This window comes from Panthera leo, chromosome D3 (genome assembly GCF_018350215.1).
Source record: "Panthera leo isolate Ple1 chromosome D3, P.leo_Ple1_pat1.1, whole genome shotgun sequence".
In the NCBI taxonomy this organism is placed as follows: domain Eukaryota; kingdom Metazoa; phylum Chordata; class Mammalia; order Carnivora; family Felidae; genus Panthera; species Panthera leo.
The window spans coordinates 48,695,298-49,272,013 of NC_056690.1; the positions used below are offsets into that span (position 1 = coordinate 48,695,298).

The 576,716-nt window shown below is 41.0% G+C and overlaps 3 protein-coding genes, 2 long non-coding RNA genes and 2 pseudogenes across 14 annotated transcripts; 4 read left to right on the forward strand and 3 right to left on the reverse strand.

Moving 5' to 3' along the window:
• Nucleotides 1-1,813: 1,813 nt before the first annotated feature.
• On the forward strand, nt 1,814-64,954 carry PSMA8 (proteasome 20S subunit alpha 8). 2 transcript variants are annotated; one of them, XR_006195428.1, is made up of 9 exons: nt 1,814-1,993; nt 16,176-16,302; nt 35,863-35,987; nt 38,599-38,721; nt 46,641-46,760; nt 46,874-46,936; nt 50,562-50,728; nt 63,506-63,681; nt 64,868-64,954. XR_006195428.1 is itself a non-coding variant. In XM_042911163.1 (7 exons), exons 1-7 carry the CDS (start codon nt 1,892-1,894, stop codon nt 50,652-50,654), a joined length of 753 nt encoding a protein of 250 aa, XP_042767097.1. In that variant the 5' UTR covers nt 1,814-1,891; the 3' UTR covers nt 50,655-51,018. The 2 variants fall into 2 exon arrangements, 1 of the variants encoding a protein (XP_042767097.1); XM_042911163.1 differs by lacking the exons at nt 63,506-63,681; nt 64,868-64,954 and having other exon boundaries at nt 50,562-51,018.
• On the reverse strand, nt 17,790-30,048 carry LOC122203970 (annotated as a pseudogene).
• A 12,150-nt stretch (nt 64,955-77,104) lies between the features above and the next one.
• Nucleotides 77,105-256,128, forward strand: TAF4B (TATA-box binding protein associated factor 4b). Of its 7 annotated transcripts, none has more exons than XR_006195060.1 (16): nt 77,106-77,903; nt 91,318-91,463; nt 93,533-93,640; nt 97,500-97,664; nt 97,767-97,889; nt 101,116-101,205; nt 104,992-105,606; nt 116,801-116,936; nt 117,600-117,705; nt 136,919-137,088; nt 141,885-142,015; nt 146,862-146,987; nt 153,691-153,747; nt 168,551-168,661; nt 255,331-255,467; nt 256,061-256,128. XR_006195060.1 is itself a non-coding variant. In XM_042909612.1 (16 exons), the coding sequence occupies exons 2-16, from the start codon at nt 77,561-77,563 to the stop codon at nt 184,994-184,996; spliced, it is 2,622 nt and encodes an 873-aa protein (XP_042765546.1). In that variant the 5' UTR covers nt 77,119-77,148; nt 77,451-77,560; the 3' UTR covers nt 184,997-185,437. The 7 variants fall into 7 exon arrangements, 5 of the variants coding, with proteins under 5 accessions (XP_042765545.1, XP_042765547.1, XP_042765548.1 ...); XR_006195061.1 differs by lacking the exons at nt 255,331-255,467; nt 256,061-256,128 and adding exons at nt 199,609-199,711; nt 199,921-199,995; XM_042909612.1 differs by lacking the exons at nt 255,331-255,467; nt 256,061-256,128 and adding an exon at nt 184,802-185,437 and having other exon boundaries at nt 77,119-77,148; nt 77,451-77,903.
• LOC122203058 lies at nt 158,905-159,744 on the reverse strand (annotated as a pseudogene).
• A 5,501-nt stretch (nt 256,129-261,629) lies between the features above and the next one.
• KCTD1 (potassium channel tetramerization domain containing 1) lies at nt 261,630-354,836 on the reverse strand. Of its 3 annotated transcripts, none has more exons than XM_042909618.1 (5): nt 354,303-354,836; nt 308,158-308,336; nt 283,914-284,058; nt 266,927-267,232; nt 261,630-262,599 (listed from the first exon to the last, which is right to left on the reverse strand). In XM_042909618.1, the coding sequence occupies exons 2-5, from the start codon at nt 308,319-308,321 to the stop codon at nt 262,441-262,443; spliced, it is 774 nt and encodes a 257-aa protein (XP_042765552.1). In that variant the 5' UTR covers nt 308,322-308,336; nt 354,303-354,836; the 3' UTR covers nt 261,630-262,440. The 3 variants fall into 3 exon arrangements, with proteins under 3 accessions (XP_042765552.1, XP_042765550.1, XP_042765551.1); XM_042909616.1 differs by lacking the exon at nt 354,303-354,836 and adding an exon at nt 352,139-354,106; XM_042909617.1 differs by lacking the exon at nt 354,303-354,836 and adding an exon at nt 334,314-334,572.
• Nucleotides 354,837-414,431: 59,595 nt separating this feature from the next.
• On the forward strand, nt 414,432-433,280 carry LOC122203905. The gene is made up of 3 exons (XR_006195394.1): nt 414,432-414,506; nt 418,111-418,167; nt 433,036-433,280. It is a non-coding gene; the product is annotated as an uncharacterized LOC122203905 (long non-coding RNA).
• Nucleotides 433,281-499,011: 65,731 nt separating this feature from the next.
• Nucleotides 499,012-500,028, forward strand: LOC122204236. The gene is made up of 3 exons (XR_006195564.1): nt 499,012-499,065; nt 499,709-499,846; nt 499,938-500,028. It is a non-coding gene; the product is annotated as an uncharacterized LOC122204236 (long non-coding RNA).
• Nucleotides 500,029-576,716: the final 76,688 nt, after the last annotated feature.

The window sequence follows — 576,716 nt, forward strand, 5'->3', positions numbered from 1 at the left end:
ATTGACACACACACACACACACACACACACACACACACACACACACAATGGAGTATTACTTGGCAATCAAAAAGAATGAAATCTTGCCATTTGCAACTACGTGGATGGAACTGGAGGGTATTATGCTAAGCAAAATTAGTCAGAGAAAGACAAATATCATATGACTTCACTCAATATGAGGACTTTAAGACACGGAACAGATGAACACAAGGGAAGGGAAGCAAAAATAATATAAAAACAGGGAGAGGGACAAAACATAGGGACTCTTAAATATGGAGAACAAACAGAGTGTTACTGGAGGGGTTGTGGGAGGGGGGATGGGCTAAATGGGTAAGGGGCAGTAAGGAATCTACTCCTGAAATCATTGTTGCACTACATGCTAATTTGGATGTAAATTTAAAAAAATTTTAAAAATATTCCCATTTTATAGATGAGGACAAAAAGACAAGAGCTGTTTCACAGGCAGAAATGTTGTGCCTTTTTACAGACTTTCTACTATAGTTATATTTGCAGAAATCTCTTAAGCAGTGTACTTTCGGCTTTTAAATTTTTTCTTTGATTAAAATAGTATTATCTTAATTGCTGTCATTAGCAATAGTCTGATGTACTATTTGCTCTATTTAGTGGATTATCTGCCCATTTACTCTATTTTGTTCACAAGGCAGAAAATGAAAAGAAACACTATCAGGCACCTGGGTGGCTCACTTGGTTGGGCATGGGACTCTTGATTGTAGTTCAGGTTATGATCCCAGTGTGGTGGTATCCAGTGCTGAGCATGGAACCTGCTTGGGTTTCTCTCTCTCTCTCTCCTATGCCCATCCCCCATGCCCAACCCCTACATGCTCAATGTCTCTAAAATAGAAAAACAAAAATCAAAAATTTTATTTATTTATTTTTATTTATTTTTAATTTACATCCAAGTTAGTTAGCATATAGTGCAATAATAATTTCAGTAGATTCCAATGATTCATCCCCTATGTATTACACCCAGTGCTCATCCCAACAAGTGTCTTCCTTAATGCCTCTACACATTTAGCCCATCCCCTCACCCACAACCCCTCCAGCAACCCTCAGTTTGTTCTCTGTATTTAAGAGTCTCTTATGTTTTGTCCCCCTCCCTGTGATTATTTTTGCTTCCCTTCCCTTATGGTCATGTGTTTTGTATCTTAAATTCCACATACAAGTGAAGTCATATATTTGCCTCTCTCTGACTGACTGATTTCACTTAGCATACTACCCTCTAGTTCCATGCAAGTTGTTACAAATGACAAGATTTCATTCTTTTTATTGCCAAGTAATACTCCATTGTATATATATATATATACCACATCATCTTTAGTGCAAAAAAGAAACACCATTTTGAAAATTATCATGTCTTTCCTTGCTTTAAACCGATGTAAAATATGAGAGACAAGTGAAATGAAATTTACAATTTGAAGCTAAAATGAAGAGGTTGAGATTTAACTCACCCCTGGTGCTCTGACAGGTTTGCAAAAATAAAAATATCTGACCTTCAAATTTCTCTCAGTTAAGCTCTAGTCTTTGCTGTCATCTTTGTAACTGGAGTGATCTGACACCACTGCTGGAGCTACAGCGTGCTGGGAAAACTGGGAAGCCTGCACCAAACACCGAGGGTAGCAGAGGAACTCTGCCAACTCGCAAGCACAGCCGTGCCCAGGCAGGCCGGCAGGAGGACTTCTGAGGGGCACCTGGCCCCCAGACGCCAGGGCTTCCCCATGGCGACAAGAAGTGCGTGCCCAAACACTTCCGGGAGGCACGTTGAGGCCGGACAAGCACTTCCGGGTGGCACGTGGCAGCGGGGGCGGCTCTTTCGCATGTCTCACCTGTGGTAGCGTCGTCCACTCCACAGGAATCGGCGTAGGCTTGTACCATGGCGTCTCGGTACGACCGGGCAATCACTGTCTTCTCCCCAGACGGACACCTTTTCCAAGTGGAATACGCCCAGGAAGCGGTGAAGAAAGGATCCACAGCGGTGAGCAGCCAACTTCACCACCGCCCCCCACCCCGCCCACCATGCCCGGTGTCATGCCTTCCTTACCCAGCTGCCCCAGCCCAAGGCTCCGGTGTGGGGGGGTCAGGAAAGGAGAGCCTCCCACTTGTGAAAATTGCTGCGTTCTTTTAATTGATGGAGATGCCCTTTCTGAAATTTGAGCAAGAGGCAGCAAGAGGTAGATTTCATAGGTGTGCAGCCGCTTTCAAAGCATAGCTCCAGACCCAAAACTAGGGTGTCAGTTGAAGCCTTGATTTTAGAAGCAATATGAATGCCGTGTCTGACAATAAGAGAAGAAAAGACTTCTTCCAGCCAGTAACAGCCATCCTGAATGCACATAAGCCACTTCGCGGGAATTCACAGATGCGTGGAAAAGTAGCAGTTACTTTGTGTGGGTACTGTTGTTTAGCAGTAATTACATTAAAAATAGACCATGCCTGCCCCTGAAATAGGAACGATTAAAGTAAAATTGAATCTCTTATTGAGAAGTTGGTCGGGGCGCCTGGGTGGCTCAGTCGGTTAAGCGTCCGACTTCGGCTCAGGTCAATGTCTCGAGGTCCGTGAGTTTGAGCCCCGCGTCGGGCTCTGTGCTGACCGCTCAGAGCCTGGAGCCTGTTTCAGATTCTGTGTCTCCCTCTCTCTCTGACTCTCCCCGGTTCATGCTCTGTCTCTCTCTGTCTCAAAAATAAATAAACGTTAAAAAAAAATTAAAAAAAAAGAAAAGAAAAAAGAGAAGTTGGTCAAAAACGCCAAGCCAGTTATCATACATTTCCACCTGTTAAAAGTAATTGTCCTAAAGTTTTCACCTGAATATTTGGCAGCCTTTTAGAGCCTCTAAGCCCCAAGAAACTCCGATCTTTTGCCACTTTTTGGTTGTTGTTCAAATAATGCTGGAATTCCTTGAGAGATTATACCCTACATTATATTTATGTATCCACATTTCTGAAAAACTTTTAAATGCTCAGGGTAGCAGTACTATTCCTGCCAAGTTTTAATTATATTTAATAATATTAGTGATTTATAAAAATTAAAAAGAACAACATTGCCCTGGTAACCAAAGATCTATTATCCCGAATCTTCTAAGTCCTAACCTATGAATCAGAAGGATCCAATTTTTTTTTTAATCTCTCAAATTTCATGAGCATGTTTGTTTTGTATTTTGGAAATTGAGACACTAGCTATGAGACCACACAGTGCATTTCTAAGTGTAGCAGTGTCTGTATTTTCCCTCACTTTCCAAAGCAATTTAGTTATGGAAGGAAATAATTCACTTTTATTATAAATCTATCAAATGTAAAGTGGTAAAAAAAAAAATAACACTAGAAAGAATCTTATCATTTTTAAAGTATTTTTCTATTTAATTGGGCCCTCTAGTTTTGTTTCTGTTTTATAAGTAATTTTTTTAGAATTGTAAATTTAAGAAAAGCCTGATGTAGCTTAAACCAAAAGGGTACCATTTTGATAAAAACAAAAAGTTGTATAATCCCCAACAAGGCATGAAGCATATGGTTAGAAAATAATGCCCAAGTTTTAGAGCCTAAAATAAAGGAAGTAATGGTAGAAGACTGGGGTGTAATAAGAAGCCACATTGGCTCATTTAAAATGTTTTAAGAATGCTATAGAACTGATTGATAGTTCCTTTGTAATGAGCTGTAAAAGGGTAAAGATATAAAAATACCTATAGTGGGCATTTTTAAAGATACATTGGAAGGATGAGACAGTTTCGTCTCAGGATTCTGAAATTATAATTTGCATCTTTGCATGGAGTTGTTCATTGCGTTTCCTTGAGGGTGCTATGACCTTTTATGGGGGGTAAAGTTTATAATGGCATTTATTAAAATACGCCACAAAATACTCTGTCTGTAAACAGTAGTTGCTGTGAGGACTTATAAATAAGCCAGGGCTGACCAGTTTTGACCAGCATGTGGATGCAGTATTATTTAGTAATACAGGAAGTTATGGGGACCACATTTAGAGTCTTGGCCTCCACTTCCTTCTTATTGATTATCTTATAGCATGAAATGAGGCAAGAGGCCTGTTTTCTTTTTGCTTTAGTTCCTTTTTTCATAAATGAAAAACATGTTTGAATAACATCTTGGAGAGGTAATACCTTTCTTCTTAGGAAAAAAAGTCATGAATCCTTTACAGTATTCCCATGAAAAAGGTAAGATTTATTACCATTCCTTACACTGTCCTTTCTCTGACCCCGAACTGTTACTGGCTCCACGTTTCCTACTTTTTCAAATCTTAGCTTCACATTCTGGCCATCAAATTCTTCCATAATCCTTATCAACCCTCTTTAATTAAAGGGGCAGCTTCATTGGTTTACTCATCATATGTGTTTGTGCCCTCGTAGGTGGATGGAGGAGAAAACACCTTTATTTCTGCCACACTCCCTCTTATTTATCCTTTGGGAATCTCCTCACATTGCTTCTCCTTGATGAAGCCTTCTCTGATCCACTCCAGCCATCATGGCTCTTATTCTTTTCCGGAATTTATAATCTGTACCAACTATTTGGCCTCATATTCACTTTATTGTTAAATTTTTTAAATGTTTATTTATTTTGAGAGAGAGGACACGCAGGAGAGAAGCAGAGAGAGAGGGAGAGAGAGAAACCCAAGCAGGTTTTGCGATGTCAGCTCAGAGCCTGATGCAGGGCTCGATCTCATGAACCCCAAGATCATGACCTGAGCCAAAATCAAGAGTCAGACGCCCGACCGACTGAGCTACCCAGGTGGCCCATGGCCTCATATTCACTTTAATTTCAGGCCTATTTAATAGGCTTCTTACACCAACTGGATAGTAGGATCTTTAAGAAGCTAGGTAGCCTAATTCCTCTTGTATTTATATATATACCACATGATATACTACAGTGAGGGGGCTAGGTAAGAAGTAAGCGTTTAAGTAATATTTCTTTTGTACCAAGTATTTTATGTATATTTTGTAATGTTAAGGACAGTATTTAACTCCCTTTTTTTATGTGTGGAAACTGATTCATGGCTGTGATAGCTTCCTGAAGGTACTCAGCTAGAAAATGATGGAGCTCATATTCACACCTAATTTTTTCTACTTCCAAAACCTCTGCTCTTTGCATTGTACCATGAAATTTGTTCGATAAATATTTGAATATTAATTGGCTATCACTATCATGAATTTGGAAGGCAAGTATGCATCAGGTAAGGCAGCCAACTTCTCTAAACTGCAGTTTCTTTAATAGTAAAACAGGCGGCAAACTAGCGCCTGCTTCATAGAGTTGATGTGAGTTAAATGAGGTAATAATACATGTTAAGCATCTTGCACAGTGTCTGGTTCACAGCAGCTATTTAATAAATGGTTGCTATTATTATTTACTCTCCCTTTGCTTTCTCTTTTCCCTTCACTTTTGTCCGTGGTTCTTCTAGCACATTCATTTTTGTTGAGCACTTACATATGCCAAACATGGTGCTGGGTTCTGGGGTTTCACAATGAGTAAAATCCCTGTTCTTAGAGAGTTTACTATCTTGCAGGAACATTAGATGATTAAGTGAATGGTCCTAACTAGGCCTAAATGAGTATTATAATGGGGAGAATATGGTACAGTATGGGAACTCTAGATGTTAGGGAGATTCTCCTGAGGAGGTGATATTTAAGTAAGCACCTGAAAGATAAACGGTAGCCACGTTAAAAGGTGGGGAGGGGGAGGGGTATTTTAGACAAAGGAAATAGCATGTGGAAGACCAAGCAGCAAAAGACAACTATGTTCTATGAATTGGAAGGCATTCCAGATCACTGAAGCAATGTAAAAAAAAAAAAAAAGAGAGAGATGCAGAGAGAGAGAGAGATAAAACTAGAAAGAAGGGCTGGATCATAGAATGACTTTAAGAAAGTAAGAGGCCTTGAAAGATTTTAATGTGGCTATTGTCATTCTCTGGATTATTACTGATCTCTCCTTCTAGTAACAGACTGCGTTTGTCCAACCACAGAGGCACTCACACGACTCACATAGATTCATTCATAGTCTCTATCCTCTTGTACACAGTGATAAGCATGTGACTCAAATCTAGCCAATGTAAGTCCATCCTTAGGACTTTTTTAACGCTAGAAATAGAGGTAGCTTTTTTACTCTGGGACAACTGTTGGGACGTGTGTCCAAGATTGCCAGTGGCCATCTTTCTTTTTCTGTAACAGAGAAAGTTTCTGTGCATTAAGAGAGCAAAAGGCTGATATGTAAAGAGTAAATATTACAGTCCCTACATCTTATGGTTCCAGGTCCAGTTCTGTGCTGTCTCAGTTTGCTTAGTGAGAAATGGTCCTTACTAGTTCAAGTTTTTAAGTAGAGGAATGACACATTCAGATTTTCTTTTTTTTTTTTTTCATGTTTTTATTTTTCAAAGATTTCTCAGACTTTAATGTGGTCAGTGGATTGGATGATATCAAGACTGGAAGCAGGGAAACCACAAAGGAGTCTATGAAGTAATCCAGATGAAATATGATAGTTTTCACTAGGGTTGGAGCATAAATGGGAATAAGGCAGATTTTAGAGAAACTTTAGTGGCATAGTTGATACAATTTGATTATTATTTGGGTAGTATTGGGGGAGAGGAAGAGGAGAGAAGGAGGTACTGAAGAGGGAGGAGTCAAAGATGGCACCTCTGTTTCTGGATTTAGCCTCTGGGTAAATGGCCCTGCCATTTTCTTAAGGAATATGAAACTTGACTGAAGTTTGAACCATTGAGGTTTGGGACTTGTTGAGGTTGAAATGCTTATGGAACTATAGTAGGCAACCTCTAAAATGGCCTCCAGTGATCCCCACTTTCAGATGTTCATGCCCTTGTGTAATCTTCTTCCCTTGGGTGTGGGCTGAATCTAGTAACTCTCTTCTAGGGAATAGGATAGGCAAAAGTGATGGGATGTCACTTCAGAGGGTAAGTTACAAAGAGATGGTGACTTAGGTCTTGAGCATCCTCTTTCACTTTCACTTGCTTGTTCTTCTAGCAGGCAGTTGCCATTTTGAGTTGTCCTATGTAGCAAGGAATTGAGAGAAGCTTCTGTTCAAAACACAGTAAGGAACTGAAATCTGTAGCCCTACGATCCCTGGGGAACTGAATCTTGCTAACAACCATGTGAGTGAGTGTGGAAATGGAGCCTCCCCTATGAGCCTTGAGATGAGTACAGCCCTGGAGGACAAACTTGATCACAGGCTTGTGAGAGACCCTAAGTCAGAAGGTAAACTGTGTCCAGATTCCTGACCCACAGAGACTGAGGCATGAGTCTCTGTTTGGAACTCAGGAGATTGATCTGCGCTAGAGATAGTAATTTTGAAGGGCATTACTTCTCTCCCCTACTTAACATGTATGTTGAAGGTCAAGCGATGTTGAAGGTCAAGCGAATGAGTATTCTTGAGTTCTGTCTTCACTCGAGAAGATGAAGTATAGACTGTAGACTAATGCGCTATGTAGAGGATAATCTACAACCATGAGGGACCTTAATGATTTGTGTGTAATCCACCCTGGCTAAACTCTGAGAGGAGTCGGGGGTAGAAACCATGTTGCCATCAGCTGAGGGATGATGACACTATTTGGGTTTGAAGGGGTTGAGAGAGAGGTGGGAATGAAATTAAGTGGTCTTTAAGATTTTAAGAGAGACTTTAGCATATGTTTAAATTGCTGGTGAGAATAAAGCCTGTAGAGAAATTCAAGGTTTGTTTGTTTTTATGTTTATTTTATTTATTTTTTTAACTTTTTATTCTTGAATATTTGGAACACACAAAGATATAAAGGGAATATCATAATGAACCTCTGTATACCCATTACCCAGCTCCAACAGTTATCAACATTTTACCAACCTGTTTTATCTTTCCCCAACTTTTCCCTCTTTCCAATGGAGTGATTTTAATTGAATTTTTTATTGAGATAATTGTATATTCACATGCAGTTGTAAGAAATAATACACAGGGATTTGGGGGCACCTGGCTGACTCAGTTAGTAGAGCATGCAGCTCTTAATCTTGGGGTCATGAGTCCGAGCCACATGTTAGGTGGAGAGATTACTTAAATAAATTAACCTAAAAAGGAAAAAAAGGAAGGAAAGAAAGAAAGAATACATAGGGATTCCTTGTGTACTTTGCTCATTTTCTGCCAATGGTAGCATTTGCAAAACTATAGCTCAATATCATAACCAGGTTGTTGACATTGATAAAAGCCACCTATTTTATTCAGATTTCTGGTATCACTTGTATGCATTTGTGTGTATATTAAGTTGTATCAGATTTTATTGCCTGTGAACTTTCTTATATCCACAGTCAAGATTCTTTTTTTTTTTTTTTTTTTTCTGAGAGAGAGGCAGGGCGGGGTTGGCGGGGGGGAAGAGGGGTAGAGAAAGAGAATCCCAAGCAGGCTCTGCACTGTCAGCACAGAGCCCAATGTGGGGCTCAATCCCATAAACCGTGAGATCATGACCTGAGCTGAAACCAAGGGTTAGATGCTTAACCAACTGAGCCACTCAGCCTCCCCAATACAGTCAAGATTCTGAATAGTTCCAACTCCACAAGGATTCCTCATGATGCTCTTATATAACCACACCCACCTCCTTACCCTGCCTGCCCTACACACCCTTGTATCCATAGCCCTCATCCTTGGCAGCAGTCATCTGCCCTCCGTTTCTAAAATTTTTTCATTTCACTTTTTCATTATGTAAATGCTATTCTATAATATGAAATCTTTTGGGATTTGCTTGTTTCCCCTTTTTCCCCTTGATCTAAGTTGTCGCATATGTCAACATTTTATTGCTCAGTTGTATTCCATGGTATGGATGTACCACAGTGTTTATTCACTTGTTGAAAAATATTTGGGTCGTTTACAGTTTGGAGCTGTTATTTGTAGATATGCTATGAACATTTACAGCAGTTTTTTTGTGTTAATATAAGTTTTTATGTCTCTGGTATAAATCTCCAACTGTGCAATTACTAGATTATATGGTAATTGCATGTTTGGTTTTATAAGAAACTGCCAAATTGTTTCCCAGAGTAGCTGTATCATTTTACATCCTCACCAACAGTGTAAGAGTAATCCAGCTTCTACACATCCTTGCCAGCATTTGGTGTTATTATTTTTCATTTTGTCCATTCTGGTAAGTGTATAATGATCCCTCTTTGTAGTTTTAAATTAGCAGTTAAATGGCTAATGATATCAAACACATTTGTATGTGCTCATTTGCCATTTGTATATCTTCTTCAGTGAAATGTCCTTCATGTCTTTTATCCATTTTCTTTTTCTTCTGTCACATTTTTATTAAATTCCATCCAGTTAACATACATTGTAGTATTAGTTTCAGGTGTAGGATTTATCAGTTACCTGCAATACCCAGTGCTCATCACAAGTGTGCTCCTTAATCCCCATTGCCTATTTAACATCCCCCAACCTCCCCTCCAGCAACCCTCAGTTTGTTCTGTATAGTTATGAGTATGTTTTATAGTTTCTCTCTCTTTTTTTATCCCTATGTTTTTCTGTTTTGTTTCTTAAATTACACATATAAGTGAAATGATACAGTATTTGTCTTTCTCTGACTTACTTTGCTTAGCATAATACTCTCTAGCTCCATCCATATCATTGCAAATGTCAAGATTTCATTCTTTTTTTATGGCTGAGATATATCCGATTGTATATGTGTGTGTGTGTATGTGTGTGTGTGTGTGTGTGTGTGTGTGTGTGTATGCCACAATTTCTTTATCTGGTCATCAGTCAATGGACACTTGGGCTGTTTCCATATTTTGGCTATTATAGATAATGCTGTTACAAACATTGGGGCACGTGTATCTATTTGAATTAGTTTTCTTTTATCCTTTGGGTAAATACCTAGTAGTGCTATTGCTAGATCATAGGGTAGTTGTATTTTTAACTTTCTGAGCAATCTCCATACTGTTTACCACAGTGGCTGTAGCAGTTTGCATTCCCACCAACAGTGTAAGAGAGTTTCCTTTTCTTTGCATCCTTGCTAACATCTGTTGTTTCTTGTGTTGTTAATTTTAGCCATTTTGACAGGTGTAAGGTGATATCTCATAGTTTTGATTTTATCTTTCCCTGATGATGAGTGATGTTGAGCATCTTTTCATGTGTCTTCTTTGGAAAAATGGCTATTTGTGTCTTCTGCCCATTTTTAATGGGATTATTTATTTTGGGGGTGTTGAGTTTTTTAAGTTCTTTATATATTTTGGATACCAACCCTTTATCATATATGTCATTTGCAAATATCTTCTCCCACTCTGAAGGTTGCCTTTCAGTTTTGTTGATTGTTTCCTTTCCTTTATATCTTGATGAAGTCCCAATAGTTTATTTTTGCTTGTGTTTCCCATGCCTCAGGAAACGTATCTAGTAAGAAGTTGCTATAGCCTATGTCAAAGAGGTAATTGCCTATTTTCTCCTCTAGGATTTTGATGGTTACCTGTCCATTTTGAACTTATTTTTGTATGCGGCATAAGAAAGTGGTCCAGTTTCATTCTTTTGCTGTCCAGTTTTTCCAACACCATTTGTTGAAGAGACTGTCTTTTTTCCATTGCATAGTCTTTCCTGCTTCATGGAAGATACCATATAGTTGTGGGTCCATTTCTGGTTTTTCTATTCTATTCCATGGACTAGGTCTCTGTTTTTGTGCCACTGCTATACTGCCTTGATCAGCACAGCTTTGTAATATAACTTGAAGTCGAGAATTGTGATGCCTCCACCTTTGCTTTTCTTTTTCAAGGTTGCTTTGGCTGTTCAGGGTCTTTTGTGATTCCGTACAAATTTTAGGATTGTTCTAGCTCTGTGAAAAATGCTGTTGGTATTTTGATAGGGATTACATTAAATGTGTAAATCGGTTTGGGTAGTATAGACATTTCGACAGTATTTCTTTTTCCAATCCATAAACATGGAATGTTTTTCACTTTTATCCATTTTCTAACCAGATTGGCTTTTCCACTGTTGAGTTTTGACAGTTCTTTATGTATTCTAGATCTAGCCCTTCATCAGATGTAGGGTTTGCAAATATTTTCTCCCTGTCCATAGCTAGTCTTTTCATCCTCTTCATATGGACTTTCATAAAACAAAAGTTTATAATTTTGATGAGGCCCAATTTAACAGTTTTTCCTCTTACGGTTCATATTTCTTGGTGCCAGGTCTAAGAACCCTTTGCCTAGTTCCCAAAATTTTTCTCCTGTGTTTTTTCCTAAAAGTTTATAGTTTTGCATTTTACGTTTAAATCTGGGATCTATTTAGAGTTAATTTTTGTATATAGTGTGAGGTATAGGTTGCAAATCATTTTTCAGTGGAGTATTCTGAAATCTCAGATATTTCACAAATAAGTAAATACTTCAGTATACATCTCTAAAAAATAGTTTCTTAAAACCATTATCACTCCTAACGAAATTGACAAAAACTCCTTAATATTTTGTAATCCCCTACATTCTGGTTTTCCTTGTTGCTCACAAAATATCTTTTTGTAATTGTGTTGTTTAGGTCTGAATCTAAAGTCCATGCATTGGTTACCCTTAGGCATCTGTTTTAGTCATGAACAGCATCTCTTCTTTTTTTCCTGGCTTTGACTTCTTGAAGAGACTGGGTTAATTGTTCAGTAGAGCATCCCACTTTCTAGATTTATCTGATTGCTTCCTTGCTGTCAGAGATTTTACTATTTGGAGAGAAGAGTCTAATGAATAAATAAATAATTGTAAATGTGTTGACTGAAAGAACAAGTTATTATAAAGGATAATAGAGAAGGACTCCTTGAGGTGAAATTGAAATAGAGACTTGAAATAGGAAAAGAAGCATTCCAGGCAGAGGGACTTGAAAAAGTCTTGAAAAAAGGTAATGTGACTGGAGCTTGGTGAATAACAATGACATACTGTTGGATAAGTAGGCAGGAGCCAGATCGTGTTCAGCTTTATAGGCAAGACTAAAGAGTTTGAAAGGATTTTCTAGGTACAATGGAGTGCTGTGGAAGGACATTCACCTAGAGAGTAATCTTGACCCTATTAAGGTTTTTAATGCTCACCTTGGCAGCTTTGTGGAGTCTAGATGGGAGTGCAGGGTTGGGGTGGGAAGATGGAGAGCAAAGGTAGAAAGGGGAAAACTATTAGGCTATGTAGTTGTATGTGATCCAGGCAAGAAATGATGGTTGCTTGTACTAGAATGGTGATGGGGAACTGGTTAGCTTTTGTAAGTGAAATGGACAAAAACAAGGTAATTGATTGGAAATAGATAGTGTGAGAGGAGGAACTATAAAGGATAACAACTGGGGTTTTGGCTTGAACAGTGGAATGGATGGTGACTCATTTCCTCACATGACTCTGGCTGCCAGTTTGTGATGCTTTTTTAACAAGTTATGAAATAGTCTTCACAGATAGTCTTCCTGCTTTTCTAGTGTTGTTTTTAAACTAGGTATGGATATTGAATTTTATCAAATGTTTTGTAGCTTTTATCGTTTATACTATTTAATTGTTTTAGTTAGGACTCTTTCAGTTGCAAGCATGAGAAACCCAACTCGGGGCACCTGGGTGGCTCAGTCCACCGAGCATCTGACTTTGGTTCAGGTCATGATCTCATCGTTCGTGAGTTGCAGCCCTGCATTGGGCTCTGTGCTGACAGCTCAGAGCCTGGACCCTGCTTTGGATTCTGTCTCCCTCTCTCTTTGCCAACCCCCCTCCCCGCTTTCTCTCTCTTTCAAAAATAAATAAATATTTAAAAAAAATTGTTTTTAAATAAAAGAAATCCAGCTCAAACTGATTTAAGCAAAAAATTAGGATGGATTTGAACAGCATGGGTCCACTTGAACTTTTTACAGTACTGTAAATGTATATCTCTTACTTACAATTTTTTTAATGTTTATTTATTTTTGAGAGAGAGAGAGAGGGAGCACCAGCGGGGCAGGGGGAGAGAAAAAGAGGGGGGCAGAGGATCCAAAGCAGACTCTGTGCTGACAGCAGCGTGCCTGGTGCAGTGTTTGAACTCACCAACCTCGAGATCATGACCTGAGTTGAAGTAGGACGCTCAACCAGCTGAGCCACTCAGGGGCCCCATTCCTTACGATTTGCTTAATGTTTTCTTTTCTCTGGCTTACTTTATCGTAAGAATAGAGCATATGACACATATAACATGCAAAATGTGTGTTAATCAACTGTTTATATTATCAGTAAGGCTGCCAGTTAACAATAGGCAATTAGTAGTTAAATTTGGGGGAAGTCAAAAGTTACACATGGATTTTCAACTGCATGAGGTGGTAGGGTTGGCACCCCTAACCCCTGCATTGTTCAAGGGTCAACTGTACTGAATCAAGTACCCAAAGGGAGCAGGGGTAAACCTTCCTTTCAGGCTCAATTACATGGCTACTACAGTCTTCTTATAGCCCTAGAACTGGTGTGTCTCTGTTTCTTTTTCCTTCTTTTCCTCCTCTCTTCCGTCTCTGTGTCCATCTCTTACTTGCTCTTTATATTACTTTCACCCTCAGACATGACCTCCCTAAGAGTAGCTCCTAAATAGTCCTAGGCTCCAGGCTCCTAGCTATAGGTAAAGAATTATCCTGTCTTCCAAACACTTTAAGTAAAACTGTAAGGATTTACTGGGTTGCATTACAGCTCCACCTAAAGACTCCTTATTTTTCCAAGAACAATTGAAGAGCTCTTGTTATCAGAAGGGCAAAAAAACCAGATCTTCATTCTCCCCTGTAACATTTATATTAAAAGATTTGCTTTCATTGAAACTCCTAAAATTCCTGGAATGAACCATAATTGTTTATAGTATGGTACTATTTTTCTGTGTTTGTAGATTCCATTTGTGAAAATCTTGTTTAGAATTTTTTTTTAAAAATTTAATGTTTTATTTATTTTTGACAGAGAGAGAGAGAGCGAGAGAGACAGACAGACAGACAGAGCATGAGTGAGGGGAGGGGCAGAGAGAGAGAGGGAGACACAGAATCCGAAGCAGGCTCCGGGCTCTGAGCTGTCAGCACAGAGCCTGACGCGGGGCTCAAACTCAACGACTGCGAGATCATGACCTGAGCCAAAGTAGGATGCTAAACCAACTGAGCCACCCAGGCACCCCTTGTTTAGAATTTTTAACATCAGCTTTCCTAAATGAAAATCACTGGTACCTTTCTTTATTTAGAAAATGTTATACTTGCCAGATTTTAACATTGTTATGTAGCTTTCCAAAAAAAGAGTCAGGAACATTTTTATTTTGATCTGTGCCATGGAATAATTTAAATAACACAGGAATTACCCATAACAGCAGATTAGGAAAAATTCATCCATGAACCTTCTAGGCATAACACTTGTTTTTGAAATTATCCCATGTTTGTTAGAGACTGTGTTGTCTATTATTTTCTTGAGTCAGTATGGGCAGTTTTTTAATTTTTCTAGTCTGTCATCCTTTTCACTAAGGTTTTCATGTTGATTAACTTAGGGTTATAATTTTTAAATTCTTGCTTTTTCACACTTGTATATATTTTTTACGCTTTGTTCCTCTTGGCTAGATTAACTGAGATATCTCTTAATTATTCCTTTAAAAGCTATCTCTTGGTATTACTTGTCAATTATATTGTTTTCTCCCTAATCATTAATTTCTGCTTTTTTTCTTATTTTTCCCATTAAGCTTCGCTTAAATATTTGTATTCCTTTTTTAACTTCTTGAGTAACTTATTAATTATTTTACAATGAGATTAGGAATTTTCTTCTGAGAATAATTTTACCCTCATCCAAAAGACTTTGATATTAGGATTTTCATTGTAAACATTTTCTAGTTTGTGTTGGAAGTTTTAAATGCTTTAAGTCAGAATTGTTTAGGTGAGAATTATAAAAATTATCATATGTGGTGATCAATTAATTTATTAAAATTTGGGGGAAATATTGAGATTTTCTTGAGCCATAATTTATGTTACATTGTTAGAAAGTCCCATGGCTTTTCCCTATAAGATATAAAGTTCAACCTGAGTCTGTTAGATGAGGGTGGGATGTAGAGGGAGGGTTGTTGTTTTAGATAGCATGATTAGGGAGAGGCCTGTTAGATAAATTGACAGACTGGAATGAAGTGAGGGAACAAGAAGAGCAAAAGCCTTGCTAAATTGTCTTAAGTTTTATTTAATTGAAAGATGTAATCTCAGGTCTAGTTCTGTATTTAACCTATTCTATATTTCTGTTTCAATGATACTAATTGAGAGCACACCTATTTGCATAGTTAGTACTAATATCACCCTTGGCCACAAGGCAATCATAAACACAAATACCAATTCTCAAAATATTTAGGTTACCATTGTAATACAAAATTAAACTTCTTATAGATTACTCTTGAGCCCCTGAGAATATGGGCATGTTTCCACAGAAGACCCAGTTTGAGAACTACTATCCTTACACATTATTCTTTAGACTTTTTCCCACTTCACTCTCAAGGGAAGAGGTGGAGAGAGGAACAATGGGATTCTTCTTGTTGAATTCATGTTAGAATTGAGGTTTTGTTGATCAGTGAACTAGAGTGAAGGCATTTGGTCTTTCTCTTGGCTGCTTATGTTCCCCAAGCATTATCTCTCCAAATTGTGAGATACATGGGAGAGCTTTCAGAATTTTATCTACTTAATTTTCTAAACTACTTCTACTCCACTACTGGTATTGCCCACTCTACAAGGAATCCACATGGATTCCCAGCATTTTCTTTCATTTTGGTTAAAATTGTTCTATATCTGCTTAGCACTTCTTCAGGTGTATTGCGTGAGTTTAGGACACTCGTGTAGTTATAGCATTGGTGGTATATTCTTCCAATCTCGACCTGTTTGTCTTCTGTACTTTTGGGTTTGGAGAATGGAGTAATCCTGTACCTATGCAGCTGTTTTCTCAGAAGTCAACTTTTCTCATTTTTATTGAATGGTTAAGAGAAAGCCTTTTCCGGGGCGCCTGAGTGGCTCAGTCGGTTAAGCGTCCATCTTCAACTCAGGTCATAATCTTGCAGTTTGTGGGTTCGAGCCCCACATCTCTGTTATCAATACAGAGCCCTCTTCTGATCCTCTGTCTCCCTGTGTCTCTGCCCCTCCCCTGCTCGTGCACTCTCTCTCAAAAATAAACATTAAAAAAAAAAAGAAAAAGACTTTTCCTACAAGTCATGTGGTAGGATAACTTCATTTTAATGTCAAAACTAACAACTAATTATATTTTTTAATCACTTGATAGGTTGGAATCCGAGGTACTGATATAGTTGTGCTTGGAGTAGAAAAGAAATCTGTTGCCAAGCTTCAAGATGAAAGAACTGTGAGGAAAATTTGTGCCCTTGATGACCACGTTTGCATGGCTTTTGCAGGTACTTATGGACCTACAGTAGCGATAGAGTATCTTCGTGTAGTAGGGTAACACAGTCGGGCCCCCCCTACAGCTGTCATGCTATATTTACACAACATATAGAGATATGCCCCATTTCTTACTTTGACACAAACAGCATACCCTACCTTTTCTGGAAAATTACACTTCTATAAACATGGATTTCTAATAGTTAGCTTTGATCAAACATAAAAGTTAAACAATACATATTATAGTATCCTAATTATGACTTTAGGTGACTGTTTTCTTTTTAAACTTTTTATTTTTAAATTATAGATAGGAAGTCGTAAAAAAAACACAAGGAAGTTTCCTTTACTGAGTTTCCCCCAATAGTAACATCTTCAAAAACTGATAAATTGAGATTGTTACAAGCCACAGAGTTTATTTAAACAGTTTTACTTGCACTCATTTGCATGTGTATGTGTGTGTGTTTTGTAGTTTTATTAGATGTATCATGTGTGTAAGTTCATGTAACCATCACTGCAATCAAGATACACAACTCTTCATTAACACAAGACCACTTCATGCTAATCCTCCTCATCTCTAACCTCTGGCAACAATAATCCTCTCTCTTCTCCATCTCTATAATTTTGTCATTTTGAGAATGTTATATGAATAGAATCCTGTGATATATAATCATTTAATCTTGGCTTTTCTCGTTCAGCATAATTCCCCTACAGTTCATCCAAGTTGTTGCATATGTCAATAGTCACTTGCTTTTTATTGCTGAATAGTGTCCCATGATATGGATCTACCACACTTTGTTAACAACTCACTGATCGAAGGACATTTGGATTATTTCTCGTTTTTGCCTGTTACAGAGAAAGCTGGTGAACATTTGTGTTCAGGTTTTTGTGTGAACATAGGTTTTCCTTTTTTGCAGTAAATGGTCAAGAGTACAATTGCTGGGTCATATGGTAATGCATGCTTAGTTTTATAAAAAACAGACAAATCGTTTTCCAGAGCGGTTGAACTATTTTACATTCCTACTAGCAGTATATGAATGATTCATTTTCTCTGCATCCTCAGCAACCTTTGGTGTTGTTACTTCTTTAAATTTTAGATATTTTTATGAGTGTGTCGTGATATATCATTGTGGGTTTAATGTGCATTTGACTCATGGCTAATGATGTTGAACATAATTTTCCTGTGCTTATTTGCCTCCGTATAGCAAACGAGACGTTTTTCTTGTCATGTGTGCTTGTGCACGCACCCATTTTCTTTTTTACTTTCTTTCTTTTTTTGTTTGAAATAAGACTTTAATGTGCACAAAGAAAGTTCACGTTAGTGACAGAGAGAGGAAGGAGGGTGAGGAGGTCCCAGGAAGCCCAAGGAAACTGGAGTGTGGAGACAAAGGCCATGGGGCAGAGGAAGTGGCTGGGAGGGAAGGAGAGCAGGGGGTGGGCCAGGCAGGGCCGGGCTGCATCGTTGCCTGGTGGGGGTCAGGGGCAGTGTGGAGGCAGGCTCTTACTTCATCACAGTGGTCTTCCTCTGGCCTCCGTTCTTCACTTCCTTCTGTTCCCTGAGCCCTGTTCACTTCCTGCCAGAGCCTAGAGCCTGGGGCCATCCCTGCCCTGCTCCTTTAGTCTTTCCAGGGGCTGAAGTACTGGGCCTGTGGCCAGCAGTGGGGCCAGCAGCACCTTCCAGCAGATATAGGTCTGGGCAGCTAGGTCCTTGAGTCTGGTCGGGTACATGGCCTGGGGGCCCTCCTGGGTATGGTTGCTGAGGGGCGGTCCAACTGCATGCACGGCTGCTGCAGCCCTCCCCATTGGTCTGGAGTAATGTCCTGCAGCTGACCACCACCCCAACGAGTGTCAGAAGAATGGGACACAGGGAGTAAACGTTATGATCTTGTTTGGTGCTGGCCTTTCGCTATTGCTCCTGGCACGGTGGCAAGGTCTCAGAGCCCAGGTACTGCCTGAGGGATGATGGCCTCATGAGGCTCAGGAGCTGGCTGAGCAAAGACAGCTGGGCCTTCTCTTGCCAGAGAGGGAGTAGTGTCTCTTGCTGGTCCAGCATCCGTGCAACAACCACAAGGCTGAGCTGGCTTTGAAGCTGCCTAGTCTGGGAGGTCAGAAAGAACTATGCAAGTACCAGCAGATTGTGGCGGTACTCTGACACCTTGCTTGGGGTGCAGCACAGCTGCTGGAGCTTCCCTGTCCACCCCTGGAAGTTCTCGAGCAGCAGAAAGCAGAGACTGATGGCGATCAGGCTTGGGCAGCAGGTGGAGCCCCACGTCCAGGCTGACTCAGCACAGCGGCTCCATCAGGCCCAAGAGGTCCCTGGCTGGGCCGGGGCACACAGTGTCAGGAACTTATGGATGTAGCTCGGGCTGATGTCCAAGGCAGTCTCTGGGGGAGTGTCCTGCTGCTCACTTCAGTTCAGGCTACTGTTACTGTTTTTTAGTGGTTTTTTAAAAACTTTATTATTTTATTTTGAGAGAGAGAGAGAGAGAGCAGGGGAAGGGCAGAGAGTAAGAGAGAAACTCCCAAGCAGGGTCCATGCTGTCAGCACAGAGCCCAACGCAGGGCTTAATCTCACAGTTAATGAGATCATGATCTGAGCCGAGGTCAAGAGTCAGATGTTTGACTGACTGAGCCACCCAGGTGCCCCATGGCCACTGTCATTTTTAAGCACTCTCCCACTGTGCCAACAGGGCCCCTGCAGGCCCAGAGCAGGGTTGCGGGCTCCCAGGATGTGAAATGCCTTCATGACCTCTTGCAGCAAAGGGGCACCACCAGTGCTTGTCTCCATCAGACTGATGGAAGAGCCCGTCCATGTTGAGATCCCATAGGAGGCCAAAGACTCCTGAAGAAGTTTCTGGAGACTGTGTCAGCAGCTGGAAGAGCCACTGGAGCAGGAGCACCAGGTAGTCAGGGGTGTGCAGGTAGAGGCCGTACAGGAAGGAGAGCTGCTGGGCCGACGGGCAGTGAGGAACAGCCCTTCCAGGTGGCTGTGTGACTTCAGGTGTAAACAATCCAGGATGCAACACAGGGGGGACAGCTGGGTAGAAACAGTCTGTCCAGGATGTGCTGGTGGAATGACCTGCAGTGATGTGAAAAATCTCTCCACCAGCATCCTGTGCCCAAGTGTGGCAGGCAGTTCATCTTCATCAAGACCAGGGAGTCAAGGTCGGGACAGTTGTGCAGAAGCAGCTCCTCTTGCCCTTGCTCCAGGGCCTGTTCCTCCTTCTCCTGCACTGAGTGATCTAAGCTATTGATGTAGGTCTGTGAGGCCACAGAGGTGAACTGGAACAAGGTGTGGGTATCCACCACTGGAGCCAGAGTCTTCGGGCTTGGGACTGCCATGTTCGAGAACAGCTCCTCCAGTGAGGCCAGGCTTCCCTGGAGGTCTGAGTCCTGGGGTCTTGATCTAACTCTTCAGGCAGCTTGTGGGCCCACGTCCTCCAGCTCTGAGGCCCTGCCATGGCCACGCACCTTTGGGCTGGAGCCCCCCTGCCAGCCTGTGGTACCCTCAGGTCCAGGAACTCTACAGGCAGTGGGTTTCAGTCATTGGGGAACATATCCTCAGCCGCCTGCACCTTGGGCTTCCATGACAACGTGGGAGTTGGAACTGAGGTGGGACTGCAGCAACACCGGGCAGGGTAGAGGAGTCTCTGGTACAGAGGTGCTCGAAGCAGCCGCCCTTCAGGTTGGGAAACAGGATGGACATCACAGCAGCTGTCTGGACCCCTTCTCTCTGAGGAAGGGCTAGTGGTGTCTTCTGGGGCCTGGCCGTCTGCAGACAGCAGGACGTTTTTTCCTCCAGGGCCGCCAGGCCTCCCCATGGCCCCAGTGTTGCATATGGGCAGGTTGCGCCTGGGCAGGCAACAGCTGCCTACCACTCGGACACAGGCACACGGTCACATGCACCCATTTTCTAATGATGCTTTTTCAAACCAGGATTTTATATTGATTATTAAGCAAAAAAATAGCCTTTATCTTTCTGTCTTAAAAAAGTAATCATCTTGGGGCACCTGGGTGGCTCAGTCGGTTAAGCTTCCAACTCTTGATTTTGGCTCAGGTCATGATCTTGAGGTTCATGGGATCCAGCTTCACATGGCAGAACCTGCTTGGGATTCTCTCTCTCCCTCTTTCTACCCCTCCCTCACGTATGTGATCGTTCTCTCTCTCTCTCAAAATAAATAAAAATTTAAAAAGAATAACAAACACCTTTAAAAACAGCCACCTTGCCACAAAACAAATTTTATAATTTTTTGAAAGATCGAAATAATACAAAGTATCATTTCCAATCAAAATGAAATAAAACTAGAAATCAACAGAAGGAAAGATGAAAAATTCCACAGATGTGTGGGAATTAAACACTACAGTTGACCCTTGAATGACACAAGTTTGAACTACATAGGTCCACATATATGTAGATTTTTTTACATACAGCATTGTAAATGTATTTTCCTTATGATTTTCTTAATAACCTTTTTTCTCTAGCTTACTGTGTTTTAATAATACAGCATATAATACGTATAACATACAAAATATATGTTAATTGACTATGTTATCAATAAGGCTTTCAGGCAACAGTAGGCTATTAGTTAAGTTTTTTGAGGAGTCAAAAGTTATGTGCAGATTTCGCTTGGGGGGGTCAGTTAGTGCCCCAATGCTCACATTGTTCAAGGGTCAACTGTACTCCTAAAAAATCCATTGACCAAAGAAGAAATCACAAGAGAAATCAGAAAATATCTTGAGACAAATGAAAATGAAAACACAACATGTCAGACTTATGGAATGCAACAAAAGCAGTGCTAAGAGGAAAATGTGTGGCTATAACCATTTACTTTAAAAAAAAAAGATTTCAATTCAGTAGCCTATTCTTACACCTTAAGAACTAGAAAAAGAAGAACTAACCCTAAGGCTACCACCAGGAAGGAAATAATAAAGGAAGATAGGGAAAATAAAAGATTATAAGAAAAAAAGGTATATAAAACAGAGAATAGGAAAGCAAGAGAGAAAAATCAAAAAACCCAATACTTGGTTCTTTGAAAAGATCAATACTATTGACAAACCATTAACTAGGTAGACTAAGAATAAAAGAAGACCTAATTAAAAGTAGAAATGAAAAAGGGAACATTACTAATAATTTTACAGAAATAAAAAGGATTATCAGAGAGTACTATGAGCAATCATATACCAACAAATGAGATAATCTAGAAGAAATTGACGCATTTCTTGAAACATACAAATTACCTGAAGTTACTCAAGATGAAATAGAAAATCTCAACAGATATATAGTAAGAGTCAACCAGTGATCAAAAACCCAATTAAAAGAAACAAACACAAACAACAAAAAACATGACCTGATGGTTTCCCTGGTGAATTCTACCAAACATTTAAAAAAGAATTAATACCAGTCACTCTCAAACTCTTCCAAAAAATTGAAGAAAGAACACTTCCAAACTCAATATTCTATGAGGCCAGCCTTACCATGATACCAAAACCAGACAAAGACACTACCAGAAAAGAAAACTACACGTATAAATATTGATGTAAAAATCCTCACCAAAATACTAGCAAACCAAATTCAGCAAATTAAAGGATTTATGTGTTGTAACCAAGCGGCCTTTATTCCTGGAGTGCCAGGATAGTTCAACACTTGAAAATCAATCAACGTACTATACCACATCAACAAAATGAAGAGAAAAACAGCATGATCATTTCAATCGATTCTGAAAAAGCATTTGACAGAATTTCATACCCTTTCATGATGAAAACACTCAACAAACTAGGAATAGAAGGAAAAGACCTCAACATAACAAAAGCCATTTATGAAAAACTCACAGCAAACATCATACCCAGTTACGAAAGACTGAAAGTTTTTCCTCTAAGATCAGGAATAAGTCAAGGATGTCTGCTTTTGCCACTTCTATTTAACATAATAAGGAAAGTCCTAGTGTGAGCAATTAGGCAAGAAAAAAAAAAGGCATCTAAATTGGAAAGGAATAAAATTAGCTTTGTTTATGGATGACGTGATCTTGTATATAGAAAATCCTAAGGATTAAAAAAAACACACACAACATTGTCAGAGGTAATAAATGAAATTGAAATTGAAATAAATGAATTGAAAAACGTTGCAGGAAACAATGTCAACACACACAAAAATTAGTTGCTTATCTATATACTGACAACAATCTGAAAAGGAAAATTATGAGAAATAATTCTATTTACAATGGTATCAAAAATAATAAAATACTTAGAAATTTAACTAAGGAGGCAAAAGACTTGTACGTTGAAAACTATAAAACATTACTGAAAGAAATTTAAGAAGACACAAATAAATGGAAAGACATCCCCTGATCATGGATTAGAAGATTAATATTGTTAAGATATCAGTACTACCCAAAAGCAATGATTCGGTATATCCCTGTCAAATTTCCAATGAGTTTTTTTCAGAAACAGAAAAAATTAAAATTCATATGGAACCTTGAAACAGTCTTGGAAAATTGCAAATCTGGACAACTCATGCTTCCTGATTTCAAAACTTGTCAAACCACTGCAGTGCTAACATAAAGATGGACATATATGGGCTCCTGGATGACTCAGTGCTTTAAGCGGCTGACTCTTGATTTCAGCTCAGGTCATAATCTCAAGGTTCTCTCTGAGAGCCTCTCTCTCTCTCTCTGAGAGCAATCTCTCTCTCTCTCCCCCTCCCCCCCCAAATAAATAAACCTAAAACAAAAAACATATGGACATACAGAACAATAGAATATAATGGGCAGCCCAGAAATAATCCTCATATACATGGCCAAATGATTTTTGACAAGATTGTCAAGAGTATTTAATGGGGAAAAGATAGTCTTTTCAACAAATGGTGCTGGGGAAACTGAATATCTAAATGTTAAAGAATAAAACCTTAGCTAACATTATATGCAAAAATTAACTCAAAATGAATTAACTAATGGGGTACTTGGATGGCTCAGTCAGTTAAGCGCCCAACTTGGCTCAGGTCATGATCTCGTGTTCCGTGAGTTCGCACCCCATGTCTGGCTCTGTACTGACATCTCAGAGCCTGGAGCCTGCATCGGATTCTGTGTCTCCCTCTCTCTCTCTCTGCCCCTTCCCCGCTCATGCTGTGTCTCTCTCTGTCTCAAAAATAAATAAACACTAAAAATAAAAATTTTTTAAATGAATTAACTACACATAAAACCTAATGCTTTAAAACTCAGAGGAATACATAGGAGAAAAGTTTTGTGAAATTTGATTTGACAGTGATTTTTTGGATTAAAAAAATGTAAATTGGACTACCTCATAATCAAAACTTGTAATGCATCAAAGGACAAAGTCGACAGTGAAAAGGCAGTCTATGAAATGGGAGAAAATATTTGCAAAATTATATGTCTGAAAGGATTGATAACCAGAATATATAAAGAATACTTAGAACACAACAACAAAGAAGCAGACACCCCAATTCAAAAATAAGCAAAGACTTAAAAGATATGTCTCCAAAGAAGAGATACAAATGGCCAAAAAACACATGAAAAAATGCTCAACATGACTAATCATTAGAGAAAATGAAAATCAAAACCACAATGAATCACCACTTCACATCCATTAGGATGGGTATTATAAGAAATAAATAAAGAAATAACAAGAATGTGGAGAATTCCCTTGTGCACTGTTGGTGAGAATGTAAAATGGTGTAGTCACTATTGAAAACAATATGGCGAATTCATAAAAAAGTAAATATTGAATTACCGTGTGATCCAACCATTCCACTTCTGGGTATATATCTAAAAGAACTGAGAGCAGTGACTCAAAGAGATATTTGTATACCCATATTCATAACAGTATTAATCACAGTAGCTAAAAGATGTAAACAACCCAAGTGTCCATCAATGGATGAATGGGTAAACATAATGTGCTATATGTATACAGTGGAATATAATTCAGCCCTAAAAAAAGAAAGAAATTCTGAAACATACTACTACGTGGAGAAATCTTGAAGACCTTATAGTAAGTGAAATAAGCAGTCATAATAGGCTAATTACTATATGGTTCCATTTATATGAGAATACTACTTGTCAAATTCATAGACACAGAGAATAGAATGGTGGTTGCCAGGGTCTGTTGGGGAGGGGAAATGGGGGGTTATTTCATGGGGTCAGAGTTTCAGTTTGAGAAGATAAAAATTCCCAGAGATGGGTGGTGATGATTTCCCAAACACTGAAAATACTCTTTTTTTTAAAAAAATTTTTAATTTATTTTTGAGACAGAGACAGAGCATGAGCAGGGGAGGGGCAGAGAGAGGGGGAGACACAGAATCTGAGGCGGGCTCCAGACTCTGAGCTGTCAGCACAGAGCCCAGTGCGGGGCTCGAACTCACGGAGCATGAGATCATGACCTGAGCTGAAGTTGGACACTCAACCGACTCAGCCACCCAGGCGCCCCCCTTTTTTTTTTTAAATTGTTTTTAATGTTATTTATTTATTTTAGGAGAAAGAGAGACAGCATGAGCGGGGGAGGAGCAGAGAGAGGGAGACACAGAATCCGAAGCAGGCTCCAGGCTCTGAGCTGTCAGCACAGAGCCCGATGCGGGGCTCGAACTCATGAACTGTGAGATCATGACCTGAGCCAAAGTCGGACGCTTAACCGACTGAGCCACCCAGGCACCCCAAACACTGCAAATATTCTTAACTCCTCCACTGAACTGTAAGCTTAGAAATGGTTAAAATGGTAAATTTTATGATATATAATTTACTTCAATAAAAGAAAAAAAATTTAAAAAGAAATCATCTTAGTATAAAAGATATGGAATGCTTTAACTTCTGATATGCATAATTTTCTGACTATAATATAAAAATAATTTTAATATGAATTTGACTTTTTAGCAGAGTAAAATAAGCATTTAGTAATATTCTCCCCCTCATGTTAATTGACCTTTGTAGTCGGAAAATACCTAAATGTCTGTTATTGGGAAGTAGTATAATTAGCCATTGCATATCCAAGGAGTTGCTTAAAAGTACAGGCTCCGGAACCATACCAACTGGATTCTTAGCCAAACTCCACTGCCCACTACATCTATAATTGTGGGCAAGGTACTTAACTATTGCTGCTTGCCTCCGTTTAGTCTTCTTTAACGTGAGGTTAAGGATAGTGTGTACCTTACTGATTTTTTTACAAGAATTAAATGAATTAATACATAAAAAACATTTAGAACAAAGTCTGGCATATATTATTACTATTACACTACAATTACTACTACTACCGTGTTATCATTCTTATTATTTAGTAGCAGTTAAAAAAGGAGGCCATAGGATCTGTCCATATTGACATGAGAAGTATTCATAATATATATTAGAAATAGTGGGTTACTGGGGCGCCTGGGTGGCGCAGTCGGTTAAGCGTCCGACTTCAGCCAGGTCATGATCTCGCGGTCCGTGAGTTCGAGCCCCGCGTCGGGCTCTGGGCTAATGGCTCGGAGCCTGGAGCCTGTTTCCGATTCTGTGTCTCCCTCTCTCTCTGCCCCTTCCCCGTTCATGCTCTGTCTCTCTCTGTCCCAAAAATAAATAAAAAACATTGAAAAAAAAATTAAAAAAAAAAAAAAAGAAAGAAATAGTGGGTTACTGAATAATACATATAATTTGTATGGTAGCTTTTATTCCTGCTGTTGGAATATGTTGTGTTGAGTACATATCAGAAAAAAATAGTTCCATCTTGAAAAAAAATCACATTCTTTTGTCAGTATTGTTATTACATTGTACTTTTAATGTTTAGAAAATAGCCTTTAGGAAAAAAATCACAGACTTTGAAAAAATAATTCATGTACCATGTAGAATTCCATTTAAAAGTAGAAATTTTACAGTGTGACAGTATCTTCAAGATAAAGTTGTGGTGTGAATTTAAAAGCACTAGACAGAGGACTTATTTCTTCTATAGATTGCTTATTTATAGAGACAGTAAAATTGTAGTTTTCTTTTTTTTTTAAGTGTTTATTTAAATTCCAATTAGTAGGGGCACCTGGGTAGCTCAGTCGGTTGAGTGTCCAACTCTTGATTTCGGTTCAGGCCATGATCTCAGAGTCGTGGGATCGAGCACGCCATTGGGCTCCTCACTGAGCATGGGGCCGGCTTAAGATTCTCTCCCTCTGCCCCCTCCCCCACTCACATACTCTCTCTCTAAAATAAAAGATAAAAATAAAAAATTCTGGTCCATTAACATACAGTGTAATATTAGTTTCGGGTGTACAGTACAGTGAGTCAACACTTCCTGATCACCCAGTGATCATCACAAGTGCACTCCTTAATTCCCATCACCTATTTAACTTATACCCCCCCACCTTTCCTCTGGTAACCATCAGTTTGATCCCTATAATTAAGAGTCTGTTTCTTGGTTTGCTCTTTTTTTCTCCCTTTGCTCATTTGTTTCGTTTCTTAAATTCCACATATAAGTGAAATCAGGGTATTTGTCTTTCTCTGACTGATTTATTTCACTTAGCAGCTATCTCTAGCTCTATACATGGTGTTGCAAATGGCAAGATTGTGTTCTTTTTATGGCTGAGTTGTATTCTGGTGTGTGTGTGTGTGTGTGTGTATACACATCTTTTTGAAAACTTTTTTACTGTTTCTTTTTGAGAAATAGAAAGTGTGAGTGGGGGAGGGGGAGAGAGAGAGTGAGACACAGAATCCAAAGCAGGCTCCAGGCTCTGAGCTGTCAGCACAGAGCCTGACAAGGGGCTCAAACTCATGAACCATGAGATCATGACCTGAGCTGATGTTGGATGAGTCGACTGAGCCACCAAGGCACTCCCCGCCCCCCACCCCAACATCTTCTTTATACATTCTTCAGTCAGTGACACTTGGGCTGTTTCCATAATTTGGCTATTCTAGATAATGCTGCTATAAACATCGAGGTGCATGTATCCCTTTGAATTAGTATTTTTGTATTCTTTGGGTAAATACCTAGTAGTGTGATTGCTGGATTGCAGAGTGGTGGTATTTTTAACTTTTTGAGGAACTGCCATACTGTTTTCTAGAGTGGCTGCACTAGTTTGCATTTCGGCTAACAGTGCAAGAGAGTTCCTTTTTCTACACATCCTGGCCAACACCTGTTGTTGCTTCTGGTGTTGATTTTAGCCATTCTGACAGGTGTGAGGTGATACCTCATTATAGTATTTCCCTAATGATGAGTGATGTTGCACATCCTTTCATGTGTCTGTTGGTTATCTGTATGTCTTTTTTGAAAAGATGTCTATGTCTTCTGCCCATTTTTAAATTGAATTGTTCGGTTTTAGGGTGTTGTTTTAGAAGTTCTTTACATATTTTAGATACTAACCCTTTATCAGATATGGCATATCTTCTCCCATTCCATAAGGAGAACAAATATTGTTACAATGTCAATTCTACAATCTACACATTTAATGCTATCCCTATCAAAATACCAACAGCATTTTTCACAGAATCTAGAACAAACAATTTTAAAATTTGTATGGAACCACAAAAGACTCCGAATAGCCAAAGCAGCCTTCAAAAAGAAAAGCAAAGCCAGAGGCATCACAATTCCAGACTTCAAGTTATATTACAAATCTGTAGTGATCAAAATAGTATGGTACTGGCACAAACATAGACACATAGGTCAATGGAACAGAATAGAAAACCCAGAAATGAACCCACAAATATATGTTCAGTCTTTTACAAAGCAGGAAGGAATATCCAATGGAAAAGACAGTCTCAACAAGTGGTGTTGGAAAAACTAGATAGCAACATGCAAAAGACTGAAACTGGACCACTTTCTTATACCCTACACGAAGGTAAATTCAAAAGGGATTAAAGACCTAACTGTGAGACATGAAATCATAACTCTCCTAGAAGAGAGCATAGTAATTTCTTTGACATCAGCCTTAGCAACTTCTTTTTAGATAAGTCTCCTGAGGCAAGGGAGACAAAAACAAAAATAAACTATTGGGACTTTATCAAAATAAAAAGCTTCTGCACAGTGAAAGAAACAATCAGCAAACTAAAAGGTACCCCATAGAATGTGAAATTGCAATTTTCAGTTGTATCTTTAAGTAAAATGTGTTCTCTTTTTCTTAGCCATTTAGTATTGATTAGTGTAACTTCTGTTTCCTACGTTAAATAACTGTATTACTCATATGGTTTGGCCAATTTATTACTAATTTTTTTCTTGTGTCAGTTATGTCACTGCTTCCTAAATATACTTCTATGTTTCTATGGTTTTGGATCATATTTACATTGTAAAGGGGAAATAACATAGAAATCTCCTCTCTCATCACATTTTGTGATTGAACAAAGCTTTTAATCCATAGAATAGGCAAGTCAATCTCCTCCCATTTCTTTCTCTTATATAACAAATTTTATAAAACATGTTTTAACTTTTTAAGTGAACTCTACCCCCAACATGGGGCTTGAACTCATGACCCCAAAATCAAGAGTTGCATGCTCTACTGATTGAGCCAGCTAGGTGCCCCTCATCTTTTTTTTTTTTTTAATGGAGAACACTCTATGACATGTATGTGAAAACCCAATAGAGAAGTTCCTTTATAGGTTTTTAACATTTTTAAAAATAAGCTCTATTCCCAATGTGGGGCTTGATCTCACCACCCCAAGATCCAGAGTCACATGCTCTACCGACTAAGCCAACCAGCCACCTCTCTCATATAACATTTACAAGAGAAAAGAATTGGTTTTTCCCTTAACTATCTGATTAAAATTTGCACCCTACCCATGAGGGTTAGGGTGATTCTTAGTGGCATATTGTGACAGGTTCTTCATTGTTGACTACTATTATCTATCTTCAGGGACTGATAATTCATCTAGGTTTGTAGAAACACAATTTGAAATGGCGGGGAAGTGGAACATGAGTTTGTGACTGCAAAAGACTGATGGTTATGTGAGAAATGACAGTTTCAGAGATTTTGTGAATGCATTTTCTGGGCAGTATGGTATTAAGAGAGTGGGAAAGAAACGGTCATGTGAGGGTCAAATGCCAAAAGTCTTTAATAGAAATGTTTGCAGGGAAGGCGGTTAAGATGGCAGAGAAGAATGAAGACCCTGAACTTGTCTCATCTCTGAAACACAGCTAGATTAGTACCAAACCAATTTGAACACCTAGGAGATTGTTCTGAGGATTAACACCACAATCTGCATAACTTTAGCCACAGAACTCAGTGGCAGTGCAGAGAGGTGAACTGGGGGAGAGAAAAGCTGCAGAGGCTGGGGAGCTGTTTTTGCGGAGAGAAAGAAAGGGGAAGAGTACAGCACATTGGGATCATGCAAGAAAAGCACTCTCCCAAAAGTAGCTGGAGAGAAGGAGAGAGCATAAAAACACTTGCAGGGGACTGAACCAGAAATTTGTTCCCCAAAACCATTGACAGGAGGAAAGGAGAGGGTTTCAATACCACCAGAATTCTATAAACAGTGGAGCACAGAATCTTAAGTTTTGCAGGTCAGTGCCTGGCAGTGCTCTGGTGAGGAAGCAAGGCAAATCCCCAGAAACAGGCAGTGTGGCCTGAAGGGTCCATGTGCCACATGAGGAGAAGCAGTTCTCCTGCTCAGAGTGCATTTGGTAGGGGTCATACGGCCTCCCCGCAGGCAAAGGTCCCAGCAGACCCCAGAGAGCAGCCATTTTTGCTGACACTGGAACAAAGATGCCAGGATGAGGTAAAGCCTGGCACCAGCTGCGTGATGTGGTTTGCCATAAACTCTGAACCTGTGCTCCCACGTGATTGTACAGAAGTTTTCTGGGGCAAACTGGCACATGGCCACTGCTCAGTGATACCCTCCCGCAGAGAGTCAGTGCAGGTCCAAGCTGCAGGAGTGTCTGAACTGTGGTGTTTTGAAACACAACCCCATCTGAGTGAAAACTATGGAGGGAGGTGCCACCTGACAGGCAGACAACTTGGACATGGATAAAATAGAAGCAGGGAATGGATGGAGGCCTGAAACAAAGGAGGGGTGTTTGATCCTGAGTCGGTGAGAGCCTGAAGTTTCTGTGCCAGAGACTAGGGAGTTGGGTGAAGCCATCTCTGCCTCTCCCACACACAGGCATGCACACACCATGGCCACACAACACTGATCCACCCAGTAAGCTATGCAGCACCACCTAGTGGAGCATGGAGCCTTTACACTAAGCCCTGCCCAACTGCACCCTCCAAGCACATCCCCTAGAAGATCAGTACAGGTCATGTCACCTGCTTAGTATACAGACTATAGAAGGCTTCATAGTTTCAGTTGTAGGGGAAACAGGATGTAATTTCATTTGGGTTTCATTCTGTTTGCTGGTTCAATTGTCTTGTTCGTTTTCTTTGCTTCTGTTTTTGCTTAAATATTAGTTTTCTTTTTTCTTCTTTCTTCCTCATTCTTGGATACAGAAAGATATATATATATATATATATATATATTTTACACTACTTTTTAAATTTTTTACTCTACTTCATTTTCTTTATTTCGTTCTATTTTATAAGTTTTTTAATTTTTAATTTTTTTCTTTTTTTCATTTATTTTCCTTTTTTCTCTATTGTATCAAGCTTCTTTCAATAAGCAGACCAAAGCACACCTATGATCTAGCTTCCTTTATTTGATTTTTTTTGTTTTTAATTTTTTAATTTAATTTTTTTATTAATTTTTTTCTTCCTCTAAAATGGCAAAATGAAGGAATTCACCCCAAAAGAAAGAACAGGAAGAAATGACAGCCAGGGGCTTAACACAGATAAAGCAAGATGTCTGAACTAGAATTTAGAACCACGATAACAAGAATACTAGCTGGGGTTGAAAAAAGCATAGAATCCCTTTCTGTGGAAATAAAAGAAATAAAATCTAGTCAGGATGAAATTAAAAATGCTGTAACCAAGATGCAATCTTAAATGGATGCAACGATGGCAAGAATGGATGAAGCACAGCAAGGAATCAGTGATTTAGAAGATCAGATTTATAGACAATAATGAAGCAGAAAAAAAGGGGGAAACAAAGGCCAAAGATCATGATAAAAGACTTAGAGAACTCAGTGACTTATTAAAAAGGAATAATACTGAATCATAGGTGTCCCAGAAGATGAAGAGAGAGAAAAAGGGGCAGAATCTGGTTTATGTGTGAGCAAATTATAGCAGAAAACTTACGTAAGCTGGGAAGGACATAGACCTCAAAGTCCAAGAAGTACAGAGAGCTCCCATTAGATTCAACCAAAACTGACCATCACTAAGGCATCTCATAGTCAAATTCACAAACTACACAGACAAGGAAAGAATTGTGAAAGCAGCAAGGGGAAAAAGTCAACCTATAAGGGAAGACAGATCAGGTTTGCAGCAGACCTATCCACAAAAACTTGGCAGGCCAGAAAGGAGTAGCAGGATATATTCAATGTGCTGAATCGGAAAAATATGCAGCCAAGAATTTTTTATCCAGCCAGGCTGTCATTCAAAAATAGGAGAGATAAAGAGTTTCCCACAAATAAAAACTAAAGTTCATGACTGCTAAACCAGCCTTGCAAGAAATTTTAATGGGGATTCTTTGAGTGGAGAAAAGATAAAAAACAAAAAAGACCAAAAGCAACAAAGACTAGAAAGGACCAGAGAACATCGTCAGAAACCCCAACACCACAGGCAACACAATGGCACTAAATTCATATCTTTCAGTACACACTGTAAATGTCAATGGACTAAACACTCCAATCAAAAGACATAGAGTATCAGAATGGATAAGAAAACAAGACCCATCTATATTCTGCATACAAGATACTCATTTTAGACCCAAAGACACTGACAGATTGAAAGTAAGCGGGGTGGGGGGGCGCCTGGGTGGCTCAGTCGGTTGAGCGGCCGACTTCGGCTCAGGTCATGATCTCGCGGTCAGTGAGTTCGAGCCCCGCGTCGGGCTCTGTGCTGATAGCTCAGAGCCTGGAGCCTATTTCAGATTCTGTGTCTCCCTCTCTCTGACCCTCCCCCGTTCATGCTCTGTCTCTCTCTGTCTCAAAAATAAATAAACATTAAAAAAAAATTAAAAAAAAAAAAAAAGTAAGGGGGTGGAAAACCATCTATCATGCAAATGGTCATCAAAAGAAAGCTGGAGTAGGCATATCTAGCAATAAACCTAACCAAAGAGGTGAAAAATGTATACACTGAAAACTATAGAAAACTTATAAAATAAATTGAAGAAGACACAAAAAAATGGAAAAACATTCCATGCTCCTGGATTGGAAGAACAAATATTGTTAAAATGTCTATACTACCCAAAGCAATCTACATATTCAATGTAATCCTTATCAAAATAACACCATCATTCTTCACAGAGCTAGAACACACAATCCTAACAATTTGTATGGAACCAGAAAAGACCCAAATAGCCAAAGCAATCCTGAAAAAGAAAACCAAACAAAACTGTAGTCATCAAGACAGTATGGTACTGGCACAACAACAGACATATACGTCAATGGAACAGAATAGAGAACCCAGAAATGGACCCACAACTATATAGCCAACTAATCTTTGACAAAGCAGGAAAGAATATCCAATGGAAAAAAGACAGTCTCTTCAGCAAATGGTATTAGGAAAACTGGGCAGCAACAAGCAGAAGAATGAACCTGGACCACTTTCTTACACCAAACACAGAAATAAACTCAAAATGGATGAAAGACCTAAACATAAGACAGGAAGCCATCAAAATCCTAGAGGAGAGGGGCGCCTGGGTGGCTCAGTTAATCATCTGACTTTGGCTCAGGTCATGATCTCACCATTTGTGAGTTTGAGTCCTGTGTAGGGCTCTATGCAGACAGCTCAGAGCCTGGAGCCTGCTTTGGATTCTATATCTCCCTCTGTGTCTGCTCCTTCCCTGCTCACACTCTCTCTCTCAAAAATAAACATTAAAAAAAAATTTTTTTTAATCCTGAGGAGAAAACATGCAACAACCTCTTTGACCTGGGCCACAGCAACTTCTTACTTGACATGTCTCCAAAAGCAAGGGAAACAAAAGCAAAAATGAACTATTGGGACCTCATTAAGATAAAAACTTCCTGCATAGCAAAGGAAACAAATCAACAAAACTAAAAGGCAACCGACAGAATTGGAGAAGATATTTGCAAATGATGTATCAGTTAAAGGATCAGTATCCAAAATCTATGAAGAACTTATCAAACTCAACATCCAAAAATCAAATAATCCAGTGAAGAAATGGTCAAAAGACATGAATAGACACTTCAAAGAAGACATCCAGATTGCTAACAGACACATGAAAAGATGCTCAACATCACTCATCATCAAGGAAATACAAATCAAAATCACAATGAGGGGACGCTATGGTGGCTCAGTTGGTTAAACATCTGACTTTGGCTCAGGTCATGATCTCCTGGTTCGTGGATTCAAGCCCTGTGTCGGGGTCTGTGCTGACAGCTCAGAGCCTGGTGCCTGCTTTGGATTCTGTGTCTTCCTCTCTCTCTGCCCCTCCCAGCTCACGTGCTCGCTCTCTCTCTCTCTCTCTCAAAAATAAACAAACATTTTTAAAAATTAAATAAAGCCATAATGAGATACCACTCACCCTTGTCAGAATGGCTAAAATTAACAACTTCAGAAACAACAAATGTTGGCAAGGATGCAGAGAAAGAACCACTCTTTTGCACTGCTGGTGGGAACGCAAACTGATGTAGCCACTCTGGGAAATAGTATGGAGGTTCCTCAAAAAGTTAAAAATAGAACTACCCTATGACCCAGCAATTACACTACTAGGTGTCTATCCAAAGCATACAAAAATGCTGATTCAAAGAGGCACGTGCACCCCAGTGTTTGTAGCAGCACTATTAACCATAGCCAAAGTATGGAAAGAGCCAAAATGTCCATCAACTGATGAATGGATAAAGAAGAAGTGGTGTATATATATACGATGGAATATTACTCGACAATCAAGAAGAATGAAATCTTGCCATTTGCAACAATGTGGATGGAACTAGATTATATTATGCTAAGAGAAATAAGTCAGTCAGAGAAAGACAAATATAAGATTTCACTCATGTAATTTAAGAAACAAAACAGATGAACATAAGGGAAGGAAGGCAAAACTATTATAAAAACACAGAAAAATTATAAGAGACTCTTAAATATAGAGAACAAACTGAGCATTGCTAGCGCAGTGTTGGGTGGGGGGGAAGGGCTACAGGGGTGAGGGGTATTAAGGAGGATATCACATTGTTGGGATGAGCACTGGGTGTTATATGTAAGTGATGAATCACTAAATTCTACTCCTAAAATTATTATTACACTGTATGTTAACTAATTTGGATTTAAATTTTTAAAAATAATAAATAAACGAATGAATGAATGAAATGTTTGCAACTGTTGCATTTAAGTTTTAGGTCAGTTTTTTATAGAAACATTTTATTTCCTTATAAAGTATTGAGAATCAATTACATGATGTTTTGGTATGGCAAAAGGAAGACAGTGTTTTCTTTTTCTGTTTTAAAATTCTTGATTTTCAAACCCTTAATTTTAGACAAAAAGCTGAGAAGTGGTATGTCACAGTTATACTGAATGCATTTTGAAGGCAATGGATAGATTTTTGATAATGAAGTAATATTGTTTTCATAAGGAGAAAGCCAGCTTACTTCATAATTTAGGTAATAAGTATATTGATTTTGGAACCAGGATAAACCCTCAGCCTTTGATCAGTCTGCCACTGATATCTTCTCCAAAAATAGGTTTTAAAAAACAACTACAGGGGCACCTAGGTGGCTTGGCTGGTTAAGTGTCTGACTCTTGACTTCAGCTCAGGACATGATCTCATGGTTCATGTGATCTAGCCCCAGGTCCGTTTCTGCACTGACAACGTGGAGCCTGCTTGAATTCTCTCTTTCTAAATAAATAAACTTAAACATTTTTAAAAACTATAACTACAGAGATTTTTAGAAAATGGTTAGTAAAACCTAATAACCAGCTCAGCTACTGTGAATTAAACCATTTTGATCTTTGAGAAATAGTTTACTTAATGCTAGTATCTAACTACTATTCTTTAAAACCATTTTCTTGGGATCCCTGGGTGGCTTAGTCAGTTAAGTGCTTGACACTTGGTTTTGGCTCAGGTCACGATCTCATGATTCGTGAGTTCAAGCCCCACATCAGGCTCCATGCTGGTGTGGAGCCTGCTTGGGATTCTCTCTCTCTCCCTCTCTCTCTACCCCTCCCCTGCTCACTCTCTCATTCTCTCTCAAAATAAATAAATAAATTTTAAAAAATTCAAAATAAACCATTTTCTTTAAAAAGTAAATAAGGGTGCCTGGGTAGCTCAGACAGTTAAGCATCCGATTCCTGATATTGGCTCAGGTCATGATCTCTTGGTCATGGGATGAAGCCCCACGTCAGGCCCATGCTGAATCAAAATAAATAAGATTTTTTTTGAAAGCAAATAAGAATGAATCGGTTTAAGTGTTGAATGTCAGACAAGTGATACTCTATTTTACAAGAATTACAAATTGTTTATAATGGACATATATTGATAAAAATGGACATTACAAGAAAGATTTCATAGTAGCTTTAAAAAAACCCTTTTGATAAGAAAAAAGCCATTTTTTAAATAACGCATTGCCTACTTTTATAGGACTGACTGCTGATGCTAGAGTGGTAATAAACAGAGCCCGTGTGGAGTGCCAGAGTCATAAGCTTACAGTTGAGGATCCAGTAACTGTAGAATATATAACTCGCTTCATAGCAACCTTGAAGCAGGTAAGCCAGTATTCCGACAGATTTCTTCAGGCTTTCTTCTTTTGCATCATTATGGTTCCTGTCATGGGAATACCATAAGCACTCCAGTCATTTAATCCATTAAATCTACTAAACTCCTTATTCCTCCTCACATTTACTTCATTTAATCCATTAAATCTACTAAACTCCTTATTCCTTCTCACATTTACTTCATATTCACTCTCTTATTCCAGTGGACTGGATTGATTTGATCGTTAGAAATCTCAGTCACTATCAATTCTGAGAATTCTATTAAAATTTAAAAGAGCAATAAATCTCATATTTTAAGAGGATTTCTGTACTTCTCGTGATACAGTAACGAAAACCTTTTTCTTTTCTTTTAAGTTTACTAAAGAAATACCCATGATTCTTTCACCTGCAAACCTAAACAAAACTGATCATGTTTGGATTTGACTTCTGAATCCATACATAGATACACAGGTTGACATTACATAGAATCATGATGTATATAAGTATTCTCTTACTCTCATTTTATGTGCCCTTTATGTATGCCAGCATAGTCCTTATGCATACTTACCATTCTTACTATGTAATACTGTTTCCAGTTGCTCACTGGAAATTATTTAGATTGTTTCCAGTTTCTTTCCCTTTCTCATTCCCTTTCTCAATTTAGTACTTTAATAGCATTACTCTATCTTTGTCATAGCTTTTAGTTTTCTTTTTTGAATTATACTGTTAAATTAATTTTCAGTATGAGATTACTAGATTAGAGATTGTAATTGGTTTTAAGACTCTTGTTATATGTAGCTAAATTGCTTGGTAAAAAGATTGAACCAATTTTTATTGTGCAACCAGCAATGCATAAATGTATCCCTGAAGGATCATCAGCCTTGGGTTTCCATTTTTCTTTTATTTCGCAAATAAGTATAACATAGTACTGTAATAGTTGTTTTAATTTGTATTTTATAATTAGTAGTGAGGTTGATTTTTTTCCCACATGTTCATTTGCTATTTTCATTTCTTCTAGTGTAAACTATCTTTCCTTTTGACAGGCACTCTTGGTGGTTAAGAATGCGCCTCCAGGAGCACATTGGGGGTTTGAATCCTGGCTTTGCTACTTTCTAGTTAATGCCATGAGCACACTATTTAGTCTGTTTTTTTGTAATTTTCTTCTTTATGGAATAAACATTACAATAATACCTAGTTCGTTGAGCTGCATTGTGGATTAAATGATTAATACATCTAAAGCATTTAGAATATTTTCTGGCATGGATTTTGTCATTGTCCATGTAGAGATTTCTTTATAGACTATATATTCTAGATACTAAACTTTTAGACTATATACTTATAAAAAATTACCCTATTTTGTTTTTTTTTTAATTCATGTCTCAAGGAAGTCCAACATTTTTATATTTTTCTACTTTATTTTGGTTTGATTTTCTCAGCCGTTAAAAAGGTACCCATTAAAACACAAGATGTAGAGCATTGTATATACAAGGTTCCCAATTGTGGCTTTAGTTTTTCTTCTAGATATATAAAGGCTATACACAGAACATTTAATATACATTGTAAACCTGTAATAGTGGGGTTGCTACTGGGAAGGGGCCTGGGGCTGTGAGACAAAAGAGATCTTTTATGTACTCCTTTTGTACTTTTAAATTATTTTAACCCTGTGCAAGTACTACTTTTTCATTAAAGAAAAAAAAAAACATGGTTGTTTAAGCAAATAAGAGGGTCTCTCCTCTGAGGTATATTTACAAAACATTTACTTCATACCTCTGTGTGAACTAGGAATATTAAGAAATACAGGAGAATAAAGACACAAACCCTGCTCATTAAGAGTTTATTTATATTTGTAGCACAACTATTTGCATTCAAAATTTGAAGTGGCTAATAAAAATATATAATAATAAAATGAAAAAAAGGTGTGGACTTGAGCTTTCTGTCAGGGCTGCCCTGTGCACGACTTCTAGGGGCACCAGTCTCAGAATTAGTGGGAATTCCACTCTCAGGAAGTTCCTGGCACTAAAGTAAAAAGAAATACAATTGGCTTCCAGTGCCCTGTTGTCTGGGAAGGAAAAAAAAATGCTTTTTCTTCCAGAGAGATAAAGGTTTCCTTGTTTGGGAACTGAAAGAAATCTCTTAGTTGGGTTTTCTGTAGAGATAACTTAGTATAGAGTGAACAGAATATCCTTGGTAATAGTATCAAGTAAAAGTACTGATTATAATAGTGACAACTGTAGTATCTCTCAGAGTAAACCCCAAGGACTTCCTTCCAAAGCACAGCTCACTAAAATCAGCTTTACTAGGTGGGAACCAAAATGGCGTGACATATACAGTTCTCTGCTATATTAACAAGATTATAGTCTAGTTATGTTACCAAAAAGCATATAAAGCAATGAGAAAATAGTTTTAAGACCATATATAAGCACTCTTAATTATTTAATTTTACATACTGGATGCATTAATTTCATTAAAATTTCATCATGGATTGAAGTTACTCCAGAAGAAGTCAGAAAGAGGATCTTAAAGAAATACAGAATACTATTAGAATTTCTTAGTTGGTAAGTAATAGTGCTGTTCTTTGTATGGCCTCATAGCAAAAGTATTTGAAAAACACTCTATTTTTCAGAAATATACACAAAGCAATGGGCGAAGACCTTTTGGCATTTCTGCCTTAATTGTAGGTTTTGATGATGATGGTATCCCAAGATTATATCAGACTGATCCCTCTGGTACTTACCATGCTTGGAAGGTAAGTCATGAATTTGTTAATATAGTTTAGAAGTTAAGTAAATGTATTCACAGTAAAGTTTTATCATTTTCAGGGACATGACAAAAATTGTTGCATTAAAATATTTTTCTTAATTTTTTTAAGGTTTATTCATTTCTCAGAGAGAGAGCATGAGTGGGGTAGGGGCAGAGAGAGAGGGAGACACAGAATCTGAAACAGGCTCCAGGCTCTGAGCTGTCCGCACAGAGTCCGACTCTGGGCCTGAACTCACGGACCGCGAGATCATGACCTGAGCCGAAGTCGGACGCTTAACCAGGCGCCCCTTGTTGCATTAAAATACTGATGGTGGTACAAACTTTATGTAACCATTTAGCTAGTCAGCAACTACGATGGTTTTTGATGGATAGAGAAACACTTTGTTTTATTAATCACAAGGTCTTTTCCTTTTGAAAAGATGTGACAAACCTAAGTATATGTAAATGGCCAAATAAGAGATATATCCAGTTGCTGTTAACACACAATTGAATGAGCATTTAAGCCCCATAGTGAAGTATTTAATGCATCCTTTATTCGAGACTTAGAGTACCCCAAACTATGAATCAGTTTGGGGTACAATTTATATGGCAGTACATTACAATTTTCTCCACATAATTCTTGGAATATAATTTGTTTTCTGGATAAGTTGTCATTCCTGTTTCAGTACCTAAATACTAACTTTGCTTAATGGTACATTCAAATCTAATACAAAAGTCCAGGGCCTAGGGAAACTAGTGACAGTTTCCAGAAATAAGTTTTTGTATATTCTCATATATAAATATAGAAGTACCCCATAAAATCTAAATAATTTTTTATATTATTAAAGTTTAAACACCCAAGCTTTAAATAATTTCATGAGGGCGCCTGGGTGGCTCAGTCAGTTAAGCATCTGATTCTTGATTTTGGCTCAGGTCATGATCTCATGGTTCATGAGATAGATTCCCACATTGGGCTCTGCACTGACAGCAGGGAACCTGCTTGGGATTCTTTCTCTCCCTCTCTGCCCCTCCCCTACTCACACACACTTGCACGCTCGCACTCTCTCTCTCTCTCTCTCTCTCAAATAAGCTTAAAAAAAAATTTCATGAAGAGTTTATTTTACTGTTATTAAAAGTCAAATAGGGGACCTGGGTGGCTTAGTCGTTAAGTATCTGACTTCGGCTCAGGTCATGATCTCACAGTTCATGAGTTCAAGTCCCATATCAGGTGATCTCAAGCCCTGCTTCGGGTAAACACGAGCCCCATTTGAGGTGAGCCTCGCTTCTCTCTCTCTCTCTCTCTCTCTCTCTCTCTCTCTCTCTCCCTCTCTCCCATCCCCTCCCTCTCTCTCTCTGCGCCTCCTGGGATTCTCTCTCTCCATTTCTCTGCCCTTTGCTCACTTGTGCACACACTCTCTCTAAAAAAAAAATAATAATTAAATTAAAATTAAATATAAAAATAAGAGCCAAATAAATTAATGGGGAAATATTACCTTGGTCTTTATGTTTGTATTAACTAAAGGAGTTTTTTGGGCTAATCACACTCATTCTGTTTTATAAACCAATTAACCAGGCCAGTAAAACAGTGGATTATATTCTTGCCACAAAGATCTGAATATTTGTGTAAGCTACACACCTTCTTTTAAGTTACCTGGACAAACTGATTGGTAATCAGAAACTGTGAATTTGCCTGCTGCAAATACCAGACTTTTTTCTGCCAATTTAAGAAATCTTTTACACGTACTAGATTTCTTATGTTTCCCAAATCTATACTTTCAACAAGTTATTATAGCCTTTCTCAAAATATTTTGAAGTCTGCCATCTTCTGTTTGTATTAATTATTACATCATTACATTTCATTTCAATATCATAACATAATAGTTTCCAAGTTTACGTAATTTTTCATTTTAATCTGTTTGCTCCCTAGGGCCATACAGAGAAACACTTTTATTGCAAAGTCAACTAGTTAGGAAAATTATGGACTTTTTTTTAATTTGGGGGATTTCATTTATCATTAGGTCTGAAACTATGCTTTGCCGTGGTGTCTGAAGAACATGTAGTAGAGGTGGAGGGTGTGAACAGTGTGTGCATACACCTGCACACATGTATACCCCATAACCATTTTACTGATTTCACACATTGTACTTTCTTGTAGGATTTTGGTTGAAATCAAATGCAACTTAAAAACATGATAACAAAAAAACATTTGGAAACTTTTTCATTTTACGTATTTGGTAAGTGAGACTCAGGAGTCAAGTGATTTTTTTAAAAAGCCACACCACTAGTTAATGACAAAACTGTCATTAGAACTTAGGGTCTTCTGCCTTATTAGTACAGTGTTCCTTCCACTACCTCATGCTTAGGCCAAGTGATTCTTTATGTGTGTTATATAAATTCTGATATCCAGTCTTGAAAGGTAGAATAAAATCTTCTGGCTTTATTTCTGTTTTGGGGAAACTATGTATAGCACTTTAGCCATGAGATCAGGTGGGGTTTTTTTGTTTTTTTCATTTCTATGGTTTGTTTTTTACCAAGTAGCCTGATAAAGTGATACAATGGGCTGTTGAGGACATGGCTGTGGTACCATGTGGAGCCAACACTTTCACAGTGCTAGGATGTAGTTTTTTACAAGGCACAGAGAGAGGACACATGAAATGAATTATGGAAATGGGAAGTTAAAAATATAAACTCTGGCCACCTGACCTGTTGCAGAAATGAGAACAGAAATAACTGTTACCAGCACTTTGGTCGGTTTGTTGAGGTTCTTTATCTGGCATGTTAACACAGACTTTTGTTTTTTTAAGATTATGGTCCATTAGTGATCCTGCCTTAATGGATTATAGAGCCTTGAGTTAACTTTTTTCGCTTTATATGGGAATAATAAGAGAGATCTCCAGAAAATCCCTTGAGTACAAGACATCTCCCTGGTCCCATTGTATAATAGTAACTTTATTTCCCTTGATAATCAGAATCAATCATACCATCCTCACAGTAACCCATTATTTGCCTACTGGTTCAACGGCATGAGGAGTCCAAAATTGCCAAGTGGAAGTCTCAGCTTCTAGTTCAGTGAAATTATTGTTATATCCCCTAGTAGAACATTGCCTCTTCTCCCTCCCCTACCACGCTGCCAACTTGGGAACTAGGACCTTTAAACTGAAACAACCTGGGGCGCCTGGGTGGCTCAGTCGGCTCAGTCGGTTAAGCAGCCGACTGTGGCTCAGGTCATGATCTCACACTCTGTGAGTTCGAACCCCGCATCGGGCTCTGTGCTGACAGCTCGGAGCCTGGAGCCTGTTTCAGATTCTGTGTCTCCTTCTGTCTCTGACCCTCCCCTGTTCATGCTCTGTCTGTCTCTGTCTCAAAAATAAATAAACATTAAAAAAAAAATTTTTTTTAAATAAACTGAAACAACCTTAGAAGCAAAAATTTTATTAGTGGGATATCAGGGGTTTAATGAGACATCTATCCCTTGACTCCTAGATTTGTGGCTATGATCCTGTTTCCAGGCACACAAGAGGATCTTGTCGAACATAAACCTGGCTTCAGAAGATGCTGCCCGCCCCCCCACCCCCACCCCACACACACACCCCTGGTGCTATAACTGAGTCTTCAGTTGGCTATTCCCTATTTTTACTAGGCTGGCTTCTTTAGGATTACAGAACAAAGGAGCAGTGAATCCTATGGGCACAAGTATATTCTCTCAGTTCCTCCTTGGTCACCAGCAGTGTTTTGTAGGATACCATCATGGTGAAGAAAACATTCAGGAAGTTCACAGAAGGTGAGGCATTTGTTACAGGGAAATAAAACTCCTATCCGGAGTAAGTTTCTCTTCCAATAAAGGCATATAGCTGCCCCTTCCATGACAGAAGAGTCTTAAGAAATCAGTTAGCTGTGTAGTTCTGGCAGTATCCAGATCAGTGGAAACACCCTTTTTGAAATATTTTTCTTCTTATGTTTTCATATTGCAGAAAATATTATTTTTACTTGGAGTAATGGGTTCTGGGGTTTGGCACATTACATTAAATTATATTAATCAGAAATCCTCCTGCAACCACATAGAATACTAGAATGGTCATTAACATGTTTTTAATGCATAGCTGAACTTACAAAAAGGACAAAATCCTAAGGGGCCAGAAATAAAGAAGAAATTGAGTACCAGAGCAATAATCCTGTGAGTTGAAGATACCTCTGTGCCAGGGATATTGTAGTGTAGGATTCCCAAAGATAATTCACTATCAAAAGTTACAAAGTAAAATATATAAAGAGTCCATCATTTAACAAATATTCGCTCTAGGGGTTCCTGGGGGGCTCAATCGGTTAAGTGTCTGACTGTTGATTTGGGCTCATAGTATGATCTCACAGTTCATGAGATCAAGACTCACATTGGGCTCTACATTAACAATGCAAAACCTGCTTAGGATTGTCTCTCTCCCTCTCTCTCTGCCCCTCCATCACTCACATGCATGCTCACACTCTCTCAAAAAAAAAAAAAAAAAAAAAACTTAAAAAAATATTCCATCTATAAATATTTGAATTGCATATCAAATATTGTTCTAGGTTCTGGGGATACAGAGATAACAAAAATATGTACTGATGGTATACATGTAACATAAATCCTTTGGGGAAAAAGAACAGGTTGGGAGGAGAGGATGTGATTGGTAGGTAAGGTAGTCAGGGAAAGCACCTTTGAAAAAGTGATATGTGAACAGAGGCCTGAAGAAAGTAAAGGAGCGAGCCAGGTAGTTATTTCTGTGGTATTCCAAACAGGAACCAATAAGGCAGCAGTATGTTCCATATCTGTGAGACATCAAGCTGTATGCAGAGCATATGACTGTGCTGTGGTGACTGCAGAAAGATAGTGATGAAGGATGAAGTAAGAAGCAGGAGGGGACTGATCTTACAGGGTCAAAAAGGCCATTGTAGGACTTGCATATTAAATAGGGCGATGTAGAGAGCCATTTGATTTTTTTGCATAATAGAATAACATGATCTGGCTTTTATATTTTTAAAGTATCTGTGTGGCTGCTGTATTGAAATAGACTGTATAGTAAGGTCGAAGCAGGCAAACAAGTTAGAAGGCTATGTCCAATAATAATCTAGGTTAGGGGCATTGGACCAGTGGAAGATGGGGAAGGAGCCAGCATAGTCTGTAAAGGAAGAGTACCCAGAGAGTGGCATCCTGGATCACAAGTGAAAACACCATTCCAAGAAGAGTTGATCAGCTGAGTCAGTGCCACTGAGTCAGATGAAAAGTGAAATGACTGGATTTGGCAATGGGCAGGTCATTGGTGACCTTGACAGGAACTTCTCATAGTGACGAGAGACTGATTAGAGTGGACTTAAAAGAAAGGGAGAAAGTTCCAAGAGTCATCAAGCTTTCATACATTCCGTATGAGACCACACAAAGGATAACATTGTTCTATTACTCATCAGCTAAGAAATTCTAATAGTAAATAAAGTATTGCTGCCAAAATGGCCTTATCAATATTTTTTCTGTATATCTTTAAGATATACCAAGATACATCTGCAAGGTATTGTTTTGGCTCTTAACAACAGGGATGTGATGATTCTTAACATATAAGGGTTTATTTTTCTCATATACTTAGAAGTTTGAGGATAGATGGTCACTGGTATTTGTCTCTTTTATTATCATAGTCTTTGCCCATGCTCTCAAAGTGGCTGCTAGATCTCCAGCCAACCTGTCTGCATTCCAGGTACCAAAGGTTTCTAGAAATTCCACCCATTTATTTCCACTTATCTATTCCTACTGGTAGCTGGGGCTAGGAAATCCTACTTTTCAGCAGGCACATTGCCTAGAGTTCTGTCACAAAGGAAGAATGGATATTGGCATTGGCTGCTAATGATCTTTGCTATAGAAATCATCATTAATCATTACAGGCAGGAAAAAATACTGCAAGACTATCAGAGTCTTCTGAAGTGGGCTGGGGGAGGGGTGGGCGAAGGGTTGGGAGAAAGGGTGGGGACTTGAGCATGGCAAGAAGATCTTAAGAAACCAGTCAAGTAGATAAGAATTAAAGAATTTTTATATTAGCAATTAGGAGAATTGGACAGGAAAGTCACCAGGAATTTATAAGGTGACCTTTAAGGGCTCAGTGAGATTTTTTGGATAAACCACTACCTTATGTTCTTCCTCTCATAGCAACACCTAGTTACCCCCCCAAAACTAGTAGCTAATAATACTCCAAAGTCATACCAGTCTTTACCTTTGATCTTAGTGAAATTTCAAAGCCACAAGATTCAATTTAAAATTTCACAACTATTTATTTTAGTCCTCTGAAATATAAAGGCATAGAAAAAGTTCTGTGAAATAAAAATAATCTTCTGCTAACAGGAACAATACACTGTCAGGCAGTACAAAAGGTAGGCTTTCATGCTCACTTCCTAAAATCTCTTTTGAGATCTCTTTCTTATAATCAAAACTAACCATAACCACTTAGAACTAAGACTTTCCCTCATTCACTGCCAGGATCCTTCATTGAAAGGATGGACTTTTCTGCTGGTTCCTCTCACTCTCTAAAATCATCAAAGCGAAGGGTCAGGTGGCAGCACAGTGTATAAAGTTCAGAGCTTGGACTGTCACTTCAAACTACTTGGTTTCAAAGCTCAGCTCTTCTACTTACCCGGTCTTCCGAGATCTTGGGTAAAATTACTTAAGGCACTGGTTCACAAATTGGGCTGATTTTGTACCCACTGAGAGACATTTGGCAATATCTAGAGGCCTGTTTGGTTGTCACAACTGGGGTGGGGGATGCTACTGGCATCTAGTGGGTAGAGGCTGCTACACATCCTACAATGCACAGGGCAGCGCCCAAGCAAAGAATTATCCAGCTCGAAATGTTAATAGTGCTGAGGATGAGAAAGCTCGTTTTGACATTTCCAACCTCCCATTTCTTCATTTGTGAATTGAGGTTAGTAATTATTTAATTGTTTTTGTGATGGTTGAATGAGAGAATCCATGCAAAATGCTCAGCATAGTGCCTGGCACGTAAGTGCTCTGTTAATATGAACTACTGTTATCATCCTCATTATCATCACTAATACTCATCTAGATATTTATTTTTTTTATAATTTTTTTTTTTACAGTTTATTTATTTTTGAGACAGAGAGAGACAGAGCATGAATGGGGGAGGGTCAGAGAGAGAGGGAGACACAGAATCCGAAACAGGCTCCAGGCTCTGAGCTGTCAGCACAGAGCCCGACGCGGGGCTCGAACTCATGGACCACGAGATCATGACCTGAGCCGAAGTCGGACGCTTAACTGACTGAGCCACCCAGGCGCCCCTCATCTAGATATTTTGACTGAACGAAATATATATATTACGCGTGGCCATGCAGCCAGGGCAATCGTTCACCTCTTTCCTTCATCTGAAGAAAATTTCGAAGGAACAAAGAAAAATGGGGAATGGAACAGAAGAATCTTCTTTCATTTACAGAATCAAAGATAATGAATCAGTAATTAGGTGACCATTCTATTCTAGGTTCTAAGAAAATGGTACGCATGGTCCTATTCATATAAACAGTTTCTTCTTCATGCCAATGTCCTTTTTTCCTATTTTCTTTCTTCCTTTTGTACTGTATTACAAAGTTATACCTCCTTTCCTCTCTACCTCTTTTGGAATTTCAACTGTTTCAGTCTTTTCTGGTTATCAAGGAGTTGGAAGCCATTAAAGTAGTAGAAAGCATTGACCAGGACAAGACAGTGGTATGTTTGAAGATAAGTCATACCAACATTACAGATTATTCATGTAGTAACAAAATGAGCTGCTGAAATGTTAGCTAATTTTTCAAAACTACAATTTTCACGTAGTAATTACACTAAGAAATGTGGTAGTAAACTCTCCACTGAGTAACCATAAATTCATTCATACTGCAATGATATTAATAATTATCTTATTTTTCAAGGCAAATGCAATAGGCCGAAGTGCTAAAACTGTCCGAGAATTTCTAGAAAAGAATTACACAGAAGATGCTATAGCAAACGACAATGAAGCTATCAAATTAGCAATAAGAGCTTTGCTAGAAGTAAGTGATCTAATAAAGCATATTCAGGAAAACATGTTTTTTTCCCTTATCTATTTGCTTCAAAAAGTAAAATTTGCTGAAGTGATTCTACTATTGTGCTTATTCTACATTAGGTTGTCCAGTCTGGTGGAAAAAACATTGAACTTGCTATAATAAGAAGAAACCAGCCTTTGAAGGTAAGTCATTAACCAAAGAGGAAAAAACATATGTAGTATAAAGTAATTTGACAACGGTTGAATCTTGTCAAGATGTTGACGCCTGTGAATCTTCATTAAATGCCTGAAAACTCCATTAGCATCCACTGGCAACATGATGACTTCTGTTTTGTTTCTGTAGGCTAATGTTCACTAATTCGCATGTGCTTATTGTGAGCACTTACCTATCCCTGGTCCTTTGCGAAGACTTAGAGGTGCTGAGATCTGTATGTAGTCCTACCCCATTTAGTATGTATTCTTCGAGGCAGGAACCCCTACTGAGCCAGTCATGTATGGGGTTGGTATAGAACATTGCCTATGGATATTTATTCCCAGCACCATAAACAAGCACACCTCGAAGATGCTGAGGATTCAGTTCCAACCACCGCCATAAAGCCAGTATTGCAGGGCCACCTGGTTGGCTCAGTTGGTTGAGCATCCGACTGTTGATTTCAGCTCAGGTGGTGATGTCACAGTTGTGAGACTGAGCCTCGAGTCAGGCTCTGTGCCATGGACGTGGAGTCTGCTTGAGATTTTCTCTCTCCCTCGACCCTCCCCGACTCTTGCACGTACACACACATTCTCTAAAAAAAAAAAAAAAGAGAGAGAAAGAAAGAAAAAAAAAGCCAATATTGCCACAAAACAAGTCAAATGAATTTTTTGGTTTCCCAATGCATGTAAAAGTTATATTTACACTATACTGTAGTCTCTTTAAGTGTGCATTTTGTCTAAAAAAAACAAAAACAATGTACCTAATTAAAAAATACAATGCTGCAGTGCCTGGGTGGCTCAGTTGGTTGAGCATCAGACTTCGGCTCAGGTCATGATCTCGCAGTTCATGAGTTCAAGCCCCGCATTGGGCTTGCTGCTGTCAGCATGGAGCCCACTTCAGATAGTCTGTTCCCTGCCTCCTGCCCCTCCCCTGCATGCTCTCTCTTTCAAAAATTGAATGTTAAAAAATTACAGTGCTAAAAAATGCGAGCCAATATTTGAGCTTTCAGTGAGTCATAATTTCTGATTACAGATCACCATAACAAATATAATAGTAATGAAAAAATTTGAAACCTGAGAACTACCAAAATGTGACACAGACACAAAGTGAGCAAATGCTGTTGGAGAAGTGGTGCCAATAAACTTGCTTGATGGAGGGTTGCCGCACACCTTCAATTTGTAAAAAATGCAGGGGTGTCTGGCTGGCTTGGTTGGTCGAGTATGTGACTCTTGATCTTGGGGTTGTGAATTTAAACCCCACGTTGGATGTAGAGCTTACTCAAAAGAAATTAAAACCCCAACAATTGATTAAAAATGTAGTATTTGCGATGCACAATAAAACAAGGTATTCTGTAGAAAGCAGTTATTCTTCCCGTCTTTTTACATCTTCTGAAAATCAAGATATGCTTCCAGCCAGTGTCATTCAGCTACCGTTAGTATAACTGTTGGCCCTCCAGGCTTCTAACGTAATGTTATCCTTCATTATGTCAGAAACCCTCTACACCTCTTGTCTACTGGTTTTTATCTATTGTCTCTCCTTTTCAGTTAGAAGTGCCTTGAGCCTCTGTGAGACATAAATTTTAATACCTGGTGTGACAACCTTTCTGTATTTCTTTGAGGCAAGTCTGTACCTTTTGTTAACCATTATGGGTTGAAACTGCAGAGGCACAAAATAAATTGTCCAGAGTATTGTGATGGAGGACTCACTGGCTAAAGAACATTTGAAATTCGGTTCACCACTGTTCCTTAGGTAGAACTGTACACGGTACAGTTTGCCAGCTCTCTAGCCGAGAGTGTAAAAAGCACGTAAAGCATGGGAAACCATATGAAAAGTATACTAAGAAGGATTATTTTACATATACTTTCTGTTTTGAAGGAAGTATTTCAAGGGGATACAGTATTAAAGTCAGCATTGGGTGGAGCAGTGGGCCTTTTGTTTTTTGAGTTGTGTTGTTGTCGTTTGTTCCGACACAACATTCGCACCTCGTACCGGTCAGCCAGAAGACGGGGAGGTGAGGATACGGCAGTGGCAAAGCTTCAATGACTAAGAGAAATGGGGAAATGGGTGGAGGTCCTGCCCCTGCACGGCCCCCCAAAAATAACCACGGTGCTGAGATGGAGTGTAGAGATGGGAACTGGGCCGTGTTGTCATCCCTGCTGTCGAGGGTCTCAGGGCAGATGCACCAACAGCACAAGGACACAAAAGCACTGAGGCCAGACTCGCCTCTCCAGCTCCATCGCGTACATGTCTACCCACAGGGATAGACACACCCAGGCGTGCATATATTTTTACTTAGGAGTGCTAGGATGGTATGCGCACTGGCAGCAAAGTTACACCGCCTCTCCACACGCTGTTTCACGATACGCTGTGTAACACACAGGGCATGTGCTTTGGAATTGGATAGACCTGGGTTTAAGTTTAGAGTTACAGAGACCTAAGTTCCAACACACTGGTATATTTAGTAGTGTGACCTTGAGCGAGTTGCTCCCCTCTTTACTTTTCAATACAATAAAATTGATTTGTATAAAATAAAAGCTGTTTTTGCTTCACACTGTAGTGAGGGAGCTGTAAACACAGCAGTGTAAGTCACCTTCTCCCTGCCGCTTTGGCTCTTCTCGTGGCTGGTAAAACAGGCCAACCTATTAGAGAGTCAGACAGTGGAGTGGAGAGGAGTGGGGAGTTCGGCAATGAGTTACTTGCCCATAAACAGAATGAGTCTGCATTTAAATGTTTTCAGAGTTACAGTCATATATATGATATGTAATGCAATATAACATTCTGCCCTCCTTTCTTTTTTAACACAATGATAGTAGAAATGTCATGGAGTTAAGTTTTGTCCATATTTGTTATAAATATGTTGCTTATATACATATTATATATTTGCAGATATAAAGTTAAAGTTTAAATAGAAAATATAAATACCCATTTCAGGTGAGCACAAGCCCCACTTTGGGTGAGCTTGAGCTCCACTTTGGTTGACCGTGAGCCCTGTTGTGGGTTTAAACAAAAACAAAAAACACAGGCTCCATTTCAGGTGATCCCTGCCTCTCTCTCCCTCTCTGTCTCTCTTCCTCTCTGTCTCCCTCTCTCTCTGCCTCTCTCCCTCTCTCTTGCATCTCTCTCTGTCCCTCACTCACTTGCACTGCCTGTCTCAGAAAGAAAGAAAGAAAGAAAGAAAGAAAGAAAGAAAGAAAGAAAGAGAAAGAAAGAGAAAGAAAGAAAGAAAGAGAAAGAAAGAAAGAAAGAAAGAGAGAAAGAAAGAAAGAAAGAAGAAACAGAAACAGAAAGAAAGAGTAAATATAAATGTATAGGGGCACCTGCTGGGTGGGTCAAGTGGTTAAGCATCTGACCCTTGATTTTGGCTCAGGTTATGATCTCATGGTTTGTGAGTTCGAACTCCACGTCAGGCTCTGCCTAACAGTTTGGAGCCTGCATGAGATTCTCTTTCTCTCTCTCTGCCCCTCCCTCTCTCTCTCTTTCTCTCTCTCTCTCAAAAATAAATAAATAAACACTTTAAAAAATAAGGTATAAATGTATAAAATATAATTTATATTGGAAATATTTAGAAATTACTGGTGTAATTGAAATTTGCTTTTAATTTTTTTTTCTTTTCAGATGTTTAGTGCCAAAGAAATTGAATTACAAGTAGCTGAAATAGAAAAGGAAAAGGAAGAAGCAGAGAAGAAAAAATCCAAGAAGACTACCTAATTCTTAGGATGAACATTAGGAGCCTTTAATGTTTTGTTTTACTCCTTGGAATTCTTAGTGAAGTTTTAAAGGAAGTAAGTTGGTTTGCAGCATTACATTGAATAGTTATATGCTGTTTTGAGAATGCCACATCTGTAGCTGTCTTCAGACTGTTACATAGACAGACTTAGTATGAAGATACTCTTTGAAAAGAAATTTCGGTAATTGTTGAAAGCAGTCATAATTCCATATAAGCCTGAGCCTTATTTATGCAAACCTAAGAAAAACACTTTAATTTTTAAAAATTAATAATTTGTTGATGTTTGAGTATTGACTATCAGGTAAAGAGATAGCTATTTCAAAATAAACTGAATACTGAGTCATACTTCACGAATGATAAAAACATCTTTGTGTTGGTAAATTGCCAAAATTTTGTCAGAGCCTTCTTCATTTTTAAACATTTTATCATATTTATTTTACCTTTGTCATTTTATAAGTTGCAGTACATTATTTTTTTCCACAGAACAAGTATTAAAGGCCTAATCTAGATAGGCAGTTCAAGTGTGGTAAGAGCTTATAAGAGCATCTGAATGAGGTACTATATATAGGAAAACAAGGAGAGAAATGGATACATATAAAATTCTTAGTTTCAGTTTTTATTTTATCTTAGTGTCCAGTATGTTAGGTTTGTTACATGTTCCATCAGCTATCTGAGTGCTTACTATGTGCTTGGCCTTGAGCTAGGCTTATTAGGAGTAATAAAAAAATATAAAAAGTGATCCCTGTCCACAGAGGGCCCACAAAAAAATGTGCTTAATTCCTGTATGAGGTTATATTTTTGAAGACAAAGGATATTAATAGGCATAAAAACAATAGCCTATATATCTTACTATTTTAGAGCTTTGTCTTCTCTCTCTCTCTCTCTCTCTCTCTCTCTCTCTCTTAATTTTAGAGAGCATGTGAGCAGGGGAGAGGGTAAGGAGTAGGAAGACAGAGAATCTCCAGCAGGCTCCATTCTCAGTGCAGACCCCAACACAGGGTTGGGATCATAACCTAAGATGATGACCTGAGCCAAACCAAGTGTCAGACACTTAACCGACTGAGCCACCCAGGTACCCCCTTTTTCTTCTTTTTAATGTTCTTTTTGAAAATGGAGAGGAGAGAGGTTGAGTTTTTGCAGAGGAATGAAAAGCTCAGAATAGATGTTAACAGAAAAGAATCCGTTTGGGGGAACAACTGCCATAAGACGATCTAAGCCATTGGTGGTTGTAGTGCTCTGAAGCAAGGGAAAAAGAAAACAGAGTCAGAATTTTCAGAGATATAGGCGTACCTGGGTGGCTTGGTTAGTTAGGCATCTGACTCTTGATCTCAGCTTAGGTCTTGATCTTGAGTTCAAGCCCTATGGGTGTGGAGCCTACTTTAAAAATATATATATATACATAAGAGATACAAAGACACTGGGGCATCTGGGTAGCTCGGTTGGTTAAGCATCCAACTCTTGATTTTGGCTCAGGTGACGATCCCTGGGTCGTGGGATCTAGCCCTGTGTCAGGCTCTGCGCTGAAAATGGAGCCTGCTTAAATAAATAAAACAAAATTTAGATTTTTTTAAAAAAAGGGAGCAAGAGATAAAGACCTTAACAAGGCTACCTCACTGGTATTCATCTTGGGCCAAATTCCTGTGGCCTGCTGCTGATGCATTTCACTTCCTCAGAAGCACTGCAGGGCATTTTCTAAGGCAGAATGTACAATTTGTATTCTACTCTACTTCAGGCCACTCTTACTCTACTCTGACTTATGTCACTCTGACTGCCTTTCTGGTTTCATAGGAACCATGGAATTTTGCAGCTTCCTCTATTTGTCCTCTGTTTTGTTTTCGATACTATGATTCTTTGCTTTGAGTCATACTGTATACCTTTCTTCTTTAGAACTTAGAATCAAAGATAAGTATTTGTTCCCTGTCACTTCTGGCCCCTCTTAGCTTTCCAGAAGCAAAGATGCTTCCCAAGTGGAAGGCCTGCTAAATAAAATATTAGGCTTTTGGAAAAAGAACCTCACCACTTTGAAAATCAGTGATCAGCTCTCTCTGGAGGTATCTCAACACACATGCACACCTAACATACAACGTAAAGGGCAGGATGTTCACATTACCCTGCTGTACTGCAGTGAGCCCATTATGAATTCTTAATACTCTTGATACATTATTTGATAATAAACATTTGACAAATATTGAGTGTTTTCAGTGGCAGACACTATTAGATGCTAGGGATATAGTGGTAAGGAGCAGACTCCCAATTTGTCCCCATTACTGTGTAATGAAAAGGTGGGTATTAAACCCAAATTGGGATTAACTCTGTGAAGCTCTGTGTCTGTTTTCCCTTCTAAACTAGAAGTCCTTCAGGAAGTTGGACTGGGATTTACATCTCTTTCATCTTTGTTTCCACAGGTTGCCTATCATTAAGACTTAATACTTGCTTGTTGGGCTGTGTTGACCTATGCAGATTGTTGCAAATATCAGAAATTGAGAGTGGGGAGAGGAATCATCTAATCTCTCACTTAGTGTAGAAGTCAGTTTCCTGATTTCTTTTGGCCCTTGTTGAACATCACAGTAATGGGAAGATATCACATGGTCAATGAATAGTGCAGGCAGGGCCCCTGAAAGTGGATTCCACCCCTGGTGAAATAAAAATGAGAGGACTTGAGGAAGAGAAGAATATATTGTTATGGCCCCGGAAAGCCTTCTAAGGGTGCAGTAATTTGAAGTCACATTCCCCAATCACTCATGCCTGATTGAACATTACCTTTGTGCTGGGTACTGGAGATGAACAAGATACGGTCCTTGTGTTGAAAAGGTCATAGTGCCAAATAGTTGAGCCCATTCTGACAAGTTATAGGAATAACGAAAAGTGTATTTCCCTTATAATCTGAGTTTAATATACAGCATTGCTTGCTGATGGTTCTGGAGTGACTTATTTAAATCTTTGCTAGTAAATGCCGCACACAACACCGGTTCTTTTAAAAGGGAAATGAGACCTATTTTGTGTGTTAAAATGAAGAAGGTGGTAATACCTCCCTGTCTCCCAATTTCAACTTCCGATCTGAGGACAGGACAGTCTATACTGCCAAATCCATCTGGCCATAAATAGATATAATGTTAATGACTCTTCTCTGAACCACTGCTGAGCTGTGTGGCTTCCATGCTTCCTATCTGGGAATAATAGGGATACATTATCCAAATGCTATGGTTATAATTCCACCGCTTGTTTTTATTTTTAAGTTTTATTTATTTATTTTTTTAATTTTTTTTAACGTTTATTTATTTTTGAGACAGAGAGAGACAGAGCATGAACGGGGGAGGGGCAGAGAGAGAGGGAGACACAGAATCGGAAGCAAGCTCCAGGCTCTGAGCCATCAGCCCAGAGCCCGACGCGGGGCTCGAACTGACGGACCGTGAGATCATGACCTGAGCTGAAGTCAGACGCTTAACTGACTGAGCCACCCAGGCGCCCCACCCCTTGTTTTTACTTAAGGAGTACTCATACAGTATTTGTTACATACCAGACACTTTTGCGTTCTTTACAAACATTAACTCATTTAAGTGTCTTCACAACTGTCATGAGACACATGTAATTGATGTCCATAGTGCTGACCTTATAGTGCTTTGCCACCACAGCTGTCCATCAAAATGGACACCCACATCCCTCCCCCACAAAGCTGTTTCATGACAGGACTTATTTATTTATTTCACGGGCTGTATTCTTCCTGTAAGAGGCATGAGGGTCTGATTATTTCTGGCTCATTTGCTTTGTTTGTTTTACTTTGGAAATCTGTTATTTTGGCCAAGTTTCACTGATACGCACAAAGTAATTTTTTTGTTTAACATGAGGTTTTAACCAAAACATACTCTTAACACGCTTGTTACTTAAAATAATCATTTTTACTTCTTTTACTAAGAGAAAATCCCCGATATGGAAGCGCTTTATGTTTTTTCTGCATCGTATTCTCAAGGTGAGATAATCACAAACGTTTGGTTTTAGGAATCAGCTAAACAACTGTGCTTTACATCATTGGGTATGGTTAACTAGACAGTCTGAAAATCCCTCACTACAGGCATAGAAACACTTTCTAACAAACATCTTTTTAAATGCATAGCTTAGCTGACAACAAGGGAAACCCCTAGAGGCCAAAAACAAAAGGATTTGAAAATCTGAGAACGCATTTTGATCAGATGTGGGTGCGGCCCTGTTTGTATTGGCACAAGGAATAAACGCTAAGAGTCAGGCAACAGAGCACCTAGGAACATCTCCACCCTTACTGGGGTACTTGGTTTATGGCAGCTAGTATTTCATATCAGTGGATAAAGGATTAAGTTATTCAATAAATGGTGACAGGACAACTGGTTATCCATTTGAAAAAATCGGACCTCTACTTCATTCTATTAAAATCAATTCCAGATGAATTAAACACCTAGACATAAAAAACAAAACTTTTAGAAGGAAAATAAAGATCTTCAAGACCTTGGTGATAAGGATAGATTTTCTAAACAAGATGCAAAAACTGCTAACAAGGAAAAGACTGATATAATTCAGCTACCTCTACATACATAGATAAAGTGAAAAGACAGGCCCCAAATGAGAGAAGACATTTGCAACACATTCAACTGACGAAAGGCATGCATCTGGAATTTATAAAGAACTGTTGATTCAAAGAAATAAAAAGTACAGTGCAACAGAAAAATGGGTGGAACATCTAAAAAATTTTTTTAATGTTTTTATTATTTATTTTTGAGAGAGAGAGAATGTGAGTGGGTTAGGGGCAGAGAGAGAAGGAGACACAGAATCAGAAGCAGGCTCCAGGCTCTGAGCTGTCAGCACAGAGCCTGACACGGGTCTCGAACTCATGAGCTGTGAGATCATGACCTGAGCCGAAATGGGACGCTCAACCGAGTAAGCCACGCAGGCGCCCCAGGTGGAACATTTAAACAGGCAGTTCACTGGCACAAAAACAGACACATAGACCAATGGAACAGAATAGAAACCCCAGAACTAGACCCACAAACGTATGGCCAACTAATCTTTGACAAAGCAGGAAAGAACATCCAATGGAAAAAAGACAGTCTCTTTAACAAATGGTGCTGGGAGAACTGGACAGCAATATGCAGAAGATTGAAACTAGACCACTTTCTCACACCATTCACAAAAATAAACTCAAAATGGATAAAGGACCTGAATGTGAGACAGGAAACCATCAAAATCCTAGAGGAGAAAGCAGGAAAAGACCTCTCTGACCTCAGCCGTAGCAATTTCTTACTTGACACATCCCCAAAGGCAAGGGAATTAAAAGCAAAAATGAACTACTGGGACCTTATGAAGATAAAAAGCTTCTGCACAGCAAAGGAAACAACCAACAAAACTAAAAGGCAACCAACGGAATGGGAAAAGATATTTGCAAATGACATATCGGACAAAGGGCTAGTATCCAAAATCTATAAAGAGCTCACCAAACTCCACACTCGAAAAACAAATAACCCAGTGAAGAAATGGGCAGAAAACATGAATAGACACTTCTCTAAAGAAGACATCCGGATGGCCAACAGGCACATGAAAAGATGCTCAACATCGCTCCTCATCAGGGAAATACAAATCAAAACCACACTCAGATATCACCTCACGCCAGTCAGAGTGGCCAAAATGAACAAATCAGGAGACTATAGATGCTGGCGAGGATGTGGAGAAACGGGAACCTTCTTGCACTGTTGGTGGGAATTCAAATTGGTGCAGCCACTCTGGAAAACAGTGTGGAGGTTCCTCAAAAAATTAAAAATAGACCTACCCTATGAGCCAGCAATAGCACTGGTAGGAATTTACCCAAGGGATACAGGAGTACTGATGCATAGGGGCACTTGTACCCCAATGTTTATAGCAGCACTTTCAACAATAGCTATGGAAATTATGGAAAGAGCCTAAATGTCCATCAACTGATGAATGGATAAAGAAATTGTGGTTTATAGACACAATGGAGTACTATGTGGCAATGAGAAAGAATGAAATATGGCCCTTTGTAGCAACATGGATGGAACTGGAGAGTGTTATGCTAAGTGAAATAAGCCATACAGAGAAAGACAGATACCATATGTTTTCACTCTTATGTGGATCCTGAGAAACTTAACAGAAACCCATGGGGGAGGGGAAGGGAAAAAAAAAAAGAAAAAAAGGAGGTTAGAGTGGGAGAGAGCCAAAGCATAAGAGACTGTTAAAAACTGAGAACAAACTGAGGGTTGATGGGGGGTGGGAGGCGGGGGGGGGGGGGGGGGGTGGGTGATGGGTATTGAGGAGGGCACCTTTTGGGATGAGCACTGGGTGTTGTATGGAAACCAATTTGACAATAAACTTCATATATTGAAAAAATAAATAAAAAATAAACAGGCAGTTCACAGAACAGGAAAGTTGAATTATTTTCTCTCTTTATGAAAAACTTACTAAATGATGTTCTACCAGACTAATCCAGGAAATGCATGTTAAAATGATGGCGATACCATTTTACAGCCATCAGACTGGCAAAAATTTTAAATGTATAAAATGTTGCATATGTATAAAGTGTATAAAATTTATATAAAATGTATATATGTATATACATAAAATGTATGTATAAAATATATAAAATTTATATAAAATGTATAAAAGAGTTGCATAAGAACTCTTATCTACTGCTCTTAGGACTGTAGACTAGGCCAACTGCTTTGGGCAGCAAGTTAGATCTAGTAACATCAAAGAGGCACGTGCCCTTTTACCAGCAATGCCACTCCAGGGCATACAGCCTACAGAAACTCTAACATACGTGCATAAAAATAATCACACATTGTTCGTGATAGCAACATATACAGACATATATGTGAAGTAACCTAATGTTTGTCCACTGACTGAATTGACTGAATACATTATGGTGTATTCATACAGTAGCATACCATATAGCAGGGGAAAAGAAGTCACTACAGCTACATGCATCAATATAGATATATCTCAAAAATATCATATTGAGTGGGGCGCCTGGCTGACTCAGTCTGTAGAGCATGGAACTCTTGATATCAGAGCATGGAGCCCACTTAAAAATTAAAAAAAATAATAATTAAAAAAAACCCATCATATTGAGTAAAAACTAAAGCCAGTTGTGAGAAAGTACACACGTGGTGTTTATAGAAAGCTTCAAAACCTACAAAGCTAAATATAGTGTTTAAAAGATACAGTGTTTAAGGTAAGACTGAAGAAAAACAAGGGAATGGTTGTTGCAAAGTTCAGGACAGTGAGGACGGTACTTGGGTTGGAGCCAGGGAGAACGATGCACAGGAGCTGGTTGGTGCCAGCAGTTACTTTCTCATTAACTCCACATACATTTTCAGTGGTTATTGAGCGGTTATAAAGACGCCCAATCTGATTAAAAGCTATAAGGTTTTTCACTAGGTTTTTTACACAAGGTTTTTTAATAGAGGGTTATAAAGGTGCATTTAAGATCATGATTGCAAGAGGTATGTATTAGAAACAACATGAAAAAATGTATGTAATAATCTCACTGAAAGAATTTTTATAGTATTACTCTTTTAATAATACATTCAAATAGTATATAACTTTAGGTTTTTTTTTTTTTTTTTTTTTTTGAGAGCGCGCATGCATGAAGGGAAAGGGGCAGAGAGAGAAGGGAAGAGAGAATCCCAAGCAGGCTTCACACTGTTGCAGAACCCCACACAGGGCTTGAACCCACAAACCATGAGATCGTGACCAGAGCTGAAATCAAGAGTCAGATGTGTAACCCAATGAGCCGCCCAGGTGACCCTAATTTTTTAAATTGTATCGTCAAATATTCCATCTCATTTTTGTCCCCCAGTGACTTAAGTTCCTCTTCTGAGAGGCAACCATATTATCAGGATGTTTCCACTGATGTTTTCAATATCTCCTATTGATATATTATACCTATAGAAACAAACACATGTAAATATATCTTTTAGTGCAAATGGTACCATACTGTATACTGTTCTGTATCTCGCTTTTTTCACTCAACATATATTTGAGGATCTTCTCATGTGAGGATCATTCTTTCCAATGTATAGATGTAACACTAAATTATCAGTCTTCTATTGATGAACATGTTGATAGTGTTGCTATTGCAGATGCTGCAGTGAATAACCTTTAGTCATTTCACAAATGTGGAAGTAGATAGGATAAACCACTAGATGTAGAACTGCAGGCTCAAAGGTATATTACACACTTTTATGTTTCTCCTAACGGTGAGCGAGAATCTCTCCCTTTCTACACCTTCCCATTGTAGTTGTGCTGGCTTTGTATGGTGTCAGCTCAGCTAACCTGAAACTGTTTTCCAGAATTCTCTTTCCTGTACAGTTCTGAGTTTGAGTTGGGCACAAGAGAAATTCGCATAAGATTTGAAAGGCAGAAGGGAAGCAGCTCAGGGTAAGAAGGCAGCTCACAAAAAATGCTGGTTTACTGGCCCGGTTGGTTAGTGTGGGAAGGCCTCCAGAACCATAGCTACACTAGTTCCTCCACATTCTGCTGGATCTTTTCCTTCAGACTCTGGGAACTGGGCCAGGCATGCAAGCAGCTTCATGACAAAGGACACCAACTTTTATATCAGGTCACAAGCATCCCCAGGTTGCAGGTGGTAAAAGATACATGTGGTTACAATTTGTCCTCATGGGTTACAGTTTATTCTTCACCCTCCCCGCTCCGTATCCACCATTCCTTCCTGACTACCACCAGACTCAGCGGATCAGTGTAACAGAGGGACAGCCTTAAAGAGACTTCTCCATCAACTCCCACAATTGGGAGGGATATAATTTATCTAGAAAATTGCCAATTCTGCATCATAGTGATTTCACTTCTTTAATTGAACCCAGATTGATACAATAGTGCTTCAAACATTTTTTGCCACTAAATAGGTGAAATTACAATCGTTTTTGCATTTTTACTTTTTAAAAAAATTCCCAATATTCAATTTGCATTTTTCTTATTATGAATGATGTTGAACATCTTTATGTTTGTTTAAATGTCTTTATGTTTGTTTAAATGCCTGGCTGGCTCTGTTAGTAGAGCATGCAATTCTTGATCTTGAAGTTGTGAGTTTGAGCCTCATGTTGGGTGTAGAGATTACTTAAAATATAAAATCTAGGGGTGCCTGGGTGGCTGGGTCAGTTAAGCGTCCGACTTCGGCTCAGGTCATGATCTCACGGTCCGTGAGTTCGAGCCCCGCGTCAGGCTCTGTGCTGACCGCTCAGAGCCTGGAGCCTGTTTCAGGTTCTGTGTCTCCCTCTCTCTCTGCCCCTCCCCTGTTCATGCTCTGTCTCTCTCTGTCTCAAAAATAAATAAATGTTAAAAAAAAAATTTAAAATCTAAAGGGGCATCTGGGTGGCTCAGTTGGTTGAGCAACTCTTAATTTCAGCTCCAGTCATGATCTCACAGTCATGAGATTGAGCCCCCCATTGGGCTCTGTGCTAAGTGCAGAGCCTGCTTGGGATTCTCTCACCACTCTCTCTGCCCCTCCCCCCACCCATGTGTGCTCGTCTCTCTCTCTCTCTCTCTCTCTCTCTCTCTCTCTCTCTTTCTCTCTCTCTCTCAAAAATTGTTTAAAAAAATTTTTAGAGAGATACAGAAAAAGAGAAAGTGGTGGAGGGGCAGAGAGAGGAGAGAATCTTAAGCAGGCTCCATGTGGACCCAACACATGGCTCAATCTCACCACCCTGAGATCAGGACCTGGGCCAAAATCAAGGGTTGGACGCTTAACTGATTGCATTACCCAGGCACCCCACTCAAACATTTAAAAAATATATAAATAATAAAATCTTTTAAAAAAATAAATAAATAAAGGCCTTTTGAATTTTCCTTCCATTGATTGCTCATACCTGTTACCTACTTTTTCCAATGGATTTTGTGTGTGTGTTTTTTTTTCCTCATTGCTTTGTAACAGCTTTGTATATATTTGGGAAATTACCCTTCTGCATATGTGCTAGGGCAATGCCAGCTACTATAATAGATGAATCCACAGTAAACGTTTATTTCTCAATAACAAATCCCATTGCTGATAGCAATCCTCCAAGCAAAAATCTAGGACTCCTCCTTCCCCATTTTCTGGCTCTGCCGTCTTCAACATGCCATTTACTTTCTTCTTATTTTTTAACCTTTATTTAAGTAATTTCTACACCCAACATGGGATTTGAACTCAGCCCCAAGGTCAAGAGTCTCATGCTCTTCCCACTGAGCCAGCCAGGTACCCCAACATTCCACTGTCAAACATTCCCAAGATTTCTGTGTCCATCTGCATGAAGCTACCAAATGGGGAGTTTGGAGCATCGATTGTGATTAAAAAAAAAACAAAACACTCAGTAAACTAGAAATAAAAAGGAACTACCTTAACATAATGAAGAGCATTTTAGACAAACTCAAAGCTAATGTCATACACAGTGGTGAAAGCTTTCACCTTAAGGTCAGGACAGAGACAAGGATACTCACTTTCACCATTTGCATTCAACACAGTATTGAGTATTGGCAGTCTTAGCCAAAGCAATTGGTAAAAAAACAAAAAACAAAACAAAACAAAAAAACCATCCAAATTGGAAAAAGTAAAAGAAGTAAAATTATCTGTTTGCAGGTATTTATTTATTGTAACAGTTTTGTTTTTTTTTTCTTACATAATATTTAGAGTACCAAAGAAAGTTACAGAATAAAGAAATCAACACACAAATTTAGTTGAGTTTTATATACTAAAACAATCCAGAAAGAAAATTAAGAAATTTGCAATAACATCAAAAAGAATACTTAGGAATAAATTTAACCAAGGCAGCGAAAGGCTTACACACTGAGAACTACAAAACATTGTTGAAAAAAAATCAAAGAAGTCACAAATGTAAAGTCATCTGCATTCATAGACTGGAAGACTTACTACTGCTAAGATACCAATACCACACAACACTATCTACAGATTCAATGCAACCTGTATCAAAATCCTAATGATGTTTTTGCAGAAATAGAAAAATTCATCCTAATCTGAAAAGTAATGAAAAAGTGCTGGTGCACCTGAGTGGCTCAGTCAGTTAAGTGTCTTGACTTCGGCTCAAGTCATGCTGTCACAGTTCGTGGGTTTGAGCCCCGTGTTGGGCTCTGTGCTGACCACTCAGAGCCTGGAGCCTGCTTTGGATTCTGCATCCCCCTCTCTCTCTGCCCCTCCCCTGCTCACACTGCCTCTCTCTCTGTCTCTCTCTCTATCTCTCTCAAAAATAAATAAACATTAAAACAATTTTTTTAAAGAAAAAAAAGAAAAAGTGCTCACTGTGGGTTCTTATTTCTTCTATTTCTTCCTATGGAGGAAAGTAAAGTTACATAATCTGAATCAGTGTTTCTTATACTTTTATACTTGGACCTGTGTGTGTGTGTGTGTGTGTGTGTGTGCATGCGCGTGTGTGTGTACATACACACATAGGCCCTGATTCAATAGGTTTGGGATGAAGCCCAAGAGTCTTTTCTGCCAAGCTCCCAGGCGATGTCTAGGATGCACTGGCATCACCCAGGAACTTGTTAGATCTCATCAGCTAAGTACTTAGGAAAAAACTTTATGTAATCTATGTGATCTCCCTCCTCACCGCTCCCCCTCCCCCATTACACACACCTCTCTGCTTCATCCCTTGCCATTCAGGCCATTGCTGCCCTGTCTCCTTCAGCTACAGCGATAGTGGCCTCCCTACTGTTCCTCATATACCCTAAGCAGGCTCTTGACCCAGGCCTTGCCACTAAGTGGATCTCCTGCCTGGATCACTCTACCTTTGTGGGCATGCTTCTGTACTTCCTTTCACTTGTTGCACAAATGTCACCTTACCAGAAAGGCTTTCTCTGACCACCATATGTAAAACAGAACACCCATCCCCCAACACCCAACACATGAAAGACGTATTTCTATGTTTTTTAAAATGTTTATTCATTTTTGAGGTACCTGGGTGGCTCAGTTGGTTAAGCGTCTGACTTCGGCCCAGGTCATGATCTCACAGTTCTTGAGTTTGAGCCCACATTGGGCTCTGTGCTGACAGCTCAGAGCCTGGAGCCTGCTTCTGATTCTGTGTCTCCCTCTCTCTCCCGCTCATGCTCTCTCAAAAATGAATAAACATTAAAATTTTTTTTAATGTTTATTTTTGAGAGACAGAGAGAGCATGAGCAGGGGAGGAGCAGAGAGAGAGGGGGACAGAGGATGCAAAGCAGGCTCCGTGCTGACAGCAGCTAGCCTGATGTGAGGCTTGAAATCACAAACTGTGAGATCATGAACTGAGCCAAAGTCAGACACTCAACCAACTGAGCCACCCAGGTGCCCCATGTGTTTGTATGTGTTTACTGAAAGCCTCTCCCCATTAGAATTGTAAGTTCCATGTTTGTTTTATCCATTGGTAAATGGCCAGGACCTAGAACATCTGGGTATCTAGTAGATACTTAATAAATGCTTAATAGTCAAGAGCCATCCATTTAGATTAAAACTTTTAAATCCTAAATCAAATACTAGTTGTTTCAGCGTTTCCTATTTAAAAGATATATGAAACTACTGGCTAAGATGGTATATTTTTTAATTATCTTATTCTAGCATAATGTTATATTTACTGATAATGGATAAAACAACAGGAAAGAGATTTTGAAAAGTTCTCCAAATGACGTGTTTATTTGTGAATTATAATTCTGTCTTTGAAATGCACATATCATGTGAGTATCATGCACTTTCCACTGCCCCAGCCAGCTACATTGAAATTCAGTGACAATTCAAGGGCACCTTATTAGAACATGTTACCTGCACTTGGATTTTGCTGATTGTGTCATGTTTCCTCTATGCCCATTTCAGTTGAGATATTTTGGTTAAAAGAAGCGGAGATTCACTCCAGAAGAATACAAGGAAATAAGGGCTTTTGAAGGGAAGTACCAAACTCGGAACAATAGCATCACTTTGCCTACTAGGAATGGCAGCGTTAAAAACGTCCACATCAAGAACTTTTGGATCTTAACTCTAATGTTAAAGCAGTAAGTGGACCAGTTCTTTTCCACACGTCTGTTTTGTTCTTCTCCCTCTATTGTCTCTCAGCCTTATTTTAGTTCTTTAACTCATTGCTTATGTTAACTCATGGTTCCTTTTCCCTTATATAAGCATCTAGCTTTTACATGAGCATTATGGCCTTTCCAGCTTCTGTTTTGATTACAATCATGTAGTTTTAGCTTCCATAGTTAACTTTCCTTCTCCTTCCAAGGTTCCCAAATTCAATTCTGCAAAGAGTAAATGTGTTTGGACCAGCTCACCACCATGAGCTTCAAGACTGGCTTGGGTAGCATACACAGGCTTCTGCTCACTGACAGACTTTGTCCTCCTCCTTTTCATTGATTGAGCTAACTCTGGAAATTTCTTATGACTCACAACAGACAGTCTTCTCCAAGAAGCCTTTCCTAAGGCTTGATTAGAGACCCGACCTCTGTGTTTCCATAGCTTTTTATTTCAACCTGTCTCATACTGTCTAGTAATCATTTCCTACTTATATCTCCTTCTAGAGTGTGAGCATCTCTGGCTAAAAACTGTAACCTTAACATTTGGGGCCTCAATTTAATGTTCACTAAGTAAAGGCTTTAAAAAGGCTTTAACTTTATTGAAGTAGTGGGCAAATTCTATTATTCAATTCCTGAAAAAGAAGAGGGACTGAAAGACTTTTTTTTTAATTAATTTATTCATTTTGAGAGAGTGAGAGAGCACAAGTTAGGGAGGGGAGAAGAAGAGACAGAATCCCACAAACTGTGAGATCATGACCTGAGCCAAAATCAAGAGTTGGATGCTTAACTGAGACACCCAGACACCCCAGGAGGGATTCTCTTTGATGGAAAAGTTAAGCAGATTATTGGTTAGAGGAGTCACCCTCCTTAAAAACTGGCTCTGGTGGGAAGGCATGTTCTATTGGGCAGAGGAGACTCAGCAGTTTCCCAAAACTTATTCCACATAAGCTTCCTTTGTACCATGTTGATGGGTGTCAGGTGATCCAAGTGTTCCTGGTTGGGAAAATTGGTGAAAGGCTGGCTTAACAGAATAAAGCAGTCTTCTTTACTGCAGTGGTTATCAAAATATGTTCTGTCTACTCCTGGGTATCTGAAACCATTTCACAAGGTACATGGGGGTCTTAGTTGTTTTTATATCATACTAATACTAAAATAATTGCTTTTTTCACAGTGTGGACATTTCTGCTGATGGTGCAAAAGTAGTGATGGGTAAACCTGGACCTAGTCATTGTATTCTTCACTGCCAGACGCTCACATTTTGTTTTTATTTTTTTCAAGGCAATTTCCCTTATGAATGTCCTTGATGAAGCAGTAAAAATTGCATGTCTTTTAACTATTCTGTGTAATAAAGTAAGAATTACACATAAAGTACTTCTGCTATTTACCAAAGTAAGATGATTGACTTGAGAAAAAACACTTATGTGATTGTCTGAATTGCCAGCTGAACTAACCACTTTTTTTTTCCCATGGACCATCATGTCTTTCAAGGAGGAAACATGTTTTACAGTGTTTTCTCTGAAACATACTGACAAATGACTTTTTTTTTCAGATTGGGTATTTAGCAACCATTTTCTCAAAAATGAGAATAGTAAACCTGTCATTTCAACAAAAACAACTGAAAGCATTTATTGCCAATGACAAAGTTCAACTTTAAGCAATAATTAGAATTTTGGAAGACCTGTATATACTATTGTGAGATTGACAGTTTCCCAATACATAAAGCTGATGAGATTGGTGGTGTTATTGAGAAATAATGACTTTTCGATATGGTATAATGCAATATGTCAACATTTGGAAGATCTGAGTAACTCAGTGAATCAGTATTCTCCAAAGGCATGCTCAATACAATGAAATCATGCACAGGTAAAAGATCCGTTCAAAGACATCCAATGCAACCAATGCAATCCAATATTATAAAGTATGAAAAGTTAACTGATATGATTTCAACTTCCACTTTGCAACTAAACTTTAAAAAACTGCTACTTGTTAAGTTTGATGCAGCAGCAAAGAATATCCCCGACAATCTGAAAAGGCTATTAAAATACTCTCCCCTTTTCTAACTCTGTGTGAGGCCAGAATTTCTTCATAGACTTGAACCAAAATAACCAGTTGCAGCAAACTGAATGCAAAGTAAATATAAAATCCAGCTGTTTTCTATTAAGCCACACATTAAAGATATTTGCAAAAATATAAAACATATACTTTCACTGTTTTTAAAAATAGTTGTTTTTTGTTTAAAATGTTTATGGTAATATGGGTGCTACTTTCTTATTTCTCAGCTACAAATCCACCTTTCTTTGCCCTCTTTTGTGATAACAGAGCTGGACCCTGAAAGCATTTTTTCCTTTGACAGCTGATGCCATGCTACACTTCGTCAATAGAGGGCACTGAAGTGATATTGCCGAGCCATAACAGCAGGTAAACGTTTGACTTCTGGATTCTGGTACTCTGTTATTATTATTGTTCGGTGCAGATGAATTCCAGCTTTACCCTCAGGCCATGATTTTCCCACCTTCAGTGGCTTCATAGATCAGCAATGGCCCAATTCCCTGCAGCAAGTTTCTGCTTCACTGTTGGACTGTGGGCTCCATACTCTCTTTGAGGAAGCCTGAATCTCAGCCATAGAAAAGTCCCTCTCCTAATCCTGGTTTTTTTAATGTTCACTCTCCCTCTAGCTGAAGGGACTAAATGCATTTTTTTTTGCACCTTCTACTTCTGGATGCCTTAGAGTCCTCTTCTACCCACTTGGCAGTTCTTCTACTAGTTAATAATTCTTTCTATTACATTTTCCCTCTTCAAATAACTGGTGTGATATCTGTCCCTTGACTGGACCCTTAGCTAATATAACATATAATGAGGCTTTTCTTGCTATTTTTTAAATGGACTCATAAATCAATAATTTAATTTTCTCTGTTTTAATTTCTAATGTGGTAAACATTGATAGATATAATCCATATAAACAAAAGATTTTTGGGGTCCCCAATAAGTTTTAATAGTGTAAAAGTTGCCAAAATGTAAAAGTTTGAAAACAGCTGCTTTATTGCAAGTCTTCTCAGAGCTTTTGATATACTAATGTACTTTGCAAATCTGAATTTAAACCCAGATTAACATATACAAAAGCTGTAGGAGACAGTAAGGCCGACAATTTTTAGGTCTTAAAAACTTGAAAAAAAAAAACCTTAAAATCTTTTTTTCTCATGCAGAAGTTCCTTTAAAAATAAAACAAGAGAAGAGGAGATCACACCTTATCACCAAACAATGTAACCAAAATGAAATGCATGGGCTGGGATTACTTGACAGTGCAGGGAAGATATAAAACAAAACTTGTTGGAATGTGAAAGACAGAGAAGAGCTGGGGCACTTGGGTGGCTCAGTCAGTTGAGCATCAGACTTGGGCTCAGGTCACGACTTGGGGTTCATGAATTCGAGCCCCATATTGGGCTCGCTGCTGTCAGCACAGAGCCTGCTTAGGATCTTCTGTCCACCCCCCACCCCGCCCTTCCCCCTCTCTCTGCTCTTCCCCTGCTTGCACTCTTTCAAAAATAAATAAGCATTAAAAAAAGAAGAAGACAGAGAAGAGTCTCTGGAAGAAATACCTGGAAAGAGAGGTGATGGTAGGTGGGAGGCTTCAACGCAGTTTTGCCTGGGACTTTGACCTACCTTCCTACCATTAAACCTCATGGTACTGTGCCCCAAACTGCAGTTTAAACAGCAAAATAACACAGGTTCTTCTTCTTCTTTTTTTTTTTTTGAGTTTATTTTTAAGTAATCTTGACACCCAACATGGGGCTCAAACCCACAATCCCAAGATCAAGAGTCGCATGCTCCACTGACTGAGCCAGCCAGGCGCTCCCACAGGCCCTTCTGAATGGAACCTAGAGTCTACTGGGAGTTAGGAAAGTAAGGGATATATCAAGAGGATCTACCAAGAGGAAGAGAAACACACTGGAGGGTATTTGCTAGGGAGGGTTGAAGAAGACTTCCTTGGGGAAAGCTCGTCCCCCACCTCTTTGCCTGGCCAGAGGAGCACAGCATCATAAGACAGGTTTGGGAAAGGAAGGTCGCTAGAGGGAATGCCAACCAGGAGTCACACTGTGATAGGACTTCTATTCTACATTTGGGTTTTATTCTTGAGGCACTGAGGGAGGAGAGGATGATGACAGTTGAGGTGGGCCATGGAAAGTTTTTAAGTATGGAAGGACCTCAAATTTTTGCTTTAGAGAGGCAAACATTAAGACAACTAAACCACCTGAAGAAATACTATATCAAGAAGACTAGGAAGCATATCATTGTAATTATTCAGCATTTTTCTGGAGATTATGTCTAATCAATGCAATAGTACCACAAAAATATATAATCTACAAATTCATTCAGTCAGGCAACAAATATTTATGAAACACCTACTTTGGGTCAGCCAGTGTTCCAGGCTATAGGGATAGAGCAGTGAACAACAATAAAAGATCCCTGTTTTCCTAGGGTAGCGTTCTAAAAGAGACAGAGTAAAGTCTTAATGACCTCTCAGCATTTCATCTAGTGAACTTTTATCTTGGCTTCCTGACTTAACCATTTTGGGTTCTTTTCCCTACTTCTCCAGTCTTTCCTCTTCTATCCTTCCCCTTATTGGCTTCTTTTTCTAGGCTCCCACTAAATGTTGAGGTCTGAAGTGGATTCTTCTCTCTTTATTGTACCTTCTCTCCCTCGGTGATAACATCCAGTCCCATTACTTCAATAATCTCTACTTTGTCAGGAAGTACAGGCAGAAAGGTAATATAACACCTAGCCTGCATTTCACTTTCATGTTCTATTTGATCCTTTTTGAACTTGAACTCTCGAGTTTTTCCATCAGAGCTGCTCCATCTCCAATCTTCCCCATCACTGTGAATGAAATCACCATCTATCCAGTTTCTCAAGCTAGAAATGTGAAAGTCCTTAACATTTCTCAGTATTGGCTACTTTATTCAATTTACCACAAAAATCCATAGATTTTTACCTTCAAATCTGTCCACTGCTAACACCTCGTTTCAAGCCACCCTCATCTTTCATGTGGCCGGATGCAAGAACCATCTAACTTGTTTGTTTCTTCTTGTGCCTTCCCCAAGTCCTTTCTCCATATAATAACTAGAATGATCTTTGAAGAATGTAAGTTACTCAGAAATTGATGAGGGAGGGGACACCTGGGTGGCCCAGTCGGTTGAGCATCCGACTTTGGCTCAGGTCATCCTCTCATGGATCGTGGGTTTGAGCTCCACATCAGGCTCTGTGCTGAGAGCTCAGAGCCTGGAGCCTGCTTCAGATTCTGTGTCTCCCTCTCTCTCTCTGTCCCTCCCCAACTGGCACTCTGTCTCTCCCTCTCTCTCAAAAATAAATAGACATTAAAAAAATAAAAATAAAAAAAAGAAATTGATGGAGATTCATCAAAAGGATACAGGAGATACCATAAAGGAGATCCTACTGTCCAAATCTGGGATAATTTGAGAATCAAGATAATCATGATGGTAACTGGCCGTAGCCCACTGACTGAAAAAGACTGTATAAATCCACACCAATACATACATAAGAGAAATGGGAAAACTACTTCTGCCAGTAGAATGTCAAATGATAATGTAGAAGAAATGAGTTTTAAAACATCACCATTTTGCAGCCATCATAGTTAAGAATTGATTCAGTCAAGAGCCAATAAATGATGCTAAAATTAACAGGTCAAAGTTTGTGAAGAACTTATTAATTACAAGATGAAAAATAGTAACTTTACAGTGACAAACCTTAAATATACCAACATAAACAAGCGGCCAAATTTAAGGTAAATAATAATAACACCAACTTACATCATCATGTATCTCTTAATGTGATATAGAGAATACATCACTCATGCACTATTTCTGTCAAAATGCTAACCTGAATATGATCATGAGGAAACAATAGACAAGTCCAAGTTGAGGACATTCTATAAAATAAGTGACCTATTCTCTTCAAAAATGGCAATATTGTGAAAAACAAAGAAAGGCAGAGGAACTGCTCTAGATTAAAGGAGACTAAAGAGATACAAAACTGTGTGCAATGAATGATTCTGGATTGGACCCTGGACTAGAAAAAAAAAATGTGATCAAGGACATTATTGAGACACTTGGCAAAACTGAAAAAGAGCTGTTGATTTAAGATCTATTGACTAAATGATTATATTAATGTTAAATTTCCTAATGTTCATTGTATTTTGGCAATGCAAATGCATGTCCTTGGTTTTAAGAAATAGACAAGGAAGTATTTGGAAGAAGGGGGCAAGTCTGCAACTTACTTTTAGGTAGTTCAGGGAAAAAAGTGTGTATAGAGTTGATTCTCATGATCCATGGTAGTTATGTTGTATTAAGTTACAGAACCCTACATTAGCCAATACTCAATCATCACTTCAAGGGGAAGCACAGTGTCAGGTTCCTGTAAGCCTTTAGTCATAACATTTTCTTCTACCCATCAGAACACAACCTTGTTTTATGTGTTTCCTTTTTTAAAATTAAAAAAAAAATTATTAGAGAGAGAGAGAGTGAACACACAGTGGGGAGAGAGCCGAGGGTGGGGGTGGGGGCAGATTGAGAGAGAGAGAGAGAGAGAGAGAGAGAGAGAGAGAGAGAATCCCAAGCAGTCTTCACACTCAGCATGGAGCCCAACACAGGGCTCAATCCCATGACCTGGGAATCATGACCTCAGCCAAAATTGAGTCAGACAGTCAACCAGATGAGCCACCCAGGTGCCCCTTTGTGTATTTCTGTTTAAAGAACCTTATTTGATGTATGTTGTTGATTCAGTAACACTGAACTCACAACCAATAGCACTGTAACTCATGCCTGAAAGATGCTTATCTAACATATATATTTTCTCTGTAAAGCACATCACAGCCTTGCTGCTCTTAGGAACGCAAGGCAACACTTCAGCACTATGCCTGGGGGTTATTTTAAGCAGAGACATCACCAACAAAAAGCACAAAAATATGAAAAGCATGACACTAAATAGTTAGCAAAAAGGACAACTGGTTACAGCATGAGAGCTGAAACAAGAAGGCACAGCATCATCCTGTTTGACCTCACCTGGGAACATGTGCATTTGGCAACTCAAATTTTTGGCTGCTCTGCACATGCCTGCAAAAGACCTCTAGAGTACCATAAGTATTGATTTGGAGAGCACTATTTATTTAAGTTTTAGGAAGTAGGTGAATTTGCAAATGTGGAATCTGTGAGTAATGAGGATTGAATATATGTGTATGTATGTATGTATGTATACATATACACTCACACACACATACATACAGAAAGAGAGAGTGAATGCTTTCATTTGCACATCACATGACCCTACTCTCCAATCTCATTTAGGCAACTCTTCCTCTGATTTGTTCTGCACCAGTCTCTCTGGCATTCTTTTAATTCCTGGAACACTTCCCTAACTCCGTAGCTAAATTAGATCCTGTCCATTATCTTCTTTCAAAGTACCTTCTTCTTTTCCTTTGTAGCATTCATCATAATTTGTAATTATATATGCAAACATTTATGTGTTCTTGTTTAATAAATATTATGCATAAAATGACAATTACAAAGACATTTAGAAGTATGAAATTATGCACATGACCTGATTTAAATGTTTAGTTTAGGCATGGAAAATTACTTAAGTACAGTTGATTCTAAATGATATAGAAATGTATACTTCACATAGTAGTAAGCCTATAATGGGCAAAGATTAGAAAGTAATATGCAAAATAAGAATTCAAGTGGAATGATGGAATTATAAATAGTTAAAAATAGTAATAGTTTTCTTTTTAGGCTCCTTTTAGTAAGAAAGAACAATAATCCTAAATCAAAGAATAATGAAAATAATTGCAATGTTAATGCTTAAAGGAACATATTGAATAAAAATCTGATTGCAGAGTAGAGAACAGAACAAAGGAGGGGCAATGCAGGAGTTATTGAGAGCGCCCAGTTAGCATAATTTAAGTGGGTGTACTTGGGCTTGAACTAAGAGTAACAGTGGTAATGAGAGAAGTTGATGGATTCCAGAGATATTACAGATATGATGCCAGGATTGACAGGATTTAATGAGTCACTGAAATGAGTGAAAGAGAGGGAAGAGTCAAGGTCAATTCCTAATTTTACATCCTAGGCATATGTAAAACATTTGATTGTTTCACTGAGATAGGGAATCACAGGAGAAGAAGCAGGTTTGAAGGTGGAATAATAAATTTAGTTTGAACTTGTGAAACATCCAGACAGAAGTAGGCAGCTGTCTATATAAGACTGGAGGCCAGCAGAGAAATCTGGGCCAAAGATAGATAGATAGATCTGAAAATCATAAACATATAGATAGATGGAAATTAAGCCATCAAATTAAGTGTTTTCACCCAAGGAAAGTACAGACTAAGAACAGAGAGCTGAAATATGGACTTCCTATTACTGTGTGGAGAATACACACACAAGACAAAACTCCTTTCCCTACTTCTCCGGTCTTTCCTCTTCTGTCCTTCCCCTTATTGGCTTCTTTTTCTATGGTCTCTTTCCCCTGGAATGTATGCTTCACAGGGACAGGGATTTCTATCTTTTATTTTTTTCATTGATATACTCTTTATTGTCAAGCACAGAGCAAGCATACAATGAACACTGGTTATGTGAATGAATGACTGAAGGGAGCCGGGAAGAGGATCTTCTAAGAAGGTATAATTCAAGAGAATGAGTGCTAAAAGAGACAATACAAGTAAAAAGTTCTGTGACTGCAGAATCTTCTAGAAAATAGAAGATCATTTGTGAGATTATGGCTTCTTAGGCCGTCATGACATTTTCTATACTGAATTATGAAATGAAAGGAAGGGAGTACTCACACTTTTAGAAAATGCCCATCTTCCCAGGTTAAGGCAGTGTTTGTAATAAGCTTCTGCCTGGCATAGCTTAAGCAGGCTAATATAGTTGCCCAGTTTCAGTGGTTTCCTGAGTGCTATGGCGGGTGGAGACCAGGGAGGACTTAGCTATACTTAAAAGATTTCAGGGGCGCCTGGGTGGCGCAGTCGGTTAAGCGTCCGACTTCAGCCAGGTCACGATCTCTCGGTCAGTGAGTTCGAGCCCCGCGTCAGGCTCTGGGCTGATGGCTCGGAGCCTGGAGCCTGTTTCCGATTCTATGTCTCCCTTTCTCTCTGCCCCTCCCCCGTTCATGCTCTGTCTCTCTCTGTCCCAAAAATAAATAAAAAACGTTGAAAAAAAAAAAAAATTAAAAAAAAAAAAAAAAAAAAAAAAAAAAAAAAAAGATTTCAGTTGTCGCTAAGAACATAATTTTAAGAAAAAGCTTGTATTAACTTCTGATTATGCAAATAAATTAGAAAATAAACAAATATAAAGAGAAAATGATCACTTAGAATGTCTCCAAATAGATGTCCTCTGTTAACAGTTTGGTTGTATAATCTAGATTTTCCTCTGAGCATATATCTACCCGCTTATTAGTTTAAAATTTTTTTAAGTTTATGTATTTATTTTGAGAGAGACAGAGACAGAGACAGACAGAGAGAGAGAAAGAGAAAGACACTGTGCAAATGAGTGGGGGAAGGGCAGAGAGAGAGGGAGAGCCCAACATGGGGCTCCATCCCATACACTGTCAGATCATGACCTGAACTGAAATCAAGAGTTGGACGCTTAACCGTCTGAACCACCCAGGTGCCCACTCCCCCAATTTTTTTTAACTTACAAAAAATAGAATCCTACTTTATATACTATTGTATAACCTCCTTTTTTCATTTAACAATATACCATGATCCTTTTTCCATAAATGTACAAGTATAAACTGAATGACTGATTCGTATTCCATAGTGTGATACATCTCTTACGATAGAATCTTTCAATCATATCCATTTTTTGTAGGAGCATTAAAAGTGTCTGAAACTTCATTAAACCTTTAGTGAAGGCATTAAAAATGGAAGTCATTAATGAAGACAAACTTAAGCGTTTAAGGTGCATTCCTTTAAGACGAAAGAAATGACAGAATGGTGTTATAGGAATGTGTTCTACTGCAGAAAAGTATTTAAATGTTTTTTTTATGTAAAAGCACAGATACTGGACCTGATTCAAGGTTCAGAACTTGAGGCCATTTGTTTCTGACTCAGTTTGAAGCTGAGGCCATCACCATCTTAGCCAAATAGTTAGGTTTTCTCAGGCAGATTTTTCAGCTGATTTCATTTCACAGATAAAGCCTTCCTGTTTAACATCTACAGAGTAGTAAGCTTTTTTTTTTTTTTTTAAGATTTAATTTTAAGTAATCTCTGTACCCAACATGGGGCTCAAACTCACAACCCCAAGATTAAGAGTTGCATTTTTGGAAGAGACTGTAGGCATATGGAAAATCAGAAGGATAATAAGAGTAATTTTCATTGTCCACCCAATAATCATACCCTTAGCTTTTGGTTTTGCCCAAATTTAAGTGTGTGTGTATATGTGTGTAAAATAGTGAAATAATGGAAATTTAAATTCTGTATTTGTTTACAGTTTTGTTTCATTACCTGAATTGATGATCAGAGTATCTGGACAATTGACTTAGTCCCTCATTTACAAGGTGGTCTGAATGTTTGTGTCTCCCCAAAATTCATATGTTGAAAGCCTAATTCCCAAATGTGATGGTATTAACTAGGTGGGGCCTTTGGGAGTTGCTTAAATCATGAAGGTGGGACCCTCATGAATGGGATTTGTACCTTATGTAAGAGGCTCCAGAGAGAGTCTTTGTTCCTTCCTGGATGTGAGGATGTAGGGAGAAGTCTGTGATCTGGAAGAGAGCCCTCACCCGACCATCCTGGCACCCTGATCTGAGATTTCCAGCTTCCAAAACAATGAGCAATAAGTTTCTGCCGTTTGTAAACCACCCATCACCTAATCCCCCTATGTGAAGGAGATTAAGAGGTACAAATATCCAGGGGTGCCTCGTTAGTTCAGTCTGTTAAGTGTTGAACTCTTTCAGCTCAGGTTGTGATCTCACAGTTCGTGAGTTTGAGCCCTTTGTCGGGCTCTGCACTGACAGCATGGAGCCTGCTTGGGATTCTCTCTTTCTCTCTCTTGCTCTCTCTACCATGCTCTCTCTCTCTCTCTCTCAAAATAAATAAATAAAAAGGTACAAACATCCAGTTAAAAAATAAATAAATCATAAGTCATAGGGATGTAATATACAGCATAGGGAACAGTCAATAATGTTACAATAACTTTGTATAGTGACAATAACTAGACCTATCTAGGTGATCATTTCATAATGTATAAAAATACTAAATCGCTATGTCATATACCTGAAACTAATATAATATTATGTATCAACTTTAATTCAATTAAAAAAAAGCCACCAGTCTGTGATATTTTGTTACAACAGCCCGAATGGACTAAGACAGAAGGTAAATGAATAAGTATTTTCAACAGCCTTAATTTTACAAATATTTTAACAGATAGACAAAATAAAATCAAGGTATAATCCTCCCCTGCATTTTTTTCTTTTCTTACATAAATAGATAAAATGCATTTTGCTTCCTATGTATGCTGCATTAATAGAAGTTTCTATAGAAAGGAAATGTAGTAAACATAATTATTACTAAACTCCAGATTCAGGACGGTAGTTACCTGTGCTGGGTAAGAAGTATATTCTTTGCAACTAGAATATTAGAGTTCCCATCAATGACACAAATAATGAAGCAAATATAAACAAGTATAACAAAATGTTCAAGGTCACTTAAAAAGAAAGTGTACTTCCTCAGCCAAGCTTCTTTGTAACTTGATTGAGGTTATTTACATATCTAAACAAAGTATGTGAGTTGGGGGTGGGGTCTAATGAAAGTTTGGAAAGGGAGAGTCATTAGAGCAAACTCTGAGTCTTCTGCAAGTATTTACTGAATTATACTGTAAGGAGAAAAAACAAGGCTAAACAATTTGCCCAGCTAGTAAAAAAGCAGATCTAAGATTCGAATCCATGAGACCATTTTGCTTCACTGAAAATGTTGCATGGATCTATTTAATATTTACTAAACACCTTTTATGTGCAAGGCATTTTGCAAGGGCAGAGTGCATATATATGATGAATCAGATATTTGTGGAGATATAGAAAGAGATGTACTTTGCTTTCATACAGACTGTTTTGAATCCCAGATTCTTGGAAAATTAGTCTTTTAACTGCAGTTTTTAAGTTAGGACATTGAAGTGGTTGTTTCAAAAAAGAAAAAAAAAAAAAGAAAGAAACAAGAAAATGTATCTATTAGTGACCAGCACACAAGAGGCCCTCGATAAATTTAGTTTTCCTCTCCCCAATTCCACTATAAATTTTCTGGAAGCTATGTGATCAAGTAAGTCTTCATGGAATGGGGAAGTTTGTAAATGATTTGATTCATAAGATGGGTTCTTGATTTGGACTGGTTGAGATGGCAGAAACAGCAAATGTAGTTAAGTGTGAGGGCTGTGAGTAGATCCTGTCCACTGGAATACACAGGGAGAGAGAAAACCAGAAGCTGTAAAGGTCAGGTTGCCTGCCTACTTGCAAAATCTCCTTCCGTATAGTGTTGGGTCCTACAAACGTAGTATTATGACAAAAGCCTGAAATCAAGGCATCTTCTCTGACTAGATCTCTAAAAAGCAAGTTTCTCTGTACATTGGGCTTTATTGATTCATTTAACAAACACTCTACACTTTTTCAAATAATATCTAAGATTGCAGTTAAGATCTAATTGCTCGAATCTGAGGATGTGGTAATCATAAGACATTGTCCCAGTTTTCAAGGAGAAAATGTTTACGTGTGTATAACAATTTAAATACGTTAGAGGTGACAGACATCAATAGCCGCACAAAGGAAGAAAAAGATTTTCCCTTGGGGCAGTTCAGCTCTAAAGTCATATGAAAATAGACATATTTTACAGACTATAAAGTTAGACGCCATTCTTACATATTTAAAAGAAAGAAAAGGACAATTTTTCACAATGTCAACTGTAACTCTCGTTTGGCGACGCTGTAGGGCAAAGCCCGCAGAAAAACAGAGGAAGCGTGATTCTTTCTGAGTTAAACCGCTCTCCGAAACCAGTCCGCCACATTTTTCCTTAAAAAAGTAGAAGCGTGTAGAAATTACACTCCTGGCTTTTAAAGGAACATACAACTGGGAATACCAAGAAGAGGAACGCGAATGTCGCAGTTCTCCAAGTGCGGCCCGCCCCTCCCACACGGTAGATTTTTGGCAACTTGACCCACCTTCCTCCTGATTCTGGGGGAAGATTCTAACGCCCTCTGGAGGCGTCCCTAGTGACGTCACGAGCGCGATTCCAGTATGTGGCCAATCACAGAGCCGGATTCCGGGGGAAGCCCGGGGCGGCGGCGGCGGCCTGTGCGCGTGCGCGAGGTCTCCGCGTGGCTATATAAACATGGCTGGCGTGGCCGCGCGGTGGGGCCACGCCGAGTGTGTGTAGGGGGCTTTGGGGCGCTCCGGGTTTGTAGTTTTTAAATTTCTGGCGGGGGAACTGGGGCGCAGAGTTTTTCTGGGTGGTGGGAGCCGGAGTGACGCCCTTCCGGGAACCGCGCAGCCGGGCTCCGCTGTAGCGGGACCCGAGGCTGAGGCGCCGGGCTGAGCCGGCGCACGTGTGAGCTCCCCGGAGGAAGCGGCGAGCGGCCGGGCAGATGTTGCTGCAGCCGGGGCCGCACTAACCGGAGGGAGGTCTGGGACGCGCGGGTCTGTGTCCAGCCGGCGTCCGTCACTGACTTCTGTGTCGCGGCCCCTGCGCCTCTCCCTAGCGATGCTGTGGAGCCGGAACTGCTCTGGAGTCGGCTGCAGCTTGTCAAGCCTCCCTTCGCCTCTGCTCCCGGAACGGCAGCGTCGCAGCTGCCGCTGATCCACCTGGGGGATGCCCGCGGGTCTCACGGAACCGGCCGGCGCCGCTCCTCCCGCCGGTGTGAGCGCCTCCGGGACCGTGACCATGGCCCCCGCTGGGACTCTCCCTGTGCGGGTGGAGAGCACTCCGGTGGCCTTGGGCGCCGTGACTAAGGCTCCTGTCAGTGTCTGTGTGGAGTCCACGGTGTCCCAGCCCCTGCGGTCCCCCGTGGGGACCCTGGTGACCAAAGTGGCTTCTGTCAGCGCTCTTCCTAAACTCAGCAGCGGTCCTCCGCTGCCTGCTCCTCAGATAGTCGCTGTGAAAGCCCCCAACACCACAACAATCCAGTTGCCTGCTAATTTGCAGCTTCCTCCAGGTATGTCGATCACCTTTTCCAGCTTTTCCAGCCAGTGGTGACACGGGAAACGTCGCAGCTCCGGATTGTGCCTTCATGCTGTTAGCTTTAAAAAACTCAGCTAAGAGAACCTTTCATAATCGACTTGGCAGGGCAGTGATTTGGCTTTACAATTGATATAGCCTCTTTGAGTCATTACTGCAACAGTTTTTCTTTCCATATTTAAGGAAAGAATCTTTTCACCTAAATGACACAGTGAAAGCTGGAACAGTATATTCAGGAGGACCTTTGAGGCACTAGCTCCTAGGTGGAGGAAGATAGAATATAACTAAAGTTTATTTTCATGTGCAGAAGAGACCAATTTATATATCTACATGCTTAGATAACCATATCTTTTTTTTTTTTTAAAGTTTAAGTTCTTGTGTGTTAAGACTAAAAGAGGATTTTAAATTTAAGCTAGCTAAAATAAGTTCACTGCTTTTCTAGTACCAGAAATGAATAATGCTGCTTCCCTCACAATCTTTAGATGTGTGATGGTTGTAGTTTTCAGTTAGAAGATTACCACTCATTCCCAGCAAATGCCAGAGTTGACCTGTCAGAGGCATGCGATTCTTAAATCTGAAACAGTGTGTGAATGCTGCAGTTAGCCTGTGACCACTTTTTATGGAAGGGTCTACATGTTTGAGCTGTTTTTCATGATTTACGTAAAGATTTTGCTTTGTGACTCTTCAGCATATTGTAAATTTGAGTGTTCTGCTTTCTTTCCTCAACTGAAGGTGTCTTGGAGTTTTCAGCCGGGAAAAAAGACACATCTCACATTCTTTGGAGTGAACTCTTCTCGTAATTATATTGTCTTCTGTTTATTTTATTAGTAGTATTTGGATCTCAGACCTGCAAAGATGGTATAGGAGTGAAGCATTTGATTCAAAATTTCAGTATCCCCTAGCAAAATGATAGGGGCTCTTTTGTAGCCAGTGTTCTATTTGATCAAGAATGTTGTGGAAAGATCATGTTCTTCACTTTTGATGAAGTTCTGTTTCAGTTTTGTATTCTACAAGATATATATATGTGTGTATATATATATATATATATACACACATATATATATCTATATTTAAGGCTATGCCGTGTATGCCACTGGATACATTTTCTGTCGGTTCTAAATTGTCATCCTGCATATACTTGTAAAGTACTTAATGAATGTGTTTGAATGAAATCACCTCCTAATTTGTTAAAAACTAAATTCTTGTCAGTGAAGATTGTTTAGAAACAGTCAAAAAAGCATTAAAATAGAGGAACTGTCAAGAGTGAAAACTTGCTGGTAAGTGGAAACTAATCAGTAATCACTGGCATACGTGCTATACACACTTTCATATTTATATTCTTTTTGTTGGTCATAATAGGTAGCAAATAAAGAGGTTTCTAAGCGTAAATAATTTGTCCAATGCCAGACACCTCATGGGTGTCAGAGGGAATTTGAATCCAGGTCTGTTTACTCTTTTTTTTTTTTTTTTTAATGTTTATTTATTTTTGAGACCGAGAGAGACAGAGGATGAGCGGGGAGGGTCAGAGAGGGAGACACAGAATCCGAAGCAGGCTCCAGGCTCTGAGCCATCAGCACAGAGCCCGATGCGGGGCTCGAACTCACAGACTGTGAGATGATGACCTGAGCTGAAGTCGGCCGCTTAACCGACTGAGCCACCCAGGCGCCCCTGGGTCTGTTTACTCTTTACACACTATGCTTACCACTTGGTGTGTGTGTAGACTATGCCTAATTGAGTATCAGAGCTAAGAGTGACAGAATTTTAGAGCCTAATCTTTTGTACACAAAGAAACCAAAACTGAAACTTACCAGAGCTGCATAGCCATAAACCAAGACCACAACCTAGGTGTGCACTACAGTAAAAACACTTTAGGCTATTGACCGTGGAGAAACTTCCACTACAGAGGACATAAACAGCCTTTAGGAATTGTTATTTACAGAGGAGGTGGGAAGATGCTTTGAAGAGCAGCTTTTGGGAATTTCAGCTGGTGGGTGGCAGAAAAGCATACTAACATTTGTGCTCTCGTTAGTGCACAGTAAGATAACCAATAGTTGAGGAATGAAATGAAAACACAGTAAAAGTTATGAGTCTTGTACTGTTTCTTTTATATCCTGAGGATTAGCAATTGATTACTCAGGGATGCTTAAAACATATAGAAGTTCACTCTTCTTTTTCCAAGATAATGAATACTTTAAGTATTTCATTTCTGTTTACTTCAGAATTTTCTCAATGAACAGAACTGGTTTTTAAAAATATACGTATGCACCACAAGTTTTTCTAGGGAGCAGGGGCTGGAAATAAAAAGGGGAGGCATTGTGAGGAAATGAAAGAAGCTGTAGCAAAGCTCTGAAAATTATTCTGTTGAATGTTTCTGGTAATTTCTTTGGTCTTCTTGGTCTTCTCTTTTCTGAACATGTGGGATTTTAGGCCAGACTGTGGCTCTTTCTGTTTTTGGTATTCTGTGTCTCTTCTGTCACTTGTTTGAGAATGATGATCAAGGATTTGGTTGCTTCTGTTAGGTCATAAACTGTGGTAGATTCTGTTTGACGGTCGTACTGTACAGAAGTTAGTGAAAGTAACTTGTAAAATGCTTCAGGTCTTTTTTCATCACCTCCTTCATGCTGAGACATGGCATAGGATTTGGATCTTAGATTCCTGAACCAGTTACTGGAAAAGCTAGTGCTTCTTGTTTCTACCCTGGCTTCATCAAAAGGATATTACATGAGGGTAGGGACTCTTGGCTTTATTATCCAGGGTATTGCATGACGGTAGGGACCCTGACTTTATTATCCAGCACCTAGCTAAGTTCCTTGCTCAGAGGAGGCTGGAGAATTTGAATGCACGTATTAGTATATGTGGAGAGATCAGAGGGCAATAGGGCTGCAACCCCTAAGGGGTTCCAAGGGCCATTACACATATCAGTGTATTTTATTCTTGATTGCTTTGCTTATTCTGCTTATAAAAGTGACATATGTTCTGTAAAAAAAAACAAAAAAACAAAAAAACAATACTGAAGTGTAATACACCCTTCACCAGAGTATTACTGTTAACAATTTGTTATCCTTTTCATGTTACTACGTATAAATCTTCCTCATTTTTATTATTTTTTTATTTTTTTTATTTTTTTTAATTTTTTAATATATGAAATTTACTGTCAGATTGGTTTCCATACAACACCCAGTGCTCATCCCAAAAGGTGCCCTCCTCAATACCCATCACCCACCCTGCCCTCCCTCTCTTCCTCATTTTTAAAAAAATTCCTTAGGGGTGCCTGGGTGGCTTGGTCGGTTAAGCGTCCGACTTCGGCTCAGGTCATGATCTCACGGTCCGTGAGTTCGAGCCCCGCGTCGGGCTCTGTGCTGACAGCTCAGAGCCTGGAGCCTGTTTCAGATTCTGTGTCTCCCTCTCTCTCTGCCCCTCCCCTGTTCATGCTCTGTCTCTCTCTGTCTCAAAAATAAATAAACGTTAAAAAAAAAAAAAAAATTCCTTAGTAGTCCATTGTATCAACGTACCATCATTTTTTGACCACTTTCCTGTTCATAGACATCGATATCGTTTGCACTACTTTCTGTTATTATAAATGATGCTATAATAAACATCTTGGTGTATTTTTGCGCAGTTCTATAAATGTGTATTTTAAAGAATAAATTGCTAGAAGTGGAATTGCTGGTTCAAAAGGTAATCTTTTAATAGGATTACCAAATTTTTATCCCCAGAAAATTGTTCAAATGCGTAATCAACAATGTTAATACTTAATTTTAAAAGGGTACCTATGGAATCCAATAGTAATTTTCCGGACTTAACTTTAATTAATGTTAATAGAAGATGAGCCCTATAATTGAGTGGAGAGAGAGAGACTTTAAATGTAGAAAAATGTGGCTGGATGATAATGTTATAGATTTTTTTACTGACTGAATAACTGTGCCCAAGAGGGCTCTTGTTTTTGTGAAGTAAAGTAAGTATATAGTATACGATAGCTGGGAAGGTGTAGTTCAGGGCCACAGAGTAAGGAATAAGTGTGCTGATCAAATTTGTAGATAACAAGGGGCTTGGAGAGTTAGCCTTTGTGGAAAGTAGTGAAGTGTAGCAATACAGGGCAGAACATTGGCCTTGGAATCAGACCTGGATTTGAATCCCAGCTCTACCACCTATTAGCTTTGTGATCTTGGGTAAGTTTATTAACCTCATCCTCAATATCAGTTTTCTTACGTGTAAAATTGGATCATACCTTCTTCACAGGAGTATCATATGGATTAACTAAGATAAGTATATAGGTCTACATGTTGCAGAACTCTAGGGAACACCATTTGTGTGGAATACAGAGTTGCATAGCAGGCATGTCTGGAGTATTTAAGGTACCTGTATAGCAGTTGGCTATAGGTACTCTGGGCACTGTTGATCTAATACGTATGACATCCACCAAATTCACTGTAATTTAAGAGGTTGGATTTCTGGGTGGCTCAGTTGGTTAAGCATCCGACTCTTAATCTCAACTCAGATATTGATCTCAGAGTCATGAGTTCAAGCCCTGCATTGGTCTCCATGCAAAAAGATGGATTTTGAAATAACCTCAATGTCTATGTGTCCCCATTTTTATATGTTTGTTAGAGACAATTTGGAAAATACTGAAAAATTATCCTCAGATATTTTAAGTGTATCTTTTAGTCTCCTTTTTTAATGTAAACTTTATGGAGCTACAGTTTTTTACATGTACATTTATTTTAAAATGGAAACCATTTACAGTAAGTTTTGAAAAATTTGACAAAGGTATAGCCACCATTCCAAGATATAGAACATTTCACTCCCCTAAAGCTTTTAGTTTCTTTGAGAAAAAAATGTATGTGTGCTTCCTCTAATTTTACATAATTGGGATTCTATTGTATAATTTTTATATCCTGCTTTTCACTTACCATTATATAGTGACTATTTGTATTTTATAACCTCAGAAACTTAATTTTAATGGGTGTGTAATCCATTATTTAACATTTTCTCTATTCATTTAGGTTGCTTATGCTTTTTTTGTTTAAAAAGTTATTTATAGGGGCACCTGGGTGGCTCAGTTGGTTAAGCATCTGACTTCAGCTCAGGTCATAATCTCCCAATCATGGGTTCAAGCACTGCATCGAGCTCTGTGCTGACAGCTCAGAGCCTGGAGCCAACTTCTGATTCTGTGTCTCCCTTTCTGTCTACCCCTCTCCCACTTGTTCGTGTTCGTTCTCTTTCTCTCTCAAAAATAAATAAACATTAAAAGAAATTAAAAAGAAACATTAAAAAAAGAAAATTACTTACAAATAAAAGTATATCAGATGTTTTGTATTTAGATTGTGGTGTGTGTGTTGATTATTTTCTTGGGACAGATAATAAGAACTTTGGAATTTCTGGATCAAGGAAATAAGAGTGCTTTAAAGTTATTCATATATTTTTTTAACTTATATATGTCAGTGTTAAGTATATGCTAGGTTCTATGCTCATTACCATGAATGCAGTGGTAAATAAGGTAGACACAGTTCCTCTCCTGAAAATCAAATAGATTCTGAGAATTTCCATAAATTATTCCGGGCTTAATTTTTCTCCAACAGTATTATTTTTGTAAACTAATACATGCACGTATAAAAACAAATATGACAAGTTAAAAAGAAAGTAAAATCACCTGGAAACATCCTACTTTTAAAAGGTGAAATTTAGTAAAGGTAAATAGAAGTTCTGTTTTGACAAATCAACGGTGTAAATGGAGGATAGAGGAGATGTGCCATAACTGATAGTAGAACCTGGGATAAAAACTTACTGATTGATTTTAATTTTTTCTTTTACTCACTCAAAGAATTATTAGACTGAGAGAGAAATTTAAGTGACTTTAAGCTCAATAAGGGAAACTGATTTGAAAAATTAAAGGAATTGGGGCCATGGTGCCTGAGCAAGAATACAACTTTGGGTATGTTTAGCTGCCTTTAAGTGTTCAAAGTACTGTCCTATGGTAATGAAAGTAAGCTTATTTTGTGAGATTGCACAAGGGAACATCCTATCTCTGAATATTAATGGGAAGAATATTTTGATTCCATATTAAGGAATAACTTTGTATTTCTAATCTACTTGTGAAGAAGGGGCATTTATACCTCTCTACCTTCCTAATTCTGGACTTATTTCAATAGAGACTAGAAGGTCACCAGTCAGGCAGTTATGTATAGATGTGAAGTTACAATAGATGAATTCTAAAGTTTTTCTGAGTCTTAGATTTGGATGGGCCTGCTATTCTTTCAGTATTTACTATTTACCATTGCTGGGAATATGGACAAATTAGAACCACCATCTGGATCAACTTGCAACCAAGACAAAATAGGAAAGGCAACTTGGCATATAATAGTTCACTGGGCAGATGAATAGAGTATGTTAAATTATGTACCAGATAGAAGGTGGATACCAGACCACTTTACACTTTTTTTTAAATTTTTTTTTTTTTAGCGTTTATTTATTATTGACAGACAGACACAGAGCGTGAGCCGGGGAGGGGTGGAGAGAGGGGGAGACACAGAATCCGAAGTAGGCTCCAGGCTCTGAGCTGTCAGCACAGAGCCTGACGCAGGGCTCGAACTCACAAACTGCAAGATCATGACCTGAGCTGAAGTTAATCACTTAACCAACTGAGCCACCCAGGCGCCCCTACACTTTAACATCTTAATATTTTTAGAGGAAAGGTGCTCCGTAACCTAATGTGTAATTAATTTTTTTTAACATTTCTGTAGGATAAGTAGGCAAAACTGTGTATCCTTTTATGTTTGGAAAATGAATCATATTTATTAGGATTTGATTCAGAGGCTTGGTAGGTGGTTTTCACAAAAGAGACTAATGTTCAGTTTCCTTTGTGTGTTTTTAAGTGCGTTTCACTAGGTTGTTGCTCATTGGAATTGGACTTTTGGGATAAACACTTCAGTCAGAAGAGCATTGACTTTAGATGAGCTCTTGTTATTTTATTCTCAGTATTGTCTGTCTGCAACTATTCTAATATTACTTCCTACTGCTGTTTTGAGTACTTACTAGAAGAAAAGTTTGTATTGTAGACCTTTTGACATTAATAACAACTACTACAATTGATAACTTTAAAGTTCAAAAGTCTGCTCAAAAGTATTGTCTTATTTAATCCCCTTTAATGATCCTACAAGGTAAGTAGTAAGTCTCTAGATCCACAAATATGAAGTGTCCATTTATTTAGGTCTTTTTTTTTTTTTTTAATGTGTATTTATTTGAGGGAGAAAATGAGTGAGGGAGGAGCAGAGAGAGAGGGAGACACAGAATCAGAAGCAGGCTCCAGGCTCGAGCTCTCAGCACAGAGACCAATGAGGGGCTTGAACTCAAGAACCGTGATATCATGACCTGAGCCGAAGTGGGACACTTAACTGACTGAGCCACTTGATTTATTTAGGTCTTTAATTTCCTTCAACAGCATTTTGTGGTTTCTGGGGGCACCTGGGTGGCTCAGTTGGTTAAGTGTCCCACTCCTGATTTTGCCTCAGATCATGATCTCAGGGTCATAAGATCCAACCCCCCATCCCTGCTCCAGGCTCCACCAATAAGTGTAGATACTGCTGAAGAGTCTCTCTCCACCCATCCCCTGCTCACGTGTCAACGCCCTCTATCTCTCTCTCAAAAAAAATTTAAATAGCTTTGTGTAGTTTCCAGAGTATTGGTGTTATACTTACTTTGTTAAACTTGCCAGTATATTATTATTTTTGGTGCTATTGTAAATGAAATTGTTTTCTTTGTTCCGTTTAGTCATTCATTGCAAATGTATATAAAAATACAGCTGATTTTTATATATTCTGTATCCTGCTGCCTAGCTGAACTTGTTTATTGGTTTTAATATTTTTTCATGGATTTATATGATATCTGTATATAAGATTGTATTATCTGTGAATGGATAATTTTACTTCTTTCTTTGGATGCCTTTTATTTCATTTTCTTGCTTAATTGCCCTGGTTAGAACTCTGAATACAATGTGGAATAGAAGCAGTGATTGCAGGTATCCTTGTCTCATTCCTCATCAGTAATCTTTGTCTTGTTCCTAATCTTAAAGGGAAATCATTTAGTCCTTCACCATGACATATGATGTTAGGTGTGAGTCTTTTATAGATCTCTTTTATCAGTTTGAGGAGGTTTGCTTTTATTCCTATTTTATTGAGTGTTTTCATCATGATAAAAGGGGTGTTAGATTTTGTCAAATGCTTTTTCTGCATCTGTTGAGATGATCATGTGGTTTTGTCCTATTTTGATAGGTTGTTTTGTAGTAACTTTTTTATGTTAGACCAGCCTTATGCAGTGAGATGGATATTACGTGATATTACTTTTTTGTGCTACTGGATTCAGTTTGCTAGTACTTTGTTGGAAATTTTTGTATCTATATTCATAAGACATATTGGTTTCTGTTTTCTTGTGATGTCCTTGTCTAGTTTTGGTATCATGGTAATACTGACCTTGCAGAATGAGTTGAGACGTGCTTCATTCTTTTCTACTTTTTTGGAAGAGTTTGTGAATGATTTGTATCAAGTTTTCCTTGGATTTTTGATAGACTTCACCAGTGAAGCCATCTGGACCTGGGCGTATCTTGTGGACACTTTTTGATTAATAATTAAATTCATTTGTTGGACCTATTCAGGTTGCCTATTTTCTTTAGTCAGTTATAGTAGTTTTTGTTTTTAGGTATTTGCCTATTTCATATATGTCATCTAATTTATGGATTCACAGTTGCTTACAGTATTCCTTTATCCATCTTTCTATAAGATTAATAGTAATATTCTCTCTTTTTTTTTTTTTTTTTTTTCCATTCTTGGTTTTAGTAGTTTGAGCAGTCTGGTAAAGGTTTTTCAGTTTTGTTGGTCTTTTCCCAGAACCAACTTTTGCTTTTCTTTTTCTCCTTTGTTTTTATACTCTATTTAATTCTGCTTTAATCTTCATTGTTTTCTTTTCATCTGCTTGCTTTAGTTTTTATTTTGCTGCCCCCCCAACCCTGTATCTTAAGATGGAAGTTTAAGTTATTGATTTGAATCTTTTTTCTTTTTAAATACCATCATTTATGACTATAAATGCCCCACTAAACCCTGCTTTAGCTGCATTCTATAAATTTTGGTATATTATGTCTTCATTTTCACTCCTTTCAAAGTATTTTCCTATTTCCCTTGTGATTTCTTCATTGACCAACTGATTACTTAGAAGTAATTAATTTCTAAATATTTGTGAATTCCCTCAATTTCTTTTTGTTACTGATTTAAAATTTCATTCCATTGTAGTTGGAGACTATACATTGTATGATTTTAGTCTTTTTAAATTTATTGGAGCTTATTTTATGTCCTAACATTGAGAATGTTCCATGTGCACTTATGGAGAATGCTGTTGTTGGGTGGAGTATTCTATGGATGTGTTTGGTTGGTTGGTTTATAGTATTGATCGAGTATTTGATTTCCTTGTTGATTTCTATATAGTTGTCTATCCGTTGTGGAAAGTGGGGTATTGAAATCTCTCAACTATTATCATTGAATTTCTGTTTTTCACTTCGCTTACATCAGCTTTTGCTTTGTATATTTTGGGCTTTGTTTTTGGGTACATATTCATATTCCTGACCCATTGGGTGTTACATCAGTTATAAAATGCCCCTCTTTATCTCTAGTAACATACGTAGTCTATTTTGTCTAATATTGGTCTGACCACTCTAGTTTTCTTATGGTTGCTGTTGTATATCTTTTTTTTTTAAAGTTTATTTATTTTGAGAAAGAGAATGTGAGCAGGGGAGGAGCAGAGAGAGAGAGAGAGAGAGAGAGAGAATTCCAAGAATTCCACTATCCGTGCAGAGCCTGATATGGGACTTGAACTCACAAACCATGAGGTCATGACTTGAGCCGAAATCATGACAATATAAATGTATGTTAATTCTGCTTTCTTCTCTTAATTTAAAAAATTGTTTAAAAACCAATTGTATAGAACAGTATGTATATAATTATATTGTTGGGACTATACCATTAAAATAATATATTTGTGAATAACAACAGAAAGTGAGTAGGAGTAAAGTTGTATTGCACTAAGGAAATTACCTTAGATGAAATCTCAAATCCATAGGAACAAATGAAGAAAACCAGAAATGGCAAATGCAAAAGTAATGAAACAAATGCTACAAATACATCCTTTGCTCCTTTCTTCTGTCAGTTTCTTTAAAAACCATACAGTTATATTATGTGATAATAACAAGGTATTGTTGGGTTTCTAATATATCTAGATACAATATATAGAACAATAATAGCACAAAAATAAAAGTGAGAGGAAAATGAGCTAAATAGGAGAAATGTTTCTATATCTCACCCAAATAAGTTAATACAGACGTGAAATAAATTCTAATACGATATATATTGCAAACTCTATTGTAGCCTATAGAATCTCTAAATATATGTATTGAAAAATTATAAAGAAATTTAAGTGTTACACTAGAAAATACTCACTTAATGCAGATGAAATCAGGGGAAAAAAAGAGAGAAACAAAAAGGAGAGGAAATATACAGAAACAAAAATAAATGGCACACCTAAACCCAACTATATATCATGCAATGTGAATGGTCTAAATAATTCAATCAAAAGGCAAAAATGTCTGGGCTCCTGGGTGGCTCAGTCAGCCACTATTTCTTTGAATGTTTTTCTGTTTCTTTACCTCTCTCTCTTTATGTTTCTCTTGTTCTCCCTCTCTGGTACTCACATTATGCCCGTGTTGTGGTGCCTATCAGTGTTCCACATTTCTCTGAGGCTCTGTTCATTTTTCTTTATTCTTTTTTCCTCTCCTTTCTTTGGATTTAATAATCTGTTGATCTATCTTCAAGTTCACTGATCTTTCTTCTACTTACTCAGTTTCACTGTCAAACCCCTCTAGTGAATTTTTTGTTATTGTGCTTTTTAACTACAGAAGTTATTTTTTATGGTACCTATCTCTCTAGGGATAGTCTCTATTTGGTGATCTCATCATACCTTCCTTTGCTTTTTTAAGATGGTTTCCTTTTGTCTTTTGAACAAATATATAATGTTTACTTTGAAGTTTCTGTTGTTAGAAACTAACATCTAGTCTCTCTCGTGAGTGGTTTCTGTTGCTTTGCCTTTTTTTCCTGTGTGTCACACTTTTCTTTTTCTTTGCATGTACTGTAATTTGCTATTCAAAAGTAATATATTGTAGCAACTCTGGGTACTGTCCCCTATTCCCTTGAGTGTATTGTTGTTTGGCTAGATTGTTAGTGAAATCTATTTTCCCTACAATGGGAAGCCACTGAGTTGCACCTCAGAGGGCACAGCCTTGGTTTTAGCAGGGCTCTCTCTGACTTTCTCTGAATCCTGTTTAGCTGTGCCTCTCTGTTGATAACCACACATAGCTATTAAGCTCTATTGGTTGCCAGCCAATTGCCCTATTTTTTTCAACAATGCCCTAGAGCCTAGCTTGCTCCACAGTCTGATCCAATTAAATTTAGGCTCCTTTACTGGTTAATTTTTTAGGTTTATTGTTTCACGTTTGTTCTGACATCAGGAAGACCCTTCTTAGTTATCTCTTTATCTGGTTCTCTCTGGTAAACTAGAGCTAGGCCTGTTGCCTATCTTGTATGGGTCATGAAGCTACCATCCTTCTTTTAATTGTTTATTGTATTTGAGAGTGCTCTTACCTTTGAGTTTGCCCATGCTGTGTTGAAATAAAGTCAGCTTCTCTGGGGAGATATTTGGAGCGGGGACCAGGACTGTGGCATACTTCTCTGTGGGCAATATCCCTGCTTTAGGAGTGGGGTACTAGGCATGGGTGGTAGCCTTTGATCTTACCTGCTTACCTCTCCCAGCATGGAATAACTCCTACAAAATAACTAGGGTGAAGGACACTGGGGTCCAGGTATTTTTAGTGTTCCATCCCTGAGGTGTAGAGCCTTCCTTTTATGAGTAGAGATGAGTAAAAGAAGAAGCCTGGAAACTTTTGGATACACTTATCTCAAATTTGTCCTCTGTTGTATGCAGCTCATTTGGGGGAGATCAGAAATGCTGGTGGCCTGCTCCTTCCAGGAAGATACCATAGCCTCAACTGGGAGCTTGGGAGAGGAAGAGGCCCTGTGTTGACCACACTGCCTGATGTGAGAAGGAAAAGGGAGCAGGTCATGGTTCAGATGCCACAGATTCTTGCTGTTCTTACGGAGTTTTAGTAAATCCTCTTTAATAATGGTGTAGTCATTTTCTGTATGCCTTCAGGCAATTTCCAAAGACTCTAAATGATGTTTTTAAAAATAATTTTCACCAGTTATGCTTGCTTTGCTAGGGGGCAGGTTTGTTGAGCTCTTGATGCTCCCATTCCAGAAATGGAACATCAACTGTGAATATTCTCGTTTGTGCCTCCTACTGACATGGACAAGAATTTCTTTAGATTAGAAATACTACTGGGTTAGAGAGTACAAATGGGAATCAGTTTGGCACAATCATGTAAAGTTGAACAAAGCAATTCTACCATGTTACATTACCATCATCAGGATGTTAGAGTTCTTGTTGCTGCACATCTAACACTTAATGTTGTCTTTGGACTTCTTAATTTTTGCCCATCTAGGTAGATATAAAGTGATATCTCACTGTGGTCTTAATTTACCTTTCCCTGTCATTGGCATCTGTGTTTTGTTCATTTTTGATATTCATTCTTCAAACATAAGTGAACTAAAATTTTTTTTTTTCCGTTTGGTAGTTTGTTTTTTTGCTTGGTAGTGTCTTTTGGTAAACAAAAGTTTTTTTTGGTATAGTAGAATGTGTCAAATTTATTTAAGAAAGTCTCCCTATCCCAAGTTCAGAAAGATCATTTTGTATATTATCTAAGAGTTTCAAAGGTTTTACTTTTTGCCTTTGTATTCTTAATGCCATAGGGGTTTTGTGTGTGGTATGACACTTTTAATCTTTTCCATGTAAATAACTAATTGACCCAACCTTGCTTATTGAGTGGTCTGCTCTTTTCCTCACTAATCTGCAGTGCCTCTTAGGAAAATTTGATATGACATATCTGCCTGAGCCTATTTTGGAATTCTCTAATTTATTCCATTGGTCACTTTGTGTAGTCTGGTGCCATTACCATATCATCTTACTTACTGTAGTTTTACAGTTTGAAGTCATGAAGAAAAAGTGTTTTGACTTCTTCAAGAGTATGGGCCATAGGCTTGGACTTCTAATATTTTAAGTAGCTTTGAGTGAAAACATTTTTCCATATTATTTATGGTAATTAGTGTACATAGAATTTAGTGTGTACTAATCATTTGTTCAGACATTTTACAATATGAAAGAAATGGTCAGAACACAAAATATATGATGCTTATGTTTTATTTATTAGCTTAGAGGTCATGGTTTTTTTCTTTTAATTCTAGGAACAGTTTTAATCAAAAGTAACAGTGGCCAGTTGATGTTGGTATCTCCTCAGCAAGCTGTGACAAGAGCAGAGACCACTACTAACATAACTTCAAGGCCAGCTATACCAACGAATACTCATACGGTCAAAATCTGTACAGTGCCGGTAATATACCTTAGGGTTTGGTTTTTTTTTTAATTCTTGGTTTTCTAGCTGGTATCTTCATGTAAATATATGTGTATTTGTGAATAAAAATAATAGATGATTCTGCTCAACTTTTTGAATTGAGCCACTTTCTTTGTGTTAATCAAGATGTTTGGTTTTGTCACTTGGTAATTGCTAAAATAATAAAGATTCAGTCTTCATACTCAAAGATTTTTATTTCTCAGGGGAATGTTAAAAGGGCTTTTTGCATGTCTAAATGGAAAGAAAATATGCTTCAATTTTAATTTGTGGTAAGACATTAACACTACAGTTTTATACTATTCATTTGTATCTGTATCTTATAGGAATGACTTCTTAAGAAGTCCGAAATAGTTCATTAATTTAGCGTTGTTAGAAAATGGTTTGTTTCACATACATGGTAATCTTTTTAGGTAACTAACTGAAGCTTATCTTGTGTGGCAGAGGTAAAAAAAAAAAAAAATATATATATATATATATGTGTGTGTGTGTGTCATATTATAACATCTTTCTCTGGTAAAATAAAAAATGCTGAATGTAGTATAGCATTTTCTTGATGAGTCAGGTTCATCCTAATGAAAGATCGCATAGTGTTCTGTGGTAATATCCTCTGGCAGTCTGTCTGCCACCCTCACCCCCCATTTTGTGCTCTCCTCTAATATTTGATTCTATGTTCTCATTTTCTATGTTACTGTATCTTTCAATGATAGCTGCTCCTTCCCTCTTTTCTTTTCTTTTCTTTTCTTTTCTTTTCTTTTCCCTTTCCTTTCCTTTCCTTTTTGTTCTTTTTTTTTGAGAAAGAGACAGAGCACAAGTGGGGAAAGGGCAGAGAGAGAGGGAGAAACAGAATATGAATCAGGCTCCAGGCTCCAATCTGTCAGCACAGAGCCCCATGTGGGCCTTGAATTCACAAACTGTGAGATCATAACCTGAGCAGAAGTCAGATGCTTAACCTACTGAGCCACCTAGGTGCCCCTGCTCCTTTCTTTTCTAGTTTGCTTTATCTAACTGCTGTGAGTTGAGAAGATAGATTAGCAGACTATTTTAATAATGTTAAATAAGAATCCATATGTTTTTGGGGTGCCTGAGTAGCTCTGCTCTGTTGGTTAAGCATCCAACTCTCAGTTCCAGCGCAGGTCAGGAAATTGATCTCAGGTTCATGAAATTGAGCTCAGATCCCAGTGCTAGGCTCCCCACTGGGCGTGGAGGCTGCTTAAGATTCTTTCTTTTGGGGCACCTGAGTGGCTAAGTCCGTTAAGTGTCCGACTTCGGCTCAGGTCATGATGTCATGGTTTGTGAGTTTGAGTCCCGCATCAGGCTCTGTGCTGACAACTCAGAGCCTGGAGCCTGCTTTAGGTTCTGTTTCTCTCTCTTTGCCCCTCCCTTGCTCTCTGTCTGTCTCTCTCAAAAATAAACAAACATTAAAAATTAAAAAAAAAAAAAAGATTCTTTCTTTCTTTCTGCCCCTTCCCAACTTGTGTTCTCTCTTAAAAAAAAAAAAACCAAAAAAAAACAACTATATGTTTTCTGTATGAGCCAAAGAGTAAAGTTTAAGATTTTAATGCTAAAAAACTGTGATATTGCTAAATCAGTTGCCTCCTTAAGGAGTATGAAGTAGTGTCAGTTTGCCAGTTGACCAGGTAGGTTCGCAGTGGAGAATATGCTTAAAACCTATAAGGCTATATAAAGCCAGTTATAACAACGGAGTTTGCTGTGGTGAAGTGTTTTAATTTTTTTTTAATATTTATTTATTTGAGAGAGAGAGAGAGAGAGAGAGGGAGCATGCGTGCACACAAGTGGGGAAGAGCCAGAGAGACAGGGCAGAAGATCCAAAGCAGGCTCTGAGCTGTCAGCACAGAGCCCGACGTGGGGCTCAAACTCCTGAACCGTGAGATCACGACCTGAGCCAAAGTTGGACATTTAACTGACTGAGCCATCCAGGCACTCCGAAGTGGTTTAATGTTTAATGTTCACCATAGTACTGATTGATTTAAAATTACTAATGCTGATGATTCTGTTATCTCTCTCCCCTCCCCCTCTCACCCCCTTAGAATTCTGGTTCACAGTTAGTTAAGAAAGTGGCAGTGGCACCTGTTAAAAAGTTGGCACAAATAGGAACTACTGTGGTAACCACGGTTCCAAAGCCTTCCTCAGTACAGGTAAGTTGTGACTGACTTGTGTCCATGTGTGCACTGCTTATTCTCTCATCTTTCTTTATTTAGTTGTTTCCTGCTAGATATGTAGGTTGTCACAACAACCGTGTAACCTTGAGCAATTCAGTGATATTTGGTGACACCAAAGTGGGTGGGAACGGTTGGAGGTGTGGAAACACAGGATAAACATGGTGTGTGCTCTTGGAATATTAATTTTACTTGAATGTATTAAATTAATACAAACACACCCAATAGCCATGTGTGATAGTGTTTAGAAGCAGGTGCTAGGACATCCCCTTTGGTGTAGGGGATACTTATTAGTTATTGATACTTGTGGAAGGGAAGGAGAATAAGACTTTGAACTAGATGTAGGCCCAGTAAAGACTCCACCAATCAGGTGGGGAACATTGGAGTAAATATGGCTTGTCAGAGTTGTCCTACTATGTGCCAGCTTTGGTCAGCTGGTCCTTAATTCCCACTCTGTGATCAGTCATTGGATGTCAGTTCCACAGGGAGAGTTGTGCTATTGGGCAAGATAATTCTCTGTAGTTGAGGCAAACCCTGAAAGAACTGACAACTGTAGCCTATGTAATAGCATTCCCAACAGCTGGGACAACACAGATGTCCTTGTGATGGTATTGCAAAGTTTACTCCTTGTATCACTGGTATCTACTTCCTTATACGTTGTTAGAGACCAGATCTTTTGGAATTCCATTGGGTTTCTTCCTTGGGGAAACAAAGAAGAGGAGGTTATAGGATGAACTACAGTCCTCACTGCTGTGGCTGATACTCATCATCTCCCTCCTTTACTATCCTATCCATTCTAGATTCCCTTCATTCTCAACTAATAACTCTACTGGTCTTGGTAGCTTAACTGGTAGTGGGACCAGATTTTCATCCCTGAGGGATCTGAGGTCTTAATCACTATGCTCTTTTGAGACAAGAGTTGCTGTACTTGTCCATTTATCATTACAATTGGGCAAGGAAATACCAACAGGCACTTAAGCAGATCCCTTGGATTCACCACACATACTCCTCTCAGTCTGCATTGTAAGATAGCAACCCTACCTATTCCAGATGTCAGGTCACTTGCCCCTGTCATGATAAGCTCTTTACTGATGTTCCCTGGACGTAAGAAACCTGAGGTGCCCAGGAGGCAGTCATGGTGTCTAGTTTATGGGAACTCTTGTTGTGTCCTCTGGTGAAAGTGTGCCCCCTGTGGGCAAAAATGGGAAGCACATGGTCCCCCAGCATGTCTTTGGGAGTGATAAGTGGTTCCATTCATCCCTTTACTCCTTGATTCCTTGATTTTCATGTATTTGTCCTATTGGAGACATAGTACCATAAAGGATTTCTTGATACAGTTAGTACACTTACTCTTGGAGGATGGAATTCGATCATCATTGAGTATTGCCTCTGAGTTTGCACTTCACCTGTGCCTTCTGCAGGCTGTTCTAATACTTTACTAGGATGCCAGCTTTTAGGTCATGCCCCCTCCCCCCCCCCCCCCCCCCCCCCCCCCGCCCCAGACAATCATAATCAGTGCCAGTGCAGTCTTGCAAAGCATGGAAATACCATGGGCTGGTCGAGAATATCAGAAGTTATGATTGAGTTTGAGATGGTCCATCCATTACTGCAGTGGGATTGTGTAGGTAGAGTAAGACTGGGATTGTGTACCTCTCTATGCCTTTTAAGAGTTAGAATTGGCATGGAAGGTGCAGATATCTAGTAAGGTACAGCTAGTAACTATATTAGAAAGAGTTATGAAAGACAGATTTTATACTAGAGACCATTAAACATTGACAAGGAAAGTGGAAATGCCATAAATCCTTCATCTGTTCACAAAAAATAGTATGCTTTTTCTGAGCTCACATTTCATTGAGCCTTATTTTACTTCATGAGGGAGAGGAACCCTGAGGTTCCCCAATGAACACTTCCCATTGTCCTGGAAAGTAATCATAATTACCAGCTAAAGTTTTAGATTATATGTTCTTAAATAAAGTAGTATAAGGAATTAAGGGCAGAGTATAAATCTAGACTCAACTGAATATAGACTCAGCTGAAGGAAGAGTATTTCATTATTGTATATTGACCTGGAAAAGTTTTTAGACAGTCTCCAAAAAGATTCAGAGAAACTGCACGGTAGTTGTCCTTGAAGAGCAAGACTAAGGCTAGGAATAGGAGGGAGACTCATTTTTATTGTTGCCTTTGAGATCTGCTTATATTTAATAAAATTTTACTAACGTAGCTGCAATTTTTCCCCCAAATTTTTATTTAAATTCTAGTTAGTTAACACAGTGTAATATCTGTTTTAGTAGAATTTAGTGATTCATCACTTACATATAACACCCAGTGCTCAATACAACAAGTGCCCTCCTTAATACCATTACCCATTTAGCTCATCCCCCCACCCACCTCCTCTCCAACAACCCTCGGTTTGTTCTCTACCATTGAGTCTCTTGTGGTTTGCTTCCCTCTCTCTTTTTTTTTCCCCTTCCCATAAGCTCACCTATTTTGTTTCTTAAATCCACATATGAGTGAAATCTAATAGTATCTGTCTTTCTCTGACTGACTTATTTCACTTAGCATCCATCCTCTCTAGCTGCATCCACATCATTGAGAATGGCAGGATTTCATTCTTCCAGCCTCTATGTTCTTAAGCATTATTCTTTATTGCTTTGGATGGGGCAATTTGAAATTTTAACCCTTGAGAATTACAATATCAGTAAGAATAATAAACACTCTGTCTAATTTTCAGCAAATGAGATTTTATCTGCACTCTTTTTTACAAAGGGGTATATAAAAGTTGAAGATTTAGCTGCAATTTTTAATTTAACTTTTTTTTAACATTTCATCATTCATTCTAGTCTTCATCATTAATCAGGGTTTTTAATTTCTTTCCCATTTTTACCCTTGTCTTTTCTAATATATGCTTGTCTAATATATGCTCCAGTCTTTCTAAAGTGGGCAATTTTGGTGTACATTTTAATTCACTTATTGGGACTGTTACCAAAGGAATTTTCTTGAAGGACATTGCAACCTGAACTTTCTGTGTTGTATGCCTTAGTATACAAGTATTTCAACTAAAGTGATGGTGCATTGTTCAGTTTTCTGCATGAATTATAAATACTCTTGTCTTCTGATCCCCCTAAACTTGACTCCTGTTCTGTTACTTTCAGTGTTTGTTTTAAAATAAGATTGTTGCTTTATCTCAATATAGTTGTCTAAGTTTTTAACTGCCTGACTTGTGATTTCTTGTATTAAACTTTTTATCCTGCAGGTGGCGCTAGAATCACACCTCATTTCAATAGAGGGTAGAATAACCAAAATTCTTTTCACTGTGAAAGTAAGATATCACAGTTTGTAATATTTATTATGTTTAATAGTCTAATAAAAGCTTATCTGAATACAAGATGATCAATAGATCTCTCTACTTTATACTTAAGCAGAAAATTATAGAATAGGAAATCCTATATTTTCATATAAAGACTATTTCAAATTCTTTTTAGAGAAGTATTAATAATGTTTTTTGAGGACCATATGCTTGGTACTATTTTTCACAAACAACCCTAGGAGAGTAGGTAGGTGTCTATTTTTTTATAGACAGGAGTCAAGGGATTACTTGCTTGAGGACAACACTCAGTAGATGTCAATGAAAAGTAGGTAGGTAGATGAGAATGAAACCCAGATCTGTTAAAGTCCAGAGCTCTTACAGCAGTGTGCCATTGGCTTACACTAGTAGAACATAACATGAAAGCAAAGATGTCAAGATCCATTTGTAGTCTCATAAGTGTGAAATGAGGCACCAGCTGTGATATATATATTATAGTAAATGTATCTAAATATACACTACTCTTAATTTCAGTCTGTGGCTGTGCCAACAGCCAGTGTTGTCACAGTTACTCCTGGAAAGCCCTTGAATTCTGTAACTACCCTGAAGCCTTCAAATTTGGGAGCATCACCTGCCCTCTCAAATGATCCCAGTCTCAAAGCAGAGAACTCAGCAGCTGCTCAGGCAAATCTTTCTCCGGTAAGCTCTCACTTCCACCTTATGTGAGTACAGCTCTTTACAGATTTTCTTGAATTCTGTTTTTAGCTAACATTTGTGTTTTATGTATATTTCTTTACTTAGGCGATGCTAGAAAATGTGAAGAAGTGTAAGAACTTCCTTGCCATGTTAATAAAACTAGCGTGTAGTGGATCACAGTCCCCAGAAATGGGGCAGAATGTGAAGAAACTGGTGGAACAACTTTTGGTAAGTTAGTATTATGAAAACGTGAAAATTCCTTGAGAATTCTTAGAACATGTTTTAAATGGGATGTATCTTTAAGTGAGGTTTATGTTAGATGGATTTTTTTGACAAGCTATGGTTTGTTTTTTTTTTTTTTGTTTTGTTTTTAAGTTTATTTTGGGAGAAAGCTTTACGCAGGGGTTAGGGACAGAGAGAGAGAGAGAGATCGAGAGAGGGAGGGAAAGAATCTCAAATAGACCACAGAGCTCAAGGTGGGACTCGAACCCGTGAACTGTGAGATCATGACCTGAGCCAAAGTCAAGAGCCAGATGTTTAATGAACTGAACCCTCCAGGTGCTTCTGCTTTTGCTTTTTAAGAGCTTTATAATGATAATAAATCTAAGACAAGTAAATCTCTTGTTTATTATTTTCTGTATGCCTTAACCTAAAAAAGGACCTTGGAGAGAAGGTTGACTATTTGGCCAAGTAAAAAATTGTTACTAGAATTGCAAATGTCAGAAAGCCAGTCTGTAAGTTCAAACAACAAACTTTGTAACCCATGGAAGTAAGTTAATCTTCTTAAGTCTGCCTTTCCTTCTCTTAAAATGAGAAGAGTAATAAATGTGATGACCTTTAGGGCGCCTGGGTGGCTCGGTCAGTTGGGTGTCCAACTCTTGATTTCAGTTCAGGTCATGATCTCACAGTTCGTGAGATCAAGCTCTATGTTGGGCTCTGTGCTAACAGTGGGGAGCCTGCTTGGGATTCTTTGTCTCCTTCTCTCTCTCTCTTGCCCCTCCCCAACTTGTGTGCACTCTCTGTCTCTCTCTCTCAAAATAAATAAGTAAACATTTAAAACAAAATGTGATGATCTTTGACTTAAGTTCCAAGATGCTGTATTTTTTAGCTGTCAAATTATATGTCATTCATTTTTATATCTTTCAGATAAAATGCTTACATACATTAAAGCAGATGAAAGTGGAAATGAGCAAATATTACATATTTTATGCTTAAGAAATATGCTGATGATATAACAGAGAAATACAATTTTGAATTTTTTGAACTACTAAAATCTACAGGTTTCTCTGACCATACAATGAGAATTTTGTGTATTTTTTGTATAAAAATGGTCACTTTTTCCTAGAAGATGTTTATGTTTCAAATATTACAGGAAAACAAGTATACTTTATAAATATTAAAATACCTTCTTTACTACTCTTTTTTATGCTACCTATAATTTGTTAGAAATAGAGCACATTTGAAACGGTTAGTTTTCTGCTTGGGAAAACTATTTTAAATATTTAAAATTGTAAGTCCTACAAACAAATTTTTAACTTAACTTTCAAGCATTTTTAAAAATTAAAATTAACTTAAATTTTTAATTTTTGATTTAAATGTAGTTGACATATTATTTTCAAGTATACAGCATAGTGATTTGACAATTACATACATTACAGAATGTTTACCACAGTAAGTGTGGTTACCATCTGTCACCAGAAAGTTATTGCAATATTATTCGTTATATTTCCTGTGCTGTACTTTCCATCCCTCTGACTTGCTTATTTTATAACTGGAAGTTTGCCCTTCCTAAGTCCCTTCAGCTATTTTGCCTATTTTCTCCTCCCCAGTTTCTTCTCTGTATTTGAGTTTGTTTCTCTTTGTATTATTTTTTAGATTTCACATATAAGTGAAATCTTACAGTATTTGTCTTTCTCCTGTCTGACTTACTTCAGTTAGCATAATACCCTCTAGGTCCATCCATGTTGTGAGTGGCAAGATCTCATTCTGTTTTATGGCTGAGTAATATTCCATTGTATGTATATACCGCATCTTTTTTATCCAATCATCTGTCTAATGATGGACATTTAGGTTGCTTTTATATCTTGGATATTGTAAACAGTGCTGCAGTAAACACAGTGGTGCATATATTTTTCAGAGTAGTGTTTTTGTTTTCTTTGGGTAAATACCCAGAAGTGCATCATGTGTTATTTTAATTTTTAAATTTTTGAGAAATCTTCATACTGTTTTCCATAACAACTGTACCAATTTATATTCCTTCCAATAGTGCATAAGGGTTTCCTTTTCTCCACATCCTTGCCAACACTTATTACTTCTTGTTTTTTTGATATTAGCCATTTTGATTGGTGTGAGGTAATATCTCATTGTGTTTTTGATTTTCATTTCCCTGATGATTAGTGATATTGACTATCTATTCATATGTCTGTTTGCCATCCTAAGTCTTCTTTGGAAAAATGTCTATTTAGGTCCTCTTATCTATTTTTAATCAGATGTTTTGTTTTTTTTTTTTTTTTTTGGTATTGAGTTGTATGAATTCTTTATATATTTTGGATATTAACCCCTTATCAGGTATGTCATTTGCACATTATCTTCTCCCTATTCAGGAAGTTGCCTTTTTGTTTTGTTAATGGTTTCCTTTGCTCTGCAAAAGCTTTTTAGTTTGATATAGTCTCAGTAGTTTATTTTTGCTTTTATTTCCTTTGCCTGAGAAGACATATACAGAAAAATATTGCTAAGGCTGATGTCCAAGAGTTTACTGCCTGTGTTTTCTTCTGGAGTTTTATGGTTCTAGGTCTCACATTTAGGTCTTTAATCCATTTTGAATTTATTTTTGTATATGGTTTAACAAAATGGTCCAGTTTCATTCTTTTGTATGTAGCTGTCCAGTTTTCCCAACACTATTAAAGAGACTGTCTTTTCCCCATTGTATATTTTCACCTCATTGTCATAGATTAATTGACCATATACACATAGGCTTATTTCTTGGCTGTCTACTCTATTCCATTGATCTGTGCATCTGTTTTTGTGTCAATACCATACTGTTTGGATTACTATAGCTTTGTAGTATAGTTTGAAATCTGGGATTGTGATAACCTCCAGCTTTTTTCTTTCTTAAGATTGGCTGTTCAGGGTCTTTTGTGGTTCCACACAGATTTTAGGATTATTTGTTCTAGTTCTATGAAAAATGCTGTTGGTATTTTGATAGGAATTGTATCCAATCTGTAGATTGCTTTGGGTAGTATAAACATGTTAACAATATTAATTCTTCCAATCCCATGAGCATGGTATATGTTTCCATTTTTTTGTGTCCTCTTCAATTTCTTTCATTAACATCTTCTAGTTTTCAGAATACAGGTAGGTCTTTTACCTCCTTACATCAATCATGAATTACATACCTTTTCTCTTTTAAAATATTTGTAAACATAAAAGTATTCTTCTTTCTTCTGTTCCTCAGGATGCAAAAATTGAAGCAGAAGAATTTACTAGACAACTGTATGTTGAACTCAAGTCTTCACCTCAGCCTCACCTAGTTCCTTTTCTTAAGGTAAAGTTGTCTGTTACTTTGAAGAAATTATTTGGATTAGATTATTTAAAATAATTTTTAAAAAATAATTGAAAACCTGAATATTTCAATATGACAGCAGTTTAATGTGAAAATACTAACAACGTAGGAGAGGGCTCTCAACTGTTGTCATCTGTTAACATTCATAGTCCATATTCTTTGGATTGGAACACTTTGAGAAAACAGAAGTAACACCTCATTCATGAACAAAACTTAATGATTATATTGTTAAAGCTTATATCCTCAAATATCTTGACTTTTCCATTAAAATAGGGCCTTCTGCTTTGTCCTAATAACTCATATTGTCTTAGAAATAAAAAAAATCTCATCGTGCCAAATTTAGTGGGAGAGCTGTTATTTTTAAAAACTGTTACTAGGCATACTCCTTTGACAATTTGTTGAATTAAATAGAATTTTAATGTAGAACAGTAACTTTGATAACAAGAGACTATAAAAATTATTTTTTGGGGGATATTCAGAAGCTGAAGAGGAATCGAATTGAAATTTATACAGTTATTAAAGACCTGGGATTATAGTGAACCACAGAGTCATCCCATAAATTTTGAAATAATGGAAGACAATTTGACTTAACTGTGTAGGGAGATGAAAGAGGTGCCACAGTGGAAGGCTCCTTTTGGTTGCCTCATAGAAGAAGAGTTGCAAGGAAAATGGGACACCTCTTCAGAAGGATATTAAAATAGTGGAAACTGTCACTAGAAGGGTGAGCACATTGATTAGGAGGATGCCAATCATGTGATATGAATTGTGGCTATAGCAACAGAATGTTTTAGCTAAAGGAGACTTGGTCTGGGGAAAGGCAAATTGCAGGTTCAGCAAAATACCTAATAATATCAAATAACTACTGCCCTGCTTTTTGGATGACCTTCTTGATTGAGAAGTTAGAGGCAGTTCTTCCTTGGGTCCCTTTCAATGCCTAAAGTTCTGTGAGCTATAGGTGTCTATATGACACTGACAACTCTTGAATTTATCTGTATTTCATACTCCCTGGAGACACCATGGGGGAGAAGGAAGATAATCAGTAGGCTTCTATTATGTATCCTATGCTTTGCTAGATACTTTTTATTTTTATTTTTTATTTTATTTTTATTTTTTGATTTTTAATATTTATTTTTGAGACAGAGAGACAGAGCATGAACAGGGGAGGGTCAGAGAGAGAGGGAGACACAGAATCCGAAGTAGGCTCCAGGCTCTGAGCTGTCAGCACAGAGCCCGACGCGGGGCTCGAACTCACGGACCGTGAGATCATGACCTGAGCCGAAGTCAGAGGCTTAACCGACTGAGCCACCCAGGCGCCCATGCTAGATGCTTTTTAAATTTGCATTGTTTGCGCTTAATTTTCATATCAGTCTTTTGAGAATACTAGGTGCTAGATTTTATAGTCGTTTCCATTTTGGAGATGAAAAAAACTTTAAATTGACTAATTTTTTTATCAAGCTCACAGGTCCAGAATTTATTCTACCTGACTATTTGTTTGATAATACTAACATTAAGTTGCCAAATGTTACACTAGGAAGTATTTGTGCTTTGTATGTATTTTTTTAAATTTATTTATTTATTAAAAAAAATTTTTTTTTAACACTTATTTTTTATTTTTTATTCAGAGAGAGACAGAGCACAAACGGGGGAGGGTAGAGAGAGAGTGGGAGACACAGAATCTGAAACAGGCTCCAGGCTCTGAGCTGTCAGCACACAGCCCGAGGCAGGGCTCGAACTCACGGACCGCTCACGGACCGCGAAATCATGACCTGAGCCGAAGTTGGACGCCCAACTGACTGAGCCACCCAGGCGCCCCAAGTTTATTTATTTTTGAGAGAGAGAGAGAGTGTGTGAGCATGTGCATGTGTGTGCATGAGCAGAGGGAAGGGCAGAGAGAGAGAGGGAGACAGAGAACCATAAGAAGGCTCCATGCTGTCAGCACAGAGCCCAGCATGGGACTCAATCTCACAAACGGTGAGATTGGGACCTGAGCTGAAATCAAGGGCCAGAAGCGTAACCAACTGAACCACCCAGGCATCCCTTTATGTGTTTTTTAAGCATCTATTAAGTTTTGTGATTTTTTTTTTTTTTTTTTTTTTTTTTTTTTTTTTGGTGAGAATTTTTTTCTCATTTTTGAAAGCTTTTGGACATTGAATGTGGCATAGAGATGCCACATTTAAACTTAACTCTGGCCAGCTGATCAAGAGATAATTTAGACATATATTTTTTATTATCTCTTTGAGTCTCATTAATTAATTTATTAAAACAATTTTTTTAATGTTTATTCATTTTTCAGAGACAGAGCATGAATGGGGGAGGGGCAGAGAGAGGGAGACAGAATCTGAAGCAGGCTCCAGGCTCTGAGCTGTCAGCACAGAGCCCGACGCTGGGCTCCAAGTCACGAACTGTGAGATTGTGACCTGAGCTGAAGTCGGACGTTCAACCGACTGGGCCACCCAGATGCCCCTGAGTCTCATTATTTTAACATTTTTTTTCAATTGTGTTTTTCTCAGGATCCCCTCATGTTAGAATTCTAGCTTAAATTTAATCAGATCACTTCATCTGTTCATGTGTTTCCAAAGCAGCTTGTTTTTAAAGTTTGGAAAAAGATTATGAGAGATTGTTTCTTACTTTCTTTTGTTACCATTTACATACATATTTGAAAACCTTCAGAGAGCTTTTCAATCCTTTTTAATCAAAAAAAAAAAGTAAAGGAAGTAACTATAAGAAAAGGAAGAACAATGGTTCTCATTTGCTTCTTAAATAAAGGCAGTCTGACTGAATTTAAATGTCAAAACAAGGAAACCTTCCAAACAGCCCTTGAATTCACCAAAAGATAACCTACTATCTTGCCTCCTTTTCCATTTTTTTTTTCTTTCTTAAAAACAAAATCCCCAGGGACAAAAAGAATGTTCTACTTTTTAGTTTGAACACCCTTTACTCTTTTAGAAGGGTGTGAGGGACACCAATGTAAAATCCTGTCAAAATATTCTAGCTTGGGAAACCTAAGGGGCTCAGTCAGTTAAGTGTCCCACTTTTGATTTTGGCTCAGATCATGAGATTGAGCCCTGAGTTGGGCTCCATGCTGAGTGTGGAGCCTGCTTAAGATCGTCTCTCCCCCCCACATCCCCCCAAAAGACTCTCTCCCTCCCTCTCCCTCTGCTTTTCCCCCACCGCATGCATGCACTCGCATTCTATCTCAAATAAATAACACAAATGAATAAACAGACAAATAGTTAAATAAATAAATGAAAATATTCTAGCTCAATTAAGGAAATTGACCTTGTTTGTATTAGTTTTATTTTTGTTTTTTCTTGTATTACTTTTATTTTGATTTAAGACTGTCTATCCAAAGCTTGAAAGTTGTTTACTAAAACCTTTTTTTTGATAGATTCTATTGTTATAAAACAAACTTATAGATACTAAGATTATTAGTGATCTATTATGGGGTATAGGTAAATATAAACAAGTATACACAGTGTTTTTATTTTACTAAATTGGTATTGAGGTATACAAAATAAGTTTAATATTGGGAGATAATTTCCTGTTGAAAAATAAAGCACTTTGGGGCTTTAAATTGACTGTATCCTGGATTTTGACAGGATATGAATATGAAGTGATACCAGATTTCCTCAACTGAAACACCTGATATACTTTTGATTTGTTTTATGTTGTAAAGCTATGAAAAATACAAAGCTATGAAGTACTAAATCCTTTAGTTTTACTAGCAGTTGATTTATTTAATCAGGTTCTTTTTTCTCCCGTTTCTAGAAAAGTGTGATTGCCTTACGACAACTCATGCCCAACTCCCAGAGCTTTATTCAGCAGTGTGTTCAGCAGACCTGTAGTGAGGTTGTCATTGCTACCTGTACCACAACAGCAGCCACTTCTCCCGTGGTGACAACAACAGTTTGCTCCATCCAGCCTGAAAAACCCATCATTGTTTCTGGAACAACAACAGCCAGCACTGTGTCAGTGCCAGCTCTGAATCCACTTGCTGGCCCAGGGGGAGCAAAACCAGGAGTTGTGACACTTCATTCTCTGGGTCCACCTGCTGCACCAGGAGGAACAGCAGCTGGAACGGTTTTGCTTCAGACTCCAAAACCACTGGTGACATCTATACAGAACACAGTCACAGCAGTCTCCCTCCCACCTGAGAAGCCAGCTGTCTCTGGGGCAGCAGTCACGCTGGCTCTCCCTGCGGTGACTTTCGGAGAACCTTCGGCAGCAGCTGTCTGTCTTCCGTCTGTGAAACCTGTCATGACCTCTGCTGGGACCACATCTGACAAGCCTGTCATTGCTCCAGTCCAGATAAAACTTGCACCACCAGGCCCCGTCCTTTCTCAGCCGGCTGGTATTCCACAGGCAGTTAAAGTCAAACAACTAGTGAGTAACGTTCATTTCTTCCTCAGTTTCTTCTTTTGAAAATTTCAAACATTCAGAAAGCTGGCAAGGCTAGTAAAACAGGCCCCTGCGTATCCTTGACTGAGTTTGAATACTTGGTAACATTTTGCCATATTCGTTTAGTTTCTTCCTCTCTCTGTTCACACACATAAGCACACGCACATAACTTTTTCCTGAACCATTTGAGAGCTTATTGCAGAAGTCGTGATGTTGCATCTCTAAGCTAAGTACTGTGTATCTCCTACTGAAAAGGATTTTTTCTCTAACATAAGGGCCTCACACTTATTATCATATGTGGAAAGTTAGTATTGGTACAGTTATTTTCCTAGTTGTGCCAACAGTGTCCTTTACAGCTACTTTTTTTCTGATAGAGAACTGCCTGTTACATTCACCTGTCTTTTCTCTTTAGGCTCCTTTAATCCAGAACAGCTCCCCAGCCTTTCATGGTTGCTCATTATCTTGTAATAGTTTAAGTGCCCAGGCTAGTTGTTTTGCAGAATGTCCTTTGTTATGTCTAATTGTTTCCTCAAGTTAAGATTCAGACTAAATCTTTTTGACAAGGTTATTACAGAGGTAATGTTATGGTAACAGTTCTCAAGAAAAATATGCTAAGAGGGGAGGGAAACGGTGAGGGGAATAGATGAGTATGAAGCTGTGTTTTTTCCTAAACTTGGTAGGTTGGGAGGTTCTTGGATGAAAGAAACCTTAGCTATTTATCAATTAGCGCTGTTAACACTTAGAAATAAAACTGTCAGTTATTTTACCAGTTTATTGGTAATAAACTGCTATTTGGGAATAGCAGAGCATTAGATTCAGGACAAGCAAGCTATGGCAAAATCACAGGCACATCTAGAGAGCAGAAGAGAATGGCCTTGTATAGAGGAAAGGAGGAAGTTGGAAAAGGCTGTTATAATCAAAAGTCCTTTGGAGTAAACACAGTTCGATGTGTAGTAGCTTCTCCTTGGCGGAGTTGTGACAGTCTCTCTCTCATCAGCTGGGCTGTTGCTGGGCAAGATGAAAATCTTTCTTCCTCCTGCAGTCGTAGTAAAGGATAGGTTTCTTCCTGTTCAGAATGCAAGGTACCTCTCTTTGTGTTGGGGTCTGCAGCTGATGACTAGTTGTAGGGTGTGAGAGGTTCCCCTTTTGGCTTCCTGGCTCATTTTCATGGGGCTTCCCCTTATTTTCAGTGTTTAGAACATTTTAGTTGATTCAAGACAGGTGGTGAGAGTATTATTAATAACCTGTGGGAGATAGTACATGGTGAGTTAAGAATCACATTTCTTGGGATGCCTGGATGGCTCAGTCGGTTGAGCGTCTGACTTCGGCTCAGGTTGTGATCTCAAGGCTTGTGAGTTTGAGCCCCACATTGGGCTCTGTGCTGACAGCTCAGAGCCTGGATCCTGTTTCAGATTGTGTGTCTCCCTCTCTCTCTGCCCCTCCCCCATTCATGCTCTTTGTGTCTCTCTCTTTCTAAAATAAACATTAAAAAAATAATAAGTAAAATAAAAATTATTTTTCTTTTTGCTTACCTTATACTGTAACTAACACCTGTTACACTAGCTGTTCTAGTATAGTTTTGGTAATTGCCCTTGTTTTCTTTTATAAATCTTTTTGTTAAAGGCTGTGTGTTGAATCTCTTTGTTTTAGTTTTTATTCTGCTTCTGGGAATAATAAAATCCAAGTAGACTTACTAGCCTTGTTTGTGTGATCAGGAGCAGAGGTTAGTATCTGTGGATGATTGTCTTTGAGGCAGAAGGTAGCAATGGGTTTAAGATGAAAGAAGGAAGATCAATATGGACAATCAAACTCCTGAGTAGGTAGGAAGTAATAGCCATTTCCTGGGTGCTAATCTTTTTTTCATCCCTTCCCACTCAGGGTCTGATTTTCAAATACAGAAATGTGCCTGCCTTGCAGGGTTTCTCTTGGGTTGTCTGAATTTAATCTCAGACTTGAAACCTTTTTAGAAGCAGTGATTCTTAAATATCAGTCTGAGCAGCCAGCTTTGGGAACCACTGAAACAGAGTAATTGCCTCAAGGAAAGGCCTGTTTTTTGGGAGCACTGAACAGAATTGAAATCCTCTTTACAGGTCATAAGTGATTCTTGAATCAGTGCTAATCTTTATTGAACATTTATACTATTATTAGTTCCTGAAGTGAAATAATACTTTATAGCTATGTAGAATTTTAAAAGCATGTCATGTATTAACTATGGGTTTTAAAATAATTTTGTGATAAAGAAAAGGCAGTGAGAAAACTAAGACTCTGGAAACATTAAGTGACCCATCCACTGGCACTCAACAAGTATTGGATCTCAGACTAGAACCTAGTGTCTTTCCCATTAGAGTATGGTACTCATGACAAGAACTTCTAAGTTTCTAGAGTGTCCTGAAACAGAAAAGCTATGTGGTAATAATATCTTGATAGCATTTATGTTTTGTAGCTTTGACTTGTTATACATTAGGAACAATTTCAGTAAAGAAAAAATGTAACAGAAAATCCAGTGGATGGTGCCTGGCTAGCCCAGTACTTCGAGTATGCAGCTCTGGATCTCAGGGTTGTGAGTTGGAGCCCCACGTTGGATACAGAGATTACTTAACAATAAAATCTAAGAAAGAAAGAGAAAAAGAATGAATGAATCCAATGGTAAATGTTAGGGGTTTTTTGACTTATTACTTTCATTTGTATAATGTGGAGTATTTTAATTTTCCTTGTGAATTCTGCTTTCTTGTTTAGCCTTTGTTTGTTTACATTTTTTTTTTTTTTTTTTTTTAAGTAGGCTCCATGCCCAATGGTGGGGCTTAAACTCAGGACCCTGAGATTGAGAGTTGCATGCTCTACCTACTGAGCCAGCCAGGCACCCCGTTTGGCCTTTGTTTTAATTTTACTCAACACATTTGATGTCAGTATTCATACCTTCATATTTAAAAATGACAAACACTAGAGCAATAGACACTGAAGATGCATTGTAATCTGTTTTGTAACACATTTTTACCTGGGGCACAAAACAAGATAAGCCATTCTGTATGGTAATGCCACAGAGAGGACTGAACTAGGATATTTTTTCAAATTAATGTGGAAAATTAATATTTACTAAAGTGCTTATTAGTATTAGGTGAGCCCATTTTAAACCATTGTCCAATTTAATCCCAGATAGGTGAGAAGGAAAATAGGATGCTAGAAACATAAGAAAGTATTCAGTGCAGCTTTTAAGAAAGATGGCAAATAATAATTTGAGATATGAGAATTGCCATACTGGATCAAATCTGTGGTCTGGGCAACTCAGGATGTAGTCTCTAAAAATGAGCTGAAGAATGGGGCACCTGGGTGGCTCAGTTTGTTAGGCATCAGACTTCACCTTGGGTCATGATCTCACAGTTTGTGAGTTTGAGCCCTGCTTGAGGCTCTGTGCTCACTGTGCAGAGCCTGGAGCCTTCTTCAGATTCTGTGTCTCTCTCTCTCTGCCCCTCCTCTTCTCATATTCATGCTCATGCTCTGTCTCTTTCTCTTTCTCTCAAAAATAATAAACATTAGGGGCGTCTGGGTGGCTCAGTCGGTTAAGCGTTCGACACTGGCTCAGGTCATGATCTCATGGTTCGTGAGTTTGAGTCCCATGTCAGGTTCTGTACTAATATCTCAGAGCCTGGAGCCTGCTTTGGAATTTGTGTCTCCCTCTCTGTCTGCTCCTCCTCTGTTTGCACTCTCTCTCTCAAAAATTAATAAAACATCAAAAGAAATTTTAAAAATATATAAATAAACGTTAAAAAAATTAAAAATGAGCTGAATGCAAGTATTACTGTTCAATATTAGTTTTTAAATTTGTTTATTCCCTTTAATAATTGATCGTGAATTTTAAAATTCCTTCTTTATACTTTATCTGTTTCTAGCATTTCTACTAATTTTTCTGGAAATTGTATAGGTTTCCTGCTTTCTAGATGTTTTCTATATCCATGCTTTTGAGCTATAAGAATCCTCTTAATCTCCCATTGCAGGGTTTAAATTTTATAGAATTATTGCTTTATGAAATTATACATTTTTATTCCAGATTAAAGAGGCCCTTCCCCATTTTTTTTTAAATTTAGATTTATTACTACATGTTATCTTTTCTATCTCATTGATTATTGTATGTTAACCTCTGGGGATCTGCTTAAAGTTCTCATCAGAAGAATTGACTTGTTCACAGCTTCCGTAGATGAAAGTTTTTCATTTTGTGCCAGTAGTTCATTGCTTTGTATATTTTAGTCCTCAAATGCTTGAATTATTGAAATGTGGACCTAATCAGTAGTTCTTTTGATTTCATCTGAGAATCTAGTTTTTATAAATGTTAATGTTATTATCTATTAATTCTAGCATAGCAGGTGTTATATGATGTTACACACTCTAAATGTTAAGCTTAACGTTTTTACCTTTAAAGTTAGTGAAAGAGAGTGGATGATATGTAGTATAGTCTACTGATGATGGATAGGTAATAAGTAGAAGCTTTCAGAAGTTTCAGCACTTAAACAGTTTTCTTAGGATATTTGTGAAAAAACTGTTTTACTCATAATTGAGCAAAAGCTAAATTTAATTTAAAGTATAATTTAAATTAAATTTAAACTTAATTAACAAAAGGTAATTTAATAGAGAACTAAATTTTAATTTCAGTTTGGTCATTTTAAAAATTAAATTTGATATATTTTAATAACTAATTTTACCATATAAAAATTAAACAATAAGTCTCTAAAGTCCACAACATGTATGAATAAAATTCATGAATGAGAAAGTTAATTCAAAATTCCTGGTCTGTATTTTTAGGGAAAAGAAAAATGCTGATAATTTTAGAGAGCAAACTGAATGTTACCACTCTTAGTAGTAATATTGTATTATATGTTGTTAGTTCAATATCTTTAAAAACAGTTTATACTTGGAGATAGGGCAGGAAGCTTTTATATTATCTTGGATATTTTTCTTATTTCAAATATATATTTCCCCGAGCACCTGGGGTGGCTCAGTCTGTTGAGTGTCTGACTCTGGATTTTGGTTCAGGTCCTGATCCCAGGCTTATGGAATTGAGCTCTGTGTCATGGAGCCTCCTTAAGGTTCTCTCTCCCTCCCTCATTCCCTCCCTCTCTCCCTCTGCCCCCTTTCCCTTGCTTGCACATGGGCATGTGCATGCGCTTTCTCTCTCTCTCTGTAGAAAATATGTATATATGTCTGTGTGTGTGTGTGTGTGTGTGTATATATATGTATGTATGTATGTATATATATATATATATATACATACATACATACATATGACTCTTTTATCTGCATTTCTTCCTTAACAGAATTGTAGGCATTTGATAAATAAGTGGCCAAGTATGTCCAACAGTCATTCTCCAAATATTACGGTTTTGTGGATATCAGATGAAAACAAGTACTAGTACATTATTAAATGTGGTAATTTTCCATTTCATTCCATTGAAGTAAAGCTGATTTCTTAAATTGATCTAGAATATTAGAAAAGATTTATTCTTGTTGCATTGTATTTTCCTCTGGTACCTAATTATTTTGAAGTAAGGGACCCATTAAAGAATTTTAAACAAATATATCTTTATATGAAATACTATATGAGATGTAACTCTGCTGACTGTCTCTGACTTCAGTTTTCACTGGACATGGAGAAGTGTTTTCAAGGGTATAAATTTTAGTTTCTGAGTATGCTGGTGGCCACTATATTTATTAGAGAAGTTAAAGTAAAAATTGAGTAGGAAAAAAAAACAAAACAAGGATCATTAATTGTTTTATTGGCTCAGGTAGTTCACTCTCCGTTTCATATTGGACTGACCTAAGGATCCAGATTTAAGCAGTTTGTATTTTTTTCTTTCTTTTTTTGCATTCTGTTAAGTGTGAAAAGAGAGGTAGAATTCCAGTTGATGGTTGTAGTCCCACTCAAATGGGACTGAGGAAAGTTTTGGTGAAGAAAGAAATTGAATTCAAGTAAGGTACCTTTATTTACCATGTGTATTTAGGGTTGCATAGAAGATTCTCCACATGCCATATTTAATCAGAGTTTATATAATAGTATATAGATTGATTAATGCTAGTTCATTTAAATTTACTTGAGTTTTTTTTTTTTCTTTTAATTGGCAAGGATACATTAGAATTGATGGACAATAAACTATTTAGAAACAGTGTTTACAGTATTAGGTCATCTTATTTTTGCTTTATCAAAGAAAATGTTTTATTATGGAAATTTTGAAACATAGCAGTGTTGAAGTTCATAGTGAACACCTGTATAGCAACCACCCAGATTCTGTTTATAATTACTATACTTGATTTATCATGTATTTATCCAGCCTTCAATCATCTTATTTGATGGTTTCAAAGACTTCTTCCTAAATAGTTAAACATGCATATTATTAACTACAGTTCAGTATTTCCTGTTCTTTTTCTTTTTAGCTAAAATCTACATACAGTGATGTACACAAATTTTAAATGTACCATTGGATAAGTTCTGGCAGTTAGTGTATACTTCTGTGTAACTCAGATCCCCTACCAAGTTATAGTATGTTAACATCATCTTGAAGTACCCTTGTGTTCCTTCTCAGTCCCCACCCCAACATCCCCAGAAGCAACAACTCTTTTGATAATTTTCTCCCACAGATTACTTTTGTTTGTTCTAGAATTTCATATGAATCAAATCTTACAATAAGCACATTTAAAATTTAACAAAAATTTATAGGTTCTCACTTTTTTTTTAATGTTCATTATTGAGAGAGAGAGAGAGCATGAGTGGGTGAGGAGCAGAGAAAAAGGAAAACACAGAATCTGAAGCAGGCTCCAGGCTCTGAGCTCTCAGCACAGAGCCTGGCACAGGGCTCAAACTCACGACCTGCAAGATCATGACATGAGCCGAAGTCGGACGCTCAACTGACTGAGCCACCCGGTCACCCCTATAGGTTCTCAATTTTAAGCAGCATTTACAGATTCCTATAAAAGCTGGTGGTATAATTAAGAATTCATTTGAGCACATTTTTTAAAATGTTTTTTTATTTTAGAGAGAGAGAGCAAGCAGGGGAGGGGCAGAGAGAGAGGGAGACAGAGGATGCGAAGCAGGCCCCATGCTGTCAGCCCAGAGCCCGATGCGGGGCTCCAACTCACAAACCACGAGATCATGACGGGAGCTGAAGTCTGACGCTTAACTGACTTAGCCACCCAGGCGCCCCTGAGCACATTTTTAAGAGTTTAGAAGGCCCATTAAATTAAAGAAACAGCATGTTCTAAGCTTTACCAAGATTGAGTTTTAATTTAGATTGGGCATGGCAAATAAGTTTCAACTTTCATTGTAGGATTTGACTGGAGCTCTGTGTTAAGATTCTGAGGCTGAATGTGGGCATATAGAAGTGTTTAGTGGTGTATGCCATTGTCCCAGAAGGTAAGGAATTGTGGTACAAGAACCATATATTAGCTGTTCCTGAGAAATGGTTGGCAACTAACTAACTGACTTTTATACTGCAGCTTTTGTTTAGTTAGGGTCTTCTATTTTCTGGAAGTCAACCTTACTGAGTTCATTCCGGTAATCACATATTGAATAATGTATAGAAATTAGAGGAGATAGTAAGTGATTGAATCCAGTAGCTGTGTGTGCATGCACTACTTGAGTTATTTACAGATAAACATTTGATTGCTGTGTATTTATGAATAGGGGAGTAGGTGAGGGTTGAAATACAGAGAAAGCAATAGTTCCTTGTCACATATCCCAGAGCATAATGTAAAAATCATAATTAAAAAAAAAAAACCTAAGTAATGTTATGTAGCCCTAGACCTATATTTCTATGAACTATTAGAACATTAATTTATTTTAAGATTCAAATAAAACATCAGAATTTGACATGTCAAGATAAAAGGCTAAGGTATGTGCTACTTAGTGATTTTCCTTGCTAGTGGTTTTTTGGAGGGAAATAAAGGACTTAAGTTTGCAAAAATATGATACAGCTTTCTTTTGCTTGCCAAGTAGGAATAAATATCTCTTCAGGTAAATTTCCATCTCTCTGCAATAATTTCTCAATCTCCATAAGATGCCTAATACTGTGGTTTTAAGTGGTACTTTGAAAGAACGCTAATGAATGCTCTTCTACTTTCTCACTCATTGTATTTTATTTTGTTCAGCAAGCGTGCAGTGTGCTGTACATGCTGCCCCAAGTGTCATAATCATTAAGATGAGGAATAATAGGGATCCAGGGTTATTTAAATCCCAGCTCAGAACTTTGTGATATGTATAAATACCATGTATCATATACATTTATATAAATATTTGTATATTCATAATATATATAATAATTATAAACATGTATAAAGATATATTTATATGTTTTTAACTGGCATATTTGTCTCCCCCCATGTGTATGATCTTGATCCCATGTGGGCTGTAGGCAGGGCCAGGCACACCTGGGATCCTACGGGTGGGCACTGAGGCTTGCTTTCCCCAGCTTGTTCTTGTCAGGGCCACATAGTGGTGCCTCGGTCCCATGGGTGCTATCCCTGTCTGCCCCACCTCCACTCCTTATAGTCCAGGTCACATACAGCCAGGCTGTGTAGGGCCCGCATCCACCTCAGGGACAGAGCTTCGGGCTATTACGTGAGTACCTATCAGAATGGTATGAAGACTAACTCACCACACACACACACATACACACACACACGTGTGTGTGTGTATGTGTGTGTGTGTGTGTGTGTATACATATATATGTATATATATGTATGTGTGTGTGTGTATATATATATATATATATATATATATATATATATATTTTTTTTTTTTTTTTTTTTTTTTTTTTTTTTTTTTTTTTTCCCCTTAAGAAAGAGAAGGGTGCAAGTGAGCAAGGGACAGAGAGAGAGAGAATCTCACGAGGGACAGAGAGAGAAGCAGAGCTCACCGGAAGCAGGGCTTGTCGTTTTTGTTGTTGTTGTTTGTTTTGTTTTTACATCGGAAGCAGGGCTCATGCTTACCTAATGTGGGACTTGAACTCTCAAAAGGTGAGATCATGACCTGAGCTGAAGTCAGATGCTTAACCACTGAGGCACCCAGGCACCCTCTAATAATATTTTATTATTGTTTTTCAAAATTAAAATACTGAAAAAGAATACTTAGTAAAGGATATTAAGGAAGAAAATGTGAGTGAATGGGGAAAGAGGCCAGAATTGTAAGGATTGTTTCTGTTAAGATTCAGTCTGAATGCATAAATGTAACTGTGAATGCATATTTCATTGTAGAATTTATTATTTTTCTAGTAATATTAATTTGAAAACTCAACTTCATTTTTCTAATTATAAATGTAGTATATGCTAATCATAAAAAAGCAAATAATGCAGATACCTATAAAGTATATATAAAATATAGAATAAAGAAATACACAGCATCCAGGTGGCTCAGTCAGTTAAGTGTCCAACTCTTGATTTTGGCTCACGTCCTGATCTCATATACCTGACAGTGCAGCCTGCTTTGGATTCCCTCCCTCTCTCTCTGCCCCTCCCCCCCCCGCCCCTCCCCTGCTCATATGCATACTCTCAAAATAAATGAAATAAATAATTAAAAAGAAAAAAGGGGCACCTGGGTGGCCCAGTCAGTTAGGCCTCTAACTCTTGGTTTCGGCTCAGGGCATGATCTCACAGTTCTGTGGGGTTGGATTCTCTCTTTCTCCCCCTATCTCTGCCCCTCTCCCACTTGCACTCTCTCAAAATAAATAAATAAACTAAAAAAAAAAAAAAAAAAAAGAGAATATGATCCAAATGGAGAGTTAAATTGGGCAGTGGATAGTGTAAATTTGAATTACACTCTAAAAAGAAAACACAGTAAAACCTTGGATTGCGAGTATCTTGTTCTGCGAGTGTTCTGCAAGACGAGCAAACATTTCTAATAAATTTTAACCTGATCAATGAGTGATGCCTTACAATACAAGTAGTATGTGACGCCAAACATCACATGATCACAGCTGAGCCAGTGGTTCTTCTCTGTCTCTCTTCAGTGTGGGATTGTGGGTGATCGTGTCCCATACTCAGATACTTGGTCTCAGGCCACAGCGTTTGGCAGAAATCTGATTTTTCAGAATGTTGGAAGGTGCCCACAACTGGCATCCTACCGTTGGATCCAACTGTTGCATTGTGAGCAACAACAAGAGGTTATGGAGGAGATCTCCTATGCAGAGGAGGAGGAAAAAAAGGTGGAGGAATCCACCACTTCAAATGAGATTAGGGAGATGTGTACAATGTGGGAAGCTGCAAAATTTTGTAGAAAAGCACCACCTGAATACAGCTGTAGCAGTGTGAGGGATGAATCTGTTTAATGACAAAGCAACGTCACATTTCCACAAAATCCTCAAAAGGAGGCAAAAGCAAGTGTCATTGGATAGGTTCCTTGTTAAAGTTGCACAAAAAGAAAAAGATTCCATTGAGCCAGTAAATAGCAGTGATTCTGTTAGTGATAGTGCAAGTCGTCCTACACAATAACCCTCGTTTCTCTTATCTCCCTCACACCAGCCACAAAGGTTTTCAAAGGTAAGCACAGGTTAATTTGTTTATTTTTCTTTTTTACATTTTTTTTTTAAACATTTATTTATTTTTGAGAGACAGAGACAGATTGTGAGTGGGGGAGGGGCAGAGAGAGGGAGATACAGAATCCAAAGCAGGCTCCAGGCTCTGAGCTGTCAGCACAGAGCCCCATGTGGGACTTGAACTCACAAACTGTGAGATCAGGACCTGAGCTGAAGTTGGATGCTTAACCTACTGAGCCACTTAGATGCCCCTGTTTATTTTTCTTTATATGCTGTATTTTCTTTATTTTGTATTATAGTATTGTAATCATTTTTATATGAATGTTTTTGGGTTGTGGAACAAATTGAGTTCCCACTATTTCTGATGGGGAAATGCACTTGAATATACACATGCTTTGGATTACAAGCAAAATGTTTCCAGAACGAATTATGCTCACAAACCAAGGTTTTACTGTACGTTGCGTGAGAAAGTCCTATTTTTCACTTTTGAACAAGATAATTTTGCTACATACAGATATAAATTTTAGGTAGACTTTCTTGTTATGCTAACATAAAAGTATATTTACAGTTAGGTGAGCACAATCATTTGTTCTGTTACAACTGAAAGCTTGTTCTTTCCTAAAGCAGGTTTAGTTGAATGAGTGTATTAATAACTCTCATTGTTTCAGGTAGTCCAGCAGCCTTCAGGAGGTATTGCAAAACAAGTGACCACACTTCCCCATTCCTCAGCATTGACCATTCAGAAATCTGGACAGAAGAAGATGCCAGTGAGCACTGCAATACCTGCCAGTCAGTTTCCTCCAGGTAGACCCCAACCCCCACCCCGCATCCCTGGCCCCATCATACTGGGTTTGGAACATGATGGGGTTTTGTGTTCTCTTTTTTATTTGTTATATTAAGAAAAGGTACTCTTTTAAAAGTAGGACCTAGGAGAGAGGACTGAAAAATCACTAGCACATTCTTTGTATATACATAGCTACTTTTTGGGGATATATATCTTAGAGTAGAAGAAGCAACTACTCAAGGTATTTTGTAATTAGATAGAACAATGTATTAGTGAATAAAGCACTTTTTTTAATTTACAAAAATTGCTATAGCTTTCTTTCTTTTTGAAATGTACTTTTTCTACATTTGGAAATCAGTCTTAACACAAAAGAAGTTTCATGTATTTTTAAAATATGCAAATATAAATGATATATTAACATCACTTGTCACTATTTATGCATATTTTCATAATGCTGGTAATCCTATAGGCTGAAGACTGTATGAAGAGAAATTTTGATTTTTCTAAGATGATTTCATGCAGGGAATAAATTCATTGTCATTTTTGAGTTTAAACATAGTTCTAGGACAGCTTGAAATTTCTTTTGGTTATTCTGGGTATATTAAAAGCTGCTGTCCTGCATTTCTCCTAATATGGCATGACTGATTTTTTTAAAATTCTTTTTTCTTCTTTTGTTTTTATAGCTTCCATTTTAAAGCAGATTACCCTACCAGGAAATAAAATTCTGTCACTCCAAGCATCTCCTATTCAGAAAAATAAAGTAAAAGAGAATGGAATAACATCTTTCAGGTAAAGAAAATAGTTAAAATTTGGTCTGGTTTAAGGAAGTAGTATTAACAAAAAAGATGGCAGAATAGTACTTATAAAATAAATATCTTGATGCCTTTTTAAAAAGCTGACAGTACTTTACTGAGTATAATTTATAAGCAAGTGTATAAATCTTAAGTGTATAGTTCAATGAATTTTGATAAATATACATCCCTGTATAATCAAGATGCTGAACATATCCTTTACCTTCATGCTATTTTCAAATCAATTACCTTCTAACCCTTGCCTCCAGCAACCTCTATTCTTTAATTTGTTTTTTAAAATTTAGAGAGAGAGAGAGAGAGCGCATGCACACACATGACCAGGGAAGGGGCAGAGAGAGAGAGGGAAAGAGAAGCAGGCTCTGCACTGACAGCGCGGAGCCCAACAAAGGGCTTGAACTCACAAACTGCAAGATCACGTACCTGAGCCGAAACCAAGAGTTGGGCACTTAATTGACTGAGCCACCCACGTGCCCCCAGCAGCTGCTATTCTTATGTCCATCCCCATAGATCATTTTTGTTTATTCTTGAACTTTACTTAAATGACAAATTGCATTAACCTTTTTGCATCTTTTTCCTCTCGGCATGTTTTTGAGATTCATCCATATCATTTTGAATATTAAAAGATTGTTCTTTTGTATTGGTGAGAAATAACCTTTGTAGTCTCCTGTTGATGGACATTGGGCTGTTTCCAGTTTTTTTACAGTAATATGTAAAGTTGCTATAAACATTTATATACAGGGGCACCTGCGTTAAAAAAAAATCACATTTATATACAGATTTTTCTGTGAACATAGGTCTTCATTTCTTAAGTAAATATCTAGGAGTTTGATTGCTGGATCAGTAGGTGAGTGTGTGTTTATTTAAGAAACTACCGGGGCGCCTGGGTGGCTTGGTCGGTTAAGCCTCCGACTTCGGCTCAGGTCATGATCTCGCGGTCCGTGAGTTTGAGCCCCGCGTCGGGCTCTGTGCTGACAGCTCAGAGCCTGGAGCCTGTTTCAGATTCTGTGTCTCCCTCTCTCTCTCTGACCCTCCCCCCATTCATGCTCTGTCTCTCTCTGTCTCAAAAATAAATAAAACATTAAAAAAAAAATTAAAAAAAAAAAAAGAAACTACCAAACTTGGGGCACCTGGGTGGTTCAGTTGGTTAAGCGACTGACTTCAGATCATGATCTCATGGTTCATGAGTTTGAGCCGCACGTCGGGCTCTGTGTTGACAGCTTGGAGCCTGGAGCCAGCTTTAGATTCTGTCTCCCTCTCTCTCTGCCCCTCCCCCTCTTGTGTGCATGTGCATGCGCTCTCTCTCTCTCCAAAATAAATAAATATTAAAAAAAAAAAAAAGAAACTGCCAAACTTTACCAAGGAACTGTACCATTTTGCATTCCTGCTAGCAATAATAAGAGTTGATTTGCTCTTCTACTTTGTCACCTCTTGGTATTGTCAGTTCTTTTGATTTTTACCATTCTAATAAGTGTATTATGGTTATTATTGTGTAGTTTTAATTTGCATTTCCCTAATGACTAAAGATATTGAACATCTGTTCTTGTATTTATTTGCTATCCACATACATTCTTTTGATGAAGTGTGTGTTCAAATCCTTTGCCCATTTTTTCTTACTGAGTTGATTTCTTATGGTTGATTTTTTTTTTTTTATGGTTCATTTATTTTGAGAGAGAGAGAGAGACAGCATGAGTGGGGGAGAGGGAGAGAGAATCCCAAACAGGCTCCTCACTGTCAGGGTGGAGCCCAACATGGGGCTCGAACCCATGAACTGTGAGATTATGACCTGAGCTGAAACCAAGAGTCAGACGCTTAACTGAGCCACCCAAGAGCCCTTCTTATGGTTGAGTTTTTAGAGTTCTTTGTGTATTCAAGATCTAAGCTTTTTACCACATAAGTAATTTGGAAATATTTTCTTTATGGTATATTCTATCATTTGCCAGTGTTTCTCACAGAGCAAACATTTAATTTTGCTGAAGTTCAGTTCATTACATTTTTCCTTGTAAATTATATTTTTCACGTTTTACCTAAGAAATATTTGTGTAATCCTAGCTTACGGAGATTATCTTCTGTGCTTTGTTCTAGAAGTATTATAATTTTAGGTTTGTTCTTATATTGATATTCTAAAATTCCTGCCTATTTCCTGTATAAAAATTAGTGTGTGGATATTTTATTTTCTTCTTCCTCAACTTTCTTCCATTTTTAGTTGCATTATTTCTTTGTCATAATTTAAAATAATTTCTGCAGTAGTTTTTCTTCCTTGTCTCCATGTGCATTTTAGTTGTAGGTCTACTTTTATATTAAAACGATCATCATCAGCCCTTTCTCTGACGTTTTCTTAGTTATCTCTTCGTTGGAATGAACCAATTCTACTTGAGTAGAGTTCCTGTACTCAAGAAAGGCTGATTAGTGTAGAATTCCCTAAGTTCTTGTGTGTTAAAAAAAACAAAAAACTGCTGCAGTGTCCTTGATACATGAAGGACATCTGGCTGGATATGAAATTAACATTTTTGTAACATTTTTGTATTGCGTTTTAAAAAATGCTTCTCCACTGCTTGATATTTATGTTGTTTTTATATATTTGATATTCTCATCTGAAGGCCTTGAATTTATTTCTTCATCTTTGAAATGTAATATTTTTGTATCAGGATATGCTGTGAAACATTGCCCATTCTGACCTTAACTTTCTTAGGTTCCCAATTGGCATGTTTAATATGCAGATTCTGCTCTCTTGAGATGCCTATAAAGTTTTCTTGGATTATAATTTGAAATATTAGTTCTAGTCCATTGTTTTATGTTTCACTCTTCAGGGAATGCAGTAGTATGGATTTTATTCTGTTTACCTCCCTTAATTTCCACTATTTTGTCTCTGATCTTTTATTTATCTCCTTTTCATTCCTTTGTTTTTTATCTCTCTCTTCAATGCTTGTTTTTTTATTTTTTAATTAAATTATTTTTTATTTTTTATTTTTTGGAGAGTATGAGTCAGGGAGAGGGCCGAGGGGCAGAGGGAAAGAGAGAATCTTAAGCAGACTCCATGCTTACTTAAGATTCTCTTAAGCAGATTCCATGCTCAGCACGGAGCCTGATGTGGGGCTCTGTCCCAGGACCCTAGGATCATAACCTGAGCTGAAATCAAGAGTCATATGCTCAACCAACTGAGTCACCCAGGCACCCCTGAACATCTTTAAAACAGCTGTTTAAAAGTCGCAGTCGAGTACATCTGTCCCTGGGTCTTTTTCGGGGATAGTTTTCTGTGGATTTTATTTTTCTTTTAATTGGTCATACTTTCATGTTTCTTTGTATGTGTCATGATTTTTTTGTTGAAAACTGGACGTTTAAATCTAATAATGTGGCATCTCTGGAAATTAGATTCTTCGCATTCCCCAGGGCTTGCTGTTTTTTTGTTTTGTATGTGTTTTGTTGTTGAAGGATCAACCTGAGGTATACACTTTAGATCTTAGATCATCTTTAGCCTTTGCTTTTCCCTAGGCATGTTTGATGACATTCTAATTGCCCCCATACATTCTGTTGCCTTTGAATGTCCTAGTCTTTCATGTTGGGCTTCCAAAAGAGGAAAATGAGGGCATGAGGAAAAATGGAGACTGGCCCTTTAAATCCCTTGGCTGTTCCTATGGCTAGAGGGTGAGGACCTTGCAACAGAGGGAGGAGTTGCAGCAACAATGGGCCACTCACTTCATTGTCTACATCTGTATGATCAGAAGCAACAATCAGTAATCCTAGCATATACTCCTGATATTTGGAGAACAGTTTTTTTCCTCATCCTAGTTGCCCCAAGCTTTGTGCAGACTGCTCCAATACATATGCATAGTTGTCTGCTCCAGGGCTGCAGCCTGGGGGATGGGGAGCTTCTGCCAAACTAACAGCTGAAATTGACCCAAATAACCACAGTTTACCTTACCATCCCCTTGGAAGTTGGAAGCCTTCAAAAGATTCAGAAGATCCAAAATAGTTACATTAGACAGATTCCTGATGCTCTTTTGCCATCTCCCAGAATCCTTCTCAGAGTGCTTTTCATAAAGCTTTTCGCCTGGGTTCTTTGACTTTTATTTTGCAGTTTCTTTTTTTTTTTTTTTTTAAGCGAATTACATTTTTTAAAAAATGTTTATTTATATTTGAGAGGGAGAGAGAGACAGAATGTGAATGGCAAGAGGGTCAGCGAGAGACAGGCAGAATCTAAAGCAGGCTCCAGGCTCTGAACTGTTAGCACAGAGTCCAATGCAGAGCTCAGCTCACGAGCCTTGAGATCATGATCTCAACTGAAGTTGGATGCTTGACCAACTGAGCCGCCCGGATGCCCCCTTTTGCAGAGTTTTAGTGCTCCATTCCTTAAGTGAAAAATCATCACACAATGTCAGGTCTGTTTCTTTGTGCCTCAATTCTTTTATAGGATCATGGCCTACACTCTGAGTCTTGGCAGCCTTGAACTTTTTCCTGTCTCTCTATCCTCATGAGTTTGCCTAATGCTCTTTTGGCTTTTCTACTTAGTAGCTGCCCTCTCCATGGCTCCTTAGTGTCTTATTCCTTATCAAGAATTTGCACATGCCCAAAGGAAAAAACAGCATGGAGAGAATTTTGTTTCCTCTCATGAGGAACCTCCTATCATGAGGTTCTCTTCTCTTGGAACTGTGGTTCCTCAAGACCTGGTTTTCCCAGCATTTATCTGCCTTCAAAGAAACTTTAAAAAAATGTTTTGGGCTTTGTTAGTTTTGTTTAATCAGAACAATTGTCTGTTATAAGTGATAGTCTACAGCAGAAGCAGAAGTCCTAGTGTAATTCTTTACACTTTTGTGTATTGCAAATATCTATTGGAGTTAGTGTTTTCAGTACACTTTATGGTGTATTTTAAAGTAGTTGAATTTAGCAATTTCTTATATATGAATTACTTATTGATGTCTTATCCTCCTTGGTATCATAAAGATACCTTTATAATATTCTAACAATTTTTAAGTTTTACTTTTTATATTTAAATCTTGGTCAACAGGGTTTAATTTTGAATTTTTTTAAATGTTAATTTATTTTTGAGAGAGAAGCAGAGGGAAACAGAGGATCTGAAGCAGGCTCCACGCTGTCAGCACAGAGCCTGATACAGGGCTCAAACTCAAACCATGAGATCATGACCTGAACTGAAGTCAGATGCTTAATCAACCTAGCCACCCAGGCACCCCAAAAGGGTTTAATTTTGGATTTGTTTGTTTCTATGACGTAGGGTAGGGATCCTACTTCACTCTTTCTCATATGCATAATCATTTGTTCCAACAACATTAATGAAGACTCAATGATCTGCAATGCCTCCTATGTCATATACACATGGATCTTTTCTAGGCTGTCTATCCATTTTAGTTAATCTTTTCATCTCTGCTTCATCTTTTTGGTTAATTTGTTTATTTCCAGTAGGATGCTTCTCAATTTACCATAACTTCAAAATAAATTTTGAATCTGTTAAGGTACCTCCTCTACCTACCTCTCCTTATTTATTTTCCTTCCTTCACTTTCATATCCCACCTCTCCACTCTTACTGATTTTCATGTCTGTTCTTGGGATTTTGCTGTTCCATATAAATTTAAGTATTTGAATTCCACCAGAAATGTCTGCTGGAATTTTTAATGGCATGGCCTTGAGTCTATTGTCCTTCAGCTGATTTCTTTATAATTTTTAGTCTTCTGTCTATAAACATGATTTATATCTTCATTTATGCATGCTTTCTTAAACATCTTTCGATAAAGTGTTACAATTTCATCTATAGGTATACACAGTTTGTTGAATTTATCTGTTGAATTTATTCTAGGTGCCTCTTTTATTGCTATTATAAATATATTTTTGGTAATTGCCTTTTCTGTTACTACATAGGAATGCACATTGCTTTTTTTTTTTTTTTAATCCTATGCCAACTGCCTTGTTAAGTTCTTATTTCTGATAATTTTTAGATTATTTTGGGTTATTTATGTAGACAGTGATGTCAGGAGTGATACTAGAATTATGGGTTGACTTTTTGTTTTCAACACTTTAAAAATGCTGTTCCCATAGTTTTGTGTGTATGTGTATGTATTCACTTTCAAAGGTAAAACATACAGGGAAAAATCACCCTGAGTTAAACTACAGTGAAACAGCAGCACATTTGAAATCCTACTAACATCAAACATTGGACAATCAAATATTCATTGTTAAAAATTATTATAAAATGGTTAAAAACAAAATGTGGAATCATAAACATGAGCAAGTAATAATTTTCTATTAAAAAAATGAATATGGGACACCTGGGTAGCTCAGTCATTTGAGCATCCGACTTCAATTCAGGTCATGATCTCATGGTTCGGGAGTTCGAGACCCACATCCAGCTTGCTGCTGTCAGTGCAGAGCCTGCTTCGGATCTTCTGTCCCCCTCTCTACCCCTCCCCTGCTTGCGCCTTCAAAAATAAATAAATATAAAAAAATAAATACAGTGATGAAAAAGGACACTTAGAAGTGAAAAATATAATTGCTGAATTTAAAACCTTGTTGGATGTGTAAATCAGATTAAACCTGAGGACCTAAAATGAATTTGCTTTACTCCAGAGAGGATTTGTGACTTTCTTGTAGGAACCAGGGTGACTGTTGACTTGGGACCACTTTAGCACCTGTTCTAGGGAACCTGACTGAACCCAGCAGTCTCAGATACAATTTCTCCACTTTATAAGGGGTCTGAGAACTAGTGCCAGCCACAGGCATTTGTCCCTGAGGCAGTTTTACCTTTAGAGTGTGGTTATTGCTTATTTTTACTGACAACTTTTTTGACAACTTCTGTGCACCCAACATTAGAATGAAAACGTCTTATGCTGGTCTAGTTAGAATGCAGCGTAATTTCTCCTCAGTAAATCTAGTCCACTTACTGCCTGAAGCAAAAATGTCACCATTAGTATTTTCTCTGGGAAATTTCTAGCTTATTACTTTTGCTCATTTATCTGTTGAGTGCTTATTGCTTTCTAGACTTATATATATATATATTGGAGAGTAATTCTTTGTTATATATGTTGTAAATATTTTTCTCCCAGTCTTTTGTTTAACTGGCAACTTTGTTTTTAGTGTCTTTTGTTTTAGAAGATTTTAAATCGCAATATTCGATTTATCACTCATGCTTTATGGCTTTTGAATGTTCCCATTTTCTAAGAAATCCTTCTTCATCCCAAGCTCATAATGATGTGCTTCCATATTTTCTTCCAAGATATGTATACACATCTTGTATATGTACATATACCTTTACCTTTTCAATAATTCTTGATTTTATCTTTGTAAATGTCTGCAGCAGAAATTACCTTTTTCCCAATTGGAATGCCTGTCTCAACAGTAGTTACTAAAGAATTCATTATCCTTACCTTTCTGATTTGAGATGTCACCTTTACCTGATAATAAATTATCACTTATATAGGCACATTTCTAGAATTTCATTTTAGTGCAGTGTTTTTATTTTATTTCTGTGTTAACATTTTTGCATTTTCTATTATGATTCTTTCATTATTTGTTTTTATATCTGATCTGACAAGGTAAACCCTCTGTTTATTCCTTTTTTTTATCAAAGGTATCTTCACTTTATTTTTCTACTGCATGTGAATTTTAGAAATTTAGAATCTATGAACATTTTTTATTGAGGTCATGTGATTAGATTAGTTTAAGGAGAATTGACTTTTTAAAAAATGTTTTTTAATTCATTTTTAAGAGAGAGCAAATGCGAACAGGGGGGAGGGGTAGAGAGAGAAGGGGACAGAGGTTCTGAAGCAGGCCCGTGCTGACAGCAGAGATCCTGATGCTAGGCTCAAACTCAGAAACTGTGAGATTATGACCTGAGCCAAAGTTGGACGCTTAACAGACTGAGACACACAGATGCCCCAAGAAATGATATTTTTTTTTATGATATCAGCTATCTTGAACTGTAGTTCTGTTTGTTGGAATTCAGTAAGGCTGTAGATAACAGGCATACTAAAAAACAGTGGCATGAGTCAGAAGATTGTCTTACATTTGGGAAAACTGAAAGTAAGCAGATCGTTGCAGATATAATGTTGCATGGTGTAAGGGACCCGGGTTTCTTGTTCACTTCCTTTTTGTTCTTCAGACACACTACTCATGTTCCCACTGTACATGGGCATATTGTAGATGTGATATTCCCTGGACTCTCTTTCCTCCAGTCTTCATTTGGCTTGGTCCTCACTTTAGTTTAGAAGTTAACTCTTTAGAGAGTCTTTGCTTAGCCAGCCAACGGAAAGTAGTTTCTTCATTCACACTTGCTGTCTTGTGAAGGACTCATCAGAAAATATCCTGTTTGTTTGTTTACCATTCCTTGTGTTTCCCACTCCTTTTAGACTCTCTGGGTGTTTATAGTCACTTTTATTTACCATTGTATACCTAATGTTTAGAACAAGGCCTGGTCCATAATAAACATTCAAATAGTTGCTGAAGTAATGAATTTTGAAAAGAGAATAGAAGTTTCTATAACCATAGCTATTTTTAAAGGTATCTTTTATTTTTGCAGTAAGATACATTTTTTGTTTTGTGTAATGCTTTATAGTAATTTGGGTTATTCATGGTTTATGCATATCTTTTTAAAGTTACATTTTTTTAAACTTATGTTTGGTTTATTTTGGGTACTTAATGTCACTTCAGTTGTTAAAATGAAGCTTAAAAAAGACCCTTGATGTTGACTCTTGTAAAATAAGAGGAGATAATAGTGTATGCCATTAGATCTTGTCTTGACTTTAACTGGATGAGGTTTAATAACATAGGATGATATCTGCCTATTTTTTCAAAACTACTTGTTTAACTGAATAAAAATTTTTTTTTGTTCATGATTTTTCCACTAAGAGAATTATATTTTCTATTCTGCTTGTCATTGTACCTGGGATGATTAAGGGAACTTATTCACCAGGCACTTAACACCAGTACTTAAACACCAGAGGGAGCCAGAGATTCATGTTTTATTCTTATTTCAGCATTAGAAGTGGCAAATATGACTGTACCTTTGCATGTTTGTTTAGTTAACCTTACTTAAACTGAGTGGCTATTTAATGATAATAAGGAATTATTATTGATTTTTTTGAAGATACGGTAATGCTTTAAGGTTAAGTTTTTTTTTAAGAGTTCTTATAGGAAAAAATAGTAAAATATTCATGGATGGATAATGCATATACATATTACCTCTGTTAGTAGGGGTTTAATGTGTTATTTTTAAACTTTTGCTTTAAAAGACACTTTTAGGAAAATAACATAGGACACGTTACATGCTATTTGCATAGACAGTATTACTTCATTAAATTGGATATCCTTTCTTTTCTTATATTGCAAGAATCAGATTCTCTAATATAGATTAAACGTATGTTCACCTTGCTTCATATGTAGTTTTTTCATCATGTATTTATTAAAGAGTCTGCTTTTCCTTATAGGTACAGGTATAGCCATAATACATGTTGTTATATAACCTATGAAATAATACATATAGTTAATCTTTCCAAAGCAGGACTTTGGAGAGCCGCTAGTGACAAAAGAAACCTCTCATCTTGGAAAGATAAAGCATCAGTGTGAGCTATGCCCAGATTAGCTCTAAATCTAGAGTTAAAATTCAACAAAACAGTCTTCTTGGAGGAGTTGCCTTATACTAGATCTCAATAGAAATTAAGCTCTTAAACATTCTTCGCAGGAAAATTATATGAATAAAGACTTGGGAGAAAAGATACGAAGTCTTTCAAAGATTTTGGCCAGATTTTGTCATAGTAAAATGCCGTTTAGGAAAAATGTTTGTACTTAGGTGCAGAATGAACTGGAAGAAAAGGTATTAGAGGTAGATGAAGCAAAGGTTGAAGTTACATAGGCAGGAAATAGGACATGTCTCTTTTATATGTCATGGGCATCCTCAAGAAGGATCAAAGCCAAGAGATAGTGACAATTGTATGGTATTATTTATAATAAAAATTTCTTAACAGTATTAATAATGGAAAATGTATTAAATATAGGAAGTGGGTGGTAGATACTTTCAGAACAATTTATAAATAAACAATTGCTAGTATAGCATAGGTCAACAATTTCAAAACTACCCATGAACTTACTGAGATTATTGATTTGTGGGCTCACCCAGAATAAAATCTCTGGAGGCTGAACCTTGGCAAGAGTCTGTATTTTAAAAATCCTCATAGTATTTCTGCTGCTCATTATAAGTTTGGGACTGTAAGTATAACCATCAGGTTTCCAAATGTGATCTATAGAAAATAGTTTTGAAAATGAGGACTTTTTCAGGGAATTTGTGAAGTTAAAACAATTTTAATTTTAATACTACTACTACTACTAATAATAATGTTATTTGCCCTTTTCAGTATATTATTTGATTAGTGGTTCAAAAACTACAGTGGCAAAACCTCTGGCACCTTAGTATTATTCAAGGCAGGGACACAAAACTATGCTGGTAGCCATTCATTCTTTACCCTCACACACTCACAGTAAATGAAAAGAACCTAGATGTTTTGTTTGTTTGTTTGTCTTTAATGAGATGTCATGCATTATTATTTTTATTAGGTCTCAACCCTTGAGTACACACCTGTTTAGTATTCTGTGTGACAAAATAGGAGGTTTGCATAAAGCTCTTCTGCATGTTGGGGTCTCAAGGTTGTCTCAAGGACAAGTGCTTGCGCTTGTGTTTCAATTGTGAGCTAAACTAACCACTTTTCATGGAGCACCACTTTTACTTGAAAGAACAAAGAGCAACTGAAAAACAAACGGTGGTTATTTAGACTTGGGAATTTGACAGATATTTTTGTGAAAATGAAAAAACGGAGCCTGTCACTTCAGGGAAAACAACTGACAGCATTTATTTGCCAGTGATAAAGTTTGAGCTTTTTAAGCAAATATTAAAAATTTGCAAACCTTGTATCCACTACCATGAGCTTAACATCTTCTCAATACTTAGATTTTCTGATAAGATCAGTGCAGATATTAACATGTGATTTTGGATTGCGTATGGTGAATCTAAATTTGGAAGATCTGTGTAAACTCAGTGACACAATATTTTTCAGATTACCAACACATGATGTTACAAAACCATGCATTAAAGGTTCATCCAAAGTGAAGAGGGTCAATGGATTTTTAAAGAGATTGGAAAAAAGAGCACAATGCTATCCTTCTGAGTGATTAGTTTTTAATTTTGGCATTGTTAGCATTAAAATGGTATTTATGTTAATATGTGATGGTTTCATTACTTTTCAATGAAGAAATACTCATTTAAAAAAAAAGATTTTATTTATTTATTTTGAGAGAGAGAGAGAGCAGGGGAGGGGCAGAGAGAGGGGGAGAAAGGGAATTCCAAGAAAGCTCCGCACTGTCAGCACAGATCCTGACGTGGGGGTTGAACCCACAAATTGTGAGATCATGACCTGAGCCAAAATCAAGAGTTGGATGCTTAACCAACTGAGCCACCCAGGTGCCCCCCAAAATATTTTATTTTTAACTAATCTCTGCACCTGACGCAGGGCTCAAACTTACAACCCTGGGATCAAGAGTCATATGTTCCACCAGCTGAGCCAACCAGGTGCTTCTACATACTCATTTTTGATTTCTGATATGGTTCTAGTTTCTAATACAGTTTTCATTCAAAATCTTATAATAGCTACAGTTTTCACCCAAGCTAGATAAGGGAATTGATGAATAGAGATGTGAACAAATTTGTTCAAGGTCATCCTTTTAATAACTGTCAGAACAGGGACTGAAACCTTGGTCTCTAACTCTAGAATTGGTACAGTTAGTTAATTAATTAATTAATTAATTATCTTGAGAAAGAGCACAAGAGCCAGCAAGAGCAGGGGAGAGATGGGTGTGGAAGGGGGGTAGAGAATCTCAAAGCAGGCTCCATGGAGCCTGGAGGCTGACACTGGGCTCAGTCTCTGAATCTGACTGTCAGATCATGACCTTAACCAAAATCAAGAGTTGGACGCTTTACTGACTGAGCCACCCAGGTGCCCCAGTGGTCTTAATTTTATAACTCCGTAGTTTTCCAAGTGTGGTCCACAGAGTGTGTACCTCACAGACACCTAAGTATGTTTGTTTAAAAGCAAACAAACAAACAAACAAACAAACCAAAAAAAACCCTCTATAATAGACCCACTGAACATGAATTGTGGGTGCTGAATGGGTGTGTATTTGATTGTGAGACCTGCATTTTGAACATACTCCTGGGTGGTTCTTAAAATCACTAAGGTTTGGGAAGTCCTTCAGTATGTTACACTACATTTGAGTCAAAAGAGGAAAGACAAAAGGGATTTCCCATGAGAAAAATAACTTCACAGAGGCATGAAAGAGGAATAAATAGGGTGTTGTGTGAGTTTATGTGCTGGCTATGGTATAGAGGTTATGCCTGAGGGTGGTTAAAAAAAAAAAAAAAGGATTGAAGGCAAAATTATTTTACCAGGGATTAGTAATCGAAGGGAAAAATTTGATCTTAAAATAAATTTTTTCTTTATACTTTCTAAACAAATTTATTCTACTAAGTAATATATATATTTTGTACAATATTCAAAAGGAAAAAAGGATATACAATGGAAAAATATGGTTCTCCCTTGCTTCTTTTTCACTCTGCTACCCAGGTTCCCATTCTAGAGCCAACCACTGTTAGCAAATTCTTGTGTATTTTTCTGGATGTAATTTTCTCAAAATAGATGGTAGTATATAATACATCATGTTTTACATTTTGTTTTTTACAACTTAGTGGTAATAAATCTTGGAGATTGTGCTATCCCAGTGTATATTCATTGTGATTTGAGATTTTTATCAGTTACATAATGATGAATAGTTAAGCTATTTCCAGTGTTTTGTACTAGGAAAACAAAGCTGCAGTGGCTATCATTTCACATAATTTCTAGAAAGAAGTGCTTATTCATTTTAAATTGTCAGATAATATCAAGTAAATCTCCACAGAGGTTAGATTTACAAATTACACTGAGCAACAAAGCTTACAATAGCATATTTTCACATGTTCTGATGAACTTTATTAACAAGTTTTTTCCAGTCTAACAGGTGAAAGGTTATATCTTGTATTTCTCTTATGAGTCGAACATCTTATTTTTGAGTCATTTTAAACTTTCTGTTAACTGAAAATTCTTGTGCTTTGTCCATTTTTCCATTGGATCATAGGTTCTTTCCTTAGTTATTTGTAGGAGCTCTTTGTATATTAAACTAATTCCTTTTCCCATGATATGAATTACTTCCTTCAATCTTCGGTCTAATATGTAGGGATTGTTATTGTCTCCATTTTACTGACAGTGCAGGTCTAGAAAGATTGATTTGCTTTATTTCATACAGATAATAACTGGCAGTCAGGATTACACTATGGGCAGTTCGACTCCTCATTTTTACCCACTGTTCTTCTCAGTATATTGTAGTAGATAAATAGCACACTGTTCTGAATACATGGAAGTTTCCTCAACTATTTACCATTTACATACTACTCTGCTAAGAATGAGAGAGGTGATAAAAATAATATATTTATTATACTTAGTATATTTGTTGAATATAATCAATACAGTTAGTCTAGTAGGAGTTTAAGAGAAATAGGCTGATTTTTTTTGTATTTACAAAATAACCATATGTTCATTTATTTACCATTTATTGAATATTTACTATATGAAGCATAATCCTGGAAATTAAAGACACTTTCTGCCCTCATTCATAGGTTAATATGGGAGATAAGCAAGTAATCCAGTGCTTAAAATATGGTAGAGTAAGTGCTGTGGTGGAGTATGTAAAGACTACCTTGGAATATCCAAGTCCCCCTCCCAGACAAGTGGGGACGTGCTGTATTGCATTTCAGTAAAGTTATTTGTGTGTGTGTGGGGGGGGGGGGGGGCTTAATACAGGTTATCCCTTGAAATATGCTGATTTTTAGAATAGGAAGCAGAGTAAAACCTACCATAACAGAGACAAAACATGTTCTCAGAAGTTAAAAAGTTGGAGCAATTGGACACATGCTTTTTTTTAAAGTATCAGTATTAGTATTTTATTAGCATAAAAACAAAGTAAAAACATAACAAAAGTTTAAAACAAATTAAAGTGGCATTTCTAAACTACACATTTGAAAAGGACTGGGATATAGGTAAGACTTTTGACAACTGAAAGATAATCAAAGAGGAGTTTGAAGACTAGAACTGGAAGTAGGGAATGTTCTGAGCAAGGCCAGAATCAGTGAGCTGTGTGATAGTGAGTAATGGGAGGTAAGAGTGCTAAGTTAAGGTCATCACCTGGAAAACCTTGAATATCAAGTTAAGTTATTGGCAGAGTGAGAGATTTTTAAACAGGAGAGTAATACGATTCTCTCTACTTTAGAAGAATCAGTCTGGTGCTGGTATAGATCTTAAGAGGGTGGAAGACATTTAAGAAGTCAGGCATAAGCAGTGGATAACTTTATCAAAAGCTAAAGAATTAGATCCGTTTTAGAAGCCAGATTGCAAGACATTAATGATAATTGGGTAATGCTTCTTTAATTTTTACATAGTAATTCATTACAACCCACAGAATCTTGAATTGGAAAGCTTTTTCTATTAAGGCATTATTAAATTTCCTTTTTGCATATCTTAAAAAGAAAACAGAACAGATTATTTTTCATAGTACCTTCATAAAAAGACACTGCATTAGATCAGAAGACTTGAAGATATAGTTCAGAGAGTCTCATTTTCTTCTTCAGAATTAAAACCAAACCAAAATCACAACGGTGCTTCAACATCAAAGCCTTTAATACTGTCCTGGCCTATCTTAGCTTTATTGATAATGCTGTTACAGCATTGTGTTGTCTTTTCTTTCCATCAGTCTGCCTCCTGTCTTAGAGGAAGTGTTAAATGGCTTGGGTGCTATTTACTGTGGCACCTTTTCCTCTTCCCTCAGTAGGGGTCTTCCTCTCTATTGCTGCCACCCTCGGTAACCATAGCAACTGACAGCTGTACTAGAGGGAGCTGTGTTCAGCTTGGGGCCAAATAGGAGGAGGGAAGGCAGGCACGAACAAATCTTATTGGGCAGTTAGTTCCTTGCTTATTTCAGAGGAGGGCTGCAAGAAGATTCTTAAAAACATGGGACTGTCTCCTCTTTGATGAATTCTGTTCATTTTTAGTACTCTGGTAGTAAGTACTAGTAAGTACTGGTAGTAAGTATGCCTGGTACTGTTCTCTGCAGCCTGTGTGTGAGATTTCAACAGGGAGTATGCAGAAACCCCTTGGAAGCAAATTGCAGTTTATAGGGCCTGTGTACCTGACAAACATCTGAGATTGTAAGCATTTGGTGTTGTGTGCATGTGTGTAAAGACCTTGTTTTATATACCTTAAACAATTCTACTTTTTTTAATGTTATTTTTGAGACAGAGACAGAGACAGAGACAATGTGAATGGTGGGGGAGGGGGTGTGCAGAGAGGGAGAGAGGGAGACACAGAATCCAAAGCAGGCTCCAGACTCTGAGCTGTTAGCACAGAGCCCGACGTGGGGCTTGAACTCAGGAACTGTGACATCATGACTTGAGCCGAAGTTGGATGCTTAACAGACTGAGCCACCCAGGCCCCCCTACCTTAAGCAATTCTGATTTTCTTTTTAAGGGAAGATTGATGTTATATGTTTAAACTTCATGTTTTCTATTTCCAGGTTTCTTTTCCTACATGTTTATTTACTATTTTTTAAATATCACTAATAATTTTTATTGGGTAATTCATGTACACAGTACAGTATTCAAAAGGTAGAAAAGAGTATACTATGGTATAAAGTAAGTCTTTCCTATCCCTACTTCCTTGTTTTCCTCTCCAGAGAATTTCTCATTTATCTTTCCAGAGATATGTGAGGTTATACCCATATGTGTATGTGTGTGTGTATGTGTGTGTGTCTGCGTGTCTGTCTGTTTCCCAAGGGACAGTTTCTTCTCTACCTCTTTTTTTTTTTTTTTTTTTTTCTGCTCCATAGTACTCCTTGGCAGTTGTTCTGTATCAGGTCAAAGAGGATTCCCTCATTCTTTTAAGTGGCTGAGAGGGACCTTTGAAAACACCTAATCTAAGTTACTCATTTTTAAAAAAAATTTTTTATTAATTTTTATTTTTTAATTTTTATTTATTTTTGAGAGAGGCAGAGACAGAGCATGAGCTGGGGAGGGGCAGAGAGAGAGGGAGACACAGAATCCAAAGCAGGCTCCAGGTTCTGAGCCATCAGCACAGAGCCTGACAAGGGGCTTGAACCCACAAGCTGTGAGATGATGACCTGAGCTGAAGTCAGATGCTCAACCGACTGAGCCACCCAGGCACCCCTAAGTTACTCATTTTTAAAGGAAATTTGAGTCCTAGAGATGGTAAGTAACTGGTTGGGTTTCAATTTTAGAGTGAACTAGTTCTTCATTAATGTGTAGTTGGCCTTTTTTAAAAAAATAGATATTGTTTATTAAAGCAGGTTTAGGTTCACAGCAAAATTGTTCGGAAGATACAGAGAATTCCCCTAATCCCACACATGCATCACCTCCCTCATTATCAACATCTCCCACCAGAGTGATCATTTGTCACAGTTGACAAACCTGCATTGGCCATCAGTATCCCTCAAAGTCCAAAATTTACATTACAGTTTGCTGTTGGTGTAGTACATCCTATGGGTTTTAACAAATGTATAATGATGTGTATCCAACATTATAGTATCATACAGAGTACTTTCACTGCCCTAAAAATTCTGTGTTCTGACTATTCATCTCTCTCCTCGCTAAATCTCTGGCAACTGCCGGTCTTTTTAGTTTGCCTTTTCCAGAACGTCATATAGTTGGTATCATACGTTATGTAGCCTTTTCAGATTGACTTTTTTCACTTAGTAATATGCATTTAAGTTTCCCTGTATGTCTTTTCATGGTGTGACATCTCAATTTTTTTTTTTTTTTTTAGCACTTAATAAAACTCCATTGTCTGGATATGCCACAATTTATTTATACACTTAGTTACTGAAGGACATCATGATTATTTCCAAGTTTTATCTGTTATCTTTGAAGCTGCTCTAAACATCTGTGTACAAGTTTTTGTGTGGACATAAGTTTCCAACTCCTTTGGGTAAATCGAAGTGCAGTTGTTGGATTGTACAGTAAAAGTATGTTTAGTTCTGTAATACACTGCTAAATTGTCTTCCAGGGTGACTGTACCATTTGGCATTCCCACCAGCAGTGGATGCGAGTTCCTGTTGCTCCATATCCTCACCAGCATTTGATGTCAGTGTTTAGGATTTTGCCTTTTCAAACAGATGTTTAGTGTTATCTCATTTTAACGTATATTTCTCTGGTGAAAGGATGTGGAGCATCTTTTCATATGCTTCTTTGCTATCCGTACATCTTTGGTGAGGCATCTGTTAGGTCTTTGGCCCATTTTTTAATTGGTTTGTTTTATTGCTGAGTTTTAAGAGTTCTTTGTGTATTTTGGATAACAGTCCTTTATCTGATGCCTTTTACAAATATTTTCTCCCAGTTTGTGTAGCTTGTCTTTTCATTCCCTTGATATATCAGGTTTTTTGTTTGTTTGTTTGTTTTTTGCACTTTAACGTAATCTTTACCCTCAACATGAGGCTCAAACTCACAACCCCAAGATCAAGAACCACATGCTCTACTGACTGAGCCAGCCAGGTGCCTCTTGAGACCTGGGGTTTTTAGAAATATTTTTCACTCAGACCTTTTATTTTTTTATTTGGATCTTGGTCCATCTTTGGGTTTATGGTGTCTGCCATTCTTACACTTAAGATGTTTACCTGTTTAGATGTTTCTGGAAACACTACTTATGTAGGTGGCAAAATAATTCTTAGAACCATTTTTGGCATTCATACTTCTGACAATACCTCTGTGACATTTGATAAGGCGGACTGCAAGCATTTTTGTATAGTTTCTTTGTATTGCATGTTTTATTTTTCCCTTTGTAAAGACTCACCTCTGAATGTTAGGGTTTTAAATCTGTTCAGATTATGAGACTCTTGTTCTATCTCTCACTTTCAACTGCCGTGTCTAGCTTTCTTTTATTTAGTTGTTTTTGTTTTTTTTTAAATCTCTCATATATGTTTGAGCATCGTCTCTTTTCCCCTCACCCCTAAACGCTGCTTTTTAAAGTGGAACACCAGAGGCCTTCATTTCTTGAGTACTTGACAATTATAATTTATTTCCCTTTCCCATGCACAAATGCATTACCACAGGGAGTTTCATAATTTAAATCTATTGACGTGAGACCACATGATATACCATTTGGACCATGCAATAAAGAGAAGCAACATCCTTTTTATATAATCATGTTTGTGTAAATTATGTTATACGTTGATAGGTGAGTTATGATCGGTAACCTGCTTGTTATTACATACGGTGATAAGGATGCTGTGAGGGAATTTTCGTATTTCTTTTCTCTCTTCTCTACCCTTAAACAGATACGCTCATCTTAGCACTGTAGCCATGTAGCAATCCTATTAGATAAAAACAACTATTTAATTTTGCTGGTGCGATGCAAGGAGCTCAAACATATTTTGTGTTTTATATATATGTCATGTTAGTATGTGTGTGTGTGTATAATTTTATATCTTGTATGTAGACCTTTGCAGCCATTTGCTCGAGGATGTGGTTTAATGAATTCAGTTGGTACAGATGGAGCACACCAAAAGTCTCAGGCAGAAAATCAAAACTAGTTTTAACCATTTGGTTTCAGAATAGTCAGTCAAGAAAGCTTCTTTTCAAGGGTCTTTATGTGGGTACGGACCTTTGAGGACCAGGGGATTTCTCCTGCTCCTCAGTGGAACAGTAGAGTACACTGGGGAAATCAGAGGGCATTTAACATCTTGGATGAAAACAAAGAAGTCTGTTTTCATTTCTTTGTCTCTTCATTTCAGGGCATTTGTGGATAACTTAGTTTAACTCCCAAGTCCCTCATTGACTAAACTGAAAGACAGAGAGATGGACACTAGGAGACACAGTTGCTTCTGATTCATCTTTCTGATTAAATATACACTAATGGTTAGACATTTCAATTAATTTTAAAAGCTTCCAGGGAAAGATAGCTATTGTTCAGTTCTCTTGCTTGGATGAATTGAGAAATTAATGTCTGTAGTTATAAGGAAAGATCTGTAATTCTTTGCTCTCTTAAATCATTCATGTACAGATCACCAACCACCACCACCACCAAAAAGCTATCTTTTTTTCCTCTTAGGGATGAAGATGACATCAATGATGTGGCTTCCATGGCAGGGGTCAACCTCAGTGAAGAAAATGCTTGCATCTTAGCAACAAACTCTGACTTGGTTGGCACACTTGTTCAGTCATGTAAAGATGAACCATTTCTTTTCATTGGAGCTCTACAAAAGAGAATTTTAGACATTGGTAAGTGCAGACTTATGATTGTTGACCTGAGAGTACTGTCTGTTCCAGGGAAAGTATTATCAAAAGAGACAGCCTGGGTTGGTGTTCCTGGAACTCTGAGGCTTAAATAAGGCTGTGGGAAGAATCAGGATTTCATGGGTGTTCTAGAAAGAGGCGTTTCATTTTAAAAACTACTAATGTAACTTAAATCATAACCTACTGTTTTGGGTTTAGATAATAGAAGTTAATATTTTATTTATATTTCTTAGAAAAAGATGTGTGTATTTTTATGTGAATTTGTACACATGACATACAATTTTTTTTCTGTCCTGTTCCTTTCTTGGTTGGACTTAAGTACATATGTATACATGTGCATGCATACATTATAAGTTCATGTTTATGAAATACAGAAACTGCCAAATATTGTGGAACAGAAATACAGAAGTTGAGAGTAAGTCCCTTTTTTTTTTTTTTTTTAAATCTCAACCCTGAAATTAAACTTGTTGCCCTAAAAGAACTAAATTAAAATACTAGGTGTCTTTCTGGGTCCAAAAGTAGCTATTAGATGGCTGCAGCGTGTAGAAGGAAATGGAAAAAATGTACCAGTTTTGTTCTGGAGCCACACAGCTTTTTTGTTGTTCTTTAATACCAAACTTGCAGTAATGTGAGAGACTGCACTCTCCCCATATTGACTGAGAAATGAGACAGTTTGGAGAGAGAATATTGCCTGTGAGTTATCTCATTTCTTGTGTCCTAACCCTGGGACTTTTTGGAGTCCTTTCTCCCATATCAAATTTGGGAGGTCAATACTAGTGACCTTTGAGTATACTTTAGTAAGAATCTTTATTATTATTATTTTTATTATTATTATAATTATTAAATGTTTATACTTGAGAGAGAGAGAGAGAGAGGGAGGGAGGCAGGCAGAGGATCCAAAGCGGGCTCTGCGCTGACAGCAGACAGCCTGATGTGGGTGGGGCTCTATCCCAAGAACCGCAGGACCATGACCCCAGCTGAAGTTGGATGCTTAACAGACTGAGCCACTCAGGCACCCCAAGAATCTTTATATTTTATATTGAAGCCCTAACACAAAAATCTGAAGGTTTCTGATTTCTGATTATACCCATGGTATTTTTTTTTTTTTTTTTTTTTTTTTTTTTTGAGGGAGACAGAACGAGTAGGAAAGAGGGAGAGAGAGAGAGGGAGAGAATCTTAAGCAGGCTCCATGCTCAGCACGGAGCCCAGTGTGGGACTGCATCCCATGACCCTGGGATCATGACCTGAGCTGAAATCAAAAGATGCTCAACCAACTGAGCCACCATGGTATTTTTAAAGACTACAAAGTACATTACTATTACATATTTTAAATCTGTTTTGCAAAATAATAAATGTTTGAGCTCCCGCACCTTTTTTTTAAAATCTCTAATGTAACTTGGGTATGTTATCTTTTTTATTATGAAAAACTAGAATTTATAAGCAGGCCAAAAGTATAGGAATTCAGAAGAGCTCTTGTTAAAATGTTTGCCGTTTGCTTGCATTTTGTTTGACTTTTCTCCCTGCCCTCTCCTTCTCCTTTTCCTTCTTTCTTCCCTTTCCTTTATTTTTATTTTTATTTTTATTTATTTTTTAACTTTAGAGACAGAGCATGAGACAGGTGGGAAGGGGGCAAGATTGAGAAAGAGAGAGAGAAAGAAAATCTTAAGTGTACTCCAAGCTCCGTGCTCGGTGTGGAGCTCAGAGACCTATGCAGGGCTTAATCCCATGTCCCTGGGATCGTGACCTGAGTTGAAATCAAGAGTCCAACACTCAACCGACTGAGCCAGCCAGATGCCGTGTTTTCCTTTCTTACTGTTTCAATTTCTTCTTTGCCTAAGTGTTGTGTACGGTGTAGGAGCCAGTTCCTTAATTTTGGAAGACGCATTTTACAGTCCTGTGATGGCTTAGGAAACTTACTGGTATTGACTCCATGTAACTAACTATATAATTATCTAGAGCTTTGGTAGAGTAGAAGTAGATACTTAGTTTTATTCGTTCCCACCCCACCCCCTAACAAATTTTGTTTTTAATTTGACTTAAACTTTGATTATATGATAGGAAAGTCTTTGGCATTGCAAGAACAGTTTGATCATTTAGGACAGGGATGGGCAGTTTTTCTCTACAAAGGGTCAGATAGTAAATATTTGCCACTTCGTGGGCCATATGGTTTGTATCACGGCTGCTCAACTCTGCTATTACATTGCAAGAGCAGCCTTAGAGAATATGTAAACAAATAGGCAAGACTGTATCCCTATCGAACTTCATATACAAAAAGAGATCAAATTTAATTTGCCAGCCTCTGTTTTCAAGAAGAATTCTGGAAACAGCTGTTTGTATTTTCAGTCCTTAATAATCACAAATGTGTCACTTAGTAGGATAGAAAATTGCAAAACTTCTTACTTCTGAATTACCTAAGCTTTTTAAAAAACAATAAAACTATAGAGTGAGTGGAATTATGTATTTCTAGGAATGTTTTCCATTTATAGTAAAATTCCATCTTTACAGAACAGATCAGAACCAGGACTATTCCTTAATAGTCTAAAGTTCCAGAGAATTTTTTTTGGAAGGTTTTTCTACTTAAATGTTAGGATAGTAAACATGCCAATGTTTTTCCTTTTTTTGTTAATTACCTAAATTAAATTACAGACATTCTATAAAATCACATAACAAGCTTTCAAGTACCAGCTAGATTTTTTAAATCAATTATGTTGATTTAAAGAGAGTGTTATATTTAAAAGTGGGAATTTTTTTTTTTTTTTTTTAATTTTAGAGAGTGAGCACAAGTGGGGGAGAGGGGTGGAGGGGGAGAGAGAGAGAGAGGGAGGGAGGAAGAGAGGGAATCTTAAGCAAGGCTCCACATGCTCAGTGCAGAGTCTGACACAGGGCTCGGTCCCACAACTCTGGGATTGTGATCTGAGCTGAAATCAAGAGTTGGACACTCAACCAACTGAGCCACCCAGGTGTTGTAACTTGGTAACTTTGTCATGTTTTATTATCAGTGGATTAAAGATATTAGAACATTTGAGTGTTCGTTAAACCCTGGAATTGTCTGCAGATCCCCTCACTTGTTTATTTCTAATACTCTAAAACATGATTTTTTTTTTTTTTTTACATAGGATGAACGATTTTATAAATACATATAAAATTATTTTTGAAGTTTCCCTCCAAAACACTACATATTTCTATGTGTTCATTTTCTTTCCCTTAGTCATGAACTGACATGTCATCACCCATCTACCCATGTTTAGTTGTAACTTTAATCATTGGATGATTTTGAAATTGTGTCCTTTATGTAGAAGACCTCTGCTATTTATGTATGCTGACAGTTTTAGTAGAGTAGCTTTGGCTTTGTAGTGTTTTTTCCCTGCTTGAATCTAAAATTGGCGATGAATTCAGTTTTGCTGGATAGCAACAAACCACATTTTGAAGGTTTGGCTTAGGAGAAGCTAAATAGTTTTATATCTTCTTCCTGTCTGCTGTGCTATAGCCTGCATTTTGGACCTTGAGCGCTTTTTTGGAGGTTCTAGTAAGGGAATGCAGCTACTCACATACCTCTGACCAAAGAATGGCCCTCCTCTATCCAGTTCTGTCAGTTCAAGGGAACATGTAGCTTTGGGAGGGATGCACAAGGAACACTGAGAGAGGAAAGGGACTGCGCCTTGGCAGCCAGATCAGCCACATCCACCCTGGTGATCAGATGTCACAGCCAGGTAGCCCTCACATCCTATAGCCTATACTTTGAAGTTTAACATTTATTATGAAATAGTGTTAAAGAATGAATATAAGATTTGTTGGCTTAAAAGCCAACAATTAATTAAAATTAAAGCCTATCTTTGCTATTTTGCTGTACTCATTCACACTGGGAGTATTTAAGGGTATATTTCAGATGAGAGTGCAAAAGCAAACTCTTATGTTTGTTAAAAATAAACACAATAGTACTATTAAAAACTCATTTAAATTAGCCAATCTAATTGGCTATATCTTTAGAATTAGGTCTCTGTTGATACAGGTGGTTCACTGAGCTGAGGAATTATTATTCAAAAACTGATAAGATTGATTTATAAATGAGCCTTCTGCCTTTGGGTATGTGGTCCAAGTTGTTTTCTTGAATCTTTCTTCCTAGTTAGCAGAAAGAAGAATAGAAGTTTGGTTTATTTATGGAATGAGATATAGTGAGAGAGAAATTATTCAAATGGAGGAGTGAAATGATGAGGTTTTGAATGTATTTCAACTTATAAATTAATTACCAGGCCAGTTTATCAGAACATGAGTTAAAGCAAAATAAGCATGTTTGGTAATGGACAAAAGAAATGTAGGTATGTCTTGTAGACAAGGCAGTAACAGAGACCCACAATCTAAATTCATTGAAATAAATGTTGTAAATTGTTAACAGTGTCAAACAGGGCAAAATGTAATTTTCTATTTTTTTAATTACTGAAATTAACAGAATACGGCACTAATTTCTGCAGTTACCATTTTCCTCCCTGAACACTAGACTTGATTTGTGTTCTTATTAACTTTGTCCTATAAATGACCTTGCAAGGAGAATGATTCTAGAGGCTAAGTGAAACAATGTCTATATTTTCTGAGGCTTCAGGCTAGGTTTTATTAATGTAATGTCTAAGATCTTTGAAGTTGTGACTTTACCAGGAAAATCATAATCTCCAAACCTTTATTCATAATGGGTATGACTTCCAGGGGGAACAGAATACCTGCTGTGCTAATTATTTCAATTATCAGCCACTACTAAAACACGTAATGGATTTTCTCTGCTTCCACAGGTAAAAAGCATGACATTACAGAACTTAACTCTGATGCTGTGAACTTGATCTCCCATGCAACACAGGAGCGATTACGAGGCCTTCTAGAAAAACTGACTACAATTGCTCAGCATCGAATGACAACATACAAGGTAAAGGAAATCATTAAAGAAATACAGACTCTCCTCTTTCCTCTTTGTTGTGTTAAAGATAGTTTTTTGGTGTGGATTCATATTCTAAGTATATTTTTATAAAGGAAATGGTCAAGATGTAGTTCATACTGGTAGACAAAGTTTCATTCCTAATTTGCCTGATTTAGATACGCTTACATGACAAATAAAATAGAGTTTAAAATTGTGTCCAAAGCTTCTGTGTCAGTGTAGATTGAGATATGCATCTGTTCTGCCTCAGACTTCTACAGCTTTTGATTAGGAGGGAGAATGTGTTAGAATGGAATATTGGATAGCTGTGTTCTCTTCAGTGATCTGTAATCTGCTAGCATTGTTGTTCCTTTTTAATAAGTTAAATAATTGCATTGAGTGCTAATGCTGGTGCCGCTCATTATCATTATTGGCTGCTTTTTAAACAAATTAAATGCAAGGATAGCCTGTCTTGTCCCTTGTGGTATGAACCAAATCACTTGCCATCATGAAGATGAAAGCACTTGATTTATTTGCATTATGGTTTTGGTCGAGAGCGAATTTATTGGGTGGTGACGGATGAAAAAGAAAAAGATAACCTTTTCCTCCTATATCAAGAAATGTTGGCTAGATTTTGTGCAGCATGTGGGTTACCTTATGAGGTCTTGAATTTGTGAGAATGGTCATTGTCACAATGTCTTTGCCATGGGTTAAAAGGAGCTCAGGGAAATATCAGTTACCACATCACTGGTAAGTTCCCTGGAGGAATCATTCTATTTTCTCTCCTTTCTGCTAAAGAACTTTGGAAGAACTATTTATAGTTGTATAAATCTTTGTGAGAATTTGCTGGACTGACTTAAAAATATGTGATCACGAGGAGAAAAAGCTGTGGGGAAAAAAAACACTTTAGCTATTTTTGTGTGTTTTTAGAATTTGTCCATTTCTTCTTGGGCCTAATTTGTTAGCATATAGTTTTTTATAGTGTTCTCTTATAATCCTTTTTACTTCTGTAAGGTCAGCAGTAATGATCCCACTTTCATTTTTTAATTTTATTTCCTTAAAATATAAAGTAGGTTATTGGTTTGAGATCTTCCTTTTTTTAATGTAGGCATTTACTGCTATAAATTTCCCTCTGAGCACTGCTTTCACTGCATTCTGTAAGTGTAATGTTCCAATGTTGGAACATTGTGTTTTTGTTTTCATTTATCTCTAAGTATTTTCTGATTTCCTTTGAGATTTCTTTGATCAGATGGTTGTTTGAGAGTATGCTGTTGAGTTGCCACATATTTGTGAAATTTTTAATTTCTGTTTTATTGTTGATTTCTAGCTTCATTCCGTATGGGCAGAGGAGATTGTGTGAGTCAATCATTTAAAATTTATTTAGGCTTATTGTGTGGCCTAACGTAGGATCTGTCTTAGAGAATATTCGATGCACACTTGAGCAGAATGCGTATTCTGTTTTTGGAGGGAGTATTCATAAATGTCTGGTAGATCTAGTTGGTTTATAATGTTAAGTCCTCTATTTCCTTATTGATCTTTGTCTAGGAATTCTACCCATTATTGAAAGGGAGGTATTGAAGACTTCAGTTGTTATTGTAGACCCCTATTTCTGTTTTTAGTTCTGTCATTTGCTTCATAAATTTAGGGACTCTGCTGTCTGGTATGTATATCTTCTTGATGAATTGACTCTTTTGTCAACATATCATGTCCTTGTTTATGTCTTTTAACAATTGTTGACTTAAAGTTTATCTTACCTGGTATCAGTATAGCCACACCTGCTTTCTTTGGTTATTATTTGCATGAAATCTTTTTTCCATCTTTTTGCTTTCAGTCTATTCATATGCTTTCATCTAAAGTGAATCTCTTGTAAGGTAGCTTGTTAGTTTGGATCATGTTAGTCTCTACCTTTTGATTGGGGAGTTTAATCCATTTACATTTAAAGTGATTACTCATAAGGAGGAACTTATGATATTTCACTATTTTTCTGTATGCATTGTAGCTTTTTTAAAATCCCTTATCTGTTATTACTACCTCTTTGGTTTGATTTTTGTTGTTGTTGTGTACTATTTTGATACGCTTCTCGTTTCCTGTTGTGTATGTATTTTCAGATATTTTATTGATGGTTACCATGGGTATTACAATTAACATCCTAAATTTGTAATAATCTAATTTGACCTGATATCAGTTTACCTTCAATACTGGGATGTGGGGAAAATAGTCTTTCTTTTTGGCTTTTTACTGTAACTTATAAAAGTCTTCAAAATTTTTCCAGCCTGGATTATCCCCTATTCCCACCTCAGTCACTGAACTGTTTCAGAGATATATGAGTATGCTTTTATTTATAGTGGGCAGTTTCTATATAAAACATAATGGTATAATTTAGTATGGAATAGAATATTTCCATGTAATGTTTATTATTCTGTCATCCAAGTCACTGTTGTGTGTTCCAGTCTTCAGATGGAATTCTTCTGTTGTATATTAATAGCATATGTTCTAAGGATTTTGTTGCCCAAGGCAAAATGGATAATATCTACCCCACCTGGAACCTCAGTAACTTAGCTTAAAGCTAACACTTCCTTAACCATAACCTAATTGATTTTCCCCTGCTTGCCTTTCCCCACACTCATTACTTAGTGCAACTAATGCCACTGTCTGAATTTGTACTACATTATCATCCTTCTTTAAACAGAAGTAATAATCATTTAGTTACGTTTGGATCTAGTTCAAAATTATATTTGTTTTGTAGACTTTGATCTTATAATAATCATTGTGTCACAGATTTAGCTCTGTCCTTACATTTTAGTTCATCCCTGATAGGATTTATTTTTATCTGTACAGTGTGGGAATTTTTACCCTATGAATTTCACAAAAACAAGCTTACTTTTATTAAAAGCAAAATCCCACCATCTCTTTTCATTTGACATCCATCTACTTTTGGTAATCTTTCACATGTTTAGATATAATTATCTAATTAATCATAGTCCATAAACTGAGATTTAAGTAAAGAAGTAGAAAGTGACACATGTGACACAGAGCTTTTGATCTTGCTGCCAGGTGTTTTCCAGCCGAAGATACAGTCTTCTGCACGCCAGTGGTCATGGAGAAGCTTCAGTGTTTTCTGGTTGAAAGGGGCTTTGTGCTTCCTTTAGATGGGATAATAATGATGGTTTTATCATTTGGTCTGAGTCCTTATATTTTCATTGTTAAACCACCCTATTCAACCTAACATAAAGACTTGGGTTAGGCCTGTGTGGTAGACAGGAAGCAACGTGGTAAGATGGGGTTACTGTTGTTTAAATAAGTTTGGGGAATCAATAGGAATAGGGGAGACACTCATTTGCTTAGCATCTGTAAGAATAAAGGAAGGATGCATTAAACCAGAGGCAGTTGTATCTAAATTGGGAGAAGAAGAAGGGGTCTTAGCATGGGGATGAGATTGGGTTAAATTTTAGAAAGTCTGTGTTTCTTTTTAATTTAGTGTTTGTTGTCCTTTTAAAATTAAATTAAGTCAGTAAACTATCCCCAGAGTATCTGAGCACAAAAATGGTAAAGATGAAGTATTTAAGAAACCACTGGTTATTATGTTTATGCCTCATGGTTGGCCTGTAATGTATTCCATATTCTATCTTGTATTATTTAACTTTAAAAGCATTTGAGAATTCGTTTTGTATTAAACGTGAACTAAAATAAGTAGCACTAATACATCCTTGTTCGTTATACTACGGTAATACTCTTTTGATCTAGTTAAATACCAACAATAAAAATTTAATTTAGAAAGAATCTTGGGCATATGAAATCTCTTGGTCCCAGTTAATTGAATCAACCATAAGCACGGGATAAAACAAAGATGGGCTTGGTGCTATACCTATGATTTCCAAGCCAGGCACTGACTGTTAGACTAAATGTTTAAAAACTTTAAGTTTTCCTGTTATACAGTCTCCCACAGTCTCCGTCCCATATTTTGGGTGTCTGATTTACTGAGATGACTAGATGGCAGGATATCTTAAATGCTGATTGGAAAGATTGCATCCGCCAATCCCCATCTTAGGTGTATTTAGAAAGATAGATGAAAATTTTAAAAATATTTAGATTGGAAAGCACTGTCTTACACTCTAGAATATCAAAATAAATAAAGCAGTGTAAATTTTATCATTTTATGGAGCAAATTAAGACAAATAATTATACTTCTCTGTTATGGCTCTCATTTATAAATTATCTACTTACTTTCTCTGACTTTAGTTTCTGTCCAAGTTCATAGCTTAAAGGAGTCCTCAAAACAAGGTTTAGGATATTAAATGTTTGCCTTTTCATCTTATGTTCTATTTTGATTGAAGTTGTACTCACTTGTCAAGGTTAGACCAATCCAGCAATGGAAATGGGGGTGGTAACTTTCATCTTTGATGTGTTTTTTAGTGAAGTGATTGTTTTTTTGTTTGGGATTTTTTTGTTTGATTTTGATTTTGTCTTTGACAGGCCTGAGATTTCATTAAACATAGTAAGGTCTGTAGAGATGGGACAATAATTTAACTAAACAGATTTTAGATTATAGGTACATGGTATACTCTCTTGCTTTCTACTTCCTATTGTTAGGATTTGCTTGGCTTAATTCTCTTTTTTTTCCCCTTGCAGCTTTCTAGGAAAGCTCTGAAATTTGAATGCTTAATAACCTCTCAACTTTCAAGGATGACTAAGGTTTTTTTGTTGTTGTTTGTATTATCAGAAATACAAATATTACATCTTGAAAATTTAGCTCCCTGTGTATGTTGGTTATTATTGTCTTTAGCTGATTTATTAAACCTCATGTAGAATGTGTTGCCTAAGGATCATTAGGAATCTTTTTTTTTTTCTTTTTTTCCAGGCAAGTGAAAATTACATCCTGTCTAGTGATACCAGATCACAGCTCAAATTTCTTGAAAAGCTAGATCAATTGGAGAAGCAGAGAAAGGATTTAGAAGAAAGAGAAATGCTACTTAGGGTAGCCAAGGTAAGAGCCTACATGATTTATGATTGAACGTGGCCTGGCAAGGAGGTCAGAATTGGCTTTATTGTTGGTTGACTGTCTTGTTTTTATTAAGCTTTGAGATTTCTCTGAAGGATTTCTTGAAATGAGATTACTAATAAAGTCTCTCACAGCCAGGATAGTGTCTGTCATATAGTGACTGTCAGCTAATTTAGCTTAATGAGATACAATCTTTTATCTCCTCATTCTCAATTCCTGTGTGCCTAGGATCATACCTACTACCCTTAAGTAAAAATGTTTTTTAAAAATGCTCAAGGTCTTTTTAGGGATATAATTTGATAGGTGCCAAGTTGAATCTGAGAGAGGAAAATTTGGAAATTTATGGGTAAAATTAGGATTAATTAGGATTATATGGAGCAAAATATAGCATGGGCAGAAATGGGTTAGAGAATGAAAGAACAGGTAAGAAGAAAAGTATCTTATAAATATATATAACTGTATTTATTTCCTTTCTTCTTTATTGAAACATTTTCCTGAGCTGTTAGTGCCTGATGGCCTGAAAGCTGGTTCTACCATGGTTTGCATTTTGTTGCTTCACATTTCCTTGTAGTCCTAGGGCCTTTGCATGTAGTCATAAAGGTTGGGCACTAGACTTATTTTTTGTTTTAAACACCTTAGTTTTAATTTTTAGTGTTATTGTCAATCTCCCATATCAGAGTATTTGTTCGTAATCACATACGAATCACCTTTTTAGTTAATTTATTTTGAAGGTATTAATTAATAAATGTTAATTAATTTATTTTGGTACTTAATTTATTTTGGTAATTAATTTATTTTGAGGTATTTCATACTTACCAGGAAAGTTGCTGTACTGTACAAAGAATCCTCCTCTCCTTTTCTCAGATGCCCCCCATTTTTAACATTTTACCGCATTTTCTCCATCTCTATCCTTTCTGCGCGCGCACGCACACACACACACACACACACACACACACACACACACACTATCATTATTCTCTTTCATTCCTTTGTTCTTTCTTTGAATTCAGAGGTTTTTTTTGTTTGTTTGTTTTGTTTTTTTTTTTAGTATTTACAAGTAGTGCAATTATCATCTCTAATTAGCCTTTCTCTGAACTTTTTGAAAGCAGGCTTCAGCCGTGATGTACCATCACTGCTAAACATTCTAGCATGTATTTGTGAAAACAGGACATTCTGCTATATAACCCTCCAAATCAGGCTGTGAACAATATAACACTGCCATGTAATCCACAGACCCCATTCAGATTTCACCAGCTGTCTCGGCTCATTCTCCTTTTCCTCCATGGTTTATTCTTCCATTCAGCAATATGTGTTTTATTTGTTGCCCTCTCTTTTTCAGACTCCTTCAGTTAGATTTCTGACTTTCTCCCTCATGTCTTTGACAAGTTTCAGAAGTATAGGCCTTACCATCTATAGGGTGACTAATAATTCCTGGGTTCATCTGATATTTCCTCATGTCTTAGGTCATGAATTCTTGGCAGGAATATATACATTCTTCCCAGCTGATTATATCAAAAGGCAACCTTGATCACCCAGTTGTGTGGGTGCCTGTCAATTTTCTCCATTTTAAATTTGCCACTTTCCTTTTTCTAATCAGTTTTTCATAGGAAGACATTCCAGGATTATATCAGTGTCCCCTTCCTCATCAAACCTCTGTGTATCCACTTTAGCACCCATAGATGGTGTCACTTCTGTGATGGGCACAACTTATAAATACGCAAATAGTGATTTTTAAATTCTCATCCTCTTCTACGTTTATTAGCATTCTACTATGTGGAAGAGCTTTCCTTTCTCTTTTATTCATTTATTCATGCATGCATTCATTGATATCCATATGGGCTCTTGGATTTCTGTGTGATTCAACAGGTTGTAATCCATTACTATTAATTATTATTTTGATGCTCAAATTCCTCCTGAGTGGGAGACCCTTCCAGCTGGCACTTTTCTCTGTTACTCATGTTTCCCATCGTTCCCTGAGCTTGTCCTTACTTTCTGACACAAGATGTTCCAGGCCCAGCTTTTGCTTGTCCTTCCTCAGCCCTGGAATCAGCCATTTCCCCTAAAGAATCTTGTGTCTTTTTAGTTGAGGATGTTGTCCAGAAACCAAGAGTAGAGCTTACAGTGTGCTCATTGCTAATGGGGTGTCATCACATGTAGGACAAGTCAAGTGGACACATCTAGGAAATATACGTATGGTGTATATGTATGTACCCATGTATTTATATATACACAAACATACATTTGTAACTATTTGTGTGTATATGTTCTAAAACCATAATTTATATGGATACCTCCGACTCCAATATCTTAGGACTTTTTCTAGCCTAAACCTTTCCATGTTTATAAATACTTTCTCCTTAGTCAGATACTTGACTCTTGTTATCCTCAATTTATTTTCATATGTGCTCAATTTACTTACTTGCTCTGTGTAACTAATCTCTAAAACAGCCATGCTGGCTGCCTTCTCTGTCTGCTACCACTGTTTCCCCTGCCTTCATTTCATTGCCTGTGTAATTAGTAGCCATACTCACTGGCCATGCCTTGGTCGGTCTCCCCAGCCCTTCATCACTCCGCATTCTTGGCCACTGGTCTGTAACTTCATGTCCCCAACCCTCACAAGGAAGTGGTGCACCACAACCTTATCACTGTGCTGTTTCTCACTGCCTCAGTCCCCATGCTGACCCCTCTTGAGCTGGGAAGGACAGCTGGGGCAGGAAGATGCTCTTCCTTGAGCTGTCAAATATTATAAGCAAGCACACAGTCAATGTGATGAGGTGGTTTATTCATATTTTATTTCCAATTACTGTGCTGTAAACAAAGTCATAAACTATTAAATACTTGTTTAGTTATTATTGGATATAATATAGTCTCATTCTCTCTTGGTTTTTCTTCCTTTGCCAGACTTCTAAATATTAGAGTATCCCAGGTTTTATGATTTTCCTCCCTACTCAAAATACCTTTTACTCTTAATAGGTTTTCCTAACTTAGTAAACAACACAATTGTTTGCCTTGATGTTCAAACCAGAAAACTTAGGAGTCACCTTTAACTCCTTTTCCTCTCCCTACATCCAGTTTACTTCCTGTTCTGTTTCCCAGATGTAGTCTTCATCGTCTCTTTATCACCAGTGTCACCTCTCTGGTCTAAGTCATCTTTCACTTGGACTTCTGTAATGTCTCCTAACTGATCTTGTTTTCCTTTTACAATCTGTTTTTCATACTCTTGTCAGAATAGTGTTTCCATAACAAATCATGTGTGCCTCTATTACTTGAAAACCTCAGTGACTTCCTCTTGCATTTAAAATAAAATCCAAACTTCTTACCAGATCTTAAAAGGTACCCACCTCCCTCTCTGAGCTCATTCCTATCCCTCCCTTCTTCACTTGTCTTGCTCCAGTCTTGCTGACCTTCTTTGAGGGTGCCAAGTGTGCATCTTAGCTAATTAGGCATCTAAACCTGAAAGTTGAGTTCCTATGTCCTACATCTACTCTGGTCTTCATCCTCTCCGAAAGTTGGAATTCTCACCCTTCCAGTTGCTTAGACTAGAATCCTAGGAAATCATCCTTAATTCTCTTTACTTCACACCCTATATCCAGTCCATCAATAAATCTACCTCAAATATATTTCAACCTGATCATTTATCATCATCTTCTCTGTTATGACACTAGTCCAAGCTGCCCTTCTCTTTTTCTAAAACAATGGTTATTTTAGGGGCACCTCGGTGGCTCATTTGGTTGAATGTCCAACTCTTGGTTTCGTCTCAGGTCATGATCTCACAGTTTTGTGAGTTCGAGCCCCACATCAGGCTCTGCGCTGATCAGCACAGAGCCTGCTTGGGATTCTCTCTCTCTCTCTCTCTCTCTCTCTCTCTCTCTCTCTCTGTCCCTCCCCGACTCCCTTGGTCTCTGTCTCTCTCAATAAGTAAATAAACTTAAAAAAAATAAAACAATGGTTGTTTTAGAGTAGTCTCCTCCATTGTTCTGTGTGCCTGTACCTCCAATCTTGGGTCCCTACGGTTCTGCATCCACTGCACAGCAGCCCGAGTGATCTAAGGTGTTGTATCAGTGGCATCTCACTCCTGTGCTCCAAGCCCTATAGTGGCTTTTTCTTATAACTAGAATTAAACCCCAACTCCTTATCATGGCCTATGTGGTCTCCAATCCATCTCTTTCAACTTTTCTCTATGTTCTAGCTACCTGGGCCTTCTTTCTTTACTTAATTTTTAAAGTTTGTTTGTTTATTTTGAGAAAGAGAGCACGCAATGCACGAGCATGTGAGTAGGGGAGGGGCAGAGAGAGGGAGAGAGGGAATCTCAAGCAGGCTCCACACTGTCAGCTCTAAGCCTGACATAGAGCTCATGAGATCATGACCTGAGACAAAATCAAGAGTCAGATGGTCAACTGACTGAGCCACCCAGGTACTCCTCTTTCACCAAGCTTATTCCATTTTAAGTCTTTTGCAATGACTGTGCCTTTTGCTTGGCGTATTCTTCCCCCATATTTTTGCATGGCCGCCTCCTTCTTGTCGTCCAGATCTCTACTCAAATGTCACTTCTTTCAGATGTCTTTTCTCCCTTCCTAGCTAAAGAAGTACTTACCCCCCCCCACACACACACACATACTCCTTCCTCTATTACATATTTTATTTTATTTTTATTTTTATTTGAGAGAGAGGGCAGGGTAGAGGAGGTGGGGGAGAGAGAGAATGTTAAGCAGGCTCCATGCTCATCACAGAGCCTGATGCAGAACTTGACCCCATGACCCTGGGATCATGACCTGAGCCAAAATCAAGAGTTGGATGCCCACCTGACTGAGCTGTGCAGGTGCCCCCAATTTTATTTTCTTTAATATAACTTACCACTATCAGTAATTGTTTTTTTATTTTCCCCATCATAAATTCTTTACATATCGTAACTGTATTTAATTTTTATAAAATTTATTGTTTTATTATTTTCTTAAAATATAAGTCTCTTGAAAGCAGGACTTCATCTTGTTATTTCATTTCTGTATCTCCAGGCTCAAAATAGGCACATAGAGTAGAATTTATACTATGAATAATCATTAAATACTGTTTGACAAAGACTTGCTACTCAAATGTACCCATTTCATACTGGGGCAAAAATTATATACTCACAAATATATATACACATATATGTACATACACACGTTTTTATATAAGTGCATATATACACACTGCTTTGTCTCTTAATACAGGTGGAATAATAAAGGATTTTATCTTAGTTTGGGCTGAAGTGAAGTTGTTTTAACAGATAGGGGACGGGGCGCCTGGGTAGCTCAGTCGGTTGGGCGTCTGACTTCAGATCAGGTCATGATCTCATAGTGCGTGGGTTCGGGCTCCTCAATGGGTTCTGTGCTGACAGCTCAGAGCCTGGAGCCTGCTTCAGATTCTGTGTCTCCCTCTCTCTCTGCCCTTCTGCTCATGTACTGTCTCTGTCTCTCAAAAATATATAATCATTTTTGAAAAAGTTTAATAGAAAGGGGACAAAATGAAGAAGAAAATTATTAGTTTTGGTGGAGTCTTATGTAGGTATTTAATTAAGGTGTTTAAAATTACAAGGCACTTTTAAATCTAAACGGTTTCTTTCTTTCCTTAACAAAAATACCAATAAATCAGTAAAATGTATCCAGTAAATTTAGTAAATAAGAAAATACCTTTAGCTTTTATTTTGTTAGCTACCTTTAGGTAGCTGATGTTCCATTTCATAGAACAAATATTCAGATTTATAAGGAGTTAGATAACTTTGTTAGAGAAAAAAGAATACTCTGCAGCATATTTTTCAGTGGACAAATGTTCATAGTTTCAGAAATGAAGTTCCTTACTGTTGGTTTCATCATAGTATTGCATACAGAAGATAGTTTTCTCCTTACAGCAATCCTGTAAGATTATTCATTTTTGGAATGTTGAACTGAATCAGTATGGAAAGCAATATTTAATAAACATTTATTGGGCATTTAATTGTGCACAGCATTGAAGTAAGTGCTGTGGAGGACCCAGAGATGACAAGATACTCTAATGAAAACACTGGGGTGTATTTCCTACTTAATTTTTTAAAATTCTACTTTTAAAGAGATAGTGATTTGGTTCAAAGTCCATCAGGTTCCTGATTTTATGTGATTTATTTTTAAGTGTTTATTTTAATTCCAGTTAATTAGCATACAGTGTTAATATTAAGTTATATGCCAGTTAATCAGGCATCCGGTATAGTGATTCAACAGTTTTGTACATTGATTTTAATAGTCTTGGTTTTAATAGTCCTTGAAATACCATAGGTTTTTCCAAAATGGCTTCACCTGAAGATTAGCCAGTGTTGATTGCTTTCCTTCATTTGAGCCAACAATTATCCTTCTATTCTTTTCCTTCATCTGTACCATCCGTTTTTTAATTTTTAGTGTTCTAACAAGAACAGCGTCATGCCTCAACTGGACCTGACTGACATCGTTAGCATCATTTTCAGTATAAGCTTCCTTGGGGCTAGAGCCGCAGCAGCCGGCCCAGATGATGGGAGGGAGGGGGCGTAACGGAGGGAGTGCACCAGACTGGATTGAGGCATTTTCCCCTGGAGCTAAGGTTTTCAATCACAAGAGAAAATTGTCATTTATTAAATATTTAACGGCAACTATGGTGTTTAGATGCTAGTAATTTCTATTAAAATTTTCTTTTCCTTTGATAGAGTCGTTCCAATAAAGAAGATCCAGAACAGCTGAGATTAAAGCAGAAAGCCAAAGAGGTAGGACTTTCAAGTTACCATGCTTGTCTTTGTGTTGGAGGGAAGGTTGGCAGCTCTCTCCTGGCAATTAGGTCAGGGTTTATTTTGCTGTTGCATACCATTTGCAGAAGCCTTGGGGAAGGACAGGAACTGCTCAAGGCAAGGGCAGTACTTCAAATGAGGTCAATGAGTTATGTGCTCTCTTTTTAAAATTTATTTTCAAGGCTTAGGCCTGTCTAGAAATGGCTCTTTGTAAACTACAGTGGTGTACTTGGAGGAATATAATGTGGGATTAAAAAAAAGAAAAAAAAAAAAAGAAACTTCTGAGATTTAGCATCTGGGACTGTACAATAGGCTACATTTTTCCAGGGTAATTGTTCGTTTTGTAAATCTGATACTGCTTATAATTCTTTGGCTGGGAGGTGGTACTGGGATTTAGTTTTAAATGGAAAACGCCTCTGGCTTTTAATTTTCTGGGCCCAGCAGTTTTCTGTTCTGGAATGGAGCCCTTGTTTCACACAGTTCATGTTTAGCTGCAGGGGTTTTAGTTTATAGCTTAGACTGGTTAAGCTTTTACTCCCAGAGGCCTCTGCATAGCAACTGTAGAAATCAACAAATAAGTTCATTTATGTCTGCAGCCTCCTCTCAGTAGCTGACTTTTTACATTTCCCAATATCCATTTCCTGACTTTTCTAGCCCCAGAGAAAAAAGCTCCACTAATTGGAGCTTATTTTAATTGAGCCTTAATATTGGATCTCACTGGAGTTGCCCCCAGAGCTGCTGAGAACAGAAGGAAATGAAAGTACCTAAGGTTGAAGATGTGGTGTGTGTTTGGGTGTGTGTGAAATTTTTCACTTGACCTACAGATTCTTTTCCCTGCTGAATAAATCATCAAGCCTGTTCACATTTCTGATTAAGGATCTGACAGCAGACGATAATAAAGACAATTGAGGTGTGAGACGTGTGATATGGAGCTGAAGAAATTGGTTTCTATAGTTACTTGACTGATTTCATGCAATTTTTAAGGATCTTTGTGCTAAATAAGAGTGATTTCCTGAGCAACCTTTTTCCTTAACTGTGCCTCTTGAACTATGAAATTTGTTGTTGCTTAACATTGCAGCACTCGGCTCCTAGGTGCCAGCAGCAGCAGGTTATTTATGAATGTTTTCAAGGCCCTTATTGTTTGGATTAATGTAGGAGCTGAGGCAAAACAAATGGAAATCTAGTAAGATTCTTACAATCAGTGTGGTATGTTTTCACTAAAATAGAGAAGGAAAATGCATGAACTCTGGATGGAGAGGTTTCTTCTGGATTGAGATGAGGAGAACTGGAAAGGGAGAACATTAGAAAGGATTGAAGTCAGACACATTTCAACAACAGAACACTTCTAATACTCATTTCTGTTCAGCAGAAAATTTATCTAAAGATGTTATCTGAAAAAATTAGTATGAGAACTATACCCATTACCCTCTTTAAGCAAGCCTGGCTTCATAGGTTATTTGGGAATGGACAACCTATTGTTCTGAAACACAAGCATTCCTCTTTGTTTCAATTAAGGACCGATTAGATGCTTATCTTACTTTCTTGTGATTCCACCCCCTTTTGGGAAAACACATATCAGAAAGCTTGCCCTTTTATCTTTAAAAATCTTATCCCATCTTTTCCTTTTTCAAAAACCTTCATTAACATCTGGATTGATTAATTTTTCCTTCAGGTTTGTATGGGATGGTTTTGTTTGGTTGGTTTTTCTTTTAATATTGTGTTTAATTGTTCCCTGAGGGATGAATAGGTGGACAGTATTTTTCAAAGAAAATTGTAAAAGTAAATATGCAAAAAAAAAAAAAAAAAAAAAAAAGAAAGAAAAAAAAAGTACCTCTCTTATGAGAGCAGGTGGTAGCAAACCTGTTTTTTCCCCTCTTTTTGCGCCTCCATTTATTTTTTTTCCTAGCAAGATTTAAAGGACTGTATAATTTCTTTCCAAAATATTTTGAAAGTTTCCTAGTTGCATACTATCCTAAATCTTTCAATTAAAAAAAAAAAAAATCAAATACACTGGCCTCATTCCAAGAACAGAGCCACTTTGTATTAGTTGCAAATGTTTGATGAAACTGCAATATTGTCATTTTTGTGACATTTCCTTTGCCCCCTAGAGCTTTTAATAACTTTAGTATTCTAAGGGCCTCTAATTTAGAATCAAACTCACAGGGATACCATATTGTGTTTCGTCGCAAAAGTCATTGACTCTATCTTAATATAGTTGAACTGTTCTCTTGTGTGGTAATTTGTAAGGTTATCACTTGGGATGTGCTAATTGTTATCACACTGGTATAAACTATAAAGCTTTCATTTGTGATTTTTTGGTATTTGGTCTGTCTGGGAAGTTTTCTTTGTTCAACTGTGAAAATTAGCATGGATTCCTTTCAGTTGCTCAATTTAAAATTTGTTTGCTTTCTTTTTCCAGGTAACTAGCTACCTACCAACCTAGTCATAGGAAGTAGATTAAGGAGAATACCTTATGAATGCAGAACTCCAGATAACTATTTAGAGAAGTTGTAGGCTTTGTTGATCCTGAGAAATGTTTCAGCAATGTTTCTCACGTAAATATTAAATAACTTGAATCCCCTTCATACATAATTTTATAATCTATGGTGGTTTCAACCGTTTAGGATAGAGTTTTGATCTTGATCATTTCTCCTGGGTGTTTTCTTCTCTATTAATACCATTTTTGAGTCTGTTCATTTCTTTTTTGCATTCTGGGTATAAGGACAAACTGTGTTAAATCAGGCAGGTTTTTATAAACGTGTCTGATAATTTTTTTTTCATCCTTCCCATCGACTTCCAATTTGGACATTCTTATTTGGAGCTTAAAAAAAATAGGCTGCCCTTGGGATTTGCCTCCAGTCTAGTCTCAGTCCATTGAAGTGGCTCCTTCTGCATACTGTTCTTATTGACCTGACAGGTTATCTGTCTGTTTGAAAACCTTATTGTTGTCTGGCTGAAATGTCTATGGATATCCTTGTAATTCAGACATCTTAGTCTCAACTTTGGGGCTGTTTCCTGCCCCCTCCTCCCTTTTTCTATTTTTGCCTGAGGAAAAAAGCAACAATATTTTAGAGTGTAAGCACTCTATTGTAACTTTATATTTTAAATATCAATACTTTTGGGGCGCCTGGGTGGCTCAGTCGGTTGAGCGTCCGACTTCGGCTCAGGTCATGATCTCGCGGTCCGTGAGTTCGAGCCCCGTGTCGGGCTCTGTGCTGACAGCTCAGAGCCTGGAGCCTGTTTCAGATTCTGTGTCTCCCTCTCTCTCTGACCCTCCCCTGTTCATGCTCTGTCTCTCTCTGTCTTAAAAATAAATAAACGTTAAAAAAAAATTAAAAAAAATAAATAAATATCAATACTTTTAAATTCTGGTTTAAAAATTTTTTCCTACGTGTGTTTCCTAAAATTGAAGTACTGACATTCTTCCATTTTACCATCTATTTGTGAAAAGTTTTAGATGGATTACTAATTGCCAAATTCTAACTTCAAGCAGGTAGGTACATCTTTGTTTAATGCAGCTGTAGGCTTGTCGAAATACGTGCTGTGTATCCTAGATTATCATCTAGCCTTCGATGTTTTCCGTTCTTACCACATCATCCAGAATTCTGAGGAGCAAGCCACCTGACCTTGGAGTTCATACATCCTGATTCCTTAAACATTTGTTATATATACTGTGACCCTTCTTTCCTTTTGAATATATCCTCTTTCTCCTTTGGGAAATGTGAATTCAGCACATCTGTGCAGAATGAGACAAAGAATTCATTTACTTCCTTTTAACAACTCCTAGCATTCCCACTTTCATTTGTTACCAGACAATAGAGGAAAGAAAAAGGAATGCAAGACCTGTACCTGCTGGCACTTAGCTTCACAGGGCAACCAGTAGAAACTGTTATATTGGTATGAAAAAGACAAAAGATTTTTGTTTTTTTAATTTTTTCTATGTTTATTTATTGCAAGAAAGTGCCTGCACTTGAGCAGAAAAAGAACAGAGAGAGAATCCCAAGCAGGCTCTGTGCTGTCAGCACAGAGCCCGATACGGGGCTCGATCCCACAAACTGAGATCATGACCTGAGTCAAAACCAAGGGTCAGACACTTAATCAATTGAGCCACCCAGGAAGCCCCTTAGATGAAAAATTTAAAGATACGGCGTCCGTGAAATGTGATAGTTAAGGCTGTTAAATTATAGCAATTTGTATTTAAACTTATGCTAGTTCTGCATGAGTGAAAACTCATGGAACACTAGACAGGACAAAATGAAACTTGTCATTTTAAATATGTGTGTGTGTGTGTGTGTGTGTGTGTATACATATACATTTTTTTTGGTCATTAAGAATCTATTTTAGCAATCCAGTTAATTTAGTATGGAGAAGACATTTGTAAAATGACAAGTTGTAAAAAGCTTGTGTACATAGAGAAACAGATGCAGACATTTCAAAGCATTGATAGTCTAGGACAGAGGTTCTCAAACTTTGGTGGACATGAGTATTATCTGGAGGGTTTGTTAAAATACAGATTGCTACCCCCCCCCCCCCCGCCCCCTTCCTAGTTTATGATGCAGTAGGTCTGGGCGAGGCTTGAGAGTTTACATTTCTAACAGATTTCCAGGTAATTCGCTATTGCTGCTGCTCCTCTGGAAATCACACTTAGAACCATTGGTCTAGGAGGAGAAGGAAGAGGACCTTTAAAATCCACCACTTTTATTTTCCCGTTGACTAAATGGTCATAGAAGGTCAAACAAAATACTGTGGTTTGGGAATCTAAGAGTTGGCATCTTGAACTGGCATTGTTCAGTTACCATTCAGTAAATTCTCTTCTGGGAGCTGAGAAATGGATATTTTCTCAAGAGATGTATATTGGTTGTATCTCTTGATTGGTGTACCTTACATAGGAAAGATAGTATTTTATTTAGAGCTTCATCAGAAGGTTACATGCATTAATTTGGAAGTATAGGATCTGTGTGGCCTGAGGGACATTCTACCCTTTTGGTAGAAGAGGTATGTATTATAAGAGAAATAGCATTGAACTAGAAGTCAAGAGTCTTCAATTCTAGATTCAACCTGCCATTGACTACATCTCACTTTGGGGAAGTTACTTTACTTCTTGAACTTAACCCAGTTTCCTTTTTTCTTTTTTTCAAACATCACAAGTAAGATTTTTTATTTGTCACCATTAAATGTCTGAATTTTAAACAGATTCTTGGACTGATGGCTCATATCCATCAGCTCGTTCAACTTTAGCACCGGTGTCATCCCCAGTAGCTTTTCCAGAACTACTGCCTTCACCATGAAGCTCCATGAGCTTTCCCAATTCAGACTTGGGCTTCTTGAGCATTTTTACTTTTCTAACAAAGACATCATGGAGTGGATAAATAGACTGACAAGCGTTCTCTGTGTCTTTTCCAATGCTGTCTGGAATGAGTTTCTTGACCACTTCTTTCAAGTAATTTGTCTGCACCTCTCGGGTCATGATTTCCATTATCTTTTTCCTAATTTGGCAGACCTATTGGTGCTGAGCATAAGAGGTCTTCCAAATCCAATTGTGGCATTTTTTAGTAAAACCGACACAAAAGAAGCGAAGAAATTACCCATCGGTAGTCTTGACGTCAACATGGGTTTCAATCATGGTCTGCCATTTTTTGACCATGGAGCACATTTTGTCCCGGGTAAGATCCATGCCATGGAAATTAGTCAGGTTTTGCCCTGAACATCTTCAGTAATTAGCTTCAATTTCCCACATGCAACTTCATCATTCTCCAGATCAGCAAGGCTTACTTCAAACACAGGACCCTTGAGGCCATCAGATGCGATTTTGGTTCCTTGAGTTCTTGTGACTTGTGTTTTCTCAATATTTCTTATATTAAACATTGCTGGTGCTTTCACATCATACCAATCTTTCTTTGAAAATGGATCAACCACTTTCTTCTTGGCTCCCTTTTTGCCGCCTTTCGTAAGGTGCTTGTTCTTGCTGACCACCATGTGGCACTGCTCAGGGAGCCAAAAGGGCCCCAGTTTCCTCTTATAGTTGATCCTTGAACAACACAGGGGTTAAGGTCACTATCCCCCTGTGCAGTCAAAAATCTATGTATAACTTTTGATTCTCCTCAAATATATCTACTAATAACCTTCTGTTGATAGAAAACCTTACTGGTAAAATAAACAGTTGATTAAAACATTTTTGTCTGTTCTATATATTATATACTATATTCTTATTCTAAGATAAGCTAGAGAAAAAATATTAAGAAAATCTTAAGAGAAAATACATTTCTAGTACTGCACTGTATCCCAAAAAATCATATATAAGTAGACCCATGCATTAAAACCCTTGTTGTTCAGACCCTATTTAAAATGAACAGAGGGGTGCCTGGATGGCTCAGTCTGTTAAATGTCTGACTCTTGATTTCTGCTCAAGTCATGATCTCATGGGTCGTGGGTTTGGGTCCTGCATTGGGCTCTGCTCTGACAGTGTGGAGCCTGCTTGGGATTCTCTGTCTCCCTGCCCCTCCCCAGCTTGCATGCTGCTCCCCCCCTCCTCAAAATAAATTTTAAAAAATAATAACAAAATAAAGTGAATATAACAGCACATGTTCTGCTTATGTAACATAGCTGTCATAATTTAGGGAAAGGTGAGGTGTAAAAGGAAAAATAGTTACTTAAAAACATTAGCTATAGAAACATTTAAGATAGATGCCATCAAGCTCTTAAATAAGCCCGATACTGACCCATAGATATGTAATTTTTTTTCCTTTGTTTTTTTTCTTTCAAGAAGACTGGAAAGAAGGTTGAAAAAAAAAGAATGTAAGAGGAAGACATGGAGGGGGAGGGTTCTGTAATCTAATACAAATTATATTTGTTTTAAACAATATAGAAATCAAGTATTGTGTTTAAGTCTAAGGAAGAAAGTGTCTAATTGAGATCAGAGAATGTGCTATTTACTGAAATGTAGAGATGGATTAGAAGGGCAGACTAACAAGGCATTGGACTCTACATTCCAGATCCCAAGTATCTCAGGTGTTCTGGACAGTAGCTTGACATCATAAGAACTAGCATTAGTGGTTGGGAGAAAAAAAAAAATACTCAGACCATGTATTGTTAGGTTTGGTGGATTGCCTGCCTAATACTTGTCTTTTAAGGGTTGAAAGCGATGCTATGTTTCTATTGTTGTATCCCTGAATTTTAGGTGAGATGGGGGGAGGTAGTTATTGTTTTTTAACTTGCTTTGTTGGTTCTGTTGACTTAGAATTCATTTGTTAATGGTGTTTAGTGTGGTATTGTTTGCTTCTTTTGTAGTATAATATTTTAGGATTTAACCTTGTTTTCCCCAGTAAGTTGCAGTAATTTAGAAGTGATTATTAGCATTGTTGAGAATTTTAGAGTTTGGCCAATTAATTTTTACAAAGCATATCTAAAATTCTACCTAAATGTTTACTATTTAAAAAACATCTATTGGTGGTAGGGTTTTATTATTTCTACGTACACATAACGTTAACTGTGAAATCTAAGCAACACACTATTCGTAATTCTTTGCAGAATTCAAAACTAGGTAGCGTACTTTATTTCTCTTATTTTTTCAGATTCTTTCAAATATTCCTATTTAGTGGCAATAGCTATTTTCATTGCTACTAATGTATGTTGTTTGGACAGCATACATAAGCTCTGGGGGAGACATTAACTCATCTCTCAACTCTGTCCTTTATACCTTATTATCACTTTCTAAAAGTTCATAGCAAAATCAGACTGAGGATGATAGCACTTCATATTTCTGGATCATTTGTTTTGAAGGACAGCTCTGCTGTTGTCTCTTGTACTTTCAGCACCTGCCTTTTTTTTTTTTTTTTTTTAATATCTTGCCTGCCTTAAGCATGAAAAAGAAACACAGTTTTGAATTTTCTATAGTGTCAGTGTCATAATTATCTAAATAGTTTAGTCCTTCCTGTTAATAATGTCCTTGTGTCCGTGGAGGGACTTGACTATATAATACTTGATTTATTCATTCTTTATGCATCTCCTCTAATTCTGCTTCAGTTTTGCTTTCCTTTTTCATTAATTTTTAAAAAAATCTTTTGTCTTTCAAAATTATGTGCTTAGCATCAAGAAGTACCTCTGTTGACCTTTACATCTGAGAGTTTGTGTGATCTTTAAGGTAATCTGTTAATGTGTTTTGGACTTGATTAAAGTGACTATTATCATAGTTGTACAAAAAAATGAACAGAGACAGATACTAAACATCAGGAATAAAATAATCTTCAACCACCATTGCTCTATTGCTCTCTAGGGCACTGACTTGGATTTTAGGGGACTTATGCTTATTATCAGAGAAGACTGTGATAAGGGAAATGAAGGCTTCTGCCTTTTTCATTAGCCATAGGAAGGAGTAAGGGTACTCTTAAAAGAGAACTTGCCGGGGCGCCTGGGTGGCGCAGTCGGTTAAGCGTCCGACTTCAGCCAGGTCACGATCTCGCGGTCCGTGAGTTCGAGCCCCGCGTCAGGCTCTGGGTTGATGGCTCCGAGCCTGGAGCCTGTTTCCGATTCTGTGTCTCCCTCTCTCTCTGCCCCTCCCCCGTTCATGCTCTGTCTCTCTCTGTCCCAAAAATAAATAAAAAAAAACGTTGAAAAAAAAAAATTAAAAAAAAAAAAAAGAGAACTTGCCAAGCCTGTTAGATCTTTTTGGACCAAAGTGTGTGTTGCTGGTGTAAGTAAGCAAGCAGGCTTTAAGTTTTATGAAACAAAGCTTAGTAGGAATATAATTTAACAGAAACCTGTTGTCAGAATTAAACCAGCTTTTAAAGGTTTCAGTTGGTGAAGTAAAAACACTTCCGACTGTCTCTCCCACTGAATACAGCTATAAAACCTGAACAGAATGCATGGAGAAGCTATGACGGTTTTGAAAATAGTAGGCAAATTGGGGAAAAAGATGAGACTTCAAAATACCACGAATCCAGCAGTGAGGTTGCCATCCCTCCTGCACCTCCCCACCCCCATTCTTCGTGCTGCTTACTGTTGACATGGACAGTCACAGATATGTATGGCAAAGCAGAGTAATTAAAGCCCCCAGCTTTCTGGCCAGAGGACAGAAAGAGGAGACTAGGGAACCAGAAATTACTGGGAAGATTGTGAAATGGGAAGAGCTCAGGAAAGCAAGCCTGTATTATTATTTTAGACTCCTAGGCCCACTCTTGAGCAACACATTTGTCATATGTGAATCTGATTCTAATCAGCATACATAAAGACTTTAAGAATGGAACTAACAGGGGAGATTTAGTAGCTCAGTCGGCTAAGCATCTGACTTTAGTTCATGGTCTGACAGTTCAGGTCATGATCTCACAGTTCATGGGTTCAAGCCCCACATCGGGTTCTGTGCTGACAACTCAGAGCCTGGAGCCTTCTTTGGATTCTGTGTGTGTGTCTCTCTCTGCCCCTCCCTTGCTAGTGCTCTGTGTCTCAAAAATAAATAAACATTAAAAAAAAAAAAAAAGAAGTGGAACTAACAGAGCAATGCTAGGTCCCAGACTGACCACCAAGTGGTCCGCATTTGGGACATATCCAGTGAGCACTACAAAGGCTTTGAAAACTGAACTCGTATTGGAGCTTGAGCTAACAGAAGATACATCGGAACTTGTGACCTAAATCTAACTGACCTGTTCTGCATACTAAAATTAAAATGTCATATTCCAAAGGATTTAAAGAAGACCCAGAGTCTTATAATATTTAAAATGTTCAGGGTACTATTCAAAATTACTTGACTTGAAGAATCAGGAATAAATTTCTAAAATAGAAATTTATTTTTTTAAATGGAAATTTTAGAACTGAAGATAATAGTAATCAAAATAAAACACTTGGCTGGATAGTTGAAAAGAGACAAAAGAGTAAAGAGTGAACTTGAAGATGGACAAGTAGAATTTATCTAATCCAAAAACTAAGGAGAAAACTGATCAAAAACAAAAAACAGAAAAACAGAGCCACAGAGACCTGTGGGACAATGACCAAGGGTCTGGCATTAATGTTATTGAAGTCCCAGAAGAGAAAGAGTAAGATGCTAAAAATATGTTTGGAAAAATAATGGCTAACAACCTCCCAAATTTAGAAAGACATAAACCTAAAGATTCCAGAAGGTCTGTGAACCCCCAAACAGGTTAATCACAGAGAAAGTCAGATTCAGTTGCATCTAAGAAAACTAAAGACAGAGAAAAAATTCTTGAAACTAGCTAGAGAGGTGTACACTTGTCTAATAAGGGACAGCAATTCAAGTGATTGTAGATTTCTTATCAGAAACCATGGAAACCAAAAGAAAGTAGCAAAATATTTTTAAAGTGCTGTAAGAAAAAAACTGTCAACCAACCCAGAATGCTATATCCTGTGAAAATACCCTGCAGTAATAAAGGTGAAATAAAGACAGTGCAGGAACAAGAATAGAATCTTTTGCCAGTAGACCTACTCTAAAAAAAAAAAAATGCTTAAGGAAATTGAAGTTCTTCAGAATGAAGTGAAAATGATACCAAAGGAAAATTTTAAACATTAGGAATTAAGAAAAAGCAACAGAAATGGTATATAGTCTGCCTTTAAGCTTTTTAAAATATTAAAAATAAAAATTCTAACATTGTCGGATTTTCAGTGTATACATATGTAAAAATAAGAAAATTATAACAGAGTGTGGGGAGTAAAAGGATATAAGCTATCTGTATTCCACTTGAATTGGTAAATTATGGATTCTAAGACTGAAATTTTAATTTTTTTTTAAACATTTATTTACTTTTGAGACAGAGAGAGACAGAGCATGAACGGGGGAGGGTCAGAGAGAGAGAGGGAGACACAGAATCTGAAACAGGCTCCAGGCTCTGAGCTGTCAGCACACAGCCCGATGTGGGGCTTGAACTCACGAGCCGTGAGATCATGACCTGAGCCGAAGTTGGACGCTTAACCGACTGAGCCACCCAGGCGCCCCGCTAAGTAGACTGAAATTTTAAGTAAGTATACTGTAATTTCTAAAGCCACCACTTAAAACAATAGGTAAATTAAAGTGAAATATTTAAAGTTCAGATAACCCAAAAGAAGTAGGAAAAGGGAAACAGAAATGAAAAACAGAAGGAACAAACAGAAAAGAAATAATAAAATGGTAGACCTAAATCCAAAAACATCTAAGTTGTTCTATTAAGTGTAAATGGTCTAAATATACCAGTTAAAAGATAGAGATTGTCAGAATGGATTTCAAAACCATGACTAAATTATATGTTTACAAAGAGACTCATTTCAAATGTAATGATGTAGGTAAAAGTAAAAGGATAGGAAGAATGCTTATGTTAGAGAAGAAGAAAGGTCTCAAATTAATAATCTAAGCTTTTATCTTAAGAAACTGGTAAAAGGAGAGCAATATACATCCAAAGCAAGCAGAAGAAGGTCAATAATAAAGATAAAAGCAGAAATCAATGACTTTGAGAACAAAAGGAAAAAATAGAGACAGTAAAACCAAAAGCTAGTTCTTTTATCATGAAATTGACAAATCTCTAATTAGACTGAGAAAGAAAAAAGATGCAAATCACCAATATCAGGAAAAAAGAGGTGGAAATCACTACAGACCCTGCAGGGTAAGGGAATACAAAAGAACAACTCCATGCAAGTAGTTCAACAACTTAGATGAAATGACCAGTTTTTTCAAAAGCACCATCTATCAAAACTTAGCCAAGTTAGGTAGCTAACCTCAGTAGTTTTGTAATTATTAAAGTTAATTTATAGTTAAAACCTTTCAATGAAGAAATCTCCAGGCATAGATCATTTTACTTATTAGTAAATTCTCCCAAAAATTTATAGAAGAATTAATACCGTGTCTCCACAATTTCTTTCAGGAAACAGAAGAGTTAGGAACTCTTCCAGTTCATTTTATGAGACAAGTATTATCCTGATAACTAACCAGAAAAACATTACAAAATAGGAAAACACTTCGGTATCCTTTGTGAACATAGATGTAAACATCTTCAACAAAATATTAGCAAATCAAATGTAGCAATGTATAAACATAATATATCATGACCAAGTGGAGTTTACCCCCCCAGGAATGCAAAGCTGTGATTTAAAAAATCAGTGAATGTAATCTACCATATTAACAATCTAAGAAAGATCATATCAATTAATGCAGAAATACATTAGATGGATTTCAATATGTATTAATAAGAATAACTCTCAAAAATCTAGGAATGAAGAGGACTTTCTTAACCTGATAAAGAGCAACTATTGAAACCCTACTATTAACATTATTCTTAATGATGAAATGACTGAATGCTTTCTTCCAGAGATTAGGAAAAAGGCAAGGATGTCTGTTTTCATCACTATTACTCAGTGTTATATTGCCCAGACAATAAGGCAACAAAAAGAAAAATAGAGAAATTAAATATAAATAGTGTGGGTTTTTTGTTCTCTTAACCATGTCTTTTGTAGTGCAAGAATGTTTCTAATTTGTATGAAGTCTAATTTGTCAGGTTCTTTTTTTTTTTTTTTTTTTTTTTAATGGACCTGTTTTGGGTGTTCTGTCTTAAGACATGTGAGATTTCAGAAAACCAAAGTATACTTTGCAGAGTGGGAGAAAATGTTTTACTACATAGGTAGGGAATTTTGATGACAGAGGTCAATTTAAAAACTTTTTATTTGTTGTGACTATCTTGCAGATGTTAATTTTCTCCAGGGAAAGACTTAAAAAAATATAGCTGATAGTTTGTTTGATTTGTGCTGCAGGGTAGATTAATTAAAATCGCATTTTGTCACCTAGAAGTTCCAGATTATGACAGCATCAGACTCTGAAACTATCTATACTTTTTAAAAGGCCAGCATCAACAAAGAACAGTTTACAACCCCTGAAAACAGTTTTTTAGCAATATATATATATATATATATATATATATATATATATATATATATATATATATATATATTGTGTGTGTGTGTGTGTGTAAAACTACAGTTTAAAAGAGAGTTTTCTTCCCTGTAATTTGTGAAAAGCAAATGGAGAATGGTTCTTAGTTAATTTTTTTTTTTTATTTTTAGTTATGTTTTCTGCTTTACTAAAGACTCAGTTACCTAGGGATTATTTTTGGTCTTTCCTCTAATACTATGAAATATCCTGAAGTGGTCTTTACTTTGTATCTCCTTGAGACTGCCTATTTCACCACAAACTTTACTATTTTCATCCTGCTCTTTTTTTAATATGTTCAAAATTTGGTCAATTCTCTTTTAAAAAAAATTATTTTTGATGTTTATTTTTGAGAGAGACAGAGCACAAGCCAGGAAAGGGCAGAGAGAGAAGGAAACAGAATCTGAAGCAGGGTCCAGGCTCTGAGCTGTTAGCACAAGCCCAATGCTGAGCTCAAACTCACAAACTGTGAGATCATGAGCTGAAGTCTAAAGCTTAACTGACTGAGCCACCCAGGTACCCTGGTCAATGTTCTTTTTAAAGAATGTTCAATGTGTGTGTATAGGGTTCCTCAACAGATTACTTTCAATTGGCTATCTTAGAGCCTGATATTGTTTGAATATTTGTTTAGCAACCAATGGCAGGTTCTTTATTCATTTCTCTCCATAGTAATAAGATTTTGATGGTAACTGAATGTTCTTCCTCTTCTGGAGAAGCTTAAGGACCTTGTAGTGATGTTTTATTTTGGCTTGGTTGTCTTTTCTTTTCTTTCCTTTTCTTTTCTTTTCTTTTCTTTTCTTTTTTCTTTTTTCTTTTTTTTCTTTTCTTTTTTCTTTTCTTTTTCTTTCCTTTCTCTTTCTTTCTCTTTTTTTCTCTTTCTTTTGTTTTCTTTTCTTTTGTTTTGTTTTGTTTTCTTTTTTTCTTTTCTTTTCTTTCTGAAATACCATTTGACACTCACCTGCCCTTGTAAAATGATACTATGGTTTCATGTATTTACTTTACAGTTCTAATGTCTTATTTATCTGTCTTTTAATGGGGCATCTTTCATGAGCACCTTTCATGAGTACCCACATAGTAAATTATATCTTGTAGATTTGGATATTCTGGGTTAATTATGATAAAAACTCTACAGCAAAATAGTACTTTCAGTTTTTAGCATGAAGATAAATATAGAGTAAATCCATGTGAAAGTGTGATCTATAGAAAGGGCTTGTAATAAGAACACTTGGCTCTGAGTTCTGTTTCTACCACTTATTTATTTATTTATGTAACCTTTATGAAGTTTTTCTAAGCTCTTAGGGCATGTCTTCCTTAGTAAAAGAAAAAAAAGATGGTACATGGTACATATATGTATAACTTTCTATCCTATTATAATTAATATTATACTTTTTAATGTGGTTGTAAGAGTTAAATGAGTAAATTTTCAAGGAAGTAGTTTGTAAACCATACAGCATAGAACTCTTTCCTATAATTTACAAAAACTGTCTTTATTTTCAAGTAACTTTTATTTTGAAAAAGTTGACTATAGTGTGGCCAGTTTGTCTCCAATTTACTGTTCGATTTATTCTTCAGGTATTTCTTACCTGCGATTAAACTAAGGATAGATTAAGCACTAGATGCCCTTTTTTTTTCTGGCTTTTCTTCTATACTTCTTCCTTACCTAAATTCTGCCTCTTATTGTTTAGAGATTCAGGACTAAAGAGTTTGTTGGAGTAAAGGTATTAGGAAATGATGTGCTCTTGACTGTTAGGGGAATTTATCATTTATTTTATACTGTAACTTATTTGGTAAAGAACACAGAAATAGGCTTAATGATCAGTTTCTTCCTCCTTCTGAGCATGACTCTGAAAACATTGACTTTTTTGTTGTTGTTGTTCCATCTTCTAGTTACAACAGTTGGAGCTTGCGCAGATACAGCATAGAGATGCTAACCTCACAGCTCTTGCGGCTATTGGACCAAGAAAGAAGAGACCACTAGAATCTGGGTCTGGAAGTGAGGTATTGAAGTAACGTTTGTTATTTTATTTTTCATGTCAAGAAAGCAAGCCAAAAGGAAGCAAAGACATGTACATAGTTTATCCTACCTTGCTTGCCGGTGCTGCCAAATGCTTGTTAAAACTCTCCTTTGCCTATTTTATAAAATATTAACTTTGCCTGTTTTTTTAGGATATATATCACCTTGAACTTTACTCCTCTTGATTACTTATTTTATACTTCTTCCTTTTCCCTCCACCCACCCCCGTCTCTACTCATAATGAGTCACATTATCTCAGTTTTTTATTTCTGTGCATTCTTTCCACTGGTCTTAGATAATCCTCTTCCTACTGTATATCTAAATCGAGTTCATATCTTTTTTTCTTAAGTTTTTTAAAAAAATATTTATTTATTTTTGAGAGAGAGAAAGACTGACCCCGCATGAGTGGGGAAGGGGCAGAGAGAGAGGGAGACAGAGGATCTGCAGCAGGCTCTGCAGTGACAGCAGAGATCCAGATGTGGGGCTCCAACTCATGAACTATGAGATCACGACCTGAGCCGAAGTCAGATGTTCAACCAACTGAGCCACCCAGATGCCCCCAGTTCATATCTTAAGATCAAATCTGACATCTTTTTCTTCCATGAACCCCAATTACGCATTCCTTCATTGACTTCTTGTCTCAGTACATAATGTGTTTGCATGGCAGATTCTTCTCTGTTCCTTATATGATGCATATTTTTTCTTTGCAAGATTTTAAACTTTTTGAGCAGATATAATCCTATTCATTTGTATTCCTCCACAGAACTTACATACTCAATAAAAATTGTTAATTGTTTGATTAGCACCAAGAAAGAAGCTGACCTACATCTGTAGAACAATTATTTGATGTAATGTTAGATTTGTGGATCGATTATCAGGGTGAGATACAGGTACCACTGAGGTAGGGTCAGCAATAGGAGAGCCATGGCTCATCTGTTTTGCTCTGTAAAATTTAAATATGCTTTGAGACCAGCTCCTCCCTAACATATACCCTGAACATTGACAGTTCCTGAATAAATGACAATCATCTCAGTAGAGGAAGGATTTAAAAAATCTAGTTGTTTTTTATTATAAATGTAATGAATGCAATATGTTCACAGGTCCCCCAAAAAATCACAGTATAAAAAATGTTTGAAAAATAAGTGTCCCTCCTCACAGATTTCTAGTTCCCCGTCTCCTGCCCAACCAGACGAAACCATTATTAAGATTTTTGACATAGCCTTCTAAAAATTTATTATGAATATGCACATGTATCTTATGGGTGTTCACAGATCCACGTGCTTGATTTTGTTTTTACTTAATTGTGATCAGACTATGCCTATTGTTCTGCCCTTGATGTTTTTTCCCCTTTTCTGTAATCTCCGTCACATAATTGACCTCCATACTTTTTAAAGGTATAGGACATTACAATGTGTAGATAAACATAATTTACTCAACCCATTCTGTAATGGAAATTTAGTTTTCTTCCAGAACGTTCTTGAACTTACATTGTATAATGTAACTGTAGGCTAAATTCCTAACAATGGAATTCCTGGTTTAAAGGCTATGCATAACATGAAAAACTTTTTGGAAAAATTCAAACACACAAAAAATAGTATAATGAATCCCCCCCCATATACTCACCACTCTGGTACACCTACTATCAATGTATACCCAGTCTTATTTAAATCTGTACCAACTTTCTCTGGTTTTTTATGCCTCAGGTTATTTTTTTTTTTAAGTTTATTTATTTATTTTGAGAGTGAGCATGTGTGGAGGATGGGAGGGAAGGGCAGAGAGCGAGAGCGAGAGCGAGAGAGAGAGAGAGAGAGAGAGAGAGAATCCCAAGCAGGCTCCTCACTGTTAACATAGAGCCTGACATGGGGCTCAAACTCATGAACCATGAGATCATGACTTGAACTGAAATCAAGAGTCAGACATTTAACCTACGGAGCTACCCAGGTGCCCCTTCCTCAGGTTATTTTAGTCAGTTCTAGACTCAGTATCATTTTATCCATAAATATTGTTTGTTGCTTTTGATTTTTGTTACATATTTAAAAATGACCCTCTGAATAAGTTGTATCAGTTTTTAAATCCATTAGTTCCTATTTAACATTAACACTGAGATTATCTTTGCCCTTAGATGGTTGAAAATGTAATTTTTAATGGAGTATTTAAATTGCAAGTAAAATTGAGCAGTTTTTTCCTATGTATATTGGTACTTTCAGTTTACTTTTTGCAACTGAGTTACATTTTTCAATTGATTAAGAAAATGGAACACACCACACCCCTCCACCCCCCTTTCCAGTTGTCTAGGCTTTCTTGTAAAGTTTTTTATTTTCCTAAAAAGAAGATCTTCTGAGTGTTTGTGCTCTGGCTTTCCATTCTATTTGGGAAGGCCTTTCTTAATTAGAATTATGTGTTAATACATTTATCATTTCACTTTTTAAGTACAAATCTTTGATTCATCCAGAATTTCTTTTGAGTAGGAGTTAAGATATGGCTTTATCTTTATTCCCTTCTTCTTTGTTCTCCCCCAGGCTCACAAATCGTCCCAATACTATTTACTCAATAATTCTTTCCCCACTGATTTGAAGTGCTACCTTTATCACACAGATTCAGTATTGAATACAAATTCCCATATGAATTTGGGTCTGTTTCTGTATACTGTGATCCAGTGCTATCTAATAGAAATTTTTGTGAGAAAATGTTGTATCCATGCTGTCTTGAATGGCTACATACAGCTGTTGAGCAGTTGAACTGTGGCTACTGATTGAGGAAATAAAATTTTAATTTTTAATTCTATTGATATATATCTATTTATGTATTACTACAAAATCTTTATTTTTCCCCATCCTAACCATTTTAAAGTTACACAGTTCAATAGCGTTAAGTATATTCAATTTGTTGTGCAACATATCTACAGAACTCTTTCGTTTTGTAAAACTGAAACTCTATGCCTATTAAGAACTCCCCATTTTCCCCACAGCCCCTAATAACTGCCATTCCACTTTGATTCTGTGAACTTGACTACTTAAATACCTCATGTAAGTGGGATCATATAGTATTTGTATTTTTGTTACTGGTTTATTTCACTTGGCATAATGTCCTCAAGGTTGCACATCTTAATGTATTGAAAAAATATGGTAGGGATGCCTGGGTGGCTCAGTTGGTTAAGCATCAAACTTTAGGTCATGATCTCATGGTTTATGAGTTTGAGCCCCACATCGGTGTCTGTGCTGACAGCTCAGAGCCTGGACCCTGCTTCAGATTCTGTGTCTCTCTCTGTCTCTGTCTCTCTGTCTCTCTCTCTGTGTTCCTCCCTCACTCTTTTCTCTCTCTCAAAAATAAACAAACATTAAAAAAATCAAAAAATAAAAATATGGTAAAACTAGCCCAGTGGAGAGTTTTTATGTTTTTATTATTTCTCTACCACAGGATGACCCACTGCCCTTTATTTTTGGTCTCTGTATATGAATGTGTGTAAATATTTTATTAAAACTGGGGCATGCTATTTCATCATGAAGCATATTCCTATATATATGACTTAGCATACTTGTTTCTTTGTTGCAAGAATAATTATTTATAATTTTTTTTCCCATCCACAGAGTTATTATTTACACCTCCTTTGAGAAAGAGCTATAGAGATATCTAAGTTCCTATCCTTCCTTTCTATTAGTATTATACAATAAATCCTATATTATAGCACATGGGGTGAGTACACTTGCTTCGAACACAGACAAATCTGGGTTTTGTTCTTTACTGTTAAGTTTTATAATTTTTGACACCTCCTTTAAACACAGTACCTCAATTTTCCCCATTTGGAAAATGGGTATAATACCAGCCTGTAATGTTTTAAAGATTGGATTCTGCAGTGTTTAGCTAGTTTCTGGCCTCACGAGTGGACTTAATAAATTATCATTATTGTCATCATAGTAATAGTACCATTATTTTATCTTTTAATCATATTTTATAAGTAGTCTTCATGGTCCATAGTAAATTTGAAATGTTAACCATTAATCTCTTGAGACCTTTGCTTCCTCTATCTCATTTGAGTTTGTCACAAATTTTAAAAACAAAACATTCCCTGGTTTACAATAATCAGAGATGTTTAAGTGTTTTTTTTCTTTTACTGTATGTTCAAATCTGAGAAAGGTCATAGGTTAGGGGTCAGAGAGAAATGTATTTTTGGTGTTCAGAGATAAAAAAAACTATATGATTTGTCTATTGGCATTAAAATGCAAGATTATTAATTTTAAATTTCAAAACAGATGTGTCATAACTTGTGTTTAAATGTATTGAATAGTGTGTTTGCTTGGTGCTTCTTTAGTTTTGAGAATTTAGGCGTGTACATTTTCCCCTATGTTTCTTGGGTTTTAAGCTTAGGTAGTTGTCAGATTTTACTGTATTATATAACAGTACTTTTAAGTAATGCTAACCTAAATTGAAAATATCCATTTCTTTAATGAGCTGGTAACATTTTAGTACAATCCTTATTTTGAAATTAGCTTGAAGACTATTATTTGTTGATTTTTATTTATGATATTTTAACTTTAAAGGCCATTTTCTTTTAAAAATGAGAAACTGGAGAAATGATGTTTTAGGTTTATTACTGATTTATTTGCCCTCCCAGTAACTTAAATTGCATTAATTTGAATTATTAAAAACATTTTTTTAATGTTTATTTTTGAGAGGGAGAGGCAGAGCATGAGTAGGGGAGGAGCAGAGAGGGAGGGAGACACAGAATCTGAAGCAGGCTCCAGTATCTGAGCAATCAGCACAGAGCCCAGCGTGGGGCTTGAACTCACGAACCACAAGACCATGACCTGAGCCTAGGTTGGATGCTTAACCTACTGAGTCACCCAGGTGCCCCTAACTGGAATTATTTAAAACTCTTTATTCATTTGTCTTATTCCCTCACAAAGAATGCAGAAGTTATGTATAAAACCAGAAACTGAGGCTTTACTTTTTATCTTCTTTGTAGATGGGAACCTGAAATCTTACCTATTTGATTTAAATTGGTTAGGATAAGCAGATAATCCCAGAGGGGAGTGAAGTAGAGTCTGATTCTTTGAAGAATAACTCCTTAGTTTAAATGCATTTTTTTTTTTTTGTCTACTAAAAATGCAGAAAATTAAGCTTACTAGTACCTTTCACATTCATAGATTATCATTTTTGTTGATAATAAATCAACAATAATACATTTGGAGAAATTAGTTTTGGACTTTTGTCCTTTAGTATTTTTTTTCTGTTATGTAAAATAAAGCAAAATTATCTCTTATCCTTAAAAAGATTTGTATAACCCATATATTAGACTGGCCCCTTATACAAACCATAAGAGACTCTTAAATACTGAGAACAAACTGAGGGTTGATGGGGGTGGGGGAGAGGGGAAAGTGGGTAATGGGCATTGAGGAGGGCACCTGCTGGGATGAGCACTGGGTGTTGTATGGAAGCCAATTTGACAATAAATTATATTTAATGTAAAAAAATAAACTGGCCCCTTATAGATTTACATTTGATATTCTCTTCTAGAAGTCCTTTTTTTTTTCTTTTTTTTTTTTTTTTCCTCTTCTAGAAGTCTTTTAAAAAGTTGAATAGCATCAGCTACTGTCTTCCTTGTGTTAACCCTGGCAAAAAGCAGCAAGTACCAATTATCATTTTGAATCAACTATTTATACCATAAACCTGTCAGCTTTACAAAGGGAAGAAATAGGGGTGCCTGGGTGGCTCAGTTAGTTAAGCATCCAACTTTGGCTCAGGTCATGATCTCGAGGTTAGTGAGTTCAAGCCCCATGTCCAGCTCTGTGCTGACAGCTCAGAGCCTGGAGTCTGTTTCAGATTCTTCTCTCTCTCTCTGCCCCTCCCCTGCTTGTGTTCTCTCTTTCTCTAAGAATAAATAAACATCCAAAAAAATTTTTTAAGGGAGGGAAATAGTTAAAATTTACTGCTTGGTAATACTTGAATTTGTCCTTAATTTACTGCTGTGGTTTGAAGTTTTATGTGTGGGTGTGGGTGTATTTTTATATAAATATGTATTTATATATACACATATACATAAATATGAAATTAGTTTTTAAACTAATATAGGCTATACAGATACTTATAACAGTAAATTAGAACCTACTTTAAGGTTTAGAGTGTTTGCATGTTTGTATTGCTTATGTATATTGCTTAGATCATGTGCGTGGGGTCCTTTGGAATGTTAAGACATTAACTGTACTTCCTGTATTAATTTTAGATCCTTGGATTAGAAAGGATCTTTATTAACAGTACTTTCAAATAGTTCACATAGCTTATTAATGATCCAACATTAATAATGATATTTCTTCATTTTTGTTGAATATAAAGACAGGTTTTATTTTTACTTTATAACATATCTTAAAAATCCCATCATTACACATAAAAGCAATTTTGGAGCTATGAAAGTACACATTTTGGAATTTCAACATGCAGTTTTACTCTCATTGCTTTTTTACAAACATAAATAAATGAGGCCTCTTGAGAACATTTAATTATTCAATTGGCTTAAAATTGCTGATATTTCTTTTAAAATTAAGTGGTTTCAGTACCAAATCAGCTACATGGTGCTTATAGTATTGATGTGTCTAGTATATGTTGCTTAAAATGGTGTTCATTTGCTAACCAGAATGAAGAAATTATCAAGTGGATAGTATATGTTTGCTCTGTCTTGCAGCAGGCTAGAATGCTACCCTATAAGATTTTAACTCTTCGGTGGGGGAGGGGGTGTGTGTGCCCGGGTAGCCCAGTCAGTTAAGCCTCCTACTCTTGGTTTCAGCTCAGGTCATGATCCCAAGGTTCCTGGGATCAAGCCCCACGCTGACAGTGCAGAGCCTGCTGGGAATTCTCTCTCACATGCGCTCTCTCTCTCTCTCTCTCTCTCTCTCTCTGCCCCTCTGCCCTCCTCAACCCCCCATGCATTCTCTTTCAGAATGAATAAATAAACTTAAAAAAAAAAAAATAAGAGGGATAAGAGAAGAAAGGGCTTTTACGAAACTTTGCTTAGCAATAAATTAAAAGTTTGAAATCAAAAATAGGTTTTTTGACATGAAAGGGCACAGCTTTAATCTTTATGTTCTTGAGGGGCACAGGTAGTGCCATTTTTTACCACCATTCTTTTGTGCTAGGCTACAGTGGAACCATAACTTCTGAAGTGTGCATTGTTATCTATTATAGCTGACTTGGAGATTTAAACATACTTATTGTCATCTAACACTGGCTATAAATATCACATAGATTGGCTGGAATTTAGAGCATGTTACTACTTTAAATAAAGAAGTAGCTCCTCATTTTTAAAATGTTATTTAATTCACACTTCCATAAACAGATCTGCCTCTTTTAAATTTTCCAGAGATACAGAGGTTGACTTTGTCAGCCATGTTCAGGGACTTCATGCGAAATATGTTAAAGTGCACATTATGGATTTATCTTTCCTTCTTCCCAAATTTCCCTTAAATATTGGTAAAGGTGTGAAAACATAAATACACAAGAATAAGGAAGAGAAGAGAAAACAGCAATAAGAGTATTTAGTAGTATTTGAGTTGAAATTGACTAGAGACTGGAGGCATTGTTTCTAAAAAAATAATAATAATAACCAAGAGAAGAGGCCTTAAGTATTAATATGAACATGTTGGCAAGGATAAGCAGATATGTAAGGGAAACCTCTTACATGAAAAGTTAAAAGGAGAATGTGGAAGAAAAGGTATGAAGCAGTAGGAAACTAGAAAAAAAAAATGTAAAAAGCAGAATGTGTCACAAACATGAAACAAGAATAAAAGCTATTTTTAACAATGACTAGAGAAAAGGAAGACCCTTGGGAACTGAAAGTGTGAGAGCAGAAATAAGCAATAATAGAAAGGGTTAGAAGTTAAAACATAGGGGGGTGCCTGGGTGGCTCAGTCGGTTAAGCGACCGACTTTAGCTTGGGTCATGATCTTGCGGTTTGTGAGTTTGAGCCCTGCATCCGGCTCGGCTGACAGCTCAGAGCCTGGAGCTTGCTTCGGATTCTGTCTCCCTCCCTCTCTGCCCCTCCCCCCACTCATGCTCTTTCTCTCTCTCGAAGATAAATAAACATTAAAAAAAAATTTTTTTTTTAAAGTTAACACTTAGGTCAAATCCAAACAAGTATTTTTTAAAAGACAAAGATGGTATGGTGTATTTGTATTATGTCAAATTTGGTAAGGTAGAGCTGCATTTCCCAGAATACCTTTTCTTGCATAGTTCCTGGTTACTGTGGGCAATGAGGTGTTTTGATTTTGCAAGGTGGAAGTGAGACTGCATCCATATTCTTACTCTCAGAAGATAAGCATGGGCACCCTGGGAGCTACTGCAGCTCACAAACATTCTTGGCATGGGAGAGCCACAGGGCTCCTCAGCTTCCCCCATTTCCTCTCTATCGGCTTCTCCAAACACTGGGCCAGGCCCAGCCCCAGACAGAATCAACAGCTGAACATAAATTGACCAGGTTCACCATTACTTAAGGCCAAATCTCCATTATAAATGCCATATTCTCTATCATTCCTAGTGTTCTCTGTTCAAATGCTGACTGATAAAGACACCTGTATCATAATTAGTTGTAGAAGAACAGTAATGTAGTAATGATGGGCTCCTAAATTAGTTCTAGGTTTTCCAGAATTGGTTCTCAGGTCTAATTACATTTAAAAGCATTAGCAGCCATTTCGAGTGGCAGAGGGGACACTGGTGATCCATGGCTTGCTATACCAAAGCAGTTAGTTTATCAGCTTCAGACACTAGTAATCAAGTGCCCATAAAAGGTAAGACTATGGGAGACCAAGTATTTACTGCCACAGAACATTTTAACATGAAAATAATAATAATGGGATAGGTTGATCCCTTCAAACTATATTGGGGAACTTAGGAAAGGAAACGGCTTTAGCTTCTGAGCTCAGAATCCACATAAAGAAGTGAAATCCTCTATGATTGCTGTAAAAGAAACCCCTATCTCTTGTAGCCAAAGGCAGAGATTTCTGAAAACCAAACCCAAAATCTAATCCTGCAGGTGGCTGAGTTACAATATAAATTGAACTTCTAGTTTGGTAGTCTCTTGTGTTAAGGTTATGTAGAGAAAGAATGGAAAACTGAAAATTGGGGTGGGGAATATGGGCAGATTCCAGTGAAGCTAGGTACCTTGGACTCCTTAATTTTCCTAGCCACCTTTACTTTACCATCCTACCTCTGTCTGAGGGAAGTTAGTCTCCTGAGGAATCTATAATGGCTTGCCTTAAGGTAGTTAAGTTGCTTTTTAAGAGACTGCTGATCTTCTCTCACCACCTCTCATTGCTTTTATACCTCTGTAACCCCCTTGCAACAGCCCCCAGGGCATGAGGTACTTACCTACTAAGTGTTACCCATGAGGAAGTGTGATCCACACTGAAAGAAATAAATGATTTATCTGCAATTACCTGGGGGATGGTATAGGAATGGAATAGAGCAGAAGGTATATAAAATTGAATCAGGCTGAATTTATTGATAAAGGCTCACTAAGCAGAGATTCCAGATTGAAGGTACTAGGTCAGAGGGCTATGAGTGGTTCTAACAGTTTGCTTGGTTAGTTAACTAAAAACTACACTAAAAGGTGGCCTAAACTAAGTAAAGTTGAGATAGATGCTAGAACTTTATTTATATAGTATAGAGGAAGTTATCCAAAGGTTTAAGGAGATTAGAATGCTAGAGTGGGTTTTTCATTAAAAAAACAAAAAACTTGATCACACGTGTTCCCCAGGTGAGTCTAGAGACCACTCCTTTTCTCAGAGCTCTGAGAAATCCACTCAGGAGGAGAGCCCCAACATCCTTGAAGAGCTCTATTGGCTGTTTTTTAAAAGAATGACAGGATAACTATTGCCATCAAATTAGGATCCTTGAATTATTCAGGAGTAATGGAATCCCAGGTGACAGCAACAAATACTGGCACTTAATTGCAAAAGACAAAGGGTGAGGGTGTGGTTACTGTAATGGTAAGGAAAGCCAAAGCGGTAATCAGAGAATTCTGAGTTGGCAGAGATCTTTTTCATGGGTGAATTTGGTTATAGTATCTGTACAGCTGAGATAGATGGGAAACTTTATGAATTATTCATTGATTTTTATATACAGAAGAGCTCTAGACCTGGGGAACAGAAGTGTGACTTGAATGACCTCAACAGAGTTTATAACCCCTCAATCTGTCCCCAGATGTAAGCCAGGTCCAAGAACCTTTCAATGAAGGGAAAGCTGGGTCCTGCCATATAGCCAAAAATTTATACTGTTGATCTGCTTCTAGGCTTCCCCCAAAGACCTGCAGCCATTTACTAGAATAATGGACATTGGGGAATGAGAAATAGACTCTTTAGGGATTGCTGAATATTGACTCTGAGTGTAATGAATTCTAGAACATTCCAAACACCACTGTTTTCTATCAGTCAATGGAGTTTTGGCTTAGGCCCATCTAACAGTGGGCCCAATGTGGTCGGTTATTTCCATTTTCCTGGAATGCATAATTGGAGTAGACATATTGAACAGCTAACAGAGATCCCACATTGGTTAACTGACCTGTGGAAGCCACTAGAAAGAATGTTATCTACTTACCAAGATAAATTATTACATGGAGGGATTGCAGAGCTACCATTAAGAATTTGAAAGATGCAGAAGTGGTGATTCCTATCACATCCCTATTCAACTTAACTGTTTGGCATTGAAGAGGACAGATGGATCTTAGAGAACGATAGTGGGTTATCATAAGCTTAATCAAATGGTGGCTTCAATTAAAGTTGTTCCAAGTGAGGTTTTGTTGCTGGAACAAATCAATGCAACCCCTGGCATTCGGTATGGAAATATTGATCTGATATATGCTTTTTTTTTTTCTATATACTTATTAGGCAAAACCATCAGAATTAATTTGCTTTCAACTGGTGGTGTCAGCAGTATACCTCCACTAACTTATCTCAGGGCTATATCAAACTTTATGTCATAAGCTAGCCTGCAAGGAGTTGGATAGCCTCTCCCTTCCATAGGACATATGCTGATCCATTATATTGGTTCCATGATGATTTGATCTGCTGAGTTGGATGTAACAACTCCTATAGACATTTTGGTAAAGTGCATGCATGCCAGAGAGAGGATAATTCTCACAAAAATTCAGGTGCCTGTTACCTTGATGAACTTTCTAGGAGTCCAGTGGTTTGGATTATGTTGAGATACCTTTTCTAAGGTAAAAAATAAATTAAATAAATAAATAAACAAACAAACAAACAAACAAACAAACAAAAATAATAACAACCTGCTATACCTAGCTGATTTTTCCCGTCACAAAGTGGCACATTTGGATTTTAGAGGCAACATGTACCTCATTTGACCTGAAGTGGGGACTATCCCCCTTTTCCAGAAATCTTGCTCTGCTCTGTTGACCTGACCAGGAACTCCAAAGCCTACCTCTTTCACTTACTGTCTGGAAATCTATTCTGTTTACTTTCTCTATTTTATTTCCAGTGGGTCCCTCTCTGTCAACTCTTCCTAGGTCCCTTTCTTGTCCCTGTCACTTATACCTTTCGATTCCTCAGATTGGTGATTTCTTTAATTTTTTTTTTTTAATGTTTATTTTTGGGAGGCAGAGACAGAGCACAAACGGAGGAGGGGCAGAGGGAGGGAGACACAGAATCCAAAGCAGGCTCCAGGCCCTGAGCTGACATGACAGCAGAGAACCGGACGTGGGGCTTGAACCCACTAACCATGAGATCATGACCTGAGCCAAAATCAAGAGTCGGACACTTAACCGACTAAGCCACCCAGACACCCCTGGTGATTTCTTTTAAACAGCATTCTTGCCCAGCCTCTTTAAAGTGAAATTTTATATTTAAAATTTTTATTTTCATCAAGACATATGTTTAACTACTTTATAGTTCTACCAGCAGTATATGAAAGTGTGTGTTAGTATCTCAGTACTGGATATTGTTATTCTAAAAGCCTGATGCCATTTGTTATCTCTTAGTTATTTGGTTAATCTCCTTTCTGTTCTCTATTCAGGAGAGATGGCATTTATATTCACTTATTCATTCAGTCGCCCCACTGTGCTAGGTACAGTGGTGAGAAGAATAGAACTAGGCCTCAGCTTGCTTGGAATTTATGGTCTAAACAGTTAGTTTTCTTTATGGCAGCTGGTCTGGCCTATTCTGCCTTGTAACTGAGCATGATTAGGGAAGTACTTGGAGCTTGTGATACAGGACACCATTAATGAACCTTAGCATGGTGGTCTTTTTAGCAGTTGGCCATGGATATCTGTGGTTAAACTGGAAATTAGTATAATGTATATAAAATACAAGTTATCTGTGAAGAGCTGTCTGTGAACCTTTAAGATTTCCATGTCTTTTCAAGTATTTTTATTGTTACATTCCTCTGCTCCATTAAGTATTTTGGTCACCATTCCCCCCAGGGCAAATAGTGTTTTAATGCAGTTTTATATGGAATATTTGAGGCTTTATAAAATTTTTTTTTCTTCAAAGCACTTTAATTATAGTTAGCATAATAATGGGCTTATGCTGAGAGAGATTATTTTTTTAACTTGTCAAGCTTTAAGATGATTCCTAAAAGTTGTCGGGCTCCCAAGAAGCAGTTTTTGAAAGTGTGTCTATAAGCATACTGCTTCTGTAATTTAGACTAGTATGACTGTCTTTAGATTTCTTAAATTGTACTGTTCTCACATGACCAGTTATACTGTTATGCTTATTCCCTAATGTACTAGTAGCTGTTTGTCTCAGCCTTGTATGCAGCTATTTGGTTCCAACTTCAGTGTCTGTGAAGAGCACGAATTGCCTGTGTGATGTAGGACTGCTTTTGATAAATACCAGGCCTTAGAGGGTTTTCCAACGTGATGATAGATGAGTGTTAATTAACAACAAACTAATGTTTATGGGAAAAGTGGTTGGTAACTCCTTTGCTAAGCGTATCTTTCCATAGTTTAAATGACACTTAGTTTCTCTGTGAGATTTCCCCAAATTAGATGTTCAGATTGTCAATTAATGTTACCAGTGAAAACCCAAGTCTACTTGGACAGCAATATATCTGCCTTAGGTATCGCAATAGTACTTTACTTTCTAATAACATTTAGAGTATATTGTTGAATTTCTATTTACGCATTTTCCCCAAGAATTCCGTAAAGTATTGAAAACAGTAACTACAAGTTGCTTTTGAAATGTTTATTCCAATTTGTTTGACTTACCAGATTGTGCCGATCTTTTGTGGGATTTTTTTGTTCAGATAAAATTCATATACTATAAGATTCACCACTTTAGAGTGTACAGTTGAGTAGTTTTTAGTGTATTCACATGGCTGTGCAACTATCACCATTATTTAATCACAGAACATTTTCATCACTCCAAAAAAGAAATTCCATAGCCATTAACTGTTCCCTCTGAGCACCTTGCAACCACTAATCTGCTTTCTGTCTTTATGGATTTGCTATGCTGAGCATTCATATAAATGGAATTATATAATATGTGATCTTTTGTATCTAACTTCTTTGACTTCACATAATGTTTTCAAGGGCCATCCGTATTGTAGCATTTGTCAGTACTTCATTCCTAATTATGGCTGAATACTTAATTTCTTTTGGGTATATTCCTAGGAGTGGAATTACTGGGTCATATAATAATAACTCAGTGATTGACTTTTTGAGGAATGCCAAACTCTTTTCCATAGCAGCTTCACCATTTTACATTCCTACCCATAATGCATGAGAGTTCCAATTTCTCTACATGATGGTCGTTAGTTGTTGTTGTCTGTTTTTGTTTTTGTTTTAATAGCCATTCCAGTGGGCATAAAGGGGTATCTCATTGTGGCTTTTGTTTTGCATTTCTCTAGTGACTACTAACATTGGACAACTTTTCATGTCCCTTTTGGTCATTTGTGTATTTACTTTGTAGAAATGAAGTCCAATCAGTCTTTTTCTTTGCTTGCTTGTAACCCAGTGTCACAGGATTTATATCTAAGAGTATTATAGTTTTTGCTTTTACATTTACATCTTTGATCCTTTTTGAGTTCATTTTTTTGTATACGGTATAAGATGGGTCCAAATTCATTCTTTTGCATGTAGATATCCAGTTGTCCTGGCACAATTTTTTGAAAAGACCATTCTTTCCCATTGAACAGTCTTAACACCCTAGTTGAAAATAAATTAATCACAGGATGCCTGGGTGGCTCAGTCGGTTGGGCGTCCGACTTCGGCTCAGGTCATGATCTCGCGGTCCGTGAGTTCGAGCCCCGCGTCGGGCTCTGTGCTGACAGCTCGGAGCCTGGAGCCTGTTTCGGATTCTGTGTCTCCCTCTCTCTCTGACCTTCCCCCATTCATGCTCTGTCTCTCTCTGTCTCAAAAATGAATGAACGTTAAAAAAAAAAATTTTTTTTTTTAATAAAAAAAGAAAATAAATTAATCATAGATGTATGGGTCTATTTCTGGGCTCTCAGTTCTATTCTGCCAATCTATGTGTCTATCTGCAAGTACCACAATGTCTTGATTACTATAGCTTTGCAGTAAATTTTCCAATCAGAAAGTGATTTTTCTAGACTGGACTCTTTGCTTTCAAGATGTTTTGGCTATTCTGTGTCCCTTACATTTACATATATATTTTGGAATCATTTTGTCAATGGCTGCAAAAAAAGATAGTTGGGAGTTTGATGCAGATTACATTGAATAGATAGATAGTTTGAATAGTACTTCCAACCCAACAATATTAAGTATTCCAGTCCATGAACATTTGATGCCTATCAGTCTTTTGAAATTTCTTTCAACAATGTTTTGTAGTTTTCAGTGTACAAATTTTGCACTTCCTTTTGTTAAGCTTATTCCTAAGTATTTTTATTCTCTTTGATGCTGTCATAAATGTCATTGATTTCTTAATTTCATTTTTCAATTGCTTATTGCTCGCATATAGAAATAGAACTGATTTTTTTGTATATTGATGTTGCATCCAGCAACCTTTCTGAACTCTTTTATTAGCTCTAATAGTTTTTGTGAATTCTTTAAGATTTTCTATATATACAAGATGATGTTATTGGCAGATAGTGGTAGTTTTACTTTTTCCTTTCATTTCTGGATGCCTTGTTCTTTCATGTTCTTGCCTAATTGCCCTGGCTAGAACCTTCAGTACAAGAAGAATAGAAGCAGTAAAAGCAGACACCTTTTTTTGCTCTTAATTTTAGGTGGAAAGGTTTCTTTTTTCTTTTTCTTTTTTTTGCCATTAAGTATGATGTTAGCTATGGGTTTTTCATTGATGCTCTTAAAGTTGAAGAAATCTGTTTTGTTTCTAGCCTGTTTTGTGTTTGTCTTTTTTTTTTTTTTTTTTTTTTTTTTACCAATGAAAAGGTGTTCGATTTTGTCTGAAGCCTTTTCTGCCTCTGTTGAGATTATCTTTTTTCCCTTTTACTAATAACATGTACTACATTGATTTTCACATGTTGAGCCAACTGTGCATTCCTAGGGTATATATCCCACTTGGTTATCAGTGTATAAGTTCTTTTTACATGCTGCTAAATTTTCTTTAATAGTATTTTGTTGAGGATTCCTGCCTCTGTATTCAGAAATTGTTCTGTTGTGCTCTTGTGATGTCTTTGTCTGGTTTTGGTAGCAGGGTAATAATACTGGTCTTATAAAATGGATTAGGAAGTGTTCCCTCCTTTTTTGTTTTTTGGAAGAATTTATCAAATATTCATGTTAATTCTTCTTTAAATGTTTGGTAGACTTTACTAGTGAAGCCATCTAGTTCTGGACTTCTCTGTAGAAGTTTTTTAATTACTAATTCAGTCTCTTAATATAGGACCATGTGCCAATTAATTTATCTTTCTCTTCTTAGTAACAGGCATGTAGGTGGCCTTATGTCCTTTTCCATTCTTTAGTCTTGTTCTCAGTGTCCATTCTTAAATTTGCATATATCAATAAAATGCTAGTAGACTAACAAGCCTTTCTTGCCATTAAATTATTATGTTGTGTTTTGATTGATACATGAAAGGCACGTTTGAATATTGAAACCATAAAGCAAATTAGTTAATGTCTGCCTGACTTAGCTTAGAATGTTTGCTAATTTTCTGCCACAAAAAACACCTTGGAAGTATCCTGATTTTTTTTTTTTTTTTTTTCTAAGCCCACCATTGCACATTCATGGACTTGGAGGGTTCTGACCATGATCAGTCATCTTCTGGATTTATCACTCCAGTTAGTAGTTTGGTTTCTAATGTTATTTCTTGTAGTTTGTCTATGTATTGTATGTAATATATCGTCTTGTAGTTTGGTGCTGTCGATAGTGTTGTCAGTGGTTGTGTTTGGTTTCCCTAATTAGAGTTTTCAACAAAATCAGTCGTTGTTTATCCTCCCAAGTCAGTCTTCAGTAGGGCACATAAAACTATGCACTTTTGTTTTCTTTTGAAGATTAAGTAAGTAAAGGTAGTCATTAGTGAAATTATCAGCATTGGAATTAAAATGGGATGGTAGATTACATGTATTAATGGGATAATTTTTCATGCTGCTTATATATGCTCATTAGCTTATAGACAAGCAGTTCTCAACTGGGGGGCAGTACCTACTATGAAGTAATTGGAAATGTGTGGGGTATTATTCTGACACAGTGACTCAAGATTTGGGACTATGCTACAAACATATTGTGACAAGGGGCCAGTGTTACTAAATATTATGCAATATGAAAGACACATCCACTTTCTCATCAAGCTTACTCAGTAAGCTTACACATCAAGCTTACTCAGTATTGTAATAACACCCTCATAGAGAAATGCTAACACTTAAATTTTCAAGCACTTCAATAATACTTACAATCTCTGAGTTGAATGTATTCTGGGGTGTTAAAAGATCTTCTAGGTAACTTTATTTACAGACAACTTTCCACATAATATTGGAATAAACATTTCTTTGTCTACATTCTCTTTACCTGTCATAATATTTGTGAATATGGAATTCTGACATCACAGTTCCTGTCAAACTTTTATACCAGAGCACACCAGATAGTAGAGAAGAGTAACCATGTGCCTTTGGGGGAAGTTTTGAGGAACGAATGACTTTTAAAACTTCAGATGAATTTTGCACTTGGTTTTAAGGTCAAGATATAATTTATTTACAATAAAACATGCTGGTTTTGATTATAACCATCATCCCAAATTAAGATAGAAAACATTTCTGTGGCCACAGAAAGTTCTGTCATGCCTATTCAGTCATTACCACCTCCAGCCTTTCCTTTTCAGTTACTGATCTAATTTCTGTTACCATAGCATAGTCTTGCCTGTTTTAGAACTTTGTGTAATTGGAAATCATACATAAATGTACTCTTTTGTCTTTAAATTTTCATTCCACATTTATGTTTTTGAGACTTACTCACATTGTACATATTAGTAGTAACATTCCTTTTTAGTGCTGAGTAGTATTCCATTGTATAAATGCTCCATAATTTCTTTATTCATTGAACACTTGCGTTCTTTCTAATTTTTGGCAGGTACAAATAAAGCTGCTATGAACATCCTTGTAAAAGTCATTTTGTGGACATAACATTTTCATTTCTCTTAGTTAACTAGGAATGCAACTGTTGAATCATAAGATAAATGTGTGTTTAACTTTATAAGGAACTCTAAACAGTTTTTCAAATGGTTGTGCCATTTCACATTCCCTTAGCAGTGTACTTTTATTTCCATGATGGTGTCTTTTGGAGGAACAGGAGGTCTTAACTTTGACAAAGTGTAATTTATCATTTTTATCATTTTTCTTTTAGACTTACTGCTTTCTATATCCTAAAAAAAAAATTGTGTACCAATAGCTTCACAGATTTTTCCCTAGTAGCTTTACATTTTACATTTTAAGTGTTTGATCTTCTTACGTTTTTTAAAGTGTTTGATCTTTGTAATTTAATTTCTATGTCTGATCTGAAGTTTTAGGGGTTGAGGCTAATTTTTTTATATATAGATATCTTGTTACTCCATCCCATTTATTGAAAAGACTTTCTCCATTTATCATGACTTATATTTAAAACCAATTAACTGTATGTATATGTAGAAATGCATATTCATACTTTATCCTGTTGATCTGTTTTGCTATACTTATGCCAATACCACAGTCTCTTACTTACTGTAATAATTTTGAAATCAGATAATCAAATCCTCCAACTTTGTCCCTTTTCAAGGTTGTTTTTGGCTGTTCTGTCTGGGTCCTTGGCATTTTCATATGAATTTCAGAATCATCCTGTCATTCTTACAAAAATGTATAGATATTTATTAGGATGGCATTGAATCTGTAGATCAGTTTACAGAACTTACATCTTAATGATATTGAGGCCATGTGATTGTCATATATCCTTCCATTTATTTCTGTCATCTTTAATTTCTCCCTGCAGTGTTTTAACTTTCTATTTAGAAGTCTTTCATTATGGGGGCGCCTGGGTGGCTCAGTCGGTTGAGCGTCCGACTTCAGCTCAGGTCACGATCTCACGGTTCGTGAGTTCGAGCCCCGCGTCAGGCTCTGGGCTGATGGCTCAGAGCCTGGAGCCTGCTTCCGATTCTGTGTCTCCCTCTCTCTCTGCCCCTCCCCCATTCATGCTCTGTCTCTGTCTCAAAAATAAACATTAAAAAAAAAAAATTTAAAAAAAAAAAAAAAAGTCTTTCATTATGTTTATACATAGATATTTTCTTGATGCTATTGAAATGGTATTTTTTTTAGATATTTAAGTAATCTCTGCACCCAGCCTGGGGCTCAAACTTACGACCCCAACATCAAGAGTTGCACACTCCTCCAACTGTGTCAGCTAGGCACCCCAAAATGTTTTTTTTTTCCTTTTTTTTTAAGTTTATTTATTTATTTTGAGAGAGACAGACAGACAGACCCAAGCAGTCTCTGTGCTGTCAGTGCAGATCCCACATAGGGCTCAATCTCACAAACCATTAGCTCATGACCTGAGCTGAAATTAAGAGTTAGACCTTATGTGACTGAGCCACCCAGGCACCCCCCAAAGTGGTATTTTTCTTTTATATTTATTTATTGGGGGGGAGGGGCAGCAAGAGGGGAGGAAGAGAATCCCAGGCAGCCTCCCAGCCACTGGCATAGAGCCCAGCACGGGGCTTGAACTCACAAACCATGAGATCATGACATGAGCCAAAATCAAGAGTCGGTCACGTAACCAACTGAGCCACCCAGGCACCCCCAAAATAGTATTTTTTTAATTATACTTTCCAGTTTGTTGCTAATATATCAAATCTTGTATCCTCTGATCTGCTAAATTTACTTAATTTTTCTGATCATTTTTGGTATAAATTTCTTAAGATTTGCTAAACAACCAACGTTGTTTACAAATCAAAGTAGAGTACTTCTTTCTTTTCTTTTTTTTCTTTAATTTTTTTAAATGTTTATTTTTGAGAGAGGAGAGACAGAGTGCGAGAGGGGGAGGGGCAGAGAGAGAGAGAGGGAGACACAGAAACCGAAACAGGCTCCAGACTTTGAGTTGTCAACACCAGAGTCCAATGTGGGGCTTGAACTCACAAACCAGGAGAATCATGACCTAAGCTGAAGTCAGATGCTCAACCAACTGAGCCACCCATGCTCCCTTAGAGTACTTCTTTCTTTTCAGTCTTTATGCTTCTCCCTTATATTTTCTTGCCTTAGAACACTAGCTAACATCCCCAGTACTGTGTTGAATAGAAATGCTAAGAATGGACATCCTTGCCTTGTTTCTGATCTTGGGCAAAAAACATTCAGTATTTAACCTTTAAGTATAATATTGGCTGTAGGTTTTTCATTGAGGAAATTCTTCTCTTCCTAGTTGACTAAAGAGTTTTTATGATGGTTCATATTAAATTTTGCCAAGGCATGTGTGAATTTGTCTGATTATCATATGAGTTTTCTCCTTTATTCTTTTAATTTGGTAATTTATATTTGTTTTTAAATCCTGAGATAATCTGAGTTGGTCATAATATAAAATCAATTATATATGTTACTAGATTCTGTTTGCTGTTCATTCATTTTGTTTAGTTTTTTTGGATCTATGTTCATAAATGACATTGTTCTAGAATTTCATTTTGTTGTAATGTCCTTATTAGTTTTTGTTTGAGTTATGCCAATGCTCTTCCTCCTTTTTTTTTTTTTTTTTTTTTTTTTTTTTTTTTTTTTTTTAAGTGTTTGCCTAATATAGGTCGTATTTCTTCCTTAAATGTTTGATAGCTTTTACCAATGAAGCCATCCGGGCCTCAAGTTTTCTATGTAAGCCCATCTCAATACTAGGTTTTTTTCTTTTTATGTGTATTAATATTTGAACATTGTGTTTCTCAAAGAATTTTTGTACTCATCTAGGTTAAAGTCATTCATGTAAAATTATCTTATCTTGTCGTTATCTTTTAATATCTGTGGTGATATTTTTTCTTTCATTCCTGATATTGATAATTTATGTGTTGTCTTTCTTCCTGATCAGTCTAGATAAGGGTCCATACATTTGATCAGTCTTTTCCGAAAATTAACTTATGGTTCCTCCCCAAAAATGTCCATTTCCTATTTCACTGATTTTCGCTCCTATTATTCCCTTTCTTCTACTACCATGGTGTTTAATATTTTCTTTTTCCAGCTTCTTGAGGTGAAGTTTGGGTATAACTTTTTATTCTAATAAAAACACTAAATGTTATAAATTTCTGTTAGTTTGTGGGAGTAAAGCTAAAGCAGAAAATCTCTGATATGTTGAGTATGTTGTGTTTTTATTATTGTTAAGTTCAAATATATTTCCTAATTTCCCTTTTGTCATCTTCTTTGAAATACAGACTGTTTAGAAGTGTGTTGTTTAATTCCAAATATTTGGTGTTTTCATTATTGTTAGAAGACATATTCTGTGATTTCAATCCTGTTAAATGTATTGAGATCTGTCCTCGTATATGGTTTATCTTAAGGAATATTCTCTGTGCACTTGAGAAGGATGTGTTTTCTTTAGTGGTGAGTGAAGTGTCTATTAAGTCTTCTATATCCTTACCAGTTTTTTTTTTTTTTTTTTTTGACTGCTTGTTCCTTTGGTTGCTGAAAGAAGTTTGTAAGTTTTCTCTTTTTTTTAAACTATGGTTGTGCATTTGTCTATTTCTACTTGTCAATTTTTGCTTCTTTTTTTTTGATGGTCTTTTATTTGTTGTAAACACAGTATGTCTGTCTGATGGATTTCCCTCTTTTGTCATTGTGAAATTATTCTATTTCTGTTGATATTCATTGTCTTAAAGCCTTACTTTAATATTATTATAGCCATACCAAATACTATTATGCTTAATATTTGCATGGTTTATCTTTTTCTATCCTTCTATTTCCAGCCTATCTGTGTCTTGATTTATTTTTATTTTTTATTATTATTTTTAATGTTTATTCATTTTCGAGAGCAAGAGAGAGAGAGAATGAGAGTGCAAGCAGCGAAGGGGCAGAGAGAGAGGGAGAGACACAGAACTCGAAGAGGGCTCCAGGCGCCATGCTGTCAGCACAGAGCCCAACGCGGGGCTCAAACCCACGAACCATGAGATCATGACCCGAGCTGAAGTTGGATGCTTAACCGACTGAGCCACCCAGGCGCCCCTCTGTGTTGATTTAAAGCCGGTCTTTTATGAATAGCATATAATTGAGTTTGGGATTTGTGTCCAGCCAGTAAATGTATTTGGAGGGGCACCTGTGTGACTCAGTTGGTTAAGCATCTGACTTAGGCTCAGGTCATGATCTCGCAGTTCATGAGTTCAAGCCCCACATTGGGCTCTGTGAGGACAAGCTCAGAGCCTGGAGCCTACTTCAGATTCTGTGTCTCCCTCTCTCTGCCCTCCCCTGCTCTTGCTCTGTCTCTCTTGCTCTTGAAAATAAAGTAAAAATTAAAGAAAAATTTTTAAGGAAATTTATTTGGAGTGTTTAGTCCATTTACATTTAATATAATTTCACTGTGATTGGATATGGGTCTACCATCTTGTCATTTATTTTCTATTTGTTCCCTCTGTTGTTTTGTTTCTCCTTTCCAGTCATCTTTTGAGTTAATTATGTAGTATTTTAGTGTCATGTTCTGTATCCTCTGTTGGCTTTTTAACTATACTACTCTTTTATTTTTTTAATAGTATAGTATGTATCCTTAACTGTCTGCACTCAACCTTGGATTAATACCACTTCACATAAGATGTGAAAATCTTGGGGCACCTGGGTGGCTCAGTTGGTTAAGTGTCCAACTCTTGATCTCAGCCCAGGTCTTGATCTCAGGGTCATGAGTTCAAGCCCCATGTTGGACTCCATGCTGGGCATGAAGCCTACTTTAAAAAAGGGGGAGGGGGTGCACCTGGGTGGCTTAGTGGGTTGAGCAATTGACTTTGGCTCAGGTCATGGTCTCTCAGTTCATTGGTTCAGACCCGAGTCGGGCTTGCTGCTGTCAGCTCAGAGCCCATTTCAGATCCTCTGTAACCCCCTCTACATCCCTCCCTCACTTGTGCTCTCTCTCTCAAAGATAAACATTTTTTAAATAATTAAAAAAATTATAAAAAGGATATGAAAACCTTTTAACTATGTGATTCCATTATACAAATTCCCCCGTCCTTTGTGCTTTTTATACTTCTACATATGTTTTAAACTCTAGTACGTTGTTATTACTTGGTCATAGTCTTTTAAAGAGTTGATAAATAAAAATAGTTCTTTTATATTTACCATCTGTAGTGCTCTTTTATTTTTCCCGTTTAAATTTCTATTTTGTAATACCATTTTCCATCAGTCCTGTGCAGCTCCCCAGCTCTAGAAGTACTAGAGTTTTAAGTAAAGCTACTGTTAAAACTTAAATATATTGGTAAATTTACTTTAGCTGTGAGGCACAACAGCCTTTACTGATATTGTAGCTTTTCTTTTCTTCTTCTTTTTTAAATGTTTATTTTTAAGTGAGAGGCAGACAGAGTGTGAGCAGGGGAGGGGCAGAGAGAGAGAGAGAAAGACACAGAATCTGAAGCAGGCTTCAGGCTCTGAGCAGTCACCACAGAGCCGGATGTGGGGCTTGAACTCACAAATTGTGAGATCACAACCTGAGCCAGAGTGGGACACTTAATGGACCAAGCCACTCCGGTACCCCATTAGCTTTTCTTAACATTTAAATCCTCCAAGAATAAAATCAAAGCTGGTTCTGAAAGAAAAAAAAAAAAAAACAGTTAACTGGCAGTCGTTTGAAGTTTTCATCATAAAATAATAGGTAAAGCTTATCTTTGGACATAGTTTTTGAGAGGACTTTGTAAGTGTCTTAATTAAAGGTTAAAGAAAATTACTAGTATTAAGAGGAAAGTTACTGCTTTTCAGAGTTGACTGTTTATTTGGTTGTCTATACTGTTCCTGTGTATTGTGTTACTTGGTGGGCTGAAGCACTTTTTTGCTGTTTGAAAGAGTGACTAAAAATAACCTTTTAAGCAATTTGATCCAGGAGCAGCTTGGTGGGGATGAGTGGGTGAGATGAATTGTTAGAAGGCTGGGTAATGCTTAGGAACAAGCCATCAAGGGACTTTACATTTGTCTCTCAGATTATTTGGCTTAAAGTTAAGAATGACAGCAGCATCTTGATTTTAAAGTCATTGTTAATTCACATAAACAATGTTATTGGGTGACACTTAGACACATGATTGTACTGCAGATGCTGAATGGATATCAGCTAAGTGCCAAACACTGTGTTAAAATATTCCCAGCTACAAAATCCTTCCCTTCTAGTGAGTGAGAAAGTTAAAGAGGTAATTGCATTGTGCTGAATGCATGTGGTGATAGAATGAAATTCAGAGTACTTCTGAAGTAGGACTTGTACCTGGTCCAGACCTAGGATAGTTTGGGTTTGGAGCACTAGGGAAACATGTACCTGAACTGAGTTTTAAGGAACTTAGTGGGGTGATGTGATACAAGGATAGGACAGAGAAATTGGAAATGAGTTAAGGAGGAGCAAATTAACTGGAGCAAAGAGGAAAATAATATTGTGGCATGCACAGTAGTTTGGGACAGGAAGAAAGGAATGAGAGATGAGACTGGGGAGAGGCTTTGGTATGTTCCTGGATGACTATATAGGTCATGGTTGGATACTTGGACTGGGTCCTATAGATTTTTAGCCATTGGAGCATTTTGAGCAGGAAAACAGCATTATCTGGTTATTATTTTAGAAAGATCATTCCCACTCCAATATGAGCAATATTAATACTGGAACTAGGAAAGTTAGGAAGGTTGTTGGAAGTAACCTAGGCAAAAGATAATGGGAGTGAAAATGTAGGAAGAAGTAGATGGTTTGGAAATTGTTAGGAGGTAGAACTGATAAGTGACAGATGGAATGTAGAGGGAGAAAGAGTTAAGGATGACACCCAGTTTCCTGGCTTGGCCTTTGGAGGTGAATGGTATTACCATTACTTTAAATAAGAAAGAGGATGGGGCGCCTGGGTGGCTCAGTCATTTGGGCATCTGACTTCAGCTCAGGTCACGATCTCGCAGTTTGTGGGTTCAGCTGTGCTGACAGCTCAGAGACTGGATCCTGCTTCTGATTCTGTGTCTCCCTCTCTCTCTGCCCCTCCTAGCTTGTGCTCTGTGTCTCTCTCTCTCTCAAAAATAAACATTTAAAAATAAATAAATAAGAAAGAGGAGGAGAAATAAGAGGACACTGATTTGAAACATGTTGAATATAGGATACATTCAGTCTGAGAGTTCATTAGGAAATTAAACAGTGAAGTCTAGAATTTAGGAAAGCATTCTTTTGGAGATAAAGAAGGGGGATTGTCACTAGCACAGAAGAACCAGAATTGTCTTTGTAACTCTCATAATTACACAACTAGAATTAGAACTCAAAGCTCACAATTACATGTCACAGCAGTCTGTTTAAAGACATATTATTTCTATATTTTGCAGTGCTTTTGTATTTTTCACAATTTTTCCTTTGTTTAAAATAGCTGGGGTTCAACTAGAAAAAATTCACAAATTAGCCATTTCAATTAGTCTTCAAAATGTTATGTCTGTTAGAGAAGCTAAAATTCACTTATACCACTTGTTCCCAAACTTTACTGAGAAAAATCATCTATGGTATTTGTTAAAAATGCATACTGTTGGACCCAAACCTCAGAGATGAAATCAGTATTGATATGAGAATTTGACTTGGAGATCTGCAGGTTTTGGTTTCAGGTAATTCTCATACACTTTGTGAATATGAAATACACTTTGTGAAATAATAACACCAAATTATCCTTTTCCCTAAACAGCTAAAAATCAAAGGCTGATAATATAAAAGTTTTCTTAATATTGTTGCATCTTTTTTGAAATTTCTGCTAATGAAACTTTAAGAAACATGAAGTCTGTAAAAGACTGTTGAAACACAGACACTTAGAAGTAACAATTCTAGGGCAGAAGATAACATGTATGTAGAGTTGCTAATATTCTGAAATACCTTGAATAAAATGAAGGTGGTAAAAGCTAGAGATCTGTTGCGTCAAAAGTTCCTCTTGTTGACCAGCAGAGGGCGCTCAATCTCGAAGTTGAGCTTTTTCTCCCCCCCTCTATGCTGCCTTTAAGGCCTAGAAGCTCAGGTCTTTTGAATATAGATTTTTCGTGTTCTTATTACACAAGGCCAGGCATTCTGTTACGCAAGGCCAGGATACTTTTTTTTTATTCTTGTTTCTAAGACTTAGAAGATGTTCAATTTCTTTTTCTAGAGCCAGATCTTCATTGTACCCCCTGTGCCCATGTCTATTTCTTGTTTCCTCCCTGAAGTTTAAGACCTGAGTCATCACCTTAAGAGCTGCCATGGTACTTGGGATTAGCATAAAATCGGGGGCAGAGCCTGAGAAATGTAATGAATCTTTGCCTGTATTAAAAATGTCCAATTTTTGTTCCTAGTTAATTATTAAGATTCAGGGATACATTGTGTTTTGTCAGTCTTCTGATCCAGGGAATAGAATGGAAGAAGTTGATGTTAGCTTCTGGAAACAATATTGATAAGCTTGGTTGGGTCTGTAGAGCATCAAGCTCCTCCACTATTTGATTGGAGGAGCTTATGGAAAACTTCCTGTCCTGGGATATATCCTTTGTCCATCCACCGCATGTCTGAAATGTCCATTAATCTACTTGTTAGCTTTAGGCACTGAGAGCTCCACTAAAACCCAAAGATTTCACTGAGAGGACTAAAGTAAATGTGGCAAGAGAAATTGTTTCTTTAAGTTAGGTAGGACTTGGCAGGATGTTTATCATAATTACACTTAACTACGGGATGTCAGGAAAGATCTGGAACTCGAATTATACTGTTTCCTGTTTATAAACCTTCAATCCTCTAAACTGACTAATGAATTAATTTATTATAAGAAGGATCAGCATTTACAGAATGTATACTGCATGCCAGGCACTGTTCTCATTTAATCCCCAAGACAACCCTATGAGATAATTACTGTTACTCTTCCTGTGTTGCAGATTAGGAAACTGAGGCACAGAGAATTTAATTTGTCTGAGGTTGCTAATGGAGGAGACAACCAGGGCTCACCACTGTTCAATCCTCCTGTATATCTTTAAGTGTCCAGTAACCCAGGGAACTTGTCAGCTACATCCGTGTGTGAGCTGACAGGAAGCTCAGTTGCCTTGGATGGCAGCTTTTCGAAACAGAGGCCCACGTGAAGTCACTGAGAACTTCAGCAGGATTCACGAAGCCCCTGAACTCATGAAAATGTGATTTCTGCTTTTCAGTTAATATAGCAGGAATAGAATTGAGGAAAATATGGAAAAAAAAGTGAGACAAACTTTGAAAGGTTTCACTTCACAGCACCCACTCCAGTAAGTTGAGGGAATAAAAATTTGGATAACTGGTTATTTTTAAGTACTTAGTGTCATTTAAAAAAAATGTTTTGTAATGTTTGTTTTTGAGAGAGAGAGAAAGGCAGAGTGTGAGTAGGGGAGGGACAGAGAGAGAGAGAGAGAGAGAGAGAGAGAGAGAGAGAGAGGGAGAGAGACAGAATCCGAAGCAGGCTCCAGGCTCTGAGTTATCAGCACAGAGCCCGACCTGGGGCTCAAACTCACAAACCATGAGATCATGACCTGAGCCGAAGTTGGACACTTAACCAACTAAGCCACCGAGGCACCCAAATACTTAGTGTCATTTTAAAAACAGTGTTATTTCTCTGAAATTGGTAACTTATAGTGTTCAGTTTTTTCTTATTAGAGAAGAGTTCCACAAAAATAAGAAACTTTGTTTAGTGGTATAATTGAACAAATTAGTGAAGGCTAATAACTTAATTGACCTAGCAGTGGTAGAGTGTGTGAACATTTAGTTTTGATTATGATTTCAAGAACATCTGTTGTGCACTTGGTAATAAGTGTATTATTTCTTTCATTTTCTTTGATCTTTCTCTTTCATTTCAATACCTGATTTTCATCCATGTGAAGAATCCAAGTTACGGAATATCCTCATGTAGAAAGTTGGTTGGGAAAACACCCTATATCAGAAATAATTAATACATTATCAGCAAGGGTCTTCTTTTTCCTTCATACAAATTCTGATCTCGTAACCACCTAGTGTCCTTTGGCATTAATAATGTAGTGTGACCAGAAATCAGTCCTAGACTTGGTGAGGTGGGAGAAGAAACTTAGTGAGGTAAGAGAAAATTAAAGATGTTGGTGAAAAGGCAGGTTTGAGTTTTTTTATAGCTTTAAGTTAGCTGTGCACGATCCACTTTCTTGACCATGGATAATTGAGAGCTGATTATTCTGCCCAGGTCATTGTGAAAGTGACAAGTCAGACTGTAGACATCCCCAAAGCATAGGCATAGGAATAAAAATGCTATATTTTTGTATCCATGTTCAAGAAAGATTGACTTTCGAAGTGTGTCACTCTTTGGGGGAAGAGGATGCTATCACCTTTGTAAAGTTGTGAATTATGAAAGACATTTCTGTTGGGTTACTGAATGTCCCTTGGGGTTTGTTTCATTTATAACATTGCCTCAGGCCTTCTGCTACATCCTGTTGGAATGACCTTCTTTTCAACCCTGTGCTGGCAGCTGTAATATGGCTCTTTCTCCTGAATCCTTTAGGGTTATCACATGACAAGCATGAACTGTGACCCCTTTGTTCTTTACCCAGATGATTCGGTTTTAAAAATTTTTTTCTGTTTAACATTTTTGCCTTATTTCTTTCCTCTTTTTCCCTCTTTGCTCTCTTTTTTATTTCCTACCTGGACAAGGGTTTGTGGGGTGTTTTTTTGAGCATTTTAATTTTTTAATTAAAGTATAACATTGATGCAGAAAAGCACACAAATCAAAGCTCACTGAATTTTCACAGCACAAACACACCCATGTAGACAATACTCCAGTCAAGACAGAGAACGTCACCGGAACCCCAGATAACCCTGCCCTATCTCTTTCTGGCCACTACTCCTCTCCCCTAAGGGGAATCATTGTACTGACTTCTGTAGCTTTGAACTTTATAGAAATGGAATCAGACTATATTTTGTTGTGTTTGGATCCTTTCATTTTTGTGATATTCATCTATGTTACTCAGTTTGTTACTGCTGTGTAGTTTTCCATTTGTGTAAGTATTCCACAATTTATTCTTAATGGGCATTTGGATGTTTTCTTGTTTAGGTCTATTACAAATAATAGTACTAAACATTCTCATACATGTCTTTCAGTGGACATGTGACATATTTCTGGGTATTTACATTTGCCAAGACATTGTGTATCCATCTAGCCATTTACATTTCAAAATCCATATAAAACATTAGATGATTGATTTTAGGCAAACTCTTAATAGAAAACGTTTGTAAACAACTATCGATTCAGCTTTAGCATATTATATCTAATTTTTGGCTAAGAAAATGCCTCTATTTAAATATACTATAGTTTAAACAGATAAGTCCTATATACAGCAAAATTGCCACTCACTGCCCATGACATGTTTTATTAACTCTCTTCCTAATGTGTGTTTTTTATCCAGTTTTCTAAAGCTCAGTTGGCAGGTCCATTCTGCAAAACCCTTAGGAAAATATTGTGATGGTGATAATTCACAGTGGTTAGGATTACATCTATATTATACCACGTCTAAGTGGTAACGGGAAGAGGAATGTGCTAGTGCTTGACTGCCATGCTTTAGTGAAAGTCACAGAGGCAGACACTTGTATGCCCATTCATTACTGAGAACCTTGCAGAAGTGGTGAAAGACTGGCTGTCCCATAGCTTGGCTCCAGGACAAATAGCCAGGCAATTGTGCAGCCAAGAGTAAAGTTTTCATCCTTTTTAAACATGTCGACTTTCCAAAATTTGTTCCATGGATCCTTTTGAACATGTTTAACCTTATGAAAGTATAGAAATGTGATTGTGCTATCATACTCCCTCAAAACTACAAAGCATCTCTTAAGGAGATTTTGTTTGACCATCAGGTAAAGTGCCCCTCAGTCATTCTGTGAACATGCATAGAATTAAGTTGACTTGTTTTGACCAAAGTGTATTCCTTAAAGAGGATTTCTTTCTCCTCCATCGAAACAAAACAAAAATGTAGAGGGAATAATCAAAATTCGATGGTTATAAAAGGATAGTTACAGAACCAGAAGATTTGCCTCCTATGTTACGGAAATATAAATATAAGTCTTTTGGAGGGTGAAAGGAGGGTCGACAACCCTATCAAGATGTTTTTGGGAACAAAGTATGGTTAAAAAAAAAAGAATGAGAGAATAAAGGATTTCACCTTGACAAAATTATCCTTTAAGAATTCTGTTATTTTTCGTTTCTTCTTCCAGCCTTTGTTTTTGTAAAGGAACAGTGGGAAGTGAGCCTGCAGGGAAGCCATGTGATGAGTTTGTACCTGATTTGGTAGATAATATAACGCAGTAATAACTAAGAGCACTCACTTTATTTTTTTATTTATTTTATTTATTTTTAAGTTTTTTTTTTTTTTTTTTAATTTACATCCAAATTAGTTCGCATATAGTGCAATAGTGATTTCAGGAGTAGATTCCTTAGTGCCCCTTACCCATTTATCCTATCCCCTCCTCCCATAACCCCTCCCATAACCCTCCATTTGTTCTCCATATTTATGAGTCTCTTCTGTTTTGTCCCCCTCCCTGTTTTATATTATTTTTGTTTCCCTTCCCTTATGTTCATCTGTTTTGTCTCTTAAATCCTCATATGAGTCAAGTCCTATGATTTTTGTCTTTCTCTGACTGACTAATTTCACTTAGCATAATACCCTCCGGTTCCGTCCACGTAGTTGCAAATGGCAAGATTGCATTCTTTTTGATTGCCGAATTATACTCCATTGTATATATATACCACATTTTTTTTTTATCCATTCATCCATCGATAGACATTTGGGCTCTTTCCATACTTTGGCAATTGTTGATAATGCTGCTATAAACATGGGGGTGCATGTGTCCCTTCAAAACAGCACACCTGTATTCCGTGGATAAATGCCTAGTAGTACAATTGCTAGGTCCTATGGTAGTTCTGTTTTTAGTTTTTTGAGGAACCTCCATACTGTTTTCCAGAGTGCTGCACCAGCTTGCATTCCCATAAGAGCACTCACTTTAGATCAACTTAGAAATTGAGTCCTGGTTCAGTTTTGCTGTGTGACTGAACAGGTCGCTTAACCTATCTAAGCTCAGTATTCTCATTTGATAAATGGAGGCAGCACCCATGTAACTTGTTGCAATGTTACATGAAAGAAAAGAGATCATGTGTGGGAAGTGATTTAACATAGCTGTCATAACAAGTGCTCAGGTAGCTAGTCTGGACAGGGTGGGGGAGCCATTGAAGATTTTTGAACCACAGAATGGTAGGACCTGAATCATGTAAGGCTTTTTCTTTTATTTTTATAATCAACATACAAAAGGCAGCACACATTTCAAGTATTCAGTCTGATAGATTTTTATATATACATATACCTATGAAATCATCGCTGCAATTGAAATAATGACCACATCCATCAATCCCGAAACTTTTGTCTAAGACCTTTAAAGAAGAAAGTCTGGCCTTCAATGCACAGCAAAGAATGGAGTGAAGTAGAGCCTGGAAGTGGAGAAATCAGTTAAGAGGCTGTGGCCCTGGTCCAGGTGAGAGAGAAAGATTGAATGAGGTGTGGGGGCAGTTGGCCTTCCCCAAGAGATGGGGCTGCTGGGGACAGGGTTGAGCCTGCTGCGTTACTGTATTCTCTCCAGCACCTAACTCAGTGGCCAGAGGCTAGTAGCTCTTCCATGCTGAAGACAGTTTTTCCCTTTATGAAAGATTGGTTACTTTAAACTTTTTTCTCTATTCTGTTTAGGGCTTAAAAGACAATCTTCTTGCTTCTGGGACATCCAGCCTGACAGCCACCAAGCAGTTGCTTCGTCCAAGAATCACAAGAATCTGTCTCAGGGACTTGATATTCTGTATGGAACAGGAAAGAGAGATGAAGTATTCTCGAGCTCTGTACCTTGCCCTTCTGAAGTGACCACTCCAGTCTCCATCCAGATCCTTGCTGTTTACTGCCAAAGAAGACATAAAGAGCATTGTTGCACTCTCCTGAAATTTCAGTTTCTGGAAAATAATCACCAATAGGGAAGATCATTGTTTACAGTTACAAACTTTTATTAAATCTTACTCACACATCCCACGGGGTTCTTAATGACTAGAATTCAACTTTGTCTTCTGGAAATTGGTTATGAAATACAGTTCACACAGACATAGGCTTCTGCCTACCTGTGGATTTAATTACAGCAAGTTAAGGCCCTGTTTGTTACCACCTGCTTCATTTGCTGGACTGTAGGCGAGGTGTCTTTCCCTAACACAGCCTGCATTATGATGCAGGGGAAAGAAAGGAAGAGTCCCGACTTTCCAAGATTATATTTCATCCTCTGCTGAACTTGTCTCAAAGTGTTAGGTTTTCTAGGCTGGGATCAGAAGTTGCTTAGCTAATTGTGATAGTCACCTTCTGTAGTTCCAGGTGACAAGCCACAGCGTCTGTAGTGACTTTGGTCAGCCGAGTCCCAGTGTTGTCAAAACGGAGACAGATGGGGATAGTTTGTGCCTGTCCCCACAAAGGTGGCTCCTCTCTGGGTCGTCACCATATGCTGCTTCTGATACCAAGTGAGGGGACATCCTTGTCAGGGAAACTTTAAAATGGAAGCTGCTGATATACCTCACTGAAAAGTGGAAAAGGTGGGAAGTACTGAAAAGAATGATGGGGCACTGCATTCAAACTGAGGAGGGGAAAATGAGAGTGGAACCTCAGAACAGGAACCATGCTGCACATGCGCCCTCCGTTCCAGTGGTGGGATTGGAACTCCAGAGCAATCGGTACACGTTTTGTTGACAGGACAAAATCACAGCCCAACCAAAAAAGGAAAATGTATCAAACATTTTCAAATGTACAGTATCTCAAAAGGAAGTCGTTATTTTTTGTTTTGTGTATTGTTTTAAATCTCAAGAAGGATAGTTTTCTAAAATCCTTTTCATTACCGCAAGTTTTAAGCATCTTGTTGCATTTACAAAATCCTAATCGATGATTAGAAATTTTTAACAATAGGATTCCATTTTGGATTCTATACTCAAAAGGTAATGTCAGCATTTCATTGTTGGAGATCTTGGATCTAAATGTATTATGAGGAGCAATATATATACATATATATATTTTTTTTCCCCCCACCTGAGGAGGAAGCTGATGTTTTGTAAAGCAAACCCTCCTTTCTTTCTTTTAATTCCGCCTTTGTGGCATGTAGTTGGTGAAAAATAATAGCTGTATTTAGAATCCCATACAGAAAGAACAAGTAAATCCTCCAAGAAGATTTTTTAAAAATGGGAAAGCTGTGCTTCTTAGAAAAAGAATTCAGGGGGAAAAGAACACACCTCTGGTATGTTACTCCTTATCCTGTTCTTCCCATTGGGACTGTTGTGGCCATGTTCTATACTGTAATAAATGTTAAATTGGCCATTTTTGTTTCAGCAAGTTATGTAAAATGCTATAAATTATGTATATGTTAAAAGAGAAACTTTCAGAAGAGATCTATACCTAAAGTTGTTTTTGTATATTTAAATGCTTAGCTTTATTTTTTTGTAAAGTGCAGCATATTCCCATATTTGTGTATAAATGTTTAAAATTATTTCAAATACTTCATTAAAATAATTATTTTATTATACGAATAATTTTGCTCAGTTACTGACTTTGAAAACCAGTATCTTTAGTAGTAAGCCTCCACACCTGGGGGCTGGGCAGTGGGTCTTACCTGCTGGGCAATGGATCTTTCTTGGCTAGGATTGTTACTTTGGAGTATCAGCATTTGGGTTCCAGAACCTCACTTCAAATCCCAAGTTACTATTACCACTGTCTTTGGAATAGTTGTAAATTTGCATGCTATTTGACTCACAAAGGAAGCTAAACATATTCATTACAAAAGCTTTTCTTGGCCCATCAGTTTTCTTACTAAAATATTCTTTTTCAAACCTTATTTTTAATATACATTTTTAAAATTTGTGTCGTGAAGTATATCTTACAAAAGAACAAGTACAGTGTATCCAAAGTATTCTTCTGCTCAGTTTGCAAAATGGTGGCCTTGGGGTAGATTTGATCTATAAAGGCATTCTCTGTGACTCATACAGTGTTTCCCGTGTTTTAATTTACAAAAATCTATATTTCCACCTCCTTTGAAAAATCAGAAGATCTGGAATCATTAGGTACCTCCTTGTGTATGGTAATCCACTGGAGCCATCCAGTGCCTGTTCACTTTAGATGTGGGGGCATAAATTTACCTTCCCTTGTCTGAACCCTTCAAGTATTGACGTTTGTGACCCTCTGCCTTCAAGTAAATATTTATCTTGGGTGATGAACAGTAAAAGAGTAAAGTACTGGACATTCTCTTACCTGTTTGTTTTTTTTTAAAGCAACTTTATTGAGGCATATTTTATATATAAAATTCACCCATATTTCACCCATTTACTTTTAATATGACTGATCTTTTAATTTTTTTTTTTTAATGTTTATTTTTGAGAGAGGGAGAGACAAAGTGTGAGTGGGGGAGGAACAGAGAGAGAGGGAGACACAGAATCTGAAGCAGTCTCCAGGCTCTGAGCTATCCACACAGAGCCTGGCACGGGGCTCGAACTCATGAGCCGTGAGATCACAACCTGAGCCAAAGTTGGATGCTTAACTGACTGAGCCACCCAGGTTCGCCAACTGATTGATCTAAATTGTTTCCTCCATGAGTATCTTTAAGACCTTCTCTTAAAAATAAGATCAACATTTAACATTCTTTTAAAGCCTATATTTCTTAAATCCTGCATTTGAGTTAAATTTTGTTTCATTAGAATTTTGGCAACACTTTATTTAGAATTAAGGCCATTTATGGGGCGCCTGGGTGGCTCAGTCGGTTGGGCGTCCGACTTCAGCTCAGGTCACGATCTCGCGGTCCGTGAGTTCGAGCCCCGTGTGGGGCTCTGGGCTGATGATGGCCCAGAGCCTGGAGCCTGCTTCTGATTCTGTGTCTCCCTCTCTCTCTGACCCTCCCCCATTCATGCTCTGTCTCTCTCTGTCTCAAAAATAAATAAACATTAAAAAAAAAAAAAAAAAAAGAATTAAGGCCATTTATACCAAGTATGTCATATGTCATAGTTGCAGCAAAGAATGCATGTAATATTAGGGCATATTCTTCAGAAAAATATGGAACCAAGATCTCAGATTAAGTTGGACTTTCTCTCTATCCCTAGTTGTATAATGAACTAACTTAAGTATTTATAAAAGTCTGAGCTTAGTAAGACTCCATGATTCTGCATGAAATAAAATATAGTATGTCATATGTTAATACATGACATGGTAGCTAGTTTTTGTTTGATTGTTGTTTGCGTTGTTATCTTTTCAGGCATTTTTTGGGCTCCCTGAACTGAAATGACTTTTTTTTTTCATGTAGGCATGATTTACATCTGATATCAGTACCTTTTTCTCTGACTTTTTAACCACTTCTGAGTATTTTCATGTGCATTTCAGTTGTGTTGCATTGGTGCATTTGCTTTTTTACTGAAGTTGGTTCACAAGTTGAAAATTGGTCCTCAGTAGAATGGTTTTGCCATATTTTTCTTTTGGAAAACATTGAGAGACCGCTGTGCCGGCAGGCAACCTAGAGTGTCTGCCACCATATTCTTGAACGCTGGCTAGTGGGTGAGCAGAACAGGCACAAGAGTGATAGGGTTAGCATTTATGTCTACTTGGCACATTGAATATTTGTGGGAAGGAAATACTCCCTAGGAACTCATTTTAAGACTTTTGACTTTGTTGGTAAACCGTGAGAGCAATTTTAATGGCAACTCTTCTTTAATAATGCCAGGTCGAGGGGCGCCTGGGTGACTCAAGTCGGTTGAGCGTTCCGACCTCGGCTCAGGTCATGATCTCACAGTTCGTGGGTTTGAGCACCGCATCAGGCTCTGTGCTGACCTCTTGCTCAGAGCCTGGAGCCTGCTTCAGATTCTGTGTCTCCTTCTCTCTCTGCCCCTCACCTACTCACGCTTTGTCTCACTCTGTTTCTCAAAAATAAATAAATGTAAATAAAAAATTTAATAATGCCAGGTCGACACCTTACTAAGTTTTCTTATTGTAGGTGGTATTGACACAGTATTGCCCTGGCTGCGTCTCTAATCTTGCCTCTTACCAGTTGTGTGGCCTTGGGCAAATTATTTAACTTCTCTGTGCCTTCGTCTCCTCATCTGGAAAATAAAAGGCTATGAGGAAAATGAAAACATTTATTTCTGTGCTAAATCTGTAGATGTTATAGGTCATACTGTCGATCTAGCTTTGTGTCCTTTTTCTACCACTGGAGATGCTGAAAGAAGAGAAACAACTTAGAATAAAATGTCACTTTTGAGGTTCATCCTTCAAAGTGACATTGAGGCTGTGTTTCTCATTTCCTCTTACTGCATTTGGATTTGTTTAAAACAATTTCAATTTGTCATCTTTAGGGGTGAAATGAAATACCCTTTTAATATCATTCCTTGCACCGGCCCTGTACACGATAAGGTAGGTTGGAAGAAGAATTGCCATAATTCTACATAAGCTGCTTAGCACTTTCAAAGCTAGTATTGAAATGTTACCTGTGAGGTTTAGGCTGTGGGACTGATAACTTTTCCTGTTTGTAATTGTAACAGGCTTTGCCTGAAGATGAGTGGCTTCTTGATGAATCTATCTTAGGCCTCCACTTCCCTAAACAGAAGTATAAAGTCATTGTACTGAGTTGGCTTCAAAGAACCTTTAAACTTGCAGATGGAGGGGTACCGGGGTGGCTCCGTTGGTTAAGCATCCGACTTCAGCTCAGGTCATGAGTTTAAGCCCCGCGTTGGGCTCTGTGCTGACAGCTCAGAGCCTGGAGCCTGGTTCGGATTCTGTATCTCCGTCTCACTCTGCCCCTCCCCAACTTGCACTCTGTCTCTCTCAAAAATAAACATTAAATTTTTTTTTAAATAATAAACTTGCAAATGGCAATACAAATATCTCACTGGGTACTTCCCAGTAATGTTAATTCCCATAGAAATAGACAGTGGTTGCCTCTAACACAGAGAAGAGCAAGACAATTGAATAAATGGTACATTGTGTCATTTCCATGCCTTCTGCCATTATCAAAAAGCCTGTGGTGCTGGGCTAGACCCCAGTCAAGGAACAATTCAAGTGTTGTTATTGATGTGTATTAGTTTCCTAGGGCTACCATAACAAATTGCCACAAACTAGGTGGCTTCAAACAACAGGAACGTATTTTCTCACAGTTCTGGAGGCCAGAAGTCTGAAATCAAGGTGTTGGCAGGGCCACCCTCCCTCCATAGGCCCTAGGAGAGAACTTTCCTTGCCTTTCCGGCTTCTGGTGGCTTTTGCTGTTCCTTGGTTGTGGCAGCAAAACACCAGTGTCTGCTTTTGTCCTCGCATGGCCTCTGTGTCCTCCACGTCCTTTTCTTATAAAGACACCTGGTCATTGACTTTAGGGCTCACTCCAATTCAGTATGATCTCATCTTGGCTTTTAACTAACATCCGCAAAGACCCTATTTCCAAACAGGGTGACATTGTGAGGTTCCAGGTGGACATGGACTTGGGAATGGGGGGGCGGGGGATGACACTATTCAGCCCACTGCAGGAGCATCCTTTATATATTCCTGATACTTTTATTTTCTGCCTCTGATTTCAAGAGCAGTGAAAAATTAATGGTTGCTAACATGGAAGGGGTTGACCTTATATCTCTTTACACTGGAAACTTATGATCTTGAGTTCTGTCAAGATGCCGATCCTGACCTTTCCTCCTTTTCTCTTCCCCTTTAGACAAAGCTTTTGGTGCTGTCCTAGTTTTACCATAGTGTGTTCAGGTGAATCTGTTTTGTATATTATTGGGGAAGGAAAGTAAGGAGCAAAGTCCAGAATTCCTGCAGGAGAGATGCGTCATCAAGGAGAGACTTCGAACTTGGGGAAATGTCAAGAATAGCTTTTTTTTTTTTTTAATTTTTAACGTTCATTTATTTTTGAGAGAGAGAGAGAGAGAGCATGGGCAGGGAGAAGCAGAGAGAGGGACAGAATCTGACGCAGGCTCCAGGCTCTGAGCTGTGAGCACAGAGCCTGACGTGGGGCTCCAACTCAGGAACCGTGAGATCATGACCTGAGTGGAAGACGCTCAACCACCTGAGCCACCCAGGCTCCCTGAGAAACGTCAGGAATAGCTGTATTGACTAATCACAGATTAAGCATTAGCCTCTGGAACTGGGAGTTGGTACCAACTTCTACACCTAGGGTCACTACAGGCGACTCAAGTTTTTATCAGATTTCTTCTGTGATAGAATACTTAAAAGGTTCTAACTAATTTTAAAAGAATGTGTATTTTGCCTACCGTAGCTTTAAAAAGTCATCTTTTGTCTTTTTCTTAAGGATTTACTAAATAAGCAAACAGTTGGCAGTGGTTTGGGGAAAAGACCCTTGGAAGTCTGCATATATTCTAGAAAGAACAACACAGAAAAGTCTACTGAATGCAGTCTGTAAAGGTCAGAAAACAGCAGGCTTTGCCTGAAATATTAGCATAGGAACAATCATTTAGCAGATTCTCAAACTTGTCTTCATGACACAGTGTCTTCAGTTATCTCAAAGGCGGACTGAAATCTCAGGTTTCCAAGATTAAGTTTTAATCCATCATTTTGAAAAATGCAGAGGCAGGCATGGGGATTAGGAGAGAAAGATATCAAATCAAGCAAAATGATAAGATGTTGCATCCTCTGTGCCATTAAATCTGTTTCAAGGTTACTGAGTGACATCAATTGCTAAGGCACAGACTAGGTTGCAAAGATGAGTGTTTGTTGAACAAGATGTTTATGTGGTCTAGTCTACCACATTTAAGTGTAAATTCACTTAGAATCAAGCCACTTATTTGCAGCCTAAGGTTCTAGATACTTCTGAGGCTATCTGAAGGTTATCCAATCCCATCTAATAAAAGAATTCCCTTCAGCATCCCTGAAACACAGGTCCTCTAATAATGCCAGTGATGGTGACCTTACTATATTATACAATCCATACTTGAATTGTCCTGTTATTTCTATGTTCTGTCTTGGCTTGATTTGAAAGCTGCCTTCCTATAACTTAGCATTTGGAGGGGGCCTGCTTTTGTTCTGTAACGTCACATAATAACAGTAGTAATTTTTTAAAAATATGTGTATTCACTTTTGAGGAAGAGAGTGCAAGTGGGGAGGGGCAGAAGGAGATGGGGACAGAGGATCTGAAGAGGGCTTTGCGCTGACATCTTTGGAGCTGACAACAGTGAGCCCAATGCGGGGCTTAAACTCATGAACCATGAGATCATGACCTGACCCAAAGTCCGACACTCAACCGAGTCACCCAGTCTCCCCTAACAGTAGTAATTTTTTGAACACTGACTATGTATAAGGTACAGGGCCAAGCTAAGCATTCTACCTGCACTATCTAAACCCACCCTCACACAGTTTCACGAGAGTCTGGCAGGGATCCATTTCCTCCTGCATACACAGCTAGACCACATCTCGAGTCTCCCTTTAGTTAAAGGTGGCCATGTGTCTGCGGTCTGACCAAAGACATGTAGGCAGAAGTAGTGTGTGATATGTTTCTGATCTGGCTCAGGACAACCTGCCATGTAGGATCTTGCATGTTCTTTCCCTTTCCACTGAGACCTCGGTAGGCTCATGATGAAGATGGCACAGCCACCAGATGTGAAGAGCCTTGGGTCACTGAATTGCGGCCCAGAGCAAAACTGCCTGTTGGCCAAGAACACCATTTCGGGCTATACATGAATGAGAAATAAACATCTAATATGTAAACCACTCCCAATGCATCTGTTCTCGCAGTTTGTAGAGCTGAATTAACACTACAGATAGCTACTGCTATTGGTATTTCTAGTTTACTGGTGAGGACACAGGTGTGTCAAGAGACAACAATTTAGTGGAAGTCACAGAGAAAGTTGTTGAGATGGGATTTGGACCTCAGTCTGTCCAACCCCAAAGCCTGCACTCTTGATTCCTACACTGAATGGGAGTTTTGGTTTTGTTGTTTTGTTTGTTAGTGCTTCAGAGCTAATCTCTGTCCCACGATGATAGCACTTTCACTATGTGAGGATAACTCCATTTCCTTTCCTACACATCACGTCCCTTTTGTAACCGAGGGGGCCAGTTCATCAATTCTCACAATGGTCATTCTAGATTTCTCAGGACTTTATTTTGATTGTTCACTTGGTGTATTCCACCATACTAAAGGCCACAGTACAATGTTGTTTGCTTGGGGCACCTGGGTGGCTCAGTCAGTTGAGTGTCTCACTCTTGATTTCAGCTCAGGTCATGGTCATGATCCCAGGGTTGTGGGATCCAGCCCCTCGTCAGGCTCCATGAGTCTGCTTAGGATTCTCTTGCTCTCTCTCCCTCTACTCCTCTCCCCTGCTCATGCTCTCTCTCTCTCTCTCTCTCTCTCCAAAATAAAAATTTAGTAAATAAACAAAAATAGAATGTGGTTCCCATTCTAAATGCAATACCACCTATCGGGCTTGAAGAGTAGGAAGGGTGGTGAGCCCCTACTATTTAGAGCAGAAGTCTGTGGTGCCGTTGGTGCAAAGTCAGACTGTGGAAACGTGAGGCTTGTGGCTAACCAATCACCCCAAGGTTTTTTATGCTCACGATTCAGAGACTAGCCAGTGGGCCAGTTCCTAGGGCCAGTTCTTACCTAGGAACTCGTTAGAAACATGGGACCTCAAACCCCACTCCTGACTTGCTGAATCAGAACCTGCATTCTAGTAAGATCCCCAGGTGATTCCTGTGCTCTTGGAAGCTGGAGAAGCACTGCTCTGATTGATTGCCTTTATCAACCTCAGGAAAAAAAACCTCACATATGTTCTGCAGTGCTTGATTTTGCTCTGGCCTGTTCAGTTTAGCCAGTTACAGTCATTTTGGATTTTGATTCTGTGATGTATTGAGGACATTTGAATTCAAGTTAATAAATCAACAATATCATTATCCCTCTCAGCCTGTGTCACCCACACGTTTCCTAAGCATGCCTTCTAGGTTCATTCAAGTTGCCCATAAATGTGTTGACCAGGACAGGGCCAGCTGTGAAACTGGGAAGCATGTTGCTGCCCTCCAACATCAGCTTATTAACTGGCACTGATTGCTCTCCATGGCCAACAGTGACTATGTCTAACTCATAGTGCCATTGCAGACTTCATAGTTTCCACGAGCAACTCTGGAGAACTTGCTCAACTATATGCACTGCCTCGCCTGTGGTTAGCCAATCTAGCAGCATCTCAAAGAAGAGCATGATCATGGTTTAGAAGATCCCCATCTGTTATGGGCTAGATTGTGTCCCCCGGGCCCTGAATTCATTATGTTGACATTCTAACCCCTAGTCTTTCAGAATGTGGCTGTATTTGCATATTGCATTGTATTTGCATAGGATCTTTAAAGGGGTGGTTAAAATGAGGTCTATAGAGTGGCCCTGATCCAATATAACTGGTGTCCTTATAAGAAGAGATTAGGACACAGACAAGTACAGAAGGAAAGCCGCTTGAGGACACAGCGAGGAGGCGGCCATCTACAAGCTAAGGAGAGGGGCCTCAAAAGAACCCAGCCCGCTGACATCTTGATCTCGGACTTCTGGTCTCCAGGATCGTGAAAACATAGATTTCTGTTGTTTTAGCCTCCCATTTTGTGGTACTTTGTTATGGCAGTCAGGCAAACTAATACACCATTCCCTCCCTCCCCTCTTCTGCCTTTACTTTCTGGCTCTGGCAGGATGAGCTGAGGCGGTACTTTGAATTGCCTGTCTGAGAAACTTAGGCATAAATGATATATTTAAAATGCCTTGGTGGTGAAGGGGCACCTGGGTGGCTCAGTCAGTTCAGTGTCTGACTTCACCTCAGGTCATGATCTTGCAGTCCGTGAGTTCAAGCCCCGCCTCAGGCTCTGTGCTAACAGCTCAGAGCCTGGAGCCTGCTTTGGATTCTGTGTCTCCCTCTCTCTGCCCCTCCCCCACTCGCGCTCTTGCCACCTCTCTCAAAAACAAACATTAAAAAGATTTTCTAAATAAATAAATAAATACATACATACATTAAAAAAAAAATGCTTCAGGGGTGTTGGCTACAGTAAAGTCCTGGGTGAAGTAGAGGATTGCCTTAAATGGAAGAATCACCACTAGGGTCACAAGGTACAGAGGAATGTTCAAGGTGTCTGCATTCATGATATTTAATCAAAGCTTACAGGAAAAGTCAATATACATCACCCTGGAGCCTGCTTCTGATGGGGCAGTGCCTCAGCCTCTCTGCCCCTGTTTTTCCTACTACTGTTTCTGCTACTGCTTTCATTCTCTATTTATAAAGTGTCTTCTTCTTGCACATTTTTGCATCTGGGCACACGATTCTCTGTGTGTCACGTTCAAACCTAAGAGAGAAGAAGTGGCTGGGTCTGTTAAATGCTCCTCCTCTTGGACACTCGTACTTGTTGGTTGTGATTTTGTGCTAAACTATCTCATAGGTGCTGGCCAGCCTGAAGGTGGCTGCTCCGGTGTCAGGTGCTAGTCCCCGGTGCAGACTGCTGTGACCAGCGTGGCAGTGTCACACATAGAAAGCAAGACAGATTTCATGCAAGGAAGTGCCCTTGACAGCGTTGTTTGGGGGAGGCGCGGGCCCGGCGAGCATGCTACACCTTGCCACTCAAAGTGTGGTCCGTGAACCAGCAGCAGCATAGGCCTCCCCAGGAACGTGTTTGGTGTAGAACATTGGCCCCTCCCCCAGAGCTGCTCAACCATAATCTCCATCATAATAAGATGCCCAGGAGATTACCAACCTTCTCACTGATTTTTAGTAAATCTGGACTTTTCTGTATATCAAGTTTGCTTAAAACTGCATGCCCCTGTAGGTCAGATTGGATCCAGGCTTAGGAGTTTTAAACCTGTAGTGAACCTTGGCCATATAGTCAGCTTTCAGAATGAGATGTTGAAACCCAGAGAGATTAGGTGATTTGCCTGACACCCCATCACGCTTGGATGCATTTAACGATGCACAATTTTCTATGAACGCTGGTAATATAAAAATATATTTTCTTAGGCAACTTGGCAATGCTGTGTCAGTTTCTGAGCCAGATACATTTGAGAACCGGGTCCAAACTTAAAGTGATGGGCAACTTTGCTACTAGCTACGTACCTTAACTGCATTCAAAGGGATCAGTGCATTGGAGGGTTGGAGAAAAGTTACAAGGACTGTTTGCCAAAGAGAAGCATCATCATTCTTCCAGTTAGAGGGGCCAACCCTTGGCAGTGCATTCTATCTGGTCTTCCTCTCTTAGGAAAGATTATTAGACATGTCTCATTTCTTTTTTTTTTTTTTTTTAACTTTTATTTATTTTTGAGAGACAGAGCGCGTGCTTGCGTGCATGAGTGGGGGACGGACAGAGAGAGAGGGAGACACAGAATCTGAAGCAGGTTCCAGGCTCTGAGCTGTCAGCATAGAGCCTGACAGGGCTCGAACCCATGAACCGTGAGATCATGACCTGAGCCGAAATCAAGAGTGGGAAGCTTAGCCGACTGAGCTACCCAGGCACCCCAAGCCCATCCCATTTCTAAGAAAATTCTCCCACATCTTTTACATTTCAAATTTTCATTTTGACTCACTTCACAATGCCTTTGGCCCATACAAGTTTTTAATCTAAAAAGACACTATAATAATAAAAGTAACTAGTAGCAGCACTGATAACAGTAATAGTAACTACAGCACTTTAGGCCTAACTACCTAAAAGAGCTGTGTATGTTACATTGATACTACGATTCTGAAAAAATGTACCATTACAATCCTGGGGGTTTCCCTCAGTGAATTTCCCATTTGATGAATAAATCGATCTTATATCTTATTTTATTAATTTTTAAAATACTTTTAAAGTTTATTTACCTTGGGGGCACCTGGGTAGCTCAGTCAGTTAAGCGTCTAACTCTTGATTTCAGTTCAGGTCATGATCTCACGGTCCTGGGATCGAGCCCTGTGTCGGGCTCTGCACTGGGTGTGGAGACTGCTTCAGATTTTCTTTCTCTCTCTCTCCCCCTCTGTCTCTCCCCCGCTCACACACACTCTCTCTTTCCCTCTAAAAAAATAAAAAAATAAAGTTTATTTATTTTTGAGAGAGAGCACATGCAGGGGAGGGGCATAGAGAGGAAGAGACAGAATCCCAAGCAGGGTCTGCACCATCATCACAGAGCCCAAGTCAGGGTTCGATCTCACAAACCATGAGATCGTGACCCGAGCCGAAATCAAGAGTCGGACTTTAACTGACTGAGCCACCCAGGTGCCCCTCGATCTTCTATTTTGAAATATTTTTCTTAGGCTTTGTAATGGTCATTGTTCATTCAGTACTTACCTGTAGAGTATCCACTTTAGAGAGCTTTTGAGGTGGTGGAACTATACACATGAATACTCAAGAGAATTTTAGAGAGCTTGTAACAAGCACATTATGATGAGGAAAATAACGTCCACAAAACGTGGATGGCAAAGCAGAAACCGGAACCCAGGGAGACAGTCAAAAGGCCAGCCAAGCGCCCCTACTGCTGTGAGCCTGGGCTTGGGAGTTGCCTGACAGCCTGGCATTTGCTTGGGGGACCTGGCAAAATACTTACACCAGTTCACCAGTGACAGGTCTTACTTAGCTTTGGCTCTTGCTTCCTGGTGTATAGGTTTCTGCTTTGTAAGTTGGATACACTTCAATTCTATCATTTTCCCTCAACGTGCAATAGTACTGTTCTTGTCTCTAGATTTCTTGTGTTCACTGGTTTTTCTATGCATCCAACATATATTTGGTGCCTACTGTACACCAAGCTGCACATTTCATAGGGCAGGAGACAGGGGGTTCCAGAACGAAGAGCACATATGCCCTGCCTCTACAAGCTCCCTGTGTCATAAGTGAGACATACAGGAGGCTGGTGATTAGAACACAATGCAGCAAAGACGGGGGATGAGCTAAGTGCTATGGGAGATTTTCAGCTATTGTTTGCATCAACCTCTGCCTTTTACTTTCTGCCTTTTCTTTCAGTTTCTTTTTCTTTTTGAAAAAGAATAGATATCAGGTAGCTTAAGGATAGGGACACTTTGTTTTATTTTATTACCACATGCCCATTGTGCCCCAAACACCATGATGGGCACACAGAAATGAACCACCAGGGGGAGACAAACCTGCAAGCAAGTAACTGTGTGGTGTGTTAAGTGCTGGGAGGGAGGATGTGCAAGGATGCACAAGCAAGGATGTGCAAGATGGGGACTTGGGACCCTTTATGCTGCGACTTGAGTCTGAGGAAGAAGGCTGTCCAAGCAAAAGGCAGAGGCGTTGTGATGTGTCTTATTCAGGGAATCCTTGGTTTAATAAGGTGGGAACAGATAGGGTGCAAAGGACAGAATGACAGCTTTTTAAGCCAAGTTAAAGGGCTCTGGGAGTTTACCAGACTATCTTGTCGGATTCCACTGGTGGCTGCATAGGGCATTGTCCCAAGCTCCCTTGACCCATAAAGCCCTTTAAATTATAATATGCTCATGGCATCTGAGAGGTGAGGCCCCCTTGAATTAGGTGCTAGAGATCCTCAGCTTTCACATAGTCTCCACTTTTGCCCACATTTTCCTCTCCTCCATTTGTTGGCTTTGGTTTTTAATATGTGGCAGGACTAATGATAAGAGACCTCACAGTGGCCCGACCTGCCTACCGGGCACCATCTCTGAGAGGATGGCCAGTGGGTGGGTCACTGCCCTGCTGCCTGAGCCAGCAGCTGAAGGGAGCCCCTACTGAGCCCCTGCTTTGTAGGAGACTCTTTCTGGGACTCCTCCTCCTTGGCAGGATTGGTGGGGATGGGTTAAGGCTAAGGACACAGCCCCGGGTTGGGGTTGGTCCACTGAGGCCCTATTTGACTTGCGTTATGGTAACAAGTGAAAGAAGTACCCCATTCACTGCAACCTTGCTTGAGGTAAAGTCCACATTGGGTTAGAGGTCTGAAGGTTGAACGAATGTCTGGGCCCTGGGGGAACTGGGGGAGCTCCGAGCCAGTAGGAGCACCCTCCCTGGGCACTTGGCACCTAGGAAGCTTCTTAGCTGTCTGCCAGGTAGCTTGAGCCTGGGGCAGGAAAGGCCAACAGAAGCTGTAATTATCATCTTTTTTAAGCTCCTCTGGAATGGAAATTCTGGAAGTCAGCAGGAGCCAAACGGGCTGGGCAGGCTGAACCTGGTGGTGGTTCTGACTGTTGGTGGCAGCACAGGCCACCTTTGAGTCACTGGCATGGTCCCTGGCCCTTCCCAACAGGCTTTCTTAGGTGGATCCTCCAACTGCACAACCCTTTTCAGGAGCCAGAGCCCCCAGGTTTGCTTGTGCCATTTAAACCACAACCTGGCTAAGCCTCTTCAAATGTGTTCTGTAATAAATAGGCCCCCCCCCCCCCCCCCCACCGCCCCGGCTTCCTAGGCACCCATCCATGTGTTCAGGAGCCTCATCAAAGCCATTCTTTCCAGGGTGTGGCTCCAACCTGGAAAGCCAGCTGCATCTCCTGCCACGGCCCCCTCTTCTTCCAAGGGGCGTGCTCACAAACCACACGTCAGAGACGTGTCAGAGGCCTCACCACTGCACAGCTCAGAAATGTGGGTCTGGAGGCCAGGACGATCAAGACATTTGTTCTGCACCTCAGTACATACCCGCTGGGACGCACCCCCAAGAAGGTCTTCAAGGAGAGGGTCACCGTGACCCTATAGTCAGCGCCAAAACTTCCAAACCAAAGTCTGGCTCGGTGCTTTGACATCAGGGACCCGCAGCTGCCATCTTCTTATCTCCACAGGGTCTACCTCCAGGTCAGGTTCGTGCGGCATCCCATGGGTCCCTGTGTTTCTCATGACTCACCCACGTGGATAGAGGAGGGAAGCCGAGGGAGGAGAGCAGCAAGGGTGATAGGGGATAGAGTGAGGAGGGCACAGAGGCAGCTCTGCCTCCCAAGCGCTCAGAGATGAGCCGCCTGTGCCCAAGTGCAGCTTACTGTCCTCTCCCGTCTCTGTGAGTTGTCAGTGCCAGCAGAGGGATGCCTGCCCAATGGGATCACTGGATGACTCAATATGCAAGTGTCCAGGGCCCAGGATAGGGTGGTGAGTTACTTAGCAAACTAAAAGGTAAGTGAACAAACACCTCATAGATACTTCCTTCCAACCCAGGACAACCTTTGTTTCAAGAATTGCAGCTTTCATTTGACCAAATACAACATCCATTCATGATTAAAAAAAAAAAAATCCCTCAACAAGTTAGGTTGAGAGGGAACATACCTCAGCATAATAAAGGTCATATAGGAAAACCCACAACTAGTATCATCCTCGGGAAAAACAGAGCTTTTCCTCTATAGTCAAGAAGACAGGATGTCCACTCTCACCATTTTTATTCAACAGAGGCCTGGAAGTTCTAGCCACAGCAATCAGACAGCAAAAAGAAATAAAAAGCATCCAAATCAGCAAGGAGGAAGTAAAACTGTCACTATTTGCAGATGACATGATATAACATAGAAAACCTAAAAGACTCCAGCAAATAACTGCTAGAACGGATAAATGAATTCAGTAAAGTCACAGGATACAAAAATTAACGTGCAGAAATCTGTCGCATCTCTCTATACACCAATAATGAAGTGGCAGAAAGAGAAATTCTGGAATCAATCCCATTTACAACTGCACCAAAACCAGTAAGAAAGATACCTAGGAATAAACCTACCCAAAGAGGTGAAACACCTGTAGTTTGAAAACTATAAAACACTGATGAAAGAAATTGAAGACAACACAAAGAAAGGGAAAGACATTCCATGCTCACAGATTGGAAGAACAAACATTTTTCGATGTCTATAGTGCCTAAAGCAATCTACACATTTAATGCAATCCCTATCAAAACACCACCAGCATTTTTCACAGAGCTGGAACACACAATCCTAAAATTTGTATGAAACCACATAAGACCCCAAATAGCCAAAGCAGCCTTGAAAAAGAAAAGCAAAGCTGGAGGCATCGCAATTCCGGACTTCAAGAATTATTACAAAGCTGTAGTGATGAAGACAGTATGGTACTGGCACAAAAACAGACACATAGATCAATGGAACAGAATAGAAAACCCAGAAATGGACTCATAACTCTATAGTCAATTACTCTTTGACAAAGCAAGAAAGAATATCCAATGGGAAAAAGATTGTCTCTTCAACAAATGGTGTTGGGAGAAATGGACAGCAACATGCAAAAGAATAAAACTTTCTTATGCCACACACAAAAATAAATTCAAAATGGATTAAAGACCTAAGTGTGAGGCCTGAAACCATCAAAATCCTAGAGGAGAACACAGGCCGTAACTTCTTTGACATTGGCTATAACAACTTCTTTCTAGATATGTCTCCTGAGGCGAGGAAAACAAAAGCAAAAATAAACTATTGGGGGCTACCTGGCTGGCTCAGTGGGTAGAGCATGCGACTCTTGATCTCAGGGTTGTGAGTTCAAGCCCCACATTGGGTGTGGAGCCTACTTAAAAAAAAATAAAATAAACTATTGGAACTATATAAAAAATAAAGAGCTTCTGCACAATGAGGGAAGCAATCAACAAAACTAAAAAGCAACCTAAAAAAAAAAACAAAACAAAAACTAAAAGGCAGCCTATGAAATACAAGAAGATATTTGCAGGTATCGTCTAACCCAATAGAGGGTTAGTATCCAAAATATATAAAGAACCTCTCATACTCAATACCCAAAAAATGAATAATCCAATTAAATCATGGGCAGAAGACATGAATAGACATTTTTCCAAAGAAGATATACAGATGACCAACAGACACATGAAAAAATGCTCATCATTACTTATCAGGGAAATGCAGAACAAAACTGCAGTGAGATATCACCTTACACCTGTCAGAATGGCTAAAATCAACAACCCAAGAAACAACAGCTTTTGGCAAGTGTGTGGTGAAAGGGAAGCCCTCTTGCACTGTTGGTGGGAATGCAAACTGGTGCAGCCACTGTGGAAGACAGTATGGAGGCTCCCCAAAAAATTAAAAATAGAACTACCCTACAATCCAGCAATTGAACTACTAGGTATTTACCCAAAGAATACAGAAATACTAATTCAAAAGGATACATGCACCCCAATGTCTAGAGCACATTATCTATAATAGTCAAATTATGGAAACAGCCCATAGGTCCATCAATTGATGAACAGATAAAGAAGAGTGCTGTGTATATATATATTGGAATATTACTGAATCATTAAAAAGATGAAATCTTGCCATTTGCAACAGCATGGATGGAGCTAGAGAGTATTATGCTAAGTGAAATAAGTCAGAGAAAGACAAATACCAATATAATTTCACTTATATGTGGCATTTAAGAAACAAAACAAGCAAAGGGGGAAAAAAGAGGCAAACCAAGAAACAGACTCTTAACTAATGGTTACCACAGGGGAGGTGGGTGGGGGGATGAGTTACATAGGTGACGGGGATTAAGGAATGCACTTGTCATGATACAGGCTGAGTGACGTAGAGAAGTGTTGAATGAATCACTGTACTTTGCACCTGAAACTAATATTATGCTGTATGTTAACTAACTGGAATTTAAATAAAAACTTAAAAAAAAAAAAAAAAAGACTTGCAGCTTTAGGGAAGTTTGATGGAAAAGAATTGTGAAATCTTCCCTGGCAGGAAGTATGGAGTTTGGAAATCTGTCTTATGAGGCCAATCAGTGAGTCTGCGCAGGAAAGAACAGAACGTGGGGGTTCGCTGCCCCTGCACTGCCCCTCTGCAAGCTCACTCATGTCCACTGCCAAACCTCTTCAGGGTCTAAACAAATAAGATCGAATGCAATATATGAAACAGAACCACGGGAGTGTCTTTTCATCCTGGATTGAACAATTTCAAACTTTCATCTGATGTTTTTTTCAGGGAAGTAGAAGGGGAAAGTCTTAACTCTTAATAAGAAAACAGATCTCGGCGTCTTTTGTAGAGCCCAGGGCTCCCGGTACTGGACCTCGAGCCTTTGAGCTCTGAGAGTTTATTGTAAACATCAGTATCGCCAAAACCCACAACTGAGTGCTGTAACTGGGAAGTGGGTGGATGGGTGAGTTGTTTTTTTGTTTTTTGTTTTTAATTCAGCAAATAATGTGGCCTCCCTCTGTATCTTTACTTCTCATGGGTTCTGAATTTGCCAAGCTGGTCAGTCTCTTTTATGGGTAAATATGTGCCCATTTTATTAAAACAAAAGCCTCTTAAAATGCAGATGGTATGCTTCCTGCTTGCTAGCCCTCACAGATTCCTTGTTGCAACCGAAGCGGGCGTGTTACTTTGATAGTGGTATGAAATAACCTTAACTTTGCCTGGGGATATTTATAACAAAACATGCAGAATTATTGCACCATAAAGCCTGCTTCACTGATTCTTGCTGATTAAAAACTTTTTTTTTTAAGGCTAATGTAATAAAAACCAAAAAGACCCAACAGCTGGAGATCTGAAGACAGCCCAACTGGAGCCACACAGGCTCCCCCTCTGCCCTTGGATTCAAGCCCTGCGCCTGGAGAAGCCAGACCAGCTCCACAGGCCCCTTCCCGGTGCTTCATGCATCACCTACCTTCCCGCCCCAAGCTGAGGCAAGAATGAATGGCCTGGGAGGGATGGGCTTGTCTTTCTGCCATGCTGGAGGTCAGTGCCAAGTTTTGCTTCAGAAAAAACTGAGGCAGAGCCATCCTGGTATTAGGTGAGGCCAACGTATTCCACCCTGTCCCCTGGAAGACAGGCCAAACAGGACGGAGGCATTTTTAATTGATGCTAGGACCATGTAAGGATAAGAAGTTGACAGGAACTGACATAACTCTTTATTCTTCCTTCCAAGGTGCCCATTTATCAGGCACATCCTCAAGGGCACTGTGAAATCAGGCCCAGTGGGTTTTTACCTCTTGGCTGTTGGCCAAAATCAAACTGGTTTCATCAGGCCCTGAGAGTAGACACAATAAGTATTAATTGGTGTTTTTGGTGTTAATTCTCATTTTCTTTGGGTGCTATGATGAGCTTTGCCATGAGCCTCTCCCTCTCGGTGCCTTCTTTGTCTTGGGGGCCCTAAGCAGTACCACCACACCCTGTTCTCTTTTCTCACTTCACCCTGTCCTTCTCTAACCCCTCCCCTGGCACACACACACATTCACACATACATAATCCTCAATCCAACGAGGTCAGATGTCCCTGCATCTAGCTCAGGTGGAAAACTTGTTTTACAACAAAGAAAACACATTTTATTGAGAAGTGGCGAAGAATATTGCTACACATTCTTCCCAAGTCCTGCCTGACTCAAGACTTGGGCTGAGTAGGAACTGATATCCTATAGAGGCACATCTAGCTACATCACTCACCCATCCAGAGTGATTCTTACCAGCTGTTGTTGTTCATTAGATTAAAGAGAATAAAAAGTCTAATGATTCAGGAAACAGTCATGTACCCAACACCTACTTAAAATGAAAGATCACAGGGCACCTGGGTGGCTCAGTCATTTAAACATCTGACTCAACTTTGGCTCAGGTCATGATCTCACGGTTCTGTGAGTTCAAGCCCCGCATCAGGCTTCGCGCTGATGGTATGGAGCCTGTGTGGGATTCTCTCTCTGCCTCTCTCTCTCAAAATAAATAAATAGACTTAAAATAAAATAAAATAAATACAATAAAAGGTCATTTCTCTTACCTTTGAGATCTCTTGTGTGCCCTTCTTGTTCCATCTCCTCTCTCCTCTTTGACGTAATTAATCATCCTGAGTTGTGTGTTCACCATTTCCTTGGTTTTCTATATATTTTCACATATACTGATATTTCTAACTAGAAGAGTCAGTTTGTATGTTTCTGGACTTTACATGATGGAATAATAGTCTTCTACATTTTGGCTCAGGAGCCAACATCAGGCTCCTGAGAAGGATCATTGTGGCTGCTGCTGTGATTCATTCAGTTTCTCTCCTGCATGGAGTCCCATTGTGTGGAGATACTGATTCTGATGGCCATTTACCTGGTTTTCAGGTTTTTACTCTTACAGACTTCTCTGCTATGCTATGTACATCCTAGAAATGTCTCCTTACCAAGCAAGACTTCCTCTGGAAGTGAAATTACTGACTTCCAGGCTATGTACATTTTCAGTTTTCCAAAGTGGCTAGGTCAGTTTCCAGTCTACCCCAGAGTGTAAATGAGTACCATTCATTTGTTTCCTTCCAACACTTGATTCTGTTTTAAATGTTTGCCAGTCTGGTGGGCAGGAAGTGATCGCTGGCTGTGGTTTTGAGTTGAATTCTGTTGTTTAATGAAGATGGGTATCTTTTAATATGCAAATTAGCCATTGTGCCACATGTCTTCAAATATTTTGCCTCTTTTTCTTAAAGGATTTATAGGTGTTCTTTATATATTTTGGATATCAATCTTTAAGCAATTATGTATGTTGCAAATATATACTCCCATTTTTGACTTATTATTTCCACTCTATGGTGTCTTTTGATGAACGGAAGTTGTTAATTTTAACTGTTCAATTCTTAAATATTTCCCTTTAGAATTTGTATAATTGTGGGCGCCTGGGTGGCTCAGTCAGTTAAGTGTCTGACTTCGGCTCAGGTCATGATCTCCCAGCTTGTGAGTTCGAGCCCCACGTCAGGCTCTGTGCTGACAGCTTGGAGCCTGGAGCCTGCTCTGGATTCTGTGTCTCCCTCTCTCTCTGCCCCTCCCCTGCTTGCACTCTGTCTCTCTCAAAAATAAATGAAAACGTTAGAAAAAAAATTTTTTTTTTAAATTATTTTTTTAACGTTTTATTTATTTTTGAGACAGAGAGAGACAGAGCATGAACGGGGGAGGGGCAGAGAGAGAGGGAGACACAGAATCGGAAGCAGGCTCCAGGCTCTGAGCCATCAGCCCAGAGCCCGACGCGGGGCTCGAACTCACGGACCGTGAGATCATGACCTGAGCCAAAGTCGGACGCTTAACCGACTGAGCCACCCAGGCACCCCAGAAAAAAATTTTTTTAAAAACGTATAATTGTGTCTGGTTTTAGAATCCTTCTCTACTACATACAAGTTCATAAAGAGAGTCTTCTATCTCGTCTTCTGAAAGTTTTAGTTTTATCTTCATACTTAGCTCTAAAGCCCACCTGAAATTGATTTTTTTTTAAAATTGTTTTTTTTAAATGGTGTGAGTTGAATAGTTCAATTTTCATTTTTCCCTTATATGGATAAACTGTTGTTCTACAAATCTATTGAATAATTCATCCATTCTCATTGATTTGTAATGCTGCCAATTTCGTATATATGTATTGGTTTCTATGAGGCTCTCAATTCTGTTGGTCAGTTTGCCTGCTCCATTCCTGCACGTTTTATTTACTATGGCTCAAGTAAATATTGATACTTTTTGATGCAAATTCTGCACCCTTCCCTGCTGGTCTTCTTCAAGAGTGTCTTGGCTACCAAGCTGTTCTGGTCCCCTTGCACTTCCTTATAAATTTTAGAACCAGCTTGTCAAGTTCCACGAAAACTCTGTTGGTATGTTGACTAGGATTAAATGGAATCTGTAGATAAATTTGGGAAAAGTTGGTATCTTTACTGATTACAAATTTTTGACACTACTTTAAAGTGTATTTTTAAATATTTATTTATTTATTTATTTTGAGAGAGAGTACACATGAGCATGAGTTGGGGAGGAGCAGAGAGAGAGAATCCCAGGCACACTCCCGGAATCATGACCTCACCCAAAACCTAGACGCCCCTTAAGTTGTATTTTTAAAACAGAGTTTCCAGCGTTTGTTTTTGTCAGATGAAAATGCAAGTGAACTTAGTTTATTAACTTTATATCCAGCACCTTACTAAAATCCCATCAATACTAATACTACTTTATATAGATTTTTTAGGATTGTTTTTTTTTAATAATTTTTTTAATGTTTATTTTGGAGAGAGAGAAAGAGAGAGAGAGAGAGAGAGACAGAGCATGAGCAGGGGAGGGGCAGAGAGCGAGGGAGACACAGAATCCAGACCAGGCTCCAGGCTCCGAGCCGTCAGCGCAGGGCCTGACGTGGGACTCGAACTCACAAACTGTGAGATCATGAACTGAGTGAAAGTCAGACACTTAACTGACTGAGCCACCCAGGTGCTCCTTTAGGGTTGTTTTTGAAGATAATTGTATCATTTGCAAATAATAACAGCTTTATTTTTTCTTTTGCAATCTTTGCACTTCCTTCCTTCCTTCCTTCCTTCCTTCCTTCCTTCCTTCCTTCCCTCTTTCTCTCTCTGTCTGTCTCTTTCTTTCCTTCCCTGCACTGTTGGCTTAAATCTCAAGTCCAAAATGGATTAGAACTGGAGCACCTGTGTGGCTCAGTCGGTTAAGCAACCGACTTCAGTTTGGCTCAGGACATGATCTCACGGCTCATGAGATGGAGCCACACATCGGGCTGTATGCTGACAGCATGGAGCCTGCTTGGGATTCTGTCCTTCTCTCTCTTCTTTGCCCCTCTCCCTGCTTGCTCTCTCTTTCTCTCTCTCTCTCAAAACAAAACAAAACAAAAAACAAAGCAACAAAACACTTTAATAAAAAAATGAATTAGGATAGTGAGTGGACACATTCACCTTATACCTGATATTAAAGGGAATACATTATGTTTCACCATTAATGATGAGGTCTATAGAATGATATATAGGCTGAGAAGTTCCTTTATATCCTGAGATTGTTATGAGTTTTTTGTTTTGTTTTGAAATCATGCATGCATGTAATATTTTAACAGCTACTTTTTTTCTGCTTTAATTGAGAGGATAACATGACTTTTCTCCTTTAATCTGTTAATTGAGTAAATTACATGAATTGATTTTCTAATGTTTACGACCAACTAGGTCATGATGATTTTAAACAACACTCAAGTTTGTTAGTGTTCTGGTTATCTCTTGTTGTATAACAAACTAGCCTCACAACTTAGTTTTTGAAAACAACATCTCTTTTATCTCAATTTTGCAAACCAGGAATCTGGACAGAACTCAGCTCAGGGCTTTTTCTGCTCCACAGGGACTCCTGGAGGTCATTTGGTGGAATTACGCTGGCAAATGAGCTGGTCTTGTAGGTTGGAGACCTCATGCATGTGTCTGGCCCCTTGATAGACATGGCTGAAAACTGGGTTCTCCTGAGATTGTCTATAGCGGTGCCTTCTTGTTTTCTCTCCAGCTGGCATTCTCAGGGCAGTCTTCTTATTTGCAGCTCTGGGCTCCTAGAGTGTTCTGAGAGTCTATGGAAGAAACTATACACTTCTTATTACCCTAGGAAGTCATGCAGTCATACTTCTACCACATTCTATTTTATTCCAAGAAACACTTTTCTATAGCCACCTAGATTCAAGGGGGAAGGAATTGGACTCTACCTCTCAGTGGGAGAAGTAGCAAAGAATGTGCAGTCAACTTTCATCTGCCATGTGTTAGCTAGTAGTTTATGATTTCTATGTCTATATTTCCTAAGTGAGATCGAAACTTTCCTTTCTGTGCTTCTCTGGTTTTGATACCAAAGATAAGCTAGCTTCATTTAAAATGGGTTGCTGTGTCTTACCTACTTTTCTCTATTTTAAAATAATTTAAGACTTAGTTTCATTTCTTGAATGTTGGTAGAACTTGCTGGTAAAACCATTGAGCCTGGTATTTTCAATGTAGAAAGATTTTAAACTATTGTTTCTATTTGTTTAATGGTAGGGACTATTTGAATGTTCTATTTTTTCTTGAGTCAGTAATAGAAAGTTATATTTGTCTGGTAATTTGTGCATTTCATCTACATTTTCAAACTTATTGGCAAAAGGTTGTTTATAGTAAGCTCTTAAATCTTTGTAGTGTCAGTAGCATCTGTGATTATGTCTCATTTTTCATTTCTGATATTGTTATTTTTATCTTCTCCTTTACTTAATTGACCTTACCAGAAATTTATCAATTTTATTAATTTTGCCAAAGAAACAACTTCTGGCTGTGTTGATTCTATTTTACTTTTGTCCTCTATTTCAGTAATTTCTTCTCTTTCTTTTATCTTTCTTTGGGTTAATTCTATTTTTTTTTCTATCTTAAGTTGTATCCTAAGCTCATTATTTCTATTATAAGTTATATACGCTAGCTTCTTTGAGCCTTATGGTTATAAGAACATTTTAAAATTTCTAATCATTAGGAAATTATCCTTTTGTTATTGATTTCTGATTTAACTGTAGTGTAGTCAGAGAATGTAGTCTGTCTGATGCTGGTACTGTAACATCTGTTGAATTGAGAATTCTTTTGGCTCAGTGTTTTGTTGCTGAGAACAATTTATATTTTATAGTTGTTGGGTACAGTTTTCTCAAAATATATCTTAGACCAATCTTATGCTGTTGAATCTATATTCTTACTTTTTTGTATTTTGGTCTTCTTGATATTTCATTTACTAGGACAAATATAATAAATTCTCCCACCATAAGAATGTATGTATGTATGTATTTATTTATTTATTTATTTATTTATTTATTTACCTTAGTAATTGTGTATATTTTTGCTCTATATGTGTAGAGGCTATATTATTGCTAACTATGTTAAAACTGCTATATTTTCTCAGTGAACTCAAACTTTATTTATCATATGGTAGTTTTATTTATTTCTAGTAGTGCTTCTTGCCTTACAGTTTATTTTCTGCTATAAATTTAGGGACATCAGCTTCTTTCATTAGGATTTTCCTGGAGTATCATTTTCAGTTCCTTTTACTTTCAACCTTTTATGTTCCTAAGTTTTAAATCTGTTACCTGTACATAGCATATAAATGGATTTTTTTTAACTGAAACTTTCTCAATTTATATTGATTATAATTACTGATATATTTGTCATTTTATTAAACGCTTTCTATTTATCTTAACTTCTCTGTTTCTTTTTCTCTCCTTTCTTGCATTCTTTTATTTTTTTAACATTTGTTTTCTTATTTTACCTTACCACCACAGAAAATTTTAAACACATATAAAAATGAAGAAATCACCTCTCAGCTTCACCAAAGATCAAAACATTTTATCTGCTCTCTATACCCTCCCACAACCCAACACTGGATTGTTTTTGTTTGTTTTGTTTTGTTTTTTTTAAATGTTTATTTATTTATTTATTTTTTTGAGAGGAGATAAGAGCACGAGCAGGGGAGGGGCAGAGAGAGAGAGGGAGACACAGAATCCAAAGCAGGCTCCAGGCTCCGAGCTGTCAGCACAGAGCCCAACATGGGGCTCAAACCCATGAACCATGAGATATGACCTGAGCCAAAGTCGGACGCTCAACTGACTGAGCCACCAGGCGCCCCTGGATTGTTTTTAAGCAAAACCAAGCCATCATATAATTTCATTCACAAAATCTTCAGTGTGTGTCTATAATATTTAAGAGGTCTTCTTTAAAACAAAAGCACATTACCATGATTACATCTTTTGAAAATAGTAATTGTTTCATATCATTAAATATCTGACTCTCGATTGCAGCTCAGGTCGTGGAATCAAGCCCTGCATTGGGCTCCACAGTGAGTGTGGAGCCTGCTTAAGGTTCTCTCTGTCTCCCTCTCTCCCTCCCCCTACTCGTGCTCACTCGTGTGTGCGCTCTCTCTCTCTCTCTCTCTCTCTCTCTCTCTCTAAAATAAACATTGAAAAAAATTTAATAAACAAATTATAATAAAATTAAATAAACAATGCCTTATATGTAAATAAATATACATATTTATATATAAAATTTCCATAGGAGGACAGGCCAGGATACTTTTTTCATCATGCTTCCAGATAGAAAATTCCTCTCAACAGTTACTTTTCTGATCCCTATTTCCAGAGTGCTAATTTTTGTTAGACAAAATTTTGCAAGTTTCTAACATCAACAGAGCAAGCCCATCTGGCTTCTTTGCAGTTTCTGTCTCTATCTCTTTCAGATTCACATTTCCCTCTTGACCTTGAACCCTGATTTTCAGGGTTCTTTCAGAGGCTCTTCTGCTTGTCCACATTACAGAGTACAGTGAGCCCATCAGGTATGAGGTCTTGTACTCTGTTGTCTCTACTTCACAGTACCTCTTTATCCTACTTCTTTTTCCTGTGCATTCTTCCCTGAAGTACCACTTGCAGAACTGTCCCTCCTTTTCAAGGTCAACTCCTCTGTCCTTGCCCCTGAATTCCTCCTTTTCCACATTCTTCCACTGCATCTTTTGCCAGGCATATTGTTGCTAATCTTCCAAGGCTGAGGATAGTACTGCCTCTTCTGTGATGTCTTTGTAGATGTCCCTTCCCACTTAGTCCCACATTTCCTCTCTGACCCCGATAGCACTTTATTGTCAACATGAACACAGGGCTTACACTGCCATGCAATATTACAATTTGCATAACTCATTTCTCCTACTAAGTTGTGAGCTACTTAGAGAAGACACTGATTTTTGTTTTATCCTTCTATTTCTTACTGTGCTGAGCACAATATTTTGCATATAGTGGCTCACTGCAAATACTGTTGGATTAACAATTGAATCCCTTCTTGCCTTCCCTGGAAATCAGCTTTTTCGGTGATCCCTTTCCCATACTCAATGTCTATCTTCATCTTTCCCTTCTATGGTCAGACACACTCGAGTATTTGACAGTGAAGGGAAAGGAAAATATCTTTACTTGGTCCTGCTGTTCCCTTTTTTATCTTTTCCCTTCTAAATATCTTAAACATATGGTCTATGACTTCTGTCTTCTCTCTTTGCCCTGAGTCTTTCTCTAGCCATCTGTAGTCTGACCTCCACCCTCACCACTCTATTGAGATTACACTCTTAAAAATGAAAGCTTCCCTTCTATTGCCACGACCTCTCCTCCGCTTTTTGTACATGCATCTGAGCACTCCTGCTGGGAAAGCGTTCTCTGCCCCAGGTTACCCAGCAGTGCCTGTTCCTTCTGCCCCCTGACTGCTCTTCTTTCCTGCCCACCCCTTCATCCAGACCTGTTCTCAGCTCACAGCATTTCCTCTCTGTTCGGGGGAATCCCACTGCCTTTATGACTAGCTTTTGTTAATGTGGCTGCTTTTCACATCTTGATTCTCTGTCCTTAATATCTTTAAAATCTAAAATCTCACATCCCTGAATTCCTCCCAGACGTTTTCATTTAGCATCCCTATGCTCCAAATGGCTGTCTTTCCTAATTTTTTTTTTCTTGCATTCACCTCTTCCATCACTTTTTGGGTCATTTAGACTCAAAAATCTTTTTAGTTTGGTCCCTCCCACTTTCTTATTCCTCTTTCCCTCCCCTCCCATCAACTTGGTTCAACCTTCCCAATACCTCTTTCCTTTCCAGTTGCCTCTCCTCTGGTTTAGGACCTCATCCTCTGGATTGGTATGTCAGGCTCCCTGCTGATGCCTCTGCTGCCAGTCTCTTTCCTTTCTCAGCCATCGTATACATCATCACCTAGTATTCCAAAAATTCCCCCAGGTTACGATGGAGGTCTATAGAAAAAGAGTAGTATGAGTTTGTTTGTGGGTTTTTTTTTTTAAGATTTTATTTTTAAGTAATCTCTACACTCAGTGTGCGGCTCGAATTCACAACCCCAAGATCAAGAGTCTCATGCTCCACCCACTGGGCCAGCCAGGTGCCCCCAAAAGAGTAGTATGGGTTTGGGGCACCTGGGTGGCTCAGTTGGTTAAGTGTCCCACTCTTGATTTTGGCTCAAGTCATGATCTCATGGTTCCTGAGATTAAGCTCCACACCAGGCTCTGCTCTAACAGTGCAGAGACTGCTTGGGATTCTCTCTCCCCTCTCTGGCCCTTCCTCCTTCTCTCTCTCTCTCTCCCCCCACCCCCAAATAAATAAATAAAATTAAAAAAAAAAAAAAAGGCCCAGCACTGAGAGGGTGTTTTCCTTAAAGAAAAAAAAAGTACTATGGGTTTTAGAATCAGACAAACCCAAGCTTAGAATCCTAAGTCCACTATTTACTGGCTGGAATGTCAGTTCCTCAATTTCTGTGAGAGTAATATCACTCATCACTTTGGGTTTTAGTGATTATTGAGTGAGATGATATAATAAAGTTACATTTCCATATTAAAAAAATTCAACAGAGGAATAAGCAGTTTCAGAACAGTTAAGTACTTTTCCCAAGATCGTGGTCTATAAAAGAGCACAGTCTATAAAGAGATTTTTCACACATCTCAAGGTCAAGGTGAATGTAAGCCATTGACTGGTCTATATTAATCAATGAGTCCACATCCGTAGTAACTGGAAACAAATTCTAGATTAACCTGGTTCTTCAGGATCCAAGAGAAGACATTGGCTTTGACAGGGCTGGAGTGAGTCCAGGTTGATATCAGAGTTGAGACCAGAAATGGAAGACAAGGCCGAGTGGGATTAGTGTGGAGGCCGATGCATGTGGATGCTGGGATGGAGACACGGTGAGGTGAGAGAAGGTCAGGTCCAAAGAACCCCTGCCCAGCATGACTGTTGCTGGAAAATGAGAAAGGTCATTGTGTATTTTTATGGTGTTGAGTAAATTTAATCCTTTTCTGCCAAGGGCAAGTCACTCTTCATAGGGGTCTTGGGGATTTGGCCAATTGTGAGAATGTCTGTGGTAATATTAAAGCTTATTTTATGAGGCCTGTGGCCATTTTATGAGGTTGGTGGCCATTCCTTTCAAACCATAAATTTTATCCTTTAAAACAATGAGAACGACTGCTGTGAAAATGCCATTTGATGATGGAAAGTGCAGTCCTAGAAAACACCAAAACAAAACGCAGATCCTCACTTCTGCCTCAGTCCTGGTTGTGGGCTGGGGTCAGGCATCTGGCACCACGTGAGGGCCTGGAGCCTCCCATGTGGGAGCTTCTCTGGGAAGTAGTGCTGTGGTGGAGGAACAGAAGGAGGGAGAGGAAGAGGAAGGGGACCGCACCTCCGCCCACAAACGCACCCTTCGCCTGGCTGCTCTGGGTGGTGCATCTTGCTCCTTCCTCATGGCAAGAGGGCGGCCTTGACTTGCTTGCCCTCTCCCTGAGCCAAGGAGCTGTGTCTTCCCCCTCTGCCTCATGCCCCTAGATCCATGGCTTGAAGGAACTATTCCTTTAGAACTCCCGAAATTAAAGCATTTTGCGGTGAATTCTGTTTGGGAAGTGCTGCATGTTATTTTCCCCTTCTGGAGATTCACAGTGAACCTCGACAGTAGTAATTAAGATGATTTTTTTTAGCTAATGGCCCTCAGAGCCAGGTTTACGGGGCTTGAGTTGTTCCCAGGGCCTAAGTCATGCCCTGCAACAGTGGGGCTTAGGATGTTACAGAAACTCTGACACCTCCAGAGACTTCCACCGTTTCCATCATTTTTTTGGCAGCAGCTTGCTAGCCACTGGTCAGGGCACACGGGGAAGGGGGAACGGAGTCTCACCTTCCAGCCTGTGCAGGACCAACAGGTCCTTACATAACAATTTAAGTAATTTCTTCTCCGTTCGTTCTTCTCTCCAGGAGAAGGGGGGGAAATGCGCTTGTATGTGCTAATAGATATTCCGTTGCTAGTTTAAACATGTAAAGTATGGATTAGGGATGTGAAAACTTGAAGCGGTGTTTTTGAGAGCAGCTTGTATCGTTATGGCAACTAAAGACATTTGCCGGTTTACAGCAGGCATGGAGTAGTGGGGGGAGGGGGGTGTAGATAAACTCAGAATTCCTGTCCATGACTAGAGGCCAAAGCGCACGGATAAAATCTAGGGCAGTGGGTTCACAAGGAAAATGGGCTACTGGGCAGGCATTCCGTAGCAGTTATAGGGGGGGACAGGTGAAGACAGTAATTTTATGAAAAATCAGCCTACCGCCCAGACCACTTCTAACCATTTGACTGCTATGAACCCTCTAGGTTGAGGACGTTTGCTTTAGGGAACCGGTCAGAAATCATGACACTTAGACCACATTTATGAGACTCTCACTCTGTGCTTCATGTCCATCTTCCCATTTGATACTTACGGCCCTGCTGTGACTCCTGGCAATGGACTGCTCTTCTACCCACTTTATAGATGAGAGAAGTCAGGTGTCGTGGGGCTAAGTTACACCCTCCATGAGGCTAAGGAGGAAGCACAGGCTCCCACTCTCTGCATGCCTTTGCTTCCAGATACAGTGTGGAGTCTGCAGGGGACACTTCCTCACATTCCAGGAAGGAATTGAAACACTAGAGAAATAAGAGCTTTAGAAATCACCTCAATGCAAGGCTGCCGCCTTCTGCGCTGCCCACCTGGAGGGGGCCTGGCTCACTTCTCAGTGGGGCTGCAACACGCAGAGCCGCTCCCTGCAGGGCTCCCAGGGGGAGAAGGGGACTCTGTCAAGGTCTTGGCCCTCCTGTGGCTGTGGAGTCTGACCCTGAATCCTGATGGAACGCTGCAGACCCCCTGGGGCCACACGGAGCTGGGCAAGCCCAGAGCAAAGAGCAAAGGGGAGGTGGGAGTGCTCCCAAAAGGAGGGTCCTCACCTACTCTTTTAAGATGCGCTTTCTTTCTTGGCAACCCTGCCTTCTCCTAGAGATGTAGAGAGAGAAATTCTTAGAGAGTTTCAGAATTTGCCTGGCTTATCTGTAAACTATGTAGAGGGAGAGTTTCAAAATCCCGCTGTTTTCACAACTTAAACCTCTGTTGTCACCGTGGTTATCAAGGCAGTGCTGGCTCCTGACCCTAGCAGGGACTTAGCTGCATGCCAGCCATAGTGGGGAATGCTAAGTAATTTCCTCGGGCCTCCACAGTAGGCCTTACTGTTAGAGAAGAGAAGTTCTGGAAAAGTTGTCTCTGAAGTAAGTTTCTATTAATAGAATAATTTGCATATTTAATGGTATATAACATTTAAAAAAACCACTGTCAATATCCCATGAAAGATTAAAACATACATTTTTATTTTATTTATTTATTTTTTAATGTTTATTTATTTTTGAGAAAGACAGAGGGAGAGAGGGACAGAGTGCAAGCAGGGGAGGGGCAGATAGAGAGGGAGACAGAATCTGAAGCCGGCTCCAGGCTCCGAGCTGTCCGCACAGAGCCCGATGTGGGGCTCGAACTTGTGAACTGCGAGATCATGACCTGAGCCGAAGTCAGATGCTTAAATGACTGAGCCACCCAGGCGCCCCTAAAATATACATTTTTAAATCCTGTATTTGAAGAAAAAGGAATATAGCAATATTACAAAGACAATACAAATATAAAGACTTTCCTGGCCAAGACTAGAAATCTCTTGGGGTTGGATTCCTCCCCCCAAACCACACCCAGGGCCTAATTCCCAGGTATGTGGCCCATCTGGGTTGCACAGGACCCCTGCTCAAGACCTGCACTTGGCTTAATGCTGTGTTCCTACAGTCTTCAAATTCTGAACCCTCTCTCAACAGGGGCCCCGTGTTTTCATTTCACACTGGGCACCGTGAACTATGCAGCCAGTCCTGCCTCACTGGTTCCCCATCCCTGCAGAATGAAGGTCGGGCTTGGTAAAGCTCTCGGGCCAAGCCCCAGCACCCCTTCCCACCTCTCCTCACTGGTCTCCAAGGCCTCTCAGGGTGCCTCCTCCCCTGCACAAATCCTCAGCACTTCCCAGGCAGGTTCTGGCCTCTGGCTTTGCTCCTGCAGTCCCTACCTTGGCCAGGGAGCCCCTCCTCTACCTGCACCCTCCTGGAGCCTCCCCTCCCTACCTCTGGCCTGGCTTCAGCGCTCGTCTAGGTGCAACCTCACAGCACATGCGCCATGCTGCACCAACATTCTACATACGTGTCTGTCCCCCAGCCCTCAGGAAACCCTTCCAGGCAAGCACTGGGGCTGGCAGGCCATCCCCACCGCGGTGTCAGGCAGCAGGAGTCAGCTAGCATTGAGATGACTAAGGAAGCTCCGGTCTGTGGGGAGCAGTCTTAGGAGACGCCACAGAGGACTTGTTCTCCAGATAAGATGGAAGCTCTTTCTGTCCTCCCCAAATATCCCTTTTTCAAACCAAACTCATTTCCTATCTGGAAACAAATGTCAAACACTGGGGGCTCACCAATTAGTTCTGTGTGTGTGTGTGTGTGCGTGTGTGTGTGTGTATACGAGTGTGCATAACGAGGCTACCAATAGACTTAAAACACTTTGTTTAATGTTTATTTATTTATTTTTGAGACAGAGAGAGATAGAGAGCGAGCAGGGGAAGGGCAGAGGGAGAGGGAGAAAGAATCCCAAGCAAGTTCCATGCTGTCAGCACAGAGCCTGATGTAGGGCTTGAACCCATAAACCCTGAGATCATGACCTGAGCAGAAACCGAGTTGGACATTTAAACGACTGAGCCACCCAGGTGCCCCTATAACACTTTGTTTAAACCTGCTTTCTTCTTTCATTTCTTCCGACATTATTCATGTAGTGTGGTTTCTGTTTCTGTTAAAAGAAGCTGGTCTCTAGTTTCTTAGTTTAGCACATGCAGACTTTTACATGGAAGGTTCTTTCATTCAACTAACTTAACAGCTGGGTGGCAAGGGGTAGTTGGCTCAGTGTAAGGAGAATGGGCACTGGGCCATGGGCATTACCAGGCTCTTCAGTTGTCCTGGTTTCAGGGTCAACTTCTCCACTAGGTAACGCACAGACAGGACCTGGGGCCCACAAAAATGTCTTAATTTCTTTTAAAATCTGAAGAAATAATAATAATAAATATATAACATGTAACCTATAAATCCAGTCTGGATTATATTTGTCTTCAGTGCAGTCATACAATTTAATTTTTTAAACTTTATGGGGTGGCTGGGTGGCTCAGTCGGTTAAGCGTCCGACTTTGGCTCAGGTCATGATCTCATGGTTCGTGGGTTTGAGCCCCGCGTCGGGCTCCATGCTGGCCGCTCAGAGCCTGGAGCCTGCTTCAGATTCTGTGTCTCACTCTCACTCTCTGCCCCTCTCCCACTCACACTCTGTCTCTGTGTCTCTGTCTCTTTGTCTCTCTCTCTCTCTCAAAAATAAACATTAAAAATATATTTTTTTTATGAGGAAGGGGCCCCCAGAAGGCACGGTACAGCCCTGCATGTTTGGCATTACCTGTGTCATCGGACACCTCACAACTTCCACCCTCACCCTCTGGTTCTATCGGCAGCAAGAAGGTAAGCCAGGCCATTTTGAAGGTTTGGTAAGAGTAGGTGGGACAAGCACTCCACGGTGCTTGTTTCCCAGGGCGGTCAGCCCTAAGAGAACACAGCCCGTGATCATGGGCCGCTGTGACTCTCTTTCCTGTCAAGGGCACCGAGCTGACTCGTCGCCGAGGCCATGACTGGGCACCACTTCTCTGGTAAACACCCTCCTGGTGAGGTGTGGAGCACACACTGCCAGCTCTCTTCCCATGGATGAATGCCCTCTGGTATCCTGGGGTCCGAGGCAGCACCCAGGAATCTTTACTGGAGTAGACGCCTATCAGGAAAGCCTAATTTGTACATTTATCTTTTAAGGAAAATTTCTTTTAACTCCTGGATCTGGGGAGGAGCGAGAAACGTGTGAGGAAACAGTAAAGGTTCTCCACGCCTCTCTGATAAATTCATTGCCCCCACTGTCCTAGGGCAGCAGGAGCCTTGGGATACACACAGGTAAGTCACAGAGCTCCCGTGCGGTCAGCTACATGGAGCTGACAGTGCAGCGGGCTTAGGGGGGCAGCCTTGTGTGACTTCAGGCGGTCTGAATGAGCATGTAGTCAACCTAGACCAAGGTGCCAGCTTCAGTGCTCCTAGCTGACGGTATGCCAGATTCTGGGCAAAAGACTACAGCACTTCCCATTTTAACCTCACAACAGTCCTCTCAGGGAGATGCTGTTGCACCCATTTTACAGATGAGGAAACTGAAGGGTAGAGAGGATACAGAGAGACAAGATGAACTGTTCAATGGATAACCCGCAAGTGGCCTGGCAACAGGGTCTCTGGGACTGAGGTGGGAGGGGCTGTGCATGGTCTTTTCTCGCTTGCTGTCTCCAGATCCTGGGCACTGGCGTTCCCAGCACCTCCTTGAATAGCCTGTGTTTACGCTAAGACTTCCTAGTACCCCAGCATGATTTGTCCCTCACCCTCCAAAACTCCTTTCATGCCCAGTAGAAAGAGAGAGCTTTCCTCCACGGGAGCACAAGCATGGCCCACCATGCTGAGATGACGCAGCCGGCTCTGCAGGCACCAGCTGACCCTTCTCCCTGTGAGATTCATCCTGTCCCAGCAACACCCTGCAGTTGCCTATGTTCATGAGCATAACCAAGGTCAAGCAATGTTCCCAAGGTCACATAGCTAGCAAGGCAAGGGGCAGAGCCAGGACTAAACCCAGGCTGAATAATTGTAGAGCCTGTGTTCTAAACCACTGCATTCTATCTAAGTGCTCCTTTTTCATCAAAAACAGCTTTAAAAACAAACAAACAAACAAACAAACAAAAAAGCCTAAATAGTTCCTGCCCTGGCTTTCTCACAGGGATCCTGGGAAGGCCAAATGAGACAATGTATACAAAAGTTCTGTGCTTCCTAGTTTAATACTCACCCCTCTTCATCTTCAAATTGCTTAGTCTTCAGTTGGTTTTGTTCTTGATTTGGGGCTCTGATGATTCTGAAAAGCAAAATTATTGATATGCACAAGGTCAAAGCCCTTTAGGTGACTACATTTCAGTAGGGTGTAGTGATAGGAAGATAGCAGGCTGATATCAGGATATCTGACTTCTAGTCTTGATAATGTCATTGTCCTTATTTTGCACCTGAACATGTGGGCACTATCCTTTCATTATTGAGTACTCTACTGTAACCAGATTCTGTGCTGGGCAATGCGGGTGCAGGAAAAAAAGTCTCAATTTTTGCCTTCAAGAAGCACAGCCTAGTCTTTCTGGCAATGTTTGGAAAAGTGTGGTAGACCACACTTTGTCATTATTTGCTGCTTTTTCTGTGAGGGGATTGTTTTTCTCTGCCTTATTGACATTGGCTTGGGCATATGACTTACACTGGCCAATGAATGCAAGTCAAAGTGGCATACACCACATCTGAGCCAATGCATGTCTCCACCAGTTCTCTTACCTTTTCTTCTCTGCTACAAGACCAGTGTGGCCCAGAGATGGGCTACACTTTGTCCTTGGTTCTGGAATAAAAGAAAAGCTATACTTAACCCACAGAAGATGTGAATCATGAGCAAGAAATAAACCTTTTACTGTTGTGGTTGTAAGACTGAGATTTGGGGGATATTTGTTATGCAGCTTAACTTAGCAAAAGCTGAGCGATACAAAAGGAAAGAAGTAGGCTCTGTGTTTCTGTCCCCTTGTTTGCATCAGTTTGGAGATAAGAATGGTAATCCTTGTGTCTAAATTAATAGATTTTATGTGGCTCAAAAACCTATTTTATTCATTTCTTGTCTTCAGAGCCATTGAGTCTAGGCAGCCAGGGGGTCTGGGCAACCGGGACAGGCCAAATCCACAGAACAACTTTGCTGCCCCTTTGCCTCTGGCCTTGGTGTTGGGTCCTATGCTTGAATATTTCTTTATCACTGTTTCTGGCAAGTGGTTGGTTCTTTGTGTTGAAATAGCCCCAAGCTGCTTTTCTGCCCACATTTGTAGGGTAGGATCCGGGGGGATATTTGTCACTCATGTTGGGTGAGGACTTTATATTGGAAATAAATTATTCCTATTATACAATCCTGAATTGGGTTCTGAAGATGCTTCTGCTTGTCTACCTTTCCCCCAAGTCACCCATCAGAGTCCTTCTCTGTGGGACACCCCTGACTCCCTCTGTCTCATCTTCCTATTTCTTTTCTTTACCCGTGATTACTTTTTCTTTCTTTCCTATTTGATGAAACTGACAGAGTCAGTTCCTTCATAGTGTAAAATCTGGAAGACAAACCAACCTTTCTAACACTAACAGTGAGAGCTTCTTACAGCCTAACCTCCACGTGTGAGGTTGTACTAAACAAGGCCCACCGTGCCTCTCTCCTTGCTTTCCTCCCTCCCGCCTCTTTTCTTTCTTCTCTCCTCCCATCCCTTCTCTTCTTCTTTCACCCTTTCATTTCTTTCTTCCAGCGAATATTTATTGAGCCCCTATGATATTCCCTGTTGCTCGCACTAGGCACTGAAGAGGGTTCAGTGAATAAAACAGATCAAGATGCTTCTCCCCAAAGCTAGGGGAATGATAGAAGTGGGTAGGGTGGACATCCCAACCTATTATTCTTCTATATGGAAAGCTGAAATATTGGTGTCATCTTATTATTTTTTCAGTTGTTCTGAATGTAAACCTATGGTAGAGATGAAGGAGAAAAATGACAACAGAAGGTCACTTACAGTTTCTCCTGGAAAAGCCATCTCTCTGTAGGTTTATCATGGTGAGCCTTGGCATCTTCAAAGGTTGGAGCTGCCACAGGGATAAGAGATCATTCAGCACAGTGCTCCCCAGAATTTTCACAAAGTGGCCCTGGGGCAGAGCAACATGAATCACTGTCCCTGAAAGATGCCTGGACTCTTTAGCATGAAGCCGCCAGACACATGGGAAATTTCTTTGAAATATCTTTTGTGATTTAAAAATTAATGTATTTTTTGCATGCTTTTCATAACATAGCTGTTTGTTTTAATATAAAAATTATCCTCTCAAGATCACATATTGGATGATTCCATTTATATGAAATGCCCAGAATCGGCAAATCCAGAGGCAGACAGTAGATTAGCTGTTGCCCAGGGCTGTGAGGGTTGGGGGCTGTGAGAGTGATGGCTAAGGCATACAGAGTTGGTTTTGGGGGTGATGGAAAGATCTCAAATTAATTGTGTGATTGTTGTACAATCTGTGAATATATTAAAAGCCATCGAATTGTATGCTTTAAATGGGTGGATTGTATGGGATGTGAATTTTATCTCATGAATCTGTTAAAAAAAAAAAAGCTGTCCCTCCCAATCTTCAAGGAAAACTGGCATTCTGGGAAGATGCAGTTGTAGCTTTTCCCCACTGCGTGAGCAGTGGTTAAATGCACCCATTTGAGAATGGAGACTCTAGCCCAACCCCATTAATATACCGACTTATAGAAGCCTGAGCTGTGAGGTGACTTGCCCAAGGCCACCCACAGCAAACAGCAGAGCCGGATTTCCTGTGTCCCAGTTCAGGACAACAGGATTAGCCTCCAAACGTACTTTGCATTGAGCTTGAATTTACCTTGTTTCACTTCCTAAATCATTTACTTACCAAGTTGTTTTAGCCACACATGTTCCCTGGTCCTTGGCTTTCTTTGGCTTTCCACGTCCTGGATGTTTCCAAAACAAGAGGCTGAGTCTCTGGATACCTCATCCCTTTTTCTGCAGGGGCTGAGTGGGAGTGGCAGGAGGAGGAGGAGGGGCTCCACCCGTTCTTGCCTTGAGCCCCACTGAGCCAAAGGCCAGCTCTGACTTCAAGAGGCTGTGGGAGTAAGATCCACTATCTGTTTAATCACCAGTGGTATCTGGATGGAAGCTCAGCCAGGACACTCTCATCCTAACCTGTGCAGCATTGGGCAAGCTGTGAAAGTGAAATGCTGAGGTCAGATATGAGGACAGATCATGTAGTAACCTGCAGCCCCGTGACCTTGCTTTCTCCAGATGACCTCATGCCGAGAAATGCACAAGTGCATCAAACGTGGCCCCTCCCGGCCAGGCTGGACCATTTCAGCGAGGGGTAGGCTCAGATGATCTCTGGTACCTTGGAGCCTCCCTTTTGTCTGGTTCTTTTTTTTCCCCTTTTTTAAATGTTTGTTTGTTTAGAGAGCATGTGCGCAAGTAGGGGAGGGACAGAGAGAGAGAAGGAGAGAGAGAATCCCTGGTGGGCTCCGTGGTGTCAGTGCAGAGCCTGACGTGGGGCTTGACCTCACAAACCATGAGATCATGACCTGAGCTGATATCAAAAGGCAGATGCTTAAACCAGTTGAGCCAAACATGTGCCCCATATCTGTCTGGTTCTACATAGTTCTTGCCTCCATTCTTTAAATTTTTTTTTTAACATTTATTTATTTTTTAGGGGGGGAGGGGCAGAGAGAGAGAGGAGACGCAGAATCTGAAGCAGGCTCCGGGCTCTGAGCTGTCAGCACAGAGCTGGAAGTGGGGCTCGAACTCATGAACCATGAGATCATGACCTGAGCCAAAATCAGACACTCAATCGACTGAGCCACCCAGGCACCCCTTCTTGCCTCCATTCTTTCATGAGATCTTTACAAAGGTCCTGTGAGGTGGTCGAGGAGAGCATTAGTTACCTTTATTTTTCAGATATGGAAACCAAGGCTTAAGAATCCAAGTTGCCCAAGGTTTTGAAGGCAACAAATGGAGAGCTAGACCAGGCTGTTTCCACCAGGTTCTGAGCTGAGATTAGCAGACTGCTCATGGAGGACAGTGCAAAGTTCACCCATGGCCTTAAAGAACAGTATGAGCATTAATCATCATCTGTTGCTTTTGAAGATCACCTCCAACATAGCTTTGTTTTAAATCTATGCCCAAGGCCGAAATGGAATTAAAAAGATGTGAGAGACAGCAGTGCTAAGTGTACTCAGAAGTATTTCTTAATAAGTAGCTCTCTCTCCACTCCTCCCTTCCTTGAATGTGAGAAGTTAGGAAATGAGCAGTCATAAGCAGAGATGGCAGTTTCTCTGAGATATTTCACAGAGGGGGTGTTTAACCACCTGTCTAGGAGATGAGCAGCTCGTCCTCGAGGTGGCTTTAACAGAGAACCAGTCCTTCCACAGCCGAGTGAAGGAAATTTGGGAAGTTTGGGGTCTGGAATTCTGGGCCAAGCCATCTCACCGTCTCTGTCAGGAGAGATCCCCGCCCCTTTGATTAGGGTTCAGTTGTCTTACTATAATTCAGTTAGAGTCAAAAGATTAAAAATTATCTGCTGCTCTAGCTGCAGTATTTAAAAAAAAATATTTATTTGTTTTTGAGAGAAAGAGCATGAGCGGGGGAAGGACAATGAGAGAGGGAGACAGAAGATCTAAAGCGGCTCTGCACTGACAGTAGCGAGGCCAACGCGGGGCTCAAACTCACAAATCCTGAGATCGTGGCCTGTGCCGAAGTCGGACGCTCAACCAACTGAGCCACCCAGGTGCCCCTCTAGTGCCAGTATTTCTAAAGCACTTTTTAAAATCTGCAAGATCCTTTCTTCAAATGAAATAAAATATGTTAATCTGAGAAAAGCAGAGTTAGGAAAAAGAGGCATGTTGGAGGATGAGCTACCTGGAGCTCCTTGCCTTGCCCGCAGTTCTGGCAGCTGGCTGTTACAAAATCTGGAATTCTGACGTAATCTCTTACTTCATCTATGGGGAAACGGGACATAATAGCAGTGATCATGGTTATATTTCATTGTGCTCTCACTTTACACTCATCGTTTTATTCTCCCAACAGCCCCACAAGATACGTGTGTTATTTTCTCGGATCATCAGAACAGGAACTTGAGACTCAGGATGATTAAGCAACTTGCCTGAAGTCACTTAAAGAAATGCATGGAGGGACAAGGGACTAATGTCCAGGACTGTCTGGCTGCAAAGCCAGCCCTGGGCTAAGCCTTCAAAAACACACATTTCCCACTAGACCCATACTCTGCAGGGACAAGACCTTGATGGAAACTTGAGGTAGATTTGTTTTTCTGTCCCTCAAAGGGCACCTTTCATGATGCCTGCTTTGAACAGTGGAAGGGCCCTGACTGGTCTGTGGCTCTTGGTGTCCTAAAGGAGGGGTTGGCAGTTTGTCTGTGACTGAGAAGTAAGTCAGGCCACATCCCCAAAGTCCCTGAAGCTGGAGCAGCAGGGATGCCAGGCCTCGGTCCCTGACACATAAACTGCATTGTCGCTTAGAGTGACTTCCGCCTGGAAGCTGGCACTTGGGGGGGACTTGGCAGTAGAGCAGGCTAAGCCCTTTGGGAGCATCTGATCCAAAGTCCTTACTGTACTTACTTGGAGTGACAACAGAGGAAGAGGAGAAAGTCACGTGCCAGTGCTGACCATGCCACCTGGGAGTACAAAGTTTTCAATAATGTTCCTTGAGTATAAGTCTGCTCATTTATAAGTTACATACCTGGCTGTCAGTACTGTTCTATATTATGCATATTTCAATCTATCCCCAAATTCAAAAAATTAAAGAATGAAATAAAATATACACCTAGAAATTCTACTATTTTTCTCCTCTCCCCAGTTGGGTTGTGTTAAGGATAAATTTGGAGCACTCACTTTGGAGAACTCTGGACCAGCCTCCCTATGAGCTGGGTAATTTAGGAACCTGAGGCCGGATGTTCAGTTTTAGGTGGTTTTTCATTCTGAGCACCACCCCCCCACCCCACTGCCATAATATCATTACTTCATTCAGTTTTTTTATTGTGGTAAAATATACATCACATAAAATTTACCATCTCAGCCATCTTTAATTGTACAGGTCAGTGGTATTAAGAACATTCACCTTGTTATACAGTCATCACTGCCCTCCATTTCTAGAACTTTTTCATCTCCCCAAAGTGAAACTCTGCCCCCATTAAACAATAACTCCCCATTCTCCAGGCCCTGGTAATCACCATTGTATGTTTTGCCTTTATGAATTTGACTACTCCAAGTCAATAATTATTTTTAAGCTCCTATGATGACTCAGGTGGTGGTTTGGCACATGAGAGTCAGAGGTGAGCAAAGCAAATGAAATTCCCACCCTCCAACCTCCAATAAAGTCTGCTTTAATGAACTAAACTTACCTAACCTAGCTCTACTTTAGGTTAGCATCTTTGGAGAGCCCAGGAGATGGGCTATATCCAAGCTGGTGGCCAAGTGCGGAATACAGGGCAGGTGAGATGAGAAGGGTTGGGGGAGGTGAGGCTGGAACTGAGAGAGGTGTGACAGGTGACTACTGGATAAAAGGGAAAATACCTTCCCACAGAATTCCTAAAGAATTGGAGGAGAGATGGGACTTCCTGCGTCACATAGGTTGAAGCCGTATTTGTTTTAATTGAATGCTATAAGAGTCATCCCAAAAGGCTAGCGGGCATGCGAACATTGGGTGTCCTCATTATCAGTAACCCGCGCGTGACTCAGGCTTCGGAGCTTGGGAGGAACAGGTGTCAGGTGTGGAGAGAAGAGAGTGGGTAGGGGCTACACCTCCGGGGTGCAGCTTGGCTGTGTGGCCAGAAGCCTGCCCACATCTGACTGGATCCCACGCTCTGCCCCTCCGCCTGCCTTTGCCTCAGGATAAAATTATACATTTCCAATTACAGGGCTGGTCAAAAATCAATACAAAGGTGGGAGAGAATAGATCATTTTTCTTACGGAAGTAACCATTTTCATTAATTTTTCATTAGCGCTGCCTTTGTTTTGCTATCCATCACCCGCAGAGCTGCAGCCTGCGTCAGTGAGTGTGCGTGCCTCTTGGCTTCAGGAGTTACTGCTTGATAAAGCCAGCAGGTCACTGCCCAGGACTACTGCCTGCGCAGCTGGTGTAGGTGACTGTTTTGTGACCATCCTGTTGGTTGGAATGTGCTTAAAAACACCAAAACTCAACCCTACCTCTATAATGGAAATTCTCTTTGTAGCACATGTTGGGGTTCGTTGCATTTCTTTTCAGGGGTGTACGTAAGTCAAGCCCTTCGTGGACTCTTGGTGCTGATTGACGTGAGGGGTCTGTTTGGCTGGTGTACTTGGCTCAGGGCCAGCTGTATGCCTTTGGGACCTTGGGCCTCTGCCTGAGTGAGGGCGGTTTCTTGTGTCTTGACATGTGCTTCTCTGTGCTTTTAACGCAATTATTTTATCCTTAAACTCAGTTCCCTAAGTTCAGCCTGCCCCATCTCTCTATGAAGCCTTCTCCACTCCCCATTATGGCAGAATTGCTTGGCCAGTAAACCTTATCCCCCGCCCCTCCCATTATGCTCTTCATACAAGTGCGTTGACTACTCACGTGGGTCTCCCCCTAACAAACCTTTAGTTATCTGAGAACAGGGGCAGTGGCTTTTTAGTTTTCAATTGTCAACACCTAACAGCACCTGGCCAATGGTAGGTGATTAATGAATGTCATTAAAAAACATAAAAACAAAAGACAAAAGGCAACTGGAAGTCATTCCTCACTTTGTATAAGCAAGGGTAAGACCCCTCATTAGCAGTGGGAGGTGAAGCAGGCCTGACATTACCCCCAAATGACTTATCCTATTGTAAAAGAACTAGGTGCTAATCCCAGCTCTGTGGCTAATTAGCTGTGTAACCGTGATTAAGTCATTAACACTGAGTACTTATCAATAAAGGGGGGATTCTCTTCCAGCCCTAATGTCCTTAACCCCAAGAACCTCTGCACTTGGAAAAGAATCCTCCCTCCCATACCTCACTCGTCAAGCTGAATGACACATGAGCTTTCTGGTGCTAATTCCCTCCGCTGGCCCCTATCACTAGGCCGCTAGGCTCCCTCTCTCTCCTCACACCGAGGCTTGTCCGGAGCACTGCTTGCCACACTGGTTGTTACCAGCCTCCTCCTTAGCTTTGTGCCATCAATTCTCTCTGGACCTTTTACTGTTTTCTACAATGTGTTTTTATATGACTACATTTGGGACAATCACCCTCATAGAAAACATTTTCACACCCCCGCCAAAATTCCCTCAAGTCCCTTTCTAGCCACTGGCCCCCACTCCCTCACCTCTACCCTAGAGGTAACCACTGCTTTAGTCTTGCCTGTTCTGAAACATCATATAAATGGAACTGCGTAGCAAGTATTCCTGTGGTTGCTTGACACTTGATTCCACATAACTTTCTTGAGATCCATTCACGTTGTTGCATATGTCAGTAGTTCATTCTTTTAAATCACTGAGTAGTATTCTGTTGGTTGAATAAACCACAATGTGTTTACCGATTCTCTATTATTGGAGGACATTTGGATCGTTTCTGGCTTTGGTCTTTTTTGTGTTGTTTGTTTCGTTTTAGTTTTGGTTTTTTGGGTCTTTTTGTGTTTTTAACTCCTTTTATATTTGCTTCACTTTAATTTCTAAATGTAATAAAATCATTTAAAAAATGTCACCTCTCACTTACTACCTACGTGACCATGAGTGGGTTACTTAGACGCTCTGAGCTAATTTCCTTATTTGCAAAATGGGATAATGATAGTAGTTTTGCCATAAGATTGTTTTGGTTATTTTTTTCCCTTTCTAAGGTAAAATTTTTATATTTGAAGAACATCATACTGCACATTTTCTATTTTTTTTTAATGTTTATTTGAGAGAGAGAGCATAAGCAGGGGAGGGGCAGAGAGAGAGGAGGACAGAAAATTCAAAGCAGGCTCTGCACTGACAGCAGTGAGCCCAATGCAGGACTTGAACTCATGAACCACAAGGTCATGACCTGAGTAATGCCCAACCGACTGAGCCACCCAGGCGCCCCATATTGCACATTTCACACAGTCATGTAAGAAAGCAAAAATGTATCCTTCCCTCATCCTAGAAATAAAGAAGGGCGTAAAAAATTTTTTAAAAAAATCATGAAACTTGGAAGTTTAGCACCAGCATCCGAAATAAATTTTTAAAAAAGGGAAAAAAAGCATTTACTACATATTTTAGATTTGTTTGGTTGCGGTTCTCCATATGTGGTATTAATAATTCTTCTTTCAATTCCTATTACCAAAACAGTAAAAACCAGGAAAAAAATATTTTACATATTCATATAAATATGTAGCCACATTATAATGATTAGGTTCATATATTCAATCACTTAGGATATTGCCTAGAATATAGTAAGCACTATATAAATATTTGCTGTTATTTGTGTTATTATTGAGCTGTCTTGAGGATACGGGTGACATTCTATTCTTGGAAGCACATCTGTGGTTCAGGCATTATATGAGGAGTGTAGATTTTGAACCTCATTCTCGTCACTCACACCCCTTCTTATAAACATCATGTAAGCTCACTTGTAACCCTGGTGTTAATTTTATTTTTACTGAAAGAATAGTAGATGATATGAAATAGATACGGTTCTCAAATATTCAAACTGAAAAAGTATTATCAACCTAACTTGCTGAGCCTCTACCCTTGGCAAATACACTATTAGGAATTTTTGAAGTAGAAAATATTCCAAATAATTCTTGGTTTATAGAGTGTAGAAAATAATAGCTATATCCAATCATTCATGTTAAGATGTGCCATTTTAATAAAGTAAAAAGTTTTTTGGGGGGGAGGGAATTGTGTATTTTCCTCTGCCATTTCCTTCTAGCTACTGGCCTGCCTCTCTTTTCCTCTGGAAGATCTTAAAGGAATCATGTGCAATCACTGTCTTTACCTCCTCGCCTCTGATTCCCTTCTGAGCCTGCTGTGGTCTGGCTCTGAATCCGAGCTCATCACAATCGCTTCCTCTGGGGGCAGCAATGGCCTTGTTATTGCCACACCTGATAAACGGGTTTCAGTCCTGTCCCTGTTTAACCTCTTTCGGGCACTGGACACTTTCATCCTCCCTTTGAAACATCCCCTCCACCCCAATTTCCCGCCCCATTTGATTCCTATCCCCTGGGCCACTCATTCTGGGTCTCTACCCACATCTGAGCTGGTGGGTCTCCAGGTGCACACCCCCCCCCCCCCCCGCCCCAACCCGCCCACCCCTATACACTCCCTGGGCTTCAGGCAATTTCTTGTCAGTCATCACTCCAAAACCACATGTGTAAGCTCAGCTCCTCCCCTGGTGTCCACTCTAACTGTCCCCATCTCTGCTCACCTAGTTGCCCACAGCCACCTCCCTGCCATATGCTCAACACCAAACTGTTGAGAGTCCTCTTTACGTGCCCTACAAATGCAAGCTCCTTCCTGCCTCCCTTCCCTCTTTCTCTCAAGGGCTCCCCAACCATCTGGAAGCCTGAGGTAGACACTTTGGAATCATTCTTGATTCTTTTCTCTCCTTCACCACCCACATCCAATAGCTCATCAAGTTCTGCTGTTCCTACCTTGGAGATGTCTCATGAGTTCACCCCTTCTACCTCCCAGTTGCTTTTATTTATCATAATAGCTCTGTAAGACAGCTGGAATAATCTCCCAATTTATCTCTTCAGTCTCTGTCTGCTCTGCTTCCTACTCCATTCTGCCACAAAAATTCGTAAAAGCAAATCTAATTACCTCACTCTTCTGCTTAGGAATATAATGGTTCCTTGTTGGCCATGGCTGGCTCCCCCACTGGGCCTGCTGGCCTCGGGGTCGCTGGAGGTAGGGCTCCACCTCAGGGATGCTGAGTTAGTTTTGGGGCCTAGATTTCTGCAAAGAGTTCCCTTCCCTGCCCCTGTTCCGCTCTACAGGGACCTTGCTGTTCTCAGCATCCTGGCATCGCGCTTCTTCAAGCCTCAGTGCTCTGGCTCAGCCCAGGCTATTGTCTCTACATGAAACCCTCTCTGCTCCACATTTCCTTCTTTGTGTTCCTGGTGGGGTCATCCTACAAGATTCTCCTCCTCCCCAGCTGTGTCAGGGCTTCTCTGGCTTCCCTAGGATGGATTCCCTAGAAGTGTTTGTTCCTTCGCCTGTGTTCCCTGGCTCATCTGCACATACCTGTCAGGGCATCGATTGACTCTGCTGATCTATTACAAGGCTGCCTGCCTGCATTTGCTGGGATCTCCCTCAGCAATCTTCTCCCGCCTGCATCCTTGGTGGCTAGCACAGCGCCTGGCACGCTGGCCCCACTTAGAGCTTGGCCCGCGAGTGAACGGATGAACCTCCCTTCTTCCTTCCTTATTTCCAGCACTGCTTGTCAGATGGTGCCATTGGCAGTGTAAATAGCTGACAAAAATTGAGTGTGGTTTTGTAAATGCTGCCTTAGTTAGGACCTCCAGTTTCTCTGAGTCAGTTTTGGAACGTTTTATTTCACTGATGCCTTTTATTTCAAAAGAAGAAAATTATAGAGGGATGGAGGAGGGGACGACAGGAAAGAGCCTTCTCAACTCTGAAACCTGTTTGATTTGAGTGTAATCAGAGACTCGCTTATTGCATTGTAAAGAACTTCCAGGCTGTAGAGCCCCGCTGAGGTGGGTTTCCTGGTTCCTGGGGAGTAACGTGCATTTCTTCAAGCAGCAGGGCACTGCCTTCTTGCCCAGCTTTTGCAGCGTGGAGAAGCCTCACAGCACAGGGCAGGGGCAGCAGGGGGGGGGGGGGGATCTGAGGCCTGGCGAGGGTGACATCTGGGAAGCAGAGCTGCCTACAGAGACAAATGTAGGGCAAAGCACTCATCTGGAGGGTGCTCTGGGACATTCCAGGAGTGAATTTTTCCTATTGGTGGGCTAGACTCGTTGAGTTAGCAGTCAGCCTTGGTTTTCTCATTCACAAGAAAACCCTAAGGAAAGATAAGATACATGAAACATGGCAAGACTAAAAATGAAGCTTATAAGGACTTTGTACACCCAAAAGGAGGCTCTTTGCTTTATTCAGAATAAGAAGAGAAAAAAATAATGGTGAACATGCACTGAGCCCTGTCCTCTGTATGTGTTAATGCGTTTATTCAAAGTCTCACAAAACTCCTATGCATTAGACACTGCCATTACCCCTAGGTTTTAGATGAGGACTCTGAGACACAGAGAGGTTGCCTAATTTTTCCCAAGGTCACACAGCCAGTGAGCAGGATCTGTACCTACACTGGTATCCATCGTGCCACAGAGCTTCTCAAGGCAAGAAGGAGGGAGAGGCTGGTGCCGACTGGGGCCAAGAGAAAACAGATCTACTTCACTGCTGTTTTATTTCTGCCTTCCTGATCTGAGAGAATGGACTTTGAATTGGAAGGAGTAAATCAAACACAACAAGGAAGGGACTAGACTTTAAGACTGGGGCAGACTGAGCTGGCATGAATTTAAGTCTCCTGGTCTAGATGAAACACAATCCTGGATAAGGAAAGGACTTGTAGATTTCCTAGAGGAAGCGGCATGGGGGTAAAAACTGAAAGTCAGTAAGTGTTCCCGTTATCAAAAAGGATCTAAAAATGGGCTATGTTAATGGCATCTTTTCCACATTATGTATTAGGATTTTAAAATTGCAAGTAACAGGGCGCCTGGCTGGCTCTATCAGTAGAGCATGTGACTGTTGATCTCAGGGTTGTGAATTTGAGCTCCACATTGGGTGTAGAGATGACTTAAAAATAAAATCTTAAAAAAAATTTTTTTCAATAAAATGTTGAATAGCATAAGCCAATTTAAACAGCTTAAATAAAGTAGAGCTTTTTGTAAGGACACAGAGCTGTGTTACAGAAGCAAGGGTAGGGATGGATTAGGCCTCAGGACTGAACCAGAACCAGAGAATCACTGTTGCTTCTGCTGTACATTTGCCTCTGAATTTTCCTGTGGCTGTGAACTTGGGGGCCCACAGAGTCCAGGTTGATGGTTCCTCTTTTGAAGAGCTAGTCAGCCTGAGACCAGAGTCTCTAGGACCCAGTGATGTATTCCTGGGTAAAGGACTCTGGGCTGATCAGTGGTGGGGGAGAGTCCTGGGTAAACAGAGCTGCTCTATGTACAATGGCAAATGGAGGTGGACAGGGGGAGGTGCGGGTGTCAGTTCACAGGGAGTTGTGCAGAGGGGCAGGGAACTGTACTTAGGTGGGAGGAGGGTGTCTACACTGATACCCAAATTTCTCACCAAATTCTGGAATATGTTCATAAATAGTTTTCCAAGAAAGCAGACTCCTCTGAACCCTTCAGAAGATCTAATTCTACCCCCCCCCCCCACTTGTTTTTTGAGAGAAAAAGAGCACAAGTCGGGGAGGGGCAGAGAGAAGGAGAGACAAAAATCCCAAGCAGGCTCCATGCCATCAGCACAGAGCCTGATGCAGGGCTCGAACTCACGAACTGTGAGATCATGACCTGAGCTGAGATCAAGAGTCAGACACTTAACCAACTGAGCCATCCAGGTGCCCTGTCATTTCCCTTTTGATAGACTTACTGAAAGGGTCAGTAAGGAGAATGGCATAGACAAAATAATCAGGATAATGTTATGAAAAGCTGTAAGGGCATCACCTTTGTCTTCTTCATCTTTGAGTGGCTGGTGCATAGAGCAGGGCTGGTACACAGCAAGTGCTCAATAACTGAAGAATGAATGAATGAATGAATGAGTGAACGAACGAACTATGCTGAATGATAGCATAGTCCTGTGAAGTCATGGCTGTTGAGGGCACCTGTACCCACAGAATACTGATCAATGGACTGGGGTCTTCCTGGAGAGAAAACTTTGACAGTGAGCTTTGGTAGGACAATTACGTCAGTGATTTGGGGGCAGACAGGCCATGCTTACAGAACTCTCACATGACTGGAAGCTAGAAAGAGGGTGAGATAGCCTCCTGGGGACAGACAGAGGTTCCCAAAGCAGCCAAGAGGCCGGAATGAAGGAAAAACACCAATTCTCTGGAATTTCACCAGGACTAACAGCAAGTTCTTCATGTGGCTAAGAGGGACCAATTATATAAGGAGTATGGGATACCTGCCTTGATCGAAGTCAAGCTCAGAGTGGTGTCTGCTTCTTGGGCTGTACTAAGTTGGGTATAATGCCAAGATTAGGGGCATTTTAGTTGAAGAAATGGGGGCTGCTTAATCTGGTGAAGAAAGTTTTAAGGGCCGACGCAATGTCTTTCTTCAAACAGTGGGGACCAGTGGCCCATGGGAGGTCAAAGGGTAACCAAGGCCTGTTGCATCTGATGGCAGTGAGCTCCCCATAATGGTAGTAAAAGCCTACATTTGTGCAGGGATTTGCCATTCTCCATTCTCTCTTACTTGCTCCCCACACAGCCTTTAGGCAGAGTTGAGGCAGACCATGTGCCCTTATTATAGCTAGAGAAACTGTATGTCTAAAGACAGAACGTTTAAGTGACCTGTTGAAGGTCATACATTCACAAGTGGCAAGGCTAAGGCAGGAATCCAGATGTTCTGGTTTCCAGTGTGATGGACACTTCAAGCTTCCCATGATCAAGGTGTTGAAAGAGAAGCCAGAAGACCATGGCAGGGATGTCGTGGAGGTGAGTCCTTCCATGGGAGAGAGAAGGGCTGCCTTGAAGACCCCCAGCTCTTGGGGCACCTAGGTAGCTCTGTCAGTTAAACTCAGCTCTTAATCTCAGGATAGTGAGTTTGAGCCCCCCACTGGGCTTCACGCTACGTGTGAAAACTATTTAAAAAATAATTAAAAGAAAGAAAAGCCCCCCAGATCTGTGTGTCTGTGATGGTGAGGATGCCCTATGAAGGATGTTAGGCTTTGCTGCAAATTGCCTATGTTTGTCACTGTGCAGATATCCCCCACCAGCCACCTGGTGAACACCAGGCTTGTGAGGGGAATGTTCAACATGAAAGCTGAGATGGTGCTTTCCCTGACTTTGTGCCCTCTACCATTTAAAAATGAGTTACGTCATTTATTCTAAAGGATGATTTAAGGAAATTGCTGCTTCTGCCTTTTGGAACCATGTGTCTAATACTTGGGGCTTTACTTCAAGGTTTATGAGTTCTGAATTTTTTTTAAAAAATATTTATTTTTGATGGGGGAGGTGGGGATAGAAAACGAGCTAGCTCATGCAAGTGGGGTAGGGGTAGAGAGAGAGGAGACAGGATCCAAAGTGGGCTCTGTGCTGAGTGGAGAGCCCCACGCAGAGCTCCAAGTCACGAACCATGAGACCATGACCTGAGCCAAAGTCAGACGCTTAACCGATTGAGCCACCCAGGTGCCCCAAATTCTGAATTAATAGCAGAATCAAGCTTTCATTTGTCTGAGACTTCCTAATTGGTGGGAGTGGCAATCAGACACATTTAGTGTGGGTTAAAAAGCACTGGGCAATATGACAACTAAATGCAACGTGTGATTCTTGACTCATTCCAGAATGAGCAAACAAAACAAAACAGTTGTAAAAAAAATTCTTGGGAGTGGTGTGTGTGTGTGTGTGTGTGTGTGTGTGTGTGTGTGTGTGTGTATAAGAGAGAGAGAGAGAGACAGAGAGAAAGGGGTGAGGGAGGGAGAGTATCAAATCAGTGTTAAATTTCCGGAGAGTTACGTAGGAGTATGTTCTTTCTCTCAGGAGATTTCATGCAGAAGTACTTAGGGGTGAACTGTCAGGATAGGTGCAGTTTATTTTCACATGGTTCAGCCAGAACAACACAGAGAGAAGTGGGAGAGCAAATATGGCAAAATGTTAACAACCGATGAATCTAAGTAAAGGGTATGGGGTGGTATTTGTACTTGTGTTTCTACTTTTCTGAAGGTTTGAATGTTTTCAAATGAAATATAGGGCAAAAGTAGTTAACACTGAAATAAAGGCAGATTTCAAGAAACGTTTCTACTGTATTGTGAGCCTAAAAATGAAAAGCTCCAGTGAGTGGTAAGTAGGCAAGTTGAGGCAAACCGTGTTACCTTTTGTCTTTTCTTAGCAGTGGAAAGCCAGGAAGCCACAGAATAAAACAAAGACTGTTTTGTGTGGGAGATGAACTCATTTATCAGCCGCATTCAGACTGGAGAGGCAGAGGGAAAGATCAGACTGTTTAAGTTTCTTTTCTCCACCCCTATTCTATCGCTCTGATTAACCCTATAGTTACTTCCTGATGCTTATAAGAAGAGAAGGCAGCCCCACCTAAAATGCTAATATAGCCAGGATTCCAGCATGTTGCCACGCATACAGCATCTTTGAACTAGAAGCCATCGTTACTTTTGCTTTTCTGGCAAATACTCTTAGTTTAAATAAGTACAGAATTTAAGAATCTATCTTTAAAAGTAATATTGAAAGTCAGATAATTTGCCAAATAAAAGAAGTGACGTTTAAAAAAATTCCTTACAAATTCATCTAGAGAGTAACAAATACATCTTTTACATAAAAGTGTTGCTGGGAAGTGTTTGGGTTGCGAATGTGTAATTTGGAAAGTTATTACACTTGTTACAGACACTTTTATGGACCCAGGAAAATTTTACACAAGGCAGGTTCAACCTGTTTGTCAATCTGCTGTTCCTCCCGGAACCCAAAGGAGTCCATAGGGCCTGGGTGCAATAGTTGGCCAGAGCTGACTTAGAATCTGGGCTCCTTCATTGATTTACTCTTTGGCTCATCCCTAATGTTAACTATTTGTGTCTTCTTGCTTTATTTCCCTGATGAGTCTTGGCTAGTTTTATCAATGTTGTTGATTTTCTCAAAGAACCAATGTTGATTTCATTGCTTTTCTCTATTGTATCTTCTGTTTCTGTTTTATTGATTTCCATCCTGATCTTTATCATTTTTGTTCTTCTGCTTCCTTTGGATTTCATTTGCTCTTCAATTTCTAGTTTCTTAAGGTGGGGTGAGGGGTCATTGACTGGAAGACTTCCTTCTTTTCTCATATAGATATTTAGTGCTATAATTACCTTCTGAGTACTGCTTTAGCAAAATCCCACACATTTTGATATGTTATATTTTCATTTTAATTACGTTCAAAATACTTTCTAAATGCCCTTTTGATTTCTTCTTTGATTCATGTGTTATTTAGAAATGTGTGTTTAGTTTTCAAATATTTGGGGATTTTCTAGAGATCCTTCGGTTGTTGATTTTTTTTTTATGCCTATTTATTTTGAGAGAGAGAGAGAGAGCTCACAGCGGGGAGGGGCAGAGAGAGAGAAAGAGAGAGAGAATCCTAGGCAGGCTCTGTGCTGTCAGTGTGGAGTCTAGCACGGGACTCAAACCCACGAACCATGAGATTATGGCCTGAGCCAAAATCAAGAGTCAGATGCTTACCTGACTGAGCCATCCAGGTGCCCCAACAGTTAATTATCCTTTAAATATATTTAAGTTATAAGAAATAAAGCCTTCTATGCTTACCTGGGTAGTTATCATTTCCAGTGCTCTTAATTCTTTGTATAGATGCAGGTTTACATCTGGTATCATTTTCCTTCTGTCTGAAGGACTTCCTTCAACATTTTGTAGAGAGAGCTACTGGTGATGAAATCTTTTAGCCTTTGTATGTCGGGAAAAGTCTTTGTTTTTTGAAAGATATTTTTACTGGGTATAGAAATGTAAGCTGACAGTTTTTGTCTGTCAGTACTTTAAAGTTGTTGCTCCATGGGTGCCTGGGTGGCTCAATCATTTAAGCCTCCAACTCTTGATTTTGGCTCAGGTCATGATCTCGCAGTTTGTGAGTTTGAGCCCCACATTGGGCTCCACACTGACAGTACGAAGCCTGCTTGGGATTCTCTTTCTGTCCCTCCCCTGCTTACACACGTGCTCTGTCTCCCTCCCTCTCTCTCTTGAAATAAATAAACTTAAAAAAAATTAAAAATAAACAATAAAAAATAAAGTTGTTGCTCCAATGTCCTCTGGCTTGTATTGTTTCTGACAAGAAATTTTCTATCATTTTTATCTTTTCTATCGTTTTTATCTTTTTTTCTGTTTAAAACTTTTCCCTCCCCCCATGGCTGCTTTTAAGATTTGTTTTCTTTATCACTGTTTTTAAGCAATTTGATTATGATGTACATTGGTATGCTTTTCTTCAAGTCTCTTTTGCTCAGAGTTCATTGAGCCCCTAGGATCTGTGGGTTGATCATCATCTTCAAGTTTGGAAAATATTCAACCATTATATATTCAAATATTTTTCTGTCCCCCACCTTCTACACACATTGCTTGAGAGAAACTTCAATTATGTGAAGTTGTCCCACAGCTCAGTGATGCTCTGTTCATTTTGTTTCAGCCTTTTAAAAAAAATCTGTGTTTAATTTTAGTTTCTATTACTATATCTTCAAGTTCACTAATTTTTTCTTCTCTAATATGTAATTTGCTGTCAATCATGTCAGGAATATTTTTCAGACATTGTAATTTTCATTTCTAGAAATTTTATTTTGTTCTTTTTCATATTTTCCATGGTGCAACAAATGTGTTCAGTCTTTAGCTCCTTGGACATAGGAATATAGATTAATAACTTTTTCAGGGACTCCTGGGGGGCTCTTTTGGTTAAGCATCTGACTCTTAGTCTTGGCTCAGGTCATGATCCCAGGGACATGGGATCGAGCCCCTGCTTAGGGCTCTGTTCTGATAGTAAGGATCCTGCTTGGGATTCTCTCTTCCTCTCTCTCAAAATAAGTAAACATTTTTTTTTAAATAACTTTTTTAAAAAAAGATTAGTAACTGTTTTAATGTTTTTGTCAACAAATTCTGTAATCTCTATAATTACTAGGTTGGTTTAGATTGATTTGTTTTTCTTCTTACTAGAGGTTGTATTTTCCTGCTTCTTTGCATGCCTGGTAATTTTTTATTAGATGCCACATATGGTGGATTTTACCTTGTTGGGTGCTGGATATATTTGTATTTCTATAAATATTCTTGAACTTTGTTTGAGCATGAGGTTGAGTTACTTGGAAATAGTTTGATCCCTTTGGGATTTGCTTTTAAGCTTTGCTAGGTGAGCTCAGAGCTATGTTTAGTCTAGGGCTAATATTTCCCTACCACCGAGGCATTCTCAGTATTCTAGCCAATGCTCCCTTAATTATAAAGTTTTCCACTCTGGCTGGTGGGAATTGGAACTATTACTGGCTCTGTCTGAGCAATAGTTTTTATATCTTTCTACATAGTTCTTTGCCTAGCCTTGGGTAGTTTCCTCAGACACATGCACTGATCAGCACTCAGCAGAAGACTCTAGGAAGACCCTCCTCAGTTCATTGCTCTTCTTCCTGTGTGTGTAGCTCTCTCCTCTCCATTACCCTACCCTAGTTGCCTTGGCTTCTGTAGATTGCCAGCTCTGTCTCTCCAACTAAGGGACACCACTGGCTTCTGCCTGGGTTACCCTTCCCTACACCATGTCTGGAAATTTCTTCAAGGTAGTTACCCAGGGCAACCTTAGGGTTCACTGTTCTCTGTTGCCTAGTATCCAATCTCTTGAAAGCCATTGTTTCATATATTTTGTCTAGTTTTTTTAGTTGTTTCAGCTGGGAAAGTACATCTATTATTCCACATTGGTCAAATGTGGAAGTCCACCATGACTTTTTAAAAAATGTTTATTTATTTATTTTTGAGACAGGGAGAGCAAGCAGGGGAGGGACAGAGAGACAGAAGGAAAAAGAGAATCCCAAGCAGGCTCTGCAATATCAGTGCAGAGCCAAATGCGGGGCTCAATCTCACAAACTGTGAGATCATGACCTGAGCCAAAATCAAGAGTCAGATGCTCAACTGACTGAGCCACATAGGTGCCCTGGTCCAACACAACTTTTAATTGGGCAAAATCCAAAGTAAACATTTAATAACCCATAGTGCTTAAGGGCTTTAATATTATTAATAATTAATTCCCTAATGTATACCAGTTGCTTTACACATATTTTCATTTAATCTAGTGTTTATGAGTATTAACAAGCTCTCCAACTGGTGGAGTTGGTAACATGAAACCCATACTCTGCATGTTTTAGGAAGAGTAGACTTCATTTGTTTATTTTATCTGTCACCAATAGGCATTTCTTTAGCACCTACCAGGTGTGACATAAATATAAATAAGTCAGATCTTAAGTTTGGCCCTTAGATGTAGACATGTAAATATATTTTTCAATATCATATGGTAAGTGCAATAATAAAATAGGGTGCTTTAGAACCATAGTGAAGAGTCACCCAGCTGAGGGGCATATGGGAAGGTGGTGATAGGTAAAGGGTGTCTTAAAAGATGAGTGGCAGGTCATTAAGGAAGTAAGAGGATAAATATATTCCAAAACAGGGAGTCTTAAAACAATATGACACATTGGAGCTGAAAACAGTATGCAGGAGGCCGAGGATGACCACAAATGAGGTTGAGAGGTAGGCAGAGTTAGAGCAAGGAGGGCCTTGGATGCCACCCTAAGGATCTGAGATGATTCTGAAAGCAATGAGGAACCACGTGGGGCTTTAACAGCTGAGTCAGCAGGCTACTGGGGCGGGGGGTGTAAATTTCGGATGCCCCTTCCAATTCTCAGCAGAAAAACGAATTAAGATCTCATGGAAAGAGTCCACAGAGGAAGAGTTGATAATATGACATTGAGAAGGGGTAGTAGGGATGAAGAGGAAGAGACTGGGTTGAGAAATGCTTAGGAGATACTTTATGTCAAATTTCGTGACCGCCAAAGTGGGGAGGGTGGGAAACGGATTCCTGGTTTGGGTGGGAGGTGGTGTCTTGAACTGAGATAGGATATTTAGAAAGAGAAGGGATAGAGCTAGGGGTCAAAGTAAGTTCAGTTCTGGATAGTCCAATGGAAATATTTTGCAGACTCTGCATCTGTCATTGCTGATGACAGAATATATTGAAATAAATCATTTCGATAAGTAAGATTATTTTAAATAAGATTGCATCTTACCCACTTGCATAACTCAAAGTCAAATGGCAGAACTATGTCTTATTTGTTACTGTATTCTCAGAGCTGGCTACCCTGCCTGGGGATCTGGGAGAGATTGGCCCTGAAGCACAGGTGATTGGGAAGCCATCGATGGATGAGATCGCACAGGGAGACTGAGAAGAGCAATGACACACAAGAAAGAGATGTTCACGCCTTGGGGTGAGAATTTGAGAAATGTGAGATCTGGTTGCCTTGGGTCATCGATGGGCCCTGTGAAATACCATCTAGATACAGCTGAGCTGCTTTGTCAGTGGTTTTGATTTTTGGTTTTGCCCTCATGTATTTTTCAGATTAACACAAAGGCTTTTACTGATTATGCAGAAATCCTTTTGATCCATCGCTTGATTAGCTTTGCTTGGAAGAAAAGTTGTAAGAAATGGGTGGGTGTGAGGGTAGGAGTTGGAGGGTGGTTAACACAGAGGCAGAAAGCTATTGGAAGCATTTGGGGGTGTGGCTGTAGTTGCACCCTCTGGGGCTATGGGAAGTAAGTCAGATTTTGAAATTACAATGGCAGTAGGGAAACGATTACATAGGTCAGTGTTCTATTGTACAAATATCTCTACTCTGCTTAAATTAAGAGCTATAACTGAATTATTTTTAGAAATATGCAGTCTACTTAACAGAATTCCAAATTTTCTGGTATTCATATGTGTTAAGAGACCACATATTTGATAATATGACTCAGAACAACAATATTTTAAAGAATACAGTATCATTTCAAATAAAGAGCAATAATGGATGATATATTTCAGTTTTAGGGCCACAAGCAATCCACCTGCCACCACTTTCTCTTGCCAATCCTGTTGCCCATTACCACCAACACACAAACCAGCTGCATCAAATAGGTCACTCAAGTTGCAGACCTTTAAGTGATCCTTTAAAGCCTCCTCAAGATGGATTTAATCAACTGTCCCTACTGGTCTTCCTTCTTCTCCAACTAAGGTGATGCATCCTTGACTAGGATTTGGTCTTAACCTTCCAGAACAGGCTTTCTGAGTCAAGTTCTAGAGTTTGAATGGAATGCACAGCAAGTGTTTCTCTGGTTTTTTCCAGTCCTGTTAGTCAAGAGGATAATTTAATACCTGTACCATCTGTTCCTTATTTTGCAAGCACAATCTGATAGATGGATTGGGAGGAGTGATGAAATACTGGGTTTCACATTGAGTGAAGGAGAAAGAGAAACTGGGGGCCAGGAAGGGGAAGGAGAGAGAGGGTGAACTTGGAGTCATGTGAAATACAGTGGGATTGAGCTCTCTGAATCTAACATAGATCAAAGCATGCACAAAGGAGTTTCATGGTAAATAGTTAGGAGTATAGATTTACATACCTTTTCAAATTAAGGTCTAAGATCAGTATTTAAGTTTCGAAGAAACCCACACACATTAAAGCATATGGGAAAAAGCAGATTCCTGCACACCTGGAGTCAGCTATTGTTACAAGTGGTAGGTGCTACTGTAATTATTTCTTGTGTTGTAACTTCTGTTCATTCAAGCCTCCGATAGCTTTTTAAGATGAGGTGGGAGAATTCTGTAGCTGGTGCACTATTTCCACGGACCCGGGCAATTCTCTAACTAATTAAGAAAGGATGAGGGCCCTTGGGTTAAATTTCAGTTAAGAATTTCCCCGCCCCACTAACTCCGTTTGAAGTATCCATTCTGTCTTTCAAAAGAATAGAAGGCAACTATTGTTTAATAAACATCAGTGAAGCAATAAAAAAGGCACATAACAAAAGCATCCCAGGGAGAGGGGGGTTATCACCCGCTATTCCTACCTAGATCAAGGGAGCACAGTGATATCACCAAGTATTTTCCAAACTTGCCTGATCAAAGCATCACAAATGGTGGACATTGATTCACAAGCTCTTTACTTTTAGAGATTGAGATTCAGGACATCTGTGGGGACATGGGGTGAAGGGGATGGTAGAAGACTGAAACCTATAACTTTACCAAGTGCTTTTTGTGTGTCTTAAGAATGGGCAAGTTTGCAGATCGCTGATATGATCAATGAAGAGCTCATTGGTGGCTCTTCTCAGAGACACCACATCTTATCAGGGTTTAGTAATTCCTAATCTAACCAGTTAATCACTGCAGTGACATTTTTGTCTAGTGGCTTTCTAATGAAGCATACTGAACTTGCCAAGGACAGAGTAAAATATTTTTTCGCATGTGTTAGAAAACCAGAAAGAGTTGAGTACAAGATATTAATCAAACATGGTGTGTGTGTGTGTGTGTGTGTGTGTGTGTGTGTGTGTCGTTCCAAGTTTCTAGTGGACTTTGGTAAACATTTTTTTGACATACCAATGTCCTCATCTGCAAAATTGGGCTAATAATGCCAACTTCAGAGGGTTTCCATGAGGACTGAAGGGAAGAGCATCTGTAAACCACTTAGCACAGTGCTTGGCATGTAGTAAGCATTTCATGAAAACTTATTATCGCTATTGTCAGTTATATACTAGGATTTAAATCTTTATGATCAAATGATATTATGACTAAAAGTTTGCCTTAAATTTTCATACTTTTTATAAGTTATATCTTCAGACAACTTAGTTCTGTGCCATCACATGCGATTTTACCCAAATGGAATTTTTCTAGAATGCCTAAAACTGCTTTATTATTTCATAATTCTCAGAGCTACAAATCCTGCAGATGTCTTGTTTGATCTGTACAATTGAAAAAAATGAATCAGTTCTAACATTCGTGCATCTAGAGATTACACAAAAATCTAGATTTCCAGGTTTTCTGAGGAAAACGAGACATTTAAGCACATGGGCCCTTTGTTCTCCTGTTGGAGAACCTGCTGGCATTGAGTACGGCTGCCCCTTTGAATGGGGCACACATGCTCTTGCCTGTCCCCTAATTTATATGACTCACCTGGCCCTTGTAGGCATCTGAGTTTGTCATCTCTGCACCCAGGATGGTGTCTTATTTTCTCATACATCTGCGGATCGTCAGCTCTCAGACTGGTTAGTAGGTCATGAGTGGACAGATGGGAAAAACAGCAACTTAACTGTCCCTCACACCAACAGACTGTTTCAGCCTGTCAAGCCTGCACACTCCCAGCTGAATATGCATGGGTCCCGGTTTCCATGATGCCCCCAAAGCTCCTGAACACAGTCTGCCCCCAGCCGGGCACCCAAGGTCAACTTCCACTCCTGTCCAATTCCACCTTCCTTTGCCAGCCCTGTTTCACTCTTCTCCAGCTGACCCAGCTGCATCCCACCCCACTCTGCAAACCTGCCTTATGTTGCCCCACTCGGGGCCTCTGCCCTCCTTCTGTACCCCTTCCGCAAAAGGCTACCCGTCTTTCGAATCCACCTTGATAGTCCTTGCTTTGTAAGTAAGAATGACAGTATCCTGTAAGGCCTAAGCACGTGCCCTAATTCTGCCCCTGGGTGTACAGGTCTCTGCCCCCTCCCCACCACCCCCCCCCCCAGCACTCCCCAGCAGAAACCACGTCACGGTCATCAGGGTATCACCGAGATGGAGTTCCTGACATATTGCAAGGTATGCTCTCAATATTTAAATACAGGAACACATTTCCATTTTAAGGAGGAAATGCTTCTAATTAATAGTCTGTTTCCTCATCCTACTACAACATGAAACCTTATTTTTCATCAAATAGTGTTTCAGCCCTCCTGATAAAGCTCAACCGAACATTAGCCTTTATCATATCATTTACCTAGTGTCTGAGAGTATTAATTCTTTAACTGAGAAATGGGGATAATACAACCTCTGTGGTCAGAAGGATTCAGTGAGTTAGCTGCAGATAAAGTGCTTAGCGCAGCAAACATGAAGGGCGTGGCTATTATTACTATGTAGAAACCCACCTAGTATTTAGAAGCCAGTTTAGAAGTGTCTTCCTTCATTCTATTTTTCTAAAATACTTCTTAGAAGAAAGCAGGTGGAAGATTATAGTTTGTGTGCCTGGCTAAAGAAGTGCATTTTGCTCAATAAAATAAAGCAAAGTAAAAGGTTATTTAAAATATCAGTGGTTCAGGCAATAGTAGCTTTCTTAAAGGTATGCTTCTATAGCCACCACGGTGATGCTTGATTCAGCAAAAAGATCACCAATCAGTGTGCAAACTGGTGGGCAAAAGTGTGTTGAACAGGATATTGATAGTCTCACAGTTTCAACCCAGAGAGTATTTATTAATCCCAAAGAGAGAAAGCTCCTTTTCCATTGGAGAAATTTGGTGGATGTCACTTAAACTAAGTGGTCAAAATTACCATCACAAAAGCAAAACCATAACTCACATGCAGTATGATTTGTAAAAGCCAAAAATAAAAACAAAAAAATAGAAATAAAAAAATTACCATCACCATTATGGGTCAGATAGACCCTTCTGAAGTGATGTAATAAGGAGATAACATCACCTACATAATATACTTGCAAAAAAAAAAAAAAATTAACCTGACTCTACCAATGAGAAACCAACCAGAGAAATCCAGAGACATTAATAAATATAGCACATAGGCCTTGATCAGATCCTCTTTAGGAAAAATGAGCACAGCCACAAAGATCCTTATCGGGATGACCAGTGACGTTTGGATACATGCTGCAGATTAGATAATAAAAACAGGGCAAAAGGCAACTGTGACTCAATTATATGTTCAATGACCAGCTCTTTCCTGAAGATTCCGGGAATCTGTTATAAAGCCTCGCAGTGTGAAAATTACATGTATAGGTTTGCTGCATTGGATTGGATTAGAGGATTAGAGTTTTTGTACAAAGAATGTGCTTCTGGGTTGCAGTTGTATAAATGGGTATAAGAACTCAGCAAAGAATGTAGATGCTAATCACACCCACCATGCAGTGCAGTGTTTGTGGGTTGTCTACGAACTGCACAGACAGTGCTGGGGAAAAGTTCCCGGATGACAACCAGCAGGACAAAGTCCCAAAGCAGGGCGCTTGCTTTATTTCGAGCTTGCAGGAAATGTTGCCTAATGAGAATGGATTGCTGGGAAAATCAGAGTGCGATTTCATTGTCCTTTTGGTACGGCAGCGGGGATGAGCAGGCAGCTGGCGGGAGCGTCCCTGGCTGTCTGGCGTGAGACAGTGCCGTATTAGCCTCAAATACGGGGAAATCAACCAACCATGTGCAAGACTGGCTGGCAGTCATTAGAGACATCCAGTGTTTGGGCCTCTGTGTTTCAGGGGGTGATAGGAGCATTAACAGCTTACTTTTAGTTTCAGAAGCCAGAGATATTTTCATTACTGGTATCCTCAGGCATAGACTTTTTAATTTAAAAAAAAGAAAGTAAGTTCAGAATGGAAATCGCCTATCACTACAGGAATGTCTTTGCAGCAGAAACACATTATGGTTTACCTGTCAATCTCACCATCGTGCCGGCTTTATTGTGTCTGGACTGGGGAAGCAGCAGCAGGGAAGACAGGTGAGGCGGGGTACACAGAAGGGCCTCTGGAATCGCTAATACCTCAGAAAAGCTGAAGGCTTAATTCCAAAGTGGTTTTGAGACTTCAGGTTTCTTATCTCTTGGGGCTAATAAGAAAGCGACCATTCTGGCTTAGAACTTCCCTACTTCCTCCAAAGCCATAATGTCCCACTTTTTGGATTTTTTTGGACAGGTGTTATGGTAGATTCAAGTTGGCTACAAATTCTGTCGTCACTCTCCCCAGCAGGGGGTAGATTTTATTCCCCCCCCCCCCCCCCTTTGAATCTGGGCTCTCTGTTGAGCCAAGAGACTGTGCCAGAGGTGCACTGAGCAATTCCAGGCCTGGCCTTTCAGAGCACTGAGCTTCCGCTTCCTCCCTCTTAGAACACTTTTGCCAGCAGCAGGGGACCCTCCCTCTTAGACCCCAGCTCCCATGCTGGGACGGGGTCAAGCACATGGCACGGAGGTCCTGAGCCAGTATGGACTGGCAACTCATGGGAAAGCCACGTAGGACAGACATTTCAGCCCAATCTTGCCCCGTGACACCCTCGTCACCCCCTGCCGCAGAAGCGGGCCAGCAAAGGGTGGGCTGCTCAAGAGAACCGCAGAATCGTGACAGAGAATAAGATGTTGCCTTAGGCTGCAAACTTTCGGCGTGGTTTGCCCTGCAGCAACAGATACCTCAAATTTATAAACGAAAAGTTTCACGAGAAGGAAGATCATCTTGCTAACAAAGCACAGGTCAGAACACTTGCCGGGTGGGAACAGAACTGTTTCGAACACACGATAACATCCTTTATCTTTTAGTGGCTTTGACCTCAAAACCAGCCTCAGCTGATGTCTTCTGGTGTCCAACACAGAAAATTCAGAAAAAGAAAAATCTCATTCAAATACAGCTTCATCCTGACATGCGCGTTTCACACAGACCTTATTTTTTAAACAGAGTTTATTGTATTTAATACATTATAAAATTTGAAAAATTGTAGGAAAGCAGCAGACTCAAACTGGAGCAAGTCTAACAAGTAATAATTCTGGCCCCTTTGCAAAACTGATCAGTTTAAAAACAAAGTCATGTTCACATCTGTGAGGCGGGCAAAGAAGTGTGACTTCTGTACAAACTACATTTAAAATTTCATGTCTAATGTCTTTCGAATGCAGTGTGCTCGTGAAGAGTTTTTCTGAAGTCCTGCCCGTCCCGCCTAAACAGAGGACAGGAAACCTCCATCCTGCAAATAAACTCTATTCAAGGTGTTTTTTTTGTTTTGTTTTTTTTAAAAAAAAAAAAAAAAAGGAAAAAGAAAGACAAAGGAAAAGGAAACAATGGATGGCTGTTGGCAATGAAAACCGTAAGGAGATGCGTCCTCACTGCTCATGGCTTGTTTATCGGTCAGAGGCCTTGGGAGGCCCAGGACACTTCACGGCCATCACAGCACCAACTGTAGCTACCACCTTTTTGAAACGTTTTTTTTTCCTTTTTTTTTTGCATTTCCTACCTTTTGACATATATATATATATTTATATATTTTTTTACACCTTGAGGATATCACTATTCCAATTGTTCCCATATGAATACAGGTGTGGTCTCTATTGGATATCAATGTGTCTGTTTATTCAATTTTAGGTCCAGGACTTGGTTTTGTTGTCCCAGCTGCACATAAATGTCCCTTTTTTGTTTGCGTTATTTGTTGTGTACGTTTTTTGTTTTTGTTTTTTCCTTTTTGCATAAGAAATCTGTCCGTTTAGTCCAGAGGCTCTTGCTTTATCCGGATGACAGAGGGCCCGCGGGGCGTCCGCCTCAGTTCCCGCCGCAGGACGTACTCGCTGAACTGGGACGAGTCCACCCCTCCTCCACAGGAGGCCACGATTTCAAATCCTCTCTGCTGCAACCTCTCGAGGACCTGCACAGGGCCAAGACAAGCATCTGGTTAGGGGGACACAGGTCCTCTGGCCACACGAACAGCCCAAAGAGGTGTCCTGAAGTTTGAGATCTTGTGCAGCCCTGGTCATTCTTACCCACCCCCCCGAGTCTCTCTGAGTTTCTGCTTTCAGAGGAAGGCCCTGCACTAAAGGGCAGGAGGGATGGAACGGTTGTGTCCAACACCCAAAATACGCCTTCACATGCTTGCCGCTCACGTGCCGGTTCATTGAATAGTTACAACCACCTTGCTTATTAATGGGTGGTCAGCCCATTTCATACCCGAGAAAACGGAGGCTCATAGCCTATAAGTGTGGGAACTGGATTTCCAGCTCAGCTCCATTTGGCCTCAGATGCCATGTTTCTTGTAACATGCAACACTCCCTTCTCTGCAAAAAGAGAGGGTTTACCTTTCAAATCTCATCACTAAAGTATCTTCTATGAGATGATAAATGATATGGCCAGACAATGATCTGATCTGAATCTACTCAGCCAGTGAGTCATTCTCAACCCATTCACTCTCAGCGCCACCACTGCTGAAGTCTGCCTGTACTAACTTCATATATTTCAGTTTGGAAGACGGATGTAATTTCAATGGCAGAACCAATGGATTGCTGAAGACAGTCGAGGTTTATCTACAAGTTTTCGAGTTTGTGGCATTTGAAATAGATTTATTGCCTTGGGTGCATTCAGGGAGGCAAGAGTAATTGCAATGGTTGGATGTTAGAAAACATATCCAAAATAAAGATATTCTAAACTTCTCATATAATAGTAACTTCTCATAAGCTCTTCAGTTTTGAAATCAAATACCTAGTGCCAGAAAGATCCCTGGGTTGGTCACCGACGTGTCCGATGGTCTTAAATGTAGGAGACAATTCCTATGCTCTTAGGCAAAAATACAGAAAGTTGATCTACAGCATTGTTTCCTTAGGAATCCAACAAACACTGGACTTGCAAATGTTCCCTGGGATTCTGGGTATAATTAAATTACTTCTACACCACTCTAAAGGCAAAATGACTCAATCATAACTTAAAAAAAATTCTGGTTTAAAATTTTGGGGGGAAATGAAGTGGGATGTTATTAACTTTTAAAATGTACTCAACATAAAGCAAACCCTTACTGTTTCCTCTTAAATTATTATTTTTTGGTTGTCTACTTTTATGTGGAATATAATTTGCTATTTTGCAAAAGAGCTAACTAGAGATTAGAAAACAATAGAGTGAACTTTTAGAAAACTACAACTTCTAATGCTGGCCAATTAAAAAAAAAAAAAAAACCAAGGGGCGCCTGGTTGGCTCAGTTGGTTGAACATCTGACTTCAGCTCAGGTCATGATCTCACAGTTCGTGAGTTCAAGCCCCATGTCAGGCTCTGTGCTGACGGGGCAGAGCCTGGAGCCTGCTTTGAGTTCTGTGTCTCCCTTTCTCTCTACCCCTGCCCTGCTCACACACACACACTCTTTCTCTCTGTCTCAAAAACAAATAAACATTAAAAAAAATGTTTTTAATGAAAAAAAAACAAACCCCAAGTCTTTATGAGAACAAAATGAACATTCTAACCCACAGTGCTCTTATTTCTGTAGATATATCCACAGTGCATATGCACACCAGTCAGCAAGGGACAGAACGAAGAAAACAATCCCTATGTTCAAAGTCAAGATGTGCTTTGGTGGTAGTTAAATAAAAAGGTGAGGACCCAAGAGCTAAGACTTCTCCAGCAGAGGCAGGAATGTAGCCTTTCAGCAAGAAAAACCCCAGTCTGCCTGGCCAAACCACTGCACCAGAAAGGATTCTTTGCCTTCACTGGGAGAGGAATTGAAAAGGTAGAAGCTGTGAGCAATAAAGAACCTAACTCTGATATTGTTTGTCTTGCAGTGGTGGAAGGTTGCTAAACTGTTAAATGTGGAAATCCCCAAGCTTCCTCCCTAGGGGGATATCATATATGTAATATGATAATTATTCCATATGACCCAGCAGTACCTTGAATGTGCTCAAAGCTTCTTTCAAAGTAATGCAAACAGCTATGCTCCTTGGCCATTTCTTTTTAAACATCAATTTGTTAATAACAAAATTCCTTAAAGTTAGTGATCACTTGGGAATATTAAATCACTCCAGGGCTGGGCTGGAGGTATCAGGTCTTGTGTGTCTTATCCCAAAACCTGTGAATGCCTAGAGGACGGTGCCTATTTCTTGGTCGGTGGAGCAGGAAGCTGGAGTCATCGATTACGTCGTGGTCGTGTCATGGCTGTGTCACCGATGATGTTAATCCAGATGAAAATGTCCACATCTGATCAGACTTGAATGACTGGGAAACTTGTCAGGCATATGAATTTGTCCCACAGCCTGAGTGGTGGGGCTGGGGTTTTGTGTGAGAGATGGGGCCCTAGAGAAGCGATGCTGTCCCGGCTCTGATGGGCACTGCCTCCTCCCTCCATCTGGAGGGGGGCTGGGGCAGGGATCGTGTGTAGGAGGCAAACGGCTTTCAGAGCTTCAATTAACACCGGGCCTTGCGGGTACACCTCTGGCCCCATCCAACCCAGCGGCCATCACACTGCCTGCCAGCGTGTGCCTTTTTCTAGCCCTCCCAAGACACAGCTCCTGCCAGCATCTCCTGTTGTTTTGTTCTCGGACGCCTGTTCGTAAATTTTAAAAATTGTAAGTAGTGGGGTGCCTGAGTGGCTCGGTCAGTTGAGCGTCTGAATTTGGTCATCATCTCATGGTTCATGAGTTCTAACGCAGAGCCTGCTTCGGATCCTCTGTCTCCCCCCCCCCCCGCCCCTCCCTCACTTGCTCTCTCTCTCTCAAAAATAAAATAAACATTTACAAAAATTATAAATAGTGGAACAATCTTCAAGAGGCAGAATGGTAGAGTGGGTGCTTCTAGTCTTTGAGCTGTGGGAGGGGTTTTATTGGGTCAATAAAGGCATGGGCCCACTCCAATTAAAAAGAGGTTGGGAGGGGGGGTGCCTGGGTGGCTCAGATGGTTGGGCGTCCAACTTCGGCTCAGGTCATGATCTCGCTGGTTTGTGAGTTCGAGCTCCGCGTCGGGCTCTGTGCTGACAGCTCAGAGCCTGGAGCCTGCTTCGGATTCTGTGTCTCCCTTTCTCTCTACCCCTCCCCTGCTCACACTCTGTCTCTCTCTCACAAATAAATGAATTTTAAAAAAGGGGGTGGGTGGGAGAAACCCCAAGCCCTTATTCCATTGACTTCAAATCGTTTTGAGTGACCTAGACCTGGAGTTAAGACCCAGATGTGCGTCTGCTTTCTCATCAGCAAGAAAGGGGGGCTAACGGCGCTGACCCATGAAGACTGTTACAAGTAGACAAGGCACATACAACCCTTGGCACGGGGCTGCCACACATTAGTTACGATGATGAGCAGACCAACCAGCGTCTAAGGGACTCAGCACCTCACGTGTAAACCCACCTTCTGAATTCCACCTGTCTCCTCCCATAGACTTCTCCATCTCAGAAAACAGGAATCCCATCCATCCAGTTCCTGGGTCAAAAATCGTAGTCATCCTTGGCTTCTGTCTTAGAACCCACAGCCACTGTCAGAAACCTTGTTAGCTCTACTACGTTCCTGACATTCAGAATCGGACGCTTCTCAACTGTTGCTAACTGGTCCCTTTGCTTCCCTCTGCTGCCGGAGGATTCATGTTCGGAGCTGAGTTACATCATGCCACGCTTTTGCTCAAAATCCTCAAATGGCTTTTACTCACACAAGCAAATGAATGAAAACCAAAAGAAACCAAAAAAAAAAAAAAAAAACAAAAAACTCAGGGTGCTTCCCGCCGCCCAAGAGGCAATCCGTGATCTATTCCCAGCCACCTGCTGGCCTCGGGTCTCAGGACTCCCTGTCTCTTTCTTCAAGCTGCGTGGGCTCTCCTTGATACCCCTCCTCACACCATGCCGACTCCTACCTCGGGATCTTCACAACTTGCTGGGCCCTCTGCCTGGGACGCCCCATCCCAGCTACACTCTCTTCTCACTACCTGACCACCATTTCTGTTGGTTACTGTTTGGCTCCCTCGTCTTTCCCAGAATGGAAGTTCCCTGAAAATACAGCTATTGTCTATTTCTTCGTCTCCTAGCGTTCCAGTGCTCACACGGGCACCGGCTTGTAATGTATGTTCAACAAATACCTGTGCAATGATTGAGTGCCCAGAGGGTGAACAGGCCTACCTACCCAGAAGTGATGCCACATGAGAGTTTCCCAGCTCTCTGGACGGAAGGCACTGTGTGAAGGCAAGGTTAAGTAACAGCATTAAGAGCGACATTCGATTCCACACGGTATATGACAAGGCTGTACCTGGACCGAGTTGAGGTGACAGTAGCCATTCAGTGGAAACCTAATGACGTGTGTTGAGTCATGATTCCAGCCTGCGTTGACAGAGTTACACATCACATCGCCGATCTCTGGAAACACTTCTTCTATCAAGGATTTGTCACCGCTGAGCGTGATCCTTTCTCCGAGGTCTGGGGCGACACGCACCACTAGGCACTCGCAGGGCCTTGAAAAGCGACCAGTTTCTCTGTCCTGCTTCCATCTTTCCATCTCCAACAACATGGGCTGAAGCTGAAAATATTTTGCCTCTTCATATAACAAAGTGTAGTCCTGGCAAAACAAACAAAAAAGGCGTTTCATAGCGCAAAATACAAACACGAAGCGCTGAAGATGTCCACAGGTAAGAGGTGATTTTTTTCCACCTCTGTTACTTTGATAATCAAATCTGCGTGTGAATTTTTCACTCACAACACAACTCCACGTGCATTCATTCATTCCTTCATTAATGCATTCAGCGATGATAAAAAGAGATAAGAGTATTAGGGGCCAGGCAGGCCCTCTTCTAAATGCTCCCCATAAATTAAACCCTGTAGCTCCCCCACCCCCCAACAGCCCTGTGGATTTGGAACCATTATTATTCCCACTGTGCAGATGAGAAAACGGAGGTGAGAAAGGCTGAAGCCACGACTTTTCTCTTTCAGTAAGGAGTGCCTCTGGGCATTTAAAATTCGTGTGGTGAGAATCCACTTTACGTCCTCCAGAAGGAGCCACATGTAGGTCACAGTGAGGGAGGCGCAGGCTCACTATTCACGGGAAGCCCACGCTCCCCGTCATCTTCGCTGGCAGCTCAGAATTCGTGGGAGGCAGGGGGCAGCACGAGGCGGGAGGGCGGCCGGAGATGGTGGTGGGTGGGCGCCTGCAGGGCACACGCGGGGCGCGGTTTTGACCTAAGCGTGGGTGCTGATCTGGGATGGTCTGGGGGAGGCGGAGGCACCGCCCTCGACGCTGCCATGCTCAAGGGACGGAGGCAGACATCAGTCCATGATCCCTGCCGGACAGATGTGCACGAAAGGAAACCCGTCCCTTTCTGAAACCACAGCCACCCATTCTTTGACTCTTGCCTTAAAACAAAATCTACTGAATTAGAACAGAAATCTGGCCAGCAGGTATTAACACGCACACGTGTCACTGAATGGGAGGCCTTGGGAGGCAGCCACGCAGGAAAAGGGAGGGAAAGGAGGAAAAGGGAGGCAGCAACGCAGGAATGATGTTATCAAGCAGGTCAATACGGTCTACGCGTAGCTATGACCACAATCATCTCCGGGTGTGAGGCAAGTGGGACACTTGTCTGGACACGTTGACTGAGAACGTTTTAATGAGCTGACACAGGCGTGTCTGCTGTCCCTCCTCGGGCTGGAGCTGGCAGGCGGTGCCTGGTGCCCGCGGCAGAGCCGCCCTGAGAGCCTGGGGCCCGAGCACAGCCCGAGGCCTCGGCCATCTGGATGGGATGGCGCACGGAGAGGATGACCAAGGAAAACGGGTTCTATTTGGCACTCTGCTCTTTTTCTTGCAAATTAAGTGGCAAAGGCAGCAGCGGCAGTAGCATCATGCAGGGCTTCCAGAGAAAAAAGCATGGACAGGTGAGAAAGTCCCAGCGGGCCTCCAGCCGGGTCTTCCGCTTTCTGTGGCGGGACACCTGGGCCAGGTGAAGACGCTGCCCCAGATGCCCCTCAGCAGAACGGATCGCTTCGGTGCTCGGTCTTCTCCCAGCAATGCCATTATTGCAGGAGTCCCGGTTCCCTGCTGGAGAGGAGCCCACTGCCCTCATCATCTTCCTTGCACATCCTGGCACCTGACCCACAGGAGGTACTGTTTGGTTTGAGGAGAGGAGAATAAAGCTGAGGTGTGGCCACGCTTAGGAAAGGACAGAAGTGAGGCCCCCTCAGCCTGAGGGCGGGAGTGGGTAGATGGCCGGTTCCTCCTGGATACCTGGGACCCCCACTGAAGTACATCAACCATGAGATGCTGACCTCAATCTTTTACTTACTTATCCAGATGACAGCTCTCAAGGAGATTTAAAAACAGCATTGATAGTCGACAAGCAGTAGAAATGAGAACTTCTGCTACTAACTTTTTATTTTCCTATGAGAATTAAAAATTTTAGCACAAGGCGTGCCTGGGTGGCTCAGTTGGTTAAGTGTCTGACTTCGGCTCAGGTCATGATCTCGCGGTTTGTGAGTTCGAGCTCCGCATCGGGCTCTGTGCTGACGGCTCAGAGCCTGGATCCTGCTTCGGATTCTGTGTCTCCGTCTTTCTCTGCCCCTCCCCTGCTCACGCTCTGTCTCTCTCTCTCTCAAAAATAAATAAACGTTAAAAAAAATGATAACACAAGAAAGAATCTGGACTCCAGTGAAAATGTGTCATCAAGTCTTCAAATCTGAGACTGCTTAAAGCAGTCTTAATGACCAACTTTGACCCTCTGGAGGAATCCTTTCAAACACTGCTGAATAGTGACCATTAGCCTTTGATTAAATGCTTCCAGTGATGGGAAGCTTACTATCTAACAAGGCACAGCACTGACTTTATTGGCCGCTCTGATGGTTGTAAGTTTTTCAGTTAGAAGGACCTTAATTTCCCTGTAGTTCCAACTTACTTGTTCAGACTCTGCCATCTGGGGTTATATGATCCTAAACTTTCTTTGACCTGTTAAACCTTCAAACATCTGAACACAACTGTTACGTCTTAGTATTATTCAGGCTGAAAACACCCCATCTTTTCAGCTCTTTTTCATTCGTTATGACTTAGAGGTCCTTCAATATCTGATGTGTGCTTGACTTGGTCAACATACTTCTGAAAACCCAAACCCAAACGACCTAACATTTCAGATGTGATCTGATGAGCACACTGTGAAACCTTCATTCTAGAACGGACATTCTAACCACTATTAAAGCAGCCTGCATTCATTTCCTATGGCTGCTGTAACAATCACCACACATTTAGTGGCTTAAAACCACAGAAATTTATTCTTTTACAGTTCTGTAAGTCAGAGGTCTAAAATGGGTCATTAAGGTAAGAGGTCTAAATGGGTCTGGACACTCTAGAGGAGAATTCGTATGCTTGCCTTTTTCAGCTTGCAGAGGCAGCCCACATTCCTTGGCCTGTGGTCTCACATCACTCTGACCTCTGCTATTGTCACATCTTCTCTGACTGTGACCCTCCTGCCTCCTTCTTTCACTTGGACCCTTGTGAGTGCACTGGGCCCACCTGGATTATCCACAATAATCTCCCAATCTCAAGACCCTTAACTTAATTAATCACATCTGCAAAGTCCCTTCTGCCATGTAAAGTGATATATTCCTGGATTCCAGGAATTACGATGTGCACATCTTCGGGGAGGGGCATTATTCTGCCTACCACACGACATCAGCCTGTATTAACTTTCTTGGCTGTCCTGTTACCCTATTAGTTTATAGTTTGCTTACTGTGGCGTCCCCATACCTTTTCCTAAGAGCTGCTACTGAGCTAGGCCCTTCTCTTTCAGCATTTGTGAAAAATTTTAAACCCTCCATTATGTATCCCTCTTCAAATTGTTGGAATTTGTCCCAACATACTGAGAAAATGTGGATTCTTTCATCCAATGTTCTGCTTTCTCTCTCTCTCTCTCTCTCTCTTTTATCATTTTGAGCCAGGTGTTGTGTTTCTAGATGGAGTAATGATGACACGGCTACATGCAGACCTTGGTTCAGGTTGATGCTCAGGTAGTAAACGAAGACTCTGGATTCTGGCTGTTCAAATAGTTATAAAACCTAGAATTCGGAGATCAGTCAGCCCATAACTGTGGCATTTGCTGGGTGTCTTGTTGAAATGCCATGTGTTTGGGTGGGACTCCAAGGGGAAGGCTGGACATGTGGGAGGGCCCAAGTCTCTGTACTGCCCAGAGATTCTCCTTAACTATTTTGGGCTCCAGTCTCCTTATCTATAAAATGAGAGGAATCAATTCCTTCGAAGTTGCTTCCAACCCTGATATCCGAGTCTATATCCATGACAATGTCCTGACCCACCAGTTTGTCTACCATAACCTGAAGGTAATGGGGCTAACAGGACTTGGGGTTACAGATCCTCCAATGCTGACTCTGAATCTTCACCCTCTTTACTCCCTGAGTTCACGAGCCACATGGGTAATCCACTCTGAGGTCTGGCCATGGCCTGACAGAGTGCCTCCCTATACGATGCTGCTCATGTTCATTGTTCTCTGCTCCTGAACAATGAGGGAAACACTGGCCGTTATTAGACTTTTGGCTCTGCTCAGTGATTTCTCAAGGATTCTGCCAGTGGTTACTGAAGCGGAGTTTAAAGGGGTCCCCTGAAGACCATCTTGTACCCTGGGATATATCTCACGGGGCCCGGTCTTGAACTCCTTCAGGCCACCAGGTGTTCTTTTACTCTCTTGACCATCTGGCTTCATCTCTTCCTTTACTGTGCTGTTCCTTCCAGTCTCTGGGGTGGAGCGCCGTCTGCACCGGGGCAGCGGATGCTGGAGAACAGCCGAGCGCCGGGCTCCCCTTGGCCATCGGCCCCCCACGCTGACTTGCCTCCAAGCGTCTGCCAGCTCAAGAACTAAAAAGGCCCTTCTTGTTTTTGTTATCATTTTCTGCACGGTTAAGCTCACACTGGCCATTCGCTTTCTTGGCGGGTTCCTTTATAGTCGTCTTTCTCTACTTCCTAACACACGCTTCCAGTCTCAGCTCGTCGGAGATCGCCCCGTGGAGCCGACTCATACCCACAGCTGCTTTTCTTAGGAACCTCATCCTCCTTTCCTTCCTCAATTGGGATCATTTAATTCTACTGTCTAAATCCCGTATTTTTTAGAGTTTACCAAGTTTCTCTTTAGATCCCCTGACCTTGTGTTCATTTCCTTCTGCTCTCTTGAATCTTCTGAAATCTTCTTTCCTTATACCTTGGTTCCTATCTGGCAACACCCACTGTTCCTTTCTTTGGTTGTTCCTCTAGACAACGCTGTCTCTTATCCCTAAGGTATGAGGTGGAAATGGGCAGGAGTTTATGGGGCAGCAGCAGGTGTGGCCCCAGATTTCCTTTTGAAGAAAATGAAACCCAAAACTACATTTGCTTTTCAGCAAAGCAACTGCAGAATGTACTAGATGCTGTCACTCGTCTGCCCTGCTTCTATGCCAATTTCATCTTCCCTAATTAGGAAAGTATCATCCATATTTCTTGTGTAGCCTCACATTCAGGTAGAGGGAAATAGATTATTCACAGACCTATTATCACATTTAAAGAATTTTAAAATCCTAGAATACATATTTTTAAAATAAAAATTTTTTTGAGATTTACAATAGTTTTTCGAGGCACAGAAAGATCAAGATCCCATTTTACAACAAATAAATTGAGCTTTTCTAGGACCTTGGAGATAAGTACACGGTACATAGGTATGGGTGGACTTCAAAATGCAAATGGACCCATGTCTCAAAAGCTTATTTCTTGATTAAATATTTGGAATTCAGAAAACATTCTCCCTAGGGGGAGGAAAGTAATTTACACCGTGTATTAGTTTCCAATTGCTGCTGTAAGAACTTACCACAGATTTGGTGGTTGAAAACAATACAGATTCACTCTCATACAGTTGTGGAGGTCAGAAGTCTGGAATGGGTCTTGCCGGTGGGGCTGCCTTCCTTCAAAAGGCTCCAGGGGACAATGCGTTCCCTTGCCCTTTCCAGCTCCTAGGGCTGCCTGCATTCCTTGGCTCCTGGCCAACAATCACATTCCTTCCTTCATCACATCTTCTCTGACTTTGACCCTCCCCACTCCCTCTTTCAGTTATAAGGACCTTTGTGATTCCGCTCTGCCCACCTGGATTATCCAGGATATTCTCCCCATTTCAAGACCCTTAACTTAATCACAGCTGCAAAGTCTCTTTTGCCCTGTAAGGTAATATATTCTGGGGATTAGGATGTGGACCCCCTTGGGGACCATTATTCAGCTTGCCACACACACTTACTGATTCCACCAAACAGTTCAGAAATTCACTGAACTCCTAATGGCCTTGAAATTTTACACAGCAGTTGGCACATCCTTAAACTCCAAAGGCAAATCAGTCACTTATTCATTTTAAAATCTGTTAAACGTGCCGGATGCCATGCTAGGCACTGTGGGTTCTGGGGAATGAGTCCAGTTCGTCCTGGGAGCTCCAGTACCTCTTCACTGCCCTGGGGCCTCCCAGGACGCACTTGGCTCCCTAGAAGGCAGGGCATGTAAATATCAGGGGACCCACAAAGCAGGGACACCAAGAAGATGAGAGGAAGTGAAGGATTTTATAGTTTACATTTCACAAATAGCATCCAGGTAGTAGTCATAAGGAAAATAAAAAAAAATCTTTGCGGGACTTAATTTCCTTTAGTTTCAAAGATTTTTTTCTTTCCTTCCTTCTTCTTTCTTTCTCTTCTCTCTCTCACTCTCTCCCTCCCTCCCTCCCTTCATTCCTTCCCTCCCTCCTCTTTTTTTCTCTCTCTCCCTCCCTTTTCTCTTTTTCTTTCTTTCTTTTTCTTTCTTTCTTTCTTTTTCTTTCTTTCTTTCTTTTCTTTTTCTTTTTCTCTTTCTCCCTCCCTCCCTCCTTCCTTCCTTCTTTCTTTCCCTCATTCCTTTCTTTCTTTCTCTTCTCTTTCTCTCCCTCCCTCCCTTCATTCCTTCCCTCCCTCCTCTTTCTTTCTCTCTCCCTCCCTCCCTTTTTTCTTTCTTTCTTTCTTTCTTTCTTTCTTTCTTTCTTTCTCTTTCTTTCTCCTTCCTTCCTTCCTTCCTTCTTTTCTTTTTAGGTGGGAGGTGGGCCACCATAATTTTTTCAGTATTTCAGGTTTGGGGTGTCTAAAATTCTTTATTTCCGTAGTTATGCAATACTTTTTTCCTTTTTTTTTTTTCCTTTAAAAGGACTTACTATTTTTACAGCAGTTTTAGGTTCACAGTTAAAATTGAGGGGAAAGTACAGAGGTTTCCCCTATACCCCTGTCCCCACACATGCACAGCCTCTGCCATTTTCAACATCTCCCACCTGAGTGGTGCATCTGTTACAACTGATGGACCTACATCACCCAAAGTCCACAGTTTATACTAGGGTTCACGTTTGCCCTTGTACATTCCATGGGTTTGGTCAAATGTGCAATGATATGTGTCCACCTGTTCACCCCTCCCACCCCTCAATCCCCTTTCTTTTCTTCAAAACCTAGAAAGACTGGCTCCCTTGCTCCTTTTCCCCTGCTACCAACTGATACTTCCGGCCAGCAGCACCAGCTCACAGTTTCTCCTGACTACTCTCATTTTTCTCGTGAGCCGGGGTGGGGGGAAGGTGGTGGAGGACACCCAGCCTGAGATTTATCCTGATGGCCATTAAAGGAAACAGAAGTGGCGGCAAGAGTCCCTTCTGTACCCGGCCACTGTCTCATCCCCCACCACCTCCGGATCTCCCGGAGAAAGGCCACGTATACACAGCTGACCAAGACGGGGTGCTTGAGGCAGAGCAGAGGCAGACCCATCTGCATTCTGCAGCCACACCCTGGCTTGGCGAGTCAGCTGCATACTAACTGCAGGAGTTACGGCTCATGTGTAGGGCCGGGTGAGGGCAGGGGCTAGAGATGCGATCCGAGATGGTGCCAGGGCTGCAGGCTGGCGGTTCTGCCTGCCTCCCACTCCTCCTCCTCCTCGGTCGCTGCAGCTGGCCCTGCTTCTGAGGGAGTGTCCTCGGGAGAGGGACAGAAGTGGCCCTGGGCAGGGGTGCCAGGAGTAACAGTTTCTGCACCAGGGACATAAATACTGGGAGGCAACAGCTGAGACTAGGGGCTGGGGCAGCCATCCTAAGTGGGCACTCTCTTAAGTACTGAAGAAGAGACTTCTTGGGGGTCTACCCAGCTCATCACTCTTTGAGAGTGCCTTCTTCGAGAATGTCCGACTCTCAGGAGTGAGTGACTAGAACGTGTGTCTGGGTTACCACAGCTGATTGGCTAAAGCGTAAGCATCAGAGCCACCTGAGCCAGTCAGATGGTCTCTGTAGAGCCAAGGAAGGGGAAAGAAACCCTGGGCAGTATTGCAGTGGAGCCATGGGCATCACTCTAGAAGCCCACAAACTCTCATGACTGAGGTCCTCAGAGCTGCCCTGCAAGTTCCAGCCCTGAGAGAATGCTCCTGCTAATTCTATGAGGTAAGCCAGTATCCTTCCCATAAAAACTTCCTTCCTCTCATTCTTTCTGGTTCTCACCTGGGGCTGATTTTGACCCCAAAGGACATTTGCCAATGTCTGGAGACATTCTGGGTTGTCATAACTGGGAAGGAGGTGGGTACTACCGGCATATAGTGGGTGGAAGCCAGGGATACTGCTCAAAAGACAGCCCTGCCATACAGGTGTGCTGTTTCGAAGGGACATATGCACCCCAATGTTTATAGCACCACTATCCACAATAGCCAAAGTATGGAAAGAGCCCAAATGTCCATCAGCAGACGAATGGATAAGGAAGACATGGTGTAAAGACATGCACGCACACACACACACACACACACACACACACACACTGGAGTATTACTCGGCAATCAAAAAGAATGAAATCTTGCCATTTGCAACTATGTGGATGGAACTAGAGGGTATTATGCTAAGTGAAATTAGTCAGAGAAAGACAAATATCATATGACTTCACTCATATGAGGACTTTAAGACACGGAACAGATGAACACAAGGGAAGGGAGGCAAAAATAATATAAAAACAGGGAGGGGGACAAAACAGAAGAGACTCTTAAATATGGAGAACAAACAGAGGGTTACTGGAGGGGTTATGGGAGGGAGGATGGGCTAAGTGGGTAAGGGGCATTAAGGAATCTACTCTTGAAATCATTGTTGCACTATATGCCAATTCGGATGTATATTAAAGAAATAAAATTAAAAAAAAAAAAAAGCCCTACCACAGAAAATTAGCTGGCTCAAAATGCTAATAGTGCAAGGTGAGAAACTCAGCTTGACCGAGATCATTTTTGTTGCAACCTAAGGAAGACATAACTCACTCTGACCGATGGTCAGTCCTGGCATCAGTAACGAGTGGGCCAGCATTCAGACACCTACGTTTGCTAACATAATGTAATGTGAAGTGCACAGCATCACCAGAGATGTATCCTCACTGAAATGTTTAGCTTAGACTATCAGGCCTTCAGATGAAACTTGCAGTTTACAGGAAATTAGAGGCTAGAGTAAAGAACTAAAGTACGCATGACGAGGCAGCCAGACAAATCCAGACGGGGCGGGGAGGGGCATTCTGTGGGGCACCTGGCCCTGTTTCTTCAGTGAGTTAGCATCATATAAAAAGCGATGGACTAGGCTAGGTAATAAAGGGAAGGGACATAGTGGATCCAACATGTGCTCTTAGATCAGATACCGTCTGGGAAAAACACTTGTAAAGGACATTTTGGGGTCAACCTGGGAAATCTGAATATGGTTCCAGTATTAGAGGAAATGAGATTTTATTGAAATAGGAAGGTAGAGATTGTTGTCTGAAATAAGGATAGAAAAAGATCCAGAAGGCCATGCACTAAGGTTTTGACGCTGGTAGTCTCCGAGAGTTGGGAATACGGGGTTTAAAGTTTTTCTGCCTGTCTACCATTTCAAATCTTCTACAATGTACATATACTTTTTCTATAATCTTAAAAGGTTATTACAAGTAACTAATACATTTTTTAAACTTAAGCCAGGGATAGGTAAGTTGTGGGCTGTCTGATAGCAAGTTTTTTTTTATCTAGGAAGGGTGGGCATTCATCAGCGACCACAAAAGATGTCAGCAACATGAGGGACCCTTACCAAAGATGTTCAGAATGAAAGGCTAGAGAGAGGCAATTTTGTGGTTCCCAATCAAAAAGGGAACCAAAGATCTGGACTCATGGTGTTCCAGGAAATTCAACTGTGTGTGCACGCCCTGTACAATACATGTACATAAGCAGAAGATAAAGCAACGATGAACCAGTCAGTATGATGGGGGGGGGGGGTAGTGAAGGGAAGAAGGACAGTCATCTCTGTAATAAAATAGGGCAGAGAAGCTCTATAGTCACTTATTTAAGAGAACAGACTCCAGGGGCGCCTGGGTGGCGCAGTCGGTTAAGCGTCCGACTTCAGCCAGGTCACGATCTCGCGGTCCGTGAGTTTGAGCCCCGCGTCAGGCTCTGGGCTGATGGCTCGGAGCCTGGAGCCTGTTTCCGATTCTGTGTCTCCCTCTCTCTCTGCCCCTCCCCCGTTCATGCTCTGTCTCTCTCTGTCCCAAAAATAAATAAAAAACGTTGAAAAAAAATTTTTTTAAAAAAAAGAGAACAGATTCCAGTGGCTTTCAGTGGAAGCAGGGCACAAGCAGCTGCCACTTAAGTGACGTTCTGAAATATGAAATTATCTAAATTGTTAAGCGGGTATCTAGCTCATACAGCGTATTTGCAGAATGGGGTTTTAAGGGGTGCAGGATGCCGTGATGTCAACGTTCCATGCATTCACTCAACCCAGCAGCAAACAGCTGGAGAGGGAAGCAGGAAGTCAAGGAACACTTCTCCCGGCAAACCCAGTCCGGACAGTCTCTCCTCGTGCTGTGCTCCTTCTCCAAGATCAGGAAATAGACTCCGATGAGGAGGAAAGCACCTACTGTGTGATTCAGGGACGGACAGACTGAGAGCTCATCTGCATGCGCGTCTGCGTTTGTGACTCCCGTGAACTGCTGCGGTTTTATCGTCCGCCACAGGAGCAAATGGCCACCTCAGCTTCCCCTCTCCTCCTGCTGCTCCTCCAGGTTCCAGAACACCCTGGAATTTACAGCCTGTCGCCCAGAGGCTCTGTGGAAAACATTTCAGGGCCCTGCGAGACGTGCGCTTCATCTGCCAACCTTTTTGTCTTTTCCCCCAAGTGTGGGCCACAGCTAAAGCCTTAGCCAATTAAAGGGTGTGTTTTGCACTTAGAATTGATGAACAGCGCGCCTTTCAGGGCCCCGGAATCCTGAGGGAGCTTGCAAGGTGCGGAGAAGCAGCCGTCCCAACCTAGCCCCCCTCAGGACTGACCTCAGGGACCGGCCACAGCTTAACTCCCATGAGGAAGTCTGTCTCTCAGCGTCTAACTTGAATGCTCTTGAAAAAGAAAATAACACCTGCCATGTTTAAATGTGTTCAATACCGAGCTCCATTTCTGGAACATCGTCCAACTGAAAACAAGTGGCGGTTATCATGTTCTAAACGTAATTCCCCATCAGTTGTTTTGTACTCCTGGAGTCTGCATCTCTTTTCAACATGGGATTACAAATTAATATTTTACCCTCAGAAGTTACTCAGGATGATGGCATTATATACGTTTTATACCTCCCATTTAGTCCTATAAATTAAATAGTATATTGCAATCTACTTACACTTAGCTTCTGGTCTCCTGTGACTGTTTAGACCCTTTTCTGTTGTATTTAAGTTAATTAATACTGAGTAATTCTATGCGCCCAGCACACAATGTCCTTTAGAAAAACATAAAAATGTCCCTGCCTGTGAGAGTCTTTTACAAAGTAGAGAGTCCTGATACATACATAAAACATCCAGAGTTCGAATATAATAAAGTATATGATGAGGTATGAACCAGAATCTGGTTTGAACGTGGGACTCACTTCATTCATTTATTGATCCATCCACGCACTCACTCACTCACGCCACAAATATTTACATGCTTAGTATGTGCCAAAGCTGCACCAGAGTGACAGCCACTGCTGGCCAGCTTCGCCAACAACTATTCCCGGCCCCTATCCCTTGCTCATTTCTCTCTCACTGTAGAGGCTAGAAGAGAAAAAAATTACTTTCTTAGCCTCCTTTACATCTCGGGGAGGCCCAGTTCTAGCCAATGACCTCTAAAGGGAAAGTCTACTGGGGAATCTTCTGACAAGGACACAATCTTCTGAGGTAAAGAGTCTCTTGCCCCATTTTCCTGCTGTGAAGGAGGAGGTGATGCCTGGAGCTGGGGCAGGCAACTTACGACCTTGAGGTGACAAGCATGAGGCCGAGACATCAACGCTGAGGACGGCAAAACAAAAAGACAGTTCTGGTCCTCGATGACACCACAGAGCAGATACCACCGTCCGTAACCATGGACCTCGGACTTCTTATGTGAGAACAAAACTAATCTCCATGAGTTTTTAAGGCACTGCTGATTGGGTATTCCCACATCTGCAGCCAAAAGATTGTGTGACTTACAGGTGGGTACACAGCACTCAACAATGGAGACGAATGATTGCAAATGTACTGTGTGTGACCACAGAGAATCACAGGGCGTAGGCGAACCTAGGCTGGATTAGGCACGGATGGCTCAGTGATGAATACAATGAGCCCTAAGTGACAAAGGCCAGGAGAAGAGCATTAGGCAGGCAGAACGGTCTCTCTGAAGGGAACAAGAAGATGGTATGTTTGCAGAACTAAGAGAAGTCCTGTAGGGCATATGTGTAGGGTAAGAGTCGAGGGGAGCAGGGGCCAGAGCCTTCTGGGCCTCGTGGCTCTGACAAGGATATGCTGCTTTGCTGCGTGAACAACGAACGGGAAACCTCTGCACAGCTGTAAGCGGGAGCTTATATGATACACCATTTTCCCCCAAAAGTATCCCTCGGTGAGGGATGGGGCTGGAGACGGTGGAGGATGGGGAGAGGGAGAGGGTATGGCTATAAAAGGGCAACAAGAGGGATGGTTGCCATGATGTAAATATCACGTGCCTTGACTGTATCAATGTCAACATCCCGGTTGTGTTGCTATGCTTCCATTTTCCAAGATGTCACTCTCGGGGGGACCTGGGTAACCAAGGACCTCTGTATTATTTCTTATAACTGCGTGAGAGTCTACAGTGATCTCAAAATAAAAGGTCCTGACACTGCATAGGATTTTCCCTCTCCCTCTCTCTCTGCCCCTTCCCAGCTTGCATGCATGCACACTCTCTCTCAAAAATAAATAAACATAAAAAAAAAGTCTAATGAGAAAAAGCGTCTCTGGGTTTCAACATGGAGAGTGGACAAGAGGGGGAAATGGTGGGAGAGGGAAACCAATTATGAAGGCACTCCCAGTCATCCAGAAAGCTGAGCCTTGGATAGGGAGGTGGGATGAGAGAGGTGAACTGATTGGAGAACTATCTGGAAGGTACTACGGACCGGCTCACTGATGGATCGTGTGTGGGCAGTGAAGAAGAAGAAACAGTGCAGAATGACTCCCAGGTTCCTGCCTAGAGCAGGCAGATAGATTCTGACGTGCTTTTTTAGAGTTTTTTTTTTGTGGTTTTTTTTTTGTTTTTTTTTTGAGAGAGAGACACACAGAGTGTGAGTGGGGAAGGGGCAGAAAGTGAGAGAAACACAGAAACTGAAGCAGGCTCCAGGCTGTCAGCACAGAGCCCAATGTTGGGCTCAAACTCACGAGCTGTGAGATCATGATCCGAGCCAAAGTCAGATGCTTAACCAACCTGGTGCTAAGCCATCAGGTGCCCCGAATTCTGATTTTTTTTTTTTTTTTTATGGAGATGGGACACAAAACAAGGGAGCAGGTTCCACGGTGGGGGGAGGGGAACGGGGGGGAGGTGGAGGCGGGGATGGCCACCTTGTGACTGGGCAGTGTAAGGACCCAAAGAACTATCCAGGTAGAGATTTCTGAGGGGACATCTGGAAACGCAATCCTCTGAAAACAGAACTAAAAGGGGTATTTCCCTTCCCCGAGTCCACCGCATTCCTTCTAGGAAAACATGAGTGAGTAAGAAACCGCTGCCCACTGCTGACGTATCACACTTTCAGTCCTTCTCCCTCTACTCACTTACTTGCTCTCCAAGATGCTTGTTGGTGAACACCTGACGTCCGAGGTGCCATGTCTGGTTACCAGCTGTGGCCACTGCTGACGTCTGTGCCCATGTTCAGCGGGGCCCCCTCCTTCTCCTGACTCCTCTCACTTCCTGCGTCTGGCGCAGAACTCAACTCTACCTCCTGTCTCTGCACGGGGCCAGTGCCTGCTTTCTAGAAGCAGACCTGACACTTGTCCTAGCTCTCTGTTCCGCCTGCAGCTGGTGTGGGGCCGGCTGCCTAAAGCCGGCCAGCTCTCTCTGCTCTCCGAGCAGAGGCGTCCCTGGGTTTACACTGAGGGCTGCGGGCAGGAGACTTCACTTTGGCCTCCGTGTAAGATGCTTGCCAGCGAATGAGGTGGTGTGCGGGGAAGACAGGAAAGAGGTTCGAAAGCTGGCACAGGAAGAAAAACTGACACATTGAAAATTACCCTTGAAAACCCTCTAGGAAGGTGCCATATGAGAAACAGACTCTCAATATGTTTTCCTTCCTGAGTTGGAAGAGATCACTGACAAAGTAGCTTACTTTCGTAAGGAGCCATGTTGCAGAAACCAACTTCCTATGTCTTTAAATCCTGAATCACGTTCGGTGTGGTCAGAGGCACAGTCTATCGGAGGCCCCTGGACACTGCTGTTGCCACAGGGACACGCTCGTCCTCGGCTTATTCCAGGGCTGCTGGGAACTGCACACGCTGGTTGCCATTCTTACTCTTTCTCTCTCATTTTCTCACTCAATGTATACTTGGCAGGTGTCCCACTGTTCAAAACCCTGAAGGAGAGGATGGACGAAAGGCCCCCTGAACCCCTCTCAATTTAGGATCTAATCTTCTAAATCTTTTTTCTGTGTATTTATACACATATACACATAATGTTTTGCATAAATAACGAGTAAGGCTATTCATATTATGCAACTTAGTATTTCCACTGAATGATAAAATCCTGGTGATTTTCTCCCCCCCACATCAGATAATAGAGCTATTTGTGTAAGCATCTGCCATTGCCGAACATTTTTTTAGCTGTGTTGAGTTTCTGCTATTACAAACATGACTACAAATAAACATTCTATGTACATGTAATTTTGCATATTTATGTGACTATTTCTAGAAAATAAACAAATAGATTTGGAATTGCTAGATCAAGAGTATGTATGATTGAAAATTTAAAAACTGCTGAATTGCCCTCCAAAAGTGTTTATTCCCAACCACAGTGTATATTACCATTTTGCCATTCTGACGGATAAAAAGGGGTATCTGAATTTTTGTTCCTTTGATACGACAGAGATTAAATACCTTTTCTTTGCAACTGTTTATTGGCAATTTCTATTTTTTTTCCCCCTTTGGGATATTTTGTTTAGATGTAAAAATGTTTTTCCATTGGGCTGTTTGTATGTTTCTTATAGATTTTAGGAACTCTTATTAATGATATTAATCTTTTATGGCAAATATTTCTGGTAGTCTAACGCTTGTCTTTTATTTGTATATGGTGTTTTTAATTCAAAACAAAAATTTGTTAAGGCTACATTGTGGGTACTCAGTCTTCTTAGGTAGGCCCTCTCTGCCTCAAAAGTATATTTTCAGAAATTCGTTTATGTTTTTTTTTCTGATATTATAATTTTTATTTCTGGAACTTTTGTGAACTTATGAGATAGTGCTTTGACTTTACCTTTTTATCAAATGTCTCTGTGACAACTACCTCAGGGCCAGTTACTGATTATTCCTTTGTTTTCCCACTGATCGAAATACCACCTTTGGAATACATCAAACTCCTTTATACACACATCTGTTTCCAGACCTGTTCTTCTCCATTGATCTTTTTGTCAATTTCAGCCCACTTTTTAATTACTTTTTAATTTCAGGATCACACTTTGTAATTACTCTAGTAGGTTCTGATGTCTGGAAGGACCCACCCACCACAGCCCACCATTACTACCATTATTATCACCTGCAATAATTTACTTGGCTATTCTTTTTTTTCAAACACTTATTTATTTTTGAGAGAGACAGAGACAGATATATAGAGAGAGGTAGGGTGGACGCTCGCGTGAGCTAAGGAGGGGCAGAGAGAAAGGGAGAGACAGAATCCCAAGCTGTCAGCACAGAGTCAAATTCGGAACTCGAACTCATGAACCTGAGCTGAAATCAAGAGTCTGATGCTTAACGGACTGAACCACCCAGGCGCCCCTATTTAGCTATTCTTAAGCTTTGTTTCTTCTACATAAACTTTATATAAATGGATCAAATCTCATTGAAAAAAAAAAATCTGTGACTTAAGTGGGTTTGTGTTGAATTTATAATTCGGGGACAGGTGACATCTTAACAGTATCGAGGCTTCCCATCCAGGAACACAGAATTTCCCTTCATTTACTCAACTCTTCTTTGATACTTGTATGTAGCGATTTACAGTTTTCTTAATTAGACTTTGCCCATTTCTTGTTAGGTTTATTTCTAGGTATTATAAATTTTGTTGCTTTGTGAGTGGTACATTTGTCTATTATATCTTATGATCGGCTCCTGCTCTTCTGTAGGAAAGCTATTGGTTTTGATTAGGAAATACTGACCCTGAATGTAGATGCCTTAATGAGTTCTTCATTAATCCCAACAGTATTTAGTGGAGATATTTTTAGAGATATATTTAGAGAATATTAATGGCTGTAAAGATTACATTTTTGTATATTTCCTTTTAATATTAATACTTTCTATTTGTTCTTCTTGTCTGATTCCATTGTCTACAGTTGCCAGCACTATGTGAGACTAACAGTAACACTTGTTACTAACTTCGGAGAGAACAGTTCGAAAATTTTACTGTTAAGTATGACGCTCGCTTTAAACATCTGAGACAAAAAGTCTATTAAGATAAGGAGGTTTCCTTTTATTTTCTACCTCACTAAGTCTTATCAGAAGTAAGCTTGGAATTTAATCAACTTATTTTCAATGTGTTCAAATAAATTATAATTCAATCTTTAAATAAAATCAGTCCTCCTTTGGTCACAGAAAACTTTAATGACCATATACTCTATTTCACGAAGACAGTATAACCATGTCAGAGACCTGTGATGCCATTAGAGTTGGTATATGTTTAAGATGTAAAAGCTGAAATATTTTTTGGGGAGCGCATCAAAACAAATCACATATTTATGCTATTGGTAATTTAATGTGAATCCCTCACCTTGAAATCATCAGGAATGAGGAGTTTTGATGTTCGTAGAAAATTCAAGATATATCTGAACATCTGTCCATCTCTGTCAATGAAATAATGCTGTTTGAGACTGTCCAAAACAATGGGCTCTGTGCCATCAAAAAGTCTTCCGATTCTGTGGTAGAAAAGAGGGAACAGTGAAAACAATTAGAATCAATTGTTTGGCCACTAAAACTAAGAGCTCCCGTTTTGTGTCACTGTCAAAGGTAGCAGTTTCAAAGATGGCAGTCAGGAAAAATCACCCGTTATGTAGTTATGGTTCTCTGAGAGGTGCTGGTCCTTGCTTGATAAATATTTCAGGACCAGACAATTCAAAATAGTTTCAGGCTTTCTCAAGTAAATCCTTTTATTCACTGTCTGTTACCTGTAAAGAAAATGTCCCTGACATGGTGATTATGGCTAAGTGCTGTCACTGTGATGGAACAGCATGTCTTTCCCCTAGGTTACTTAAAACCACCTTCTCGGCTACTTTTAAAAAATGTCATTGCTCCAAAGTGTCTTTTAAACAGATTCTACGAGGAAAGCAATTTTGTTTTTAAGAAACCTGTTTTCTGAGCTTTCCCCACCCACGAATCACAAACTCTCCAAAAAGAAAGCAATGCCTGTATGTGAACACCTACATTATAGAAAGGAATCATAGAAAATATCACTCATCCAGGAGAATATGTTTTCCATTAACAATATACAGTCTAGTTTCTTAAGTCTCAGCAAAAATCATTTGTAACAGCCAGGCATCATTATAAAAAATAAATAGTTGACCATCCCCAAAATATGACCTAGTTCTGGAACATGAGTGGCTATGGGTAATTTTTAAACACAGGAATCCACGATATATTTCCCCCATTTACAGAGTTAACATTTGAACAGTGTGCTACAGTTAAAACAGTCTGCATCCATTCATTATCATTTATCCCTTTAAGGATGGCTGAATCTACATACTTTGGTACATATTCAGTTAGTAGAAAGTGGCCACATCTGGACCATGAACAAGTAGATGGCTGGCTAATGATAAACAAATATCCTGTATCAGAAAATAGAACTTACACACTAGAAATCACTTCCTTAACCAATAGGTGCATTGTACTTTTCATTAACAGTGTAGGCAGGCAAATGGCTCCAGTTTTTAATGAAAAGCTTTTCTGGAACTCATAAACTCTACCTCTGATTTGGAATATCATCTTACTGCTTTGAAGACAATTTTGAAATCATAAATTTTCTAATCTTACACTGAAATGTGACAGAGGTAAGGGTGAATCAATAATTTCACCCCTCCTACAGTACAACAAACCAATCAACAAATGGAAAAGCTGCTCCCCCTCCCTCCCAAAAAAGAAAGCTCGGGAATTCGTTTCAATACAAATCTTTTGAAGATAATTAGAAAACTCATGTCCGGGGCGCCTGGGTGGCTCAGTCGGTTAAGCGTCCGACTTCGGCTCAGGTCATGATCTCACAGTCAGTGAGTTCGAGCCCCGCGTCGGGCTCTGTGCTGACAGCTCGGAGCCTGGAGCCTGCTTCAGATTCTGTGTCTCCGTCTCTCTCTGACCCTCCCCCATTCATGCTCTGTCTCTCTCTGTCTCAAAAATAAATAAACATTTAAAAAAAAAAAAAAAAAAAGAAAACTCATGTCCTACCTGGCGGTAGTAAGTGCAAAGAAGAAAGCAACTAATCACACTCAGGTCGTATTTCTAAAACTCACTATATTTTTCTCAGCTAATGTTTTTGTCCAACTTTCCATGAATAGAGGGTGATTCACAATTTCTTCCTTCCACAATTTTATCCAGGGCGTGGATCGCAAGCATCCCAGGGCTCTGACTGCATGCAACCTTGTCATTCATTTCCCATTAACACATCAATCAAACAGGCTACATAAAGAGGCACTGAAACTCAAATATACTTAGTCGATTTTTTTATAGTGTTTCTGGGACAGTTTGGTGTAGGATGGGAATGAACGAAACTTGTTTGCTTATTATCAGAAGATTTATTCTTTATTGTTAACGTGATAAATTTACAGTTGACAAGGGGAAGAAAAGGGAGTTATATTTATTAACTGCTGTCCAGGTAGCTTGCACTATCCTTAGCACTTTATGTAATGAATCCATTATCCTCCTTTTACAGATGAAGAAATAGACTCAAAATGATGAGTAACTGGCCCAACTAGTTAAGTAGCATTGGGGGATTTGCACACTGTCTGTTTGATCTTAAAGGGGCCTCCCTACAATGACTGGAATGAAAAGAATTACCACTATCGAAGGAAAGCTTTTAGTCTAGAGTTTTTATTTTCTATCTTGTTTGTTCAGCAAGAGCTTTGCAATGAAATCTAAGTGTGTATATTATTTTTGTGGCCTGAAATATATTAGTATCAATGGCTGCGAGCCACTTTAGTAAGAAATGAAAAGTTAATATTTTATTCTTAAGTAAATCCTATGCTTTTTTTTTCCTTAAGTGTTCATTTTCAAAATCTAGACCTGGATGTACCCTGGCACAGAATGTGTAATCAGTAAGTCTCTACCAAGTGAATGAGTATAAGGAAGAACGGAGTGGTGAGGAGAATTTGGCTCGGTCCTTTAATAACTGTAACCTGCCTGTATCGACTTCTCTGTGTCTCCATTTCTCTTATAAAATGTCTGTTTCTTTTATAAAATTGCCCCTTTTCTCGGGGTTGATGAGAACATCAAGTGGAGTTATGGCCCACTCAAAAAGAACTCACCAAGAGAAGGTATCCTAAACTAGCAAACAAAAATTTCTAGGAAAGCAGATCGTGGAAGACAGCAGGTGCTACAAGGCACAGGATTCGCGGGGCCAAAGAACCAATCTGGGCTGAAGGGTCTCGTTATAGACCTTAGCCAGGTGGGAGAGACGCGCCATCCAAAAAAAAGGCTTTTAGGTTGTAAAAACCCACCACCTCTGGCAGATACAGAAAACTGGACACAGGTGCGATCAGAAGCACCTTCGCATTGGACGTGGCCCAAACAGGAGACGCAAAGGAAAGAGCTGGAGGGAAATCTGAACAGTGGCCCAGTGTAGTCTAGGGAGGTGGCCGCGGCCCCTGGGCGACGCAGTGGGAAAAGCAGGGTCTCCAGGCCTAATTACTCAAGACGGAAAAAGGGTGAAAGCGGAGGAGGGAGGGCTGGCCTCCACCAGGCGGGTGAGAGCGCCCCCAGCAGGCCGGTGGAACCTATGGCGGCCCAGTGGCCCAGAAACTTGGCCGCCAGCTGGCGCTGGATCCGGGAGGGTGCGCATGGCGACCCGGAAGAGGGAAGGGAGAGGCCCGAAGACGGTAGTAAAGCCCGCCCAGCCCCGCTCATGGCACAAGCCGTGTGGTCTGGGAGCGAGCTGAGAGGGAAGGGGCTGTGGAGAGCAGGGGCAGGTTTGTGGCCTGGAAGAGGCCCTGAGCCGCACCAAGGCACATTCCTGTCTGAGGAGCAAGGCCTCTCCGATAAGAGAGTCCCGTAGGTGATGCACCAAATGTTAGGAGTAGTAAAGGGCAACGTTATACTGTTGACTTTTGCTAACTTTGAAAGGAAGCACGTTCTGAGTTGTGAAAACAATGTGGAAGGGCAGGGCGGTGCCAGGGATCATAAAATGGCGTCCCAGGGTCGGGTTTGAATGTGCGGTGGAAAAGCATTGTTTGGCTAAGCAAATGAGGGGGAAATCGGCACAGGCTGTATTTCTTGTGGACGTATGAATGGAGTTACAAATCAAACTGCAGTGATTTGTAAACTCTGGTGCCTTAAAACTATGTGGAACTGATTACAGTTTACTAACCTTAGAGAACATTCCTGTTTTCCAACTGACCAAGACCAAGTTGGCTCCAGGTGATGTATAGCCGCCCTGTGTGTGTGTGTGTGTGTGTGTGTGTGTGTGTGTTTAAAACACCCATTGAACCAAATAGCAATGCTGAGAAAAACTTCCTTCCACAATTGTATTTTTTTACATTTCTGTTTTAACATTTTGTTTTGGACAATTTCAAATGTAGGGCAAAGCAGAGAAAATTATATAATGAACCCCCATATATCCATCCAGCTTCAAAAAGCTATCAATTCTTGATCAAGCTTGTTTCACCTATACTTCTATTGCTCCCTCTCCCCACCAGAAATTTTATAGTAAATTTCAAACATCCTATCAATTTATCTGTAAATATTTCATTAACTAGTAAGATGATAAAGTTTCACTAAAAATATGCATTAAAATGAAATCTATTTCTCTTGCTTTTTAATATTAACATTCTGTTGATTATTATTTATGGAACCAATAATGTAGGATCCAATCTCCAAGGAAATTAAGCTCCTTTTGGTATAAAGTCAGTCTGGTTCCCCTGTATGGCTCCCCCTCTCTCTGGAATTAACGAATGGTCCAGCGTATAGGTATAGAGGTAAGGCCTAATATACCTGACTTAGTGTGAATCAGTCACTAAGAATTTATTTTTTGTGCATTCATTCATAGGACCTGGTTTCTTTAATTTACTGTGCCTTGGCTCCTTAAGAATTTCCTTTTATTGTTCAGTCATTCAGTTACTCATTTATTCTACCCATGTTCACTGAGCTTGACCATGTGAAATATAGGGAAAGCAGTGGTAAATAAACCACACATTCTTTCCTTTTGTGGAATGTTAACAGTCTGTGGGGCTGGGAATGCAGATCAAGCGCAGTGTGTCACTGGGGGTGCGGAGTGGGCTATGGGGAGGACACAGGAGGTGCACCCGACTCAAACTTGGGGGAGGCATGGAGGAGAAAGAAAGTTTACTGGAGACCTGAAGGACAAGCAGAAGTGGGCCGAGTACTGGGGTGGCAGGTAGGGTCAGATAAGAAAGGAGAGAGGGTCAGGGAAGATACAAAGGCTTGAAACTTGAAGAAACCTGGCATGCGATTGCTTTCCACTGGGGCAGAGTCCGACCGACTGAAAAATGAGGCTGGAATGGCAGAGTTAGATCGTGAAAAGCTGTATAAGCCAGGTCAAGGAGTTTCAATTCGGTTCTGAGGTTGATGGGGACGGATGTCAAGCTATGCTCTCCAGCAACGTTAAGGAAAAGAGCAAATTTGTAAGTAAGACTGAATGAAAGAAACACTGTACCTGAAGTCACATCTCCAAGATGCAGCTTGGGGCTTATCCAAATCCTTTCTCCTCTGCGTTGCTTTTGACTCTGTTATTTGCATATAGCAGTGGTTCTTAACTCTGGCTGCACACTGAGATCACCCAAGGAGCTTTTAAAAAATATTGCCAGCTATTCTGATGTAATTTCTGCTTAGAGTTGGGGCCCAGGCACCTCCCCAAGTCGGTCTGATGAACAGCAAAGTTGAGAACCAGTACGAAGGAGGATGAGCAGAGGCTAAAGAGGAACAAGTCAATGTTGTCGACTCAAGAGGCTTCCAGTGAGTCATTCTGTCAATTTGAACTGTCACAGCACCTCTTCTTCAACAGCCAACCACCCTTTTAGAAGGGAAAGGTCTCTTGGGGCGCCTGGGTGGCTCAGTCGGTTAAGCGTCCGACTTCAGCTCAGGTCATGATCTCAGGGTTTGTGAGTCTGAGCCCCGGGTCGGGCTCTATACTGACAGCTCAGAGCCTGGAGCCTGCTTTGGATTCTGTGTCTCCTTCTCTCTCTGCCCCTCCCCCACTTATGCTCTGTCTCTATCAAAAATAAATAAATGTTAAAAAAAAAAAAAAGTGAAAGATCTCCAGGGTGACCTAGATCAACATCCCATTTTACAAATGGAGAAACAGAGTCTCAAATACATTAATGCTCAAGGATGCACAGCTGGCTAGACACAGAGCCGAACCCACCATACTGTCCCTGGGGTAAAAGGCAGAGGTCACACTCAAGCCTGTGGAGGACAGCTGCTGTAGTGGTAGTTACTATTTATTGAATTGTACTATGTGCCAAAGAGTGAGCTTGCTGTTTTACGGGCTTTATCTCATTTGATTTTACAATGATCCTATGAGATAGCCATATTATTCTCATTTCACAGATGAGGAATCTGAAGCTCAGAATGGTTGTCACTTGGCTTAAGTTACAACCTAGGTCTGATTCTAAATAAAGTCTGTGTTCTCGACCACTAAATTATAATGCCTTTTCATGTGTAATTTCAAATAAACAAACAAAATGACAATAACTCAACCACTTTCCTTGAGAAATGCATAATTTTTTATAGTTCAATGGTTTGCTCATGTTGCATGTTATTCCAAGAAAATTTGGTGATTATCAACTTTGCAGAGACACTAATTTATTTAGTAGTCCTGCTGCAAAAAGTTGAGGCTCAGGGGCTTGGTGTAGACCCACAGAGTGGGTACCTTAAACTCAATCGAACCAAGTCACAACACTGCAAGGCTTCAGAGATGACGTCCAAACTCATGTACGACATGAGGGGGCATTCAAAGGGATGGGAAAGTGAGGATTCTTAGGACAATGGAAACTTGTAGGAAGAAGAATTACGCCTGAGGTTCCAACTCCATTCAGCTTGCAACTCTTGTGTTCCCTTATGTGCTGTGTCCCTGCATCTAATTCCGACACACCCCTGCGGGATTTGTCACTTTACAGCTAAGGAGGGGTTCCAGCCCTTCCAAGGCTCCACACAGCCAATCCTCCTCGTGCCGCCTGGTGAACATCATGTCACATCAAGCACCAGGGCGTGTAATGCGACACCGGGCCCTGCTTTACCAGAGGCGAGCGGACTAATCCCTTCTACTCTCTGGACCCAGAACACACATGGTAATTACACAGACAGGGAGGCGGTAAAAGCATTCCTCTGCAGTGGCGGTGGGTCAGCTTGCCCAGGGAGGGTGGAGGAGACCCCACCCGGGGCTGAGAACAAAGCGCCGAAGACAGACCAAGGGGTAAAGCTGGTGCGAAGAGGGCAGGACAGAGGTTGTTGGGCGATTTCACCCACTAAGCTCCCCCCTCCGCCAAGAAATGCCTTTTTTTTTCCTCCACTCCTGGGCTTCCAAGCCATGGAAAATATGGTTTGGACTTGAGGAAAAGATTTCATTTAGTTTCTGGTCCAGATTTATTTTGCTGGGTAAGAGATTCAGAGGCAACTTGCAAATTATCCCTTTTAGCGTCAGGGGTGGGGGGTGGGGGGTATTTTTAAATGGTAACAGTGATGCCTACTCATTGTTGAAAACCGGAAAAGAGTAGAGGACGAAGAAGCAGCAAAACAGAAAAACAATCTGCCACTAGCCTACCGATTCGTAGGCCGTTACTTTTTAAAAACCTGATTTAAAGAGTATTTTTCTTTGAGTGATTTTGTTTCCAGAAGCACCTGTACCTGCATACTTTTTTGTCTACTATTCCAAGTTAGTCTGTTATGTTAGTAGGTAGTGTCTAACTACTCCAAGTTACATTCCCAACCAAGTTTCTGTCCCAATACTTGAAAACAAAGGAAGACGGCAAATGTGGTGGAGGGCTGGGTGAGGGTGTGTGTGTTTGTGCTCACGCGATCCTGAGTGTATGGGTGCGTCACTGCAGGTGAAACCGAGACTCAGGACAGCAGAGGGGAAAGGGCACATGGAGAGAGGGGCCGGCACTGCAACCAGTGAGGCCTCTTCCTCTCTTTTGCTGAGATGGGAAAGCAGGGAAACAATGGTGCACGGGAAGAGACACGCTAGGTTGATATCTGACATCTGGACCCTTGGGAGTTCAATACTGTATTCTAGATATAGATAAAGATATAGATAGATATAGATATAGATATAGATATAGATATAGATATAGATATTACATAGATACTTAAATTTTTTTTAAAGTTTATTTATTTTAGAGACAGAGAAAGAGAGAGAGACAGGGGAAGGGGCAGAGACAGAGGGACAGAGAAAATCCCAAGCAGGCTCCCCACTGTCAGTACATAGCCTGATGTGGGGCTCGATCTCACAAAGGGTAGAGATCGTGGCCTGACTCAAAGTCTGAAGCTTAACTGACTGAGCCACCCAGGTGCTCTTTTTTGTATACATTTTTAAATGTCCATTAAAAAAAAAAAGTTTCTCTTTAAGAAAAAGGCGAGGGGGTGGGGGACGATGCTGGGTATTATTACGTTTAAAAAGAAGGAAAAGAAACACCAGTCCACTTACTGTTTTAGAAGCCTGAATTATCATAAACAGTGTTTAATTTGCTTAAAGTATTATAACTGTTAAAAAAAATTCTAGGAAGAGTTGTTTATAGTTCCCACACGTGGGAAATTTCGTCTATATTTCATGAACACAGATACAAATTAATTCAGAGCTTGTTATAGAAATGGACAGAAGTAATTTAAGAGAAGGGAGAAAATACCTTCTTGGTAAGAACAAACAAAACAAATTGTATCTACTTATGGGGAAGTAATGTTTCCAGTACGGTTCCCTGAGGCAGCATCATTTTCTTAAATGATACACAGAACTGAAGAAAGCAGGAGAGAAAGGAAAGGCCAGTTTAAAATACAAGAAAAAGCTTATGAGCAAAACAATTGAGTAGCCGGCATTTTGGAGAACTGATCATTGATGGTAATGCTGAGGGTCGAGGGGGAGCTTGGGGCCACTCAAGGGGCTGCTAATCCTATAAAACTCTCATGAGTGCCCTCCAGGACTCTAACTAGAGATTTCTTTAAATTCTGAGTTACACTGACTGCTAATTATGAAAAATGTATTATTACAATTTTAAAACCCAATTTAAAAACCCACCAGAATTTACATAAGTAGGCTTTTTATTTCTGCATTTATTGACTGCCTACCATATTCCTGGTGCTCTGCCAGTCCCCTTAAAATGAGCAGGATGCAGTCCCACTGGGAGTCAAGGAAGGGCAGAGAGGGATCTAGCCAACCTGGGGCAAGCAGGGAAGGCTTCCTGTAGGAGGCAATGACGGTGTAGAGTTCTAGGGATTACTAGGTATGAGGAGAAGGGCACGGGTGCTTAGAAAAGGGATTTCAGGCAAGAAGGAACATGAGGGGTGAGGTGGGAACCCAGCAAATGAGGAGCACCTCTCTCCAAGTGTGGAGCTGAGTAGAGCACGTTAAGGGCGCCGTTCTTCACCAGTTTCAGCATGGGTGCTTTCAGTAATGTTTCAGGAGTCCCCGGCACGTTCAGCTTTAAACTCACAGACCTGGGTTTGAATCATGACTTTGCCCTCTTTCAGACTAAATCAATGAGGTTTTGATTTCTTCATCTGAGAAAGGGGATAGCACCTCGCCCGAAGAACTCTCATGAGCCTAAGAACTCTGGTGTCTGATAAGAACTACACTTCCTGAGTGCTCACTAGGTGCAGGACACGGTATTGAGGGCTCACACCAAGCCCTCAAGCAAGCAAGCAAGCAAGCAAGCAAGCAAGGTGGATATTATCACCGGCCTTAATGGACAAGGACACTGCAGCCGGCTTCTCGGCGCTGAGGCCAGAATTCACACTCAGGCAGCTGGACTGCGGACCCCAGCTCGGAGCTGCTCCGACCGCCTGGTGGTTGCTCCACTCCTTGGCAGAGCGCTGGGCCCACCTGGCGTGTGCTCAGGAGACGCGGACAGATTTTTGTCCTTCGGCGGTAGCGTGCTACGTGGGCCAAAGCAGGATTCTGACTGTACGCGAAATCCTGTTGTGCATCTGGAACTGGAAGAAAACCTTTGCGGTCACCTGGTCCCGTTCGCTGGTTTGAGCAAATGCCTGCTTACAGATGATTTCTAGACCAATCTGCTATTTTTCCAAGATTGGCCCAGGATCAGATCATCATAGCCTCCCCTCCCTCGGGAGCCCGCTTGGGTATTTTCGGCTCACACGGTTTCTGTTTAGGTTTCCTCCTGCTTGTTATTTGGGCAGGCAAGCATGCACATGTGCACACGAGCCTGCCCCCACAGCCCACCCCGCCCTCCTGCCAACAGTCTGTTCTATATTGGGAGGTATTTTTGACACTCCTTTCTTCTAGAATATGTTTTCCATTTTATAATAATAATTACTATCCAGAGAAAAGAATGTCATAATAGCTGATGTTCTTTGAGTTTGTTAGACACGCTGCTAAAAACTTTAGGAATTATCTGATTTAAACCTCACAACAACTCCATAAAGTACTCACAAGTAGTATTTTGATTTTACTGATGGAGAAATGGGAGGCCAGAGCCATCATATAACTCACTGAGGGTCGCTGCGCTCTGCAGGCTCTTTTCCCTGCGGCCCGAGGGCCAGCCCACGCTAGGTGCTGTCCCTGACCCTCAGGGGCTCTGTCCCAGAAAATTCATCCCCCTTCCCGCTCTGGCACCTCCTGCCAGCCTTCGTTCACCTTGTAGTTCCATTCTGATTTTGTTTCTAGTTTCTTGTTATACAAGCAAACTCTCCTGCATGTGTTCCCACTGACTTTAATGTTTTTGAATGACTATTCTTTTTCCCGGGCTTCTGGATATTAGCACACTTAACGACTGAAGTAGTGCTTTCCTGTATGATGACACATTCCAGATTCGTCCCTCTGTGCATCGATCTCCTAATAAACAGACCGGACTTGGCCCCTCCCATGTGACTGTAGCCCCACTCTGTCTGCCACACTTTGAGATTATCAGTGACGACAGAATACGGAGGGGAACCTGTCCCACACTATTGGAGCTGGCTTACAATACGTCATAGTGGTCACTTCAAATAAAAGCATCGTATTAATTATATGCTACTATCAGAGCACTATGACAAAGCCAGATGTTTCCATTTTCAATTTAACAGTTTCTTCCTACTTGTAATGGGGCCAGCAAAACAGCAGTTTACAATGAAGTAGTACAATATTCTGTTTAGTACCCGTAAGTGAAAAGCCAGAGGCTTAACACAGTGCTTAATAAAAAAGAGCAAGGGGTGTCTGGGTGGTTCAGTGGGTCAAGCATCTGACTCTTGATTTTGGCTCAGGTCACGATCTCATGGTTCATGAGTTCGAGCCCCATGTTGGGCTCCGTGCGGACAGCACAGAGCCTACTTGGGATTCCTTCCCTCCCTCCCTCTCTGCCCCTACCCCATTTTCTCTCTGTTTCTCAAAACTAAATAAACAAACAAAAAAAGAGTATGGTGAGGTGGGTAGATGAGTGAAAATGACCAAATTATTCCATCCCTGCATGACTTCAGAGTGACGAGGAAGATTGAAACCCCTGTCAGAAACTAGGCTTTAAGATGACAAGGCCAAAGGGAGGAGATTTAGCCTCAGGACTGTGAGTTACGCCTCTACAGAAGGAAAGAAAGCTGCAAATTGGACAAGAGTACTATTTACACAGCTTCAAAAGTACACAAACATTGTAAAGAAAATATAAAATGTCCACACTACCTTTTGTTAAAAAAAAAAAAAAAGTCCAATGCCTTCTTTACATCACAGTGGCCAACGTGCCCGGTGGGGTTTTTACCCCGAGAAGGTTAAGATGTTGAATTTATGTCGCAAGATTATTTAAATGGCCACCAAGTTGGAATGACATATGAAAAATATGAAGTTTCTATCAGCCCCTGATTCAAAGACAACACTCTGGGGTGTGCGTAGTTGGGAAACAAGGAACACGCGCTGACAGCATCCTGCCTTCGGCTACAGCACGGTCAACAAAGCGCTCTTGTAGGTGTGCGTGTGTCTTGTGTAATCATCTCCACCCTTCTGGGGCTCAGGTCTGGTTGATCACAGGTCAAGAATTTACCCAGAGGCACCAAGCCGGTCCATACACACCTGAGCTGGGGGTGTTTTCTCCGTAGTTCTCCCTTTCCCTTCCAACAAAACAGAACCAAGCCCTAACCTGCAAAACACTCAAAGAAATGGAAGTTCCCGGCTAAGAATCTCTCCACTTTTCTCTTCCTTTCCAGATGCTCATCAAACAGAAGCTGACACGTGTTTAGCAGTCATTTGACGCCTCTGCTTCTCATCCTCGCTGTTCCATTTGAAAGTCCTGAGTGAGGAGGGCACTGAAGCCAGGGCTTATGTTTCAAATAAATACTCTGGCTCAGTTTTAAAATCTGCATAAAGGGTTACAAATGGGCTCTTGAGGAGCCCGGCAGAACGGGCACCTGGAAATACAAACCGTACTGTCACTGCTCGGTGTTTCTGTCACGGAAATCTAGCCAAGGTGGAGAACAGCGCTTTATCCGTATTTCACACGGTTCCCTAGGTTTGCTTGGTTGTTACAGTCTTTATTCCAGTCCACGTTCGCGTGTGCCACAATTTTCTCTGAAGTCCACCCTTCGTGCCGTCTTGTTCCTTCTGCAACGTATCATCGAGATGGTGATGTACTGATGAAGTACCTTCCTCAGGGCCCCTAAGATTATGGATTGGTGGGACACACTTAAAAGATCCTTCTTTTCTGCTTTGATATTGACTGTTTGCACTGCTTTGAGACTAGGAGAGTTTTCATTTTTTAGGTAAGCTCTCAAGCCCCGAGGGCCTTCTAAACGGTTTCTTAAAAAAATCAATTTTTGGAGGGATGGCAGGGGCTTTGACAAGCTGGGCGGGAGCTCTGGAACACAGTCAGCTCAGCTCGCGGAAGCAAGTTTGGGCGTGCTCAAATCCACCTTCCAGGGACGAAGCCCTTGGCCTGGCAAGGTCCGCCGCTGTTCGAAAGTGGCGGTTAGCTGTTAACGCACAGCTGTGATTTATCGTCTGAATATGGGGACGCAATAAGAAAAACTGCACAGAAGTAAAAATAATCATTACCACCAAAAAAGATAAGCAGCAATGTCATTACTAAGCAAACTGACACATGGCATTTATGTAGCAGCAGGAAGCCATTATCCAGTGACAGTGTCATTTCTACTGACACTGTATCTTGATTAGATTCAGATGGTCCAGCAAATAGCTGATATAATTGAGGGACTGAGACATGGATTTTTTTTTTTTAACAGGTTCTTTTGCAAATGGGATTGCCACCAGATTGGAGCTTCTGGGTGTCTGCCTTTGGAATATGAATACATGACATGCATACAGTTGTAAGAGTACAACTGATTTCTCGACCCCCTGCCTCTCACATTCCCCTCCTTCTTGCACCGGGGCCACCCTGGGCACACACAGAGGCCTGCCATGCAAGGCATTATGCACCCACTTCAGCTTGCTCCTTTAGGGACCAATTATTGCAAACAATTATTCAAACAAGTACATAGAACACAGAGTTTATTATTATAAAGGTACTTTCTACCTCCAAGCATCCTGAGAGTAATCTTTCAGGGGCAGAATATTGATAATCCATCTAGCTGAAGCTGTAAATCCTGCATTTTTTACTGAAAAGAAATGACATTTTAATGGGTTATTTATATAATGATAATAGAACAAACTGGCAGATACAGTGGAGCAGACTTTTCTATTAACATACCTCAGGTTTCAGTAGAGACCATTTGTGTGCTCAGTGGACCCATAAAGGATCCTTCAGCGTGACTTTCTGAGGCTTACTATTATTATTATTATTTTTAATGTTTATTTATTTTTGAGAGAGAGAGAGACAGAGAGAGAGACAGAGTATGAGCCAGGGAGGGGCAGAGAGACAGAAAGAGACACAGAATCCGAAGCAGGCTCCAGGCTCTGAGCTGTCACCACGGAGCCCGATGTGGGGCTCGAACTCACGAGTTGTGAAATCATGACCTGAGCTGAAGTCGGATGCTTAACCGATTGAGCCACACGGGTGCCCCTTCTATTATTTTAAAGTTCTCAAAGTTCAAATGCGAATTACAACATCAAGTACTTTGGTTTTGAATCATAGATGCTTCTGCTTGGAAGTTATGCGGGGGGGGGGGGGGGTGGTATTTTCTGCACTGGCTTAAGAAAGAAGACTCCCCCCAACTTGAGAATAACTTTCATTGTTTTATTTCAGTCATGAATACACACAGCATAGACACCTTACTGTGTGAGGTGTTCTGACACAGGGGTGTTTCCTTTCTGATACAAAGTTTTCCACATCTCTGTGAAGGTCAAGGGCTATAGGGTGGACACACGAATAATGCTACGGGGGTGTAATTCTCCTGCCCACAGAGCTCTCTGTGGGACCGAAATGCAGTTTGTCTTTTGGAAATTAACCTAAAATGTTTCAATGCTGGTCCTCATTTGCCATAAAGAAGGTCTCAAAGGAAGCACTCCATCATGCATGGTTATATGATTGACAGAAACCACAAATTTCTTTTGTTTGTTTAGAAAGTACATCGTTTGAGGAGTCAAAGTCATAGGGAGATTCACAAGATGGGTTGTGTGACATAACAGTGTTAATTCTAAGCCCTTTAATGGAATTGTTCTCAAGACACAGCAGAGTGGAGTGTAACCTTGTGAAAGATTACCAGAATCTTCTATGAGTTATCTACTAATGAACTTTTCAAACAAGGACATAGAACACAGAGTTTATTATCATAAAGTACTTTCTTGTATGATGAGGGGAGAAGGAAAATACAATAAAAAACACAGAGCAAAAATGACCTTGGCATTTCTCAATGACATTATTCATGACGATGTACCAAAAGGAGTAGTCAGTATTATTGTCACAAGAATCAAGCCAGAATCAATAAACAACTTCTCCTGCCATATCACCCGTCTCCTGCCATATCACCACCAGCCCCACGCTGCTTCACTGTAGACCTGGCACCTGAACTCTGAGCTGTGGGTGGACTGCCTGATGTTGACAAAAACTGCAGATTCCCCTCACACCCTGACATACAGGTCGCTTGAGTGGTGACCAGGGCCCAGATATCTGCATGTTTGACTCTGGCATGGGGGTTATCAGGGAGGAGGTATCAGCTGGAGGAACACATTCGGAAGGCAGGTGTCCCCCTTCTGTTCCTCTGGTTCACTGGCATCTGGGTTGTTGACTGGTTGATTTATTCCTCTCTCTTTACTCTTTCCCTTCAGGTAACTAGACTAGAAAATCCCTTTCTAGGCTCTGCCTTGAAGAAAAAGACATGCACGTTTTTGCTGCTCCGACTGGACTAGACCTACCATTAAGTCCTAACGTTACCCTAGTGAAGGCCACCTTAAGAATAAGTGGCTTATGGGCGCCTGGGTGGTTCAGTTGGTTAAGCGGCCGACTTCAGCTCAGGTCATGATCTCGCGGTCCGGTCCGTGAGTTCGAGCCCCGCGTTGGGCTCTGTACTGACGGCTCGGAGCCTGGAGCCTGTTTCAGATTCTGTGTCTCCCTCTCTCTGACCCTCCCCCATTCATGCTCTGTCTCTCTCTGTCTCAAAAATAAATAAACGTTAAAAAAAAAAAAAAAAGAATAAGTGGCTTGAGGTTACTCCAGAATGACCTGCCCTCTTGGCTCACGACCACCTTTATAACATAGTTCTGGCAGGTGGTGAGAAGGATTACATACCTGGCCGTGGGAAACATCAGGATGTCCCCTGCCCTGCTCCAGACCAATGAAACCAGAATCACTGTGGGCAGGGCCAGGTTTGTTGGTTCAAGCTCCTGCTGATTCTAACATGCCCCTAGGGTTGAAAGCAAGGCTATAAAAGAGGAAGCCACAAAGGGCCCGGAGTCAGAGTGGGAGCGACAATCTTGGTCAGTCACTTGACCTCTCAGACTTGCAGCATTTTTATCTATACACTGGACTAAATAACAGTCTCAACTCTGAGATTACTGCGGCGCGTTAGATGAGAAATATAGATAATGAGCCCTTTACACTTGACTGTTTCGAACAGCTTTACTCAGTTATGTGCCCTTCATTGTTTTGAGGGCCTGGCTTCCGTACACAGTATTTCACCCAAAAATTCGTACATCAGGCAAACTTCTGAACGCCCACTCTGTGGTAGGTACCGTAAAGCACAAGAATACGAGGATGGAGACTAAGTGAGAGACAGCTTTCCACGGACAGTGTTTCTCTCCAATAGCGTTGAGTTCTGGGCAAGCAGAAGTTCAGAAGAAATCAAGAACGTGACCCACAGTCCGGCCCTGAGATGCTTCAAGCTAGACACCCAGCGCGCGTCCCCACCTCACTGCTCTGCTATCTGACGCACGGCGGCCGCGACAGGTCTGAGGCGGGTGGGCGGCCCTCACCTTCTCCACGGTCCACACCAGGAGCAGGCTAATTATTTGCCACCAAGGGGCTTCTGCCCACATTTTTTTTTTTTAATTCTATTTTGGTCAAAATCAAGTATAACTTCAGTGTCCCACAAATGGAAAATGAAATAGAATGTATCAGGAACGGTGCCAGGCTCAGTCCACCCGCGCGGCGATCGGAACATGACCTGGCCTGGAGCTGTGCCACGGCCACGGCCCAGAGAGTAGACTTCACTCTGCATCTCCCTCCGCCGGAGATGAGGGGTGAACATACATATTCACCGCACACCACGTAGCAGGAGACGAATCACAGAACTCAGAATAGGCAAACCGAGTCACCATCAGGGCGACCCAGAACACCGAAGTGACAAAAATCTACTTCTAAATCTACACTCACACGTAAGCCAGATTTTGTCTTGAAAATTTAGATGAGCAAATAGGTAGGCATCAAGTTATCTTTCGGCTCAACACAGGGGGCAAACTATATCCCAAAGTGGGCGTATTTGTCCTGGGTGGTGTTCTTACTTACGACGTCACTTGGTACCAACCCAAATACCGTTTAGTGACTGTTCACTTATCATCTGTCCTCCCAGCTCCCCCATGTAAACCTCAAGAGAGCAAGGACTTCTGTTGGCCAGTACATGCCCCGCACACTGGGGAGCAAAGAAGAAATCTTCTAGTGGACACAAGGACAGGGAAAAATACAGGTACTATAGCATGGTTACATTTGTCTGTGAGTTATCCTCTGAGACAAGACTTTATGAGTTAGGTTACTAGGAAAGCCAGGTCGGTTCTGTTCCCAAGTGGCGAAGGAAGTTTGCCCAATTCGCCAGGAGTAGAAGTTACTGGCTTTTCGGCACTCAAGAGAAAATCCAGTTTCACTGTTTAAAAAAAAAAAAAATGTCTTTTGGGGCACCTGAGTGGCTCGGTCGCTTAAGTGTCCGACCTCAGCTCAGGTCATGATCTTGCAGTTCGTGAGTTTGAGCCCCAAGTCAGGCTCTGTGCTGACAGCTCAGAGCCTGGAACCTGCTTCGGATTCTGGGTCTCCCTCTCTCTCTGCCTTCCCTGCTCACACTCTCTCTCTCTCAAAAATAAATAAACATTAAAAGAAACTTTTTTTTTTTAATAATTTTTTTTTCAACGTTTTTTAATTTTATTTTTGGGACAGAGAGAGACAGAGCATGAACGGGGGAGGGGCAGAGAGAGAGGGAGATACAGAATCGGAAACAGGCTCCAGGCTCCGAGCCATCAGCCCAGAGCCTGACGCGGGGCTCGAACTCACGGACCGCGAGATCGTGACCTGGCTGAAGTCGGACGCTTAACCGACTGCGCCACCCAGGCGCCCCTAAAAGAAACTTTTAAAAAAAGTCTTTTGAAGCTGATTTCATTTAGTCTTTGCCTATATAACTGAAGAGCAATTCTGAAAAAGCAATATTATAACATGGCAAGAGACAGAGAAGAGGAAAACTGCCCCTATCACCCTGGAGAAACTTTCCATTTTTCCTTTGCCAGATGCTTTCCCTCCTTTTCAATCACTCCCCTCCTCATAAACTAATTTCCTTTTTTAAAAGATCATCCAATCTTAACACTGAACACTGTTCACCACTGGTTAGACACTGTCCTCATTTTGTGCATTTCCATAGGGGTTTTCAAGGCAGGGATGTGCCCCCTCTTTCCACCTCTGCTGGGGCTACATTATCTCAGGATGACTTCCACTCCCCCCAAAAAACCTGTTCTGTGAGTTTAAAAAAATTTTTTTTTAATTTTTATTTATTTTTGAGAGAGAGAGAGAGAGAGAGGGAGGGAGAGACAGAGAGAAACAGAGTATGAGCAGGGGAGGGGCAGAGAGAGGGAGACACAGAATCCAAAGCAGGCTCCAGGCTCTGAGCTGTCAGCACAGAGCCCGACGTGGGGCTCGAACTTGGGAACTGTGAGCTCATGACCTGAGCCAAAGCCCGATGCTTAACTGAGTCACCCAAGCGCCCCACTGTGAGTTTTTTAAACTTGAGATAGACATTGCATTATAAATCATGCTGATCTGTGGTGCCTGGGTATATCAGTGGGTTAAGTGTCTGACTCTTGGTTTCAGCTCAGGTCATGATCTCATGGTTTTGTGGGTTCGAGCTCCAGTTCGGGCTCTGCACTAATGGTGTGGATTCTCTCTTTCCCTCTCTCTGCCCCTCCCCACTCGTGCTGTCTGTCAAAATAAATTAACCTAAAAAATATTTAAATCACTCTAGTCTAAAGGGTAGGTTATAATAAAAAGCCTTCTACTCAGTGCCCTGCAAGAATTCTGAAAGAAAGCTCAGTGAACTGTGTGGCAAGGAAGATGCATTGATTTCTTGGCATTTCTGCTGGAATCCTGAATCGCGGGCCTGCATGATAACAGGACTGGACTCGTGTCTAGGGCCTGTCATGTGAAATTGGAATCGTGAAGTCACAGACTCACGGCACAGAATGCCTAGCCCTAATGCAGGATTGCAGAAAACTCCCTAGGTTGGCATACAGCAATGACACGGAAATCCAAACATTAGAATTCAGCCGTCCTGAGAGTGGATGCACCAATTCCTTAATGTCGAGCTCATCTGACGTTGCTTTCAGGGCAGCTCCACATGAACCATGCCTTAATGGCTAACACGTCGAGAGTGAAGCATGCCAGAAGCTAGAGCAGTACTGGCAAGGCACACGTGTTTGGCATCTCCATTCTAAAGCTCCAAATACACACACCCCTTGGGTGGCCATGGGTGTTGACTGTGAGGCTGAAAGCCCGGTCTCTTGAGTTTTGCAATTACCTACATATGCCAGTGCGCTTAGTAACTCTGCTGCTATTTAGGAGAGACCAATTTAGCATAATCTACTTATGTGGGAGTCAACTCATGTACTGGGTTTAAAATACACAAAAGCTCCGTCAAGCGGTCAGATCAGATGGCTCAGGACTGTAACATGAGATCTTGTCTTGCACCTCTGGGTCAGTGGCTGAAGGGCTCTCTTTAGTCAAGACCCCTCCCTGCCTTATTACCGCCTGGTAGGTTTCACTCATTAGCAATAACAGCCCACTTCCCAGTTTTAAAAAGTCCACATGTGAACAACCATCAATATAGCTGCTATTAATAGTGAGCTTCCATTTTGTGCAAGGTGATAATAAAGGATGAAATGGACCTAACTTTGAACTCAGACTTGCGTCTTCTTTTTTTTGAAAAAAACTTTTAAATGTTTTATTTATTTTTGAGAGAAACAGACAGAGTGCAAGTAGGGGAGGGGCAGAGAGAGAGGGAGACACAGAATCCGAAGCAGGCTCCAGGCTCTAAACTGTCAGCACAGAGCCTGATGCGGGGCTCGAATCCACAAACTGTGAGATCATGACCTGAGCCGAAGTCGGATGCCCAACCAAGCCACCCAGACTGTCTTCTAAAGCAAAGAAAGTTTATTTAATATCACACACACACACACACACACACACACACACACACACACACACACACACAGAGCCATGAAGATATTTCAGTGGCAATACAGGAGATTTTAAAGATGTCATGTAATTTGGTACCAATCTTAATTATTTATAACAAATTATTTAGATACCTAGACTTTGTTGTTATCAATGATGTTGATAATGGGTGCCTTAGATTTTTAAATCAGACATTATCAGGTCTGTCCTTAAAATCTGCAGGGCCCAGGGCAAGAGTACAGGTGAGGCCCACCTCCCATGTCTAGATGCTTATAATTTATCAATCAAGCTAGCAACTGTCAGGTAAGATATGTTCTATCTTCTTTATAAAATCCATTAAAAATCTTTTCATGATAGTGATATATTTTTTCACTTTTTTTGTTGTTTTACTTATTTGATGTACTGTTCTTGCAGATCTGAACTAGGTGTTTTTCTCGGTGATTACAATTCAGAACAGCAACTGGAACTGGGGACTTGTCAGCAACTCTGCAAGGGATCTATCTCCTTGATCCCTGAGGGGGTGTGGATTAGCCTCGGTCTCATAAACCCCTCCAAAGAGCTGTTCTGCATCTTACACAAAACATCGGTAAAACACAGCACATCACTGATGTATGCACCTGCTCCAGTTAATCTGAAACCTCAGTCCCTTTAGCTAGAAACCACCTGACAATGAATGTGAATAATGATGTGTGTGAGGAGCTCTGATGTAAAATGTAAAAAGTCAACTTGCTTACTGAATCCCAACTCAGGGCTTAGAAGCTTCCCCCCACCCAAAACACCAAAGCATAGGGGTACCCACACACAGTGGAACAGGTAACCTTGGTAATTAAAGAAATAAAGATCAAAATGTATTTTTTTTTAATAGCCATTATGATATAGAATGAAATAGTCATTGAGGAAGAAGCCTATGTTCACTTGGAGGGACCATCCACATTGGTGTTGTTCAAAGCCAGAGAGTGAAAGTCAGAATCTCTTAGGAAACTCATGGAGATTCTGATTTTATTGGTCTGGGGCAGGACCATGTATGGCTTTTTAATGCTTCCCAGGTGCTTCTAATGTTTGGCTGTGTGGTCCATTGTACCACTTTCTGGGGACGATGTTCTAAGGGTGGTCTTTAGCCAAGAAGGTGATAAATAGAGACAGGATGAAAAGTCATATAAAACATTTCAAAATGGAATAAAGGCTCTGTGTAGAACCTTTGAAATTGTAGAAAGACATTACATTTTTTATGATCACTTGTTATAAACAAATTAAGGCTTTTATACTACAAGTCCCTTCTTGAAATCCTAGAAAATAAAACCAAGGAAAAAGCCGTCCACTCCTCTGGGCTACACCAAGGAAAAGGCAAGTGAGAGAGGAACCAGGGTGTGCTGACGGGCGAGGGGGCAGGGAATGGTTCCACAGTGGGTAAAGGGCTCGGACTACCCTAGGATCTAGAGAACTCGAGTTGCAGCTATTTGTAACTCTATGGTCATAGGCAACCTAATCTCCTAGGATTTATCCCCAAAGGGGTGAAGATATGCAAGAGATTTTCCCAGAAGGTGGGAGGAGTAACTGACATGTATAAGAAAAGCATGAAACCCTTCCTTCCCTGTATCTTTGACTACAAAAATTTATGTATGGGTCCCCTTAGACTGACTGCTGCCTTGAAATGAACACTGGATTATTTGCCAAACGCGTGCGTGTGCGCGCACACACACACACACACACACACACTACAAGAGGGAGCAGAATGGTCAGTTCAACATCTAAACCAGCATCATCTGCTTTAGGTATAAGCAACAGAGAAGTCACTTTATAAGGCTTGTTTCTGAGTCTTAACATATGCTTAAGAATATCTCCTAACGATCAAGATGATATTAGAACAGCTCAGCAGTTCTGGGACAGGTAGGCGCGTCAAGATAAAGGACCAGAAGGTGCAGGCGAGGGCTTCCCTGAGCCTGCAGTCATTCAGGCAAGAACCCAAAAGTGAGCCTGTTTCCATGGTCTAGGAAATGAAGGAAGGGGATATATTTGGAATTTGGAAGGCAGTTTGAAAAGAAACAATTGCTGGGTTTGGCAGAAGATTAAGCATAAAGGCAATACTATGCGTTGGGCACAGGGCCATGGCGTGCTTTTAGTAATCACATTTAATCCTCTCAATAACCTTGCAAGAAGACCTATCCGTGTCTATTTTACAAGTGAGAAGACAGACGCTTAGAAATTGGACCTATCCATGGCCAAACAAGTACTAAATGGCAGCATCAGCATTTAAATGTGCGGACTAATGAACCATGAAGTATTTCTGATGTTTCTCCCATGACACTGTGGCCCAGTGGTGGCGAGGCTGTGTGGGGAAAGATCGGGAAAGGAAGACGAACAATTTCACCTTTTCTAATGAAGTTGGTGAAAGAGAAATTCAAGTTATCATGTATGTACGTATCAGGTTGGGGAAGAAGTGGGTTTGCTTAGATTTTTAAAAAATCTGTGTGGGGGCGCCTGGGTGGCGCAGTCGGTTAAGCGTCCGACTTCAGCCAGGTCACGATCTCGCGGTCTGTGAGTTCGAGCCCCGCGTCAGGCTCTGGGCTGATGGCTCGGAGCCTGGAGCCTGTTTCCGATTCTGTGTCTCCCTCTCTCTCTGCCCCTCCCCCGTTCATGCTCTGTCTCTCTCTGTCCCAAAAATAAATAAAAAAAAAAACGTTGAAAAAAAAAAATTAAAAAAAAAAAAAAAAAAAAAAAAAAATCTGTGTGTAGGTCAGCACTGTCCAACAGACATAAAACACAAGACATGTATGTAACTTTGGGTTTGTTAGTAGCCACACTGAAAGAGTAAAAGGAAACGGGTGAAATTAATTTTAATGACATATTTAATTCAGTATATTCTCATTCCAACATGAAATCAATAATAAAAAACTATTGAGTTGCCTTTTTTTTTTTTTTTTTTAAAGAAGACAGAAGTTTGTTGAATACACAGCAAGGGAACAGTGGGCAGGACAGCAAAGGAGAGACTGTCTGCCTGCGATATTTTACTTTTTTTGGTAGGCACTAATTCTTTACAATCCAGTGCAATTGTACACTTAGAGGACATTCTGATTTGGACCAGCCACATTTCAAGTGCTCAAAGGCTGCATGTGGCTAGGGGCTGCCATATGAGATGGTGTATCCGGAGTACTGAGATCGTGGAATGCGATGCCTGTCTCAGGGTGTGGACAACGAGGGACTGAAAGTAGACTGTTAGAAACGCCCACGCAGAGGGGCCAGAGGAAGACTCTCCAAGCAAGACACCTATTCGAGGTCTCTAAAGTGGCAAATCACTGGAGAGAGGAACTGAATAAGCAGCGCCTCCAACACATTTCTACCTTCTACCCTTGCAACAGGCTAAGTGATACGGGGGAGCTTCACGGATGCCAAACCCCCGTGCGGCTTTAGTCACTAGGAAGAGACCCCCCAGCTGCAACGAGCCTTCGAAGAAAACCTACTACTTATGTCGTGTGCACATGGGTCATTATTAACTTCCCTCCCGGATCAGAGTTTAAAAATTGGACTGAATGAAACAAAAGGCCACCAGATCAGATCAGTGAACTTTGCTACAGCTAAGGATTTGCTTTTCGGCTCATGTACGTTTTGTGGCTTGCCCCCTAGAATTAAGTGTTCATCTGAAGAGGCGTGGTGATTTTCTTTCTTTGATGTTGGTATTAGATTAGAAGGAACGGAAATAAGTATTTTTTTTTAAAAAGAAACCTTACTTCCTTATATGATATTCTTTAAAAATATAGCCATCATGTAGCATGATCTTGTAGCACCTGTCACAATGAACTTAGGGAAAGTGGGGACTCAATAATACTAATAACTGAATGATATAATCATTTCATTTAAAAATATAAAGCTTTTTGGTCATTGAATTAATGGTCATCTGTTTTTGTAAATTTTTTTTTTTAATGTTTTTTATTTATTTTTGAGACAGAGAGAAGACAGAGCACGAGCAGAGGAGGGGCAGAGAGAGAGGGAGACACAGAATCTGAAGCAGGCTCCAGGCTCTGAGCTGTCAGCACAGAGCCCGACGCGGGGCTCGAACTCACAGACTGTGAGACTGAGCTGAAGTTGGACGCTTAACCGACTGAGCCACCCAGGTGCCCCTATGGTCATCTGTTTTTTAAAAAAATCATTTCACTTTGGCTGCAGAAATTCAATCTGGAAACTGAGAGAGAAAATTTTATCTTTCTTCTCAACCTTTCATAAAATATCAGGTAACAGAGAAAGACTAAAAAAAGCAGAACTGTATAATGCCTGTTTGTAAACCGTGCTCCCTCTTCAGACACTTTCTATATTTATTTATCTGCCTTGATCCCTCAGAAGTCCCACTGGCCTTTTTTTTTTTTTTTTTAAACAAGACTATCTTGGCTTCCTGGACTTTTGCATTGTGTTGTAAATATACTGCCCCATTGATAAGAGCCGCTCATTTTTTTTCTCTAGCTCACAAGTTGGCGCACCAAATGACCTCCTAGAAAATTCTTAAGAACTGATCAGAAAGTGTTTTAGAAAAGGACAGAAGAAAAGCCAGTAGCAATAGAAATCATCCTTCCTTTTGTACTACATTGAGAAACCTGAAGATCTCTGCAAGGCAAAATATCCTAGAACTCCATTCCTATGTGACATGTCTACGTGGACCTGATTAAGCTGTGGGTCGAGCCCTGACTCGGACAAGACTGACAGCCACGTCCAAGAGCAGCGTGGGTAGCCGGGGGGCCCACACGGCACCCTCGTGCTCTAGCCCCGGCCCCAGTAAGTCCACGCTGCTGTGCTGGTCAAAGGAAAAACAGTTAGATCATCAAATACATGCACTTCCGAGTGTGACTTTTCCGTTTTTCGGATTACCTTGATTCGGGGTATTTGGTGAGGGTGGCCAGGCTGCTGGTGTACATGTGGCCGCCCACATCAATGTGGACGGGCGCATTGGATTTTGTGAGCTGTGCTGGAGTAGGAATGCCTTGGTTGTTCAGTGGAGATGCAGGAGATCTAGTGATCAGAGGTCTTGACATATTGGGCCGACTGTCCTACAGAGAGATAAGCAAGTTTAGACACGTTTTCGGTAGAGAGAAAGGAAACACACGCATCATAAAGAATAAGCCAGAGACTAGTGTTGACATTCTTTCGGTAATAAAATCTTGAAAAATCAGCAGGCTCTCACTCTTGTTGTAATGAATATTAGAAACACAAAATCTGTAACAAAGAAAAGGAAAACTTCCCAAGCTCGGAATCAAGGAGCCGAACTAATGTTCATTTCCAATCATCCTGAGCTCTATGACGGCCTATTTTACTAATGAATTCTCACATTTAACAACTGCTAAATGGCACATGGAGAGTTACCCTCATTCCAAGTGAAAAGACAATCAACACTTAAAACAACCCGTATCTAAATAAAATACATAGGCTTTATCCTTCTCTTTGGAAACTTCCCTATTGCTATGCAGTTGGGATAAATACAGATCTTTCAGCATTTGTGTTCTGCAACTATGCTCGATTTCTATTTTTTAAATCACGAAAATGAGGGTATGACTAACCTGGCCTTCAGCACACATTCTCAAAGCAACTTTGTAAACAGGCACCCCAAGTTCATCAGTCAAGAGATTAAAAAAAAAATCAACACACACTCTACCCATTTGTTCCCTGCTTCACTCTGTACAAGACTAAAGGTCTGGGGACACTTGGAAAAGACTGTACCCTTCAGTGGTAAGTATGTGCTTGTGAGCATGAGCAAGTTGCTCTTCTCTATGCCAGACTTCTTGAAGTGATCAAGCTCCCAAGGTAGAAATGGGGCAGGTGTCAATGGAGAAGCCCCACAGGCAAAGGTACAATGTGAGCAGGGGCGCCCGGGTGGCTCGGTCGGTTAAGCCTCTGACTTCGGCTCAGGTCATGATCTTGCAGTTCACGAGTTCCAGCTCCGCCATCGGGCTCTGAGCCTGGAGCCTCTTGGGATTCTGTGTCTCCCTCTCTCTCTCTGCCCCTCCCCCACTCACTTCTGTCTCTCCCTTTCTCTCAAAAATAAATAAACATTAAAAAAAATTTTTTTTTAAAGGTACAATGTGAGCAAACAGAGCAGATGGAGGACATCACACGGGGGCAGCGAGAACATGTTGAAGGAACTGTACTCTTGAGGAAATAAAATATTACATCCTTTCCATTGATACAATATAAATATTTCAAACACTATCCAAACATGGTCTATCACTCTCTTAGTGATAGGGCCCAAACCACAGACAAGTCAAGTCAGGTCTCTGGCACTCAATGAAGGGGTCAAATATTTAGAGTCTCCAATTGAGGAATAAGTTAAAACAGCATTTATCCCTCAGTTCTGCAAGGCTAACGCCACAAAAATACTCTCAGATTTATAATTTAGCCAGAGATTGTTTTCAAACATGCAAACAATGTGTGGCAAAGCCAGTGACAAGGCATAATAAAGGGATTTTGAAAAATGCCTTTGATGGAGATTATAAAGGGGAAGTCATCTAGTTTTTGTGCATAAAACCCAGCATGATAAAATATAAATTTGCAAAACATCATACATTTTATGATCTGAAACAGCTTTAGGAGCTACCTGGGGCACAACTGTTAGACTACTTAGCATTAACCACATGTCTAGGCAAGACAGCGAATGCACATACTTTCTGAAACTCTGCAGCTACCATGAATGCGGTGGCGATTGAGCCTTTACACAAAACGCTGACCATCTGTGTTGTGCTTTTCTCCATGCTGAATTAAACAGGGCCCAGAAACAGTCCTAGGAAAAGAGCTAGTGTTTTATTTCTTAAATGGGGTGGTCGGTTCACGGGTGTTCACTCTATTATTCTTTAGATGTTCCTCTATATTTTTAATAATGCAAAAGGTATTAAAAAAAAAACACAAAAGGATGTTTGTAGCACACAGAGAAGAGAAATTGAAGAGGTATTGGATGGGGGGAAATACAAAGACAGACACGGTTGGGAGAAAATATAAAACAGTTAAGATTTGAGAATATTAAAAGTTGCGTTTTAGGGGCACCTGGGTGGCTTGGTCGGTTGAGTGTCCGACTTCGGCTCAGGTCATGATCTCACGGTCCGTGAGTTCGAGCCCCGCGTCGGGCTCTGTGCTGACAGCTCAGAGCCTGGAGCCTGTTTCTGATTCTGTGTCTCCCTCTCTCTCTGCCCCTCCCCTGTTCATGCTCTCTGTCTCAAAAATAAATAAACGTTAAAAAAAAAAAAAAAAAAGTTGCGTTTTAAAATTTGAGTGAGAGAGAACAAGATTTTTCCTTTCAAAACGCAATCACATAACCTCTGCTTTTGAGAGATACTTCCTACCTGGCTAAAGACACCCCCTCCCCACCCCCCCAGTACCTTCCACCCTGTTACAATTCATCCCATCATGGACTGCAGCGCCTGTAATAGGTTTTCAATTGGACACATTCTGTATCCTGCCTGAGGGTGCTCAGGCGAAAATGAACAGATTTGCAGGGTTAATACCGTAGTTAGACTGTGACCTCATTCAGCACAGCTCCAACACTGCGAGGTCTATAGAAGAAGGAGAAAAAAAATTAAAGCATAACCGATCGGTTGAAGGATTCCAGATTTCCCAGAATATATACCATTTACATTGTAAATCATGAATGTATGGATATTGCTGAATGTAAAATTAAGCCAGTGTTTCTTCAAGCGGCGGGTGGGCGGGGGATTAACCCTTAAGGGCCAGGAGGGGGTTTCTGACTGCCACGCTGAGGCTCACTCTGGCAGGGCTCCCAAGTTTCAGAACTGGTCTTTCCTGAGCCCCCTGACTTACCTCCTCTGCTCTCTTTCTCCATTCTGGGAATCTTCCCTGGTCTGGGTGTGTCCCCATTAGATGACTTCTAAGGCATTAAGTGGTATTTGCTAACAGAGTAAAGGGTTTTCATTCACTACTTTCTGTACTGGTGCAGACTGAAAGAACTTCTAAAATGCATAGGCTGGGATGGGGGAAGAGGATGTTTGGGGCTGGAAGCTCTTGGCGTTTCCAGTGGATACTCCGTAGCTACTGCAGTTACTCCAGATGCTTCCTCTGACACATTCTGGCAAACCCTTCCCCTGCCAATGGCTTTCTCTTCTTTCTCTAGTCTCTGAGGCCCAGATGGGAGGCCTGTACCTGCAGCCCCCATTTCCCTTCCAGCCTCAGGACGAAGCCCATGCCCAGGGTGGCCACGCCGAGCTGGAAAGAACCGGGTTCTCACGGGCATTGCTGGCACACCGAAACGACCAACTCTGAGCCCATCTCAAGACTTCCTGTTACTTGGGAAAATAAATCTCCTTCTTTTTAAAGCAAGTTTGAGCTGGGGTTTCTGATACCTATCCTGACAGAATACCCTTCCTTGACGCGGCTCCCTGTGAGGTCATCTGGCTTGGTGAGACGTCGCCTGTGATGCCATGAACAGCTGCCAGATGCAGAACAGCTGACAGATGCAGAATTTTCTACCGTATTATGACCACTTTTCAACTCCACTTCCCCATCTGCCTTTCCCTTTGATTGTTCACCCATCATCATCTCAGTTTGGATATCTCTTAGAATTATTTCTGATGAAAGGCAAACCAAAAACTTTAACCAGAAAGGGCGCAAATGCCTTGGCTGTGCCATCATCACCCTGACGAAACAGCCCAGCGTTCTGTAAGGTGCCCAGACAGAAAGCTGTCTCTGATAAACTCCCACCTGGAACTGACTCTACCTAGGAGAGAAGAACCCTAACATTAAGCTATTTGGTTATTGGCCCTTTCTTGTGCATCCCATTGTTCCCTCCTTCCACGATATTTACTAACCTCTCCTGAGGGCCAGGCACTCAACCAAGAAATGGATATACAACAGGGAACGTGACACACTGGTCCCTGACCTTACCGGGCTCGCTGTTTGGTGGGAGACAGAAGTCAGGAAACAAGCAACTGCTACCAGGCAGGGAAAGGCCATGTTACTGTGGCAGCTGAATCAAGGGGGCTGGTAACCTAGGCTTGGGGGCTGGGAGGAGGGATGGGGAAGGTCCCCTGGAGACAGTCTAAGCTGAAATCTGATAGATGAGAAATCAACACACAGCGAGCGGGTTGCTGGGAAGGGTTCCAAGCAGTATCGCCAAGGCCCTGAAGTAGGAGAGCACACGGTAGTTTGTAGAAATTAAAAGTATAGCATGTTGTGAGAATTCTCCCACTTACCTTTTCCCCAAGGTCTAGAGGGACAATGTAGGAAACAGAAGCTTGTAAGATGATGGCCTGAGAACCACAGAAGTAAATGACAACTTACAATGAAAAAAATAAAGAAAACCCACTACAACATCCTATGTCTGGAAAAGAGGAAAGGAAAGAGGAAGTCAGCCAACAGCCAGCTTTCTAAACAGCACTGTCCAACAGTACTTTCTACAAGAATGGAAATGTTCTAGATCTGCTCCATTTGGTAGGGTGGCCACCAGCTACATGTGGCTATTTGAGCATTTGAAGTGTGGCTAGTAGAACTAAAAAACAAAATTTTAAATGTTACTGTAATTAATTTAAACTGTAATGTACATAGCCACACATTGGTAGTGGCTGTACCACTGGACAGCACAGTAAAGGCTTACCTTGAATTTTTCTTAATATATGGAAGCCCAAATCATGACAGACCTGAACCTATCAGCCACGTTTATTTATTTTTTACAAGGTTTTTGTTTTTTTTTTTAAGATTTTACTTTTAAGTAATCTCTACACCCAACGTGGGACTTGAACTTACAAACCCCAACAAGATCAAGAGTTGCATGCCCTACCAACTGAGCCAGCCAGGCGCCCCACAGCCATGTTTAAATGGAGAAGCAGAGTTACTTCAGAAGTGAATACAGACAGTTCATGACTTCACAACACTATTTCTCCCTATTTACTGATTTTATGAAAATAAATTAATAGCCACGCAGTGAGGAAAACACATCTATGGCTCTCACAGAGCACTGGGAAAAGGCACCAGACACAAGGGCATGTCCTATATGCCCATTCACACGAAGTTATGAACCATAAAATGAATGCATGAAGACAGAGCTCAGAACACTGGCCACCTGTGGGGGTTACTGACTGGGAGGGGTAAAGAACGAGCCTTCTGGACAGTTAGACAAGTTCTAAATCTTGATCTGGGTGGTTTCACAGTTGTACGCATGTGGACACTTAAGATTTATTCATTCACTTTACTCTAAGTTCTACTTAAAAAGAAAATAAACCGAAAATAATCTTGGGAAAAACTCCAATCAAAACACCATGCTGTTCAAATACTCATCTAAATTTCTGTGAAATATTACCTTTTTTAAAAACTAAAAAGATGTTTATTATTTCCTCTCCTAGGATAAACCAAATCTGACTATGGTACTTTGACATAAAACAGCCATCTGAAATTGTATTTCAAATTCCTCTTTTCCCCATTTCTATCCCATATGCCTGGATTTTCCAGGCATGTTGATCAGCTTACCTTTAAAGTTTCCATTTCTTGGCTGCTTTCAGTCTGAGGCTTCCTTAGCTTAATCATCCACCTCACCTACCCAACAAAGCAGCAATAATTTTTTTGGTAGGAGACTCCTTCAAGGGATTTGACTTCAGGCATCTTTCAAAAGAAGCTAATGAAAAATTTGCCTTCTAAATCTAACCTAGTTGTGTGCTGTTCAAACAGGAGCCCCAGGGGCACTGCCTGGAACAAATGAGCTGAAGTTTAAACTGAAAGTTTGAATGACTGACTTTGTTAAAAATGTATGCCCCTGTCTTATGTCACGTTTCACTATCTTGGACTACACTACCTCTTTCACTGGGAAAAGAAACAGGTGTCTTAGGGATATTTCCAGAAAAGCATGTCAATAGTAAAATACTTATCTATATTATTTGATATTGTAATTCATAACATTCTATAGAGGAGTGAAGGAATTTAACACAAATCATAACTTTTCCACAAATTTCAACCTTAGTATCTCTCTCTCTCTCTCTCTCTCTCTCTCTCTCTCTCTCTCACACACACACACACACACACACACACACACACACACACACACACAGAGACAGAGAGAGAGAGAGAGAGAGAGACTCAAGTAGCATCTATATTACATGAAATGGAATGCCTGGAGACTGGAGTGTTCTCATGAATTCTATTTTTTGATAGCTGGCCAACCATTTAGGGTACCCAAACTGCACTCAACGTATCTTAAGCATGGATGTTGCCAGTTCCTGGGATGGAAATCTATGGTTGCCTTCAGAGTGTTATTTTAGAACTGACACAATCCTATTGGACTCATAATGACGGTTCTTGTAGAAAAACTTCAGTTTACTGATCATAGTTACTTAATGGTATAACAAGATTCTCAACCACAATGTCAACGTATTTTGTGAGAGATCTCATTTGTTTCTTCATTTATTCAAGAAATATTTATTGGGTTCCTACCACATTCAATCTCTATGGCCTCTATTGACTTTAACTAAATAGGAGAATGACCTGAGAAAAGAGAGAAAAAACTCCTATAATTTCACATGAGTTAAAAAACAGAAAAAACAAAAACAAAAACCCACCAGCACTTTAAAGTCTGTGAGTATTGTATATGTAACTTATTTAGAGGACAGTTTCTGTCAATCTCTGAAGACACCTGAGAATTAGGCCCCAAAGCCTTCTAAGCCTCCAAATTTGACATCAAATCTTCCATTCACGTTATCATAGGAGCCCCCTTCAACTTCACAGAACCTATTTACTCTTAATTCATGCATTTATAACAGATGTAGTCATTGGTTTTCTAGCCCATAGGACAATAGCTACTTACAAAAATCATTCAAGATGACATCATCCCCCCCAAAACCCCCTAACTTAGACTGGAAAGTACACAATATACTGAAGAAAGATTCCTGTCCAAAAATAGTAAAGAAAAACATGTTTTTAAGGTAAGACAACTTTCAAAACTTTATACAGCTGTAAAAGTTACCTATACAGAACACTCTACAGGCACAGGAGAAAGAGACTTGGTTTTGGAAACTGGAGACCTGCTTTCAGCTGGCCTTACCCTTTGTGTGATCTCGGAGAAGTTTCCAAACCTATCAGACTTGTTTCCTCATCTCTAAGACAGGGCTAAATCTTCCCACCCTACAGAGAGATAAAGCCAGCAGCGGGTGAGACATGTTTGTGAGGGCGTATAGTACAGGGCTTGGCATAGAGAAGGACAAAGGAAGTTTCTTTCCTTCTGCACATGAAAAATGAAATCTCACAGAGCGGTAAACCAGATGTACAGAGAAGACTTCTATGGAGCAACGGAGAAATACAGAGAACTTTAGAGATAGTTGAGGAGGGAAGATCCACAGGTGAAAAAAACAGCATTTTACAGTGATGAAAGGATTATATTGTGGGGTACAGGTAAGTGAAAAGAAAATAGGACAGAGCATAACAAGATGCTAGTTATGTGCCGTGGACAAGTGTATGAAAGGAAGTGGAGAATGAAATCAGCACAATTATGTTCATAAAATGAAATGGCAATTGAATTGTACCGATTTTCCTTTTCGGATCAAAAATCTTAATTTCACAGATTTAAAAAAATCCCAGAAATCAAAAATAGGAGGCTTCAAAGTTGTTTCAAAATGACTAGCAACTGTGTTAAATTAATCTGCAATTGCTTCCTAATCTGAAACAGCAAAATGTTACTCTTCTTGCTGCTGGCCAAGAGGAGGGGCTCCTAATGTTTATCTATTTCAATGCACAATCTCTGCCAGATATGTGGTGCGTGCCCTCAACATGCCTTTTTGTTTTTTTCTTTTTCAAATGAAACATGTATCTGAGAAGCTCCCTTATTAGATTACTGAGCTGGGACCATGAAAAGAACAACTATTTGCCAAAATTTCTCTGCTTTTTGTTCCCCCCAGAAGGAAAGTGAACTTGAAAAAACAGAATATTTTGATAGAACTTTGCTGTGCTTATTATAGCTGGATTATTTTTTAAATTAGATTTCTTAGATATTTTTAAATGCATGTAAAACATCAGAGTATTTTAAAATACACATTACAGTTCAACTATGGATGTCACTAATTATTTTATTTTTTTAAATATTTATGTATTTTGAGAGAGAGAGAGAGAGAGTGTGTGCACGTGGGCAGAGAGAAGGAGAGAGAGAATCCCAAGCAGGCTCCGTGCTGTCAGCACAGAGCCCAACACGGGGCTCAATCCCAGGAACCATGAGATCATGACCTGAGCCGAAATCAAGAGTCAAGCTCTCAACTGAGCCACCAAGCACCCATGAATGTTACTAATTTAAAAAAATAAATAAATAAAAATAAAAACATAGCATTCAAGTGGAAAAGTAGGTTCTGTAACAGTTCCATAGGGAAAGACTATTTTTCAAAGATATGTGTATGTGCAATAAAAAATTCTGGAATTAACATCAAAATATTAGTAGGGGTTAGGACTATGTAATGATGTTCCAGACAAATTTTATTTTTGTTTTTATTCTCTTGTGCTTTATGACACAGAGCATTTATTACTCTTGAAATTTTAAAAAACAATTTTTAAGAAGAAAAAAATGTACAATTAAATCAATTAGTACATACTCTTGGCATGCTGCTATATTTTACTTTCATAATCAGGATTTTTTCTTTTTTTCTGACATTTTAAAACCAAGGACTGAATGAAGAAATACAGAAATTTTCGGATAATGCTTCCTTTTCCTTTATTTTCTTGCCAGGGAGGAAATGTGTGGAACCAAAAATTAAATGGGCCTCAGGTCATGGTAAGCTCGTATTTAGCTGACACAGAAGTCTATTTAGTTTGATCCTGAAAGAATGGTGCAGGAATATATGGTTTCCACACTCCTGGGAACTATCTGGTCATCTGCGCCCTCCTCAAGTTCGTCCATTCCCAGATCCAAAACACAGCAAAAGCAAGACAAGGAAAGATGTACCTGCATGCCTCCCACGTTTCCAGAAGTTGGTGCCCTGCATGCGTTCTCTTGGAAGGAGAATGCATAATGGCAGCAGAAGCTGGCAATGAAACAGTATCTAACGCTCACAGAGGGCCTCCTAGTCTGAAATCAGAAACCCCTGCACAATGTTAAGTATTATCACCATTTCACGAAGAAGGAAGTTGACTGTGGGGTCAAGCGGCTTAGCCTATAATTATCTAGTAATGAATTTACAGCGATATTTGACACACTAGTCACTGTGTACCAGGATAAGGTTACCGCGCTCCATTACTAGGCTATCCATGCTCCGGCTTTCACAAGAGAAGGGACAGATTTACCTTGCTCCATCCATGGTCTTCCACGCAGTCTGTTTTGAAAATGAACACAACTGGCTGGAGGGTTAGGAGGACGGTCAGTGGTCATGCAGAAGGCAGGAGCCAGCTGGCCCAGCACTGGACTCCTCCTCCCCCACCACACACTGTGTATTTCCCCCACCACAGAGAACTGGCATTTTATTTACTCCTCTAACTGCTAGTCCTAGATCTTAACTACAGGACACATCTGCCTCGAAATAGACAATAAACTTGACGTATTGACTTCTTGGATGTGGTCATAAAAATTCCTTGTCTAGCAGTGTCAAAAGCTAAATGTGTTCCTTCTAACCTTAATTGCATCCCTGGGAACCTCCTCTTAAAATTCTTAGATGGTTATTTGCTTGACCTTTGTGCATTAAAAAATAAAAAATTAGGACACACAGCGTTCAAAATATACTAGCTTACTCTAACTTATACAACAGATGTTTCAAAAAGTTCATTTGCTCACTTGTTCATTCATTTAGAAAATGTTGGCTGGCTCTTCTATTTGGAGCTAGGCTAGGGCAATGTGGAATTGAATTTTTCAGGGAGTTGACAGTCTTCTCTGGGAATTAGCCATATGCACAGGCAGTTCCTGAAGAGAAAAGATCCCCATATAAATAAAAAAAAATTTAAATCAAATCATCCTTTAAATGCTCTGAAAACGACTTATTGACCCTCTTCAACAAATCCTTTTGAGGGCAAGCAATACTTTGGTACAGCAAGGGATGCACTTGGCTTTATGAATCCAGAGTATATTGCTGCTAAATAACACTTATACTTAGTAATTCCATGTTACGGGGATCATACTAAGTTCTGGCACAATTATTTTTAATTTTTATTTAATTTAATTTTTTTTTTTTTTTTTTTTTTTTAAATTTTAGACACAGAGCACAAGCAGGAGGGAGGGGCAGGGGGAGAGAGAATCTTAAGCAGGCTCCACACCCATCATGGATCATGACCTGAGCCGAAATCAAGAGCCAGATACTCAACTGACTGAGCCACCCGGGGGCCCCAACCCAATTAGTTTTTAAAAGAGGGAACCATTGCAGTACTTCTACTGACACTGACAAACGTTTCTTAACTCAGCATATTTCAGAGGATGGGACAAAGGAGAGCCCAAGCCACGTCACTGAAGAGGGACAGGGACCGTGGCAAGCCACCTACCTGGCTTCAGTTTTCCCATTGATAATATACACTGTTGGACCAGACGGCCTAGAATGCTTTTTTAACTCCTGATTTCTTACTACGCTGTAATTTTAAAAACTATCCGCCATAGAGATTCAAGTATCTTAAAGGAGGCTAGCATTTTAGGAGGTCAGAATTGGAATTCAAATCTTCTTTGAAATCAAGGAGAACCGGTCATGAAATGAAAGGCATTCCTAAAGCATGAATGCAAAAGAAAAAAGAAAAAAAAAAAAAAAGAAGCTAACACAGAGAGATTCCTTAACAGTCACAGCATTTGCTCTGGCTGATTAGGAAGATTAAATTTTAATCACTACAGCTTTTTATTTGCCTCCACCAACAGGAGGAAATAGCCAATAAAATATGGTGCTTAATGAACAGAATGCCTACTTCAGAGATTCTTTACTTGGTGCCATCTAATGGGGCTATTGTTTATTTATTTATATCTCGTGTTGTTCTAAAATACTACAGCTGTCTGAAAGCAGCTTGAGATCCCCTTCCGGAAGAGAAAAAAACTGTATTAGTGATAGAAAATGGATGTTTTTTAATCAAGTAACACTCTCTTATAGGCAGAATCAGCGTCAACTTTTCAAAAAGATGTACTGGGTGATAAACAAAAAAATGGGGGGCGATGGAAGGAAGCAGTCCCGGTGTGTGCACACCAAGACGAAAGGGTGGTGCGCCACGTGGATAGGCACTCCAGAGGTCTAGTGGTTTGCCAGAAACGCTTCTCCTGGTTGAAATCTGCAGGTGGGATCTTTACCACGAGAAGATGTAGACTGACCCCCTTCCAGATGTTTGAGTCACCCTGGTTGTTAGTCATGTCATTCTGTTTGAGTTGCTAGTGGGAACTGGTATTGAATACAAGTAGGGATGACTCAACGGGCTACCTTGGTTGGCTCTGCTCCTTGCGAGGTGGCCAACGATGGGTCGGCCGGCAGCCAACTAAGGGGCCAAGAGGCCCAACCGTGCCCACAGCTGAACCACTAAGCCTGGTATGAGCACAGCACCCTCGTGTCTCAGGATATTTTTGAGGGGACATCAGCTGATGAAACTTCCTGCTTAGCAGCAGATGGGAGAGAAGATAGCATTGAAAACACAGATTAGGAAGAAGGCGAATGAGCAGTAAAGACAGCAGCCAAACAGTCATCCTCCTCGCTACTTTACTGCGATGAGCTATTCTCTACAATTTTCACACTGTAAAAGGAGACATCTGTGTTCTTGGAGAAGTAGCTTAAAATAAACACCAACAAGAGTAAAAAAAAAAAAAAAAAAAAAAAAAAAAAAAAAAAAAAAAAAAAACAAGAAACCAACTTTTTTAAAGATCAACCTGATTGGCAAGAAAAGTTTGGTACAAAAATGGAAATGTGTTAGAAAAAAACAAAAATCATACCTGGAATTTACATTAGTGCCCCATGCATGCGAAGCAGTTATCTGTGAGATCCTAGAACTCCAAAGGCCTTATGAACAATCATAACCCACAGCCTTCCAAAAGGTCCAGAGGGGGAGGAGAGTAAGGGCCATACTGTTTTCTGTAAAGGAAGCTGAGGTAGGAATATTTACATTAACTGCCCAAGGTAAAAAAAAAAAAAAAAAAAAAAAGAAAGAAAGGAAAAAAGAAAAGTAGTTGATTCAAAGTAAGAAGCAAAATATTCGGGGCTCTAAGCCTGCATTCTCCTGTCTCAAATGTGCTGTCTCCTTCTGGGGCAATCTGGGAGTGTCTGACCCACTAGGACCTGGATCCAACTTTGAAAATAGGCCTTTCATTTGCCTGTGGCAGCAGACACACTGGAGCATTTCCGCTAGAGGGAAAAGAAACGGGCAGCAGAAGGCCTTTGGTATTCTTAAAAGCCCCAGCTTGATTTTATTAGATGGTTCTTTAACCACAAGACACAGCCTGCAATGCTATGACAACCACAGAGGTGGCAGAGCGAGATGGGTAAATGCAGTTTTGTGCATGAAGAAAAGCGGTCCATATTAGGGAAGCAGGACAGGGACAGAGGTCAGGCCAAGAAGAAATGAGAAGATTCGAAGGAACAGAAAGGGGCAGGAGGTGAGAAAGGGACAGTGATGCAGCAGGCAGATGGAAAGAGAAATTGATGGAAAGGAAAATACAGGAGATACAAGAAAAGCGAGGAGGAAGAAAAGCCTGCGTGTTGTGGGGAGTGGAGTGGACCGGACTGGTTTTATCTCATTTCCCAACCAGGAATCTACTTATCTATAGACAGGAGGTCAGTTTCTAACACCTGCCCATCTTGTTTATCCTCTTATTGATTCCATATTAAGACCTTACTTGGTCCCTCTACGTGGGTAGCTGTGCAGGAAATTTGGGGAGGGTTTAAAGGCTTTTCTCCAGGTCTCGCAATTTGCTGCGGTCCTCTCTATAACAAACTGGAAGGATCCCTCTATGTGTTGTTTCCTTCTGAAGACTGTGGGGCTGAAGCCTAATTTTTAGAGAACCATGTAGATCCTTCACCCACGTGGAAAGTTCACTGATACACATGCCCATGGATAAATGGGTTAGCTCATGGAATGGAAGATCCCAGGCACCAATTAAAGCCCTGCAAACACCATCAGAATGAAATTGGGGGTGAATGCTACCCAGTTATTTTTCCTATCAACTCCCCCACGGTACTTAATGAAATGCTTTTTTTTTTTAATTTTTGCACACAGTAGAAAATGAATTAACAGTACTGACGATGATAAAGCAAGTCTATAAGGTGCTACAACTGAGCGCTGAGCTTCCAGTAAATGACCTCACTGATTTTTTTTCCTTTGGGGCAGGTGGCCCTCAAACGCTTTTCTGATTTGTTACCTGCTCATCCCATCCATCAAATAAAAAATAAACAAAACCCACAATCTCGTGGCATTAATAGGCACAAATTTTAATTAAGGAAACATTAAATGCTGATGAGGTGACAGGGATTTTGTGGAAATAAACGCATAATTCTTCCCAATACAGAAGACTGATGCGGTCATACTGCACAGTAAAAATACCTGCGCCACGAGGAACTGAGCAGCTCAGGGCTTGCCAAGGAACTGCCAGGGCTGGCGGTGTTGGTGTTGCCAAGGTTTAAAAAAAAATGATGAAAAGGCCGCCGACCAGGACAAGAGCGTCAAACCGCAGCAAACCGGGTGAAGTGCTTTTCACAAATGAAATACGTTCAGAACTACCCCTGGAAATCAACCAGACTGCAGGCTGGCGAGGACCAGAACGGTGTTCTGTTCACTGCATCCTAGTCTCCAGCAGCTAGAGCGTGGCATTCGGTAGGCACTCAATAAACATTTGCTGAAGAATGTGACAGTGAACTCCAGAAGAGAATGCAAAAGGTGGGTATAGAAAGCCCCCTCCATCTTCCACCTTCCTCCACACGATTTCTCTCTTGTCTCCAATAACCATCTAAAGTTTTAGAAACCACCTTCTTAGAGAGAATAGGGAGCAGAAGGGAAGACAACAGAAAGCTAACCCGGGGCTGGAACAGGCAGAACCCTTCAAGTAACACAATGCACCAATACAGCCACATGTCACTTCAGCACAGAGACCAGGAGAGACGTTAAGAATAACTTAGGTGGACATTTATTCTGTAATAAAAGTAATACTGTTTTTAAGTGAAGTAAAATATTTTATGGTATAATCTTAACAATTTGACAGCCGCTCTTTATAAATTCTATTTGGAAGAATATTACTAGCACTTTAGCAATGGTATACGGAGGCAGAATGGAATCGTGAGCTCCAGGGCCAGCGTGCTGGGTTTCAGTCCACCACATGCCTGCTGTGTGATTTAACCCTCTATGCCTCAGTCCCTACATTTTTAAAATATTTATTTATTTTGAGAGAGAGAGAGTACACATGGGTGAATGTAAGCAAGAGACAGGCAGAGAAAGGGGGAGAGAGAATCCCAAGCCGGCTCCGCACTGTCAGCACAGAGCCCGACACAAGACTCAAACTCACGAACAGTGAGATCATGACCTGGGCTGAAATGACGAGTCAGATGCTTGAGCCACCGAGGGAACCCTCGGTTTCTCCGTCTTTAAGATAGTATTAACAACACCTTTCGTGATTACTGTGAAAAAAATCTGTAATTCACATAAAGAGTAGAAAGTTATAAAAAGCATTTACCTTGTTCCTGGAATGAATGAATGAATGAATGAATGAATGAATGAATGAATAAATAAATAAATAGCAAGCTACTATTCCTAATAATGGTTTTAAAGATTTTATAAAAGATGATTGTTAGTTTCAAAGGATTTCATGAATGGGGCGCCTGAGTGGCTCAGTCGGTTGAGCATCCGACTTTGGCTCAGGTCATCATCTCGCAGTCCATGAGTTCGGGCCCCGCGTCGGGCTCTGTGCTGACAGCTGGGAGCCTGGAGCCTGCTTCGAATTCTGGGTCTCCCTCTCTCTCTGCCCCTCTCCCACTCATGCTCTATCTGTCTCTGTCAAAAATGAATACACATTAAAAACAGTCTTTAAAGGATTTCATGATTATTTCTAAGGTATACTTACAAAATACAGGTCTACATATAAGTTGTTTATATAACCATTCTTATTTGTTCTCTATTGTCCACTGGTTGTCAACTTGCTGTGAAATCCCAGCCTACTTTATACTATGTGTTATGCAGGGCTGCACAAACATCCCGAAACTGGAACTTAGCAAAGATAATACACATTATCTGAAACGCATAATGTGTATCAAAGAACTTTTGGTATCGCTGACCACCAAGAATAAATAAGTAGTAATTCCCTTCTGTCCTGCTTTTACGGTCTTCTCAAATTTCTTGAAGTACAGCGTCTATCTTGATGAAGACACTGGGTGAACGAAAATGTGCCTGGCCATTACATTAAATCTCGCGGTCACTGCTTTCCACACATCTTCAGAAGGTCCTGAGCCTGATGATGGCCTTGGAGGGCCACTGCTTAAAGAATCCCCACGTGAGCGGAAGTGCCCTCGAGATCCAAAACATGCCTCCTTTCTGTAGTTCTGAAATATGACAAATAAGCCAGAAAAGACTCTGGTGTGTGACTGACACAAAAATGTTAGCTCCCTGTTTCTAGGTCAGTCTAGCATTCCTTGGAAAAGTGTTTTTTATTGAAACAAACTAAATGAGTTCTAAATCTTTACATTTGAAAATGTACTGGCCTTCTAAGGGAAATCCTAAACTAAACGGTAATCAACTGAAATCAAGAATAAAGGCACTTACCTTCCTGGCCTATTATCACTTGGAGAAGATGATTTGAGTATTAATAATATTCACTCAACCATTTATACAAACTAAGACTCAAAAATAAATCCCATCCCTGGAATTATTTTATCTACTAATAATGTACTTGATATCCTGTTTCATATAGTTGGTATATGGAAATTAAAATGTTAAAGAAATTAAGCAGTGATTACCACTTCTCTAAATCTATATTAAGCAATATTCAGCTGCACTAATGTAATTTAGTTGGATGATAATAAAGACAAAGATAGGAGGTGGCAAGGAATTAGCATATTTGAAATGTAAAAAATAATTGCGGAAAGGGACTATAGTAATTCTAGGTAAAAAGCCTACACTTTCGGAACCAATTGCGGTCGTTTGTTACTCTTAATTTAAAAATCTGTAAGAAAGCATCAAAATCAATTCAATTCAGTCTTAATGAGACAGCTCTAACAGGAGCTTATTCACTGTACCTGTCCTAATTAGCATGAATATGTCCTCCGTGTCAAATCTGACAATACACTTAACTAAATTAATGTTAATCCCACAACACAGGATCGTATTTGAGTTAGCAGCTCTAAAACAGAATTTGCACATTAATATTTTGATAATGAATAACAGATGAACTCAGGGCTGGAAAAGAACTGGTTTGTGATTATTTCCCCAAAAAGGGAAACTGAGGCTCAAGGGAGACTCAGAGGCTTGCTCAGGGCCCCGCTGAGGAGTAGCTGGAAAGCACGGGTTCAATGCATGTATGTGCCCAGCTATTTTCTTTTTGTCACCTCCCCAGAGAGACCTGGAATCCTGTGTCACCTTGTAAAACTAAATGGAAGTCAGATGATATCCCACCTCAATTATTGATGATGAATAGCATTTGTTAAGATTCCCAAACAGAAGACCTCAGGTACCTCCCCCCCATGAGGTTATTAACTATAATTCTTGCTTTTTAATTGCCACTTAGGCTAAAATGACTACCTCTTCAAGATCTATATGAAGATAATTTGGAGATTTAGTTTGGGGTGGATGTCAACAGACACTAACTGACCTTAACACGTATTTCAAAAGTGTTATGAAGGATACGGGATGAGAAAAATAATGACAAATTAGAACGAAAACAAGAGAAAACTAATGACTGGAAAGGTAGTGCCTGCCCATTCCATATTTTAGCTCTAAAATGTTTTCAGTGTGTCCCAAACATGAAACTGCAAGGTGGTTACCTTTCAATTTATGCCTGTAAACCGTCAGTCCTGCCTGGCTGCCACTGGAAATATTGAGATGGTGAAAATAGTCCCCACTTCGAACTGGCACGACATGAAAACATCTCGGCGTCGGGCTGGCATCTCCCTTGTTTTAATTTCCCAAAGGCTGGGAGTTTGGAAAGCTGGATTTGAGTGTTCCCGCACACGCCTGCTGCCCCAGGTTGTTAAACCTTCTCCCGCCATAAGGTGAGGAGGCTGAACTCTTTCAGAAGAGTGCCCACACTAGTTCCCGTGGGACCTTCTTCTTTTCAGAGGAGAGCTTATACGTTAGTGTGGCAGTGTGCTGGGGAGGCAGTGGAGGAAGGGGCCAGGGCCACTCTCCCTAGAGGAGGCTGGGCCACCCAGAACCTGGAAGGGGGATGAGCTTGGGCCTGGATTATCACCCAGGGGCTTCAGCTGCGACAGTCTCTGAGTCTGCTAATGATAGCAATGACAGGTAACGTCTTGGGGGCCCTTCTGTTGTGCCGGGCCCCAGTCACATTCAACTCTTGAAATGCACTATCTCATCTAATCTTTATAATGACCTTGCAACACTTCACCAAAAATGCCATTTTTATAGGCAAACTCCAGTCTTCTAAACCTCTCATCTTGGCAAAAGTTCACCTTCCCTCAGCGAAACCCATTTTCCAGGTAGCAGTAATCAACGACTTAAATACCCAAAGAAACTTGCCTCTTTTATTAAGTGGTGAAAAGAATACTTACCTCACAAACCTGATCTCAGGATTTCATGAGGATATGAGGTATCTAATATAGGGCTATAGGCATAGTAAGGAAATAATTGTTTTTTTTAAAAAAGATCTATCGGGGTGCCTGGGTGGCTTAGTCGGTTGAGCATCTGACTTCAGCACAGGTTATAGAACCTCACGGTTTGTGAATCTGAGCTCCACGTGGGGCTCTCTGCTGTCAGCACAGAGCCTGTTCTGTCCCCCTCACTCCTCCCTCTCTCTCTTGCTCTCTTTCTCTCACAATAAATAAACTCTAAAAAATAGTATAAAAGATATATCAAAATTGTACTCCATCTAGCTATAGGATTTTAAGAGCTGGATTTATAATACTGAAAACTTCTATACTAGATTCCTGTGGATTAATGGTTCACTTTAAAAGCAGACACACACAGGGGCTCCTGGATGGCTCAGTCGGTTAGGCGTCCGACTCTTGGTTTCAGCTTAGGTCATGATCTCATGGCTTCATGAGTTCCAGCCCCACTCTAGGCTCTGTGCTGGCAGTGCGGAGCCTGCTTGGGATTCTCTCTCTCTCCCTCTCTCTGCCCCTCCCTCACTTGTGCTTGTCTCTGTCTCTCTCAAATATGTCTCAAAACAAATAAACTTTTTAAAAAAGTGAAATAAATTTAAAAAGATAATAAAAGCAGACATAAGAATACATATGCTATATAACTAGTATATGTATTCACTTGTTTGAAATGCTAGTGAAGATACATTACAACTCATCTATAGTGGGAGGGTGCAGACCAGTACCTGCCTATGGGCTGAAGCTGGGGGTGAAGGTGGTGACGGGGAAGGGGGTGACTGGGGAGTGGCAGGAGGAAACTTTCTAAGATGATGGAAATTATCTAGATCTTGATCGGGGTGGTGGATACATAGGTATACACGCTTGTCAAAACTCACTGTACTCTACACCTAAAATTGATTCATTTTGTTGTATGTAAATTATCTCCATAAAAGTGACTGGGGGAAAAAAAGTAGTTCCAAGAAAAAAAAAACAAGCACAAAATTTTACAACTGGATGTTTAACCAAGTCTCTTTTCTCTTGCATGTTTTCATTTGGATTGATTTACTTTATCACTATTGTGGGTTGAGTTGTGTCCCCCAAATACTCATTGGTTGAAGTCCTAACCTCCAGTACCCCAGAACATGACTTTATTTGGAGACGATCGTTGGCTGCACGTATAACTGGTTAAGATGAGGTTGGAAGGGAGTAGAGAGGGCCTTAACCCAATACAAATGGCGTCCTTATCAACAGGAGAGACTTGCGCACAGGGAGGATGCTATGTGGGCATGGTGGCAGAGATCAGGGTGATGGGTCTACAAGCCAAGGAATGCCAAAGATGGCCGAAGAGCGTTCAGGAGCAAGGACAGGCACGGAACGGATACTCCCTCACAGCCCCCAGAACGGACCGAACCGCGGACACCTTGATCTTGGACTTCTGGCCTCTGGGGCTGTGAGACAATAAATTTGCATTGCTTAAACCACTTGGTTTTCGGTACTTTGCTATTGGCCGCCCCAGGAAACTAATACAATAGGGCCCATCTTTTTTTCTCCAGTTACATTAGGATTGGACACTTCAGCCAAGTTTCAAGTTTCTCATTAATCAAATCTCGAGGACGTCTATCCCCAAGACAGAGTCCACCAAAGTCTGCTGAAAAGCAAATCTGCGTGGAGTTCGTGAACTAATAATAAACGTATTTTCTGAGTGCTTACTGTGTGCCAGACTCTGTGCCAAGTGCTTGACGTGAGTCATCTCATTTAATCTCTGCCATGACCACAAAGAATTAATATAACCTCGTTTTCAGAGAGAGAAACGGGTTCATAGAGGTTAACTAATTTGGCCAAGTCACAATGCCAGTGAATGGCCAAGACCTAAAGCAGATTTTAAGCATCTCCCGCAGGGCCGTGTATACGGCTCCATGAATTTGCAAATAGCATTAGTGGCTGACAGCCATGTCGGTAACTTTTGCAGTTTCTGTATTAGAGCGAAAATTCTTTTTAAGAGTACAAGTAACCTTACAGAGGGGTATCTTTTTTTAAAGCCCCTCAAAAATCACATTTCTTCCTGATACTGCCGTAGACTTGTGTTCCTAAAATATTGTGAGAAATATTACCGAGTGGGGGAAGGTGGCAAGTTAATGATCAAATAAATTCGAGAAACACCAAGTTAAACAGGTTTCTTCATCTGGGCTTCCAACCGATGGCATTGAGCCCTAAACTTACCTGAGTGGGAACTCAAGTTTTTGGACACCTATTACTGCAGAACTGCTGTTTCCTTCCCCTCACTTACTTTGGGGAAAGTCAGCTGTGCACAATGTTTATTTTTATTTTCGAGAGAGGGAGCGAGGGAGCATGAGCAGGTGGGGGGGGGGGGGGGAGGTGGGAGGGGCAGAGAGACAGGGAGACACAGAATCCGAAGCAGGCTCTAGGCTCTGAGCTGTCAGCACAGAACCCGACACGGGGCTCGAACCCACGAACTGTGAGATCATGCCCTGAGCCGAAGTCAGGCGCTTACCTGACTGAGCCACCCAGGTGCCCCTTGACAATGACTGACTTTCTGCTTGAACTTGCCATGGATCTGCGTATTACAAGACTCAACTGCTTCATCCATAAAATATGGATAATAAAGTTACTATCTCAACGGTTGTTGCAAGGGTTAAATATCTGTGAAAGGACGTTGAAATCAGAAAAATCATAACCTTAAGGCAAGCTTTGCATGGTTTTGTGAAAAATCTTATTGTTTAACACAGTTTTTGAGTTTAGAAAAACAGTGGTGGAGAGCCTCCTTTAATCTACTGTGAATTCTTCTCTGCTCACTTAAGGAAAGCTTCTAGTAGCTTCTTGCAAATTGGAAAATGCAATTTGTGTTGCAAGGATTAAGGTGGTCGAATGCTGGCTGGCGCCATTCAGAACCACTCCTGGGTCCCACGGTCTGGACACACTCACCAGAAAACCCAGCCAGTACCAGTGGCTCCAAGAAGAGAACAGACTGCAGTCTGCAGTCCAGGAACACTGAACCAACGGGATTTGGGGGCTGCAGCAGTGGCTCAGGGGTGGGGTAGGGAGGTGTTAACTCAGGGGCTCCTCAGCTGTGACCTAGGGGTTCTAATGCAAATGTCCCGAGACCACCTTGTTGGGTACCCTGCCCCTGCCCCTCCAGGAGGTGCACTCAGGAACCTACCTGGAGGTGAGGAGCCCACTCTAACAACTCGAGCAGGATGCTGGACCTCGCTGGCAGCAACTGCCAGCTTTCCATCAGGGGGCCCTGCTTGCTGATGGGGGACAGCTCCAGGACCGTGAGTGCCCACTCTCACTCGTGGCCACAAATGCCTACCAGGCACACCAAGAAGAAGGTGCCCACAAACAACCCAATCACTTTCAGGCTTCATAGAGAGAAGAAAAGACTTCAAAAGAATCCCCTCAAGTACACAAAACGAGAATATTCAAGGTCCCATTTTATTTCCAAAACATTCTGTCCCTACAGACAGAATTAGCTACGCTTAATAGAATATATGATTTTTATTTTTTTCCCTTAGCAGTGATTTGTGCTGTGAGCCCCCAAATTCACTCACATCCAGGGATCAGTATCCCCATGATATCCCACCTTATCCCTATATACTCTCCTAGTCTTACCAAACCTTGGAGCACATACCATATACCCAAACATTTAAGAAAACTCTGCCTTCCAAAAATCATATGGGATGCATGAAATTCATTTGAATATGCATATTAAATGTCTGAATCCAAAAGAATTCATCAGAAAATGTAATAGCGGTTGTCTCTAGGGAGGAAAATGGAACTGGGAGTCAGAAATAGGAGGGAAAAGTCCCTTTTAATGGTCTATTTAAAAATTTTAACATGCATATGTGTTAATTATAAAACATTTTTAAATTAGAAAAAAATCTAGGGGTGTCTGGGTGGCTCAGTCAGTTGAGCATCCAACTTCAGCTCAGGTCATGATCTAACAGTTCGTGATTTTGAGCCCTGCATCAGGCTCACTGCTGTCAGCCCAGAGCCCGCTTCCGATCCGCTGCGCCCGCCCCCTCTCTGCCCCTCCCCTGCTTGTGCACTCTCTCTCTCTCTCTCTCTGTCTCCAAAAATAAGTATTTTAAAAAAAGAAAAAGAAAAAATCCGAAGGCACAAAACCACAAATGCCCTTCCAGGGGTATTTGTTCGAGCTGCAACTTTTACTTCTCTTGTGACACGATGCCTTGATCTCACTACCGGGATAAACTGCACCCAAAAAGGTCCTCTGGAAAGAATGCTAAATATCAAGGGTTCATTTCCCTAAAATCTTTCTCCTAGAAAACCCAGCCAATACCAGTAACCAGTCTCCAGCACCTTCCTTTGATGAGTCCAGCAAAGGGCAGAATTATCCAAACACCAACTTAAAAATTTTTGGCTCACTGGGGCGCCAGGGTGGCTCAGTGGGTTGAGTGTCCGACTTTGGCTCAGGTCATGATCTCGCTGCTTGTGGGTTTGAGCCCCACATCGGGCTCTGTGCTGACAGCTCAGAGCCTGGAGCCTGCCTCAGATTCTGTTTGTCTGTCTCTCTCTCTCTGCCCCTCCTCTGCTCATGCTCTGTCTCTCTCTCAAAAATAAACATTAAAAATTTTTTTTTTTTTTTTAATTTGGCTTATTCCTGATAATGGAACTCTCTTTACTGGTAAGACCTTCTACGAAGGCCTTAGGGGTTAGGAGGAAGATACCTTCAGCACCCCAGGACTGTGCTAGGTGTGGTACACATTCCCCTTGCTAGTATTATTGCTGCCTCACAGGTGAAATGTAGTTAAGAGAATAAAAGTAACCTGTTTCAGGCCTCAGGCAAACTGTAACAATGCACTGGGTCCGGTATGCTCTGCTCTGTGATCTGCTTCATGCCAGGGCTAAATTCTGGGATAGGATTGCCAAGTGTGATGTGTCCTAACTCCCCATCGCCCTCGGTGTGGTCCAACCAACCACCTCATTCCTTTCTCTGCACCCCAGGGTTAAACTGAATGGACTTGGGATTTCCAAAGATTTTCTAAAACTTTTGTATGAGCTGCTCCCTCTGCCTGGACTGTTCTTCCCAGGCTGGGCCCCTTCATGCCCTAAGGTTTCTTTTCCTAAAGGCCACACCTAAGCAGCCCCACTCTCCCAAAATCACCTGTCAGGTCCCTGTGTTTCCATTTTCTGCAGAATACTTACTACTATATGACATCTCCTTGTTGTTACCTATTTCCCTGTTTTGTTCCTCTCATTCATTCCCCCCCTCCTGCCCCCCAATGTAAACTCCAGAAGGGCCTGGACCTTGCCAGGCTGGGGACAGCATGCTTCCAGGGCATACACAGGACCTGCTGTGAGAGTGATGGAGAGATATGCAAATTATTTAGATCTCTCTAAGCCCCCATCCCCAGGGTGCAGCCCTCAGGTTACACAATCCTGCAGGCAGGGGACCCATCTTTACCAGCATTTACCTCTGGGTGGGGAAAAAGAAAATCCAAGAATGCATAAAAAACTTGTAAGAGACCAGCAAGGGAGCATCCTGCCTTGACATTTCTGGGTACCCAGGAAGGAAGGAAATGGGGTCTCGAATGTACAACAAACCTCCCTGGGCCTCAATTCACGAGCTTCAGGAAACCTAGGGACTTCCCTTCCAGCTCTGTGAGGCTGTGGTCTACATTGGTGTTCCACACAGCAAACAGCGGGACACGCATCCCAGTGGAGATGCAGGATTATTTCAGGTGGTACCGGGATGACTATTTTGTTTCTAAATACTTACAAGTGTGTTTTAGTAAGTACAGTATTAGAAAATATAGACAGCACATCAAACCTGTGATTTCCTGGCGACTATCACTTGGGATGAGTGTAAAATAGTCAACAGAAAAATACTAGGTAAATATGAGTACTGGCGAAATGAGAAAAAGGTCAGGACAATGGTGCAGAGTAAGTCTGAAAAGGGATGCCTGCTTTCCTACTGTCTCCCTCAAGACATCCAGAGACATGTTGGAAAGGAGACGCGGGATAAAGGCTTGGTAAATGGGGAAGAGTATGCGTGAGGAAAGCTGATGGGCAGGGGGCTGAAGAATTGGTATATTCAATCCAAACCACCATGCACGCATGGGGATCTTTCCCAACAACTTTCAAACAGCAGAATTTACAACTGCCAGTTTTCCTAGGCTTTAAAGCAACGTATTTTCTGTACAAAGCAGCAATGAGTAAACAGCAGAGCCCAGAATGCTAATGTTTTAACCCCTTAATCTCCAAAGTACCTTTCTCCCTCTTTCTTTTAAAGTCCCTGCTGAGAACACTGTTGTCAGCACCTCTAAGAGCCACAGTTTCTCCTTCTAGGCTCTTTAGGTACTCTGCAACGCCCAGGGGGGGCCAAATAGGAATACAAAGAACACGCGCTCAGCTGACTGCCCTGCACAGTGAGCTGGGAGGGGAGGGTCAAGGGCAGGTCTGCCCTCTCCTCCATCACTCCCTCAAAGTAGAAAAGAAAAAAAACAGCTTCTGTTGAAATGTTAACTACAGAAGTGTTGGGGGGGGGGGGGGCGGTGCGGAGGAGGGAATACTTACAGAGAGAAGAAAAAAGCTGCAATTAGATGCCTTATTGCTTTAAAGTTCAAATTCCAGGTCAGTGGTTGAATTTTTCTGTTGTGTACAAAAGTATTCAAACCAAAACAAAGCTATTATTAGGGTTCTATCAAGATCTTCAGAAAGGAGAGACTAGAAAACAAATTTTTTACGTGTATGTGGAAAAGGATTACTGCAAGCCAACAAACAAATACATAAATGGAGGGGAGGGAGAGATGAACAGGTGCAGCACAGGATTTTTAGAGCCGTGAGGCTACTCTGTGTGATACCACAAGAGTGGATACATGTCCTTGGACATTTGCCAAAACCCATAGAATGTGCACAAGTGTAAACCGTGGGGTTTGGGTGCTAAGAAGGTACCACTGCAGGGTCATCAATTATAACAATGCATCACTGTGATACAGGAGGCTGACAGTCAGGGAGGCTACGCTTCTTGGGGACAGGGTGTACCGATGGGCACTTTCTGGATTTTCTGCTTAATTTTGCTGGGAACCTAAAACGGCTCTAGTAAATAAAGCTCAATAATTAAGAAAAATAAGTTTAAAAATTACACTGCTGGCAAATAATAGTAATTCTCCCCCCGCCCCTCAGAAAAAGCCAGCAAATAAAGTCTTTTCCTTTGGGCACCTACTTTATTCAGGCCCAACTCAGACCGGAGTCTAAAACTTGTCTGTCTCTGCATACGTGCACAGTACTTAAAATCAGTTAAAGTGATGCTAAGGAGAGCCTATCTGAATTCCAAGAAACTCGAGACCCAGCACACTGGCCGTACAGAATGCAACTCCTACAGTGCCTCCCTGGTCTGAGAAACATTTTCATACAGTGTTCCTATTTTGTGAAGCTTTCCTTTCAATAAAATGGGGCTCTATCTTGAACTTGATCCTCCGCTTTATCAATTACTCTATTCAAATACAAAGGATAAAGGATGTCCAAGTTCTCCTCCTAAAGGGGAAGTGAGTGAGGACTGCCCTTTAGGTGGAAAGCTGGAACCCTTAACTCACCAGGAATCCACACCCCCCAGGGAGCACACTGCAGGAGGAAGGGGCTCTAAGGGCTGGGGGCGGGGGAGCGGAAGGGAGGCTACAGTTCCCCAGCAGTCTTCCCTAGGTCAGTCTCTTCTGTCGGGGATTTTAGAAAAGCACATGGAAGTATTAACGAAACAACTGAAAGGCAGCCAGCCCCTCCACCCATCCTGCGGATCCTGGATCCTGCCACCCCGTCATTCGTCTTGCTCTCTGTGGACTCCTTCCCATCAGCATGTAAACATGTTTGGGTCTCTCCCATCTTAAAAACATGCAAAATCTGAAGTCTGCCAGCAGATCTCCAGCCCTGACTCTCCTGCTCCCTCCCTCTCCTGGACAGTCAGACCTGAAAGCAGGGGCTGTTTCCCTCCCCTGGCCTCTCACCCGCCCTCCCATCACTCCAGCAGGGCTTCTGCTCACCACCCATAAAACTGCTCTGCAGAGACAGCCTCCCAGTAGAGAAGCCAGAGCCCCATCGTACTTGAAATCACAGCTACACTAACAAAGTCACCGGCTCCCTTGGCTCCTGATACAGCCTTGTGGCTCTATGCCAGCAACCCATTCCTTCTCTGCTCTGCCGGTGAATATTTGACTGTCTTGAGGCTCTTGTCTTTTGTCCCACTAGATTTCTTTTTAAGCAAAACAACCCACTCCAATGGCTTCAATTATCATCTGTAAACTGACGAACTTGGAAGTTTTGCCCCCCGGCCTAGACTTTTGCCAGATCTGGTACCTACCCACTTATCCAACATTTCCATGAGCCTCTCAAACTCAACATCTCCAAAGCAGAACTCACCCTATTCCCCAGGGCTCCTCCTGCTGTGGGCCCTCTTCTGATATAGCACCACTGGTAGCCTGGTCCATTACCGGAACTCCTTCTGTTCCCCGGCCCTCCATCAGTCTCCATGCCCTGTGGATTCTACCTGTCAAATATCATCTACTGCTTCTCTCCACCCCCTACTACTACTATTTTAGCTCTTAGGCACCATCACCTCTGTCCACCCTTGTTCTATTTCCTCTGCAATCCATGGTCCACATCTCGATTGAAGAGAACTTGTTAAAAAAAAAAAAAAAAAAGTTGGACCCTGTCCTCCTTTGCGTAAAACCCTTCCATAATTGCCCAGACATAAGATGAGGTCTGAAACCTTTAACACGGCCCAGACACATAAGGTCCTTGCCAAGAACACTTCAGCTTTCTCTCTCACCCCTCCCCATCTCAAAGCCCTCTATGGTCAAAGCCCATAGATTTCCTTTCAGTCCCAGAATATTCTGGAATGTTCCATGCTCTTTCCTGCCTCAAGGCCTTTGTGAAGCACTTTCCTCTCTACCATGTCTCTCCTTCCCTTCTCTGTTCTCTCTGCGCCCCCTTGAAGTGAAAACAAAGAGTAAAGCCCAAAGAAGAACCAAGAGTAACAGACCAGTGGAAAAACAGTACTAAGAAAAAGTTAAAACAGACAGGTAGGTTTGTATCTTTTTATTAACTGTACTTGATCCTCTAAGATCATTCTTTAAATTTGAAAGAAAATAAAACCCAAGGAGGTTGTACCTAAAACCGGAACAGATAAAAATTCCCAAATGATATTAAATAACCTTGAGAGGGCTGGTTTTATATTCTGTAGCTGAGAACACTCAAAAAAAGCATCTGGAGCCCATGAGCAAATCTTATAAAAGTAAAATCAGGCTAACGACAATGATCGTTGGTATTTCCTAATACAGTATATGACACATTCTAATATTAATAGAATTAACACTAGGAAACCAAAAGGAGAGTAAATAACCAAAAAACCCAAGGTAGCTGGCCAGACAGACACAGAAGCAAGTGAATGCAACTCTTCTCCCTAAACCCGAACTGTAACACTGACTCCCTGAAGTTGGAGTTCCATTAAGAAATTCTCAGTTTGCTACTGTCATCTTTATAATGTGAGCAAATGCCACAGTAGATGACATGATTCTGTGAAATCAACTATGTGCCTTTGTAAAAGAGTTTCTCTTATCTGTTATGGGGTTGGAGGTTGAGCCAGGGAGAGGCAGAGGGGACAAGAGGGAGATGGGGAAAGGAAAAAAAGGAAAGAAAAGACAACCTGAGTAGGCCAGAAGTGCAGAGGTGAAAGACGCTGGTCCAGACCAGAAGCACGGAAGAAGAGGCCAACGTCCAGGTTTGGTGACCTCAGCAAAGTCCATCCTAAAGCTGTCCCTCCCTCGTCCCCACAGAGCACAACAGTGCCAGCTAGACCCACACATCGGTGAGGCCAGCACTGTCGGGCTCATGATTCATTTGGGTGTATGTGATTCCCGTAATGTGCTAAGAAGTCAATACAAGAGGGCAAATTAAATTTGGAACATAGCAAAAGAACATGACTTAACCTTCAGGGGCACTGTCTTAGCTATCTGATCCTCAGAGCACAGTGGAAGGCACACAGTAGGTGTGCAACAAATGTTTAAGGAAAGGTGGTTTTTTAATGTGCTATTGGAGGAACTTTCTGTTTCTAACCTTCACAGCTAAAGAATTTGTCTTCATTTTTTCAAATGAAGGTGAAACATTTAAATCCTTTCTGCTCAAAGCTAAGAGGGCAAAGATTATCAATTAACCTTAAAATGTTAGCATAAAATATCTTTATTCATTTCTATGAGTATTTTTGAGTACGTAGAACATGCCAACCACTGTACCAGGCATTGGGAATAAAGCAGGGAGCAAATGAGACAATGTTCCAGGAAAGGACCTTATTTAAAGAGTAAAACAAATAAAAAAATCATGAAAATATTAACTCTCACTCTTAAAAATATTCAGCCATTATTTTTTGAAGGGCTACTCTGCATATGGCAAATAAGAGATAAAATAACCCAAAACTAATTAGAAAATTTCAAACGCAGGTTGAAATACATTAAGTCAGATATAGGACTTTATACATCACATTAGGTTGGATATTGTAAAAAAGATATATCCACACATCCTTAAAATATAAATCCCCAAAGCAGAAATGGCGACAGGCACTATCCCTACACCAAGGTATGTCTAAACAGCCCGACCCGATGTTGGAATTCACATCAAGGAGAAATGAAGGCTCTAAAACAAAATTTCCCTCGATGCATTTAAACTGCAATCTAATTTGCAAACATCTGATTTGTAAAGATTTGATTTGCAGGTATTTTTGCAAGGGTGCAATCACAGGAAGGAGAGAGAAGGGATTCCAAGGGTCACCTGACCAGGGGTTCCTGTAATAGCTGTCTTATTAGGAAGGGCTTCTCGTAAATTGGTTTAGGTGAGTTAGCTGATTAACGGCCAGTGAGGTTAGGATACGGTTTAGTTTAACCAGCGGCTGGGCCAGCTCATCTCTCGTTCTCAGGTGCTAATCCCAGGATTCTTCAGCACCACAAGTATGGACTAAGGGTTTCACAGGCAAGTGCCCACTTGTGTTAATATTTTCTTTTGAAATATTAGTGATACCTTAGGTGCTTTCTTTTGCAGGATGGGGAGAAAAGCAGATTTTCCAACAGACCTATTCTGAGAGGCAGTCTGGGGGAGTGTGTAGCCCGGGGAAGAGAGACCTCAGTCCCTCAGCAGCTGATGCTGCACTGGGTGACATGGGAGAGCCATGTCCAGCGTCAGTATGAACTGAGTAAAGTCTGAAGCAATCATGTCATAAAGGTTACAGCAAGTGAGGAGAAGGGGCTTTGTCCACCAGGAAAGAGATTCTGAGCCTATAAATCAGGACTGGGGCACCTGGGTAGCTAGGTCAGTTGAACGTCTGACTTCAGCTCAGGTCATGATCTCGCGGTTTGTGGGTTTGAGCCCGCGTTCAGCTCTGCGCTGACAGCTCAGAGCCTGGACCCTGCTTTGGATTCTGTATTTCCTTCTCTATCTGCCTCCCATGCTCACGCACTCTCTCTCTCTCTCTGTCTCTCTGTCTCAAAATAAATAAAAACATTTTTAAAAATAAATAAATCAGGACTAATGCCTGACTCGAGACCAGAGTCTGCTGTTCAATCTCCCTGGGCCTCCATTTCCTCATCCTACCTAATAGGCTGAGGTGGTCAGAGGCGTTATCCACTCTGAGTTCTTAGGAAATGGACCATACTAACAGGACCACACCTGTGCTATAGTTCATTGTCCTTCCCCTGACAGTTCACTAGGGAAACCTGAAGTCTGATGTGGCTCATCCAACAGTGAGCATCTTTATCTGGAAGTGTGGGCGCGGCCAGTCACAGCTCCATCTGCCCTGGGTTCACGCAGAGCCGCACCTACAATTAGGTTCGCACAAGTGCCCGGTATGTGTGGCCTGCTTCTGTATGGGAGCAACCCAGTGGATGGGGGGCAGGGGACCCATCAGAGGGAGACAGTAGCTGCCCAGTCACTTCAGTTTATATTCATGATAGTTTCGTTAGTTTTGATGTCACTCCCACTTGAAGGTCAAGCCCATGAAAAATGAGACCAACCTTCTGTCTTGCTCTTTACTGGGTTGTCCGTGATCAGCACATAGTAGGTGCTCCATAAATATGTGCTGAATAAATGGACGAGTGAGACGCTTGGAATACAGTCCTGGGTTTGCCATTTACTGCCTGTCCTTCCTGGGGCAGGCCATGAATCTCTCTAGCTATACCACCGTCATGAGGATTAGATGGGATAATGTGCACTGAGTAACTGTGTATTTACAGTAACGTGCTATTCATATACATTAGCTGTTCAAACATGGCAACAAATTCCTCAGGAATGAGACGACTGGCCTGATAGTAAGCAATGGTCTGAAGGCTAATTATCTAACACATACTTCATGATGTGGACAGTATTTACTGACTTCATTCCTAAACTAAATTCAGAGTAAAATGTGAATTATTTCATGATTTATGTCAGTTGAGCAAGGATTTTATTTGTCAAGCAGGAAAAGAGAGTTAAGAGAATGACATAATCTCTCTCAAATTAGCACTTTAACACAAAGAGTGCCACTGTTCTATGTAATACATTGCCAGAAAGTTTCATATTCTTTATTGCATCTGGAGGAGATGTTTTCTGGTTGTCAAGCGGCCGTGAGAACGTTTTTTAAGCTATTAAAAAAAAAACAAAACCCTGCAATTTATCATCTGGTCATATGTATTATTTTCAATGATAAAAGTTTAAAAGATCCTAGTTATATACTCTTTTTTAAAAAAACATTTAATGCAGCATTTAAAAAATTTTATGTATTTACTTATTTTGAAAGAGAGAGAGAGAGAGAGAGAGCAGGAGCAGGGGAGGCAGAGAGTGGGAGAGAGTCCCAAGCAGACTCCCTATTGTCAGCTCACAGTCCAACGTGGGTCTCAAACTCACATACTGTGAGTGACCTGAGCCGTGATCATGACCTGTGATCATGACCTGAGCCGAAATCAAGAGTCAGAGTCAGAGGCTCAATTGAATGAGCCACTCAGGCGCCGCCTAGTTATATATTCTAGAGAATTACGATGCTTGTTTATCCAAACAAACTTAGAATATGCTTTACTGGTGTGAAAATTATAAATAAAAAGAGATCAGTTTCGGGGCATCTGGGTGGCTCAGTCAGTTGAGCGTCGGACCCTTGATTTCAGTTCAGGTTATGATCTCCTAGTCGCGGGATTGAGCCCCAAGTCAGATTCCATGCTGGGCACGGAGCCTACTTAAAATTCTCTCTGTCTCTCCCTGTCTCTCTCTCTTTCTGTGCCCCTCTGCCCTGCTCATGCGCGCTCTCCCTCTAAAAATAAAATAAACCTCTCAAAGAGATCAGTTTCTGGGACTCCTGGGTGGCTCAGTTGGTTAAGCATACAACTTGGGTTCAGGTCATGATCTCAGAGTTTGTGGGTTCGAGCCCCATGTCAGGCTCTGTGCTGATAGCCCAGAGCCTGGAGCCTGCTTCAGATTCTGTGTCTCCCTCTCTCTCTGCACCTCCCCCACTGCTGCTGTCTTTCTCTCTCTCTTTCAAAAATAAACATTTAAAAAAACTTTTTAAAAAAAGATCAGTTTCTATAAATTCAATGCTTATAATTAGGAAAAATCAAATGGTGCAAATGGTGTATTTTTTAATGAAATGGATAACTGTATTCAATACAGAAGACATATTGCCAATACTTACAACTCATTTCAACTTTGCTGTTTAAAACCTACTTAAAAGTTAGTCCAAAATTAATCCTTTAAACATATTATACAAAGTATATTTAAATTATCTTCTTCATGATATAAATGAAGAGAGAATAAAAGCTTGAAAGTTTAATTTTATTTTTACATTTTAGTGAGTTACACACTGGCTCAAACAGGGATATCTAGAATTTAGTATCTATCTCTCTCTGAACTTTATAGTTTTTATGATTCATTTTTATGATTTTGATGATCATTATTTTATTCTTAGCACAGATGTGGGTTCTCCAACTGGGTTTTTTGCGTGTTTGCATCCTTTCACCTGTGTTTATAAATACTTTGTGATTTTTTTTGGATCCTCTGTCTTAGCTTTAAAAGAGAATATTGAGGGGGCACCTAGCGGACTCAGTTGGTAGAGCATATGACTCTTGACCCTCAGGTTGTAAGTTCAAGCCCCACAATGGGCATAGAGATTACTTAAAAAATGAAATCTTCAAAAAATTAAAAATTAAGAGAATATCGAGGATCAGCTGTAAATTATTGCCATCCTTCTACTTTTCCAATAATCTCTAACCAACAGAATTTTTTTAAGCAAAGTTATCAGTTATTGAGCATATACTATGGGCTTTTACTACTTACAACAGTAGTGCCCCTCTAACAGTTGAGAAACTAAATAACTTTCCCAAGGCCATTCAGGATAGTTATTCTCCTAACTCTAACTTGGTCTATTCTTTGGTAAGTCTAACTGGAACTGATAGAGAATGTTAGCTCTGCCCCAAACTTCCTGTAAGACTGCAGGTTCCTTAGCCCTTCCCTCTTTTTTTTTTTTTCTGTGTCCCTTCCTTGTTTTCCTTTTTGCTCCTGGGTCACCTAAGTGTCCTTTATCCCTCATGTTATCTGTTGTCACCAACAAAAGGGCCACATGTCAGCGGGCTGTCACTTCCCTGCGATCTTCTTGCAGTAAGAAGTCAGGTGACCCCAGGCTGACAGAACCCGTCTCCCTCGCCTGTTCCAGCCGGGCAAGAACTGCCTGCCAAGAGCAGCAGCAAGGGAAAAGCCTCTGCAGGAACGCCTGTCATCCTGTGCCAAGAGGTAAACCCTTGCTCCATAAAGCGCCTTAGTATTATTAAACATTTTGTATTTGTCAGGCCCTTTATAGTCATTTTTATTGGTTCTTTTTACTAGTCATAACTCTGCATCAGAACTGGGCTCACTTTTTCTTTTAATTAAGTGCTCTGAGTGAAGTGGGAAAGACTGAAGGCCTTGGGGGGCAAGTCAACCTCCACAGAGAACAGTGAAGGAGGTCACAGAGCCTGCGCCCTGCCCCCAGTGAGCATCAGACCTGATGAGCAGCCGCCGGCCCTCCACCGCTTCACAAAGGGCTCCTCAGAAGATCCCCAAGTCAATCATCCAACTACAGCTTTCGGCCACTGTCTAGATATCTAGAGTGTGTGCTGACATTTGGAAGACTGAGCCATTCCATTTCACCCTAATCCAGAATGTTCCCTTTTATTTTCCTGCAACTCCAAAAGCACAAAATCACATTAAGATTCTTTTAGTTTTCAGGGGCGCCCGGGTGGCTCAGTCAGTTAAGCGTCCGACTTCGGCTCAGGTCATGATCTCACTGCTGGTGAGTTCGAGCCCCGCGTTGGGCTCTTTGCTGACAGCTCAGAGCCTGGAGCCTACTGGGGATTCTCTGTGTCACTCTCTCTCTGCCCTTCCCCTGCTCATACTCTCTCTCTCAAAAATAAACATTAAAAAAATTAAGGCTAAAAAAGTACCATTGTAGAAGAGGCCTATACCTAGAGTTGGAAACAGAACTTTAACTTTGCTCCTCTGTTGGGAGGTGAACTTGAGAAACTGCCTAAGTTCTCTAAGGGTTTCTCTCATTTCCAGAATGGGCACAATGACCGTTCCTATCCTCTCCTGTCAGCTTGCGTGTGTACACAGAGAATCACAGGACATAACCCACAACTGGGGTTTATTCTTCATGTTCCTTGTCTACCTCCTCCACAAGACTACGAGTGAGTCCTCCAAATACAAGGACTTTATCTGTGTCCCCACCATCTATCTAACCCTGTACCCACTCGACACTGTACCCACTCGAAGCCGTATACAGCTTCCTTAGAACGAAGTGCCCTTCGCAAACAATAAAGCACAATTCACGTGCACCTTAGTATAACGCTATTCACAGTGTGGTCCCACAGTCCCCGAGATGTGAAAGAAATAATGCCGGGCACCAAAGGAACCAGGCTTCTAGTGACAGCAAAAGTTGTCATGAAAAGCAAACTGTGGCAAAGTATCAGTTCTGAATTTCTTTGGGTTACTGCTGGAATACTCAACCTTAAAATACATGCTTGAACAACTGGGTGAACATTTGGAGGGGCTGATGCATGGCAAAACGTGGCACCTTTCCTTTGTGCTGGGACATCTAAAATTTAGCCATGTACTAAGGCTTTCATAAGAGGTCTCAATGTGATAGCAAAGAAAAGGCTTACATTTTGACAAGATTTTATTTTCTCCAAGTGTTCATATTCTCCTTATAGATTTTTAAGATTTAAATGTTCAGGCTTTCAGTTTGGTTAGGCCACCTTCAGTCCCACTTCTTAGATAGTAAGACACACGATTTACTCTCCAGGGTTTACTTGTGAATAGTCATTAAGGCCAGACCCTCTTCCTCATCAACTAGTCCTCCTTTTGACTTTACCTAGGTATTGCCTTTCTAGTTCTCCAGTATCTTCTCTTAACTATTTCTAAGTTATTCCTTACCTCCAAATTCCCACCTTGCAAACAGTAAGTGCTCAATAAATGCTTTTATAAATAAATTTGATTTTGAGAGTTTTTCTGTATAGCATGCTCCCTCACCTTGACTTTTCTCTTCTTAGATCATTCATATCCCCACAGGTGGTTCCAAACCATATCACTTGAGATGACAGTTAAACAGAGGGAAAGGATCTATGATCTCATGATCCTCTTTGTAAGTGTAAAAAAAAAAAAGAAAAAGAAAAAGAAAAAGAAAAAGCAAGTGGAAAAAGCCTTGAACAGTTGGTAAGAATTTTGGAATCAGCAGACTATGAATTTAAAGCAGAGATTCTAGGGGCGCCTGGGTGGCTCAGTTGGTTAAAGCTTAAAGAAAAGCAGAGGAGAGATCATTTGATCATTTCTCCTTCCCCTTATAAAATGATCCAGAAAACAGTGAAATCACCAGTTTTATGAAGATCCTACCACTAATTATAAAAAACTAACACATGAATGAACACTGAGTAAGGAAAGGAAAATGAAGCTACCTTACTCAGTTCTGTCATAGTCTTACTATATTTTTATTTGGTTCTGTGTGTTTCTACAGAAACAGGATTTTAAACTGCTACCTCAATCCACTGAAAAATAAACATCCTACAAGTCTTTTTATTTTTTTTTTTTTCTGGAGTAAAAAACAATGAGATGTTTGTTCACAATAGAAGAAACTATCTAAAATCTATTTAGTTTTGTCAGAGAGAATGTCATAAAACAGAAGCCAACATTTCATACGAGCTGGCTTAATAAAATTAATAGATTAATTGTATGTATTAATTAACAGAATTAATATAATTCTAAAAGCCCACAAACTTATCCCTGAAAGGACTATGGTGGCTGAATACTGTGAGTAATTGAAGGGCAAACTAAATTAGGGGTAATGAATCCCTGCATCATCATATCAATCATTCCTATTTTATAAGAGCACTTTGTCAAACTTAAAACAAATCACAAAAGGTCATTAATTGGTCAGCAATACTGCATCAAACCACCAATTACTCTGATTTTGCAGTCTGCTCAAAACATGTATTTGTACACCTCAACTTTAAGTGGAATGTCTATTGATTTATAGAATCTCCAAGACAGAAGTCAAGTTTTAGAAAATTATAGTCCAATTATGCATTAAGGAAATGCAAATGCCATAACATAGGAACTAGCCAAATTATAGGCTCTGTTTCTGGAACGCTGAAAGTCATTGCTATAATGACCCTCCTAACACCGTTAAGAACTCCAGTATTATGACCACTCCCAGAATCCCAAACCATTTTGATAAAATTTAATCTCTTGTAAAAAAGCCCCAGTGAGCACCCCTAGGCCAACTTTTGCAAATCTGATGGAGTCTGGGCATCAATTATGCCCAGCAGAGTGCTCTCTGCTACCCTCTTTAGCGCTGGAAAATTTCCAAGTCTTTTGTAAAGAGAAATGGGAACAGTCTGCGGAATATACCGACAAGGTGTAGAGATCAATCCGCCTGGAGCCACAGCAAACGCAAATCTTAAAAGAAAAGCAGAGGAGAGAAATGGAGGCTTTAGGGGTAAAGCATCCACATGGATGTGATGGGTTTTTTGTTTTTAAGTTTTATTTATTTAAGTAATCTCTACACTCCACGTGGGGCTTGAACTCACAACCTCAAGTTCAAGAGTCGTACAGGCTCCTCTGACTGAGCCAGTCAGGCATGCAAGAGGCCACCTGGAGACTTCCTACCTACTAGGAGACCAGAGGAACTGCTACTGGCCGAAGTCCAGGCACGCCCCTGAAGAAGAAACAGCAGAGACCCCACACACAGCACCCCGACAAGCTACTTACAAGAGAAAACTGAAGCCTGAGACTTTAACATCCAGATCAGCAGTTCTTCGAATGTAAGAGATTCTGTGCTAAGGTAATAAAACGATAGTAAACGTTCCTTGAGTGCTCAGGCTTTAGGCACTTTTCGTACAGTAATTCACCTAATACTGGTGACCCTGCAAGATAGGTGTGACCACCATCCCCACTGACCAAGGAGGAAACTGGAACATAGGGAGACTGGGAGTGGACATCTGGTCCGGGGGATCTGGCACTGGCATCTGTTCTTACCTGCTAAGTGACAGGGCTTCTCAAAAGAGGCTGTTACAGTCCCAGAATCTACCAATGGTCGGGGGACCCCATACAGCAAAGCAGAAGCATGAACTCACTGGGAATATTATTTCGTGCTCTCTGCCTTTTATTTATTTCTGCTTGACTGTAACAAGTTCTCTCTTCGTATATTGGCCTGGGAAAGCACCTAAGGTAGTGATAAGAATCCAATGTTACATCACCTTCCCTTCATTGGCTGGGTTTTTCTATTTGAACAGTTGGTAAGAATTTTGGAAATCAACAGACTGGATGTAAACAGAGACTCTGGGGATGCCTGGGTGGCTCAGTTGGGTAAGAGCACAACTCTTGGTTTTGGCTCAGGTCATGATCTCATGGTTTGTGAGTTCAAGCCCTGCATCAGGCTCTGTGCTGACAACTCGGAGCCTGCTTGGGATTCTCTCTCTCTCTCTCTCTCTCTCTCTGTCCCTCCCCTGCTCACACACTCTTTCTCAAAATAAATAAACTTAAAAAAAAAATGTTTTAAAAGCAGAGACTCTTGAATCAAACAGGCCTGGATCCAAATCCAGGCATATTACCTATCAGTTGTTAAACCTTAACCAAGTTAGCCAACTAAGGTTGGTTAGACCTTAGTCTCCTCCTTCAGAAAATGGAAATAACTCCCTGGGTTGGTCTACTGCCAGTCGGAAGAGCACTGTAAAGCCCTTGGTGCATGTTAGTCATTATTAATTACACTCCACTTCATAACTACAAAATCAGTCAGAGGATGTGGCCTCCTTGGTCTCCGCAGACTGCAGCCCAACAGAATGAGACCTCCATGGCCAGAGCCCGCCCCTCATTCACTCCTGCCTGGATCAGATCCAATCGCTGACCTAGAACATCTAGGAGGCTGGGAACACTTCTCATTTCTAAGTTATAGTCCTTCAAACTACATGGGAAAAAACATAGCAAGTTCAAGTATCATAACTAATCCACAAGCTCAAGAAAGGTGCCTTAAACACTTTTTTTCTTTGACTACAACAGCAAGATGGACAATTTTCTCATGGATCAAGTTTATATACAGATTATGTGTATATTTGTATCTGTATAAATGTATTTATCCACGACCATGCTGTCTATATGGGGGGATGTATTACAAATACCAAATGAATATACATATATATCTATAGTATACCTACTAGCTTGGTCCCTGACACGTGGTGGAAAGCACCCAAAAGAGATGGGTGCTATAAATAATAGTTCCCTTTTCCTTGGGTTGAGAGGAAAGATTGGTGCCGAATGGTGAGGCACCTGACTGAGCTGGAGACACAGAGTAAAACTAGAAAATAATGATTAAAAGCTTCCAAACTCATCCTGACATTCCAATTTGTGACATTACTCACAAAGGAAGCGCCATTTATCTCTGCCATCCTTGAGCACTCCTTTCTGAATTCCTCTCCTCTTTTCCTAGAAGCCTACAACCTAACGCTCTCTTAAATCTGTCAGCCCTTTCAGGTAGCAGGTACCTCCTTCCTCCCAGACGGGATCAAAATGCCCATCTTCCAGGGTTCACTGCCAGGAGATCAGGGGAAAGCAGTAATTCAAGGTGTGAATGAGGCCGGATCCTCCCAGGAAAGGTTTGCAAGATAAAGGGGATTTTCAAACGTCTACCTTGGGGCAGGCCGGGGCAGAAGGGTGGGAGGCACAGAACCCAGCTGGTGATGTGGGAATCCTCTCCTTCAAGGTCTCCCCAAGTCCCTCAGCTTTCCAGGGTTACACACATGGACTCAAACAACTTGGGAGCCCTCTGCCATCCTCACACCGCTCCCCCAGTATGAGGAGTATGCTTTAGGACTTCCCTGCCACCCCCCCACCCCCGGCCCCCCGCCCCATATGAAACACAACCAAACTCACTGCCTGGACAGCCAGTAGGAGCCCAATTGTTTGTAGTCACTAAACAGGAATCACAGATCTCAGAATACAGTGGGTTTCCAGAAGAAGGAAGTTCCCACTGGAGTTCCCAAAGCAGAGCAAACTGCTGTGACAAAAACTCCTGATGAAAGTTCAGGTGCTCTGGACTGTTTACAGTCCTGTAAGAGATCTCCCACTTTGTTGTTCTTGAAAATTCGGTTATCCCAGGCTTGGACCGAGTTTAGGATAGGATATAAGTAAAAAACAAATAAATAAAATTAAATTAAATTAAACTAAATTAAATTAAATTTAAAAAATGGCTCCGTCAGGTTGTTAAACTATAAGCTGAAAGGAAGTCTGACTGTAAAGGAAGTTGACCAGAAGGACGGGAGAATTGCTGAAAACCTAAAACATGTCTAATTAGGTTTGGTCTTCTGTAGTATAGTGGATACACTGTGGTCTGCTGTCTAGTTTAAAGCCATGGGTGTTAGGAAATACAGCCCTTGCTGTGATGAGGGATCTCAACTGGCTTAAACACTCTGTTTCTAGATTATGCTCATTCCCTGTTCTAAAAACTCAACACCATTCACAGCCCATCCTCTCTTGAGGAATAGCAGGCAAAGAGAAACTTTTACAAATCTGAAAACCTAAAGTTTAGAGCCTAAAATTTTACAGAACCTAAAATTTTAAAAGTTCATCTGCTTCCACTGTGGTGTCCATGTATCAAGCAGACAATCACTCCAGCTTGAAGCCCACTAGCTTGCCCACCCGCCACGGAGGACTGAGGGCAAAGGCCAAATCCTGCTCCTGGAGGTAGCACTTAGCAGGTAAAAGGAGGCTCTTGAACTGAATTCAGGGTCTTTGGAACACCGCTAGTGATGACTAAAAAAGTTTGCGCATGCAATGTTTCAAATCTGAAAGCTACGTTTTCTCTCAGTTTAGTTTATCAAGGTCAGTTGATACGCCCTTCTGGACCAACTAATTTCCTCCACCTTCACCCTATCTAAATTCTCCAGAGAAGTCTTTAAAAAGGCATCCTGATTAACTAGTATAATACAGTGAAGGACCAATCAAGAGAGGTAAAAAATAGGCTCAACAAATAAAGTTCTAGCATGTGACAGACCCACAGATTGCCAGCCTATAGGTTTGTTCCCAAGATTTTCAACACAGGGAACCACGTCTCAATTCCTGTATCAATTCTGCTTTTGAAATGGCAGCTAAGACGCCACAAGGTAACCTGAAACTTAACTTTCTATTAAATAATTGGAGTTTTGACTGGCCTGGGCCAAGGCAGAGCCAGCTTTAAACAGCCTCACATACAACAAGCAGTCCTATTAGAAAAAGGGACTCTTACCTGCAGTGACAAAAGGGTGGCTTGTTAGGTAACATTTGTTTGGGGAGCCAGATTCTAAAATCAAGATGATTCAAGGATTTAAACTTTTTTTTTGTTTTTTTTTTAATGTTTATTTATTTTTGACAGAGACAGAGACAGAATGCGAGGGGGTTAGGGGCAGAGAGAGAGGGAGACACAGAAGCAGAAGCAGGCTCCAGGCTCTGAGCTGTCAGCACAGAGCCCAACGCGGGGCTCGAACTCACAAGCTGTGAGATCATGACCTGAGCTGAAGTCTGACGCTCAACCGACTGAGCCACCCAGGCGCCCCAAAGGATTTAAGTTTTAAATGAATGGGAACCACTTTCTCATTTGGCAGCAAATACTTCTCTTCCTGTTTCCTGGGTCAGATTTAATAGATAGTGAGCTGACATACATGTGGGTTTACAGCAATTTAGAATACTTCATTTGCATAATGATTGCAATAATAACATGCAAGAGTTAAGAATACTCTTTCCCAAGATGACTGCTGCAAACCATTAAGTATATCACCTTTTAACTTTCCTTATTTTGATCTGGTTTTAATACTTCATGAGGCCAAAATCTTGCCAATGCAACTACTTGCCAAGCGGAAAATGGATTAATTTATAAAGATTCCTGGTACCAAAGCCAAAATAGTAGGTGCTCAATAACTGTTTCCTGAATGAATGAAAAAAGTTACACACTTAATGTTACTGACATTTACTTTTTCCACCAATCTGAACGGGAGAGCAACTACTCCTACAGTAGAAAAAAGGAAGGCAGCCACAGCTAACATTAAAAATCAGGGAAATATCCTGATTTAAACAAGGCAGTTAATCCTAATAGCTCCAGATAACCATTACAAAAAAGACTTGTTACAGTTGCTCTGGCTGTTAAACCCACGACTCCCTTCACGTTTATTGAAGTTTGATGGATTCTCTCTTTAAGAGAGTAGCCCTCCTAAATTAAAAATAAGACTGGCGATTTTTTCAATAATGCATAAAATGCTTGTGTTTGTTTGTTTTTTCTATTAAGCAGACAGATTGAATATCCCTTCTCCCTTCCCACACTAAGCACCTGAATGAAAGCTGGTTTCCCAGTGCTAACAACATCTGACTTCTCAAAGGCAAGGTCAGGAACAACTGCATGTGCCCCACAGACAGGCTGCTGCTCTCGTTTTCAGCTGGGACGCTATAAGGTGTGACTGGCTCCTAGTGAAGTCAATGGGGATGTGCACCACCAGCTCCAGACTCTTTCCACTACTCGATTTCCTACTTGCAGAATTCCTGAAAACTATTTCTAGAAGTAATATGGGTTAAAGTCAAACACGTGCAACTGAAGACACCTTTGTCACAAGCTCACAAAGGTGCCTGAGTATGTATTTTAGGGAGCTAATGCTCACATCTTTGGTACTGGAGAGAGGCACAGTCTATAAAAGCTTTAGCGACAAAACTATGACATTTAGAATCTAAACCTTACTATGTTGTGTGCAAATAAAAAAGACTAAAGTTACAAATCTCTATCATCCATCTAAGCAGAAGAACTGTTCTCTGAGGCAGGAAGAATGCTGTATTTTCATGTAAAGAGAACAGCTACGAAAATGTAGGAGGGGCTGTGCTAAACTAAGCCTTTTAAAATGTACCATGTGATCTCCATGAGCGCTAAGAAGCCGCACCAGTAAGTGGATCATCTTAGATCACAACAGCTATGCAGGAGGAGGGGAGATGGAAACTACCCTTTGCTTTTACCACAGCCATTCCAGGGAATTAGAGTGAACTTCTTAAAGCAACCATCACAACCGCTACCATAACCCCTCCCCACCCCGCAAAACCAACAAAAATCAGGAACTTCACGTGAGTAAAAATCACAAATTCCATGATTGCTAATCCTTGGATGCATTCATTTTTCAATGACCCACTTATGAACACTCTCAAGAAGTAAAAAGAGTAAATGCATTTAAAGTTCTAGGCTCTTCGTTTGTTGAGAAACTTGCAACATTAGAAGAGAATCAAAGCATCGGGGTGTATTATCAAGAAGTCTAGAATAAGATGGTCAACGGTGGAGTTCTATGCAATACCACTTGAGGAGTCTGGCCAATATTAAGGTTAGATAGCCTGTGTTCATAATTAAGTAATAGTGACTGAAGCTGAAGGCATACATTTCCTGAAGATTAATGACCTAACAGCATTTCCTGAAGATTAATGACCAGCCAAGAGGAGGTGACTGCCTAAAGCAGTGCCTTGGGCCACTAACCCCAGCCGGTCATTAATCCCCAGGAAATGCCCTGGACCTCAAGGTTACAGTGATTTTAATAAATACAAGAGGAAAAAGTTTAATATCAGCTTTCTACAGAAACTCAACATTTGTATCATTCTTAGAATGCTAAGACCGCCATAAGGTGACTTCTACAGGAATCACTAGAGTTCCCTTAAACTTCTTAATCCTGGTTAAAAACTTACTTTAACATAAGTGAAAAGCAGGCGTGTTAATACGTGAACAACTTTTTGTAGTGTTTTAACTACAAGGAACTCAGCTATAATAATGTTTTGCATAATAACAATCAGCCAACATATGGACACTCAAATCTATTTTTAATTTTAATCTATATTTACGTAACAGTAACTCAAGAAAAATAAATGAATCAGTATTCAGGTTTATAGAACTGATTTATCTCACTCAGTTAAAACAAGACTGTGACAGAGCAACTGCATTCCCTAGACCAAAACAAAACCGACCGGAACAACTCCCTCCTCCCATCTTCTGAATCTTAACTCGATTCTATAGGACACTGATGTCAAGAAACTAGCAGACTGACGCCAGGAGGCAAACTGTTTCATTATTATTCCAAGCAGATATATACTTTAATATTAAACTTTCTCAGGCTTTTCACTCCTCAATTAATCAGGTGCCACTCTAAACCAGGACATTTTAAGGGTCTTACTTTATCAGAAGAATGTGAACATTTATTTTTGATCTCAAAGAAAAAGCAAACCCAAATTCTCCAAAGAAGAATCCTCCTCTCCGCCCTTACAACTCCATAAAACCACCTCCTGGTCTGTCGGAAATGTACCACGCACATAGAAGTACAGAAAGACACATAGCCGGCAGGTCTTGTGTATTTTAGAGAACTTTGCTGTTTATATTAAATTCATTCGCAGCCCCTTTCTCTGTTGGCCTTGATGATTAGCTGGTAAACCTCTGAAAGGGTCAGATTGTCCAGAACTGGAATTTCCACTTTGGAAAAAGCACAGAGGTACCTGACATCTGTTTCTTGAAGGGCCTGCACTACACCTCCAGACTTACAGTCCAAATTCCTACTTCTGCATGATGGCAGGGAGGTCAGAGTTGTAAAACCTCCAGTGGCTACTCCTGCCTGCAGAATAGAGCACAGCCCCCAAAGACCTCTCGTTTCTGGCTCCCAGAGAAGAGTATTCCAAAGATGAGTACAATTTTAGTAATATGAATATATTCCTCTAGGAAAAATAATAATAAGCATCCGTTCAAGTCCTCAATCTCAACCTAGAATTTGGTACTGCTGAGAATTAACTAATATTAATATTGAAACAGTTCCCTAATCCTTGATGAGGACTCTGAAGTCCAGAGAGGTAAACTGATTTGCCCAAAGGGCTCAGCTTCTGGGCTACAACTTCTTAACTTTGGATGTCCTTGCCACACTACTGCGCAGTTTGTCTTAAATATCTATATTCTTAAGTGTTACCTGCCCCCTAGATAGTGAGCCCCATGGGGCTAGGGAGAGGCAGTGAAGTTTGTTGCCTAGGTGCTACCCACTACCGGGCAGGGAGCCTGGCTGGTAGTGCTGATACCCCTTCCTTCTATTAACAAGTGACTTTATTTTATGGAAAGCGCACCCCAAACATCACTTTACATTCAGCTACCTATTACAGTATAAACTGGCACTGGATTACCCATCTCTCCACTCCCCGCCCACTTACAGGAAGTGGGCTTGGCACGTTTTCTTTTTTCTTTTTTATAACCGTTTTTGTTTTAATCTTTGTAAGCTATGGCAAATATGCAAGAGTATTTTAATGGTTACTTTACTCAAATATATTTTAAGTAATTGCTTCCTTTATATGCGCGGTATTCCTGCACTGTGCCTTATTAAACTCATGCATTCAATGGAGAGTCAGGCTGCCTCCAACCCTTTTGTTCTGAGAACTTTGAAGTTTTAGCCTTACAGCTCAGCACTGAATGTTAGGGACCTTGGCTTCTCAACATCTTTTAAGGTTAGGCATAAACTTTCCTGAAAAGCACAAGAGTTAAGCTCCTAAGGGTGAAATCAAACCAAATCAAATCTGATTCAGTATATTTAGTACTTTTTAAAACTCCTCCCCTCCCCGGACCCAGACCTGCGTTAGCAGGAGTTAGTCTAGAAATGGTACCAAAGAAACATTTCATGCATAGAGTTTGGTTTGGTTACCTGGGTGGGGGAAACAATAGCAGGTGAAACTACTGTGGGAGAATTGGTGCTTCTGTGCCCATTGGCTTCTGGAAGAAGAGGCAGGGGGTCGTGTTTCACGGAAACCACCACCACCGCATCCACAGGCTCCGAGGGGCGGATACAAAGTCTTTTGGGGGAAGAGGGGCCGCAGATATCCCCAGACCCGAACACCGACTCGTACAGAGCGCGCTTGGGCGCAGCCTCAGATTTCACGTCGGGCCCGACCTGGCTGTCTTTGGGGAGGATATAGGTGTTCCCCAGCGAGGGCGGCTGGGGGCGGTGGTGGTGGGAGGGATGGGTGGGGGGGTGGTGGGAGTGGTGGCGAGCCGCCCCGTTTAGAGCCTCCGCGTAGCAGCCCTGCGGGGCGGGCGAGCCCAGTTTGGTGCCGATGCCCGCGATGCTGTTGAGCGTGGCGATGGAGACGGCGCCGATGCAGTGGTTGGTGTAGGTCTTGGAGAGCTTGGCCGCCTTCGAGAGCATCTGCATCCTGGTGCCCAGCAAGTTCTTGCCGATGGCTTTGTTCTCGTACCAGGTCACATCGCCCTCGCTGCAGTGATCCCGGGGCCGCTGGAAGAACGCCTTGCAGAGGGGGTTGCGCTTCGACAGGTACTTGACGAAGCTGGCGTAGGGGCAGAACTCGGTGCCCGTCTCGTACATGCGGGGCAAGTTCTCCTCGTCGCTGCTCTCGGCACGCTTCTTGCTCCACGACGACGAGCGCGACTTATGGTAAGGCCCGAGGGACTTAAAGTAGACGAACTTGCGGCCGTCCTCATCCATAGCCAGCCCAAAGGAGTCCTCCTCCAGCTCGCGCTGGTTCTCGCGGCCTCGCGTGCAGAAGTACATACAAGTCTCGAACCAGACCTTGTTGAGCAGCCCGAAGGGCGTGTTGGTGCTGAAGACGCTGGAGGTGTAGAGCTTGCGCAGGTCGGCACGCGTGATGGCTTGCTTCTGCACCACGGGCCCGGCGCCCTGCTCCTCGAGCTTGCGGATGACCGCGGCCAGCGTCAGGTTGGCGCTGCGCAGCTCGGGGTCCTTGGTGAGGTCGAGCGTGCGGCAGTACGGGGGCTCGTTGAGGTAGCGGTTGAGGGAGCTGCGGATGCTGATGAGCGACGACTTGCTGTAGAGCTGGCCGCTCTTGGAGCGGGCCTCGGCGTAGAAGGAGCGCAGCACGCGGCACAGCGCCCCCTTGTCCATGGTCTCGAAGTCCGGGCTCTGCGCCTTCTCGCTCAGGTACTCCCGGAAGATGCGCACGGCGTAGCGGGTGGCCAGCCGGGTGTTCTCGCTCAGCCGGGCCCGCTCGGGGCGCTGCAGCACGTCGGGGTCCAGCTCGGCGCTGTCCCCGGGCGGCCCGCCGCGGGCCCGGGGCGCCAGCAGTCGCGGCGGCGCCTCGGGCTCCAGCGCGGCGCTCTGGTCCATATTGATCATATGGACCGGCTCGGGCTCTAACTCCTCCCCGGCCGAGTCCTCGGGCTCCAGGGGCTCGTCCCAGTCCAGCCCCATCTCTTCCTCCTCCTCTTCCTCCTCCTCGTCCTCCTCCAGCCCCCCACCTCCGTCCTCCTCCTCCTCGTCCCCCGTTATCTGCACCTCTTGGATCTCGTCGTCCTCCTCCTCTTCCTCCTCCTCCTCGCCCGCGCTGCAGTAGTGCGGGCGGCCGTGGCGGCGGCCGCGGCCCCCAGCACCGCGCTCGCCCTCGCCCCGCTCCCCATTGTTCTCGGCGGCGGCGGCGGCGGCGCTGGCGCTGCCGCCCGCGCTGGTGTTACAGTCCCCGCTGCCAGGCATTCTCGCCATATTGCCGTCTCTCTGCCAGTCCTCGGGCAGGGCGCATGCGCTATATTGGACCGCAGCGCTGAGAGCTTTTGTGTTTAATGACCTTCAGCTACCGGGAGGCAAAGCCGGGCTCTTAAAGGAGCCGCGCTCCAATTGTCAGTTCGGAGCGCTACTCCGGAGGGGCAGCGGCGCGCAGGGGATGGAGGGGAGGGGAGGCGGGGGTAAGTTAGGCAGGGAGAGGGTAAGGACGGAGGCTGGCTGGACCCTCTTCCTCCCCCACCCCTCTCCCCACTCCTAAGAAAACTTTAACGGGGGGGGGGGGGGTGAAGAAAGGGGAGGGAGAGCTGTCGGTGGGGGTGAAACACTCCCAACTTACCCTCTGGCGGAGTGGCGCGCGGGCCCGGGCGGGAGAGAGGGAGGGCCGGCGGGAGGGCGGGGCGGTCTCGCTTCTCTAAGTAATGCCCGAGGAGCAGTGCCCCTTCCACTGCCCCCTCATTGCCCCCCGGAGCCGGGGGTTCGGGGAGGCGGCAGAGCCGGGCTGGCCGCGGGTGCTGCTCGGAGAAGCCGGGTCTGGGGCCGCCCGGAGCGGAGCAGGCAGGTTAATGAGCAGGGTGGAGGAGGCACGGCGAGGCCCCGCACCCTCTCTGCGCCCGCGGCCAGGGCGCAGCGGGCGAGGCTTGGGAGCGGGATGGGGCTGGCGGCGGCGGCTCCCCCACCTACTTGCTGGCGGCGAGGCGCGGGGGCCTGGGGCCAGCCGCACGGCTCCCAGCTCCCTTTCCGACTCTTGCAAAGGAGCGAAACACGCCCCACGTCAGCCTCATCCCTTTCGACTTTTCCAACAGCCTCTTTTAAGCTGTCATTAAAGACCCGGGGCGCTCCCCGTAGGTCTAGGGCAAGTCTGCGCCGGTCCCGCCAGCCTGGGGAAGGAGCAAGAAAGAAAGACTGGGAGGGGCGGGTGGGAGGGGAGACTCGGGGAGAGGCGCTCCGGACCCCAGGGACCCCTCCCCGCACGCTTAGGCCGCCGCCCTCCGGGCCTCGGAGCACACTGACACAACTCCCTCTGGCGAGGCGCTCCACCTGGTTGGAGCTAGAGCAATGCCGATCCCTAAGGCCCGTCGGCGGGCGGGCGGAAAAAGTGAACTTGGGTCTCGGCCGCCCCCGCCGCCGCCACAATTCCGGCAATTTGGATCCCGAGCGCGCTCTTGTTCCAAGTTTGCCAACCGCCATTCTTTCGCCCTCGGGGCTGCGCTGCCTCCGGCGCACGGGGGCGGATACCTCCGAAACTGGAAAGGCGGCCAAAGAGCTCGCCGGGTCCCGCTTTCCCATAGGAGACACTGTCCCACTTCCAGCCGAACGCCCGCCCCCGGCGCGCCCAGACTCCGGGCGCGTCCTCGCGTCCCCGCCTCCCTCTCTCCCGGCCCAGGGGCAGCGCCCCCAGAGCTGCGGGAGACCTCGGTTGTTTTCTTTGGCGGCACAACCCCTTCCATGTCGAGCTCGCACGGCATCCTAATTTTCTCCTCCTCGGGCAGCCCAAGTGTCCCCTGGCGCTCCGCCAGCTCCAAGACCCGGGGGCTAAGGGGAACCAACGGAGACGAGTCCCAGCAGCGCGACCCCAGGGCGCGCAGACCCTGCTGTGAGGCAGCCTCTCTGTCCCCTCCAGGGCGTCCTCGAATTTGCCCTCGAGACCGAATTCTAGGCACTAGGGCTGTAGACTTGTCAATTGCCGGTTCCCCCCTCCCGGACTCCCCCGTCTTGCTTTCTGGGCAGCTTATAACTTTACGCATCAATAGAAACCCATCCGTCAACTTGTAATTTAAAAAAAAGAAAAGAAGGGAGGGGCACTAGGTCTCTGGGCCGCGTGGGCGTCTAAGTGGGAATTGACTCTCTTCTCCAGCAATCTGTGTTCGCCCTCCGCGTGTTTCCTCGACCCTGTACGCGGCAGAGCTTTGGGGAAATTGCGCCAGGTGTGAACAAGTTGGGGCAAGTCCGTGCCTCCCGGGCCCCCTCCCGTTCCTCGGGCAAACAGACACACGACACACGCTCTCATGCGTCCTGTTGTCCGCAGAGAACCATCCGGGGAGGTGAGGAGTTCGGTGGTTGCACTCTTCGGGAATCATCCCCGAGGTGCTGCCGGCTTTGTCAAAAATGCGCAACGTCCCCGGAAATGTGTAGGAAGGCGTTTGTTTGTTTCCCGGAGCTCAGGGCACTAGGCAGCTAAGTTAGTTGCACGCGCGACCCGCGCACACACCAGTCGCACTGCGCTACTTCCGGACGGCTGGCCCTTTGTCCCGGGATGCTCCCAGTTTTCCGGCCGCCCGAACAATCGGTTAGGGAATTTCAGCAGTGTTGAAACCTCAGGTGGGCGCCCAGCAAGTTACCTACCAGGGGCTGCTCTCCCGTGGCCCTCACGGCGAGCGCAGTGCGCCGAGAGGCTGAGCTGGGGACACTGGCCCACGTTCCAGCCCCGGTGCAGAGCACTTTTGCAGTCGAGCCCCCCCTTCACCCCCCCACCCCCCACCTCCGCCAGCTCCCCTCCCTGTTGGGCGAGCTGCTTTGAATTGCTCGCAGTTTGCCGGAGGCGTTGTGCTGGGTTGGACGCTCCGGGAAACAAAGCAACCAAAAACAGCTCCCAGTTGACGTCAACTTATTTCCAGAAAAGAAAATAGTTTTGTGCTCCCAGGACAAAATACCCCCCAGGGCAGGTCTCTACCGGCAAAAGCCAGAGGGGAGAGGGCGATGGTGGGCAGTAGCAGAAGCAAAAAACCCCAAGTGCAAATAAATTTTTAACGGACTTAGCAAAGCAACAGTTTCAGATGCTGCTTGAAGGGTTTGCAAACAACGGGCAGGACCCTCGCAGACCTTAGGTGTGAAAAACACACCTTGGAAAGTATGCCTTGGCCTGATTTTCTGGCAACTGTGAATCTGCTTCGTGGCACCAGCTCCTGAAAATCTACCAAAATTCTTTGCCCATTAATGATTCTTCATCAAATATTGGGAAAGACCTCTTCAGGTTAGAATCTACAGTATTTTTTAGGAAGAACATCCAGAAAAACCCTTCTCAACCGCCACCAAAAACAAACAAACAAACAAGTTGCTTAATTTTTAAAACCCAGTAACACAAAACTACAGTTGAGTTTATAAAGGAGTTCAACTCCAGGTTTAGTAAATGATTCCTTAAAAACATCCTGCGGCACCATCCATTCATTCAGTACCAAACTGAGAGAAAAAGGCTTTGTTATTATTCTGGTAAAGAGGCAACAGGGTCTGTCTTCTGCCTATCAGCCCAGTTGGGATTCCTCTACTTAGATTCTGCCTTATCATAAAATCCATTGAAGTCACCCACCAATTGTAACTGGATAGCTCCTTTATAAGGATGATTTCTTTATTTCTTGTGCAGAATGCATAGCTTCTTTATATCAAATTATCCCAGTATTGTATGAAACATTTATTGCAATTATTTAACTGTCAGAATTCATTACTCTAAAAGCTATGGTAAGATGTTTCTATCTTCGCCAAGATACTCCACATTTTCTATCTCTTTCATAATCATTAAAAAGTAGCATCTATGTATTTGTGCTGCTCCATTTCTTAGATTACTTGCAAGTGGTGACATTATTTTGGAAGGAAAAACTCCAAATGTCTCCCCCTCATTTTACAACCCACTACTCCCATTTCATGGTCACACTTGATGAAAGGTTATATACCATACAGACACACATTCTGCTCTTCCTCCTTTTTGCTTCCGACCTACTGAGCTGCATCTATTATATCACTGGTGTAGTTGCTTTTTATCTGCCTGTTTCCTCTGCTACACTGATATACCTTTGTAGTTTAGGCTGGAGCCTGGGCCATGGTGAGCACCCCAGTCAATGAATGAAGATCTCCATTTAGTTAAATCTATATTTATTTATTTTTATTTATTTCTTAAAATATTTCTCTTTTTTGGGGCGCCTGGGTGGCGCAGTCGGTTAAGCGTCCGACTTCAGCCAGGTCACGATCTCGCGGTCTGTGAGCTCGAGCCCCGCGTCAGGCTCTGGGCTGATGGCTCGGAGCCTAGAGCCTGTTTCCGATTCTGTGTCTCCCTCTCTCTCTGCCCCTCCCCCGTTCATGCTCTGTCTCTCTCTGTCCCAAAAATAAATAAAAAACGTTGAAAAAAAAATTAAAAAAAAATTTTCTTTTTTAAAAAATGTTTATTTATTTCTGAGAGAGAGAGAGAGAGAGCAAGGCAGACAGAGGATCCAAAGCAGGCTCCACATTGACAGCAGAGAGCCTGACGTGGGACTTGAACCCACAAGCCATGAAGATCACAACCTGAGCTGAAACCAAGAGTGTGATGCTTAAATGACTGAGCCACCCAGATGCCCTTAGTTAAATCCATATTTAGCAAGAAACTTCTTGGTAAAAAATCTTAAAATATCATGGATCTGAATTTCTACATTAAAAATCAGGACGAGGGGCGCCTGGGTCGGTTGAGTGTCCGAACGGCTCAGGTCATAATCTCACGGTTCGTGGCTTCAAACCCCATGTCGGGCTCTGTGCTGACAGCTCAGAGCCTGGAGCCTGCTTCCGATTCTGTGTCTCCCTCTCTCTCTGCCCCTCCCTCGCTTATGCTCTGTCTCTGTCTGCCTCTCCAAAATAAAGAAACATAATAAAATTTTTTTTTTCAAAAAAATCAGGACAAAACAGCAACTGCAAGGAAACATTATTATTTGCAACTTAAAATATAGGTGAAGACTGCTCTGGTTTAATGTTTTCCTGCCATAATTTACCCTCTGGTACAAACATACTGTAGGAAGTTATTGCAGAAGTAGGGTGAGGAATGGAGGTATCCATGTATTAAAAGAGGTGGATTGGGAGGATTTAAATTGATAAATTCAAGAAGTTTTGTGGGCTCTTGGGGGCAGAGACCAGAAAAAGCATTTAGTTCATTACTCTCAAGCCATGCTTTCTTGATTTGATTACTTAACAATTCATAAAATACTACGGAGTTTAAATAGTAATTCAAATTGAAGCCATTCTGATATATCCTTGTTTCAAAATTTCACCGTTCGTTTCTGTTGAATTCACTTGAAAATCATCTTGAGCAATATGTTTTGAACTCACATGAAACAAGAACCCGTGTACTCTAACTCTACAAAGTGGAAGAAAAGAAAAATGACTCCACAAGAGCACAGAAACTATGTCTTATTTCTTCCTGCATCTCTGGTTCATTTTCAACACAGTTCCTTAGCATATTTTAGCAGAGTGGTCGGCACATAGTAGACATTCAGTAAACACACAAATATTTATACGTGGGGAGAAAGCTAACCTCAACAAAAGGCTGTGGTGCGGAGTGGTTAAAACTTCATCTTTGAAACAGGACTGCATGGGTTTGAATCCTAGTTTGGCCTTCCCAGTTGCCTTTAAAATTTTTTTTTACTATTTTTGAAGATTCCACTTTTTTTTTTACATAATCTCTACACCCAACGTGGAGCTCGGACCTACAACCCTGAGATCAGGAGTCGCATGTTCTACCCACTGAGCCAGCCAGCTGCCCCATCTAGTTGCCTTTTTAAAATATATGTTGGTGAATAGACACTTCCCTAAAGAAGACATCCGGATGGCCAACAGGCACATGAAAAGATGTTCAACGTCGCTCCTTATCAGGGAAATACAAATCAAAACCACACTCAGATACCACCTCACGCCAGTCAGAGTGGCCAAAATGAAGAAATCAGGAGACTATAGATGCTGGAGAGGATGTGGAGAAACAGGAACCCTCTTGCACTGTTGGTGGGAATGCAAATTGGTGCAGCCGCTCTGGAAAGCAGTGTGGAGGTTCCTCAGAAAATTAAAAATAGACCTACCCTATGACCCAGCCATAGCACTGCTAGGAATTTATCCAAGGGATACAGGAGTACTGATGCATAGGGGCACCTGTACCCCAATGTTTATAGCGGCACTCTCAACAATAGCCAAATTATGGAAAGAGCCTAAATGTCCATCAACTGATGAATGGATAAAGAAATTGTGGTTTATATACACAATGGAATACTACGTGGCAATGAGAAAAAATGAAATATGGCCTTTTGTAGCAACATGGATGGAACTGGAGAGTGTGATGCTAAGTGAAATAAGCCATACAGAGAAAGACAGATACCATATGGTTTCACTCTTATGTGGATCCTGAGAAACATAACAGAAACCCATGGGGGAGGGGAAGGAAAAAAAAAAAAAAAAAAAAAGAGGTTAGAGTGGGAGAGAGCCAAAGCATTAGAGACTGTTAAAAACTGAGAACAAACTGAGGGTTGATGGGGGGTGGGAGGGAGGGCAGGGTGGGAGGGAGGGCAGGGTGGGTGATGGGTATTGAGGAGGGCACCTTTTGGGATGAGCACTGGGTGTTGTATGGAAACCAATTTGACAGTAAATTTCATATATTAAAAAATAAAAAAAAAAAAAAACAAAAAGACAAAAAAAAAACAAAACAAAAAAAAAAAAAAGAAAAAAAAAATAAAATATATGTTGGTTCTTTCATTATTTTATGATCTGGATTGTAGTTAATAGCCCCTACTGCATAGGATTATTGCCAAGAATTAAATGAGTTAAAATGAGTGAAGTACATAATACAGTGTCTGGAACACTAGTAAGTGTTCAACTGTTAGCTCATATTTGTTAAGGCTATATTTTCCAGGTTTGAGTGTAAAAAAGGAAAGCAAGGCCAGAAGGGCTCACAAAGGTTAAGACACTTGCCCAGTGTCTCCCAGACCTGTATAGGGCACGAAAGCTTGGCTTTGTAGCTCACACCTTAGTCACTTGACCACATACAGCCTCTAGGAACCAAAGAATGAAAGAAAAAAAAGTCTTCAGAGGAACAATTTCTTACCATTAAAATACTCCTGTGTGTCATTTGATTTGGGAATCAAATTTTGCAAAGCCAGAAGAGTACTGAAGCGGAGTCCTAAGCTTAGATTGTGAGCAGAGCAGACATGCCCTAGGAAACATCTTTGTCACTTGGTACCTAAAACACTAGCACTATTTTCCTGGGCTTTTAGAAGTAGCAACCCATCTGGGTCTTAGAAGAAATGACAGTCAAGAATTTTAGAGGCAGAAGGAATGCCCACAAACCCAACCAGACTAGAATGAGGTGTTTTCTCTTGAAATCCTGGGCTGTTCTGCATAAATCTCCTGGGGATAAGGAGGGTACTACCTATTTTTATCTTTGATGCTTTGTCAAAAAACAGGTCAGAGTGAACTTAACACAGTGATTGACAGGAGTAGAATTTTTAGTTTCTAAGTGCTGCCTGGTAACTGTAATTCTTGATCTTTCTACCTAATAATCACCTCCAGTCCCTAGGCTGTTTTTAAAACAAGTAATGAATGTGGAGAATGTAGTTTTCCATAAGTAAATTGTGTTTTTTGTGGAGCTTAAAAGTTTGCTTTTTGTTATAACAATGTGATGATGAAACTTCACCTGATTAATAGAGAAATCAAATGTAAAGCCTGTCAAAGTTAAACATAAAATTAATGATAGTTGTTTTTTGTCTTCTAGTCATATCTCTTTAAAGGATATGTGGGAGGGGTGCCTGGGAGGCTCAGTCAGTTGACTTTGAATCAGGTCATGATCTCATGGTGAGTTCAAGCCCCACATCAGGCTCTGTGCTGACAGCTCAGAGCCTAGAGCCTGCTTCAGATTCTGTGTCTCCCTCTCTCTCTCCCCCTCCCCTGCTCATGCTCTGTCTCTGTCTCTCAAAAATAAATAAACACTAAAAACAATTTTTTTAAAGAAAAAATAAAGGATATTTGTGATTAAAGTGGAAGTTAAAGTCCTCTTATTAATAAAATATATTTCTGTGCCATTGCAATACTAATTAAGGTGGAAAGGGAAATAAAGATGCATGTTATTAGCATGTCACAAATACATATATTTTAAATAATGGAGGAGCTATTTAAAGTTGCCTTAGAACATAAAATTTTCCTAAAACTACTTGCTACATTTCAAAAAAGTAGCCTATTCACTAAACCCAAAGCAAAACAAACAACAAAAATGTAAAATACCACTTTATGCCCAAATGTTGGTATGAAAATGTTATTCTCATATTTTTTAATTGTCAACCTCAATTAAGATAGCCTTTGAAGAAAGCAGGTAGGCAGTTTCTCGAAAGCCATGAAAATGTTCGTGTCCTATGACCTAGAAATGGCTTCTGAAGAAGATGAATTTTCTTCGGAAATATATAATTTTACTTATATTTTGGTAAGGTTTGGTTTGCAGCATCCGGACCACTTGGATAAATGAATTTTTCAGTACCTGTCGCAAAGTTTGCTCTAGAACAACATTGCATAATGTCTTGGAGACTACTTTTGTTTATAAACTTTAGAGAGTAATTATTTGTTGAAGGAAGGAAGAAGTCCAGTTAGGGTAAAATTGTGTCGTCTCAATATTCTATGGTAATGTCAAGCACCCTTGGATGAATATGGGTAATGACAGTGAAGATAAAGCTTATAAAATAAAAGAGAAAAGCAAAATTTAAAGCTTATATTTTAATATCTTCACAACTTTGAGAAAGTTTAACTGGATTTTAAAGCTCTAGATATCAGAAATTCGTATCTAGATATATCATGGCAATTCACAGGATGTGCTGAGGAGTGGGTATATATGTGCCCTGTGGCTATGTTTCCAAATGAACTAAAAAAGAAAAAAAAAAAAATCCCCTTTTAAATACCCAGAAGCACTAACCCACATTTTGAACTAATTGACTTACTTTTTCTTAGGAAAGCTTAATTTAAGTCATAGGGGCACATGGGTTTATCTGAATATTTAAAGAAGCCCTGGGATGGGTTTGTTCTATTTCTTTAATTTGATGCTGGAGATCCAGGCTTTGCACCTGATGGAAGAGAACAGCCTTGGAGAGGGGCGGGAAAGCAGGAAACCTTGTGACCTAACAGCTCTATTTTGGGATCTAAGTTTGCCAAGCCAGGGCATGGTAGATACCAGTATAGAACTCATAATTCTTCAAATTTACTCTTCCTGCAGTCTGTACTCTGATTAGGATACCCCCAGGGTCATATATTGTCATTACTCCAAATAAAAGCAGACTCCTCTGACCATGATTGCATCTGTTTTACTGTTTTTTTCTCTCTTTATGGCTCATTCCCTTAAAAAAAAAAAAAAAAAAAGCCATGGTTTATCATACTTTTTAGATTATAAAGGCAGTAGGTCTTCATTGGAGAAGATTCAGAAAGTACAGAACTCTGGAAAAATCCATATGCACCCTATTTCTTTCTTAACATTTGGTGAATCCTTGCTGCAGGTCTGGCCTTTTGTGTTAACACTCTCAACTTGTTCTCATGAATGCATGTGAAGACTGTTCTTATTTTCCAGATGAGTAGAAACCCGGAGGGCTTAAATAACTTGCCCAACATCACATAGCTAATGACGGTCAGGCTCTGGAGCACCTACACTTTCTTAACAATCCACCAGGTCCTTCAGTTCTATTTCCAGGGCCCAGGAAAACAAACATTCTTTCCATTAGAGGGTATTTCCGTGAAGTCAATCTCATTGGTTTACTGTTACAGTACTACATATTTCAAAATCTGTAATTCAAAATATGTAACCAGTAGATTTTTGCAAACTCTGCCAAGCACATGCTAAGGGGCAGGAAGGGCAGAAGATTCTAGAACCACACCTGGTCTGACTCCAGGGAGGAGTGAACATGAGGTCAATAGTTTTCCTTCTGCCTTTCTTGTAGTTATCTTGTTTCTATCGGCCATAAAAAAGGACATTAATTTAGTCTTCATTCAACTCTGGGAAGTTGAGTTGAACTGTCAAGAGTTTGAGGAGGAAACTCACTTCAGGTCTTCTGTCCCCTCCATATGGTAACATAACAGTACAACTTTAAATGAACAATCACTGAAATGCCCAGGAAAATCTTTGCTCTGGCTACTGTTCCCAATTCTGTGGTCTTTGGGGTATTGTAAGTTTTTGTGTGTGTGTGTGCCTTAGCACCATGCTTTAGGAGCTTTGTTACTTTCTAAATTCACTGTTAACTTTGTTTTCCTAAAATTATTGGCTTTTAGATTTAAAGCCTGGGGCAGTGTGTGTACCTCTGAGAGTGCATCAGAATCAACCAGCATCACCTATGGAGCTTCTTTTAAAATGCAGATTCTTGGGTGCCAACTCCAGACATTCTGATTTAGTAGGCCTAGCTAGGGTACAGCTCAAGAGTACATTTCTAGGGGCGCCTGGGTGACTCAGTTGGTTAAGCATCTGACTCTTGACTTCGGCTCAGGTCATGATCGCATAATCATGAGATCAAGACCCAGTTGGGGCTCCACACTGGGTGTGGAGCTTGCTTAAGATTCTCTCTCTCTCTCTCTCTCTCTCTGCCCCTCCCCTGAGTACACACTCTCTCTTTAAAAAAAAAAAAAGTACATTTTTTAACACACAGTTCAGACAATTCTAATATGAATCTGACCACATTTTGAGAAATGCTACCTCAAAAGGTAATATAAATGAGCAATCAAAAAATAATTTTCTCTCTAGCAATGGCTACTAAATCATTTTGGGGCTGTAAATTCATTTGAAACTTGCATGAAAGTTATGAAACCTCTTCCTCAGAAGATGACCCTCACAACCAATTTTTGCCTACCATTTCTGGGGGTATTGGAGTCCACCGGCATTCTTAAAATACTATTATGTGGTCCCCTACTTCATGTTATACTTTTTCTTCCCTGATCTAAAAGTTATCATGGCTTGGGGCACCTGAGTGGCTCAGTCGGTTGAGCGTCCGACTTCAGCTCAGGTTATGATCTCACCGTCTGTGAGTCTGAACCCCACGTCGGGCTCTGTGCTGACAGTTCAGAGCCTGGAGCCTGCTTCGGATTCTGTGTCTCCCTCTCTCTCTGCCCCTCCCCTGCTTGCGCTCTGTCTTTCTCTCTTTCAAAAATACATAAACGTTGAAAAAAAAAATTAAAAGTTATCATGGCTCCTTTCTTACTTTAGCTGCAAGTCCCAAACTCCCCAAAACTTAATCCAGTCTGATTTCCCAGCGTTCTCCCTTATGTCTCCCTGAGGTGAGTCCAGCCCTCTGTGGGAAAGACTCAGAGAGAACAGTGACGGAGAAGGAGATACGGCTGTCAGTCCTCAAGACCTGGATCCTTGAACCTGAGTGTGCACCTGAATCCCCCGGAGGGCTGTCTAAAACAGAGTGCGAAGCCTACCCGTGTGTCTGAGGCAGCACGTCCTGGGTGAGGCCTGAAAATGAGCAGCCTCCCAAGTGATGTTGCTGCTGCTGATTCCTGGAGCCCGCTTTGTGAACCACTGGCATGGGACGAGGTAGATAGATATGCCCTATGGTTGACGGTGTGGAGCCTGGTAAGCCTTCCTGAGCCAATTCAGCAGGATGAGAAGAGGAATCTTTAATGTGACTTCCATGGCTGAGCCTATCATGGGAGTGCTGTTAGGAGCATTGAACAGCCCTAACTACCAGCCTCCTTTCCAACTGGGAAATTCCTCCTTTTGCCCCCTCTGCTGATCTCAATTGTCTCAGTCCTTTAAGACCCAGCTTCCAATGCTACTTCTCTGGAAGCTTCCCACTGGCTTGAAGCACACGGTCACTGCTTTCAACGCTTGCAGCCAGGCCCTTTGGTCAGAGCCATCCCCCAGGGAGAATGAGCTGCCCTTTGGTTGAGCTGCAAGTTCTTGGAGTTGCATTTGGTTTTCTTCCTTCCACTTTCACTCCTTGGGGCTTCCTCTCATTGGGAGGCTCCTCATTGCAAGTGACTTGCAACATTGGCTACATCTTAGAATTATGTGGGGGGGGGGGGGGGGCTGGGGGGGGTGGGTAGAGAGCTGGAGGGCTTTTAAAAAATATGAACACTGCTGCATAACTTAAGACACCCCTCACCCCCTCTGGAGAAACAGATACAGCAAAAATTGCAATGTCTAAAAAGTGTTTAACTTAGGTCCCATGGATGTTCATTTTCTCTCCTTGAGAGTATGCTGAGCATTTTCCCAAAGAAACACATGTATCAATCGCACACTCCCACCTGCATCAAAAACAAAAGCTCCTGTAGCTAGGTCTCAGGCTCAGAGCCCCTGTAACACTCCCTGTTTTGTCTTCAAATTACTTCTTTCTATCCTTGGATAGCTTTCTCCTAGACTGCAGTGGTTCTTGCCACAGAGTGCATGTTAGAATTACCTGGAAAACTTGAAGAAAAAGAAAACAAAGTAGTGATGCCTAGAGAATCTGATTGGCTTGGTTTGGGAAGTGGCCCAGGCATGAAGATTTTTCAAAGTTCTCCAGGAGATTTGAATGTGCAGCTAAGATTGAGACTGACTGTTCTAGACTGGGAGACCCCTTCATAAGTGTCTATTCAGGGCTCCTGAGTATAAAGTCTTGGAGTTCGCGGGCGGTCTTCAGATGGTCTGTAAACCCACAGAAATTGTATGTAAAATGTTCTGTATATGTTCATGCATCCAAATATGTATATATGCATGCACTCATATACATATGTGTACATGTGCCTGCTCTCCTCATAATTCCTAGGGAGAGAGACTATTTGGCTGAGGGATTTATATACACATACATATATGTTCTGTACACACATTTGTATATTTCTCTAGCACAAGGATTCACAGCTTTCAGTAGGATCTAAAGGGGTCTATGACTCAAAATAGTTTAAGAAACATTTGTATAAATCAGCACATACCTCTTCTGCTAGAGGCACAAATTGGTACAATGTTTTTAGAGGACAATTTAGCAGTACCCTTCAGCCTGCAAAATGCATATCCCTTTCAAATCGGCAATTCATTTCTAGGGGTCTAGGCTGGACACAAAGGAAAATGGACAAGACTGTTCTGGAAGGGTTGTTTGTAATAAAGCATCATTGGATATAATCTAACTCTAGAGGCCGGTGGTGAAGAAATCAACTATGTCTCATCTATTCAACAGAATACTAGCTGTAGATAGAAAGAATAATGGAATTTGTAGGAATGGAATGGAATGGAATGGAATGGAATGGAATGGAATGGAATGGAATGGAATAATCTCCAAGGTATTTTATTAAACAAGTAAAGAATCTCAATGTCAAGTATGAGTTTGTTTGTTGAAAAAACTGAACTAAAATGATATGTGCCTATTTTCCAAATATGCCTAGCAAGCCTAAAACCACAATAATGATCTTCCTACCACCCTGACCCTAGATGTTTCCATTACCCTGTCTGGCACATCTCAGACCCTTCTATGGGATGCTGTTTTGCTCACAGCCACTGATGAAGGGACAGATTTGTTGGGCCAAGTATTCATTCCATCATATGACCACCAGACCTGACTGATCAAGGATAGGTCCTTGGACAACCAATCCCTAGGCTAACTAGAAGCCTGGATTGAAACTCTTGAGCCTAACAGTATCTCTTTCTCGGAACTACGACAAGAGTAAGTCAACCAACAATGAGAGGAAAGGGCAGCAGAATCATTGAATCAGCCCAGTCCTGCTCCTGGGTCTTGTTCCTGCTGAGAGGCCTGGGGGTGGGGACCAGGGCACTGCTCTGTATCCAGACTCACCTTTCCCCAGGGGGCCCAATCCTGCTAGAATCCTGACCTTGATTTTCAAGGAGGTTCCACTTTCATTATAGTCCCCCTCCATCCCTACAGTTAACAACCCTTGCTTCTAACCAGGAAATCCTAAATACGCCTTCCCTCCCAGCCCCGGGGCAACTCCCAAATCTCAGACTCAATGAAAGTCACCACAGGTCACCCTCTGTATCCACGACTCAAACCTGGACAACATCCCTTCCTCCTGGGTCATGCTCTGCCTCACCCTGCACTTACACGGAAGCACCAAGCCCTGTGGACTCCAACTCATGACTTGCTTTAAATCCACCTATTGTCTTCATCCAAGTGTGGATTAATTATCTTTCCCTCTGTAGGAGTCACCTTGGGCTGCCATAACCAAATACCACAAACTGGGTGGGTTGAACAACAGAAATTTGGTTTCTCACAGTTCTGGAAGCTGGAAGTCCAAGATCAAGGTGCTCTCAGGGTCCTGGTGAGACCTCTCTTCCTGGCTTGTGGATAGCTGCCTTTTCTCTGTGTCCTCACATGGTTTCTTCTCTGTGCTTGTGTGTAGAGAGAAAGAGAGAGAGAGAGAGAGAGAGAGAAAGAAAGAGATATCTCTGGTGTCTCTCTCTCTTCTCATAAGGACACCAGCCCTATTGGATTAGGGCCCTAGCCTTATGAGCTCATTTAATGGAATTACCTCCTTAAAGACCCCCATCTCCAAATACGGCTACACTGGGAGTTAGGGCTTCAACATATGCATTTGGGGGCTCACAGTTCAGTCCATAACACCCTCCAGACCTGCTCCTCCTTCCTTGGTTCCTGTCTCTGCAGTGCACGCAAGCTAGGACCTAGTAGTCACCTTCACTGCTCCCTCATGTTTAGGTCACAGCTGTCTCTTTTGGCTCATGCTCTCCAGTCCCAATGCCATTATCCTAATCCAGGCCACCTCTGCTGTTGTGTGACTCAGGGAACAGAGTTGAAGCTGAGACTGAAGCAGTGACACACACGGAAGAGGGAACAACCTCCACATGTGTCCCGGCTGTGATTAGTTTCTTGTCCTTGGCTGTCCATGGGATGCCTTCATATCCTTGAACTTGACCTATTTGTATAAGCTCCTCTTTCTTGGAAACCAACAAATGCAGACCAAAATGTACTCTCTGCCAACCCCTTTATTGGTTCCCACCAACCCTCAACCCCCGCCTCACCATCTAGCTAACAAAAGTAAATGCTTTTCCTCAAAAACGCTGGTCTCTCATCCTGCATACCTTGGCTCATACACCCTCGGCCTGACCCTGTCATCACCCCCTTGCTCAATGAACTCTCAGAGAACTTTTCGGAATGACTCCACATGTTACCTCTTCTTGGAAGCCTTCCCTGACTTCAGCAGACTCCTGGGCCCCTGTCTGTATAGTAAGAGTATATTGCAGTCGTGACGTGCTTAGGCTCTGGTGCCCAGAAACTTGGATTCAAATTGTGGTTCTGCCACTTACATGTTGTGTAATTTGGGGCAACATCTTTCACCTCTTTATGTTTGTGTCTTTGTTTATAGCATAGGGGGACTGTTGTGAGGATTAAATGAGTTAATATAGGAAAAAAGTTTAGAATAGCGCCTGGCATACTGTAAGTGCTTAATAAATTCTAGCAATGACCATGACTCTGTGCAATGCCAATGGCACCCACCAATGGAATGTGAGCCCTTTGGTCTCCACTCAAGTCCTCCGAGGTGCCCACTCTGTCTACGGCCAGTCTTCCCTATGCTTCCTGCCATTCTGGAAAGACCTGTGTTTTAGCAGTTGCATGTATTATAATTGCTGTTCTCTCCTTAACCAGACTCCTTGGGCTTCATTAAAAGACAGGAGCTTAATTTTTTTTTTATTTGCTTTGCCCAGTAGAGTTACTGGCACATACAAGGTACTCAGTAGAAGATATCTGTTGCATGTGTTATAATTGCAAATTTACTTGTCTGTATCATCCATTAGTCAGCAAGGTCCTTGATCGATCTTATTCTTTGTATAAGGAGGAGCCGTGGTGGTAAGTTAGACAGTATGGGCTCAGAGCCAGACAGCCTACTATGCCACTTCCTAGCTGTGCAACCTTGAGCCAGCCACTTTTCCAGTCTCATTCCAATTAACTTGACCTGAACCCCGAGTCTGGGCTCTAACTCACTGCATTATGCCTTACGTCTTGACCATCGATGACCATTCATGTCCTGGGCATTTGTCCATGCAGCTCCCTTCTGCATCAGATGCCTCTCCCTCTTCTGCGTGTGACACATTCGTGTATATCTGTTAGGACCCAGCTCACGTGTCTTAGAGGCTTTCATGAAGCCATCTCGTACTCTTCGTCCAATGCTAATCCTTCTATATTCTGTTATTATAATAATATCTCCACAGAGATGCTCTGATGTACCTGTATGTGTGTATATGTTCCTAAAGAACAGTTTTCTAGGGTTACAGAATATACAGTATCTATTTAAAACCAGCCAAAGGAAACATCACAAAACATTAAAAGGAAAGAGATACTGATCGCTATATCCTAGAATGATATGATAATGGGAATAAAGTCTTCAGAAAAGTCAGACCAACTTTTCTTTAAAGAGTTGCTATTTTGGGAGTTGATGAGAGGAAAAGAGGCGAAGAGCTCATCAATGTCGGTAAGGTCCTTTGAAGATGAAGACTGCCAGGCAAGAGTGTGAAGTATCAGATTTCTGTATAATTAGGCATCGGGTCTGCTCCAGATCATCTCCATCTCTGGCAGAGCCTCGCTTTATTTTTGCAAACAATTGAATGCTTTCATTCATAACCTTTCCTTTCATTTGAATATGGCTCTTCAGGGCGCAGCGAAGGGCTTGGAAATCATCATTTGAATCAGGTTGTTGTCTTTATATATTATGTGGTGGATATGAAATCTTTATCTTCCTTTCTGTTTTTCAAACAGGAGGAAGCCAGCCTCTCTTTGAAAATAAAGCAAGCCTTCCCAGAATGTACTCTGCACCTTAGGTCTCTGAGACATAAAGAAAACCCAGAAAGAATACTCCAAGGTGCATTAAAGAGTTTTTCACGCCCACCTGCAAGAAACAAACTTGCATTTCTTTATTTAGGGACTTTCATTTTGTGGGCATTGGTTTGATTCTGGTGAGTCCCAACTTACTTTTTTGAATAAATTAAACTGCCTTTAATTTGCTGCTTGATGCTTATGTGGGGGTGAGCATACTTTGTTTCCAGAACTTCTTCCCCGTGGGATGTGGAAGTGTTAGTGCCAACTTTTTTTGTTTTGTTTTGTTTTTTTCCAAAAGGAGATCGAAGAGTCAGGCTTAAACGACGAACTCAGCAGTGGTTGCAAATCTCTTTGAAATCATTAGATGAAAGGCAAAAATAAATCTGCACTAAGCGTGTATCTCATCACTGCTTTTGTTATTATTGTGGGAATTGGCCATTCAAAGAGCATTTCATTACTGAATAATTTTCTCTCTGAATTTATGACACCTTCAGTTTTACTTAGGAGAAGTATGTTTCTTTCATCGGTGTCCCTTAGATTTTTTACTGAAGGGAGCTTATTATCTCAGTGGAGTTCGAGCCCTGTGGGATACGGGCTGTTTCTTCCTCATACACCCCACGCCTAACACAAACCCAAGCATATGGTAGGGACCAACAACCCCTGGTTGCACTATACTGAATCCAGTGGCTCGCCATTTTGAAATGGGATCAAATAGCTGTAATTAAAAATAGTTTCTTCTCCAATGAAGTCAATGCAGCTTTTGGCAGTTTTAACCGTTTTTCTTCCTGGATATCCAGTTTTCAAGGTTTCGTGGTCTGTCCGGGGATCCTAGCACGGGATCTGTGGCCTGAGTAGGGAAGCAGGAAGCCAGATTCCATAAGGACAGCTGAGTCTGCCCAGGCTCCTGCCCTGTGTTTTCCCTGGCTGCACTTCCTACCACACCAGCTCCACACCTGCACTGCAGAGGCATCAGACCTGTTCCGCCGAGCTCCTTCTGGCTGTCCTAAAACAAACCAACAAAAGCTTGCTGCTCCCCGTGCACTGTGGGGCTCTGAGCTGGTTAACGACTCACTGAGAAGACAGCTCTGAAATTGCTCCTGCCTACAGAGGGTGAGGGTGGGTATATATGGAGATTTCCAACTTGACGAATCTGTTTGGGAAGTCTGAATTTGCAGTTTGGGGAGAGAGCTTGTTCGAGGAGCGTCTGCGTGAACATTCTGCTGGAGCAGCCTGTGTGCTGAAATTCACGAGGCTGGCACTTGACGGTTCAGCTTGACTCTGCAGGCTCTGTGGTCTCATCCCAAAGTCACAGCCCACACAACTGGCATTTATTTCCCCTGGTGGCTTGGAGAATTTAGACAATAATTCCCAAGCTCTGTTTGGGAGGCCAGATCGAGAAGGGGAGAGAAAGAGGGGTTGTGACGAAGCCATCTGTTTCTTTCCACCCAGGAATCTATGCCCCTATGTCCTCTGGCTGGTTAGGGCCCCGGTGTTGAGGCTAGTGCCACAAAAGGAAGCTTCCTGAGACAAGAGAGCAAGGGAAAGATTTCCTTCCCTGTTGCAGGAAGCTCTCTGGGAGCTAAGGAAGAAGGGAAATGACTCTGAGGGTCCCCTGCATCCTCTCTCTCCCAGTGGGGTTCAAATAACTCATCTGGCTTCCTGTGACACTAGTTGCCTGTTATTCCACAAATTATTTTTCAAGAAGATATATCCACACCACATCAAAGTCTCTATCTTTTAGGACATCCCCCAGGACAGGGCATTGGATGGCTTCTGCAAATCTCTATGTTAGGAAAAGAAATCCCCGGGGCATTTTTCAGTGTTTCAAGAAACATGTTACTAATTCTAAACTGTTGATATTGGAAAGTTATTTACATAAAAATTATGTGAAAACCATCATGGAATCTCTTTGCAACCCCAATGTGCTTTCTCGAGAGAGGGTAGAGTAATTGTTACAGCTCCAAAGGAAGACCCATCTTAGGGCTGATACGGGAATGAGAAGGAGCTGCTTTTGTTCTAGAAACACAGGCCTAGTACTTCTCCTTTTGAAACACCCACCCTAGCAAATCGGAAGTGAATACACACTTTGAAGATTGTGACTGTGATTCCTCTTGTCCATGTTTAAAAAAGCAGTTATCTCTGTATATGATCCCATCAGAAGAAAACCAACAACGAAATGATATATTTTCAGAAAGATATCATTTACGAAATCAAAGTCAAGATAATCAAAGCCTTCCTTGCTTAAACATTTGTAGGATTTTAAGTTAGGACTTTGTAGATCACGTTCTTCCTTGGCCGCTTGAAAATTCATTCTCTGTTTCCTCTCTATTTAGTAAGACATGATTAACAGATTCCATAAGGTGATGGTAAATGAAACCCCAAATACAGCAAAAGTAATGTGAGCGAAATTATCAAGGGGGAATGAGCGAGTTAAATATAAACGGACCGGCTCATGCATTTTTAATGATTTTTTTTTTCTTCAACACAAAACAAAAACAAGGAGGTAGGTAAGGTATAAAGGCAGTCATTTATGTAATCATTGCATCTAAAACCGTTACACCATAGAATAATAGAAGTAAAAAATAGAGTAATTAGCATGATCCATTGAGAGCTTAATCAAGGACAACACTGTTTGCTGCCTGTTAATTTGTAACTCATTTGCCTCCACTGATAACACTTTGCCACTGAACTCTGTAGAATGGAAGTAGAACCCCCCTGGAAACTCAGCACACAGCTGGTACCTGCTTGCGCTAAACTGACCTTCAGGGCGGTGCTGCTGAAAAACCTAAAGTTGCATTCCAAATGTATCTTCTTTGTGAAAATAAAGTCTATGTTCTTCTCCTTCTCCCCTTCCTCTTCCCTCCCCCCTTCTCCTCCTCCTCCTTTCTCTTTTGACATAACAATTTGGTTTGGGCTGAGGGAAACGGTTTAAAAAAGCAGTGAGCGCGTTACAGAGACGGCATTTTAGCAAAGACGTAGCTGAGGCACCTTTAATAGTATGTGCTTGACCTTTGGATGGTGAGTTCAAGTTTACAAAGCAGGTTGGTCTGTATCTGCTCATCTAAGCTTCATAACAAAGAAGTGCTATTATTATTCCCCACTTCACAGATAGGAAAATTGAGACAGAAAGCATTTAAACAATTTGCCCCCAAATTATTTCACCCAGCTATTCAGACGCAGGGTCAGGAAGTGAACCCAGCACGGAAACCCCCAAATCCTGTATTCCTTCACTACACTTAGCTACCACCTAAAAGCTGTACAACCCCAAAGGGGCTCTGAGAAATAAGCTTAGCACTTTGAGCAGAACTTCACTCTGTAACTGATAAAAACCCACTCAGATCTCTCCTTTCCTGACAACTCACAGCTCAAATGTCATGGAAAAGAAACACTTCCTACCTCTCTCGCCTTGCTCCCACCCCCGACTACACTCTTCTCTTCTATTCGGGCTGTCAGATTTTTCTTGCAAGGCATTTGGGACTCCAATCAGGCGGGGGGGGGGGGGGGGGCACCTTGCCCTGATTCTCATGGCAATGACAACCAAACTGTTACATTAATTGTTGAGGGGGAAGTAGGGGTGCAGATTATTCACGAAGAACATATAATTCCCAACTCACCTCCAGTTATGAAATACCTCCTCTAACTTGATCTTAACCCTCTCCTGGCTCACACTTCAAATCGCCGATTGGAAGTTAGATTTAGGCAGAGAGACACATAGCTCATAAAATTATTCACTCCCAGATAATTAAGAGTAATACATTGTCTGAGAAACGGAATTAATTAGATATCAGCAGTGAATTAACTAAAAGATCAAGGCCAACCAAAGTCACGTGCAAGCCAAAGTCATGGAGTAGCCAAGGGCCCATGAGTAAGAACAGGCAATCCGTGGAGAACAAGAGCTTAACTTCTCTGCAACCAAAGAACCTTGACTACAATATTGAGAAAAGAGTTATATTGGTAAAACCATTGTCCAACAATACCAACCAGGCTGTACTCGCATGCTAGGTAGTAAAGCAACCAAGTTCCAAATATACCTCGGAACAACACCAGAGGGCTTCACGGAGGAGGGGGCCTTTGAGTTACCCTTTGAGAAATGTTTGTTTAGAGTGTGATAGATCTCACACTGGAGAGTGCTGTTGAAAAGCTGTGTTCACAGAATATTAGTTTTGCAAAAATGTGTAGAGAACTTTGGAGGAAAAAGATTGCTTAGAAGAACCAGAGGCGAGGAAGGGTAAAATCTGAGAAACATTGCAAGGAATGGTTTCTAGAACAGACAATTAATTAGAAGGAATCCAATAAGGACATCCTTATCAGGGAACCAGACTCTAGCTTGAGTGCTTCTCCTAATTTATTATGAGACCTCAGGACTTAGGCAAATCATCAAGCCTTTCTGGACTCTCGTTCCTTCTTCTGAAAATGACAGAGTCGCCTTCTTTCTCTAACATGAAAGAATTCTATGATTCCAGTGATTCCTATCTCAGAGACGGGGGGAAATACTGCCTCAGTTGACTGAAATGAGGAAAGGCTTCTGGGGGACTACATGACTCAGTTATGTCTGAGGACGCCCCAGTGTAGTCTGAGTACAGCTCTATGACGCTGAGAGAATATGTCAAGCACGTGGTGACTAGAACCCCATCACTCTGTGAAAGTGGCCGGTCACCCTCTGGGTGTTACCCCATGACTTTCTGACTGTGTTCCAGGCACTTCTGTGGCTCTAAGGATGTTTTTGCCAGATGAAATCTCTAAATCCTTTACTCCCATTGCTACTAATGATAAAATGTTTTTACTGGTAAATATCCATTGCATCTAAAATTCCTCAGGTTTCTTTTACAGAATGTAGGGGCTCAACAGTAAGTTTCTAGGTAATCACTGAATATGGAAAAAAAAAAATCACAACTCTTTCACTAGTTGGATCACAGGGACCAAGTCTCATCCCCTTCTGTGTTAAGAGGAACCAATGCTTTCCCTTGCGCATATTAGACCAGTGAATATAATACAGGTTGAATGAATGAATGAATGAATGAATGAATGAATTAGAAAGTACATGAATGACAGAGTTCTAATTCTTCAAATTTTGGGAAAACCGCCATGGCCTTAGTGATAAGAAGAGAAATAATCAAGAATATTCTGTATTGCAGTTTTTAAAAGCACCCACATCTGTACGATTACTCTAAGGATGAACATTTAGTGTTATATATAGGTATTCTGGAATCATGTGTGGTGACTGTGCACATTAGCTGGCAGTAGTGGTATGACCCATTTCAAGTATAATTCCTTAAAAATAATCACAGGGTGGCAAACGTGAACTCTGCTAAAATGTACCTACATGCGTAATGTTCCCCAATGCCTCTTTAAACAAGGGCACGGACAAATGAACTCGCTGAGCGAGTTTCCTCTGAATGTGAGATAGGAGATGGCACTTAATTCTGTATCCATTTAAAAATACTGGAACCTCATGCCAGTGGTAGGGGCTTTGTTCTTAGATGGCACCATTAAAGAATGACAAGTGAGATTTCTCTTGGTGTGATAAAATTACCTCAGGTGGTTCAAGGAACGTGAAGTCACAGGCATGGGACAAACCAGTACATGAGTCAGATTATGGCAAGTTCTTTTTATTGGTTTGGGGTGGTATTTGATTAGGGTCAGAGTTATGAGAAGGGCTAGTAGATGTCAACTCGGGATAATTGTGACAGTACAACGCTCCTATTAACACCGATCAGTGTGTGCAGTCATGATAACCCCTCTCTCTCTCTCTTTCCCTCTCAAAATAAATAAGTAAACTTAAAAAATAAATAAATAAAATGTCTTCCAATCAACCAGCCAACAATTATTTATTCAGCAATTGTCGAGCACGGTGGAGAACCCTGAGATCATAAATAGGGTATACCCAGGTGTAGGTGAGGAGCTCCCATTTTTGTTGACTAGAGTAAATTCAACTTGAAGGTGGTTATCGTGTTTCTCAGATCAGGTCAAACTCGGGTGGGAATCAAAATAATACTGGAGAATTTCAAGTAAACAAAGGCTTTCCTCAAATCAGCTTAGGTTTGGAGGAAATGAGTTTATTTTATCTTAAATAGGTTACTAAATTAAAGGCTGATTTTCTTAGATACAGACCATGCAAATGTACTGTTATCTGATTCATAGATACTGGTAATTCTAACCCTGTTAGATCCAATCCTCCTTTTCATAACAAAGACGAACTTCCTCCTTGCTGTCCGGCAATACAATTTGTAGATAATATAACCTATCTGCACATAGACTCTCAAGACATCATTATATTATGAGTACTAAAATAGTTTAATTCAGAGAGACAGAAAGGAGAATGATGGTTGCCACAGGCTGGGGGAATAGGGACTTATTGTTTAATGAGTATAGAGTTTCAATTGTGCAAGATGAAAAGATTTTTGCGGATGGATGGTGGGTGATTGCACAACAATGTAAGCGTACTTAATGCTGAACTGTATACTTAAAAAATGGTTAAGTTGGTAAATATTATGTGTTTTTTTACCACAATTAAAAAAAATCATTATATTGGCTTACTTGTAATGAGAAAATACAGGAAAAGTCATGTATTTTCGAATAATATGAATGACAAATTATTAATGCCTAGGTTCAGCTACGCTAGAAGACATAAGGAATTGGTGAGAAGCTGGCTGTTTATGGAATCACCATGAATGTGAGGGATACATATGTGGTCTGACATGTGTGTTTCCAGAGCAGTGCTGCTGAAGAGGACGTTTACCAAATGGTGAATGACTCTTGGAAGGTTCTGCACAAAACAAGGCACAGTGTTCTCTCAATGTATATGGTAGTTGCATTTTGGGAAAATTTGGTGTATCTAAAATTGTGAAAAAGATACATTGTGTTTATATGTAAAGCAAGTTGGATTCTTAGATAAACATAAGGAAAATTCCCACCTACATATTGGGTTTGTATTTGAACTTCGCAAAGAACACAAGACCTGTCTTTGCTGTTCGAAACTGTTTCTAGCACTGCAGGGCACCCTTCATCCCTGACCCCTGCCCACCAAATACCCGTAGTACCCCCTATAGTCACTGTGTCAACCGAAAGTCCCCTTCTTGAGATCCAGTGATGAATACTGCCTACACTTGTTGCACCAGACCCGACCCCTCTCTCAGTGATGCTGTGACAGGTTTCTCACTTCACAATGATTTCCTTCTTTTCGGAGCTCACAGCTTGATGGCCTTTTATTGATCCTAATTACTAAATAATAAAATGGCTCTTAACCTGTGTTGCCCAATTAGCTGAAAACCACCGGAGACTCTGAAAGAAACATACTTTTCCTCTCTACTTTTAGAAAAGCTGACAAATAAATTAGTTGATATCAGATACTGGTTCTAAAAATTAATGCTTGGGTGGCACCTGGGTGGTGCAGTCAGTTAAGCATCCGACTCTTGAGTTTGAGCCCCACGTGGGGATCCGTGCTGATGGTGTGGAACCTGCTTGGGATTCTGTCTTTCCTTCTCTGTCTTCTCCTTTTGTCTTTCCCTCGCCGGCTTGTACTCTCTCTCAAAATAAATAAATTCAAGAAAATGAAAAATAAATAAAAATTAATGCTTGGTCAGTATTGCCATGGGACTCCTCACCACTGCCCTTTGGGCAAGTACAGTGTCCTGAAATGCTCCCAATCATTTAAGGAAGATCAACCCCCATTCACAATGGGTCCAAGTTAACATGTGCTTTTACTGTGGTCTTTTTTTTTTTTAAGTTTATTCATTTATTTTGAGAGAGAAAAAACAGAGCATGCGAGTGAGGGAGGGGCACAGAGACAGGAAGACAAAGAATCTCAAGCAGGCTCCACACTGTCATCCCAGGGCCCGACGTGGGGCTCGATCTCACTAACCATGAGATCGTGACCTGAGCCAAAACCAAGAGTCTGACGCTTAACCGACTGAGCCACCCAGGCGCCCCTACTGTGGTCTTTTCACTGAAAAATTCATACTTCTACAGAAAGCAAGTGCTCTGAGGGCAGGCCTTCCTCATTCACATTTCCCACGGCACCTCTCATGTGGTCTCGAGCAGGGAACACACTCAAATATCTGTTGAGATGAACTGAATTTGTCCGCGTCAGATATTTGTAGTAGCTACCAATATCAAATTAATCAGAATACCCTAGCTTTCATCCCTCCAGATAGATGAATTTTAATGTACTGTATTTCACCTCTTCCTATGTTGTCAGCTCACAATTCATGGAGACAGCTCACAATTCATGTGAGTCGGTCATAGTGAAGAGCGAAACTCTTCACGCAGGTTATTCTTCCAGTGATTTCATTGTAGATAAAATGAAGTAACCTGAAATCTGCAGAGTAATTATGTCAGATAGCCTCACGTCATCATTTATTCATTCCCAGGATAAAACTGTTTCTCCTGGGCCCTGCAAGAAACAAGTTTGGCTAAGGCAAGCAACCCCCAATTATAATGATATCTTTGCTGTGGAAAAAAAAAATAAATAAACGTGTAATTAAATTTTGCAGGTGCAACAATCCTGCCACTGTGAACCACGGAGGAAATCTGTGAAATTATCCTAAGCAATTTTCTCTGGTGTAATTTGGAAATTAGCCCACCTGGAGACATAAACCCACAATTTCCTCTGCCATTGTCTTATCACCTTGATCTTGTCTTCAATGCCGGGCCTCCTGCTGCAAAAAAGAAGCAGGACTGAACATCGCGATCTCAGCAACAGGGTTGAATTATTTCTGAAATTTGAATGCCGGGCCCATTGACTTTCACGGTGGCTTTAAACACCATAAAAACCAACCGAAAGTACCGCAGGGCACAACTAACCTGCCAGCGAAGCATTGCCGAGTCTCGGCAACTTGGGGACACGTGCAGACTTGAAATGCCGAGCCCGGTGCCAAAGCCCGCCTTCCTCGGAAACCGCATGCAGCGTCTCCTGAAGCAGCACACAGTGAGCGTGCGAGCACCAGCCCGGAAACAACGCATGTGAACACCAAATCCCGGGACCCCCTGAACAGAACCATTTTTAACTTTCCTCTCCGCGTCCTCAGCGTCCTCAGCGGTGGAGGGAGGGCCCCGAGCCCATCAGCACAAAGGGGCAAGGCCAGAAATGGTGTGTCTGCTTTGTTTCTGCAAGTCCCTGTCTGTGTGACTTGGGGAAATGGCTTTCTTAGCCTCGGGCTCACCATCTGCAAAAGGAGAGTCTTTATTTGCAGAAGGGCTTTAGGATCTTCAAAGGGAAGACGCTCAACCATTATTTACATATTTGGACATCTTTTAGGCTGTGCCGGTCACACCTCGTTGTGCTTCCCAGATTTCTCAGGGAGTCTGAGAATGTTGTCTTCCTTTACTCTCCATACCCTCCCCAAAGCCTCACTGAGCACACCTATCTTCCGATTACTGGAGCTCCTGAAACAGAGTCAAGGATTGAGGTTCTAGGGTCCTCTATGGCAATATTTGGTGTCGCTTTTAGTGTGGCTTGCTTGCTTTTACTTCCTACAAATACTTAGACGTACAAATACATGCAGAAGCATACACTCCAGGGCGCCCGGGTGGCTCAGTCAGGTAAGTGTCAGATTCAGCTCAGGTCATGATCTCGTGGCTCGCAGGTTCGAGCCCCACATCAGGCTCTCTGCTGTTGGTGCAGAGCCCGTTTTGGATCCTCTGTCCTCCTCTATCTCTGCCCCTCCCCTGCTTGCATCTCTGTCTCTCTCTCTCTCTCTCTCTCTCTCTCAAAAATAAATAAATATTTTTTTTTTTTTAAAAGAATCACACTCCATTTGTGCCTTGATAACTCACATAGCCGTTCTTCACTTGGACATGATTGCTTCCTGTAAGCCTTACCAACACTGCCCCCACAAGCCTCATTAGGGGTAGTTGTCTCTTATACCGTTCTCCAGCATTCTGCGCCTACATCCATCAGAGCACTTATCACCATGTATTATAATTGTGTGTTTGTTGACCCCCGAACCATTTGTCTATGAATTCCTTGAAGGCAGAGATTATTGTTTATTGCCCTTTCACTTATGATTCATATAATGCATAGCCCACAGTAGGAATTCAGTATATGTGTGTTAAAGTGATGAATGGATACATATGTGTGCAGAACTGTATCAGGATTTGAATGTATTTTTCCCATTCTTCTGATTTTTTAAAGCTTATTTATTTATTTTGAGAGAGAGAGAGAGAGCACGCAAATATGAGTGGGCGAGGGGCAGAGAGAGAGAATCCCAAGGAGGCTCAGCACTGTCAGTGCAGAGCCTGATGCGGGGCTCGAACCCACGAACGGTAAGATCATGACCTGAGCTGAAACCAAGAGTCAGATACTTAACTGACTGAGCCACCCAGGTATCCCTTGATTTCTTTATCGGTTTTCATAAATTGTTTCTAAGTTTGCAAGAATTATAGAAGCTGCTGGTGACCACTTCAAATAATTTAGAGTACAGAAAGAGGAAAAAATGAGTCTTCTTTTACTCTTCCTCATTAGTCCCACTCTACTCCTCCAGAGGGAACCACTGTGAAAGCCTTTTCTTTGCGTTTATAAACATATACTTAATACATCAACAAAAATATTTTGAAAAACACGACAGGGTTATATTTTAGGTATTGCTCTGCTCTTGCTTATTTTTTTCCTACCTAAAGCATAAAGTATCTCATTCTTGTTTATAAGTCCAAAATGTTTATTTGTGTCGGCATTCACTTTCCTATTAATTGATTATGAAAATGTTCCACACACTTGTTTAAAAAAATCAAACAGTGCAGAAGGTATAGGGTGAAAAGTAAAATCGTCTTTTTTCATTGCTCCTCTTGGGCATTCCATATCTCAGCAGTGAACAGTTGTAATCACACCTTGTTTTATTGCTTTGGGTCGTTATCCCAACAGTTCCAAATTACTTCTTAATTTCCTAACATTAGATAGTATCTATCAACTTGATAAGAAAGGTGAAGAATTTAGTGCCTTTTTAAAAAGTTTATTTATTTATTTTGAGAAAGAGAGAGAGCATGTGCATGCATGGGGGTGGGGTGCAGAGAGAGAAAGGGACAGAGAATCCCAAGCAGGTTTCAGGCTGTTAGCGAAGAGCTCCACGCGGGGCTCGAACTCATGAACTCATGAGATCATGACTTGAGCTGAAGTTGGACATTTAACCTACTAAGCCACTCAAGCTTCCCAAGAATTTAGTGCTTTTATTCTACTTCCACTTCAGCTCTTGACTTTCTTTCTGTCTATGTTTAGTTGCTTCAGGGGTTACACCGATAACCTTATATAAAGCCCTTACAATTCTATCTTGCACAGCACCTCGGCCGGCTGTGTACTTGGCAGATGTTAAAGCATCTGCACTTCCCTCTCCCTGCCCTGTCTCAGCTATGACATCACTGTCCGGGTTTATGGTATTTACCTCTAGAACTTAGCAGTTTCCCCGCTTCTCCGGTGCCATGCTTCTGCTTTTGGTATCCAGACATTAGATAAGATTTCTTGTTTGTTAATAACACCTATCTTGTTATTATGGTTGTTATAAACCGATTCTTTTGAGGCTATCTTTTTCGCTATCTCAGTGGGGCTTTTGCGGGGGGGGGGGGGTAGAGGTACACACTTAGCCTGCCATCTTGAACTGGGCTCTCCCCTGCTTCTTTTGAAGGTGATTATTTCTTTCGGACAAATGTGTTAGCATTTCTTAATTCTGAAAGCCCATAAGTATAATTGTGATGGTGACCTGAATTGTGTTAGGAAGAATTTAAGGATTTGGGACCGTGTCAGTCAAGATTGCTATTTCCATGCCTTCGCTGTAACTCACTACAGTTTTTCTTATCCACCACCTCTACTTTGCTTCCTAATAAGCAATAATAGCAAAGTTCTTCTACAGATAATGATCTATTTTTTCTGTACCGTAAGTGTCAAGGAATTCAAATTACTTGTATCATAAACTATTGCCTCCATTTGTTCTTGTGTCCTATCTTCCCAAGTAAACAGTAAACTCAAGAATCACAAGGAGCTTCTGAGGCTGCATTTTGTCTTCTTTTAAAAATTCCTTCCTAGCGAAGTGCGTGGCAGGTAGCGGGCATATGACTTGCTGAATGTAAGTGAACTGACCTCGGCAGTTGATTCTTCATTGCAGACTTCTAGGCTCCACACCTTGGGAATAGCATGACTTTACCCAGTTTGTCCCTAGGTCATTGTATGAAGGAGCCCTTGAAATGCTGAGAAACTCCCTTTTAATGCTAATTATACATGACTTCTCTTCCCCTTCTTTGGATGCCGATATTAAATGCAACAGGGAAACTGATTTCAATTACAGTGGATGCCTTAGCTTTCTAGTTCATCAAATTACACACACACACACACACACACACACACACACACACACACACAACTTCTGTGGAGGTTATCCAGTGTAATTCTTAGTACTGGGGAGCACGAACAGGGTGCCAATTACTTAAGAAGTGCTCATTAGGAATTAGAAAGCAAATATAATTACCACATGCCAATTGCATAGGAAATAAGAATGCTTTTCAACAAAGCCGGGCTTATTTTATATGTCCCATATAGCTCCCACAGGATCTGTTCTTACATGTTTTGCTTTCTTTCTTTTTTTTTTTTAACTCCACCAGAGACTGAATACATATGGAAGACAAAGACATAAGAAGTGATAAACGTACTAGACTACAAATTCCTTATTTGTCTTACTCCATTGTATCTCAGCACCTTGCTGTGTGCACTGTAGGCACACTACACATACTTAATGGATCTTTTTAATACCTATGGTAGAAAGGAAGTTCCTTTTTTGCAACGTGGGGCTTTTTTTTTTTTTTTTTTTCCTGCCATCACAAAACAGGCATCAAAAGGCCTGCATGTGCTAGGGTGATATTTAAATTTAGAAAAAGTTTGAGAGCTAGAAATTACTTGAGTGATTAATAATCCACCCCACCCCCCACCAACTTCACAATGGGTATAAATGATGTTCAGTGTGACAATGTGACAACAAGACCAGAAAGCCCCTTGTCTTTGATTCCTACAATCTCCACTTCGTTGGAATCACTGTTAGGCAAGGTCTTTTTCAAACATTCCTCTTGTATCTGCCCTGATCTTCACCCATATTTACTCCCCAGCTAGTGTCCAAAAATGCTGTCTTACACACTTGGCATAAGTGATTCGTATTTTTTTTGTTTTGTTTTGTGCCTGACCTTAGGTACTAATTAAATTAGACAACTATTTTGCAGATGCCTATGGAGAAAACAAAACTGTAACAGTTTTCAATAACCACCATCGGGAGTGTTCAACCTGATAAGAAATTTACTTAGGGGTTTCTGTACTGCGTCCTCTAGGAGGCTTAATTTTCTTCGTAAAAATTAGTTGTGCTCTATTTAAAATATAAATGTTATGTACAGGTGCCTGAGTGGCTCAGTTGGTTGAACGTCTGACTCTTGGTTGATTGTCTGACTCTTGATTTTGCCTCAGGTCATGATCCAGGGTCATGGGACTGAGCCCCGCATCAGGTTCCACACTGAGCATGAGCCTGCTTAAGATTCTCTTTCTCCCTCTTACCCCACGCTCTCTCTTTCTCTCTAAAATAAAATAAAATAATAAAATAAAATAAAAATTATAAACATTATATAGAAATAGTTTTGGAAAAAAGTCAGTTTTCCATAAATTACATGCAAAAATCAGAAGTTATTTCACACCATGAAAATTTCATGTTCTCATTCCTCATTAGCATGCAGAAACATTCAGTAATGATGAAGTAGTCCATAAATGCCCAAACTAGAGCTTGAGCACAACAGGTAGGCACCTAAGTGCTTTATTTTTGACTTTGGGTCAAAGTAAAAACTTTTGCTTTGGGCACCCAAGCAGAGAAACTGCTTCGTCCAGCTTAAGAGTCAAAAGCGAAGCACTTAGGTGCCTACCTTTGTTCTCATGCTCTGGTTTGGCCATTTCTGGACCAGTTCATCATTGGTGGTTAGGTGTTTGGTCATCGAAAGGGCCTTATTTATCCTTTGAGTCATGGAAGAAGTGTAAGACAATGAAGAAAATGTGAGCTGCTCCCAACTCCCACCCCCTTTTGCCTTTTCTCCTCCATCTATCCAGCTGCACGGAGACATTAGCCAACAGTAACCTGGTCCTCACTGATGCTCTCTGAAGCAGTAAGTTCTATTTGCAGTAAGACTTTCCATATTTATGAGGCTCCACCTGCCCAATGCCTTGTGGGGGATTTATGAAGACAGGTGACTCATCCAGTCGGCAACTGTGTATTGAACACTCACCATATGCCAAGCCCGGTTCTAGGCTCTGGGAATAAACAATGAGTAGGACAGACAAAGTTCCTGCCCTCGCGCTGATGGGGAGATAGACAAGAAACACGTGAATCTATAACGCAATGGCAGGTGTCCTGAGTGCAATGAAAGAAAACAAAACAGGATTAGCAGAGACATTGATGACTGAAAGGTACTCAGGATATGCCCAGTGACTCTAGGGCTCAGTGAATGTGTTGTGTGATTCTGGCGTGAACTTGGCACCTTAATCATTCAAGTAGAGCTATATTGTGGTAAGGACAGGACACGCTGTAGTGACCAATGCTTCAGGACAAGCAGAGACTGGGGCCAGGCCTTTCTTTACTGCAATGGAGGATGTGATTTATTATTATTGTTATTACTGTAACTATTGGTATTACCACTGTTGGCCTTGGCAATGAAGTTCTCCCTTGTTTCATAATCTGATTTTAAAAGAGGCCATTGAAATTCATAGCTCAGAGGACATTTTGGAGGCCATGAAACAGAATGGTTTAGAGCAGAGGTCAGTGAACTATGGCCCACATGCCAAATCTAGCCCACTTTTATGCTTTTATGTCTGTCTTGTAAGGTCGAGGCTTTGTTTTGCTTTGTTTTTTTTTTTTTTTTTAATATTTTTAAGTGGCTGGGAAAAAAAATAAAAATAAATACAGTTTTTGTGTGACATGTTGCAGATTATGTGAAATTCACATTCTGGATGTCCGTAAATAAAGTTTTATTGGAACACAGGCGTGCTCATTTTTTAAGGTATCGTTGATGGCTGCTTTTGTGTCACAACAGAATTGTTGAACAGCCGTGATGAACCATAGTTCATGACGCCTTAAATACTTATGATTTGGCCCTAAAGACTTGGCTGACCCTTGATTATGAGTATGGGCTCAGCAAGGAACTGGCTACAGCATTTATGATGTGTGCTGAAAATAGAATACTATAGCCACAAAAAAGAATTAGATAAATCTCTATAATTGCTACAGGAAGATGTTTGTGATATGTTAAGTAAAACAAACAAAAGCAATTTAAGTGCAGTAGATTTGGCTTCTCCAAATATTCTACAATGATATAAGCTTCATTAGGGCAGCCCTTGGTCTGTGTCATTCACTGTTGTACCTAGAACTTCATGACCCATAGAACACTCAATAAATATTGGTTGAGTAAATAAATGAATGACTATCACAAACATCTAGGGAGTTAAAGAAAAAGAAAAGATTTATAATTTTGGCTACATGAAAACTTAAAAAATTAAAAAAAATATTTCTTTTGCATGATAAAAACCATCATGATCGGGGCGCCTGGGTGGCCCAGTTGGTTAAGTGTCCATCTTCGGCTCAGGTCATGATCTTGCAGTTTGTGGGTTCGAGCCCTGCGATGGGCTCTGTGCTGACAGCCAGAGCCTGGAGCCTGCTTTGGTTTCTGTGTCTCTCTCTCCCTCTGCCCCTCCCCTACTCACCCTCTGCCTCTCTCTCTCTCTCTCTCTCTCTCTCTCAAAAATAAACATTAAAAAAAATTTTTTTTAAAAACATCATAAGCCAAATCAACAGACTAATGATGAACCTCAAAAAAAAAAACAACCCAAAAACAAAAAAAACAACGCACCAAGGACCTATTCCTTAATGAGCTTATAGAACTCAAGAACAACAACAGCAATGGAATGGAAAAGTGCGCAAAGGATATCATCAGTCAGTTCTCAGAAAAGGAACTGCAAATGGCTCTTCCCTCTGGTTACTTATAAGAGAAAAGAAAATTAAACTAAATTTAAAGGAGATTCTCTTTTTTCAACTCCCAGCTGATGAAAACATACTGTGCTAGTGGAATTGCAAATTGGCAAGTTCCTAGGGAGTACTACTTGACAACATCTAACCAGAATTTATTTATATTTATATTTTTTCTTTTTCTTTTTTTTTAATGTTTATTTATTTATTTGTTGAGAGAGAGAGAGAGAGAGAGCAAGCAACCGGGGAGGGGCAGAGAGAAAGGGAGAAAGAGAATCTCAAGCATGCCCAGGTGCTGTCAGCTCAGAGCCCAACATGGGGCTCGAACTCACGAACTATGAGATCATGACCTGAACCAAAACCAAGAGTTGGACACTTAACTGACTGAGCCACTCAGTCTCCCCTAACCAGAATTTTGACCTAGTTACTTTAATTCTAAAAAGTCATCCTGTAAAATATTCACATTTGAAATGATACAAGTGCACAGCTATTTATTACATCATTGTTTACAGTCTCCAAATATTGAAAATAACCTAAATGTCCATCAGTAGGAGAAATGCATTAATGGGCAATCTAAAAAATACCATGCAGACCTAGAAAAGAATGAAGCAGCTTTTCATGTACAGATATGGAAGGATCTCCAAATTACAGTAAGTGAAAAAGGGATAAACATTGTGTATAGAATAATAAAGTTTCTTGCAAAAAGAAGAAAAAAGTATTCATATGGAGTCCTTTGCACAGAACACCTTTAGAAAAATACAGAAGAGATTGCTAACAGTGGTTGCCTTTGGAAAGGGGACCTATTTGGCTAGGGAACAGGGAGGAAGGGAGTCTCACTTTACTTCCTATCTTTGAATCCTTTTGATATCATTTTTTTTTCAGTTTACTTTTTTTAGTAATCTCTATACCCGATGTGGGCCTCAAACTCACGCCTCTGAGATCAAGAGTTGTATGCTCTTCCAACAGAGCCAGCCAGGTCCCCCGATATCATATTTAATAAGTATAATTAATGTTGAAATACGAATTGTATGGGCATCATTTTTTTTTCATTTTAGAGAGAGCGAGCGAGCTGGGGAGAGGGGCACAAGGAGAGAGAAAGAATCAGAGAGATTCTCTAGTGGCTCCAGTGAAGCCCAACGCAGTGTTGGATCCCATGACCCTGGGATCGTGACCTGAGCAGAAATCAAGAGTCGGATGTTCAACCAACTGAGCCACTCAGGCGTCCTGTGTATGAGCTTCATTTTGAAAAAAATAAAAAATAAAAAACCAAATATGTATACATAGGAAAATATGAAAGAATATATACAATTACCATTAAGGAAACTTTCGCCTTTAAAATATGTATTTCTATAATGTTTAATAGTGGATAGGTAGTAATTTTTAAAAAGTTATAATAAAGATACAAGAGAGCAAAAATGAGCATGGACTTCCGTATATTTATTCAGAGCACAGTAATTACCACAACAGACACTACAACCACCAAATCATCTAAAATATGCAATTTGGCTCCATGACTTTGTTCTATACAAATAGATACTATCTGATGTACTCTGCTTTATAGGAATTCAAAAGCACTTGGCCATTGATAAGTTGAATTAAGTTGGATAAAAGGTTCTTTCATCTGATCCTGTTATTGGCTGAGTCTTTTGCACCAAAGATACAGCGAGGTCACTATCATTTTGATCACATGACATTTTCTTAACAGTATTTTAGGAAATTAAAAAATATCCTTTTTGTTTAAGCCAGCTGTTTCCACAAGAAATAAATATTGGTGAGGATGTGGAGAAAAAGGAACCTTTGTGCACTGTTGGCAGGAATGTAAACTGTTGCAGTTGCTGTGGAAAACAGTATGGAGGTTCCTCAAAAAGTTAAAAATAGAAATACCATATCATCCAGTACTGGGTATTTACCCCCCAAAACCCAAAATACATATACATGCTATATTCATTATAGCATTATTTACAAAAGCCAAGTTATGGAAATAACCTTAGTTGTTAGATAAATGAATAGAGAAGATGTCACACACACACACACACACACACACACACACACACACACACAGAGGAATATTACTCAGCTGTAAAAAAGAATGAGATTTTGCCATTTATGACAACAAGATGGACCCAGGGGGTATTATGCTAAGTGAAATAAGTCAGAAAAAGACAAATACTATATGATTTCACTTACGTGTAGAATCTAAAAAACAAACTACAAAACCAAAACAAACTCATAAATATAGAGAACTAACCAGTGATTGCCAGAAAGGGGGGGGGGGGGGTGAAATAGGTGAAGGGGATTAAGAGGTACAAACATGCTCTTTATTTATAAAAGAAGTAAGTCATGGGAATGAAAAGTGCAGCATCAGGAATAAAGTCAATAATATTGTAATAGTTTTGTATGGGACAGATGACCCTTATTATGGTGAGCATAGCATAATCTATAAAATTGTTGAATCACTGTTATACACCTGAAACTAATACAGCATTGTATGTCACCTATACTTCAATTTTTTAAAACAGGTTATTTAAGAAAAGACTTCTCAGTCTATCAGAATGCATGATCAACTCCTCAGGACTCTGGGGGAGAAGAGTAGGATAGCCTTAGTAATGGAACTACTTTTGCTGCATAGGGACAGTGCCCAGTCTGTCTTCCAAATGAATGCTGGGCTTACCTCAATTTTGAGTTTGGCTTGTTGTTTTAAATCCTCAAGTTAACATCAGTCCAAAGGTCAAGGGACAAGTCCTGCACAGGGACCTCTCTGTATTTGCCGATGGCATTTGGGTTTGGTGCCGACCCAGAATATTTCATCTAACTTGGGTCTTTTCTGGCCTGGACGACTAGGATCCCAGGGCAATAGTGGTTTGGTGTGAGAGTCTGAAGGTGCACCATGAGTGTCTTGGCAATATCCCGGACGGAGATTTCTTCGAGTGGATCTATGTGCATTGCCCAGTATAATAGCATTAGTAATAGCATTAGCTATGAAATGCAGCTAGCACAGATTGAAATGTGCTCTGTGTGAAAAACACATACTGAATTTTGAGGACTTCACACACACACACACACACACACACACACACACTGAAACATCTCATTAATAATGTTTTATATTGGGGGCACCTGGGTGGCTTAGTCGGTTGCATGCCAGACTCTTGATTTCGGCTCAGGTCATGATCTCACAGTTTGTGAGTTCCAGCCCTGTGTCAGGCTTTATGCTGACAGCGTGGGGACTGCTTGGGAATCTCTCTCTCCCTCTCTCTCTCTGCCCCTCCCGCACTTACTCTCTCTCTCTCAAAATAAATAAACATTACAAAAAAGTTTTTAAAAAGCCATTAAAAAGTAATGTTTTGGGTACATATTGAAAAATAATATTTTGGATATATTGGGTTAAATAAAATGTATTAATGACATTCATTTCATCTCTTTAAAAAAAATTTTTTTCATGTGTCCACTAGAAAATAAACAATTGCATATGTGGCTTAGTTTCTATTTCTATTGCATAGCACTGTGTTGGAGGGGTAGGACTTGCTGACTCACTCATTTGGCCACTCATTCAACAATTATTCATAAGGAGATGACCGTGTGTTGGGTGTGGTGCTGGGCCCAGTACAGCCTCTGCCTTCAAGGAGTTTTTGTGTAAGAACAGAGAAGATAAGAAGGCAGTTGAGAAGAGCATGGCCATTATGCACAGAGTGTTTGGCCGTGCCGTGGGTGGGGCATGCTGGGGAAGGCTGGGGGAGGGGAGGTTCCACGGTATACGAAATATGAATCGAATGCTGAAGACCTGGCGGGAATTAACCAGATTGGGCAAAGGAGGAATATGGGTGAAGGTGTTGCGGGCATGGGCGGCTGCAGGTACAAGCGTGGAGGCAGAGAGGAGGGAGCTTCCTTCAAGGCACAGCAGTGGTCCCACCCGCTGGGGTTTGGGGATGGACAGAAGTGGCTGTGGAAGGGACAGGCAGGTTCAGATGACCAGATGACCAGGAGGAACTCTGCCTTCGGCTGTTTCCTGCTTTGGAGTTTTGGGTGACCGTTCCTTACCCTGGTCTGATTTTCCATACCAGCCTGGAGGATTGTGTTGGGGAACCAGGTAGCAGGGCAAACTTAGCAAGAGCTCTGCGTAGCTGGGATTTACCATCGGCTGGAAGATTCATTCCGTGTTCATCTTGGTTACTGGCATGCTTGTGGTAACCAGTACTTTTTAGGAAATGCATTTTCATTTAGGGTAAGACCGCTATTCATACTGACAACTTTTCAAAGGTCAAGTGTACTGTCCAAATGGTATTGGTTTTTTTTTTAACACCATATATATATATATATATATATATATATATATATATATATAGTTAATATAATTTATTGTCAAATTGGTTTCCATACAACACCGGATGCTCATCCCAACAAGTGCCCTCTTCAATGCCCATTACCCACTTTCCCTTCTCCTCACCCCCCATCAACCCTCAGTTTGTTCTCAGTATCCAAGAGTCTCTTATGGTTTGCCTCCCTCCCTCTCTGTAACTGTTTTTTCCCTTCCCCTCCCCCATGGTCTTCTGTTAAGTTTCTCAGGATCCACATATGAGTGAAAACATATGGTATCTGTCTTTCTCTGCCTGACTTATTTCACTTAGCATAATACCCTCTCTGGAGGTTCCTCAAAAAATTAAAAATAGAAATACCCTATGACCCAGCAATAGCATTACTTGGAATTTACCCAAGGGATACAGGAGTACTGATGCATAGGGGCACTTGTACCCCAATGTTTATAGCAGCACTTTCAACGATAGCTACGGAAATTATGGAAAGAGCCTAAATGTCCATCAACTGACGAATGGATAAAGAAGAGGTGGTTTATATATATAATGGAATACTACTTGGCAATGAGAAAGAATGAAATCTGGCCATTTGTAGCAATGTGGATGGAACTGGAGAGTGTTATGCTAAGTGAAAAGGTATTTTTTTAAAAATTTTTTTTACATTTATTTATTTTTGAGAAACAGAGTGAGGCAAAGCATGAGCGGGGGAGGGGCACAGAGAGAAGGAGCCACAGAATCTGAAGCAGGCTCCAGGCTCTGAGCAAGAGGTCAGGACAGAGCCTGATGCGGAGCTCGAACCCACGAACTGTGAGATCATGACCTGGGCTGAAGTTGGATGCCAACCGACTGAGCCACCCAGGCGCCCCTAGTGAAATGGTATTCTTTACCTGTACAAAGAATGAAATGTTTGACCAGGGCGCTGCAATACACCCTGGGGCCAGAAGTTGTGCTCTGCTATTTATTGAGTGACCGTCAGCAAGTTAGTCAGCGAGTGAGGGCCACTGCTCATTGCCCAATGAGGGGTTTCAACTTGATAATCTCTATTTTCCTTTCAGTTTTAACTTTCACGGAGCCTGGTAAATGGTGTACACGCTAATAAAGAATCATCTAACTAGGAAAACTCCAGGTATAACGGCAAGAAGACAAAAGTGGGATTTCATTCAGTTTAATGATCCAAGTTGGAGAACTAATTACATATTTTACAACTATTATTCAAAATGTCACATTTTATTGAATTATGCTGTGTGATGCACCTGATTATTGTGGGTTTTTTGTAGCAAAATGTCAAAATGAGAGCAATAAGAACCTGTTGGACAGATGATTCCTGATAATTTTTAAATCTACCACATTTGTTTAAATGTGGCTATAACTTAAAAAAAAGTTTTATTTCATTAAATATACTATAAAATATTAAATAAACTAAGAAAACTAGCACAGTGTTGACCCAAAAGATTTTACAGTAGGGGCGCCTGGGTGGCTCAGTTGGTTAAGTGGCCAACTTCGGCTCAGGTCATGTTCTCTTGGTTCGTGGGTTCGAGCCCCACATCCGGCTCTGTGCTGACAGCTCAGAGCCTGGAGCCTGCTTTGGATTCTGTGTCTGCCTCTTTCTCTGCCCCTCCCCTGCTCATGCTCCATCTCTGTCTCTCAAAAACAAATAAATGTTTAAAAAAAAAAAAGATTTTACAGTAACTGTGGAAGCTCGTGCAGCCTAACTCAATGGTCAGATGCCATCATGGAGCTCCTTTTGTGTGGAACATTCTAGAGTCCACTGTGGAATATAATGCACAGTGCTGGGAAATACTAAAACAATATAGTGTAGAATAGTATTATCAGGATGCCTTTATATTCCCAAAACTTATCAAAGACCCTCAAAAAAACTTTTGTCTACATAGGTTACATCTTCAATATTTATCATCTAAGAAATTTAAATGGAGAGAACACAATATATTTTTATGGGTAATAAAGCTATATTTTTCAAAACAAAAATTGAGTGAGAAATGTGGTATTATTTTACATTTTTGCAAGTCTCTTTAATGTCTGCCTTCATAGAATACAGCTAGATTCTCACATCTAGTTCTGCATTCAGTCTGTTGCTATGTCCCACGTCTTGTGGCCTCTGGAAAACCCTGCTCTCACAAGTGTGAGATTAAGAGAAAAATGATGACTAGTATTAGCGTGAACATAGTTTGACTCACAGGTCCCCTGGATGTTTTTTTCGAGGAACCCCAGGGGTCCCTGGACCACACTTTGAGAATTTCTGGCATAAAGACGAGCTCAAAAGAATTTGTATTCTGTGGAAAACAGTTTGAACATAGATGAAGTTTATCAATAAGTACGGGATTAATAATAAAGAGTGGCTGAGATGTTGGTCCTGGGGGACAACTGCACATAAGCCAGGTACAGCACTGAAAAATGAAATGGCCCGGGTGGCAGTTGATATTAGAAACAAGGTAGTAGATATTTACAAAACCCATCATCATCGAAGAGCTGAAAACAGGAGTCTGGGGTTCATTCCATTTTCTTTTATCTCTCTTTTTTTAGGTTTATTTATTTATTTTGAGAAAGAAGGGTGGTGGGGGGAGATGGGCAGAGAGAGAGAGAGAGAGAATCCCAAGCAGGCTCCAATGCTGTCAGCACAGAGCCTGACGTGGGGCTCAGTCTCAGGAACTGTGAGATTCTGACCTGAGCTGAAATCAAGAATTGGATGCTTAACTGAAGGAACCACCCAGGTGCCCCAAATGTCAATCTTGACTGGTTTATGCTCAACAGAAATTATTCCATCCCCTAGCTAGGTCAGAAATGGGCACACAAGGCAATTCTGTCCAGTGAGAGATGAGTTTACTGGAGAATTGTTATGTGCTCCTGCTGATAAAGATTTGTACGGGAAAAAAATAGCCCTTTTTCCTACTCCATGTAGTCATATTACAAGCGATACCTGGATCTGTGGCAGCCATCTTGTGAGCATGAGGGAAACCAAAATGAGAAGGCAGAACTGAAAGGAACCAAAGCTTCTGTTGTTGAGCCACTGAATTAGCAAGCCCTGGAACAACTCAACCTCAGGACTTCTTAAGTGACAGTGTATTTTTCTTATTTATTGGAAATATATTAGACTATTTTTCAGTCTTATTATTTCAGCCCAAAGCATCCTAAATGACATTGTTACTTATATTGCTCTAGTTAGAAATGTAGCTGATCAAGCAATACCTTAAAATGTACTAGTTGTTTTGTTTTGGCAAGGCTTCTCTTACAAACAATAAACTCAATCAGTCCTTCTTTTCTGCTTGTCTGGCATCATCGTACCTGCTGAAGAATGAATAGCTATTTGCACAGCAATGTTAAAAGTTTACATGATGTAACTGGAGATATTCACTTACTTAGGTTAGAGTTTATAGTCCCTAGTGGGTAGCAATTGCCTATATGCATTTTTGGTCTTTCTAATTCCAGAAATCTAGATCTGTAATATACAAGTATAGCATTTTATCATGTGTTCAGTAGATTTGGGCTAGGTACCATATTGTCCCTCTTACAGGGACTAATTTTAAAAGAAAACTATGTAAATAATGATTTCAAAAAATTTCCATGCCCAACAGTCCTGATGGCAAACTCCAACTCAGGGCTGCTTCTTTGACAGACCAAGAGAACTAATTATGGATTATCCACACTGAAGGTAGGTTAACGCTTTAGATTAGATGATGTATATGCAAATACTTGGAAAAACTAAATGATTTTCAACTTCCTTTACCCATCTTTTAAGGATTATTTTATCCTCCTTCAGAAAAGGTAACCAAAGATGAAGTCTCCCAGCTGATAAAAAGAGGCCCTGAACTAAGATTGAACCCCAGATCCACCTGACTGCAGAACCCAGAAGCACCCCAAACTCTACCCAAGATACTGGAATTACCCCTTTGCTTTACCATGGCCACCTGCCTGCAAAAACTGTAATATACAGCAAACTGACCAAAAGGTGCACAGAAGGAGAGAAGCAAAAGACCTCCATAATCTCCATACCTAGGAATCAGGTGTGCAAATTCTCTAGTAACTCTTAAATCCTATCAAATCCTGGGATAATGAATTATTTTAACATTACAGCCTAAAATTATACACTTACAAAGGAACCGTAACTATTTGTTACTCTAGCAACAAAGGATTAAACTTTCAGTTTCCATCTATTAGGAGTAGAATTGTCTCCATTCTTAAAACCCATATTTTAAAAAATTCCTTGTATTATGAAAACTTAGAAACAGGTGTTGTGTTTTTTTCTCCCTCTGTTGGAAAAATAGTTTAAATAATCCTTAGAAACTGTGTAGTTCTTCTGCAGTGAAGTATGTGAAGATGCCTGTGGTCCTGAGAAAAGGCAACATACCCTTTGCAGAGAAAAACACAGTAACACGTTTTCAGTAACCGGAGCAAATCGGCCCAGCCAGCAAGCTGGAGTCCGGGTGCTTCCCTAGGTTCTCCAAATCTGGCCCCCACAGGGCCAAGATTGATGGGTGGCTGCCCCCACACCACCATGAGCTCTTAAAGAACAGCAATTTTGGGGGTGCCTGGGTGGTTCCATCAGTTGAGCATGTGACTCTTGATTTCAGCTCAGGTCACCATCTCACGGTTTGTGGGTTTGAGCCCTGCGTCAGGCTCTGCACTGACAGTGCTGAGCCTACTTGGGATCCTCTCTCTGCCCCTTCCCTGCATATGCTCTCTCTCTCAAAATAAATAAATAAACAAACTTAAAAAAATATAAACAATTACTCTCCCTCTTTGATTATTACTCTCCCTCTTTTTTTGCCTTCTCAGGAGCTTTTCGAAGAACCACTTCTTCACACGTTGCCTGTCTACAGTTGCCTCAGACACTGCTCAGTGCATAGTGGCAGTTCAGATAGGTTCCTCTCTTTAGACACTGAAGCAAGAACTTTACCCCTGTGGGAAGCCCACCCCCCGCCACACACCAGAAAAGAAAAGAAAAGAAAAGAAAAGAAAAGAAAAGAAAAGAAAAGAAAGGAAAGGAAAGGAAAGGAAAGGAAAGGAAAAGAAAAGAAAAGAAAAGAAAAACATGAAAAGGATAAAAACTCGGAATTCTGCAGTTACCTTAGGATTGTGCATTTGCAATATTTCCATGGCCAGCATGTCACTGAGCTATAAAGGTTTTGTCCCCAACATGTGCTCAGGGGTTCTACCTACTATGCTTCCTCTGCCTCCATCCAGACAAGCCTCCTGGATGAACTCACCGTCTATGCCTATGGACCATTCAACGTGAGACCATAGTCTCTACCTTCTCTCCTCCAAAGATCTTGACCTCTACACCATTTCGGCACCTACCCCCATGGCCACACCCCTGAAACTCTTCCAGCTTTGTATGCTCAACCATTACAATCCCCTTTGCTCTGCAAATCCCCATTTTCTAGTTTTCTCCTCTCCTTGGTGGTAGCTGATGGAATATGGGCAAATAAAACACAGGTTTGGGAACCTGAGAGATCTGGGTTTATAGTGGCTTTGCCACTTGTTAGTTGAATGATCTCAGGCAAATGACCATATTTCTGAGCCTCATATTCCTTACCTGTGAAAGAGGGATAATACCATCTATGTTTGGGATTGTAACGTGGGTTACGCTCCTGGGACTGAGGACACCAAACACCCCACTTAGCTGATACTCAGTAAAGCTAGTTTTTCCCCTTCCATTCCTTCTTCCTGGTTCTCCCACTAACTTCATGCTTAGGTCACAAAGCAAATTCTGCTCTTGGGACTCTCCTGGTGTCTCATCTCATCTGGGCTTCAAGGTCATTTATTCACCCTCTACAGTGGTCCTCTGATGTCACACCCCAGTTCTGGTTAATACTCAACACTGGACCAGCACGACACTTTGGTGGTCACTCTTGCTGCCAGGCTGCTGAGGGCATTTCTGCTTGGCCAGGAGATTCTGGGCATTTTTGTTTTTGAAGCTTCTCATATATTTATTAAAGGCAAGGGGGGGGGGGGAAGAGGTGGGGGGAGAAGATGGGGAAGAAGAGGAACAGGAGACAAAATGTCAAAAAACTGTGGACTATTTAAATAGTTATGTTTGGGGGAAATCCACTCCATCTCTGGCCCTGAAAACCCATTAGCATAACAAGTGGCCATTTATCAGCTTGGTGCTTTGGGAGCAGAAACTGGGTACTGCTTCTGTGCTTTGGGCATTACCGCCCTGTGCCACACCAGTTTCAAAGGGGTAACTTCCTCCCGCTCCAGGTGGGAAGGCCTAGGTCAAAGTGCTGCCAGTGATAGGGTGGTTAAGTTTGCCTAAATCAATACAGGAAACTCACTTATCTGCTGTTGTATGTTGGATTTCCCAACATTTACTAGTAAAGGGAAGAATAAAATAGTAGCTTATTTACTAGTAAAGGGAAAATATTAGCATCCATACACTGACTCCTCTTTCTTTTGTTTTAAAGTTTATTTATTTTTGAGAGAGAGCATGTGCACACTTGTGAGTGAGAGGTGGGGGGGGGGGGAGGGGCAGAGAGCGAAGGAAAGAGAAACCCAAGCAGGCTCTGAGCTGTCAGCATAGCCCCCCATGCAGGGCTCGATCTCACTAACCATAAAGATCATGACTTGAGCCGAAATCAAGAGTTGGGTGCTCAATCAAATGAGCCACCCCCCAGGCGCCCCCTGACTCTTATTTCTTAATCAATGTTTAAACGTTAGGAGAAGAGAAGTGATTTTTATTAAGTTCCCTTAAAAATCCTGAAGTTTATATTTAACAAACTTAGCTTTTAACGTTAAAAACACAGTGCTATTTATATGATAGAGAAATTGAAACAAAAAGCCCAGTGCCCTGTGGATGGACAATGGCACAGGAGCTGTGGGCAGAGTATCTCAATGTCCTCCCATTCCTGGGATGGTTCATTGTGCCAATTAAACACCTCATGCTTTGAGCTCAGACCTAAATTCGGATTCCACTTTGCCCGTCAGAGTTGAATGACCTTGACAAGAGTTGTTTTATCGGCTTAGACATCAGGGGCTTCTTCTGCAAAAGGGAGATAATAATTAATATCTAACTCACAAGGTTGTCGTAAGGATTAAATTGAATCAAAGTGCCTGATACATAGTAATGGCTTAACGAGTGACAGGTGGCTATTGCTAATATTTTTACCATTCTCATCTCCACCTCCCCCCCACCCCCATAATGATTGTTTTAAACATTCTTCTTGCTTCCAGCCTTAAGCCCCGTCCTTGTCATCCTCACTCCTGGGAGCCAGCTCACAACCTAGTTCATGGACAACAGAGATGTTTGGTGGGATTGCTGGTGAAACAGCATCTGAAATCACAAATGGCTCTTTGTTTTCTTTTTATTTTTTTTTTTCATCTACTTCCCTTCTTGAAAAAAACTAGGGCAGAACACAGTAGGCATGGGCACCTACCTGGGGACAGCTATGGCGGCCCGGAGCACGGCAGTGGAGTCCCAGGGGGAAGGGGAAAGGCAGCCTGGGAGGGCTGCCTGTTGAGGAAACAGAGCGCTCGCTGGCTGGGTGAGGTGGGCAGACTGGTGCAGGCTGTTGGAGCCAAAGCAAGGTTGAGGACACTCCCGGAGAGGGGAAGCCTGAGGTGGAAGTCAGAGCCTGGGGCGAGGGCAGGAGGGCAGCCCTGCAAAGCAGTGACCAGCTTAGTTGTCAGAGCCCAAGCAAGGTGAAAAAAATGTCCATGTGGGAAGGGTGGCCTTCCTTGAGGTGCTAGAAACTGAGAGGAGGGCATCCATGCAGGCATGGACAGTAGTGGCCATAGGATATTGATTACATACAGGGGATTGATCACATAAGTAAATATATTAAGGACAATGGGAACTGATTCTCAACTGTCAGAAAAGGGAGTTACCTGCCTGGGGCAGGTAACCCAGTTACCTACTGGGGCAGGTGGGTGGCTGAGTCAGTTAAGAGTCTGACTCTTGACCTCAGCTCAGGTCATGATCTCATGGTTTGTGGGTTCAAGCCCCGCATGGGGCTCTGCACTGACAGCACGGAGCCTGCTTGGGATTCTGTCTCTCCCTCTGTTTCTGCCCCTCCCCCGCTCACGCTGTCTCTCTCAAAATAAATAAACTTTAAAAATTAAAAAAAGGGGCGCCTGGGTGGCTTGGTCGGTTGGGCGTCTGACTTCGGCTCAGGTCATGATCTCACGGTCCGTGAGTTCGAGCCCCGCGTCGGGCTCTGTGCTGACAGCTGAGAGCCTGGAGCCTGTTTCGGATTCTGTGTCTCCCTCTCTCTCTGCCCCTCCCCCGTTCATGCTCTGTTTCTGTCTCAAAAATAAATAAACGTTAAAAAAAATTTAAAAAAAAAAATTAAAAAAAAAAAAGAGAGAAGAGAGTTAAATGTGGGAGGGGAAAGAACTACCCTCTAATGAGGGATTGGAATTGGAGGTATTGGTATGACCTCAAATTTTTCAATATAGGTAGATACTGAAATAAATATAGGTGTAAACATAGGTATATAATGTATAAGTTCCCCATCTCTTTCTACTGAGACGGTCTGGGAGCAATACCACCCCAGTTAACAATGAGCACACCTAGCACTGAAATCTCCACTTCTAAACACTCCTCAAGTGCAAGAAACCAGGAGTCACTGGAGAAATGGCTGATTCCAAGATATCAAACCCATTAGCAGTCACTCCCCATTCTCTGCTCCCCCCTAGCTCCCGGAACCCAAGAATCTGCTTTCTGTCTTAGGGGATTTGCCTATTCTGAACATTCATATAAATGAAATCACACAATACATGGCCTTTGTCTCTGGCTTCTTTCACGTAACATAATGTTTACAAGGTTCATCCATGTTATACATGTGTCAGAATTTCATGTGTTTTCATGGTGGAATATTCCGTCGTATGGCTATAGTACATTTTGTTTATCCGTTCATTAGCTGATGGACATTTGGATTGTTTAGCTATTATAAATAATGTTGGTATGAACATTTGTGTACAAGTTTTTGTGCGAATATTTGTTTTTAGTTTTTTGGGGTATAAACCTAGGAGTGGAATTGCAAGGTGATAGGTTAATGCTATGTTTAACTTTTTGAGGAACTGACACACTGCTTCTAAAGCAGCTGGATTATTTAACATTCTCACCAGCAGTGTCTGAGGCTTCCAATTTCTGCACATCTTCCTCAACACTTGCTATTGTCCGTGTTTTTTATTCAAGCCATTTTATTAGGTATGAAGTGGTATCTCGTATTTTTCATTTGCATTTCCCTAATGACTAATGGTGTTGAATATCTTTCCATATGCTTATTGGCCATTTTTATATCTTCTTTGAAGAAAGGTCTATTAAGATCCTTTGTCCATTTTCTGGATCAGTTTGTCTTTTTAAAAAAATTTCTAATGTTTATTTATTGATTTTGAGAGAAAGAGAGAGAGAGAGTCGGGGAGGGGCAGAGAGAAAGGGAGAGAGAAAATCCCAAGCAGGCTCTGCACGGGGTTTGATCCCATAAACCATGAGATCATGACCCGAGTTGAAGTCCAGAGTCAGACATGTAACCCACTGAGCCACCCAGGAGCCTCTCGATTGGTTAGTCTTTTTATTGTTGAGTTGCAAGAGTTCTTTATATATTTTAAATACAAGTGTCTTATCAGCTTATTGTTTATAAATATGTTTTCTTATTTTGTGTTGTCTTTTTCCTTCTCGATGATGTCTTTTGAAGCAAAAAACTTTTTCATTTTGATCAAGCCCAACTTATCTATCGTTTCTTTTGTTCCTTGAGTTTTTGGTGTCATATCAAGAAACCATTGCCAAATTTAAGAACACAAAGATTTACTTTTATGTTTTCTTCTAAAAGTTGAACTGTTTGGTTTTCACATTTTGGGGTCGGAGTTAACTTGTATACATGGTAATTTTGTAATGGTATGTATATAATTTTATAGATGGTATGAGGTAGGATACCTTTTGTTTAGTTTTCTTGTCACATTCTTTTGCATGTGGATATCCAGTTGTCCCAGCATCATTTGTGGAAAAGACTGCTCCTTCCCTGTTGGAATGTCTTGACAAACTTACTGAAATTCAGTTGACCATAAATATAAATACTTATTTATGAACTCTCAGTTCTCTTCTATTGATCTTTATCTTATCCTTATGCCAGTAACCTACTGTCTTGATTACTGGAGCCTTGTATTAAGTTTTGAAATAGAGAAGCATGTCTTCCAACTTTCTTCTTCTTCTTTCTTCCCTCTCAAGATTGTTTTGGCTATTCTGGGTTCTTTGCAGTTTCACATGAGTTTCAGGATGCACTTGTCAATTTCTGCAACTCCTGCAGCTGTGATTTTGATAAAGAATGCATTGAATCTGCAGATCAACTAGGGTAAAATCTCAATCTTAACAAAGTTAAGTTTTCTAATATATAAGCATGGGATGTTTTTCCATTGGGAAAAAAATTTCCAATTTTCTTGTGCAGAATTGTTTCAGTGTAAGTCTTACACTTCCTTTGTTAAATTTATTCCTAAGTACTTTATTCTTTATTTATAAGTAAATTCTACCCCCAGTGTTGGGCTGAAACTCACAACCCCAAGATCAAGAGTTGCATGCTCTATTGACTGAGTCAGTATGAGCCCTCTAAATATTTTATTCTTGGGGTGCCTGGGTGGCTCAGTCGGTTAAGCGTCCGACTTCAGCTCAGGTCATGATCTCACTGTTCATGGGTTCAAACCTGCATTGGGCTCTGTGCTGACAGCTCAGAGCCTGGAGCCTACTTGGGATTCTGTGTCTCTGGCTCTCTCTCATGCTCTGTCTATCTCTCCCTCTCTCAGAAATAAATAAACATTTAAAAAAATTACTTTATTCTTTTTGAGGTTACTATAAATGGAATTTTTTCTTAATTTCATTTTCAGATCATTCATTGTTAGTGCATACAATTGATTTTTGTAATTGATTTTGTGTCTTACAACCTTGCAGAACTTATTTACTTTTATAGTTTTTGGTGGGTCCCTTAGTATTTTCTATATATAAAAAAAATCACGTCCTCTGAGAATAGAGATTTCCTTCTTCATTTTCAGTTTGGATGTTTTTATTTAATTTTCTTATCTAATTACCCTTGCTAGAAACTCCTGTGTAATATTAAATCAAAGTAGTATGGACACACATTCTTGTTTTGTTAGTGATTTTCATGAGAAAGCATCCAGTGTTTTACCCTAAAATATGATGTTAACTGTGGGTATTTTGTGGATGCCTTTTATCAGGTTGGAAGGGTTTTTTAGTGTTTTCATCATGGAATGGTGTCAAATGATTTTCTGTGTTGACTGAAGTGATCATGTAAATTTTGTCTTTTATTCTATTGATAGGATGTATCACACAATTGATTTTCTTATGTTAAACCAAGCTTATTTTATGGGAATAAATCCCACTTAATCATAGCTTTATACGTTGCTGAATTTGGTTTGCTAACATTTTGTTGAGGGTTTTTTTGCATTTATAGTTACTAGAAATATTCCTGTAGGGGGACCTGGGTGGCTCAGTCGGTTAAACGTCTGGCTCTTGATTTAGGCTCAGGTCATGATCCCAGGGTCATGGGATTGAACCCCGAATTGGCCTCCTTGCAGGGCATGGAGCCTGCTTGGGATTCTCTCTCTCCTTCTCCCTCACCCTCTGCCTGTCTTCCACTCATACTTGCTATCTCGAAAGAAAGAAAGAAAGAAAGAAAGAAAGAAAGAAAGAAAGAAAAAGATTGGTGTATTTTTGGTATCAGTTTTGTCTTGCTTTGGTATCAGAGTAATACTGGCCTTATAGAATGAGAGTATTCTCTTTCATTTTTTGGAAGTGTTTGTGAAGTATTGGGATCTATTTATGCTTAGGTAAAACAAGCAAATGGTACAAAATACATATCAAAGACCAAAAAATGTTCTAGTAGAAGTCTTTTAGTATTTCCCCCTAGGCTCTCTTCACACAATTCCTCCCCTGGAGGTAAAAATCTTCATCTGCTTTTTTTCTCCAGGCGTTAAAAATGTATCAGCTCTTGAACTTCCCTTGGAGACTTGCTCTTCCTCCTGGCCTAATAACATCACCATCCAAACAAACCTTCAATTCTCCTTTCCACGTTTGTATCAGTTCAGATTAGGTTCAGCCGTGAATAACAGAGACCCTAAAAACATGATAGTGGCCTATTTCTGGTTCATTAAAAAAAATCAAGAAGTTGGCAGGCTGCCTGGGCTGCTGTGGTAGCTTCATTCTATTAATTCTTTAGTGACCCAAGTTCCTTTCGGCTCACCACTCTGCCATCCCCAGGATATAGTCCTTGTCCTCTTGCCCCAGAATGGATGTTTGCATCCCAGGCAATAGGACAGAGGGAGGAAAAAGAGGTAGGCAAAGGCATGCCTCAACTGTCTTTTAGTGAAGGTTCCAGGAGACTGCTTTAGGATGCACCTGTTTACAATTTATGACCAGAAAGTACTCACACGGTCTCCTTTAGTTGCAAGGGAAGCTGGGTAGTGGTCTTTCTTCTTCTTCCTCTTTTTAATGTTTATTTATTTATTTATTTGTGTGTGTGTGTGTGTGTGTGTGTGAGAGAGAGAGAGAGAGAGAGAGAGAGAGAGAGAGAGAGTATCCACCCGAGCACAGTCAGAGAAGGGGCAGAGAGAGGGAGACAGGGAACCAAAGCAGCATCCCTGCTGTCAGTGTGGAGCCTGACACAGGGTTGAACTCATGAACTGTGAGATCATGAGCCAAGCTAAAATGGGACACCTAACTGACCTAGCCACCAAGGCGCCCTGTGAATAGACATATGTTTACAAAAATTAGGGGGGTTATTATCATAGGAAAAGAGGAAAGAGAAAAAGTAGTTGCTTCCACACATTCAATCTGTCAATTCTGTTCCAATATTTTTTCAAATGTGACACCCCTTTTTCTTCTCCGTTCTTCCTTCCCTTGTATAAACTCTAATCAGTTTTCAAATAAATTACCATAGTAGCTTCTTGTTTTTTTCTAATTCCTTTCTTTCCTCCAGGATATTGTGTATTATATATGTTTTTCTAAAATACAGATGTAGTCACATCAATAGCATAAAAACTTTCCAATTGACTTGAAAAAATTCCGAACTTCTAAATGTTGGTTAGTTCTAAGTGAAGTCCTTTCGTGATCCACTTCCAGTTTCCAGCTGTAACTTGTGTTCATCTCATGCTCTATTTGAACTTTATTCTCAAACCATACCCATACCTAAATTCTGGCTTTTTCCTGAATATATCACATTCTTTTATATCTTAGTGTAATGATTATTACAATTTTTTACCCCTCGGTAAAAGTTTACGATGTGACTTTGTAGTTCTTCTCAAGAGATGGAGTCTGTTTCTCCACTCCTTGAATGTGGGATGGCCTTGTGACTTGTGTCAGTCAGTGGGATACATCTGAAATGACTGTGTGCCAGTTCTGGGCGTAGGCCTATAGAGCTACCTTGTGTATTTCTGCTGCCTTGTGGATCTCTGTCTCTGCCATTAGAACAAGTCTGGGCTAGCTCGGTGTATAATGAGAAACCAACTGGAGTGGTGCTAAGTCACCCCGGCCAAGGCCAACTCTGCCATCCAGCCCTCAGCTGACCTCAGAACTATGAGCCAGCCCAGCCAAGATCACCAAGCCACACTCAGATCAGCAGAATGGCTTCACTGATTTGTAGACTCATGGAAACATAATAAATGGTTCTGTTGTTAATCACTATGTTTGACGGAGGCTTGTTTGCAGTCTTCATTGTGGCAACAGCTCAAAGATACAGTGCGTTTACGTGTGCTATTCCTTTGCCTGTTGTTTTTGTCAGTCTCATAACTTTCTAAATTTATCTATCGAGACCCAGATCAAATGTAATATTAACTGGGAAAGCTTCTTGTCCCTATCTGGGCAGACGTAGCCACTTTCTTTAATGAGTTTCACACCTCTATTATAGCATGCAACGTAGAGTTATTTTTTTTCCCACATCCATTTCTCCCTTGGGCTAAGCTAGTTGAAGGCCAGGATGACTTATTATAGGAAATACGCCAAAAATATTCATTGCAGGAATAAATAAATAAAGGCTAGCATATTAAAATATATAATCCCTCCTCTTTCCTATTTCTTCCAAACTGTAAATACACTTTCTCTTATCCCTGGGTCCTTCCTTCTGCAATGCTTCCCCCAAATTTCAGTCATTTATCACATATTGGCTGATGTGTTTATGCCTCTTTTAAGTCAGGAAGTGCCATATTTTCCCTGAATGGTAATTTCCAATATTGGACAGTCATGTTACTTGCAAATACTCTTTGAAATTTCTTAAAGTTTCTCAATTGTTCAATTTAATTTTCAATCCTATTTATCACCACCCTTGTAAGTAGACTAAAACTTTATCCATTTGTTTTTAATGTCTTACCATCAGCTTCCTTAAAAGTGATTAAAAGTCACCCTATTTGATTTCTCCTCTTATTCGCCTCACTGATTTTCTATTTCTAAGTGACAATAGAGAGTGCTGAGTAAACTGTTCTAGCCACAGGTTTATTGGTAGGATTTTGTACCTGTGGTTTTTAGTTCTTTGGATTATTGCCCCATTCACTCAGAGCTGCATTTGTTATAAGCCAGTTGGACATGATAAAGTTGTGACAGAATGGACCTGAAGAGAGGCACGAAAATGACCTTTCTGATCATTGTAGCATTCCTGTAAAGAGCCTGGGAGATGACACCAGTCTACATGCAGGAAAAGCTTTTGTGAGCTGTCCCCAATCTTATATGCTGCCCCCCAGCTCCCCTGCCCCTTCGTTACCCTTTATTGTATTTTAGGTGTCAGTCCCCAAGCATGGGAATGTATAATTAATCATGTCCTATGTCTTATTGTGCACGGTAATGCCTCACTGACTTTATATTGAACACAATATATTTAATTATTTTGGAGAAGGAAATATACTGGCAAGAAGTGTGTTGTGTGCCTCTTGCAAGATCAGATTTCATCAGAAAGCTTTGCTGTCACAAACCAATTGCTTCTGATGTCAAAGTGAACAATCATTTACATAGTAATACAACAACAATAACATCGAATGCCTTTCATCAAACCAGACTGTAAATACTAATTAGTTATACTTCATTGTATTCTGTATTCTGGGGCTCAGTAAATTATGATGCTTGTTTTATAGATATTGAAGCACAGACAAGAGATCAGTGACTTGCCCAAGGCTGTAGAGGATGATGTCAAAATTGGGGTTATAACTCTTGTGCCCTATGAGACCTCCCCGGATTCACAGGATAAATTCTTAAAGTAGTACCAAGACCTCGTATAATGCAATGAAGAAGTCCTCCTGCAACAGCCGCTGCATTTTTGTATGATACATTTAAATAAAAATCCCTAAGCATTAAATATTTAAGAAGAAAAAATTTAATGAAAAGAGTAAACATCTCAAGTGCCTCTCACTAGCGCATCATGGCCTAATTCTCTCTAATGGGCTGAGATTTTAAAATGAATTCAGTTCCTGCCTCTACGGCACAGTACACTGCCCTGCTGGGAAAATTCAACCAGCTGCGTCGAGGCAAAAGGCTTGTTGCTTAAGTTCAGCTGTCAGGAGGTTAATGGGGCCATATTATGAGGTGAGGAACCATCATCCCTAAAAGTGGTGTCTTACTAACATTTGAAGGAACAGGGATGCCTTGCTGTAAAGTACTTTGCTCTTTAAAATTCTGGGTACTGGGGTGCCTGGGTGGCTCCGTCAGTTAAGTGGCTGACTCTTGATTTCAGCTCAGGTCATGAACTCACAGTTCGTGAGTTCAAGCCCCGCATTAGGCTCTGTGCTGACAGCACTTGTGTGCTCTCTCCCTCTCTCTCTCAAAAATAAGCAAACGCTAAAAAAATTTTTTTAAAGCATAAAATAAAATTCGGGTACAATTGACTTTTAAAACTATTAATTGACTTTCCCCCATTAAGACTGTGTCTCAGGTATGGAAGCCTTGCCTTTGGGTTCTAAATGGGCTTCTTTGGATCAATTCCAATGCTCAGCGTTAACGTGCTTGCCAATCTAACCGCCAATGGGATCTTTCTTGTTCTCTAAGTGGCTGAAACTACAGCCTTCAGATTCTAGAAAGAGCCTTCCAAATGTGCCTTCTGTAAGCATGAAACCAACTGTATTTCATTAGGGATAGTTCTTTTGATTCCAAAGGCTCCAATGATAAACTTCTAAAATGGAATTGCCAAAAGTGAGCCAAATTTCCTCCCTAAAATACCTAAAGTGTGTCAACTTACTGAGTTTGGTCAGTGATCTGCAAAATGGGGATATTTCTTTTCTTTTTTTAAGTTTACTTATTTATTTTGAGAGAGAGACAGAGAGAGCGAGCAGGGGAGGAGCAGAGGGAGAGGGAGAGAGAGAATCCCAACCAGGCTCCATACTGTCAGGACATAGCCTGACACAGAGCTCAAAGGCAAGAACCGTGAGACCGTGACCTGAGCCGAAGTCAAGAGTCTGACAGTGAACTGAGTCACCTTGGCACCCCAAAATGGGGATATTTCTACCTGGCTTTCTTGTCTCTCTTGTTCTTGAGCTACTCCCTCTCAGAACTCAGCTGCCATGCTGCAGGAAGCTTAAGCCATGTGAAAGTTCTGCAGTAGCCAGCCCTCGTTGAACTCCCTGCCATCTTGGATGTTCCAGCCCAAAGGACACCCCAGCCTTCCCAGCACCTCGGCCCACACCACGCAGGGCAGAAGAATCACCCACTCAACCCACAGAGTCACGAGCAATAGCAAAGGGATGTTTTAAGGCATTAAGTTTTGGGGTGGTTTGTCACACAGCAATCGATAACCAAAAACAGAAGGAAGAACAATCATATTTAGATTGGGTATAAATCACCATGAAATGGAGATTCAGACTTCATCTTCTATGTGGGCACGTATATTATATCCTCACTGGGGTCGCTTAAAGAGACAATAAAATATATTCATTGATTTCTTCCCCTAGGTTTGCTTGTGCTGTGCTCCCTGTCTGGAGCTCCTTCACTCCTTCAGCCCACACAAATCTCACCTATGCTTTCAGCTTCCCTCTCCAAGGAAGACCTTCCCATTCACTCTGGTCCTCAGCATTTTCGCCCTTTGTGACCCCTTCTAAAGTTCATCATCTGGATCGTTCACTTGAGTTTTTCTCCAAAACATCTTTATTAAGGCATGATTGTACATATTTACAGCATACAATTTGGTAAGTTTTTCCACATGTATATGCCACCACAATTAGGATGATGAACATTTATCCATCACCTCAGAGGGTTTCTTCCTGTCCTGTGTAATCTCATCTCCCAACCCCCAGATCTGTTTTCTGTCGCTGTAAGTTGATTTGCATTTTCTAGAAATTTGTATAAATGGAATCATACCGTATGTACTCTTTTTGGGTCTGGCTTCTTTCAGTCAGCTTAATTATTGTGAAATTCATCTTTTTGTTGTATCATTTGTTCTTTTTTTTTTTTCTGAGTAGCATTCCATTGTATAGAAATACCAAAATCTGCTCATCTATTCACCTATTGATGGCCATTTGGGTTATTTTCAGTTGGAGAATTTTTTTTTTAAAGTTTATTTATTTATTTTGAAAGAGGGTGGGGGAGGGGCAGAGAAAGAGGAAGCAAGAGAGAATCCCAAGTGGGCTCCGTGCTGTCAGTGCAGAGCCTGATGTGGGGCTCAAACTCACGAACCATGAGATCATGACCTGAGCCAAAACCAAGAGTCAGGTGTTTCACCAGCTGAGCCACCCAGGCATCCCAGTTTGAGGTTTTAGTCAATAAAGCTGCTATGAACATTCATGTGCAAGTCTTTGTATGGATGCATGCTTTGCTTTCTCTTTGGTGGTTACCTAGGGATGAGATGGCTGGATCATACAGTAGGCGTATGCTTAACTTTTTAAGAAATTGCCAAACCATTTTCCAAAGTGGCTGCACCACCAGCATTGTGGGAGTACCGGTTCCTCCACCCGCTTCCCAATACTCAGTGTGGTCAATCTTTTTTATTTTCATCAATCATTATAATATAGGTATATGGTGGTATCTGATTGTGGTTGTAATTTGCATTTTCCCTAATGATGCATGACATGGAGTATCTTTTCCTGTGCTTATTTGTCATGTGACTATCTTGTTTGGTGAAGTATTTGTTGAGCTCTTTCGCCCACTTGAGGGGGTGTGATTGTGTCCCTAATATTGAGTTTTGAGAGCTCTATATACATTATGAATACCAGTCCTTTATCAGACATAGGCTTCACAAATATGATCTTACAGTCTATGGGTAGTTTTAAAAATCTCAGCTATTATTTTGAAGACTGGAATTAAAAATTTTTTTCAAGTTCAATTTATCAATTTGTTCTTTTATGGATTGTAGTTTTGGTGTTGTATCGAAGAAATCTTTGTCTGCTCCAAGGTCACAATGATTTTCTCCTGCTGTTTTCGAGCCGTTTTACAATTTTGGGTTTCCAGTTTAGGTGGACAGTCCATTTTCAGTCATTTTTTGTATACAGTGTGAGGTATGGCTCAAAGTTCATTTTTTGCAGATGAATGTAGAGTTTTGTAGCCCTAATGCTGAGAAGACTTTTTTCCACTGAATTACCTTTGTATTTTTGTCAACTATTAGTTATACATACATATTTGGGTTGACCTCTGGACCCTCTGACAAGAAATCTATGCCATCTTTCTGTCTGTTTTTCTGTAATTAACATTCTTTTTCTCTGCTTTTTAGATTTTAGAACTGATTTTGAGCAGTTTGATTGGGACGTGTTTTGATGTAGTTTTGTTCATGTTTCTTGTGTTTGGGGTTCATTGATCTAGTTGGATCTGTAGGTTCTTGGCCTTCATTGGGTTTGGAAAGTTTTGGGCCATTATTTCTCCAAATATTTTTGTATCCTCTGGCTCTCTCTCTTCTTTGGGTACCTTCATTACAGGTAGGTTAGGCTGCTGGGAGTTGCCGCGCATCTTACCGAAGCCCTTGGCATATTTTTTTAAAAGTTTATTTATTTTGAGAGAGAATGTGGGCACATGAGCAGGGGAGGAAGCCAGAGAATCCCAAGTAGGCTCCAGGCTGTCAGTGCAGAGCCCAACATGGGGTTCTGTCCCATGAACCCTGAGATCATGACCTGAGCTGAAATCAAGAGTCAGATGCTTAACCAACTGAGCTACCCAGGTGGCCCTGATCTTTGCATTTTAAAGTCAATTTTCCTGTGTGTTTCATTTAGGGTAGGTTCTGTTGCTGTCTTCAAAGTCACTCTAAGGGTGCTATCGTCTAGAAATTCTCTCACGGCAGTAGGCTGGAACAATCCTAGGGCTCACCGAGTCACTTTCTCATCCTTTAGGGATCATAGTCTTTTGCTGTCTGAGAGCCAGTGTCTTAAAAACCAGTGTCTTTGATTTCTGCTGTTGTTTCAGGTGTAAGGAGAAATCTGGTCCCTGTTACTCCTTGGCTGGAAGCAGAAGTCCTCATTCATTTGATTCTTAATTGCGTGGTGTCCACTCTCACTGTTCAATATTCTTGCAGTCGGTCATGTGTTGGCCCGCCAATGGGATCGTCAACCTTGAGATCAGAGGCCATGTCTAATACCCCTTTGTACTAAACCACAAGGCCTGGGCTAGTGTCCTGCATGCAGTCGGAGTGCAATGCATATCTGAGCTAACCAGCATATTTTTGGTTCCTCGGACTCAGCATACTGAGGCTTGACTCATGATGAAAAATCAATGGATGTGAAATTTCTTATCCAACTTGATATTTTTAGTGTGTGAAAAATAGCCCGAAACTAAACTATTTTTGTTCCTATCTTGTTTTCAAAGAAGTGCCATTCTACTACTTCCTTTTAAAATTCACAACCACAGACATTACGGCACAGAGCTGTGGAAGAAACTCTGGGGCCCCAAACCACCCAGACTGCGAAGTAAAATGAACAGCCTGTCACTGCTCATCTGGATTTCCTCCCTGTCATTTGTGTTGGTCTCTTGGCTTTCCTCAGAGAGAGATTTAACGCTATTTGGTACCCGGGCTTCTCCCCCTGAGAGGGGCATGAAAGGAATAACAGAGAATCACAAGTTTTGGTTTCATTCTGGAGATGGAAATTGACTCAGTTTTTATTGTACTCCTAAAGCGAGGTGCCCAGTGAGCCCTAAAGGATGTACAAGAAGCCCTGGTCTAAGATGTTCCGAGTATAAACTGTCTGAGTTGTATAACCATAGATTCATGGCTTTAATATATCATTTACAAGGCAAGCAGGAATTTTTGTCCTGCTTTGAACAAAGAGAGAAAAAGCACTTTCATAGGACCAAACTGCTGGCAGAATGCACCAACAGCATGATTTAATACTTTTATCCAACAATGACTTAGCCTGTCCCCTACCTCAGGGCCTTTGCACACATGGTTCCTTCTGGTGTGTTATTCTCTCAGATGCCTACAAGTCTCACTCTCTCACTTCATTCAAGCCATGCTTAAAGGTCACCTTCTGAGAGAGGCTTCCCTTGATACCCTATCTAAAAGAGCACTGTGGCCGCTCCTCCCACTCCATGTGACATTCTTTTTACTCCCCCCTGCTTTATTTTCATGTCATTTATTACTCACCAGCTGGCAGTCAAAAAATATCTACATATACGTCCACAGATAGAGGTTTATTTAACACATACGCATTTATTTACTGAATGTCCCCTGAGTAGAATATATATGTCAAGAGAATAGAAACCCTTTCGGCTGTATTCTCAGCATCTCGAATGGTGCCCGGCACATAGTATGTTCATTGTTGGATGACTGAAAAAGTATTTGCTAATTTCCTACTCTGTGCAAAGGGCCTGGAGGGACTGTGAGGTAAATCACCCTAATCCCTCCTTGTTCAAGGACTTCATCTTTCTTCCTTCATACAGGAAGACATGTACAAGAATCCAGGGCTGTACTACAAAGCAGAAGAATGGATTAAATCATGTTAAAAAAAATTTTTTTTACTGTTTATTTATTTTTGAGAGACAGAGCGCAAATGGGGGAGGGACAGAGAGGGAGACACAGAACCCGAAGCAGGCTCCAGGCTCTGAACTGTCAGCACAGAGCCCAACACGGGGCTCGAACTCACAGACCTCGAGATCATGACCTGAGCCGAAATCGGATGCTTAATCGGATGCTGACTGAGCCACACAGGCACCCCTAAATCATGTATTTTGAATGCACGGAAGAAGGAGGGGTGCAGAGAGGCAGCATGAATTTTGAGATGACCCTTACCCCAGAAGTTTGATGGGCACAGAGGGGAGGGCTGGGGAGCCCAGCCTGAAGGCTCAGAGCCTGTTTTGGACCTGAGAGGAAACCTGTGTGGCTGGGTTTGTAAAGAGGTAGCAGGAGACGAGGGGAGAATGGCGGTTTTTGGGTCTGATCCTGGAAAGCCAGCAAGTTTTAAGAATTTATTTTAAAGGAGTTATGTAAGATAGTATTTCACAACCATCTTTAGCTAGTCCAGCTCCTACCCAGAGAAACCGGGATGTCTATTAGCATACCATTGAATTCATTAATGTGGTGACTACACTTATTCTATTGCCCTAAATATAGCTACTTCCACCTTTTCTCTTAGCAGTTATACACCATTCAAGTATGGCACCACTGTAACGTAATTTAGAGCTTTCACTGACAATTTGCTCGCTGATTCATTTACTTTACTTATTTATTTGTTTTTAAAGATTTGTTTATTTAGGGGCGCCTGGGTGGCTCAGTCGGTTAAGCGTCCGACTTCAGCTCAGGTCACGATCTCGCGATCCGCGAGTTCGAGCCCCGCGGCGGGCTCTGGGCTGATGGCTCAGAGCCTGGAGCTTGCTTCCGATTCTGTGTCTCCCTCTCTCTCTGCCCCTCCCCCGTTCATGCTGTGTCTCTCTCTGTCTCAAAAATAAATAAACGTTAAAAAAATTAAAAAAAAAAAAGATTTATTTATTTAAGTAATCTCGACACCCAACGCAGGGCTCCAACTCATGACCCCAAGATCGAGAGTCGTCCGCTCCTCCAACTAAGCCAGACAGGCTCCCCCCCCCTTTTTTTTTTTTAATAATAAACTTACCTTACATGGGATCTTCATTTATACTTCTGTGTAAAAATGAACCCAGCATTTTCTCAAGGAAGCCTCTGGATGTGATCACACATGCCAAGTGAATTCCACGTGACCAATACAAGAAGGATAGAACAGTAAAGTGGGACATAAATCATTAGATTCTCCCCACCTGAGCAGGAAATCTTACGGCCTGCTGGAAATCTTACAGACTATTGAAGCTTTGTAAACAACTTCCTAACCCAACGCCGTCCAGCTCAAACCAATCCTGCCACTTTATAGGTGGGCAACTGAGCCTCCGTCAGAAGGAAGCGCTGTGTCAGTGGCTCAAACCTGGTTTGCTCAGATCTCTTCCTCCCCCTCTCACCTCTGTGGCAAAAGTAGGTAATGTCAGGGCTACTAGGAACCATGCCATCGATGTGGACACTCTGCCGGTTTACTCGGGAGTTTGGGGGAGGGGACTCTTGGTGGAAGAGGAGAGAGAAGAGTAAAAGAATTTAAGAAATAAGTCTTGGGCATTTTACTGTTCGAATGAGGATCTATTGTAAGTAGAATGGAAAGTCACCTCAGCCTTTAAAGCTGGAACAGGAGCTGTCCAGGGATCATCTGCTTTGGGTGGCCTCTTCCGGTTGCAATACCCTGTCCCCACCAACGCTGAAAAAGTGCGATCCAGTCTCCCATCCCGCTGTGATTGGATCATGGACACTTATTTACTTATTTCAAAATGGAAGTGTTTTTGTTGGATGGAAACAAAAGGAAATTCCAAAGATACCACCTGGACGCTAAGGAAAACATTGCAGCACTTGCCCGTTGAAGGAGGAATTGAGATCATTACTGCTTTTAATTGTCTTGGGAGCCAGTATTTTCTTAAAAGTTTTTTTTTTCTTCCCCCTCTTTTCCTAGCTGGACGTCTGGTGCTATGGTCCTCAGTTCATGGCTCATCATCCTGGGTCTGTGCCTGGTTCTCCCTCTCGATGGAGTGATTAAAAAATTGATTGAGTGCCTTTTACCCCCTTCTCACCCCTCATGCCCCATCACTCACAGGCCCCTTTCTTGTTCGTTGTACATGTTCTTGTCACATGTGGACTGTTGTTTCATATGCCTATTATTTATTTTTATTTTTTACTTTGTACTATTTCTTCAATTGCATCCGTTATATTATGTTGCATGGAATCTATTACTTCTAGTGCAACCTAGAACTCCACACGTTCTGTTATCCATTCTCCCGATGATGGCACAGAGATTGCCTGGTCGGAAGGCTGTTTCACAGGGAATAGGGTCCTCAATCCAGTCCAGTCGAGTTTACATATAAATTCAATTCTTTGTGTTCCACCAACGTGGGGAACAGGGAAAATTTGTCCCTGTCATTATTAGACAGCTAAGCGGCCTCTGCCTGCCCTTGATTTGGTGGAGTAAAGGAAGGGGAAGGAATAGGAACTGCTGAATTCATCTTTCTCTGCTCACTTAACACCTTCGAGAGGGGGGCCATGCGTTTTAAACAAATGGGCCATTCCAAGAGAATCTTTCAAGGTCATTTCTCCAGGCTGAGCCCATTCGAAAACACAGCTGGAAATATAGGTTATGTCTTGAGTACTGTGATATTCAGGGTCAAGGACCAGGCATTGCAATAATCCACAGAGCTGGTGATGTCAACCAAGAGGAATTTATGCTGTCAACTGCCCAGACAAAGATGCATATCATCGCTGAAGCTTCTCAACACACTTCTCTCTCTTGCTTTGTTTGGGGAGGAAGGTCTCTCAATGAGCAGGGACACCGACAATTTCGCTTTTGAAACTGGATATGGGAAAATCAGGATAAGCAAGTAAGTCTTCTCTTCCATTGGATACTTACTGAGCTAAAACTATGAGAGACCAAAGGGGATAATGTTTTATAAATGATGAGAGGTATTTTAAGTGGCCAACAATATAATTTTAATGCATTTAATTTTTCAAACTATGCCACAGTCTCCTATGTGGTAGAAAGTGGTTTTGGCATTTTGAATGCGGTGTCCATGTCTCCCATATGTTGGTTATAATTGAACCAAAAATGGATAAGGCAATAGAGAGTGTGGGTGGAAGACAGAACTTAGTTTAATGTATTTGTTTTTATTCCAAACACTGCAGCTGTGCACTTTTTAAGCAATGAGAGACAGATAGATAAGGAGGGTGGGAGAAAGGGGAAAAGAGAAAGAAAGAAAGAAAGAAAGAAAGAAAGAAAGAAAGAAAGAAAGAAAAGAAAAAAGAGAAAAGAAAGACCTAAAGTCCATGAGAACTTCTGAAATCTAACCCTTCTCAACACAGCATAAATACGTAGTGCTTCTTTGTTGACTGGTACTTCCTATGCCTGAGTATCAAGACTGTGTTGATGAGTAACTTGCATGAATAAGAAGACTGACGTTAAGAAAAATGGACTCTGCCACTCAAAGCCATGTGACCTTCAACAGGTAGTTTCATCTTTCTAAATCTTATTTTTTTCTCATTTGTACAAAAAGTGGGACAGCTGCCTTACAAGTGGTTGTGCAGAGTAGGTGGGAATGCCCTTGGAAATTACCAGGTGTTACACAAGCGTAAAAGATTTTCATGGGGTTCGAAGAAGGTATACAGGTTCCCCCACTATCTGAAAGTAGAGCGTTCCTACGAAAGCACTGGCAAGCCGAAACGATCTAAAGCAGATGCGTTTAGCATTTCACAAAAGCAAAAATCCTATTCGTATTTCTTTCTGGCGGCAAACTCAGGTACTAGTGTGGGTCTTTCTACAGCATGAGAGTGAAATGGCTTAAAGCAAACGTCCAGATACCGTGGGAAATCTGTTCCTCCAAAGAGGCCAAATGAATGGATCGGGGAGATGAAACAACTCACCTTGGCAGTGTTTTCCTAGGATAGAATCTGGTGACCATATGGTTTCAAGGAAGCATGCCAAGTGGACTGGAGCTCACGTTCCAGAGACTGGGTGCACTCCAACTACCACCTCTAACTCCACCTTTAGAGAACCATAGGTCAAGAGCTCAAGGAAACAGGTTATCGGAATAAACAACGCGTTGGTCTTCCTCTTTCTCAGACACTCAGATTCTCTGATGAAGATAAATGTGAATGCGGAAGGACCTTAAGGCGAGAAAGTGTTCCAAGCCCGACCTGTTGGCCCATTTTATTTCTAGTCCTATACAGGACTTGATGTGGGGCAAATCCAGTCGGTGCTCCCTTTCAACTGTTTTCCAAGTCAGGGTTGTTATGATTTAGAACCGAAGGAGCTGCATTCTATTGACATTTGGAAAGTTACACATAGAAGAACCACATTTTTGTTCGGATGCTGCCCTTTTCAGTGTTTCTTTAAGAATAGGAAGACTAGCATTTGACAGTCCTTGAAAAGTCAGTGTCTATTTCTTCTTGGCTATAGATGGGAGCTCTATTCATCCTTTGCTCTCCTTGAATTCTCACAAAATTACTGTCTATTTGGCAGACTCGGCATAATTGATACTGTTCTGGTATCTAATTTGCAGTACCAGGAAAAAAAATGTAGTCCAGATATGTTGTGAATATATGGTTTCTTTGTTGTGTTGGCGTGACTTATAATATACGTTTGGTCTTTGTCCCCATTTCTGGCATAGAGCTCCTAAAAGTCTTGGAACTTCATATGAGCCCAATAAAGGTGTCTTTTGTTATGTTGACGAGATGACTTTGGGACCTCACCTAAGGATGACCAACCACGCCATGTGATTAGAGGGTTGGAACTTTCAGTCTTCACCCCCCCCACCTTCTAAGGGAGGGAAAAGAGGCTGGATGCTGAATCTATTGCCAGCGGTCAATGATTTAGTCATTTAGGCCCACATAATGAAGCCTTCATAAAAATCAAAAAGCACACGACATGGTTTGGAAAGCTTCCAAGTTGGTGAAGGTCTCGAGGTGCTGAGACAGTGGTGAACCCCAAGGGTGTAGGAGCTCCGCACTCCTTTCTACATACCTTGCCCTCTGCACCTTCCATCTGGCGGTTCCTGAGTTATATCCTTTTATAATACATCAGTGATCTAGTAAGTAAAATGTCCTTCTGAGTTCTGTGAGATGCTCTAGCAAATTGATTGAACCTGAAGAGGAGGTCATGGGAACCTGCAACCTATAGTCAACGGGCCACCTAGGCTTGTGACCGGTATCTGAAGGAAGGGGCACCCTTGTAGGACCGATCCCTTAACCTGTGGGATCTGACACCATCTCCAGGGAGACAGTGTGAGAAGTAGGTTGAATTGTTGGACGTCCAGCTGGTGTCTTAGAGCTGCTTGTTGGTGTGAGAAACTCTTCTAAACCCACACATTGGAATTGGAAGCAGAACCTTATACTTGTTTACAAATGGCTTACTGTGTCCTGAGGAGATGCTAAGCTCATTTTGGGCAGGAACTACATCAGATGCTACTTGTGTTCCTACTCCACGCTTCCCAGTAGGGTGTTTCCCTAACAAATGTCCCCAAGTACTGCTTGTTTCTTTACTTCTGATTATAAAAAGACTACATACTCACTTTTGGAAATTTGGAAAAACAAAAACAAAAAGAAGAAAACGACCAATTTCCATAATATTCCTTCCTGCTGCTAACATTTTGGTGGGGGGTGACACAGATATTCTGTGGTTGAGCCTACAGGTTGTCTAAGAACATCCATACCTCTCAATTTCCACTGCTCTTAGAACCTGGTTGTGTTCACGCTTCTCAAACCCATGTACTTGAGGGAGTCTGGCTGGAATCAACTATCTAGGTCTTGTGTTGCCAGGCAGTAATTGCCCTAGGGCCTGGGCATGGGACCCAGTCCTGGACAATGGAACCAAAGAAGATGTCTGAGGGTGGGTGGGGATTCGTAAAACAGAAGCTTGAGAGGAAATGCCCCTTCCTCACCGGTCATGGCACTCTCTATCATTAAGGGAAGACACTGCCAGACTGCAAATGGTAGCACGGAGCACAGAAACACGCATCCATCTGGATGAGCCGCCAAATCCACTGGCCCCAGAGTGCACCTCTGGACTTCCTGTTCTGTGAGGTAACAGTGGCCTTTGCATTTAAGTCATTTTTAGCTGCATTTCTGTTATCTGTAGCCAAAATCGTCTTACGTATCATGCCTCCTTCTCCCGGTGGTATATTGTATATGCTGCCCTTGTCATAAAGTGGTCCTCAAAAGCAAACCCCACAAGATTGTGATTATCTGTTTGCTTCTGTCCCTTTCTCTCAGAGCTCTGAGCTCTCTGAGGGGAGACTGGGTTTTTTGTTGGTTCTTATTTGGTTTTTCGTTCTGTTTTCCCCTCATGCTCAGACCCTAGCACAATGTCTGGCATGATGTAGGCACTAAGATTTTGTGCAATGACGAAGCTGATGGCTGAATTAATTATTGTGGCTAAAAGCCACCCAATGGCAGGTGGCAAGTATTTATTGAGCATGCTCTTTTCATCCTCAGCTGTTCTCCAGTGAGCTGGGCTCACCAAAGTCACCCTGGAGCCTCCATTTGCTGAAGGTAAGTTTCAGGGGAAAAACTATAACATGTTAATCTGACACGACAGATACTAAAACTAAACATTTGATAGCACTATTAAGAGATGAAGGTAGGGATGCCTGGGTGGCTCAGTTCGCTGAGTGTCTGACTTTGGCTCAGGTCATGATCTCGTGGTTTGCGGGTTCAAGCCCCACGTCAAGCTCTGTGCTGACTGTTCAGAGCCTGGAGCCTGCTTTGGATTCTGTGTCTCCCTCTGTCTTTGCCCTTCCCCCACTCACACTCTGTCTCTCTCTCTCTCTCAAAAGTAAAATAAACATTAAAAAATTTAAAAAAGTGATGTTTAAAAAAAGAGAGAGACTTCATTTACTGGATAGCACTAATCCTCAAACACCTGAAATGATGCCCATCACCTAACTGAAAAGAGAATTCTTCACAAAGCGGTGTTTATGAACTCATTTCTTTTTTTCCCTTTAATATGGGGGTGCTATTTATTAGTTTGGTAATTGCTGATAATTGCTCTTTCAGGCCAGTGATTACTCATCACTGTGTGCTTTCCCTGTTAGATTGGAAGCTCTGTGAAGTCAGGGGCTACCTATGCCCTTAACCCTGGATTCAGTGCTCTCTACTTGCTCCACAAACCACTTGTTGACTGAATGGCTCAACACTGGGGGGAGGGGAGGGGAGGTGGATTTCACGGTCACATAAAATTCCAAGCTCTCCCTGAGCTGATTCTGTCATTTGGGCTGTGAGTGGAGGAAGGGGAGAAGGAGGAATGATGTGGGGGGAGAGGAAGGAAGGTGAAAGTGAAGAAGAGTCTGACCTTCACCCCTGCCCGGAGTTGCCCTGAAAAAAATGCACTAATATGAATTGTGCACAAGGGGGCAGGCCAGAGCTGCTGTGAACGCCAACCTGCTGGCTATTTTGATCTTTGGTAATGTTTTTTAAAAAAAAAATAACTGTTAATGCAGAGTAGGTTTGTGAGCACACTTTCTCTTATTAAAAGGCACTGAAAAAGCCAACTCTTTCTGTCATGGTGCCGTCATGTATTCCCCACAACACATTTTAGTCCCTGTTAAAAAGGAACAAAATATGCATTTGAGGGTCCTTGTGTACTTTCTGTGGCCTCTTTGTAGAAGAATTGGTTCCAGAAAGGAATTAAGAAATTCAGGATTTCAGGCAACCCATTCCCAGAGCTTGACCTACACTTCTGTACTGAATATGAGCTAAGGAACAGCAGTTTTTTAAAACAAAAGCATGGATTCTAGTTCAGGTTTTCTCCCTTCCTAGATGTGTGACTTTGAGTAAGTCACTTAGATCTCTGGAATATACTATATATATTATATATACATATATATATGTATATATAATATATATAGAATATATAGTCCATATATATTATATTATATTATATTATATTATATTATATTATATATATTTAATTTGTAAAATAAAGGGACTTATTAGGGCCAACATTTCTCAATCTAATAAAACTATGGATTGCAAGCTATTTAAAATCCCTATTGAGATTTCTAAGAAGAAAGAAGGTGAGGCAGGCAGAGGAACCAAGTCTTGACAAGTGAAAGGAGGAGAAGAGGCAGAGGTAAGAGGTTCCAGGCCAGGGAAAATGGGCTTCACTTTGGGAAAACACTGGACTGAGATCTCTAAAGCTCTAAATTCTTTATATTTTCACTTGGATGTCGTCCAGAGACCCAACTTGCCCCACATCAAAGGCGCTATCTTCTCCCCATAAACCATCTCTCTTTCCCAGCATCTTTGCCTACTAATGGCTCACTCACTACATTTCCTTTGAATCCAGACCTGGACCCAGACCCTTGCCGGCCATTGATCTCAGAGCCAAGTTCTGGTGGGGAAGGCAATGAGGAGGTAACAAATGCATAGGCCATTATAATTGGTGGTGAGTTCTGCAGTGAAAGAGAGGGTGAGAGGTGCAGAGAGGGGCGGGGGCGGGGAAGATGCCGGGATAGGTGGGGCCCCTGGGCGTGCCTGAGGAGCATAGGGAGTTGAAAGAAGGGACATGGCAGACCATCTTTCATTCATTCCTTTTTCATCATCTATATCCAATCAGCCACTACCTCTGGCTCATCTTTGCTTTGCACACCTTTTCTATCTCTGACATTCTTTCATATCTAATGTCTGACCTGGGCCTTTCCCCAGTGCCTAGACAAACTCTTCATTGGCCTCCCCACTCCCCACATTTTTCTCACTACATCTGCAAACTGCAGCCGACCTATCTTCCTCAACACTACTTCATGCTGTTATGCCACTACTCAAAATCTTCAGTGGCTTCTTGCTGCCTATCGAATGATGATTGCCCTCCTCTTCCTTTAAGATCTCCAACATCAGCCCCATTTTAGCCACTCTGCCTACTGCCCAATGACACTGCTCCTCCACCCTATGAGAAGCCCCCTCTCGGTTCCAGGCGTCTTCATGCCTGCACATTTCGGTGGTGAAGTATGGGTGCTTTTGTCTCCCCATTTCCCCTTCCTGACGGCATCCGGCATTTCCTGATGGTCTCCACTTCTTCACATAGTCCCTCTGGCCTAGCACATCCCCATTCCTGCTACCATCATTGTTTTGGGGAGAACATGCAGAGTGACCCAAACCAGGCCAATCAGACTTTTGGATTCTTGAATCCTAGGACAGAAATGTTGCCTCTCCTGGATGATGTATGCATGCATGTGAAGCCTGGAACTAAAGAAGACACTAGATCTTTCCTTGATGACATGGGACACTGGACTTTACAGGTCCGTGAGCCAGTAAAACCCCTTTATTGCTTAAGCTAGTTGAATTAGGGCTTTCTGTTGCTTGCAGTCAAGAGCATCCTGACAGCCTAAGCCTATTATACACCAGGCACTGTTCCAGCAAAGCCTTGCTCTCAAGAGGTTAACCTAGGATGGGGCTTGGAGGCCCCCCCCCAAAAATACCAAAAAAACCCCCCAAAATACCAAAAAAAAATCACAAGAAATAAAAAAATAATTTTACATATTGGTAAGTTCTACGAAGAAAAGAAAATGATAGAGAAAGGTTAACCAGAGGGAAGGCTGTTTTAGATTGAGCAGTCAGGAAAGGATTCTCTGAAGAAATGACATTTAATATTTACTGAGAAACAGGAACTAGCCCTGGGTAGATGAGGGGGAAGAACACTCCAAAGGGAACAGCCAGTGGGAAAGCCCTGTAGCAGGGAAAAAAAGAAACTTGCAGGGTTCCAGAAACGGTCAGGAAGCCCTGTGGCCAAGCAAAGATACAGAGTGGGACATAGTGATGCTTCTTCCTCTTTCCTTAATCACCTCTCCTTCTTTCTATAAATCTTTTGAAGATTTCAAGGCCTGTCTTATGCTCCACTCGCTTCTAGAACTTTCCTTGATTGAGCTAAGGATCCCTTCTCCTTTGGGATACAGTGCTCTGTCATCCTTTGCGCTTGGAAACCGGAACGTGGAAAGTAGCTGCAGTGTACTGTGTTTTATGGCTCTCTGATTTTTTCCTTAGGATTTGACTGACTTTCCTTAATTTGATTCTAGTCTTTGATTCTAACGTCGTAGGTTTTGAGGTGTCTGTCACAAAAACTTAATGCTAGTCAGGTTAATCATCGTGAAAATACACACCATGCTTCTAGAGTCACCGCCTCCCTACCAAGGTGCATTTGAAATATGAGATGGAACTACATGGAGCTGTAATTTTGGGGGTGGGGGGGCTCAGGAAAGTCAAACTTCGGCAATTTTGTGTGGTGTGACTCATATTATAATATCCTCTTTAATTGCACTATAGGCCAACTCTACCACTAACTATCCAAATGCATTGGTCATGGTCCTAAACCTTTCCCTTTGTGGAACCTGGGCCTTCCAAGGAAATGCTCCTTTGCGGTGAAATGTACCTTTGCCACCTGACCTTCCCTTACGTTAGTTGAGCGCAGTAAATTATTTAAAAAAAAACCCCAATGCAGTTTGACATTTATTTGAATTCAGGCTTGAATGCCGTGTTTGAATTTTATGCATGTGACTGCTTTTTAGTGATGTGATTTGAAAAGAATGATGGATTGTTAGTACATATGTGATTTAGGCCCCCAAATTCTTGGCTGCTTTTGATGAAGCCACGACTGTACCCAGGTACCCATAAAGGAGACAGCCCCTCGGTCCCCTCTCTGGGCCCGGGAACTTGTTGGCAGAACTCTTTTCCTGTACTGGATTGAAAGAAGACAGAGAAGCGCTCCCCATGGATCAACTTGCTGCCACGATGATGCTCTTGGCCCCCACCCCCACCCTTAGCATGTGATCTGCCAAGATGGTGGGAATTAACCCTCCCAGGCTGGGGGCCCTCCTTTCCCTCTAGAATGGTCCAGTGGCTGTCGATTTTACTTTTGCTAATTATTGGTGTGAAACATGTTTTAACTAAACATGTTTAATTAAACATGTGCAAAAGGGCACGTGTTTCAGGATTATTCATTTGTCTTTCATCGCGACTAAAACATTTTTGTACCTCCTTGGGCCCCAGTTTTCTCCCCTGTAAAACAAGACTCAGGCCAAATGATTTCTAAGGTCATTTTTAGCAAATACCATGTGATTAACCAATGACTTTTCATTGGTAAGATGTTATGCGCCTATTATAGGTACACCCCCCCCCCACACACTTTTATTCATAGATTTGATTTTGATCATCATTCCACAGGTAGCATTTCCATGCAAGTTTCTTTTAAAGAGAGGGAAAAAAATCTTCATCTGAGTAATACACACTTTGTCAACGACTTCATTACAGCTCTACCAAATTTCTTCAAACATGTCAAAGGCATTAAAAAGGACAACTTGAAAGTTCTAAAGGAAGCAGTTTGCATTTGGGGAAAAAATAGTAAAAAAGTATCTGAATGATTTCTGAAGTGGTGAAATCCCCCCTTTTGCCCTTTCTCTCGAGTTTTAAAAATAGCCTAAATGGAATCTTACTCAACTTTCTACAAGAAAACATACCTTCAGGCTGAGAGACAGCATTAGAAATTTCATCCTAAAGAATTATTTTTGGGGGGAGGGGGTATGGGGTGGAGTTAGCCTCAAGATAGAGGCTTCTAATTAAATTGCCCTCTCAACCAGAACTGCAGAGTATACGCTATAATCACCACAATTCAGTTTAAATCTGGGACGGAATGATAATTTTGTTAGTTCAGAGGTTTTTAAACTATGGCTCATAACTGCTGGATAGTTTCCGATGACTTTTCAAGGTTCTGCAAGGCGTGTGTATTTGCTGGGGGACCAGGGGATTTTCAGTAAATGAACAAATAAGAAAGATTTCACAGTCTCAGGAAGTTTAAGTAGGTCTCCGATGACGGGGAAGTGCTGTAGTTGTCTTTCTGGCTTTGCAGAGGACAACAAATCCACAAGAAATTATTCGGGAGGAAGCTCTGAATGCCTTTCCTATGAACAGGATTGGATTTGCCTTTATTCATCCACGCCCTTCATCCCAGTTCACCTGCAGTACTGCTTTGGGAAGGAAAATCTGATGGTTGGAGTAGACAACAGGCAAGGAGTGCGGTAGGTCCAACCCGCGACCTTGGCTTCAGCCCTTCGAGCTTACCACGTGAGCCAACCAGTCATAGGCAAACCAGATCATTCCCCCATGCATTTATTCAATAATAGTGATTGGGTGCACTGTGCTGGGTGAGAGGGACACTGAAACAGAAAAGGTGCACAGGATCGAGAAGCTTACACTCCTGGGAGAGCAGACCTTGATGGATAAACACCTGAGTAACACGTAAATTAAAATTGTAATAAGAGCTATGCTCGAAATACCAAGGTTTACTGAAAGCACCGCACCTGGGGACTGAGCTTAACTGAGCAGTAGGCCAGGATTAGCTTCCTTGTGAAAGAGTCATTTGAACTGGAAACTGAAGCGTGAGGAAGAAAGTTGACCAGGTCAAGTGTGGGATCAGCATTCTAGTCAGAGGGACCAGTATGTGCAAAGTCCCTGAGGTGGGAAAGAGTTTGGCTCTCTCAAAAAACAGAAATGGAGCTCAATCTGGCCAGAGCAGTGGTTTCTAAAGCATGTTCCACAGGACCCTGAGGGTCTCTGAGACCCTTTCAGGAGTTCTGTGAGGCCAAGCCTGTATTCAAAATGATACTGAGCTGTTACCTGCTTTTTTCACTGTGTTGACATTTGCATGAATGGTGTAAACGCAATGGTGGGTAAAACTGTTGGTGCCTTACTGATAATAAAGGCACCAACACCAAGGAGTACCAGCGGTCACAGTTTTTCAGTGCCATACACTCAGTTTTAAAAAGTGTCTGTTCACTCAAGACTGCCCTTCATGAAGCAGTAAAAATCATTAGTTTTATGAAACCTCGGCCCTTGAGTGCATGTCTCTTTAGTATTCTGCGGGGCTAGCTGCAAAGTGTGTGGAAAGCACTTCGGCTGCATACTGAAGTATGAAGGTTGTCTCAAGGAAAAGCGTCTGTGTGACTGAGTTTCCGAGATGCACTTCTCCCATTTTCGTGGAATGCTATTTTTACTTGAAAGAACAATCGACAGACAAATTCTGGTTATTGATACTTAGGTAACTGGCCTATATCTTCCAGGCAAGCAACTGGCAGTATTTGTTGCCAATGATGCAGTTAAAGCTTTCACAGGAAAATGTTAGAATTTTGGAAAACTTGTATCTGCTACTTTCATCTTGATATCATCCCAATACGTATAAATACTTTCTAATAAGATTGACTGTCGGGGGCTCCTGGGTGGCTCAGTCACTTAAGCGTCCGACTTCCACGGAGGGCATGATCTCACAGTTCATGAGTTCGAGCCCGGGTTGGGCTCTGTGCTCAGATCCCGGAGCCTGCTTTGAATTCCATGTCTCTGTCTCTCTCTGCCGCTCCCCTGCTCATGCTCTTTTTTTTTTCTCTCTCTCTCTCAAAAACAAATAAACATTAAAAAAAAAAAAGATTCATTGTGGTAATATTCAAGGTAGGTGTCAGACGATATAATTCTTCTGCAGAAATTTATGAAAATCTCCTTTGTGAAAAGCTGCATTTTACTTATAAATATAGATACAAAAATTCTAATTAGAATTCAGCCAAACACCATATCAATAAACCAATTAGAGTTTATTCAGGAATGTAAAAGTATTTTGATATCAGGAAATTGTTTAACATATCAGGACTTAAGCAAATTAAGGGGTGAAAATTGATAGGATTTTATCAATAGATGCTTAAAAGACATGCAATACAGTAGACATTCCTAAGTAAACTCTAACTAAAAGATGACTATAAGGAAAGCACTTAAATATAATAAAAATATTTCCCACAATCCTCCACTAATTGTCTTCATAACAACAATTAAACCATTCTATTTAGGGGCACCTGGCTCCACCGCTGATCCAGCTTTGCTCTCAGTGTGGAACCAGCTTGGGAGTCTCTCTCTCTCCCTCTGCCCCTCTCCCCCACTTGCTCTCTGTCTCTAAAATTAAAAAAACAAAAAATAAAATAAATACAACCATTTCATTAAAAATCAAGATCTAGACGGAAAAGCCTATTATGACCATTACAGTTTGACTTTGTCTTGGGAGATCTAGTAAATGTAATAAAAAAAGAAAATGAGTAACTAAAATAAACACTTGAAAAGAGAAATAAATACTGTGCATTTTTGCCCATGATATAAAATTCAAGAGATCCTAGTGGTTTTTTTAAGCATTATAATTAATAAGAAAATTTAAGAATCAGGATATAATACATAAATTGTTAGCTTTTATTTACTCTAAAAATAATCATATAGAAATGGAAAAGAAAAATATTCTATGTATAAAATAGTGAGCAAAAATATCAGAGAATACAGCTAATAATAAAAATGCATCTCTATGAATAAAACTGATCTTACTAAGGGCCACAAAACAAAGTCAGACCGACGGAAAGACATGTCGCATCCTTGGTGAGAAAGCGGAATATCACGACACTATTAATTCTCCCCCTAAATACATAAGGATGATGTTATTGCAGTTACAATTGCAGGCTTTTTTTGTTGGGGGATATGGAGGCTAGATAAAATTATCTTAAAGTTCATAAGGAAAAAGAAATACTCAAGAATAACCAAGAAAAGAATAAAAAAAGAACAGGAACAGGTTGTCTTACCATTGCATCAGAATATACTATAAGACCATTATGAAATAAATATCTTACTAGTGTGAGAATGAGAAAATCATTGGATCAGTGGAAAAGAAAAGAGAATCCAGAAGTAGTCTTATATATGATCATTTAATGTACATTATATATCAAATGTGGTAGTGCAATTTAGTGGGGAAATAATAAATTGTTTTAAAAATGAGACCAGTATAACAGGGTATCCATCTGAAATAAAATAAAACCAAACTCCTCTTTTACACCATATACAAAAATACATTCCCCCAGAGAGTACACTTGTAATGGTAAACAATAAAACAGGACAAAATATTGCAGCAATATCTAGGAGACTTTGTGTACAATCTATGGACAAGGAAATCTTAAGAAGATTGGAAAACACAAAGACTCTAAAAGAAAAGATATATCTGACCACATTAAAAATGTATATGGTAAAAGATATATAAACAAAATCAAAATACAAATGACAGATTTGGGACAAAATACTTGCAGTGGCGAGTATTTAAGTATTTATACAATATGGGAATCAATTACATAAGAATAAAGGAACTTATATAAAAAGAAAGAAATTTTATAAATTGGCAGCTCAACAGAAATGATCAAAGAATATGAAAAGGCAATTTATAGAAACACAAATCCAGGGAGCCAACAAGTGTAAAAAAAAGATGCTTGAATTTACCATGGGTGGGGAAATGCAAATTAAGTAATAACAAGATGTCATGTCACGATCAGCAGGTCAGTCAAAATTAAAAACAACTACAACATATGCCATTGGTGGGTATGTGAATTTTATAGCATTTGAAGAAAGAAATCTAGCATTATCCATTACAATTTAAAATATACATACTCAGAAGAATAGATAGGCAAACTGTGGTATGTGCTGACAATGGAATAGTACTCAGATGTAAAAAGGAACATATTCTACATGCAACAACATGGTTTAACTTCAAAAACATTGTGCTGACAGAATCATCCAGACACAAAAGAGTCCAAACTGGATGTTTCCATTTATGCCAACTTTAGCAGAGGGAAGACTGAGCTCCAGTATTAGAATGTATGCCTCAGGATGTCTACTTATAGCAATATCCAGAAAGGCAAAGATTAGAAAATAAATGAATCCTCATTAATACAGGATGGGTGATTGTAGGCCACATCAAGGACTAGGGTACTGTCAGTGAAAAAAGAAAAAAAGAGAGGTACACCAAGTGGCTTGGAGGGATTTCTTCAAGACACTGTTTATACATGAGTGCAGAAAAGCATTAATATAATCCTGTGTTTGTGAAGCAATGTCCCCAGCCCCAAACCCAAATGTGCGTAAATGCATACGCGTGTGTATGTTGTGTCTGCAACTCATTATAAGGACATGGAGGAAAATTTGGAAACATAATATTAGGTACGTTAATATGGATCACAAGGGTAGGGAATGGAAGAAAGAAAAGAGTGACCTAAAACAACAGTGTATACGATATGATTACATGTGTGCACTTAAAACTTCTATCAGGGGCTCCTGGGTGGCTCAGTCAGTTAAGTGTCCGACTGTTGATTTTGGCTTAGGTCATGATCTCCCGGTTTGTGAGTTTGAGCCCCCAGTTGGGCTCTGTGCTGACATCACGGAACCTGTTTGGGATTCTCTTTCTCCCTCTCTCTCTGCCCCTCCCCTGCTCATGCTGTCTCTCTCTCTCTCTCTCTCTCTCTCTCAAAATAAACAGTTTTAAAAATTTAATAAAAACATTTATATTTATAGGGGCGCCTGGATGGCTCAGTTGGTTGAGTGTCCAACTCTTGTTTTTGGCTCAGGTTATGATCCCAGGGTCATGGGATTGAGCTCCAGTTGGCTCCGCACGGAGAGTGCAGGCTGCTCAAGATTCTCTCTCTCCCCCTCTCTGTCCCTCTCCTACTTGCACGTGTGCACTCTCTCGTGAGCTAAAACATAAACATAAAAATAAATAAATAAATTTTCATTTATAGAGGATTACTCCAGGAAAACGCTGCCCATCTTGTTGATAATTTGAATTTGATCCTTGGGTTAAACCAGACCTCCCAGCTATGCATTTGGACTGCATATCGGTCTTTCTTTACTTGCACAGGATGGAACTTTAAAAGCCACCTCTATCATACAAAGAAGAAACTAAAGCTGGAAAGCTTAACCAACTTGCCCCAAAGAACACAGCGAGGAAGTGGCAGACCACGGATCTGAACCAGGCAATCTAACTCCACAAGCCACACCCACATGTTTGCTAAAGGCCTTCTGAGAGTTTAGCAGCCTGATGAGTGAGAAACTCCCCTGGGTCAAAAATTTAAGGAAGTGCTGAAAAACTCAGAGAGCCAGATAAATAATATTTGGAAACAAAAATGATACGAATGCAAACCCCCACCCCCTGACATTTGAACAAAAATATCAAAAAATTTTTTTTTTTTTAGATTTTTTAAATGTTTATTTATTTTGAGAAAGAGAGAGAGAGAGAGAGAGAGAGAGAGAGACAGAGCGTGAGCAGGGGAGGGATAGAGAGAGAGGGAGACACAGAATCTGAAACAGGCTCCAGGCTCTGAGCTGTCAGCACAGACCCCAACGCGGGACTTGAACTCATGAACTGTGAGATCATGACCTGAGCTGAAGTCAGATGCTTAACTGACGGAGCCACCCTGGAGTCTCCCCTCTTTTTTATGTTTATTTATTTTGAGAAAGAGAGAGAGTGTGTGTGAGCAGGGGAGTCACAGAGAGAGAGAGGGAGAGAGAGAATCCCAAGCATGCTCCACGCTCAGAATGGACCCCTATGTGGGCTCGATCTCACAACCGTGAGATCATGACCTAAGAGGAAATCCAGAGTATGTCGCTTAACCAACTGAGCCACCTAGGCGCCCCAAGAGTCTGCATTTCAAACAAGCCCATGGTCGTGCCCATGTTACTGGTCCATAGACCTCACTTGCTTTAGAGTAGTAGGGAGCAGGACAGAAAGACTGAGAAGCACCAAAATAATGATAGGGCTCTGGACTCCAGCGTCTGTGTAAGCTTTTACAATAGCCCTGTCAGATGGGTTGCTGCCCACCAAAGACCACCAGGAACACCCTCTAGTCACACAGAGTTAGATTTATTTACCTTGCTGCAAGAGAACACATAGCAAGGGACCACATGAGGGAGTTGGAAGAGTTTATTATAGGATTTGGGCTTGTGCTGGGGGAAACTCAGGAGGGGCTGGGAGCCGTCTAGGCACAAGGGCAATGTGATGACTGGACATCTTGGTACTTTTTTTCTTTCCTCTCCTCTCCTCTTTCTTTCTTTCTTTCTTTCTTTCTTTCTTTCTTTCTTTCTTTCTTTCTTTCTTCTTTCATTTTTCGGTCCAGGAGGATGACGGGTTAAAGTAGATAAAGCTCCATCATAGAGAAGCAGTGGTCACACAAATTAGCCAAAAGAGGGGCACGTTAATTATGTCTGTGGTTGCTGAGTGTCTTTCTGTCTGTCTTGGGTCATCCCTAGTCACAAGTGGCCTGGTGGCTGGTTTGTTCCAACACAAGTATGGAGTGACCTTTTCTGATTATTGTTTAATCCTGTGAGTGATGTTTATGTTCCCTTAGGAGCACTGCAGCCAGTGCTGTCTAGACCTGGGAGACCCGGGCCCCAGATCCAGGCTCTGTGCCTCTGAGGGCCTCTCACATTGGAGCAGCACGACTGGAATTTTCTAAGCGCCTCCCCAGTGTCTGAGACTGGCCAGGGCTGTCTGTGCCACCGTGCAGGGGCACCCTGAGCCTGGGCTGGAACTCATGTGGGCTCCAGGTCCTGTTTCCCCTGCCTCAGAGCACTCTGAATCTCTGCCCTGACCGCAGGGTTGCTCTGATGCCCCAAGGAGCTCGAGACGACTCCCGGGCCCATGTGGTCATCTGCCGGCCTGTGTCCGGGCACCTGTTCCCGGAGGGCCGCCTGGCAAGCGGCTTGTTCCCACCAGCCAATACAGGGTTTCTTTTGTACAACTGTGTGGGTCCAAGCTTCCAGAAGGGTGCTGGCATGCCAATCTAGAGCGACTGAAACTGATTTTTGCTTTTGTTTTTTTACATTTAGTGCTTTATTTATTTTCTAATGCACATTTTAATTTAAAAGTTCTTTTTAGCTCCATTGAGGTATAACTGACACAACTGTAAGACATTTAAAGTGTACGTTGTGATGCTTTGAGATACGTCTACATTGTAAAAGGATCTCCGCCTCCCCCCACCCCCACCTAGCTAGTTAACACATCCATCACCTGACATATGCACCTTTTTTTTTAGTGAGAACATTTAAGTTCTACTGTCTTAGCAAATGTCAGTTACACACTGTATTGTATCGACTATAGTCACCATATTATACCTTATATCTTCAGACCCTATTCATCTTAGAGCTAAAAGTTTTCCCCTTTTACCAACCTCCTTATTTCCCCCACCCCCCTAGCCCCCTTCAACCCTTCGTTTCTGAGGCTGTTTTTTAGATTCCACTCAAATTGTTCATATAGGGGGGCCCCATGAAAAATATTTGCCGGGGGCCCCTCACATCCAAGGATTGGACCCATCACAGCCTAGCGGGCAGCTGCTGGGGCCATTATTGACTTTTTTCAAAGATTATCACCCTCCTTAGAAAGAAGAGGAAACAGAGGCTTACGGAGGTTAAGCAAGTCGCCCGTGACTCTGCAGCAGGTGAATGGGGACGCAGAGCCCCAGACTCCCATGAACACGCTCTAACCCATGCACTCCCTTGGCCACTCTGCCAACCCCAAGGGCACCTTGGATGACTCCAGCCCCGTCATCCGTGCTCCACGCACTGCTGACATTTTGAACACTGCTCCTGCTTTTCAAATTGCTTAAATGGTCTTTTAATTTTTTTTTTTTTCCTGCATGGTACTTGTAAATCTCACGCATCTTCCATATTTTGCTCTTTCCCTGCTGCCTCCCCCTGACGCTATGTCCTTTGGACCGATACTGATACCCAGTCCAGATTTGTCACAGGATGATGGAAACACTCCAGAGCATTAACTTTGGCTTTATGTGAACACCAGAGGCTGCGAACAACTAAGAATGTTCTCTCAAATGGCACGGGGACTATCCAGATTGCTGGGGGTGGTGCTGAGGTTAGCTGTGAGGAGGAGGCGGCATGTGGGCAGGGAAGCAAAATGTGTTAAGTCTTCTATTATGGGGTCAGCCCACCCAGTGTGGCCACCCTCCCCACTGCGGATTTCAAGAACTAGAACCAGAGGGAAGTTGGGCCGTGACTAAGAGGCTCCATGCCCTCTCAGCAGAGAGGGGGTCTTGCGGCTTCCATGACACGAGGCCTCTTTTATGCCTTTGGAGAAGATTCCAGAGCACAAAAGTATTAGGAAGTCTCCTCTGTGTGAGTTCAGTGGTCTTTGGAAGCACTTGGGAAGCAGTGTCTATCATGGAAAGCGTGTTGACTTCGGAGTCTACTGATGTGGGCTGGAATCCCAGCATTGCTAGTATAGTAGCTGTGACCCTGTGGAAGGCACCTCAGCCCTCTGTGCCTCAGTTTCCTCCTCTGAAGGGTGGAGGTAATAATTCCTTCCTCAAATGACTGCCATGAGAACTGACTGAGATGATGCTAGGACAGTGCCTGGTACCGGGTACACTGTGGTCATTGTCATCTTTTTTATCTTAAACTGTCTTATTGACGACAGCTTCAGATCGTGGGCCTACGCTCCCTGGTGTCACTTCAAAAAGTTGGGGGAGGGGCACCTGGTTAAGTGTCCAACTCTTGATTTCAGCTCAGGTCATGATCTCTTGGTTTGTGGGTCAAGCCCCACGTCGGGCTCAGCACTGATGATGCAGAGCCTGCTTAGGTTCTCTCTCCCTCTCTGTCCTTCCCCTGTTTGTGCACTCTCTCTCTCTCTCTCTCTTAAAATAAGTAAATAAAAATATTTTTTTTAAAGTTAGGGAACCTCTCCCACTTATATGTAGTTTGTTTCGAAAAATCGGTTACAAGTGAGCCATCCAGGAATATGTCCAAACCCTTTCCACCCATTTTCCATGTTCAGCCTATATCACCCCTGCAAGTCATGAAGTCCCAAAACTCTGCAGCCTGCTGTGTAAAATAGAAGCTCCTTTCACTCATCCGGAAGCTTCCCTTTCGGAGCTCACTCTATTCCTAACCTTCATAATTTCCTTGACACTTGAACACCTTCTTTTTCCTCTTTATCCATTTTGTGTCTTGCTCACCACAGTGTTTCTGGTAACTTGAAGACTTTCAAGAATATTCCAGGGCTGACCACACCCTCCTGTTTTCTTCCTCCTGCTCAGTGTTTCTATGCTGAAGGCCCGGTGTTTTGTGAGCTGCTTAGGGAAGGTCAGTTAGTGGCCTTTGCTTTGGGGTGAGATGTATCTAGGCTTGACCCCTGTCTCTACTACTCAGCAGTCAACCATGTGACTCAGTCCCATGTGTAAAGGTAACTGCCATAAGTCTGGAGGGGGTCAGTGGGACCACACAGGGAAATGCTCGGCAGGGCGGGAGACCAGGCCCAAGAGCTGTGACAGCCCTGGTGGCCAGTCCACCTTGGAGCAAACCTCATCTTTTCTTGCCTAACTCCTGCCAACCTCCTCTTGACCAACTTTCTGGCCTCCCACACTATCCATTTTGCATACTGTTGCCAACTTCTATTCCTAAAATGTGACTTTTATCATGCTGTCCTTCTACTCAAAAAAAACAAAATCTTCAAAAATTCCCCGTTGATGAGTCTTGCGTTTAGAGCCCTGCACAGAATAGCCTCACAATTTCCTCCCTCTCTTTTCTCAGCCTCCTCTGCCTCCACATCCCTGCACCTGTCTTCCAACATCTGAGGATTCTACAAATATCTGGAGACGCCAACAGGCCTGCCACCCGGCCCACAGACTCTGGAGCAATGAACACCCCCGGGGAAGTGGAGATCTGAACTCTGCCTCCAACTGTGAACGGGGGTTTAGTTGGGGGTAGTTCAAGTCAGAGGAGACGAGAGTGCCTGGCAAGAAAAGACACAATGAAAAGAGAAGATGATGGCAGGGACATAGGGTATGGGGGCAAAGAAATCTGGAGAGGTGGCAGTCTGGGGCCTAAGTGGGGCAGTGGGAGGTGAGGGTGGGGGGTGCATGGCCCCCTAGGCCAGCACAGGCGTTTGGGTTGTGGCCTGTGCCCGGTGGAGGCTCCTGACCATTCTTAAGCAAGGATGTAGCATTCTGTAATTTCCAAAGAAAAGGGCAGTTTTAATGGTCATAGAAGGATGTTATGGTTATTATAGAGAATTGGAAAGATACAGAAAATATCGAAAAAACATAAAGAAGCAAAAATGAGAAAACGCAAATCTTGTGGCCTAGAGGTAAACATTGATAATGTTATTGCATTCCCTTCTTATTCTTTCCCTCCCTCTCGCACCCTGCCTCCCTGTAACGAGTGCTCACTATGTACAAGGCATTGTTATAAGACCTCTGCTCAGTTGATCCTCACGACAGCCCTGTGTCGTAGACAAAGTAATTTTCTGCACTTACAGATGGGGGAGCATTAAGAAGCTTCTCTGGGCTTCGGACCAGAGGGCAGGCTCTGAACCCTCGGGGCCACATTGCTGCTTGACGGTCACACGGTCAACACAAACACACGTGTATGTAGAGAAAGGTAAAATTTTTGTTTAAAATGGAGTCTGGCATTCTAATCTTCTGAATTGGGGTTTTAAAAAGAATTTTGACGGGCGCGTGAAGGGGCTGTGTAGATGGGGAGTCGTTCAGAAAGTGTGTTGGGGAAGACAAGCCCACAGGAAAGAGAAGGACAAGGTGAGCATGGGGGGTGGGGAGGAGGTGATGTGTACAGAGACCTTTAGGAGGTGGAAATAACAGATGACTCAGTGTGTGTGCACCTGAGTGCATGTGTGTGCATGTGTCCATGTGTGTGCATGTGTGTGTGTGTGTCAAGGAGGTAGTTGAGGGAAAGGACATGATGAGGGAAATCCCAAGGATTTTTTTATTGAGCACCTAGATGGGTGGGAAAGCCCTCACAGGAGGGAGGAAAGTTAGGGGGACCAGGAGGGAAGAGTTCCTCTGGGGCCTCATGAGAGGGTATTTTCTGCCAGCTGGACCTGTTCACCAGGCAGTTAGACACACACAGGTGGAAAAGAGTGGAATCAGCTGCATCATTCATACTCAAGTCTAAGGATGTGAGGTTCCCTGGAGAGGATATTTAAAAGAGGAAACAGCAGGGAAAGCTTAGGGACAGGACGTCAGACAGGATGGCAGAGTCTGATGGTTGGATTCAAGAGTGGCCAACACACAGAGATCACAGACCAAGTGGGATGGGATCAGGAGGAGGAGGCCACTGGACTCAATGCTCTCCTCCCCCAAACCCCGTTTCTGTGGGTTAATCTCTCGGCCACCTTTCACATTCATTTTTGCATGTTCACCCCTGCTTTATCAGTCCCCTTCATTGTCCCAGCCTGGTGTGCCTCTAAACCCGATTTATACCCTCACCTCCTTCAGCAAACCTTCCCAACTGCTCACCGCTGGGCCTCCAGCCCCCTGTTTTCTGCCCCCCCCAACCCTGTTATTTATGTTGTTTCCTCCCAAGATTCCAAGCATCTAGGGCAGAGGCTCTGCCTTCCTTGGAACCCCACAGTGCCTGATCACACGGTCCTGATTAATTGGTTGTTTATAACCCATAGCATAGAGTCTATTATTCTACTTGTATAGTTTGGATTTTTTTAAATCTTTATTATTTTTTTTTTTAATTTTAACGGTTTATTTATTTTTGAGACAGAAAGAGAGCATGAACGGGGGAGGGGCAGAGAGAGAGGGAGACACAGAATCGGAAGCAGGCTCCAGGCTCTGAGCCATCAGCCCAGAGCCCGATGCGGGGCTCGAACTCACGGACCGCAAGATCGTGACCTGAGCTGAAGTCGGACGCCCAACCGACTGAGCCACCCAGGCGCCCCTAATCTTTATTTTTGAGAGAGAGAGACAGAGAGACAGAGACAGAGTGCGAGTGGGGGAGGGGAAGAGACAGAGAGAAACACAGAATCCGAAACAGGCTTCAGGCTCTGAGCTGTTAGCACAAAGCCGGACGCGGGGCTGGAACTCACGAACCGCGAGATCATGACCTGAGCCGAAGTTGGACACTTAACCGACTGAGCCACCCAGGTACCCCTGTACAGTTTGGATTTTTAAAAATACACTTTCTTTACACCAGGAGCTCCTCTACCCTTTTTCGCTTACTCTCGGCTTTGTGAGTTCTTCCCAGGGCATGTTCTTCCCTGTTGGCTTGGCCTTTTGCTCCTCAAATCCTCCACAGGCAGCCTGGGAGCTGAGACGCATCTTCTGTTCCCTTGCATTTTCTCACTTCCCCATTGGTCTCTGTCGCCAATGTCCCTCACTCCCAATTTATGACAACCCCTCATCCTAGAACCCCTGGTGCATTCCTTCTGGCAGGCCATGCTTGCCTAAACACTTAGCTGTTTGTAAGTACCTACTCACTTAATCTGATGGGATTAAGACACGCAGCGTCATCTCCATGCCTTCTTACAGCATCAGCTCAGTGACTCCCTACCAGTCCTCTAGGCAACTACAATGGCAGGTGTCAGATCTCCACCGAGAGCTGCACAACTTCATCTTGAGTTCCTCCAATCCTCGTAGGTTCCAGGTAGAGCCGGAAAGAATCCTCACCCATACACAACTGTGTTTGCGTGTGTGTGTGCGCGCACACACAATGAGCAACAGCAGTGATTATGATGATGATGGCGTCAATAAAAATCACTATCGTTTTCTGAGCACTTATGCACGGCAGGCCCTATGCAAAGTGCTTTATCGACATCCTTCAGTCAGTCCTCCCTTCTCTGCCTGCCACTCTTCCGTGCCCTGTGGAATCTTGGGGTTTCTCTGAAATCACTGCAATGCTGGATAGGAATTTTTGGCTTCCTTTGTGGAGGTGAGATGGGGGTAGACCCAGAAACTCCACGATCAGCACAGAGGCTTTGGAGGACACCCATGGCGGCAGTGAAGTGAACTGACCTGATTCTACTTCATCTCTAGCTCTTATCGCCCCTCCCTCACAGAGAGGAACTGGGGTCCTGACGCTACAGTCGATCAGGGGAAACAATGACCTTCCCCTGGAGATCCAGTGCCTATGGAGCATGTGTCTGGGACAATATGCCACCAAATAAGCAATGCTTGATGGGATTCTAATTAAATTAAACAGAGAAGATAGAATCTAGGAGGGTAAGTTTCCTTAAAAAGAATCAACCGTCTTCCCAGTCTTGCTTGTTACACTTCCACGCCTGCTTAGGGCTATTACCTTTCTAATTGGAAAGAGGTAACAAACCAATGGTGTGGAGGTAGAGAAATACAAAATAGAAATTTCTCTATTTCTCTAAATTGTTTCAAAAAAACATCCAGTTGAGGAACTGACCAAAAAGAAGGGGTGGGGGGGGGAGAACTTTGCTGAGCTACAGGATTGGATGTAAGGGACAAGCAGAGATTGAATGTGGTGTTTAAGGTCAGTCAAGTGCCGTGAAACTATGGAAGACTGCAGAGGTTCTGATCCCAAGAAAAGTTAAAAATAAAGCCTTTTAGAACATCCTAGGTCTGGAAGTGCTGTTCCACTTTGAAAAGGCACAAGAACACACTCTAAAATAAAAGGTGATTTGAGAAGGATGACCTACGAGGGAGGGAAGGGGGAGGAAGGTGTGAGGCACCAGACTGCCGTGGGCAGGGCACTGGCGTGAGGGGAGGAAGGCCCGTGCAGGAGGCAGAGGGGTATTCTGGTTCGTGTCTTAGTCAGCTTGGGCTGCTATAACAAAATACCATAGAATGGGGTGCTTTAAAAAAAACCACCTAAACTTATTTCTTAAAGTTCTGGAGGCTGACGGATTTGGCTTCTGGGGAGAGCTCTCTTCCTGGCATGTGGATGGCTGTTGAGACAGCAAGTTCTCCGGTGTCTCTTCTTCTGAGGAAACTAATCTTGTGGAATCTACTGGATCAGGGCCTCATCCTTACAACCTCGTTTACCCTTCATTACCTCCATAAAGACCCTACTCCAAATTCGGTCACACTGGGGACTAGTTAGGACTTAAACACATGAATTGGGCAGGGGGGCACAAACAGATGGATTGTTCGGCAAATGGCTGTTGGTTAAAGGGAAGGGGCCAGTGACAGGAGAAAGACAAGGCACAGCAGAAAAGGCAGAGAGGACTAGTGGAGCCACGGATGGGATTTCTGGCGTCAGGGAGTGGCGAGAGGAGACAGCTTCTCAATAATCATGAGGCCAGCTTTTCTGATAAGTGGGAATGGGTTTGGAATTTGAGAGGAGTAAAAAGATCCAGAAAAGCCTCCACGGGGAATGGGATAAGAATAAAGTGGGGGCTGCCATGCAATACCAAGGGGCCAGGCAAGGTGAGCTACCGTGATGGCCATCCAGACGTCAGCCTCAACGTCATCTCCTTGTGGACGTCTCGCCTAACCACACTGTTTTAATTTTCTGCATAGTACTTAGTGGTATCTGATGAAGTTATCATTCCCCCCTGTGCGATGTAAGCTCCATGGGACTCTGGATTCTTTTTTTTTTTTGGCTTGCTTTTTGCTATTTCTAAGGCTGAGGGTAGTGCCTGACACAGTAAAAACCAAGGGAGTCTCTGCGAGCTGAATGGACGAAACGACTTTGCAATGGCGCCAATGAAAGAATTAGGTGACCTTCCACCCGTTGTCACTCAGGCTCCCAGGATCAAAAGTGTGGAAAGAGAAAGGTTATCCAGGACTTGCACTGGCAAGGTAGGAATGACAGAGGGGGCCACGTGAGGAAGGAGTTGAGGGTGCTAGTGAGTCTGCTGTGGAAATGGCTGAAAAGGAGAGAGATGACAAGGAAGAAAGGCAGACAGGGAGGGAGGGAGGATCGCAGACGTAAGAAGAGAGGAAGCAGGGAAGGCTGGAAAAGCGGGTTTAATAGGAACGAGTCGGAGAATGAGATACTCTGGTCAGCAAGAGGAGGCTGGAGCCAGAGGTTGCTGGACACCAGCGTGTGTCCACAGGTGGCTGCCAGTGTGACAAGAAATGGAGGGAGGGGGACTGAAGTTTAGCCCACTAATGCACCGTGAAGTGGGGCAGCCCTTCCTAAGGCGTTCCATAAGCGGTAATAGTTGACGCTACTATCACAATAAAGGGCTCCGTGGTCAACTAAGTTTAGAAAGCATGAGTTAGAAAATTGATTCACATATTGCAGGATTTCTACAAATTTTTGAAATACTTAACAAGACTTCAAAGAAAGGTACAGTGTTCTCCAAATCTACTTGACTGATGAATCCTTTTTATTTCTCTCTAGGAATATCCCTAGGGCCTTCTGTTCCCCAGAAGAGAGGTCCTCAAAGTATGGTCCCTGGGACAGCACTATCAGCATCCCCTGGGGACCTGTTAGAAATGCAAATTCTCAGCTCCCATCCCAGACCTCTCTGATCAGAAAGTCAGGGTGGAGGCAGGATTCTGAACAAGCTCTCCAGGCAATTCTGATGCATACTGAAAGTCCAGAACCATTGAGCTAGAAAATACTTTTGAGAAGTCTGATTCGTGTTCAAATCTGGGAAAGACTATTCCTTAAGGGGTGAGATGAGTCATTCGTGTAAATGCTAAGGTCATATAATATGACTGCAGAAGTTGAAATGGAGAAGAAAAATGTGTGTCCAATTGTAATGTGCAAATTAAGATTGCAAAATTTAATATTAGCCTAATTCATAAATCACATCAAGATTTGAATACAAATGACTTTGGATTGCCTATTCCTTTGGATTATTCATCTTGTTATGTCCCTCTGTTAGCACGATTCAAGAGCTGACTTTTTTCCAACATACTTTATCAAGTTGTGGAGAGGGGGGTGAGGGAAAGGAAGAGAAATGTATTTGAAAACTATTTCCTTTCTTTCCCCTTGTCCATGCTTTGACAGAGTTACCGAAAAGTAATTATGAGGCCAAAAGGTAGACAGCAATGGAAAGGAGAAGATAGATCACATGGAAGCTGTATCATCACCTCTTAAGTAAAAAAAAACTGACCCTAAGTTTCTGTATTATATGTCTGGCTATCTAAACGCATATTTAAAACCTGATTTTAAAAGCAATTATTTGGGGGGGGGGGGGGCGTCTGGGTGGCTCAGTTGGTTAAGCATCCGACTTCAGCTCAGGTCATGATCTCACAGTTCGTGAGTTCGAGCCCCGCATCTGGCTCTGTGCTGACAGCCCAGAGCCTGGAGCCTGCTTCAGATTCTGTGTCTCCCTCTCTCTCTGCTCCTACCCCGCTCAATGTCTGTCTCTCTCTCCTTCAAAAATAAATAAAAGCATTAAAATTTTTTTTAAAGCAATTATTTGCAAAGAGCTTTATAAATCAATCAACTCAGGAGCACTTTATCTACTTTTGTAATAAATGGTTGTTGGGTCAGCACAGATTTATCAGAAGGTATAATTTTCAAGTGTTAAAAAGCGTATCTGTCCCATTCCCTAGCAGAATAATGGTGTTTACCATGCATTTGTCGTTTGCAAAAAAGTTGCAAAAAAATTCGGGATATATAAATACTTCAATGGTACAATGAAAACAAAAATGTGACTCAAAGGAATCTGGGTGCATGTTTCCAAAGTAAAATTAGAATCTGGGCCTACATCTTAAAATGCATTTCGACTCGGAATTTTCCTAAAAAGGGGGAAAAAAAAAAAAAAACAAAGAAGACCCCTTAAACAATTATACAGAGCTAAATGATTAAGCTTTTTAAAGAGCTTTAGCCAAAAATAGTCTTAAGTTTCTAATGCATTTAGACATAAAGGCATATCAGAAATGAAAGAATAACATTGTTCAAAGATTTGCATGAGCACAAAGGCTTAATTGGAAGAAAAAAAATGATAAGAAATGTCTCTGATTTCTTAAGGTAGAAGTTTACAGAACTTCCATTCTTTCACTTGGTCAGCTCTGGTTCATTGCCCAGCAATATACATGACTGGCGGGGTCCCCGTGAATCCACTGGTCATGAATTCCCATGGGTCCTTCTACTAAGTGGGGATGAGCTACACTAGAGGTAGGTCTAAATTAAGATCTGTGTTTCCTATAGAAAACCACCTGCAGCTCTTAGCTAGTTTAATTTGTGCAACCTTAGAGTGATCCATTTCTCAATACTATGGACCACTGAACTATAGTATTGCCAGCATGAAGGAAGGCTTCATTCTGAAATTGTGGCCCTCATCTAGAGAGTTGTCTGTTCTCCCCAACTTCATTCAAGCATACTGAAGAAAGGTCAGGTCCAAAGTCATTAGACTGCAGATTCTAAAACCTGCTTCCTGTTCCCAGAGTTGGAAGGGCATTTCTGATCAGACAGAGGTTGAGTTAGTTCATATAGCAGGTGAATTTCTTTCCCCATGTGAATTCCTGGAACTCATATGCAATAGCGCTGTGCTAAGAGTTGGCCCTCATGTATACAGGAAGGTGATGGCCATCTGGCAAAACACCTGGACCTTCTTACCTCCTCAAAAAATGATGAGCAGTGATTCTGGAGAGGAAACCAGTGCTAAACAGAAATAAGACCAAACCCCATCTTTGCGGGCCACTCACAATTTCTGAAAATGGTTCTGAGGTTATAAATACCTAAAGGCCCTGATAGAAATTTTAAAGGGTAAGACATTTAACATTTTTTTCATGTGCCTTATCTTATACAATTGAACAAAACCCCCGTATACTCACACTGTTGATTTCTCTTATCCCTAAATCACTCTAGTAGTTACAGAGGGACCCACCATTTAGCACTGTAATATAGTACAATCTCCCCCATTAAATTGTTTTCCTGGGGGGCACAGAGTATTAAAAATTTTTTTCTTCACTTGCTAAGATGGGGAGATTAATGACACCCACCTTCTAGGTGGCTGAGAGGAATAGGGGAGCTAACATACATGAAATTCCTAGCACAAGAAAAGTGCTTAATACTTACTAACTACTGGTAGCAACCATTATTAAGAAGAGGCAGTTGTACCTGGGAGTTAAGAGCACAAACATGGAAGCCTGAGTGCAGCATCCAAATCCTGGCTCTGTCACTCACCAGTATGCGGCCCTGGACAAGTTACTTAATCTCTCTGGGCCTTGATATCCTCATCTCAAAGATACTAACAGTACCATCCTCTTGGGTGACAAATGGAAATTGGATTAGATACTATATTACAAAGTCTTTGGAAAACATCCTGGCACATAGGAGGTGCTATACTAGTGTTACTATTTAATTCTTACCACAACCCTCAGGGGTGGGTGAAGCCAAGGTTTCGGGTCATACAGCTAATGGTGGGTCCACGGTTCTAAGCAAGTCAAAGACGCAGCTGATGTCAGTATGCCTCATCAGAGGGTTACATGCGAGTCTCTAGTTGCACACGACTGTTCCATTCCCTGGTGGCACATGCCTGCCTCAGATGGCTTATCACCTTCACTAGTATTCCTGATTACTAACTGGCAACGCAGATGCTCTTAACGCACAGCATGTGCCAGCATCCTGCATGCCAGAGGTTGACAGCACTTCCTTGTATTGATTTGCTTAAATGCATAGGAAAACAGATCTCTTACTTGTCTCTGGGAAACTGACAGCGAGTGGATCTGAATAGACCACCGTGCCTGCTTTCTCTCCCCTCCCTGGTCCACAGCACAGGGGGAAATGGGTAACTCCGAGGGGTGGATTCTTCCAGCCACCCCTGTTGAGCCTCAGTTGTTTCTGTGAAGGAGCCAAAGGAGGTTTTTAAAGTTGGCTCAGGCTTCCCTTTCCACTGAGGGTGGGGCAATGGTGAGAAAGTAAGAGAAAGACCAGAGGCTAGGCCAAGAATTTTGCTTGTGAATGTATACCACTGCCATCTGCTGGATGGAATGGGTATCAGATCTGTTCCGATGTTTCTTTGCTGTATAATAAGCAAATTCACTGATTTCCCATTATGGGTTCAGAACCTAGTGGTTTCATCATTTCACAGAATCAGTTCTAAATGTCTGCAGATCTTGGAAATCTCATGACAACCGTGCACAGAAGGACTATCATGTGAGTAACTGAAAGGTAAGCTGATGATGTCTTTGAAGCAATGCCCTATTTGGCATTACTAGTTCCCCAGATCAGAGTTAGTCTGTTCCCAAATGGTTGATCGAATTGGTTAGAATAAGCCCATAACTATCCAGCAAGGGCATCTGGCAGAACTTGGACCCTCCTGTCAATGGCAAAAAGTACTTACAGGGAAGTGAAATCACCATCTGGCCTTAGTCTTGTGTTCTCTGAAATTCTGTGTTCATGTATCCAGTAATTATTTATTGGGCACTTATCCTGTGTGCCAGGCACATATCAGGAACTAAGGAAGCAAAGAGGAATAAACGTAGTCCCATTTAATGATATTAAATGGATATTTTCTGAGTGCTTACTACGTGCCAGGCACATGCATCCAGTCCTCAGAACCACCCTAGGATTTATTATTATCTCATTGACAATGATCTTATATTATTTCATTTACAAAGACCTTATACTATTATCTCATTTAGAGTGACTCTTCCTGTCTCATTTACAGTTCAGAAAACTGAAGCTTAGGGAGATTAAGTAACTTACACTAGATAATACAGTTAGAGCTGGAGTGAGATTTGAATGTGGGTAGTGGGAGTGGACGGGTGGAGGAGAGAAGGGTTGGCAGGGGTTATGTAGATGTTTTTTCTCATGTACAGAGTCTGGGTCTTTCATTTTACACACATTTTCTGTCCCATTAGCACAGAATCCCGGCAAAGTAAAAGTGCCACACAACACTACGTAATGTAGCAGCAGATGCTTTGGAAAGATTGATCAGGAAGAATATCACTTCCTCTAGCAAGCATCTGAAATCTATCTAGTTAACATTCTCTTCAGTTCTTAACTCTTCCTAACAGCAGCCTCAGTGTCGACAGCAAGACCTGAATTATCGTCGGTTCTCATTGAATGGAAAACAAATCAGCATTTTGGCCTGCATGACAGATATGGGAGAGTGAATGATTTGCTCAGCAGCAGCTAGGGAGCGATTCAGATGTATGATCACAACAACCGCAAATCGCTTTTCATTTGTTCTCTCTCTGCTCTTGTGTACGAGCAGGGAAGGTGCAGGTGCCAGTGAGGGGATGCCAGGGTGGACAGGAGCAGGAAGAAGAGAAGAGACGACGAATGGAAGCTGGTGGCAGAGAAGAAAAACACTCTGTGCCAAGTGCCTCTGAAAAGTGTTCAAATAGTTTCTACTGGACAGAAAGAAGCAGAAGTGTAGGCGGGACAGGAGAGTGGCTAATGGTGGGTAGGGGTTTGTAGTCAGCTCGCTGGGCTAGAATCTCTGCTATGCCAGTAGCCTAGTCTTTGACCTCAGACAAGTCACAGAATCTTTTTATTCCTTACTTCATACACCTGTAAGACGGGGGCCGGCTTACAGTGCTGTTTTGGGGGTTTACTGAAGTAGTCTAGACTGCCCTCCATTATTTGCAGCAAGGGGCCAGAATTTGGATGGATCCTTTAGAAAAACTGCCCTTAGGCTGGCTCGATGCTATTTATTTACACATCAGTTTGCTATACATACTCATATTTTGCCTCTCCACATCCTATAAGGCAGGTTGGAGAGTTATTTTCATTCCCATATTTATAGAAGAAACGGATCTCCATGTGTTTGGTTGAAATGAAGATGTTTGTCCAAGCACAGCCTGCCCTCAGGGCCACCCACATGAGAACCACCAAAAAAAAAAAAAAAAAAAAAAAAAAAGCATCCTATGGAATCACATTTGTGTATCAAACTCCTATGCAGAGAGTGGTTTTCAAATTGTTTCTTGGAAATAACTGAAACCCGAATTTCTTGGAAGGAGCTCCAACCTGGAATTTCCTAGAAGTACAAACAGAAAGGGGAAAGGCTATTATAAGCATTCATGGCAGATTTCTTTCACTGAAATTCTCTTTCAAATCAGTTTTGAAGTTGAAAGAAAAACTGAATACCTAATTTTAAGATTATTTTTAAAATTAATCTACTGTTCATCAGCCAATGTTATTTTGGTGGTGAATAACATATTGGGCAAAACACTATTTCCTGATTGTTGCACGTGCTTGTGAGGCGCAATGTGAGGGAACGCGTTTTAGAGAAATAAGAATGAATGGAAAGAATGGACAAAATATTAGAAATACCGAAAACAGTTCCACATAAGTATTAAAGTGTAGTACTGAGACACACACTAGCCTAGGATCAGTACAAAAAGTGAGGGGACACAGGCACTAAAATCTAACTAAGGGGGAGAAAGCAGAGCTAACTCAAATCAGAACAAACAAATGCTACTGTGCTGAGGTTCTGAAAAGTTCTGTTACTGAGTGATCTCTAAGAATTGTGCCAGTTATTTGTATGTCGGTGGGCTTTTAAAAAGCGTGGTTGAAGAAGTTTTCTAATAATTTAATATATGTTCATGAAACTTTTAACACAATTACCTGCACTGTAAGGCACAGACTTGACTGTCTTTCAGAAGGTTAAACACAGGCCTATTCAAATGAGGGGGTGCCTGGTGGCTCCGTCGGTTAAGCGTCCAACTTCAGCTCAGGTCATGATCTCGCAGTTTGTGAGATCGAGCCCCGCGTCGGGCTCTGTGCTGACAGCTCAGAGCCTGGGGCCTGCTTTGGATTCTGTGTCTCCCTCTCTCTCTGCTCCTCCCCCACTCACACTCTGTCTCTCTCAAGAAATGAATGAACATTAAGAAACTTTTTTAAAAAATGATGAATTCCAACTTAGCTGGAATTGGATACACAGACCATCGCGGTTTAGTTCATAAATGAAAAGGCACCCTGGATAACAGGGTGAGAGCAGGGAGATCAGCGCCTGACACGGTACATGCTCCATACACAATTGTCAAGCAAGTGGAGAGATTGGAGGAACTCCGGTTTCCCTTGGGAGCTCAGTTACACAGGATGTAAATGAGACTCATCAGTGCTCCTCATTCTGGCTACTAGAAATGAAGCGAAAGCTACAAAATCTGCCCCGTCTTCAGAATCCCAATGTCTGTTCAGTTAACACATCAGAAACCTAGGCATCGGCATCTCTCTTCTTGTTCACTGATAAACCAATCCTTTTACTACATTCTGTCAATTTCACCCTCTAAATACAGCCTACAATTTTACCTTCCATCCCTCTGTTTCCCCTGCTACTACCTGAACCTCAGCTATATCTTCTCTTGGCCTGAATGATTGTTATAGTCTTCCAAGGGCTATGCCTCATCCATTCTTGGTGCCACTATTCATCGCCCACAGTAACACTGGAATTATCCTTTCAAAACACAAATCTGATTAAGTCCCTTATACTTCAAAGCTCTAATCGTTGTTCAACTGTTTGATTAACGTCTGTCTCTCTCCATGTGAATCTTAAGCTCCAGGAGACTGGGGACTCTGAATGCTTTTTCTCACCATTGGGTCTCTGGCATCTAACACAGTGTTTTGTATACAGCAGGCACAAATAAATATTTGTTGAATCAATAAATGAACCGAATGAATACTGGCTTGTTATTCTTAAAGGATAATCTCTCTGTTTTGCCTTCCACACTGTTATCTCAAATCAAACTCATCAACACGCTTAACGTGATTTACATCTAGTACATTTTTATGAATGAAAAGCCAGAGTGCCTAAGAAAATTGAATTGTTTCTCGCTTCTGCATGAGTAAGCTATTAAAATAAGCAAACATGCTTGCATCCGAAATTTTCATTTTTATTCCCAAGATGGTTCTACCTAAAGATGGAGAAAATAAGAGCTCCCCTTGCTTGGGAAACTGTAAATTGCAGTCCCAAAGAAGGTCCGGAAATGCAGTTTAAGATCCAACTAAATATAAGCCTTAATGAACTGATGGCTCACAAACAAATATCCTTTGAATGATTCAAAATGGAAAAGATCTTAGCCGAAAACACCACATTTCAGAATTAGGGAACAATCATTCTGATTTTAAGATGTTGAGAAAAGAAAGCATTTGTGCAAACAACTTATTGCTAAACCTAGAACTACATGGAAGTTTAATTTTCAGAAAGTTCTTGGATACAATACATCTTTTGCTAATTACTTTGACATTTAACAACAAACTGCTTTGGATAAATAATCGTATGCCAAAAGGTCCATAATGCTATTTAACAAATGGGATAATACATTTTCATCATCATCTAGTAGAAGTCTTAATACATTTACTTTCCCAGTACTTAGGTAGTATAATTTGTACCATAATTACTGAATATTCTCCGAAATAAATACCTCACATCAGAGTAATGTGGATGGTCAGTAAATCACTATTACTTAAATAAGGATGAACCAAGCTATCATTGCGCACCCCTACTATGCAAGCCCTGGCAAAGAATTACAAATATGAAAATCTTACAGCTAGAAGAGAGACCTCTAGTGTGTGTTAGAGAACTTTATATTGTGCTTCGGGCATAATTAATACAGCAAAATCACTGCAGTCATTTTGAATACTGTGGTGGGAGATTTTTTGCCAACTATCATTCACGCTCGATCCACTTCAAAATTTCTTCCCAGCAAACGTATCATATTTTTGCCTACTTTCTTTTTTGTAATCATATTGCCTAAAACCAATGAAGTTTTCTCCGTGATGCAAAGTTTTAAAATTCAGCGGTCACCTTTGCAACCTAATTAGTAAACATTAAACCTACTGTCATCATAACAATCGCTAACAATTCTTTGCATTCAAGCAGCAGCAGGACTCCTGAGCCAAATTGTTGCAGCCAGTGTGCGGTCTCCTGAACACCAGCCCCTCACGGTAAGCCAAATGCCACACAAATATAAACACGAGGAATAGATCGGCACATCGCCCATTATCCAGGAGATAAATGGACCCACTACTATTTCAAATTCACCAAGTAGGTTAGCTATTAGATTCCACGGTTTCCTACATATGCAGGTAAATTCCTTGATGTAAAATCAGATTTAATGAATCATGCAAGGCATCAGCCTCAGCCTTTAAAAATCCTTTATTTTCTCCTTTTCCACATTAAAAACACATTTGAGATAAACACAGAAGATGTTTCTCCAAAGAACACACATACACACAAAACAGGAGGTCTCTTAAGGAGTCTACTGCTGAGAAGGTAAAAGCATTTTGCTCATTTTTAATTTGCTAAAACAATCCAAGCATGCTTGGTACCCAGAGGGTATTCTCAAATAAACTTGTATCTCTAGCTGCCAGCTTAGTTGATTGAAAACAGAAGGCAAACGTTTCTTAAAGAATGAGTATGTTAAACTGTTATGTCTCTCCCAGTTCCACCAAGGACACACACACACACACACACACACACACACACACACACACACGTCAAAGATTTGCTTGAAAGCAGCCGCCAGTTCTCTATGATCTAAAAGGTAATGCAGCATTTGTACCAAATTACTGCTGCCTACTGCGGTGCACCTCTTAGCGACGAAGCCGGTGCCACGGGGACACTGGGCAGTTCCTGCGTGCTGTTCTCCACGCACAAAGCCGACAGCCCCATTTGCAACTTTGCTAACTTAGTTGGTTTCCGCCCAGCCGGCCCCCGAAGCACAGTCACGGTGAAAACGTTTTGATACCAGAAAATCATTTCCACGACAGTTGCAAGTGTTCGAAAGCACAAAGGCAGACACTGCCGACCCGATCTAGCTAGGAAGTTTCGGTACTGGGGCGGCCGTGCGGAGCACGCGTCCAGGTAAGGGATTTCTGCACCTCAAGTCTGGTGCTCTCTCCCTGGATGTTTTGGGGGTCGACCTCACTTTTAACGCGAACTCGCCAGAACGCGCCCCCCACCCCACCCCGTTCTTTTTTGAAGAGGCTCGGACTCTGTTTTCCAGCCGGGTCCCTCTGGGGGGCGGGAGAGGAAGCACACTTCACATTTCAATAAAGAGGGGCGGCGGGGTGGGGGGGTGGAGGGGAGGAAAGAGGTCAGAAAGGAGCCAAACTGCATCCCTCCCGCCCACCTCCGTGCCCCAAGCGCTGGTTCAGGCGCGGAGACGGGAGGCGGCCGGGACACTCTGTCCCTTTAAGGGAACCTTGGCCGCCAGAAGGGGAGGGAAGGATGCGGGCTCCGGACTCGGACTCGGCGCTGCAGGCATCGCGGAGTAGAGGCGAGCGCAGCAAAGCCACAGCCATTACCTGCAGCGCTCACATCCTTCCCCCACCCCGACACCCCCTCCCCCGTCCCCGCCTCCCAAGGAGACTTCTAATCCGGAGCATGTGCCGTGCCCTTTATCCGGGGAGGAGGTGGGGAGGAAGAGGAATGAGAGCTTTTTAAAAATAAATGAAACGTTTGCACCCAGGGAGGGGGGGGGGGGGGGCTGGAAAAGGGAGGGAGTGGTGGGAGGGGGCTTTAAAGGCGCCCGGGTGGGCGGAGGCGGCGAATCCGGATCAGCCCGGCCGGAGACGGACGGCGGACAGCGCTGGGCACCGGCCGCGGCTCACAAAGAGGGAGCGGCGCGGTCCGGCCCGGGCAAAAGGGGAAGGAAAAACCGCCTCGGGGCCCGATCCGCTCGGCAGCCACAATGGCGTCTTTCACTGGGCGTCCGGGGGCGCCACCGAGGCTGCGGGCGAGGAGGGGGCGGCGGGCCCCCACCCCCCGGCAGGCGGCAGGAGCGGAGCCCGGGGCGCCGCCGCCCCCGCGCGCCCCGCTGGGCGCTGCGCTCGGCTGGGGGCGCTCGGGCCGGCGGCGGCGGGCCGGGCCCGCGGCGCCGGGAGGCTCTCGGCGGGGCTGCTGTGCGGGCGCGGAGCTCTGCGCCGGGAAGAAAGGGACGCGCGCGGCTCGGCGAGGAGGGAGGGGTGAGGGGAGGGCGGGGGAGAGCCGCGGCGAAGCGGCCGCCGGGGAGGCTGGCGCGCGAGCGGCGGGCGGGCGGGCGGCGCTGGCACAGGCTCCGAGAGCCGCGGCTGCTCAGCTTCCAGATCCGGAACCGGGCCCCGGCGCGCGGGCTCCGGCCGCCCCGGCCCCGGCCCCGCCGGCCGCGCCCGCTCCGCCCCGCTCGCGTCCGCTCCCGCTCGAGGAAGAAAGCCGAGAACCCGCAGAAGCAGCCCCGGAGCAGGCAACGGCCGCTGCCCCGCCGCCGGCCCGAGCGGATCCCGAGCCGCCGCGGCGGGCTGTGTGTGTGCGAGTGTGCCGCGCTCTCGCCCCATGCCTGGCACATGCGTAAAAGCGAGTTGCGCCCAAAGTCCCAGCCATACCCTCCTTAGCAAATAATAACAAACCCAAACCGTCAGATCTTACCTGAAACATTGAAGCACAAAGTCTCTCTCCAAGTCCCCTTTTCCTTTTCCTCTCCCCCCTTTTCCGATTTCTCTCCCAGCGATCTGCTCGGCTCGCCACACCAGAGAGAAATGCAATAGCTTGGCTAAGGTAGACAGAACAAAATACAGAGAAGAGTTGCTCCAGGGCTTTGAAACCCCTCAAGGCAAGGATCAGGATACAATTAGCTCATGCCTCTACCTCCAGTCTAAATCAATCTCCAAAATAAAACTTAAATCAAATTAGCTGATCACTGGGCAGACAATTGATCTCCTTCAAAAATAAAGCTCTACGTATACGTATAGATAAATACACATATAGGAATTTTTTTTCCAGGTTTTTTTTTTTTTTTTTTTGGTGGAAAAACAGTCTTATTCCAGCCTCCAACTTGCTTTTTACCCTCCTCTTGCACAGAAAAGCTGATTTTAATCGTTGTGATTAGTTTTGATGTAACGTTTCCGCGGGCGATTTCTGCAAATGGATGGAGTGTTTCTTTGCCAAAAGAGGGAAAAGCAGCAGATGATGATAATTATAAGGATTGTTGGTTGTTTCTTTTTATTTGTGTTTAGGGCTCTCTCTTCACTTTCTCAAGTTGACCTGACATTGCTGTTACACTAAGGTCGCACAACTTGTTGATGAGGATCACCGCCCTGTCTGATCAAAGGATAGGTGATAATTTGGCAACAGAGCAGCACATTTTTGGTTCCTTTGGCGACATAACGTCCCAAATGACGTGGATAAAAATAAGCACATGCAGTCTGCTTTGCCCCAATCAAGTCTGAATCAGCGCCTGGGGGTGATACACAAACTCATTTCAAATGTTCAACCATGCAGAATTGCAAAAAGATTGAAGGAGTTACACCACATTTTTTTAAAAAATAGCAAAATTAAAACAAACCCTACATTAGGTGTAGCCAAAGACCTGCCATTTAGGTTTTATTTGATCAACCTTCTAAACATATCTCGCCAGCTCCCTTCTGTTTGCTTCTCTCCACCTGGTACCTTTTATGGGGGTGGGGGTGGGGGGGGTTGAATAATTCCATTATTTGACGGAAGTGCTCAACAGAGCTAAAGAGTCTAACATAAACACATTTCCCCAGATTGCAACTCTAGTTCTTATCTCCCCCGCTCCTCATCACTACTTCTTTTCTAGGTCTTTGTTCAAAGAGATTGTGCCTGAGTCAGTCGTTATCTTAATTCTTTCTAGTTACAGTGGGATATTTGGTTGTAACTCTGAGGTCACCTTTCATTAGTGTTATATCCTTGCAGGATACTTTTTGAAATGGTATATTTTTTTGAGCACTTCACAGTTCATTAATTCAAAGACTTTGCTGACATTTCTTATGAAAAAGACCAGGCTGTAAGGCCAAGGAAACTAAAAAAAGAAAAAAGAAAAAAGAAAGAAAGAAAGAAAAAGAAAAAGAAAGAAAGAAAGAAAAGAAAGAAGGAAAGAAAGAGAAAACCCTAAATAGAACCAGACATGTCCTGTGAATACCTGCAATTGGCAGCCTTTCACAGGAAGTCTTTTTTAAACTATCATCTTTCTTTTAAGGTAAGAAACTGCTGCAATCCCAGCAGCAAAGGGAAGGCTCAAGGTTCTAAAAAAGATCGCCAATCACATCAGTGTAATAGCAACATGAGTGATTAATGTCATTATGAGAATCAGGGCGTTGGTAGATTTTTTTTTTTAACACAAGTTCACATGACACGGGTATCTGCTTTGAGAAAATCAGTGACCTGTAGGAAGAAAAAACGAATGGCCCCCAAAACAACATGAAACAAAGTCACATTTTTCTTTGCTCATTATCTTTCTCTTCCCCTGCTCCCACCCAACACAAGGTAGATACATCCTCTAATCAGCAATGAAAAATTTTAAATGGTCACGAAACCCCAAATTCAGTTGAATAAGAACTTTGTTCTTGCCCCCCAAATGGCACTAAATGTTGATATAGGAGGATGTGAGAAGACAAGAGACTGATATGACTTAATACATAGAAGGTGTGGCTCCAAACCACTTTTATTAAAGTCTGGAGGGCCTTGTGTCACTCTCCTGGAATGTTAGAGCTGGGCAGATCATTTGTGGACTTCTAGTTCTTTACATCATTTTACAGATGAGGAAGCGGAAGCAGCTTGCCCAAGGTCACACGCCAGTCAGTGACAAGACCAAGATCAGGCCAGGAGGGGTAGGGGTAGAACAAAGGTGAGTGGTACCCCCCTGAAGGCACTCAGCTTGAGAAACTGCACAGCATTCTAAATTATACTGACATGGCCTAAAAACCATACTTCCAGAATTCCCTTTCTGGAGTTGTCCTTAACAACCTGTCAGCACAATCTTTTAAATATCTCTCATGGCAGCAAATCCCTGTCCTTTGAGGTTTAACTTTTGGAAACAAGCACTCTCCTCCCACCCCTCCCAAAAAAATGGGTATCAGGTCTGGGAATAAGTGAATAATGAAGATGCTTACACTATTTAGAGTCAAAAAAGAAAGTATGACTAAAAACAATGAGGCCAATTTTCTTATTAATTCCTAAATGAACCGAAGACTACTGGCAAAATATTTTAAGCAATGGAATTACTGGGACTTTGGTTTCCTAGATAACTGCTTTGAAGAGAATAATATTCACTCGAACAAATTAAGTTCTGAGATGTTCGCTTTAAAGGTGTTTAAATACTTCAGAACGATATCACTTACAAAAAGACACTCTTTTTAAGCTTAAGGTAATTGACGTTTTAAAGTGATGCATCTTTCAGTTGATTGCTGACTTTGTGGTAATCCCAATGGCAAATGGACTGCAGAGTCAAGTCTCATTTTATCATGTTGAGGATCCTAATTTTCTCGTAGTTTGAAGGAGACTCAAAGTTGAGACTGTGAGGATTCAGAAGGAAAACTTATTTTGTACCAGGCAATACAAAGAGAAGAATAAACTTCACAACCTTCAAATCAAGGATGACAACAACTTATTTTACATTTTAAGAAGGAGTTTTAATGAAATGGCATGTGAAAAGCAAGGTCCGTGTCTTGCCAAGTATAAGATACGAATTTACCAACTTCGCTTCCATCAGCCCGTGCAATTGTGAAATTACCTCAAAGTATTTTTTATCTGACTAATATCTGTGCAAGTGAATGCATGCAGTTTGTGATCTCTACAGTGCTTTTTTTTTTTTTTCACCAATCATGAAGAAGTTGGGGGGGGAAGTATATTAAAAATCCTTCTAAGCTCCTTTTTCAATAAATAGTTGAAGTGAGAGCAGCAGCCTAAAAACCGTTAGCAACACGGAAGACAATGGCAATAAAATTGTCAGCAAGAAAACAATCAGAAAGAAAACACAGACCTTTGTTTCCATCTCCCAGCGTCTCGCTATCAAAATGAGTTCCACCAGTTTTTAAGGCATAAAAGCTATGATAGAATATTTTGAATTGGAACCAGGAGCTTGGCGGAAAAAAGTTTAGCGCCATGACCGTTGAGGAAGAGAAAACGGATGCCTTTAAAGAGAGAGGCAGTCCCTTTTACTGTTAACGTGGGGACAGCTCATTGGGTAGCATTGTGGTCGCTGAACCCTCAAATCACAAGTTTGCGCAGAACATCACGGCTTGATCCAGGGGTAGCCCTGCAGTACATTCTCGGTGGCGATTTGACAAGATGTGGATGTTACTTGCTGAGATGAAATGTGAAATTGCAGAACCCTTAGCTGAAGCAGCCAGACACCCCAATCAAAGTTAAAAATCCCACTGTACTTTCTGTTCAGAAGAAGAGAGAAGCCTTAGTGCCTGGGTTCAACCTGCACATGCATAGACATCACTGGGCACAGCAAGGCTGCCACATTTTCTCCCTATATGTCACTAAATAAGATGATTTCCATCATTGCTTCAGCAGGATTCACCTATAACTACCAGGAAAGGCCCTGCCACACAGGAAGGCAAATTATGTTATTTTATCTTTGAGTCCGTGTTTTGGAGGAAATCACCTGTTTCTTATCAGTCAACCTGAAACTCCCTGTAATACTGTGGAATGTGCACGTTTTCCTGAAGTTGAATAGAGGCATTAACAAGCTCAAACAGAATGGGTTTGTGATTCCTGGAGATTTGGCCCCAACTGCCACCTGTTTATAATTAGCCTCTGGAAAACGTAACAGTTTTCTAAGTCGCCATCAATATTTAGAGTCTGTGATATCTCATGTTCCGAAGAGGTAGGTCTTCTGATGGTGGCAGATCAGCTGACGGGCATCAATTTCTGCTCACCCATAATTCTGAATAGAAACAGACACCAAGTCCTTGTACCGAGGCCATCCAATCACTTCAGTCTTTCATCAAAGCTTCTTCTGTAGCTATGCAATGTGAATCCTGCTCATAACCTCACATTATGAAGTGACACAGGCGAATTGAGAAATCAAAACGTAATCGTGGTCAGATACCCTGACTACTGTTTTAAACAGAGAAAAACAGAAGAAACATTTATGCAATGGGAGATACTGAATTAATTGATGTTTCCCATGGATGACCTTTTCAAAAGATAATAGTTCCATCTCCTTTTGTTATTTCGTCTAGAAATCACATGGACCCCTCACCTTTTCATGTAAAATAATGAGGGAAATGAGATTTTCTCCAAGGTAAATGCTAGCCATGAACAATCCTAGGTCTGTGATGCTGTTTACTAGGGAAAACTCAGTTCCTTTAAGATCCTTGATTTTGGGGCGCCTGGGTGGCTCAGTCGGTTAAGCGTCCGACTTCGGCTCAGGTCATGATCTCGCGGTCCGTGAGTTCGAGCCCCGCGTCGGGCTCTGGGCTGACAGCTCAGAGCCTGGAGCCTGTTTCAGATTCTGTGTCTCCCTCTCTCTCTGACCCTTCCCTGTTCATGCTCTGCCTCTCCCTGTCTCAAAAATAAATAAACATTAAAAAAATAATAATTAAAAAAAAAAAGATCCTTGATTTTGACAAGACTGCGTCACACATGTAAAACAATGAATTAAGCATTTTGTACAATTGCTTGTATAAAATGCAATCTTATATGCATTTTATAGCTTATATGCAGTTATTTATATTTTGTCTTTCAGGAATTGTAGAAGCAGTACAAGCAAGTATTTTAAGAGCAAAATTATGGGGGCGCCTAGGTGGCTTAGTCAGTTAAGCGACCGACTTTGGCTCAGGTCATGATCTCACGGTTCGTGAGTTCAAGCCCCTGTCGGGCTCTGTGCTGACAGCTCAAAGCCTGGAGCCTGCTTCGGATTCTGTGTTTCCCTCTCTCTCTCTGCCCCTTCCCCACTTATGCGCTCTTTCTCTCAAAAATAAATAAACCTCAAAAAAAAATTAATACATAAAAGCAAAATAAAAAAAAATACAGTTTTGAGTATTAGAGGAAATGAATTTCAGGGCAGATTCAAAGTTCTAAGAAGTAGTCTAATCAATCAATCAACCATATATTGTATTACCCAGTTTCTACATTCTCTAACTTATGTGTATTCTTCTTTCCCAAACGTTAGACCTTATCACTTTCAGACTGTTCCGTGTCATCTGTTAGGCTATCCGTTTTAAAGCAATGCGGTGGTTATTTTAAGGAAACATTTTTAATAAGATAAACATTTCATTAGCTATTTTGTTCTGTTTCTTATTTCAGCACCTCATAGTAAACCAGCTGGCATTGAAAGGTACTTCTATTTGCAGGGTAACGCGTCTCATGCACAGCCCATTCGGTAGAGAACCACTTAGCTTTGCTTCACTGTTCCGTCTGAACCAAAGCCGTTCATGAGAAACCCCATAATACAATCGAGGCCCCTCCAGGGCACCATATACATTTATGTAAGTTATCTCTTCGTACATCCTTTGGGTGTCAGAACCTCTCAGCTTTGCTAACCATAAAAAGTCTGCCTTAAGCATATTACCAACTTTAAAACTCTAATGATATGGATGTCATATTTCAATTTTTAAAAAACCTTTTCCTGCTCCACCCTGAAAAAAACCTATAAAACTTATTCAATGGGATCATCCCATGGTTAAAAACATAAAATGTATTTAATAGAAAAAGAATCATGAATATGTTCTAGTTAAAAAAGGCGAAAGATTTATACTATCTGAAGAGAAACCAGAGTATTAGTTAAAAACAAACTTAGTAATAAAAATAATCTGGTCAAAAATATAATTGAACACAAAACAAACATATTAGTCTTCAAGTTTTAGTAAGAGCCACTATAAACAAATTGCTATGGGAAGCAAGAATCTGTATACTTTCTTTAAAGTTATCAAGAGAGAAAGCAGTTTCTAGAGTCTTAATGAGTACCAGCCCGATCGGTTAAAATGGGCACTGGGAGGTGGGGAGCAAGACTATTCCACATGGGCGTTTAAATGATTTCAACATTATTCTTAATAATAACATTAATGATAGTAGTGATAAGAAACAATTATGAATGATGGTAGGGAACTTCCACTGTGTAAAGACCATCTGGCTATGAGACTCAGACATGAAATTCTAAAATTAAATCCTCAATCTGTCCCTTTAAGGTTGCTTTGTAGATAATGGATATCTTAATTTTTTAAAAAGAAAAAAAGAAAAACCATATCCATTGTACCAAACATAGAGCAGCTCCTGCTGAGAAAACAAAGCCTGTGTGTCTATTTCTTTTCTAAATTGTTCACGTCCCTAAACAAAACAAAGGCTCTGTGAAAGAGCTTATAAGATGATGATAGTAACTCATCAGTCTTTTTTTTTCTTCTGAAATATTTTGATAGGTAAAGCACTATTATGGTTCTGTTACTCCTCATTTCCCCGAAGTGGTGGACAAAAATTTCCCTAAATTCCCTAAACAAGAATTGCTTGTTTTCTTGCTATGGTAAGCCCTTGTGAAAGAAATATTTTTGGGTGGAAGGGGGTAAATCTTTGGTCTGCAACAAATGTATCATTTAAAAACTTATCTTTATGTAGTAATGTAAAATATAAAAGAGAAATCATCTAACTCAGAACCTGGAAAATGATCAGTATTAGTAGATATGTTGTTTTTGTTTTGTTCATTACACCTTGGGTTTAGTTGTTGCTAAGTTTTAGATTCTTTGGCCATGTCAACATGTAGTGGGGACAAAAGGACAAATATCTGATTCTACTTGCATGGGGGACCCTGAGTAGTTGAAGTCATAGAGACAGCGGATCAGTAGTTAGTGGGGCTGGAGGAGAGGAGGGAATGGGGCGTTATCATTTAATGGGTACAGCGTTTTGATTTGGGAGGATGGGAAGATCTGGAGATGGATGGTGGTGATAATTACAGAACATGAATATACTTTATGCCACTGAACTGTACATTTCAAAAGGATTAAAATAGTAAATTTTACCTTACCTACGTTTTACCACCACCACACCACAGAACAGAAAAAATGATGCAAATATTATAACCAGTCATTTTGTTCTCAATTTTGTCTACTATGTACTCATCTTTGGCTTCTTCGATCAAAAACAGGCTCTTGTAGGAAGCAAATATAAACCGAAATAGTGAATGAGCTTTCCAAACAATTCATTCTGTGCCACAAGTTCAGTAAGTAAAGCAACAGAAGTCAAGTCAACCAATTTCCTTATTCGTAGGATATCAAGCTCCCAGTGGGAATGATAAACTCCCCCAGGAAAGTGTCTTCTTCCTCCTCTCTCTCCTCTTTCTGCTTCTCTTTCCTTTTTCTATGAAGACTTTGACTCTTGGAGTTGCTCTGATATCATCCCCTTCATAAGGTCTCCTGAGATTCTATCATGGTGTCTCTGTAGACAGAGTCTGGTTCCTGGGAGCTGTTGACATACTCTGATGTGTTGGTCCATTAGTCAAACCCATAACCCAGCTACATCAAACAAGGTCCAGCGGTCTTTGGAAACCTGAGTAAGACTTTTCTGTCCTACAAGTGAACGGGAAAGGGGGGACTTTGCCCTGAAGGAAGAGGAACCATTAGTGGTGTGGTCGAAACTTTGTATTGCCCTTGTCCACCCTCATTTTTTGAAACAAGAAAGGAGGCAGGTAGGCAGGCAAGTAGAAGAAAATATCTTCCCCATGTTCCTGTGCTGGTGAATACCGCTGCAACACTGTGCTCGGTCGTAATCCCTGTACCTTGGCTCCACTCACAGGGTCCAACGCAGGAGTGCCTGGAGGCTGAATGGACATAATAGCCCTTGATAAGGTCTCCGTTCTTTGGTTATCATATTGATGTTCTATGCCCATTTGTTTTTACCTTGCATCACATCTTTCTTCTCTTTCTCAGGGCCTCCCTCATCCTCTGTTGGTGACAAATAAAGGGAAAGGTGTTTCCCAAGCAATGCAAGTTCTAGGGGAACATCTTCACGGCCTAATTAGCTGGCTCTTAATTCCAGAGAAACTTGACTGTGTATGTTTCCTAATTAGACCAGGAAAACCTAATGGGGGTGCTGGCACTGCCTCCCCCAGGCAAGCTGTGTACACAAGACAGCTATCATCCAAAGGAAACCATAGCCCTTTCTCTTTGTAATTACTTTACCCAACTTAAGCTTAGTGAAACTTGAACCTTTCACAAGATGAAAGCCTTGCAGTCCCTGCCCAGTTATACATCATGTGTCACATCACAGAAAATTCTCGCGGAGGGTCTGTGTTTAACACTTTAAAGTTGTTAAGATGCTTCCAGTTTTCTTTTCTCTGCCTGTGTGTGTTTCTATATGCAGTAGCCAATGAATTATAGGTACAGATACACACATTTCCTTTCGAAGGAAGAAAAGGAAATTGTTCCTGCAAATGCAAACAAATTCCATTCTTTTTAATGACTCTATGATTTCCCAAACCGAATTGGACCCTGATCCGGGTAGTCAGGCACTTCGCCTCTGGCAGAGGCTACTGTGTGATACATTAGGGCAAGGGAGACGACAGCACCCCCACCCAAAGACAATGGTACCATTTTATATAAAGAGGAAATATCTCTCCCAAGCCCCATGGGTGTTCTAATAGCCTAAAGCATCAGAATTGATTACACTTGGCTTGCTTAATTCCAAATGTCCTTGGTGGTCAACAACAGTCCTGGCTGGTTTGGAATTCTAAACTCCACATCCATAGCTATAGTAGTCGTCGTCTGGATGATAGCAGGAGAAGTTCCAAAAGAGTATGACTCCTAATATTGAATACAAGCCAGTTTGCCACTATCCCCGCAGTCTTCGTGTTATGCGGGGGGTTGTCTCACCCCTTCACACTCAGGAAAGATGCATACTGCAGTGTAGAGACAGAGACCTCCTCCTGTGCTTTCGGAGGAATAGACTTCTCTTGTTGATAGAAGGGCTCTGACCCTCAGGAGACTCTCAAAGTAAACAGATCTCTTCGATGGTTTCTCCCCGCTCTTGGAATAAAGACCAGGATTTCTTGAGGCCCTGCTTGATCTGGCCCATCACCCTCTGCACCCACAACAAGTGTCTCTCTTTCTAGTCTGGGTTGCCCTGATACTCCGAGTCTTCACTCTTACCTCTCAGCTCGCTGCCTCAGGGTCTTTGCATGGGAGCCGCCTCCTCTAGCCTAGTAACTCCTGCTCATCTTTCAGCTCAAATATTGCTTCCTCAGGGAAGCCGCCCTTCCCAGCTCAGTGGGACCAGCTCAGTGCTCTTCGTTATAAGCACTCATAGTTTACTGGACTTTTCCTTTAGACTACCAATTGATTTATAGTTAGGCTTTCGTTTATTATTTGATTACCATCTGCTTCCACAAGGTAGGAACACTATCTGTCTTTTCTGTGTCTCCAGGGCCTAACATAATGCTTGGTACACAGCTGGTGCCCAATAAATACTTGTTAATGAATGAATAAATGAAAGAGTGAATGAATATAAAGAAAGGACACTTTAGAAAACAACCAACAGGGAAAAGAAAAGACTGAGATTGTTAATAGGTAGGTAAGGGGAGGAATAAGTGCCCTTGGGATCTGGTGATTTTGTAAGTTTGGCATTAGTGTTTTTTGTCACAGGTTTTCAAGGGCCTGCAGAACTTATCCTAAATGCAATGATCCTACCCAGAAGAATTGAGAGCAGGGGCTCCATCAGGTGTTTGTACACTGAGGTTCATGGCAGCATTCTTCACAAGAGCCAAAAGGTGGAAACACTCAAATGTCCATTGATGGACAAACAGATACACAAAATGTGGGATATACATAAAATGGAATATTATTCAGCCTTAAAAAGAAATGGCTTCCTGACACAAGCTACACCATGGATGAGTCTTGAAGATGTGCTAAGTGAGATAAACCAGAAACAAAAGGACAACTATTGGATGATTCCACTTACATGAAATTCATAGTAACAGAAAATTAAATGGTGGCTGCCAGGGGCAGAGGGGAGGAATAAATGGGAGTTGTAGCGTTTAATAGATACAGAGTTGCGGTTTGGGAAGATGAAAAAGTGCTGGAGATGGATGGCGGTGATGGTTGCATAAGGGTATGAATATATTTAATGCCACTGAATGCTTAGAAATGGCTAAAATGGTAAGTTTTGTGTATATTTTACCACAGTTAAAACAAAAGCAAGAAAATGCTAAACACACACACACACACACACCCCTAAGATTCCTTCAAGTTCAGAGTTCGTTTGCTTATAATGAAGGCCCATTGTATCTATATGATTCTGTTTAATCTCACCTGTTTATTACCTTTCATTTTATTGTTTCCATTTTTCAGATATCCAGCTCTTCCTCTTTGCCCTAATGTTGACAGGTGGCATGAAGGCAAGTGGACATGAAGTGTGTGTGTCTGTGCCTTTTTCTGCAGAGGTAGCTTCTCCTCCGACGCCAAAGTGACGTGGAATATTGGTCTTCACAACAAAATCTCAGCACTCAAGTTGGATCCCCTTTAAACTTCGTGTTTAGGCTGTTTTCAGTTTAGAAACATCTTCTAGGAAAAACCAATACAGCCTTTATTGTTATACTTCTAAAAAATTTTTTTTAATTTTTTTTTTACGTTTATTTATTTTTGAGACAGAGAGAGAGCATGAACGGGGGAGGGTCAGAGAGAGAGGGAGACACAGAATCTGAAACAGGCTCCAGGCTCTGAGCTGTCAGCACAGAGCCTGATGTGGGGCTCGAACTCACAGACTGCAAGATCATGACCTGAGCCGAAGTCGGTCGCCCAACCGACTGAGCCACCCAGGCACCCCGTTATACTTCTAAAATTTTAAGTTGAACTGGCTCTCTGATCCAATCTATCATTTATCTGTAGACATAAATTATAGTACATAACCCGATTATCGTGTTTAAAGCCAAATCTAGACTTTCCTTAGGGTTATGCACAAAGGAGTATGGCTAGTATTTGAGTCTCTAATATTGGTCCTCAAATGCCGAATGATCATCTTGAATGTGGGTAAAAATCCCCTGTGGGCTTCTAGGACCTCAGCCCTGGAAAGGCTCATCTGGCAAGTTTGGTATGGGATGGTGAAAATCTGGGTCCAAAACGGTCACCTCAGGGCATTTTAATGCAGGTGAACCTCATCACACACTGGAAAAAAAAGAAAACTGGAATGCTTTGCTCGCTACCTTACAGGACGAACCTTTAGAAGCTTTAGAGAGCTTTTTAAACAGTCTATCCTTTTGTCTCAGTATTTTGTACTGTACTATGTGTAAGAGGCAAAGGGAGGACCTTGAGATTGCCCTCAAGGAGAACACAGTCCTCTATGGGGAGCGATTCCTCACAACTGCTTTTCAGATCTGTAGTCAGCACTTGGCAATTTGGAGAGGTTGCCGATTCTATTGAGAATCCAAGGAAACCATGGATCTTCTCCCTTCCAATATGAACTCACAAAATTATCTGCATTCCCTTCAGAGGGTTCTCGTCCTCTTGAAGCATATCCGTAGACTCCAGGTAAATTATCCTGTTCTTGATCCTCTTTCTCCCAGAGAGGCCCCTTCCTCATTATTAAAGAATCATATAATTTTGTATTAAAGGGGTCTTTAGGGATCATGTAATTCAATCAAATAGGTTTTTTTTTTTCAATAGTAGAAGAAACAGAGGTCCAGGGAGATTAAGTGACTAATGTCACACTGGATTAAAACTAAGATACCTGGATGTAGCTGAAGGTTCTTCCAACAATGCTCATTCACATTTATTTAGTAGATGTAACTGATGAGAATGTGGTCAAACTGGCCCCATTTAAATTTGTGGAATTTATTATCCCCCCCCCCCCCCACAGGGTTTATGGAGTAACACTTTGGAATCCATTGAGGCTGAGCATGTTTTTAAGAGTTTCTCTGAATACAATCCAGTCCTAGAGCATCATTTCAGAACCTGAAGCCCCAGGTCCACGAATCCAAAATGTACCTGCTTTTTATTCCATAATGCTTTCATGTAACTCTCCAGGGTTTGATCAGGATGTTTGGGCATAGAGGGTGCACAGGTAGAAATGGAGGACTAGATTACCCCAAGCCATACCATGTGGGCAGGTTGAGGTGGCCATGGGTTAGGAACTGAAAGAAGGTAAGAGGACAAACTAATAGACCCCACAGCCAAGCCACCTGGCTCCTTCTTGGACACCTGAGAAAAGTAGTTCAGTACAGGGAACAGAATATCAGCTTAAAGGCCCGAATTGGTTCTGTCACTTCCTAGGTCATTCTGGTAATTTTGGTCAAATAAACTTGTGAGCCTCAGTTTGCTAATGTATGAGATGGTAGTAATTAATACCTACTGTGAGTGGCGTTAGGTAAGAGATGACATATATAAGGCCCCTGATATATAATACACAAGCAAAATGCTCATGTGTATGTATGTATGTATGTATGTGTATGTATGTATGGTGTGTGTGTGTGTGTGTGTGTGTGTGTGTTGGGTTCCAAAAGAAAAAGCCAAGACTTTGTATTACAAATTCTTACAAAAAAAATAAAACACTAACAACTCTTGGAAACACAAATTTCTACAGTTTTTAAGGGTTATGTGAGTTTGAGTATAAGCATTGCTGCAGTCTTTCCTTCTTGCTTTACTCAAACATCTTGGAAACAACATGAGAGGGAAATCATGTATCTTCAGCTCATCCCCCACCTCTCCGAAAAAGAAAATCAGAATAGTCAAACTAAAAAAAATTTTTTTGTCAAATCATTCAACGTTCATTAAATGTTTGATTTCTCCAGTAGAAAATGGAGAAAGAATAGTTCCAGCCAACCAAGTGACTGGTTGGGAAAATAATGTTTCATATAGGAGACAACCAAAGAACAGTACTCAGTGGTATGCAAATCGTCACTAGCTCTCATTTCAGAAGAAATGATCTGAGGGTCTGGGGTTGGCTTAGAAAGGCACGTTGGGAGGCTACCTACGGTTGTGTTTGAAAGTGGGCTTTGGAGGCAGGCAGATGGGGATGTGTCTCTGCTCTACTGCCTGTATTTTTGTCTAATCACTATATTTTAATCCTTAATTGTCTCATTTTGAAAAGGGGAAAACAACATTTGCTTCTTAGGATGTTGTAAAGATTAAACAAGATAATAGCTACAGAGCACTAAGGATAGGTGCTGGCACATAGTAAAAAATCACTAAACTGGCTGTATGTGTATGTTTCTCATTAAAAGTGAATCCTCAGTAAGTGTTGTGGATGCAGAGAAACGGGTTGCAGAAATGTAAACTGGTACAGCCACTTTGGAAAACAGTGTGGCAGTTCTTCAAAATATTAAAGTTACCATATGACCCAGCTATTCCACTTCAAGAGAAATGAAAACATACATACACACAAAAACTTGTCCACAAATATTCAGAACGACATTATTCATAATAGCCAAAAAGTGGACACAACCCCCGTGTCCATCAACTGATGAGTGGATAAACACAATGTGGTGTATCTACACAGTGGAGTATTATTCAGCAACACAAAAGAATGAAGTACGGGGGCGCTTGGGTGGCTCAGTCAGTCAAGCCTCTGACTTCGGCTCAGGTCATGATCTTGCAGTTCGTGAGTTCAAGTCTGCGTTGGTCTTGTTGCTGTCAGCACAGAGCCCGTTTCGGACCCTCTGTCCCCGCCTCTCTCTCTGGCCCTCCCCCATTTGCGCTCTCTTTGTCAAAAATAAATAAAATATTTCAGAAAAAAGGATGAAGTACTGATCCATGCTAAAACATACGTGAATTCTGAAAGCTTAGTAAAAGAAGCCAGTCACAAAAGACCATACTTTATAGGATTCCATTATTGTGAAATGTCCAGAATAGGCAAATCATCCACAGAGACCAAAAGTGGACTCATGGCTGCCAGGGGATGAGGTGGGTGGTTGGGGAGAAGGGGGCAGGGGAAAGAGAGCAACTGCTGATAGATTTGAGGTTTTCTTTTTGGGGTGATGAAATGTTCTGAAATTAGTGATGGTGGCACAACATTGCAAATGTATGAAATGCCACTTTAAATGAATTGTACACTTTATATGAGTGAACTATACGGTATGCGAAATATATCTCAATAAACCTGCAAAAAAAAAGAGGTGAAGCTTAAAAGAATGCGGCACTTGAACAGGTAGAAGGAGCAAGAGGGCAAAGCAGACAAGAAGTGGACAGTGTCATCTAAGCATGTGAGCCTTGGTTTGAGAGAATATTTTCAACTGAAGGATTGTGGGAGGGGGTGTGCCAAGGTGGGCCATTTAAGACCAGGTTGAAAGTTAACTTTAGAGGCAGTCTGAGGGCCCTTGGGGTGGTAGGAAGGTCAGTGAAGATAGCATTTTTCAGATTTATCAGAATGTAGTGTGGATTGGATGGAGCGGGGAAGAAAAATCAGAGGCAGGGGAGCTCTGGAAGCTTCTGACAGAAAAGGAGACACTTTCGTGGGTGTTTGTGTTTGGGCTTAGGTTGGGTCTGCAGTGAATGGTCTTGTCGAGAGCAAAGGGACCATGAGGATCACGACTGCAGTGTGGGGGGGCTGGCATCTGATCAGCTGTCAATGCTGGGCGATGGGCGGGACAGCCCCATTTGGGCTGCTTGGTGAACGTGAGCCCCCCCCCCCCACATCCTCCCTCACAGAGCATTCTGCTTTCTGTGAAAATTGTCCTAGGGGTAGGAAGATCCTCATTCTCGGTACAGAACAAACACAAATATGATATTTCATATCTTCTCTGCCATTTTCACCCTTCCCTGTAATTGGAAACTCTTGCCCCCAGTCTCACCTGTAGGAGTCTGTCTTCAAATGCAGAATTCTCTTCCCCTCCTCACCAAACCCTCCCTGTCTGTCTTCTTTTCCCCCCTTCAAATTTTCGCAATGTTTTATTTTATGTGTCAGTTCTTTTGATTAACGATGGTAAAAAAAAAAAAAAAAAGTAGGGGAGAAGAGGGAGAGGATTCTTCTGTTTCATTAGTTTCTGATAAAATGTGCAGTTTTTAAAGGCTTCTTTCATAAATCTACACACTTTTCTGTTTAACAGCCTGCAATTTACCTCTCTCTTCCAGGCTTTGGTTTTGTGCTCAGAGGCACGGAGACCTTGAGCACCTCTACATGGTGTCTTAACTAGCCTCCAGCGGATTCCGAGGGTTGAGCCTCTCTTTGCCCTTCAGCTCACTATTAACCATTCTCTCCTTATTCCTGGATTTTGCCCTTTTCCCTCAAGTTCACGGTTGCAGATTTTCTCTCGGGAGTCACCCTCAATTATAATATCAAACCTGATTCTTGTGGTGATCTAGCTGCCCACCACCTCGGCTCCCACGCCCAGACTGTCACCTGGTATATGAGACTGGATGAACTCTCTCCTCCTCCCTGGTAGACACCCACACAAGTTGTACCGAGGAGGAGTCATTTGTAAAGCATCGCTTTATATCACCTCCCCTGTGGCACCGCAGTGTTTCCTAGGAAGAACCCCAGAGAGTCTTTGTTGTTCTAATTACTATTGTTGTCTTAACAACTCACGTTATTGCTTAGTGGCTAGGTGTAAGCATATTTCTTTAAGATTTAAACTAAAGGTGTTTAGATGACTGGGCTTTGAAACCTGAAGGCTTTTTTATTTTTGTAAGTTATTTCCCCCTAAGAAACATACAACATGGGCTGTTGAGATTTGAGGAAGAGGTAAAGGGGCTTTTGGCTGCTAGCGCTTGGGCAGGGAAGTCGTAATAGAGGCTACCTTGGGCTTCTTGGATAGTTCTCTTTATTCTATGGGGGGACTTTTCCACTCTTTTCCCTTCCTTCCTTCCTTCCTTTCTTCCTTCCTTCCTTCCTTCCTTCCTCCCCTTTCATCTTCTTCTTAGTAGTGTGACAGTTGCTTCTAATTTCCTTTCAACTTGGGAGTAAAAGTGTCGTTAATCATCCTTAGGCATTCATTCTTATCTTCCTAACTGCCCATCCCCAGTCCCCATCCGCTGTGTCCAGACTTTACTCACTCTTCAAGTCCTTAAAGTGAGTTGAAAAACCAGCCTCTGCATTTGACTGTGAGCCTTTACAAATACCATACTTCTTTCCAGAAATATCCATTACTACTTCATAGCCCAGCAGAGCAGCTCAGCCCTAAACCACCCTGAAGGTTTCTTTCCATCCGTCTGTTATTCCAGATATATACAAAATATTCAGGACTTCCTTGGAGTTCTTTAGGGCCTGAGAACATTCTGGAGATCTTGAACTTGCCAGTTGGGGCCAGTACATCATCTATCGCAGTCATGAGCATGACGTGGCTCCTGTAGTCAATTAGATGTCTGGGCTCCTGGGACTGACAGTGTTCTCAGAGCCCCTGACCCAGGACAGCTTCCTCCACACCAGCTCACCCTGGCCCCTGGGCTCTGAGGGTATTGCTGGCCCCTCATCTCTCATTCATTCATCATTTAGTCTTCTATTGATTCATTCCTCTAGCAGGTCCACGATTAGCTGGAGGCCCCCGAGAAGCTGTGAGGTGTATAAACATAAAACCTGAGTTGCAGTCTTAAGATGTTGCCTATTCCAAGCATGTCTCTCAGGATCCCCGGGAAAGAAAAGATCATGGATTTAGGCTGAATATCATTTCCCTATCATACATTAACAATGGTTCTGTTTATCTGTCTCTTGTTAAGCCTAATCCTGTGCCAGTTGGTTAGAGACCTTAGTAGAAGGAAGCCTGCATACAACCTGGTCTTTTTGTGGGAAATGGTCTCTAACTGAGGAGAGTTTTCCCTGCAGGGATATACATGGACTCTGACTCTTAATTTACTTCGGGGGCCTTTGTTGCTGTCAACTTTGACCAGTCTTTCAACGTCATCTGTGAGAACGCACTCCAGGAATCCTGAACACCTACAATTCTGGGTGACAAGGGAGATAGCTGCCTGGGGGCCGCCTTGCTCTGGCCCTGCCTTTCCAGGCTCTCGCTCCGCTACTCAGCCGTGAAGGGGGATGTCCCCATCCCCTGGCCTCTTCCTGACAACAGAAGAGTTTCAGATCCTGACAACAGAAGAGTTTCAGATCCTTGCAAAGCCTTGTACTCTGGTCACTGTCGTTGGCATTGCTCTTCTGGATTGTGAAAGGGCCTCTTGTTTGATAACTTCAGGGGGAACCTGGGCTTCTTCACACTGACTCTGTAAGGAAGCAATACAGAGATCCAAGATGCCATCAACTATAAAACATACCATTATTTTATGTCTCACAAGAAAAAAGAAGGCAGCCAAACTATGACTGTTGTTGATGTTAAGACCAACCTTAAAAATTTTTGTTTCAAGTGTTTATTTATTTTTGAGAGAGAAAGAAACAGAGCAGGAGCGGGGGAGGGGCAGAGAGAGAAGGAGACACAGAATCTGAAGCAGGCTCCAGGCTCCGAGCTGTCAGCACAGAGCCTGATGCGGGGCTCAAACCCATGAACTGTGAGATCATGACCTGAGCTGAAGTCGGACACTTAACTGACTGAGCCACCCAGGTGCCTCAGAACCATCCTATTTAAAAAGGCATATTTTAAGAATCAACGAAGTATGCAGCACAGTGGTTACATGTACGTTCCTTGGAGTCAGACAGCTTGGATTTGAATCTCAACTCTGTTATTTAATGTTTGACCTTGGGCAACCTGTTTAACTTCTCCGTGCCTCAGTTTCCTCATCTGTTGGGATGAAAATAATAGCATATACTTGGCAAACATCGAGGATTAAATAAGTGACTGCATGTAAAACACTTAACATGATAGCTAGAGTATAATAAAGGCTCAATAAATGTCAACAACTTTTAGTTGAATGCTAATAAAGAAGAGTAGTGAATAGCTACCATTACTGAGCAATTATTATGCACCAGGTGTAGTGCTAACTATTTTATATGGATTATCTTGATTTGTGATCACCACAGTAACCCCAGAAGGAAGATGCTGTGTTTACGCCTACTTGCCAGAGGAAAAGCAGAGGCAAAAGGAGGTTATAGGGTACCTGTATCTTAAATAAACTCTGGGAACTCCCCTCCCCCGCCTTCTTTGTTTAACATTTTACTTTTAACATACAATTTTGTTTCTCATTTCCTTTTAATCCAAAACAAATTTACCATAAAGGTAATGATGCTTGGGCATCAAGATCCCTCATTTCTATAGGCTCTTCCTCAAGACCTATGAGCCCTAGCAGAGTATTTGCAGAGCACTCCGAGGGGCAGACAGGAGGCAGAGATAGTCGGCCAGGGCCCACAGAGAGATGGGAGTCCCGCAGAATGGAAAGGGTGGCAAAATGCCAGGTAGCTAGAATGCAACTATTGCTGACTTGTCCCGATATTCTCTATGTGAATGTCCCTCTCTCTCTGCATGGCCGGCCAGCCTTCTAAAAGAGCAGAGCTGCTCACTGGCTATCTTGTTCTCTTCTGTATTGTGACTCCTCCAATGGTGACCCCACCAAACAGAAGAAAATATCCACAGTATCATGGTGAGGATGTATGCAGGAAAATACTAACAAGAAAAGAAATAAAACAGCATGGGAAGCCAATAAATTTTATGCTTTTATCCACTGACAAAGAAACAGCCATTTGCAAATGGATTTTCTAAAAGTAAATAAAAGCTGGTTTTAGAAATTTTAGGTTGAAGATTGCTCATTCTTTTTATTAAGAGAGACTTAGAATTTTAAGAGAGACTTTTAGAATAACTGTTGCTTAGACTTTTAACTTAAAAACATTTTAGCATGAGGCACCTGGGTGGCTCAGTCAGTTGAACATCCGACTCTTGATTTTGGCTTAGGTCAGGATCCCAGAGTCATGGGATTGAGCCCCATTTTGGGCTCTTGGGGACTGCTTGGGATTCTCTGTCTCTCTTTTCCCCCTGCTTGCAATCTCTCCTTCTCAAAAAAAAGAAAGAAAGAAAGAAAGAAAGAAAGAAAGAAAAAAGAAAAAAGAAAAAAGAAAAAAGAAAAAAAATTAGCACTTTTAGTTCACTGATTCTGATTGTCAATTTTTTTAGGTAAAAAAAATTTTTTTTTTAAATAATTCCCTCTACTGACTTTGAGATGGATGTGTTCTTTTCCATTCTCCTGGAGTGGCACTGAAAAAAAAAAAAAGATTTGATCTCACTATCATTCTATCATTAGACCATTGGATCCAAATAACCATTTCATCTGTTTCACAAATAATCACCAAAAACTACACAGTCACTAAGACCTTATCAGTGTTCGGGTTTTTTTGTCCACCTGGTGCAGAGTTGGCAAGTTCAACGAACAAAGAAAAGCACCTTGGGAGAAGTAAACAGGGCTATTTACTTTGTACTGTGGCCCGGTTAAAGTAGCCGAGTAGAGACGGATATTTACTGCCATTGACTTGGAACAGACGATGTGCCACATTGAGCTCTGTGGACTCTACTGGGGCTGGCTTGGCCACCCCATCTCCCTAGAAGGTGAGGGTTATTATTCTCCTTTTTCAGAAGAAAAATCTCAAGCTCAGAGCTGTTAAGTAAACTCTTTGGTATTTCATTGCGTTTCAGGCATCATCCGTGCTAAGGTCCACGGTGATTTTATGTCCCACTAAGAAAGCAAGAAATATTCTCACAACTGTAGCACAGTGGCTTTTTATGTCTCAGTGCCTTTACTGTGTTCTTATTGGTAAGGCTCTCGAACTTATTTTGGCATTGATTTCTCTCCTATGTGTCTCTTGTGCATGTGTGAAATGAAATAAACTGGTGAAGGTATTTATAAGACTTCACATTCAAAATGTGGCTCTTATGAATGACTTTCCAACTTGGAGTCAGGGATGTTCACATTTTGCTGCACAGGCTCATCTTCTATGCCATCAGAAATGTTGGTGACATAGCATTTCCTGAAAGACCGCTCACTATTGTCTCTGGGGTCCTCTTCTGAGCCATCCCATAAGTTCTATTCCTGTGTACAAGCAGCGACAACTAGGGGCAACCACTGCTGGCCGACAGTGATTGTGAGATGTGTTCTGATTTTAGAAATATTAAAATGTGAGTAAATGTATGTCTTCAGGTTCCAACTGAGGTCTGTGTCCCTTTGAGGCCAGACACAAAGGAGGCTTTTGTCCTCTGGTTCCAGAAGTCGAAGCTTCACAGCAAAAGACAGGAGCAGGTGTTGGATTTGAGTTGTACTCCAACTTCTTCGGCTCTGTGCCTCTCATCCACTGCTAATGTCTCCTGCGTGTCTTCCAAACCTCTAATGAAGGCAGGCTGGTGGACCTTTGGGGCAAAGGGAAAATTCAAACCACCTCGTAAAGGCCTTGTTCTGGTCTAGTTCTGGTGTCACAATGCCTGATGATATCTGCAGAAGTTCCCTGGAAGCGTACAATTCCGTAAACGTTGGAATTGCCAGAGTCTGAAGATACTGCTGTTTGATTCTGTGAAGGGAGGTTGATTAAGGACATCGTGAAGCATTCCAGGTGAGGATGACAGTCGTGCAGAGGAGCTAACCATACCGAACCTCCCGGGATGTTTTCATTGTTGTATCCATAGCACCACCTGTAGAGAGGTGGGGCTGAAAACTACCACAGTCTGCTGTGGAAAAAAAGCCTCATGTCTACAGGTTTTAGGGGGAGAATCTGCATCATCACAACTCAATCTTAACACGGAATTCAGTCGGCCTGGAGAGATGACCCCTTTGTCTAAACCTGGAAAGACAAATCACGCCAAGGAAGGTCACCCAAGACTCTCATGTTTTGTGCATGAAAGTACATCAGTACATAGTTTCCACGTTGCCCCTTTCCATTTTCTTTGAGCACTGGAGTTTGTTTACTTGATTGTTTCGTATTTTGGCAGCTAGGGACCACGCTATTTCTTTTCTGTTTGTTTCTCCAACTCTTCTTACAGTTTAACAAGTCAAATACAAAACTCGGGGGAGTTAATAAGGCTCGTGATGGTGCTGTGCATAGCATCACGTTATTGATTGGAAATACTGCATTGGAATGCCATAGAAGAGCCCCAAACCAAAAATTTCAGATGCCTGAAGCTTCGAGCTTTCCAATTAGGCTGAAAGTTTCCCTTGATAACCAGTAGTGCTGAAGCTTTTAATATTGTTTAGCTGTATCGGTTACCGGCAACATTTGCTGGCTGTGAAGACCAGCAGATCGCTTGGTGTTAGCGAGGTAGCTCATCTGACTCCACTGCACACTTTCTGATCAAATATTCTATCTGGGAAAAAAAAAAACATCTTTGGTTTAACGTAAACTGATCATAATTGGGAGCAAATGCTTCTTTTCCTTCTTCAATGCTATCTGCTGCGGTGCAGTCTATTTTGCATCCAAAGATACATTTGAAAGTCGAAATCCCTTAGAGCTAAATATTCTAAACTGACAGAAGAATTTCTAGTGGCACACCAGCCCAGAGCCATGTTTTTATGAGGACATCACTTTCTATTTCCAAGCTTCAGCATGCACTCTTGCTTCCTTATTGCTGGGAGCAATGCCACATCAACTTGCCTCCCTCTCAGCCTTTAATGTTTTTTTAATGGAGTCCAGTTTTCCACCTAAGTTATGGTTAGCTTTCTGACAAACCATCAGACGCCTAAGTAACCATAATGGAGGTGGCCAGCTGTGACATGGGGAAAAGGCAATGGTAAACTTTTATGCCTTTAAACAAAACCATATTACAATCATTCATTTTTACCTGGCCTCCGGGTTTGCCATAAAGGCTAAAAGGGGCTTAAGAAAACATTTTAAAAATTAATATGTGATATGAAGTCTTTTCTTGTAAGCCACGAGCTAAAGCAATCATTTCTAAATGTGGCTGGCGTGGTGAGAGTGCCGCCTAAACAGAAGAGCAGCATTGCTGTGGTTTTTTTTCTCAAGCATAAAATTGCTCGGGTGGCAATAAAGTTAGTTATCTAATGAAATAAAGCAAGTGTGTTTTGCAGGTAGCCGGTCGTCCAGAGGGACTGAAGAAAAGAATTGTAAATTTAAATGAATGATGGATCCTTGGAGATACACATTTATCAGGGAATCTGGGCACTTCTCTGTGAAAGGAAGAGTATGTGGTCTTGAAAGTCGGCACTGTCAATGGTTTTAACTATACAATTCGGAAAACATTTGCAGAATGCTTGATAATTAAATATGCCCTCAGCTGAGAAATAATGCCCCAGGTTGTCCTGCTGGTAAGTAAAAGGTAAGTGTTCTCACTCTACCTGGGTTTTAAGATCTCTGCTTGGAAGCGTGTGAGTGTTCTGAGACACTAGTTGTGAGGGTGTGCAGTCTATACAATAATATGAGTAAGCGCCGTGGCTACGAAACAGGCAGAAGCCATTCAGGTTGTTGGCGCTCAGTGTCTTTACCTCCCCTTCGAGTCCTTCCCTTCCACATTAGCTTGCTCTCAATCATCACATTCCTTTACTTTTATTTCACTAATCATTGCCTGAAAGGATTCCCTTCACTGGTTTGCTCGTTGGTGGATGCCTGTGCCTGGTGGAAAATAAACTCGAGAGCAGGAAGTTATCCGTCCCCTTCACCATTGATTCCCCAGCTCCTAGGAGCAGTGTCTGGCACATCCTAAGTCTTCAAAAAGTAGTGGCCGAACGCACGAATCTGCCAACAAACGGACGTACCAATGAATGGATGAATGAATGCAGGATGTTCACTACGATCTAGCTGCAAAGAGACGTATAGAACACTGGATCCCTCAGATGCTTGGTATAAGACACGGACATATGTAGAGTCGAAAATGTAGCCCAGGTAGGTCACGAGTCGTCTTTATACTTGAAACAATATCGCCTCCACTTCTGGCACAGCATCTGACATCTTCTAATACTGTTGAAGGTTTCTTAATGGGGAGATCTGGGGGAGATGGCTGGGTGTTTCAATTCATCCCAGCTAGAAGATGGGGGATATGCTAGCAGGGAGGTCCTCTTGAAACGTCCAGCCATGGACGTCCCGGGGATAGAGCCATAATCACACGCTACCTGGACTGACAGGGACTCTCCTGGGTGTTCTATTAGCTTGAAATTCCTCAACAAAGACTTCTTCCTCGCACAAAGAAAAGTATTTTACCGCCTTGTTGATATTTTGGGTGCTCTCGGTTAAACACAACGTCTTTCACATAAGTTAATACTCTCCTTGCTGAAAGAACCAGTTTAGTTTGGCTGACGGAGCTTGAGTTTCATTAGAAAGATTAGTGACTTAAAAAAAATTCTTCTTTGAATTTGATGCATTTTACAGGAAGGGGCCTAGTTTGATGTTGCCCACCTTAACTTGTCATCCAATTTGCCCTAGAGGAGCAGTTTTTAATCAGATACATTTTTATCCATGCCTTCTGAAGTGGCTTTTTATTTTATTTTATTTTTTCCAGGAGGGTAGAGTAACATGGAAAGCAGCTTTTATTCACTCCAAGGACAACTAACTCACATACAACCAAGGGCAGAATTAGTCTCTGGGTGTGTTTATTAGCCTAAGGGTGTCCTGGGTGCACGCGTGTGTCTCACTCAGGAACCTCTTTAAAAATAATTACCTTGTGATTAGTATCTGATGCCAATGGTATATTTTCATGTTAAAGTCTGAGGTCTTTATTTCCTTGAGACAGACAATGAACTTCTTTCCACCTTGTTCCTGGCTGCTTTAATATAGGCACGTGCACCCGGGCACACATGCCTGTGGATGGGCCCCTGCAAATGGTAGCTGTTGCATTAAAACAGTTTCTCTTCATATTATAATTCCAGTCCAGTCAAATTAGAAATATTTACTCAACCTTCTTTGTTTATATCTACGATATATGTTCTATACCAGCTGGTGTATAAATGGAAAAAGGGCGTTGATGTTTTTCTTACAGATTCTGTCTAATGCTCCTGTTGACTGTGTCCTACCGAAGCAAAGCATCTGGAAGATGAGGTTACAAGTTTCACCAAATGTGGGGAGCCCAGATAGAGACACAAGAGTGTGCTTCTCAGCCCAAGCTCATTATTAAAATTTTGGTTGTGTTTGAAGACTTTTCAGAAATGGCTTTTGGGAAAATTTTGTGTCCAGTCCTTAATCACTAACCATGGCATCTCTCTGTCATCGCTTCAAGAGGCTGGTGCGTAATGTATGGATAATGGCAACGACTGCATTGTCATCCACATATGAAAAAAGCCATAATCAATGGCTTCGATGTCATAAAGCCACAGCCCACCAATTTGATGTCAGCGTGATGGATTAAGAATTGTCAGGCTACAGTTATTGGCTTTTAAAAAATAAGGAGTGAATGAAATCTACTTCTAGGATGGGACATATATGTTAATAGACTTTTTTTTTTTTTTTTTTTGTAAAAAGGTAATGTAAATCCCCACTGTTGGAGTTATTTTAAGTAATTTATACATGTTTTCCAAAATAAAAGTGCGTGGAAAAGAAAGGCATGCTGTGTAAGCTGGTAGGGTCAATATCTAGAGTTCTCATAGGTATGGCTTTCTTGAATTTGTCACTAAAGCTTTGCATTATGTTTGCACCCCAGGAAAGGGTGGGGTGAGAGAAGGGAGAACCTGGGAGGCCGAAGGGTGGGAACAGGAATATGGCCAAACGGGAGTCTCATCTGTAAACTGGGGAAGAAAGGGTTCCCTTAAGAGTTTGCGCGTAACATTTAACTGGTGCGTTTGTATAACATCTTGACTTAATAGAGACTAGCAAAAGGAAAAGAAAAGAAAACTGAAGGAAGAAATCCGCAGCAGGACAATAAAAAGTATCCTCCTCACATCCACCGCCCTAGGGGTTTTTCCTTTGCGCCTCAGAGCTTATCCCACTGAAACTCATCAATTTTTGCTTTTATGCTGGAAATGCCCGAACACTTTTAAGGCTTCACAGCCACCCCTTGGGGTGAGAAGGTTTCACAATGCTCGCTGAGCCTCGTGGTGTGTCCCCAGGGAAGGCCAAGGGGCCACAGGGTAGGGGAGAGAGGCCTTCTTTCTCTTCCTAGTGCCCTCCTCCCCACCAGCCTGCGAACAAAGGACAGAACCTCAAAGCTCCAGCCCCAACGCGTGACCTCGGGGCCCAAGGCAAAACATTTTATCTCTGGGTCCTAGTGACATAAGGTCCTCAGGCTCTGCAATTGTGGTTTATGATGTGACTAGAAACCTTTGATGGAATTACTATTGCCTTCTATTTCTCTGCCTGGCCATTTATTATTCTGTATATTTTCGAGAGCTGTGGGAAACTTTCATAACCAAGCCTAAGCCAGGCGAAAACTTGTTCTATTTGGAATTTGTAATGAAGTCAAAACATGGCCTGGATTTTCTGAAAGGCTTCTTTGGCTGCCTGCAACAGCCCCAGGGCACAATCAGACAGGGATGGAGAAGGCCTGGGAGCAGATTTTGTTACCAAGAATAGGACAGAACAATATTTGCCTCCGAAACGCTAGGCCTCCTATTTACCTTCTCAGCTGGAAGAAGTGAGAGATAAATGCATATTTCACATGAAGTGCAAATACCAATTCTTTCATTTCTAATTTTCAGGATTCTTTTTTTCTTAACTCCCTCTAAACAAAAGGCTAGGGAGATTTTTTTTTTTTTTTTTTTTCAGCATAGTTGATTTCCTGACCTAAGGGAAGAAATTCTTTGTTTGGGAACTTTTGACCCCCCCCTCCCCACCCAAGAGCTGTTACTTTGCCTGAAATGCAAGTGTGAATTAAAATTGTGAGACATTTAAAGTGGCGGGTTTTGAGAATGCTTTCTTTTGTGGACTGTGCCATGCTGGTGAGTGTGGGGTCACAGAGAATGACGGAAAAACCAAGTTTTGCTCTGTTGGGAGGGAAAACTTCTCCAATTTTCGGAAGCTCTCAAAAATTATTTCCCGCCTTAAACCTGTTCCCACTACAGGAGCTTCAGTCCCTAACACAAGGGGTAAATTGGAAGATGGTTAGTCCCTAATTTTTATTTAAGTCAAAGGTTAATAGTAAAGGGGGGTTGGGTCCCACACTGTTTCAAGTTAATGATTATTTTCCGCCATCAGGTAAAGAATTTCCTAAGGCCCTTATTTCACTGCTGAAAGCGGAGTAAGAGAACTCAGATTCGCGCCCCGGGGCCTGAATAAAGGAATAAAAACAGCACAACATTTGCATCTACTTAACAGTCTCAGTTTTAAGAGCCCCTCACAGTAAGAGGGGAAAACCGTATCTGGAGGTTAAATGAAGCTCTTCTGAGATATTTGCCAAAACACAATTCAGAGAAAGATAATCATTGTCAGAAATGACCTAGGAATTTGAGGCCTTCTAATCGAAAGCACAAAGCTCAGAAAGGTGCATTCTCTTGCTTCTCTGCCTGCCTGGATATCAATGAACATCAGCTAAAGGTGGCTGAAGAACCAATTTCATGCATCTACTGTACGAGGAAATGAACTGAGCCAAGGGCAAAAATAAAATTATACAAATGTTATTATAGACTAGCCTGCTTCTGTCCTAGTTTAATTCAAATTTTAGTGCTGCAGGCTTTGCTTCCGGCAGTAGCCTTCCTGAATAAATCAACATTTGCTTACATCTAAATTATTAGGGGGAGCATGTGACTTTGTTTATTGTATAAATTATACGCAAGGTTAAAGCATTAACTGTTCAACTGGTTTTGTTCAGTCACCCCATCAACTCGCCCCCAAATCATCTCTCCCTCCAGTAGCAAATAAAAATCTGACATTACTAATTTTTTTTTTTTTAACAGACAAACCAAATAACAAAAGCCACAAAGCACTGTGAACCTGAGGTCTTGGGCAGGAGCACTGCTAGAGGTAAGGTGGAAGAGAGTCTTAGTGTTTAGGAAAAAGAAAGAAGGAGCCCAGGTCTAAGAACTTGTTCGTGTGAGCTCTCATCTGGTGTCTGCGCAAAATGAAATAGTGACTTGGTAAATAATCAGGTAAGTTGATTAAGACGGTCAACCAAATGGGGCCATTTAATACAAACCTAAAGAAAGCCTTTTGGCCAGGATTTCAGTGGGCAAGGAATTTCAAACTATACGGCAACGGCAACGGCAACGTTGGCCCCAAACACTTTTATCGCTTTTATCTGTTACAAAAGAAAGCTAAACATAGACCCTCTGGAAAACGCACTTACCAACAATTTTTTTGTTTGTTTGTTTGGTCTTTACACATCACTGTGAGTGACTTCCCAAAAGCCTACCTGCACGTGTCTGGCAAATAAGGATAGGGCTTTGATAACTAGACAACTGGCCTTTCCAAGTATTTAGACAAATCAGATATCAGATGTGTCCTACTTTGAGACCATCCAATTAACATAAATATCAAGGGCTCAAAGTAGGCCAATCAGCTATTTGCTTTATCAAAAGTTGTTATTTTATCATCCATAGTAGGCTTCTTTTAGTCTTTGACCCTTTCCATGGTGACAACTCAATTTACAAGATTGTAAATTGAATTCAGTTGAAAATATTGAATTCAGTCTTTTCCAAGAATATAGTTACGTGTATACCTATGTATGTATTTCTTTCTCAAAACTCTTCCGATAAACACTGTAGGTCAGATTTTTGTACTGAATCTTCCTCTCCAACAAATGATTCCAATCTAAGATGTGCCCAAGAGGAGAATCAATTTCCCTTTCAACCTCTTCTGATTCTTTCTGCGGCCTAGATTGGGTTTTAAGATCTTGGACGGTGATTCTCCAAACGTTATAAATGTGCCACCTGCAACAGAATCACCCAAGAGCGGAGCCCAGGACTCTGCACTGTAACCAGCTTCCATGTGATTGTGTTGTCAAGGAGCTAACACGTGAGAACTACTTTTGCAGACTCTGATATGGAAGTGAACTATATAGCTCTAGCTACTCTTTACCTCATGTGCTTGTCTTCTATTCATGGTGTCCTGGAGCCTAGCCCGAACTAAAACAGGCTCCGAACCAAAAAGGTCTTCCAATCCCTGCCTAGTACTTTTTGGCCAATGGAGGGTATCTTTGGAACATACTCACTTGAGTCCATGGTAAATCCTGATTTGTAGTGAGATGGTGCACTGGGGAAAAATCATCACATATGACGACAATTCTATTTAAAATAATTTATCAAACGTAGAAGTAAATTGCTGGCCACCCAATTGGTATTAAGAAATAGCTTTTTGATAGCAGCCTATCCGCGTGGAAAAAACAGAGACTTTGGAATCAGAGAAGTCTGGTTTCAAATCAGTTTCATTGTTCGTTCTCATGGGGTATTGGGTAAAAACTTGAACGTTTCTGAGCTCAGTTTCCCTGTCTGCGATATGGGAATAATTAGTGGAAACGTGGTGGGTTTGAAAGAAAAATAACTAATGTGTAAGGAATGTTTGGGATATGGTAGGTGCTGAATTGATCATAATTATTTACCATTTACAAATAGCTATTGAATCCACAAATTGTATGTAGAAGGTTAAACCTTAACGTGCAAAGAGATTGCTGCTGAGGAAAATTGGGGAGTGCCTGGTGTGCACAGTTACGTTGGCCTGAGCCTGAAAACTGCTCACTTCCTGCCCAAGCCTAGAGCCTGCAAACCTCTCCCAGAGTTCCCTGGGTGAGAAGACAGAGAGAAAGTATGCATAGGGATTATAGAGGGAAGCCATCCAGATAACTATTACAGCTGGTATTTTCATGGAGACAGTGTTGGAAGATGGCAGATTTACCTGGAAAATCATGTGTCGAAGTCTTCGAACATGAAGTGAGAACTTTGGGCCACTGGAGACAGAGGAACTAATAATTATCTAGAATTGGTGTCAAAGTTTCCATAAAACAGATATAACAGAGTAGCATACAGAAAAGCCTCTGCAGGTGAAACAGACTTCATTTGACGAAATGAGAATAGAACGCAGGGAAAAACATAAAAGACCTCGCTTAGGGTCTCACCAGTTCCCTAATTGAGCTCTACCAAATGACAGGAACAATAATGGTGATAAAGACAACAATTTTCTAGTGGCCTAATCTGGCAGAGCAGGTAATGGTAGTCCTCATAGAACGATATCATACGTTTCATTCCTGCTTGGAGATGTTGTACTTTAAGTTTTCAAGTGTGTTATATCATTTAATTATCATCTCAGGCCTGTGTAGTTGGTTTTATTCTGAGCCTCATGGTCCTTCAAGTATCTTGGGAAATGATTATATCTTGAGTCATGGAAAATACCAACGGAATCTTATATTGTATGTGAAATATGCCTCTCTAGCAGAGATTTGTTGTTTATCCACTACTCATTTACTATTTTTAAGGTAAAATGATATCCCAAATCCCCTTTGGGAAACCACCCACTCTCAGGCCACGAGATTTAAAAGGCATCAAGTCCAACCATCACATGGGAGGTGGGTGCTGATTGGTGTAAGCAAATCGGCATTCTATGTTCTTACAGCAGTGGGTTCACTAAATGTCTTTGTGACCCAATCAGAGTCACGCACAATGAGACTCTTATTTTTTCCCAAGGGACTTGAACCTGGCAGCATGTAGGCCGGTGCTGCTCTTGCCATCTTGCCACCGCATGTAGACCAAGAATAAAGCCAGTGAATGGAGGAATGCAAAGCTCAGCTGAGAGAGAAAATGGGTCTTGGGGACGTCAGTGGAGCCCAAACCAAACCATTCCTGAAGAGAGTCCCATACTGGACTTTTTACTTAAGTGAGCCCATAAACTCCCCTATGAGTTAAACCAATTTTGGTAAAGTGTGTTTTCATTTTCTTAAAAAAAAATTTTTTTTATTACGTTTCTTTATTTTTGAGAGGCAGAGAGAGACAGAGCATGAGTGGGGGAGGGGCAGAGAGAGAGGGAGACACAAAATCCGAAGCAGGGTCAAGGCTCTGAGCTGTCAGCCCAGAGCCCGACACGGGGCTCAAACCCATGAACCAAGAGATCATGACCTGAGCCAAAGTCGGACACTCAGCCGACTGAGCCACCCAAGCGCCCAAAGTGTGTTTTCATTTTCAACAGAGGAGAGTCCTAATTGAGGAAGGACTTCTTGCTACCACACTAGGACATGGGGTGTTGTAGATGGAGCTTGTCTATTAGGTGGCTATTATGCAAAATGAGGACAGAGAAGAAAACTGGCAAACTATGGGCAGTTTTATACTCTGAGAAAATATAAAGACAATCCCCCCAACATAGGGTGGAGTCTGCAGGGTTGCCAGTTACCTACTCTGATATTTGTTCTTTCTTCTTAAACTTTTGATTGTAGCTAGACACAAGACCATTTTTTTAAACTGACGTGTAGCTGACGTACAATATTGTATTAGTTTTAGGTATACAACATAGTGCCTCAACATTTATTTTACATTACCAAGTGATCACCATGATAAATCTAGCTATAATCTGTCACCATACAAAATTGTTACTTTATTATTAACGATACAGTTTTAGGCTGTCCATTATATCCCCAGGACTTACTTATTTTATAACTGGAAGTTTGTACTTATCATCCCCATCTGCTATTTTGCACAGCTCCCCACATTCCCCTCTGGCAATTGCCAGGTTGTTCTCTGTATCTATGGGTCTATTTCTCTTCTGTTTTGTCCTGTAGACTTCACACAGGAGTGAAATCATGTCTTTCTCTGTCTGACTTATTTCACTTAATACGATACCTTCTAGGTCCACCAATGTTATTATTTTTTATGGCTGTGTAATATTCCATTGTATGTATATACCACATCTTCTTTATCCATTCATCTGTTGATGAACACTAAGGTGCGTTCCATATCTTGGCTATCGTAAATATCTTGGCTATTGCCATATCTTGGCTATCATAAATAGTACTGCAATGAACACGGGGGCACGTATATCTTTCCAAATTAGTGCTTTTGTTTTGTTTGGGTAAATATACAGAAGTGGAATTACTGGATTGTATGGTGGTTCCATTTTTAATTTTTTGAAGAACCTCCATACTGTTTTCCATAGTGGCCGCACCCTTTTACATTCCTGCCGACCATATGCAAGGGTTCCTTTTTCTCCACATCCCCACTAACATCTTGCCTTTTTGACACTAGCCATTCAGGGTGGTGTGAAGTGATAGTTCACTGTGATTTTGATTTGCATTTCCTTGATAATGAGTGATGTTGAGCATCTTTTCATGTGTCTGTTGTCCATCTGGATGTCTTCTTTGGAGAAATGTCTATTCAGGTCCTCTGCCCATTTTTAAATTGGATTGTGTGTGTGTGTGTTTGTGTGTGTGTGTGTGTGTGTGTGTGTGTGTTTTATTGAATTGGGTGGGTTCTTTATATATTTTGCAAATTAACCCCTTGTCATTTATATCATTTGCAAATAACTTCACCCAGTTAGTAGGTTGCCTTTTGTTTTGTTAATGGGTTCCTTTACTGTGCAAAATATTTTTAACTTGATGTAGTCCTATTTACTTATTTTTTTCTTTTGTTGCCCTTGCCTAAGGAGACAGCTCCAAAACATATATTGGTAAGACCCTGTCAAAGAGCTTATTGCTAATGTTTTCTTCTAGGAGTTTTATGGTTTGCAGACATGGCTAATTAAAAAAATACATTATCAGATACCTTTGTGATTAGTGTGGACATATAGCTAAACTCTGACTTAGGGGTTTAAGCACTCCTCCAGGTGATTTTCTTTAAAAAGGTAACTGGCATGTGTTCTTTGCCTTTGTTAATTTGTCCTTTCCTTCATTCTCCTGCCTAAAATCTGGTTGTGATAGTTGGACCTCTAACTAACTTTCTTATACCCTGAGGCCAGGGCTCTATCTTGGGGATGGAAGATCTAGGAGCTGGAAGGAGCCTGGGTCCCTAAGGACTTCACAAAGCAAGCCATTTTATAGCCCTGGCTTGCCTACACCTGAATTTTCCTTGAGAAAGCAATAAACCTCTTGTTTACATTATTGTTATTTTGAGTTTTTATTAGTGTCAAGCCTAATCCTAACTATTACTTCCTAATGGCAGTTTTAAAAATACGTTGTACAAGAAATTAAATTCTTTTTAATCTCTCTTTGACTATATGAAAACTGAAAATGGATACAGTTAATGTACGTAAAGTCCCTAAGACGTGGCTATAGTCCTAAATAATTACATAAGTGTTAAAGTTAAATTCAATGTAAGCCAAAACGATTCAGTCCTTTCTCTATTCCCAGTGCTATGCTAGGCCAATGGGATTTGTCAATGATAAAGGTGTGAATGTGATACACAAATTTCATTTAGAGTCACAAAACCAATTAAATTGCCATGTGTGAAGATGAAATTCTGGGGTATTTTAGTGGAGGAATGAAAAGCAAGGTGTTATGCATATTATCGTTTGGATAAATGCTGTTTATAATGGTAGAAACACCGCCTGAAAGCCCCTGTCTCACAATAGCTATGATTCAGATTCTGCAAGTATTTGTCAGGGCTGAAATTAATAAATTACATGGGAATCAATGGATTCGATTCTATTTGCCTCACAGAGGTACTTTACATTACTGGGTGAATTTGAAAGAGAGCAAGTAGTTTTTCAGTTTTAAAATCCGGAAGCTTAGTGAATGTCATGTGATCTATGCAGAACTTTGAAACAGTTATTTTATTTTATTTTATTTTATTTTATTTTATTTATTTATTTAATTTTAGCAATTTCTACACAGTGGGTAAATGAGATGTTCATTCCCATGTGAAAGGAGACTGAGGCAGAGAAGGAAGATGAAAAAAGACCATGGGGGGTTGGTGGTGGCAGCAATAGGAAACAGCATCCATGTCCCTTGAGCCTGGTGATTACCCATCTACTCACACATTCATACATGGGAGTCGGTGGTGGACATGATTTGTCTGGTTGGTGCAAATCATCTTCCGAGGTTTGCTAGAATTCCTCGAAGACACGAGTGTTCAGCCAGGAGTGAAGAATGCAGAAACCCAAGAGGGAAACAACGCAGTATAGACATACCAGCTTGCCGTTGCTGTGTAAAGCATCCTACCCAACACTTGGTGGCTTAAAGCAATGACCATCTATTTAGCATCTGATTCTGCAAGGTGGAAATTCAGGGCAGGCTCCGTTTCGGTCTGGTCTTCCTCATGGGTCTGTTGCAACACCTCAGTTGACTATGTGGATCTTCCGGGGGTTGGCAGCTATTGGTTGCAGCACCTTGATGCTCGTCCACATGGTGTCTTATCCTCTGAGAGGCTAGCATCGCTTAATTCCCACAGCACTGGGACAGAGTTTCAAGAGAAAGTGGAAACACATGAGGCCTCCTGAGGGTTAGTGTTGGTCTAGTCTTCTGTAACGTCCACAGTATGCCATTGGGCCAGGGAGACGACCAGGTTTGGTGAGAGGGGTACAAAGCCCCATGTCAAAGGACATGGAGACAGGGAAGGGGGAAGTGTAGACATTTTTCAGTCGGTTTATGAAATGGACAGTGTTGAGAAACTGACGGGCTTGATCTGTTGTTGGACAAGTGAGCAGAAGAGTAGGAAGAAATAAAAGAGGATATAGGAAGAGAGAAAGAAGTGCATCAAAGAGCAATGAGAGGTTAAAATGTGATACGAATAGCAATAGGGAACCCTGGAAGACCCTTAAGCAAGACAGAAATGTAGATGAAGCAGAGGGCACGTATTAACATCCACAGAGTTCTAGGGGACTTCTGGCTGAGGGCCTCGCCAAGATAAGTAGAGCATTTGTATCTCTGGGTTTCCGAGTTAATGATCCCAGCAGTCTCTGGACCAGCCAAATTGTAGTGGATTTATTATTTACATTACAACTGCATTTAAAAATGAAAACATATGTCTACATTTTCAATGCTTTGAAAATACCATTGAACATGCTGTAGAATTTTATATCCAGTAACAGGATGCAATTTCCCTATCAAATAAAATTGCTGTTTGTTTTGTATACTGTATATTATTATGGAAATTTCACAGTTTATCAGCTACAGTGAAGTCAACTGCAATGAGCAGGCCACTTATGTGAGCAAGTTTCTCTCACGCCTCCCAAATCCTGATTCCCTTTCTATTTATGCAGATACTGTTTTATGCTAATAATGTACTTTGCTGCTGTTGTTGTTGTTTTGTTTTGACGCAGTATAACCCGATTCATAGAAGAAAGGCAAGTAAACTCTAGCAAGGGAACGTCCTGGTGGTACCCTATGGTCTCACCTACCCCCCTGCCCCCACCTCTGCTGATAAATGCATCATTGCTGAAACCAACAAATAAGAAGTTGCTTAAGGCCCAGTTAAGTTTGCTGACTTCTGCAAAGTATGCCTGATTTCGTTCCTAGTGATCGCGAGAGTAATGATAACTTATAGTGCAGCTGGGCAATTTTGTAAGAAACCCCCTCTTCCAGCAGCAATTTAGAGGTGCTTCGTCTTTCTTCTTCTTCTTCTTTTTTCTTATTGCAGTGTGACAACAGCAAGTACCCAAATCCTGTTAGCAAATAATGTGATTTCTGAGCTTGGGTTCTGGACTAACAGTGTTACGGGGTGTGCATCACAAGCTATGAGATGAATAGCCCCATGTTTTGAAAAATATACCATGTTTGAGTCTAGTAGTTCCTATTTTCTCTATAAGTGGTCTTCAAGTCCTGTCCCCGTTGTCTTGTTTTAACTTGTTGTCTCGGGCTTCGTTGATTGTGGACGTTGAGCAGGAGGGTCAGATTGGCTGACAAAGCAAGGAGAAATGTGGTGTTAGGGTCCTTGCCTGCTTAGAGGTCCAGAGGATGGTAATTTAACCTGGATAGTCTGAGAGAGTTTGTAGGGAAATATCCACATGGGTAAAATAAGAATTAAAAGAACAAATGAATGTTTCTGGTCGCGTGTCTTTGTTATAAAACCACGTCAATGAATCCCTGTGACTAAGAGCGTGACCTTTGAGGTTAGCATCCCACTGCTTTTCGCTGCATGACTACGGGCAAATATCTTCAACCTTAGCCTTAGTTTAATAATATCTCATAAGACTGTGGCAAACATTAAATTAGATAATGTACGTGGTGCACCGTGCTTGGCACAGAGTAAGTGCTCAGCGATGGCGTCATTGTCGTTAATCAGCCTCCTCACATCCATTTCCTTATCCTGCCCTTCAAGGCAAAAGTCCACCAGTCTGCCCCGCCCCCCCCACCCCGTTTCTTGTGTGATGTTAACTACTAGTAGAATAGTAGGTGCTAGGTACAAGGCAGGCCCTCAACAAGTTCTTAAAAAACAAGAGAATAAATCCATCAATAATATTATAATTAAAGTGATGTGTGTGTGTCCTTACCCTTTAAAAAGGACCTTCAACCCCAATATGTTAAGTGCTTTTGATGACACACAAATGATGGCCACCAGATTTCTCTGCATCAGGAATTTATGTGTCTGTTTTAAAATCCTAAGTGAAACCCAATAACAAGTGGATAAAAGCCTAGTCGCTCTCAGAGGCACCCAGGCCCTCATTGACTTATTTCTGTCTCATCTCCAAGGCCTCCCTGTGGAATCCCAGGGCTCAGGGATGTCATGGTGAAAACTGTTGTCCCAAAGAATCACTGAAACGAATGTCTCAATTTACTGTATGCTCTTTGACAGCTTTAATAATGCTTGATTTTGTTTTAAAGAGGCAAAGTTCAAACTATAAACTGAATTTCAGGTAATGTATACATCACATAATCCCAGACATCTCAGCCACCATTACCTGGTGATAACGTGCCCTGTTTTTCAGGGAAAGAATCTAAGGGGAGATCTAAAATTATGAAGTATGAAAACATCAAGATTATGTTCAAATGTACCGAAGTCTCTGACTTTCCATGCTCTGGTCTCTAATCTCTCTGTTCCCCCAGACTTCCAAGGAGGTTGTCTTCTTTCTAATTGGTGCCAGCCCCTCAGTGCCCCTAATTATACAATCTTCCTCTCGCTTTTAGTGACCTCCCTCATCTCATTGTTTAAATCCTATCCATCTTCCAAGTCCTAAGACAAATTCTATCTCTTCTAGGGTATAGTTTCCTACTACTATCGCCATTATTTAGATCCACACCGTGTAGCATTTAATTGTTCTGTGTTAGCTTTTTCTTCCTAAATAGGTCACATTCTCCTTGAGGGGAAAGTTTATGCTTTAGTTTCCCTTGCTTCTCACTCGGAGCCTCTCCAAGTGATAGATACATAGTAGGTGCTGATTAAATATTTGTTGATTGATCTCCTGCGAAGGGGTTGTTGTGAACCACTGTGAAAGGGCTAGACAGACCAAGGCAGGGTTCTCAATCTCCCTCTGGGGGGACACTTTTAGGGGAATGGGAAAAATCCTTCAGAGAGCCCTGTCAGCTAATGTGCTTCTTTGAATGCGCTTCTAATGAGGTGCATGTGGCCGCGGTGTGGGGCTACGGGGTAGGGGGGGAGGGACTGTTCTCCTTTCCTGGGGGCAAGGGGTGGAGTGCTCCCCAGTGGCACAGGGAGGGACTCTGGGCACCGGCATCTGAGTAGGATGTACGTAGAAAAAGGAACTGGAATGCTTGTACATTTATGCCTGCATCCAAGTACGAGTAAGGTATGACTCTCACCCACAAGCCAGGATGAAGAGGGTGTTAATTCTGAGGACTTCTAGCTAGAGACAGCGAGAGAAAGAGATAGAGTCCCTTTTGGGGTTGATAATGTTCTCTTAAGTTGGAGTGGGGAGAGCTGATGACAAGAGCTTGCCTGTGGGATGCCTGGATGGTTCAGTCAGTTAAGCGTCCCACTCTTGATCTTGGCTCAGATCACGATCTCACGGTTTGTGGGTTTGAGCCCGGCATCCGGCTCTGCACTGACAGCACGGAGCCTGCTTGGGATTCTCTCTCTCCCTCTCTCTCTGCCCCTTTCCTCCCCTCTCAAAATAAGTAAATAAACATTTTAAAAAAAGAGCTTGCTTGAACAGTGGCAAAAGGTGAAAGGTGATTGAGAATTAGCGTCGCCTCCCCTCTCCCCCATATGTCTAGCCTCATCACAATTTACTCTGAGTTTAAAAGCTCCTTTCCAGGGCAGAGACTGGGCAGGGTGTTCCTAAGCCCTTTTTTATGAGTAAAGCAGGGCCCTAAAGCGAGAGACACAAAGGAGGGGCACGCTAGCCGGACCGGGATAAATGCGTGCGGGAGGAGGAAAGCTACTTCCTTTTCTCTGGGGAGAGAAGGGGTGTGAGGAAGCGGGCCTCTGTGAGTACACACACTTTAAAGTGTGGTGATGGTGAGTAGCTGAGGCGCATGGACACATCAAAACCACTGCTGTGGGTGATGCCTTTGCACTTGTGATAGCTTGGCCATCAGACTATACAGAGAATTTGAGGCAGGGGCTACTTGTCTTATTTGAGACATTTGAACAAGTATCCCCACTTGTTTAGCTAAGTTTTCAGTAAGAAGGGGAAGCCAAGGATTGTTAGGTCTATAGAAATCAGTAATAACCTCCAACAGAAGTGGACTCCAATCCTAGTGTGAGAAAATGCTGGGGAAAGCCTCACGTGACTAGGTGGTCCATTGGCCAACTTTTGGCCAGGGTTACCTGGAAAGAAAGTACAGATTGCTTATTTACTATGTGGAATGTCCTTGATGGGGATATTATAATTCTTAATTGGAACTTTTGTTCCTGCTCAGGGACCTAAATATTTACTTTTATGAAATTATTATTTTCAAAATAATATGTTTGAAATGATCATGGAACACTTGGAAGATTCATACTACACAGGCCCTCTTTCCTTTACCTCTCTCCTCTTGGATCCTCTTGACTTCTGCCTCTGCTTAACATCTCTCGGGATTGTTTCTGTATCTCTTTTTGGGGGAACTTTCTTTGTGTTTAGATGAGTCTCACCCAGGTGTTCTGTGTGTGTGTGTGTGTGTGTGTGTGTGTGTGTGTGTTTAATTAAGTAAACTCTATACCCAACGTGGGGCTCAAACTCATGACCTCTGGGTCAAGAGTTGCATGCTCCACTGACTGAGCCAATCAGATGCCCCCAGGGGTTCTTAAATGTTGTAAAGCCACCAGTGTCTCACAGGTGTACCCGAGAGACTATTGGATGATACTAAGAATGGAAGAGTAGATAAAGAGAAGAAATGCCTTTATTTACTTACTTACTTTTAAATTTTTTTGAAATGACTTTTTTAAAAAGTTTATTATTTTTATTATTTTTATTTTTGTTTTAGAAAGAAAGAGAATGAGGGGCTCCTGGGTGGCTCAGTCAGTTAAGCATCCGGATTCGGCTCAGGTCATGATCTTTCAGTGCATGAGTTCGAGCCCTGGGTCAGGCTCTGTGCTGACCGCTCGGAGCCTGGAGCCTGCTTTGGGTTCTGTGTCTCCCTCTCTTTCTACCCCTTGCCCACTCACACTCTGTCTCTCGCTCTCAAAAATAAACATTAAATTTTTTTTTTTAAACAAAGAAAGAGAATGAGAGTAAGAGCCAAGGAAAGGGGCGCGCGAGAGAATCTTAAGCAGGTTCCACACTCAGTGCTCAGTGTGGAGCCCGGCAGTCCCCCAACCTGGGATCATGACCAGAGCTGAAACCAAGGGTTGGATGCTCAACTAACTGAGCCACCCAGGTGCCCCCCTTTTACAGTTTATTTATTTACTTAAGTAATCTCTACATGGGGCTCAAACCCAGGACCAAACTGCACCCTCCTCTGACTAAGCCAGACAGGCACCGCAAGAAATAACCAGTGTTTGAATAGTCCAATATGCAGTAAGCCTGTCTGCTAATGCCCTGGGTTCCCAGGGGTTGTTCACAGCAGAGAACATTCCAGGCCAGTTGCTAGTTTGGTTTTGCCCACACTCTGCTTGGCAGTCTGGCAGTGGGTGGGTGGGGGAGGTTCTCAGTGGAAGACAGTCTCAGATGTGACTTTTCTTTAATTTTCTTTCTTTTTTTTAAGTTTTATTATTTATTTTGAGAGAGAGAGAGATCACAGGAGGAGAAGGGCAGAGAAAGAGGGAGAGAGAATCCCAAGCAAGCTCTGCGCCATTGATGAACTGTGAGATCATGACGTAAGCCGAAACCAAGAGTTGGACGCTTAACGGACTGAGCCACCCAGGCACCCCTCAGATGTGACTTTCCTTCATGACCTACACTGAGAAGGAAGAGGGGAAAGCGGAAGGGGATGGAGGTCATGGTGCGGCAAAGAGGAGATGGTGGGAGAGAAAACCCCTCCTCAGTCACTCTCCCTCATGACTGCAAGGGTCTGCCGGTGTGCTGATTCTCAAGTGTGGTCTGGGGACCTCTGGACTTCCTCAAGACCCTCTTGGGGGTCTATGAGGCCCTCCTTTCCTAACTGTCTTTCTGTATGAGCCTGGATTTTCTTCATATACATCAATTAAAACAACATATTGCAACAAATTGAATGCAGAGGCGGAGAATCGAGTTCTCTTTTATTAAGACAGACGTTAAAGAGATTTACTGGGGTGCCTGGGTGGCTCAGCCAGTTAAGCGTCTGACTTTGGCTCAGGTCATGATCTCACAGCTTGCGAGTTCAAGCCCCGCGTCAGGCTCCGGGCTGACAGCTCGGAGCCTGGAGCCTGGCTCGCATTCTGTGTCTCCCTCTCTCTCTGCCCCTCCCCCGCTCACAATCTGTGTCTCTCTCTCTCCTTCAAACATAAAAAAATATTTAAAAAAGGAGAGATTTACAAAAACATCAAACAGCATTACTTTTCTCACTAATTTTGTTTTGGAAATACAGGTTATTTTATAAAATAAAAAATGCTATTTATGTTACCTAAGTCTTATTTATATTAACATGTAATGGGTTTATTATTCTTTTAAAATAAAGTACTACAGGGGCACCTAGGTGGCTCAGTCGATTAAGTGTCCAGCTTCAGCTCAGGTCATGATCTTGTGGTTCATGAGTTTGAGCCCCACATCGGGTTTTCTGCTGTCAGTGCGAAACCCGCTTTTGATCCTCTGTCGCCCTCTCTCTGCCCCTTTCCCCCATCTCAAAAATAAATAAACATTAAAAACAAACATTAAATAAAAAAAATTAAAAAAAAGCTTTATATGAATATTTAACAATTTTCTGTTTTAATTTCTCCTGTGGTCAATACAGATAGGTATAACTCGCGTAAACAGAAGATTTTGGGGTTCTCTGATTGTTGAGAATGTAAGGAGGTCCCAAGCCCAAAGAGTTGGAGAAGGGTTTCTCCAGGGAATGGCTTCTGTGTTCCGGAATCATTGCAGGAGCAGTGATTCATAGAGAAGGCAAAAACATTTCAGGGACATGCTGACCCTCGAAAGATCAGCCCTTCCTCTCTAAACCGACAGCTTGGCTTTACTCTGAAGCACAAGTGTCTTGGGTGAGACATAGCTGTGTGTGTTCCAGGTGGTTTACTTTCCGTATTTTGCAGCACTGTTTGATCACCCACATTCTTCCTTGTTGACTCAAACATAATGGCACCACCTACCTCATGTCTTCCTTCTTCCCATGGGTGTCTACAAGAACTCCAGATTTCCTTGTGCAGTATAAACAGGAGGACGTGTGCTTAGTCCAGAGGTTTCATCAAGGAATGAAAGTGGAGGAACTCCAGTTCTGGTCTTGGTCCTTCTCCTGGCTTCAAAATGAGCATAATTTTGGATGGATGAACTCATGCCTTGCAAATGAATAATTGTGGTTCATTTTGCCATTAAGTTATGAAGAAAAAGAACTCTCTCTATATGCCTATACAGTCCTGGCCCCTCTCCTCAGGAGCTGGAGAATTCCTCTCCATAGTTGGCTGCCGAGGAAGAGGTGTTGTGAGGCAAGCATAGCTGATGTTGGAGAACACGGCTGTCTTCTGCAGGTGAGTGGCTGGAAGTTCCATGACCTGGGATTTGGCAGACTTGTCCCCTCAGTGCAGACATCTCTGGAAAAAAGAAGACCTCTCCTCTCAGGGTAGATCCTTTCATCAGAGAGCAGAGAGCGAGGGGCTGTGTCAACACCACCAGATGATTTGCCCTGAATTCCCCAAGTAGAGGCTTTAGCCTTTCTTTCCTGGCAAGGAATGAAAGAGAACGTGCAGAGAAGCGAGGTGCGTTCATGCTGCTGCAGTTCCCCCTGCCTGGGAACAGGTATGCGTGTTATCCCCAAACCCATTCTTTCATTTGTTCAGGGGTTACTGGGTCCCTGCTCTGTGGCTGTCTCTTCTGCTGCTCCTGAGAGAACCAGCCTTGAATAGGGAGTTTCTACCGGGCAGGGAGAAGCTGGGAGGCACAGGGTCAGCTTGTGTGCGGTCTAGATCAACACAAGGTTTGCTATCCAAGAATTGCACAAGAATCCTTGTGGGAGGGTCAGAGGTTGCCATCAAGATCCAGAGCAGATCTTAAGAAAAAAAAGAGAAAAGAAATTGTGATTGTGGATGGTGACAGATGCCAACTAGACTTATTATGGTGATTCATTTTGCATTGTGTACAAATATTGGATCATTATGTTGTATACCTGAAACTAATATAATGCCATATGCCAATTATGCCTGGATGGTGATGATGATGATGATGATGATACAGACTATATACAGATTCATGAGCTCAAAGCGGTGGCAATAGGTCAGCACCACAGATTGGCGAGGCACAAGTAAGGAGGAGTGTTCTAGACAGGCGTCTTGCTCCCTGGCTTACATATTTGCAGCTTACCTCTAGGAGCCAGCAGGTGTTTTGTGAACAGATGACGAAGGTTTGCTTAAGGGCCAAGGGTAGAGTGATCAAAGTTGGGTTTCAGAAAGATAATTTGTCACGTACCTACTATGTGCTAGATGCAGGCACTAGTCCCAGTACGGTTCCTGGGCCTCCCAGTCTAAATTATCAAGGCCATTTCCAGAGGATAGGATTGAGGATGCTTAGTAACCTACCCCAGGGTCCACGGGAGCTTGGCTACCGCGGATGTCCGCCATCACAGCTATGGCGGACCTCACGCTTTCTCTGACACTGTGCGGGTGTTTTGCTCAGCTCTCCCTACACGTGCATCTCTCCTGAGGTTGCCCCTCTGTTGGCTTCTCCTCTGCTAAAGCACCACTATCCTCGCTCCAGTGTTGTTGAAGTTGGAGGGTATCCCTCCACCCCCCACCGAATTACAACTCTGTTGATCAATGGGTCTTTCTTTTTGGATTTTATGGTGGCCCCACCGAAAAACTTAGAATAGGTCCTTCTGAACCAGAGTGGGCAAGTCCTCAAAGGTGACTTTTCAGTGATAAATCAGCTATGTTCCTCACTCACCCTGAACCAGGGTCTGAAGGTAGATCGTGTGTTGGGTGATCAAACAATCTCTGGTCCAAACTGTGACAAGTGGCACATTGGGCAACAAGGCAATAAGGGCACATTGGGATTGTCTTTCTGGTCGTTCCTCCAACATCTCTCATTTTTTTAAGGGTTAATCGTCAGAGGCCCTATCATTGGTCTGACAGTTTCCTTCTTATTTACTCCCACGAAGGCCTTGGGAGTTCTCATGCAAACTGTACTCCTGTTGACCTGTTCTGATAAAATAAAAACAGTAGCTAACATCTAGGCAGTACTTACCATCAGTTGTGCTTCTACGTGTGTTAACCTTTCCAATCCTCACCATCCCCCGAGACTGGCAGTCGTTTTATTTCCAATTGACAGATGAGAAAAGAACCCAGAGGTTAAATAGCTTGTCCACGTTTGCATAACTGGTAAGTAGCAGAGCCAAGATTTGAACCTAGGAGGCTCCAGATCCTGTGCATATAGACACCACACCATCCTGCCTCCATGCTGCAGCTTTATCATTTAGTCCAACCCACATTTATTAAGGACCTTCTATGTGCCCGGAAGGGCTCTGGGTGTGACGCCTGCTTGTGGTTCAGTTCCCAGGCAGAGAAGCTCAGTCAGGCCCACTCTTGGATGGGGAAAATAATATCTAGGGTCTCCTCTAGGGCGGGCCAGCCATACGCTCACATAACGTGTGCTTTTGTATTCAGCTCACAAGTTACCCTATTTGGATGGCTATTGCCAAGTTATCTTGGCTCCCACTTCTCAGACTTCCGTATTATGGGCTGTCCTTTGAACCCATAATCAAAATCTTTCAATCAGAAGCAGTGGTCCCAAAGCAATGTGTACTATTTATGACACTGCCAAGGGAATGTTCTCAGCAGGCAAGGAGGGTTAATCAGAGCATTGTGTTGGCTTTCTCTACGATTGCCAATATCCCATGCTTTCCTGTTTGGGGGTGCTCTGGCTTTCCAGCAAGGAGGATGGGAGCAGAGTCTCAGGGGACATTTTCAAAAATATAGTCCTCAAAAATTCTGATGTGTATGGCAACTATATACAATTCGGGGTTACGTTGGTCCAGTTTTTTTTCCCTAAGAATTCATAACGTCTAAATACAGGCGTTCACATAAAATGAGGGGAAGGTTTTAATCTTGGAGTGGTACAAAGAACTTTTTTTTTGGCAGCAGCACAACTGTGAGAAACAGAGTGCTTATTGTTTAGCATGTCAGGGCCCTGTGCAGGCCAAGGAAATGCTGATGAAGTAGTTACAGTCTGCGGAGGGGGTGAGGGGTGGGAGGTCCTCATGAGAAAATAAGAAAGCAAATGGATAAGGGTGTTTAATTTAGCCTTCCCTTCAAGCCATCCTTCCAATAGTGTAGAGGCAATGATGCACCCATGCCGTGCATGTGTTTAAAATTAGAAAAATTTAAAAAATGAACAAAGAACACTAGTGCCCTGACTGCCCCCAGCTCAGTGATATTGTTTTCATTTATACAGTGCTGTGCTATGTACAAAGGACATGGACATTCCTTCTCATTTGAGTCCCACACCACCTCCAGATGATTGTATTTGATACACTCGGAAGGAAGTTAGGATGTTAATGCAGTGTGTTTCTAGATAGGGCATTTCTCAAGCATAGTTTTCCCTAAATGAAGAACTACCTAGTACATTGAGGTATCTGTTCTCCAACAAAACTGAGCACGGCTTGTCGAGTGCCCCACCTGATGGGAGGTCTGTATGTTGACACTTTGTAGGGGGTAAGGATTAGCTGTGACCAAGGTCATCCTAATCCTCCTACTGGCAGAGGTAGGTGATGATGAGCTATTTTACACATCGGAAGAATAAGGCTCAGCGATCGTAGAAGAGTTCTTCTAAGTATTACATCCAAAATCAAGCCAGAGCTGTTCAGAGAGCATCAACTTGCCATGGGCCCACCCCATTTCTTCCTGGGAATGCTTAATGGACCCTTAGGGAAAGTTCTTCCTGATGTGTTCACATCCAAATTAATGAACTTTACATTTGGGAATGGAAACTCCTAGAGAACAGGATAGTGTGTGTGTGTGTGTGTGTGTGTGTGTGTGTGTGTGTGTGTGACAGAGAGAGAAAGAGAGAGAGGGAAAGAGAGACAGAGACACTTGCTAATATAGATTGATCATAATCCTAAATTGCAAAGGAGTCATCCCCACATTTTATTGTAAAACTTTTCATACATACAGCAAAGATGAAAGAATTTTACAGTGAACATATGTATACTTACTATTGGGATTCTGCCATTAATATTTTACGATACTTATTTTATCATGCATCTACCTATATCTATCTATCCATCCATCTAATCTTCTATCTAGCCACACCTCTATCATTAGGACTCTATCTTTTTTTTGACTCATTTCAAAATAAGTTGCAGACATCAGTGCACTTCCTCATAAATAATTCATGAAGCGCATGTTGAACTTTAGTTCGATATTTGTTTATCGTTTTCTTTCGATGTAAGATTTATGTGCATCTTTACTGAGTTTTGATAAATACCCCCAGCCCTCCTCAAGTCAAGAATTCTACCATCTCCTCAGAGTGTGCCCTCACATCTCTTCCAGTCTGTTCCTGCCTCTCCTCCTCACTGACAGAGACAACCACTGCTCCGAGTTTTCTACCACAGTACTCATGTGCGAGGCTTCATCCACTTAGCATAATGTTTTTGACACTCATCCACCCATACCATTGTGTGTATCAGTGGTTGGTTTCTTTTTATTGCCAGGTGGTATTTCATTGTATGAACCTGCTATACATTGTTTATCCATTTTCCCACTGACGGGCTTTTCTCAGTTTTAGGATTCCGTGAATAAAGTTGTTACGGGAGCACCAGGGTGGCTCCAGTTGGTTAAGCGTCTGACTCTTGATTTTGACTCGGGTCATAATCTCATGGTTTGTGAGATTGGGGCTCTGCACTGACAGCACAGAACCTGTTTGGGATGCTCTCTCTCTCTCCCTCTCTCTCTGCTCCTTCCCGCTTTGTGCTCTCTCTCGAAACAAATAAACTTAAAAAAAAAGCTGTTATGGATATTCTTATACAAGTCTTTTTGTGAACATATGTTTTATTGCTCTTGGGTTAATGCCTGGGAGAAGCTTGCTGAGTCATAGGGTAGATGTATAGTTTTATAAGAAACTGTTGGACCCTTTCAAAGCTGTCAGCCCATTTTATAGTACCACCCCTGATGCACAGTAGTTCTGGGTGCTCCATATCCTTGCTGATGTTTGGTGTTGTCTGTCATTTATTTTTAATTTTTTTTTAACATTTATTTATTTTTGAGACAGAGAGAGACAGAGCATGAACGGGGGGAGGGGCAGAGAGAGAGGGAGACACAGAATTGGAAGCAGGCTCCAGGCTCTGAGCCATCAGCCCAGAGCCCAATGCGGGGCTCGAACTCACAGACCATGAGATCTGAGATCGTGACCTGAGCTGAAGTTGGACGCTTAACCGACTGAGCCACCCAGGCGCCCCTGTCTGTCATTTAAAATGTAGCCGTTCCAGTGGGTGTCTAGGTGGACAATTGGTGTTGACAGCATTGATGATCACCACGATGGAGTGATAGATGGCCCTCTAGCACAAATTACAGTTGATGCTCCAAAGATTTCACTGGGAAACTGGTTGCTTTTGGTCTCTAAGTACCCGCCCTAATGTTTTCTGATTGACAGATGGAAGTGCTCGGGGCAGTACTGATTTTCAGGCTAATGCTCCTCGTACAATGAGCTCACTTAGGGCTTCTTTGTGTGGCCTGGATGCTTAGCTTTAACCCTAGTGACATTTCTTAACTCGACTTCTTTGTCAGACAAACTTCTTAGGTCAGATTGCAATTTCTCCTCCTTTTCAGAGTTTGCATCCAGCAAAAGGTTGATGATTTCAATGTCAAGAGAGGCAGACTCCAAATAAAATGAAGAATAAACAGTTTTGAAGACTTAGACCTCTCTTTTCTGTCATCATTACTTCTCAAGCCTCTTCTTGTTCCCAGAGAACAGTATGAAAAAACAATGAGTTTGGAGTTAGGAGAGCTGGCCTTTCAATTTAGCTGTGTGGCTATGCTGCGGAAAATTCATCTGGATCGCGGGGTGGGGAGGGGTCTTGACTTTTTTTGGGCCACGGTTTCCTCGCTGGTAGAACAAGGCTGAAACAAATTGTATTTAAGACTTTAGGCCTTTTTGAAATTTCAGAATAACTTTTTGTTTAGAAGAAACTTTGTAGCCCTTTAAAGGTTCTGCTTAAAAAAATGTAAGTGATCCTAGGATATTTCCTTCATCCCCTCTAGAACTTTAATGACGCCCTGCTGTATTCATGGAAACAGGTACCTCTTTTATATTTTGACTGAAAGCTTTCCTTAATTATGCCTTTGACTGTTATCAGATGCTGTAGTTCACTCTGGGGGAAGGGTTTTGTCTCAGACGATGTGAGTGCTGGGTGAGCTGGTATTTATTTTACATATGCTCTGGGATCTTTTTGGACAATCTAGACGTTTGCCCTCGATTCATTAAGTTTTTCCTACTTACTTTGTTATTCTTTGCTGTCCAGTTCTATTTTATAATTGGGTGGTGCGGCAGGGAGAGAGAGGAGTGTAAGAAAGAATGTTTCGGTCATTGCCTTCTGTCTGCAGGCAATCATTTTGGAGCAGGAAGGAAGGGAGATGGGACTAGCTAGAGAGAATTGGCTTCAGGGGAAATGGCCAGCCCAAATCTCAGTTAAAACAAGATAAGGGTTGAAAAGGTAGAATCTGCCCAGAAAGGTGTTTTCCCTTGCAGTGCTGCTAATGCCTTGAATGCACGGGAGATTGTCCTGGGTTTTTATTCCCTGCAGTCCCAGGAAAGAGAAAGTCTCCAGGTCACAGAGGAAACCTTCAACTACAGATAACACACGGTCCCCAAATCCTCTCGAGCTATAAGGTTTCAAGCATGAAATTCTTGAGCAAACACACCAGGTGCCTCTCTGCATCGATTGTGATTTTTGGTGCTAAACAGAGAGCTCTGCAGATGATGCTGAAGGTCAGATGAAGGTAGAGAAACCGCAAAACAGCACGAAGCACCACCCAACTGCAAGCTAATTGGGAAGGAAATGGTTTCAAACTGACAGACTGTGGCCTGATAACCGAAATCTCATAGGGACAAAAGGTTCATGTCATTTAAAGGGGTAGCTTTGCCTATTTAAATTGTGCAAACAAAAGAGATGAAAACCCCCTCGTGGGATGGGAAGTTCTATTAGCAGATATTACCATCCTTGCTTTTATGCCCTCCTGTGTCACAAACCCTGAACATGTGCTGCGTGTCCTCAGGCATTCATTGGTTAATTTACTTATTCAAAGTAAGGCAACAACAACAACAAAAGCAACAGAAAAACCCCAAACAAATTACATACTGGGGCACAGACGGCATTAAGATGCAGTGCACAATTTTGATATGTGGGTTTTTAAAAGAAATGTGTTTGGTCTGAAATTGTACATATGCTAAACTCCAGAGAAAGTAAGAAGCCTAGAACAGCTCATCTGGGGATTGAAAAAAAAAAAAAAAGTCTTTAAAGGTATCATTATTCTGAGAACCAGAAACACTTGATATAATATTAGGTACTACTCTGTAGCCAACAATAGCCATTTTGACTATAATAGCTTGACTTTAATCAATGTTCCAATAAAGTCCACTGGAAGAGGCCAATTTTTCTATCATATGGATGTGGTAAAAGTTAATTATATACTTAATTATAGACTTCGGTTTTGAAGTCTTTATAGAATGCCTACAAAAGTAACCTCGTATACATTCCCTTATATTTGAAAGCCGAATTGTAATGAGTGAAATAATACAAAATAATTAATACTTTAGATTTTGTATTTACTTGGGTCTTCAAAAAAGACCTTTTGGCAAACTATTATGACACCGCTTTGTGGTCGGCCAGGCATTGCCAACATTTTGCTAAAGGGGATCATAAAGTCCAAAAAGGTTGCGAACTTCCTCGTGCCCCAGAGGAAGCGCAAGCACAGGGTCCAAACCAACCTTTTTCCACTTCTCTCAAAACTTAATTCATGGGTTACCCATCATAGACCCATAGTCCTGTGTATTTTGTGGATCATTAACATATTTAGTTCAGTATCAGCGATACTATAAAATTTAACTTTGGTTTGATGGCGAGTACTACCTGAGTTTAAAAGAAACGGGTAGGAGCCAGAGTAGGAAAAATGTTAACACACTCATAGTGCCCTCGTATTTTATGTTCTTATAGAACATCTTTTCTGGAGCAAAGCTAATACTACTACTGAAAGAAAGATAAAACCTTCATGTGAAAAGACTTGTTGCTGTTTGTAATCTTTTTTTTAACAATTGAGATTTCCTTTGTGTTTATGTTTATTATTTAATCACTGGTCCATAAGATTTCCCAAACTCGAGAGCATTTAGAAAAAAAAACAAACCCCAGAGCAACATGTTACATTTACAGTGCTTTAAAGGTAGTTCAGGGACTTTCCCATCCTGTCCAGCAAAGATGACCAGGTCATAGCATAAAAGACAGCTCTGGCCTGTATAAAGTCATCATTTTGACTATGAAGCATTTAGAAAAATACCAGGGGTGTGTGAGCGAAGTTTACTTACATGGCAGTGCTTTGGGTGCCTGGGACATGAACACTAGCATTTCTGTGAGAGATGTGACCTATCAGACAACGTGAGTTTTATTTAAACTCTTAATTTTGAGATGAACACCAGCTCCCCATGCAAAAGAAGGGATTTGAGGGGAAAATGAAAACTTACTTGCCCTATAATTTCTCCCCTACCAATTTATCATAGCACCAGGGATGACCAATATTTGTAGCCTTTACTTTGGTTTAAGGCTCTATGTCTAGAAGGTCCCTATTAAAATGCAAATATGCTGCTCATCAATCCATTTACACCTTAGCCTGGATTAGTTTATCAGATCAGAGGAAAGAGATTAGGGCCCCAAGGAATGGGCGATAGGAGGTCTGGCTTGATTGGAAAGGAGCTGGGAAAAGTATTTTCAATAGGCCCTCTGCTGTCTTGACTGTGTGCCTTTGTAAATGTATATTCTATTGCTTTAAATACACCCTCGCTGACATTGAAATTCAACTCTTCCTCACCGTCCACTTCGATTCTTCTCTCCTTCCTGCATTTTCTAAGTTATCTGAGAAGACTTGAACTCTCCTCCATTTGAATTCCTAATATTCATTACCTGTACCATCCATCCATCCATCCATCAAATCTTGTCTCTGTTGTTATTTTTTCAGCCGTACATGTCCTATTTGGTGGCGTCTGCTCCTGGAGTTCTCAGGAACCAGGTTAGTGGCATAGAGGAAGAGAAGGAATAACTTAGGTGGAGTGAGAAGCAGTGATTATTGCCCGTCCGTGCAGCACCGTGGGTTCTCTCAGGACACTTTTTACCTGGATTGCACCCTGTGCCTCTTCCCTTTGGATTGATGACTTTCTGGGTTTGGTTCAGGCTTTATTGTCCAGATAGTTATCAGTCTTTTGATGCTGAGGCCACACTGCAAGCATGGAATCATTGCAGGGCTGTCCTGCCAGGTAGGGTAGCCGTGTCTCTGTTCTGGTAGGCAGGTCGGTGCAATGGATAGAGGTAACCAGTATCACCCTGGAAATCACTATGGCTCTGGCTCTTTAGTCATGAAAAGACATGTTCTAGTTCTGGCGGAGCACCAGGTGTCAGGTTCTGGCCTCCAGATCAAGACCCTGATAGAACCATTGGAGAGTGGTCCAATTTATGGCTAGCAAGTCTAGTTACTCAACCAATTCAAGACCTGGTATAGATAGTATGGTAAGCAAAATTGTAGAGTGATTTCTATGACCCATGCCTTTATATAATTTCTTCCCTTTGGGTAGGAATAGGATCTATGCTGTGTTTCTGGACAATAGAGTATGGCAAAAGCGACTGTGTCTCACTCTAGTGATTATGTTACATTGTAGGGCAAAGGTGAAAAGATTTTGCAGATGTGCTTAAGATCCCTACTTAGTTGACTTTGAGTTCATCAAAAAGGAGATTATCTTGGGTGGACCTGACCTAATCAGATGGACTCTTTACAAGAGAGACTGGGGCTCCCTGAGGTAAGAAAGATTCTCTTGCTGGTCTTGAAAACGAACCAAGTCTTAATGAATTTTACAGCTGCAAGGATATGAATACTTTCAACATTTACAGGGGCTTAGAAGAGGACCCTGAGACCCATGTCCTGGCCAGCACCTTGGCTGGGCAGAGGATCCAGCTAAAGCCCAAACTCCTGACTTGCAGAATTGTGAGATAAGAATTGTATGTTGTTTTAATCTCTGAATTTTGTGGTAATTTGTTACATAGCGATCGGAAAACAATACACCACTGACCGTTGTTCTGCCTTTAGGCCACCCTCCACTGATATTTATGTTGATGAAGATGTCAAGAGAATGATGCTCTGATTTATGACACCGTTGAGTGGCATCACATTGTTGTTGATAGCTAGCACTCTGAAGCCAGACTAGCCATGTGACTTCGGGCAGGTTACTTAACATCTCTATGCCTCAGGTTCCTCAGTAGAAAGAGGGAAGGATAATAGCGCTCAACTCATTGGAAGTGTGGAGATTAAATGAGATGGTATGCATACAAAATATAGAAGAGTGGGTATCTAGTACGTACTAAGAATTCAGTGAATGTTACTTATTATTGTTTCCGAGAGAGTTGTCAGAAATTCCTGCCTGCCTTTACACTAGCAGGTGGAAGTCTGGTAGTTTCTTCCCTTTGTTTGTCCTTTATCGCTCGTTTATGCTTGAGGTCTTTATACTGGCCCAATGTGCTACTAACCCTATTCTCATTAACAATGAGATATGTAGGGAAATCAGTAGCTGAAAGCCCATAAAATGGATTCAGACCAAAAGTCTGGGTCACAGCTCCTTGGTCTCTGGAAACTTAGCCTGGAGTACCAATGAAAAACACAACAGAGGACATAGAAGTGGGCCAGACAGGGGTTGGAGAGCGAGGAATACACCTGGGTTATGGGTTCGGGAATTAGTTCTGTTTCAGGAGTTGTGGCTATTCGGCCCGGCATTCTTTCTGGTGAGCTGGAAAGATTGTAGCTACGTTATGTGGAGCAAACTTGGGATGATGGATATATATTGTTTAGCACAGTGGTACATAAGTGCTTGACAACTAAATGGTAGCTGTGATGATGGTGATGGTAGTTTTGATGAAGATATTGGATAGAGAAGCCCTATACATGAGTTCCTTCATGTGTCAGGAAGTTGTGCTGCAAGGGCTGGGACCAGGGACCCTGGGAGATAAACAAGATGGGGTGAAATTGGTGGCGATCCAGGGAGGGTGCTAACTGTGCAGTGATTGAGGTTGGAGTGCATCAGAGAGCTGTTTGGAGGAAGCTTGTGTTAACCTCAGAGGGAAAGAAGGAAATCTGAAAATCTGCTGTCCATTAGGGAAAGCCAGGAGCCCTTCAAAATTACATAGGATAAAGGTTTCAGAGGAGGCTAATGAATGAAGGTAAGGGACGAGCAGGCAAGAGGGTGCCTGTAATCAATGTGGAGATCTAAGAGCCAAGAAAGAGAGTGAAGAGTAGGGATCATGTGACAACAGGATTGGCCGGCTGGTTACAGATTTCCGGGAAGCAATGAGCTCTGCTACGAAGCCTGTGTTGTTGATGGCTCCTTCTAAAATTGCTTACCTGGGTCATATGGCCATGGCCCTCCTTGGCTGGTTATGTCCCAGTGTGCTGATACTCTACACTTCTTCATATCTTGTTACATCAGTTAGGACTCTTGACTGAAAACAAGAGAAATGGCATGGGAAAATCTAACTAAAGAGATCCTTTCATGGCTTAGGTAAACGGAAAGTCTAGGGATGAAAGTTTAGGTGCAGCTCAATCCGGTACTCACACAATGCTCTCAGGACCACATCTTCCCCCATTTTCAATTCTGCTCTCTTCTGGCTTGGTTTCATTCTCAGGCCCAGGGATGGACTCCATCAGTGTCAGGCTTCTATGGTTCCAAGGCACATGGTCACGTAGCAGAAGAAAAATACTCTCTCTGTCTCAGCCTTAATAGCCATCCCTAAGAAGGACTCTGATTGGTTTCATTTGGGTCACATAGTCGTCTTTCCTGACCAGCTCAAGTGACAAATTCACCCATTTGCTAAGGGAAGTATTTCCCCTTGATTGATAGCCCCACAAAAATTGCATTGAGTAAGAAAGATGCAGGTCCCGAAGGAAAGTGATACAGGGCAGCTGAAAAAGCAGCAGATGTCCAACTCCCCCCATAAATGCTTTCACATAATAGGTGTTCTACTGCTTGTTGGTAATGATCATGGAGTGTTTCTGGGAGAGGGGAGACCTGGGCTCCAAAGAGGGGGATTCTGGGAATCTTGACTGAAAGATGAAGGCACTAGTAGGGGTGTGAGAATGGTCAAGGCTACCGAAAGGTGAGAAAAGCATTGCTCTAAAGGGAGTTTGGTGTGACGGGTGTTGCTAATAGTGAAGATCCAACTTTTCTTACTTCACATTTTGCCTGGGGCTGACCCTGACTAACACGAATGTATTTGACAAACCAAATGACAATAAAAATAATGTGGTTTCCAGAAGTTTCCTCTTCGTTGGGGGAGAGCTGTGATACAGCACACTTCTGGCTTTGATGAATCATCCCAGATAGCAGGAGGCTTTAGTCTGTTTTCATAGTAGATCAATTCCAAAGTCTCAAACTGTGTATTATAATTAGCAATGCAAATCTCCAGAGAATAATCTCTTAGTCTAAAGAAAATATTGAGTGGACCTTGCAGAGGAGTCTTGTAAGCCTTTTTCCCCCGTTAATGTTTTTGGTGTCCAAGCTGAGTGAGGAAGCCACTTTCCAAAAGGCAGGGTTTGATGTTGAGATGATCTTTATTAATAAATAAAGGTTAAATGGTAGGAAAATTCTCTTTGGTGTTTAATGACCCTTTATTAATTAGCGTGTGATATCACAGAGAGAAGGAAAATAGAGCAATATTTCTAAAGAAGAAGAGAAAAATCTCTGTTGAGCTAATCTGAGGTGTTGAGACGTAATTCTCAGATTTTTGTTGGGGCTCTCAGGGCAGTGGGTGCTTACTCTTCTCTGCTGGTCTTGAACATAAGAGTGTGTAAATTCCGGAATGAGATGAGTCTCCATGAACGTGGAGCCAATTTGGAGGAGAGCAGAGTCAAAAGATAAAGAAGGGGACACCGAATCTTTGGAGACATTTTAGAAACCTAAATCAAGTCTTGCCTAAAGTCTACCTGTGTGTGCTAACAAATTTCCTTTCTTCGTAAGCTAGTTTGAGTTGAGTTTTTTCTCAGTTTCAGTCAAGAGCTTTAAGACACACACACATACACACACACACACACACACACACACACACACTCACCTTGATCCATGAAACAGATGCTTGATGATGAGGAATAGTTTCCTGAGTTAAGACTCTCACAGTTAAGATAAGGATTTTAGGGGCAAAATTTACTTCCCCCTAAATAATACTCATCGCTTTTCCTTGATTTTCATACAATTAGGGTCCTGCTCTGCTTGGACCTGCAAACAAGCCCTAAATGAGTAAAACTGAATGTCTGGGCTCCAGTGCGTTCAGAGAGCGTTGAGTTTGACGCAGGTGTTAGGACAAATGTATTTTGGCCATCTTGGGTGCGGGATTTCAACAGATAAGATATGACTCTACAGACGTAGTGTGCTGGGTTAAAAAGAGCCCAGGGCAGGAGGCAGGAGAGAATGGGGTTGTGCCTCTATTAGCTTGTGACTTGGGGATAAGGAATGTAAGTGCCCAGGGCTCAGCTTTCTCATTTATGAAACGAGGAACCTAAACTAAATGAGCTGAAAGACCCTTCCAGCTCCGAAGATCTATGACTTAATGAATTGAAGCACCCAGCCAGCCCTTCCGGGACAGTGTGAGCATCTCAGCTTCCCCGGGTACTCTTGATGGAGGTGCGTTTCCTTGGAAGGAGATTTCCAGATCTGTAGCTGTCCATCTCAGAACGGGCAAGCTGAGTGCTAATTGGCTTTGCATTTACATCTAGCGGCTGTTTGCTTGATTTTTAGCATTACCCAAGGTTAGGTGGCAGCTGCCATGCTACGAGAAGAGAAAAAAATGAATAAGGACAAGCCCTCTCCTCTCCATTCATTTAAGGCAAAAAAAAAAAAAAAAAAAAAAAAAATCTGATGAATTAGCCAATTTGAAAGGGCGCTAAGACTTATCTGAAGTCAAAAAGCAAGTAAGTTACTGGCAGGGCTGAGACTAGGGCAGGGTCTCCTGACACTAAGCCCAGGGCCAGCTCAGGGAAAGGACAGCTGGGAGCCAGGGAGATACACATCATCTGCTTTCCAACTCTGCCAAGGGCGGCCCTCCCAGCTTCTCTGCATTGGGGATGGGGAGTCCGGCAGACTGACTCCTGCCCCTGGCTGTGAGCAGCTGAAGTGGCAGGAGCTGGAAAGTGTCCTTTGGTGAAACTGGGGAGCAGGACTCAGAATCCTCACTGACATCTTCACTCGTGGCAGCCCGTTCAACCCTCTCTTTTAAAACTGAGATATCCTTTGCATCTCGCAGAAGTCACCATTTGAAGGGTATAGTTCAGTGGTTTTGAGTATCTTCATGAGGTTGTGCCATCATCACCACTGATTCTAGAACATCGTCACCACCTCCGAGGGAAACCACGTACCTGTCAGCAGTCACTCTCCTTACCCCCTCTTAACTACCCCCGCAATCACCCTTCGAGTTTCTGTGGATGATTGGTCTATTCTGGACATTTCATAGAAATGGAATCACACAACATGTGGCCTTTTGTGTCTGGTTTTCTTCACTTAGCATGGTGCTTTCAAGGTTCATCCACATTGTGGGATCTTTCAGTACTTCATTCCTTTCTGTGATTGAATAGTCTTCCATTGTGTGGCTATACCCCTTTTTGTTTATCCATTCGTCATTTGACGAAGATTTGGGTTGTTTTTCCTTTGGGGCTGGTATGAGTAATTCTGCTATGGACATTCATGTCCATATTTTTGTATAAAGAAATGTTTTCATTTCTCTGGGTTTATTCCTAGGAGTGGGGCTGCTGAGTCATATAGTCATTCTGTTTAACTTTTTGAGCAACTGCCAAACCCTTTTTCACATTGCTCAGCTCTTTAAATACAGGTACACAAAGAAAAATAGAAATTGCTGTCATCTTTGGATGGAAATGTTACTATAATGTTATTCTCTATGTGTCTTTCTTTATAGCACATCCCTTTCCTCTTATGCTCTAGTCACTAGTGAGCTAGAAGGAATTTCATCTTTGGCATTTGAAGGGCCTGAAATGGTGCCTTCAGTTTTCTGGGTCCTCGGTGCCCTCACCTGTACACTGGGGCCAGCATTGCTGTGAGTCTTGAATGAGACAGTGGCCATAGAGCTCTCTGCAAGGGTCTCGCACTAAACAGCCGCTGACACAGCACCAATGCCTCTTGACCTTCTCCTAGAGAGGGATGGTGTCTTTGATCTCTGTTCGCCCAGCACCTGGCAAAGCTCCTGACCCTAAACGGTTGCTGGGGACCTGGTTGTTACATGAACCGGTACATGAGGAGGGAGTGAGTGAATGCCTCTGCGCGCAGGGTAATGCCTGCCTGTAGGAGTTGTTCAGTAAATGTCAGGTGATGGAACGAATGAATAAAAAAGGAAAGAAAAGAGCATTAAAACTTCAGGAGAAATGCTGTTCTTAAAAAAAGTTTGGTACAGATACATTATTCCTGGCATTCGGGAGACTGCCTGAGATCACTCATAGGCAACATATGTGCACTTGTCTCTTTCTCTTTGACATTAACAGGTCTGTGTTCAGGCCACTGTCTCTGTATGGGAAGAGCAGCCTTATTATTTTCAGAGTCATGGTCACGTGACACTGCCCTGTCCATCATCACTGGGATCCCAGTGGTGGGAGAGCCAGAGAAGGGCTGTCTGTCCTGCTCCAATGCTCCCGTTAGTTGCTTATATGCGCTGGCATCCCAGGCCATGCTGAGACACAGTGCTGGACATGCCAGGGACAGCCTGGCACACCAGGAGATAAGACAGTTGAGTTGAACACAAATTGAATGATTCCAGCCTCAAGTCCCAATCAAAGAGATTTACTATGTTTTTAAAAAGGCACTGATGTTGACTTGACTAGTGAGAAGATGCATGGAGACTGCACTGAGCAAGAAGCCTTATGTGAACCATTAAATAAATGTGGCTACAGCATCGTAGTCATGACCGCCTCGGCATATAAATCAGCCTTGTACTCGGAGATTAAGATATGCTTCCCAGAGAGCTGGCGTTTTTTAAGAATGGCGCAAGTTTTTGTTAAAAGGCTTTAAAATGCACAGAAGATATATGGATAGGAATCTGAGGAAATTTCTGTTCATGAGCAGGAATGATTTTTTCCTGCCGTGTCTACAGAAAGCCAGGCAAAGTGCGATTATTTAGATAACTCACCCAGCAAAATCCTGTTGAGGAGAGGGTGGGCGGGAGTAGAGGGTCGTATATTCTCACAGATGGTCTGTCCTTATTGATCAGATTCAGATGCCTGCCTGCCTTCCCATTTCTTTTTCCCTTGGCTGGTGGGAACTTTTTATAAATTTACAGCAAAATACATGGCATGGGCTAGTGTGTGTGGGCTCCTGGTGGCACGGAGCTTGAAGCAGGTACACAGCGAGATTAAGGTGTCTTTTGATGGACTTTGCAGGCTATACTAGATGGTCTGTATGTTGTAACCCCTCCAGGATCCCATTGTATGTGTGAGTGAACTCAGGGCTGACGATGAACTGAACTTCCCTTTGTCCAAGTAGGTCATTGCACTTTTGCTAGAAATGCTTCAGAATCCATGGGGTCTGTGTGGAATGCCTGCCTGGTAGCAGAAGAGGGAGATGAGAGTTTTTCCCCTGGGGCTCTGTTCCTTCTACACAATGAGAGCATTGCTAACAGGTGTTTTCCAAACTGTGCTCTGAGGAGAGCCATGTTTCCTCTGAGAGCTCTCCTGGGGTGCCCTGGAGCAAGGGTGGGGAGACAGGTGCACCAGGCTCTGGGCCCCAAAACTCTCCTTCACAACCATTTTGCTTTTCCTATTCTAAACACTGGCACTCACTCAGAGATGTTACTTGCAAATGAGGTGTGCTACTCAAACAATGCTTGAGAACCGGCCTGGCTCGTGTGTGTGTGTGTGTGTGTGTGTGTGTGTGTGTGTGTCGCTTAAGTTCCCTTCCCACTTTAAAATTTGGAGATCTACGTTGCCAGCCATTCCCTGCTACTGGGTTCTTTTCTTTGTTCTGGGACCAGTGAATAGTCAGAGTGAGTCTTAGCTCAGCGTTATTGTGAGGGCCCATCTATTTTCCTTTTTTAAAAAATGTTTTCAAAATTTGATTATTTTTGAGAGGGAGAGAGAGAGTGACAGAGCATGCATAAACGGGGGAGAGGCAGAAAGGGAGGGAGAGAGAGCATCCCAAGCAGGCTCTGTGCTATTAGCATGGACCTTGATGCAGGGCTTGAACTCATAAACTGTGAGATCATGAGCTGAGCCAAAATCAAAAGTTGGAGGCTTAACTGACTGAGCCCTCCAGGCGCCCCTGTGAAGGTCCATTTCTATGATTTACAACCTGCTATGGATTCACATGTCCTAAAACCACGGAATGAGGGCTGAGAAACCTACCAGTGCTAACAATAAATTCCTCACACACTGATGACCTCATTTAGGAATAGGCGAGCTTCTGTGTCCGCGTCTGGCTCTTAAGTTGCAGAAACCCAGGAGCTTGTCATTCTTTTAGGGTTTCCTAAAACACTTCCGCCTGTCTCACAAAATGGGTATCCAGAGTGGTCTGAGAAGGTTCTTCCTTGCTTAAAATATACTGCCTGGTAGCCCGAAGGCTTGTACAGGAGGAGGGAGTGATAGGCAGTTCAACGCCCTGTAACAGGCTGCTTGGTGTATATGCTAATGAAATGACCATCTGTGTCAAATAATTATAAGTGGTCTCCCCTGACTGCTCTCCATGTGCTGGGACAGACCGAGGGGAGGCACCCCCTTTACAGCCACCGCAGCCCAGGGAGAAGAGGCTGGGGAGGGATCATGTGTATGTCTCCACTTGAAGGCACACAACCTGCTGAGCGGACAGGTGCTGGCAGTGTGATGTCCACGGGCAGTGAAGCCAGCCTGTCCTAGGAGCTGACATCTATATCTCCATCTCACTGGATTTTAAAACTGACACAACATAAGGAATGTCACTCTCTATTACTCGATATTCACATGCGTCTCTATTGCATTGGAAGTCCCGTGAGCAAATGTCCTGGTCACAACTGCCCTCTCATTTCAGCCTGACATGCTGAACCACGGCAGTGAGGCACCCGTGTGAGTTCCTAACCTTGTTTGGTCTCCGGTTGTGGGCTCTGTCCAGCCTCCTCCATTGGCCAGTGGAAATGATTGCAAATAGGCTTTTGTGTTTGATAATTCTGGCCAAGTTCAATCTTCCCTTTGTTAGCTAAATAGAGTTGGCATTTAGACCTGATATTTGCATGCTTTGGTGCAGGACACGGTTTACTTGTTAAGGTTTCAAATGGTTAGTGTCGTTTGGAACCCATACTTGAGCGCGGAGCAAGTGTAACTCGGGTCTGGTCACGCAACCTATTCTCGTCTCGGGTGGCCACCAGCTCTGACCTTGGCTATTTGCCCATTCTTTCCTCTCTGGCACTTCCTGTTGTCCCGAGAAAACCTCTGGCAGGGCAGCTACGGGCCCCACTGAGCAGGTGAGTGTTTGTGCTGCAGTTTTGTATAATTAGGAGCACAGAACCCACTTCTGTTTGTTGAGAGAAGCTAAAATGTCTTCTGAGAAGTTCGAATTTGTGTTGTATGATGGAGAAAAGAGGACAGATGTATTTTCATTATGTTTGAAGGCAGAATTTTAGAAGACCACTCCAGGGGAAGTTTTTCTTATATACTTGACTTCAGTTTCATTACTTTTTAAAATGTTTTATGTTTATTTATTTTTGAAAGAGACAGAGACAGAGCACGAGCGGGCGAGGGGCAGAGAGAGATGTCAACACAGAGCCAGATGTGGGGCTCGAACTGAGGAGTTGTGAGATCATGACCTGAGCTGAAGTCGGACGCTTCACCAACTGAGCTACCCCGGTGCCCCAGTTTCATGACTGTTAAATAAAGATACCTATAAGTATATTGAATATTCCTTTAAAAATATTAGAAAACAAGAAACAACTTTTTCCTTTATCTATCTATCTATCTATCTATCTATCCATGCATCCATCCATCCATCCACCTATCATCTCTCTATTTCTCATTCTAAAAATTCAGCACTAATTTAATTTATCTTTGTGGATAAATGAGCTTTAGGATTTTCCTGGGAAGAGTGGGAGGCCTCAAGTAGGACATATGGAGAGGAGAAAAATTTATTAGTGAAAGAGTTAGGTTCTTAATGAGAAATCTCATGTTTGGCTTTTAACTCACTCTGAGAACACGTTGGCTTTAATTATAAGCCTTTTATTCAGTTTCTCTTTTATATGGTTCTTTTGCATTCATTATGCTACTTGGTTCTTCTAACAACACTGAGCGTGGAAGACTATAATATTTAGATCAGGAAACTGAGCTCTGAGAGATACAAGAAGGTGGACTGAGTACACAGTGTTCTGTTCCAGCACCTTAAAAATGAGAGAATACACACACACGCACGCACACATACGCACGCAAGTGTAGGAATCTTCCCAGTGAAAAGATGCTCCCAGAAACTATGAAGAACTGGGGTAAGATGTAAAGCAGAGCCAGATTGAAGAAGGAAGCCCCAGTCAGAAATGCTTGCAGAGAATGCTTTTTGCAAAGGGTGAGAGAGGTGCCAAGGGGGCGTGGCAGATCCTTGAACGCAGGAGGGATTTGGAGGCAAGTGAACTAACATCCCCCCTACCCACCTGCTGGTAGGCGATGGCTCCAGGAGTGAAACCCAGGCCTTTTCTCTCCAGTGCCTGTGTTCCCATCACAACTTCTTGAGTAGGCCCAGGAGATTTTGCATTTGGCCAGGGCTACCCAGCATAGAGTGAATCGAGATTTGGCAGCATCTTGTTAATTTGAGCACTGTGCATCAGTAAAGCGTATAATTCAGGGTTATTCATGATTTTTTTCCCTGTTTGATCTCAACTTTTTTGCTTTCTTTGGTTTTTTTTTTTTTTTGCTTTAAAAGTTAACTTTATTGCAGTAGAACTTACATGCAATAAAATTGACCAATTTTAAGTGCACGATTTTGTAAGTTCTGACAAACGTATACAGTGTGTAACCATCACTGAAATCATATTATAAAATCTAGTTCCTTGAAAAGGTAAACATAGGGGTTATCAGACAACCCAGCAGTTCTTCTAGGGATATACCTGAGAGAAATGAAAATGTGTATTCATGTAAACATTTCAAATTACAGATGTCTATAGAAGTATATTTAACCACCTAAAAAGTTCCATTGTATGTCTTATACATGACAATCACTGATTTGCTTTGTGCTTTTTCTAATTTGGTCTTTTCTAGAGTTTTCTATAAACCACATAGTATGCAGTCTTTTGTGATTGGTTTCTCTTGTTTGTTATAAATTGTTGAGATTCATCCATATTATTTCACGTATCATTAGTTTGTTCCTTTTTATTCCTGAATAGTGTTCCATTGAATGAATATAGTGCCATGTGCTTATCCATTAAACAATTGATGGACACTTGTATGTTTCTATGAATAAAACTGCTATGAACATTTGAGTGTAAGACTTTGTGTAAATGTATATTTTTCAATTTCTTTTGAATAAATACCTTAAAGGGATTGAAAGTCATATGGTATGCATATTTTTAACTTTATAAAAAACAGTTTTCCAATGGGGCTCTACCATTTTGCATTCCCACCAGCAGTGAAAAGAGTTCTAGTTCTTTACATCCTTGTCACCATCTTAGCATAGTTTTTATTTTATTTTATTTTATTTTATTTTATTATTATTTTTTAAATAAAAATATTTTTTCAGGAACAGAATTTAGTGATTCATCCCAACAAGTGTCCTCTGTAATGCTCTTTACCCCTTTAGCCCTTCTCCCCACCCAACACCTTGCCAGAGACCCTCAGTTTGTTCTCTGTTTTTAGGAGTCTCTTATGGTTTGTCTCCCTCTCTGTTTTTATTTTATTTTTGCTTCCCTTCCCTTATTCATCTGTTTTGTATCTTAAATTCCACTTATGAGTGAAATCAGATATTTGTCTTTCTCTGACTTATTTCACTTAGCATAATATACTATACTTCCATCCATGTTGTTGCAAATGGCAAGATTTCATTCTTTTTCATCGTCGAGTAATAGTCCATTGAATATATATGCCACATCTTCTTTATCCATTCATCAGTTGACGGACATTTGGGCTCTTTCCATACTTTGGCTATTGTTGATTGTGCTGCGACAAATGTTTGGGCGCATGTGCCTCTTCGAATCAGCATTTTTGTATCCTTTTGGATAAATACCTAGCAGTGAAATTGCTGGGTTGTTGGGTAGTTCTATTTTCAGTTTTTTGAAGAAACTCCATGCTGTTTTCCAGAGTAGCTGCACCAGTTAGTTAGCATAGTTTTTAAAATTTTAGCCATTGCATGGGTGTCCAATGGTACCTCAGGGTGGTTTTTATTTTTATTTTTTATTATTTTTATTTTTAATTTTTTAGAGAGAGAGAGAGAGAGCATGAGCTACAGAGGGGCAGAAGGAGAGGGAGAGACAATCTCAGTCAGGCTCTACACTCAGTGTGGAGCCCAGTGTGGGTCTCCATTCTATGACCCTGAGATCATTACCTGAGCCCAAATCAAGAGTTGGATGCTCAACCAGCTGAGCCATCCAGCACCCCTCATTGTGGTTTTAATGTGTATTTCCTTAAAGACTAATGATGTTAAGCATCTTTTTCTGTGTTTGCCATTTGTATATCTTCTTTTAGTGAAGCGTTTACCTAATTTTTTGCCCTGTCTTTTAACCGGTTTGGTCTTACTGTTGAATTTTAAAGATACAAATCCTTCATCTAATATATATTTTGCAATATTTTCTCCCAGACTGTGAGAGAAAGAAGACTACCATGTTGCTGATTTTAGGGTGAAAGCATTTCACCATTAAGTGTAATGTTTGCTCTAGGGTTTTTGTAGCTGCTCTTTATCAGTTGAGGAGGTTTCTTTCTATTCCTAGTTTGCTGAGAGCTTTTATTGTGAATAGATATTGAATTATATCCTTTCTGAATCTGTTGAGATGAACTTGAGATTTCTCTTTGTGAGTTTGTTAAGATGGTGAATTATATTAATTGGTCTTGGATATTAAGCAAATCTTGCATTCCCAGGATGAATTCCACTTGGTCATAGGTGGAATTTTTTCATGTATTGCTGGATTTGATTTTCTAAAACTTTGTTAAGATTTTAATGTTTGTGTTTATGAGGGAATTGGTTTGTAATTATTTTTCTTTGTAATATCTTGTGTGGTTTTGGTATCAAAGTAGGATTGGTTTAATAAATGAGAAAGTGTTCACTCTTCTTTTATGAAAAAATTAGCATAAGATTTGTATTATTAATGTTTGGAAGAATTTATAAATAATTTTTATGTCAAATTTCTGGAGTTTTCTTCATGTAAAGCTTTAAACTATGGGTTAAAAGTTTTTATTATAGGGGCACCTGGGTGGCTCAGTCGGTTAAGCGGCCGACTTCGGCTTGGGTCATGATCTTGAGGTCCATGAGTTCGAGCCCCGTGTCGGGCTCTGTGTTGACAGCTCAGAGCCTGGAGCCTGTTTCAGATTCTGTGTCTCCCTCTCTCTGATGCTCCTCCGTTCATGCTCTGTCTCTCTCTGTCTCAAAAAATAAATAAACGTTAAGAAAATTTTTTTTAAAAAAGTTTTTATTATAAATACGGCTACTTTGGTTATCTATTTCTTCTTGAATGAGCTTTGATTGTTTGTGTCTCTCAAATAATTTTTTCATTCCATCTAAGTTGTCAAATTTATTGGCATCAAATTCAAAATACTCCCTTGTTATCTTTTAAACAGCTGTAAGATCTATAGTGATATCCTATCTTTCATTCCTGATGTTGGTGATTTGTGTCTTTTCTCCATTACTTTTCATCATTGTCAATCATGTCAATATTGTTCATCCTTTGAAAGTCCAAAACTTTATTTTCATAGTTTTTCTGTTTTCGATTTCATTAACACACACACACACACACACACACACACACACACACACACACGTTTGTTTTGGCCACAGTATAGTCTATCTTGGTGACTGTTCTAGGTACTATTGAATGGAGTGTTTTATAAATGTAAAGTAGATCAAGATCATTGACAAGTTTGTTAAAATTTTCTGATTCTGTGCTGATTTTCTATGTGTTTTATCAATTGCTGAGAGAAGAGTGTTAAGCTGTCCAACTGTAATTGTGAATTTCTCTATTTTTCTTTTGAATTTTATCAATTTTGCTTCATATATTTTGAAACTCTGTTATTAGGTACATAATTTAAGATTATTATGTCCTCTTTTTAAAAAAATATATTATTTTTGAGAGAAGAGAGAAAGCACAAGGCTCAAACCCACAAACTGTGATATCATGACCTGAGCCAAAGCTGGACGCTTAACTGACTGAGCCACCCAGGCACCTCTTTTATGTACTTTTGATGAGTTGACCCCTTTACCATAAAATCTCTCTCTTTATCTCACATCATATTCTGTGTTCTATATTCTATCTTGTCTAATATAGCCACTCTAACTTCTCTTTTTTTTAAAGTATTTTTTATGTATATAATTTTCCATTCCTTTAGTTTTAACTTATGCATGTCTTATATTTAAAGTAGTTTTCTTGGTAGCATACAGTTGGATCTTCTCTTTTAATCCATTATGAGAATCTCTGTATTCTAACTGAAGTATTTGGGCCATTTATACTTAATGTAATGAACCATTTGAGTTTAAAACTTCCATCTTGTTATTTGTTTTCTATTTGTTCCATCTGTTCCTTGCTCCTTTTATATTCATTCTCTGCCTACTTTTTTTTTTTTTTTTAAAGAGAGTACAAGTGAGTGAGGGGCAGAGAGAGGGAGAGAGAGAGAGGGAGAGAGAATCCAATGAGAGGCAGAGAGAGAGAGAGAGAAACGGAGAGAGAGAGAAAGTGGGGCTCACCTGAAGTGGGGATTGAGCTCACCAGATGAGGGACTTGAACTCATAAACCATAAAATCATGACCTGAACCAAAGTCAGATGTTTAGCCAGCTGAGGCACTTGGGTGCCCTCTGCCTAGTTTTAGATTAATTTTTTATGACTCCATTTTATCTTTGCTTTTTACCTACTAGCTATATTTTTTCATTTTATTACTATTTTCTATTGGTTTTAATATCCTTAGTGGTTAGTCCCATAATCTCTGTTATTTCTTGGCTTAGTTCCATTTACTGATATTTCTCTTGTTATAGAACATATTTCCTTGATTCTTTTCATGCCTTATAATTTTTTATTGGATACTATATATTATGAATTTTACATTGTTGCTTGCTGGATTTTGTTGTATTTCTAAAAATATTGTTGGGTTTTGTTCTGGTGCACAGTTAAGTGACTTGGAATCAGTTTGTCTTTTTGACTTGCTTATAAGCTTTGTTAGGGCAGATCCAGAGCAACTTTTAGTCTAGGTCTAACTTAATCCCTTACTAAGGTAATATAACCTTTTGTGGATTCTACGTGATGCCCCATATTATGACATCTTTCCACCTTGTCTGGGGCGGGAGGCCTAGACTATTCCCAGCCCTGTGTGAGCTTTGGAAGTTGTGTATATTCATTTCTGATGATTCTTTTTCTCAACTTTGATAATTTCTCCTCCTGCATGTGAAGATCAGTGCTCAACCAGGGACTTGAGGCGACCCTTCTACAGATACCCAGAGCTCTCTCACTTTGTAGTTCCCTTGCCCTGTTCTCTATCCCTCAAATCTCAGCTGCCTTGGCTTCTCTGAACCCTCATCTCTCTCTCCTCAACTTAGGAAGACTGCTAACCTCTGTTCAGGTTCTCCCTCTCTACCCTGTGGCCTGAAAACTGCCTTCATCAATCGTAATCAATCACCATTCTCTCAAGGATCACAGTTTCACACTGCCTGCTGTTTAATGTCTGACAACCAGTCATAGGTTTTGTCCTGTTTTATTGTTGTTGTTGTTGTTGTTGCTGTTGTTGTTGTGTAAGGCAGGAGGATATATTCAGTTTCTGTTATTCCATCTATAAGCAGAAGTCCTGTCTTATGTGTTGTTTCCTCTTGTCAAAAGAATTTTAAAGGCAGAAAATAACAAATTCAGAGGAAACTTAAAGGCAAAACTTTTATCTTCTATCTCTTTGCTTCCAAACAGAATTTCCAGAGTCACCCATTTGCCTGATAGAACTCCAGGGCTTTTTGAACTCAGTTTTATTGACAAGTAGATTGAAAAAAAAAGATAGGTTAGTTATGGTTATTGCACACTGAGTTCTTCATGGATGTGTGCTATTTGTCTCCATAAATATCCCACAGCACAGCCTGATAGTTCTGAGGACTTCGCAGAAGTTCATATTCTTTGGTTTGACATATTTTCATTTGTTTCTTAGAAGAATGAAGATTAGCATGGTTTCCCTCTGCCTCCGTGAGGATCTGAAGGATCTGTCTTTTGAAACACTTGAGTGACAAGTACCACTAGGGGCATCAGAAAAATTCAGGAAATTAAGGGGCAGCTGAGGAGGGACAGAGAGAGGGAAAGAAAATCTTAAGCAGGCTCCAGGCTCAGCATGGAGCCCAATGCGGGGCACCATCCTGTGACCTCAAGATCATGACCTGAGCAAAATCAAGAGTTGGATGCTTAGCTGACTGAGTCACCCAGGTTCCCTGACATCTGCTCTTTAAAACAATACAGATTTGGGGTGCCTCGGCTCAGTCAGTTAAGCATCTGACTCTTGGTTTTGGCTCAGGTCACGATCTCACAGTTTCATGATTTCAAGCCCCACTTTGGCCTCTGCGCTGGCAGCACGGAGGCTGCTTGGGATTCTCTCTCTCCCCCTCTCTCTCTCCTCTTCCCCCACTTGCATTGCTGCTGTCTCTCTTGAAATAAATAAGTAAACTTAGTTCCCAGGCACAACACAACTGGTGTTTATAATAGCTTCTTCATTCTCCATGGCCACTACGTCTACTTGAATTTTCTCTCTTTGGGGGAAAAATCCCAAAGTGCACTTATCCCAGGGTAATAAAAAACTAGTCTTTGCAAGCATTTGTTCCCAAAATTCTGAATGGAAAGGGTTAACCTTTATTTTGTCAGTGGTTTGAAGGCATCACTTTGGAAATTACGTATACAATCTCCAGTGCAAAATAAACTACTGTGGTTGTGTAGACATGCCAATTCATACCCAGAACTATTTTCCTCATGGGGCCTTGGAAACCTGAGAAGCACACTGTGTGGGGTTCTATGATTTTTAAAAGTATTTTGTCATTTAGTGAAAGGCAGAAATAGCAGCTAAATCCTAGAAAAGACCCTTGACTCCTCACATGGCTAATCTTTTCCATGCTATTAGATCCCATTCTCGGTTTGCAATTAGTCAAGGTGTGTGCCTTTGAAAACTTCACCGGTCAAAACGCAACATCTGGCGACTCGTAGCAAATGGGAGTTTAAATTGCTTCCTCTCAGACTGTACATTTTTCTGCTTTGTAAGCCTCCTATGGGACAGGCACTTCCAATTGTCAGGCCAATCTGAAACTTTTAAATAGAGGCAAATGTTTAAATAAACGTTATTATTTTAACCTACCAAGATGTAGAGCTTGATTAGGATTAGGGGAATGGTTTGAGCTCCGTTGTTTGGAGGAGGGTGTATTTCTGTTGTTTTGACAATTCATCTCAATTATTGTCAAGAAAGTATCACGAATTTATACTCTGCAGCGGAGTTGTCCAATCCAGAAGCCATTAACAACGGTGGCTGTTGAGCACTTCAATGGGGCTCATCCATACTGGGAGACAGCATTGTTTTAGACCATTTTCTATAGTGGTTGTTTACTTCTCATCATCAGAAAAAGCAGGAATGGAAGGGAAGAGGTCAGCTGTGCCAGATGCAAAGCACTTTTTGCAGTGTGAGGGTACAGTAGGGGACTGAGGTAAATAAGTATACGCACCCTGAAGTTTTTGAGTGTGGCCCTCAGGGTGTTAGTGAACTTGGGAAACACCTCACCGCTGGTGATCTTTGGGTTACTTCTGGGTCTATATTCTCTCGATGAACACTGTCCAGTAGGAATATAATGTGAATCACATGTATAATTATAACATTTCTTGTGGCCATATTAAAAAGGGAAAAAGAAACTGGTCAAGTTAATTTTAATGACATATTTTATTTAACTCAACATATACAAATATTATCACTTAAGAATGTAATCAATATAAAAATTATTAATGGAATATTTTACTAAGTGTTCAAAATCTGATATGTATTTATACGTACAGCACACTTCAAATCGTACAAGTCACTTTCTGAGCATTCAATAGCCACATTTGGCTACTATACGGGATGATGTGGACTTTTTGACTTTAGTCTCGCAGGCAAGGGGGAAGACATAAACTGGAATCTAGAATAAAGGGAAAACACTCTATAGTTATGCTCAAGTTTATTACAGACAGTATTAAAATGTTTAAGTATGGACTTCTAAGAACTTTACAAACCTGGATTGCTGTGTATCTCCAGAAATCTAACTGGAGGAAAAAGGGAAAAGAACTCATGTTATTGATCACCTAAAATGTACCAGGAACTGTGCTCGTTGCTTTACATGTGTATCATTCATTAAATCCTTACAATAATGATGTGAGTGTTACTATTGTCCCACTGAAAGTTAATGAAACCAAGGCACAGGGGATTAGGAAGCCTGCCCAAAGAAATACAGTGATATGTCAATAGTGGAGCTGGAATTGTACCTGAGCCTATACTGCCTAACTAGTTGACTAAGCTTCATTCATCCTGAGATCTAAGGTCACCCTACACTCAAGTAGATCTAGTCCTAGATTTGTCAAAACTACTTGACCTTAAAGCCTTCTAACATCAATCGAGGAACCACACACACCATGCAATTTCCAACTGTAGTTTTTATTTTGTAATTTCTATGGCCTTTGTTATACATCCAGGAAAAAGTGTGAAGAAACATAGAGATACCTGTCTTGTAAATAAATGGATAAATAGATATACAGATAAATAAATAGACTATATTTGGTGGAGCAGAAATACTGTGGACACACTGCTTATAGCTAGATGCTGTCCTTGGGTGACATTGGGCAAGCTTGTCATTTGTCTTCCAATGTCTATCTTGCTCTTTATCAATTAATCTTCTCACCGGACATTTTTAGAGTTTCTTGTATGTTTATAGACTACTGAACCTCTCTCCAACCATTAAAACAAAAAAGGGTCTAGGAAACACAGCTCTGGAATTTGACCCTGGTTCATTTGCTGGGTCTCTGAACCTGGCTTTCTTTTCCAAACGGCTCGGTTCCTTGCACACTAATTAGTGCCATTTTCCTAGCCGGAAATACGCAGGTAGGATGTGTCACAGCAAACTGGCATGGTGGGTGGGTCTGTCAGGAAAAGCATGGTGACTGAGAACCTCTAGTCTTTGAAGGGCTTGGGGAGGGAGGAGAGCCTTCTGAGAAAAACTACAAATCAAACACGTTCAAAATAACATACAAATGAGCACCAGGTCATTTTGCTATGGAAGGTCAGGTACTGTAAGTGGTGAGCAGACATGCCTTAATTAGTTCAAGACCTTCAAAGAACAGCACAAGCTATAGAACCACAACCTAACCCTGCAGGCTCTCTTACTAATTCAGAGAGCAACTTTACCCAAAGTGCCTTTCCCAGCATTTCCCTAAAAATTCAAAAGATGCAAAGATTAAAAGCCCTGGCTGCATTTGGAAATTAAATGTAAAGAAATGCAAACTGTTTTTCCTGGTTAAGGAAAGCCTCTCCTGGAATCCTAGTGGTCAGGTTGGATTGCTCACTTCTAGAGAGAGGAGGAAACCCATCCTGGAGACTTTCCACGTGTAAAACACTAAAATAATACAAACTTCCATGTGTTTTCTGAAGATGGTGCATTTAACTCCGAGACTAGGTGGAGAAAGAACATCGCGATGTGCTACTTATTATTATTATTTTTTTAAGTGTTTTAAAAATTGAGAGGGAATAATCAAAACATGTCTGAAGACTGTTAATCTAACCAAGATTGACGGAACATACTTATTTGTTCTAGATGTGGTTGCTGTTTTTTCGTGTTGTGAAGTCCTTGCTGCTCTTGTAAATATGGCCTTTCACAAGTTAAAAATAAAAACCTAAGCAGAAAGACCCCCAATTCAAACCAAATTGCCATGGTGTTTTGGTGTGTAAATGGAATTACGTTCTTCACAGCAGTGATTTTTAGTCACGTGCCCTGGGTTAGATTGATTGTCAAATTTGGGGAAAGGAAAGAATTTCCCTTTGGGGTGTACTGGCAATTATTTTTCAGTTGTTTTTGCCTTGCCCTGGAGCATGGAGCCGATATCATTTTTAGGATCAGGTGAGTTTATCCAACATGATCAATTTCCTGTGATTGTCTGCTGCTGTCACTGCGGGGAGGGGAGAGCAGCTCTCCTTGATCACTTTGACACTAAGAGCTGTCATTTGGAAATTGACCAGGACATAAAACTCTGGGCCTCTAATGACAGCCACAAAAAGATCAAGAGACTAATGGAGTCATGGAGAGAGTTGGGATAGTACAAAGCGGGTTACTCCTCGCCTGTATCTTTCCTGCTCCCCCTAATGAGGCGCAGCACTCGGTAACTGGTGTTAAATAATAATGCATCACACCTCTAGAGTGTTCTGTCAGGACCTGGAGAGTAACGTGACATGACAGACACAATGGAAGATAATGAGTCAAATTCTCCCTGCTGCAGAACATTGCCTGATAGGAGTCGCAGGCGCGAAAGAAGGCTGAGTGTTCACCATTTTGAGAAGCAAATGTGCTCCACGGGCACATCCAGACAGGGAGTCTTATTTGACAGTTTCTTGGGTGTGCTGGGAACTGGGCCAAATCCCATGGGTGAAATTGTCCTCTCACTAATTCCAAGAGCTTTTTAGCTGCCCCCCCGCCCCCGGATTTCACTCTTTGGTTCTATTTCCATCCTACAAACATTTCTGCTTACTGGTGCCTCCCTTTCTTATTCCCAGTTTAATCCAAGCCATCAAACACTTATTTAGAATTTATTAGCAGCCTTCTAATTGTTGCCCATGATTCTGCTTTCACACCTATGCAGCCCACTTTTCATAGATAGCCAGAGTGACGTGTAAAGATATAAGTTAAAAGCATGTTGATCATGTGATTTAAATCTAAAAGTCTCCCCAATCCTTCCCCTCACCTAATAGGTCTTGCATGATGCCAAGTCCCTTGAGCTCCAATCTTGTGTCCTCCTACTTTCACATTACTCAGGATACTCCAGCTACATTGGTTTTCTTCCCACTCCTTGAATATGCCCTCCTCATCCTTGCCTTGGTTCAGGAGGGTTTGACGTCATGAAGGTTAAGAGAATAGTGTTTCAAGAAGGAGGGCACAACCAACTGTGTTGAGATTTATTAGAGTTTGAGTATGTTGGTTAATCAGTCACACACTAAACTTGGGGAAATTAAGGTCGGTAGAGCTCTGGCAACAGCAGTTTCTCTGGTTGGAGGGGAAGCTTCATTGTAGTGGGCAAAGGAAGGAAAAGGAGGCAAGGAAGAGAAGGATGTCATTGGAGGCAACTCTTCTGAGGCATTTTGCTATGCAGGAGAATGGAGAAATGGGGCAGCAGCTGGAAGGGTGTGTGTGGTAAAGGGCAGGTTGTTATTTTTTTGTGTGTGGATAATAGATAATATAGCATGTTTCTGTGAGGGAGGGCTGCTCTGGTGGAGAGTCTTTGAAATGCAGGTGAGAAGTGGTTATTCAGGACCAACTCCTCCAGAATTGGGGAGGGGTGAAGGAGAGTTTGTGCACAATATACCATGTAGAATAGGAGTCTCATTTAATGACAGGATAGAAGGCAGGGGGCACTGGCAGAAATGTGGACAGCTGCCATATTTGTTTTGGGAAGACTTTGGAGTTCCTTTCTGATGTCTTTTATTTTTCCAAATAAGTATGAGGCAAAGTCAACAATTAAGAGAGATGGGATGGGAAGGGGGGTTGCTGGATATTCAAACAGAATGAAAAAGGAGTGAAATCATCTTATGGGAAAGTGGGAGAGTGAACTAAATAAGGGAGCGTAGCAGTATTTCCCAGGAGAGTTGAGTACCCACTGAGATTTGTGCTCATGAATTTTAAGAGGAAACAAGAATGTATTCCTCCTGGTGACAATCAGCAGTTGGGAGCGGGCCTCGAATAGGTGAGTGAGATCTGATTTTGAATCCTGACTCTATTTTTCACTAGCTATTGGATTTTTGGGAACATTACTTAACCTTCCTCAACATTAGTTTCCATATATCTATCTATATCATCTGTATCTATATCTATATAAACTGGAAATAATTTCTTTTACTATTATTATTTCCATCCAGAGTGACTGATGTTAGTACTTAGAAACTTGACTCTTGTGTTTACTTTACTTTTCTTTTTTAAGATTTATTTTTAAGTAATCTCTACACTCAGCGTGAGGCTCGAACTTACAACCCCAAGATAACGTGTCACATGCTTTACCAAATGAGCCAATCAGGTGCCCTTGCATTCACTTTTCTTAAAGCTAACTGTTGGTACCTCCAGGGTATTGGGGGGAGTTCTGGAAGTGCACTGAAAACCACAGTAAGGTTCCCTAGTCTTTTGCACACTAGTGCTTGTAGAACTAATGTTTTACCAGAGGTACAGAGGACTTAGGGAGATCTTAGGCTATACAGTGGTCAAAGGTTGAGGAGCTGTAATAAACAGTAAATTTCTTAGAAAATAAAAAATATTCCAGTGTGTTACTACTAGCTCCACCCCCAAAGCGACATGTGTAATTGACTTCCTTTTGAATTGCCGTCTACTTTGGCTTTCTTTATTCACGTTGCATCTGATTCTTCTCCCTCCTACGTGGAAGAGAAAGATGTAAATCTGTGGAAAGAGATTCTAGTTGTTCACTTAAAAGCAAGAGAATTAAGTATCTTCGTTTGCCAAAAAAAAAAAAAAAAAAAAAAAATGTGAAGAGAATTCTCTCGAGAAAAACATTACTGAGCTATAAGGCAAGTTGGGTACGACTCTCCAGTAATTTATATTGAACTACTTCAAACATATATAAAGCTAGACCTATAAGTACTATTCACACCACATATAAGTCACCACATATAAGTTGACTTTGCCATCCAAAGTCAACACTTACTTCCTCCACTTCTGCAGTATATTTTTAAATGTTTATTTATTTTTGAGAGAAAGAGACAGAGTGTGAGCGGAGGAGGGGCAGAGAAGGAGGGAGAAGCAGGCTCCAGGCTGTCAGCACAGAGCCTGACGCAGGGCTTGAACCCACGAACCACAAGATCATGACCTGAGCTGACTGACCTCGACCGACTGAGCCACCCAGGCACCCCGCTTCTGCAGTATTTTAAGGAAAATCTCAGGCATCTTGGAATTTTATTTGAAAATGTTTTTGTGTGCTTTTCTAAAAGATAAAGACTACTTTAAAAACACAATCATAATATTGTTATAATACCTAAGAAATTTAGCCTAGATACCTTAATACTGTCAAATATCCAGTTGGTATTTATATTTCTAATTGTCTCATAGTTGTATTTTTTTTTTAATAGTCCTTTTGTTTATTCTGTTTGTATGGCTACTTCCAATTCAAATTCAGGACTGCAGAGTTTTCATTCAACCTCTTTGATCTATTTTCTTCTTTTATTATTCTTTATGATAGAAGTTTTCTTTTTTTTATGTTTTTTGTTTTTTGATTTTTTTGTAAGCTATAAGTGTTAAAATGGAATATAAGGAAGAATAGTTGACCCTAATTGCCATCTTTTGGGTGACATGAACTTCCTCATGATGCTGGGGATTCATGGGATTAAAGTCTTGATAATTGAGACTGAAGTTTTATGCTTCATGGGATAAACTATATGAAAGGGAAATACATCATCATCACAAGGAAACAAAGTATATTTTAAGAGCCCTGGAAGGTTGTGTTGCAATTAATTTATAGTTTTACACAATTCTGCGTTTTTGGGTAATGGGAAATCAATGTATTATTAAAAACAAAAAGTACCTCTGTACTCATGTGAATCAACCCTGTTTCAATTGGCTAATTTGGTTTTGAGTATCGATGTTATTTAAGTTTAGTATTTAGTCATTTGTATGGAGAATTCCAACAAGGGTCAAAAAATGTCTAAGTAACATTTTAGCCAGGTTGAAATCAATCAATAAAGGGTATTTACAAAAGAAAAAAAATGGATTTTTGGAAATAATCTGCTTCTGATCTTAATTGATTCCATTGCTAAGGTTATTCAAAAAATATCAGACTATCCCATCAGTTTTTATCAGACTTCAGGAGCGCACGGTGATACATTTCGCCTTCTGTCAGTAGTGTGACTTGAATGAGCAATTACATGGGAATTTAGAAATACGAGGAGTACTTATGGTAAGAAAGATAAAATGACATTGCTTGTCTATCTGGTTTCTATTCTTCACAGTCCCTCACTCTTTGCTGTTAAGACCCCAAACTACAGACCTAGCCTCAACCTGGTCTTTAGTAGTCATATAGTACTCATATCAGCACTGTAAGAATTAGTACTCATTAGTACTTATATATGCTTAGCCTACAGTGGTCAAGAAATTGCAGCCCAGTACTCTTAGATCTAGTAGGAGAGAAGCTGGCATAGCACCTCTTGCCATGCATGTGCTCAAAGTCCACTGGATTTGAACTTGAATAAATGATTAGTGCCAGGCTTTGGCTTGAGATTGGATGACTAGAACTCACTGAATGGTATGGGGTGTGTGCCTGGTTGTGTGGGGTATATGATGGTGCAGGACAGAGAGGTTTCCTGCCCTTCTGGAGTTGATGGTTTTGAGTTTTGTTTTTTGCCCCTGATTCTCAATTTTTATAATCAGCTGAAAAATCTTCATCTTTAGTGCTACTGTCTTGCTTTTTTTCCCCCCAGTTCCCTTTTCAGGGATAGTGGTTTTACCCTTGAGCCCCAATATAGTATACGGGTCCCTGGAGCCCTCCAAAGATTTCTCCCTTGGCCTTTGATCAGAGCGTCTTTTACTCCTGAGGTTTCCTTTTGCCCTACTCTGGGAACTCTCGGCTTCTTGAACACTGGCAGGCATCCATGGGCCAATTGGCTACTGCATGCCGCTCCTGGCTCCTGTGACTGGTGCTCCGACCCCTTCAGTTGCAGGTAAGTACACTATGGCCAGCCGTGGCTTGAACGGTGCCAGTGATGTGGAGGGGGCAAAAGAGTATGGAGATTCTTCCAAGAACGTGGTGTCCTTGAACTCAGTTCTCTAGCTTTTTGATATAGATATTACCAAAGCATATCTGCATGACAGTTTAAAAATTCTGATGTAGAATCTGATCTGCTTGAGGTCAAATAACGGAAACATGGAGACTGCCTGCCTGGCTCCACCATTTCCCCTGCACGCTGGCAGTGTGACCTTCGGGAAATTACTCAACCTTTGTATACCTGCGAGTCCTCACCGTAGAGTGAAGATGGGAATAGTTTTCATCTCACAGGACTGCAGTGAAAATTAATCCACATAAGGTGCTTAGAAAAGTGTCTGGCACATGGTAAATTGTAGCTCAACAATGTTAGCTATTATTGTCATCATTCTTATTAGTTGAATTATTAGATGGATTTGTTTCCTTTAGCTATTTGGCATGCATTCGGGGCAGCTGAATGTCTCTAAAATACAAGCGTTTGGAAAGGAACACAAAAGATTAGCGATGCTGGAACGGAAGTAAGATGAGGACTGACGTTTGAGCAATGGATTTGGCAAACACAGAGACCATTTGCGACCTTCACAGAGCAATTTTGGTGGAGCAACGGGGATGTAAGCCCAATTAGAGTGAGACCCAAGAAAGAATGAGCCAGAGTTTGCAGAGCTCTGTGCAGTCAGAGAATGCTCCAGCCAGCTGTCACCTGGGCTTCACGTAACCCTGTGGTGGCTTGTACCCTGTTTCTCCACGTGGCGGAGATCCACACCATGTGGCTGGACAGAGGACGTATCCTCATGCCATCTTCCTACAATTCCTTCCCTTTTCCTTCTCTCTTCTGGTACCTTCTCTGCTTCTAGGTGCCCATTCAGAAAATATCTTGTAGAAGGTTTCCCTCCATTCAACTGAAGTCAATTCGTGCAATCAGTTGCCTGGAGATGAATTTGCCAGGTATGTCCAGGCAAGCGCCACGTTTACCAAAATCAGAAACTCCTATTAATGTTGCTGACTCATTACTTTTTGCTCAGAAGTCTCCCAATAAGTGAAAAATAATCAGTGATTATAGACAGAGTTTGGGTGCCTACACAGGATTAACTCTCACTTTCACAAATTTTCCCAGGAGTAGCTAGGTCTTTGTTTAGGTTTGCCTCCCTGTATCAGTCAGGGTCCCATCAAGAAAGGAGATGCATACTTGTTTTTTTTTTTATATATTAAATATAATTTATTGTCAAATTGGTTTCCATACAACACCCAGTGCTCATTCCAACAGGTGCCCTCCTCAATACCCATCACCCACTTTCTCCTCCCTCCCACCCCCCATCAACCCTCAGTTTGTTCTCAGTATTTAAGAGTCTCTTATGGTTTGCCTCCCTTCCTCCCTGTAACTTTTTTTTACCCCTTCCCCTCCCCCATGGTCTTCTGTTAAGTTTCTCAGGATCCACATGTGAGTGAAAAAATATGATATCTGTCTTTCTCTGCCTGACTTTTTTCACTTAGCATAATACCATCCAGTTCTATCCATGTTGCTGAAGATGGCCAGATTTCATTCTTTCTCATTGCCAAGTAGTATTCCGTTGTATATAGAAACCACATCTTCTTTATCTATTTGTCAGCTTATACTTGTTATTTCAAGGTTCAATATAGGATATTGATTACACATGTGTTCAAAGGTTGAACAAGCAAGAAGGGGACATGGAGCTAACCAGACATCAGGAATTGCTAAAAGCAGCTACCATGTCCAAGGCTGGGGGACAAAAGGGAACAGGTGCTGTTACCAAGAACCTAAGAACGCAAATGATACTCAAGAGATGTTGAGATGTAAGCTTCTGCTAGAACCTAAGCTTCATGAAGGAAGGAAGTTTTGTTATATTTTCTGGTGAATCCCAAGGGCCTGCCACGTACTAGGTCCTCAATATTTATTAGGTGAATAAATGAATGAAGGCAAAAGAGAGATTTGCTTGGGCATTCTCGGGAAAATAGTTTCATCACCCTTCTGAGAGAAGTATCAGAAAAGACTGTGCCTTTCTTCTGGCTAATGTGGCATAGCAACGTGAAACTTAGAACTGCTGCCATTTTGCCACCATGAAAAAGACATGGGTTGAAGTTGCCTTCCCTGTGGTGGCTGAGTGGAGGCATGGGAAGGACCTGGATTCTTGCTTAATGATATTTTTGAGTTGCTTAATTAATGAATCTGTCTTTCCATTGACATTCCAAATATAAGAGCCAACACACTTCTTTGATTATTTAAAACAACATCCTGATAGAATGGCCTAGACTTGATTCCTCTGATGACTGGTTTGGTTTCCATTCAGGTTTGAGGGTAAGTAGTTGGTTTGGGAATGAATCTAATCGTGATTTAACTTTGGCTGATCCATTTTTTTTTAAGTTCTTATTTAAATTCCAGTTCGTTAACTTACAGTGTAATATTGGTCAAGTGTACGATAAAGTAATTCACCACTTCCATACAACACCCCCTACTCAGCACAACAAGTGCCCCCCTTAATCCCCATCACCCATTTAACTCTTCTCCCTACCCACCTCCCCTCTGCTAACTATCAGTTTGTTCTCTATAGTTATGAGACTAGTTCTTGTTTGCCTCTCTCACTCTCTTTTTCCCCTTTGCTCCTCTGTTTTTTTTTCTTAAATTCTGCATATGAGGGAAATCATATGGTATCTGTCTTTCTCTGACTGACTTATTTTGCTTAGCATAATACTTTGTAGTTCCATCCATGTTATTGCAAATGGCAAGATTTCATTCTTGTTTTATAGCTGAATAATATTCCACCGTGTGTGTGTGTGTGTGTGTGTGTGATCTTCTTTATCCATTCATCAATCAATCGATGGACATTTAAGCTGTTTCCATAATTTGGCTATTGTGGATAATGCTTCTATAAACATCCGGGTGCATGTATCCCTTTGAATTAGTGTTTTTGTATTCTTTGGTTAAATACCTAGTAGTGTGATTGCTGGATTGTAGGGTAATTTTATTTTTACTTTTTGAGGAACTTCCATACTGTTTTCCAGAGTGGCTGCATCAGTTTGCATTCCCACCAAGAGGTGCAAGCGGGTTTTCCTTTCTCTACCTTCTCGCTAACACCTGTTGTTTCTTATGTTGTTGATTTTAGCCATTCTGAGAGGTGTGAGGTGATATCTCATCGTAGTTTTGATTTGCATTTCCCTGATAAGTGATGTGGAACATCTTTTCATGTGTCTGTTGGCCATCTGGATGTCTTCTTTGGGAAAATGTCTATTCATGTCTTCTGCCTATTTTTTAATTGGATTATTTGTTTTTTGGGTGTTATAAATTCTTTATATATTTTGGACACTAACCCTTTATCAGATGTGTCATTTGCCAATATCTTCTCCCATTCCGTAGTTGCTTTTTAGTTTTTGCCTTTAGCTTTGTTGATTGTTTCCTTCACTGTGCAGAAGCATTTTATTTTGATGTGGTTCCAAAAGTTTATTTTTGCTTTTATTTCCCTCTCCCGGGAGACATATCTAGATAGAAATTGTTATAGCTGATATCAGAGAAGTTACAGCTTGTGCTCTCTTCTAGGATTTTTATGGTTTCAGGTCTCACATTTAGATCTTTAATTCATTTTGAGTTTAGTTTTGCGTATGTTATAAGAAAGTGGTCCAGTTTTCATTTTTTGCATGTTGCTGTATAGTTTTCCCAACACCTTTTGTTGAAGAGACAGTCTTTTTTCCCATTGGATATTCCTTCCTGCTTTGTCAAAGAGTAATTGACCATATAATTGTGGGTTCAGGGTGCCTAGGTGCCTCAATCAGTTAAGCATCCGACTCTTGATCTCAGCTCAGGGCTTGATCCCAGGTCCATGAGTTTAAGTCCCGTGTTGGACTCCATGCTGGGTGTGAAGCCTATTGAAAAAACCTGTGGGTTCATCTCTGGGTTTTCTGTTCTGTTCTATTGATCTGCATGTCTATTTTTGTGCCAGTACCATACTGTTTTGATGACTATAGCTTTATAATATAACTTGAAACCCAGAATTGTGATGCCTCCAGCTTTGTTTTTCTTCTTCATGGTTGCTTCGGCTATTTGGGGTCTTTTGTGATTCCATACAAATTTTAGGATTGTTTGTTCCAGCTCTTTGAAAAATGCTGTTGGTATTTTGATAGGGATTGCATTAAATGTGTAGATTGCTTTGGGCGATACAGACCTTTTTATCATGTTTGTTCTTCCAATCCATGAGCAGGGAATGTCCTTCCATTTCTTTGTGTCATCTTCAATTTCTTTCATCAGTCTTTTATAGTTTTCAAAATACAGGTCCTTCGCCTCTTTGGTTAGATTTATTCCTAAGTATGTCATTATTTTTGGTGCAGTTATAAATGGGATTGATTCCTTAATTTCTTTTTCCTGCTGCTGTATTATTGGTGTACAGAAGTGCAACAAATTCCTGTATGTGGATTTTGCATCTTGTGACTTTACTGAATTTGTTTATCAGTTCTAGCAGTTTTTTGGTGAAATCTTCCAGGTTTTTCACATAGAGTATCATGTCATCTGCAAAGAGTGAAAGCTTTACTTCTTCCTGGCTGATTTGGATGCTTTTTATTCCTGTTTGTTGTCTGATTGCTGAGGCTAGGACTTCCAGTTCTATGTTAAAGAGTAATGGTGAGAGTGGACATCCCTGTGTTGTTTCTGACCATAGAGATAAAGCTCTCAGTTTCCCCCCATTTATGATGGTAGCAGTTGTAGGTTTTTCATATATGACCTTTATTATGTTCAGATATGTTTCCTCTCATACTTTGTTGAGATTTTTTTTTTTATCATGAATGGATGTTGTACTTTGTCACATACTTTTTCTGCATCTATTGAAATAACCATATGACTCTTATCCTTTCTTTTACTAATGTGGTATATCATGTTGATTGATTTGCGAATATTGAACCACGCTTGCATCCCAGGAATAAATTCCACTTGGTGATGGTGAATGATTTTTTTAATGTATCATTGGATTTGTTTTGCTAGTATTTTACTGTGAATTTTTGCATCTATGTTCATCAGGGATATTGGCTTGTAGTTCTCTTTTTTTTAGTGGTGTCTTTATCTGGCTGTGGTAATCAGGGTAATACTGGTATCATAGAATGAATTTGGAAGTTTTTGCTTCCTTTTCTATTTTTTGGAACAGTTTGGGGAAGAATAGGTATTAACCTTTCTTTAAATGTTTGGTAGAATTGGTCTGTGAAGCCATCTGGTCCTCGGCTTCTGTTTGTTGGGAGTTTTTTTGATTACTGACTCGACTTCTTTGCTGGTTATTGGTCCATTCAAATTTTCTATTTCTTTCTGTTTCAGTTTCAGTAATTTATGTGTTCCTAGGAATTTATCCCTTTCTTCTACGTTGTCTAATTTGTTGACATATAGTGTTTCATAATATTCTCTTATAATTGCTTGTATTTCTGTGGTGTGCATTGTTATTTCTCCTCTCTCATTATGATTTTATTTATTTGTGTTCTTTCTCATTTCTTTTTGATAAGTCTGGCCAGAGGTTTATATTTTATTAATTTTTTCAAAGACCGTCCTCCTGGTTTCATTGATTTGTTCTATTGCTTTTTTAGGTTCTGTATCATTTGTTTCTGCTCTAATCTTTATTATTTCCTTCCTTCTGCTGGCTTTAGGCTTTGCTTGTTGTTATTTTTCTAGTTCCTTTAGATGTAAGGTTGGGTTTTTTTATTTGGGATTTTTCTTGCTTCTTGAGGTAGACCTGTATTCCTATATATTTCCCTCTTATGATTGCTTTTGCTGCATCACAAAGGTTTCGGTCTGTTTTGTTTTCATTTTCATTTGTTTCCATGGATTGTAAAATTTATTCATGGATGTCCTGGTTAATCTATTCATTGTTTACTAGCATGTTGTTGAACCTCCATGTTTGTGGTCTTTCCAGATTTTTTCTCGTGGTTGACTTCTAGTTTTATAGTGATGTGGTCAGAAAAGGTATATGCAATGACTTCAATCTTTTTATATTTGTTGAGGCCTGTTTTGTGATCTAATATGTGATCTATTCTGGAGAACGTTCCATGTGCACTTGAAAAGAATGTGTATGCTGCCATTTGAGGATGAAATGTCCTGATGAAGTGTTTCTTGTTGATTTTCTGTTTAGATAATCTGTCCACTGATGTAAGTGGGGTGTTAAAGTCCCCTACTACTATTGAATTATTACCAATTAGTTCCTTTATGTTTGTTACTAATTGTTTTATATACTAGGGTGCACAAATATTTATAACTGTTATAACTTCTGCTCTGGCTCTCTTTTGACATTTGTTTGCATGATAAAAGTTTCTCTATCCCCTCACTTTCAATCTGCAGGTATCTTTAGGTCTAAAATGAGTCTCCTGTAGACAGCATGTAGATGGGTCTTGTTTTTTATCCATGTGTCACCCTGTGTCTTTTGATTGGAGCACTTAGTCCATTTACATTCAAAGTAATTATTGATAGATATGTATTTATTACCATTTTATTACTTGTTTTCTGGTTGTTTCTGGAGATTTTCTCTGATCCTTTCTTGTCTTTCTTTCTTTCATGTTTTTCTAATTTTCTTAATGATATGCTCTGATTTCTTTCTCTTTCTTCTTTGCATGTTTATTAGTGGTTTTTAATATATGGTTACCACTAGGTTTGTATACAACCTCTTTTGCAAATTTGGCTGATCAATTAAATAGGCAAGCCTAAATCAGTTCTGAAGTTTCACCAAGAACTGAGGTTGCTCTTCAGAGGTTGTATACGATTGGTTAAAGTCTCTGAACCCAATTGTCCCATGATAGACATAAAGTACCTGACACAACATTCATTAAACATTAATTTCCCTTTTCCTTCTACCCATAGCACAAGATTCAGAGTAATCTCTGCAATTTGAGAAATGGGGGCCAATTTTCAGGATAATTTATGCCATGAATTTCATTCTATGATTACAGTTGGGACCCTTCCCTCCCCTCCCAGTGTCTCCACCCTTCATTAGGCTTATTTGCTACTAAACAGACATTATTCCCGCATATCTTAGTATTTTCATTTACGGGGCCACCATTAAAGGCATGAAGACATTTTGTTTAGTATAGAGCTTGGAATTTATTTGTTTGACTTATTAAAAATACACCCTAGCCTGAGGGTCTCAGGGTGTACATATGGAATACTTCAATTGGATTTAAACCAGCAGCTAAAATTTCCTGTTAAGAAATTGAAATATCCACAAACTTACCCAACATGGAATGCAGCAAAAGTAGAAGGACGGGCCTGGTGCCATTTCTTCAAGGTCAACAAGCTGGCAGGCTGGTGACCAGGAATGGGAGAGAGTTGCCAAACAGGACTGGCCTCATGTGAGCCAAGTGTTTGTTCCGTGAACTTGCAATTTAAATGGCACTGGCCATCCACTTCTCAAACTTACTATAAAAAACACAAGCAAATAAACATACATATTTTACTTTCACACGGGCTTAAAACCTGCCCAAAACAAGTTATTTGGGGCGAAAAATCACCTTTAAAATAAAATCAGACAACCTGGGCTAATTAAAGAAGGAAGCTGTTAGTCATTAGTGTTTTCATTATAAACTAATCAATAGTTATCTCCAAATACTTAGTTGAGACCAATTTTCTGAGTGAATGGACGTTTTATTGGAGGGAGAGAAAGAGGGGGATTTTTGGATCATGAGGAATAATGAGAAAAGGTAAGCCTGGAGGGGGTGGTCTGGTTATTTGGGTGGGTATGCTATAGAACAGGGCACTGGGTACCAGGGAATTTGGGAGGCAGGAGACCAATGCCAAGGGTGGGAGAAAATGATAAAAATCTCTACTCTTCATTCACTTGCTGGGTTTGTGTATCTTAGAATTAAAGGCCCTTCTAAAGAAGCTGTTTTGGGTCTTTGCAGATTTAGTTAGGAGATGATCATATGGAAGTTGTAGTTTACTTTTCTTGTTCTGGTGTATCAGGTGATGAGAGCTAATACTTAATAATTCTTTAAAAAAATTTTAAATGTTTACTTTTGAGAGAGAGAGAGAGAGAGAGCACAAGTGGGGAGGGGTAGAGAGAGAGAGTGGGAGGCACAAAATTGAAAGCAGGCTCTAGGCTCTGAGCTGTGAGCACAGAGCCCGATGCAGGTCTCGGACTCACAAACAGGGAGATCATGAGTTGAGCTGAAGTCAGACACTCCAATTGAGCCACCCAGGCACCCCGCTAATATCTAATAATTGTTAATACTCGGAATAGGCTAGGAGTCAGGGGCAAAGTGAGATGTGATGGCATATGTGGTAGAACAATGTTTCTCAAATCAGCATCTCCTAGAATGCTGCTCAAACAGTTTCCGATTTTAGAAGATATGGGGTGGGAGTATTTGCATGGCTAACAAGTTCCCGACTGATGCTCATGCTGCTTGTCCAGAGGTGGTACTTGGAGAACCACTGCAGTAGGGAAATTTACTTGGCAGCTGGCCTCCTGCAGAGAGGATTGCTAAGGAAGACAAAGCAGAGGTTGGCTTTTCGACAAGAAATTATAATCTTATGCTGAAATGGGGGACATGTGTGCATTGGTATCCCAGCACTGCGGTGACAACAGAAACGTTGTCTCACCGTCTGGAGGCTGGAAGTCTGAGCGCAAGGTGTCCGCAGGTCCATGCTTTCTCCCATGGCTCTAGAAGACAACCCTTCCTGGCCTCTTCCAGCTTCTGGTGGCCTTAGTTAGTTTGTAGATTCATGCAGTCACATGGCCTTCTTTTCTCTGCGTCTATTCACATCGCCTCTCCTGGGTGCCTGTCTGTATCCAAACTTCTCCTTTTTATAGGGATGCCAGTCGCTCCCATGGCGTCATTTTCACTTGATTATCTCTGTAAAGACGCTATTTCCAAATAAGATCACATTGGGAGGTACTGGGAGTTAGAACCTCACGGTATCTATTCAACCCATAACAATGTGTTTAACCATTATTGTTTCCTGGCATCAGAATAATACATAGGTTACATATCTATTTGGTTCTCTGCAAAGTAAATTAATTAGATACAGAGGTATCATGCCTCAGGCAGTCTTTGTTGATGGTAAAAGATATGGTAGAAAATCATACAATTTAAAGAATATAGCCGGCTATGTTGCCAAACCTCGAAGTTTCCTTTGGTTCTGTCTGACATGGTTAATTGCTTCCTTCTATGTGATACCCTAGCATTTTCCACATACTTTTATCATCAAAGTTATTACATTCTACAATAGCTACTTACTTAGGTTAATCTCTCTAAATTATGAGCAGCTTGAAGGTTGGGGCTGTGCTTAAATCCTTTTTACATTCACGGGAACTGGCACATGGTAGGTACTCAATTTGGCGAATGGGGGAATTGATTTTAAAACAAGAGCAGCCTGGGATTTTGGCAGGTGTTTTCCTGTGTCTCTGGTAGCCCTTCAGGTAGAGGAAAGTGAGAATGTACCAGCGGAGAGACCTCCGCCAGAAGCCACCCTCCACAGATGCAGAACTTCTTTGAAGTCTCATTTCCATTTAAAAAATTAATGTGGATTTTGCATTCTCCTCCATAACGCATCCGTGTTTGTTTTAATACAAAACTGTTTCAAATTACTTAGCTAAAACCCTTAATTCCTCCCCCCTTATTCCATCCATCTTCAGTTTGAGAAAAATTGTCACCGCTGGGAGATATGCCATGTTTTATCTTATGAATGTACATACCACCTGGCACTCCGGAAGGCACCCACTTTTTTTTTTTAAAAGCCAAGGAATAGGGAAATCCAGTGGGGAGGTGAGATGGGACCATCACAGGGGACAAGGAAGGATGTGGCTGGGTTGGAAAAGCTCTTGGGGAGTTGAAGAAGGAAGCAAAGAAGACGGAAAGGCCCAGGCAGGCCTAAAAGTTGCTGGTGTGAAGTGAGCGTGGCTTAAACATGACTGTTGGTGCCCTGCACACTTTTCTTTTTTCTCCTTTTTTGGGGAAGGTGGGTGAGAGGGTAGCAAGAGCAGAGAATAAGCAAAGGAAGAGAGGAGATGAGGGAAGGAAATCCATGGGCGGGGGAGTCCCCTGAGAAGCTTTGGTATGTGGAGTATTTTGGTTGTAGAATATTTTTTCATTTTTATTTTTTATTTTTGAGAGAGAGAGAGAGAGAGCATAAGCAGGGGAGAGGTAAAGAGAGAGGGGGACAGAGGATTCAAAGCAGGCTTTGCACGAACAGCAGCAAGCCCGATGTGGGGCTTGAACTCACGAACCAGGAGATCATGACCTGAGCCGAAGATGGACATTCAAAAGATTGAGCCACTGAGGCACTCCTTAGTTGTAGAATCTTAATAGAAATTTGGGGCTCAGTTTCTTGAAGGAGAGAGTAGGTCTTGACGCCTTGGGCCATGGGAAATGAATGGAGGGTCCTTGGAAAAGTGTGGGGAGTTACAAACTATGGGCAAGACGGCCTTTGGCAGTGATACTGAGAACCTAGTGGAAAGGAGAGTTGTAAGAGTCCAGATAAAGGGTGAACGGGCGCAACCTCTGCAGCTGCAGGGGTGAGGGGGTGGGGGGCAGCCCTGCCCCGAAAGCCGTTGTTTCTTCCAGCACAAGCTCTAAGCACTTCTCTGACCCATTAATGTCACCTAGCTTGTAATGTCTACCTCCCAAAAGGAATGCGCTTCTGCGTATCTGTGAAACATTCACATGCTATAATTAATTCGAGATTTTGGTTCTAATGGCTCTGTTCCTGAAAATCAAGGAATAGCGTTTACACATTAGTTTATCATCAGCTGGTTAGCTGTTGCCTTGCACAATCCCTTAAAAAAGAAAAAAAATTTTTTTCTAAATAATTGTTTGTCAGAAAAGGCAATTAGGGCACTGCAGTTTTGCTCTGAAAATTTGGCATGAGAAATTTGATTTTCCCCAACATTTGAGATGGCCTCTCAGAAGGTATCACTCCACCCCTTTAAGGCACCATGCAAATTAGCCTAGGTCTCCAGGATCAGAATTCAAAAGCAATCAATCTAGTTCGAAAAGAAAACACACTATGAGGAAGAGTGAGAATTAACCAGAAATTTGGAACCCATCACGTGACATCTGTGGGCTGATGCAGCCCATGCCTTTCGATGTGATTCTGACACTGCTCTATGGCAACAGCTGGTTAGAACTTAAAGTATTTTATGGGTCATGAGACTCTGTGGCTCTATCTACAAAGCAGCCCTAAGGAATTGGCGTTTTATGCCTTAACTATTCCTTCCAAAGCTCACTTCTCACTAAGAATGGGCAACCAGAGAGGTCTTTGTCCAAATACATTACATAATCCCTCCAGGAAATGCCGTGACAGTGTACTGTTGATGAAATGGAAACCCTGGCACAGTGACCTTTCTCCCAGATAGCCTAGGACACACTTTATGCTTCACTGGGCAAACATCCCTCCTTCCAAAGGGATTCAGGTCCAAGGATTCCTTCCCTCACTGGGGGCCAGGACGCAATAGGTTGCAGAAGTAGTGAGGAGTTTCCTTTCTTTTAACGGAATCATCCAATATTTCTCCCAGCTGGAAGCGCACACACGTTGCATGACTAAAGGCACGGTGCCCCCGAATAATAACCTAGTCCTTGCCTCCGGGAGCTAAGGGTATAAATGATGCCATTTAAGAAAAGGCAGCTCACATTGTCAGTGTCCCCCCGTGTCACTCTATCTCGATTCTTGTTTTATGTTGGTATATTAGTTAAGAAAGGTGGGTATTGCTATTCTCTGAAAACTATCTTTACTTTTTTCCTGCCTCGATGTCCGGTGTCTTACATTGGTTAACTTACTTCCTTTTGTGAGAGGCATAGAAGATGTATGATCTCATTCATGCAAAATTTATTGAAGCATGTTAACTTTGTGTGTATTTACTTATGAAGCCTCAGGGTCAATCAGCAACACCAGGAAAAAAAAAAAAAAACCAAACCAACAAAACCTTCTCGCTTCTGGGGACTGTTACTTTAAGAGTAATTATCCTGCTAGTTACGATGACAGTGACTCCAGCATGAGTGCTTACTTTGAAATGACAGTGGAATCTATGTGTCCTTGAAAATTTTAATTCCTGCAAGAGTTGTCCAAAATAGATAAAACCAAGAGCCTGGGCGTAGTTGTTTATTTGTGGCTAATTAGTGAACTATATTCTCTCCTAAGCACAAAGAAGACAAGCTGTCTCTAGCAGATTAAAGGGTCAGAAAGTTCTAAGCCAATTTTTCTCACACTTGGGCAATGCACCTGCTCTTTTAGAGGGCAAAAATGATTTCAGCTCCACAATATTGACTTAAATTTTTTTCTGTTACAATATTACTCAAATTCATACAGACAGGCCCATGTGCAATTAAAAGGAAAGTTGTTTTTTCTTTTTTCTTTTTTAATTTTTGAGCGCAGGATTGCACATATGCCCATTAGGTAAAAATTGCTAATTATATTGTTCAAATATATCATATGTTTTTATTATTTTTTGTCTGCTCGATCTGCCAATATTGAGACAGGTATATGTATTGCTGTCCTAGGGCTACCGTAACAAATGCTCAAACTTTGGTGGCTTCAAACAACAGAAACTGATTCTCTCTCAGTTCTGGAGGCCAGAAGTCTGAAATCAAGGTGATGGCAGGGCTGTGCTCCCTCTGTGAAGGCTCTAGGGGAGAATCCTCCCTTCCTCTTGCAGCTTCGGGTGGCTCCGGATTTTACTTGGCTTGGGGCTGTGTCACGAATTGCTGCCTGTGTCTTCACACATCCTTCTCTGAGTCTGTCTTCTCTTTTGTCTCTTATGAAAACACTTGTGATCGGAATTAGGGCCCCGCCAGATAACCCAGGAGGATCTCATCTTGAGATCCTTAACTTAATCACATCCGCAAAGACTTTTTTTCTTTTTTCTTTTTTTTTTTCTCAGATAAGGTCACATTTACAAGTTTTGAGGGTCAGGAAGAGGACATATCTTTTGGAGGTCACCATTTAACTTGCTACAGTGCGTTAAAATTTCCCACTATGTCCGTCAATTTTCAACCGCTCGTACCTCTGCCAATTTTTATTTTTTGTATTTTGAAGGTGATCTTATTAGATACAACCCACCCTGATTATTTCTTTTATCGTTACAGGATGACCTTCTTTATGTTCTCCCAATTTTTTGCCTGTTTGTTTGCTTTAAGATCTGGTTGTCTGATGTGAATATAAGTTTCAAGCTTTCTTTGGTGGGTGTTTCTATGTTACATCATTTTCTATCATTGGATTTTAGATTTTCGTTGTATTGTTTTTTAGAGGTGTTTTTTGAAAACAGTTTATGGTTGTACTAAAATCTTCTAAAAACTTATTCAAAAGTAGAGATTATAGTCCAATGAACCCCCAAACATCCATTAACCAGATTCATCATTATCAAGATTTTATCACATTTGCTTCTTCTAACCCTTTAGAAGTGTTCCTTTTCTTTTTGTTTTGTTTTGTTTTCTTTGCAGAAGTATTTTTGAAAAAAATTTTTTTTTAACGTTTATTTATTTTTGAGACAGAGAGAGACAGAGCATGAACGGGGGAGGGTCAGAGAGAGAGGGAGACACAGAATCGGAAGCAGGCTCCAGGCTCTGAGCTGTCAGCACAGAGCCCGACGCGGGGCTCGAACTCACGGACCGTGAGATCATGACCTGAGCCGAAGTCGGACGCTTAACCGACCAAGCCACCCAGGCGCCCCTGCAGAAGTATTTTAAAGCACTTTCCAGATATCGTGTCATTTCAACCTACATATTTCATATGTATGTCTAAATAATATGAACACTTTCTTTTTTGTGTAACAAAATACCATTATTACATCCAACAAAATTAGTAATAATCCTTTGGTATCATATAATACTCAATATATAATTTAATTCCTCTAGTTTGCTCATGCTTTCTTATAGTTGGTAATTTGAACCAGAATCTAAACAAGGTCAATGTGTTTAATTTGGTTGTTAGATCTCTTTGGTCTCTTAGTACAGAGGGGTTCCCCTTTCTTTCATGCTATTGTCTTCTTTCAGAAACAAGTTAGTTTCTGTAGAGTGCTTCATATTTTGCATTTTGAAGTCTGTGTTTTGCTTTGTGATATAATTTAACTTGTTCTATGATCCCTTGTGTTCCCTTTGGATAGAAATTATTCATTCTGAGGGTTTCTGTCTTTAAAAAAAATTTTTTTTTAATGTTTATTTATTTCTGAGACAGAGAGAGACAGAGCATGAGTCGGGGAGGGGCAGAGAGAGAGGGAGACACAGAATCCGAAACAGGCTCCAGGCTCTGAGCTGTCAGCACAGAGCCTGACACGGGGCTCGAACTCACAGATGGCGAGATCATGACCTGAGCCGAAGCTGGACGCTCGACCGACTGAGCCACCCAGGCACCCCAAGAATTTCTGTCTTTTAACTGATGAGTTTGATCAATTTACATTAACATTACCAATATTTGAAGTTTATCTCTGCGATCTCTTTTTGTGCTTTCTCTCAGTTTTTATTTATTTTTGCCATCTTTTTTACTTTTTAAAAACTTTCTCCCTTTATCCTTTAATAAACATTTGGTTTTATTTTTATTTTTTGTGGCTATCCTTAATTTTTAAAATGACCATATGACCAGACCAAATCTGTGCGTAATCAATATTTTTAAAAAGTCTTTCCTCCCTCCCTTCCTTCCTTCCTTCTTTCCTTCCTTCCTTCTGTCCTTCTTTCTCCTTGTCTTCTTTTAAAGCTCAACTATTCAATTTTCATGTAGTATTTGTAAGTGTCTATAGGTAAAGTATTTCTGTATTAGTTTAATCTACTACTATTTTCTAGAGTTATTGAAATATCAAAATCTTTTTTTAAAAACCCATGTGAATGGGGGCACCTGGGTGGCTCAGTTGGTTAAGCATCTGAATCTTTTTATTTTTTTTTAATGTTTACTTATTTATTTTTGAGAGTGAGAGAGAACACGAGCAGGGAAGGGGCAGAGAGAGAGGGAGACAGAGAACCCCAAGCAGACTCTGAGCTGTCAGCACAGAGCCTGATGCAGGGCTTGAACTCATAAACCTTGAGATCATGGCCTGAGCTGAAACCAAGAGTTGGACGTTTAACTGACTGAGCCACCCAGTACCCCTAAGTGTCTGAATCTTGATCTCCGCTCAGGTTATGATCTTGCGGTTTGTGAGTTTGAGACCCCCATCTGACTCTGCATTAACAGCGTGGATCCTGCTTGGGATTGTCTCTCCCTCTCTTTGTCCTTCCCTGCCTCCCTTTCTCTTTCTCTGTCTCTCAAAATAAATAAATAAACAAAACAAATACCCATGTGAATGGATCAGTGTGTGTGTGTGTGTGTGTGTGTGTGTGTGTGTGCGTTTATTTGCATGTACCTCAGCTTTCCTTAATTTAATTATGGGCAATCCAGTATAGGGTGTGCTATGTAGTGTCTGGATTCTCTCATTGTGCCATTTGTAGCTACCGTTTTAATGTCACTTCTTGCAAACTTTTTGTAGCCATAAATATAATTGGAGGTGTTAAAACTGCAGAAAACATTCTATTATTATGTAATTATCCAGGTGATAACAAGTATATTTATGATAATATATATAAAGATTATAAAAATGGAAACATAAAATTAAAACCAATTCTTGTAGTGATCTTTGGATTTCAGAATATTTGTGTGGTCTATGGAAACTGGTTTTGGAAATAGTATCCCTTGGTCTCTAGTCGGATTTATAACTAGCTGGTTTAGAAAGTATTCTCATCTGTAGGTTGAACTTAATTCCAGTTCTCCTATTAAATCTTTTGTAATTTTGACGGGGATAAAAAAATTAAGCTTACTGTATTAGTCAGGGTTCTCCAGAGGAAGGGAGAGAGAAAGAGAGGGAGAAAGAGATTGACTGATTTTAAGCAATTGGCTTATACCATTATGGAGACTGATGGCTTTGAAATCTGATGGGGTAAGCTGGCAGGTTAAGTTGGAGACTCAGAGAGGAGTTGCAGTTTGAGTCCAAAGGCCATCTTCTGGCAGAATTCCTACTTGCTTGGGGGAGGGCAGACTTTGTTCTATTAAGGACTTCAACTGATTAGATGAGGCTCACCCATTATGGAGCACCCATTACAGACAGTAATCTGCTTTACTCAAAGTCAATTGATTCAAATATTAATTACATCCAAAAAATACCTTCACAGAAACACCCAATTAAATGTTTGACCAAATATCTGGGTACTGTGGCCCAGTTCTAGTTGACGCACAAAAGCAACCTCCACATTTACTTTATAGCTTTTGTTACTTGGTTACCCCTGTGTTTCTATGTCTGCCTCACCACCTAGGCTGTGATCACCTCCAGGGTAAGCACTGTCTTCAGTGCCCAGCGTGGTTCCTGGAGTTTAGTAGATACTGGATACATGTTTTAAATAAATTAATAATAAAAGGGGGAAGCCGGGAAGGAACCTGAAATTCATTTCAGGCATAGATAAAAACAAAGCATGGATATCCTGAGTTTTTAAAACAGTTTATTTGCAGTATCTGTGATTACAGAGCCCATACTTGTTTCAAAGCAGATACCTCTGATACAATGAACTTTTACTGAGGGGCCTGCTACGTGCCAGGAACTATGCTAGGTGCAATCTATGTTCCTCGTGAACCGTAAGAAGTTATCTATATAGGGGCGCCTGGGTGGCGCAGTCGGTTAAGCGTCCGACTTCAGCCAGGTCACGATCTCGCGGTCCGTGAGTTCGAGCCCCGCGTCAGGCTCTGGGCTGATGGCTCGGAGCCTGGAGCCTGTTTCCGATTCTGTGTCTCCCTCTCTCTCTGCCCCTCCCCCGTTCATGCTCTGTCTCTCTCTGTCCCAAAAATAAATAAAAAACGTTGAAAAAAAAAAATTAAAAAAAAAAAAAAAAAAAAAAGAAGTTATCTATATAGATCAACAAGCTCTTACTCCCTTTTCCTGGAGAGAGGATGGATCATGATTCTTTGTGGCTCGGTTTAGTGCCCAAACTCTCTAACGTAATTTCCAGGATTGATTTAAGGCTTTTCTGGTGGGGCAGTAGGGGAAGCAGAGCTCTTGAATTTTTCCATCTCGAATGCTACGTGTATGGCCGATCTAATTGTTTCAAAGAAATCACAGGCGGTTCTTTATACCTGTCTTTGATTCGTTTTCTTCCTTGCAGCAATCCCAGTGGGGATGTTTACGTATTTAGGTGTTATAACAGGCTGGATTGCACTCCCTCCAAATTCATATGTTGAAGTCCTAAGTACTTTAGAATGTGACTGTATTTGGAATTGGGGGCTTTAAAGTTAAAGTAATTAAGTAAAATGAGATCATGGGGCAGGCCCTAACCCAATATGACTGGTCATCTCATAAGAAGAGTTTAGGACACAGACACGCACAGAGGGAAGACCATGCAAAGACATGGGGAGAAGACAGCTCTATGAGCCTGAAGAGAGCTGGCTCAGAAGAAATCAACCGTGTAGACACCTGGATCTCAGACTTCTAGCCTCCGGAAATGTGAGGAATCAGTTTCTGAGTGTCTAAGCCATACAGCCTGTGTTATGGCAGCCCCAGCAAACAATACAACTGTGCATTTTTCATGTAAATTTTTTCTTATCACAATCAGATTTTTCCTTGTTGTTATTCATTTTGCAGCCAAAACGTGATCCCACCTGGGCTCTCCAGTCAGTGCCTTTATAACACTTGCAGTTTGGAGCTGAACATAAAAGATTGAAGTAACTCTTAAAGTCAGATGAATCTTGGCTTCAAATCTTTTCGTACCACTGCAAATGGCTACAGGGCTTAGGCTAAACTACTTAAGAAAGACCCTGCACTAGTTTGCATTTGATCAGCAAAAACCACATGAGACAGAGCAAATGTCCTGCTCTGTTTTGCTCGATGATTCTGGTGTAATTAAGGGTACCTCTGAAAATCAGTCTGATGGTTTGGATGTGGGCTGGTGCCAGTTAGCTGTGTTCTCCCCCAGTAGGTTGTACTCAGTCTTTGCCGTTGTTCTTAGAAAAAGTACCATGGGCAAGTCAAGGCAGTTTCACTGCCACCGCTGGAGAGCTAAAAGCAAATGGCCCACTGGGGCGGTATGTTGGGTGCTCTACCAAGTTAACTACTTTTGATTAGTGTTAGTAATTGAAAGTGAATCATGATAGGCACCCTTTCTTCTTTCTCTATGGACTCTATCTTGTACTTCAGAAAACATGCAAAAATGTACAATCACATATTTTGTTTAAGAATGTATAATTTTGTTTCCTTCCAACACTTAAATACAAAAAGTTCCCTTCTGTCTTCAAACACCAATGTCATCCATATTTTATCCTTTAAAAAAAAATTTTTTAACGTTTACTCATTTTTGAGAGACAGACAGAGACAGAGCACGGGCGGTGGAGGGGGCAGAGAGAGAGGGAGACACAGAATCCAAAGCCGGCTCCAGGCTCTGAGCTGTCAGCACAGAGCCCGACACGGGGCTCGAACCCACAAACCTTGATATCATGACCCGAGCCAAAGTCGGCTGCTCAACTGACTGAGCCGCCCAGGTGCCCCAAATGTCATCCATATTTTAGATTCTTAGATAATAAACATGTTACATGAAGAGTGTTATGTGCTCACTCCTGAAATTCTCGTCTATAGTCCTTAGTCTACCTTCTGCAATCTTTTTCAACTTCCTGGCTTCTCTTAAACTTCAATGAAAATGTATGTCTTTCTATCCTTGATCAAACAGCTTAATCTTCTCTTGCCCACGATTTTCAATTATACTGGCTTTGAAAGGTCTGAGGACGTTGTCTGTATTAAAGACATTGCAAACAGTCTAGCATTGTTGTAAGCTGTGCAGGCTCAAATCCCACTGGAAACCTAGATCTCAATTTATCATAACCCCGGGGCATGTCTACATTTTCTATAAACAAATTGAAATTATTTCCCCTTTTGATCTGGATATACTAAAAAAGAAATCTCTCATTTTGGGATAAAAACATGGCTTTTTTTTTTTTTTAAAGTTAAGGGGGTTTATTTCTCATAAAAATGGATGGATTGGGAGCCCACCAACCTTTGTGCAAGCTTCCCACCTTTCCCTTTAGTGATGGGGGGACTACAGACATCTAACCCCAGGCCTCTCTCAGCTTAAATCCCATGAACATCTCCCATTGTGGCACAGGCAGGAGATAACAAAGCAGAGATGAAGCATTATCAAGTGTTACCCAGAGGACCCTCATTTGGCATGGAGGATGCGTTCTCTTTAGCCTTTCCTCCATCTCTGAGACCCGAATCGCGGCGCCGGCTTTCAGTTGATGGCTAGAGAGGTGAGCATACAGGGTGGGAGCTCTCTAAGTGTTTCTGTTCCTTGTCCTTGGATCCAAAGCTTCTTTATGTGTCATTATCTTTCTCATCCAAGGTGAACATGAACTATTAGGCAGTTCATAGCTCATAGAACATATGAGCTATTAGCTGGTAGAACAATTGTTTGGCTTGTGTCTAGGAATTTTCTCACATTCTTGCAGTATTGATTTTCTCCATTTAAAGCACAAAAATTTGCGGGAAGCCTGGATGGCTCAGTCGATTGAGCGTCCAACTCTTGATTTCGGCTCAAGTCATGATCCCGGAGTTGTGGGATCGAGCTCCACATTGGGCTCCACATTGAGCATGGAGCCTCATGTGAGGCTCTCTTTCTCTCTCTCTCTCTCTGTCTCCTTCTGCCCCTCCCCCCCACTTGTGCATGAGCTTTCTCTCTCTTTAAAAAATAAAAATAAAAATAAAATAAATAAAGCACAAAAATTTGCTGTTCAATAAATTGTCTTCTTTTTGCCTTGTACAGTGAAGGAATGATTCTTGGTTATTTACCTAAAGGTTTGTCATACTCAAAGGGAGTACTACATTGAGGTGATACTCGTAAGGGAACAGCTTGGATACAAAGGAGCAACATGTTTTTGTTTCCTGGGTTTATAAAAAAGTACCTTTTTAGATCAGAGCCTGATGCGTGCACATTCTAAGTACAAAACCTGGAATTAAAACAGGCAAACCTTTTTTACTGAATAGAATTCTCTGTACAGGTCAAGGAAATGCCAAACTTAACAGATGTCTTACACTGTGCCCTGAAGGTCAATAAATTAGAGTTTTGTTGAACCAGGAAGAGGAAGGAATTCCAGAACTTCAGGTCCCCCAATGGAAATGCCCCTTAGGACAAGTCTAAACTAGGGAAATAGCACTGGATCTCTTCCAAGTCAGTTGGCCCAGTGTAGTGTAACTCATTTCTGGGCCCCCTGAAGCTGTTTGTTCAACTCTGGCGTCTACAACTCTACAGTGTCAAAGGGAGTTAATCATTAGCAAGTGTGAATAATGTCAGCATAACAAGGCATGATTGCAGTTCTCTCTGTTTTGACAAAATTTTAAGCATTTGTCAGAATAATAATAAAAAAAAAAACAACCAAAAACATGACCACAGAATGTTAAAGTAGCATGGAATTTGGGGAACAGTTAACTCACTTTCTAGCATTGTAAATCACCATTCTCATTGTTTTTCTAGAAAAGAAGTGGCGTGATACTCTCCAGATTATATAGGGTTGCTGACTGGCCTGGGGTAGTCTGATCTGGCTCAAGGCAACTTGTCTCCAGAGAACCCGTATTTGGAGAATGATCTAAAGGTTTAAGTGTAGGGCCTTAAGGCTTTCCATTCTCTTCTGTCAGAGACACCAAGTACTGTTGCACAAATAATGTGGATGCAGCTGCGTTCCAGAGCCTAATAGGCCTCCTGCTTGTCCCCTGGACTGGGGAACAGAACGAGTCCAAAACCTCTCCTTGGATGAGAATCACAGGAACCCTGAGTTCTGAACTCTGAAGTTGGGGACAGGAGGTAAAGAAACATTCTAGATGCATCGAAAGATGAATTTGCCTTGGCCTCATCTGAGTTCTGGTTGAAAAAGAGATGATCGCCCTAAAACGTAATCAAGAATTCTAGCAACCACCCCAACTGGCTCTAGAGAGTCAAGGGAATGAGGGGGCACTCGGCCAAGCTCCATGATGGCAGCTGAGTCCTAAACCCCAGGGTGTCTCTGAAAATCAGTCATGTGTTATAACTGGGATAATTATCAAGTTCTTTCACGAGGTGCACAGACAGGCTTCATCTTTTCCTGGGACCAGCACCCCTGAGGTATGCCCTCCTTTGGTTAATGCCACACCACTCATTTACCTTGTTGCTCAATCCAGAATGTCAGGACACACTGAATCAACTACCAAATCCTACTTCCTAAGCTCTCCAATGATCTGTCTCCTCTCTCTTCTTGCTGTCATTGGCTTAGTTCAGATATTGTAATTTTCTCTTGTTCTAGCTGGCCTTCATGATCTTCAAATTCAGGCATGATGCTGTTAGAGTCACCTCTTTAAAATCAGGAATTGATCCCAGCACTGCCCTGCATGTTCTGTGTGTCCCTTTCCAGTGGATAAAGCCCAGCCCTTGGGAATGGCCTGCCATTTGCTTCCTAACTACAGCTTTGCCTTCCACTCTGGCCCCATTTCCATTCTTTCCAGCCTTATGCCAGTCTTTGGAGTTTTATGCATCATGGACTTTCACACCTCCTGGCTCCCTCAAGCTGTTCCCTCTACCTAGGATACTCTCTGTGTGTGGCCAACTCGAAAATGCCATTTAACTGTCCTTAGAAGGCTCTTCTTTTATTGCCATTCTCTTTGTCCTCTCCCTTGTCTCTGCCACCTTGCATTAATTACCCCCTCTATATTCCATATGTCCTCATTGTCTATCGAAGCATGTACCACATTGTATCAGAAGCATTTATTTATGTCTGTCTCCTTTGCAAGACTACGAGATTCTGGAAGGCAGGGCCTGTTACATTCATTTTTGTATCCTCATTCCCTAACACACCAGTACTGAGTACCGTGGAAGTTTTTAAAGTGCATGGAGCTGGAGGTTAGGCAGTTGTTAGCATTTGCATTCAAGTAGGCAGACTTGAGTCAAACCATCATGTTCGGTTAGGTCATAAAATGAAATGATCCTAACTTAGTAGTTCTCAGTCTTGCTGCACTTTGCAATTGCCTGGAGATCTTAGAAAGTATTGAGGGGAAGTTGGTCTCAGAGAGGAGGAACAGGTCGGTCTGGGAGCCTTCTTGCAAGATCATCCTGGTTCCCATTTCCTGAGGCTCTGACCTAGTTGAGCTGGAGCGTGGTGGGACATCAGGATTTAAAACAGTTGCTAATGTGTGAAACTAATGTGTACTAAGTTTGAGAGCCACAGTCCTACGCGAACCCACCATATAAAGCATAAATTGATATACTTGGTGTCTTTCTGACATGTTTCATAACTTCTTTCTCTTTCTACTCCTTCAAATATCGACACCGAAGGCAGTTAGAGACTCAGTCCAAATATGGGAGCTTTCAACCCTGGCCACACAGTATAACCATTACTCAGGAAACTTCAAAAATCCTGATGCCTGGAATCATAACCTAGAGCTTAAAGAACACATAGACTTCTCTACATCACTCTGGATGGCAGCCTCCACATGCCATCATCACTCTTGCGGGATGATGATATTTTGTCTCAAAGACATTGGGAGAGAAGAAAGGAGGGATACTGGAGAGCAGAAAGGGGATAAATCGGAAGGAGAAAAAATTACATATGACACTTCATGGGGATATTACCAATAACAGGTTTAGGTTTCATTCAGGGACACTAAAATAGGTGATTGGAAATTGCTTTCACCTCATGCTCTTAGCTACCAATTCTTGCATTTGGTAATACTTGTCATGATGTGAAGGGACAACCGAGACTTGGTACTCTGTGCAGACATAAAAATCCTCATCCATTAGGGAATCTGGTTGAGGAAGGGGAACCAACAGAAGGATCCCTCCTTTCATACTTGGATAGGATACTCAGGTGGCAGCCTGGCACCAGTGGTTCATTGATGAAGTCAAAGCAGTGATGCTTTATTCCCTGTTAGCCTGTCCCACGGAACTCTTGATCGTTTCCCTTGAAGTAGGAGAAACAAATGCTGCCCTTTATACTTTCCTCTAAGAGAGAGAGAGAGAGAGGAGATGAAGCTGTTTTCATTGTGCTCTTTGTGGATATGGCTTATGTCCATCCCTCTCCACCCGTAATTCATTGCACACTTGAAAACAGCAAATGAGACAGAGACGCTGACTTCTAAAATACAAATTTCAAAGAAGTAGTGCATAGGGCACAGAGTGTTGTTTATCGAAACAGTAGATATAACAAGACAAAAAGCAGATAGAAGTATTCCTCTGAAGTTTGTATTTTCACCAGGCTCAGTTGTGGGTAGGCATGGTGAGTACATATGTGGCCTTTACAATTATGAACGGTTGTTGTGACATATGCTTTTTCAGGTGGAACCTATTGCTCTAAGTTTAAGAAGGTCAATGGTTTCTATTCCCTGATGGCTTTGAAAGTGTCTAGGACTCACTCTGTCATTTTCAAGTCAAATGTTTACTTTGCTGACAGTGCAATGAAGTGTTTCCATTCTCTTACATCTAGTAGATGCTTTCTATGGTCAAGTCCTAAGGGTGCTCTTACTAAACTTGAATGGGTGCTATCTTTTATACTTATGCTTGCTTTTTATCATATTTAAACATCATGGTAGGTCATTTCTGAGATGGTCTTTAATGATGCCTGTCTCCTGGTATTCACTGCCTTGTATAATCTCCTCTCCTTGAGTAACTTGCTTCTAATGAATACAGTATCTCAGTCTTGAGGGGATGCTGATTCTGTGATTAGATTACAAGAGGCTGTGACCTCTACCTTGGTAGCAGACACTCTCTCTTGCAGGCTTGTTGCAAAAGTTGCCACGTTTGGGAAGCCCACAGGGTGAGGATCCAAGGTCGGCCTCCAGTCAATAGCAAGCTAGAAACTGAGCCCCTTGGTTCAACAGCCCAAAAAGGAATTCAAAGCTGCCAGCTACCACATATGTGAGCTGAGAAGCAGATTCTTCCCCAATTAAGCTTTCAGATGAGACCCCAACTTTAGCTGGCCTTAGTTAATTGCAACCTTGTGAGAGACCCTGAATTAGAGAACCCTAGTTAAGCTGCCCAGATTCCTGACCCACAGAAACTATGGGATAATGTGTGTTGTTTTAAGTGGCTAAATTTGTTACCTAGCAGCAGATAACTGATACAAACACTATTTGAAACATTCTTTTTTCCCTCTCTCCCTTTTTAAAAAAAATTTGAGTATAGCTGACACACAATGTTACATTAGTTTCAGGTGTACAACTTAGTGATTTGACAAATTTGTATCATATACAGTTCTTCCATTGTTATCGATGTTTGGGGTCATCTTACCTCTATGAAAACAGTATACAATTCTAGAAAAGAGAGATGGTTTCTTATATGCCTTGGTATCCTCCTTAAAGTATTCAGTGAAGGATTTTGCATAGAGTAAATGCCCATTAAGTACTTATTAAATGAATGAAAAAAGGTATGTTTGTTCCTGATATTTTCAGAAAGGAACTTGGATTCACGCCTCCTGATATTTGGCATCTGTGATTCTGCCATGTTTGTATAGTTAAGCGAGTCATGCTTATTTCTTCTCATTTAATAAAGAAAAATGGATTCCCCCCCCCCCAAAAACATTACAATTATTTTTTCTAGGAATTTGGAGAATAAGCAGTCCTATATTTTGCAAGTTTAATGAAGAGCCAAATTGGATGTACTTTAGAAAATGGGGTAAAATATATTTGGACAACAAATTCTGGATCCTGATTATTTTCTGTCTGCCTCTGCTCACATTTTTCCTACTATTCACTGTAAATGGTTATCATTTACCTAGTCATGTAAGAAGAAGATGCATTTGTAGCATGATGAATCTTTAACTCCACCAATAGTAGAAGAATGTTGTAGTCATTTTTGGCTTGTTGACATCTTTGTTGTTGTTTTTTTTGTTTAATTTTTAAATGTTTTCAAATTTATTTTTGAGAGAGAGAGAGACAGAGAGAGACACAGCATGAGTGGGGGAGGGGCAGAGAAAGAGGAAGACACACAGAAACCAAAGCAGGCTCCAGGCTCTGAGCTGTCAGCACAGAGCCCAGGTGGGGGGGGGCTTGAACTCATGAACCGTGAGATCATGACCTGAGCCGAAGTCCGACGCTTAAGCGACTGAGCCACCCAAGCACCCCTTGTTGACATCTTTGTTAAGAAAGTCATGCATCAATCATTTACCACTATAATCTAATCAACAAGAAAAATCAAGAAAATATCAATATAAAACCAACAAGTCATATTATAATTAATAGTTTGCTTTTTTTCTCATCCCTCAGCCTTTCAGTGCATCTATTTTTTTTATTTTATTATTAAAAAATTTTTTTTTAATGTTTACTTACCTTTGAGAGAGATAGAGAGACACACTGCCAGGAAGGGAGGGGCAGAGAGAGAGGGAGACAGAATTCGAAGCAGGCTCCAGGCTCTGAGCTGTCAGACCCAATGCGGGGCTCAAACTCACTAGCTAGGAGATCATGACCTGTGTGGAAGTCAGACGCCTAAACGCCTAAAGACTGAGCCACTCAGGCGCTCCTCAGTGCATCTATTTTAGATACAGAGGACCAGGAAGGGCAGATTAAAGGTAGATTTCCCATTGTTGTCTAGAGGAAGTGATACTTGCCTTTATCTTTCCTTTCTTTACAGTGCAAGATGCTTTCACAAGATAACACTACTTCCCTGAATAGCTTCCCCATTCTTGCTCCATTGTAGTAGCATTTTGGGTTTGGACTTCCAAGTTTATAGCTGCTTGTGTTCTCACTCTGGCAGAAAGACATCCTCTCCCTCGGGCACCTTACTGTGTAACTCACTGCTTTGAACTACAGCCATATGGGTGTGTGATCAATCTGTCCTCCTCAAGAAATGCAACCACGGCAGGCAAGGGAATCCATCTGGATCCTCTGTGGCTCTCTGAGAGATGGGGGAGAGCTTGTTAAGATTGAAGAGGCAGTAATTCCTTCCAGGTGTAGTCAGAGACCCCTCTTTAGTCTAGATAGCTCAAGACAAAGCATCCTAAACCTTGGTCTCTGGCCACATTCTTTCCTGGTGGGTAAATGGGGATAAAGTTAATGGCAGTTCTAACCCCCACAGGAGTTATTTCCAATTCCAAACTATGTGCTGCCTTTAAGTCTGGTACAGGAACTACATGGACGAACTACATGGAAAAACTTCTGAATTTCAGCAAGTCAGTTGGCAAATTCTTTTGTGAATTTGAAGGAACATGTAGGTTAGATGATCCTGTGTTTAGACAGTATTGACGTGACCACTAGTTTCTGGAGATTACCGATGTAATGATAATTGTCAACCTGCAGGATGTTTGAAGAGGGTCTCTCTTTAACCTGTACTGTTCAATATTATCAGTGACTTGGATGAGATCATTCAGGACACACTGATCACCTTGGTTGGTTATGGGAAGCAGGATGAGTTAAGCAAATAAACTGAAAGACAGAATAAAAATCCAGAAACAGTGGGTGAAATCTAACAAGATAAACTTCAATAGGGATAAATGTAAAGTCCCACAATTGGGTACACCACACACACACACACACACACACACACACACACACACACACAGACTTCTTTCTCCTGGATGAGGAAGGGTTATGTTCTGAAGCCTGGACTTGAGGGTAGTATTCAGGTATGGGGGATCGAGGTGTAGAGGATGGGGTGGCAATCTTGGGGTGATGCTGAATCAAAAGCCAGCCAGGCAAATCAACAGAGTGACCCAAAGAGGTTAGCTCGGAGGGAGGGGGCGTCTAGCTACCAAGCCAGTGGGATGGAGGGTTGTGACAGAAAAGTCTTGAAGAGGATGGGAGACGGAGGTTATAGGCAGAGCCTGGGGCAGTTCCTGTGCTCTTGGTTGCTTTGCTATTTTTCTCCATTGCAGTGGCTTTAGGCATGGGTGGGGAAGGAACAGTTAAAGGCACCAGCCAGGTGTGGACAAGCATAAATACAAAAAAGGGGAACTTGGTCTGGGAGAAGCACGTAGGTAAAAAGGCTCAGGGATCCCTGTTGAAAGCATGATGTGAGTGAAGATTAAATTGTGGTTGCCAAGAGAGCTCACTTGATCTCTGGCTGCATTGATAAATGTCAATTATATTTACCACGACGCTTGGTCTGTTATCTCCTAGTGTACTGGTCCAGTAGTGGGTAACATGCCTTAACAAGGATCATCAACACACCAAAAGGTAGCTAGAAGAGAGGTTTCATTCATTAATTTATTCACCAAATATTTATTGAACACCTACAAAGTGAAGGTACTTTTCTAGATGCTGGGGATTTAGCCGCAAACAAGACAGACAAGGTCTTGGCTCCCATTAGCCTTCATTGTAGTGGGGAGGGAGGAGCAGTGAAGCAGTGCACAGATAAATAATTATATATAGAAATAAGTCTCATGGAAAACAAAATGGGATGATGTGCTGGGAAGTGACTTAATAAGCAAAAGGAGGGAGTTAACTTATACAGGGTGGGCAGGGAAAGCCTCCCTGAAGAGCTCACATCTAAAGGATGAGTAAGACTCAAGCATAGGAAGATCCAGGAAACGAATTCCTGGAAGGAGCTGCTAATCCAAAGGTGCTGAGGTAGGAAAAAGCTTGGAGCGTAGAACGAGGGACAGAAATCTGGGAAACAGTGAGCAAGGAAGAAAGTGGTATGAAGGGAGATCAAAAAGGCAGGAGGGGTTGGTGGTAGTAAGGGGATGCAGGCTGGTCCCATTTGTTTGATGGTATGAAACGATTGTGTTTACAGCACTTACTACCTACCAGGCAAGATTCTAAGTGCTTTACAAATAGTTAAAAATGCTTTCACAACCATGATTTCATTTGTAACATTAAAAAGTCATACTAAGTGGGAGTTTTATACGTAGTGACCTTATAGACCTTGACTGTGAAATACGGAGAGAATAAATGAGTTGCCCAAGAACCACATCCTGTGATATGTTCAACCTGCAGAAACTATACCTTAGAGATGGGCATCGCGGCCAGGTTTGAATATTTCATGGACTCTGCTCAGTAATCCATAATCCTTGACCGGCGACCCTGTAAGTCCCCTCTTCACACTGAGTCGTGTCTAATCCTTGCCAAACTGATCTTTTTTACTTTGTATTATTCTTTTCTTTCATCAAAATCTCAGGGTACTCGAAGAGTGGCTCCAGTTCATGGTTATTTATTTATTTATTTATTTATTTATTCATTGAAAGAGAGGGAGGGAGGGGCAGAGCGAGAGAGAGGATCTCAAGCAGGCTCCAGGCCCAGCGTGGAGCTAGGTGACCCCAGGATCATGATCTGAGCTGAAATCAAGAGTTGGATACTTAACTGACTGAGCCACCCAGGCGCTCAGGTTTTTGTCTTTACATGAGGGAAGAAGGAGCGCATCATCAGCATATGCAAGCCTGATGCCTGCTCTCATTTATTTATTCAGTTAACAAATATTTAATTGAGTATTTCTCCTGGGCAAGAGACACTGTGCTTGGTGCTGGGTGTAGACAGGTCAATGAGACAGGTACAGTTCCTGTCCTTACGCAGCTTATGCTCAGTGAAAGAGACAGATGATAAACGATAAAAACAAATACCTATGTAATTTCAAGTTTTATTAAATGCTAAGGAAGTGATGACATATATTTTTGTTATTTAGAAAATGTTTATTTATTTATTTTTGAGAGAGAGAGAGACAGAGACAGAGACAGAGACAGAGAATCCCAAGCAGGCTCTTTACTGTCAGCACACAGCCCAACATGGGGCTTGAACCTACAAACTGTGAAATCATGACCTGTGCCAAAATCAAAAGTTGGATGCTCAACTGATTAACAGGTGCCCCTATTTTCAATATTTTTGACGTATTGTAATTTATACTGAAATTTGGCAGCTCAAACAACCATTGTCATTTACTTTGCTCACAAATCTGCTACTTGGGGAGGGCTCAGTGGGAAACGCTTATCTCTGCTCCACACAGTACCAACTGTGGCTTGAGAAGGGTGGAAAGATCCACTTCCAAGGTGACTGACACATATTTGTTACTGGTTACCAATTGGGAGCTCAGCTGGGGTTGTGGCTGAGGGCTTCATTTCCTCTCTGCTTCAGCCTCTCTATGGGACTGCTTGGGCGTCCTCACAGCATGGTGGCAAGGTTCTGAGAAACTGTCAGTCTTTTCAAGCCCTGGGTCCAGGACCCAGTGTCATACACCATTGGTCAAGCAGTCAAATCCACCTATATTCAAGGGAATCTAGGGCAAGAATGGTCTTAAACCCCAACTGTGGCCACCTTTGATCTATCACAGTCTGTCAATTCATAAGTTTCTATTTTGCGTCCAGTACCTTAGAGAGGGGTTTATTTGTTTGTTTGTTTTGTGTGTGTGTGTGTGTGTGTGTGTGTGTGTGTGTTTGCCTGCAAATTTTTCCTACAATTAGGAAGTGTTGACATTGGTTTATAGGTGATGGCTTAGGTGTGAGTTTATGGTCTGACACATGAGGATTATGAACAGATTATCGTGCTTCTCCCTTGATTATTTTCTTTAAAAACAACATATATTAAATAAATAAGAATAAAAGAGCAAGACATCAAATATGAATGTCTTTGGAAAATTAAATATGGATTCTTACATTTAAAAGTTTTAAAAAACAGTAGTCCCTTAACTGACCCTTGTTCTGTCATGAGGTTCTGAATCTTATGGGGTTTTTATATGTCTTACAATATCATAATCATGCTAGGCTTCGTGTTCAGAGTCCTTCAACGTGTTTATTGGACTATCAGTGGTTGTCAGATGCATATTAAGAAAAAGTATGCTTAGTTTGCTTGGTGGTTAGCTAATGAACAGACTTCCTTTTTGGCTGACTCTCTCCTATTTCAGTTAGCCTCCCCTTGCTGGGTGAAGGTGGAAACACCTGGTTTGAATTCCATCTCTTTCCCTTTCTGTGGATCACTGGTAACTTAACCTTTCTGGAATTCAGTTTCTATAACCAGGAAACAGAGGTAACAATACTAACTTGAAAGGTGTTTGGGAGGAATTCGTAGGCTACCTTCAGTGAATCATCTGGGCACAGAGTTAAGTGTTCAATAAATGTTAGTTTCCTTTCTCTTCTCTGGGCTCACCCCCATTTTTGTCTTTCTTGCCTTGAGGCTAAGTTGTGGAGGGAGCAATAGCATATTTTTAACAGTCCTCCAGGCATCACTATCTCCCCTTAATCCCTGACTAACTTTGAAAGCTTTGGTGCTAAAACATGGTATTGCTGATTAAAAAAAAAAAAAAAAAAAAGACACCCACGCCTGTATGCGCACACACATCATGTTATTTCTGTTTGCTCACTTAGCAGTGGAACTCAAAATCTAGCTCATTGAAAACCGTATCTCTAAGTCCTGTGACAATAAAAACTAACTTCAAACAAATTTGAACAGAAGCAGCGGATTTTGAAACACAGATTGTTTTCGTCCACAGCAGCAAACGTTCCCTTTATTTTCTTCTTTTCACTGGTGGCCTCATCCTTTTCAACCTTGCTTTCAACGCTGCCCAAGGGAAGGCATCAGAAGCAGGGAGGGGCAGCCCCCTCCACGGTTCAAACTCTGACCCCTGCAGACCCTTCCCACATATACTTCAGAGCAGCCTAGTTTATCCCTTCCGGAAGGTTTGTTTATTCCTTGGACAGATTCTATTTGCAACTGGCAGATCAGGAGAGAGGAGAGGAAGGAATTACCGCGGATGGCTGGAGCGGAGAACTCATGAAGGGAAGGCTCCGGGGCTTTGCCAATGGGGCATCTGGCCGGAAAATCTGTGGATGAATCAGCACAAGTGGCTGCTTGCTGTTACAGAAATGACCAAAATTGCATATTCTAGTGATCATTGCTGATGGTATCTTGGTAAGAGTGAAGGATTGCCGTGGAAGAATGCTCACCTATTGGTGGGTGAGATGTAGGAGTCTTGAGACATTGCACTGAGCCTTTTGAAAGCACGAGGCCAGTCTCCAAACATCTTTTAAAGTCAGCATCCAGACTTTCAAATCTTAGGCTATCTCTGTGTGCTATTATAAATTGATGCCATTATAAAGATGTTAATACCCATCTTTTCTCCTGGAATCATGAAAAGGACTAGCTTTAATATGGAATTGGATATTAAAAGCAGTTTCTTATCCATGTGTCCTAAAGCAACCAGTGACATCCATGATTAATTAGTGCAAGGGTGATTCCTGGAATGCTAATTGTCATTCCATGGTACAAAAATCACAACTGGGGTTTTTCTTCCTTCCTTTCCCTTCCCTTCCCTTCCCTCCCCTTACTCTTTCTTTCTTTCTTTCTTTATTTCATGACTTTCTATATCCAAATCTAAATATCATTTGCTTTAGATGATTAACATAACTATGCTTGGTAATTAAAGCTGCCAAATATTTTGTATTTTTGTTTAGCCAAATGGCAATTCAAAGTCATATTTAGGGGCTCCTGGGTAGCTCAGTCGCTTAAGTATCTGACTTTGGCCCAGGGCATGATCTTGCAGTTTGTAGGTTCAAGTCCCGGGTCAGGCTCTGTGCTGACAATTCAGAGCCTGGAGCCTGCTTCAGTTTCTGTGTCTTCCTCTCTCTCTGCCCCTTCCCCACTCATGCTCTGTACGTGCATGTGTGTGTGTGTGTGTGTGTGTGTGTGTGTGTGTGTGTCTGTCTGTCTGTCTCTCAAAAATAAACATTAAAAATATTAAAAAAAATAAGTCACATTCAAAGGGTACAAATACATATAAATGCTTCACCACTACAGGCATCATAATTCCTGATGACAGGTTTTGTTTACAGACATCTTTGTGGTCAAAAGACTTTTTGCTCTAACTTTTTAGTACTCTGTGAATACTAAGCTTTTAAAAATTATTGTGGTAAAGATACATGACAAAATTTACCATTTTGATCATTTTAAGCATACAGTTCTGTGGCATTAAGCACAGCCACAGTGTTGTGCTGTGACATAACCACCAACCGTCCACAGAACTCTTTCATCTTTCCCAACTGAAATTCTGTACCTCTTAAACTCTGATTTCTTATTCCCTCCTCCTCCCCCTGACCCTCTCCCCTGCCCACCACCCCTACCCCCAGCCACCATTCTACTTTTTGTTCATGAATTTGATTAGATACCTTATGTAAGTGGAATTATATTACCTTTGCCCTTTTGTGATTGGCTTATCTCACTTAGCATAACGTCCTCAAGCTTCATCCACGTCATAGCAGGCATCAATTTTTTTTCTTTTTAGGACTATTGTATATATACACCCCTTTTGTGTATCCATTCATGTGTTGATGGACATTCAGGTTGCTTCCACCTTTTGGCTATTTTTTTTTTTTTTAAGTTTTATTTATTTAAGTAATCTCTTTACCCCACTTGGGGCTTGAACTTACAACTCTGAGATCAAGAGTGACATGTTCTTCCGAATGAGCCAGCCGGCTTCCTCTCTACCTTTGGGCTATTGTGACTAATGCTGCTATGAGTATGGACATACATTTTTTACACCGATGTAGACTATTATTATGTACTTGCTCATGTAACTCTCAGGTTAGTTCTTTTCAAGGAAGAGTTAATGCTGGCCGCCCTCCCGTGGTGATGTAATTTTGTGTCTTGTTATGTGAATTATTTCCTGCTTACGGGGACTGGTGTCCAGTGACACCCGTGAATGTTGCAACTCCATCTCTGTCCTACTCACTTTTATTTAGGGAAATGTTTGAAAAGGATCCCTACTGCTTAAAATTAAAGCTTGGAAACTGCCTACTTGGGTTGGAGTCACCCAAAAAAGAAAAATGTGAAAAATGAGACCAACTTCAAAGGAGCTGAAGTGCTGCTCGAGTCAGGCACATCCCGGAAATGCTGCTTCCGCTACCCTGTGCCAGGCTACGCGCCGCCATTCGAACTGGTATTGAACATCCCCATGGTTTAGAGGAAAAGGGCTCTGGTTGTATTGACTTTATGACCCAGAGCACATATGGCAGCCCCAGTGCTGTTATAAAGGATTCAGACATCCCAGAATTGAGTTAAAAAAACCCAAAATCTCAAGACCAGGGTTCCTTTGGGTATTCGGTCACGGGTACCAGTGTGTGTAGATGCCTCGCTGCTCTGGAGAAGCAACGGTATCTGCACTTCTTCATTCAGCTAAACCTCCTGAGTAGAGTGAACCTTCTCTCCTCCTGCTGGTACGACCTGGGAAATATTTCTAACATTTGGAGAAGAAGCCACGTTATCCGTCTTTTGACCGTGGTGGGGCCTGTGGGGTCATCTTTTTATTTACTGTGTATTTGCTTTTGACCTTCAGTAGGGTCCTAGTGACACAGCCGAAACAAAGACAAGGAAATAAAACAAACAGCGGCAGAACAAAACGAAAGACTTTAATCATTTCCAGGTGTGACCACGCCAATGGTAACACGGCCCTTTGCTCATATGGGGATGTTACGTGAGGAACCATCTGAGTTCTACATACCTTATGCAGTCATCTGTCACATGTTGTAACACACATGATATATCACATGTTACAACACAGCAAGCATCAGACACGCACTGTGCTTTTCCCCTAAGCCCCTCTTCCATTTCCACCTTGGCGGCCTAAGGAACAGGCAGTGTGACCACAGGGCTGGTAGGAGGGCCCGGGAGTCCTTAGGCAGCCCAGCTGTGGGAACAAAGAGCAGTCTGGGGTGGAGGGGGCCTGGAGGAATTAGTGCCTGGCACATCGGAGTCCCTCAATATACGGTTATAAGAATAAATTAGTGGAGGAGAAGCATCCTTGTGACCAGAGACACAAACCGGCAATCGATATCTATTATTAATTCCACTTTGCAGATGGAGAGACTGAGTTACGGAGAGATTAATTGATTTACATGGGCTCAGCCAGCTAGCTACTTAATGTCAGGAACAAGACCAGACTTTATGTTTCCAGGCTCAGAGCCGAAAGTGTTTGTACTAGATTTATGCACTTGCTGACCCGTTCCTGCTGATGGCCACTTTGATAAATCATCTCAATTAGAAGCAGATGTTATCATGGTATACACAGAGGCACGTCTTCCTGAGGTTCCAAAACAGTGAGGGCACTCTTTTACGGTTTCCTGTCTGCGTGTGGGTCTGTGTTTGTACAACCCTCACAAACAAACAAATAAGCAGGCCCTAACAGCAGCAACAAACAGCAACACAACTAGCTGTGGTCGTATTGCAGTTTTCAGAAGAACTTAAGTATTAAGTCACATGTATTTCCCTAGAGATCGTGGTCAGCTTTGCCTGGAAAATGAGCAGTAAATCTAAGAGCTTGGTTGTATAGAGTAATTGGAAATCACTCACACAGCAATGGAAGTTTCTGGGAATCTTGATCTGGAAAACAATAATTATAACAATCCTTCCTTCCTTTACGACATCTGGTACTAACATCGCGTTCTGGGAATCTTCATTTGCATGTGGAGATTTTCTTAAATCATTTCTTTTTCATTAGTATTCATATGGCTTTTATTTTCTTGTAATAATTTCCTTTTTTGATTATAAACTTAATGTACGTAAATTTTGTAAGAATTTGGGGAAGATGCGTAAAGGTATAAAGATAAAATAACATCACTTATAATTCATTACGCAGAGGTAACCCCTGGTTTTTTTTTTTAATTTTTAAGTTTATTTATTTTGAGAGAGAGAGAGAGAGAGAGAGAGAGCATGCGAGCAGGGTAGAAGGAGGAGAGAGAGAGAATCCCAAGCAGGCTCCGTGTTCAGTGCACTCACGAACTGTGAGATTGTGACCTGAGCAGAAATCAAGAGTTAGATGCTTAACCAACTCAGCCACCCAGGTGCCCACTCAGAGATAACCATCCGTTAACATTCTGGAATATATACCCTTCTACACTTTCATATATACATACACATATATTTTGTCGTGCAACTTGCTTTTGCTTTTCATTAAAAGATATATTGTGAGAATTTCTCCATGCAATTAAATATTCTTCTAAAACACAGTTGTTGTTGTTGTTGTTTGTAAGGTGGTAAGGTTTTCTACCATACTGATGTACCATATTTGCTTGACCTTTTCCTTATGGTGAGATTTTAACCAAATTCTGACTTTTATTGTTCATATGCAAATGGAAAATACAGAATCTATTTTTATATATGTAGACTTTCTTTTGGAAATACATTTATTTTGAGCAGTGAAGTATCTGGTCATCATTTTGAGCAACTCTTTCCTCCTGGGAGCCTGGAAGTAGAACAAAAATGGGAAAAGAAACAAGATAATGATCGGAGTCGGGGCAAGTTAATGTTAATCGAGCTATAAAAGCTCTTCCTTCTTTCCTCCTTCTCTCCCTCCCTCCTTCCTTTTCTCTCTCTCTCCCTTGCTTTAATGATTGCTTACTATGTGTCAGGCATAGTGAAGCATGCAATAACAAGAAGCGGTTCTGGTCTCTTCTCCAATCAAGGCAGAGGGTGGGGGCTGAGATGTGTGAAGTGGATCGTGGGAGGACAATGGAGACACTGGTTACCTGAGATTGTTACTAGCCTTGCAGAAAAGGCGAAACAGGCAATTGCTGACCTTCAGGGATTTGAGGGCACTATTTAAAGGGGCATGTATGCATGTGTGTGAGTGTATGTGTGTGGTGTGCATGCATTTTAATGGTGGCCAAGGGCACGGGGTGGAGAGAGGGGGTCGGATGAGTTGTGTGCCCTCCACCTGGGAGAGCTTCGGTGCTTCAATTCTCATCCCTGAAAATAATAATAACATGACGTTCCCACCTTGAAGACCCCGGAGTTTCTTAAAAGTCTCAAGGAAGTTTATTCTTGGCCCTGGATACTGCATAATGTTGTATGCTTTTGCCTCGTTTGTCCACATATATGTCAATCAAATTGCAAAATCTTAGTAGCAGACAAGTCAATAATAGAAAAGAAGGGGGATTGCCACCAGCTGTCTTCTGGTCTCCTGTTTTTGTTCTCAGACCAGATTCTCTCCTCTTCTGATCACGCTTCCTCTTGGGATGGATGTGGCTGGTGTCTAGACAAAACTACATCATGTCCTGTCATGACTGTGTCTCTGGGGTCACAGGGACAGATTGGGTCTCAGGGTGTTGTCTGGTCAGTCAGGCTGCACCTGCTGTTGCCGTCTGGTCTTGGTGTCCCAATTGGAAGGCAGTTCTTCTATACTACTGACCTCTCCCTCACCTCCACACCCCCTCCCCAGGATCCCGCCAGAATCAGACAAGCTTTCTGCTAGCCCGCCATTATCCTTAACCACAACGGGGACTTCTCTCTTGACTTTTTACTCCTAAGATCTCACCAAGGGCCCATTCAGTAACGGGGCAACTGATTATCTGGTATAGGGTGGCATGGCTTAGTCAAACTTGGGAGACAGAAACGTTTTTGTGGTCATGTCTTGAAGTACCCAGTATAATGTCATCTTTGATTTGAGTGATCAAAACAAACACTCCACATAAATGAAGAACTTGGTATCTAAATGTAAGCAAATTTAGTCGATGAAGGCAGATAACTGGATTCTTTGATCAAATTTCCCATAAGCCAGTAAAACAAATCATTTGAGACAGGGCTATATACACCTTAATAGAACACTATTATAATAGAAAGCTTTATTGAACAGAAAACTTTATGAATCTGAAAGTGGCTTAAAATAATGCTTTTCTAAAATTATGACTTTGAGGGGCTCCTGGGTGGGTGGCTCAGTCGGTTAAGCGTCCAACTTCGGCCCAGGTCATGATCTCATGGTTCGCGATTTCAAGCCCCACGTCGGGCTTTGTGCTGACAGCTCAGAGCCTGGAGCCTGCTTTGGGCTCTGTGTCTCCCTCGCTCTCTGCTCCTCCCCTGCTTGTGCTCTGTCTCTTTGTGTCTTAAAAATAAATAAACATTAAAAAAATATTTAAAATTATGACTTTGAGCAGTTAGAATGTGCCATATACTGTGAGCTAAACTTAAAATTTCTCTTTAATATTTGAAAAACTGGGGCTTAGAGAAGTTAAGTAACTTGTCCAAGGTTACACAATCCATAAGTTCACAAGATAAAACTTGAACTCTAAAACCCTCCCTGTTAACTAATTTGCATCTTCTAAAGACTACTGTCTTCCCCACATCAATACATCATGTTATTTTATGGAATTCTCATCTTAACCGTTTGAGATATTGTTCTTCTTTTACTAGCAGGGAAACTGAGGTCCCAAGAGAGCAAGAGAATTGCTGAAGGTACATGGTTATTATATGGCAGATCAAGAATCTAACCAGAAGTCTGTGTAACTAAGAGTCCATGAAATCTCAGTGCACCATAATTTCTTGTGGAGGCTGTATGGTTTGAAATATTTTTGGTTTCTCAAAACAGGCCTGCTTCTACCTCCATTAGTTTCTCAGACTTGAAGAATTACTAGACGTGGAAATAAGTTAGGTTTGGATAGGGAGAAAAGAAAGCAACCAAGAAAAATCTTGGCAGAGACAGAGAGAGGGGAATTTTTTTTTTCTTTAGCCCAATTTTCAAATTGCTTTTGAATCACTTTTTTCTTTCAATCAGATTCAGAGCATGCTCCATTTATTTTCAAACCTGGCTGGTAAAATTTTGTCACAGTAATTCACATTTTCACAATCTTCACTGAAGATCACCAAATGCGTGTGTGCAGTGTTCTGAATAGCAGGCAAACCAGCCTGGAGTTCTCTCCCTGGGGAGAGTGGGAGGTGGTGGGTGCTGTTCTCCTGAAGGACAGAAAAACGGAGCCACAGGAGCTCTGACACAGGAGAAGATCCAGAAAAGTAGGACACCCTGGAGGGGATTTGGCATATAACGAGGTTGAGTTAGATCCCAAATGAAGCAAAATCAAAGCAGCCTGGCCTCACACTGGAGATAGGAGTCTGCTTGGAGTTGACAAAACCCAAGCTATGGAGGGGCTTAATGACAGGAAGGGAAATGAAGACATTCCTCAGCTCTCCACCATTCTTTTCCCCAGACCCAAAGATACTCTATCGAATTTCACACAAGGTGGAAAGAACACATATGCTGCCTGCAGATGCCTCTGTCCACAGGTCATTTTGGCCCTGCCTGAAGTCCACGCTTTAAATGCATCCTCAAAGGAAATCCTAAAGGAAGTGTCTCCCCTGCCAAAATACATATGCGTGAGGAGCGTGTAGATGTGCATTCCGGAGACAAGGAAGCCTTGAAGGAGAAGTTTTATTCAGAGTGCCCAAAGAGCTCCTGGCCCTGAGACCTGAGAGAGAGGATCTGCGTGTGTGAGCAAAGTCCTTGCCAACTGGTTGCTGTGGGGAATAGAAAATGCTTCCTGGCCCAGAGTAGAATCTTTCAGCCAGCTCGGGCAGGGTTGGCCAAGGTTTTATATGGGAGTTTGCATTCTTCAGGCAGGCAAAGTAGTTGGCATCGAAGCAACAAAAGCATTCCCTGGTGGGAAGCTACATCTTTTACTTTTCTGATGTATGCCTTTCTATGTCCAGGTTGCCCCAATTTTTATTCGCCAAGGCAATTCTATGAACACAGGCAAACAAACAAAAGAACAGTAACACCGAGGAAACACGTTAGCATATAAAACACACGCACATGCGCACACGCATGCACACTTACCCACCTTGGGACCACACTCTCAACAATTAATATCTTAAAAGAAAAATTTTTTTAATGTTTATTTATTATTGAGAGACAGAGAGACACAGAGCATGAGCAGGGGAGGGGCCGAGAGATGGAGACACAGAATCTGAAGCAGGCTCAGGGCTCTGAGCTGTCAGTACAGAGCCTGACGTGGGGCTCGAACCCACAAACTGCGAGATCATGACCTGAGCCGAAGTCGGACGCTTAACCGACTGAGCCACCCAGGTGCCCCAACAACTAATATCTTAATAACTTCTTTTTTAAAAAATATTTATTTACTTTTGAGAGAGAGAGAGAAAGGCAGAGGGAGAGGGAGACACAGAATCTGAAGCAGGCTCTAGGCTCTGAGCTGTCAGCACAGAGCAGGTCGCGGGGCTGGAACCCACAAACTGTGAGATCGTGACCTGAGCTGAAGTCGGGGCTTAACCGACTGATCCACCCAGACACCCCATCTTTTTTTTTTAATGTTTATTTATTTTTGAGACAGAGAGAGACAGAGCATGAACGGGGGAAGGTCAGAGAGAGAGGGAGACACAGAATCCGAAGCAGGCTCCAGGCTCTGAGCTGTCAGCACAGAGCCTGACGCGGGGCTCAAACTCACGGACCATGAGATCATGACCTGAGCCGAAGTCGGACGCTCAACCGACTGAGCCACCCAGGCGCCCCAGACACCCCTATTCTTAATAACTTCTTGAGATGGCCCTTGCATTCAGGACTATTTCATCCTTCAACTAACCACATTTTAAAATTACTGTCTTTTTAAAAAAGACTGACTGACTGTTAGCCTGGGAAGCACCCAGGGCCTCATGTTTAGAGATTTGGACTTAACTGTTCTGGAGCAGGTCTGGGGCTTGGGTGTTCTTTGCCGGCTCCCAGCATGGCTCTGGGAACCCATGGGTCATGGATTCCCAAGCAGGGCTGGAAACCCCTGACATCTGCGGAGAAGCACTACAGATGGGTCCTCACTGGCTTCAAGGATTGTGCCTGCTATACCCAGAGAAGAAGATGAGAGCAGAACTCCGAGTTGAAGCCAGATTTTAATGTGCTATTAATATGGCATTTCAAGTCAATTCTTAATGTATTTCACTGCAATACCTTTTAGATACAGGAAATCCTTTTGACCTATTGATTTTGGGGAGCAGGTCTCCAGAAGGCTTACAATGTTCCCGCAGTCCTATGTGACCACATGGTAATCTTTGGGCTTAGCAGACTACAGCAGCCTCAGCTGTAACATCCACAGAGACTCCTGTCAGGAGGCACATATCTGAGACAAGACACTGGCATCTTTTCATTCACCTGTAAAATGAGGAAAAAGACAAATATAATCAATATTCAGATAGATTTCACACTCCATCTGACAGTATGAGTTAGTATTAATTAGCCTTTTTAAGTCGGTTAGGTGTGCGACTTGAGCTCAGGTCATGATCTCACAGTTTGCGAGTTCGAGCCCCGCGTTGGGTTCTGTGCTGACAGTTCAGAGCCTGGAGCCTGCCTCGGATTCTGTGTCCCCCTCTCTCTCTGTTCCTCCCCTGCTCACGCTCTGTCTCTCAAAAATAAATAAACATTAAAAATGTTTTTTTAAAAAAACTTAAGTTACCATAATTATATTGTGCTTCCCGGTTTTTAGCTGAGAAAGTGAAAGTATGTGGGTGACTTGGTCAGAGCTGTCCAGTTATGATTGGACTACAGTGAGTCCATTTCCCTCATATACTGTGGCTTTCCATTGAAGCCTCAGGAGAAATGCTTTTTGTTGTAAAGGACTGAGAAAACCCAAATGTTTTTAGATCTGAGTGGATTATTGCTGGCTCATTTGTGATATCCCAGGAGTCTGAAGCTATATTGCATCATATAGTAGAATCCCACATTTAAAAAGTATATATGCTGAAATATGTAATATATGTTACATAAAACATAATAAAAATATTCATAATTGCCTTTAATAGGATTAGTTACAAGATGATAAATTTAATATATTATCTGGATCGTCTGAAAGTCTTATACATTTGAGAAAAAACAATACACATTTCTCCCAAGACATCCTAAAAAATATCTGTAGTATACTTTGGACATTTTAACCTAGGTAAGCAGCACTTAGATTGATCTTAAAATGTTATTTTCTTATTTTTGGCTATTTACAGTTCAAAATTCAAAAAAGAGCAAATGATTAGCAGCGAAAGAGCCTTCCTTCCAGCTACTCAGTCCCCCTGCTTTGATTCAAACAGTGCTACCAGCATCTTGCGTAGAGAATTTTTATTTGTTATATTTCAGTAGAATTGGAGGAATAAGTAGATTATTCATTCAGAAAATTAAGTTTTCATAGAACATGGAGGAAGAAGGTGGCATCATCATTGAATATGAAGGACGGTGATATTTGTTGCCAAACTACTTTTCAAAACCAATCTCTATCCATTGCCTTGCAAGCGCCCTGTCTTTTCAGTAAATGCCGAAGAAATATTTGCTTATTTAATTCGCTGTTGATGGAAGGTGTCATCCATTCCCGTGAGCCTTCTTCTGTTTCTGTATCCTCTGGGAGGGTCGGTGATGAGGCAAGTCGAACCTTATTACCTCTGATTTCCCTTGGCCAGCGTGTTCCATCCCCCAGCTTGGTTGGAGACTCCAGAGGTCCCAGGCTGCACCTTCCCACGTGTGTGGGTCAGGTGCTGCCTCGGAGCTCCAGGTTGCATTCTCGGTGCTGAGAAATGTGCAACACTTTGTCCTGAGATGTGGGGCAGGAGAGGGCTGGGGCGCTTCACCTGCTGCGTTAAGAGTTGCCTCCTACTTTCCCAGCAGGAAAGAAAGCCCAGTTGAGGTGAGGAAGCAGTTTTTTGGCTACTGCTGCATGTCAAATAGGGCTTCCCATTGTTTTGTTTACCTTATGGGCTAATTCTATGATTTTCAGTTCCAGGAGGGTTTTGCCAGGTGGTAGATATTCCAGATGACTGGGAAAGAGTGTAACAAGGAGAAACAGCACCAGGCTCTGTTTGGACCAATACAACCCCGACTTTTATTCTCTATGATCTTTTCCCTCTTTGATATCCTCATTTTCAAAAAACCCAGAAGAATATGTGAACCGGGCTGTACTGGACAGGTTGAAGCTAAGAAAGCAGTTTCCTTAGCAACTGTAGCCGTATGAAAGGCTGGCAAGTCTTCCCTGTCTCATTTTTCATTTCATTTTCTGCGGTTCCTGAAAGGAGGTCAGATGCTCTGTGTTAAGTTCACGTTGCAGTTTTGCTTGTGGTACCTTCTGTCTCAGAGCAGGGGAAGGCGGATCATTGTGCAAGTTACCGACAGCTTTTGTTTATTTCAATTAGAAATGAGCACATATACACAATCACATTTGACGGTTCTCAAGGAATCGTAGAATATTCATTTTAATCTGTGAACGGTTCAGAAACAAAAGTGTAAAAGCAAAGTAGCATCAGCTGTACGCACATTTGCAGGTCATTGGTCTTTAATGGGAGCTTTTCTGATTTCAAAGTTATATCAGAATATTCTTGGTAAAGGCAAATAGCACCCCACCTTAAAAAAATTCAAATTAGTCCTCCACTAATATGATTCCTCTTCTAAAACTGTATGCAAGATCTGAAATTGAGGTTTGTGGTCAATTTCAAGTTTCCAAGTTCAATTCAACAATATTTATTGCATCTCTGATTCATTGAGAACTGCGGGGGATAAGCAGATGTGATAAGATGGTCTGTGCCCTCAAGGAGTTTCAAATTTAGTAGTGGGAATAAGACAAATACGGCGTAATTACAACTACAAGGAAGAAAGTGATAAATGGTACAATGCAGTGGTTATCGACCTTGACTGCCTATCAGAATCAACTGGGGAGCTATAAAAACACTGGAGGTTCCTCCCCAGAGGTTCCGATTTAATTGATCCGGGGCGCAGCCTTGGGACTGGGATTTCAGAAAAGCTTTTCAGGTGATTCAAATGCACAGTCAAGGTTAAGCACCACTGGCAAAGAGCATCCAGGAAATATCCAAGAGACACTTCGGATTCGTTGGGATCAGAAAAGGCTGCCTCTCAGGTAGCACTGAAAAGTGGGTGTTACCCCAGTAGGCAAAGGACTTTGGAGTGCAAGGAGGTGTTTGAGAGGAGGAAAAGCGAGAGAAAAGCCATAGAGGTGTGAAGGTGCGAGATGGGTGTTTAGGGTCCTTGAGCAGACCACCCGCATGCAAGCTGGAGTATGGAGTGTCTGAGAGAAAAAGCTGGGAGGCAGATTGAGAAATGCTGAGGTGGGGTAAAGTGTAAAGAACACTGAGCTGGAGGCGAGACCAGGTTCAAGTTTAGTTGTTTTGTTTTTATCAAAAAAATTTTTTTAACGTTTGTTTATTTTTGAGAGAGAGAGAAAGAGAGAGAGAGAGAGAGCATGAGCGGGGGAGGAGCAGAGAGAGGAGACAGAATCCGAAGCAGGCTCCAGGCTCTGAGCTGTCAGCACTGAGCCCAATGCAGGGCTCAAACCCCCAAACCTTGAGATCATGACCTGAGCCCAAGTCGGAAGCCAACTGACTGAGACACCCAGGCGCCCGCAGTTGTTTTGTTTTTAGCGGTGCCTCAAGCTCTTTGGGATTTGAGTCAAGCAGAGGAGCAGAAAACTCCTCCCAAAGGAGGAGTCAAGCAGAAAACAAGAAACAGAGCTTGTTCCAGGACAGGAGGATAAGTTCAACATCTGACAAAACTGCCATATTATCCCCTTGGAGATAATTTCGTTAAGCTCCTTTGTTTTCCAGTTGAGGAGGCCTAAAGGAACTGACCTGTGCTGGTTCCACGACCAGTTAGTGGGCAGCTGTTAACGCCGAGGTCAGTGGGGTATCCAGGTGGGGATGTCCGGCAGGCAGTTTACGAGCAGGTCTGAGGCTAAGGAGAGAGGTCAGGGAGAGGCATACAATTCTGAGAATAATTTTCAGTGAAGTAATTAGGGCTTGAGGGCAGGGAGGAATATGGAAAGAAAAGGGAGGGTGATATTTAGATGAAAAGAGGGGCATTTTAAGCCAACAAAAGGGGCATAGAGTTCGCATCAAAGAAATAGGAAGAGAATCAAAAGAATTCAGTGGTACAGATGCCAAGAAGGAGAGTCCCACGGAGGAGGGGTCCACCTGCAGACCTGCCAAGGGGAGGTGGTGAGCAGAGGGGGCTGAGAAGAGAGCCTGGGGGTGTGACTCCTCTATAACCTGTGCCTCCTTCCCCTGCTGACGGAGCAGTGGCGGGTGGGCCATGAATGAATGGGGAGCTCTCCTCCTGAGCCGGGCAGTTCTTCTCCACGTCTTGCCTCAGTCATTTTTCATCTATCAACACACAAAATGGTTGCAGTGGAAAACGGATAGGCTGATTTGCTTTGTGAAGAGAGAAAAGAAAAAAAAAGGCTCCGATTCTAAAATTTCTAGTAAAATCAATGGGGGGGGGGGATGACATTCCATAATATGACTTGAAAAAATAAAATCAATAGCTAAAAAATAAGGCCACAATTAGTTATCTTTCCATTGTTTATGTCTTAGTCATTTACAAATGAATCCCAATGGATAGCAGGGTGTGAGCAGGTATATAGATTACGTGTGTTGTATTTGATATTACAGATCAGGAGACAGGGCAAACAAGGTGGTGCGGATGGGAAAAAGGAAAAGACTCTGTATTTTTTCCTTTGGGGAGTGGAGGCAGCAAGCCTCAAGCTGTTTAGTAGCTCTGCTCAGCAGTGAGACTACCCAGAGGCATCACGCCTTCCAGAAACGCCCTTGGCTGCCCAGAAAGAGAGAGTTAATGAACAGGGACAGACGCTACCAACAAAAGAAGAAATGCTTTATTTATTATTCACTAATCTCCAGGTCCCTGTGCTACTCAGAATTAACAAGCTCTCTGGAATAATGGTTTCACACCTCCTGGTTTGACATAGCTGTGCTTACCCAAGCATGCACAGTGTCTTCCTGAGGACCAGGAGGGGCCATGTAGGGGAGCCCCTCCCTCTTTTGGTCTGTGGAGGTTATTGGGTACCACCTCCCGCCCCGACGTGGGAATTGCCTCACAGCATCCCTGCCTTGTCCCATGTGTTTCTAGGGCTGGAGAGCTCATCACCTAATACAGTAGACAATTCCGTGAACTGATTTTAGAACCTTTAGAAACTTTTTTCTTGTGTTGAAGTCTCTTTTCTCCAGCATGTGTCTTGCACCTTTCCATTCCTGGGTCTTATCTGTTTTGGGTTCCATCATCTCCCTCAAACTCTTTCTCTATTAACTCTCGAATTTGTCTTGTATTACCGAAGTCAACATTTTCATGTGCTTTGTGAAATGCAAAAAGGAAAAAAAAAACTGAAAAAAAAATCGTAGCTTATATGTTCAAGCTGAAATTCTTTGGTCTGACGTCGAGGTCCCCGTGAGGTCCTTCTTCCTTTTAAAAAGTCCTTGAAGTCAACACAACACTGGTAATTTTGTTTGCTCATTAATCTTAACAGAGTTTAGGCTGCTCTTGTAGTTTTCCTGAATTGAATGGCCTGTCATGTGTCTTTGACAAATGTCTTTCTGCGCAGGGACTTCCTTTGCTGTGTGCTGTACCTGTTGCGGGGAGCCAGTCTGCGCTGTGAATGCAAAGGCATCGGTTTTTTTTTTTTTCAGCGGTCAGCTTGTGTAATGACTGAATTACCAGACAATTTAACAGTTGTCACTTACAGAGGTCCGTTTGCATCCAAATCTCAAAAGCTTTTTTCATTATTGTCTCAGAGAAGGGACCATGCTAAATATTTTTCAAGACAGCAAAACACTAGAGCAGTCACAAGTGAGTATTTGGTAAATAGCCTGCTGAGTTGACTTGGACGGAATCTGCTTCAGGTTTCCGTCTTTTCCCTAAATTGACGGGGTTTTTTTTGTTTTGTTTGTTTTGTTTTCTTTTTCCTGTGGGGGTACTGTTGGGCTTCCTGTTTCCTAAACAAGACAGGCATCTTTTGATAAATGCTACTTCTGTGAAGTGACTTGGATTCTATAGAGCTTCTTTGCAAGACTAGGTCAAGAATTCCATTAGCTATGGGATTTTTGTTGTTGATGAAAATTGATGATACAAAGAGAAAAGATAGTATAATCAGCGAATCAGTAGGCAAATTAGACCAGGAACCTATGTTAGCATGTTCCACAGGGAAGCAGAAATTCCCACAGTTCAATATCTCAAATATCCAAAATGCTTACCTTTATTATATGGGTTCTTTAGAGTACTTAGGATACCTGGATAACTGGTTTCAGTCACATTCGTTCATCAGGGAATTCACGTTGTTATTTTTTGTCTACAGTGACTAAAAGATATGCAAATAAGTTGCAGATGATTTTTGTCCGTGCATAGTTATTCATGGTATTCCCCCCCATCCCCCGATTCCTCTTATATAAGTTTAAATATAGTGTGACTTGAGATGAGACCACATTTAAATTAAACACCATTTGCTTTGTTTCAGCAAATGCCCTTATCGTACCCAGCTCAATTACCTTCGCCCTGACAGGCAGTTTGCTCCAGTGCCATTTGGCTGGTGTGGATTCATGAACTACACTTGGGTTCCTGGGTACCCGATGCATGGGCACGTCCCTCTCTGTCCGTTCTCTGCAACCAGTCTGTCAATCTACTTAATGATTGTTCCTCTTGGCCTGTTTAGTAGGCATTTATGTACATTAACAGTAGAAGTTTTATGTACAAATAAAATTTGACATGTTTTTCAAGTGTTGGGTTGGCATTTAGTGGATACTTTAGTGCTTTCTCTGTAAATCAGAGGGCTGTTAATTTTCCTGGAAGGCCAATCCTTGGAAAGAAAGCCAATGGCAAAGCACCTCTCTTGGTCCCCTTAACTCTTCTGTTGAGGCACAATTTTTCCTGCCATTTTAATGAAAGGACAGCTCAGTAGATTTAGCAGTGGTCTAGATGCCAGGGTATTTGGAGGGGTGAACATAAAGAGTGCAAAAAGAGCGAGGGGGTAGTTTAAACAGAAGATGTCTGGAAGTTTTAATTGTGTAATAAAAAGAAAAGGTATAGGTTTGGAATGCAATCTGAGGTTTTTAGATTAATTAAAATATTCTCCCCCCCCTTCCAATTTTGTGAGGGCTACTTCTTGCCAATAGTGGGATGTTTTTTTTTTTTTTGTAATGTTTATTTTTGAGAGAGAGAGAGACACAGAGTGAAAGGGGAGGGGCAGAGAGAGAGAGAGGGAGACACAGAATCTGAAACAGGCTCCAGACTCTGAGCTGTCAGCACAGAACCTGGCGTGCGCCTCGAACTCACAAACTGGGAGATCATGACCTGAGCCGAAGTAGGACACTTAACCGTCTGAGCCACCTAGGTGTCCCTAGGATCCAGATATTCTTGAATCTTGACCTGTAGATTCAGATGGGTTTGGGGGAAAGTCAAAGGCCATTTTTTCAAGGCCTATTTCCAATGTCATTTTCCCACGAAGTGCCTTGTTTTGCCTCAGAGGCTGCTCCTCATCACTCCTCAAGTGCCTTGCTAGAGTGTGTGCTCCCCGAGGGCGGGGCTGCCCTCCCTGAACTGTGTGTCCCCTGCCACATGACTGCAGAGGGCACTCTCCAAGCGTGCAGTTGAGTTGGAGAGACTGGAAGTGAAAGGGAGAGAGAGAAAGCAGGCAGGCTTTGAAAGCCTCTTACATTTCAAGAGCTGGAGATCTGCTCCGGAGGCCACCCCGGGGAAGGAACTGGCCCCGTGTCATGATGAGTGGGAGCTGCCTTTTTGGTGGAGGGGATGGCTGTGAAACCCCGCCAGGGCATTTTTATGTGGGTGGTTCTCAGAACCCTCAGCGCTCTTGGGCACAACTAGGGTCTGTCAAAGAGGGTGACTCTGCCGGGTCATTAGTGAACATTTAACCTCAAAGTGCCGGGGTTAGGAGGGAGAAGGCCTGGAGGATGAGGCCGGCTCAGGGTACCGGGAAAATAGGTCAGAATTCCGAGCGGCATCTCGCATGTTTGAAGACTGTGACATTCTTCTCTAAGTGTCTGTAGGTAAAGTCTCCCAGATTTAGTGGGTGACATTTTCTCCCCTTCTTTCTTTCCTAAACGCTTTCAACCACACTAATCTTTGGAGTCCTCCCATAAAGGTTAATTTATAAGGTTTTTTTTTTTTAATTTTAGTTCCAATATAGTTAACATACAGTCTTATATTAGTTTCGGGGGTTCGATGCAGTGATCCTACACTTCCATTCGACACCTGGAGCTCATCACAAGTGCCTTCCTTAATCCCCATTTCCCATTTAACCCCTCCCCTCTGGTGACCATTAGTGTGTTCTCTGGAATGAAGAATCTGTTTCTTAGTGTGTATCTCTTTTTTCTCCCTCCTTTGCTCCTTTGTTTTGTTTCTTAAATTCACATATGAGTGAAATCATATGGTATTTGTCTTTCTCTGACTTTACTTTGCTTAGCATTATATTCTAGCTCCATTCGTGTTGTTGTCAATGACAAGATTTCATTCTTTTTTTATGGCTGAATGATATTCCATAGTGTGTCTGTGAATCTTCTTTATCCATTTATCTCTCTATGGACACCTGGGCTGCTTCCATATCTTGCCTATTGTAAATAATGATACTTATAAATATAGGGGTGCATGTATCCTTTTGAATTAGTGTTTTTGTGTTTTTTAGGTAAGTAGTGCGATTGTTGGATCATAAGGTAGTTCTATTTTTAGCTTTTTGAGGAACTTGCATAAACACTTGCAATTCCTTGTGGGTTTTTTTATTTTATTATTTTATTTATATTTTCAATTTGAGAGAGAAAGTGAGCTAGAGAGTGGGGGAGGGCCAAAAGTGGGGGGAGAGAATCTCAAACAGGCTCCACGTTCAGCGCTGAGCCCAATGTGGGGCTCGATCCCACAACCCTGGGATCATGACCTGAGCTGAAATCAAGAGTCGGACGCTCAACCAACTAAGCCACCCAGGTGCCCCATTTCTTTTGTTTTTGATCTTAGCTATTCTGACTGGTGTGAGGTGATATCTCATTGTAGTTCAGTAAAGGGGTTTTATCTCATTCATCTCTGGGCTTAGTTCAATGCCTCACACTGAATATGTGTTCCAATGTTTACTACCATATGCCTACCTCAGATGGTTGACATAGACATGTTTTCCTTGACCTGACAAAATTGTAATGGAACCAAATGGAGCCATAAAATTTTAGTATGTATATTCACATTTATCCTGAAGACTCTACGGATAGTAGGCTTAAAAAATAGCAACTATTATTAAGATGCTCAATTACCAGTAATTTCACTTAAATTTAATAAAGGATAAGGTATAATGCTGTGTGCGCAAAATATGTTGGAGATTTTGCCTTTTCAAATACAAATACCTTCTTAGTCCTATGGGTCCCATTCAAAACACTTTTTAAAATAAAAAATATATATATTCACTGAACATGTGATGTTTGCAAACTAATAAATACAAATAAGTAGAAATATTCTCCTTCTACTGAATCTCAATGTTAGCTTTTGGTTTCAGGTGTTTTATAGTCGCTCTGATGGGAAGAGTCCTTCTAACTTATTTTAACTTGAGTGCAATTTTGGAATTCTGCTATACCATGTGAGTAAGAACCCAGTTGTATTTAGCTGGGCTGACATTTCCATTGTCAAATCCAGTAACCAAAGCCGAGTTGTAACAGCATTTCTCGATACTCCTCTTAGGGACTATGTATCTATTTGTTTACTTATGTAATGTGACATTTCTTTCAGCAGCTACTCTTTCCATTTCTGGCCACAATACAAAATCCTTCTTTTGTACATCGAGTGATAAATAAAAAAGAAAAAAGATCCCAAATCTATTTCTTGGCTATTTGAACCACTGTATCCCACTTAAAATGTCTCTTTGAACCTCTAATGGATATATGAAAATCCTCTCTACCAAGTTTCTTGGGGCCTCCCACTTGGAATCCCTTGAGAAGCATTGTCTTAGGTAGTGTTGGATGTGCTCTCAGGGTGACCTCTCCTGTTCTGAATTCTCTCTTTCTATTTATAAAGTGTCAGGTGCTATAACACAGAGAATCCTATCCCCAGCTGGATTGTTGACCTCCCCATATCCTCGAGTACGCTGGCTTCAGAAACTCCATTTTGCCATGGCAGTCCCCTCCTTTCTTTTCACGACCTTTCTCCTGCCCCTCCTTCCAACGATCTGTCAAACAGTCACCGATTTTTCTTTGCTGGCAATGCACTGTTACCAGTAATTGCAGAAACCATTAATAAAATGGGAGGGAGGGGGCGAGGGGGAGAGGGAAGCGAGACACAAAGGGAGTAAGTACTGTACATAGCCCACAGGCTTTTCCCTCCCACACATATGATTCACTGTTGTTCCTGCCTCACGTGGGAAAATGTTGTCCTGCTGAAAATACACCTTAAAGGCAGCTCTGCCTCAAAGATATCACATATGCATATTAATAACCCACACTTTGTAGTGCCTAGGGTTGTTTTTAAGGAAGCCAGCTGAAATATACCAGCAACTTTCTCATCTTCGCGCTGCAGAGGATCCCCAAGTGTGGGCTCGGTGGCGCCGGCCCCCAGAAGAGAGGTGAAAGAGGCACTACGAGTCCTTCTTTCTGGCAGGAACGGGGAGGGAAGGAAGGTTCGCTGGATGAAATGAGCCCACCTTCTAGGAGGGCCAAAGCGTTAGCAAGAGTTTCAGTGCGGGAAATGGTCACAAATGTCAGTAAGAGAGTAAACAAAGGCAGCAGCAGTGAGGGGAACCACCAGGCAGCAAACAAAGGCAGCACCAGGACCAGAGAAGAGAGCCAGAGGCAGATGTGGGAATATTTGAGAGAGGGTCTTGGTTTGAAGATGCATGAGAATTTCTTGAAACCTGAGATGGCTTTTTTCTCTGTCTTGTCTGCTGCTGTCCCTTTGTCCTACAGGACTTACCCACCAGCTTGCTTATTTGAGAACAGATAGCCTTTGTTAGCTGGGCCAAACGTCAGCTTGAATTTCTTGGCACATGGGTATATTCTACCGATCAAGTTTGCACTCCATGGGGTTCATTGCTCTGCTCCTGAAGAAAAGCTGATACTTTCGGGCACCAGGGAGGCTCAGTCAGGTAAGCCTCCGACTCTTGATTTCAGCTCAGGTTTGTGAGATCGAGCCCTGTGTCGGGCTCTGTGCTGACAGTGCAGAGACTGCTTGAGATTCTCTCTCACCCTCTCTCCCTCTGCCCCTCCCTTACTCATGCTCTCTCTCTCCCTCTCTCTCTGAAAATAAATAAGTAAACATGAAAAAAAATATGTGGATGCTTAAAGGCTCAGCAATGAGCAGCCGTGGCTAATGAATATTCAACTCCCCCTTTGTTCGACAAGCCCAAGATGCAGGTGTGATCTTTCTTAAAGGCCAGTTAGTGCAGTTTGGTTAGGACGTGATGCTGAGACCAAAGTAAATGTTTTTGCTATCTCGTTAACTTTATGTAGAAGAAAATCTCTTCCGTGCTTACAGAATTTACTCACTCGGTGCAACAGTTTGGACTTCCCCAGACAGAACCGTCGTCAGCACTGGGAAGCCACTGGCAAGGCCTGAGCTGCTCCGGGCTCCTTACCGCCATCCGCTCATTCCATTCCGGGAGGAAAGGCCCTGTGACTTGTCACAACTTGCATCAGTAGTCTCTTGCTGGTCCCACTGTTTTTGTCTTCCCACCTTAAGAATCTTATACCCCGAGGCCAGGTGTGGCTCTCCTCATATCCAGTTTATCAATGGCCCTAATAAGAAAACCAATTCTTTTGTATCTAAGGTCTTCTGGATTGGATTACAGGTTTTCCTTGTAGTTTTGACCCCCTAATCTCCCTTCTCCCTCAATGTTTCAATCAAGTGGGATAGTCTATTAGCCCTCAAATTGTTTTCATTTTTACTTACTCTCTATCTGTGTTTCTGATGTTACCCCCGGCCGGGACACCTTTGCCTCAAGTCTGTCTCTCAAAATTCGTTGATTTCAAGGCATTAATATCAACCAGTTCCGTGAAAAATGTTCTGTTTTTATAAATGAAGACGTGTTCTCTTTTCTGTGAGTGTGTCTTGTACTTAGTTTGTACCTCTTTGAGGGCATGTGTGGTTTTTTCATATAATCATTTATGCCTTAAACAAATACTGAGTACCTAAAAGTGATAAACACTGTGGCGCATGGGAGGTTGAATATGAACATACATAACCTCCTCAAATTAGTTAAGGTTATGCTAGCTGCCCTAAGAAAGAAAACCCATGACTTTCAGTCGTTTTGTATGACAGCCAAACATTGTATTTATTGTTTGATTGGAGGCTGTTCTCTATGTGTTGATTTGAGGATTTTACTAGTTTTATTCATGTATATATATTTTTAATTTTATTTATTTTGAGAGAGAGAGAGAAGGGGAGAGAGAGAGAGAGAGAGCGAGAGAGCATATGCACACTAGTGGGGGAGGGGCAGAGACAGAGGGAGAGAGAGAGAATCCCAAGCAGGCTCTGAGCTGTCAGCTCAGACTTGAATTCATGAACCATGAGATCATGACCTGAGCTGGAACCAAGAGCCAGATGATTAACCGACTGAGTCGCCCAGGTACCCCTTTACTCATATATTTTATCTATTAGTTATGTATTGCTGCATAACAAATTAGCCCCAAACTTATTGCTTAAAAACACTTATTATATCACAATTTATGTGGGTCAGGGCTTTGAGAGAGTTTCAGTGGGGGAGGTTCTGACTTTAGGGTTTCTTATGAAATAGCAGTCAAGCTGTTGGCTGGGGCTGTAGGCATCTGAAGGCTTGAATGGGGCTGGCAGATTCAACTTCCAAGATGGCTCCTTCACAGTACCTCTATTTGTCCATTAAGTGTCCTTGTGGCATAGCAGCTGGCTTGCCCCAGAGCAAGAGATCCAAGAGGGAACAAGATGGAGCCTGTCTTTTATGACCTATACTTGGAAATCACACTCTATCATTATTTCTACATTCTATGTGTTGGATAGAAGTGAGTCACCAAGTCACATTCAAGGGGTGGAAATTAAGCTCCAACTTTCAAGGGAGGAGTATCAGAGAATCTGTGGACCGATTTAAAATACACCACAGCATGAGACCCATGCTCTTTCCAAGTTGTGGGGCTCGGCTATCATCTAGGACCTAGATTCTTTAGCTTCTAGCAGATGGAAGTTGAAAGCAT

Coding starts and splice junctions, on each gene's coding strand:
- TAF4B (XM_042909611.1), top strand. CDS start 77,561: ATGCCCGCGGGTCTCACGGAACCGGCCGGCGCCGCTCCTCCCGCCGGT. Junction 91,464..93,532: donor TCAAAATCTGTACAGTGCCG/GTAATATACCTT, acceptor TCACCCCCTTAG/AATTCTGGTTCACAGTTAGT. Junction 146,988..153,690: donor TGCTACTTAGGGTAGCCAAG/GTAAGAGCCTAC, acceptor TTCCTTTGATAG/AGTCGTTCCAATAAAGAAGA.
- KCTD1 (XM_042909616.1), bottom strand. CDS start 353,947: ATGGCGAGAATGCCTGGCAGCGGGGACTGTAACACCAGCGCGGGCGGC. Junction 284,059..308,157: donor ACCAAATACCCCGAATCAAG/GTAATCCGAAAA, acceptor TTTCTACCACAG/AATCGGAAGACTTTTTGATG. Junction 267,233..283,913: donor TCATTCCTGATGATTTCAAG/GTGAGGGATTCA, acceptor TTGTTTTGCCAG/GACTACACTTTGTTATATGA.
- PSMA8 (XM_042911163.1), top strand. CDS start 1,892: ATGGCGTCTCGGTACGACCGGGCAATCACTGTCTTCTCCCCAGACGGA. Junction 35,988..38,598: donor TCATAGCAACCTTGAAGCAG/GTAAGCCAGTAT, acceptor TCTATTTTTCAG/AAATATACACAAAGCAATGG. Junction 46,937..50,561: donor GAAGAAACCAGCCTTTGAAG/GTAAGTCATTAA, acceptor TTTTCTTTTCAG/ATGTTTAGTGCCAAAGAAAT.